Source organism: Eptesicus fuscus, chromosome 21 (genome assembly GCF_027574615.1).
Source record: "Eptesicus fuscus isolate TK198812 chromosome 21, DD_ASM_mEF_20220401, whole genome shotgun sequence".
In the NCBI taxonomy this organism is placed as follows: Eukaryota; Metazoa; Chordata; class Mammalia; order Chiroptera; family Vespertilionidae; genus Eptesicus; species Eptesicus fuscus.
Window position 1 is genome coordinate 7,906,877 of NC_072493.1, and position 437,593 is coordinate 8,344,469.

At 50.1% G+C, this 437,593-nt stretch overlaps 11 protein-coding genes, 1 long non-coding RNA gene, 4 other non-coding genes and 1 pseudogene across 28 annotated transcripts; 9 read left to right on the forward strand and 8 right to left on the reverse strand.

The window, feature by feature from the left end:
* Window positions 1-14,623: 14,623 nt before the first annotated feature.
* On the reverse strand, window positions 14,624-15,943 carry EXOSC6 (exosome component 6). Its single transcript, XM_054710496.1, has one exon. The coding sequence runs from the start codon at window positions 15,905-15,907 to the stop codon at window positions 15,089-15,091; it is 819 nt and encodes a 272-aa protein (XP_054566471.1). The 5' UTR covers window positions 15,908-15,943; the 3' UTR covers window positions 14,624-15,088.
* Window positions 15,944-17,281: 1,338 nt separating this feature from the next.
* Window positions 17,282-39,289, reverse strand: AARS1 (alanyl-tRNA synthetase 1). Of its 2 annotated transcripts, none has more exons than XM_028143359.2 (21): window positions 39,230-39,289; window positions 36,930-37,086; window positions 34,233-34,421; window positions 33,260-33,405; window positions 30,905-31,096; window positions 29,902-30,046; window positions 29,413-29,558; window positions 28,741-28,849; window positions 28,436-28,586; window positions 27,145-27,269; window positions 26,608-26,752; window positions 25,645-25,823; window positions 24,710-24,823; window positions 22,905-23,111; window positions 22,199-22,383; window positions 20,887-20,995; window positions 20,150-20,263; window positions 19,178-19,297; window positions 18,966-19,052; window positions 18,443-18,556; window positions 17,282-17,825 (listed from the first exon to the last, which is right to left on the reverse strand). In XM_028143359.2, exons 2-21 carry the CDS (start codon window positions 37,071-37,073, stop codon window positions 17,640-17,642), a joined length of 2,907 nt encoding a protein of 968 aa, XP_027999160.2. In that variant the 5' UTR covers window positions 37,074-37,086; window positions 39,230-39,289; the 3' UTR covers window positions 17,282-17,639. The 2 variants fall into 2 exon arrangements, with proteins under 2 accessions (XP_027999160.2, XP_008138224.2); XM_008140002.3 differs by having other exon boundaries at window positions 38,920-39,269.
* A 6,308-nt stretch (window positions 39,290-45,597) lies between these two features.
* LOC103284656 (ATP-dependent RNA helicase DDX19B) lies at window positions 45,598-61,985 on the forward strand. Its single transcript, XM_028143353.2, is given in 14 exon segments — window positions 45,598-45,800; window positions 51,215-51,280; window positions 51,283-51,306; window positions 51,691-51,739; window positions 52,634-52,687; window positions 53,831-53,966; window positions 54,294-54,386; window positions 55,459-55,561; window positions 56,126-56,240; window positions 59,349-59,526; window positions 59,901-60,138; window positions 60,440-60,602; window positions 61,069-61,260; window positions 61,679-61,985. Coding segments are annotated over 14 exon segments (1,530 nt in total). The 5' UTR covers window positions 45,598-45,743; the 3' UTR covers window positions 61,741-61,985.
* Window positions 47,176-70,415, reverse strand: LOC129147818 (uncharacterized). Its single transcript, XR_008555029.1, has 3 exons — window positions 70,152-70,415; window positions 53,429-53,568; window positions 47,176-47,389 (listed from the first exon to the last, which is right to left on the reverse strand). It is a non-coding gene; the product is annotated as an uncharacterized LOC129147818 (long non-coding RNA).
* A 106-nt stretch (window positions 70,416-70,521) lies between these two features.
* DDX19A (DEAD-box helicase 19A) lies at window positions 70,522-87,513 on the forward strand. 3 transcript variants are annotated; one of them, XM_008139995.3, is made up of 12 exons: window positions 70,522-70,665; window positions 71,906-71,954; window positions 74,329-74,379; window positions 75,064-75,199; window positions 77,960-78,052; window positions 79,182-79,284; window positions 79,621-79,735; window positions 82,277-82,454; window positions 82,758-82,995; window positions 84,440-84,602; window positions 85,016-85,207; window positions 85,632-87,513. In XM_008139995.3, exons 1-12 carry the CDS (start codon window positions 70,609-70,611, stop codon window positions 85,691-85,693), a joined length of 1,437 nt encoding a protein of 478 aa, XP_008138217.1. In that variant the 5' UTR covers window positions 70,522-70,608; the 3' UTR covers window positions 85,694-87,513. The 3 variants fall into 3 exon arrangements, with proteins under 3 accessions (XP_008138217.1, XP_054567299.1, XP_027999157.1); XM_054711324.1 differs by lacking the exon at window positions 77,960-78,052 and having other exon boundaries at window positions 70,553-70,665; XM_028143356.2 differs by lacking the exons at window positions 70,522-70,665; window positions 71,906-71,954; window positions 74,329-74,379 and adding an exon at window positions 75,744-75,804 and having other exon boundaries at window positions 75,141-75,199.
* A 3,909-nt stretch (window positions 87,514-91,422) lies between these two features.
* On the reverse strand, window positions 91,423-136,113 carry ST3GAL2 (ST3 beta-galactoside alpha-2,3-sialyltransferase 2). The gene is made up of 7 exons (XM_008139993.3): window positions 136,053-136,113; window positions 102,874-104,250; window positions 99,904-100,097; window positions 96,269-96,448; window positions 93,954-93,999; window positions 93,541-93,660; window positions 91,423-92,653 (listed from the first exon to the last, which is right to left on the reverse strand). The coding sequence occupies exons 2-7, from the start codon at window positions 103,210-103,212 to the stop codon at window positions 92,480-92,482; spliced, it is 1,053 nt and encodes a 350-aa protein (XP_008138215.2). The 5' UTR covers window positions 103,213-104,250; window positions 136,053-136,113; the 3' UTR covers window positions 91,423-92,479.
* Window positions 136,114-156,289: 20,176 nt separating this feature from the next.
* On the forward strand, window positions 156,290-168,786 carry FCSK (fucose kinase). Its single transcript, XM_008139992.3, has 23 exons — window positions 156,290-156,385; window positions 156,694-156,845; window positions 156,975-157,025; window positions 158,030-158,155; window positions 158,456-158,528; window positions 158,871-158,968; window positions 159,350-159,430; window positions 159,981-160,100; window positions 160,271-160,442; window positions 160,867-160,979; window positions 161,525-161,626; window positions 161,750-161,920; window positions 162,354-162,418; window positions 162,825-163,195; window positions 164,088-164,298; window positions 164,459-164,625; window positions 164,714-164,935; window positions 165,293-165,436; window positions 165,595-165,714; window positions 166,767-166,954; window positions 167,039-167,138; window positions 167,635-167,858; window positions 168,034-168,786. The coding sequence occupies exons 1-23, from the start codon at window positions 156,304-156,306 to the stop codon at window positions 168,118-168,120; spliced, it is 3,240 nt and encodes a 1,079-aa protein (XP_008138214.2). The 5' UTR covers window positions 156,290-156,303; the 3' UTR covers window positions 168,121-168,786.
* A 284-nt stretch (window positions 168,787-169,070) lies between these two features.
* Window positions 169,071-199,827, reverse strand: COG4 (component of oligomeric golgi complex 4). Of its 2 annotated transcripts, XM_008139990.3 has the most exons (19): window positions 199,657-199,827; window positions 197,964-198,046; window positions 196,878-196,992; window positions 195,004-195,178; window positions 193,181-193,374; window positions 191,110-191,215; window positions 190,442-190,599; window positions 189,336-189,391; window positions 186,829-186,962; window positions 184,094-184,212; window positions 183,376-183,542; window positions 182,089-182,254; window positions 177,714-177,776; window positions 175,340-175,456; window positions 171,256-171,348; window positions 170,400-170,483; window positions 170,069-170,170; window positions 169,835-169,963; window positions 169,071-169,625 (listed from the first exon to the last, which is right to left on the reverse strand). In XM_008139990.3, exons 1-19 carry the CDS (start codon window positions 199,825-199,827, stop codon window positions 169,491-169,493), a joined length of 2,367 nt encoding a protein of 788 aa, XP_008138212.2. In that variant the 3' UTR covers window positions 169,071-169,490. The 2 variants fall into 2 exon arrangements, with proteins under 2 accessions (XP_008138212.2, XP_054567298.1); XM_054711323.1 differs by lacking the exons at window positions 195,004-195,178; window positions 196,878-196,992; window positions 199,657-199,827 and adding an exon at window positions 199,519-199,618.
* Window positions 199,828-200,086: 259 nt separating this feature from the next.
* SF3B3 (splicing factor 3b subunit 3) lies at window positions 200,087-248,822 on the forward strand. The gene is made up of 26 exons (XM_054710206.1): window positions 200,087-200,286; window positions 204,424-204,561; window positions 205,765-206,091; window positions 206,815-206,987; window positions 207,519-207,660; window positions 208,730-208,842; window positions 212,170-212,307; window positions 212,464-212,567; window positions 214,792-214,957; window positions 217,512-217,607; window positions 220,886-220,958; window positions 226,236-226,387; window positions 226,680-226,835; window positions 227,298-227,453; window positions 227,971-228,114; window positions 231,110-231,232; window positions 232,613-232,767; window positions 233,788-233,962; window positions 234,985-235,190; window positions 235,277-235,433; window positions 236,499-236,624; window positions 239,454-239,666; window positions 240,232-240,330; window positions 240,963-241,106; window positions 241,703-241,807; window positions 243,453-248,822. The coding sequence occupies exons 2-26, from the start codon at window positions 204,492-204,494 to the stop codon at window positions 243,591-243,593; spliced, it is 3,654 nt and encodes a 1,217-aa protein (XP_054566181.1). The 5' UTR covers window positions 200,087-200,286; window positions 204,424-204,491; the 3' UTR covers window positions 243,594-248,822.
* On the forward strand, window positions 206,386-206,465 carry LOC114231002 (small nucleolar RNA SNORD111). The gene has a single exon (XR_003616986.1). It is a non-coding gene; the product is annotated as a small nucleolar RNA SNORD111 (small nucleolar RNA).
* Window positions 248,823-253,438: 4,616 nt separating the features above from the next.
* Window positions 253,439-322,103, forward strand: IL34 (interleukin 34). 6 transcript variants are annotated; one of them, XM_008140154.3, is made up of 7 exons: window positions 253,439-253,801; window positions 312,665-313,060; window positions 318,079-318,188; window positions 318,992-319,069; window positions 319,332-319,493; window positions 321,182-321,314; window positions 321,533-322,103. In XM_008140154.3, exons 2-7 carry the CDS (start codon window positions 312,946-312,948, stop codon window positions 321,625-321,627), a joined length of 693 nt encoding a protein of 230 aa, XP_008138376.3. In that variant the 5' UTR covers window positions 253,439-253,801; window positions 312,665-312,945; the 3' UTR covers window positions 321,628-322,103. The 6 variants fall into 6 exon arrangements, with proteins under 6 accessions (XP_008138376.3, XP_054566753.1, XP_054566751.1 ...); XM_054710778.1 differs by having other exon boundaries at window positions 319,335-319,493; XM_054710776.1 differs by having other exon boundaries at window positions 253,439-253,789.
* Window positions 296,160-300,301, forward strand: LOC129147765 (dnaJ homolog subfamily C member 7-like; annotated as a pseudogene).
* Window positions 322,104-324,043: 1,940 nt separating the features above from the next.
* Window positions 324,044-338,843, reverse strand: MTSS2 (MTSS I-BAR domain containing 2). Of its 3 annotated transcripts, none has more exons than XM_028143337.2 (14): window positions 338,716-338,843; window positions 333,886-333,947; window positions 333,724-333,797; window positions 332,829-332,913; window positions 332,658-332,749; window positions 332,504-332,578; window positions 331,102-331,259; window positions 330,376-330,483; window positions 329,478-329,575; window positions 327,946-328,072; window positions 326,188-326,262; window positions 325,762-325,932; window positions 325,448-325,613; window positions 324,044-325,372 (listed from the first exon to the last, which is right to left on the reverse strand). In XM_028143337.2, the coding sequence occupies exons 1-14, from the start codon at window positions 338,782-338,784 to the stop codon at window positions 324,609-324,611; spliced, it is 2,124 nt and encodes a 707-aa protein (XP_027999138.2). In that variant the 5' UTR covers window positions 338,785-338,843; the 3' UTR covers window positions 324,044-324,608. The 3 variants fall into 3 exon arrangements, with proteins under 3 accessions (XP_027999138.2, XP_027999135.2, XP_027999141.2); XM_028143334.2 differs by having other exon boundaries at window positions 327,946-328,168; XM_028143340.2 differs by lacking the exon at window positions 326,188-326,262 and having other exon boundaries at window positions 327,946-328,168.
* Window positions 338,844-340,606: 1,763 nt separating this feature from the next.
* On the reverse strand, window positions 340,607-436,049 carry VAC14 (VAC14 component of PIKFYVE complex). Of its 2 annotated transcripts, none has more exons than XM_054710836.1 (19): window positions 435,672-436,049; window positions 419,179-419,329; window positions 418,723-418,890; window positions 417,833-417,895; window positions 417,372-417,479; window positions 416,742-416,851; window positions 416,348-416,454; window positions 415,279-415,413; window positions 414,649-414,801; window positions 409,732-409,795; window positions 403,252-403,396; window positions 402,921-402,986; window positions 388,066-388,222; window positions 376,483-376,615; window positions 349,848-350,022; window positions 348,352-348,386; window positions 347,091-347,170; window positions 344,839-344,989; window positions 340,607-340,834 (listed from the first exon to the last, which is right to left on the reverse strand). In XM_054710836.1, the coding sequence occupies exons 1-19, from the start codon at window positions 435,773-435,775 to the stop codon at window positions 340,672-340,674; spliced, it is 2,268 nt and encodes a 755-aa protein (XP_054566811.1). In that variant the 5' UTR covers window positions 435,776-436,049; the 3' UTR covers window positions 340,607-340,671. The 2 variants fall into 2 exon arrangements, with proteins under 2 accessions (XP_054566811.1, XP_008138209.1); XM_008139987.3 differs by having other exon boundaries at window positions 348,352-348,470.
* On the reverse strand, window positions 413,662-413,732 carry TRNAG-GCC (transfer RNA glycine (anticodon GCC)). The gene has a single exon. It is a non-coding gene; the product is annotated as a tRNA-Gly (tRNA).
* Window positions 421,766-421,836, forward strand: TRNAG-GCC (transfer RNA glycine (anticodon GCC)). The gene has a single exon. It is a non-coding gene; the product is annotated as a tRNA-Gly (tRNA).
* TRNAG-GCC (transfer RNA glycine (anticodon GCC)) lies at window positions 422,478-422,548 on the forward strand. The gene has a single exon. It is a non-coding gene; the product is annotated as a tRNA-Gly (tRNA).
* Window positions 436,050-437,593: the final 1,544 nt, after the last annotated feature.

Sequence of the window (437,593 nt, forward strand, 5' to 3'; positions counted from 1 at the left end):
TTCCAGATCCGCAGGGGCCACTAGCTGGGCCTGGAGGTGGCTCACGAGCCCGACCCCCACCTGGAGTCCCAGAAATAACGTGAATTTTTTACCTTCTGGGACAGTCAGTATAATTTTAAAATATATATATTTTTATTGATTTCAGAGAGGAAGGGAGAGGGAGAGGGAGATAGAAACATCCATGATGAGAGAGAATCATGGATCAGCTGCCTCCTGCATGTTCCACACTGGGGACCTAGCCCGTAACCCGGGCCTGTGCCCCCATGGGGAATCGAACCTGGGACCCTTCAATCCAAGGGCCGACACTCTTTCCATTGAGCAACACGGGTTAGGTCAGTATTTTGATGGAAGCCTCTCAAAGGTCAGGTAAGGTGTTGAACTCTGTCCCAACAGGCCCTGTGATGATGCCTCAGTTTCCCCATCTGTGAAAAGGGGGCGGTAATGACTCGTGGTTGATACGGTTCCACAGGAGGAGACAGATGAGCTTGTGCTCTTGTCCCACTGCAGCCCCCTCTGGCCTCCTGGGGTCCCTCTGGCCTCTTCTGTCTCCCTCCAGCCCCACTCTGCCCCCCTCCACCCCCCAGCCCCCTCTCTGGCCCCAGTTCCACACACTAATTGGAAGGTGCTGCAGAAATGAGGAGAGTTACGAGGTGGATCTGCAGGTGTGAGTCCATCGCTGTGTGGGGTGTTGCTCTGGACACAGGAACTGTTTCTTCTTACCAAGGTGCATTTCCTAATAATTCAGTAGTGAGCATGGATTGTCTGTAGGTTTAGAATCAGGCTCCTTCAAGGCAGGGATGACGACTCTTGTAGCAAAGGTTGGGAGTGAGCTGTTTATAACTCTTGGGAGGTGATTAGGAAATATCTATTTGAGATGTGCACACACATGACAGTTGGCAGGGCTTATGTTTACAGCAGATAACCCCAAAGAGATGCTGCTCACACTGTCCCGGCAAACGCCTGTGGGTGCGAGAGACTAGAAACAACCAGAATGTCCCCACTCTGCACAGATAAGGAGTTCTGTCGCACCCCAGTATACTCTGCTGCTCTCTGAGAAGAGTTAGGTCCTTTGTAAGATGAGGTCTCCACAAGCATCACACTGGGTAAGAATGGAGGCAGCCTGCTTAATGCTCTAAAAGATCAATGGGAAAATAGCCTCCAGTAAGGATTAACAACAAACAAACAAAAAACAAGAAGCCTCAGTGAGACTCCGTGGGGGTGAGTTGGAGTGGAGGATGGCGTTGTCACCATTGTAACCGGTCAGTCAGTCAATGCGTCTGGGCTGCCTGTCACTGCTTGAGCCAGTTCAGCAGAGTCAGGGTTGAATCACTTAGCAGCGCTTCTTCCAGTACTGCCGGCAGCATGGGGAGCAGCAGGTCATCCACAAAAATCTGCTCTGCACCCCTTAAGCCAGCTGCTTATACAGCGTGGGGCAAGGGTTATTGCAGGCAGAGGAAGTAGGCTATGAGGCGGGGGTGGGACTCCATTGTTTGGGCAGCACTGCTGTTAGTCTTTCCGTGACAACAGGAGTTAGTGGCTGTGAACGTGGATAGTGACTCAGAGTCCTACACCATCGCAGACGTGTCAGTGATAAGGTCCGTGGTGGCTTTTCTGATCGGATTTCAGCAGCATCAAAATGAGTCACCCCTTCCAGGATCTCAGTAAATTCCAATATTGCTTCATTTTTTTTTAAGTTACTTCTGTGAAATTAGGTTATTATTACTGAGTACTTTTTTCTCCTAGGAAATAAGTTGTAAACACAATTTTTTCCCCTGAATTTAAGATTCTAGTTAATGCTTTGGTGTTGAAACACTGTTTTCAAAACGTGTTCTTGTAACTCAAAGGGTTGTGCTTGATCTCTGTTTCTGTCTCTTTCAGAATGAAAGATAAAATAAACCTGTAGAAATGTGCTAAAACCAAGCATGCCTTATTTTGTGATTTGTTTGAATGTAAACGTAGAACAGACTTACACAGTGGTTTTATAGGGTAAACGCTTATATTTTCCTTCAACTAAGTAACTGATTATACTGTACACATCTATGGTTCTATATACTTATTACTCCAGCCCTCAGAAGACGCTGTCAGCCAATTCCTGCGCAAAAATAATCCTCTGCTGCCCTCCTGTGGCCATTTAAGGAATAACACACTGTGCCTCTCTCCCTGGCGATGAAATTCCAGCTAAAACCCTGTGAACGCCATCAAAAATTGTACCCAGAAAAAAAAACCGTCAGAAAATCAGCGAGGCTGGCCAGGGCGGCAATCATTCCATCCCTGGATGTACCGAAGTCACGGTTGTGGATTTTTCACCTCTTCCCGCCCCAGCCCTGCAGAAGGAGGCCTGGGAGACTGCTGCACTGAGGTTCCCCTTAAGTGAATGGTCCACCCTGGCTACTATGTTCATTGGTGCCATTTTTTAAAACTATGGAGTGGCCCTAACCGGTTTGGCTCAGTAGACAGAGTATTGGCCTGCGGACTCAAGGGTCCCGGGTTCGATTCCGGTCGAGGGCATGTATCTTGGTTCATCAATGTTTCTGACTCTCTATCCCTCTCCCTTCCTCTCTGTAAAAAAAAAAAAAAAAAATCAATAAAATATATTTTTAAAAAAGTTTAAAACAAATAAATAAAAATAAAACTATGGAGTGGAGATACGTCTGGCAAGCCAATGCTCTAACCAGTGAGCCACATCAGCTACAGATTCTATTCACTTTTAAAAATATAAGTTTGAGCGTGGACAAGGGTCAGAGTTCAAGGCTAGGGCTGGGTTCCGTTTTAGTTTTAGGGTGAGGGTTCATGGTCAGGGTTGGGGTTGGGTTCAGGGTCAGAACTGGAAAAGGTTAATTTGCTGTGGAAATGGAGAATTTGTTTTGCAAAAGTTGAATTTGCTTTTTAAAGGGGGAATTTGCTTTGCAAAAGGGGAATTTTAACTGTAAAAAGTGAACTTGTTTTGGAAATGCTGAATTTGTTTGCAAAAGATGAATTTGGGTTGCAAAAGGTGAATTTGTCTGATTGAATTTCAACAGCATCAAAATGAGTCGCACCTTCCAGGGTCTTAGTAAATTCCAATATTGCTTCATATTTTTTTGTTACTTCTGTGACATTAGGTTATTATTACTGAGTACTTTTTTCTCCTAGGAAATAAGTTGTAAACACATTTTTTCCTGAACATAAGATTCTAGTTAATGCTTTGGTGTTGAAACACAGTGTTTTCAAAACGTGTTCTTGTAACTCATAGGGTTCTGCTTGATCTCTGTTTCTGTCTCTTTCAGAATGAAAGATAAACCTGTAGAAATGTGCTAAGACCAAGCATCCCTTATTTTGTGATTTATTTTAATGTAAACATAAAGCAGACTTACACAGTGGTTTTATAGGATAAGTGCTTTTATTTTCCTTCAAGTAAGTAACTTATTATACTGTACACATCTATGGTTCTATATACTTATTACTCCAGCCCTCAGAAGACGCTGTCAGCCAATTCCTGCGCAAAAATAATCCTCTGCTGATTACTGAGTACTTTTTTTCTCCTAGTAAATTAGTTGTAAACACATTTTTTTTCTGAATAAAAGATTCTAGTTAATACTTCGGTTTTGAAACACATTGGTTTTGAAACCTGTTCTTGTAACTCAAAGGGTTCTGCTCAATACCTATGTCTGTGTCTTTCAGAATGAAAGATAATGTAGTCCTGTAGAAACGTGCTAAGACCAAGCATCCTTTATTTTGTGATTTTTCAGAATGTAATCATAGAGCAGACTTATATACTGGTTTTATGAAATAAACTCTTATATATATTTTTTTCAATTAAGTTACTGATTATACTGTACATGTCTATGGAGCTATGTATTTATTATGCTAGCCCTTAAGGGATGCTGTCAGCCAATTCCTGTGCAAAAAAATCCTCTGCTGCCCTCCTGTGGCCATTCAAGGAATAACACACCGTGCCTCTGTCCATGGTGCTGCAATTCCAGGTAAAGCACCGTGAACACGAAAAAAATTTCTACCCAGAAAAAACACCCCCACAAAATCATCGAAGCTGTCCAGGGCAGCAATCATTCTCTGGTCATGGATCTGTGTTCTTTACCTCTTCCCGCCCCAGCTCTGCAAAGGGAGGCCCCCGTGGACTGCTGCACTGAGGTTCCCCTATGGTGACCCACCCACCCTGCCTAATATGTTTGTTCGTGTCGTTGTTAACTAGAGTTGTGAGTGTATGTCTGGCAAGCAAATGCTCTAACCAGGGAGCAACACCAGCTACGATTTGTATGCACTTTTAAAAATATTTTATTGATTTTTTACAGAGAGGAAGGGAGAGGGATAGAGAGCTAGAAACATCGATGAGAGAGAAACATCGATCAGCTGCCTCCTGCACACCCCCTACTGGGGATGTGCCTGCAACCAAGGTACATGCCCTTGACCGGAATCGAACCTGGGACCCTTCAGTCCGCAGGCTGACGCTCTATCCACTGAGCCAAACTGGTTAGGGCGATTGTATGCACTTTTGTTGTTATTATTCTGAATTTATTTTTAACTCTAATTGACATATAGTAACACATTACTTTCAGGTGTACAACATAGTGATTCAACATTTCCATCCCTCACAAAGTGATTACCCATCAGTCTAGTTCACATCTGTCTCTATTGCCTGAGCGGCAGTTACACCTCCATGACTTATTTCATAAGTGGTGTGATGGACTTTCCCAGCCCCAGTGGGGACAACCCAGGGCTGGTGTTGTTCAAGGTGGATAGTGAGCAAGATGGTGGTAGAAGAGCAGCTGGAGGCTAATGTGTGTCAGAGGGCCGAGGGGTTGTGTCGTGGAGCAGCGTGTGTGACTGCAACACTTTAGGGGCTTAGGCTAAAGGAGCAGGGGCTGTTTGGAGCTGATTGGGGGAAGAGCCTCAGCTTTCCTTTTTTTTAAAAAAAAATATTTTATTGATTTTTTTACAGAGAGGAAGGGAGAAGGATAGAGAGTTAGAAACATCGATGAGAGCCGAAACCGGTTTGGCAGGTCGGCCTGCCACAGACTGAAAGGTTCCAGGTTCGATTCCGGTCAAGGGCATGTACCTTGGTAACTGGCACATCTGTGCAGGAGGCAAATGATCGATGTTTCTCTCTCATCGATGTTTCTGACTCTCTCTCTCCCTTCCTCTCTGTAAAAAATCAATAAAATATATTTTAAAAAAAGAGAAACAACCAAGGTACATACATGCCCTTGACCGGAATCGAACCCGGGACCCTTGAGTCCACAGGCCGATGCTCTATCCACTGAGCCAAACTGGTGAGGGCAGGAGCCAGGTGAGCACCCCCACCTGTCCATGTGCTATTGCTTGTGGTTTTATTTTTAGAAGTTCTGTCACCTGCCAAGTGTGTTGCCCTTTTCCTAAATATCAGCCTGCTTCACCACTTCCCAAAACGTTTGTATTCCAAATACCTAAGTGGTTTTTGCATTCATTGTCATGTAAATTAACGGATCAGCATAGAAGTTTTAGTAAATGATGCAAAACCATCGCTAAATTTTGTATGATGAGGATGTCTCCTTAGATCACTGTGTCCACATGCCTTGTAAAATAACTGGTTTTGGGACCCAGACCCACAGTAGGTCACAGCTAAAGGTCAACCATTATGCATTTTTCCCGATTGGAGAGGCGGGTGGCGATTAGGGAGCCTTTCCTGTGGGACCGACCACAGTTCAGGGCATGTGGAGCAGCACTTCGCTGTCCGTCTCCTGGGCTGCGCAGTCCCCTCTTACAGTCTCTCTGGAGGCAGAGCCCAGGCGTTGCGGCTCGTTCTGGCAATCCTGAATGTTCTAAGGGTTAGGGTTAGGGTTAGGGTTAGGGTTAGGGGTTAGGGGTTAGGGTTAGGGGTTAGGGGTTAGGGGTTAGGGGTTAGGGGTTAGGGTTCGGGTTAGGTTTAGGGGTATGGTGTATGAACATTAGGAATTCACAATGAATGAGCTTGAAACACTGGAAAAAAGTGAATAAAACTGAAAATTCACAATGATAATCTAGGGCAGTGATGGCGAACCTATGACACGCATGTCAGCACTGACACGCGTAGCCATTTCTGATGGCACGTGGCCGCATGCCGAGGATGAAACATTTGCTGCTCCTGAGGATGAAACATTTGGGACTAGAATCTTGGAGTTAGTTTTTTCCTCAAAGTGACACACTACCCGAGTTATGCTCAGTTTTTTGGTGAAGTTTGACACATCAATCTCAAAAGGTTGCCCATCACTGATCTAGGGTAATATGTAAGAAGGTGCTTGAAACCCTAGGAATACATTAATAAAGAGCCTTAATATCTGAAGGACATTGTTTTATGACAGGGAAATATTGTTCAAAAATCAGAGGACCAAGTTGGATACTGGTTACATTTATATTTTTTCAGTGCCAATGAGTTGGCGTTTTTGAAAGACTTTTGGTTAAGCATTTAAACTGGAAGTGCTGACATCATCAATAGCGAGCAGCCACGTGGACAGGCTCAAGTGCTCAGCTGGTTAATGGTTTGGGCCAGGGGACCTGCAGGGAGTGCTGACATCATCAAGATTAGGACTAGGTTACAGTTAGGGTTAGTGTTAGGGTTTGGCTAGGGCTAGGTTTAGAGCTAAGTTTAGGGTAAGGGTTAGGGTTAGGACTATGGTTAGGGTTAGGGTTAGGGTTAGGATTAGGTTTAGGGTTAGGGTTATGGCTAGGGTTTGGGATAAGGTTAGGGTTAGGTTTAAGGTTAGGGTTAGGGTTAGGGTTAGGGCTTGGTTTCAGGCTAATGTTAGGGTTACAGTTAGGGTTAGGGTTAAGGTTAGGGTTTTAGTGTATAAACATTTGGAATTTGCAATGAATGAGCTTAAATGACTGGACAAAAGTGAATGTAAAACTGAGAATTCACAAAGATAGACTAGGGAAATATTTAGGAATATGCTTCATACACTAGAAATACATGTTCAAATACATTTAATATCTGAAGGACACTATTTTGTCACTGGTAAATCATGTTCAAAGAGCTGAGAAGTGAGTGCAATACTGTTTACATTCAATATTCCCATCAAAATGAGTTGGCGTTTTTGGAAGAAAGTTGGTGAAACACTTAAAAAATTCATTTTCATAGAGCTATATAACAGTATGAACATATTCAGAACTCTAGGAAATCAAAATGATAGTTAGGCTAGTGTTCAAAGTAGTAATAATGTACCTTTAAAGAGCTGGTATGATACCTGTATTAAAATGTTAAAACTCTCAGAGCTCAAGCCGAAACCGGTTTGGCTCAGTGGATAGAGTGTTGGTCTGCGGACTGAAAGGTCCCAGGTTCGATTCCGGCCAAGGGCATGTACCTTGGTTGCGGGCACATCCCTAGTAGGGGTTGTGCAAGAGGCAGCTGATCGATGTTTCTCTATCATCGATGTTTCTAACTCTATCCCTCTCTCTTCCTCTCTGTAAAAATAAAAATAAAATAAAAAACTCTCAGAGCTCAAAATAACAGACCAGGGGAATGTGTAAGGGTGTTTCTAAAACACTTGTAATATATTGTAGAACCTTAACATCTCTACTGCATGTTGAAATACTGAGAATTTGAATTCAAAGTGCTGTGAAAGGTAGGATAGTCTTTATAATGGTAATAATTCATATTGAAAGAGCTGGTATATATGTAAAAACCCTGTTTAAACACTTGGAATTCACAATGAATGAGCTTGAAACACTGGAAAAAAGTGAATCAAACTCTGAAAATTCACAATGAAAACCTAGGGTAATATCTAAGAACATGCTTGAAACACTAGGAATACATTAACAAAGAGCCTTAATATCTGTAGGACATTGTTTAATGACAGGGAGATATGGTTCAAAGATCAGAGAACAGAGTTGGATACTAGTTACATTTACATTTCAGTGCCAACGAGTTGGCGTTTTTGAAAGACTTTTGGTTAAGCGTTTAAACCAGAAGTGCTGACATCATCAGGGGCGAGGGGCCACGTAGACAGGCTGAAGTGCTCAGGTGGTTAATGGTTTGGGGCCAGGGGACCTGCTGGGAGTGCTGATGTCATCAAGGTTAGGACTAGGGTTAGGGTTGGGGTTGGGGTTAGGGTTAGTGTTGGGGTTAGAGCTAATGTTAGGGTTAGGACTAGGGTTAGGGTTAGAGTTAGTATTAGGGTTCAGGCTAAGGTTAGGGGTTGTAAACGTTTACCCTGGGGCCTGCCCACCGGTTCCAGCTGCCTTTGGGTTCTGCCTGGCTTATGTCCCCGGAGGTGGGATGGCAGGGCTGGGCGGGGCTGCTCTGATGAGTGCGCCTCCAGGGTGACCTAGAGAGAACAGGTCAAATCTCTCCCTGCTGGAGGCAGCCTGAGGATCTGTGTGGGCAGCTTTTTCAGTGTTTGTTTTGGGTTATGAGTAGAGGTATACTCATGGGTAACCCAGTTTTTTTTACTTGTGTTTCTCCAGTGATGCACAACTACCTGTGGTGTGTTGGTTAGCTGCCTCGTGTGTGAGACTCTTATGCCTGTTTTTTGGGAGGTGCCTGTTGGTGCAGTTGTGAAATTATCTGTGATGCGAGGTCCGTGGTTCTCTCCCACAGTTCTCTCATGTTTTTGTGTGGTGTTGTGTGTGTGTTTTTTTTTTTTTATTTCAGAGAGGAAGGGAGAGGGAGAGATAGAAACATCAATGATGAGGGAGAATCATTGATTGGCTGCCTCCTGCACACCCCCCACTAGGGATAGAGCCTGCAACCCAGGCATGTGCCCTTGACTGGAATTGAACCCGGGACCCTTCAGTCCGCAGGCTGATGCTCTATCCACTGAGCCAAACCGGTTAGGGCTCTCATGTGTTTTTTTACGCGGCCACTTTGGAGGCTGAGCGAACCCCTAACTCAGTTCTTTAGTCCTAGTTGCTGTCTCCAGGTTTCCTATTCCAACACCACCCCCTTGCCCAGCAGGCTCAGACCCAGTCCCGGTGGCCCTCTGAGGGGTGCAGGTGCAGGTACAGCAACAGGGAAGCAATGGGGAGCGAGGACAGCTGTCCCGTAGGAGCTCAGACTCCGTTTAGAGGGCCCTGCATTCAAGGCCTGGGGCAGGGGTGACCTTAAGACCCATGTGTCCCCAGAGGACTCCAGTGGGGAGAAGGAAGCGCTTCCCCAGGGTTTGGGGCAGCAGGGGGTGGGCGCAGGCGATGGCCCTGGCCTCTTGGGATGTTGCCCAGAGGAGGCACAGGTTCGGGATGGGACTTGGTGGCCACTAAGCTGCTGGATGACCTCTTCCTGAGGACTGGTCAAGTCCAGGCCACGTGCTTGGGGCTTCAAAAGGGAGCGTGGCAACCTAGAGGGAAAGGTTTGTGGGGGAGGTTCCCACCCTCCCCCACCCCCAGCCCTTGCCTCTGACCCTGAGGACACTTGAGGAGGCGGCTTGACTTCTGCCCATTGCACCATCCCAAATGTGCATTCATTTATCTTTTGGGAAGCCCAGGCTTGCAGACTGCAACCATTAGCCCAGACCAGGGGGACTGAGGCGGCTGAGGACCTATGACCAGGCCGCTCTTCAGCCCTGGCCGATGACTGAGGGAAGGTGGGGAGGGGGCAGGGCAGGGAGACCCCCCAGGTGTGAGGGACCACCCCTGTCTGCAGCAAATGCTGCTGTAACAGTGCCATGCCCAGAACCCCTAACCCCAAAACCCACCCTGCCTGTTTCAATTGGGGTAGCTCCCAAGCCTGGCTTAGTGGCCAGTGAAACACCATTCCTTTACCACTCAGTTAAAACGTCATTTTAGGGAAAATGTGATAAAGGGGTGGAGGCAGGGGGAAAACTAACCTTTGCATTGGACTGGGATCGAATCCAGGCTTCTCGTGTGACAGACAAGAATTCTACCACTGAGCCATCAATGCTGCAGTGAGTACGTTTTGTGCGGTTCAGGTGGTGGGCCACACTGGGAAGGGAGCCCCGGCCAGCCTGAGGGGCCTGGAATTTTCCCTAAAAGAATGTGCTCTGGCCCTAACCGGTTTGGCTCAGCGGATAGAGCGTTGGCCTGCGGACTGAAAGGTCCCAGGTTCGATTCTGGTCAAGGGCATGTACCTTGGTTGCTGGGCACATCCCCAGTGGGGGGTGTGCAGGAGGCAGCTGATCATTGTTTCTCTCTCATCGATGTTTCTAACTCTATCCCTCTCCCTTCCTCTCTGTAAAAAAAAAAAAAAAAAAAAAAAAGAATGCTCTGCTGAGACTTGTCGCCCTGAGCTCCGTCCCAGCCGGGTCATTCCTGGACATGGGGTAGGGCTGCCTGCACCGCATCCAGGACCCAGACCCCGACCCGCAGCCCTCCACTCGCTCAGCTGGGTGCTTTCCTCTCTCCAAGGACCTGCCTCCCACCCAGAATCAGCATCCTAGTTCCCGGGCCGCCCTCCCAGGCTGGGGAAGCCAGAAATCTCACCCGCAGGCCTGGGGATCCTGTGGGATGAGCAAGAAGGCCCATCTCACCCCCAATGCCCTCCACAGACGTGGCCCCGAGACGTTGCCCCTCGTGGGCTGGGCCTGCGCTGGGTCAAGGAGCATAGTACCAGGAAGTTGTTTCAGAAACTGCTGCCCCCAGTATCTCACTGTTTCCCCCTCAATTCATGACCCACCCCCGCCTCAGGTGCAGGCAGCACCTGAAGCTCCTGTGTCCCCTCTCCACCCACCTACCCACCCTCCTGGGTACCAGTTCCCTGGAGGTCATGGTACATTGAGAGGAGGCTGTGGTCAAGCGGTGAGAACCTGGGACCTTCCAGGCTCATCCTCTCTCCCAGGATCTGGAGCAAAGGACAAGGTGGCCTGGCCACACCCCCATCCTGCCTGGCTCGCCCTGCCCACGCTGGGCCCGGCATCTGGGTGATCCTCACGCAAGGATGAAAGGCTTGCACACCCCCTCCATGTGGGCCCTGACGGAACATTTTCCCGTTCATCCCTCGCCAGACTAGATCCAGACTGTCAGCGGTGCCGGGGCAGGCCGGGGCGCGTTGGGAGGGCCTGGCTCGGGTGGCCAGAAGCCTGCGGGCGATTGTCCCCCTCCTGCCAGCTGGAAGGTCCCCCTTCCAGAGGCCAGCCATGGGAAAGCCGGTTTGCTACAATCTCTCAAAGTGACCGTGGTCAAGTCCCTAGGGGCTCCTCCAGTGGAGAATCCTGGGATTCTAAGAAAAAGCTTCATACCTATTTCCCCAAGACAAACGGGGGTCTGGACAAGGACTCCGGCCCAGGACAGTGACCCCTGCCCCATTCGTCTCTGCCGCATCAGCAACTATGACCTGGACGATGAGCTGTACAGGGATGTTCCCTACAGGTGAGTGGGTCCTGCCTCCTTGGTCCTCTGGGCAAATGGGGGGGGGGGGAGGTTGGCCTGACTCCCTCTGCCCTGTCCCATAGGGTGTATAACTACCAGAGGATCCCTCCACTCAGCAATCACGTGTCTGTCAAGATCAGGAGGACCCACATGGGCATGGGGGTCAAGAGCAGCTTCAGTCCCCACAAGGCCCCCAGGAAGAGCCACCTTCCCCCAGGGCAGATAAAGAGTGAGTGAGGGGGTGCAGCCCTCATCTGCAAGGCTAGGAAGGAGCTGGGCAGCCCTGCCCTCTGCCTCCTGGGCCTGGGGGCACCGACTCTGGGCCCTCTACCAACAGTCCAGGCTGAGGCGCGGCATCGGGCGGAGCTGAGCCAGATCAAAGCCCCAGTGGACCGCCTGCGGGAGAGCCTGGAGCACCTGGACCAGCTTCCAGGTCGGGCACCCCACACCCTTAGCGATGTCCAGCTTTCCCCACTCCTGAAGGTGCGGGGGCCCCTGGAGTCTTGCCTTGGGCTCTCCCTATCTGCAGGGCTCCCCCCACCCCACTCCCTCTGGCTGTTCCTGGGGCTTGAGGATCCTTGTGGCTTTAGGTTGTCCCATGACCCCCACTCATTCAGTAGACATCTGGGGCCACAGGAGTGTCCCAGCCCAAACTCATGTCCTCTCAAGAGGATACTCCGGATCAGGGCTGGACGTTGAGGGGCCTCTCTGGGCTCCAAACCTGGCCACAACCGGAGACTCTCCCTGCACAGGGACAGGGGCCAGCGAAGAGAACAGGGCCCTGGAATTAAGGGTTCTTCATGCAGAACCACTGAACCCCAGCAGGAGCCCAGGAGCCAGAGGGCCCATCCAGGGGCAGGCAGCTCTGAGAACACAGACCCGGAGGCGGCAGTGACGGGGTGCTGCCCCCCCTCCTTGTGTCTGGGTCCTGAGGTCTGTGAGCAAGGGGGGTAACTAGGGTTTGCGTGGGAGCCCAGTGGTGGTTGGGGGAGGCCTATCATTCACACAGGCGATGCCCAGATGGCCTGTGCCCTGCTTATATCCCCTCAACTCAGGCTTGGTCGGCTCAGCTGGGCCAGCTCTGGGCTGAGATACCACCTCCTGGTAGTAGGTGGGCCCTGGAGGGTTTTAACCTGCTGGCTGCTCTGGTTCCGATGCATGATTCTTCACTTGTAGGGAAAACAGAAGCAGGACGCTGGCCCAGAGGGCTGAGAAGCACGGTATGGCTGGGAAAGGGCCATCCACTAACATATCCCAGTCTTTCCCCACCCCCACCTCCCTTTCTTGACATTTCTTTGAGTAATGTCACAGGTATCCCTCATGGTCCCAGACCCCTTGCCTAATAACCACCTGGCAAGCTTGTTCAAACCCAGATTCCTGTCCCTTTCCCGCCCTTGCCCCACTTGCTGCCTGTCTTTAGCTGTCCACACGGTACTATGCTCCCAGAAAAGCTGGGGAAACACACCTTCCGGGATGGAGAAGATCCAAACCTGGGTTTGGTAAGAGCCCTCAGTGCAGCCTTAGAGCCGGAATGTTCCCTGCCCTATCGTACCCTCCTCCCCCGTACCCTCCTCCCCGACTGGGGGTCCCCGAGGCGGGCCAACCCCGTGTTTGGGCCATCTTAGCAGGGCTGGGGCTGCTGGGGAGCAGGCAGCGCCGAGCTTCCCTTCTCCACTGCCCAGCTCTACCCCTTGGCCTGCTGGGCTCCAGAGGGCCCTTTACTGCCCAGGTCTCAGTCGCCTCTGGGACGACTGGGCGAGGTGGAGAGAACACTCTTTTTTCTGGTGGTTTGGGATTCCCAGGTCTCAGGAAGAATCTGAGCTGCCAAAGCTGCCAAGAAAGGGAGGTGGGGGTGGGGAAAGACTGGGATATGTTAGTGGATGGCCCTTTCCCAGCCCTCTGGGCCAGCGTCCTGCTTCTGTTTTCCCTGCAAGTGAAGACTCATGCATCGGACCAGGGCAGCCAGCAGGTTAAACCCTCCAGGGCCCACCTGCTCCAGCACCTTCCCAGGCGGCTCCCTTCCTTGCCTTGTTTTTAAGGCCTCCCAGTGGCACCTGTCACTGCAGGCACCCACTGTGGAGAGGGGGCAATGAAGTGGAGGCATAGCTGTGCCAGACCAGCTGGGAAGCTCCCCGTTACGGTGGCTTTAGCTTTGGAGGTCATGCTTCCAGGTGAGTCTGGGAACTGGCAGGGATGGGAAGGGATGGAGAACAACTGCTCAGCACCAGCTCACCATCCTCATGAAGCCGAGGCCATCTTGCAAGAGGAAGCTGGACAGGGAGCCCCCCACCCCCCAAGCACCATCAGCCCTCTCCGACTGTAGGTACCCTTTCAGATGCTCCTCCCCTCCAGTCCTGTGTGGAGCACCCACAGCAGTGGCCCCCACAGCCTTCTCCAGCCACAGCAGTGTACAGGCAACGTTCTACCGTTCCCCTTCGTCTGAAACTGAGCTTTAAGGTGCTCAGATGGGCCCCATGTAGGGGGACAGTACAAAACCATCCTTCAGAATAGGGGTGTCATTTCATGTCCTCTTTCTATCGTGTCTCTTGCTGGTGTGATACTTTGTGTATCAGATCTGCTCTGGAAATGTGTCAGAAGGGAAAAAATTAAATTTGTATTTTCCCCTGGTCATCAAGGTTGTCTCTGAGCTTCATTCTGGTCCTTGGGCTGCTCCAGGCCAGCCCTTCCTACAGGAGCTGAGCAGACCCAAGACCCTCAGGTTCAGAAGCTCATACCAAACCAAGGCACAGAGGGGAGACTACGCTGCCCTGCCTTCCTCCATGAGCACAACGCCCTGGGGCTCAGGAGTCACCCAGGGTAGATCCTATCCTTGTGGCCAGTCAGCCAGGCCGGCTTTGCCCTACAGAATGACCAGGGTGCATCTGGATTCCCAACATCCAACTCTCACTCCTGCAGTTCATCTGCTCTCTCCCAGCAGCCGAGACTGGGTGAGGGACACCAATAATGAAGCCAGTCCAGGCCCTCACTTCCTACCAGCAGTGGAGGCCGCTGGCTGTGCGGCACTGCACAAGGCCCAGAAAGGGTGGGATCTGGCTTCCACTGAGACCCAAACCCTTTCCAGCACCAAAACTGAGGCTGGTGTGCACCCAGAATGCTCCTGGAGGCACACAGCCCTCCTCGCTTCTCACACCTCAGCAGTGGCCCTGACCCTGGTACCTGAGGGGCAGCTTCTCTTCCAAAGCTGCATTTCCCCACATGGACCCCTGCAGCTCCTTCCGTTTTAGCCTCTCTTCTGCTCATGTTCCACTAAAGACAGAACACGTTTTAGACCTTGCTGCCCCTAGCCCTTGACACCAGGAGTCCAAGAACACACTACAAAGCTCAAGACAGCCTTGCTCTTTTAAATCCTGTACCAAGAACCACAGCAGAAGGCTTTTCAGATAGAAAAGGATTTTTGTTCTGTTTTAGCTCAGATGTAAGTGAGAAGGCACAGCGCCCCTGTCCGCTCTCTCAAAAGCAGCCCAGTCACAGAGGAGAGAGTCACTGGCCCGTCTGCACAGGGTCCACCCCTCACAAGACGGTAGTAGCGTCAGGTCCCGTTTTCCACCTCTGCCCAGCCGAAGTCCTTTCCAACTTGGGTCGGGGCTAAGAGCCAGCTTAAATAGAAAAGTATCTTTAACTAGTCAGTTTGTACAAAATTGTTCCAACACAGCTGTCCTGTGCATCAGTTCCGGGCGCGTCTCCCCAGATCCTCTCAGGTGCTCCGAGTTCTCAGGGCGGCGCAGCCTGGAAGCCGACCAGTGGCGGCGGCGGCGGCAGCAGGTCCTGGGCGTCCGTGATTCCTCCGGCTTCTGGTTCAGGACGGGGCAGCGGCGCCCCGCCGGCGGGCAGCCCGCACCAGGCACTGCTGCAGCACAGGATAGAGGCGCTGGCAGCCCTCGAGACCCATGCGCACGGCTTCGACCCAGCTCTCGGTCGGGCCCCCCTCCCCACTGCCCAGCAGCCCGGCCACCTGGTTGAGCACGGGCATGAGAGCCACAGTGAGGCCGGCGGCGGCGCGCTCCTCCTCCAGCCGCGTGGGGTCCAGCAACCAGGTGGGCGCAGGCCCCGGCGCGCGGCTCAGGCCGCAGCCCACCACCAGGTCGTACATCTCGATGCCGGCGTCGGCCAGGGCGAGCGCGGCAGCCGTGAGCGCGGCGGCCAGGGCCGAGCCGCCGTCTTCCAGCAGCAGAGCGGACACCTCGAGCTGCGCGCGCGGGTAGCGGCCCAGGCGCACGGCGGGCTCCAGCGCTTCCTGCAGGGCCAGCGCCAGCTCGCGCTCCTCCCCGCCGCCCTGGGGCGCGCGGCGCCGGCGGCCCGCGAAGGGCGCGCGGCGGAAGTCACAGAGCAGGCGTCCCCGCAGCGCGGCCGGGGCCTCGCCTCCCGCGCCCGCCGGGCCGCCGCCGCGTTCTCCTCCCTCGACCTGGCGCGGGCCGGACACGGCGCACAGTACCTTGGTGCCTCCCGCCTCCAGGTAGGCCGAGCCCTTGGCCTGGCTCAGCAGCCCGGCGCGCGCGTACACGGGCCGCAGCCGTGAGGGGTCGCGGGGGTCGGGCGCCTCGTCCTCCTCCGCCGCGTACAGCTGCGGCGGCTGCGATTCCTCGGGCCCGCGGATGCGGCGATGGTCCCCGGGCATGGCGGCGCTAGGCGTGCGAGCCGCTTCCGCCGCGCGCCCTCGCGAGGGCTGTCGGGATAGCAGCGAGCGGCGCCGCACTGCCCCCTGCCGTCCTGGAGGGAGAATGGAGAGCGCTTCACAGCCCCGGGCCCGCCGCAAAGGACGTTTAAGGTTCCAAGGGTGGACTCACCGGGCAGGCCTGCAAAAGCGGGACCTGAGCTCGCCGGCTGACTTCTAGCTTCCGGGACCAGGGCAATCCCAGGGCGTGTGTCTTATTCCTTTCACTTGTGAAGATTGTATTTATTCCCCTCTCCTCGAAGATTGTATTTATTTATTTAATGTTTTAAAATATATTTTTATTGATTTCAGAGAGGGAGATGGAAACATCAATGATGAGAAAGAAACATTGATTGGCTCCCTCCTGCACGCCCCCTACTGGGGATCAAGCCCACACCAGAGCATGTGCCCTGACTGGGAATCTGACCTCCTGACTCATGAGTTGATGTTCAGCCACTGAGCTACACCTGCGGGGCAAGATTGTATTTAATTCTACACTTACTTGTGTGACTGTTCTATGTATCCCCACTGCCTTACCCAGGAGGGCAATGACTTTTTGTCTTGCTCACTCCTGTACCCTCAGTACCCTGGCTAGCACTCGTTGGAATGATCTCTCTGCTGCCCTGGATGGGAAGCTTTGTATCCCCAGCATGTGCTTGAACCCAGGGCTTTGGCACCCTTTCTGCCTGTGACAGTGGCCTCTGCTGCTTCTCCCAGCAGACCTGCTTTTCCTCCTTCCTCCATGTCAGCCAGCCTGCTGTGCCCAGGGGACAGGAAACCAGCTGAAGCCAGTGTAGGTCAGCAGTACTTAACCTCCCAGCACACGTCTCCAAACCAAACTGTCTTCATCAGGCTTGGGTGAAGTGGTTCAGGGCCAGGAAGGGTGTCCATGCTCACTGTCCATCTTTGAGTTAAGGAAACAGGAATGATGGGGCAAAGGAGTTGGGGGAGGCAACTGATATACCTTAAATACCATCTCAAAGGGGAAGGGAAGAGGGACATGGGCCAAAGAAATGGGGAGGTTCTCCCACGAGAAGCCCCAAGAAAGGAGCTTCTCTCTGCTTCCAGTATCTCTGTGGATCTTCTATTGGTTCAGGCCTCTCTCCATCTCACTCCTGCTCCATCCTGTGGGCCACCTCCACAAACACCTTGAGGCAATCCTGGGGGCCATTCCCAAAATCCGGGGGTCTGGGGCTGGACGCTGTATGGACTGCAGCCAGAACCATAGTATTTATTCTTCACTCAGGGAGCCACATGCTGTCACACAGGGGCACCTATTGGTGGTGGTGGTGGTGGTGGTGGGAGGGTGGATAGTGATAGAAATCACAGGGTATCAAGTATTACACATGGTCCTTTTATTCTCTGCAGCAAAAATGGTTCCTTCCCGCAGACCTAGAGCCTCGGGTCTGCAGAGAACTGTCTATAGACATGAGCATGACAATGATAAGTAGCAATACTGGGATAGTGGTTCTACACAGATGGTGCTGAGGTGTAGGGCTCCAGGCAGAAATGTAACATGGGCATTGAGTCACAGGCTGGCACCCAAGTGAGTTCCAGTTACTGCTGAGTTAGAAGGAGAAATGAGGCTATTTAAAGTCCCAAGATTCCAATGTCCGTGTGGCAGATGGAGATCTCCTGGTTGGACGGATACATCTGGGGTCGGGGAGACGCTTCCAAGTGGAAGCCAACCCTCCCCTCAATTCTTCACATCTCCTAGGCGGAGCTGGGCAAAGGAAGTGGCCAGCTGCAGCGCCTCCTGCAGGCAGCCCACATTCTTGCCTGTGGCCTGAGCAGACACATCTTTGCCACCACCTTTGCCATCCATCAGGCCTGACACCTGCTGCACCCACTCACTGGCTTTCAGGCCCCGGTTGGCTGCATTCTGGAAGACAGGAAGGAGAAGTGGGAGTCAGAACAGAGGATGGAACTGAGGGAGGCACTGAGAGGGGAGGGAAAGAAAAAGGATGGGGGAACCACAGACACCCATTCCTGCCCTGGGTGATGTTGCCAGAGGCTGAGGCAGACCCTACAGCTGTACCATGGTTAAGATAAGACATACTGAGTGACAAAACCAGGTATCAGCCAGCACAGTTACACACATCCACCAAGGAGAGGGCCTGAGGGTAAGGGATGCTGGAGGGGACCAACAGGAGGGCAGGAGAAGGGCTATTTCTTTGCCCTGGTCAGTGTGGCTCAGTTGGTTGGAGTCACCAAAAGGTGGCAGGTTCGATTCCTGGCCAGGGCACATACTCAGGTTGTGGGTTCAATTCCCAGTTGGGACATGTGCGGGAGGCAGATGATTGATGTCCCTCCCTCCCTCCTTTCCTCTCTCCCTCACCCTTCCTGTCCTTAAAATCAATTTTTTTTAAGAGAGAGAAGGGCCATTTCTAATGGGGTTTGCACAAACACACTTGGGGGTTGGGCAAACAACCGTAAGAACTGAGCTCCCTCAGAAAAGCTACAGACACCCACTGGCGCAGGGCTGCAGGGTATTCTGACCTGAGGGACTTGACACAAGCATGTGATCTTGCCAGCCTCATTATCCACTGTGAAGAGCATGGCCGACGTCTGTGGGGAATGCGTCTTGAAGAGCTTCAAGGCTTCGTTCAGGGCCTGTGGGAGAACCTGGCATCAGGCCATGGCCCTGGGGAAGGGGCCAGGCTCCCCATAAGTGCAGTGAGTTTAAAGAGCTCAGTTCTCGGAGCTTTCCCTGCCCTCCCCCCTTCCTAAAGCAGGTGCTGGTCCTAGGAACCTGCATGGAGAAGGACCAAGCACAGGGCCTGGCCGCACTCGGACTCTCTAAGGTTTGCCTCCAATCTCCAAGAGACACAGCTCTCCAGCCACCAGATCTCTCCATGGTTTAGCCTAACCTCAATCCCAGAGAGTGGGCCCTCTGCTCTGAGCCACAAAACTCAGATTGCAGCCACCAGAGGATTGATGAGTCCTCCAGAGGAGACAAGCAGCAGATAGGCACCGAACAATGCCTGGAGACCCAGCCCCTGGAGCCCTGCCCCTGGGTTGCCTTGGCTGACGCGCCGCTCTCCATCTCCAGGATGACGAGGGGCTGGTTGGGGTTGCTATCAATGAGCTGCTTTGTCTTCTCCAACACCTACAAGGGAGAAAGGTCCATAAGAGAGGTTTCAGGTCCAAGGCCCAGACTGATACCCAGACAGCGGTCTTTGCTGGGTAAATCCTCTTGGTTCCCTTCCAGCCACCAGCACTGCCAGGACTCACTCGCTTCTGGACATCAGCTTTGCTAGCCCGGTCGAGGTCATCCATGATCTTCTTCAGGGATTTGAGAGTCTCCCGGAATTCATCCTTCTGCCATTGGGGGATGACTGCAGTGGCCAGGGCCTGGAACCAGAACCGGAAGACCATTCAGATATGAACCACAAGGAGCTAGGATGTGAGGATCCAGCCCAGCCCACCCCACTCTTCTAGCTTTGAACTCTAAAGTCCTCCCTGATTAGTGTCCAGAAGGAGAGAAAACAAAAAAAAATGGTATCCATTGGTCTTGAGGTCAGTCACTTGTAAGAAACTACAGCACTTTATTGTTTTGTTAATCCTCACCTGAGGATATTTTTTCCATTGACTTTCTGAGCTAGTGGAAGGGAAGAGGGAGGTGGAGGACGGGAGCAAGAGAGAGAGAGAAAAATATCAATGAGAGAGACATCAATTGGTTGCCTTCCGCAGCTGCCTTGACCAGGCTGGGAATCAAACCTGCAACCAGGTTATGTACCCTTGACCGGGAATGGAACCTGAGATCCTTCAGTGCACTGAGCCACACCAGCCAGGGTTACCTACAGCAGTTTTAACAAGCAGGACTGGAGAGAAAGAGGCAGAATAAAGAGATGGGAACCCTGTACGACCTGGTCCCTACCAAGCAGTGAACACTTATTGGAAGTCCCTGAATATTAACAAACACCGGAAGGCCTGGAAACCGGGCACCCACAGGACCTTCCCAAACTCCCTCCACACCAGTGTGCACTCATGCTTGGGACGGGCCCCCCTGTTACTGGCAATGGGCAGCAGGCAGGTTCCGGGATACATAAACTCCCTATTCCAAGGCTGCGTGACAACAAAAGTCAGTCCAAAGGTCCATTGCACTGAGAACCAAGACTTGAGGGTTCAAGAACAGTGTGTGTCTGATCACCAGGCCTAGGATCCAGCACTGAGCAGGCCCTGAGGAGCGGGAAGCCACCCTACCTCTCCAAGGTCAGCGATCTCCCTCTGCACGTCCTTGTTGGGCGAAGTCTGGGCCTTCACTTTGGCCTCCATGACAGAGAGAGACTTCTTCAAGCTCTCTGCTTTCCTGAGGGCCTGGGAGGGGACAATCAGAGTTGTAAACTCCAGATACCTTTCAGCTTCACTATTCTGTCTATGAACAGCTGTGGCCAACACTGATGGCAGGCGATGGAACAACACATCCCTAAGACACCAGAAGTTTCTCTTCCTTCAGGGAGCAAGTGTTTGCAGCCTCTTGACCCAAAAAGGAGCACCTTCCTCACATGCCAGCGGAAAGGCTGCACTAGCGCAGGTTCGGGGGTAACCGAGAAGTCGTAAGGTAGGAGGCTTCAGCACACAGCAGGCACAAGCTAGTCCCCACCCCACACGTTCCCATCTCAAACTAGGCACGTACCCCCAGGGCGATGTGGTTAAGTGCTGGGGACACTGGAAGTCACAGCAAAACTATGGCTAACCTTCCTAGACACAGATAAATTACTGGGTACAAGGCAGGATTTGCATGTACTGTACAGATTAACGTAAGATAGATATAAAGTCTTCTGCACTGGTGGCTTGCTTCTGCCAGGTAACTGGGGACATGTGGGGGCAGCCCTGTACTTCTGCTTCTGACTGCAGCAGCCACATAACCATCTTGGATCTGCAGATTAAGCTCCTCTTGCCTTGTTGAATTAAGCCACGAACCAGCCCAATCTGCTCACCTTCTGGGCTTCAGCACCTGTGACAGCCACGATCCTCCGGATGCCCTTGGCAATCGCTTCTTCGCTCACAATCACAAAAGCTCCCGCGTGACTCGAATTCTGCAGGTGACTGATGGCAGAACACAAAGCCCATGGTTATGAGGAAGCCCAGGTGCCCTGGTCCCCATGGCACCCCTGAAGCCCTTGGCTCTGCAGGCTGCAGAATCCAGCTTGGCCAGGAAGGGGCTGAGAGCTTTGTGACACCAAGCTAGACGCCATGTTTCTGAGCTTGTTTTCTCATGTATGAATAGGTGTTATGCTCCCTCACAGGGCTGTTGGGAAAATCAACTGAGATCCAATGAAACTGTAGTCCCTAATACCCAATACCATATAACTACTGGCGGGCTCTACATTCATTCACATTTTTGGTTCTCTCTGGTGGAACATAAGCTATATTCTTTCATCCCAGTTCACTAGTTGAGAATATTGGAGCATAATTTAAAATCCTACAACCCTTTAAACAAACAGGCTTTGTTCCCTGTTGCTCAGAGAACCTCAAATTCTCATTATCTCAGTCATTCTGTGAGGCATGGAATCTTTGAAAGCTGTTTTCTGTGCTCTAAAGAGTGTTGTGCAAAGTGTCAAGGCAGAATTAGGCCTGGAACCTGGTTCCCATATACTCCCTCACCCTCCACATGCTCTCCTGCTCTCTGCCTGCCTGAGGCAAGAGGCCCTGGATGGGCCCTACCAAGGCCCCAAGAATGTTTCACCAAGCTTCCTTCTGAAGTAGGAACGTCCCAGGTCACCATAACCATCCCGGAAGACCCCAGGGAGGTACCAAGTGCTATGGAGGGATTCAAGTTGGCGGAAATAAGTGGCTATCCCAAGCCAAATTAAGCTGGGCCTACCATAGGGCCTGACTCGGGCTCTGAGACAATGATATTAATAGCTCAGATGCTGTTCAAGCAGCAAAGGGAGTTAAGTGAGGCCTCAGGAAGGGAAAGCGGCTGGGACCAGACCAGGAGCTGGATGAGCACTCTATGGCCTTGCTGAATCCTGAATTCACAGGCCAAGAATCCCAGCTCCTACGGGATCAGCACAGGAACAAGAGCAAACAGTGTGTGGGGAGTGCGTCCTTCTCCTAGGAAGAACATTTCATCACAACCCCGGGGAATCACAGGCACTGCGATGCTGAGATTCCTGGGAATGCTGTTTGCCAACTGCGCTTTCTGGGGCTTTGTTTAAACCTTAGATAAACAAGAGCTGGTCTAGGACCTACATCCGCCAGGGGTAATGCCACTGACCCCACTACAGCTCCCCCTGAGGTACTCACGTTCCCCCACAGAACTCAACAGAAGTGAGTGAGCCAGCAGGACCAGAGGGGTCGTCTAGCAGCTTGGACACTGGGACCCCAATAGAGACGACTCGCACAGGGTCAGGATAGGTTTCATCAAACACAGCCCGCAGGCCCTGGATGGCTTTAGCTGCTGCCAGGAGACAATCCTGGGTATAGACGGGCTGCGGGGAAAGAAGACAGAACAGAGGCTGGGAAAGGTCGCTGGAGGTCAGCAAGGAGCACTTAGAGCGAGTGTGGTCCTGCAGGCAGGACTCAGGGTGTCTAATCCTGGCTCTGCCCCTCATGTGCCCACAGCCTCCTGAAAGAAGGTACTATGTATGGTCAAGGAAATCAAAATAGAAATTTCCAAGAATGTTTTGTTAAACTGAACCAAATCTTACATGGATGTGCTTTATGTAAAGCAGACATAACTAGAAGAGCTCTGGTTGTCCTAAGCAGGGAGTAGAGCAAAGACCTCTCTCTGCCGCTCCCCAGAGGCCCTCAGACCCTCTGCTGAACGCCAGCACTGCCCCCACTGAGCACAGTTTGAGAATCACTGCTTTACGCAAATCTGCGTGCCGTGCAGGACAGAATATGGTACGATGGAGCGAGAGCATTTGGGTTGACACTCTGTGGAAAGAAAGTGATGGTGCAGGAAGGAGTGGGGTTCATGACCCAAGAGCTTACACACAATCCAACCTACCTTGGCGGCCTCAATCATCTCGTTAACAATCTGCTCAGCCTTCTTGATCTGTTGGGTGGACATGGCTCCCTTGGCAGTGAAGTCAAACCGAAGGCGGTCAGGTGCAACCAGGGAGCCTCTCTGGTCAGCTTCCCCAAGCACGGAGCGCAGGGCAAAGTTCAGAATGTGGGTAGCTGTATGGTTGCTCATGACAGGTCTACGTCGTGGCTGTAAAGAGAGGCAGCTGGTGGAGGGATCTGCAACAGATTGCTGGTTCTCCCCCAATACTTGCTCTCCCCATCTTCCCAAGTACTAGAATTTTTAGTTGGACACATGGCTGCCCAGAATAAAGACTACATAGCCTAGCTTCTCTTGCAGCTAGGTGTAGCCATGTGATAAGTTCTGGTCAATGAGCTGTAAGCATACCCTTAACGGGAAAGGGCATGCTTTCTCCTGCCTAGAACAGGAGTTGGTAAACCATGGCCTATGAGCCAAATCTGGCCTGCCACCCATTTTTATAAATAGGTTTATGAACACAGCCACACTCATATGTGCACATATCGTCTCTGGTGCTTTTGTGCCACAACGACAGAGTTGAGTAGTTGTGATAGAGACCGTTATGTCCCAAAATGCCAAAAGTATTTACGATCTGGCCCTTTCCAAAACAGTGCCGATCCCAGACCTAGAAAATCAATCTGATGGCTACCTTCTTGGACCATGAAATCAAGGGCAACACCCAAGGAATGATGGCAAAGCAACAAGCAAGGAGAAGCTGGGCCCAATAACTTTGTGGGCACAGCCTCTATCTAAGCCTGGACTTTTAGGTGGGAAACACATTTCTATCTTGTTTGAAGTTTCTGTTATTTTGGAGCTCTGTCACATACAACAGAATCTATTTCTTTTATTGTTAATCTTTACCCGAGGATATTTTTTCCCATTGATTTTTGGGGAGAGTAGAAGAAAGGGAGGGAAAGACAGAGAGAGAGAGAGAGAGAGAGAGAGAGAGAGAGAGAGAAGAGAGAGAGAGAATGAGAATTGATTGGTAGCCCCTTGCATGAGCCCCAACTGGTACATGCCAGGGCTAAAATCTATTTCTTAATTAATACAGGATCCTTGGGTCCTGAAGAAGTATTTGAAGTTAACCTGGAGAAAGGCAATTCATGAAAACAAGTCTATAGGATCGCAATGGAAATCACTATGGTCTCACATGGGAACAGATATATATATATATAAATTTAACTCTCAGATTCATCCCTTACAATTATGGACCAATTTATAGGAGGAGATGAATAGTAAATACATCAAATCACTGTAATGTACAGTCACGTGCTGCACAACGATGTTTCAGTCAATGACAGGCCACATGTACAACGGGGATATACCATGCAGCCTAGGTGTGTAGTAGGCCATAACATCTAGGCTTGTGTAAGTGCACTCTATGATGTTTGCACAATGATGAAATCACCTAACGACGCATTTCCCAGAATATATCCCCATTGTTGAGTGGCGTATGACTGAACTTTAAAATACCTTATAATTTTATATGTCAATTATACCTCAACAAAGCTGAAATTTAAAAAAATATAAAAGGATGCCCTGGCCAGGTACCTCAGGTTAGAACATGGTCTCAAAATGCTAAGGTTGCAGGTTCAATCCCTGGTCAGGGCACATACAAGAATCAACCAATGGATGCAGAAAAAAGTGGAACAACAAATTGATGTTTCTCTCTCTGTCTCTCTCTCCCTTCCTCTCTCTCTAAAATCAATATATTAAAAAAAAAAAAAAAAAAAAGAGGTGAATACTAACCAGATTCAATTTTAACTCACCTCATCAATAAACAGTCGGACCTGATCTCCCACTTTCAGGTTGCCATAGATTGTTCCTATGTGTAGCACATACCCTCCTCGCACCTGAGTATTCTTCACTGTAAACTCAGTTTTCTGAAGGGAGTCAAGGAGGAGACCAATAAATAAACCAACAAATGTCTATATATATAAATTCTTTTTACAGATACAAATGACACATCACACATTCTCTAAGCCATTCCTCACTGGCATGCGTGTATATACTTATACACCATTAATGCCATATGTTTATTATCTATACATACACATGCACCATTATGTACATATTTACATTATATGCACACGCCATTTTATATATGGACACATATTTGACTAGGTCAGTGGTCGGCAAACTCATTAGCCAACAGAGCCAAATATCAACAGTACAACGATTGAAATTTCTTTGGAGAGCCAAATTTTTTAAACTTAAACTTCTTCTAACACCACTTCTTCAAAATAGACTCGCCCAGGCTGTGGTATTTTGTGGAAAAGCCACACTCAAGGGGCCAAAGAGCCGCATGTGGCTCGCGAGCCACAGTTTGCTGACCACGGGACTAGGTCAGTCATCCAAGACCACAGTCAGCAGTGGCAGAGCTAAAGGCTGAGACTCTGACAAGGATCTGCCCCTCCGAGAGCTGCCTCTCCCTATTTATGAGGAAAGCACAGAGGCACCGAGGATCAACCCATGCATCTGGCTGCAAGGATCCTGCTACAAGGGGACCTAATGGCTATGAAAACCACACGGTGCAGTAAGCAGCTCCCTCAGCTTCAGAAATACAGACTGTGGAACACAACCCAAAACTCGGTGTCTGCTCCCCAAGGCCGAGTGCTGAGGAGCCAGCAAAACTGCCCCAGACCAGGCCTGCACTTGTCAGACCCCCTCTCTGGCTAACAATGAAGCATGGATGTTGGCTCACGTCTTCACTGCTGTCATCAACCTTCACCAGGTAGCCTTCGTCGTAGATCTGCCCTCCTTGCTCGGCATAGAAACAGGTCTTGTCCAGCACCACTCCACACTCCTGGCCCGTGGACACCTCCTCCACGAACATCTTATCCCTGCGCAGAGCCATCACTGTGGCCACTGCGCTCTCAAACGCTGCAGAGGAGGGGAACGGGGTCAATGACTTCGGTCACACATTCTTACCAGGCTTTGGCTGCATTCTATTTCTCAAACTCTCATTAGGGCCGAATTATCTAATTTTGTTTGAAAGCAAGCTCACTAGACTCCACGAAAAGGCTTAACACACTGGCTTCCCACCAGAGAATGCAGCACTCACAGGGCGTCCAAACTGTCCTGGTTTGCTTGGACCCAAGGGTTTCCTGGGATGCGAGACTTTCAGTGTCAGCACTGAGACAGTTCTGGGGAAACTGGGGCAGCTGGTCACCCTAACTCAGCTACTGAGCAGAAACTCGGTGAATGTGATCAGTAGTTCTTTAATAGTAGTAATAAATTCCCTACTTCAAGGTCAATTCACAAAGAATATACTCTTTTGTGAGCTTGCTTGGATAGATTTAGATATCTCTGCTGGAGCAAAAGAGGAAAAACATGTAGTGCCTGTTTGATTTTCCATATCTTAGAATATTACTATCCTCAATGCAAAATTCAACAGCCACCATGAATTATATAATGTCCATTTCCTGATTTCCTATCAGATGTTACAATGACAGGCAACTGGGTGAAGAGTACAAGGAATCTCTCTGTGAACTTAAAACCAAAACACTCCCTATGAATCTAGAATTACTTCAAAAGAGTTAAGAAAACCAACTAAGAGTCTCTGAGTATGAAATTACACAGCATGACCTTACCGCACTGACGGAGAGGCTACCACAGACACCCTCGGTGTCTCTTGCAAACGCCCCAAATGAGCTCAGTAACATACCGTAGCTCCCACTGGAGTCCGAAAGGTAACTGTACTTTGGAGAATCATCTGTTGCCTCCAGACTCTTTCCCCGAAGCTCTTCAATAGCATAGATGTCCAGCATAATGTGGTCTTCCCCTCCAGCTCCCTTGCCCTGTGATTTCAGCTGCCAGTAGAGAAGCAAGGATAGTTACCCTAATGTAGAAGACTCCAGACTGCTCAACTATGTCCAATGTAAAACTCTAGAACAGGGATTTTCAATCTCGGCAGGTAATTCTTTGTTGTGGGGCCGCCCTGTGCACTGTAAGGTGTGAGCAGCATCTCTGGTTTCCATCCACTAGATGCAAGTAGCATGCCCCCTGTTGTGTAAACCAAAAATATGTGCAGACATTATTGCCAACTGTCCCATGGGCTGCCAAAATGCCCCCAGCTGAGACCCACTGGTCTAGGGAAAACGGGATTTCAAAGACTTTAATGAAAGGAAACTCTTGCTTGCTTTGCAGCCAAGTCCTGCCTTGGTAGGTGTTGGGTCTCCTGCTCACTCCCCAAATTCTTTACCTGGGCCAGTTTCCTCTCCTCTTCAAAGCCGTCCATATCTACCACGAGGCCCTTCTCTTCAGCAATCAGACCCGTGAGATCCACGGGAAAGCCATAGGTGTCATAGAGAAGCCAAGCAGTGTCCCCTACACAGCACAAAGGAATTGTGTCAAGTACTGTGGATGGCCTCTACCTTTTGCCTCCAAGCCCTTCCCAGGAGGATGCTGACAGTGACAGAGGGATTAAAGAGACAAGGTAAGTGAGTATTGGGTCTATGCACTTGTCAGAAATGACTTGGAGGAAGCACGAGAAGTCTCCTAGTGAAGTTCTGTTTCTTAATCTAAACAAGTGTGTTCAGTTTGTGAAATTCATCAGCCTTTCCCCTTGTAAATTATATTATACTAGAGGCCCAGTGCACAAAATTCGTGCACGGGGGGGGGCGGGGGAGAGACTCAGCCCAGCCTGCACCCTCTCCAATCCAGGACATCCCTCTCACAATCCTGGACCACTGGCTCTTAATCATTCACCTGCCTGCCTGCCTGGTCGCCCCTAACTGCCCCCCCTGCCGACCTGATTGCCCCTCACTGCCTCTGCATGCTGGCCTGATCGCCCCTAACTGCTCCCCCTGCCAGCATGGTCACCCCTAACTGCCCCCCACTGCCGACCAAGCCGCCCCTAACTGCCTCCCCCCGCCAGCCTGGTCGCCCCACACAGCCTGCTGTTCAGTTGTTTGGTCATTCCTCACTAACTCCCCTGCCGGCCTGGTCGCCCCACACAGCCTGCTTGTTCAGTCGTTTGGTTGTCCCTCACTAAACCCCCTGCTGGCCTGGTTGTAGGCAGCCATCTTGTGAGGGTGACAGTCAATTTGCATATTACCTCTTTATTATAAAGAATTTCAAAAAGAAAAAAACTTTCAGAATTAATTTGTACTGTCTAGTAAAAAATAAAGCAATTTTCAAAAACCAGTATTATCTGTTCCCATTTTTGCTGGAAAACACACACATACCCATTTGTATGCAAATAGAGAATCATCCTGAATACATCCAGCTCTTAAGAGCTGTTACCTTTGAGAAATGTATTTTGGGACAAGGATTTTCACTTTTATTTTTTATGTTGTTTGAATACTTTACCATAATAATGTATTTTATAATTTTAATATAAACCCCATTTTACACCACAAGCGTCTAACCAAGCTATGCTCAGCCTCTGGAGGCATGGGAGGCCCCTGTCAGTTTGTGAAAAAAGGGCTTGCCTCTTCCAGGAAGATGAAACAGCCTAGTTGGAGAAAGGAAAAAACTAAACTGGTCCTCACCGGGAATGGTCTTGCTGTCTCCCAGGCTCTGAATTTTCCTGTCCAGGATGCGACGCCCTCTGCTGAGAGTCTTGAGAAACTGCACTTCCTCTTCATTAATGATGTCCTTCACCATATCTGGGTCCTTCTTTAGTTCAGGAAATGCATCTCCCTGGCAAAGGGGAAACAGAGATGTGGGCCAGTGAAGCCAGGGACTATTCCATGACCCCCTCTAAAAGCGCTCACTAACAGTATGCTCCCTCCCTCCCCAGCCCCCTCAAGGAATGTGCCTGGTATAGAAGAAGCAAACAGGGAAATAGACCTACCAGGGACTGGACGACAACGTCCACTAATGTAGCAAAGAAACCCTTGCTGGCATTGAGTTTCTCATGGGAGTATCGCACAGCCCGGCGGAGAATCCGTCTCAGCACATACCTATAAGAGGTAGAACCCAGTCCCCCATTAGGTATGTTCCCAGCTGAATATTTTGTAGTAGTTCTTTGGAATTTGACCCAAAGCAAGATGACCAACTTTTTGTCTTTCTCTTTCAAAGACTTTCTTCTATCCTATAATTGCTTCTCTTTGCATTCCCCAAGGTCATTAACATGAATTCCAGCACAAAACTCAGTAACATATCCACAGATATGCATCAAGGATGAGCTGGGGTAATCGTAGTTTGTTTTCCTGCCCCCAGAGATGGAGGCAAGTACAGACCAAATGGTGGACTTAATTCTTCCATCCCAGGCCCTGCCTGTCAGTAAAGAAGTTGCCTGGAGCTAGTCAAGAACTACCCCTACCCCACTGCTGCCAATATTCTATCAATCGTATCATCTGTACTTAGCAGCAAAGAATTAATAAAGCGACAACTCTTTAGTGTGATCTGAAACTCTTCATCCTTAAACAAAGTTTCCCCCCAACTACCTAGAAGACAAAGAAACAATAATAAAACATAGCTTGAAGTTCCACAGACTCCTAACATCGCCCCATGTGTAACATACCCCCGCCCTGTGTTGTCAGGTCGGCCGCCATCGGCTAGAGCCACAGTGATGGTCCGAGCATGGTCAGCCAGCACCCGGTAGGCCATGTCAATCCCATCAGCATCGTCAGCACCAACTTTCCCAGTGTATGGCCGGGCACCTGTGCCCTACAGATAAAATCCAGGAGGCAGCACATGAGGAAACAGCCTTTCTGACCTTGCCTTGCCCTAGGAGGTTCCGAGAGGACTGAGGGGCATTTGGAGAAAGAACAATCCTCTTGACAAGAAAGGTGCGAGCCGTGGGACGAAAGAGCCTCCAGCCAGCCCCTTGCTCTCCACACATTATAGTGCCTTGTGCCCAAAGCCTTGTGTTATTAACAGTAAAGTTGGCAGATGGTCACAGGACCCTCAGCGGGCAAAGCATCTGATTCTTCTACTTTAGACAGCACTGCTAAGAGCCCAGCCTGAACATTTCCACACAAGTTGGCAGTGTTTGCAAAAGGACCAGTACCTTCTGAATGGCTTCAAAGTAAGGGACAAAAAGGTCAGTGTCATAGTTGGACATCTTATTCTGCAGCACAGACACCAGTCGCTCCAGGCCCATCCCTGTGTCAATACTTTTCTTAGGAAGAGGTTTCAGAGTTCCATCGGTTTCCCTGCATGATCAGAGAAAAAGGAAGTTGAAACAAGAACTCAGACCTCTCCATGCCAATTAAAACTCATTTACACAGCAGCTTGCAGATTGGGACTTGCTGTCATTTGACCCTGCCTGATTTGGTGGGAGGAGGGGAGTGAAGGGAGAAAGGTAAGAAGTACTCTGGGATCCATTTAGAAGGGAGGCAAAGCTTCAAAAAAATTAAGCTTTAAAATAACAGTCTAGGCCTAGCAGGTTTGGCTCAGTAGATAAGAGTGATGGCCCACAGACTGAAGCGTCTTGGGTTCGATTCCAGTCAAGGGCATGTACCTCAGTTGCAGGCTCTATCCCCAGTCCCAATTGGGGTGTGGGTGGGAGGCAATCAATCGATATATCTCTCTTACATAGATGTTTCTCTCTCTGTGTTTCTCCCCCTCTCTTCCTCTCTCTCTTAAAAAAAAAAAAAAATGGAAAAAATTATTCTTGGGTGAGTAGGTATCATGGGGAATAAAACTCATTTATAAAAGAATAGCCCCAGCTCTGACCCAGAGATCAGAGGGAAAACTTGAGAAATAAAAGAATGTGCCACAAGATGCCATGATGCCTTCAGTGCCTGCTTTAGCACTGCCCCACTGTCCCTAGAGACCAGGATGAGAAGACAGTTACACGCATGATTCCTCTTTCTCTGTGCAGCTCGAGGACATAAAAACAAAAACCCAAACTTCCTTTGTCCTAGGCCTGTTTGACACCATTACATTTCCATGAGAAATAAACTTTCATATGAAGAATACCACTGTCGAAAAATATGCACAAAGGGCTACAGAAATATGAGAAGAGCCTGGAAGAGTATATATGGGATATCTCAGTATATATGGGCCACCTGTTATATTGGATGAACACGAGGTTCCAGATCTCCAGCACGTTGGGGTCATCCTGGTTGACAAGATGTGCAGCATCCCGACCTCCAACCCGGTCATAGTGGATCTCACTGCAGGGACCACATGGACCTGTGTCACCCATCTCCCAGAAGTTATCCTTCATGTTGCCGGGGAGGATTTTAGCGTCATCCACCCTGCACACAGTGGGGAGGATAAGCCTGGTTATAACCACGGACAGGATTTAGCATAGACTTGCATCTGCTGCAAAAAGAGATCCTTATAAATTTCTACAAAGATGGACCACTCTCCGGCAATGACTAATGCCAAGCCTACATACAGACCCTGCTAAAGAGGCAGAACATGATTCTTCTCAAGACTGATAAACAATAGAATACAAAATATACATATGCTCCAAACATGACTAAATAAAAATATCCAAAGATATGGATAACACCTAGGAAGGAACACATTAAAAATGGAAACATTTATGCTGCATACCACCAAAATTTAAGCAAATATTTTCTTGACAAATGGTTCTTCATTTTAAGAAATGACTATATGACAGTATAAGTGTTAAAAAAATAACAAGCCCTGCTGATTAAAGTTACCCCTTAATACCCCAATTTAGTCATCTATATTTTACCTTAAAATGATACCAAAAAGAATATAATAAGATTAAAACATTTCAAAAATAGCTAACTGCTGAAAGTTGCTAGATAATAAAGCAATCCAAAAAGATTGTGCTTATTAATAAACAAAGCACAGACACAGAGAAAGCCAAGTAAAACAGGACTCAAAAAGTCAAGGTTAGTATTTAAGTTTCACATATATTACTGCCCAAAATGTTCAAGTACATTAGACTACAGAGGCTAACCACGTAGGAATTTCAGGCCAAGTACAAGGGGAAGCTGGATGGAATAATATACCTGAAGTAAAAGTTAAAAAAGGAAAGAAAGAAAGGCAGCTTAAGTGTACTAAAGTGTACTAAAAAGTTATGCACTAGCCCAGCTGGTGTGGAGGTAGAGGTTCAATTCCTAGCCAGGGGACATGCCCAGGTTGCGGGCTCAATCCCCAGTAGGGGGAGTGCACAGGTGACCGATCAATGCTTCTCTTATCGTCGATGTTTCTCTCTCTCTCCCTTTCCCTTCCTCTCTCTGAAATCAATAAAAACATATTTTTAAAAAAGATAGGCTTAGCCATAGCTGGTTTGGCTCAGTGTAAAGAGTGTCGGCCTGCAGACTGAGGGGTCCCAGGTTCGATTCCAGTCAAGGGCACATGCCCAGGTTGTGAGCTCGATCCGCAGTAGGGGGCATGCAGGAGGCAGCCAATCAATAAATGATTCTCATCATTGATGTATCTATCTCTCTCTCCCTCTCCCTTCCTCTCTGAAATCAATAAAAAAATTTTTAAAAGAAGAAAAAGATCTTCAGGTGAGGATTTAAAAGAAAAATAAAGATATTAGCTTAAGGCCATAGATAGTATTTTTTTTAAAAAGTTATGTACTAAAGAACAGAGTTCAGTAAAAAGAACAAGAAGATGAGACAACAACAACCAAAAAAAGAACATGAGACAAGGACACCATGGGCATCCCAGCTGTCTACAGGGTACATCGCTCCACAGATTCCTTTTGATACAGCACTTCACAAATTCTATTCAGTCTAAAGCACAGAACACATACAGCTCATCTATCATGTTACCTTTTATGCTACATGATTTTACTTTAGAATTATATTACATTTTTAAAAACCCAAATGGTTTTTGCTACTCCTCTCCTGCATCCCTAACCAAGGTCTCCCCCCTCTCCTCATTCCACATCCCCAAGTGAAAAACAAAAACAAAAAACAACTTCCTTTGTCCTAGACCTGTTTGATGCCATTACATTTCCATAAGAAATAAACTGTTTCATATTAAGAATATCACTCTGTTGAAAAAGATTCACAGAGGGCTACAGAAATATGAAAAAGGCCTGGAAGAGTATATATGGGATATCAAACTATTAACAATGGTTAATCTTAGAAATATTTTAATTCCTGTGTTTACATTTCTGTGTAGTAAATGTTTACATTTCTACAACACATGAATTATATACACAATTTCTAAAAATATACAAAAATTTAAAAATATGACTCTTTAAATGCATATAATTGAAAAAAAAATGACGCTTTATGTTGGCTTTCCAAAATAGAATGACCAATCAAACCTCCTAAGAAACAATGTGCGTACCAAAAGGTAATTACTCAGTCACTGCGCCTCCATCGGAAATGGGAAATAGCAATGTACTCCCAGTCCTGAAAGCCTACTCTGGCCCAATCACTTTACTCCTCCATTCTCTTCAACTGTGTGAGGTGCAGTCTTACCCCAAGTTTTGCCAGATCTGTTTGCACTCCAAGTCTGGTTCTAAGCCAGCTGCTTCATCCCCACCAAAGTAAGTAACATAAAGTCTTTCCACCGGAATGCCAAACTCTTGGGTGAGAAGTTCCAGAGCCATCTTACATGCCAATTCCTACAAAAAGGAACAAAAAGGAAGATGTGGAACATGGCCAAGCCAGTGTTTGATTTATTCTACAATTTAGTATGAGGACAAAAAGTCCAGATCCTGAGAACACGAGTAGAAAACGATAATATCTTCATTATATACTCAGCAGATACCCGGCCAGCATGGTTCAGTGGTTGAGCATCGACCTCTGAACCAGAAGGTCATGGTTCAATTCCTGGTCAGGGCACATGCCCGGGTTGCGGGTTTGATCCCCAATGTGGGGTGTACAGGAGGCAGCTGCTCAATGATTCTCTCTCATCATTGATGTTTCTATCTCTCTCCCTTCCTCTCTGAAATCAATAAAAATATATATTTTTATTTTTTTTTAAATATATTTTATTGATTTTTTACAGAGAGGAAGAGAGAGGGATAGAGAGTTAGAAACATCGATGAGAGAGAAACATCGATCAGCTGCCTCTTGCACACCCCCTACTGTGGATGTGCCCGCAACCAAGGTACATGCCCTTGACCGGAATCGAACCTGGGACCCTTGAGTCCGCAGGCCGACGCTCTATCCACTGAGCCAAACCGGTTTCGGCAATAAAAATATTTTTAAAAATAAGTAAACTCAACAGAATTCAGGATTGATTAGTGATTTATGCAAGAAATCCAAATGTGAACTGTAATCATCAAATTATAGGTATTGCCACCAGGAAGTCTTAAAATATCATCATTTAGAAGATTTACTCCTAAGTGATATTTCATACTTTAAACAAGCAAAATTAGAACCCGCTTCCCTCAGTGGTAATGACTGTTTTGCTCAAAACCCAACAGACCCCCTGCTTTGATCTTACCTTGAAGTAATCTCCAAAAGACCAGGAGCCCAACATCTCAAAGAAGGTGTGATGATAGACATCCTTGCCCACGTCGTCCAGGTCATTGTGTTTGCCCCCAGCCCGGATGCATTTCTGGGTATTGGCAGCTCTGCTCAGCTTTGCCATGGGGTGAGACGGATCAATAGTGTTCAGGAAGATGGGTTTGAACTGAAACAAAGAAGGACACATTTCAACTTTTAAAGAGCTGTAGGTAGAATAGGTGGCCACACACTGACAGGAAGACAGCACACACAAGCTCTTCAGTTTGTGATTTAATTAGCCAGGAATAGAGAAACTTCTCAGAGGCAGGTGGCCCTGTGAGGCTACCGCAGAGGCAACCTATCCTGGAGCAGCTTCTCCCCGATTCTAGTTCTCTAACGGTCCCCACCAGTGACACGACCTGTGCAGGGGAAAGGCCTGCCAGATCTAAGGTAATAGCCAAAGGTGGATGCGCTGAAACGTGTGCTTCCTTGCAAATCTGACAGTCAGGGTTTATATCATCTTTCTGGAAGAACTTATTCTAAAAGCGATGTACTGGCGCCGTAGCCGGTTTGGCTCAGTGGATAGAGTGTCAGCCTGCGGACTGAGGGTCCTGGGTTCGATTCCAGTCAAGGGCACATGCCCGGGTTATAGGCTCCATCCCCAGTAGGGGGAATGCAGGAGGCAGCTGATCAATGATTCTCTCTCATCCTTCATGTTTCTATCTCTCTCTTCCTCTCTGAAATCAATAAAAATATATTTTTAAAAATTAAAAAATAGCCGAAACCGGTTTGGCTCAGTGGATAGAGCGTCGGCCTGCGGACTGAAAGGTCCCAGGTTCGATTCCGGTCAAGGGCATGTACCTTGGTTGCGGGCATATCCCCAGTGGGGGGTGTGCAGGAGGCAGCTGACCGATGTTTCTCTCTCATCGATGTTTCTAACTCTTTATTCCTCTCCCTTCCTCTTTGTAAAAAATCAATAAATATATATTTTAAAATAAATAAATAAATAAATAAATAAAAATAAAAGCGATGTACCAGCTTGGTAGTAAAGGTGAGAAGGAAGAAAAAAAATTGAGACCTTCATTAAGGGAGTAAAATCAACATGACTGAATGTGTAGGGAGACAGTATCACCTTGCTATGGTACACCATTGTTATATGTGTAACTCTGCCTTATTTTTCCCACTAGACCTCTCCAATTTGGTAACTACCAGCCACTTGTGAATATGTAAAACTGAATGAATTAAAATGAAATAATTAGTAATTATAATTTTTTTTAATCCTCACCCGAGGATACTTTTCCATTGATTTTTAGAGAGAGTGGGAGAAGGAATGACAGAGAGAAACATCGATATGAGAGAAACACACCAATCTGTTGATTGCTGCATGCGCCCTGACCAGGGCCTAGGCTGGGGAGGAGCCTGCAACCGAGGTATGTGCCCTTGACCATAATCAAACCCGGGACCCTTTGGTCGCAAGCCAACGCTCTATCCACTGAGCCAAACCGGCTATGGCACTAATTATAATTTTTTAAAAATGAAAATGATGTTTCTTCTTCTTTTTAAATATATTTTTATTGATTTCAGAGAAGAAGGGAGAGGGAGAGAGAAATAGAAACATCAAAGATGAGAAAGAATCATTGATTGGCTGCCTCCTGCACACCCCCCACTGGATGCCCAGGAGCCTGCAACCTGGGCATGTGCCCTGACCGGGAACCGAACTGTGACCTCCTAGTTCATAGATCAATGCTCAACCACTAAACTATACTGGCCAGGCATCATCATTAATGTTTCTATCTCTCTCCCTCTCCCTTTATCTCTGAAATCAATTTAAAAAAGAGACTATAAAAACCCCAATAAAACTGTGCATGTCCTAGAATGAGAATGAAAGCAAAGCTTTGAAAGAATCATGAAGAACTGACTTGTTTTATAAAGAAAAAAAACACAAAGATAATGAAGATATGAAGGAAAATCACAACAATTAACAACTCTCTTCAGGGCTCAGCAAGGTTAACCCAGCTTCTGATTCTAATAAAACAGCCTTTTCCTTAGGGGAAAACAAAGGCAAAACTTAACAGACTACACACAGGATGTAACTGCTTACCCATGTCCTTCTTTTGACTTGGCCTGACATTTTTACTTTTAGTTGCATTTTTCTTGAGAGGCATACAGGTTTTTTTTAAAAAATATATTTTTATTGATTTTCCACAGAGAGGGAGGGAGAGGGACAGAGAGCTAGAAACATCGATGAGAGAGAAACATCGATCAGCTGCCTCCTGCACACCCGCCACTGGGGATATGCCCGCAACCAAGGTACATGCCCTTGACCGGAATCGAACCTGGGACCCTTGAGTCCGCAGGCCGATGCTCTATCCACTGAGCCAAACCGGTTAGGGCGAGGCATACAGGTTTTATCTGTGGATATCGGGGCCTCTCATCACAACTAAAAATAATAGCTAATATTTGAGTACCTACTCGAATACTGTGCTAAACATTTTTAATGCATTAACTTTATTTACTCCTTTCTTCAATCTAAAGGCAAGCACTACTATTATTCAATGACATAAAGTAAGTTCCAAAGACCACACAGTGAGTGACAGATCCGGGATTCTGTCGGACTCCGAGAGCTTTGCTTTTATCACTGCTCTGCTGCCTCCTATGTGGACAAATAGCCAGGAAGAAGGGAGAAAAGCCTTACCTGGTTCATGCCCGCATTGGCAAAGAGCAAAGTGGGGTCATCCAATGGGATGGTAGCAGATGAGTGAACATAGGTGTGCTCATTCCTCTTGAAGAAATCTATAAATCGCTGCCGAATTTCACTTGCTGTGAGAGTTGAGTCCATCTTGAAAGTAACCCTACAGAAAATAACCAAAGAAAAAGATGAGGAAGAAACTAAGAGATAAGTAGGCATTACATAAGACTCCTGGCTTCTTAGGCCAGTGGTCTGCAAACTGCGGCTCGCGAGCCACATGCGGTTCTTTGGCCCCTTGAGTGTGGCTCTTCCACAAAATACCACGGCCTGGGCAAGTCTATTTTGAAGAAGTGGCGTTAGAAGTTTAAAAAATTTGGCTCTCAAAAGAAATTTCAGTCGTTGTACTGTTGATATTTGGCTCTGTTGACTAATGAGTTTGCCGACCACTGTCTTAGGCCAAGTCAAAGCAGGACACAGGTAAACGGTTTGATCTAAACCTCTCTGTTGCCCTAGCCTAGCTGGTTTGGCTCAGTGGGTAGAGTGTCAGTCTACAGACTGAAGGGGCCCAGGTTCGATTCCAGTCAAGGGCACAAGCCCAGGTTATGAGCTCAATCCTCAGTGGGGGGTGTGCAGGAGGCAGTTGATCAATGATTCTCTCTCATCCTTGATGTTTCTATCTCTCTCCCCCTCTCCCTTCCTCTCTCTAAATCAATAAAAACATATTTAAAAATTTTTTTAAAGGTTGTATACAGTGAACATGAAACTCTCTCTGATTTTGTTTTAACCAAAATTTCAATTGATTTATTCACAACTCAATCAACTCATTATTCAAACAAAAGCCCTTTGATCAAAAAGATGGTGAAACACTGGTTGATAGAGCCAAATAAATAGCTGACTGAAATTTCTACAGATGAGGACTTTGTGTCCATGGTAAGGAGTCAAGGCTGGGGTTTTTCGAAACTTTGTCACACCACATTCTTCCTTATCCCTTCTCATCATGCTCTCAATGAATCTCAATAAAGGTGACAAAAATGAATTTACGGTGGTAATTGTGAGCAGCACCATTTTAGCTGTTTTGCAATGTTCACTGCTCGTCCTCTACATGGGCTACCTGAGGCAAGGAAGCAGGAACTTTCCATTTTTGCTTCTTCATTCAACTTACTGAATGCATACCTTGGTCCTAGAAACCCAGGTGAATGAGTCTATGTCTTTAATGGGGAGACAACCATATACAGAAATAACCTCGACATGATGTAAAAGAATCCACTATATTGGACAACAATAAGCCCAATAAAGCCTGGGACTATTAAAAACTGTGTCACCACCACCACCACTCATTCATCTACTCAATATAAATAAGGTGGCAGGCCGTGCGGGGTACAAAGGCGGGTCCTCAGATTCCACTTCCTAGCAGGAAATGGGAGAGTCCCGAGTACCCTGCCACACTAGCCTTTAAGGACGTTTCAACAAGCTCTTCGTTTGCCAGGTCAGCTATCTACCCTACTCCCACTTTTTCCCATTTTTCTAATTTCTCATGCTTGATATCTTAATTTCAAAGAGACTTATTTAAGGAAGCCTTCTCCTGGTGGATCAGATTCTCCTTATTTTATTCTCAAAGCCCCGGGCATCTTCCTTCAGTTTCCTGCATTTGATGGCTTGTGTAAGCCATCTCCCCATCAGGCTGCAAGTTCTAAACCAGTGCAAACCATGACTGGTCTTTGCTCCCCGTGACAGGTATATCCTCGGCATCTAGGATAGTGGTTGCTAACAATTTCATGACTAGGTATTAATAAGTCTTTAAGAGCAAACTCTGGGTGAACTTAAAAGCACACCAGGAAACGCGGACTGTCTGAGAAAGCAATAGCTGAACATGATGGGGCCTGGACCACTATCAGTTGTTCAGCTAATTTTAAGAACGGTTCCTACAGATTCCACCCTGGACCACCAACGTTCCGCTCATCCCTAGGAGATAAAAACTTAAGTATAGAAATAAAACCTCAGCTTTGGGTGGGTAGTCAATGGCAACCGGGATCCTCCCCAGATCTCGGTCCTCGTGAAGGCCACCGGAGGCCGCTCCACTCCAGCGCTCGGATGTCGTGCCCGCAAGGCAGCTGCCCTGGCCCCGGCTCCCCGCAAGGTCCAATTCCAGAGGCCTGGCGAGGCCTGGCCAACGAGCCACTGCGGCCGCTGCGCTCTCAGACCCCGGCCCTGCCGCCCTCGCGGTAGATTTCCAAGGCTGCCTGCTTCTCCCGAGGCTCGCCGTCCCTCACTCCCTCCGCAGCCCACCGCCAGCGGCCCGCGAATACCTGTGGGCGCACACAGGGCAGATGCGCAGCCAGAAACCAGCGCCGGCCGCAACGCGCAGCGCCCCGTCCAATCAGAGCGCGCAGCTGGGAAGTGCCCCACCGCGCCTTGCCTCTGAGAGACTCCGTTGGCCAACGAGTATGCCAGTCAACCCGGGCTTCTCAGCGGGTTTCTGGGAAGGCAGCTCTAAATTGGCTGATGCAACGGCGGGGAAAGAAGGAAAGGGGTGCGTCACGTGACAGAGTAGGGTGTGGACTCTGGGGGCTGACGTTTTGGTTTCCGTATAAAAAGTCCTAGTAGCTGACAGGGTTAGTAAGGGGAGACGGTGACGTGTGTTTGATACAGGTCACAGCTCTTGATATGTAGTTTTGATCATTGTAGTTACAGAATGGCATGTAGTCCTGAAAGATTCTGATATAATGTGCCTACGGGTACACCACTTGTCCTTGTCAGACTTCCTTGGATTTAGTTGTGGAAGAAGTGATTTAATAGTTGAATTTCGCATCTGCCCCTTGACTTGCCTTTGAAAAACAATAGTTAATATTTATATGTGAGGTATATTGTATTAAAATTTTCACAGAGGTGACTGGTTGGTGTGGCTCAGTTGAGCTTCATCCCGTGCACCAGGAGGTCGCCCACTGGATTCGTGGTCAGGGCACAATGCCGGGCTGGGGGCTAGATCCCCAGTAGGGGGTGTGTAGGAGGCAGCCCATGGATGTTTCTCATCAATGTTTCTCTCTCCCTCTCCCTCCCACTGAACAATAAAAACATATTCTTATAATTTCATATAGATTATTTCTAACATTTAATTTTTAAACTGTATGAGGCTGGCCAGCTGCCATGCCATTTTTACTGATGAGGTAACTGCCTTGCCCAAGTTCACACTGAAGAATATGGTGCCAAGCCAGGATCCAAACCCACCTCTAATTCCAAAGTCCCTACTCTATAACCTACAGCATCCGATATATCAAAATACCCTAGTATACAATTGTACTACTGTCCAAAACAGAGTTAAAGATATTGCAGAAAAAATTTACTTTTTAAAAAGATATATTTTTTTGTCGATTTCAGAGAGGAAAGGAGAGGGACAGAGAGGCAGAAACATCAATGATGAGAGAGAATCATCGATCCCGCAACCCTGGCATGTGTCCTGACTGGTAATCGAACTTTGACCTCTTGTTCATAGGTCGATACTCAACCATTCAGCCATGCGGGCTGGTCAGAAAAATGTTACTTTTTATGTAATATAGCATCCTATACAAATAGATAAAGCTCAAAAGCCAGTGTTGTTGTTTTTTTAATCACCTGAATTAACTTTCTAGTTCACAGCAATTCAATAATCTTCAACATATCTAACATTTATTGAACATGCACTGATCTAAGCTTTTGCTCCTCATAACTTTATAATGAGTTACTATTATTATCTGCTTTTAAAAAATTATCTGCTTTTAACAACTGAGGCACTAAGAGGTTGAGACAGTAAAGGATAAAACCAAGAGACAAGTGTTTGTTCTGACCCAAATGGGCCCCAAAAGAGTAGGCATATTAAACCTAAACAATCTGTAATATGGGTCAGACTGACATGCCACCGCAGTGAATATGAAAGCTAAAACTATACAAATTGCATTTTTAAAATAAAATAAAGTAATACAGGTTGACATCTCAATAACTTTGCTATGTTGCCAGAGTTATTGTTATTGTTCAGACAGCACCTACACTGATGAAAGAATGAGAGACAATTTTTTTTAATTGTATTCACTTAATATAGGAGAGGAGCATGAGAACTATATAATTAACTAAAGTCAAACAAAGTTTAAGTCAGGGGCCTGTTACATGCTGCCTGACATGGAACTTGGCCGGCCAGAGATGAAAGCAGACCAGGAGGAGCCTCCAGAACAAAGTATCTGCAAAGATTAATAGCTACTCACCCAGACCATACCCATACACAAGGACACAAAATATACCTTAAAGGTTAAACTTAATCCCAACTTTCCCCCCACTCTCTTATTTCCCCATGGCAGGAATTTTCCATAGAGACTACAGATATAAGCTCAAACTCCAGAGACAACTGGGATCTCTCTTCCTTCTCTTGTGAGGAGAGTCCACTACTCTCAGTGGAGTGGCTTTTCTTGCTTATCTTCTCTGCTCAATAAACTGACTTCCACTTTAACCTCTTGACTGGCTCGCTTCTTGAATTTTTTCCTGCTCAAAGCCAAGAACCCTGCTGGCTCAGGGTTTGAGTCTCCCTTTGGGACTTCACCCTCTGGTATCACATTCAGTGGCAACAAAGAGAAATTGTAATTTAGGTCCAAAAGTCACATTCTCCTAAACATGAATTTTCTACATGAGTTATTCAGATAATTACCCAGTTCTCTATGATATTTTTCTCTTGTAGATGTCAACTACATAGTGGAAGGAAAACTATCTCAATGCAACTCAATGTGAATTGAGTATTTTAGGAAACTTCTTATTCTGGGCTAAGCAAATAGACCTATTGTAAGAGTAAACGCTATACACACGACTTGCTCTGCAACAGAACATTGGTAGACCCTCACCTTGGACCATGAGGAAGACAACAGGGGCTCAAGATAGTTCAACTAAAATACTCAGTTTTGTAAAAACTGGTCCTAGATTCTGATTCTTCCATAGCACCTAGGCTACTTTTAGCATCTATAATATGGACTTAGAATGTTCATTTATTTGCTCTCAGATCAAACGGGAGTGACTGAATCGTTGTTTTCAGACCATAAGATGCTGTAGAAATCAGCTGGGGCATTAAAATGTAGATCCTGATTTAGTAGATCTGGAGTGGGGCCTGAGATTTTCCATTTCTAATAGGCTCCCTGGAGATAGCTGTACTGCTGGGGATCACACTTGGAGTAGCAAAGGCCTAAACTCCAGAATGAACTTTTTGAGCTGTTTGTTCAGAGACAAAGATTTAAAAGTTTGATCTACGGAGGGGGTATGCATTCCTCATCTAGCTATTCACCAAACGAGTGTCTATTATGCATTAGTCCCAGAAGATCACCATTAAAGAAAGCAGATAATGCCTTGCCCTTGGGAGTCCCCAAGTCCAGCCCGGCAGCCGTACATTTAGCGAAAAGTGACAAAACTCACACCAAGGCGCCCCCACTGGAGCCTAGTCTCGGCCTTTGCCCGCAGGAACCTGGCGCGCTGATTGGCTGGCGGGTCCCCCGCCACAGCCAATGAGCTCGGGAGGCCGTTGGTTGGGGGCAACGGCCATGCTGCCGCGCGATGGCCGGGGCCGCTGGCCGAGGCCAAGGTTGGGCCTTGAGGTGCTTTCTGCTTCCCTGCCCGTGGGAGATGTGAGTATTTCAAAGGGTAGAGGATGACCCTCTCTTCAACATCTGGGTGTCTTCCTTGCCTCCCCACTGGGGGTGGGGCTCGAGTAATAGCTAGTATTTATTGAGCCTTTGCCATAGGCCCAGCGCTGGACCGATGGCCTTACCCTGGTGATCTCCTTGAATCCTTGAACAGTGAGATAGGTACTTAGGATGATTTCAGAGAAGAGGCTTCCTAAGGCCACATGGGAGTCAAATGCAGGAGGCTGAATTCAAATCTAGATGCTCTGTATTCCTGAGTCCTCTCTCCACATTCCATTTTGGAGACCAGATTTCTCCTTAGCAGGAGTCTCATATTATGCAGGTTTGGGGAGGTGGACGTAGGAGAGTCTAGAATCCTGATGCTTATTTTTAGTTGTTTTTAAATGCTTTTATTGATTTTAGAGAGAAAAGAACGGAGAGGGATAGAAACATTGATGAGAAACATTAATACCTATGGGCTGCCTCCTGCACGTCCCCTACTGAGGGTCCAGTTCGAAACCCGGGTATGTGCCCTGACTGGAAACCCAACCGGTGATCTCTTGGTGCATAGGTCTTCGCTGAACCACTAAGCCATCTCGGCTAGGCTGTTGTTTTTTAATAGAGAAAGCAACATATACTTAAAGCATTTATGGGAAGGATGAGCACCAAATTCAGGAGAGCTGCTGTCTCTTGGGATGGCTATGGAGGGACTTCAATTGAGTCGTAATTGTTTTATTTCTTAAGCTGTGAGGGGGTAACCTAGATGTTTGTTATATTATTCCCTTTCTTGTTTGTCTGAAATACAATTTTAAAAGGAAAACATGCACATGGAAAATAAATTTCAGAGGATCAAGTGTACATAACAGAAAGGAAGTCTCTTCCACCCCAGATTTCTAGAGTCCCTCCTCACTAGAAACCACTGTATCTGTTTTGTGTATATTAAACATTTTGTATAGTAGGTACTAGTGTATTAGTATATCTGATTTTATTTTTATTTTGGGTGTGTTGGTTTTTGTTGTTGTTTTTGCACAAGTGTATCCTATTATATACAGTCAACACTTTAGATGACTTAATTTTAAAAATATATATCTTTATTGATTTCAGAGAGAAAGGGAGAGGGAGAAGGAGAGATAGAAACATCAGTGATGAGCCCTAGCCAGTTTTGCTCAGTGGATAGAGCATCGGCCTGCAGACTGAAGGGCCCCTGGTTTGATTCCAGTCAAGAGCACATGCCTGGGTTGCAGGCTTGATCCCCAGTAGGGGGCGTGCAGGAGCCAGCCAATCAATGATTCTCTCTCATCATTGATGTTTCTCTCTCTCTCTCCCGCTTCCTTCCTCTCTGAAATCAATAAAAAAAAAAATAAAAATAAAATAAAAAAGGAAACATCAATGATGAGAATCACTGATTGGCTGCCTCCTGCATGCCCCCACCTGGGGATTGAGCCCACAGCCCTGACACATGCCCTTGACTGGAATCGAACCCAGGACCCTTCAGTACACAGGCTGATGCTCTATACACTGAGCCAAACCGGCTAGGGTTAGATGACTTAATTTTTAACCTCATTAGACTTAAAAAAATCCATTAACCTCCATTAGTCCTGTGATTAATATAATTTCTTTGGCAAAATATTCCCAGGGTTGTTTCTCACATGATGAAATGTAGGTCATGGCTTCTCGGGCTGTGTGTTCGCCTTTTTCTTTTTTTACATCCTCAACTGTAGGATAAAAAAAACCCCACTTCCCCAATTAACTCTTTAAAGGGTGCAGGAGAAAAAGAATCATGACAAATAAAGAACTGCTGGGAACTGCTTTATCCTTTCCCAAACATTTTTATTCATACTCTCCAGGTAAAATTCCACATAGAGCCCACTACTGCTCGAACTTAATTTATTGTATGTAGTGGAATATTGGCAAAGTGAGAGAAGTGGGGATTCATTTTCTCCGGTGCAGGAAAATGCCCCTTTTTTCTAGTGAAGTAGCAAGGGGAGAGAAGCTTGTATGACTTCAGCAGGAAGCATCTGTCACACTTAATACTTCTTTTACCTCTTCTAAAAGCACAAGATACTTTTGCCTTTTTGTTTTGTTTTGGGTTTTTGCCTTTTTAATAATTCTCCCAGTCACACGATCCTTACATAGGAGCGCTGGATTCTAACCTAGGCACAGTTAACTTCAAAAGTCAAGCCAGATGGGAGGGGTTCCCTGGAGTGAAGTCATTTGCTCGTTAAGCTATTCTGCACTTTTCTTTGACCACTTACCAATCTCTTCTTCGCTGACTCTTGTCAATCCCCACTGAAACTGTGTCTGTTCGGCTCTGCAAACATCCTTGCTCTCTCTTGTCTCTAATCCTCTATCTGGAACGCATTTCCCTAGCACCTTCCTTGAGTATTTTTCAAGGTGAAATTTCTCCAAGTGGTGTTGGCTCTGGGACAAAATTTCAATCAAACGGTTTTTGAGAGGGCTGATTCCCAACACCCTGGCCAACACTTGGACATCGGAAATTACCAACCTGAAAAGTGATTTATTTTTTTAAAAAAGATATGCTTGTTTCAGTATGCATTTGGTGACTATTTGTAATGGTTTTGTGTTTCGATATCTTCAATCTGTATGAGCCGCTTCTATGCCACTATCCTGAGCAGAAATGTGGTTTTGCTCTTCGTTGGAGAGGCAATTGACAAAAGCGTTAAGATAACTACCTCAGTTCTGTTCTAGTTGTTAAATAAGAAAGTGTGAGCCCAGTCAGGGTGGCTCAGTGGTTGAGGGTCAATCCATGAATCAAGAGGTCATTGGTTCCATTCCTGGCTAGGGCACACATGCCAGTAGCAGGCTCCATCCCTAGTAGGGGCGTGAAGGAGGCAGCCAATCAATGTTTCTCTCTCATCGATGTTTCTATCTTTCTATCCCTATCCCTTCTTCTCTCTCTAAAATCAATAAAAACATATTTAAAAAACAAGAAAAAGTAAAAATGAAAGCGTGAGTTAAGCGGGGTTGACAGAAGGGACAGCCCCAAGGGGGCCAGGGCCGACGCGGACTTCGACGTCACTGCGGCGCGCCGCTTCCGGTCCCCAGCGCGGGTGCGAATGACTTACCCCTCTGTGGGGCGGGAGCCGGGCTCACCGCGACTCCGGGAGCCCACGATCGCGCTGTGCCAGTCGGCAAGTCCGCCAGCACCAGCGTCCCACCCGCGCCCGGGACCATGGCCACTGACTCGTGGGCCCTGGCGGTGGATGAGCAGGAAGCGGCGGCCGAGTCGGTGAGTTGGCTTGAGCCATAAAAGGGCAGAATCAGTTTTGGCCGGGGATCAGCTCCATGGGAACGGACACTCCCTAGGTTGGTCTGGGCCGGACAGGATGCCGGCGGGGATGGGGCATGAACCCTGAGCTATCTTTGTTGACCCACCTCACATGTTATGTAAACATAGGTGAGTGCTCCCATCTATAAAGAGCCCAGCCGCCTGCCCATCTTCCTGGAATCCGGACTGATCATAGATTGCATCAACACTGTGGATTGTAATCACTTTTGTAGGTGTTATTTTCCACCTCCCGATTCTGAGGTTTTTGGGCTTAGGGACCAGGGGTTACTCATATCTGTGTGCTTCCTCAGCTTGCTTAGTGATCATGAGTGAGCCACTCAGTAGGCCTGGCAGTCAGTAAATCCTCTCCTGATCTGCTTAACTTTGTTCTGGGACTGACACCAAGGAAGCAAGATATGAGTTAAATGTTACTATGTAGAATTAATTTCTATCACCTAGACACAATAAATTCTGATATTGCTTTGAACCTACTTCTTTTATTTTTTTTTCTCTGAATTCAAGAACAAGGACTTTGTCTTATTTTCTATAGCTGATAAGGAATATGCACATAATTTTAAACACTGGTTCCCACCACCACCAATTTTTAAATTAGTAAGTGCCATACTGTTTTCCAAAGTGGCTGTACCATTTAGTGTCCTCAGAATGTTCCTCCTGACTGGCCAGATTTTGCGGAGAGGATCCTCAGATTTCCTGCCTGGAGGGTAGAGGTCTGACCAGTGTCAGTGGAGTGGGAGGAGAAGGTGGAGGTCTCAGCACTCATGAGTATACCTGGTTCCATTTAATACTCCCATTCTCATCATGGCATCCCCTTCCTCTACTATAGCCCTTAGCTTATTCATTTCATTGTTTCTCATGCCTAGCTGGCACTGTTAATTGAGTAAGTAAGCTGTATAGTTTGTTTTATATTACATGGCTCTGTCAGAAACTTTTGGACATGCATTCTCAATATATACATATTTAGTTATTGCATACTGTACTGTTTTGCTAAATATATTATGTACATTATAAAGCATACACAAAAGTAATAAAAGCTGAAATAAAGAATGTTTTTTTGCTGGCTTTATACTGGTACTTTCATTAATGTCTCAAGGTACAATATATACATAGGAAAAAAATCATATTAGCCATTGCAAATATGAATATATATTTCAAATGGTTTGAATGTTTTTACTAACTTGTTAGGTCAGATTATATTGTCATTGTCTTAATCTATTAATATATCTAAAAGAGTTTGTTAGGAGTTGGTAGCTTTGTCATTTTCTTATTTGCTTGAGTTTGCATTGTTAGAATTATCTTTTTTTAAATATATCTTTATTGATTTCAGAGAAGAAGGGAGAAAGGGGAGAGACACAGAGAGAAACATCAATGATGAGAGAGAATCATTGATCAGCTGCCTCCTGCATGCCCCCTACTGGGGGTCAAGCCTGCAACTCAGGCATGTGCTCTTGACTGGAATCGAACCCGGGACCCTTCAGTCTGCAGGCCAACGCTCTATCCACTGAGCCAAACCAGCTAGGACATCGAATTATCTTTAAGACAGAACAGAAACTCATAATACACCCTTGTGACAATGAACATTCAGATATAATATGATTAGCTCCTATAAATTTCAGCAGATATATACTAGCCATTTTACTTACCTTACTACAATAAAACCCGGGATTTTACAAAATTGCATCTTGGGACCCTATTTTTAGAGCATTATGGTGGGATTTTATCCTATTATCTTATTTTTTATCATTTATTTATCCTCACCTGAGGATAATTTTCCATTAATTTTTAGGGATAGTGCAAGAGAGAGGGAAAGACACAGAGGATCACTGATGTGAAAGAAGCACACCAATTGGTTGCTTCCTGGGCCCAGGCAGGGAGGAGCCTGCAACCAAGGTACAAGCCCTTGACAGGAATCAAACCCAGGACCCTTTGGTCTGCAGGCCGACCCTCTATCCACTTAGCCAAACCAGCTAGAGCTATCTCTTTTTTTAAATAACAGGTTTAATGAGGTATTACATACCATATATTTTATCCATTTTTAAACATACAGTTCTCTAGTTTTTAGTATATTCAGAGTTGTGTAGCCATCACCATAATTTTAGAATTTTTTAAATCACCTCTGAAAGAGACTCTGTATGCCTTAGCTGTTACTCCCCATTTCCCTCCAACCTCTCACCCTAGACAACCACTAATGTACTTTCTGTCTGTTTAGATTTGCCTATTCTAGACATGTCATATAAATGGAATCATATAATATGTGGTCTTTTGTGTCTGACTTCTTTCACTTAGCATAATGTTGTCAAGGTTCATCCATGTTGCAGCGGATATCAGTATTCATTCCTTTTTTTTTTTTTTATTCATTCCTTTTTATTGCCAAATAATATTCCTGTGTATAGATATACCACATTTTATCTAATCATCATGTCCACTGATTAGATTGGATTCTTTCTACTTTTTGACTATTATGAATAATGTTGCTATGATCATTTCATATACAAGTTTTTATGTGAACATATATTTTCAATTCTCTTGGGTATATATCTAGAACTGGCATTGTTGGGTTATACAGTAACTGTATGTTTAACGTTTGAAGAACTGTGAGACTGTTTTCCAAAGCAGCTCTACCTCTGTATCATCTTTACATTATTATTTTCTTTGAGATTAGTACTGTCTATGAGGCACTACTATGTAGAGATTAAGACCTCAGGTCTAGCTAGACAGACTTGGAATTGTATCCCACGTCCCTCACTTACTAGTTATATAACCTTGGGCAAACTGCTTAACTTTTCTGTGCCTCAATTTCCACATCTGAAAAATGGGGATAACATAATACCTACTTCACTGAGTTATAGACATGCTAGATATAAGTGCTATATAAGTGATAGCTATTATTATTGTTATTTTTATCAATAATTCACAGTTTCTTTGCAGGAACCTTTTAATATATTTTTTTATTGATTTTTTTACAGAGAGGAAGGGAGAGGTATAGAGAGTTAGAAACATCGATCAGCTGCCTCCTGCACACTCCCGACTGGGGATGTGCCCGCAACCAAGGTACATGCCCTTAACCGGAATCGAACCTGGGACCCTTCAGTCCACAGGCCGACGCTCTATCCACTGAGCCACACCGGTTAGGGCTGCAGGAACCTTTTAAATTACTTGTCCATATTATATGGATTAGTTAGGTGATCCTGAATAAGATTTGTGAATCTACTTAACCATGCACAGGTAAATTATAACAGATCACAATAAAACTGAACAAATGACTAAAAACACCTCTGTTGCCTTGGCCTGTGTTGCTCAGTGGCTGAGCATCAACCTATGAACCAGGAGGTCACAGTTCAATTCCTGGTCAGGGCACATGCCCAGGTTGTGGGCTCGATCCTAAGTAGGGGAGTGAAGGAGGCAGATGATCAATGATTCTCTCTCATCATTGATGTTTCTATCTCTCTCTCCCTCTCCCTTCCTCTATAAAATCAATAAAAATATATTTTAAAAAAACACACCTGTTACTCTTTGCCTTTAAGAAACTCTCACTGAGGATCCCACAGGCATTGTATGACATGTGACTATAACATGTACAGTGCTACGTTACTATATTTTAAATATTCATTAAGCTTCATTTCTTATTCATTTTAGGTAAAAAAAATATTAGATTCTGTTTATATTTATTTCCTCAGTCCCCAGTGGCTCCTTTGTTTACCCTTTGTTCCATGGGAGATTTCTTTTCAGTTTAGAGGAGGGAGAACAGATGAGAAAACTGATGAATAAGATTCCTACTTCACTATTTTGCCTAAGACCCTCCCTTTTCACTATAGTTCACTTAACATTAAATCTTTATTTCTCAAGCATCCTTTTTCAGATAGCTTTGAATAAAATGCAGTCTGTAACTATAGTTTTCAATTATTTTAATGTATCTTGAAAACTAAAATATTAAAGGCATTGAAAAAATGTGGATATTATAAGGTAGGTGTTTTTCCTTTTTTGCCTTTTGGTTAACTTTCTGAATTTTAAGGTGGTTTCCAATGAAGACACCAGAGAAATTGGTTTTTCATTTTTGGTCCAAAGAAATAGAGCAAAGGAAGGTATCTGGACTAACTGCTCTCAACATAAGTTTCAGTGTTCAGTTAACTTACTGCAGTGGATAATAGAAACTTGTGCTGCTGCTTTTGCCTTATGGGCTTAAGAGATCCTTGTAGTCAAATGAGGGCTATGTTTTTAGATTCTGCTGGAACCTCTCCAGAATTCTGATACATTTATATTAAAATATCTATTTGTTTCATTTACATTGTTGCTACCAACTTTCCCAATACATTGTACTTTGTTTTTCTCACCCTACACAGTGTATTTTAGCTATTTTAACTACTTTTAACTTTGATTTGAAAAAAATCTATAAACAAAAGAATACTAGTTTGTTCTCTTGCCACTGAATATTTAAATGCTTTGCAGTAATGGTTATTTCTAATTCTTTTATACCTCATTAACTTATTTAGACTTCAGCCCTAACATTTATTTTAAGTAGCTTTTATGACCCTAGGAGTGAATACTGTTAACCTTACTCTTGTAAATATTGCCAATAAGTCAGTTAGTCTGTCTCTTCTTTAACAGCCCTGAATATTGCTGGACTTAAACTAAGTTCATTGACAGGATGTGAAGGAGGAATACTTTAGTGAAGACTAAAATAACTGAATACCTACACTATTTATATATTATGTACTGTGCTGACTGCTTCATTTCATTACCTATTAGTGTGTGCTCTATTCTTCAGAATTAATGAAGATTTTTACTGCATTATGATGATTTTATTTTTTTTGGCCAATTTCCTTTCTTGCCAGGCTCTCCAGTGTGTTTCCTCTTCCCCCCACCACCAAAGCAGACCGACACCAGAAACCCTTTTCAGTTTCCATTAGTAGAAGTTCCTCCATTTCTAACTAACCACCCATTAAAACAACTTTTTCATTCCTCCCTCTTTCCCCCTTCTGAGACTTAGAGGAAAGACAGAAGTGAACCTCAAGACATAACGAACCTGTGTTGGTGATGCTTTAAGAAATACCCTTTATTATGATTTTCATACTTTTACCCTGCACTAGGTTGTCTTTGACACCACTTAATATTTTCAGATTATAGCACCTGCTTTGTGCTATATCCAAAAATCAATTAAAAATACCTCCTGTCTTTAAGGTATTTTTTTTTTCAGCTTTATTGAAGTATGATTGACAACTTACAGGGTATTTTCATTCTAATAGGGGGAAAAAATCCTGCCAGGATATCCCTAATTTGCAGTGTCTGATCAAAGTCCTGATAATTCTTTCTTTGAAATGTTTCTTTGCTGTGTTCCTTCCTATCTATTCCTACTTCAGCCTGCTGCGTATTTTGAGTACACAGCATGCAATAATCCTCCAAGCTGTTCCAAGTTTAAAATATCAGACATCCAGCACAAGGCGACCTCAATGTGAGTGAGGCTGCATATCAGTATGCTGTGGTCCTGTGGCTCAGACATATCCTGTAGCATAACTGATTCCTACTTACAGATGCATTTTCCAAAATCCCTTTAAATTTCCTCTTGTTTGGAATATGAGAACATGACAACTCAACTGATATTCTATTTAGAGGTCTTTGAAATCAGAAAATTAAGCAAACTCATAAATTATCATTTTCTCTAGAGATTGTAATTAGGAATTTATGGATTACAAAAGGAGCCTAGCAGAACAATCTAATGAATAGGTCTTGAGAGTGGCTCATGTTTCCCAAGCTACACTGGGGAGGCTCTATTGATTTAAAATCTTATACTTGATTTTCCTGACACTTTCCATCCTCCCCTATATTCTCCATTTAGTTGAGCAACTTGCATCTTAAGGAAGAGAAAATCAAACCAGATGCCAATGGTGAGTAACTAAAAGCTAGTTTGAAAACAAATGTGATTTATACTAGTATTTCTGTTTTAACATAACTGTCTGGAAAAACATTATATATGCATCCAGACCAGGGCCTGGCAGATACTAGCAGTCATTTGATTTGGAAATCAATAAACTGAATTGTTTTGTTTATATTGTGTTTAATATAATCATGAGGATGCCTAATTGGCTTATACATTATTAAATTTATTACTAACCATGAGACTGTACTGCCAAAGGTTATTTGTTATTTTTTTAAATAATCCTCAATTTGAGATGAACTAGACAAAGTATGAGCAATCTGAGAGTTAACCTATTACAATTATTCTGAAATCATGTACCCAAAATCTAAGATTTCCATTAATTTTTGTTGATGTACTTAATATTATAAGGAAGAAATTGTAACATTTACCTTACAGAATTCACTTACAATCTGTTTTGTGTGTATTTTCACAAAACTACAACTGTGTTTGAGTATAAATTTCTATTAACAATTCTATTAATCAACAATTCATATACATAGACTTAATAGCATTGTATTCATATGTTGATGAAATTCGATTTGCATAGGTGTTGAGCATCAAGATGATTTCTGATCAATGACTTCTGTAATCATCTTTCTGCAACATATCATAAGTATTGATGCTATGAGGAAAATTAATATTAGTTTTTGAAGTCTGGTGAGAGGAACAAAGGATTAAAATATAAGCTATAGTGTTTCATACCTTTATATAGCAACAATAAAATGTTTTTATCTGTGGCTTGGTTTCCTCATTGTTTTTTTGCTCTTCAGTCCTTGACATTTCTAGTGTCTGGTAGAATTTGAATGATCTCAGCTGTTGGGTATGGGATGTGATTTTGAATGCCACTTTGTGTCTGATAAAGGTGCTGTTGTCAAGACCAATGCTAATGCAGAGAAGGCAGATGAAGAAGAGAAAGGTAACACAGCCTGAGAGCTACATACTAAGATTCTACAGCCTAAGAGAATGGATTGTTAAGAGGCTTCATTTTTACACCCAACTTGGCTTTACTTTAATGGGAATCACAGTGCTAACATAGTCGTTGGTGAAGGAATTCTAATTGCTTACACTTTACAGAAATTTTACTTTGAAAACTGATGAACTTCAGCAGCAGCAAGAAATATTCCCTGAATGATTATTTTTTACAAGGCATTAGAAAAGAAATTTTATTGCCTTTGGAAAAAAGAAAAAAAGAACATTTAAGTTGCATCCCCGTTGTCTAATAAAATTAAACTTAATGACATTTCAATACATTTAACAAGATGCAAGCAGCTTATAGGTTATCAAGATACAGATTTTAATTTTGTTTTTTTCATTGTTGTGATTATATTTATTAAGCTAATCATCTGTAATAATAAAATTGTAATATGCTAATTAGACTGGACGTCATTCCAGATGTCCTTCCTTCCGGACAAAGCCACAGTGGGCAGGGGCCAGGGCCCTTGCACCAATTTTGTGCATTGGGCCTCTAGTTTTAAGTTTATATTAAGCATAAATTGGGGAGAAATATTTGCATCTAGATAGGAATAATCTCAGGAAAGGACAGTTGTTAGAAATAGAGTTCTGAAGAAGAATATGAGGCCCAAATGGATGCTATGAGTATCATAATCTTTCTCTTTAATAAAACAAACTAATCATATTTATAAAAACTATGATATACCTTGAACTAGATGTCCCAGTACAGTCCTGGCCGGTGTGGCTCAGTTGGTTGGGCTTCATCCCGTGCATCAAAAGGTTGCTGGTTTAATTCCAGGTCAGGACATATGCCTGGTTTCAGGCTTCCTCTCCCTTCCTCTCTTTCTAAAAATCAAAATAAAGTATTATTTTTTTTTTAAAGGGGCGGGGGAAGTCCCAGTACAAATATTACTGCATAAAGGGGGTGTGGGGAAGGGCTGGAGGGGGTCAATTGGGGAAATAAGGGGACATATGTAATACTTTCAACAATAAAGAATTATTTTTAAAAAAACATATTACTGCTTAAAATACCAATGGCAATTAAATTCAGATGAGCTCATGGTAGATTTCATGAACTTTTAAAATTATTTGCTCTTTTTCCTGACAGAGGACAGAGCTGCCCAGTCTTTACTCAATAAACTTATCAGAAACAACCTTGTTGATAACACAAACCAAGTGGAAGTCCTGCAGCGGGATCCAAACTCCCCCCTCTACTCAGTGAAGTCCTTTGAGGAGCTTCGGTTGTGAGTATTTGTTTTGTTTGCTTTCTCACTCTCCCCTTTGTGTTTAGATAGCTATCCTGGACCTGTTATATTTTTCATCACAATACAAAATTTTTAGCTAAATAAATTTAATTTTTAAAAATTAGCTGCTTTGAGCTATTTAATAAAATTTCCAGGTAATCTATAAAAATGTCATCTGTACTTAACACATTGGACTCAGTTCAGCACAGTTCAAGTTTGTTAGTTCTAAGCTGTGGGTAACACCAGTTAAAAAGACCAAAAAAAATCCCCATATATTTGGCTTCTTTCCTCAACCAAAAAGACTGACTTGCATCATTGTTTTTCTAGGAAGCCACAACTTCTCCAGGGAGTTTACGCCATGGGCTTCAACCGTCCATCCAAGATACAAGAAAATGCATTGCCTTTGATGCTTGCTGAGCCGTATGTGTCCTGACATAACCCTATCCCATTTTTAATTTTCCATTTTAAAACTTTTATTTAAAACAACTACACTATTAATATATGCTCATTTTAGAAAAGTTAGAAAACAATAAAAAAAAGGAAAAAATCATTTGTAATCTTCCTCCTCCACATACTATTAATATTTTGAGTATTATTCTAGACTTTTGAGAGAGAGAGAGAGGAGGAAAAACATTGATGTGAGAAACATCGATTGGTTGCCTCCCACATCCGCCCCAACCAGGAATCGAACCTGCAACCTGAGTATGTGCCCTGACCGGGAATTGAATGCACAGTCCTTTGGTACATGTGACAATGCTCCAATCAACTGAGTCACACTGGCCAGGGCAGACATTTACATATGTATAAATATTTTTAAATAGATATAAAATTTTATATGCTTTTAAATTTTTATTTATATGATCATCTATGTTGGGAAATATACATTTATATCATTCATATACAGCCCAGGGGTGGGAAATGTCCGTATGAGGCCCATGAGATCATTTGGTCTGGCCCTGCCATGACATTAGGGGTGAGATAATTAAACGTTTAACCAAATATAGCAGGCTAATTTTTAAGGTGATAATTTTGTATGTTATACAAAAGATGTTATAGCCAAATGGCCCTTGGCAGAAAAAAGTTTCCTCACCCCTGATGTACACCATGATTTCATTATATGGATATACTAGTAATAAAGTTTATTGTGTCAAGTATATTGGCAAAAAAAACCCTACATTTTCTAGGAGACCAGAATGGTGCAGTGCTTCTCACACTTTCATAGCCTATTCTCATAGGAATTTATTAAAATGCAAATTCTGATTTCAGTAGATTTGAGGTGGGATTGAGGTTCATGATTTCTAGTAAGCTGTTTGTCTAAAAATAGGTATTTTAGGTCTTTATTTTCTCAAAGTTTTCTTTGTTCTGCATCATAATAGTAACATTACTTCAAGATGAATGTCTTTTTTTAAACTTGAAACGTTATTCTTCATTTTTATTAACTGAAAGGATACTTGAGATTTAAGCTTACTAAACAGTTCATTTTCTTGTGCAGTCCACAGAACTTAATTGCCCAGTCTCAGTCTGGTACTGGTAAAACAGCTGCCTTTGTGTTGGCCATGCTCAGCCATGTAGAACCTGCAAACAGATACCCCCAGGTAAGGACTTAGTGAATTTGGGTTTTCTGCTAATGCATAGCTAGAAGGGAAATGCCATTTGATGGATTAAAAACCATTTCTTATAGTACCTTTTACATAAACTAGAGCTCCTTAAGTTGGGTACAACCAACATAGTTGATCTAGTAACAAAAATCCTGTTCTCTTCCATGGTTTGCCAATTCTAGGATACTGCTGATAGGCTTGGCTCCTTTACTTGCAGGAAAAACCTCCTTCATCTACAATTATTCATCCATTAGAGAGTTGAGAACTTTCTGAGAAAGTGAAAAGGAAGCTAATCTCCAATGTGAATTTCAGATCCTTGCTCACTTGTAGGTTTTGGTACTCTACTGGCCAGTAGCTGTTTCCAAGTGTCTTTACCCAGCCAGAGTTCTGGCCCCTAAGAATTCTACCTTGTGACTTTGCAGCTTAAAGAAACAAATGGTGTATACTTTATATATCTTTTCCTTCAGCCTTAGCTGGAAGAAGAATAACTAAATCCTGGTGTAATTCCCCATTGCAAAAAAGCTATTGTCTTGACTTCTCACTCTGCACTCTTTCTACCAGTGTCTGTGCCTCTCCCCAACGTATGAACTTGCCCTTCAAACGGGAAAAGTGATTGAGCAGATGGGCAAATTTTACCCAGAGCTGAAGCTAGCTTATGCTGTTCGAGGCAATAAATGTGAGTATGAATATGTAATCCTAATTCATTAAGCTAATAACTTTTTTAATTTTACAGTTAAAATAATACAATGAACACGTGTGCCCTCCACCTAGATTTGAAAACTTAATGTTTTGCCATATTTGCTTTATGTGTATATAGATATTTCTGATGAATCATTTGAAAGTAAATTGCAGACATTGTGGCTTTTTATTCCTAACTAGAAGCCCAGTGCATGAAATTCTTGCAAGGGGAGGGGTGTGTCCTTCAGCCCAGCCTGCACTCTCCAATCTGGGACCCCATGAAGGATGTCCAACTGCCTGTTTAGGCCCGATTCCAGTAGGATCGGGTCTAAACGGGTAGTCGGACATCCCTCTCACAATCCAGGACTGCTGGTTCCCAACTGCTCGCCTGCCAGCCTGATCACCCCCTAACCACTCTCCTGCCAGCATGATTGCCCCCAACTGCCCTCCCCTGCTGGCCATCTTGTGTCCACATGGGGGCAGCCATCTTTGACCACATGGGGGCAGCCATCTTGTGTGTTGGAGTGATGGTCAATTTGCAATTACTCTTTTTTTTTTTTAAATATATTTTATTGATTTTTTACAGAGAGGAAGAGAGAGGGATAGAGAGTTAGAAACATCGATCAGCTGCCTCTTGCACACCCCCTACTGGGGATGTGCCCGCAACCAAGGTACATGTCCTTGACCGGAATCGAACCCGGGACCTTTGAGTCCGCAGGCCAACGCTCTATCCACTGAGCCAAACCGGTTTCGGCTGCAATTACTCTTTTATTAGATAGGATAGAGGCCTGGTGCATGGCTGGGGGCCGGCTGTTTTGCCCTGAAGGGTGTCCCAGATCAGGGTGGGGGTTCCCTTGGCACGTGGGGCGGCCTGGGCGAGAGGCCTGTGGTGGTTTGTAGGCTGGCCACGCCCCCCCCGGCGACCCAAGCAGAGGCCCTGGTATCTGGGATTTATTTATCTTCTATAATTGAAACTTTGTAGCCTTGAGCGGAGGCCAGGGCAGGGCGGGAAGCTTGGCTTCCTCTATCACGGGGGCAACCCAAGCCTCCTGCTCTCTCCGTGGCTGCAGCCATCTTGGTTGGGTTAATTTGCATACTTGCTCCTGATTGGCTTGTGGGCGTGGCTTGTGGGCATAGCAGAGGTACGGTCAATTTGCATGTTTCTCTTTTATTAGTGTAGATACTTTAGTATGCATTTCATGATTAGGACATTCTTCAGCATATCCACAATACCCTTATCACAACCAAGAATATTAACATTCTCTAATGACTAATACCTAGTCATTTTCATTTTACTTCATTTGTCCCAAAAGTGTTTCCTTATGGCTCTCTTGTTTTGAACCAAGATCGAGCAAGTGTATCCACATTGCATTTGGTTATTGTATCTCCTTACATTTCTTTTAATCTAGAATAGTCCCTTCACATTACATTTGACTTTTTGAACACACCTTTTTGCTTATAAAATATTCCAAGTTTTGGATTTGTTTAATTGCCTAATTTCTTTTTGATGTCATTAGAAGAACAAAAATGTTCTAGAATGTTCATGGCAGTTAACTCTGGTAGTTTATTTTTATTCTTTATACATATTTTCTGCCTTTGTTTTACAACAAACTGACAATATTTAAGTAATTTAAAGTTTCTTAGAAGTTTGGTTGAGTCCTATGGATCTTTAACACAAACTTGTAACTTTATGACTCGCAGAAATCTACTCTGTGTACAACATCCTTTTGTGAAATCAGTTCTGAAAAGTAAGATAATAAAACTTAGTGAAAAGTTATTTAAAATGTTAGTTTGGCCCTGACCGGTTTGGCTCAGTGGATAGAGCATCGGCCTGCGGACTGAAAGGTCCCAGGTTCGATTCCAGTCAAGGGCACGTACCTTGGTTGTGGGCACATCCCCAGTGGGAGGTGTGCAGGAGGCAGCTGATCGATGTTTCTCTCTCATCGATGTTTCTAGCTCTCTATCCCTTTCCCTTCCTCTCTGTAAAAAAATCAATAAAATATATTAAAAAAATAAAATAAAATAAAATGTTAGTTTGGATTTGAGTTAGAATGACAGAGGATTTTGAATAATTTTTTAATGAGGGGCAGTAATTGTTTGTTAACTGAAATTTAAAAGAGGCAGCATTTGTTAGCTTTGAATTGATTCAACATTCACATTTGGGGAAAATTTTGGCCATGACTAGAGGGAAATTGTTTATGTCTGGTAAAGAGTACAAGTGCTAAAATTTGAATCAATAAGTACCATCTAATTGAAAAATAAAGAACCAAATTCTCAATTTCAGACTGTGCAGGACCAAGAACATGTCATGGTCTGCCAGGCCTAATCTGGGAAGCATTTTAAGAGAGGTAGATTGTGTTTGAAAAGACAGTCTTTCATAATGAACCCTATTTATTGATCTGGGCATGAGGCGTGTAAAAGCAACTGACTTGTTTGATGTAAATGCTGGAGAGTTGAGGAGCTGAGTACACTAGAGTGAGGAAAACTTTGAAAATGTCTGTTATGAGAAAATGCAATCCTCATCTAGGGGGAACCATGCTGACAGAGAAGAAATAAAGATAACAGGTCCTTGCCCTAACCAGTATTCTCAATGGTTAGAGCATTGGCCCGTGCACCAAAGGGTTAAGGGTTCAATTCCCAATCAAGGGCGCTTACCTGGGTTGCAGGTTCAATCCCCAACCCCAGTTGGGAGTGTGCAGTTGGGGAATGTGCAAGAGGCAATTAGGCGAGTTGTCTCTCTGACATCAATCTCTCTCTCTCTCTCTCTCTCTCTACCTTTCCCTCCCTCCCTTCCACACTCTCTAAAAATCAATGGAAAAAATATCCCCCCATGAGGATTAACAATAAAAATTTAAAAAGATTTTTGAAATATAAAATGGGAAAGAATACCACAGAGTTTTTTATATCCTTAGTATATCTTTTCAGCATTATTGTCTTTTCTGTGTGTGTGTCCATGAGATATTGTAGTGATATCCTAACCTTTCCTTAAAATATTAATGCAAACATCAAAAAATTGTATTAAAATACATCAAAGCTTTAGAATTTCTCAGAAAGGAGAGCTGGTTTTGCCAGGGACATACCTATGTAAAACATCTTGTCTCCACAGTGGAAAGAGGTCAGAAGATCAGTGAGCACATTGTCATTGGCACCCCTGGGACTGTCTTAGACTGGTGCTCCAAGCTCAAGTTCATTGACCCCAAGAAGATCAAGGTGTTTGTTCTGGATGAGGCTGATGTGATGATAGCTACTCAGGGCCACCAAGATCAAAGCATCCGCATCCAAAGGTAGGATGCTGGATCTGGGAGGAACTTCTCAGCCTACTGATCTATAAGTAAAAACCTTCTTCTTTATGTCTCCTGTTATATCCAACTCCTCTTCTCTCTCCTGCTGAGGTCTCTGCTTCAGAAGCTTCAGAAGTATGTTTGATGGGTCATGTCAGCACTGACCACACTCCCGCCTGGGTTGAGGAAAAAGACTGAGGGAATCTCATACCACCCTGTCCCTGCCCCATGTCTGGTCCTGCCTCTTCCCCACAGTGCTCCTCCACCTCTGCCACCTTCCAGGGGACATAGACCTTCCAAGCCTGGGGAGGCTGTGCTGCTGCTCATGCCAGTGGAAAACTCGGGCTCATGCCAAACACCCGGGCCTTCCCTTGCAGGATGCTGCCCAGGAACTGCCAGATGCTGCTTTTCTCTGCCACCTTTGAAGACTCTGTATGGAACTTTGCCCAGAAAGTGGTCCCAGACCCAAACATTATCAAACTGAAGCGTGAGGAGGAGACATTGGACACCATCAAGCAGTATTACGTCCTGTGCAATAACAGAGACGAGAAGTTCCAGGCCTTGTGTAACCTCTACGGGGCCATCACCATTGCTCAAGCCATGATCTTCTGCCATGTGAGTAGCAGCAGGAGCAGCAGCAGCAGGCCAGCCTGGGGAGGAGTTCCATGGGAAGGTGTTGTCCAGCGCCCTCCCTCTCAGCCAGCTCCACCTTAGTGCTGAGGAGGACCAGGTTCATTTAAGTAATTCATCCAAAAAATATATGGCTAAAATTCTATTTGAAAAATTTTAAGTCTAACCTGCTGGCTGAATGCTGCAGGTCTTCATGTATATAAATGGCAAAAAGCCACTTTTCTGCAGGTGTTTTCATTTTTTTTTTTGCAGGTATCTTCATTTAAAACAATTCTTTTCACTCCAGACCCGCAAAACAGCCAGTTGGCTGGCAGCAGAGCTCTCAAAAGAAGGCCACCAGGTGGCTCTGCTAAGTGGTGAGATGATGGTGGAGCAGAGGGCTGCAGTGATTGAGCGCTTCCGAGAAGGCAAGGAGAAGGTTCTGGTGACCACCAACGTGTGTGCCCGTGGTGAGCAGAGAACTTGTCCTGGTCTGCCAGCCTCGGGGTAGCAAGAGAAGTCCTCATATACGAACAACTCAGTGGTTTGGGAGTGGTCACGTGGGGTTGGTGGTGACATTCTTTTCTAGGAGAGACTGGATTCCCTCAGCAGATAAGAACTTTCACAGAAACCGAGTCCTGACTTGGAGGAAGGAAATGTACAGGCTTCTGACTGGTTTACAATGGCGCCTGCTCTTCTTGGGGCAGCCATTGAGGTTTCAGCTGCATCTCCTGACACCAAGTGTCTAGCAGAGGCTCTCCTACTGACTTCTTAATTTCTTTAGCACCTGCCCAAGTCCTGTGGTTTTCCTCTGGGTTCTGTTATGTGCTCCTGGTCCCTGAATCCCAGAGCTGGCCCACCTTGACTCCCTCTCCCCAAAGATGGTATATGTGGCCTGTCTCCCATTCTTACTCTTCCCATCTCTCCTTCATGCAGGTATTGACGTTGAACAGGTGTCTGTTGTCATCAACTTTGACCTTCCTGTGGACAAGGATGGGAACCCAGACAACGAGACTTACCTGCACCGGATCGGGCGCACTGGCCGCTTTGGCAAGAGGGGCCTGGCGGTGAACATGGTCGACAGCAAGCACAGCATGAACATCCTCAACAGAATCCAGGAGCATTTTAGTGAGTCCTGGGAGTGTCCTGCCTTTCCTTATAGGGGCAAGTGCGGGGGTGGGTGGAAGGGTAGGTGGTCCTGTGGCCCCTAGAGAGGCTTTGTCCCTTTGCACATTCCCCTCCTCCCCTACAGTTGGGAAGTCCTCAAGGAGCACACCTGGGGAGTTCAGTGTCAGGACTCGAATGTCAGTTCCCCTTGGCCAGGCTGAGGGCCTTGGACTCGGACTGTTGTTGTCAGTGTCTGTGTCTCAGGCACCAGAAGCCTTTGGGGTTAAATGAAGGATGGATGTGGGTAGAGGCAGGGCTTGTTCCTAGCCAGGGCAGAGACCTGTGTGTTTTCTCTCCCTGCTGGGCTGCCCTTTCCCTAGGTGTGTGTCTCCATGTAACCCCATGTTGATTTCTCTTTGAAACTTTTTTTTATTCTCAGATAAGAAAATAGAAAGATTGGACACTGATGATTTGGACGAGATTGAGAAAATAGCCAACTGAGAAGCTCCACCAGGCTCTGCTGCCCACCCTTGGCTCCCTCTAAGTGGGAGACTAGTGCTTTCAAGTACAGGCCTCAACAGTCGCCACAAAGATGAAGGCACGATTAGAGAGAAACTACCTACCTCATTTTAAATTACGTTTGGACTTGATAAAAATTGTGCAAATGATGGGGGAAGGTAGATAAAATTATTTACACAACTTTTGGAAGATTAGGCGTGAATACACAGAAATTTACCTTTTGGAAATTCTGTCTTTTTTTTTGGCCAGTGTTTTCCCCATGGTTATACTCATCTAGATGCTGTGCTAAATGATCACTTGCTCAGGATCTATCTGGCAGCCTCTGCCTGTTGTCTGGGTAGGAGTGTTCAGGCCCACACCAGCTCTAGTGGAAGTGACAGAATAGAGGTGAAGAGGGAACACAGAGAGAAGCCCCAAGAAGGATAGGTGTGTAAGCCACCCATCATGTTTGGAGTAAGATATGAAGCAGCAGAGGAGAGCTGGGAGCTGCTGCTTTGGATTTGGGGTGGGATAGCTCAACTGAGTGTTGTCAGCCTACTCTGTACTGAAGCCCACAGCAGGAGGGGATTTGCTAAGCACGAACCAAAATGCAAAGCATGGACCAAAATGCCAACCTGGGATTTTTGGTGGGTGCAAGTCTGTGTTGTAGGGCCACGACCTGTTCTTTTCAGCACGTGCTATCTGTGTGCAGTGCACATCTGATTACTGGAATGTCCCGTGCTTGTGCTTAAGCAAGTCCTGTGAAGTCATCGTGAAGAATTAGTGGTGGCTCTAGCTTGCCATAAAACCTGGTCTCACAGGCATTTGCAGCATCTTTTTTTATATCCTTAACATCAACTTGACCCCTTAGGAGTCTTGAGTAAATATGAGGTGATGTGAGATTTGTATCCTCAGTGAAAATTGTGGTTTGAAGTCACGAATAGCCAGCCTCAGGGCAGCTACAGAAGTGATCCGCAGTAATCACAAATCCTTGCTTTGTCTTCAGATCCGAGAAGACAAGTGTTGTAAGTAAGAGCTGATGAATGAGTTCAGGTATTTGGCACCTTGACTGTGAAAAGATACTGGACATCTATGTGCAACTAAGGGACTAGGTGGATTACAACCATCATCTGTGCAAGGCAAGAGTAACTGCCAAGACCTTTACTCCATCTTTACTTGGCATCTTTGTGCAGAGTAGTCAGAGCAAATAATAGTAATGAATATTTCTTCATATCTGACCAAGTCTGTTGGTACCCACGAAGTGACAGAGCAAAGATGAGATGAAACTGAGATGCAAGAGTAATAGAAGTCCAGCCAAAAGGGGTCCTCTTCTGCTCTGAGTCTGATACAGAATGGCCACTTTACCCAGGACCAGGCTTGGAAGAAGGGTTTTCTGTGATGAGAACTACTCAAATCCCAGACCTTCCTTGTAGGTGTTTCTATGTTTTAGGGCTAGCTCTGTCTCTTGGGAAAGGGAAGAGCCACTACCAGCTTCCAGGTGGTTACCTTAATCTGACATTACAGATTCTGCAGAGAGACTGACACTCTGCCAATCCTGCTACATTCCTCCACTGGGCACTTGGCTGTATAGTCTTCTCTATGCTTCTGGCCAACTCAGACCTACTCTAGAAGTTATATAACTGAAGAAATTTAATCCCCCACCCAAAGTCCTGTGGACCAACCCTGAAATAACTAAAAACAAAGGCAATAATTAAAGGACTATAGATTCCTCATGAGGCTGCACCACCACCTTCTCACAGCACATATAACCCATCTACTGAGGAGCCCTAAATCTGAGCAGCAAAATGGGAAGGGATGTTTCAGATTCTTCAATAGTAGGAATAAATGGGTATATGGCAGAAATCTAGATAAATAGTTCTTTTTTTAAAAAAATTTTAAAATATATTTTATTGATTTTTTACAGAGAGGAAGGGAGAGGGATAGAGAGCTAGAAACATCGATGAGAGAGAAACATCAACCAGCTGCCTCCTGCACATCCCCCGCTGGGGATGCGCCCGCAACCAATGCACATGCCCCCGACCGGAATCGAACCTGGGACCCCCCCAGTCCTCAGACCGACGCTCTATCCACTGAGCCAAACCGGTTTCGGCAAGATAAATAGTTCTTAATCTGGGGACTTGGACCCCTAAGAATTCACTGGATGGGTTTTGTGGAGTCTGAAGTATATGCAGTATTGAGTTTAAATGCATTTTCCAAGGAGAGACTCCCAAGGGAGTGTGTGTTTTAAAAAGGTCAGACTCACTGTTATGGATAGATCTGGAATGTCACCCCAGTGTCATTGCAGTACATATCCCTTCACAGACCATATTCACTGCGACCAGTGCTTGGCTCCCATGGCTCAGTAGACCAAAGCTGCCTCTGACCTTGTCCAGTTTTGAGACATCAGTGATGTAAAAATATATTGAGCCCTGGGTAAACTTGTCCCCAGAATTTCTTTTACTGTTCCTAGATATAGAATGATAAATTGTGCCCTAGAACAAAAATTCACAGGGAAAAGGAGATTTTTTGATCCAATGGCAGATTCTAGATATATTCATTATCCATAAACAATTGATTTTATTGGCTTTTTTTGAGTGTCATTCATTGGCTGTATGCATAAAAACTAATCAATTGTTGATGTATTCTTTACTAATATTAACTGAACTTAATTGTGATATATTCATGTTGCTAAGATATCATTAATGACTATAAGGAGAAAACAGCATGTTTTGGTTGCTGCTACTAGTAATCATACATAAGTGAAGACTCACCTATTATTCCATAAGTTAGTCATCACCTTATATATATATATTTTTTAATATATTTTATTGATTTTTTTACAGAGAGGAAGGGAGAGGGATAGAAAGTTAGAAACATCGATGAGAGAGAAACATCGATCAGCTGCCTCTTGCACACCCCCTACTGGGGATGTGCCCGCAACCAAGGTACATGCCCTTGACCGGAATCGAACCTGGAACCCTTGAGTCCGCAGGCCGACGCTCTATCCACTGAGCCAAACCGGTTTCGGCTAGTCATCACCATTATATATATATATATATATATATATATATATATATATATTTTTTTTTTAAATATTTTTATTGATTTTTTACAGAGAGGAAGGGAGAGGGATAGAGAGTTAGAAACATCGATGAGAGAGAAACATCGATCAGCTGCCTCCTACACATCCCCTACTGGGGATGTGCCCGCAACCAAGGTACATGCCCCTGACTGGAATCGAACCCTGGACCCTTCAGTCCGCAGGCCAACGCTCCATCCAGTGAGCCAAACCGGTTTCGGCTCATCACCTTATATTACTGTTTCATTTTATTTTATTTTATTTTTAATATATTTTATTGATTTTTTACAGAGAGGAAGGGAGAGAGATAGAGAGTTAGAAACATCGATGAGAGAGAATCATCGATCAGCTGCCTCCTGCACACCCCCCGCTGGGGATGTGCCCGCAGCCAACGTACGTGCCCTTGACTGGAATCGAACCTGGGACCCTTCAGTCCGCAGGCTGACGCTCTATCCACTGAGCCAAACCGGCTTCGGCTTATTTTATTTTTAATATATATTTTATTGATTTTTCACAGAGAGGAAGGGAGAGGGATAGAGTTAGAAACATTGACCAGCTGCCTCCTGCACACCCCCCACCGGGGACGTGCCCGCAACCAATGTACATGCCCTTGACCGGAATCCAACCTGGGACCCTTCAGTCCGCAGACCGACGCTCTATCCACTGAGCCAAACTGGTTTCGGCATTACTGTTTCATTTTAAAGTTAACATTGCTCCAACCTGAGTAGCTGGGATGGCTCCATAGGCCAAGGGCCGGTCCTACCCAGCTGCCAGAGGTCTGTTCACATTCCCTTTTTTCCTGCTGGTAAACCAGAGGACGCTGGCTAATCAGAAAGAAAGTAGATGCTAGCAACTACGGATTCAGAAAGAGGTCTTCTCCCTTTGTTGTTCCCATCTCTTGTTTTGGTCAGTCCTCACCCGATGATATTTTTTCCATTGATTTTTTTAGAGTGGAAGCAGGGGAGGGAGAGGAAGGGAAAAGAATGACACATCCATGCAAGAGGGACACATTGATTGGCTTCTTCCCGATGCACCCCAACCAGGGCCGGGGATTGAACCAGGTATGTGCCCTTGACCAGGAATAAAACACTAGACCTTTTGGTGCCCAGACTGACACTATTCACTGAGCCACACAGGCCAGGGCCCCATCTCGTTTATTATTTAACTTGAAGGCCATTTCATTCAAAGTGCCTTGGTATTCAGAAAGTAAGGATTTCGTTCCAGCTGGCGTAGCTCAGTGGTTGAGTATCAACCTCTGAACCAGAAGGTCACAGTTCCCAGTCGGGGCACATGCCCTGGTTACCGGCTTGATCTCTGGTGTGGGACTTGCAGGAGGCAGCCAATCAGTGATTCTCTCATCATTGACGTTTCTATCTCCCTCTCCCTTCCTCTCTGAAATCAATAAAAGTATATATATTTTTAAAAGTAAGGATATCCGAGGTTAGGGAAGATTCATGAAGGAGTGGAGTTTGCTTATGAGGAAAAAGGGATTTCAAGAGATAAGAAGAGTGCCTTAGGTAGACTGGTCCTATGAAGACTAAAGTAACTTCACCAGGATAAACATAGTATACAGGAAGGGTAGTAAGGTAAGCAGCCTAGCCACGTGGGCAGAGAAAAGTCTCAATAGGTAGAAAATGGAGATTTGATTGTTTGAACAGGATTTGGATTTATTAGTAAATTATAGATTCTTAAAACACAGGAGGTGATGAAATCATTTGTGTGTTTTTGGGGGGGGGGGCGGTGGGAAAATTGGTCTAGCAGAGGTATACAAGGTATACTGGAGCTGAAAAGGCTGGCTTCTGAGAAACTATTCCATCAGTCCCATCACACAGCAAGTGCTAGGATGTCACTGGTTGTATTGAGAATGCAGAAAAAAATGGACTGGAGGGATATTACAGAGGAAGAATGGCAGACTTACATACCTATCTACTATTTTTATTCCAAAGATGATTTGTAACTCAATAATTAGATACACTATACAAATTAATTCTGGGGAGAAACCCAAAGGGAAGAAAAGATCGGATCAGTGCTGAGTCTCCTACACAGCCTGCATGATGTCAGGCCTGTCATCTTTGCAAGAAGGGACTGGTCCCTCTCCTTCACCAACACCTCCCAAGCTGTTGTAGATTTCAGAGACTTTCTTTAGGTTTCTCCTGGTCTGGGACATAAATATCAGGTTCTTAGGAATCCCTGCAGTTTTACCTGACTTCGCTTTTCTGATTGAGAATAAAAAGTTCCTTATTCTGTTGACTCAGATTACAGCAACTTCTAAAAATGACACAATGGAGGTGAGACTGAGGGGCTGAAGGTAGAAGGCTCCAGTGCCCTAGTCCTGAATCTGGGACAGGCTTTCCCCAGACTAGCTTCAAACACCTAGTGGGAAGTATGAGGCCAGGTGGGGATCTGCTTAGAAGATGTTACACTCCTACCTTATGTCTCTTCCTCTAGCAGCTGCTAGATGCTTCTGCCTTGGCTTAGAAATTGTTCTGGTGTTAGTATTCAGCAGAGCAAGTAGATTATCCTAAGTAGTTTTAAATACAGATAATTCTACAACTAAAATGGGGGCCCAGCAGGCATGGCTCAGTGGTTGAACGTCTACCTATGAACAAGGAGATAATGGTTTGATTCCTGGTCAGGGCACATGCCCAGGTTGGAGGCTCAATTCCCAGTGTGGGGCATGCAGGAGGCAGTTGATCAATGATTCTCATCACTGATGTATCTCTCTCTCTCTCTCTGAAATCAATGAAAAATATTTTTTAAAATTCTATAAAATGGGGTATAGAAGTAGGTGGAGGAAAGAATATTAAGTGAAGCCTGACAGTTGGTGGCTGGTATGTCAGCTGCTCAAATGAGATACTTATCGCCTCTGCTTTATCAATATCTAATAGGCAGAGGTGGTTGGGTAGCCTTGTTGCCCAGGACTACAGCCATTTCCTTCTCCTAGAGGAAATGGGAGGAGGGGGGTTGTTTAGATAGAACTCTTTGGGAAGTACTAGTACACATTTTGTGAGTCTTTACAACTTTTCTGTTATATTCTCATTTATATGCTTCCAGTCCAATTGAAGAAAAACCAAATAGTCTTTTGTTCTATTCCTGAAAGCAAATGTCTCCACACAGAAGACTTGAAAGGACATGAGTTAGTCCCTGGTCAGGTTGTGTGGCCATGAGTACTAGGTGTATAGTTATCTAGTCTGCATTCCTCTCAGATACCAACAACTTCTTAATTTACATGGAAAGCATCCTAATAAACCAATGCCATTTGAGTCCAAGTTTAACAACAAAACAGGTCCCAATGTTTCAGTATTGCTTTGTTAATTTCTAAAACAAGTAGGTCTATACTCCAGGGACAAAATAAATATTGTTCTATTTATCTGACTTCATATTTAACATCAATGGATGGGACAACTTTAGGAAAAGCTGCAGTGCCTCTAACTTATGGATCATTAGTCCTTTCTGGTTAATTCCCCCACTCTGTTCAGGGATCATTTCAAGACTCATCTCAAACTTCCCATCCCATTATCTCCCTCAGGTTTCAGCAAATCATCTCCCTAATCCAAGTAAACAGCCAACACAAGGAGACATCCTCAACCTTCCACCACCAAACTTATCTCCAAGCACACTTCTTCACTCTCCTCCTATTACAATAGGAGGTATCCTTATTGTCTAAATTTTTCTATCAGTGCACTAAATTCTCTCTCCTGTGGCTTTTTAAGGACTTGTTCTATCAGCTCTCCCTTTCCCATACCCAGCCCCCAATTTTTCCAGTTGTATTTTATTGTGGTAAAATATGAAATTTACCATCTTAACCATTTTTAAAAGTACAGTTCAGTGGTGTTAAATACATTCAGAATGTTGTTCAACCATCACCACAGTCCATCTCCATTAACTCTTTTTTTTAAAAAAAATTTTTATTGATTTCAAAAAGGAAGGGAGGGGGCTAGAGAAACATCAATGATGAGAATCATTGACTGGCTGCCTCCTGCACACCCTACACTGGGGATCGAGCCCACAACCTGGGCATCGAACCATAACCTCCTGGTTCATAGGTTGACGCTCAACCACTGAGCCATGCCGGCCGGGCTCTATTAACTCTTCATCTTGTAAAATGGAAACCATAACCAATAAACCATTCCCATGACCTTTCCTCTGACCCCCCCACCCCAGCCTGACAACTATCTTTTTTTCCCCAAAAAATATATTTTATTGATTTTTTACAGAGAGGAAGGGAGAGGGAAAGAGAGAAACACCCATCAGCTGCCTCTTGCACACCTTCTACCGGGGATGTGCACACAACCAAGGTACATGCCACTGACCAGAATCAAACCTTTCAGTCTGCCGGCCGACGCTCTACCTACTGAGCCAAACCGGTTAGGGCTGACAACTATCATTTTACTTTCTGTCTCTACGATCTTGACTATTCCTAAGTACTTTATATAAGTGAGATCATACATACTTGTTTTTTTGTGACTGGCGTATGAGCCTGCAACCCAGGTATGTACTCTGACCGGGAATCGAATTGGTGACCTTTTTGGTACAATGCTGAGGCCCAACTGAGCCACACTGGCCAGAGACCTAAGTTACTTTCTGAGTAACATTCCTCTCCCCCTTCTGTTGCCTGGTATATATTTGAGAGTCTACTATGTGCCATGAACTTTTCTAGGTTCACTAGCCAGCTGTTTGACCAAGACATAAAATGTTTGCTCGTTTATAAAGAGTTCGTATTCTAGTGGGGGGAGACAAAAAGTAAACAGGCAGCAAACAAATAAGATACCTTTTGATGGTGTGAGATGTCTACTGAAGTGTTACCAAGTAATGATAAAACACCAGGAAGGAGCTAGGCAATTGATGTGATAGGAATTTGATGGACTATTATGCCATTGCATTGATAATTATGCCATTAAAAATATTTAGCTGTTGCCGAAACTGGTTTGGCTTAGTGGATAGAGCGTCGGTCTGCGGACTGAGGGGTCCCAGGTTCGATTCCGGTCAAGGGCATGTACATTGGTTGCGGGCACATCCCAAGTAGTAGGTGTGCAGGAGGCAGCTGATCGATGTTTCTCTCTCATCCATGTTTCTAGCTCTCTGTCCCTCTCCCTTCCTCTCTGTGGAAAATCAATAAAATATATTAAAAAATATTTAGCTGTATAACAAAAATTTTAAACTGTATTTGTACTTTGTTTAGGACTAGATAAAATGCCTGTGCTGTGATGGGTATGCACAGGGACTGGAATGACCCAGAGAAAAGATGACGCCGTTTGTTGTTTGGAGCAGTGGGACTGTGGGGCGGGGAGGGAGGTTAGGGGCTTTTGGTTTCGTTTGGTTTTTGCTGTCTTACCTGTTACCGCGTTCTTAACAGTAGAAATTGGCATCGTGTAGTATTCTCATGGAACTTTTCTTTGTATGAGGCTTTAGAGTTCAGAGATTTACAAATTTAACGAGACGTGGCAGGTTTGAAAAGAAAACTTGGGTTACTTCGGTGTGAAGTTAGGCAAAGTGAAGGCTAAGAGTTTCACTTCACAAACCTTAGAGATATTAAGACACCGAGAGGTTAAATGTCTGAGGAAACGGGCGGAGGCCTCGGCTCGGCGCCAGACGGGAGTGGGCGCGGCCCGGGAAAGGGCCCGCGCGGCGCGGAATGGTGACGTGTCGCGTTAGACAGGAACTGATGTCACGTTTAAGCAGCACCACTTCCGGTTCGCGTGAGTTACCTTCTCGCGCCTGCTCTTGGGATCTGTGTGTGCGTGTGCAGTGCGGAGAATTTTTCCACGAGTCGCTCTCCCTCCCTCCGGACCATGGCCTCCGACTCGTGGGCCCTGGCCGTGGACCAGCAGGAAGCGGCTGTCAAGTCGGTCAGTGGCTCCAGCTCCAGGGGAGGAGGAAGCAGGAGGGCCCCAGCGGACCCTGCCTCAAATCCAGGGAGTCCACGGGTGGGGCAGGCCAATGGCCCGCCGAGGAATCAGTACTGATTCAAGCCTTTTGCCTTCATCCGGGCCAGTTAAAGACTTGTATCCTGTGGCAGTCTGTTCCCGCTATGTATGCTGTCTTTTCTGTATTGCATCTCCCCAGTGGGGATGTCAAGGAAAGGCAAATTTAGGCTGGTTCTCTTTCTCATCAAGAGTAGAACGATTATGTGCTTCTCTTATTTTAACATTGTTAACTTTGATTTTGAGAGTACCTATATTAAAGCTGGGGACAATGAAGCAAAGGAAGTCCTTAGAATAGAAGAAGCAACAGGAGAGCCTAGGCGGGACTGCTTGGGCTCACTGGGAAGTCAGAGAAAAGGGGGCCTTGGAGGCAGGTTCAGGGGGTTAGCCTGGGTGGAGCTGCCGCTGCCCACTGCTCCCCTGGTTGCAAGTCTCGTGGGGATGGTTAGAATCTAGGAGATGCACTCCTGAGAGGGAAGATAGGCTCCCAGCAGGGAGAGTGCCATATTTGAACATTGTTTAGGTCCATGCTTAACATGGTTGGTAGTTCGTAGCTATGCAGAATAAGAGATTTCGGTTTTTATATATTTCATTCAAAAAGTATGATATGGCCCGGTATGGCTCAGTGGTTGAGCATGGACCCAGGAACCAGGAGGTCAATGGGAATCAAACACAGCCAGGGCAAATGCCAGGGTTTCGGGCTCAGTCCCCAGTGGGGTGTTTGTGTGTGTGTGTGCAGGAGGCAGCCCATCAGTGATTCTTATCATTGATGTTTCCCTCTCCCTGTCTTCTTTCCGCTCTGATACCAATTTTTTAAAAAAAGTATGATATATATGGTTCTGGTGCTCTAGAGTTTACAATCTAGTGTTTAGCATCAGATGTTTCCTAAAAGACAGTTACTGAGAATTGGTTTCACATCTTTTCAAACCTATTTTTCTAATCTAGATGAGATATGAATATACTTGGTATCTGGTTCTAAACAATTTGCTTATCAGGAGACTGATGTAATTTAATGTTTTAAAACACTGCTTCCTGATAGTTGGTAAAAACCTCCCCTCTTTTTATTTTACCATATAGACTTGTGTACATTAGCTTAGTACATAATTCATGGTATTAAGTTATCCTGTGGCTCTGCTCTCAAGTGTTTTCTTTTATTTCCCTTCAGATCAGTAATTTGCAGATCAAGGATGAGAGAGTCAAACCAGATACCAATGGTGAGTCACCAGTAATTGTAAGCTGGTACAAGTTACAAGTTTGCTTCTGCTTTGTATTCATAGCTATAATGTGAAAAGGAGCTTTCATTTAGCATGTTTGGCAAATATTAGCACTGGATTTGACAGCCAGTAAAGTTGGTTTCACACTGAAGGGGATATGTTATTTTTCCAGATTTGATCTAGCCTTTTGTCATTGTTCACTTGGTAATGTTTCTTTAAATTTTTTAAAGGTTAATCTGGATTCAAAACTCATAAAGTGTCCGGTCGGCATGGCTCAGTGGTTGAGCCTTGACCTATGAACCAGGAGATCACGGTTTGATTCCTGGTCATGGTACATGCCCAGGTTGTGGGCTTCATCCCCAGTAGGGGATGTGCAGGAGACAGCCAATCAGTGATTCTCTCTCATCATTGATTTATCTATCTCTCCCTTCCTCACTGTGATCAATAAAAACAACTCATAAAGTATAAACAGGTGAAAGGCCTTTCCATCCTGGCCACCATTTACCCAGTTCCCAATCTCCACCTATTATTAGTTTGCTAGGGCTGCCGTAACAAAGTATCACAAACTGGGTGATTTGAACAATAGAAATGTATTGTCTCACAGTTCTGGAGGCCAGAAGTCCAAGATCAGGTTGTCAGCAGAGTTGATTCCTTCTGAGGGCTATGAGGAAGGATCTGGCAATCTTTGGTGTGCCTTGGCTTATAGAAGCATCACCTTGATCTGTCTTTGTCTTCACATGGCATTTTTCCTGTGTGCATATCTATGTTCCAATTTCCCCTTTTTAGAAGGACATCAATGGTATTAGATTAGGGCCCACCCTAATGACTTCACCTTAACCAATTACATCTGCAATGACCCTATCTCAAAATAAGGTCACATTCTGAGGTACATTCTTAGGGACTTCAACGTATGAATTGGGGGGCGGTCAACAATTCAGATTTCAACCCAGCAATTTTACTATTTGATTTGTTTGTCCCCTTATATTTTGTTCTCTGCCTCTTTTCCTGCTTTCTTTTGGGTTAATTGAATATCTTAGATTCCCGTTTAAATTTATGGGGTTTTTAGCTGTACCTATTTGCATTATTTTATGCGTGTTTTAAAATTTTCTTCATCTAAGTCTTGCATAGTTTTGTTAACTTTATTTCTAGGTACAGTATTTTATCTTTTTAGTTCTATTATAAGTCAGATTTTTTCCAGTTATATCTCTCTATATATTTATGTAACTACTGATTTCTGTTTACTTAAGTTGATACTTAGCCCTACAAGTTTACGATCATCTACACTAATAAAAGAGAAAGATACAAATTGACCTTACCTTCATGACACCCACCAGCCAATCAGGAGTGAGTATGCAAATTAACCCAACAAAGATGGCAGGTTAATTTGCATACATGGGCACTGAGCAGCCAGGGGCAGGACGCTTGCATCGTCTCCATGGCCTCTGGGCAGCATGGGAAGGTGGAAAGGCGGCTCCGGGCAGAGCGAAGGCAGAAAGGTGGCTCCAGGCCTGAGCAAAGGCAGTGCTGGCAGCCAGGGGAAGGAAGGCCCATTCTTGCATGAATCTTTGTGCATCAGACCTCTAGTACATTCTATAAAAAGTGATCATTTTACCTCTGTCTTTTAATTTTTCTTTCTCATGTTTTATTATGTTTGCTAATATAAAGCTACTAGGAGCCCGTTGCACGAAGTTTCGTGCAATAGACTTTTCCTTCACCTGGCTGCTGGCACCAGTTATCCGCCAGCAGCAGTTTTCCTCTGGCCACCCGCCGATCAGAGCGCCTCCCGCCAGCACGATCGGCCACCCCGAGAGTAACTCCGATCGGGAGGCGCTCCGATCGGGCGGGTGGCCAGAGGAAAACTGCTGCTGGTGGAAAACTGGTGCCAGCAGCCACACAATCGGCCACCCCGAGTTCCGCCACCAGCGTCTTCCGCAGCGCCGGCCTAAGCAGCGCCAGACGTTTAAGCCGGCGGGAGGAGCGGGGGGCGGGGACTCCCCGCCCCCCGCTCCTACCGCCAGCCAATCGGCCACCCTGAGTCCCGCCCCCCACGCCTCCAGCCGGCCCAATCGTGGGCATAGCGGAGTGATGGTAATTTGCATATTACCATTTTATTAGGTATGATAGTTTATACTAGGAGAAGTAAGTCAGAGGTGACATTCTGCTGATGACTTTGAAGTCAGCCGAAATTTCTAGAAATTTGAAATTTTCTTATGCACTTAAAAATTTTGTAGGAATAAAAATTTATTAAACACAAAGAAATGCCAACTATTTACATTTTGATCACGTAAAATAAATTTTGGTATTTACATTGTCCCACCTTCTGGGTGGGTTTGATATTTGCCTTTCTGATTATGACAACTGTTTTCTTGTGTAGGTGTTATCAAAACCAATGCCACTGCAGAGAAAACAGATGAAGAAGAGAAAGGTAATTACTCATTCATACCCTGTAGCAAGAGACACAGTATGACCCAGGACTTGCCTTTCTGGAGCCAGAGGTATTCTTAGTTATAAGATGAAGGAGAAGAAGAATCCACAAAGGAGACTGAGAAGACACAGTCAGTGAAATAGGACCAAAAGAGAGTGCTATCCCAGAAATCAGAAGAAGGAAGTTTTTCCAAAGTAGGGAGTCAAATATAGGTAACAAGTTGATTAAGAGAAGAACTAAAAATTGCCTTTTGGATTGATTTAGCAGTGTAGACGTCATGGTGAGCTTGACAAGGGCTGAGGTTAAGTGAAGAGGTTAAGTAAAAACCCTCTTCCGTGTACATTCAACAGAAGGGGAGGAGAGGCAGTGGAGATTAATATAGATAGCCTTTTTAGGGAATGTTCTATAAAAGGGAGGGGAGTGTCACAAGAATGGAGTTTGCCAGATGAGTGTGAGGAAAATCAACTGGTGACCCTGGCCAGGTAGCTCAGTTGATTAGGGCGTCATCCTGATACACCAAGGTTGTGGGTTCAATCTCTGGTCAGGGCACGTACAAGAATCAAACAATGAATGCATAAATAAGTGTAACAACAAATCGATATTTCTCTATCTCTCCCTCTCTCTAAAATCAATAAAAAAATTTAAAAACTAGAAAAAGAAAATCTACTGGTTTCTTCCTGACAGAGGACAGAGCTGCCCAGTCCTTACTCAACAAGCTGATCAGAAGCAACCTGGTTGATAACACAAACCAAGTGGAAGTCCTGCAGCGGGATCCAAAGTCCCCTCTCTACTCAGTGAAGTCCTTTGAGGAGCTTCGGCTGTGAGTGTTTGTTTCTTTGAGCTGTTTCTTATCAGTCCCTCTTTTATAAAACAGCATCACAGATTCTTGTGGGAATTTTACTTTTATTTTTAAAAATCCTGCTGGACCGATGTGGCTCAGTGGTTGAGTGTCGATCCAGGCACCAAGAGGTTGCTGGTTCGATTCCTGGTCAGGGCACTTGCCCAAGTTGTGGGCTTGATCCCCAGTGGGGGGCGTGCAGGAAGCAGCCAATCAATATTGATGTTTCTTTCTCATCGATGTTTCTATCTTTCCCTCTCCCTTCCTCTCTCAAATCTAAGTAATCAATAAGATATATATATATTTTAAAATCCTAATATATTTATCTGACTAGTTAATAATTCACATGATTCAAAAGTCAAAAAGTATGAAAAAGGTGACAGTGATGGTCTCCCTCCTACCCTTGTCTCTTTGCTTCCCAGTTCTCCTCCTCTTGATAGGGATTTTTTTTTTTTTTGATAGGGATTTTTAAATGCCACAAATTTATTCATCATAGCTGAAAGTCTTTTTTCTTTTATGCTCTTAGAACTTTCAATAAAATATTGGCTGACAGGTGATTTCTGGATGTCAGGAACATTTCTTATTAGGTAAGCTCTTTCGTTAGACTATAGGGTTTATGGTCTTAAGAACAGTTTATCTGCTTTTATAAAATTTGTCAAAAGAGCCTGTACAGGATTCCCAGGACCTATAGTGCAAAGCAGCCTTCAACATTCTGGAATTTTCAAAAAGTCCAGAACCCAGAATTAAATCTTAGGGGAGCACATGTATGGCATTGTGCTAAGAATGACTTCTAATGTGCCAGTATTTTAAAGAGAGAATTATGACTGGATATACCAAGATTTTTGTTTCTTCAGTAAGTTAGTAAAGAGGTGTGCATGGCTCATTGGTTTATGTACATGCCACTGTGCTGGGTGTTATGAATAACACAAGATAAACTAACATTCTTGCTGCCTGTCAGGACCCAAATCATAGATAGAAAATAGCTGGTCAATAAGAAAGTGGTGGAATAAATGGATTCTTTACCTTTATTCAGCACAATCTATAGTATGCCCACTGTGAGCAAACAGAGGCTACATTTCTGCCAACTATTAACACTAATCAAAGTGTGGCTGTTTTTTAATAATTTCAGGAAATTATAATTTTCTGTATTTCCTCTCAAGGGCTTCATTCAACAAATCTGTCATTTCTGCTTCTGTTCATAAACTGTATTAGGGCAGCTAGATGTGATCTATTGTTTCCTGAACTGACAGTTTGCTTTTCCAAGTATCAGTGGTTTTTTTTTAAAGTTTCTTTCACTTAAAGGACTGGAGCTCTCAGTTCAACTAGTGATGAATTGTCCTCTGTGAAAAGGCAAGTTCTCTCTGATTTAGCTATTGGTAGCCCAAGAAAACAAAGAATGAAACCTAGGTCACCTAATATACTTGGTCTGTTTTTGTATTTAAAAGATTTGAATTAATCTGCAAAATAAAAGAAAAAAAATTGAGCCACTGGCAGCTCTTAGATCAGTTGAAAATCCTCATTCAGTAGTGACTGTTTCCTTGACAACAAAATCAGAATCTGCTGACATTATAGCCTTTTCTTCCAAATGGCAGACACCAAAGGTTATGTTCTCAAAGTTCTTTGTGTCTGAGAACCAAGATAGGCCAGAAGAATTTGCCTTTTAGAGAGTCTGTTGAACTCCAAGAAGGGCTTAGAAGACAGAAGTCTTAAATTGGTTTGACTTTTTTTGGAAATAATCTAGTATGATTTTTGTTAAACACCCTGTTTAGAGGTAGCAGAGAGCTTTTTGTAAATTCAATGAAAGAGCAACTTACATAAGAAGTTGGTGCTTTTCTATTCTTGATTTTGACTAGACATAAATCTGAGCATTTGTAAAGTTCAGGGTGATAACTGAACCCTCTCTTACTGTATAGATCAGCTACTAGAAACTGGCTGAATCAGTTTTCTTCTTAATTTTTCCAAGTATTTGCACTTTTCCAGGCTGGCTTTGGAAAGACCATTGAACACAAAATGACTGGCTCAATTTAATATCTGTACTGAGAAATTAAAACTGAAATCCCATTCTCCTAAAGCAGTGGTCGGCAAACCACGGCTCATGAGCCACATGCGGCTCTTTGGCCCCTTGAGTGTGGCTCGGCATTAGAACCACTTCTTCAAAATAGACTCGCCCAGGCAAAAAACCGACTTCTGCGCATGGGCCACGAAGTTTCAGTTGCACTGTATGTGCGCGCCCGCACGTGGTATTTTGTGGAAGAGCCACACTCGGGGCCGGAAGAGCCACACTCGGGGCCAAAGAGCCGCATGTGGCTCATGAGCTGCGGTTTGCCGACCACTGTCCTAAGGGATTTCTATTTCTTAGCAGCATAGTAAGCAAGTTTACTTTTAAATAATGTCTTTTATAATTTACTTTGTACCATGAATTAATAAATACCACTTTTGCAGTATCCAGGGAACATTGGTCACGAAGGCCAATCATATTTGTGGATGTGCTGAAAGCATGAATTTCTATGAGAAAGGAAACTAATCTATATTTTATGAATTGCATAATAGTCGCAGATTAAGATCTAGTAGGAAAAGATGGTTTCATCTTGTTTTAGGTAGTGTTTTTTAAGGCATAGGAAAATATGTCTGACAAAGATAGGAAGCATCATTCTTTGCTAGATATAGGGAAAGATAAAAATCTAGGCCTTTTAAACAGTCTCAACAACTAGAGATCCATTTTCTCTCTCCCTGGCCTCCCAGGAAACCACAGCTTCTTCAGGGAGTCTATGCCATGGGCTTCAACCGACCATCCAAGATACAAGAGAATGCGTTACCCATGATGCTTGCTGAGCCGTGAGTATACATCTATTCAGAATTTGGTTTAGTGTCACCCACCAACAGCTGTTACTGTCTTGAGACCAAGATGGGACATTTGGGGCAACATGTTTCTTCAGGGGAATAGCTTGAATTGGGTTTTTACAAATTATTTTGAAATATTTGAGACCTGCAAAAAGGTGTCAAGGGCAATACCAAGAACACTTGCCAAGAAATAAAACATCATTTAGTAGTTGGTAGTTGTGTACCCTTCTCCATTCATATCCTCTCCCACCAAAGTAAGCATCATCCCGAAGTGGGTCATCATTTTCTCATTTCTTTATACTTTTACTACGTATCTATGTGCCCTAAGAATCTAGAGTAGTTTATATATTTTTAAACCTTAGATAAGTGGTATACTTTTATGTACCAACTTTTTTTAAAAAGACATGTTTTTATTGATTTCAGAGAAAGGAAGGGAGAGGAAGAGAGAGCGAGAGAGACATCAATGATAAGAGAGAATCATTGATCGGCTGCCTCCTACATGCCCCTTACTGGGGACTGAACCCAGAATCCAGGTATGTGCCCTGACTGGGAATCAAACTGTGACCTCTTGGTTCATATGTCAATGCTCAACCACTGAGCCACTCTATCAGGGCTTGTTTTTCTTTTTTAGTGACAAAAATGCCACCTAGTTTCATGACAATGGGTTACATGAAGTGAAATGTGAAAGTTCCCTCTGAAGTATCTGTCTGACTTGGTATCTTACATTTTCTATAAAGATGGGAAAAGGGAACACACAGAAGGGGCTGAATGCTAGAGGCACATTATGGCTCAGCAGAAAACATTCTCGGGGACTTGTCTTATTGGCACAGATCCTATTGTGCTATCTTAGTTTCGGTGGGACTCTTAAGGTGCAGAAAACTAGGGCACTAACTGTGCTAGAGTCTAGAATAAGGACTTCTCGGTATGGACCCATCTAAAACAATCATTTTCCATAATATTTAAGCATTTTTTTTAACAATATAAAAAAATTGTCATTGTACTCAATGCAGAAAATCTAGACTAAAGGTGGAAATCCATATTTCTACTACCCAGAAAGAATATCTTGACACTTTTTTCTGTGTTTAACCAATATTATTTTCATCTCTCTTCTTCCTTCCTCCAGCCCACAGAACCTGATTGCCCAGTCTCAGTCTGGTACTGGTAAAACCGCTGCCTTTGTCCTGGCCATGCTCAGCCGAGTGGAGCCAGCAGAGAGATACCCCCAGGTGAGAGCTGGGGAATCCTGGGGTCCTCACTTGCCTGGGCACTGCCATCTGGTGGGGGATTGACGAGGGTTCCCCTGGAGGGTTCTGAACATTTTCTGTGCTTCAAATGGTGGCTCAGGCAGAGCAAGATGTGGGTAAAATTCATTTGAAAGCACCCTTAAACAATAGCTTCCAAAGGCATCCCCCCAGCCAAGCTGAAAGGTTGGCCTGGTTGAAAAGGATGTGGTTCCCTGCACTGTTCAAGTGCTAAGAACATCAGCATACTTGTTGCTTTAGAGCCTGTTGTCTGTTACTAAAAGGGTCTCCTAAAGTCATCCTTTATGATCCCCCTGTCAGTGCCTTTGCCTCTCCCCAACATATGAGTTGGCGCTTCAAACAGGAAAAGTGATTGAGCAGATGGGCAAATTTCATCCGGAACTAAAGCTTGCTTATGCTGTTCGAGGCAATAAATGTGAGTATAAAGAGGTGAGCCCTAAGCAGTGAGTAGGGTAGGGTGGTTGGGTATTTGAATGTTGAAACATGATGATGATTATTCAACTCTGGTTCAGTCTGACCTTAGAGCCCAAATGCATTGACTTTAGCCAATGTATTTAATTACTTGCTAACTTATTAACAGTTCTCTCCACTCTTAACCTGAGATTTTGCATTGTTAGAAAATCCCTGGGTCCTGGAGTTCTTCGCTGAGAAGATAGGGTTTTGAATTTGGCATCCAGGGTTCTGGAAGCTGCTTAGTAGAGAAGGATGGCAGCTCTGAGGATGTGGGATGGAGGTCAGATACCTTTCTTTAAAAGTGCCCAGCCAGCATGGCTTAGTGGTTGAGTGTTGACCTTAGTGGTTGAGTGTTGAACCAAGAGTTTACTGTTCGATTCCCAGTCAGGGCATATGCCCAGGTTGTGGATTCAATCCCCAGTATGGGGCATGCAGGAAGCAGCCGATCAATGATACCCTCTCCTTTCCTCTCTGAAATAAATAAAAATATATATATTTTTAAAAGTAAAAACAGTTTTAGTAAGAGTAAATTAAGAGCATGTATAGCTCTCTTGGTCTTATCAAAATCAGAAATCCTCCAGCAGTTCTTTCTTCTGTGTATTCTGCAGAATGTAATGTAGAGAATATGGTTTAAAATGAGGAGGTGGGGCAGGTAGAAAGTGGGTCATTAGAAAGTTATTGGAATATTTAAAAAACTACAAATCATTAAGGAAAGACAAAAGAGCCCTAGCCGGTTTGGCTCAGTGGATAGCGTATCGGCCTGTGGACTGAAGAGTCCCGGGTTCAATTCCGGTCAAGAACACATGCCGGGTTGCGGGCTCAATCCCCAATAGGGGGTATGCAAGAGGCAGCCGATCAATTATTCTCATCATTGATGTTTCTATCTCTCTTTCCCTCTCCCTTCCTCTCTGAAATCAATTAAAATACATCTTATCTAATAAAAGGGTAATATGCAAATTGACCGAATGGCAGAATGACTGGTCGCTATGACACACATTGACCACCAGGGGGCAGACGCTCAATGCAGGAGCTGCCCCCTGGTGGTCAGTGCGCTCCCACAGGGGGAGTGCTGCTTAGCCACAAGCCAGGCTGATGGTTGGCCAGCACAGCAGTGGTGGTGGGAGCCTCTCCTGCCTCCGCAGCAGCGCTAAGGATGTCCGACTGATGGCTTAGGCCCGCTCCCTGCCAGGAGTGGGCCTAAGCCCTCAGTTGAACATTCCACAAGGGCTACTAGACTGCTAAAGGGCACAGGCCGGGCTGAGAGACCTCCTCTCCCCCTGAGTGCACGAATGTCTTGCACCGGGCCTCTAGTATATATATAAAAGAGAGATACATAGTGTTAAGAAAAGACAAAAGAGGCCCAGTTGAACAGACACTTCACAAAAGAAGGAATTCAGATGGTCAGTAAACATGAAAAAATGAGCCTCATTAGTCATCACAAAAATGGAAATTAAAACCACTATATACAACTCAGGTGGGCAAAAATGAAGAAATCTGACAATTACCAGTATTGGTGAAGACACAAAACTGGAATGCTCACACATTTCTGGCAGGAGTATACACTGGAACAATCACTTTATTATTATTATTATTATTTTTTAAATATATTTATTGATTTTTTACAGAGGAAGGGAGAGGGAGAGAGTCAGAAACATCGACGAGAGAGAAACATCATCAGCTGCCTCCTGCACGCCCCCCACTGGGGATGCGCCCGCAACCAAGGCACATGCCCTTGACCGGAATTGAACCCGGGACCCCCCAGTCCACAGGCCGACGCTCTACCCACCAAGCCAAACCGGTTTCGGCTGGAACAATCACTTTAGAAAGCAGTTTGACATTACCTAGAAAAGTTGAAGAGAGAGATCCCTTTGACCCAGCAGTTTATAATTGCCTAGAGCAGTTGTTCTCAAGTTTTTTGGTTTCTTACACTCTTTCTTTCTTTCTTTTTTTAATTTATAGATTTAGAGAGAGATGCAGGGGGAGAGAAACATTGATTTGTAGTTCCACTTATTTATGCTTTCATTAGTTTATTCTTGTATGTACCCTAATGAGACTGAACCCAAACTTTGGCATATCGGGATGACCAACTGAGTTATCCATCCAGGGCCAGTTTTTTACACTCTTAAACATTATTGAAGACCCCAAAGTACTTTTACCAATTTGGGAGAAAATCAGTGAATCATGAGTGAATGGATGGTATGAAAAGAACAAGATAATGCTAAAGAAAGAGTTGGATGGTGTTGAATTATAGGAAGAGGTAGGAGAAGGTAGGAAGGAACTAACACTGAGGTTTCACTGTGTAGGATTTTATCCTGACCACATGCAGTCAGGTAGATGTAATTATGCCCACTTTACAGTAGACCAAGACTCGGGAAACAGTCCTGTATGCTTTGAAATCTGGAATTAACTTGTTCTAAAAGCTCTGGGAGAATGGGGCAAGGCTTTGCTTTCCAAAGCTGGTTTTGCCTTGGAAATAACCACAGAACACCTCTTGTCTCCACAGTGGAAAGAGGTCAGAAGATCAGTGAGCACATTGTCATTGGCACCCCTGGGACTGTCTTAGACTGGTGTGCCAAGCTCAAGTTCATTGACCCCAAGAAGATCAAGGTGTTTGTTCTGGATGAGGCTGATGTGATGATAGCTACTCAGGGCCACCAAGATCAGAGCATCCGCATCCAAAGGTAGGACTCTAGATCCAGGAGGAACTTCTCAGCCTTCTTCTGGGTTCTCTGCTTCAGAAGCCTGTGTTTGATGTGCCATGTCAGCACTGACCACACTCCCGCCTGGGTTGAGGAAAAAGACTGAGGGAATCTCATACCACCCTGTCCCTGCCCCATGTCTGGTCCTGCCTCTTCCCCACAGTGCTCCTCCACCTCTGCCACCTTCCAGGGGACATAGACCTTCCAAGCCTGGGGAGGCTGTGCTGCTGCTCATGCCAGTGGAAAACTCGGGCTCATGCCAAACACCCGGGCCTTCCCTTGCAGGATGCTGCCCAGGAACTGCCAGATGCTGCTTTTCTCTGCCACCTTTGAAGACTCTGTATGGAACTTTGCCCAGAAAGTGGTCCCAGACCCCAACATTATCAAACTGAAGCGTGAGGAGGAGACATTGGACACCATCAAGCAGTATTACGTCCTGTGCAATAACAGAGACGAGAAGTTCCAGGCCTTGTGTAACCTCTACGGGGCCATCACCATTGCTCAAGCCATGATCTTCTGCCATGTGAGTAGCAGCAGGAGCAGCAGCAGCAGGCCAGCCTGGGGAGGAGTTCCATGGGAAGGTGTTGTCCAGCGCCCTCCCTCTCAGCCAGCTCCACCTTAGTGCTGAGGAGGACCAGCTTCTCTCTTGTGGACAGGAAGGAAATGGTTTGTGAAGATGTAAGAGGCAATTTCTTAGTGTCCTGAGGTATACATAGCCTAAGCATAAAGCACCTTGAATTTTTGTTATTTGCATGTGATGTATTATTAGACAACCCAAGAGAAGCAACTGATAAGAAATTAAAATTATTGATTACAAAATTAATATAAAATAACTAGTTTTCTAGTTTCAAGTGCAAACACTTAGAAAATTGAAGGATAGATCTCATTTATAATAGCAAAAAAAATTTTTTTTTCACCAGTAAATATTAAAGATATCTGAAGAAAATTTCAAAATGCTATTTAAAAGGATATAAAAATAAGATAACTCTTACTCTGTTGTTGGAAGACTTATAATTTAGAGTGGCATCCCTCTCCAAACTTAAAATTGAAACTTTCACACCTCTAGAAAATAAAACTAATAACATGTCCTTCACCTATTGTCAACATTTAGCCACATTTTGCTTTATTATTCATATCCATGTGCATGAAATACCTATACTTTTTGCTGAGTAATTTTATTTTATTTAATTAAAAAATTGTTTTGTTTTGTTAATCCTCACCTGAGGATATTTTTCCCATTAACTTTTTAGAGAGAGAGGGATGAAGGGAAGGAGGGAGCGAGAGAAGGAAGGAAGGGGAGAGAAATATTGATGGGAGGGAGACATTGATTGGTTGTATCCTCCACCAGGGCCAGGATTGAACCTGCAACCCAGGTACAGTGCCCTTGACAGGGAATCAAGCCTGTGACCCTTCGCTCTAATCACTTTGCACACTGGCCAGGGCTCACTGAGTAATATTTAAGGTAGTTGTAGACATCATGATAAATTCACAGCTAAATATTTCCCAAGAATGAACATAATACCATTACCACACCTTGAACAATGATACAGTGATAGTGATATTATTCCCTAAACAGTTCATCCATATTCCATTTTCCCCATCTGTTACCACAGAGGTTCTTTATTGCTTTTGGTTGTTGTTGCTAAACCAAAGAGCCATTCAGAGATTATTCCATTTAGTTGTCATGTCTCTTGAGACTCACTTAATCCCACCAGTTTCCCCACCTTTCATGAAATGGATATCTTAAAGAGTCCAGGCTAGTAAGTATAATTTCTCTGATTTTTCACCCTTTTGATTATTTTTACATCAAATATTTTTGACCCAGGTGACATTGTTACTTCCTGGTACACCATCAAGTTAACAATTTTAGGAAATTTAACCCTTAGCTGCTAAGTTTCAGGTAGAGTTTTCTAGATCAAAAATATTCTCTTCAGGGACTTTGATTTCTCAAATTTTTCTTCCTTCAGACCCGCAAAACAGCCAGTTGGCTGGCAGCAGAGCTCTCCAAAGAAGGCCACCAGGTGGCTCTGCTAAGTGGTGAGATGATGGTGGAGCAGAGGGCTGCAGTGATTGAGCGCTTCCGAGAAGGCAAGGAGAAGGTTCTGGTGACCACCAACGTGTGTGCCCGTGGTGAGCAGAGAACTTGTCCTGGTCTGTCAGCCTCGGGGTAGCAAGAGAAGTCCTCATATACGAACAACTCAGTGGTTTGGGAGTGGTCACGTGGGGTTGGTGGTGACATTCTTTTCTAGGAGAGACTGGATTCCCTCAGCAGATAAGAACTTTCACAGAAACCGCCTGCTCTTCTTGGGGCAGCCATTGAGGTGTCAGCTGCATCTCCTGACACTAAGTGTCTAGCAGAGGCTCTCCTACTGACTTCTTAATTTCTTTAGCACCTGCCCAAGTCCTGTGGTTTTCCTCTGGGTTCTGCTACGTGCTCCTGGTCCCTGAATCCCAGAGCTGGCCCACCTTGACTCCCTCTCCCCAAAGTTGGTGTGTGTGGCCTGTCTCCCATTCTTACTCTTCCCCATCACTCCTTCGTGCAGGTATCGATGTTGAACAGGTGTCTGTTGTCATCAACTTTGACCTTCCTGTGGACAAGGATGGGAACCCAGACAACGAGACTTACCTGCACCGGATCGGGCGCACTGGCCGCTTTGGCAAGAGGGGCCTGGCGGTGAACATGGTCGACAGCAAGCACAGCATGAACATCCTCAACAGAATCCAGGAGCATTTTAGTGAGTCCTGGGAGTGTCCTGCCTTTCCTTATAGGGGCAAGTCCCTATAGGGGGTGGGTGGAAGGGTAGGTGGTCCTGTGGCCCCTAGAGAGGCTTTGTCCCTTTGCACATTCCCCTCCTCCCCTACAGTTGGGAAGTCCTCAAGGAGCACACCTGGGGATTTCAGTGTCAGGACTCGAATGTCAGTTCCCCTTGGCCAGGCTGAGGGCCTTGGACTCGGACTGTTGTTGTCAGTGTCTGTGTCTCAGGCACCAGAAGCCTTTGGGGTTAAATGAAGGATGGATGTGGGTAGAGGCAGGGCTCGTTCCTAGCCAGGGCAGAGACCTGTGTGTTTTCTCTCCCTGCTGGGCTGCCCTTTCCCTAGGTGTGTGTCTCCATGTAACCCCATGTTGATCTCTCTTTGAAACTTTATTTTTATTCTCAGATAAGAAAATAGAAAGACTGGACACGGATGATTTGGACGAGATTGAGAAAATAGCCAACTGAGAAGCTCCTGCAGGTCCTGCGTAGGAAACTGGTGCTTTCACAGCACAGGCCTGGACGTCACCGGAGGGCAAAGGCACGCGTGGAGAGAAACAGCCTGCCTTATTTTAAACTACGTTTGGACTTGACAAAAATTATGCAAATGATTGAGAAAGGTAGAGGAAAATTTTGCATTTGAGAAATTCAGTCCTTTCCCCACATTTTTTTAAGCCAAGGTTTCCCCCATCTTTATAGTAATCTGGTCGCTATTGGTGTTCACTGGCCCCAGGATTCCATTCCTGTTATCTGGCTAGGGATGTTGGGACCTGCATCCAGCACCTGCAGAAATGGTAGAGGTAGAGTGTGGGAGAGGCCCACCACCTGGATGGAGCGAGGGGAGCGGCCGCAGAGGCCTGTGAGCTGTCCTTGACAGACCAGTCACAAATGTCTCCTGTCCTTGGAGCCATCTTCTCCTAAAATCCAGAGATGTTCCATTTAATCTATTTAACCTCTGCTCTCTGGGCCAGAGGACATCCCTGTTTCTCCCTGGGTGAGCATCTTGGATACTTTGTGAACCTCAGATTGGGGAGAAATATGGATGTCAGTGAATTTTCAGAAGGATTTCTCTAGCAATGGACTATGACTCCTTTGAGAATCCAGGCCTGACTTCTGCATTTGCTCTGTCTGCTTGTGCACCCAGCAATTATTCATGGCAGCCAGGAGACACTGGGCAATTGTCTGACACATGCCCGGCCAAGTGAGTTGGCTCTTCTCCGTGGGGTGTCCACACTATGTCTGGAGGTGAGCAGCACAGTTTGGAAAGGAAGTTATCACCAAGTGAAAACTTGGGATTATGCTGTTCATCTGTAATAGTGGATCTATTGGTTACTTTACTTCATACATAGTATGAATATGGACAGCTAAACTAGAGCTATGCCCATCATTCATTATGTTAAGAAATTTTAAAATAATTATGAAACATTTTACTTCTCTTGATTTGTCTTTATTTGCATTTTTCTGGTTATTAGACTAATATGTGTGCATTAAAAAATATATTTGGGAGTGTAAGTATGAAGTGCAAGTACTCTCTATCCTCACTTCTCGGGGGTCACCATTGCTAGCAGCTTGGTGAACATTCAATATATTGCCTTCTGTTTGCATATATCGACCTACTTTGCTTTTAAAAAATGTGAACATTCTATTCCCACTCTTGTGCAACTCACCATTTCACTTACCAGCATATTTTGTTGATATTTTTGTCTTTGTGACTCTCTTACCAGCATATTGTGGACATGTGACATGTCCAGCACACGTAGATCTGTCTCGCTGTTGACAGTGCATCATTCCAGCATGTAGCTGCCTCGCATTTATGTCATGGCTCCTCTAGTGAAAGGCATATGGGGGTTTCCACTCTGTTGTGTCGCCACAGTGCCTCATGAATATCCTCGGTCATCTCTGTGCCCTGCTGAGACTCACTCTAGGATTTTTGGAAGTAGAGTTGTTGGGTCAAAGACTGAGGACATTTAAACTTTTAATATATTGCTAACTTAGTTTGCCAAAAGGTTTTTACCAACTTACGTTATGCAGTTATACAAAAATACTACTTATTTTCTTACCTGCTTGCCAACCCTGTACATTTATTTTTAAAACTTTGCCAGTCTGTACAGCAAAAATAAATTACATCATTGCTTTTTTGTTTTGTATTTAGTGAGATCTGGCAAATTTTCAAGTTTATTGGATATTTGTATTTCCTCTTGGGGTACTACCCATTCTTGTCTCACCGTTTTACTACTGAATTGTCAATCTTTCTACTTTAGGGAAATTAAACTTTGTCTTGAGTTGTAGATGTTTTCCTAGTTTGTCTTTACAAACTCATTTTTTCTTAACTACTACACAAAAGTTTGATTTTAATGTTATTCACATTTCATTTTTATTTTAAGAAATCTGAATTTTATGTCATGGCTAGATAAGCTTTCCCCAACCCAGCATTATAAGTTATTTACTCCCATTTCCTGTTCGGGCAGTTCTTGGGCAGATAATTTTCTGAATTATTGTGGGTCTCAAAATGTTTTGCCCTGCTCATTGGCGGTGAGTGATTGTTATCTTAGAAGGTGAGCGGTGACATGGCTGTGGTGTGTGGGCTAGAGTCATGGTGACTGAGTGAATGGGAAGAAGCTGCACTGAACTTGGCCTGCACCCTGGCTGGATGTGAGAGTTATGTTAAAACCTGGGCCCAGAAATGGGGTGGGAGGACTTGGACAGGAAACTGACACACACTGCCTGTCTGGTCTGTGATATCCCCAGTTCACTGAATGTCTACAGGCCTGGTTCTAGAATAAGGGTCAAAGGAGTGAGGAGCTGGATGGAGTCAACTGCTAAATCCATTTGGACTGTGGGGAGAGAAGAAACCTAATACTAAGAAAGACTACAAACATCAATAAATTAAATTCACCCCAGATAAAATTAATGTTATGGAATGGTCTGATAAGAGACTTTGTGTGCTCAAAGAGAAAGAGAAAATACATTTCACTAAAAAAGAGCAAGAGCCCTGGCCAGTGTGGCTTGGTTGAGCATCATCCCATGCACCGAAAAGTCGCCATTTCTATTCCCAGTCAGGGCACATGCACAGGTTGCAGGTTTGTTCCCTGGTCAGGATGCCTACAGGAAGCAACCCAATGTTTCATCGATGTTTCTCTCCCTCTCCCTTCCTCTCTATAAATCAATAAACTATATATATATATATATATATATATATATATATATATATCACATGGATTTGCAGAGATTGGTGCCGCAATCAAACTTGAATTATATAGGGGTGGGATGTTTTCTTCCTAGTCCTATTTATTCATCATCCCATCATCCAAGTCATGGAGAATGACAGTAGTTTATTACAAATGTAATCAGGTGATAATGCCAACCTGTGTATTCAGATGTGGTATCTTTGCTGGATCAAAGCAATATAGTCCTCAGCCAACATGGAGGGGGGGGGGGGTAAGACACTGTTTGGTGGAACTCTTGATTCTGGAGGCAACAGTTAACATTTGGGAGTGCTGCTGCAACCAATCCAAATAATAAAACCCTAATATGCCAATCAACCAAATGGTAGAATGACCAGTCGCTATGATGTGCACTGACCACCAGGGGCAGACGCTCAATATAGGAGCTGCCCCTGGTGGTCAGTGTGCTCCCACAGTGAGAGTGCAGCTCAGCTGACTGACCTCTCCTGGTGGCCCACCAGCAGCCACTCACTCCCTCAGTAGTCCTGCAGGTCCAATCTCTGGAGAGCAGGCTAGGCACCGACGGACCAGTGCCACCAGCATGATCCCAACAGTGCCACTGGCCTCCTGGAAGTTGGCCTCAGGCACTGCAGCTGCTTCCCCTCCCTAGACATTCCACAAGGAAGAAGTTATATAAAAGCAGCTGCCAGGGAGCTCCTGACAACTGGCGCAAACATCAGCTGGACGGATCCAGATTCCTGGCCAGCAAGTGCATCCCACCACCTGCCCAGAGGGCCAATCGCGTCCTGGTCCTCCTTACCCCCTTCAGAACGGGTGCCAGATGCAGGGCTCACAGCTGGTGAGCGCCACTATGGTGGCGCAAGCCTCTCCTGATCAGTACTGACTGGGCGTGAGCCCGTGGCAGGCGCAGCAGGGCTGGGATGAGCGGGAGCAGCAGGCAAGAGCAGCAGGCGGCATTGGACTGTGGGTTTTGGCCTGATCCCCACAGGCCACCCTGCGGGACTCCACCCGTGCATGAATTCGTGCACTGGGCCTCTCTATATAAAAGCCTAAGCGACCAAATGACCAGTCAACTGGCCGCTATGACATGCACTGTCGCTCAATGCAGGAGCTGTCCCCTGGTGGTCAGTGCGCTCCCACAGTTGGAGCGCTGCTCAGCTGACCTATGGGTGCCAGATGTCAGGCTCATGGCTTGCAAGCGCAGCTGTGGTAGCTTGAGCCTCTCCCATGGACACTCCCCCTGCATGCCCCTCCCCCATCCGGACTGGGACCCGGATTGGAACCGGCATCTGGAATAACTGGGCGCAACCCAGCTGCCACGCAAGGAGTGAGGCTGTGATGACAAGAGGCGGCTGCGCCGTCATGGGTGCGCCAGTATCGTCCTAGGATGGGCGCGTGGAGACCTCAGTGGAGCAGCAGTGAATCTACAGAGTGGCAGTGGCGGGTGCAGTGGGGCTGGGATGAGCAGGAGAGGCATGGCGCCCGGCTGCCCAGCCCGCGCTTGGACTCCTCCCTGGCCTCTTGCACTACTTTGTGCTGTGCAGAATCGACGAGCTGGCGGGTAAGGCCGGGCAGTGGTGGCACGGAGGTCCACTGATCCCCGCAGGCCAGGCTGAGGGACCCCACCGGTGCACAAATTCGTGCACCGGGCCTCTAGTTATGACATGAGGCAACTGGCTTTGAGTTGGGAGGCCTCCTGTATAAGGGTGTTGGGGAGTTGATACCTTCCCCCTTCAAAATCTCCCCAACATTCTTTGCCTTTACTTAGTCACAGCTCCCCACTGACACATTTCAAAACAGATTAATGACTATATAGTATTTTTGTCCTTTTTAATTTAGAAAGAGAGAGAAAGGGAAGAAAATTAAAAAACAACATTTGTTTAAATAACTATTGCAGAAAAGGAGATCTGGGCTGGATGCGGGGACCTACCTCTTCCAGAATGGGGGTTTATTAATGTTTTAAACAAACACACAAAAACAAAATAAATTATTCTGCTCAATACTGTTTGGCATAATTGCATTGTTTTTTCATCTTCTAAACACTCAGAACAGCCTCTTCAGGAAGCATTGAGACTGGCAAGAATGACTGGTGCCCTCGCTCTCCAGAACAGTGGGAGGCGGCAATCCATCAAAGCCCTACTTCCCCCAATCCACCCCCGTTCTTTATTTCACTTACTTTGGGAATTAGGAAGGTACAGACTCAAGCTAAATTCTCAATATATTAACTTTTGGGGGTGCCCACTGCTCTATCCCAAGCCTCCTCTCATACTCTTCTGGGTACTGTTCCCCCAGCCAGCTGCAGGAACTACACCAACAGCCAGGAGGCTGCTTGGTGGTACCAACTCACTAAGAAAATGGGTGGTATTTGTGTTGTCCCTGCTGGATACTGGGGTCCTTTTAGTGGTTTGGAAGCTTCACAGAAGCTCTTTTCCCCTCCTAAAATTCCCTGATCTTGAAGGTTGAATACCATCCGCAGCTTCCTCGAGGGGGTTAAGCTGGGTTCAATCATGCAAGTAGCTTCCAGTTGTAATCCCTGGTTGTTAGCTTCCCAGCCCATTCCTGAGCTGGAAATGGAAAGTGAGTTAGAGCGAGAAGGCAAGAGGTGAGCCTGGGGAAGGGGACCCATGGGCAGGGGAGGAGGCATGCAGAGGGGCAAGTCTACTCCTCCCCAGCTAGGCTCCCAGCTATTTCCACGGCCAGCTTGGAATTTTTACAGAATTTGTGTTGGTCAGCCATACCTGGTCATTGCAGGTTAACTAAATTATGAGCCCAAAGCAAAAACCACCCCCAAGCAAGAGGTTTCTTACTCCTCTTTGGGGTGATGTGTGAAGGAAGAAGGTGCATGCACCAGGCAGCTGGGCTCCCCATCTCCAGCCTTCTTTGCCACGAGTTGCTCCCTCTCTCTTGAGCCAGCCAAAGACGTGTTTGTGCGTGTGTGTGTGTGTGTGTGTGTGTGTGTGAGAGAGAGAGAGAGAGAGAGAGAGAGAGAGAGAGAGAGAGAGAGAGCAGCAGCGCCCTAATCAATCCCAGGGCATGTTTTGATTTTTTTTCTAGAGCAAGTAGGCTGGTGAGGAGGCCCAGGGCCTAAGGAGACACTAAAAGTTGTAGCGAACAGTAGGGGCCAAGGATACACGTGAGTGAGAAGCACCTTACATTTGATGTGGGGGGCTTCCTTGTCCCCTGCCCAGTTCCTTACTCCTGTGTTCGAGTTAGGGCCTGGGCGAATTCCGCTCCCAAGCAAAGGGTGAACACAGTTCGTTTTCTGGTGAGACACTAAATGCCCTGGTCAGAAAGGCCATTCCATAGGGTGGCCAAAGGCGGGGAGGGAGAGGCGGTAGGATGAGGGGCCACTCGCCCTCCGGATTCTCACTGCATTTCTTTGGTGGGTTAACACCCATCTCGGACTAAACAATAAAAGAAATGGGGGGAGGGTTGTCTAAAATTCTCTCGGAAGCCTGGAGAGGTTTGGGAGGGTTCTGTCTTTGCCTCTGAGGTGAAAGAGCGCTCCCCGTAAGTCACATGGACCGTTCCTGGACCGCTGAAAGGCCACGCGGGACCCCCGGCCCACCCTTCCCGCTCCTTCCCGGCGTCCTTGGCGGGGTCCAGCAATTGCGACAGCTCCGACCCCGCCTGAAGAAAGTACTTCTCCGGGCCAGAAGCCACCTCCTCTCTTTAAAAAGTGAAACAAAACCCCACCCAAGAGCCTAGGGCTGTGGGGGTTGAGTCGGCCGGTTCACCCCCAGGCGGCCATTGATTGGAGAAGGGCGCAGCGCCGGAAGTTGACTCGAGTGGAGGGGCGCGATTGACTGAGATAAACATAGGCTCCGCCCGACCGCAGCGTTGATTGGTGCCAGGCCCAGTCTCGTGATTGGCAGGGAACAGCCGGCGCTCGCTGGGCTGCAGCATGATTGGTCCAGACCGCGGCGGGCGCGCTCAGCGTTGCCCGGCGACGCCCCACGCCCGGCGACGCGCGCAGGCGGAAGCCGCCACCCTGGGGCTGGTCTTGGGTCCCGACCCCGAGCGCCGACGCGCTGGGCGGCGGGCCGGGAGAGTCGCGGTCAGACCTTTCTCAGTTGCCTCGGTAGACCTCGATCTTGCTGGCCTTGGCCAGCATGTCGATGATGTGGGCCTCGAAGTCGGCGTCGTGCACGCCGGTCTTCCGGAACTCGCCCGCATACCGGTTATTCTCCCAGTAGTGGTGCCAGTTGCCCCGGCTGTCAGCCCCGAACCCGTACACGTTCACCTGCAGGGGAGGGCGGTGCAAGTCACCCTACGTCGGACCTTGGGAGACGGGGCGCGGGAGAGCCTTGGGTAGTAGTGGGGAAGGAGAAAGGAGCCGCAGCGACCCAACAACCCGGGAGGCCGCCAGCTAATCGATTGATTCCCAGAGCGCGGGATGCATGGGAAGAGGGGACACCCAAGCCTGGGCTAAGGACACTGGCTGGCTCAAGGGAGAGGGAGCAACTCTGGCAAAGAAGACTGGAGATGGGGAGCCCAGCTGCCTGGTGCATGCACCTCCTTCCACCCGTCTGATCGCTTCAAGAACAACGCCCCAATTTAGGGCTAGCCCAACCCTTGCTAACTTTTTTTTTTAATGGAGTACTTTTATTTGAAAACTGGTCAAATACCCAATACCCTACGTTAAAGGATTTACTGGCAAATGTGGGTGTGCTGGGTGTGAGCACTGAAGTGTATGGCAGAGCTCCCCTGCCCACTAGCTAGATGCCTCCTTGAAGGACTAACCTCCGTTTTTAACAGAGCAGGCCTGGGGCCCACAGCTATGGGAGATAACCATCCCCCTGAATCTTAACTACACTATCTCCATTCTATTCTACTTATGTTTTTTATTATTTTTTCTTTATGGCAAGTAATATCAATTATGGAAGTAGTATTCTTTTTCCTTTGTAAATAAATTTAACTTTCAAATGAAGTGATTTCAGATTTGGTCAAATTAAAAAAGTAAGCTTGGGAAATGCAGAGCTACACTGCCTAGAAATTGGGGAGAAATCAAAGCCACTTGGCTTCTGCCTACAAAAACACATTCCTCTTGAAGCGCTACTGAGCCCTGAGAAGGGCTGCTTTCCCTTGTTCCAGGGGTCCCACTATTTACCCCCGGACTGGGCTACCCACCTCATCACACACATGCAGGGCAAAGAAGAGCACCAGCATCCCTGTAGAAGGGTACCGCCCATGATGCTCTGTCCACCTGTCATGGATGTACTTGAAGAAGGCTGGGTTGTAGATCTGGACCTGGAGGAGAAAATGTGACAGGCACATGAGGGTTTGGGGGGCCTAGAGGCATAGGCCAGGCTCTGAGTAGCTTGTGCCAGTTCCTCCACGCTTGCCCTTGGACCTGTTCTTCTGTGTTCCCTGGTTCCTTGCAGCCTCTGTGGAGGTCAGGCATCCCAGCAGATGGGGACACTGAAGGTTCTGGAAGGGCACTAAGGGATACCTGAGCCACAGGACCAGGCACACTAGGAGGTCACGTCTGTATGGTTTCCAATGAGGTGGGGATAAAGAAGGGGGCCGAGGAGAGAACTTACCTTTTCTTTGTCTACTCGAAGGAAGGACTTCACTGGAGCATAGGTACTGCAAGCCAACAAAAACACACAAAACATTTAGATGCCTTTCCTTCTGCTCAGGCCCGAGTGATGACAGCCTCACCACAAGACCCCCTGCTTCCAGACTGCTCTCCCACACCATATCACTGCAGTGCCTCGCTCAGAACCTTCAATGGCTCCCCTGCCCTTCAGGATAAAATAAGGATGTTTTATTAGACATACATTGGGCCTTCCATATTCCAGCCCCAACTTTTCTCCCACAAATCTCTGCTATGGACTCTCCACTTGAGTTAGCCAATCATCTCAAACCCACCGTGTGTGCTCTTACCTGTGCCCACCTGACACTCTTGCTACTCTCCTCACATTTGGCACAAGTCCCTCCTTCCCTATTAGCCAGCCATGACACCCATAACCTACACTCCCTTTTCTAATCCCTTTTAAATCTACGGGATTTAAACGCTATAGCATTTATTTTAGCTTTTAGTCCTCCCAAACATAAAGTCAGGACACTGTGACTTATACTTCCGTGTTTAAAAATACATGATGGTAACAGGCAAGAGGTCGCAACAACTCAATTTTCCATCGTTGGATGAATGAGTAAACAAAATGTGGCATGTCCATTCAAGGGAATACTATTTAGCCTTTAAAATGAATGAAATCTGCCCTAGCTGGTTTGGCTCAGTGGATAGAGCGTTGGCCTGCAGACTGAAAGGTCCCAGGTTCAATGCCAGTCAAGGGCACATGCCAGGGTTACAGATCCCCAGTGGGGAGTGTGCAGGAGGCAGTTGATCAATGATTCTCTCTCATCATTGATGTTTCTCTCTCCCCCTCTCTCTTCCTCTCTGAAATCAATAAAAATATATAAAAAAATAAAATGAATGAAATCTGAAACATGCTACAGCATGGATGAACCTTAAAAACATCATGCTAAGTGAAATAAGTCAGATATAAAAGGACAAATACTACATAATTCTACTTATATGAAGTACTTAGAATAGTCTAATCATAGAGACAGAAAGAATAGTGATTATCAGGGTCTTGGGGAAAGAAGGAATGAAGAGTTATTAATGGCTACAGAGTTTCCATTTGAGATGATAAAACAGTTCTGGAGATGGGTAGTGGTGATGTTTGCACAATAATGTGAACATACTTAATGCTACTGAACTGTACAATTAAAATTGTAAATTTTAAGTTACATACATTTTGCTGCACACACAACTAAAACATGGTTAAGACAGCTGATTAGTGGTTGCCTTGGGGGTTGGGGGTTTAGGGAGTGGGGGTGATGGCTAAGGTGTACAGAGGTATCTTTATATCTTTAGATTAAAGGTTTTCATTTTTAGAACATGACAGTGCTCTAAAATTAATTGTGGTGATGGCTACACAACTCTGAATAGGCTAAAAGCCACTGCATTATATACTTTAAATGTGTGAATTGTATGGTATGTGAATCATATCTCAATAAAGCTCCTAAAAAAATACTTGGTTAGCCCTGGCCGGTGTGGCTCAGATGGTTGGGCATCATCCTGGGCACAGGGGGTTGCTGGATTGATTCCCAGTCAAGGCACATGCCCAGATTGCAGGCTCGATCCCTGGTAGGGGGTGTGCAGGAGTCAGCTGATAGATCAGTGATGGGCAACCTTTTGAGCTTGGTGTGTCAAACTTCGCCAAAAAACTGAGCATAACTCGGGTAGTGTGTCACTTTGAGGAAAAAACTAACTCCAAGACTCTAGTCGCAAATGTTGCATCCTCAGGAGCAGCAAATGTTTCATCCTCGGCATGTGGCCGCGTGTCATCAGAAATGGCTACGCGTGTCAGTGCTGACACGCGTGTCATAGGTTTGCCATCACTGTGATGTTTCTCTTAAATCAATGTTCTTTCTCTCTCCCTTCCTCTTTCTAAAAATCAATAAAAATCTTTTTTTAAAAAAACCTTGGTTCACTGAATTTCCTGATATTTCAAACTGTAACTGGGCAACTGCCCCCAAAGAAAATTCTCAGAAGGCAGAGCTCCCACAGTTCGGAACTACCCCCTGGAAAGGAGACCAAAAGCAGGTTGTTCTTTCCTCACCTTTCCACCAATACGCTGGCTGTCACCACGCAGGAACTGACAAAGAACATGCTCAGGCCTCGGCTAAAGCACCACTTGGGGCCTTCCCTCCTTGTGCCTCCCTCCTCACCAGCCCCTCTTGGCCAAAATATTCAGTTAAAGGAATTCTAAGGTCCAGTCCCCAGTCAGGCTCCTCCCAAGGTGGTCCTGACACCCATATTGCACTCCCCGTCAGCAGGGCGGCTCACAATCGGATCTGTCCCGTGGATAGGGCGCTCGCGATCCACAGCAGGTCCAGGGCCTTGAAGGGCACCAACACAAAGCTGACGTTGGCAGGCAGGTTCTTGGCACTCTCAGGGTACATGAAATGGTGGGTGGTTCGGCTGCCAACATCCTGCTCAAAGCCCACAGTTGGTGCCTGATTCATTCTGCAGGGACAAGAGGTTGACATGAGAAGAAACTGCCATAGAAACTGGTACACACAAAAGAAAAAGGCAAAAGAAACTGGTACAAGATTTTTAGAGGATTATTTGGTGCTAGCCAATATATATAAATATACTTTGATCTAGCAATCCCATGACCAGAAATCCACCTATAAAAATAGGTGCAGCCTGAGAGTGGTGGCTCAGGGGTTGAGCTATGAACTAGGAGGTCATGGTTCGACCCCGGTCGTGGCATATGCCCAGGTTGTGGGCTCAATCCCGATTATGGAGGAGGCAGCCAATCAATGATTATCTCTCATCATTGATGTTTCTATCTCTCTCTCCCTCTCCCTTCCTCTCTGAAATCAATAAAGATATATATTTTTTAAAAATAGGTGCATAAATGTGCAAAGATGTGTGTACCAGGATATTCACTGCAATATCACAATAGTGAAAAGTAGAATCAAGCAATAAAAACTGGTTTATACATTTTGGCCCATTCAAATACCATGTGGCCATCAGAATGAATGAAGCAGGTTTACATGTGCTGTTAAGAAATAAGTCCAAGAGCCCTGGCTGGTGTGGCTCAGTTGGTTGGGCATCATCCTGTGCACCAGAAGGTTGTGGATTTAATCAGGAGGCAGTCAATTGCTGTTGTGCTCTCACATCAATGTTTCTCTCTCTCTCCCTTCCTCTCTCTCTCAAAATTGGTAAACTATTCTTTAAAAAAAAAAAAAAAAAGTCCAAGAGTTATTCAGTGAAAAACACAAGTGCTGTGAGGTATCCCACTTCTTTCCTTATAACACATAGCTCTTGAATACCTACTGTGTGCAGCAGGAGGGAATTACAACACAGAAAAGGAAGACTTAAAATTTGATAGTATGATAACCATTTTTCATTAAAAGAAAGAAAAAATACTTTTGTATACAAATAGAAAAAATATCTGGAATGGTATTAAAATTATGAATAATTCTTACTCTTGGGAAATGGGACTTAGGATAATGCATTTTTATTGTGTACATTCCCCCCCCCCCCCCCCCGCCAAGAATACCTCCCTTCTGGGAGGAACAGAGCAGGCTGGAGTGGAAGGCTTAATAGGGATGGTGTTTCTCAGCTACTGGGGGACAGAAGGGTAGCAGGCAGTGGAAGTCTTGGCTGGGCTCTAGGCTAGACAGGAGCTGGGGTCAAGGTTGACTCTTGTGAAGACTCAAGAAACAAACCTCATCTCACCAGAAATGGAGAGATCAAACTGGTCCTGCAGATCAAAGGGCTACCGCTGCCCCAGGATGGCTTCTGAAGACAGCCCTCCACCTGCCTTCCCCCCTGAATTGGCAGCCAGAGCTTTCACAGAGTCCCTTCTTGGACCTGTCACCCAGCATCACGATGCCTCCCACCCTGCAGTGGGCCCTGCTGCAGAGCCTCCACCTCCTTGAGGTTCCTCCCACTTGCTGGGCAGGCACCAATCTTCAAAAGTTTGGGAATAAACAGAGTAAGAGGTCCAAAAGGTATTTTCAGAGTCTCCAATGCAGGGGAACATGGCATGCATCTGGAGACAGGATTTTGCTTTGAGGCTCTGATTCATTCTGGAGAAGCCAAGCCCTGGCAGAGCAGGGCAGAGGATGAGCTGTATTCCTGTATCTCGAGGGCAAAGCATTCTAGAATTCTGTCTGCCCTTGGCTGCCTCCAGCCGCCAAAGAAGACCTGGGGGCAGGGGCACAGGCAGTGTAGACATGCATTCGTGGTTAGGGGTTGGTGCCTAGTCCCTTTCATTCATTCATGTATGTATGGCTACGATACGCCAGGCACTGCTCTAGGAACTGTGGACCCATCTGCTGGCCAGCGAAGGCAGGACCAGCTCAGCGCCACTCGGAGTCGTCGGCAGGGCTCAGAAGACATTCAGGAGGAGGAGGCCTTTAGGTGGGTAGAGCCATCATCTCATGGTAACTCAGCTTGGCCCTCACAGTGGGGTCTTTACATTGGTGCTGCTTCCAGGAAGGGAGGCCTCCCCTCTGGTCCCAAACCAAAATATGCCTATAAGCAGAGTCACCTCCACTGCAACCGGCTCCTTATACGTCAGCTGACAGCCAATTACCATCTGGGTCACCCCTTCCACAAATCGATTCTGGGGTCCACTGTAACATACCATGCCTCCTAGCCTGGTCCCTGTGAGGGAACATCTGTGAATTCCTTTCTGTAGCTTGGCCTGACCAGGGGCCGCCCACTATCACAGCAGCAAAGCCTTTTTAGCTTGTCCGTCGTGCTTCTACTCTGGAGCTTCCCAACCATCACCGAGATGCAGATGGCAGGGCAAGGGAGGCAGGGCTTCAGGCAGAACATTTCTCAAGCGTTCCAGGGCTGACTGGAGTAATGGACGCTTCATTCCCCAACCTCAGCCACTGTCTCTGGGTAAATAGAGGCCCCTCTTCAGCTCCCAGCTTGCCTCCTTTGCCAGCCACTGGACAATGGGGAGAATCTCAGGGGCTCTGGGTTCCTGGATGGGGCCTAGCATCCCCCTCCCCCTTACCGCACCATTCTCACCATAAGAAGGGTTTTGCAAGGAATGAGGAAAGCCTCAGAGACATTGCTGCCTTGGTGTTGCTATGGAGACAGCAACAGATTCTAAGATAAAGCCCTTCCTTCCTCCTCCTGGGAAACCGGTCTTTCTGCAATGCTCATCCTAAGAGATACTTCGTGAAAACTGGGCATTTTCAGTATCTTATTCTTAAGGGCTCTTTCTCCAAGGAGTGGGATGGCATTTCTGCCTCCAAGTCTAGTGAAGAAGTCAGAAAACAGGTTCAGGGCAGAAGGAGCAGCCCACACTCAGCTCACAAGTCCACTCTTAGTCCCTGTCCATCCCCAGATTTCTTGCTCTGTGTCCCCCTGTCTGGAATGAATGCCCATCCAACCCTTCTGTCCTCAAGGCTGGGCACTGGGCACTGATGTCTTGTTGAACGAGTGAGGGCCCCCCAACCCATCTAAACCTTGTGACATAAAGGACAGCGGCCCAGAGCAAGCAGCAGACATCCATCTGCTTGTTTGATTGATTCTACTTTTCTTCTTCTGCCCAGGACATCCGTCTTCTGTGAGTTCCAGGAGGAATCGCCTGTGACTATTACTGGTAAGCAAGATGCTGGTTTGGTTTGGGTCCTCACCCCTGGTGCAACTACTGAGGAAACCAGGCAGGTAGGAGGGCCTCTGGTGGGCGTTTTCACCACCAGCCAGCCAGGAGTCTAGTTTCAGCTCTTTTCAGACTAACTCAGAGTTGGAGACTGAGTACAGGCCTCAAGCAAAGTCTTGAATGGGAATTCTGCCTCCTCATCCACCCCAACGAAGGCGAGAACCTATCACAGGTCTGGGTGTTAGACCTATAGCAGCCCCAGCAGCTGGCAGCTCCTACACTTCCCGACAAGGTCACGGAGTCCAGTCCCCCCTCCAGGAGGCTTGGGGTCCCCGTGGCTCACCTCATGATGAAGTTGTGCCCGTCCACATCTGGTCCATAGCCAGAGCCCCGCAGGTTGCCGGAGTTCCCCACCACAGCACAGCGCCGGCACTGCTGGGGGTCCCGGAAACGGTAGGGGTTCTCGCCTGGTACTATCTGGAACAGCTTCTCCAGCACCTCATTGGTATTGTGTGACTTGAACTGGGGCTGCAACATCTGCAGAGGGGAGGGGAAGGGAGTGGGTGTGAGCAGAGAGGGACTCCTGCCTGCCTCCCTTCCCCGCCTTCCCCCGCCAGCGTCCAAGCCACACAGGACCCCTAACCAGGCTGTCAGGGAGCAGGAATTCTGAGCAGTGAGGACCCTCCCCTCAACAACAGTCAAGTCTCCCTTCCAGCTGCTCTGATGCACTGGAGGGGGGTGGGGAGTCAAGGCACATTCTCCAGGGACCCGTAGGCCTGTCCCAGGAACAGAGAAACTTCTTGGGTGGCTCCTCAGGCATGAAGAGGCCCCTGCTCAGCTGTCCACTCAGGGCAACTCTGAGTCACATCAAGGGGTCGTCTTGAGGTGCAGGTAAGGTGGAAAGTCCGGCTGAGCTGCAGGGGTTCGTTCCCAATCAGTCTGCAGGGAGTGCCCCAGGAACTCGGCCTGCAAGGCCGGGGGTGACTGAAGCTGCCCGGGGCAGAATTCATGGGATACGTGGAGTCACTCCCTGAGCCTCTTGGGGAAGGCAGAGGGGCGCAGACCATCTTTCAATGCAGACCGTCTTTCAATGCAGACCATCTTTCAATGCAGACCGTCTTTCAATGCTAGAACAGCCAGAATGAAACTGGTCTCTTGCATGTCCCACCACCATGCAGGTGAAAAAACCCCCACACAAAATGAGGCCCAGGTAACATTCTAATGCCTTCAGGCTTGTGACACACAGGAATGAAGTGGCAGGTGGGGCCCAGGGCAAACAGGAGGCCCCACCCATCAATAAGAGTCAACTTCAGTCAATTGTTGACATGTGAGATTGTGAGCCCAGGACTAAATTTTCTAACTTTTCAAGAGAAGCTGAAAAGTATGGATTTCATGTGCAATATTCTGATTCATAAATGCTGATAACTAACAGTAATATTTATTACTTTAAATATATTTTTATTGATTTCAGAGAGGAAGGGAGAGGGAAAGAGAGATAGAAACATCAATGATGAGAATTGTTGACTGGCTGCCTCCTGCACACCCCACTCTGGGGATCAAGCCTGCAACCCGGGCATATGGCCCTACTGGGAATTGAACCATGACCTCCCAGTTCATTGGCTGATGCTCAACCACTGAGCCACGCTGGCTGGGCCATTAATAGTAATATTTAAAAAACACTGAGTAAAAAAAAAACAAAAAACACTGAGTGGGCTGGCCATGGCCCACAGGCCACCAATTGGTAAGGTCAAACTAGGGCTTTAAAATGCCCTGTGTGCCTGGCCAGTATGGCTCAGTTGGTTGGGCATCGTCTCATGCACCAAAATATTGCCAGTTCCATTCCATAGACCCCCAGGAGGGAGCATGCAGGAGATGACCAATCAATGCTGTGCTCTCACATCAATGTTTCTCTCTTTCTCCCTCTCCCTTCCTTTTTCTCTAAAAATCAATACAAAAATCTTCAGCCCTAGCTGGTTTGGTTCAGTGGATAGAGTGTCCACCTGCGGACTGAAGGGTCCTGGGTTTGAGTCCAGTCAAGAGCACATGTCCCGGTTGCGGGCTAGATCCCCAGTAGGGGGCATGCAGGGGGCAGCCGATCAATGATTCTCTCTCATCATTGACGTTTCTATCTCTCTCCCCCTCTCCCTCCCTCTCTGAAATCAATAAAAATATATTTAAAAACAAATAAAAAATATTTAAAAAATAAAATGCCCTGTGGTCTGAGCCATAATACCTGGGTTTGTGGCTGAGCAGGCGTTGCTCAGGGAACAGAATACGTGGAAGGGACAGGGGAGAGAGTGGGTCTGCTTCTCTAACCTCTTCTAAGCACAGGAAGGACCCCTGGGAACGAGAACACAAACTCAGTGCCCTGGCTGGTGTAGCTCAGTTGGTTGGAGCTTTGTCCCATACACTGAGAGGTGGCAGGTTCAATTCCCAGTCAGGGCACCCAGGTTGTGGGTTTGATCCCTGGTTGGGGCACAGACAGAAGGCAACTGATGGATGTTTCTCTCACACATCGATGTTTCTCTCCCTCCTCTCTCTCTCTAAAAAAAAAAAAAAAAACAAATAAAAAATTTTTTTAAAAAAAGAACACAAACTCAGTGTAGAGAGAGCTTAGCTATGAGTATTCCTAAGTTCACAGATAAAAGGATGACTGTGGGGGGCAGAGGAAAAGCGGCTTCTACTGCTTGGTGCTTAAAGAGCCCCGAGTTCCATCCCTGTGGGCTGGAAGTCTGACCTGCCCATAGATTTACCTCTGTCTGGAGTCCTGTTCTGGACCTAGGTGGCCACCACTGGGACCTGGGACCTTGGGCAAGCCCTGTGAACTCTGAACTTTGATATTACCCATGAAAGGAAGGCTGTGACTATGAGCAGTAGGCAGGACCCTCCAAGGGCTCCAAGCTGTCACAGGAAGGGCCTGTGGGACTCCTGGTGACCCCTCCTCTCCCTGTCCTTAGGAACGCTGACAGTCTGGGCCAGGAAGCAGGATCTGTATGGCAGAATCCGACCATTTCTCTCGTCTATGTCACCTGCCTGGCCCAGTAAGCATTTCTGGTCTATGCTCAGCCCCGACAAGCACTAGGGAAGATCAGTTCTCTCTCCTTCCAGGCCAAAGCTCACTCTGCCTTTCAGATTCTGTGATCCTAGTAGATAGCTCTGGTTAAATGGGCCTCTTGCTTTGTCAAGACTCTAGGGCCAGAAGACAGCCCAAATCCCAGAGCGGGCTCTAACAGTGACTCCCAAATGGGGTGGTGGAACAGATCCCTGGAGAGGAGCAGCAAAGGCAGGCAGGGGGGGGCCCTGCCTCTCTCACCATCCACCACTTCTGGACATCAGGGGGCAGATCCATGTTCTCCCGGGTCCAGACAGGGGAAATGTTGCTGTCGAAGTGGCTGTCAAACCAGTCGGAGGTCCCGGCGTCGCCCATGCAGCGGCGGCAGGCACAGTTCTTGCCAGCGAGCCCCTCCTTGCTGAGGCGCTGCAGGCCGGCATAGCCAGGCACCAGCTTCACCCGGCGGGTGCCCCCCAGGGCCCCCGAGTCCAGGTAGGGCAGGGTGGCCATGCTGTGGTGAGAGTAGGTGAAGAGCAGTGACATGATGAACACCAGCAGGAAGGCCACGGAGAGGAACCACACCCGCAGGGAGCACTTCATGGTGCGAAGCCCCGGGAGGCTGGACCACCGGCCCGGAGGGCGGCCGGTGTCCCTGCGGCCACTCCTTTCCCAGCCCACTGGCAGGCCTGCCTGTTCTAGGGCATAAGGGCGTGTGCTGCAGAGCAGATGGCAGCAGGAGTCCCAGGCCACGCCCGATCTCAAGGTAAGGAGAAAGCACGTGGGCAAGAGTGGCTCCCCTGTCCCTGAGCCACTTGGGCCCCTGCTTATGGCTTCATTGGGTCCCTCTGTCACTAGCTGGGCCACAGATGCTCTGCCTCTCCCGCTGCCCTGGCGAGGGGGAGGTCAGTCCGTTCCAGCCTTCTAGTCCATTGGGCTTGCTGGCTGCCAGCTCTGGGGGTCCCCCTCTTTGGCGGCTTGAAATGATCCAGTCTGGAGTAGTCGAGGTCCTTGTGGTTCATGAGCAGACACCGAGGCAGCCCCTCGTCCCCTGCAGCAGGGAAGCCCTTGAACCACAATCACAACAGAGAACATGTGGGCTTCAAGCAGCCTTGATTCCATGCAAGAGGCAGCCACCCCTCAGATGGTCCTCCGGGCCCAATCCCTCTGCCAGGGGAGGGGAACCGGGCCCCAACCCTGAGGGAAGAAACCAGGACGCTCTGTGGGTGTCACAGAACTCCGCTGCAGAGACCAAGATCCTCCTTGCGATAGGTTCTGTCCTTCCACTTCCCATCGAGGTACAGGTCCCTTCTCCTGATGGTCCCGGCCCCACGGCAGTTTGCTAACGGGCTGCAGAGCTCCTGCAGCAATGGAGTCCTGGGGCCTGGGCACAGCTGCCGCTCAGCACCGTGCTGCTGTGAACGCAGTCTGGGTCATCTGGGTCAGCAGAGCGTGTGCCAGGCTCCCAGCCAGAGCCCAGGCCTCCTTCCTGGTGCTGCTGGCCCGGACTCAGAGGCTGCTCTGCCCATCCCCGCTCCTCAGGGGCCCGCCGTCCTGCCGTCTTGCCGTCGGCTCCTGCAAGCACTAATCCCTTGGCAGGTTCCCCTCGCTTGTCAGGCGCCCGGCTGCCTCAGCATGACCCTGAAATTGCAGAGAGAAAAAAGTAACGTGCAGACAAAATTGCACACGTGCACACACGTTCTCCCCCCAGCTCTGCCCCCAAGTCCCAGAGGGGACAAAGCTGGGAGGAGAGGCAATGCCCACTTAACCGAAGGGTAGACAAAAGAAAGGGCTCTCGCCTCCAACTATCCACAAGATGGCCGTTGCTCTCCTAACGTGGGGCCTCAGGACGAGATTAGCCCACCATCCTCACTTTTTAGCCAGAAGGTGAACAAGGACAGAAAGTGATTCCCTAGAGTCACAAGGCAAGTCCCTGCAAGAACCAGGTTTAGAAAGTTCCTAGTCCAGTTCCCCTTACAGGGCCCCCTACCTAACCCCAGGCATGCGCTCACCAAGGCCCAAGATGCATCTTGGCCCTCCTCAGCTCCCTGCCTGTTTCCTGCAAGGCTGCGCATCCTCCTTTTATTACCTTGTGGCCTGTGGAGCCAATTTATAATAAACTCTTAATAGAATGTTTTTAAAATGTTCCTAGCTCAGGTATGTGAGGTTCATTTCAGGTAAAACGTAACTGAACAATATCCCAGAGGAGATCTCAGGGGACTGCGGACAGGACCCCCACCCTGGTGCCTGTGCGAAGCCTCTAAGTAACACCGGAGGCTGGGCCCGGGCCCTGACACTTGCCCTCTTGTCTCTCAATGTGGATTATAGATGACGCGTTCCTGGGTTAGCTCAGGAATGAACAATCCTTCCAGCTCTGGTGTCCGGGACAGGACATGACTGCGTCTGAACAAAGGGTGCCCGGCTCAGCACCAACACTACCCAGCCCTCTGGGCATTGTCTTCATCTGTATGTTACGGACGAAATGAATGCCAAGGCCCCTGGGGGCACCGACAGCCTGAGCCCTGTGCTGCCCTGGCTGGCAGGAGCAGGGAGAAGAGGCCACTTGCCAACGGTGTGGCCTGAATCCATGCCGTGTGCAAAGGAGCTGGGGCAGGGTCAAGGTCAATGCTGAGAGTGCGGCCTCCGGGCCCTGGGCCTACCACCACAAGGATTACTTAATCCTGGCTCCCTGCCTCTCCCCGCCAGCTCCTGCCTAATCTGGTAGCCCAGTTCTGACCTGACCCCTGGGCCTCACCACCACTCACTGAGTCCCCTGGCTGCAGAGTAGGCCTCTCCGCCTCTGTGTTTAAGAACCTCAGCTGCCCCTTCGTGGCAGTTCAAATTTCTGGGGTCAAAGCCATCAGGGAAAGGAGCCGGCACATTCCAATAAGGATGGCATTATTCAGCGGGGGGGGGGGGGGGGGGCGCGGCAGTGGGCATGGGGGGAAGACAAGGCTCACACAAGTGAAGGAACTTGCATAAGTCACGACCTCAAGAGTGGAGGCAAGGTTTGAGTCCAGGTCTATCTGGTCCAAAGCCTGGGACTGGCCAGGGGTCAGGGATGAGAGACAAGGAGATACAGAAGCTGGCTTCCCAGGGTCAAGAGTGAAGCTTCCGCCCTGGCCGGTTTGGCTCAATGGATAGGGCGTCAGCCTGCGGATTGAAAGGTCCCAGGTTCGAATTTGGTCAAGGGCACATGCCTGGGTTGCAGGCTTGATCCCAAGTAGGGGGCGTGCAGGAGGCAGCCAACTAATGGTTCTCTCTCATCATTGATGTTTCTTTTTTTAAAAAATATATATATTTTATTGATTTTTTTACAGAGAGGAAGGGAGAAGGATAGAGTTAGAAACACTGATGAGAGAGAAACATCGATCAGCTGCCTCCTGCACACCCTCTACTGGGGATGTGCCCGCAACCAAGGTACATGCCCTTGACCGGAATCGAACCTGGGACCGTTCAGTCTGCAGTCCGACACTCTATCCACTGAGCCAAACCGGTTAGGGCTCATCATTGATGTTTCTATCTCTCTCGCCTTCTCCCTTCCTCTCTGAAATCAATAAAAATATATTAAAAAAAAAAAAGAGTGAAGCTTCCCCGACACGCCTCACCCAGGGCTCCTGGCTCTCACCCACTGGGGCCCCAGCAGTACTGGCTCTGGTGTGCGCCTTCCAACTCTACTGCCGTCTGGCAGGCCCGACTCCAGGCATGACATCTGGCTGAACGGTCTCTTCCAGTTCCCCCTTTGCCCATTTCCATGCCCAACATCTAAGGAAGAGGACTTGGTTTTACAGGGTCCCGCGCTCAGCGGCCCGTGACCTGAGTATCAGCTGTGAGGCAAGGGGCCCTGGGAGGCGGTGACGGTCCAGGCTGAGCAAGGGATGGGAAAGAGGGGCCTCACTGGGGAGACCTGGTTTCGGGTGGGCAGCCTATGGTGGCCACTGAAGGCAGGGGCTGGGCAGGACCTGGCACAGGAGGCTCCAAAGAAGACATCCCCCATCAGGGGCGTCAGAACTCCTGGGGATTCTAACTCAATGAAGAGGCAGCCGAGGTAACTGACCGCCTTGGTGGGGAGAGGAAAAGCCCTAGTTTCAACAACATGTTAGGAAAGAGCACAGAAATGGAGTGGCCGGCAAAAGCCCTCGCTTTGGGAACCCCACGGCCAGGCTGCCCCCGGGAGCTTGAGCTGCTGCTCAGCTTGCACTGAGTGCAAATGGAGGCGCGGGTTGTTGCTAATTGGGACTAGAAAAGATCCGAGGTCCCCAGGCATGCATTAAAAACCCCAGAAGTCACCCACTGCTGACCCTCACTAAGTGCTTTCACTTGTCTTGTTTTCTCCTGGGAACTCCCAGTCCCTCCAGCAGCCCACTGACTAATTCTGATTTCTCCCCTTCACAGCTGCTCTGACCATTCACACTCAGCCCATGCATATACCCGGATATAAAAAAGTCGGGGGCGGGGGGGGGAAAGGGGTGCGCGCACACACACTTTGGCATCAGTCCCCACCTCTGTTGCCCGCAAAACGAAGCAGGCTAGCCTTCTGGGCCCCCTGGCTCACGAGGCTTCTTTATTCTTTCAGTAGACACTTAAGGGGCCCATGGGGTGGGGTGAGATAGGACACCCCAACCCCCAAGTCTTACCTCACTTGGAACAAGTTTCCCCCCAGTAAGTTTTAACTCATATATAATAAAATGCAGAACTCTTTCCATGTAAAGCTGGATGCATTTCCATGTATGTGTGCATCTATGTAAAATACAGAGCATTGCCATCAGCCCAGAAAGTTCCCCGTGCTCCCTTCAGGCAACATCCACCGCTCACCCTTCTCTGAGTTGTCACCGCAGATTGGATTGACTTGCTCTGGAACCATACAAACACACAGTATATACTCTGGCTGTCTGGCTTCTTTTTGCCCCGTGCAATGTTTTGGGTATTCACCCAGCAGTCTGTGTGCATCAGCAGTTTATCCTTCTCCAGATCTGGACATTTAAACGGTTCCCAGTTTTGCATCATTAGGAATAAAACGGCCATGAACTCTTTGTGCAAGTCCTTTTGTGGATACACCCTCTCATGGCCCTTGGGTAAATGCCTGGGAGTGGAGTTGCTAGATCTTAGGATAGGTGTATGTTTAACTTTACTAGAAATAACCATATGTTTTCTAAAGTGGTTGCAGCATTTTATATTTCCACTAGTACTGTATGAGAGTTCCATTTGTTCCATGCCTCCATCTTTTCTATCTTTTTAATTGTGGGTGTCCTGGTGGGCATATAGTAAACTCTGGTATTTCTACTGCCAGGTACATATAAACATGTGCACAAAGAGACGTAAAAGAATGCTCCTGACCGCACTGGGTAATAGCTGAAAACTGCAAGCGAAATGGCCATCAGCATAGCATGGATAAATTGTGGTACATTCATGTCATATAGTAAAAATGAATGAACACCAGTTTTAGACATCAACAGGAATGAATAGGCGCAAAAAAACGATTATGCTGAGCAAAAAGAATAAGTCGTGGATAAATGCCTATAGCATGAGTTCATGAAAAGTTCAAAAGTACCCAAAGACAAGTAAGAAACTGTTGAGGCCTCTATACATAGATGATAAAACAAATAGATAAAATTCAAGAAAACAGAGCCAAATTCAGGAAATTCCCTCTGGAGGGGAAGGAAGGTAGATACGATCAAGGAGGGGCCTACAGAGGCTTCTGAAGCATTGGGTCAGAGTAGAGAGTACAGAGTAATTTTTATTTTTATTCTTAAAGGAGTACAGATGTGATATGTAAGATGTTGAATGTGTGAGGTATTTCATAATAAAATCTAATTTTCTTAAGGTTAAGACATTTTTTTACTAAAAAAAAATCACTCTGGCTGCTGTGGGAGACTAGCATGGAGACCAGAGAGGAGCTCCTGTGATACCCCAAACAGTGCTGGTGGTGAGCAGCGGCTGGCTGTGTTCTGAAGGGTTTAACTGATGGGCTGGAAGGGGATGGGGGACGGGAGAGAAAGGCTCAAATCAGGGTGACACAGAGGATTGGGACCTGAGCAACCTGGTGGTAGGGGTGGCATTCATTGATACAGAAAAGCCAGGAGCCCTGGCTGGTGTGGCTCAGTGGTTGAATATCGTCCCATGCACCTAGAGGTCACAGGTTTGATTCCCCGTCAGGGCACATGCCCAGGTTTCTGCCTTCATCCCAGTGGGAGTGTGCCGCAGGCAGCCGATCAATGATTCTCTCTCATCATTGGTGTTTCTATCTCTCTCTCCCTCTCCCTTCCTCTCTGAAATCAATGAAAATATCTTAAAAAGAAAAGACAGGAAAGGAATGGGTTTGGGTGGGGGAAAAAGCAAAAGCTCTGTTTGCGGCAGATTAAATGTGAGCTGACCTTTAGACGTCCGCATGGAAATGGCAAGAGGAAATTGGACACACAGATCTGAAGCTCATGGATGAGGCCAGGGCCGAAGGGATCCGTTTGAAAGTACAGTTTATTTTTAAAATGACAGGACCAGAAGAAATTATCTAGGTAGGGTCTGACACAGATAAGAGAAGGTGGCCCAGGAGAGGGCCCCGAGGCACTCCAATGTCTAGATGAGGAGGCCAGTAGAGAGATAGGAAAGAAATGGCCCGTTAAGCAGGGGACAGAAACCAGCCCTGAATCTGGGAAGCCAAGAGAAGAAAGTGTTTCAAGAATGAAGGCGAGCCCAGCCGGTGTGTCTCAGTGGTTAAGTGTCGACCCATGAACCAAGAGGTCACTGGTTTGATACCCGGTCAGGGCACAAGCCTGAGTTGTGGCCTGATACCCAGTGGGGGGTGTGCAGGAGGCAGCCGATGGATGCTGTTTCTCTCTCATCGATGTTTCTGTCTCTCTATCCCTCTCCCTTACTCTCTAAAAAGCAATAAAAAAATATTTTTTTAAAAAGAAACAATGAAGGAGAATTTACTGTGTCAAATTTTTCTTAACAAGTAAGATGTGACTGAGAACTGACCATTCTGTGGCTAGATGGAGGTCAGTGGTGACCTTCACAATGGCTGACCCAGAGAAAGATGGGGTGAAAACTGGACAGATGAGCCCTAACCGGTTTGGCTCAGTGGATAGAGCGTCGGCCTGCAGACTCAAGGGTCCCAGGTTCGATTCCGGTCAAGGGCATGTACCTTGGTTGCGGGCACATCCCCAGTGCGGGGTGTGCAGGAGGCAGCTGACTGGTGTTTCTCTCTCATCGATGTTTCTAGCTTTCTCTCCCTCTCCCTTCCTCTCTGTAAAAAAATCAATAAAATACATCTTAAACAAAACAAAACAAAACAAAAAACTGGACAGATGAGAAATGGCCAACAAGCAGACGAAAAGAGGCTCAACATCATTGGCTATCAGGGAAATACAAATTAAGGCCACAATCAGGTATCACTTCCCAACCACTAGGATGGCTATAATGAAAGAGATATTACGTTAACAAGTGTTGGTGAAGAACGCCCATACATTGCTGGTGGGATTATAAAATGATGCAGCCACTTTGGCAAAGAGTCTGGCAGTTCCTCAAAAGGTTAAACCTGGAATTATTATTACCATACTAGGGGCCCAGTGCACGAATTCGTGCACCTTGAAAGAAACTGTGGGGTGAGAGGCTGCGGTAGGCACAGGCAGGTCTTAGCCCATCCTCCATGCCCCTGCCCGGCCCCTCCTGCCACAGTCCCCGGTCCTGTGTCTGCCGGCAGCCCCGCTCCTGCCGCTGCTGCTCCGACGCGTTCATGGCACCGGCCCTGCTCATATCCACTGATGGCATGGAGCGATTAGGGCCAGTGCCAGTAGCGGGTGCAAGCAGCAGCTCTGGTGCCGGCTGCGGTGCGAGTGCCGGGCAGGACTGCAGCATGCAGGAGCAAAGAATTTTCAGTAACCACCAGAGGCTTGCCCCAATGACAGCGACCAGTGTCCCACCTTGTTCTGGCACCCCTGCTTACCTGCTCCACCATCCCACCATGACCAACGCCCGCCATGTTCCGCACTTGCCCCTTGGTGGTCAGCGCACATCATAGCGACCGGTTGTTTGGTTGTTCCACTGTTCGGTCTATTTGTATATCAGCCTTTTATTATATAGGATGACTCAGCGAGAGAAAATAAAACATATGTCCACACACACATTTGTACGCAAATGATTATAAAGCCACATTATTCATGTTAGCTCCAAGGTGGAAACAACTCAAAGCTCCATCAACTGATGATCTAACAAAATGTTGTCCACCCATACAATGGAATCTTATTCAGCCACAGAAAGGACTGACGGACTGACACACACGACGCCGTGAAGGAACCTTGGAAACAGTGTCCTGAGTAAAAGCAGCCAGTCACAGAAGACTGCATATGATATGATTCCATTTATGTGCAATGTGCCGAAGAGGCAAATCTCTAAAGCAGATTAGTGGATGCCTAGGGCTGGGGGTTGGGGGAGATGGGGCGTGATTGCTAATACGTAGGGAGTTCCCTTTTAGGGTGATGAAATGTTCTAAAATTGTTTGTGGTGATGGCTGCATAACCATGTGAGCAGACTAAAAACCACTGAACTGTACACTTGAAATGTGTACAGTATAATTCACATACTGTATGGCAGGGGTCCTCAAACTTTTTAAACAGGGGGCCAGTTCACTGTCCCTCAGACCGTTGGAGGGCCGGACTACAGTTTAAAAAAAACTATGAACAAATTCCTATGCACACTGCACATCTCTTATTTTGAAGTAAAAAAAACAAAACGGCAAAAACACCCGCATGTGGCCTGCGGGCCGTAGTTTGAGGATGCCTGCTGTATGGTATGTGAATTATCTATATATATAAAAGCCTAAGTGACCGAATGACCGAAAGACTGAACGGTTGCTATGACACGCACTGACCAACAGGGAACAGACACTCAACGCACAGGATCGGGCTCCCTCCTGTCTGGATCGGGCCAAAACCAGTTCTCCGACATCCCCCGAGGGGTCCCAGATTGCGAGAGGGCGCAGGCCAGGCCAAGGGACCCCACCAGTGCACGAATCCGTGCACCAGGCCTCTAGTATTTCAATAAAGATGTTACCAAAGAAAAGGGAATGGGTATTAAGTTGGGAGATATTACAGAATGTCTGGATCCTAGTGGGAGTGATTTAGTAGAGGGAAAAGTTCACGCTGCAGGAAAAAGAAAGGTTAATTGAGAAGCAAAGTCCTTGAGGAACAAGAAGGGGTGGGAGCAAGTGCCTGCTACAGACAGGGTCTCCTCCCTGCGAAACAGGAAGCAGAGCAGAGCACGGAGCATAGTCCCAGGGAGTGGTGCACTGGGTGGCAAACAATGAGAAGGGTCTTTTTATTGCTGGGGTCGGAGACCTACAGAGATCCGCTGTGAGAGAGCCCTCTAGGAGGGAAGGGGAGTAACGAGGAAAATTCAGCAGGTGGCAAGGCAATGCTGTGGTCTTCCAAAAGGTTTGTGGTCACACATTACGCAAATCTGGGGAGACCATTTAACCATAAACGCTCCCTGAATGGCTGGGCAAGCCTGAAATGCCAGACAGAGCACCAGAACTGGCAACCAGTATCCAGAAGGTCAGGGGCAGTGAAGGCTTTGAAGAAGAGATGAGCTCCCCGCTCCGACAGCCTTCTGCTACGCAGGAGGTGCACGCCTGAGCAGATACAAGGAGCCAATGGAAGCTGACGGAGGCCCCAGCCAGCTCTCGGGTAAAGGAGAGAAAGAGGCCAGGGTATGGGATTGAGCCGCAAAGGCTGCCCCAAAAAGGGGAGGGGAGGGTGGCTTTAGAGCCAGTCTCCGGTCAGTTCCCAGGAGACAAACCATCAAACTAGCCCAATGAAGCACAGGATACCACAGCCTCAGACCAGTGCAGCCGAACACAATCTTCTTGGCAGGCAGAGAAAAGCAATGTCAAAATCAGATGCCGAGGATGGCGGAAAGGAGGCTGCTTAAATCTGAAAGGGATGGGGAGAAGGAAAAAACCCAGCCTGACATGCTGATAAAGCCACCCGCTGACACACAGCCTGCGGATGTCCCAGAGCCACAAGGAAAGGCATCCAAGCACAGATGATTCCGCACATTGCAGGATGCTTTATGAGTTTCTGAGCCTTCTGGGGCACAGCCTCTCATTTGGTATTCACAGAAGTCCGGACTAGCTGAACGAGGTCAAGCTGAACGAGGTCAGCCAGGCAGTAAGTGATGCAGCTTTGATGCCACCCCAGGTCTGACGGCTCCAAGGCCAGTGCTCCTTCCACAAGCGTCTACTGCCTTCCAGAGTGGCTTTCCCCACTAACTGGGGTATACGCACAGAAGGGTTCCCTGTGCCCCAGATCCCTACCAGCCTAGCAACTCCCTGCATCCTGGTGTGGCAACGGCAGAGAGCAGAAGGTGCCCTGGGCGAGGGGGCAGTGCCGGTCATTCCCTTGAGAAAGGAACCTGCCAGCCTCCCTTACACACATCTCAGACCCACGAGGCCTGTCCTTGAAGTGGCTGAGAACTGGTTGCTTCACCTCCACAAGCTTGGCTAATGAAGTCACCGCACTACAACATCCCGGCACCGGCCTCGGCAGACCCTCGTGGTCAACCTAGTGACTCAGGCCTCTCTGTTTCCCAATTAAAGGTCCTTGGGCAGCCTCTGACTCTTTTTATTTATTTATTTTTTAAAAATACATATATTTTATTGATTTTTTACAGAGAGGAAGGGAGAGGGACAGAGAGTTAGGAACATCGATGAGAGAGAAACATCGATCAGCTGCCTCCTGCACACCCCCCACTGGGGATGTGCCCACAACCAAGGTACATGCCCTTAACCGGAATCGAACCCGGGACCCTTCAGTCCGCAGGCCGACGCTCTATCCACTGAGCCAAACCGGTTAGGGCTCTTTTATTTTTTTAATTGATTTCAGAGAGAGAGAGAAAGAGAGAGAGAGAGACACACACATCAATGGTGAGAGGGAATCATGATCGGCTGCCTCCTGCACACCCTCCACTGGGGATCAAACCTGAGACCCAGGGCATGTGCCCTGACTGGGAATCGAACCGTGACCTCCTGGTTCCACTGAGCCACACTGGCCAGGCAGACTTTGCCTCTTGAGCCCCTGTCTTCCTGCCGGACACCTCACCTTCATTAGACATCCAATCTGAGATTTCCGCTCCAGGACTCCTGATGCTGCCCAGAGTTAGCTGCCAGGAAACCAGAAAGCAAGAGCTAACCAAGTTTTCCAAACCTGTGATTGTCACTCTAACTAACTTTCAATTAATAAGTCTTTATTGCAAGAGAATCAATGGTGTACCCTGAGAAACAGGCTGTAGGGGAGGAATGCTGGGCTCTGAGGCATTAGTGGGAGTGGCCCAGGGGGAGAGTTGAGATGTGGGGTCCCCGCTCTGTTCCACACTTGCCCCCTCAAGGAGTCCAGAGTGTAGTCTGTGTCTTTTGGGAGGAAAGTCCAGGAATATGTTATACATAACCACACTAGTTCAGGAAGCAAAGTTCAGAAAAACAATGTTATCTTAAGAGCTAGGCAGATAAGGCCCCGCAGATAAGGCCCCACAGAAACGTGTGGGGAGGAGCGGAGGAGGGGGAAAGGATAGAAAATCTTTTAAAGAACAGAACCACCCTGATAAGGTCAGGGCGGCTCTGGTTAAGTCTCTCGGTCCTGCTGACTAGTCTCTCAGCTCCAGACCATTTCTTACTTGGTTTTTATCCACTCTGAGAGGTTTCCTTTTTAACACACGCATGTAATCCATTACACTTAGTATGTATTTGGGCTTACGTTACTATCTTACTTTGTATTTTCTCTCCACTAAGTTTACTTTAGTTTTACTGGTATTTTGTTTTTCCTGGCAATCCAACCCTCTCCCCACTCCTAACACTTTTTTTCCCTCCTGGCTTGGAATTACGTTCCTTTTCTTTTAGTGGTTATCTTAACACATTGTGCACCAATCATTTTATTGCTAGCTTTACCCGTGGCCAGATAAGTTTCTGTTGAAGGAGTACAAAAAACGTTTTACAAAGTATCCTACTTTAAAAAGGTATTAGCTTATACGAACATATAATAAATAACTTCAAAATGCAATGGGTATTTAACTTTAAGGCGTGCCTTTAACATTTATGTAAAACACTGTGTAATATGAAAACACGGGAATGCTCATGATCCGCCCGCAGTGTGTTAAACTGTCAGCATATATACATTTTTTAAATAAGACCGCAGTTTTCAGCAGCACTATTCTCTTCAACAAGGCCGAAACTTGGTGTGATTTAACAACGAAATTCCCTACTTTAATGTACCTTATTCTCCTTTGGTAATGTGGTCAACAATTTTAGTTTTCATTAAAAAAAAAAACATATTTTTATTGATTTGAGAGAGGAAGGGAGGGGGAGTAAGAGATAGAAACATCAATGATGAAAGAGAATCATTGATCAGCTGCCTCCTGCATACCCACTACTGGAGATCGAGCCGGAAACCTGGGCATGTGCCCCTGACTGGAATTGAACCCAGGACCCTTCAGTCAGCAGGCCAACGCTCTATCCACTGAGCCAAACCAGCTAGGGCTAGTTTTCATTTTTTATAAATTAAAAAACAAATCAGACGCTATATTTTTGTTCGTGTTTTGCCATCTGTGGCAGACGCTGTTGGTTGCCTACCAGCAGCCACTCCCCCGTCTTTCCTGCCAACAGAATCCTGATTTTGTTCAGACAGGGAAGAACCCGGTCCTAGGAGATGAGGCAAGCCTCATCGAAGCCAACCACAGTAAGCCTGTTCCCTTTTAGCAGGAATTGCTCTAAGGATGGACCAGCTCAGGCATGAGACATACGGAGATGTCTGCTGGGGCCTTCTTAGAAAGATTCTTCTTCCAGAAAAGGAGGCACATTAGACAGCTTCCTTCTTTAAAAATTTTTATTTTATTTTATTATTTTACTAGAGGCCCGGTGCACGAATTCATACACCAGTGGGGTCCCTCGGCCTGGCCTGTGAGATTGGGCTGAAACCAGCTCTCTGACATACTCAGAGGGGTCCCAGATTGTGAGAGGGCACAGGCCAGGCCGAGGGACCCCACCGGTGCACAATCGGGCTGGGGAGGGATGCAGAAGGTTGGCCAGTAGGCGAGGGGCCGCAGGAGGGCTCCAAGGCATGTCGGGCCTATCTCACTCAGTCCTGATCAGCCGGACCCCAGCAGCAAGCTAACCTACCAGTTGGAGCATCTGCCTCCTGGTGGTCAGTGCACGTCATAGTGAGCGGTTGAGCGGCCTTAGCATATCATTAGCATATTATGCTTTGATTGGTTGAACGGACGACCGGACACTTAGCATATTAGGCTTTTATTATATAGGATAGGATTTTTTGTTTTAATCCTCACCTGAGGATATTTTCCCATTGATTTTTAGGGAGAGTGGGAGAGAGAGGGAAAGATGGACAGAAACATCAATGTGAGAGAAACACATTGATTGGTTGCCTCCTGCATGCGTCCCAACCAGGGCCTAAGCTGGGGAGCAGCCTGCAACCAAGGTACGTGCCCTTGACCAGAATCAAACCCAGGACCCTTCAATCCACAGGCCGATGCTCTATCTACTCAGCCAAACCGGCTAGGGTGACAGTTTCCTTTCTTCTAGCATCTCCCTGCTTGGAGTGCAATAGGGTGATGATATGATGCCTGGAGCTGCAGCAGCCATCCCACAGCCATGAGGAGGGAGGGAGATCTTACACCCTGAGGATAGCAGAGCAGAATGATGGGATGACTCGGCGTCGTTCATGTCAATACTGGACCACTGCCCCAGCCCTGGAACTTCTTACCTCCACACTTCTCATTATAAGCTGATTAAGTATTTCTTAGCATTTAAGTCACTGTGGGTTATTCTATTACTTGTAGCAGAAGGCATCCTGATATACTATCTATAGTTAATTACATTTTCCAATGTAATATCAGTTTCTGTGCTCAGTGTTGGTGCAAGCAACTTGTTCTCCAATTTGCTTTTCTTCTTACCAAAGTATACCTTCAGTAGTTTTTTATTTTTAAATATATTTTTATTCATTTCAGAGAGGAAAGGAGAGGGAGAGAGAGATAGAAAAATCAATGATGAGAGAATCACTGATCAGCTGCCTCCTGCACACCCCCTACTGGGGGCTGAGCCCGCAACCTGAGCATGTGCCCTTGACGGGAATCGAACCAGGGACCTTTCAGTCCACAGGCTGACACTCTATCCACTGAGCCAAACCGGCTAGGGCTTCAGTAGTTCTTTTAGCAAGGGTTTGTGGGTGATAAAGCAGTCTTCATATGTCCAGAAATATATCTGCCTCATTCTTGAATGATAACTGGATACAGAATTCTAGCTTCCCTATGATACTCCTCTGTCATCTTTGGGCATCTAGTGTAGTGTCAAGCCTAATTGTCAGCTGGTTGAATTCTTTTTTTCCTCTAGTAGTTTTTAATATTTTCTGTTTATTCTTTTTTAAAAATATATTTTATTGATTTTTTACAGAGAGGAAGGGAGAGGGATAGAGAGCTAGAAACATCGATGAGAGAGAAATATCAACCAGCTGCCTTCTGCACACCCCCCACCAGGGATGTGCCCGCAACCAATGTACATGCCCCTGACCGGAATCGAACCTGGGACCTTTCAGTCCGCAGACCGACGCTCTATCCACTGAGCCAAACCGGTTTTGGCTATTTTCTGTTTATTCTTATCTGCAGTTTCACTATGTTATGTCTAGGTATCTATTCTGTGTAACATTCATGTTGTTTGTTCAATTCTGGAATTCTCAGCCATTATCTCTTCAACTATTATTTATTTTCCAAGTTCTTTTTAAAAAATTTTTTTTAAATTGATTTCAGAGAGGCAAGAAGAGGGAGAGATAGGAACATCAATAGACTGGGGATCAAGCCCACAACCCAGACATGTGCCCTGACCGGGAATCGAACCAAGACCACCTGGTTCATAGGCCTATGCTCAACCCCTGAACCATGCTGGCCAGGCATATTTTCCATGTTCTTGACACACATCTGGAATGCCTAGTAGACACATGTTAAAGCCTGTCAATTGATCCTCTGTATCTATGCTGCATTCTAAACCAATTCCTCAGTATTCGCTTCCAATTCATGTATTTTCTGTTCTAGCTATTCTTTCAAATTCAAATGACACTGTTTTTCACTACCAGAATTTTTTATTTAAAGTTTTTATGTTCATGTATTCTTGTTTCCTTTTTCTTTCACAACTTCCCTTTCTTTAATGGATTCCCTATATCTTTGAGCATCCTAAAACTAATTTATATTAAAGACTTTTCTGATTACTCTTATTTTCATTTCTTCTTGGGTAAATTTTTCTTTGATTTTATTTTTGCATTAGTTTTTTTTTTTTCTCATGTGTTTCTGAACTTCAGTGTATAAGCTCATCTTTTCTCTTATATTTTATTTTTCTCTCCCCGTCCAGGGGTTCATACCTTTGCTTTCCCCAGGTCCTTTGGGTCTCCCAATCTAGAATCAAATCTAGTAGCAGCAGCTCAGTTGGGTCCAGGCTGTGAAGTTCTGTCTCCCAAGGTAAGCATCTTTATAAGAAGCCATAACCCCAGGGAAGGGTTGGAAGCAACTTTTTTCAGCCTATTTTCCCAGCCCCTGGGTTCAAGCAGGGAACTAGCTCAGATTCCACGCGTCGTGCACAGCACTTACAGCTCTGCTACTCCAGATTTCCAGCAGCTTCTCCCTGCTCTCTTCTTTGTGTTCCTGTCCCACGTATCCTCAGAGATGTTTATCCTTTTGTATGTGGGGAGGTGGGGGAGTGCATGACTATGTTTTAAGAATTTTATCTTTTTATGTATGACTGCTGTGTGTTTAGAGTATAAATTTACAGTGCCAACTTGACTGGATGAGTTGGATTAATCTATCTGTACCGGGGAATGAGGGATCCCTGCCAATACTATCTCCTGGGAAGGCAGATCAAACCACCTCTAATGAGATTCACTGAACTCCAGCCAGCACGCTGAAGGAAGCAGACTGAGATAGCCTGGGGTAAGCTGATCAAAAGTCCCAACAAAAACTGCTCTGCCACCCCCACCCCTCTCTTCATTCCAGGGCAGAGTGGGTGGGGGCAGGGGTGGGCAGATAAGCAAACAGGATCCTTCAGATGTGGTCTGACCAGACCTTCACTGGGGAAGGCCATCCCAGCCTTCAGCCCCTCTTCCATGCCACTTGACCACTTCACAGTCTTTTACCTGGCCAGGGAAAAATGCGTCCTGGCCATATGGACACCCTTGATGAAAGGCCCATCTGACTCTCTTCAAGTCCCCACCCTGCCCTGCCCAGCCTTTAGCTTCCATTATATCAAAAGAGCAGTGGAATGGGGAGCCAAATTCCCATCCAGGCTGTCAGCAGGCCACAAGCCATTTTCTTCCCAGGCCAAGATTCTTTAACTATTAGAAAAAGGCAATTCTGCCTCCACCCTCTTCCTCGCTGATGATCTGTTTGCTCCTGCTGACCACCACTTGGACTTCCAAGTCTCTGCCATCGACTTTCCGGACTCAGACCTTCCTTGTCTCTTTGAGCTGCTGAGGCTCCTGAAGGTTCTGCCCTCAGCCCTTCGTTCTTTGCGTCTCTACTCTGCACCACCCCCTTCCAAATCTAAGAGCCTGCCCTTCTACCCTGGGTTCCAGACCTACATTCTCAACTGCCTCTTTAGTATGCCCATATGGCGCCTCAGACTTAAACGCATCATCTTCCTGCATTCAAAAGCATATGAAATCATGGGGCCAAGGTCACGCTGCTTAACACATACATTCAGAGATCCCCAAACCAGGACACCCTCCTAAGCCTCATCTCTCACAACAACCTACCCTCTAGGGGTTATGAACTAGTTTGGACCATGGGCACAACCTGGCCTATATATATTTTTATCTTACACAGAACCTAAAAAGACATGTCTAACTCCTTCAGTGAGGACAGAGATCATGTTATTTATAATTCACCATTCCTGCCCGGTTGGCATGGCTCAATGGTTGAGCGTCGACCTATGAACCAAGAGGTCACGATTCAATTCCTGGTCAGGGTTTCGGGCTTAATCCCCAGTGGGGGGTGTGCAGGAGGCAGCCAATCAATGATTCTCTCTCATCATTGATGTTTCTCTCTCTCTCTCCTTCTCCCTTCCTCTCTGAAATCAATAAAAATATACTTAGATAAATTAATTAAATAAAAAATAAAGAATTCACCATTCCTTATCAGAAGAAATATGGTAATGAAAAAATGCTTTGAAGCCACTTTTATAAATCATTAAGTAAGTACGCAGGTGAAAGTGATCATTACATTTGCCCCCACTCTTCCAGCTCTGACATTCTAGAAGTGAAAGCTTTCTCTAACTTCTCGTGGACCACCAAGAAACGCGAGGCCTCAGGTATAAATCGATGTAACTAAGCGGAGGCAATGGGAAAGGTGTATGTGCAAAAGTGATGGAAGTTGTCTGGACCATGGGAACAAGTGCCCCCTCTTAACCTTTTGCACTCGGATGTCGAGTGACTCGACACGGTTAGCATTAGAATAAAGGAATCGAGGAAGAAGCAAGCGAGTGCAAAGGGTTAATTTTCTGTCAGCAGAGACACCAGGGCCGCTAACATGGACCTCTCTCTGGATACTCCCCTAAGCACTGCAGGCTGCGTCCTCCCTCAGATCTCACACCTGCTCACCCAGCTCAAAGCCCCTTTCCAGTCAAGCCTCCCAAAAGAAGAAAGCAACTAGAAAAACTTGGATTCACGTTTTGGCACTGCCACTTGCCAGCTATGAACCGTTTAACATCTCTGATCTGTGTCCTTCTCTGTCCAATGGGACTATCCCCCATCCCAGAGGGTGTCTGTAAGGATGAGAGGCATAAAGCTCCCAGCTCAGTGCCCATGTTAAGGACCACAGTGCTGTTAGCCCCAGACCCAGCGTGGGCAACCCTTCGGGGCTGGAGTCCCATGACCTTGGATAGGCATCACCGGTTCCTCAGCACCCACAGCCCCACTCCAGCCTCCCCCAGGCCAGCACCACCAGGGTCTGGCTACAGAGCCTCCTTCCTGGCCAACCACAGGCACTGCCTCCCCCTGTCCCCAGGGGCAAGCAGCAGCTCCCAGGGAGGTGTGGTGGGCAGCACAGACCTGAGGTCTCAGCACCAGCTCTGCCCCGGCTGACCCTTACCCCCAGGCTGCGCAGAGGAGTGCCGAGCCCATCCTGTGGCAGAGCTCGTGGGTCACAGAGCCTGTCACCTCTTCCACAGCTGTCACTGCGTCAGACTGCACAGAACAGAGGCCTGCCCCGAGCGGGTTCCAAACCAGTTCGCCAAGGCCAGGCCCATAGTGGCTCTCAAGCCACAGCTTGGCAGCAAGACTCTAGAAAAGACAAAGCTACGAAGGGGCTTCTCCACAGGGTTGAGAGCCACAGGCGATTGAGAGGCAGGAGACAGGTGGAAGGCCCTGAAGGTAGGAGCCTGGGAGACAAATCTAAATTTGTTTGTTGTTAATCCTCACTGAGGATATTTTTTTCCATTGATTTTAGAGAGAGTGGAAGGGAAGGGGAGAGAGAGAGAGAAACATCGATGTGAGAGAGACACATCAATTGGTTGCCTCCCACACGTGCCCCGACCAAGATACACGCCCTTGACCGGAATTGAACCCGAGACCCTTCAGTCCTCGGGCCAACGCTCTAACCACTGAACAAAACTGGCCATGGCGAAACAAATCTAAATTTCTCTGGGGACTTTTAAAGGAAGTAGGGAGTGAGATGAATAAATGGTGGCCCAGGGCAAGCCAGAGGGGAGTCTGTAGAGTTGGGGGTTTAGACCTCATTGCCCACCTCTGCCTCACAGGGTGAGGGGGCAAGGATGCTCATAGTCAGCTCTGGTCCTTTAACGGTAAGTTCAGAGCACCAGGTGGCTGAGCTATCCATCACCTTTACGGTGCCGATCTCACGCCACAGGCGTCCAATGAAGAGCCGCAGAGAAGCTGCTCTGCCTTCCTTCTCCTCTGCGCTTGCCTGGGGGTCTGGGCTACGACTGGAATCTCAAGAGAAGAACAGAGGATGGGTTCGTTCAGCAAATACGTGTTGCTACCCAGCAGGGGCAGACAGAATGGGAAGAGCCCAGCCCTCTCCCGCCTGGTACAGCTGCATCCCTGCCCTTAGCACAGCCCTTCTTTCTGGGGCCGTGAAGCTCCTGCTCTGTCAGGAAGCAGAGCAACGGGGCTGGGACGCCTCTGCTTTGAGAGCTCTCCCAGCCCCTCCAGCCTGCCCACCACCCAGGGCTCCCCCAGTTGGGCTGCCCTTCCAAGGGTCTCAGGGGGCGATGAACCTCAGGTCTCAACTGTGGGCCTTTGCCTTCTAAAGAGGTGGGAGCTGGTGATGTGATTCCATGGCCTATCCCGGAGGCCTTCAGGGGGACACAGCCAGCCAGAGCCTTAGCGAAGGGCAGAGCCAATGGCTTTGGGGTCAATCCTCAACTTACAGCCCCCCCGTGGGGAAAAGGACCATGGTCCCTGACAAACTCACTCTTATCAAAGGAACTCTCCTTGCTCTTCTCAGAGAAGAGTCAGTCCACAGGTTAATCCAATCCTTCTCAAGGTTGGTTCCCCCAAACACACACACACACACACACACACACACACACACACACACACACCCCTTCCCCTGGGGTGGGAGGACCAGGGTGGTCTAAGAGCAGGTTTAGAAGAGTCATCGCATTCCATCACTCTCTTTGGGAAGGGACTGAAGGAGGAGTAAATGGTTTTCCCAGGTAACCTTCAGCCCTCTCATCCCCATCGTGTGCACCACCATGGCAGGGAAGCAGCCAGTGAAATCATGGCCCACCACCCCGGACAGCTCCCTGGAACACGCAGGGCAAAGGCACTGAGAAGGGAGCTCGAGGGGCTGGAGGCAAAGGGCAAATGCTCTCCTAAAGGAGCTGTGACTCCTGGAAGATGGCAGAGAAGGGCAGGGCTTTCCCCCTCCCAACTCCCAGCCAGTCCTCTGCCTCCCACCCCTGGGAGAATTCCTAATCTGATCGTTCCTGCCCTCGCCTGGGGGAGAGGAACAGGATTGGTGTTTCTCCTCTCTCGCCCTTCCCAAGTCTGGACCAGGGCAAGAGGCTCTGGACTGGGTCCCCCCTCCCTGCCCCTGTGAGCACTGGAAGTCTGGCCACCCCGAAGGAGGCTAAGGCCTGCTAGATGCCAGCAGCGGCTGATGGAGAAGGCTGAGCTGGGGCACATACACTCCCACCACTGCACACCTAGGGAGGGAGAAGCTGTGCTAGAAGCTTACAGGCCACAGTCTCTGTGACTCAAAACTCTAGCCAGGCCTTAGGCCAGGCCCAGAGGGGAAGGACTCAACTTAAAACTCTAGTATCTATCCTCACATCCTCTGGGGGAAGGCAGGATAGGGAGAGAATGCCAGGGGAGAGGTCATAACCCAACCCCCAGGACTGTGAGCCTGCAAGGAAGGGGCCCAGGAAGCAGGGTGACTGCTGGCTTCAGGAACGCTGCAGGCCTGGGGTCTGTGCAGTCACTGCAGACGCACAACCCAACAGGGTTCTAAGGCCCTCAGCAAAGCAGACGGCAGGCCCGCGGTTCTTCCCAGGCGGCATACACTAGGCTGGGCGTGGCCCAAAGCTCCGACACACCGGACAAGCTCCGGCCCTGAGAATGCTCACAGAGCTGCTGGGACCTGAGGGTCCAGAAGTGCCCCCCCTCAGAGGGCAACAGCCCTGGTTCTGGGACCCTCCCCTCTCCCGGCCCAGGGGCTGGAAGTCAGGAGCAGCACAGCTCGCTCAGCAAGGGCCAGTGCCTCCCTGGAAGGTGTAGGGGAGAACAAGGCTGGCTCATCACCCAGCGATGTCCCACACCTCTTCCACTGGTAAGGCCTCTGGCTGGAACTTTTCAGGCTTCATGGCCCAGCCAAGCCACTCAGGTGGAATGTCTGCCAGAGCCTCTGGGACCAGGCAGGACCATGAACGTGACAGGCTGGGCTGCAGGCATGGAGGCCTCCATTGCACAGGGCCAAGTTCTCTATCCCCAACCTTCTTAGCAGGGTAGGGACAGTGGGCTATCACTGATGACAACCTCCCTTGTTCTATCCTCCTCCCCCCCCCCATTTCCTTGTGAGGTGGTGGTTCTTGTGACTTTGTGTGCGGTTTCACCTGAACGTTGGGTATGAAACGGGAGCGTTGTGGGCGCTGGCAGGGAGCAATCTGGAGAGTGGGGACCTGTCTGGCTCCCGGGCACTCACACGCTAGACAGGACGCAGAGGCGGACTGCAGGCTGGAAACGCAGTTTTGTGGGCAGGCTCTTATCTACATCCTTCATCAACACTAGGTACAAAGTGTTCTTTCTGTTTTTTAAAAAACACACAGCCCGGTCTTTCCCCCAGCGCATCCCCAAACTCCCATCATCAACCAGGCCAACTTACTAGTTTCTATTTTTGTGGCCTGTGAGAGGAAGGAACCAGGTCGGGGGACTGGTCTAGTTCCTGCCAAGATCAGATGTTGTAGAACCACCAGGCATCTTGTGGGCTAAGCTGGGGCCTGAGCACTGTGTCAAGAGATGGGTCCTAACCGACAACAGGGTGGGGAAGGCTGGGGGTGGGGAGCAGGGGCAGGTTAGAAGGGGTCAGTGGGGAAGGAAAGGGGACATATGTAATACTTTCAACAATAAAAATTTTTTAAAAATAAAGAAATGAGTCCTAGTACAAGGATTACTTAGAACAGTGGTCGGCAAACTCATTAGTCAACAGAGCCAAATATCAACAGTACAACGATTGACATTTCTTTTGAGAGCCAAATTTTTTAAACTTAAACTATATAGGGAGGTACACTGTTATTAACTTAATTAGGGTACTCCTAAGCTGGCCTTTGCTAAAAACTCAAGGGGCCAAAGAGCCGCATGTGGCTCGCGAGCCGCAGTTTGCCGACCACTGACTTAGAATAAGATGGCACTCCCAAAAGGTACAGTCATGTGGGTGCCAGTCTCCTATGCTGCCTCGGTAAGGGCCCATGCCCTCTACAACCAATGAATCCTGAGTAGAGAGGAGGGTGGGACAGACAGTTGACCAGAAGGTGGACCAGCTGTTTAGCGAGGATTCATGGTGTATGTGTCGTTGGGGGTGCCTGAGACAGGAGACAGGTCAGACTCTCCATGCAGAGGGATGCTGGCCCTAAGGTAGTATCTCCAGTGGGCAGAGAGCCCCGGGAACAAACCAGGAGCCTGTGCTCCGTGAGCCTGACTCTCTTTACTCTTCATACACTCACGCTTTCTTTTCTTCTCCTTTTATGTGTAGTCATGTCTTTGGGGAAGGTCTGCCTGTGGTAGCTACGCTAATGGAACCCAAAGGTGCCTGCATCCCTGCCTGGACCAGGACATTTCATAAAGGAAGCCATGTGGCCTCTCTCCCCCCAGGAGTGGAGGTGGAGAGACGCGAAGTAAAAAGATAGAGGAGCTCGCAGTCAGCCCTTTGCTCGGCTGCTGTGTCCTCTGGATGTCACCTTCACTGGTGCTGAGTAACATCTGGTTCCAACCCCTGCCTGGTGCCCCCACTTTTCCTTGTGTCACTAACATTCGTCTCCAGGAGGCAGAAAGCAGGTGGCTGGTGAACTGGAGAGCCCAGCTACCAGGCGGGGTCCTGCCCAACACACACCTGCTTTTATTTCTCCCTTGTTCTGGCTGAGCAGCCTTCCTCTTCATTGAAGAGCTGGTCATATGCCAGGCCTGATTCCGGCAGGGCCCCTGGGAGGAACAAATATCCCCAAGGTTGCTGGGTAATCCACTTCACCACCTCTGGAGAGTGGCAATACCAGCTGCTATGAGTAGGCACAGATGCGCCTTCCCCTTGCACTCCCTGTGACCCTCACCCCCAGGGAGAGGGGAGGGGGAGAGAGGGATACATGTGTGTGGTGGGGGGGGGGCACTCTTCCCAGTCCTCTCCTCAGGGAGTGACTCATCCTCCGGGAGCGGGCCTGAGTTACATGCTCCCTGCTAAGATGATAGTGACATGACATGCATTATTACTGTCGACTTTGGGGGAACAGAGAAGGGAGAAATACACAGACCAGGGACCATTATGAGGGTCCCCAGAGAGTGGTCTCTGTTGTTCGGTTTTATTATGTATCTTGGGGTTACACGGGGATGGCCAACATGATGGTGCTTGTTGGAGACTGGGGCTGTGCAGGGGAGACCTGCGATTGTGAAGAGGTGGGGCCAGGGCCTGCTTTCAAGCCCATGGCCTTCCTGGTGAAACTGGGGCATCCCCACCCCAATATGTGCCTATGAGTTAACATTTTATAGTGAACTCTGGACTAAACTCAGAGGACCTCAATTCCAGGATTGGCTCTGTTCTTTGACAATAGTGTCTTTGGGCAAATCATACCTCTCTGGGCCTCAAGCCCTCCATCTGTAAAATGGGCATGATAGTCCCCGCCAAGATGAAATAAGCGATGGCTGTAAGCTGTAAAACACTATGTGTCCCAGGTCCCACTGAGTTGCAGCCTCACAGAGGGGAAGGAGGCAGGGACCAGAGCAGACACTAGCTAAGCCTAAGGGAACAGGGGGGTCTGGCTCAGGCTGGGTAATCACTTAGAACACAGCCCCAGACAGAAACAGGCAGAGCAGGGGACCTCTGGGAACCAAGCAGGAGGGGCAGACAGAGCACACTGGTCAATCCTGGCTGGAAGACAGTTCAGGAGAGAAGAGCCAGCTGTCAGCAAATATCTGAAGGGCAGGAAGAAAGATGCTTGAGGAGATGGTAAGAATAAAAAGGAAGTCAATCCCAAACTCGGTAGAGCCCTGGGCACTGAGGAGCTGGTGAGAACCGCCTGCAAGCTCCCAGGACCTCCAGCAACTTGTTTCTACGTCACTCAGCTCCTCAACTCGCCCGAAGCCCCTCACAGGGACGGCCTTCCCCTTCTGGCCCAGAGGCCCAGGGGCGTGACCCACCCCATGTGACAAAAGAAGCATGTGTCAGACTGAGGTCTCCTCTTGCTAGTGGGAGGCTCGAAGCCCAGAGCTCTTTCTACAGAACCCCATTCATTCTTGGCTCTGCCAAGTTCGGTCAAATATCTGGACCCTCACAAATTGGAGGCGATGGGAGCTGAGGCCAAAGCCGTGCTATCTGCTCATCTGTCCCTGAACTGGAACCACTGTCCTGGGCATTCTCTTCCAAGAGAGAAGACAGAGGGCATAACGCTCCCCAACAGGAAACACTCCAACATAACCCAGACAGCGCAGCAGCCCTGGAGCTACATTCTTACCCAGACCCCAGCAGGACACAACACAGAGGAGGGAAGCGTTCAAGAAGCCAAGATGATAGGGGAGACGGACAGGGCGCGGAGGCAGCCCCGGGAGGAAACCAGCCAGAGTGGGGCCCATGCCTCCTCTGTTTACTGGGCCAGGCGACGCTCCAGGAGGGTCTCCCTCCTCTCAGACCGACCCCTGCATAACACCAACTGCCATGCAGGTGGCCCTGGGCCACCGCAAGGAAGCGACCATTCGCCATAACCTCCCTGCGTCAACTTTGTCCTGAAGCCCAGGGGATGAATGACTTCTTGTGGATGACAGCGGGGGCAACTAAGGGGCTCCTCCCTAAAAGATGCCACTTCGTTCTGGAGGGAGTCCCCAGCCTGCGAGTCAGATGACCTGGGTTCTGCTCTCAGTTCTTCTATCTACTGGTTGGAGGATATCAGGCAAATTTCTCAACCGCCACTTCCTGATCTGTAAGTGGAATGACTCAATGGTTCTAAGTTCCATGACGCATGCTAGCATTTAGTTTTCAACAAGGTAAATTAATCAATGGCAATAAATCCTTATTAGTGGTGTTTCTGAAATGTAAGTCAGGCCAGGACTTACTGAAGGGGCTCCGAGGGCCCTGGTCTCACACCTCACATATCATGTCTTTAGGTTGGGTGACACCCCATTTCCCTTTGGGGAACCATCTCTGAACTATGAAACCCAGGCCTGGCTAGCCAGAGCACCCCAAGTTAGGCATGGGCCCCAATTCCAAGTGAACCCATGACTCCTGCGGGAACCGTGGCAAGGGATGCTGAGAGGATGGAGGCTGGCACTGCTGGCAGGCACCTTCTACCACGTGGGAACTGAGTGGCATCGCCACGGAGAAGGGCAGGGTGAGATGGGTGTTGTTTGCGCCCCTCATCTTCCCTGCATGTGGCCAGCAATACTCTCAGGTATGAGTCAACAGCTTCCCTTTTATCAAAGGGCACTCTGAGTTAAGATTTGTGGCCTCTGTCCTTGAAGAAGTCCAACTGATACAATCTTGGATGCATTGTAACCGTTTTCCATTTCATTTAAAGGAATTTTTAAAAGCCACTTAAGACAGTCTTGCTTGCTATCTGACGCAGAAGGGCTGCCCTGAACTTGTCCCTAAAAACCCCCGTCCTTGATATGTCAACCCAGCTCAGAGGCCAACGAGCCCACAGGAACAGAAGTGGTTCTGGGTTCCCGGCAGTGGCTGAGTTCTGGCCAGGAACCAAGGCCTTCTCCAGCCAGGGACTCTGCCCAGGTGGTGAGGGAGGCTCTGACATGCACAGCCTTCCTGGGTGGCCTGGGGTCGGCACTGCCCACCATCAGGGTCCCCCAACCACAGGCAAGACTCCACAGGGGAGGGTGCCATGTCTTCTGCTGCCTGGGCAGGGCCTGAACCAGCTGAAGTGGCCAGGGAAGGGACGATGACCCGGGACATGGGATGCAATGGAAAGTCAGGATCCTGGGTTCCATTCCATCTGGCAGTGGGTTTTTGGGGAACCCTTTCCAAACCTATTTCTCAACCTGGTAAGAGTAGTGCCTGGCTTTTCAAATGATGCCCGACACTCCCCTGACCTGCAGACTCATCTACCCCACTCATTTCTGGATGCTGCCCCCAGCTGACATACCTTAGAGGTACCCCAAAATATCTCAAACTCAACCTGCTCCAAACCAAACTCATGCATGCTCTAAGCCCATGTGAACCCAGTCCTCTTTCTATAGCCCGTTTCTGGGATGGGGACGTCATTCATGCAAACCTGAAACGTGGGAATCATCTATGTCCCCTCCTTCCTTCGGCCTCCCTCAGGCAACCTATTACAAAGCCCACCTGATTTTTAAAAAATATATCTGTATTGATTTCAGAGAGGAAGGGAGAGGGAGAGAGAGATAGAAACAGCAATGCTGAGAGAGAATCATTGACCGGCTGCCTCCTGCATGCCCCACTACTGGGGATCGAGCCCACAACCCAGGCACGTGCCCTTGGCTGGAATTGAACCCGGAACTCTTCGGTCCGCAGGCCAATGCTCTATCCACTGAACCAAACCAACTAGGGCTCCACCTGATTTTTACCACCTCCGTCACTTATCTTTCTACTTCTCTCCACGGCTACCACCATCGTATTATCCAAGGAACTGTCACCCTTCACCGACAGTAGCCCCGGATCTACTAAAGAGACCCCTCCAATTCCCTCTCCATAGAGAGGCCAAAGCGACCACACAAATCCCATCAGATCCCCATCCCCACTCCTTCCAGCAAAACAGCTGGACCTCCCGATTCTCTGGGGCAAAGGCGGGGCTCCTCCAAAGCCTTGTGGCCCCAGGTCCGGCTGGCTGAGCAGCAGGGTGACCCTGGGACCAAAATGGACCAGACAGGTCTGGGAGTCCTGGCCCCACCCTAAGTGGCTTCCCGCCCTGAGGTCCGGCTCACCATTGGCTCAGTCTCGCCAGGACTGACCCTCCCCCAGGGAAGACCTCATCTGACCACAGATGGGAAGGGAGCTGGCCGGCAGTCAGGGGAAACCCAGCTGGGCTGAGGCCAGGGCTTGTGCACTTCAGGAAGGAGAGGAGATAGAGCCAGAGCAGCACCACAAAAGACTGTCAGTGTCTCTGGGGCCTGAGAGAGAAGGCAGCTGTCAGGAGAATAAACCTCAAGCAGCCTATCTCTGCCCTCTTATCAGACTGACCCAGGGCAGCCTGCGGCCTGTGGAGAATAAACAATCATTAACAACCCCTCCCACACTTCCTGCCAGCACAATCCTGTGTGCCCAGCCCAGCCCAGGGCCGAAAGCCTGTGCCTTTCCTCCCTGCCAGGGCGAGTCTTCAAGCCCATCTCTGGGCCCGACCACCCCATCTTGCCTCCCCTTCTTGGGCAATAATCCAATAAACCATATACTCTGCCCCAACTAGTCTCTTCAAGGTCCTAGGACATCCCCTGCCTTTCGGTTCAGGCCTTTGCATCCTGGTATATGCTGCCTTTACCACCTTCCTTCTCTCTAGCCCACTTGCCATGTGTCTATGCTGATGACGGGGGTCCTCCGTGATCAGCTTTGGCTTCGGGGGGGAAAAAAACCTGGCTAGAGCAGAACCCAGGGCATAAGGAGGTGAGGGCATTGGGAGCATAAAAAATGGGTACCCTATAAACAGTCACCCCAGGGCCTAATGGGTGGACAGTGTAGGAAGGGAGGAATGCGATGAGAGACCAGATGGGGTTTTTTCGCCTGAACCCAGACAAAGTCAGAGCAAGGGCTGAGGGATGAGGACAATGGGAGGCCGGGGGACAGTTCCCTCGGCTGCAGGAGCCCACGTTCTCCAGAGGGACAGCAGAGCAGGCTGGCTGCTGTTCATGCTTCCGAGCAGGTTAGGAGAAAGGTCAAACTGAGTTCCATGGACGTCTGCACCTCACTGTGGAATCCTGTGCCCCCTGCACTACCTTCCCTCTCAGGTTATGGTGTCCCTCTGCCAGGTCTGCCAGATGGTTTGAGAGTGAATCCCTGAGCAGGTCTTCAAATTGTGTTTTCACAGATGAGGACTCTGAGGCCCGGAGAAGGGCGATGACTTGCCGGGGTCACACAGCACCAACCCCTTGTGGGCAGCTGTATGCATCTAACCAGACCGGGCCCTGGACTATGAAAACCATTGAGGGGACACCTGACCAAACAAGCTGCTTCCCCTTTGAAGGGCCAAACAGCCCTACCCTGAGGCTCTCGGGCCCTCGGCCAAGGCGGGCCTCACCGGGGCCTCACTGCCTGCCAAACAGAGGACCGGCTGGCTTCTCTCCGTTTTGCACAGGATGAATGGCAGGGCAGGCCCACAGATCTGGTCCAGGATGGGCAGGAATTGCCAGGATGGGCAGCCTGAGTGAAAGAAGACACCCTCTCAAATACATCACCCAGGTTTGAAGGGAGAAGAGGTATCTTCTGTGTTAACTACAGGAAGTGCCACCTGAGAGATCAGAGCTCACCTTCATCCTGTAAGTTTGCCTCGGGTCAAGCATGAACTGCTTTTCAGGCACTGAGCGAAGTCCTTCATCAAACAGTTGCCACTCTGGTCTTGGGCTAAACCACCTTCATATACCCTGCTCCCCATTTCACAGCACCTTCCTCTCTATGGAAGTGCCAATGTTAGATCCCCAACACTGAAAAAGCCTGAGGGGGGGTCCTCATTCTTCTCCTCACCCCCTGTAGGCTTTCCTGTCTCCCCTACCTGTGGTCCCGGGGGTCTCCTCCTGAGCTATGCTGGCGTCCCCAGGAACCAGCCAGATGCCGAAAAGGCATTGGTCCACAGAAATACCAACCTCTCTGGGACAGGATGGAACAGAGAGAAGGCCGGTCCCTGGAAACTCCCTTGTGGCCTGGCATCCCCAGAGGAAGGACTCCTTAGAGAGAGGGTACAGCAGGGGGAGAACCGCTCACTGGGGTCTCTTGGGTCAGGCCCACACACCTCCCACAGGGCCCAAGAGAAACAGGGAACAAGGAGGAGCTCAGAGGCTCTCCCCTCTCTTGCCTTGTCCACTCAGCCTCATTCCCTTTGGCAGCTGAGACTTTCATATCCTCCCGCCTCTGGTTCCCGTTCACCATCAGTACCAAATGACTGGCATTTTGTCTGTAACTAAACTTGAGTGGCGATGAGAATTGTGGGGGGACTTGACTTACAGTGAGGGGAGAACTAAATTTCGACTAATGTCCCTTTCAAGCCTAAAGGAACCCTGCCAAGGAAGGAAGGAGGGAGTGGGGGTGGAAGAGGAGGGGAAAACCGTGGGAGTGGCGGGAGCGGCAGGGGTTATGCCCACTCCACCCCCAATTCCCTCACCTGTGCCGCTTCCTGTAATCACCTCTCGGCTTCCCCTCTTCACTACCCCTCCAAATTCCCTGTAGCCACACAAATAAATAACTTGTTGATTTTTCCTCACCAGAGCAGCTCCCTCAAGACCAATTAGCTATTTGCATTTGTGGCTGATTTTCTTCCTCAAAGGCTGCAGATCTGCTCAGGCTGAGGGTACAGCTGAAGGACTCCTTAGAGAGAGGGTACAGCAGGGGGAGAACCGCTCACTGGGGTCTCTTGGGTCATGCCCTGACACCGCAGGGCCCCCTGCCTTCTCCTGAGCCCTGCAGTGTGGCCCTTTTGAGAGCAGTACAGTCCATACCAGAACTATTTGTTTTGTTTTAATATTACCATTGAACAGATAAAAATTTAGCAGTGAGAGCAAAATAAAGAAAAGTTAAACGTTTGTCTACATTTCCCTTTATTGTAAATGGCAGTATGCACTGCACTCATAGATGGCAAAACATCATGTATACTGAATGCCAACAGCTGGAACGGAAGGGAACAGTCCTCTTTACCCCAGGAAGATGGCTTTCCTCTGAGAATCTGTGGGGACAAATTCCCCTGCCGCAGAGCTCCCCCTGCTCCCACCCTAGAGAGGACCCTGTGGCCTTCCTCCCATTCCTGAAGGAGGAAACTTCTCCAGTTCTCAGCTAAAAAGCTGGCGTGCCCCCAAAGCCAGCTTATGCCCTGGAGCCTTAGGCTAGATCTGCAATGACAACATGAAAGCTCAATGGACAATATGTTGTAATTGCAATAATGAGTTATAAATAAGCACCAAGAAGTACTCTAAGATGGCTGGTTAGGGACATACACGGGCATCCCTGATGAGCATGGCATAACCGAAGGAAAAGCCTGTTTCCCTAGGTAGCAAGCCAAGTTCAGACCCTTTCCTTGGGAAATGTCCCTTGGAGATGTTTGCCCTGACAGTGAGCAAGGACTTACTGTCAACAAGCATTCTGAGCAGAGAGGGAGGAAAACCTGAAACCCAGGTCCCCAGAGAGGTGGGCCCAGCCCTTTAGTCGGCAAGGGCTTGGATACACAGAACATGTGGTGGGGGAAGCTGGGACTCGGGGATGAGAGCAGGGAAGGGAGGCCCACCCCAGGCCCAAGTGAGAGAAGAGATGCAGGTGTGCGGAGCCTGGGTCACTAAGCCCCCGCTGCTTTCAGGAAGTACAGAGCCCCTGGGGCTTTGGGGCGCCAACGCCTCAGGGCTGAGGCCTCAAACGTCAGGCAGCCTGGAGTCGGGAGGAATGAGCTCATCAGGATGCTGGCTGTGCTGTCAGCATCCTGCACACAGCTCCTCCAAAGCACAGACACATCGTCATCTGCAAACTCTTCCTCCCCCTGACGGTCCCATTTCAGCTAAAGGAACCAAGCTCATCACCCAGGCACGGAAATGTCAAACCCCAGCCAATCAAGTGTCTGTTCCAGAAGATGATACCGACTTTCACAATCTCTCTAGAATCAGTCCCTGCTTTTCCATTTCAACTGCCAAGTTTCAGCTTCATCGGGTCTCACCTGGACCCTATCTAGTTTTCCAGAAACCTATGCTTTATTTTTTTATATATATATTTTATTGATTTTTTACAGAGAGGAAGGGAGAGAGACTTAGAAACATCGATGAGAGGGAAACATCGATCAGCTGCCTCCTGCACGCCCCCTACTGGGGATGTGCCCACAACCAAGGTACGTGCCCTTGACCGGAATCGAACCTGGGACCTTTCAGTCCACAGGCTGATGCTCTATCCACTGAGCCAAACCGGTTTTGGCCGGAAACCTGTGCTTTAAATAGTTCTTCAGGGGATTCTGATATCTGGTCAAGTATAAGAAATCCCACCCTAAACCTTTAACCATAGACCTTCAAATATTTACTGAACACCTACTACATGCTAAGGACCAAGCCGGGTTGTGTTAGTTCGGAAATGAGGATATATTTGAGGACCTTCCAACCCAATAGGGGCCAAAATCAAATACACACATCCTCAAGGCGGGATATGGTATAGCACAAGACAAAGGAATCATTCTCCCACCCCTAACCTTAGACCCCAAGCCCTCAGATCATCCCTTGCCATGACTGAGGAAAAGAGAATATCCCCTACCCAATGCTGCTCTTTTGGACTCTTCAATCACAGGTAGCTTTCATATATGTGTGTGAGTGTGTATACACACACACACACACACACACACACACACACTAGTAGCCCTGCGCACAAATCCATGCACCAGTAGCTCACTGCCACCCTCCAGTAGCTCTCTGCCCCTGCCCGCCCTCCTGTAGCTCCCCTCCTCCCCCCCCCCCCCCCGCTCATAGCTTGCTGCCCTGCACCCCCACCCCCACCCCGTAGCTCTCTGCAGCCCACTTGTAGCTCACTGCCCCACCCTCCTGCTGATCCCCTTACACGGTTGGTCCTTATGCTTCACGGCGTAACGACCATTTGCATATTATAGAGAGAAACATCAACACTGAGTGGCTGCCTCCTGTACACCCCCTCCTGGATGGGGATCAAGCCCACAACCTGGCATATGTGCTGACCTGGAATTGAATGGGTGACCTCTTGGTGCATGGGTTGATGGCTCAACAACTGAGCCACACCAGCTGGGCTACAGGTAACTTTTTAAAGAGGGATTCTTGCCCTGAGGTATGTCTCAGGTCCACAGACTTGGCACGTGGAGAAATGCTCCCATGAGGCCACACCCGTGATTCCTAGCGGCTTGGGCTCAGAAAGTTCACAGAGGGCTGTGAGCGTGTCACAGCACATCACAGCAATGCATTCCCCAGCAGGGTCACTCCCACAGGCCCCTGGCAAGCTTGCAAGGAAGAGTGGCGATACAGACATAAACACACACAGACACTTGGCTCCCTGGCCTCCCTCCCTCCATTCTCAAGTTACAAGGTTAAAGGCGTTCCTACTCTCAGCCAAGGGGGAGGGATGAGAGAGAGGGTGCTGAAGCAGGGAACCATCTGGTTCAGATCAGGATTGCTCCTTCAGGACCCCAACACACTCCCAGGCCCTCCTGATGGTTCTCTTCCCCAGCTTCCCACTGGGAAACGGAGCGTTGGGCTAGAAAGGGAAATCTTTCAACCCAAAGGCAAATCTGCCAAAGGAAGACAAGGAAACAAAAAATTGTACAGGCAAGTCTGTGCCACCTCGCTGAGCTGAACACTACCGATAAACCCGAGCTCACCGCCTAACCTACAGACACTGTCTTTGTCCACAAAGAGCTCAGGGCACCTGGCGGGCATCCATCCCTGGACCGGCCACCTCTTCTAAAGTTAGCTTCTGAAGCAAGTTGAGGCTCAGTGGTGTGGTCTCGCAGACTCCTCTTATGCCGCCACCTCCAGCACTGTAGGAGGTTCCCCCCATCTCAGAGGGACTTTGGAGCCCAGCAGGCGTAATAAAGAGGAAGGGGCAGGGACAACCTAGCAGCTTCCAGACAACTGTCCCAAAGGCAGGATGGGAGTGCGAGTTACGGGCCAGGAATGACTGTTTCCCTGAAGACCCCTCGGCAGCTTTGGCCGAAAGAGGCTGCCGATTCCTTCGTGTCACCAGCACCTCTCTCCCCTTTCCCTAACACCACCTTAGACTGCTCCACAGTGCCTCGCGCAGCTGTAAGGCAAGAGTTTGTAAAATGGGAGATGGATGCGGTTGGCAAGAAATACAAATTGAAAGGCTAACTTGAGAAAGAAGCATTGGGGTGGTGCCTCTACAGGCAGAGAGGGCCAGATTTGGGGTTCAGGCAGGATGGGGCAGGGGGAACAGAAGTAGTGGAAAGCTAAAGGGGAGACTGAAGTGAGCTCAGCCCAGAGCTGCAGCACAGGACTGGGGCATGGCCTTGGCCAAGTTCCTGGCTTGTACTGTGCCTCAGTTTCTGCAAAGTGGGAAGGAGGTCAAACTCTTAAGTCTTCTCAGAGAGAACTGGGCTATTGGGGGTGTCTAGGGGGCACTGCCAGAGAGGGGAAAGAGGAGAGAGGCTGATGGTGCAAAGACAGCCTCTGACCAAGCAGAGCGGGGCAGGGGTCTCCAGATAGTGCAGACGCCAGGAGCGCGCGGGGTGGGGGGCAGGAACTAAGTAGTGGACTATAAATCGGGACTGGGGCACGCAGTGCTTCCAGGGCTGGGACTGGGGGCTGCCACCAAGGAGCGGAACAGTCTCTCCTGGGGGACTGAGAGCGGCTTGATGTGCAAAAGCAGAAGGCGGGGATGGGGATTGAGGCCAATGCAAACGGACCCGCGCCCGCATTGGGGAGCCCAGCCCCCTGACTCGGGGGAAGTTGCCGGGGTGGACCCGGCCGGTCTGGGGCCGCTGGGCCGAGCCCGCTGCCCGCGCAGAGAGGGCTCAGAGCAGCCAGGGGCCCGGGGTGTACCGCATCCCGCCCGCCCTCATTCCGCCCGCGCACCTCAGTCAACGCCGGGCGCCGCGGGCCATGCTTGCCGCTCCTGCCACCGCCTCCACCCGTGCAAAAGCCGCCGCCGCCGCCGCCGCCGCCGACGTCCGGACCCGTTAGCTCCGCCGCTCCCTGGTTCGCCTGCAGCGGGCCAGTCCCGCCCTTGCCGGCCCTGCCCTACCCGAGCGAGCTGCCGCCGCCTCAGCCCTGCCCCTCCCCCCACCCAGCTCGGCTGGAAGGGAAGGGTGGGGGAAGGGGGGCGGCTGCCCCCTCCCCATTCACATCCTCTGGGCTCTCCCCTCCCTCCTCCTCCCACACGCGCGCGGGCATGCTGGGATGTGGAGTCCAGCTGCTGCTGAGTCAATAGGGGTGCCCCGCATTCAGGACTACTACTCCCCCAAAACAGCGCGCCTGCGCCCTAGGGATTGTGGGCTTTGTAGTTCGACCGGGGCTCTGGGGGGTCTACCGCTCATGGAGGAGGGGGGGGGGTCTCCGTTCCCAGAAGGCCGGGCTCCCAGTGTAGGATGTGGGTGGTGAGGTGCCCCGGACCCGGGTTGAATACCTAGAGTCCCAGGAAGGTGCAAACCAGCCCAGGCTGCCTCCTAGACGCGGCTGTGCCTGCTGCCGCCGAGCCCGACTGGAGGAGAAGCCTCCGGCCTCCCGAACCGCACCGCACCCCGGGTACCGTTTCCATTCGTGCTCCCGAGGAGCCCTGACCTGGGGCTAGCCTGACTTCATGCCCGGCTCTGCCATCCAGAGCTGCAGTTGAGCTGCTGCGTCCAGGCCTGAGCAGAGAGGCTCCGGGAGCTGCGTGGGCGTGGGGGTTTCCCCACCTGGGAAAGGGCGCCCCAATGTCTGTGGGTTTGCTGGAGCATCACCTGCTGGGGCACCTTCTCGTTCCAGTCTCATCTCTTTTTCTGTTAGATGCCCTCAGTTCCTTACTGTGTAGGGTAAGGTGCACACATTTTAAATATTTTTCCATGCTTCTCCTTTCCCCACTCTTACAAACCCAGCTCAAATCCTGTAGGAAGCTCCAGGTCGGCCTCAGGCTCACTCTCCACGTTTCATCCCCTCTAGCTCAGGGAAGGCCTGCACATCAGTGGTTCTCAAACTTTGGCGCCCATGTCAGATTCTCCAAGAGAGCCTGTTCCAACTGTGGACGAAAGGAGCCACATGCTAACCTGACAAGCTCAGGGGAGGCCTGTGTGGCAGTCTTGCAAACTCAGAGACCTAAAATAACCACAAAAGATGGTCTGAAAATTAAATATTTAACTACAAACAGGTTATAGTGGGCAGTCATGTCCTAGGCCGATATTTTCCCTGACAAAGATCAACTTAGATCTTTTCTGAGCCCATTTGCCTTTTTGCCTCTAAGATAACATATCTGTGAGATGTCTGGGTAACTTGTAACTTCCCTTTTTTTCTGGAGCCCCTGGGGCACAACCAGATGTGGTGGGCGCCAGGACAGATACCACAAATTCCTTCATTATCATGTTAATTGTTCCTGCACTCACCTAAGTATGTGTCCATCATTTTACTTTTTATCCAATCCCAGGGGTTTCCCACCGCTTTGCTTTATCCCATCTCCTTAAATCCATCACCAATGAATTTCATGTAACCCACCTATGTCCCTCCTTTGATTGCAATGTATAAATACAAATGTAACCCGCCATTCTTCGGAGCATTATCTCAATTCTCTCACATCTGCTTCCCAGCATATGTCGACAGTTTGGCTCAAATAAACTCACAAAAATTCTTTACAGGTTTCAATGTTGTTTTTTTTTTTTTACGTTAACACAACAAAGGTTGCTGACCGCCCACCCCAGGTTTGGTTTCATCAGTTCTAGAGTGGGCCTGAGAAATTTCTAACAGGATCCCAGGTGCTGCCGAAGCTGCTGGGCTGGGGAACCACCTTGAGAACTTCTGTTGGTGTTTGTTGGGTCGAGTTCTGACAGGTCAGTAGAATCTGCTGCCTCTGGGTGAGCTCTGACCTAAAATGGGTCAGTGGCGGGGAGTGAGAGGTGAGGCGGTGGATTCCTGGCTTGTCAAGTATCTGAGAGTCTCTCACACTTAACCCAGTTAGACCCTCCTGACCACCTCTGTCCTGATGTTCTGGGAGCTAAGACCTCCAAAGGGGAAACTTGGTGGCCACCACCCCAGACTCCTCAGCTGTCAGGTGAGAAAGAGTCTCTGCTTGACCAAATTTCAGCCAGGCTCCTTTGAGACCTCTTCGTCCATAGGCCTCAACCTTGGTCTAAAAATGACACTCTCGCCGGAGCCGGTTTGGCTCAGTGGATGGAGCGTCGGTCTGCGGACTGAGGGGTCCCGGGTTCGATTCCGATAGGGGGCATGTACATTGGTTGCGGGCACATCCCCGGTAGGGGGTGTGCAGGGGGCAGCTGGTCGATGTTTCTCTCTCATCGATGTTTCTGGCTCTCTGTCCCTCTCCCTTCCTCTCTGTGGAGAATCAATAGAATATATTTAAAAAATAAAAATAAAAATGACACTCTCAACACAAATGATTTCAGCCACCCCCTTCCCCTACATGGAAAGACTTACATACAATAGCGTAGTTTCTAACAGCTCAAGGCCACATCCCTAGGATGACCCTCGCTCTCTTTAAAGTTAGTAAAGCTCAAGGCTGCCAAAAGAATTGACTGTTTATTCTAGCCAACACCGCCTGATAGGCTCGTGCCCACCCCTTGCTTGGAGGATTTACTGGAAAGGGTCTGTAAGTGTGACTCTGCCCTCTGTCCCTTTGAGATGTCTGTGTCTCCCACAACTCAGGAGGGTCTTTCCCAAGGGCCTGAAAGCCATTGCCTGGAAATGTAAGCCCCGGGGAGGAATAGCGCCTCTGTCTCCCAGTCTCTGTGGGAGGTTAGGGTCCTAACCTCAGTAATTTCCCACAAGCAGACACAGCTGGCCTAGTCAGCATTTACACTGACCAACCCTTTGTAATTTTTTACTTCCCGACTCTACTGAGCCCCTGCTCACTTCCCTCTGGACTCCCTCATTCTCTATCTATCTATCTATCTATCTATTTATTTATTTATGCTAATCTTCGCCCGAGGATATTTTTCCATTGATTCTTTTTCCCCCATTGCTATTTATTCTTTATTATTATTTTATTATTTTAAAAATAATTATTGTTGAAAGTATTACATATGTCCCCCTTCCTCCCCCATTAACTCCCTCCATTGATTTAAACATATATATATATATATATAATTTCAAAGAGGAAGGGAGAGGGAGAGAGAGAGAAACATCAATGATGATAGCCATTGATTGGTTGCCTCCTGCACGCCCCCTACTGGGGATTGAGCCCACAATCCAGGCATGTGCCCTTGACTGGAATCGAACCTGGAACCCTTCAGTCTGCAGGCTGATGCTCTATCCACTGAGCCAAATCATCTATGGCTCCTTCATTATCCTTTTAAAATGCCTGGTCACCTCTAGACAAGTCCAAGTTGAGTTCAGTTCACTCTGTACCCTCTTCCTATTGCAATAGTTATTATTGGTTAAAATCAGTCCTTACCACTTTTCACTAGTGTCTGGTTTTATCTTTGACTATTGTGGATATTGGGGGCCCAGGCCTTCCCTCTAGCTACCAAGTGCTCAAAGGATGGGTGAGTTATCCCGAGGCCTTTGGACAAATAGCCAAGTGGCCACCAGAGGCATTGGACACTGACTAGGGTTGACTCTGGAATGCTTTTCTGTTTCCTGTAGATTTGTGTCCCCAACACTGGCTATGGGGGGACTAAGTGATCCACATGCAGCCCTATGCTGTGCCCATGAAACCAGCTGCCTGGCCCTTTCCTGAAAGGGCTTTTCCTCTGCACCTGCAATGGCAACATTCCCTCACAGATAAAAGGTAAATGAGCCTTTTGGAAAAAAAAAAAACACACACACACATATATATTTTATTGATTTCAGAGAGGAAGGGAGAGGGAGAAAAAGATAGAAACATCAATGATGAGAGAGAATCATCAATTGGCTGCCTCCTGCACACCCCACACTGGGGATCGAGCCCACAGCCCAGGTATGTGCCCTGACTGGGAATTGAACTGTGACCTTCCTGGTTCATAGGTCCATGCTCAACCACTGAGTCACGCCGGCTGGGCTAAATGAACCTTTTTGATTTTATATCCATCTCCCAAATCTCTGTTAAGCATATTATTCAGGGAGAATTAAAATGGCCTCTCATGGGCAGAACTAACAGATCCTCTGTATCTCTCAGCCCCAATAGGAACCCCCATCATCACCCTAACTACCTCTCCTGGCCGTTTGTGCTTTCCCATCCTCTCCACCCTTCCGTATTCTGCCTGACTGTCCAGAGTCTCCCCTGATGCCCTAGCTGGTTTGGCTCAGTGGATAGAGCATCGGCCTGTGGACTTAAGGGTCCCAGGTTCAGTTCCGGTCAAGGGCACATACCTCAGTTGCAGGTTCTGGCATGAGGTAACCAATCAGTGTGTCTCTTTCACATTGATGTTTCCCTCTCTCTCTGTCTCTCCCCCTCCCTTCCACTCTCTCTAAAAATCAATGGAAAAATATCCTCAGGTGAGGATTAACAACAACAAACAACAAAAAAATTTAATGAATAAACAAATAAGCTGCTTAAACACACACACACACACACACACACACACACACACACACACACACAAATGTCTACCCTGAGTTTTCCTTCCTCCAGAAGGTTCTTCCCAGCTGCCTCAGCCCCATGTGAACCTCACCCCTTGTGTTGCACTTGAATTTGCATCCTTCATTCAGAAGCCTAGCTTTGCTGGTGAACTGTCCAATGCAAGAGAGGTGGTGGAACAGACAGTGGGACAAGGTGGGACAAGGTGGATGATAGATCAGGGCTCTGGAGGCGGACAGCTACTAAGCAGGCTGCAAAGAGGAGCTGGCTCTCTCCCTCCCTGGGTTTCTGTTTGGGGACAGAAGCTTAAGTCAGACCTATCTGGCAGCTCCCACACCAGATGGTATGTGTGACCCAAAGCAAGTTATACAGTTTTTTCATCTGTAAGATGGGAATAATAATAATACACCTTACCTTTTAGAGTTGTTGTAAAGATTAAATGAAAAAAATACTATGATCTTGGATAGGATGATTGTCAAAAAGAAATCAAATTAATCTATACATTGAATGTGGTCCTAATAACAAAACCAGAAGGCTTTTTGTTTTGTTTTGAAACAGGAGAGAGGAGTAGATCAATTGATTTTTTAAAAATACTTTTATTGATTTATTTTTCATGTTTTTATTGATTTTGAGAGAGAGGGAAAAGTATACGAAGATAGAAACATTGATGAGAGAGATATATCTTTGATCAGCTGCCTCCTGCATGCCCCCTACTGGGGATCGAGCCCACAAACCTGGGCATGTGCTCTGACCTGGAATAGAACCAGCGATTTCCTGGTTCATGGGCCAACGCTCAATCACTGAACAACACTGGCTGGGCTGGATGAATTGATTTTTAAAATTCATTTGGAAAAATAACAAGCAAGACTAGTCAGGAAATTTTTGAAAAACGAACGGTAGTGAAGGGAATTAGCCCTCTCAGGTGTTCAACATATTTTAGAGGTACAGTTAAAGTAGTGTGGTAGATCCATGACAAAGACTACGAGTCTAGAAATAATCTCAAATATGCATGGAAATTTGTTGTATGGTAAAGATAAATTTCAAATAAGTGGGGGAAAGATGAATTACTCTATAAATAGTAAAGGGACAGTTGGGGAACCATCTGCTAAAAATAGTTCAACTCTGAATAAATTAGTGGATCTAGGGAAGAGTCACCAATGGCTACCAATATCATGAAAAATGAAGATTACCGGATTCATCTGAAGGCAAACAGGTAACAAACTAACCGTGATGGAAGTATGATACTCTGAAAATAGTGTCGGAGAAATAAATCATCCCAAATCTGACAACATCAGTGTACAAAATATACAGGTACCAGAGGAAGGTGCTATTTGAAACCATGGGATGCAATCAGCAAAATTCAGTGAGAAACTGTACAAGACAAATGACCAGCTTCTTCAAAGAATACATTGCCATTTCTAAAAAGCCACATCAAACAATTGCAATGTATGGACTTTATCTGACTCCTAATTCAAACAAACTGAACAAGAATTGTATGAGAATTGGGGAAATTTGAACACTGACCATTGGATATTAAGTAATTATTATTAATTTTAAGTGTGCTAATGGTGTTGTGGTTAGTTTTTTTTTTTTAAGAGACCTCACTTAGTGATATATACTGAAATCATATTTATAGCTGATAAGATAGCTGGGGTTTGGTTCAAAATAATCTAGGGTTGAGGTGAAGGTATAGATTCAGGGTTGGCTAAATTGATAATTGTTCGAGCTGGGAAATGATGGTTAGTTGGGGTTCATTATAAAATGTTTTCTACTTTTGCATGTATTGACATTTTCCATCATAAAATGGTTAAACATTTTTTTCCAGTCAGAGCTCTACCTCAAACCTAACTAAACACCAAAACCAATAATAGCCAACAAAAAACAATAGAAAAAATGGTAGAACTGTTTGCAACTTACATCAGAGGTAAAAGGCTAATACAAAGTGCTGCTGACACCGGTTTGGCTCAGTGGATAGAGCGTCGGTCTGTGGACTGAAAGGTCCCAGGTTCGATTCCGGCCAAGGGCTTGTAAGTTGGTTGTGGGCACATCCCCGGTAGGGGGTGTGCAGGAGGCAGCTGGTCGATGTTTCTCTCTCATCGATGTTTCTAGCTCTCTATCCCTCTCCCTTCCTCTCTGTAAAAAATCAATAAAATATATTTTAAAAAAAGGCTAATATAAAGTGCTTTTGCAAACCGGTAAAATGACCAAGAAATCAGGAAATGTGTAAAGTATATGAACAAGCAGTTCACAGAAAAGGAAACACAATGGCTCTTACATGAGAAAATGCAGAGCTTTGTTTTTTAAAAATTATAAAATACATGTAACATAAAATTTTATCAACTTAACCAATTTTAAGTGCACAGTTCATGGCATTAAATACATCCACATTATTGTGCTACCATCACCACCATCCATCCACAGAACTTTTTTCATCTTGTAGCAGATGAAAATTCTGAGCCCATTAAACAATAACTCCTCACATTCTCTTCTACCCCAGTTCCTGACAACCACCATTCTACTTTCCGTCTCTGTGAATTTGACCATGACATCATACGAGTATGAATACAGTATTTGTCCTTTTATGTCTGGCTTATGTCACTTACTATAATGTCTTCAATGTTCATCCATGCTGTGGCATGTGTCAGGATTTCCTTCCTTTTTCAGGCTGAATAATATTGCATTGTTTGTGTATACATTATATCCATTCATTCCTACATGGACACGGGTTGCTTCATCTTTTGGCTATAGTAAATGATGCTGCTACGAACACGGGTGTACAACTATCTCTCCAAGTCCTGCTTTCAATTCCTTTATAGTTATATACCCAGAAATGATATTGCTGGATCATATGATAATTCTGTCTTTATTTTTTTGAGAAACCACCATAATGTTTTCCATGGTGGCTGTCGCATTTTACATTCCCATCAACTGTGCACAAGCGTTTCAATTTCTCCACATTCCCTCCAACACTTATTTTCTCAGAGCTTCACTCTTTTTCTTTTAAATCTTCACCCGAGGATATGTTTAGAGAGAGAGAAAGGGAGGGAGGGAGAGAAACATCGTTCCCTTGCTTTCCGCAGGTGCCCCAACTCGGGATCAAACCTACAACCTAGGTATGTGCCCCGACCAGGAATCGAACCCACAATCCTTTGGTGCACAGAATGATGCTCCAACCAACTGAGCCACCCAGCCAGAGCTCAGAGCTTCACTCTTAATAAAAGAAATGTAAATTAAAACCACACTGAGATATCAATTTTCGCTTATCAGATTGGCAGAAGTAAAAAAGCTTGATAACTATCTTGGCAAGAGTGTGGGGGACAAGGATTCTTTGTACACTGCCAGTGTGACTGAAATTGTACAGCCTCTATGAACAACAGCTTGCTAATATCTTAAAATTACACATGTACACACCATTTGATTTAACAGTTTATAAGAAAGTATCCTATTTGCACATGTTCTTGGTTACATATAGAAATAGATAGTTGTTCCACCATGGTAAGAGCAAAGATTAAAAATGATGTAGCCCAGTTGATGTGGCTGAGTTGTTGAGTGTTGACCTATGAACCAAAAGGCCGTGGTTTGATTCTCACTCAGGGCACATGCAGGCTCGATCCCCAGAGTGGGGCATGCAGGAAGCAGCCAATCAATGATTCTCTTTCATCGTTGATGTTTCCATCTCTCTCTCCCTCTCCCTTCCTCTCTGAAATCAATAAAAATATATTTTAAAAAATAATAAAGTCCACTTAATACTCTCTGGAACAATTCACTGTTTGGTTATTCTTTCAAGTCTGTGCGTTAATTTTTTTTAAAAATAAATTTTGTTTTATTATTTTTGTTGTTGTTAATCCTCACCCGAGGATATTTTTCCATTGATTTTTAGAGAGAGTGGAAGGGAGAAGGAGAGACACAGAGAGAGAAACATCTATGTGAGAGAGACACATCGATTGGCTGCCTCCCACATGCGCCCCGATCAGGGCCAGGATGGAGCCTGCAACCAAGGTACATGTCCTTGACCAGAATCAAACCCAGGACCCTTCAGTCCACAGGCCGGCGCTCTATCCACTGAACCAAAACAGCTAGGGTTGTGCTTAAAAACATGCCAGCTGTTTCATTTTTCTCCTTGGAAGACGCAAGAGGAAAGTTTAATATCCTCTTCCATTTTCTTCACCCAGTTCCTATCTCTCACCAGTCCTCCTGTAGTAAATGCTGTTGGTGACATTGCTTTCCACTCTCCAGCCGTTGTGTTGGCAGCTAGTGGCTCACAGCTTCACCCTTCCCCGAATTGTGCTCAGTCCACGTAGCCCATGTTTCTCCCAGAAATGCCTGGGAAATCACGCTCCTCCCTTTCCCCCCACTCCTAGTGGCCTACACCCGTGAAGGACTGAAGAGGGGTACAAAGCCCAGCTCCCGTGCTTCTGCGAGGGATAAACCTTGTGGTGCATTTTCTGTTCCAGAGTTCCCTGCAGGATCAGACTGAGGCAAGCCTTAGATGAAGCCACATCCTTTGGCTTCTCCCCCTATCCTGCTTCCCTCTGTCTTAATAAGTCATTGGCACTGGAATCCCTGTCTCAGGCCCTGTCTCTAAGGAGCCCAACCTAAGATACCCCTGTGGCCAGTCCTGGCTCCCAAGGGGGTTTCCGGCTCCCAGCAGCAGCTACACATCTCATTCAGGGCCCTGCAGATGGGACCTCCGCCAAGAAGCCTTCCCGGACCCTCACTCACTGACAGCATGTTTATTTAATAGGAAGGAAGTTGGACGCCTACTCTGGCCAGGCACTGCGCTAACCTCTTAAAAAAAAAAAAAAATAGCCGAAACTGGTTTGGCTCAGTGGATAGAGCGTCCGCCTGCGAACTCCCGGGTTCGATTCCGGTCAAGGGCATATACCTTGGTTGTGGGCACATCCCTGGTGGGGTTGTGCAGGAGGCAGCTGATCGATGTTTCTCTCTCATCAATGTTTCTAGCTCTCTATCCCTCTCCCTTCCTCTCTGTGAAAAATGAATAAAATATATATTTTTAAAAATAAATAAAAATATATTTTATTGATTTCAGAGATGAAGGGAGAGGGAGAGATGGAAACATCAATGATGAGAGAGAATCATTGATTGGCTGGCTCCTGCACGGCCCACATTGGGGATCGAGCCTGCAACCCGGGCATGTGCCCTTGACCGGAATTGAACCTGGGACCCTTCAGTCTGCAGGCCGATGCTCTCTCCACTGAGCCAAACCAGCTAGGGCTGTGCTTACCTCTTTATGTGCATTTGCTCATTGAATCCTTCAAAAAATCCAATTAGGTAAATACAGATGAGGAAACTGTATTCTTTTCTTCTTTTTTAAAAAAATATATTTTATTGATTTTTTACAGAGAGGAACAGAGAGTCAGAAACATCGATGAGAGAAAAACATCCATCAGCCACCTCCTGCACACCTCTTACTGGGGATATGCCCGCAATCAAGGTACATGCCCTTGACCGGAATCGAACCTGGGACCTTTCAGTCCGCAGGCCGACGCTCTATCCACTGAGCCAAACCAGTTGGGTGGAAACTGTATTCTTAGAGATGAGGAAACTGAGGCTCCAAGAAGTGCAGTGGCTTGCTCACACAGTAAGAAAATGATGGGAACTGGGGAGGATTTGTCAGATTTCAAATCCTTGTATTTAACCACTAGATTCTACCCTATATGATAACATCAGAACTTTTTAATTTTTTTTATGGCTCCGTCTTTCCTACCCCAGACAGTGGGGCTACACCCAGAGCTGAGAGCTTGGCGTGTTTGTGTCTGCTGCTGACAGATTGCACTGAGGGCTTCACGTTACCCCAAACCCTTAAGCATCTTTGCCTCTCACTCTGAAAAGTGCAAGTGGCGGTGGAACCTCTCCTTACCCCTCCAGCGTGCGGGCCCTAGGAGGTGGGGTGAAGCCCTTTGCTTCTGAGCTCAGCGGGGGCGGGAGGGGGGGGCGCACATTGTTTTCCTTGAACCCCCCTCCCCCCAAAAGCTGTAGCTGCAGGCGTCCCTGCCTCCCACTCCACTGCAGAGAGGGATCTGCATTGATGAGAACAGCAGCAGTGGGAGGCAGCTAGCTCATCACTCCCCTGGAGGCCTCCTGGGTTCACAGAAGAAAGCACAGCCACTTAAGTGTGGGAAGGAGGGTGAGACCTGGGCCAGGCCACGTGAAGAGGGGGAATGACTCCAGTGGGAGAAGACTGAGGGAAGGAGAAAAATTTGGGGGAGGAGATGGGTAGCGGGAAGCTGGCAGGGGACTGCTTATTCATTCAACAAACTGTTTTAACCACCTACAGTGTTCTAGGCACTGTTCTAGTGGACAAACCAAAGACCCTGCCGTAATGGGGCAGCATAAGCATAACGACAATAAACATAATCAGAATGACATGTTACACAAAAAAACCTTTGTGGCCTCAAGCTTTTCTGAAAGAAAGGGTTTATTGAGTCATATGCTAGCCAGAAAAAGGACCATGTCCTGGGACATACACAGTCTAAGGCACCAGTAGCAGGGCTAGAGGGAGAAGAACATGAGCCCAGTCCCGGATCCTTTACACGAAGGGTTTGGGGAAGAAAGATTAAGTTGTTTTGAAAGAGCTTACACTGGCTCTGTTTAAAGAGGGGTTGGGAAAAGGCCAAGCAGTAGCCGTTCCAGGATAGGTGCAGAGTCGGTAAGGAAGCCAGAAAGCTCATGCATAATCAGGATGAGGTGGCTCTAGTGGTTCACTATTTTTTCTTTGGATAGCTCTCTGGAAATTAATTGAAAGGTTTTTTTTTCTTAATATATTTTATTGATTTTTTACAGAGAGGAAAGGAGAGGGCTAGAGAGTCAGAAACATTGATGAGAGAGAAACATTGATCAGCTGCCTCCTGCACACCCCCCACCTGGGATGTGCCAGCAACCAAGGTACATGCCCTTGACCGGAATTGAACCTGGGACCCTTGCGTCCACAGGCCGACGCTCTATCCACTAAGCCAAACCGGCCAGGGCTTAATTGAAAGTTTTAACATACATTCAAGAATGTGAGTAGTCTTTTGTTGTTGGTTTTGGCCTGTGGTTCTGTTAACTCAGTGGTCGGCAAACTGCAGCTCGCGAGCCACATGCGGCTCTTTGGCCCCTTGAGTGTGGCTCTTCCACAAAATACCATGTGCGGGCGCGAACGTACAGTGCGATTGAAACTTCGTGGCCCATGCGCAGAAGTCGGTTTTCGGCTCTCAAAAGAAATTTCAATCGTTGTACTGTTGAAATTTGGCTCTGTTGACTAAGGAGTTTGCTGACCACTGTGTTAACTGATTAATCTCTTCCCCCTCCTCCCACCCTCTAGCCTGCCATAAATTAATTTAGGACATCTCAGAATTTTTCTCTTGTCAAGTGGTTAGTACTTTTTGAGCATTTACTATACAACAATCTCAGCATTCAATCCTATTATTAACCCATTTTTACAGATGACAGGTGACAAGGAGACGCAGAGTAACCAAGTGACCCGCCAAGGTTACACAGAGTTAGAGTAGGGTCCCCCATCTCCTTTGAGACTGAAGGCAGGGCCTCTGTGGCTCCCTATTAATAACACAGTAGATTTGGAAAGTGCCTTCTTGTAAGAAAAATTCCAGAAATACAGATAAGGCCTAAGTTCTCCTTGCCTCTCCCCATTCCTGGCAGTCTCTGCCCCAGGGTGTGCTCCCTTCCAGTCCTGTTCCCACACATACTGTGTGTCCAGATACATTACTTTTGACATGAGTGGCTTCCCGCGTACATAGGGTTCGAACAACTTGCTTCTTGTCCCTCAACAAAATGTCTTGGACACGTTTCCTATTGTACATAAAGTTCTGCCTGGTTCTAACTGCTGCATAGTATTCCGTTGCATGGATATGCCTTTATTTCTCCAGTACCCCCAAGGGAGAGTGTTTCCAATTTTCCGCGATTACAAACAATGCTGCCATTCAGAACTCTGCTGATCCTCTTTCCAGACTTGGAAAGTGTCTTCCGTTCGTACCCACGTGCATAAAACCCAGAGAGCACTACCACTAACTGCTAATCCAACGGTAGCGGTTTAAACTCAGGCAACATCTATGATCCTCCCTTCCCCCGCCCTGCTCCAGGATTTATTTTCTCGAGAGAAAAGCAAGTCCCGGCCAGAAGGTTAAACAAACAAACTCAAACCTGAAACCGGGAGTCCCAGAAAATGAGCCTATGTCTTTAAGACGCATTGGTTCCTCTGGGAGTTGTAGTTTTGTTGGCAAAAGGAGCCACCTTCTCGCCTCACCTTCTTTCTGGATCTGATCACTGATTGCCCTTTCGGAAAGTGCTTGCCCTGCGATAGGTGGGAGCAGGTGTTTTGGAGAGGACAAGCCAGGGCCGGTAGAGGGAGATGGGGGGGACTACATTTCCCAGGGTGCGCCGCGAAGGGACACGCAGCCCCTCATAAAAGCCGGCTGAGCCCAGCACCAGGCGGAGGCAGGTACGTGCGTCCACGCGTTTCCGCTTCGCACACCTCACTCTCCACTCGCCAATTCTTGGCCTAATCTCTGCGAGGGGCAGGACCGAGGCAGGGAGTCTCCGAGAGCACTGCTGGCGCCCCTGGGCACCCACTGGCTGTAGGGGGTGGGGGTCAGCAGGTCCTGCCACCCTTTTGCTTGGGTCTTGCAATGGGAGTTCCGAGACTTGGGAACGCTGGGAACAGGGAGGAGATACGGGCTCCAGGGCCTGCTCCTCCCAGAGGCAGGTGGGGTGCTGGATGCCTTCGCTGCTGATTTTGCTTTGAGGTCGCTTTTCCTGCCTCAGTGTGCCCCATGGGGTCTCGTCACTATGCACAATTCTCAGTTACAGAGAGTCCCCTCTTTATCCGCGGTTTTGCTTTTATGATTTCAATTACCTGAGGTCTTCCATCGGAAAAATATTAAATGGAAATTCCAGAAATAAGCAATGCATGCTTTAAGTTGTTTGAAGTTCTGAGTAGACTGATGAAGGCTTTTAAGACTCCCTCCTGCCTGGGACATAAATCACCCCTTTGTCCCACATATCCCGGCTGTATATGCTACCAGTTGGTTAGTAACTTAATAACTTTCTTGGTTATCAGATCCACTGTCAGGTATCGAAGTTCAAGTAACCCTTATTTGACTTGATAATGGCCCCATAGTGCAAGAGTAGTGGTGCTGGCCGTTCAGACATGTTGGTGTAGCTGTGAAGTGCTTCCTTTATGTGAGAAGGTGAGCGTTCTCGACTTACTAAAATCATATGCTGAGGTTGCTAAAATTTATGGTAAGAATGAATCTTCCATCTGTGAAATTGTGAAGAAGGAAAAAGTAATCTGTGTTAGCTTTGCTGTCACGTCAAATTGCAAAAGTTAACACAGCCGCCGTAAGGGATAAGTGCAGCTTTAGTTAAGATGAAAAAGGCATTACATTTGTGGGTAGAAGACATGAACAGAAAATGTGTTCTGATTGATGGCAACATGTTGTGCCCCAAAGCAGTGAGCCTACACAAAGACTTCAGCAAAGGGTCCCCTGAAAAGAGTGACACCAAGCCATTTACAGCAAGTAATATAAAAATTACGGGAGAGCCCTAGCCAGTTTGGCTCAGTGGATGGAGCGTCGGCCTGCGGACTGAAGGGTCCCAGGTTCGATTCCGGTCAAGGGCATGTACATTGGTTGCGGGTACATCCCCGGTGGGGAGTGTGCAGGAGGCAGCTGGTCGATTTTTCTCTCTCATCGATGTTTCTGGCTCTCTATCCCTCTCCCTTCCTTTCTGTAAAAAATCAATAATAATAATAATAAAAATTACGGGAGAGCCCTAGCCAGTTTGGTTCAGTGGATAAAGTATCGGCCTGTGGACTGAAGGGTCCCCAGGTTCGATTCCGGTCAGGGGCACATGCCCCTGTTGTGGGCTCGATCCCCAGTGTGGGGCATGCAGGAGGCAGCCAATCAATGATTCTTTCTCATCATTGATGTTTCTATCCCTCTCCCTTCCTCTCTGAAATCAATTAAAAAAAATATTTAAAAAATTACGGGACAGGCTGTGTGTGCTGTGAAGAAGCTGCTGCCACTTTTCCAGCAGAGTTGCACACGTTGATTAAGGAGAAAGGATACCACCCAAAGCAAGTCTTCTTAGGTAGATTTGTATGTATAGGAAGAAAACATAGCATATATAGGGTTCATACTATCCTTGGTTTCAGGCATCCACTGGGGGTCTTGGAATGTATTCCTCATGGATGAGAGGGGACTACTTTGCTTGCCTTTTGGTAATTTACAGTGTCATTTTACTCCCTATCAGTTTCCACTTTTTTTTTTCCCCCAGAAGGCAAATCAGATTCCTCCATGTACCTGTTTTTCCCTTGAAAGCTCTAAAATGCAAGGTTCCTGCCCTACCTTTCTTCAAATAGCATATGAAAAAGTCTTAATATTTTCCATCCCTGATTCTCCTTCCCTCCCCCAATTTTTTAAAAATTATTTTAAATATGTTTTTAGCCGAAACCGGTTTGGCTCAGTGGATGGAGCATCGGCCTGTGGACTCAAGGGTCCCGGGTTCGATTCCGGTCAAGGGCATGTACCTTGGTTGCGGGCACATCCCCGGTGGGGGGTGTGCAGGAGGCAGCTGATCGATGTTTCTCTCTCATCGATGTTTCTGACTCTCTATCCCTCTCTCTTCCTCTCTGTAAAAAATCAATAAAAAATATATTTAAAATAAATAAATAAATATGTTTTTATTGGTTTCAGAGAGGAAGGGAGAGGGAGAGAGAGAAACATCCATGATGGGAGAGAATCATTAATTGGCTGCCTCCTGCATGCCCCACACTGGGGATCAAGCCAACAACCCGGGCCTGTGCCCTGACCGGGAATCGAACCCTGACCTCCTGGTTCACAGGTCGATGCTCAGCCACTGAGCCACGCCGGCCTGGCAACTGTTTCACGTATGGAGGCATTCATTGATTCTCGTATGTGACACGACCACTGGGCTTGGATGTCTTGATTCCTGGGGGTTCCATTTCCCTGAGGTGGGGGTCCCCGCCTTTGATATCGCTAGGGAGGGAGTCCATGCCGGGCTGTGGGAACTCCCGCCCTCACACAGACCCAGACAGAACCCCTGCCCCCTGGGAAAACCCTGTCAGGTGTTGGGGCTTCTCAGCCTGGTCTGCCCCTGGCACAGAGGATGCCTGATGTCGGAGCCCTCCCCCAATTTTGGACAGCATGTGTGAGGATAGTAAATAGTATTTCAACTTGGCCTCGGTAGATCAAGTTCTATTAAAAGTGGGCAGAGCCCTGGCCAGATGGCTCAGTTGGTTGGAGTGTCATCCCATACATCAGAACATTGTGGGTTAGCTTCCTGGTCAGGGCACACACCAAACAGCTTCTCACATCAGTGTTTCTCTCTCTCTCTCCCCCTTTCTCTAAAGCAAGCGTCCTCAAACTACAGCCCGCGGGCCACATGCGGGTGTTTTTGCTGTTTTGTTTTTTTACTTCAAAATAAGATATGTGCAGTGTGCATAGAAATTTGTTCATAGTTTTTTTTTTAAACTATAGTCCTCCAACGGTCTGAGGGACAGTGAACTGGCCCCCTGTTTAAAAAGTTTGAGGACCCCTGCTCTAAAGTCAATAAAAAAACCACAAACACATATCCTCGGTGGGAAAAAAAAAAAGTGGGCAGAATATTGAAATAGAAGGCTATTTTTCCCCCCAAGTTTTCTGTACAGATGTCAGGTATGACAGAGGGCAGAGGCTCCAGGAGAGAGATGTCTTGTTCCTATAGGGTGGTTAAGAACATGAACCTTAGACTTGGGAACACCTGTTCTGCCTGTACCAGCTGAATGACCTTGGGCAGACTATTCCATCTCTTTAAGCTGCAGTTTCCTTACCTCTACCATGAGTGTGGTAAGATCCAATCCTTAGGGAGGACTACAGAGTAGGTCATATGAGCTGATACTGCAATGCCTTTGGCACGGTGCCTGAAAAAAGCAGCCCCTAAGCATTAGCTACAAGTCTCATTCGACCTTTTGTGTTATCATAAAATACCCTTTTGGCTGATCTGGCGAGGCATGCTCCTCAGCCTTGCTTGATTTCCCTGGGCCTGGCCTGATTATTATTATTTTCAAAAACATATTTTTATTGATTTCAGAGAGGAAGGGACAGGGAGAGATAGAAACATTAAGGATGAGAGAGAATCATTGATCGTCTGCCTCCTGCACGCCCCCTACTGGGGATCGAGCCCACAACCTGGGCATGGGCCCTTGGTCGGAATTGAACCCAGGACCCTTCAGTCCGAAGGCCGACGCTCTATCCACTGAGTCAAATCGACTATGGCTTCCCTGATTATTTTTCTTCTTCAGGATCATCTTTGACTCGGGGAATATTTCAGAGCCTTCATTCCTACCAGCTTCAGAGCCAAGTTAAACTCTCCTGCTTCCTTTCCCTGCTGGAGAGAACTTCCATTCATTGAGCTCCTGCTGTGTGCCGCATATTTTACGTCTTATTTAATGCTGGTAACAGTCCTAGGAGGCTGGTATTGTTGGCCTTCCTTTTCAGATTAGGAAATTGAGGCTCAGAGAGATTAAGTAATTAGAGGCCGAGAGGGGGAGAGAGCCCTGGGGGCTGATTCCCAGCCCAGAACTCTTCCTCTGCCCCAGGCTCTAGTTGGGTGCAGTCCACATAGGGCTGCCCTCCCTCCTCTGGCCATGACCTGTCATCTGCCCAGGTCTCCCAGTCACTGTGCTGAGGCCCAGACTGAGCTCAGACTTTTGGGCTGCCCTGGGGGCATTTCTTCCTTGCTCTCTTTTGTCATCTTTGCTTGGGACCAAGCATCATTAGTACCATTACTTAAATAAGAATCAGAGAGACCCAGGTCCCAGTCATGGCGGTAGCATCTGGAAAATGGACAGAACACTTACCCTGCAGGGGTGTCGTGAGAATGAAAAACCATCATGTCTTAACTATGGGTCTGAGTGGGTGAGCCCACTTCTCATGGTTGTTACCATTAATGTCCTCCCCATTTCATTGCCACCTGAATGGAGCACTTTATATATATACTAGCGTTCCCGTTGCAGGAAAAATCCTGCAATAGGATTTCCTGCTGCACTCTACCCCGCCTCCGCTCCTCCCTTGTTGCCCGCCCCGCCTTCTCTGCCAGTCCGCCTGCTTTTCCCTTCTCCCCCGGCCCCGCCTCCGCTCCGCCCTAGTCACCCGCCCCGCCTTCTCCACCAGCCCTCCTGCTTTTCCCTTCGCCCCTGGCCCTGACTTCTCTCCTCCCTTCTCCTCCCCCCCCCCCCCCCCGCCGCCGGCTTGCTTGCTTCTTCGAAGCTTTACTCCCTTCTGCAGCTCTTGGCTTCTTTCGACGCTGTCTTGATATGCAAATTAGCCGCCATCTTTGTTGGGACAATTTGCATACTCGTCCTGATTGGTTGGTGGGCGTGGCTTGGCTGATGGGCGTGGCTTAGGTGTAGCGAAGGTGTGGTCAATTTGCATATTTGTCTATTATTAGATTAGATACTCCTTTTGTTCTTTTTTTTTTTCAGTCCTACACAGCAGGTTCGGTGTAGTGGTTAAGAGAATGGACTTTGGAACAAAAGTGTCTGAGTTCAGATTTTTATTTATTTATTTATTAAATTTACTGGGGTGACATTGGTCAACATGAACATAAAGGCTGTTCTATGGTGTGGGTTTCTGTGTTACAGTATCTGTGCATTGCACCGTGTGCCCACCATCCAAAGTCAGATCATCTGTCACCACTGAGTTCAGATTTGACTCTGCCACTTGCTAGCTGTGTGACCTTGGACATGTGACTCAGTCTCTCCGTGCCTCAGTTTCCTCATCTGTTTTTTTAGGATAAAGATGGTACTTTCCACACATTAAGTTAGAGGTTCATACAGTGATTTCTCCTTTGACGGTGCCAAGAAGGAGATGATATTATACTCTCCATGTTGGTTCAGGTTCTTGGAGAAGCCGAGACCAAGATGGGGTTAGATTTATTGGGGGAGGGAAAACAAGGAGGGAACTGGAGGAAGCAGGGGAGTGATGGGCAGGAACAGTCTCAGACTGCAGTGAGGTTCTAAGAGTTTCTGTGAGGTGGGTGGGGAGTCCTGGAGCCAGGATTGCCTGTCAGAGGGTCCCTAAACTGCTGGAAGGGGTCTGTCTGCCTGGCCCTGCTGCGCAGAGTCATTGGTTGGGAGCAGTTGGGGAGCATGGCCTCCGTGTGAACCAGCTGGGGGACGTTGGTCAGTTACACTCCTGCTTCAGGAGGCTGGAGCGGGGAGGGGTGCCAAAGATCACACGGTAAGTTGGTGGTCAAGCCGGAATCTCCCGCCACCCATTTACTGGCAAGGCCATCTGGGTATCCCTGGGAATGCCTTTGCCCTCAGGAGCCTGGCCAAGATCTCGGCTCAGATTTCCCCTCTGGACTTCCCTCCGGGGCTGAGCAGGGAACAGAGCACTTTCTGTTAGTGGCGAGGCTTTCCCTGCAGGCGTGTGGGAGTGCGGGTGTTGCTAAGTGGTGGTGTCTGTCCACCGGTGCAGAGGAGTCGGGCCTGAGAAGAAACTCGCTGAGGTGCCTCTGGGAAGGCGTGCAGCTAGCGCCCCCATCGCTCTGACACTGAGCTTTGGGGGTTGGAGGGAAGAGATGGGGTGGGCTGCTTCCTAGGACAGCAGTGGGGACTCTGCCAGAGGCAGATGCCAGGGTACTCTTGGGGACTTGTCTGCAGAGGTCTTGGGGAGGCCAGGGGCCCTGGAGTCAGATTGGTTTCCCGTCTGGTAGGAGAGAAATGTTGGGGGAGAGAGGAAGGGGTGAAGCCATAGCTTTGGCCTCATCTTCCCCTCACTTGCTCAGAATGCCCGAAAGAAGATGGTGGCAGGTGGGGTTGCAGCCTCTTTCAGGCGTGGAGCCTCTGGGAGGGGAAATCCCCCCTGAAGTCCCTAATAGTGGGCACTGTTGGCACCCTGCCTAGATCCCTTGAACAGGCTGGTGCACTCCTCCCACAACTGTCCCCTTCTCCAGGGAATTCCCTTCAGCCTCAGGAGCCTGGGAGGTTCGGCCTTCCCTCCTCCCAGATCACAGCCAATGACTGAAAGCTGAGGGGCCAGTGGTGCAGAAAGGGTAGGCCTTTGCTTTAAGGTGGGACCCCCTGTCTACCCCACCCTGCTCCTGAGGAAATCACGTGCACCCAGAATGAGAAAGTCAAAGACACACTTATCACATGACCCAGCAATCCCACACCGAGGTATCCACCTGGAGAGATGAAGTCTTAGTTCATACTAAATTTGCACATGAATATTTATAGCAGCTCTATCATGGCTGTCAAAACCTGGAAACAGCCCAGATGTCCTTTAGTGAGTGGATGGAGAAACAGACTGTGGAAGGTCCGTGCGAAGAAAGAACTGCAGTGCTGATGTGCATAGCCAACATGGATGAATCTCAGAGGCATGTTGAGTGAAAGAAGCCAATCTCAAAAGATTCCATTCCAACTCTAGCTATAGAGAACTGATGGATGATTGTCAAGTGTGACTGTAGTAGTGGTGACCACAAGGATCTATGCAAGTGTTAAAATTCATAAAGCAACACAAAAATCAGTGTTAGGCTATGATAACAAAATAATTCATGTACATCCCTGTTTCTGCCTCAGAAAGCTCCTCAACTTTGGCTAGAATGGAGCAGCCCAAGGGGGTTGATTGGACGGTTATCATCCTGACATACCAGTACAAGGACAGTGTCGAGGTCTTCCAGAAAGGTAGGGGACCCTCCCTCCCCACTCTGCCCTAATGTAGGAACCCCTCCCCATACCCCTATACCTCCTATAGTTCAAACCTAGAGTCTGCTTCTTCCTAGCCATATGACCTTTGACATATCGTGTCACTTCATCTGTAAAATGGGAATAATTGTACCTACCTCACAGAGTTGGGCGAAGAGCTAATGAGCTACTACGTGAAAAGCTACTGAGTCAAAGATGAAATAATAATTATCAGTAGGTTTGCTTTAGTTGCTTGGGACCAGGGCTGGGAGGCTGGGGAGCAGGCGCCAGGTGTGTTCTGACCACAGAGCTGGAAGTGCGGCAGAAACGAGAGCAGATCCCCGCCGGGACTTTGTTACTGGCTGTGGAGGACCCTGAGAGGCGTGTGGGCAGTGGAGGAGCCACCCTCAATGCCCTGCTGGTGGCTGCTGAACACCTGAGTGCCCGGGCAGGCTTCACTGTGAGTGCTCGTGTCGCTCCTTTCGTGCCTCAGTGGCTTTGTGTCGGGGCCTCTCCCCAGACAAGAGGGTGCCATCCTTGGTGCCTTCTGCCCAGGCCTCTGTCTATAGGGCTTTTCCACTCTTGACAGGTGGTCACCGCTGATGTCCTGCAGTCGGCCTGGATCCTTATCCTGCACATGGTTAGTACGATGCTGGGCGGGGTGCCATGCAGAAGGCTGGAACCATCGATCCTCAGGGTTGGGTAGGGGTGTGTTTGCAAGGTGTTTTTTTGTGCAAATCCAGAAGAATTAGAGTCAGAATGGATCCAAGTATCCAAAAAAATAGGAAACTGGCTAAATATAAATAGCATACCCTTCTGGTAAAATATTAGAAAGGGATTAATAAGTCCATCTAATTCTATGCATTGAAAGAGACTTTCCAGCTCTGTAACCTTGGGCAAGGCACTTGACTCTTTCTAAGCCTCAGTTTCCCCATCTGTAAAATCAGGATGGCGATGGTTCCTGCTTTGTGTGGATATGCTGAGATGATCCATTAAATGCTTAAAGCGGGACCTGGCTTTATATAGTTCCCAATGTTATTTCCCCAGTTTTACCTGTGTGTGTGTGTGTGTGTAGTGTGTGTGTGTGTTAAGTTCTGTTGTTTCTACCTTTTCAGAATCTCATTTTTGTAAAAAAAAAAAAAAAAATTAAAGAATATCTATATATATAAAAGCCTAAGCAACTGTCTGACTGTTCAACCGGTAGCTGTGATGCGCAATGACCACCAGGGGGCAGACGCTCAACACAGGAGCTGCCAAACTGTTGTGGTTCTTGGGTGATGCACCCAGAAGCAGAGAGAAGGGAGCCTGATTCCGGTGTCGGGGGATGTCGGAGAGCCGGTTTTGGCCTGATCCCCACAGGCCAGGTCGAGGGACCCCACCTGTGCATGAATCCATGCACTGGGCCTCTAGTATGCATATAAGTCTGAAAGGATATACCTCAAAATGAGAGGAATGGTTATTATTCCTGAGAGATTTTCTTTTTGCCTATCTGAATTTTCTAACCTTTTACTATAATCACGTACTTGGGAAAATTACACGAGAAAACACTCTAGCTTGATGACTTTACACCTTTGCACAGCTCCTGGGGTGTCCCCAGGCTCTCTGCCCCAAGGGCTCTTTGCCCTGACCCTGCTTCCCCCACAGGGCCGAGACTTCCCCTTCGATGACTGTGGCCGGGCCTTCACCTGCCTCCCCGTGGAGAACCCCCAGGCCCCCGTGGAGGCTCTGGTCTACAACCTGGATCGCTTGCTGGACATCATGACCTATCAGGTGAGGCCAGCAGGTGCCTTAGGGCCTTGTTCCTCTCTCATTGCACCACCAGCTATAGCGTGTCCTGGCTCAGACGGGATGCCAGGAAGAATGGCTTTGGAGGAGCCTAGAGTTAGAGCTTTAGGAAATTAGTGTTGGCAAAACTGGAGGGAGGTGTGGTCCCAGGAGGTGGGCAGAAGGGACTGGGAAGGCCTCTGTTATCTCAGAGTCTCCCTAGAGCAGGGGGACAGGCTCGACACTGGGCTGTGTGGGAGCAGAGGAAGGGCTGGGCCAGGCCACCATCTGCACTCTCTCCCGCAGCTGGGCCCAGGCTCCCCGCCAGGTGTGTGGGTCTGCAGCACCGACATGCTGCTGTCTGTTCCTCCCAACCCAGGTGAGCCTGAGAGGGCATGGGACCTCCTCCCTTGCCATAGCCCGAGGGGGTCTGTGCCTGTCCTAGCTCACCATTTCTGGGCCGGCCCACTGCCCTATTCAGAAGGGAAGCTGTTGAATGGAGACACCAGCCCTGCCCCTTCTGCCCTCCAGGGCTGTGGTAGAACTTTGGGAGGGGAGGCATGGTCATTCTCCCAGAGGAATGTCCATTTGGCTTGGGAACCATCTTTTCCTTCTAGAGGTGCCCAGATGCCCCTGCCCTGAGCTCTTATCTTTACCGGGTTGGAGCCTCCCTGCCTTGGGTTGGGGCCCCCAGGGAGGCTCCTGACTTCTCTGCTCACAGGGATCAGCTGGGACGGCTTCCGGGGAGCCAGAGTGATCGCCTTTCCAGGAACCACAGCCTACGCCCGGAACCATGGTGTCTACCTCACCGACGCCAAGGTAGTGCCCCTGGGGCAGTGGCACGGTCCACAGAGCCGGGCTGGGCTGGCCTCCTGGTCCTGTGCTCTGGGCGGCCTCTCGCCCTGGACTTGCTGGTACAGCCTGGATTCGGAGGAGTTTCCTCTATGGCAACAGCTCTCATGCTCACTGAGTCTTTCACCAAACTTGCATTGCACATGGCCCCTGTGCCAGGCTCTGTGCTGGGCGGGGCTGGGAAGACATGCAGGGCCCCTCTGCTGTCAGGTGGGACATTGCTCCCGGGAGCACGCTGGTACCTGTCAGACATGCACCTGGGTTTTCGCTGGAGAACACCCTAGCTGTGTCCCTGTTCCTGATCGTCCTTGGCCCCCTTCCCTAACTCTGTTTTCTCCCCCGACACAGGGCTTCGTTTTAGACATTTACTACCAGGGCAGCGAGGCGGACATACAGCGGTGCGCCAGGCCTGATGGGCGGGTGCCACTGGTATGGCTGCCGCCCAGGTTGGGGGGCTTTGGGGACCCCGTGGAAAAGGGAGGGTTTGCCTTCCTGCTCGGGAAAGAGCTCTACTCCTTCTAGAAGATTCCAGGGCAGGATAGAACCAGAATCTGTGGTGGAGGAGCAGGTGGAGCCAGAATCTGAGGAAAGGGTCTTGTCCTGAACGGGAAAGGCTAGAACAAGAACGCGAGAAAGTTCAGGAATGCATTGGGAGGAAGTCTGGAGTCCGACTTGGGGGCTCCTTCTAGAATGAAGGACAAGGATCGCGTGGTGGGTAAGGGTCTGGGACCAGACCAGGGGATGATAGAGGACTAGGTTTGGGAGGAGGCCTGAGAACTGAGAGGGGTCCCAGAGGTGCCTGTTCAGGGGACCCCCTTCCAGGAAGCCTGGGGTCTGGGTGCAGGAGTGGTCCCGAAGATGAAGGACTCTGCCTGGCATAGCAGCCAGCCTTCGGGTCCATCTTTATGTGTCTTCCCCAACTCAGGCCCAAGCCTGACCCCAGGGTCCCCCCACCTGATCCTCATGGGGGCTCCTCCAGGTCTCCGGAGTCGCCTTTTTCTCTGTGGAGACTGCTGAGCACCTCCTGGCCACTCACGTGAGCCCACCCCTGGATGCCTGCACCTACATGGGTTTGGACTCTGGAGCCCGGCCTGTCCAGGTGACTGAGGGTGGGGGCTGGGGGCCCTGGCCTGGGGGAAAGGCCCTGACACTGGCTCTGTGACCTCAAGCTAGCCCCTTCCCCTCTCAGGGTCCGTGTCTCTGGGGATGGGACCGCTCCAGTTTGGCCTAGGAACCCCCCAATAGCTGTGCTTCCTATCCTTGTCCCAGCTGTCTCTGTTTTTCGACATCCTGCTGTGCATGGCCCGGAATGTGAGCAGAGAGGCCTTCCTGGCGGGGCGGCCTCCGGAAATGGGGCAAAGCGACGCCGACGTCGAGGGCTATCTTCAGGTTGCTCGGGCCAAGCTGTGGAGGGAACTTCGTGATCAGCCCCTCACCATGGGTGGGTGCTGCCTCTCGGCTCCCTGGGTAGGGAGACCACAGAGTGAGGACCCCCTACCCAGAGATACAAGGCTGCCTCCTGCCTGGTCCCTGGGCTCCTGGGCCAGGCAGGTCTAGTGCATATATCAGCCAATTGTCCTCTCCCAACCCAGAGGCCTGACACCCCCGACTCCCCTCAACCCCCAGTAACTCTCTTCTTTTTGTCTTATTCCTGGGCTCCAGTCCCAGCCTTTCCATTTCCTAGCTGTGTGACTTTGGGCAGGTTACTGAGCCTCTCTGGATTTTAGCTTCCCCATCAGCACAATGGGCTCAGTGCTAGGCCTGCCCTCCAGGGCCTGATGAAGATGTGTCTTCTGGCTGGAGGCCTGGCTGGGCTCAGAGCAGCAGCAGGCAGAGGGGTGGGGTCATTGCTTGTATCTTTACAGCATATATCCCTGACGGCAGCTACAGCTATATGACCACCTCGGCCAGTGAGTTCCTGCACAGCCTCACGTTTCCCAGGGCTCCTGGGGCCCAGGTCGCACACTCCCAGGTGGAGGTAAGACCAGCAGAGGTGCCTGAGGACAGGTGGGATAGGGGATCCTAGAAAGGAAAGGAATAGCCCACGCTTGGAGCAGATTACCCAGGAATACAGATGTCATTACCCCATTTGGCGAGAGGCAGTGGAGGCTCAGACAGGTTAAGTAACTGGCCTAAGGCCACAGAGTCAGTAAGTGGTCAAGTTAGGATTCTACATCCAGGTCTGCCTGATGGAGAAGCTAGAGAAGACCCCACCCCTTTCTTTGGGGACTGCTTGGGGAGATGAGCACATTTGAGGTGATGGTGCTGAGGTGCTGAGGAAGGGGACAGGTAGATTTCCGAGGTTGCCCTCCGAGTGGCGGGGGTACCTGGACTGGTGGGAGAGGTTTTCTGGGGAAGCTGCCATCTGGTGGGACCTCCGTTACTGAGTTCAGACTTCTCTGGGGGACCGTGCAGGAGAGCTCGCCCCTGGGAGCAGCGTGAACGGGTGGGAGGAGAGTCAGCCTGAAGCTGGGGCCAGGGCAGGTGTAGAGGGCGCTCACGACCTTCTCCCTGGCTGCTCAGGAGCTGCAGCTACTGGGGGCTGGGAGCTCTGTGGTCAACTGCCTGCTGGAGGGCGCCGTCCGACTGGGTGCTGGGAGTGTCCTGCAGCACTGCCATCTCCAGGTGAGGCCTGAGAGCAGGGGCAGAGGGCAGGCAAGGCTGTGGGGGCCAGGCCGTGTGTGTGTGTCGGGGGGGGTGCCTGGAGCGGCACTGCCCCCTCAGGATGCCTGCCCTCTCCCTTGCCAGGGCCCCATTCACATCGGCACTGGTTGCTTTGTGAGTGGCCTGGACACGGCCCAGTCCGAGGCGCTACACGGCTTGGAGCTGCAGGATCTTGTCCTGCAGGGGCACCACGTGCGGCTGCACGGAGCCCCTGTTCGTGCCTTCACTCTCGTTGGACGTCTGGACAGCTGGGAAGTAGGTGCCCGCCCTGCGTCCCCTCACCCCCACCTTCAGGCTTTGGGGAGCCCAGGGACCCCAGCCCAGTTTCCACTCCACTGCAGGGCTCGCTGAGCGCTGGCCTGAGGGATAGGCTGTAGCCAGTAGAGTCTCGCCATGCCTTTCTCTCCCTCCTCAGCTGCTCTGCCAGGCTGGAGACTGAGGTTCAGAGAGGGAGGTGACCTGCCCTGGGCGGCAGAGCCAGTTATAGTGGATTGGGCCTAGAACCGGGATCCTGCGCCAGGTTCCCGGCACCTGGGCAGGATCGCTGAGCTCCAGGGCTTGACACAGTGTTTCAGAAGCTGCTTTCCTATGTGCAAGTCTCTCCTCCTGTCCCCTCTGGTCTTCGTGTCCCTGACCCCTCCCTTCCTGTGGTCCCCAAAGCCCTGACTGCCTCCTCCACTTCCCCCAGAGACAGGGGACAGGAACATATCTTAACATGTCGTGGAATGAGTTCTTCCAGAAGACAGGCATTCGGTAAGATGGATGGCCTCCCTGGGCCTCTGGGCCTCAGCAGCCAGGGCGGCGCTTCTTCCAGGCTCTCTTTGCCTCAGCCCCAAAGCAGCACCTGCCCTCCCACCAGCCCTGGGGCCTGGGGTAGTTTGGGGCAGTCTGATCCTCCCCAGCACTTTCCCCCTGGACAATCCCCAATTCCTGCCTGTGCTCAGGCTTTGGGATTTTGTTCCGAGGCCTGGGAAAGGGGGCAGGGCAGTTCGTCTCCCTCCCTAAATTGCCTGCTTATGCCACCTAGAGGAATTTGTCCTGCCCCTCCTCCCCCCGCCCCCGTGAATTAGCCAGCCCCCAGTCGACAGGCAGTCAGGCCTTGGGGAGGAAGCAGGAGCCCAGGCTTCCCTCCTGCTAACATGCCTTCTCCCCACATCAGAAACTGGGACCTGTGGAACCCAGACACGCCCCCCACAGAGCGTTGCCTTCTCAGTGCCCGCCTCTTTCCTGTGCTCCACCCGTCGAGGGCCCTGGGGCCCAGGGACATGCTGTGGATGCTAGACCCCCAGGAGGATGGGGGTGAGGCCCTGTGGGCCTGGCGGGCCTCCTGGCGTCTGTCCTGGGAGCAGCTGCAGCCCTGTCTGGACCGGGGTGCCACATTGGCCTCCCGCCGGGACCTGTTCTTCCGCCAGGCCCTGCACAAGGCGCGCAAGGTGCTTGAGGCCAGGCAGGACCTCAGCCTGCGCCCGTTGATCCGGGCCGCTGTCCGCGAGGGCTGCCCTGGGCTCCTGCTGGCCACGCTGGACCAGGGTGAGTTGCTGGGTTTCTGTGTGGGGAAGCGAGACCCAGCGTCACCTGCCCTACCTGCCCTCGGGGTTGATGACCGGAGGTGGGAGATTTCAAAGCAGGGGACACAGTGGAGTTTGCTTTCAGGTTCCTGGGAGCTTCATTCTTGTCAGTAGGGAGTTTGATGAGAGGCTGAGGCCTGGGCCCGAGCCTCTGGGTCCAATGAGCATCAGCAAACCCTACATGTCTTGTACTGGGTGCCAAAACGTAGGTGCCAGAGCCCCAGGGGAAGTGGCAGGCTCTCTCAGGCAGCACCTCATTAATGATCCCAGTGATTGTGGAAAGTGATCCCTATTTTTAAAAATATATATATTTCATTGATTTTTTTACAGAGAGGAAGGGAGAGGGGTAGAGAGTCAGAAACATCGATGAGAGAGAAACATTGATCAGCTGCCTCCTGCACACCCCCCACCGGGGATGTGCCCGCAACCAAGGTACATGCCCTTGACCGGAATCGAACCTGGGACCCTTCAGTCCACAGGCTGACGCTTTATCCACTGAGCCAAACCGGTCAGGGCAAAAGTGATCCCTATTGAAGTTATCCACCTACAGCCACACAGCTGGTGGGGTGGCACTGAGACTGAACACAGGCAGTTTGACCCCGAGTCTGAGTTCTTAACCACTCTGGGCACCCTGGGTGGGGGTAAAGAGGCACAGCTGGGCTGGGCTGGGGCTGGCAGTATGAGAACTTTGCAAGCAGAGGAGTGGGGTGTGCATTCATAGGCGAGGGTACATCTTGGGCAAAGTGAAGAGGTGTGAGGGATCAGGCATGTTTGGGGGCTGTGGAACAGTCTCTTGGGGAAGAGGGCATTGGGGGTGGGTCCCATCCCTAACCACCCGGCTTCTGGTCCCTCAGTTGCAGCGGGTGCAGGAGACCCAGGCGTGGCGGCCCGGGTGCTGGCCTGTGTGGCAGACGTACTGGGCTGCATGGCAGAAGGCCAAGGTGGCTTACGGAGTGGGCCGGCTGCCAATCCTGAGTGGATCCGGCCCTTCTCGTACTTGGAGTGTGGAGACCTGGCTGGGGGTGTGAAGGCACTTGCCCAGGAGCGGGACAAGTGGCTGAGCAGGTGGGTGCTAATGATGTCAGAACCCTGGAGAAGCCCCTGATCATTCTTATAGGTGCAAACCCAGAGAGAGGTGGGCCCAAGGAAGTCAGGGCCCCAAACCCAGGCAGCCTTCCCCCAGCTTGGGGCTCCATGCCACCATCTCTCCCTTCCCTCTTGGCAGGCCAGTCCTGTTAGTGCGAGCTGCTCGCCACTACGAGGGGGCTGGGCAGATCCTGATCCGCCAGGCTGTGATGTCCGCCCAGCACTTTGTCTCCACGGAGCCTGTGGGGCTGCCGGCACCCGGGCAGTGGGTGGAGGCTGAGTGCCCAGCTCGCGTGGATTTCTCTGGTGAGCCCCTTGGAGGGGGGTGAGGGTAGTCACCCCAGAGCTGGGCAGGCAGCCCCCTGACCAGCTTGGTCTTGTTCAACTGCTGCAGGAGGCTGGAGTGACACGCCACCCCTTGCCTATGAGCTTGGTGGGGCAGTGCTGGGCCTGGCTGTGCGAGTGGATGGCCGCCGGCCCATTGGGGCCAGGGCTCGCCGCATCTGGGAGCCTGAGCTGTGGCTGGCAGTGGGGCCTCGGCGGGATGAGATGGCCATGAAGATAGTGTGCCGGAGCCTGGAGGACCTGAAGGACTACTGCCAGCCCCATGCTCCAGGTCAGGGCACCCAGGACATCTGCCGGTGGGAGTGGCACACATAGCTAGCTGCGGGTGTAGGACAGAACCCTGGAGACCCTGCTGGCCATGGGGGCCTGGCTTGAGGGCTAGCCATTCAGCTTGAGGAGTCCCGAGGTCTCCTTGCCCATGTGCATGCAGCTACAAGAGGTAGAGCTGGCACATTTGCCCATGTTGGGGAGCCCAGAGGTCTTTTGGGGGCTTGGGGATGGGGCTTGCACTGCTGCTGGGCTTTTGTCCCCTAGATGAGCCCCTAGATGGGAAACAGTGGAGGTGGGTGGTATGTCTGCTTCTGCCTTGGGAGACCAAATGCCTTGCTGGGTGCTGGTCCCTCCGCAGGGGCCCTGCTGAAGGCGGCCTTCATCTGTGCGGGGATCCTGCACGTCAGGTCCAAGCTCTCGCTGAGTGAGCAGCTGCTGCGCACCTTTGGGGGCGGCTTCGAGCTGCACACCTGGTCTGAGCTGCCCCATGGCTCTGGCCTCGGTGAGTGAGCCCAGTCCTGCTGCCAGCCACTCCATCCCTGCCCTTCAGCCTCTCCTTCCTTCCTCCTCACTACCCTGCCCAACAGACCAAGGGGGTGGGGCAGGTCTGGGCTGCGCAGAGGTGTTTCATGCCCGACTGACCTCTTCCCTGCCCTGCAGGCACCAGCAGCATCCTGGCGGGCACTGCCCTGGCCGCCTTGCAGCGGGCCGCAGGCCGGAAGGTGAGCAGGGAGGCCCTGATCCACGCAGTGCTGCACCTGGAGCAGGTGCTCACCACAGGTATGGGACTGCCCCTGCTGGGAGCGAGGTCACTGGCACTTTCCCAAGCGCTTCTGGGGCTCCCCTGGGCTTGCCTTCAGCCACATAACTGCTGTTCCTCAAATGGTTAGAGCTTCCTCATCACTCTGACTTCTGGTGATGTTCAACTTGAAGTATTTCTACTTCAAAGGAGCTGATGTTTTAGGAGCACCTAGAGATTCTGTGCTACACCTTCATGTGTGTTACTTGTTTATTCCTCATGGCTTTGTTGCCACCCAGGACTGTCCCTTAGGGTGGGGCTAGGCAGAATGGGTTTGTAGCAGAAGACAGGACCTTCAGCCCGCCTTCCCAACCAACCTGCCCCTCCCTTGGGCTATGGTCATTTGTGCCCACCTCCCCTTCCCGCCAGCCATGTGGGGGGCACTGAGGGCCCAGAACATGGCGGTGATCACAGTCTTCTCCCTCTTCTCGCCACCATGGCCCCTTGGAATCCATGCCCAATGGGGAGCACCTAGAGGTTCGTCAGCACGATCCTAGGGTGCTGTGGTCACCCAGGATGGCAGGCTTCATCCCCATCGTGATTCTGGGCAGGAAACTGTCACAAAGATGTATAGATGCTGATTATGCCACTTTTCCCTGTCCCTTTGCAGCCCACCCCTCCTTTTGTTGTAATGACTCACATCCCATAACAGGTAGTTCTTAGCACGAGGGGCAAACAGGGAGGCCTTTCTAGTTTTCTTCTGAGATATACCATTCAAACCCTTCATTTGGTCAATTGACAGCTATTGAGTATCCAACTCAGTGTTGGACCCTGGGGATAATATGAACAAATACAGGGCCCTTGCTCTCAAAAATTAAATGGTCTATTGGGGACAGACGTTAATCAATAGCCACTCAAGCTGGGTTCTGGAGTGAAATCCTTTCTCTTGCTGGGCTCATCCTGCTCCCAAGGCTGGTGACAGAAGCTGGACAGCTCACCTGGTCCAACTGGAGCTGGTTCCTGCCAGAGCCTGGGCTGGGAGAGAGAAGTTGGGCCAGACAGGCTCCAAGAGTGATGGACTCTGGGTTCACAGGAGGTGGCTGGCAGGACCAAGTGGGTGGTCTAATGCCTGGCATCAAGGTGGGGCGCTCCCGGGCCCAGCTGCCACTGAAGGTGGAGGTGGAAGAGGTCGCTGTACCTGAGGGCTTTGTCCAGACGCTCAATGACCACCTACTCCTGGTGTACACTGGCAAGACCCGCCTGGCACGGAATCTGCTGCAGGTGAGCCCCAGCCCAGGAGGAAGAAGGGAGGCAGAAGCTCAGCAGGGCCCAGCCCTTCATTGCACCCTCCTGCCCCATCTGCAGGATGTGCTGAGGAGCTGGTATGCCCGGCTGCCTGCCGTTGTACAGAATGCTCACAGCCTCGTGCGGCACACGGAGGAGTGCGCAAAAGCCTTCCACCAAGGTGAGGTGCTTCTTCCCAGGGGCAGGGCACCAGGAGTGAGGGTCTTGTCGCCCATGGGTCTAAGGCAAGGGGCCTTTTCAGGCTGGCACAGGCCTCAGATGTTAGGCCTCTGGGGACAGAAGCCTACCATCTGTCCTCCTTAGGGTCTCACTTAGGTGGGAGACATATCTCAGGACAATACTTGCATCATGGGGAAGGCCTCCAGTCCTATCTACCAAGAAGCAGGTGGGGGAAGAGGCTGGGCCCTTTAACCAAGTGCCAGGGAGTCAGAGCTAAGCAGGGTTCAAGTGAGTGGCTGTACCATTCACTGAACACTGCGGGGCACCATGTCAGTTTTATGTGCACGGTCCTCAGACAACCCTGTGAGGTGGTCTTTACTACTCCTGTTCCCAGCCCCTGGTTGAGCAGCACCTCTTGGCACTTTAGTGTCGATAAATGGGCGTTGACAGAATATTCTGGCTCAGATACGCCTTCCCCTTCTCTGCCCCCACCCCAGGAAGCCTGCCTCTGCTGGGCCAGTGCCTGACCTTGTACTGGGAGCAGAAGAAGCTCATGGCTCCAGGCTGTGAGCCCCTGGCTGTGCGGCGAATGATGGATGTCCTGGCCCCCCACGTGTATGGCCAGAGCCTGGCAGGGGCAGGCGGTGGGGGCTTTCTCTATCTGTTGACCAAGGAGCCAAAGCAAAAGGAGGCTCTGGAGGCCGTGCTGGCCAAGACTGAGGTACCTGATGGTGTTGGGTATGGTAATTGGTGGGGGGCAGGAGCCCTCACTGTGGCCCACTGGCTAACAGGGGCTACAGCTACATGTCCCCCTGGCCTTGCAGCCTCAGGTCAGCCTCCAGAAGACCACAGATTTGCACAGAGCCCTTTACACACCTCTTGTCATTTGCTCCCAGGGCCTGGGGAACTACAGCGTCCACCTGGTAGAAGTGGACACTCAGGGCCTGAGCCTGCAGCTGTTGGGGAGTGAGAACTCAACCTGATGCCCCTTCCCACGAGGCTTGTCCCTCAGCAAGAGGAGAAAACCTGGAGCTACAGCAGCCCCTCCCTTCAGAGCACTCAGCCTCCGACTCCCCACCTACCTCTTTATGGATCTGCTCGCAAAGGAAGCCGACTTGAGTTTGGGCCCAGCCCCTGGTGAAAGAGACACCACGCTTGGGAACAGGACTGTGACCTCTTGATTAACTGTGGCCTAGGCTTGGCCTCTGCTCCATCTGGACATAGGAAGGTCCTAAGCTCAGTGTCCTTTGTGGCCTTTACCAATCCCGTGGCTCAGCTGGGGCCTTGACCTCCTTACTCTCCACGGGGGTCCTGGAAGGGGATGACAACCAGCCCTAGCAGAAGCTGGGTCCCTTGGTAAGGCTGACCCTGAAGAGGCCCTCTGAGGCATTTCCTGTGGCCTTCCTTAGAGGCTGGGCTTTTGCCTGAATAGACTTCATGTTCAGTACTCACTCCCAGGCTGACTTGATGGGGGAGTGGGAGTAGGGGTAGGGGTCTAGACCCATGTCTGTGAAAGTGAGCCAGTGTGGTCTACAGCCAATCACTGCCAACTCAGGCCTTAACCTGTACCATGGACTGTGCCATGTGGCCCAGAGCCTATGGGCAGTAGGTTTTCAAGACTGTGACCTTCTTGGAATAAATCGAATTCGCCCTTCGAGGTTGTCCTCATAGAACTCTTTTGTTCCTGCCAGGAGGAATTCCCACCTCCCCTGGCACTGTGGGAAACTGCCCTGGGGATGATCCAGCTTCTGGTGCTGAGGGTCCAGGGTCAGGTGAGTCACCAGCTATCAAGTGGGTCCTGGCAGGAGCTGTGTGCCACTCTGGGTGTGGGAGGAGGCTGAGGCTTTAGGCTTTTGCGTTTACATTTCAGTGCAACTGGTACACCTGTCTTGCCCTGTAGCACCCAGCCCTCCCTGAAAACAGCACACTGGCATTTCTCTGAGGAGTCTCTTTAATCAGAGTGGACATAATATCACATCCTCTTCTCGGAGTAAACCTAATTCTCTAGGCCCCCAGATGCACCCAAATCCTTTAGGGCTGGCAGTCTGTTTGCTGCAGTGTCCGGGGTGGGCGGGGCAGAGAGCATGACCACCATGGAGAAGGCTGGCCTGCGTTGACTTGCCCACCAATTAGGAGCCCAGGAAGACCCACCCCTTGGTGGGGAGAAGCTACTCCCAAAGCACCACCCAGCTCGGTCTGAGTGCAGAGAGTGGAGTGAGTCAATGCCTTGTTTCCCTGCTGCCAATGGTGGAACAGTCTGGGCTGTCAGAGCTCTCCTCATGCCACACAGCCTTGCTCAGCTCCTTGGCTGTGGCCACTTAGTGTGATGGGCCAGGTGGGCTCACCCTGGTGGCTATAGGCGCAGCCTCTTGATGTCCTCATTGCGGAAGTCTATGCGTAGAGCCAGCACCTGACGCACTTCCGCAGGGGTGAGGCGCCATGTCAGTGGGCCAGAGTTGGCGCCCCAGTAATCTAGAATCTCAGTCACCTGTGGGAAGAACAGAGCCAAGTCAGCCAGGAGGAGGCTATCCTGAAGGCAGGCCTTGGTCCACCAGGTTCAGAACAGTGGAGCCCAGGAAGAAGGTTCCTGGCAGGGCTGGGCTGCTGGCGTTTTGGTGGAGTGGCTGGCATCCAAATGTGGTCTATGCTCTCTTCCCAGACACCTTTCCCTGGTTAGGCTGAGGGGACCCCACATACCCGCTCCAGATTGAGGACTGTAGCCATCTGGGAGAGCCGGGCAAACTTGTCTCGGATGGTCCAGGTGGTCACCGTGGTAAGGTAGGCAATGAGTGACCTCAGCTCCTTGTCAAACTGCAGACCACCCAGCTGCAGGGGAACATAAGCCCAGTCACTGTTCAAGGATGCAAATGACAGGACCCATATTCCTCAAAGGAGAAACAGAGCTGGGGACCTGTACTCCCTTGACCTTACCCGGTTGAAGGTGGATTTCAGCACCACTCTCTCCATTTCGACTGCAACGAAGCTGGTCATGAGGCTGGTCAGATTGTCATAGATGACTGGAGACAGGCCGGCCTACACATAGAGGGTAGACTCAGTGGGAGCCCCACCTACCCCTCTGTCTACATAGTGGAGTTTTTGGGCGGTAGGGACAGTCACATGAGGCCATCAAGGAGTGTTTCCATTGGCTGGGACTTGGGAGGGCTTTCAGGGTTCCCAGCAGGAGTGTGATGAGGAGCCGCAGGCTGCTGATTTGGGCAGATGTGGGTAATTCCATAAGCTGGTTGTTAGAGCCCCTGCTCACCTTAAACTCAGCCATTTGCTGCTCCAGGTTAAGGATAAACTGTTGCACCCAAGGGTCGTTGGCCTCATAGTCATTGAATTCTTCCTATTGTTAGGAAGCAAGAGGGGTCACTGAGGGCTTCTCCAAGAAGAACCATTTACCCCCACCCACTTCCACCCTTCTAATAGAAGAGGTTCTCCTTCTCTGGTAGCTTTTGACTCATCCACCTTAAAACCAGCTTGGACATCGCAGCTGGCAGTGACTGCTGCTACTTCTGCACGACACTTCCCACTGACAAATGGCCCTGGCCTATAGCCATGGCTCACACAATATGGTAAAGCTCCTGGCATTTACTCACCCTAGCATCTCATGTTTTATAGCAGGGGTGGGGTGGGGAATGTCTGGCCTGCGGGCCCTATAAGGCCTGAGGAAATCATTTAATCTGGTCTTGCTAAGGCATTAGGGGTGAGTTAATTAAATGCTTGACCAACTATAGCAGGCTAATTTTTAAGTTGATAATTTTGTATGGCCCACGAATGAAGTTATAAATATCCAAATGGCCCTTGGCAGAAAGAAGATTCCCCACCCCTGTACTATAGGAATAAAATCCTTAGATTAAAAAAAAGAAAAAAGAACCTCAATAAGACGACATGTCAGGTGAAGGCAAACTCCCTTTAAATGTTTTTCTGAACCCTTCTGACTACGGGAACAGCCTATTTCCTGGGAGGAACCTAGACTATGGGGGTGAGGGGAGTGGGCCTGAGAAGTGTGTGAGGACTAGACTAGTCTGTTTAGACAGTTCCACTGCCCTCCAGCTGGGGGAGAGGGGAACAAGAGGGTAATCCTGAGCTTGATGGCTGCCTGTGGTCAGGCTTACCTCCTCAATGTTGTGGGAAACAGAGAGAAAGGTGTTGATCCAAGGCTGCACCTGTGGCTTGATTGCTGTGTTGTTTAGCTCTGCCAGCCCTTCCTGCAAAGGACAAGTATCAGACCATGAAGGCAGCCCCACCTCCACTCCTTTCCTTTCTCCAGCTCCATCCTTGACTGCCAGGACATTCTTCCAGCTCTGAGGCTATCTGCAGGCCTAGTTTGAAGTGTAATGGATAATGCTGATAAAAGAGGCCAGGAACACCAGTTCCTTTCCAGATCTGTGCCAATTCAGGTCCAGGCCAGAGATAAGGCCTAGAGGCTCGTGTGTACAACAAGCATGTCAAACCCTAATGCTAACACGGGCCAAATAAACAAGGTTTAAGTTTATGTGGGCTGCAAAAAAACAAAAGCTTCAATTTTCATAGAAACGTAGGTTTATTTCCATAGAGACATGCTGAATACAAAGGGCTGAAATAAATGAGTAATCGTTAACATAAAATAATAGAACATTTTAATAAAAATTAATATTTTTTCTTGAACATTAACTTACCAGACACTGAATAACTGCACAAATTAATACGCGTAATGCTAATAAACCTATTTTTCTTGTTCTCCGAGAGCAAAATATTTCCTGTTGCACACACCAAACAAGTCAGTACAAGACTAATGACCGGGCAATCGGCTGCTAAAATATTCGCTGCTAGTATTAGTGGAGAGAAATGGTGCGCCTGCATGTAAGGTGTGTAAGTGTAATGACACAATTATAATAATCAGTCATTAGAGAATGTTATAATTCGGTATTAATAATTATGTATAGAGAAACCAAGATGGCAGCATAGGTAAACACCTAAACTGCTGCCTCGCACAACAATTTCAAAACTACAACTAAAAGACAAAACATCTATCACCCAGAACCATGGGAAAGCTGGCTGAGTGGAAGTTCTACAACTAGAAGGAAAGAGAAAAGAGCATTGAGACATGCACAAGCGCTGAAAAGCTGAGGTACGGAGGTGCATGAATCGGGCTGGAGGCGGGTGACTGGCTGCGCTGCCTTTTTCAACCCGAAGGGAGACAAGCTCCCGATTACTCTGAAATCCAGTTTCTGGGGAGACGTGGGGGACCCAAATTCCTATGGGGAGAAGCTGGACTGTCTGCCATCGGGTCGGAAAGTGAGGGTGACTTTCTTGCAGAGGTGCGCCCAGCAATCATTGTTTACTGCGCTGGGGCGCGGGACGCGGGGACTTGGAAACGTGGAAACGCAGAGACGGCTGACTGGCAGCCATCGCTGTTTGCCATGCCCTAGCCTAGTGACTCCCTGAGACCCCACCCCGCCCAATCTACAAACCCACCCAAGCTACACGCAGTGGTTTTTGCATATAAATGGCCTGCCCTATCGCAGCTTAACTCAACAAACTGCAGCTCTGGTGAGACAGCTCCAAAACCTCCAAACCCCAAGCAAAGAGGAGAAAACTGTAGTTCTCACTATAGCTCCTGCTAGATGGCCTCAGACAGTAGCTGACCTGCACCCCATTGGAGATTCAGAAGCTAGTGTATCTAGAGGTCAGTGTGAGATGACACCAGATTTAAACTACTCACATCCATAAGTGACACATTAAATAGGCAGTCCCAGTGAGCATCAAAGCCCCACTGAAACTAGTCCTGTACCATAAGCATGTCTCCAGCACAGCAGTTCTTCCATTATAGAAACAGTGGGTCCTCACAGCCAATTGGCCTGGAGGTCAATTCCTCCCAGTGACACCAACAACAACCAAGACTTAACTACAACAAGGCTGAACACACAGTCCACAAAGGGATGCACCAAGAGTGTCCACCTCAGGTAACTGGGAGGCCGACCCATTGGGCCATATAGGACACTTAGCACAACAAGCCACCCTACCAACTCAGTGAAGCAGCGAAAATGCGGAGACAAAGAAACGGATCACAAACGAAAGAAATGGAGGAAAACAAACGACTGGATATAGAGTTCAAAACCACAGTTATAAGGTTTTTCAAGAATTTCCTAGAAAAGGCCGATAAATTTTTAAAAAAATATATTTCTTTATTGATTTCAGAGAGGAAGGAAGAGGGATAGAGAGATAGAAACATCAATGATGGGAGAGAACCATCGATCAGCTGCCTCCTGCATGCCCCCTACTGGGGATCGAGCCCACAACCCGGGCATGTGCCCTTGGTCGGAATTGAACCTGTGATCCTTCAGTCCGCAGGCCGACGCTCCATCCACTGAGCCAAACTGGCCAGGGCAAAGGCTGATAAATTTAATGAGACCTTCGAGGATATGAAAAAGGACCAACTAGAAATTAAACATACACTGGCTGAAATAAAAAATATTATACAGAGACCCAATGGCAGACTAGAGGAATGCAAGAATCAAGTCAAAGATTTGAAAAACAAAGAAGCAAAAAACACTCAACTGGGAAAGCAAAAAGAAAAAAAGAATCCAAAATGTTGAAGATAGTGTAAGAAGCCTCTGGGACAACTTCAAGCGTACCAATATCAGAATTATGGGGGTGCCAGAAGAAGAAAGAGAGCAACATACTGAAAACCTATTTGAAGAAATAATGACAGAAAACTTCCCCCACCTGGTGAAAGAAATAGACTTACAAGCCCAGGAAGCACACAGAACCCCAAACAAAAGGGATCCAAAGAGGACCACACCCAGGCACATCATAATTAAAATGCCAAGAGCAAAAGACAAAGAGAGAATATTAAAAGCAGCAAGAGAAAAACAGTTAATTACCTACAAGGGAGCACCCATACGATTGTCAGCTGATTTCTCAACAGAAACTATGCAGGCCAGACAGGAGTGGCAAGAAATATTCAAAGTGATGAATAGCAAGAACCTACAACCAAGATTACCCAGCAAAGCTATCATTCAGAATTGAAGGTCAGATAAAGAGCTTCACAGATAAGAAAAAGCTAAAGGAGTTCATCACCACCAAACCAGTATTATATGAAATGCTGAAAGGTATTCTTTAAGAAGAGGAAGAAGAAGAAAAAAGTAAAGATAAAAATTATGAACAACAAATACATATTTATCAACAATTGAATCTAAAAATCAAGTGAATTAAAACTCTGAGGAACAGAATAAACTGGTGAATATAATAGAATCAGGGGCATAGAATGGGAGTGGATTGATAATTCTCAGGGGGAAAGGGGTGTGGGGGGTACGGGAAGAGACTGGACAAAAATCGTACACCTATGGATGAGGACAGTGGAGGGGAGGTAAGGGCAGAGGGTGGGGTGGGAACCAGGTGGAGGGGAGCTATGGAGGGAAAAAGGAGAAACAATTGTAATAATCTGAACAATAAAGATTTATTAAATAAAAAAAAAAACATGGGGTAAAAAAATAATTATTAAGTATAACAGGATATTGTAAAAATTAAGTTACGAAAATTTTATTAAAACATTTCTTACACAGTTATAATGGCTGGGTCGCAAAAAATATTCATTGTGAGCCGCATGGGGCCTGCGGGCTGCGAGTTTGACATGCTTGGTGCACACGCTCAAAAGAAGAGATTTCTGGCCCTGGCTGGTGTGGCTCAGTTGGTTGAGCATTGCCCTATACACAAAGAGGCTGCGGTTTGATTACGGTCAGGGCACATGCCCGGGTTGCGGGCTCCATCCCCGGCAGGCCAATAGGTATTTCTTTCATTGATGTCTCTCTCTCTCTCCCTGCCCACTCTCTCTAAAATCAATGAAAGAAATTTTGTTATTAAAAAAAAAAAAGGAAGAGATTTGAGTGCCCAGTACTATGACTAAGCCCAAGCAATAAGTCTAAGTAACCATGTGGTTCCATTTCCTCAGAGCACCTTTCTGAGGGCTCTTGGCACCGGGGGGCCAAGTACAGATTCTAGAGGGCCAGAATGCTAGCTTGTCAATGTGACAAGTGTACTGCTGGAAGACCAATGGGGCCTTTAGTCCCAGGGATCGCATACTGTCAGTGGCTTGCATGCTATTTCTTCACCCCTCCTTCCTGTTTCTTTATACACAGAGTCCATAGTAAGGCAGTAACAGTCTTCTCCAAGCAACACAGGCAGAGGATTCAGCCAGTAGCTGAACCTGGGGCTTACCTGCAAGAGGTCTTTGAATTTGTTGGACACGGCGGCCAAGTCAGAAAGGCAGCTGTCAAACTTGGCCTGGGCCTGCTCCCCACCAATGCCCTGGCTGAACAGCTTGGTACAGTCACTCTAGGAGAGAACACCCAGTTTTCAGACTTCTAAGCAAGGGCTGAGGGCGTGTGGAGGGCGGCAACATGCAACCAGCCATTTCTCCTACTCTAGCCTTCTCTGGGAATAGCTAAGGCCAATCCTAGGCAAGAGTCCTGAGTGGGTTTCAGAAACCTAGATTCTATCCTGGTGGCTAGCCACTTGACTCCCACTTCCCCCTAACCAGTGTTAGGGGATGTGAATAAGAAACACAAAACCAGACATCTTTTCATACCTTTAGAGATAGACATTCCTAGGTTCAATTCCTGGCATAGCCACCTATTAGTTGAGTGACCTTGGTCAAGTGATTTAGTTTCAGAACATTGATTTTACTGTCTATAAAATAAGAACACAAATCCTGCTTCCTTGGTGGTTGTGAGAGTTGGATGAAATGATGCGCAAAGTGCTTAGCCCAATGCCTGGCACGTAGTAGGCACTAAGGTCATATTAGCTATTGTTATATTTCTGATTTTAAAATATTGTAGTCTGGCAGCCCAAGGAAGATAGTCATGAATAGAGCTAAGATTTAACTGCTTACCTTGTTCTAAGCATTTTATTTTTATTAAAGTAACTATCATATGAAGTACTATTATTATCCCTGTTATACAGATGAGGAAACTGGGGCACAGAGAGTTATAACTAAAGCCACGCAACAGTCAGTTGAATAGCTGGGATTCCAGGTGGGAATTCTAGTATCAGAGCACTTGTTCTGAATCCCCACACTACAGCCCAGGTGCACAGAACTTCACAGGGGAGCTGCTTGAAGCTCACCATGTTTGGATTGCAACTCCCCACATTGCTTGTAGCCTCCTTATTAAGTCTGTGCTGCTTTGGCTACAGCGGGAGCAGCATTGTGGGAGAGTTGTAAAGGGACTGATGTAGATCCATTCCTACAGCACTCCAATCTTTACTGTTAGCTCTTTAACCTCATCTGTAAAACGGACATCATGCCGCCTGACCTCGTGGATTAAGAACACATGTGAAATCCAAATCCAAAGGGGGTAGGATTTATGGGAATTGTTTTTAGATTTTTGCTATCCTTTTTTTCTTTCACTTGGCTAATTCTACCAGTTCAGTTCTGAATGCATAACATTTCTTAAAATTTTATTTCAAAATCCAACAGACGAAGTAAAAGATGAAGTCAGGAATATAAGATGCCATGGCTCAGAAACAATGATGACAGTTACCTTGTTAGAATACATGCAATGTGATAGACTATGCTTTTGGTACTTTGTGTCACTCTTATTTTATCCAATTCTAAAGCCCCTTTTTGGATAAATTCATAATCTAGTCCAGGTTACAGTACTACTGTCAATCCCATCTGACTGTACTCCCTGAGCCCCTCAGAAACCCCATCAGCTACGGGGCCCTCTTCTCTGTGTGCTGGCCCTCAGCCTCCTCAGTCTGCCCAGCCCTATGCATGTGGAGCCCTGTGCTTCTGCAGCAGAGCTGAGTACAAGTGCCACGAGGGAGAAGGACCTTGGCCTCCCTCCTTCCCCAGAGGCAGAGTTGGGCCCCTTGTCTTCTAATACTTAAAGTGATTGCTCCATGCTGTTATATGTAACTATTAATACAATTTACTATTATTGCATCCCTCTCACGTACCAGGTGCTTTACATTATCTAGTTCAATTCTCACAACCACCCTGGGGGGCAGAGATCACTCTTCCTATTTTACAAATGAGAAAACTAAGGCTCAGGGAGGGTACAGAACTTGCCTTAGGCTGCACCACTGGTCAGTGGTCAAGTGGAGATTTGAACTCAGGGGTATTTGACTTCCAAGTGAAAACAATTTTCAATATACTATGCAGCCTTCCTTTAAAAAATAGTAACAGCGACCAGCTTTGTACAAGGTTTGGTGACTCTATCTCATCTTAATCTCTTACATTTATAGAGGGCTTTATCATTTTTATAGTGTTTTCAACCATAGTTTTTTTTGTGTTTTTTTAATTATGCCACCCAACAAACCCAAAGTAGGGCATCATTTAATAGATGAGAGAACTAAAGCTTTGAGAGTTAAGACACTTGTCCAAGGTCACATGCTAAGATGGGCTGGAAGATCTAATCTGAATTCTGATTCCCAGATCTTGGGCCAGAGCTCTTCACACTAGTGAAGCCCTCCAGTGCTCGAAAGAAGAGACTGGCTCAGTGCTCTAATTGCCACAGTCCCACCAGGAGTGCACAGGGCTCCCTCCGGGGGAGACTGCAGTGGCTCAAAGCTGTAGGCAATTCCTCTGTACCTCCAGCGTCTTCTTCAGAGTAGAGATGTTTTCACTGCAGATTTCCACGTTGTTCAGAGTCACCTGGGAGATGAGGAGAGAAGAATGTGACTTCCTGCTCATCGGTGTCTGTACTCATTCCAGTGCCAGACTGGCTGACACCTGCACTCCTGAGGCTCAGATGAGGGCTGAGGACTGAAATCAGGCAGGGCCCTCAGATCTCAGGTTGGGCAGAATAGTGAGCCAGCTTGCTCTTTTCCTGGCCCTGACACCAAGGCAACAAAGCCAACCTGACATCAGAGGTAGTGACCCAAGGTTTCAGGTCTTTTTTCTCCACGTTTAGGCACACTGGCCTGGGAGATATCCCGAGGCTTCGAACCTCCAGCTCCAGGTCAGTGATGCAAAGGCTGACACTCATTAAAGAAACGCTTCCTGAGCCCTGGCACCCAGGAGGCACTTTCTCATACAAATACCCTCTCAAAACAAGCATTACCAAGCCAGCTCACAGAGAGGGACAGAACTTCTCAGATGAAATGGTTCACCAAGGCTAGCCAAGAATTCACTCAGCAAATACTTACCTAGCGCTGGCCACCTGCCAGGCACTGTCCTAGGCACCAGGGAGAAAGCAGTTAACAAAACAGACAAAATTCACTCCCTCACAGAATCTACATTCCAGAAGGGAAGTCTGGTAATATATGTAATTTATAATGTCAGGTAGTGATAAACACTGTGAAGAAAAAGAAAGCATGGTAAAGAGACAGGAACTCAGAGAGTGACAGACCACAGAGCTAGAGCCGGATTAGAGCCAAGGACTCCTCTCATAATTCAATGGACTTTTAAGAGAGGTGCTGAAATACCAATCATAAAAACCAGCATGTGACAAAGTGATAATTAAGGCACGAACTGCTATGGCCATTTTGAGGAAAGAACAAACGTTTTGGTCTGAGCCCTTCAAGGAAAGCTCCATGGCAGAGTTGTTAACTGAGCTGAATTTAAAAGGCTGGAACATAACTCTGACAGGAGATGACGGTGAGTACCAGCCCCCACAGCCCACTGTCCAGTTCGGTATCTTCTTAATGGTACTTAGGATGACCCGATGTTTGTTTCTTGCCTGCCTTTCTCACTAGAATGACAGCTCCCTGAAGACAGGGACGTTGTCTTCACACCACTGTGTCTCTAGTAGAAAACTGTGCAACATAACTTTCCTGATGATGGAAATATTAGAAATCTGAACTGTCCAGTATGGTAGCCTCTATTGAGCTACTAGAAATGTGGCTAGTGCAACTTAGGAAATGGATTTTAAAATTTAAATTCACAAGGAAAAGAAAAGAAAATTTAAATTCATCTTTTTTCATCACCATTTATCCCCCTGTACCCTTAAAATTTATATTTAAATAGCCACATGTGGTTAGAGCTACCGTACTGAGCAGTGCAGCTCTAGAACTGAAGACAGTGCCTGAAGTTTCTCAATAAATATTTGTTGAATGAGTGAATAGAGAGGAAGTAACATAAGCAAATGCAGAGTGGCAGAAAATTCCAGAAGGTGTTTGGGGATCAGCAGAGTCAGTGCACAGACAAGTGCAGGAAAATGGTAAGAGGTGGGTAAAGTCAGACTGGCACTTGGGTGCTCTGCTGTCCTGTGGACAGTGGGGTGATACTGAGGATTATTTAAAGCAGGTGAATGGCACATGAGCACAGCTGTGGGTTGGGAATACTAACCTGTGTGGGGCAGAGATTAAAATCTGAGAGGATCATACAGCCTTTGAACTGGTGTGCTGGTGACATGACCAGGAAGGCAAAGGTGATGTAGAGAGGAACCAGTTTTCAAGAGATTAAGTCAGGAGCTTCAGGATTTCAAGGTAGAAGACTCCCAGAAGCTCAGGAGGTTGAGATTAGGCCACCCCTCTGGTCTCCTGAGAATGCTCCCCTTATCAGTGTCCTGCAGCCAGTACTGAAAGGTCATGCTGCTGACCGTGCTAAGGCTGCTTCCACTGTGATGGATAAGACGTAAGGCCTTACATTAGCATGCCACACACAAGGCTGCTAACATCACCAGTTCTAGGGAGTTAACTGCACTGTCATGACTGCTCAAGGATTAAGATGACAACATAAATGTTTCTAAGGCATTTAAGGGCACCAAGAATAATCTGTCATGAGGGGAAAATGGATTTGGGTTCAAATGGTACTGATTTTAAAATTTCCTTGTACCGACAGCCCTTGTAAGCAAGGACTCACTGGGCTTATCCCAGCTCATGGTGAATGATATGTCAGCACCGTTGGGGATTTAATCTTGACAACCAAATGAATCAAGGTGACACAAGAAATAGGCCCTGCGGTGGAAATGGTGACATTTTAAGTACCTGGTGTCAGAAAAACTAGAATCCTATCACCAAGCATTCAGAATCACTTCTTTTTTTTTTTTAACTTACTTTTTTATTTTTAGAGAGAGAAAGGGAGGGAGGAAGGGAGGTAGGGAAGGATGGAGAGAGAAAGAAACATTGATTTGTTGTTCCACTTATTTATGCATTGACTAATTGATTTTTGTATCGGGAATCAAATCTACAACCTTGGCAAATCAGGACGACATTCTAACCAACTGAGCTAGAGCTATCCGGCCAGGACCTCAGCATCACCTTTCTTTCTTTCATTCTTTTTAGCATCATCTTTCTTATTGGCCTTATTTTCTGGGCCCTCAAATAATGAAATTATCTGAATGGGAACAGCCAATGCACAAATGCACAGCCATTAGCCTAATGGGGACTGTGGAGCTGAGTGGTGGAAAATAGGACTAGAGTGGCAGGATGGGTGAGATTCAGAGGGCCTTCAACAAACCACCAGGCAAAGATGGCTAGCTTTGTTGTGGTATGTAGCAAGGAGTTGTTTCTGAGTAGAGAAATGAAAGAATGAAATAAGTTCTGTAAAAAATGAAATGGAATGTAAACAAAACGGAAATGTAAGTTAACCCATGATCATATGAAGCTGGCTGCCAGACATTCTGGCAAAGTTCTCCAAAGGCACCATACTCAGAGGCAACAGTTTCTCTGAACTAATACTCTTTTTTGGCAACAACCATGACATTCCAGATCGACAGAACCCATGCCCAGGGAACATATTTTCCATGACAGGAAGAGAGTGGGGCTGCCTAAAGAGCCTCCATATCTGTCTGAGGACTAGTCACTGTGGGTTCCCTTGTACAGAGACAGGTAGGTATTAGCATATTTAGGTTTCTGTCTGAGAAAGTACCAGCTCCGAACTCCTTTGGAAGTTAAGAATCTGAAAAGCTAAGGTCCCTGCTTCCAGAAAAAAATACATACATACACTTTTGCATCCAACCCAAGGGTATTCATAGTCTGTGTGCTGATTGAGAGCTCTGCTACTGGATGTTTCCTTCAGCCTCTGATCCTCAGGATCCAAGAAGACTAGAGTCTGGCCAATGTAAGGGTGGAGCAGAGTGACCTCTCACAGTGCTGTTTCATTCATGCCAAGACAGCAAGTGCCAGAGAAGCCTGGATGTGAGCTCAGGACTCATCTGTGCTTTTGGCTCATTACACACTAAGTGTGGTATAAATCCTTTCATCCTTCCACATTTCTCCTTCGCCAGCTGTCACACAACTGGAAGAATCAATGCTTCATCACATCTGTCATTCTGGGAGGCTAAGGGCTTTACCAAGGCCACCTTTCTGAGGATGTTGAAAGCCTAAGAAGTGTGCTAGAAAAGCAGTCCTGGTAGGCTTGACGGATTGGCACCCATCGTATTGGGGGACTGTCCTCAGAGGAGCCGGCTGGAGGCCTGGCACATATTCTAGTCGGTCCTATGGCAAATGCAAGCCAAGCTCTAAGTGGAGCCCCTGAACAGCTGCATAGTGCTCTCGTGGATGCGCACTCCAGAAAGCTGAGCACCCAGACTTTAGGCAGGAAACAGTGCCTGTCCTGGATCAAGCTCCTCAGAAATAGGCCCCTGGGTAAGAAAGGTTTCAGAACCTTCTAAGATGAGCTGTCCTTAAAGGAGTTTTCCTTCTACATAGATACTAGAGTAGTGGTTCTCAACCTTTCTAATGCTGCGACCCTTTAATACAATTCCTCATGTTGTGGTGACCCCCACCCATAAAATTATTTTCATTGCTACTTCATAACTGTAATTTTGCTACTGTTAATGAATTGTAATGTAAATAAATATCTGTGTTTTCCGATGGTCTTAGGCTCTACAGCAGCGGTTCTCAACCTGTGGGTCGCGACCCACAGGTTGAAAACCGGTCGCAGCATTAGAGGGAAAATCTGAGCTCACTGCACTAGAGGGAAAATCTCTAGTTGAAGGTTATACTGTAGCTTACAGATCATAGTTTTACCTCCTGAGATAGATAAACTAACCCAGCTCTTGGCTGGTGGGGCTACCTACCAGGAAAGACAGCTTGGCCTCGTCAGTGCTCTCAATGCCTTTTGTGTCAAATTTTCCCTGCTGGAGGCTGCTGTGCATGATGTTCACGGCACTCGTCACCCCACGCTGGATGTCCTGTAAGGTGGTGGCTGGGAAGCCCATCCGAAGCTTGTTACACAGAACATCCCTAGGGGCAGAATGGCAAATGGGGATTGATGGGCATCGATAGTGCTCAATCTGGCCTCCGGGACAGCAGGACCAGAGGGCCCCCTACCCTGACCCAGCAGAGTATGACCAATCCTTGAGACGACTGTAGGAGACCTTGAGCAGCCAGGCTATGACAGAGACCAATATGAGGCTTTCAGGTATCACCACTGAGCTCCAACAAACTCAGAAGTTCAGCTTAATGTAAGGCTGTCAGTTCAGGACTCTAGTCCATATTTCACCATATATGAGGTGTGGTATCTTTGACAAGGAATGGAATCTCTTTAAGCCTCAGTTTCCCCATCTATAAAACAGAGCTAATAGCTCCTACCTCACAGGGTTGTTTTAGCAGGCAATCAGCATAGTGGTAACTATGTAAATACTAGCGTTCCTGTTGCAGGAAAAATCCTGCAATAGGATTTCCTGCTGCACTCTACCACGCCTCCGCTCCGCCCTTGTCGCCCACCCCGCCTTCTCCTCCAGCCCGCCTTCGTTTCCCTTCTCCCCCGGCCCTGCCTCCACTCCGCCCTTGTCGCCCGCCCCGCCTTCTCTGCCAGCCCTCCTGCTTTTCCCTTCGGCCCTGGCCCTGACTTCGCTCCTCCCTTCTCCTCCCTTCTCCCCCCCCCCCCACAGCTTGCTTGCTTCTTTGAAGCTTTACTCCCTTCTGCAGCTCTTGGCTTCTTTCCACGCTGTCTTGATATGCAAATCAGCAGCCATATTTGTTGGGGGTAATTTGCATACTCGTCCTGATTGGCTGGTGGGTGTGGCTGGTAGGTGTAGCGAAGGTGCGGTTAATTTGCATATTTGTCTATTATTAGATTAGATTACAACTACTGCTTTCATCTGAAATGCCTGTTCTCTTTCATAGGACTAAGGGCAATGACCTCTCCAAGCTAATGCAGGGAACAGTGACTTGGCCCATAAGATATTTGGCTGCTGTACAGCTGCCTGGAGCCAAGGATGTTGTGCTATGGATAAGAGGTTTTATCCTGTATAGAACTAAACTATTATAAGGGAAAAAAGGAAGAAACAAATGGGCCTCAAAAATCAATCACAATTAGGACCTTCCTGCCTCCTAGAAATGAGACAGAGCACCAACCATACCTGAAGTCAGATTCCAATTCTGTGGTGGCGAGGTTGATCATAGCACAGAGACAGTCAATGCTGGAGCTGGACAGAGCCCGCCCAATGCACTTCTTAACAATGTAGAAGACATCGTCCACCATGCTGGATGTCAGCTGGCCCTTCTCATAGGTGTCCAGAGCCACAGCCTACCCAAAAGGCAAAGCACCCAGTAAGGGCCCCCGTTCTACATGTCAGTTTGAGATGGTTCTGGAGTAGGCCCTGGCTCTGCTTCCTTTTCTATACCTTGTCCATATTTTCCCCCACATGGTTTACCCTGGTCAACAGCTGGGTGTGAATAGTCCTTATTAAAATAGCTCACTTCCCTATTGATTGCTTAAGAAATTAAGTATTTAGGGCCTCTGCCTTGAGGACAACTATTACCTGGGATGTAAGAGATCAGGAGAGGCCCTTCTTCCCCAAGACTCCTCACCACATACCTCCACGGAGGCAGGGGACAAGTAGACGCCCTGACGAGTGAGGTGCTCTTTTTTGATCCTTGGGAAAGAAGTCCCACCTGGATCTATGAAGAGCATGACAATTCCAAAGCATAACAACTAACCATACAAAGTGGTGCCACTCAACCTGCAAGGGTATTCTCAAAGCAGGACCAAGAAATATGACATGCCTTGGCCATTCCCTTCAGCCTGGCTTCTTGGACAGGAGGCCCCATTTCCAAGGGATGTGTCCTCTGTCCTACCTTATTCACAGTCTCCCTCATGAAGTACTCCTCCATAGTAATATACAAGCCAATCAGCTCCTGCATGGTGCAGCTCAACAGGCAATTGTTGAGGAGTTTGTCCAGACACTTCTGGTGCTCTAGGGGACAGCCAAGACAGAACACTCACTTTTCTTCCTCAAGGGAAACAGATTGACCTTTTTCATTTCTCCAGCTTCCGTTCTAGTCTTTACTCCAAATGTGTACATGATTTACTTGGTTACAATCACAGTATAGATAGTTTTGTACTGTGCTTTAAAAATTATAAATATTTTCAATGTTTCTTCATAGCTTTTTTCTTCTTTTAGCTTACTTATTTTTAATGACTATGTTTTATCAGGTAGAGTCTATATTTTTAAAAACTACTGTCCTATATTAAGACCCCTCGGTTATTTATTACAAACATTTTGCCATAAGATAATTAGAGATCAGAGTGATTGCAGATTATAGTGAACATTTTTGAACAAAGCACTTTTTACTTCTTTTTCATTATTGCCTTAGAATTAGTAAGACTCAAAAGATACGTTTCTAGGGCAAAGAATGAAATACATTGGGTATAATACATTTCATTCTCTAAACCAGTGAATTTTCTATGATGATAAAAGTGTTCTTTATCTGTGTTGTCTAATGTGGTAACTACTATTGAAGAATTGAAATGTGGCTAATATGAAATTTTTTAAAAATATATTTTTATTGATTTCAGAGAGGAAGGGGAGAGAGAAACATCAATGAGAGAGAATCATTGATTGACTGCTTCCTGCACGCCCCTACTGGGAATCAAGCCTGATACCCAGGCATGTGCCCTTGGCCGGAATCGAACCTGGGACCCTTCAGTCTGCAGGCGGACACTCTATCCACTGAACCAAACCAACTAGGGCAGAGGTCGGCAAACTGCGGCTCGCGAGCCACATGCGGCTCATGAGCCACGGTTTGCCGCTCTGTTGACTAATGAGTTTGCTGACCACTGAGCTAGGGCACTAATCTAAATTTTTAAATTTTATTTCATTTTAATTCAATTTAAATTGTTAACAGGTGGCTGTGGTTACTACATTGGATAGCACAGCTCTGAACAATGACAGTTATAATTAATATGAATGATGCCCAAAACTCCAAATAAGGGACAAACCACCAATTCAACCTCCTTTAAACACCAATTCAAGGCAATGCCACTTGGGCCATATAACTAGTTCCTCTGCCATGTATTATTTGTACAAGTCATGCAGAATGCTGGGTTGGTCTCATCACCAGTTTGGAGAATTCTGTAATAGTTGCCTAGCAGGAATTAAATGTTTTTAAAAACCTGGAGTAGCCGAAACCGGTTTGGCTCAATGGATAGAGCGTCGGCCTGCGGACTGAAAGGTCCCAGGTTCGATTCCGGTCAAGGGCATGTACCTTGGTTGCGGGCACATCCCCGGTAGGGGTTGTGCAAGAGGCAGCTGATTGATGTTTCTCTATCATCGATGTTTCTAACTTTCTATCCCTCTCTCTTCCTCTCTGTAAAAAAATCAATAAAATATATTAAAAAAAAACAAAAAACAAAACAAAAAAACCTGGAGTAAATTTATAAATAAAATAGAACTGTGGCACACTTTTTAAAATGTATTTATCCCTTCAAAATTGTGACTGGGAGTACTGAGAGATATTTTTATTGATTTTAGAGAAGAAGGGAGAGGGAGAGAGAGAGAGAAACATCAGTGATGAGAGAGAATCATTGATTGATTGCCTCCTGCACATCCCCTACTGGGGGTGGAGCCTGCAACCCAGGCATGTGCCTTTGACAATAATTGAACCTGGGACCCTTCAGTCCACAGGCCGACGCTCTATCCACTGAGCCAAACCAGCTAGAGCTACACTATATACTCTTTTTGTATGCTCTTCCTTTATACTATACTAGAGGCCCAGTGCATGAAATTTGTGCACCGGTGTGTGTGTGGGGGTCCCCTCAGCCTGGCCTGGACCCTCTTGCAATCCAGGACCCCTTAGGGGATGTCCGACTGCTGGTTCAGGCCCAATCCCACAGGCAGTTGGACATCCCTCTTGCAATCCGGGACCACTGGCTCCTAACCACCTCTGCCTGCCTTCCTGATCGCCCCTAACCACTTGCCTGCCTGCCTGATCGCCCCTAACTGCCTCTGCCTCATCACCCCTAACTGCTTCTGCCTCGGTCCCCGCTGGAAGGTCGTTCAGCTGTTCGGTCTAATTAGCATATTACGCTTTTATTATTGCAGATATTCTTTTCTCAATATTGTACTTCAATACAATATTAAGGTATAATTTATGTACCATAAAATTAACCTATTATATGTATACAACTCAATGATGTTTTTTAGTAACTTGATAGAGTTTTGCAACAATTGCTACAATCCAGTCTGGAATAGTCCTATCACTCCCAAAGTTCCCTCATGAAGTTCCCTCACTCCCTCCCTCCTTCCATCATGTGTACATATCACCTATTTAAACACCAGTCCCTAAACCAAAGCTGATAAGGATGCATGGTGTGGGGGAAATAGCAGAGGAAAATAATTAGATGGCTTCAAAGGCCCAGTCCAATTCCAAATTCAGTTAAGTCTAGATTTTTCTCCTGGGAGTCAATTTGCCCATAGACCCCCAGACGCCAACAAACCCATCACTTCCTTATTTAGAGATCTGTGGCTTAACTATGAAACAACAATAACCATACCCTAGCCCTCCCAAGGAATATGGGAAATGCATTTTACCTTGCTTTACTTCTTCTGAGGCCATGGAGTCCCCCACCTCAAAATCAGAGCTGATCCTCTTCCTGAGGAAGCTTAAATACAGCTCACTGCGGGCATTCATCAGGGTAACTTCAGTCAAGATAGGGTCCAGTTCCCTGAGACACATGCAGCAGAAGAAATAAGCAGGACACTGGGTTCCTTCAGACAGAAAAGCTACAGGGCAAACATACTCCCATACATCCCTTCCCCACTGGGTCCAGAAGGTCTGTGCCAGATGGTCATCCTGGCTCTGCTGACCCAATTATAATCAGAGAGAGCTGTCAACCACATATTCCACTTACACATTTCACCCAAATCACTCAGCCCTTAAAATCCTGCCAGGACTAAATAAGAGACTTGGAGGTGTGTTTTTGTTAGCAGTTTGAGTAAAAATGATATATGCCTCATGTGAGAGAAAACAAACCTTCCCAACCTCTTATTTAGCTGTGATGAGATTTTGGGGGGTACCATTAAACTATCCCACACCCATTCATCTACTCATCTGAATAGCCCAAACAATCTAAGATAAAAAAGTTGGAGGACTAACACTTCCCAATTTCAAAACTTACTACAAAGCTACAGCATTCAAAACAGTGTGGTACTGTCCTGGCTGGTTTGGCTCAGTAGATAGAGCGTCGGCCTGGGCACTGAAGGGTCCCAGGTTTGATTCTGGTCAAGGACACATGCCTGGGTTGCAGGCTCTATCCCCAGTAGGGGGCGTGCAGGAGGCAGCTGATCAATGATTCTCTCTTATCATTGATGTTTCAATCTCTCTCTTCCTCTCCCTCTCCCTGCCTCTCTGAACTCAATAAAAAAATATATTAAAAAACACACAAAACAGTGTGGTACTGACATTAGAATAGACCTTTAGATTAATTCAGAGTCCAGAAATCTTCACATTTATGGTCAACTGATTACTAGGGAGAGTGTAAAAACCATTCAATAGGAAAGGAATAGTCTTTTCAACAAATTGTGCTAGGATAACTGATATGTGTATTTTAAAAAATGAAGTTGAACCCCCTACTTCAGTTTATATAAACAAATTGACTAATTTTCCACTGAAGACCAAGAGATCTTTTCAAGACATAAATCTGGTCATATCATAATCAAGATTTCCATAGCTCTTAGGATACAAGACCTGGAATAGCCTAACTCTAACAACCTCTTCAGATTCATCTCACGTCAGGTTCTCCCCAACTTTCTGCACTTCAACTACAATGACCTTCTTTCACTTTTTCAAACACACAGGGCCTTTTGCACACACTATCCCTGCTCTATGTGGAACACTCTTCACCTTATTCCTACTTATTAAACTTAAGGTCTCAGAGCTAAGGTCATTGTCTCAGGAATATTTCCTTGAACTTCATCAGCTTAGTCTGTATCCCTATATTACACATCCTCCTGTCCCTACACTTAATATATCATAGTGGTTAACAGCATGAACTCTAGAGTCAGGTTACTTGGATTCTTTTCTTGGCTCTGCCACTTTCTAGCTGTATGATCTTGGGCAAGTCACTTAACCCTCTAGGCTTTGGTTTCCTCATCTGTAAAAAAATGTTTATGGATTAAATCAGTGATCCTCAACCGAGGGTGATTTTATCCCTCAGGGAAAATTTGGCAGCATCTGGAGACATTTTTGATGGTCATAACTGGAGGGTGTTACCAGCAGCTAGTGGGTGAAGGTCAGGGATGCTAAATATCCTATAATGCACAGCCTAAATGCCAATAGTACAGAGGCTGAGAAAGCCTGGATTAAATGATTTAACATTTGTTAAGTGCTTAGAACAATGTCTGGCATATAGTAAACACTACAGACCAGAGATGCCACAAAGAAAGAATTAGGTTTGTTTTGCTCACTTTGCTTGCTGCCATATTCCCAGTGCTTGACATGTAATGTCTACTCAGTAAAAATTTGATTGAATGAATACATTTTAATGTTTGGATTTTCTTTTAACAAGCATATATTATTATTATTTTTTAAAAATATATATTTTATTTTTTACAGAGAGGAAGAGAGAGGGATAGAGTTAGAAACATCAATGAGAGAGAAACATCGATCAGCTGCCTCCTGCACACCTCCTATTGGGGATGTATCCGCAACCAAGGTACATGCCCTTGACTGGAATCGAACCTGGGACCTTTCAGTCCGCAGGCCGATGCTCTATCCATTGAGCCAAACCGGTTAGGGCAGCATATATTATTTTTATTAGAAAAGTTAAAAGCTTAAAATTTTAGGGTAGTAGTTGCTTTTGGGAGAGGGGTGGAGGAGTCATTTGGGGACTTCAAAAGTATTGGTAATGATCAATTATTCTTTATGAACCATATAGGTTATATATGTGCTTTTGTTTGTATGATATAGTCCATTAAAGAAAACCAAGAGTCACAGATAAATATTCTTAAAACATAGACCACATTGTAACAGAGTAGTGTCTGAATGATACATGATTGCCAAACCAAACACTTATGGGCTGAAGAAGAGAGATTATTACCTTGGTTCTATTTTTTCTGTTGTAGAATTTCTCAAGTTGCTCTGGACATGCCGGAACTGCAAAACACCACATATAAGAGTGCTCTTCCCCACCCTCCTTGTAGCTGCCTTTTGCTGGTCACTCCAAATTTCTGGCATATAAGAATGTTCGGTTAGTGGGCTTAACAGACACGCCAAAAGTAGGCCTTCAGGATGATAAGCCAAAGATATTTTGATTTAGGTGGTAATGCTCACATCTATTATTGCATTTATTTTTATTTTTTGACTGTATTCCCCCATTCAATCTTGGCTGCCACAATCGGACAGACAGAAAGTTCAAGGACCCTTTTTTCTTGCATCTGCATTGGAATCTTAGCAGCAACATATTATTGCATTTAAAAGTAATGCTAGTGGTATGCCAAAGGACTACTGTCTAGAGCAGTGATGGGCAACCTTTTGAGCTTGGTGTGTCAAACTTTGCCAAAAAACTGAGCATAACTCAGGTAGTGTGTCACTTTGAGGAAAAAACATTATTTCGCGATATTTATAGTTTAAATAACATAAATGTATAATTGTTATATATAATTGTATTTAATAAACCTCAGCGGCCGCGTGTCATCAGAAATGGCTACGCGTGTCAGTGCTGACACGCGTGTCATAGGTTCGCCATCACTGGTCTAGAGTCTATGGGACTACTATTTCTAAGTCCTACTCTTTACTCTCTCTGCTCAAAGGAATGGAGAAATAAAGTTCTGAAAAAGCAAATGTTACCTTTAGCACTTAAGGGAACTAAGAGAAATGTGTGACATATTACTTGACACTGAATAGAATCTTCACAAAATTCTCATTATATCACTAGAAAGCACAGTTGCACATTCTGTGATAAAGAACTGGTTTAATGTTTCTGTTGTGTTCCTTTTAGGAAGCCTTTTCCAGTTCCTCTTCAATCTTGTACTGAGGCCATCACCATCATGACACCTCAAGTCCTGATGGGCAAGATGCAGGCCAGTCTGCATTCAGTCTTTATTTTTCTTCTGTCTGCATCTCCTTCCTCTTTCCCCCTGTTTATTCCATTTGGTGTCCCTGGTTAACACTGCTTCCAAACCACTTGTAGCTTCCCCTGCTCACCTGCTGGTGGTAGTTCCTCTGCTTGATGAACTTGTTCACCACCTTCTCCACCTGTCTGTCACATTCCACCTGCAGATATTTTATCAGGGTATAAAGTCTCCCTGGCCCATAATAGGTCTCCACTATTGGTTGGTGAGTTTCCACAATGCGGGCAATCCCTAGAGAGAAGAAAGTAAGAGGGTTGGATTCCAAATGTTCTTCTCGTATAATAAGCTCTTTTCTTCCAGCCAAGGCTGACCCAGGGTTAACTCAACCCTTTTGGTTGTTTCACCTCCCCAAATGAATACAAATGGTTCTTGTCAGTGCTAGAATCTGCTAAGCAAATTTGTCTGTTAAATATGCTCTGTACTTGGTACACCAGCAGGCATTTCCTAAGCTATACTGACAATTTGTACAGAAATATCTTTAAAAATTAGCATCACTCTCTTCCCAGTAATGTATTTAAGGGTTAAATTTATTCTTATAGTTTGGTCTTGAGGGCTAGGAAGGATCAAACTAATCTTTGCTAACCTGATGTTGACTTGGGAAGTTAATTCTCCAATAAACCAGTATACAGTAAGTTACAGGATTAAATTAAAGGCATTAGGCTAGTGGGGAGAGAAGAAAAGCTAGGATGCAGGTGTTAGGATAAGGTCTGCCATCTCCCTAGAGTGGGGAAAGAGGCTTGCCTTCAAACAGCAGAGTGAGTGTATCTGCAAAGATGATTGCAGCTCTTCGATCACTCATGTCCGTCTCTAGTACCAATAGCAGATTTTCCTCAGCTTTACTGGCAACCTGAAAAAAAAAAAAAAATCCACATATATTTTTCAGACCAAAGGCTAGTCTCAGTTTTCCAAAAAGATTTCCCATTACCTTTCTTTTTCCCATGAGAACTCTGGATTGTCTAAGCCTCAGGCAAGACAAGGAACTTGAACTCAGAGGTATATATAATGCTTTTCTCTTGCTTAAAAATATGTTCTGCCATTAGCCAAGGGAGAGAGCCCCCAATTTCAATAATCACCTGAAAGTGTAATTCAAAGTTATCATTAATGGTATTTTATTGAGCAGGACAAGGAATCTGGGCCCTGCTGAATGGACTTTTAAAGAATTAAAAGTAGAAGCCATTTCAAGGTCCCAGATGGCAAACTACTGATTACAAAAAAGTACCATAAAGCCTTGGCCAGTGTGGCTCAGTCGGATGGAGCATCGTCCCATACACCAAAAGGTAGCGTGGATCAATTCTGTCAGAGGACATACCTAGGTTGTGGGTTTGATCCCTGGTTGGGGTGAGTTTAAGAGGCAACCGATTGATGTTTCTCTCTCACATCAATGTTTGTTTCTTTTCTCTCTCTCTCTCTCTCCCTTCCTCTAAAATCAATACACATATCCTCGGGTGAGGATTAAAATAAATAAATTTTAAAAAATAAGAAATGTAACATAAAGCAGCTGTATTTTATTTTGATTAATTTTTTAGAATGGGTAAAATACAAACACTTAAATGTTCAAAAGGGACAAAAGTTTCACTGTTAACCCTTCCAAAAATACCCCATGCTTATACAAGCATATATCTCTATTGCCATGGCCCTCATTTTAAACAGGAATGGTAGCATACTGTTGTTTAACTTAATAAACCATATATGTTAGAGAGTGAAATATGTCAGCACACATGCAACTATCTTATTTTTCTTTTCTTTTTGGTAACTTTTTAAAAATATATATTTTTTATTGATTTCAGAGAGGAAGGGAGAGGGAGAGAGAGAGAAATATCAATGATAAGAGGGAATCATTGATCAGCTGCCTCCCGCACACCCTCTACCGGGGACCGAGCTCACAACCCGGGCATGTGTCCTTGACTAGAATTGAACCCAAGACCCTTGAGTCTGCAAGCCAACGATCTATACACTGAGCCAAACTGGCTAGGGCCTGTCTTATTTTTCTTAATGGCAGATTAGTGTCTCATTTCAGAAAATTGCAGGGGGGAGACAGGATGCACTGTGACATATAGTTTAAAAAAAACAAGCCCTGGCCAGGTGGCTAAGTTGGTTAAAGTGTCGTCCTGTACACTAAAAAGGTTGCGGGTTTGATTCCTGGTCAGGGCACATACCTAGGTTGCTGGTCCCCAGTCGGGGCGCATACGAGAGGCAACCAATAATGTTTCCCTGTCTCTCAAATCAATAAAAACATATCCTTGGGTGAGGGTTAAAAAAATACAAATAAATAAACAAACAATAGTTTCTGCACACATGCCTCCTGGAATTTGCTTCTTTCCATCTAAGGTAGGGGAAGAGGGCTAAGACTTTAATTGGAGCTTGCTTCTTTATCAGGATTTAACCCCAAGTGACCTAATCTGCTTCATGTTATTGTGGCTTATTTTGAAACTCAACCCTAGTTATGAAGTCTTAAAAGCACTGACCAACAATTCAAAATGCTCTTTAAAGAAGTCAGTTCCTGGCTGACAGTTTGAAAAGGATGAGTCAACTTGTCAGAGAATTTGCATTTTAATTTTCCTATACTTTCACTTGGTCTGTTGGAAATAAATGTACATCAGCAGATGTCCAGACTAGGCCTGGCACACAGTAGACTGGAAATAGACAAATGTTGAATGAATGCATGCATTCAGTCCTGCCAGGCTATTGCAAGAGCAGGAAAGGGGAGTCACATCCAGAGGCAAGAAATTATCCACTGACACTGGATCTACCCAGTACTCCAATCTGTACACAGAGAACCATACCATTATCTGCCAAGAATCAGGGGCCATACCTGCTTGCAAAGATATTCTGAGAATTTGCTTAATCCATCTTCATGCAAACCCAGTAGTGGAAAGATCTTGAAGAAGCGCTCCACCTGGGGCAGATCCCCTTCCTTAGTGGCAATAGCAAACTTCTCTGTTACAATGGCTTTGAGACGCTGTTCAGCTTCCTGTAGCAATTTCAGGTTGGCATCAATCATGCTCCCTGTGCAATGGGGAGAAAGTGAAAATTAATACCACTTAGTCTGTGCACCACTTTTCTTTTCTTTTTGTTTGTTAATCTTCACCCAAGGATATTTTTTCCCACTGACTTTTTTTAAAGTATTCGTTAAAAAAATGTTTTTATTGATTTCAGAGAAAAAGGAAGGGAGAGGAAGAGAGAGAGATAGAAACATTGATGAGAGAGAAATATCAACATTGATTGACTGCCTCCTGCACACCCTCTCATGGGGATGGAGCCTGCAACCTGGGCATGTGCCCTAACCAGGAATTGAACTGGCGACCTCCTGTGCATAGGTAGATGCTCAACCACAGAGCCATAGTGGCCGGACTCCTTTGACTTTTTAGAGAGAATAGAAGGGAGGAAGGGAGAGAGAGAGAAACATTGATGTAAGAGAGACACATTGATTAGTTGCCTCCTGCATGTGCCCCGACCAGGCTGGGGATTGAATATGCAACCCAGGTACATGCCCTTGACAGGGAATAGAACTCACGACCCTTTAGTTCAACAGCCGACACTCTAGTCACTAAGCAAAACTGGCCAGGACTGTGAACCACTTTTCATTAAAAAATATGTATTAAGCATTTACTGTGTGCAAGATACTGTACTAGTAATGTAGATGATTAAAAGATGAATCAGCCATAATCCTATTGTCACAGAAGTTATAATTGAGTGAAAGAGAGAAGCTTTGTGTACAGATAACTATAATAAATTCAGTATATGATAGATATCATAAATAAAGGTGCCCATAAGTCACATTTCTGTTTGAAGTAATCAGAAAAGGCTTCCTAAGGAAGGTGACATCCCATCTCCAAGACGGACTGAATTTTGATACCTGAATAAAAGGAACATACATTTCAGGCAAAGGTTATGAAGTGAGTAAATAGAAACAGAAAGATTAAAAAAAAAAAGTATTGCAGAGTATTTAAAATAGTACTATAGTTATACGAGGACTTTTAATTGTGCGGAAGGTTGGCGCCTGTAACCCCCACGTTGTTCAAAGGTCAACTATAGTATTATGTGCCCTGGCATTTGGAGCTCAATAAATATTTGCACAATGAATGAATGCATGAGTGAATAGCATGAAATAAGGCTAGAAAGGGTGAGTCAAGATTATGAAAGGCCCAGAATACAAGGCTAAGAATTTAATTAAAAAATATATATTTTTTATTGATTTCAGAGAAGAAGGGAGAGAGAGCGAGAGCGAGAGAGAGACATCAATGATGAGAGAGAATCATTGGTCAGCTGCCTCCTGTACTCCCCACACTGGGGATCGAGCCTGCAACCTGGGCATGTGCCCTGTCTGGGAATCTAACTGTGAACTCCTGGTTCATAGGTCAATGCTCAACCACTGAGCCGTGCTGGCTGGGCAGAATTTGTTTTTTTAAGTAGGCAAGTGGAAAGAACCCACTGGCTAGAGAACAGATCTGCATTCAATTTCCTTTTCCATAAAATAGGAATAACACTGCCCTGGGATGATGTGGGCCCCATAGAGGGTCTATTGCCAGACAAAAAAATTCCTAACAATAGATGCCCTTCTCCTGCTTGAGTGTGCCTACTTCAGATTACAGATGCTTGTAAGTTAACTAGAAATCAACAGTTCGGGACGCTGACCTTCTTTCCCCTGTCGGCTGAGCTCGATGACTGACTTGTCCAGGCACAAGTAACGGTGAATGTGGGCTGCAGCCTGCTCATAATCTTCATTCCTCAAAGCAGTCTGAACTCCATCCATGCAGAACTTCAGGTCCAAGATATCATCAGCTCTCTGAATAGCTTGATAGAGGCGGTTCTGCAAAAAGACTCGGTGCTCAGCAACAATGTCCTATTCTTTCAAAAACATCTCTTCAGAAGATAGAAAGATTCAGGGACTGAATATGGTTAACTATAGGTCCTTTTCAGTTCTCACTGGGAAATTAAAAACACTACCACTCACAAAACTGTTCTTACTAATGATCAAGATCACTGACAAGTATCATGCAATTTAATTTATGTGACCAGATCATCCAAATAATGGAAGCAAGCACAGGGATAATCCATATTTTCTTTCCTTTTTTATTTTTTTTTTTTTAAAAAAAAGCTGTTCAAACCAAGCAAACAGATTTTATTTTTTTATTTACTGACTTTTGGAGAAAGAGAGGAAGGGGAAGAGAGAGAGAGAAGTGATTGTGGTTTCACCTATTTATGCATTCACTGGTTGATTCTTGTATGTTCCCTGAACAGGGATTGAACCTGCAACCTTAGTGTATGGGACAAGGCCCTAATCAACTGAGCTACCCAGCCAGGGTGATAATCCATATTTATATCTGGATTACATTTGACATTTTTGAAACGTGACATTGTAAACCAAGTTATAAAGTAAATGAAAAATGTAAGAAACTAATTTTCTACTAGAATGAGCAAGAATGTTTAAAAATAACTTTTGTGAGTTGGTGGTTATGTGGCTTAGTTTTGTGGTAAGTTATTTTTACAGAATCTGAACACACAGATTAGGAAAAGTTATACTATTTCACAGGGCAAACCAAGGCTGAGAATGATTTGTTCAAGAGCTCAGACTCTGCCATTCTGTTCAATACAGAAGCCACTAACCACAGAACTTGAAATGTGGCTAGTCCAAATTAAGGTGTATGTATATAAAATATACACTGGATTTAAAACATCTCATTATTACAATTTTATAGAAATTACATAGTATTTAAATGGTATCATGGATATGAGTTAAATAAAACATATTTCAAAAATGATTTTCACCTATTTCTGTTTCACTTTTTAAAAATGACTACTAGAAAATTTTAAAGTACATATGTGGTTGGTATTAAATATCTTCTTTTCTAATCTGAATCATTTTTATTTCATTTTCTTGTCTAATTGCCCTCGCTAGAACCTCCAGTGTGATGGTGAAGAGAAGCAGCAAGAGGTGACATCTTTGTTTTGTTTCTAATCTGAGGGGGAAAGCAGCCAGTCTCTAACCAGTAAGTGTGTTATCTGTGGGTTTATAAGTGTGTTACCTGTGGGTTTATAAGTGTGTTATCTGTGGGTTTATAAGTGTGTTATCTGTGGGTTTTTCACAGATGCCCTTTATCAGGCTGAGTAAGTTCCTTTCTATTCCACGTATTTTGATAAGGGGTGTTAAATTTTGTAAAATACTTTTTTTAGTCTATAAGATGATCATGTGTATTTTGTCTTTTCCTATTGATATATTACATTAATTTTCATATGTGCAATCAACTCTCCATTCTGGAGATAAATCCCACTTGCACATACTATGGACCTTTTTATATGTTGCTGGATTCTATTTGCTAATGTTGTTGAGAATGTCTGTCTATATTCATAAGAACAACTGGTCTGGAGTTTTCTTTTGTTATGATACCTTTGTCTGGTTTTGGTATCTTACATTAGATTTCTATTGGATAGTGCTGCTCTAATTTCTAGTGTGGTGGCTTTTCTACTGTCTTCTACTAACTCAAACATAAACACCATGATGGGATTACCTTAGCCAGGTCAAGCTGACGAACTTTGCTGGACACATTCTCAGCTAGGTTGCAGGTAAAGGTGATCATTCCAGCTAGCTGCTTTGCATCACCTTCAATCAACTGCAGGTTGGGACTGGAGATACACATTGTCAGCACACATGTATGCACAGGGGCAGAAGGTAGTAGTAAGAGATGGGAAAAATCTTTTTGCAGATGGAGACTAGGTCTTTCTACTTCTTTTGTACCTCCCCACAATTCTTAGCTTAAATCATTCTATTAACAGTTTTTCCTCCCAAGCGTGTTTTACTGTAAACTCAGGCCTATACTTTAAAGACACCCTTAAATAGGTACTGTCAAAGAATTAGAGAACAGATTCTCCCAACTGTTTTTTTCTCTCTTTATTTTTCCCCCATCACAATTTATCATCCTATACCCTCTTCAAGTGAGCATAAAATGTATTAACCAACAATCTGAGAGGATGATACCAAAGAGCAATTTTTATGACTACCAAATACACAACATTTGTAAGAACAGCAGTTCTCAAACTTGAGCCATGCACCAGAGCCTCTTGGTATGCTTACTAAAAAACAGATTCCTGGCTCTAACCGGTTTGGCTCAGTGGATAGAGCATCGGCCTGCGGACTCAAGGGTCCCAGGTTCGATTCTGGTCAAGGGCATGTACCTTGGTTGCGGGCACATCCCCAGTGGGGGGTGTGCAAGAGGCAGCTGATCGATGTTTCTCTCTCACTGATGTTTCTAGCTCTCTATCCCTCTCCCTTCCTCTCTGTAAAAAAAAAAAAAAAATCAATAAAATATATTTCAAAAAATAAAAATAAAGAACAGATTCCTTAACCCCCACCCCAGAGTTTCTGATTCAGTAGGTTTGGGGTGGGGCCCTAGAATTTGTATTTCCAACAAGTTTCCAAGTGATGTTGCTAATGTTGGTACTGCTGGTCAAGGACACTTTGAAAACCCTTAGGTGTTCACTTTACCTTGAAGTAATGCTCCTGTTTCACACTCAACTGGCATTTTATAACAGATAGGAAAAATAACGTATCCAGTGGACCCTGCTGTAGAGTAACTCTTGCTGAGATGAAGACTCACCCCATCCGATGGAGAGTGACCATCTTACTTTCAATGGTGTTTTGCTGTTCCAAAAGAGCATCCAGCTCTCTTTCCACCACTTTCTGAAACACACAGAAGCACCCTGTCATTGGAATACTCAGAAGGAATCCGAAGAGTTACCTAACCCAACCGCTTAGCTGAAGGATGAATGTCATTTCAAATGTCTTCTTTCCTTCCACTAAATGCCCCCCCCCAGGATATTAACAAACAATACTTAATTTTTGCAATTACCACACTGCATAACAATTATTATGTATATCTTATTTCATCTACTAGATGACCACCACAAAGGTGAGAACAAACCTTTATTCAATATCATTAGCATAGTGCCTAACACAGGAAAGCCTTTAAAATATAATGGCTAAACAAACGAAACTTCCAAAGTGGCAGCTACAGAAAGTCTCTTCCTAGTGTATAATTCTCTCTCAGCCACGCCACTTACTGCATTGCCTCAATTAATGTAACCTTCTTATGCTTGAGTGTCTTCACCCGTAAAATAGGAATAGTAATCCGTATCTCATGGGACTGTTGTGGGAGCCAAACGAGATAACAAACATAAAGTATGTGGCTTATGGTTAAACAACAACTATTAATATTAGCTATGCATGTCTGTGAGAATAGTCTAGTAGGATCGAGACGGAAATTTCACCTTGACAGTTATCAAATACAAATTCAGAACTAACCCTGTTCTGTCTGTAAGACTGACTTAATTTTTTCCCAAAGAATCAATTGACTCAATGAATGCAAGCTTAGGAATGAGTACTTAATTTCATAAAGCACACCTTGCTGAAAAACCTATCAGGAACTGCTAGAGCTGGTGCAATACCTGAAAATATTAAGATGTCAATGACTCCTCCCTCAACTACCCCCCCAAGGCTGAAACTGCCTTTTGTGCTCAACCTTATTTAAATGTTTGGTTTTAGGGAACAGCTACTAAACTGTTAGATCAGGGCTTAAATCTTTTTCTTTTGACTGGCAAGGAACCCAACTGACATTTAAAAATGCATTGACAGCATCAGGTTGCCACAGAAACGTGAGAGGCAGAAAGGAGATAAAAGGCCAAGGAATCCTGGCGAGAATAGAGTCCACGCCCCCTCACCTGACACGGTGCCAGGGGTACAAGAGAGGAAGTGACTTGTCCAGGATTAGGCAGCTGTGCATGACTCTTAAAACCTCAAGCTTCTACAAAGCTCTGCACGAAACGCTAAAATTACACTCCCCAAATCAAGAGTAAGTTTTAAAACGCTTCCCCTTTATTTGCAATGTCTGCAGGCTTCAATGAGATAACAGGGTGCAAGCATTTCATGGTTTTAAAACTGCTAAGCTAATGCAAGAAAACCTTTATTCTTACTTTGAGAACCAGGCGAATTGGCATATATTCTCAATCTAACTTGAATCCCGCGGAGAGCAGGAGACACTCAGTCTTAAAGGGAAATCAATGGGGGGAGAAGGGCGGTACGCAGATAACAGGGAAAACAAGCTTGGGGCATCAGACTGAGTGAAGGGAGATGGCAGGTCCCAAGAACCACTCAACTGCATTCCTGCTTCTCCAGTAGGTGCTTTTTCGTTTCCCTCGGCAAGAAGAAAGCTTCCCACAGCCCAGATTTCCCGACTGACGGCTCCTACGCCCACTACCCCTGGGTGCTCCAGGAAAAAGGCTCAGCCCTCCCACCTCCTCGCCGCAGAGCCGTTCGTACACAGCCTCCAGCTCCTGCAGCTCCGTCAGGGAGCGAATGAGCTCGGTGGAGATTTCGGAGCAACGGCCTCCTCCCACTCCCTCCGGCGGCGGAGGCGCCCCTAACAGCTTCTGAGGGGAATTGAGGTCCGCCATCTTGGTTCCCATTCCGTGTTTCCGGCCCCGCGAGGCCCCTCTCCTCGTCGGCGCGCGGGTGTTTGGGGCTGCCTACGGAAGTGCCCGAGAAACTGATTTTTTTAAATGTTTACTTTAAAAAGTCTTTTCATGTTCTAGTCTTCTGGAAAAAGCGACAGTCATAAGGTATGTTTAAATAATTTTCAATACGGGGTGGCTGCAAGAGCGATGCGTTAAAAAAATAGATTATACATCCTTCAGGCGCCGGTGGGGCCTTCTTCCACCGCGCGCTAACCGGAAGGCCCTCATTTTGAGAGCTAATGGCGGATGCCGGCGTGTCGGCGTTGGCGGTGGCTTAGGCCTTGAAGGAACTCTGCATCCGTTGGATATCTACACCATCTTCCCGGCTGCAGGGTAAAGAACCAGCCCTCCGTCTTCCCCCCGGCCCACGGAGGCGTAGAGCGGCCATATAGCAGTGTGCGCCGGTTTTCGGTAAGGGGGTCTCTGCGGCAACCGAGGTCAGGGGATTCGGGCAAGAAACGAGAGGGCGACAGGAACGCTTGGGACGTGAAAACGGCTACCAGGAATTATTCCCTTTTCTGTCTACAAGGTGGGAAAGAAACCTGGCTAAAAATAAGCCTGTAGGGATTGCCTAGCTTTTAGGCCCTGGTGCTCTTTGGATTTGCGGGTGGTGTGAGGAAGGGCGGGAGGGAGGGCTCCTGGAGACGGTCAACACTTGTGCGCCAAGGTGGGGGGAAAAACACCTAACGTATTGAAACGAGTAAATAACGGAAACAGTCTTTGGAGCTAAGACCCTGTTTTGAATTGCGTTTGGGTACTTGGTCATCGTGTTTCCTCGAACTCTGATACTCAGTTTTTATCATTTGCAAAATGGGCAATGATGTCGACCTTGAAGACTGCAGAGTGGGAGTGCGACGACGTGCATTTGGCACATGAGAAGGGACGGAGTGAGCAATTTCTAGTCATCAGACTGGAGAGAGAGGTGCGGGAAGTCACAAAGTTTACCGGGTGTTAGCCCGGGATGGTTCCTGGTGCATAGTTATTGCAGTTTTAGGCTGATCTTCCTCCGAAATGCACCTTTCTCCATTGCCCCGATAAAAGAACAGGTTTGGGGAAAGTGAATCCCAGGGATGGGAATGGATGGGGTCAGTTACAAAGCAACTTGAAAGTAGGCTGGGTTCTTCATCTGTAAATAAAAGGCAGCCTGGAGGGAGCTTTTCAGGGGATCAAAAGTGGCCTGTGGTTTCCTCTGCCGGTTAAAAAAGCAACACAAAACCAATTTTTTTTTACCTTTAATATGGTTAATCTTATAGCATGGATCATGTTAACAATAACGTGAAATTTGTTGTTGATACCTGCAACATTGAAATTGTTTCAATGAATTTTTATGACCAGAGGAAGATGCCAGTGTGAACAAATACTTAAGTATTTTTAAGAATTACGGTCGCTACTTTAAAAAAAAAATAAAAATATATATATATATATATATATATATTTATTAATCGCATAGAGGAGCATCAATGATGAGAGGGAATCATTGACTGGCTGTCTCTTGCACCAGCCGGCAACCCGGGCATGTGCCCTTGACCAGAATTGAACCTGGGACCCTTCAGTCTTCAGGCTGAGGCTCTATCCACTAAGCCAAACCGGCCAGGGCACTTTTCAATTGAGAGCAATTACAGTGTATTCTCTGCCTATATTTTTCTGACTTGAAGCTGAGCACAACTTTCCCTGGAACTTGCCCAATGTCTAAGCCCATATGTGTGTGTGTCTTCCCTTCCCCCTCTCCCCCCATGTCTTTGGCCATGTGTTTACTCTTTTTCTTTCAGGTCATTTTCTCAACTCCCTTCTTCTTTCACCTCAGAGCTTTTCCTCTTTCCCTGTGATTCTGGAAGAACATTAAAGGTGTTCCTTAGTTTCAAGTAGGAAAATTTATATCCATTTCCAGTTTGGAGGATTTATCCTTTTCTGTCTTAGTCACCCTGACCAGAAATGATTATGTATAAAGACATTTACTTTTTACCACTTAAAAAAAATTAGTATGTCAATTACACAGGATTTTTCAAGTTCCCCAGGTTTTGTCTCTAAATAACAGGTATAAAATAACTCAGGCCCTAACCGGTTTGGCTCAGTGGATAGAGCATTGGCCTGTGGACTGAAGGGTCCCAGGTTCAATTCCGGTCAAGGGCATGTACCGTGGTTGCAGGCACATTCCCAGTAGGGGGTGTGTAGAAGGCAGCTGATCGATGTTTCTCTCTCATTAATGTTTCTAACTATCTCCCTTCTTCTCTGTAAAACATCAATCAAATATATTTTTAAAAAAACCTCAGTTTTTCAGCAGTAACTGTATAGGCGTAGTTTTGGGTAATTCTTTTATGGTAGAGATACGTAAGTTTGCAGCCTTAAGTCCTATCTACCTACCTACCTACCTACCTACCTATCTATCTATCTATCTAAAAGCCGGAGTGACTGAATGACCAGGTGCTATGATGCCCACTGACCACCAGGGGACAGACTCTCAATGCACAGGATCGGGCTCCCTCCTGTCTGGATCAGGCCTGTGGGGATTGGGCTCCCTCCTGTCTGGATCAGACCTGTGGGGATTGGGCTCCCTCCTGTCTGGATCAGACCTGTGGGGATTGGGCTCCCTCCTGTCTGGATCAGACCTGTGGGGATTGGGCTCCCTCCTGTCTGGATCAGACCTGTGGGGATTGGGCTCCCTATTGTCTGGATCGGGCCTGCAGGGATCAGGCCGAAACCAGCTATCTGACATCCCCCAAGGGGTCCCGGGTTGCAAGAGGGCGCAGGCCAGGCTGAGGGACCCCACTGGGCACCAGGCCTCTACTCCTCCTATATAATAAAAGGCTAATATGTAAATTGTCCCCTCTACCTGGAGTTCAACCTGGAGTTTGACCAGGGGGTGAGGCTGTCCGGCCAACTGCCTGCGGCCCCTCCCCCTGATGACCCCACCCCCAATTGCCCCTCCAACTGCTGCTGCCCCTCCTCCCACCTTGCACAAATTCGTGCACCGAGCCTCTAGTCTATAAACATAAAAGGCTAATATGCAAAGTGTCCCCTTGGGAGTTTGACCGGGAGACCGGGAGTTCAATCGCTCACTATGTGTGCTGACCACCAGGGGGCGGCACGGAATGGAAGTTCGCAGCCGGCCACTGGCAGCCAGGGAAGGGAGGCCTCAGCCGGCAGCTGGAAGGCCTCGATTGGCCCTGATTGCCAGCCAGTCCTGGGGGCCCTAGTATGTTGATTAAAAACCCCCTTGATTGTACTCCTTTAGGGAGGCCTTCTGAAGTGGCAGGAATGTGGTTTTGTTTTAGTTTTAAGTGATTTTAAATCCTAATCACTCCTCATGCATAGAGCTATAGAAGAGATGCAAGTGAGAACTACCCTAAGTAAGTTACTAATTTTTATATGTTAGATGATCACGGAGGTCTACTTATAGTGAAATAGGGACTCGTACATTCTTGGGAATTTAATTGGTGAGTTTTTTTGAAAGTTAATTGGCCGCTATCCAATTTTCAGTTGTATGAATCCTTCAATCCAGCAATTTCACTTCTTTGAATTAATGGTAGAGATATATTCATGCACATATAAATGACCTACATATGAGTGATTTTCTTTACAGCAGTGCTCATAATAGCAAGAGATTGGGAACAACCTAAATGTTTATCAGCAGGGTATTGGCTAAATGAATTCTAATATACCCATTCAGTGAAATATCTGCAAGCGTAAAATAAAAACGAGAAAGCCCTTTTTAGTTATCTCCAAGATAGATAAATTGCAGTATAAAGTGAGTGTACAATAGATAGTGCTCAACCTTTACTTTTAAAAAATGAGATAAAATACAGTACATTTTTGCTTCATACACAAAATATTTGGAAGGACAGGATAGCTATAACTGTTGATTTCCCCAGGGAGGAGAGCTGAATGGCTAGGGCAGTGGTCGGCAAACTGTGGCTCGCGAGCCACATGTGGCTCTTTGGCCCCTTGAGTGTGGCTCTTCCACAAAATACCACGGCCTGGGCGAGTCTATTTTGAAGAAGTGGCGTTAGAAGAAGTTTAAGTTTAAAAAACTTGGCTCTCAAAAGAAATTTCAATCGTTGTACTGTTGATATTTGGCTCTGTTGACTAATGAGTTTGCCAACCACTGGGCTAGGGAATGAGAGGATGGAGGGCTTTTTGCTGTGCTTTTGTGTTCTGAGCGTTGTGAACACATACCCTGTTCAACTACAAGTAAAAGTAGACTTACTTGGTTTCTGTGACGAAAGAAAATACAGTGTTACATTAATAGTCCAGATCCTAGCTACCAACATTTTTACCACTTGTAATGTGACCTTGGACATCCGATTTAATTTCTTAGCCTTAATTTCCTCACCTACAAAATGAATTTTAATATTAAGTACTTTATAGGTTTCTTGTGAGATTAGAGGCAAAGAGTATATAGTGTCTGGTGAATAGAAGGCACTAATTGTGAATATATTGTTCCCCCATAGTCCTTACTGTACTCTTTCTGCTGCGTTCAACCAGAACTTCCTGTATAGAAATAAACAACAATTTCCCATTTGGTATTTTCCTGTTTTTGTGTGCTCTTAGCTTGCTTTGACTTGGTGTAATCAACGCTTGGATTGTGGAGAGGTGGGTTACTCAGTGGTGGTGTCACCATGTTCCTGTACAACTTGACCTTGCAGCGAGCCACTGGTATCAGCTTTGCCATTCATGGCAACTTCTCTGGTAAGTTGTCCAGTTAACTATCTTTCTGAATATAATATTTTTTAAAAATATATATTTTGTTGATTTTTTACAGAGAGGAAGAGAGAGGGATAGAGAGTTAGAAACATCGATGAGAGAGAAACATCGATCAGCTGCCTCTTGCACACCCCCTACTGAGAATGTGCCTGCAACCAAGGTACATGCCCTTGACCGGAATCGAACCTGGGACCCTTGAGTCCGCAGGCTGACGCTCTATCCACTGAGCCAAACTGGTTTCGGCTATAATATTTTTTAATATTACTAGTTTTATACCTTATATTTTTTAGATTTGAAAATTATAGAAAATTTTTAATCATTAGAGAACATTAATTTCTAAAATGCTTTATAGCTTCCAAAGCACTTTGGAGTACTTTATTTTATCTGATACCCAAATGACCTTTGGCAAGTAAGGTGGGTCCTGATAAGTGGTGGCATTGAGCAATGAGAATGGATTGGGATGGGTGAGAGTGGGATATAAGATAGGATAGGAAGCCATGAAGATAGTGAAGACCTGACAGTGGGGATAGAAAGAAAGTAAAGAATATGAGTTTACAACCTTGGTGGCAGAGAAAATGATAGTAATATTAAAGCAGGTTAGTTGAGACCAAAGAGAGAGTTTGGGCAAAGAAGAACTTAGTTATTTTAAACATTTAGTTTAAAGGTGATGACAACTCATCTAGGTGGAATTATGTTGACTAGTATGCATTTGGAGGTATTGATAGCAGTTATGAAAGCAGGTGAACTTTTTTAGATAAGTTTAGAAATAAACAGTATATTTTAGATGACAGTTTTTAAAGATCTTTAAGATACTGCATCAAACTGCACAAAATATTAATATGATTTCTTAGAATAATAGCCTTAAAGAGGACTAGAAAGAGACTTTGGAAATTTTTAATCTTATGCTAAGCATACATTAATACCATTTATGGACAGAGCTCAGTTATGCAGATTGATGGCAAATGTTAGAAAAATAAAAAGTCTCTAAGAAGTAACTTGTGTCACCACTTAAAAAAACGTTTGATACCATTTTTGTTAGATCATTTCAGTTTAAATGAAATAAATTAATTTCAAATACTGAGCCCCCAACCCATTTAATTATATCTGTGTTAGGTGGCATTTTGACTCATCCAGGTTATTTTTTGAGTAGTTCGGATTTTTCATGATCTTTATTTTTTGGCAATCTAGGAACCAAACAACAGGAAATTGTTGTTTCTCGTGGGAAGATCTTGGAGCTGCTTCGCCCGGATCCCAACACTGGCAAAGTACACACCCTACTAACTGTGGAAGTATTTGGTGTTATTCGGTCACTCATGGCCTTTAGGCTGACAGGTGGCACCAAAGACTACATTGTGGTTGGCAGTGATTCGGGTCGGATTGTTATCCTGGAATATCAGCCATCTAAGAATATGTTTGAGAAAATTCACCAAGAGACCTTTGGCAAGAGTGGATGCCGCCGTATTGTTCCTGGCCAGTTCTTAGCTGTGGATCCCAAAGGGCGAGCTGTGATGATTAGTGAGTGACTTGCTCTGTTGAATGCGTCTCTGACTATTATAGATGCTCAGTTTAGGATAACAATGCTATGATCTTGGCAGTGTGCTAATATATCATAACTGGGTAAAGTTTGGATCATATGTCCATGTTTTAAAGTTGCTTTTCCTTTTAAAACATGGAGAAAGTCTTTACATACCTTATCTACTTCCTGTCTAGTTGGAACTTCTTGTTTTTATATTTCTTGCTTTATCTGTAGCAAAAAGACTACAATGAAATTATTTTGTTTTCTTAGGCAATGAATATGGTTGCCTTCATCAGCCTGAAGTGATGATTCACATTCATGTCTCTTCTCTGACAAATCTCTTGAAGACAATTCTGTGTATCTGATCAGGCCTCTAGAGGGCAGCCCTCTCTGACCAGTCACGAAATCACTAGATCTAACTGGAAGAAAGGTGGCAATTTTATGAATTATTGTTTAGTTTCCCAATATCATTAAATCTAGGGCACACTAAAATTTTTTGAAGAATTAATGGGATATTATGATCCCTATTAGGAAGAAGATGGGTAAAATGATGCTGTTCTCTATTTTAATGATAGAAAGCAAATCCTAAGTTAGTATACTTGTAGATTTTGGGCTGGCTGTTAAAGATTTTTTAAAATAATTCTAATGAGAATCTAGCTGCTCTTTAGGCCCCTCTATTCATTATCTGGAAATCTTGTGTGTTTTGTCTCCTTCAACTACAGGTGCCATTGAAAAACAGAAATTGGTGTATATCTTAAACAGAGATGCTGCAGCCCGGCTTACCATCTCCTCTCCCCTGGAGGCCCACAAGGCGAACACTTTAGTATATCATGTGGTTGGAGTAGATGTGGGATTTGAAAATCCAATGTTTGCTTGTCTGGAAATGGATTATGAGGTAATGGGGAGTGTGTGTGTGTGTGTGTGTGCCTTTTTTTTTTTTTAACCCCCAGTTACCTCAGAGCTTTCCTAAGGTTTTTTCTTCATTGGTTGAATCTTCTATCTGTGCTGCTAACAAATATTTTCCATATTCCAAGTGTCTTACTGAAATTTGGAATGTTTCAGAGCTTACCTGGTTATATAATAGCACTTTGCTCTGATTTGAATAATCTCCCTTTGGAAACAGGGTATTTATTGAGAAAAACTGCCTGAAAAAGAAGATAAAACTGTTTTGGGGGTATTTTTTTCCACAGAGAGACAGTGAAAGGTAGAAGGCAGTGTCCTCTAGATGAGAAAACCTTGCTCCCAGAACTAGGAGACCTGGGTTCTTGTTCCAGCTTTACCAGTACCTAGTAGTAGTGTGATGGCAAACCATTTAGCATCTATGGACTGTTGCTTCCTTGTTTGTAAAATGGAAGAATCCTGATGTCCTTTAAAAGTTTGATTTTATGGTACTGATTAGTCTTTGTGCTATTGTACTCCACTGTAGGAAGCAGACAATGATCCAACAGGGGAAGCAGCAGCTAACACCCAGCAGACGCTTACTTTCTACGAGTTAGACCTTGGTTTAAATCATGTGGTCCGAAAATACAGTGAACCTTTGGAGGAACATGGCAACTTCCTTATTACAGGTATTTTTCTTTCAGAGCTGCTATGTACCATTTTGCCTGGTCCATTTTATGCCCAAACTTGGGAGGGTTTACTTAATAGGGTCTGGAAGCTAACCTTATTTATAGTAAGCCTGAGTACCTTGTCTATGTTTGGTGTGGTGGTAGCTACTGAAGGATTCTAAGCAGGGGAATAATAACCTGGAGATTACAGACATACCTCAGAGATAGTGCAGGTACAGTCCCCGACCACCACAATAAAGCAAATGCGCAATGACGTGAGTCACATGAATTTGTTTTCCAGTGCATCGAGAAGTTTTGTTTATACTGTAGTTTATTAAGTGTGCAGTGTTATGTCTAAACAGTGTATGTACCTTAATTAAAAATACTTTATTGCTCAAAAAAAGTTTATTGCTACAAAATGTTAGCCATCATCTGAGCCTTCAGCAAATAGTAATCTTTTTGCTGGTGGGGAGGGTCTTGCCTTGTTGTTGATTTAAACACAGTATCTGCACAGTGCAATAAAACGAGGTATTTGTACTTACATTTTGGCTAATGGAATGAAGGATATTGAGACTAGGCTAGGAGATTGGTCAGGAAGCTGTTTCACTAAGTCAAGAAATTGGTAGCATGAGAGGTGCTAGGAGAGATTCTAATCAGTAGTTCTGTGTGAGGAGAGAGAATTGAAGGGTAGCATCCAGGTTTCTGGTTTGTCCTTTTTGTTGGTAGTATTTTCTAAAGTACGGAACCCAGGAGGTAGAATAGGTTTGGAAAGAACTTGGGTTTGTGAACACATTGTATTTTGAAAGTGCCAGTGGAATATCCATGCGCTTGGATTATAGTTCTGAAGCTGAGAACTCAGTTCTGGGTTTGGAGCTAAAAATTTAGATGTATTATCGGATATCTGAACAGGTTGAGTCACCCAAACTGGGCTCCATTTTTGTGTAGCATAACTTTCAGGGAAAAGCAGCACTTGGAATGTTTCTCAGCTTTAGGCACACTGTACCTTCACGTTGTGCTAAAGGAGAGAAGGAATTGAAAGCTAAATTCATGGTTATGTCAGATCATTACTAAGTTTTATTTTCTCTGACAGTTCCAGGAGGGTCAGATGGTCCAAGTGGAGTGCTGATCTGCTCTGAAAACTATATCACCTACAAGAACTTCGGTGACCAACCAGATATCCGCTGTCCAATTCCCAGGAGACGGGTAAGGTCTTTGTTTGCCATAAGAGAAGAGATATTTATGTTTGTGAAATGAACTTAATTTTTGTAATTATAGTGTAGTCTCTTAGCCTATCTGTTACCAAGTTTTAGTTTCTTTGTAAATGTTATTTTTTAATAAAGCTGGTAAAATATGTTTGTAAAAACAAAACAATCTCTGAGGAAGGGAATTAAAAACAAAAATTTCCATTTCAGAGGAACCTATGAACATGACCAATTTGAAATTTGTTTCTAGTTTGAAGAAGCCAAACATATTTGTTGGAGATAAATTGTCTCTCATTCTGTTTATCCTTTTCCCCTATTCCAACATTCAGAAAACTTTAAGACTAGGACAGTGTATTTCAGTATGCCTTTCACTTTACCAATTAATATTTTGCTGCATTTCCCTTTTCTTATATTTGTGTGTATATAAGTGTATGTACACGCATACAAACTTTTGGACACTAGATCATTTGAAGATAAGTTGCAGGCACCATGATACTTCACTACAAGAATCTAAGATGTGGCTCTTAAGAATGAGGACTTTTTTTGTTGTTATCTAAAATTTTACATGTCTTCTTTTTCCCCACTTGACCCCCCCTTCCCTCCCAACCATTCCCACCCCGGGCAAGCCCCCACTGCCCCAGTGTCTGTATCCATTGGTTATGCCAATATCCATTCATACAAGTCCTTTGTTTGCTCTCTAACCTCCCCTCCCCTGCCATTTGTCTCTGGATCTCTTCTTATTCATCAAATTACGTTGATCATTATATCCCACATATGAGTGAGATCATGTGATATTTACTTTTCTCCGACTGGCTTATTTCGCTTAGCATAATGCTCTCCATTTCCATCCATGCTGTTGCAAATGGTAAAAGTTCCTTTTTTTATAGCAGCATAGTATTCCATTGTGTAGATGTACCACAGTTTTTAATCCACTCATCTGCTGGTGGGCACTTAGGTTGTTCAAAATCTTAGCTATTGTAAATTATGCTGCTATGAATATAGGAGTGCATATATCCTTTCTGATTGGTGTTTCTAGTTTCTTGGGAGGACATTTTTTTATATAACCAAACTACTGATATAATTTACTATTTTATGTAATACAACTAGAGGCCCAGTGCACGAAATTCATGCACTGGCGGTGGGGAGGGGGTGTCCCTCAGCCCGGCCTGCGCCCTCTCGCAGCCCGGGAGCCCTCGGGGCATGTCTGACTGACTGCTTAGGCCCGCTCCCCGCATGCTGGCAGTCAGACAGCCTTAGTGCTGCCATGGAGGTGGGAGCCAGCCATGAGCCTGGGCTTCCCATGTGGGAGCACACTGACCACCAGAGGGCAGCTCCTGCATTGAGCATGTGCTCCCTGGTGGTCAGTGCGCGTCATAGTGACCAGTCCTTCCCTGTTCGATTTGCATATTAGCCTTTTATTATGTAGGATTATTTTATGTAAAGTTCAGTTTCATTGTTCTCCAAAATTCCCTTATAATCTACAGACTTTCAGTCTCCTTTAATTTAGAATATTTTTCTCTCATTTTGTTTGTTTTTGATCTTTTAGGATACTGATGTTTTTAAAAAGGCTGGGCTAGTTTTCTTGTAGTTTGTTCCATAATTTTTCCCTCATAATTATATCCAGGTTAATATTTTTGGTGAATTATTCTGTAGGTGGTGATATATATCCCACTAAGTCATGTTAGGGGCACACATTGTTGGTTTGTCTGATTATTGGTGATGCTAAATCAATCATTTTGTTACGTTGGTGTGTCTCTGCTCTCTTAATCATAAAGGTGCCTTTTTCTTTTAATAATAATTGGTGTGGGTCTGGTGGTGAACTTTGAGACTGTGCAAATGTCCTTTTCCTTAACATCTCACCCAGTGTTTTTTTTTCTCCTTAATCAGCTACTACTTTGGTGGTTGAAAATGGTGTTTTATTGTTCTTAATTTTAACGGTTTACTATGGAAGTTATTAAGCATATACAAAGGTAGAATATAATTAACTTCTGTGTACCCAAGCTTCAGTAATTTTCAACACATAGTTAATCTTGATTCATCTGATCTTCCTCAATCTCTCCTCTCAGCCTTGGATTAATTTTTTGATATTAACTTATAGATCCTGGAGTTAAATCTTTTTTTTTTAATATATTTTATTGATTTTTTATAGAGAGGAAGAGAGAGGGATAGAGAGTTAGAAACATCGATGAGAGAGAAACATCGATCAGCCGCCTCCTGCACACCCCCCACTGGGATGTGCCCGCAACCAAGGCACATGCCCTTGACCGGAATCGAACCCGGGACCCTTGAGTCCGCACGCCGACGCTCTATCCACTGAGCCAAACCAGTTTCGGCTGGAGTTAAATCTTTTATGAGTTACTTTCTCGAATACATGGTATCTGAGTAAGAGTCCATCAATTTTAGAAAACCTAAGAAGAAACTTAGGAAGTTAAATTCTTGGTAAGGGGTAGAAAGTAATTTAGTTTGGTTGATGAGACATTTATTGAACTGCAGGGCACTGTACTTGGCTTTGGGGCTACAAAGAAGTATAAAGCATGTTTTGCCCTTGAAGAGCTTATTTAATGAGAGAAATACAAAATGTTGGAAACAAAAAATCCAAAAATCATAGCCAAGGGAATGCCCCTTAGGAATCAAGGGTTGATGTAGAACAGAGCTGATTATGAATGGCATAGATGGTAGTGGCGTAGTTGTGGAAGAGATTTACTTATCCACAGCTGAAATGATGATTTTTAAAAGTTTGTGTCTCTTTTGTGACATTTTTCTTTGGAGGTAAATTTTTTTTTTTTATCCTAACTGGGGGAGTGAGGATATTTTTTCCATTGATTTTTTTTTTTTTTTTTTTTTTTAGAGTATGGGAGAGAGGGAGAAGGAGAGAGCGCGAGGGGTTGGTGGGGAGAGAGAAGAGAGAAACATGGATGTGAGAGAGACATCAATTGGTTGCCTCCCACACACACTCTGACCAGGGATGGGATTGGCCTGCAACCCAGGTACTCACCCTTGGCCCACGCTCTAACCATTTAGCACGCCAGCCAGGGCTGGAGTTGGTTTTTGCCATACTCAGCTTATTAGACTATAGAATGTAATTATGACTATTTTTTGGTACCCAGGTTTTGTTATGTATTTATAGCAAACAAGAATTTTTAGATGTTGTGTTTTATTACCATAGCTAGCTAGCTGCTCTGGGTCAGAGGTTACTAGTATATAGAGAGGCTCCATGTGCCTCTAGGCCTTGGGTAGCTTGTATTCCAGCTGTAATACAGTATAAGGTGCTGAAATACAGTATAAGTACTCATTTCTAAGGTGTTGGTTGTATATTTAATTTTGCTAGAATGACCTGGATGACCCTGAAAGAGGAATGATTTTTGTCTGCTCTGCCACCCATAAGACCAAATCGATGTTCTTCTTTTTGGCCCAAACAGAGCAGGGCGATATCTTCAAGATCACTTTGGAGACAGATGAAGATATGGTAAGCAGACCATGGTTGGGGGGCGGTGGGGGAGAGACTAAAGTACAGTATTTTATTTGCTACTCTGCTTACGCTGTCTTATAATACTGGGCTCCCTTCCATGGCCTAGCTTAGCTTCACTTACCTACACTAGAATTTTTTTTCTTTTCATTCCAGGTTACTGAGATTCGGCTCAAGTATTTTGATACTGTGCCTGTTGCTGCTGCCATGTGTGTGCTTAAAACAGGCTTCCTTTTTGTAGCATCAGAATTCGGAAACCAGTGAGTAATCCTTTTATTCTCCTAGTTCACCCTGGTTACTGTAACAATTGCAGGAGGGAGAAGATGTGGCTTTAAGGGCAGGGAGCTTTTCACAAGAATGTTTAGTTTCTTCAAAACAAAAGTTTTGCCCTCCTTTCCCTTTTACATTTTTTCTTTTATTTTTCTCTATTTCAGTGGCTTTGATCTGTACCTGTAGGTGGCTGCATAGCTTTAGAAGGGATCTCCTGAGCTTTTTGCTAGAATAAATACTTATTGAAATGCTTAGTATTAAAAAGATGTTCCACAAACACTTTGTTTGTACAAATCTAAAGAGAAGAAAAAGGAAAGTCATCATAAGGATGTATTATTGAGGTTCCTGCTGTGGGCAGTGGGAACTCACTTCCAGGAGCATCAAGTAAGCAGAGTGCCCCTTAGATGGCCTGTCTGAAGGTTAACCATTTGTACGCCATAAGCGTCTATAGAGGCAAGCGGCGGACCTTTTTTAATTAAATTCAAAATATCCTGGCAGTTAACTGATTAAGAATACCAGGTCCTCTCTCTTCTGGGTTGAAAGTTACCCCTGGGGCATGAACTCTTCTGTATATCCTGTGGCTCAGGCAACCTCCCACAGGGTAGAGTACTTAGGGCAGAGAGTAGGAAAAAAAGAGGACAATATACAGGTGGGATGCTGTCAGAATGAGGTGAGTTTGATCTTGTGAGAAATTATTCATTTCTGTTGCATCTGAAATTTGGAAGACTGAAGAGTGGTGATTTGGGGCATTAGAAACATGTTGGGGTGTTAGCACATTTAATCCATACAACAACCTATTTATTAATCAAACACTAATTTAGCATTTGTTTATACTGTTTTAAGCACTTTACAAATATGAATGCATAGCATTCCCATTAAGACAGTGCCATTACCCATCACATTTACAGTTTAGGGAACTGGGTTACAGAGAATTTAAGAAATTTAATCACAGAACTAAATCGAACTCAAACCCAGACAGTCTGGTTCCAAAGTCTCTGTCTTAAGCATAGTGTAGTCTCAGAAATTGTTTTACTGGATTCAGCCAAAGCAACCTTTCCTGTGATGAAGATAAACTCGTATTCTTTAGTTACTAGACACTGAAGATATCTCTGACAGGTGGTCTTTATCATCTGCATCTAGGCATCTTGCCTGAATAAGGAGTTCATATTAATATTTGTGTTCTATTTTCTCAAAGCTTTTTGTAAATTGTTCAAGGATAACAACCTTATTTGCTTTTTCATGGTTTAGCATAAATCTGCTGTGTTTACCAAAAGTTAGATGCTGAGGTTTATTGAGTATCTTATGTATTTCAGACACTGATTTAGTCATTCTGCTTCTAAAAAGCTGTATGGGATATTGTTCCAAGTGCTCTGTATTAAAGGTCCGATATATTACTTAAAGAATAAATATGACCAGTAGTTTGTTTTGTTTTCATCGAGCTGCTTCCCTAAAGCTCATTTCATACTCAACTTATGGTGGCAAATTGTTATAGATTATCTCAAATTGCTTTCTTTTTTTATGGTTTGCCTTTGAATCAGTTCACTAATAAGCATTATTAGCCATAGGACAGATTTTGTTGCTTACTATCTTTGGATACGTTTATATTTTGCTTGGGGAACAATACAGTAATATCTGCATACTTCTGCAAGGTCGCCAATTCTTGTTTTCAATAGATTTGGCCTGATTTTTTTTTTATTAAATGGCCTGCTGGTTTTTTATTAAATTGGAATGGTTATAGATTTTCTTTGGATTTCCTGTATCCATATTTCATCTTATTTGACCAACATGATGTTTGCTAGGTACCATGCACTGTTGTAAATACTCAGAATTCTTTAGGAAGGCACTATTATTTCATTTTCATAAATGAGGCAAGTGAGGCACTGAGAAGTGAAGTACTAAGCCTGAGGTTATGTGGATATTGTTAAGGGCAGAGGTGTGATTCAAACCCAAGCACTCTAGTGGAAGCCCAATGCTTTCATTATAGTGATTTGAATTCAATAGACTTAATTTTTCATTCCTTTTCTATTCTTTAAAAAAAGAGAGAAAGAAAACTTTACTCAGATAAGCAGAGATTTTAAACTATAGATGTTGACTCAAAAGTTCATGTTATAATTTGGTTTAGATATTTATAAAGTGCTTTTATGAGCATTAATGTCAAACATTATCTTCAGACAGAAAAAGTTTTTAACTAAAGTTTTCTTTGCTTCTCCTCAGTTACTTATATCAAATTGCACATCTTGGAGATGACGATGAAGAACCTGAGTTTTCATCTGCCATGCCTCTGGAAGAAGGAGACACATTCTTCTTTCAGCCAAGACCGCTCAAAAACCTTGTGCTGGTCGATGAGTTGGACAGCCTTTCTCCCATTTTGTTTTGCCAGGTGTGGGTCTTTCCAGTCACCTTCACAATGAGCAGTGCCAGCTAATTGGTTTTGAATCTGAATGAGTTTAAAGTTTTAACTCCAATTAAATTAAGGGCTAGTCCAATGGTCGGCAAACCGCGGCTTGGGAGCCACATGTGGCTCTTTGGCCCCTTGAGTGTTCTAACACCACTTCTTCAAAATAGACTCGCCCAGGCCGAAAATCAACTTCTGCGCATGGGCCACGAAGTTTCAATCACCCTGTTCGTGCGCGCCCGCACGTGGTATTTTGTGGAAGAGCCACACTCAAGGGGCCAAAGAGCCGCATGTGGTTCGCGAGCTGCAGTTTGCCGACCACTGGGCTAGTCTAAACGCTGGGTTTGTCAGCATATCTGTGGAATCATCAGAGTTCTATAGATAAGGCAGCTTAAGTAGAAGTTGGGGGACTAAAACCCATTATTTAAATTCTTGGGCTTTTTGTTTAATTATAAAACTCAGGTTCAGTATAAAAATTCAAACCATACAAAAAACTAAAAGTAAAAGTCTCCCCAATCTTTTAAAACAAAAACCCTCCACTGAGGCTGTTGCTATTGACAAATGATTGCTTCTAGGCATTTGTCTCTGTGTCTATAAGCTTGCACACATACATAAAACAAACAAATGTGTGTATTATATATATATTTTTTAATGTAAACAGGCTCATATACTTCCCAGTATTCTGAAATTGACCTTTTGTCACTTAACAGTTTATGAAATACCTATCTTTATCTAATTTTTAACATTCATTCCCTCCTTAAAATATTCCAGAGACACTGGGATCAGTTAGTAACAAGAATTTTATTAAAATTTTTTTAATTTTTTCATTTATTTTTTTAGAGAAATATTGATTTGTTGTTCCACGTACTTATGCATTCATTGGTGGATTCTTGTATGTGCCCTGCCTGGGGATCGAACCCACAACATTGGTATATCAGAATGATGCTCTAATCAACTGAGCTATCGGACCAGGGCCTAATAACAGGAAGTTTAAAAAATATTTTTTTAAATTGATTTTTAGAAAGAGAGGAAGGAAGGGGGAGAGAGAGAGAAACATCAAGGCAGCCCCCTAATGGGGACTGAGTCCACAACCTGGGCATGGGCCCTAACCAGGAATTGAACTGTAACCACTCGGTGCATGGGTCAACACTCAATCACTGAGTCACACTGGCCGGGCGACAAAAACTTTTAATCACATCCTAAGGGAGGAACCTGAGGTGGCCCAGGATGTGGATTGCATCTCCTACTACTGGTGTTCAGTTGAGCAGGAATTTTCCCAGGCCTCTGTGTCCTGCATGGTTGGGGTTTGAGTGAATATGAGGGATCCCTTGCCCTGTCTAGTTGATCATATTTCTAGTGGGAGAGAGGTTTGTTCACTGGATGCTGGGGGAGCAAGTCAGCATTCATGCACTCTTCCTGGTAAATGGATAATTCTGAAATAGGGTCAGTCCTCAGGGCAATAGAAAATAAGTATTTTCTAATTTGATTTTTCTCTTTTCATTGAAATTTGAGGAAGTAATTGTGTAAATAGTTTGTAGATCAAAAATAAAATTAACAGGAAATTTGGGTATATGTAGCGGGGCTATAAGCATTTTTGTGTGCCATGAATCTCTTTAGCCTGGTGAGGCATCTGGATCCGCTCTGAATAACTTTGTAAGTTCACATAGTACTAACATATAGCCAAGATAGCAAAATACTTTTTAAGTTGTGAAAAAGTAATACATGTGCTTTTTTATTAAGGCTATAAATGAGTAATAAGGTGGTGACTTTAAAATATAAAATAGGTGAACTAATTATTTTTTAAGAGATCAGTGTGAAAGCCATATACACTCGACTCACATGCTCATCCATGTTAAAATAGGGTGCAATGCCTTACAGACAGTCAAGAGTTTTCATTTAACTGTCCAATTTGACAAAACTACTACAAATGACTGACCTCTTCATATATTGATCAACAAATAATTGTACTGGAAACGAACAGCTAGTTGTCTGGGATGCCAATATGAGAATATGGCGTCCCCAGTTGGTGTCGAGCCATCAGGTGCAGATCTACCTATTAGTTGGTCAGCTACATCATAGGTGCATCTGTGGATAGGCATCTGTGATCAAATGCAGTCTAACAATAGACATTAAATACAACTTAAAGTAGTGATGAGGGAAATAATTGGAGGTATCTATACATTTTAATGTTATATGAATAAATGTGACTTTCACTGGTGAGAAAGTCACAGATACTGATAAGATTATAGTTTGTATTTTTATTTGGAAGCAAATGCTAAATTTTAGTTGGAGGTTATATAGCACTTCTATCATTAAGTAAAAATCCTTTGCTAACTTAACTAGTACAGCCTTTTTATTGATTGGTAAAACCCGTTTTCCAACTGGTATGCTTTTTGGAACATTCAGGCTTTTTCTTTCATGTCCCCAAGGCCAGTGGCCAATATATAAACTTTATAAACTGAAAAGTTATTTGCTCACTGAGAATAATCAGGGATCGGTGTGAAAACTTAGCACAAGTAGACTTTCTTTTTCCATGCAGATAGCTGATTTGGCAAATGAAGACACTCCACAGCTGTATGTGGCCTGTGGTCGGGGACCCCGGTCATCTCTGAGAGTCTTGAGGCATGGACTTGAGGTAAGATTGGAGTTACTAGATCATCTGCAGGGTTTGGAAGGAAGCATTGAAAAATGTTTTCTTCCCTATTTCCATAAAGTTTAGAGATTAAATTTCCTGTTCCTTAACATATTAGCACAATAGACCACATTTTTAAAAAGTGGCCAATGGGGATAAAAGGGAAAGAACGTATCTACTAGTTTCAGGCTCACTAGCCTTAACATGGAAATTAGGAAATCTGCATGGAACATTTTGCTCTTGCTCTTTATTCAGAGTTTCCAGATACTTAACATTTTTAAATTCAGCTTGCAGATACTTAACATTTTCTATTGTATTAATATTGTGTGTATGTAATATATAATATATTTCATTGATTTTTTTTTAAAGAGAGGAAGGGAGAGAAAGAGAAACTCATTGATCAGCTGCCTCCTGCATACCCCATACTGGGGAACCAGCCCACAACCCGGGCATGTGCTCTGACCGGGCATCAAATAGCGACCTCTTGGTGCAGGTTGACACTCAACTACACCAGCCAGGCTACTGTGTATATATTTTTATATCTTATTAAATTTACTCCTTATTGTTATGTGCTTTTAAGTCACATTATACTTAATTTTTTTGCATTTGTCCACCAAAGTGTATGGATCAGAATTTATTTCATGAACCTTTATTGTTGGGCCTTGTAGGTGACATGGGCATTCAAAATAATCTTCTCAAATCTTACATCTTATTTTCCTGATTCTAGTGTTGACCTTATAGCAAATGCCTGGGACTTGACTTAGTAGTAAAATCTTTATTTTTTTAAGTTTAATTATTTTTCAAAATTTAAACCTCAGAAGTCATATAGCAAAATGTGTATATGTATGTGTGTTATTTTTTAAATTTTGCATGTTTCATAAATTTAAAAATTCAAATGTTGAAAAAGCATTAGGAACATTCACTGACTAGAGCAAGGTTATGGCATAGTAGAGAAAGGGCCTTCAAGAATATGCACCTCCTTAAGGGATCTGAAGAAGAGCCGTGTCCATAAGCCACATAAAGAGGGCAGTAGTGTCATCACACGAAGTGCCAGCATAGCAGGACCCTCAGGGTCTCCAGAGAGACAGGCCTCAGCGGGCCCCACTCAGAGAAAATCCTCTTGCCCTGGCTGTGCAGGGTGCCTCTTGTGGGCATTTTCCTGAATTCCAAGAGGAAGCAATGAAAATAAATCTTGCTGGGCAATTTGCTTTCAGAACTTAGGGATGGCAAACTATAGGCCCCATTGCCTGTTTTTTTGTAGATTTTTATTGGGACACAGCCAAGATGACCTTACTAGTTAATATCTCTTCCTCAGCTTTTGTTCCCTCTTCTGTAAAAATGGTCTTAATGGCACCTGCCTTAAAGGATTGATGCCTAAATTACATAAGATAAATGCATTATAAAGCAGTTAGCTAAAGGTCTGGCATATAACTGTTCAGTAAATGTTAGCTATTAATATTACTGTTCAAGGAATTTGACAGATTTTTGACTCAAAATATGCATCAATCCACCAAATTTTCAATGATACAAACCCAATTTAGACAAATAATTATTGATTAGTTACTATTCAGTGGATTCTATCGAGCTTCTTGATGAAGGCTAACATACATGTATTTACAGAAAATTTTGTGTACAGTGTAAGAAATAAAGGACCCAAATTAAGAATTGTTTTTGAGTCTCCTGCCCTTATTACTTTTTTCCACTTCTACAGAAAAAAAAAATATTTGTTATGCTGTACACCTGGAAATAATACAAAGTAATATTGAATTTAAATTGTAATTGAAAAGTAAAATTGAAAAAACCTTTTGTTGTCTTTATTTCTTATGGAGCTTGTTGTATGGGTAGATTATGGTCTCATTAAGTTAAACAGGGTCACTGTCAGATATTACATTTGTTATAGAATGTAGTGTGTCTGATAATTTACATTTAATTGATGATGAAGTTTTCCAGAATTCTCCTGTACCATGATCAGCTATTACTGCTGTTACCATATTAGTAAATGAAGAAAGGGGTAATGTCTTTCATGAATATACTTGAGTTCTTCCTACAAAATGTAGTTACACAATATATTAAGCTGTCTAATTTACTGTCTCTAGGTCATTTAAAAAATACCATATTTTCCGGCATATAAGACGACTGGGTGTATAAGATTTTCCTGGGTTAAAAAGTCATCTTATACGCTGGAAAATACGGTAATATAAATAGGCTTTTCACCCATAGGCTCTCTCATGAATAGAGTGTCGGGTACCGTATTTTCCGGCGTATAAGATGACTTTTTAAAAAATATATATTTTATTGATTTTTCACAGAGAGGAAGGGAGAGGGATAGAGAGCTAGAAACATTGATGAGAGAGAAACATCGACCAGCTGTCTCCTGTACACCCCCACTGGGGATATGCCCGTAACCAATGTACATGCCCTTGACCGGAATCGAACCCAGGACCCTTCAGTCCGCAGGCCAACGCTCTATCCACTGAGCCAAACCGGTCTCGGCTAAGATGACTTTTTAACCCAGGAAAATCTTATACACTCAGTTGTCTTATACGCCAGAAAATACGGTACTAACAAAATTTTTATTTTAGGATGGTTTAGATTTACAGAAAACTTGTAGGGATAATATAGAGAGTTCATGTATAAGCCACACCCAGTTTTCCATTCCAGATCATTTTGAGTTCACCTTAGATATTTTGTTTAATGTTTGAGAAACTGTAGGACATTCATAGGATTCTTGACTCTGACCTTAAGGAGCATAAAAATTCTAGTGGGAAGGATAACATTTCCTCAAATTCCTTTTTGGAAAGGTACCTGAAGAGGTGGTGATAGTGACTTGTGTAAGAACTTGTAGGAAGGAGAGATGACTGCCACCAAAAGGATAGGGAAGATTTTTCCTAAAGGATGTGGCATTTGAATTGGTCCATAAAGAGAGATGACATTTGGCTATTGGGAGTTAGGAATGGAATGCTAATAACTCAGGTGGCCTGATTCATTTCCACATGCTCTCTTTGAGGAGGATGCAGGTATGCCATACCCAAAGGAAGTGTAGAGTTTTGGTGCAACAACTGCCCTCCCAGGTGTTTCATCATTTCTTGCTAAAGTCTGTCATGGGTATTGCCAATATTTTTTACCTTTTTTTCTTATGTTCCTTTTTTACTAGATGGTTACATTATTTTAATCCAGCACACAATGTGAGCACTGCTTTTGGGACCTTATTATCTAGTGTAGTTATAAGCAGAGAACTGAGTTCCATGCTCACGGGATCTGTGGTCTGTCTCTTCTGTCAGGTGTCGGAAATGGCTGTCTCTGAACTACCTGGTAACCCCAATGCTGTCTGGACAGTGCGCCGGCACATTGAAGGTAAGCAGCCCTTTCCCAACAGTCAAAATGAGGGTCTGGGTGCCATTGACAATAGAAGGTGTAAGCGGCTGCATTGATAATGGTTCTATGTCACGTCATCTAGCACCATATACTAGAACCTTTTCTGACCTGATACTATGTTTTGAGGCTCTTCCAATCTGGATGCCTTCACCTACTTCTTCTTGTAGAAATGGGTAAGGGGTGCATAGGGTGGTTGTTAATATTCAGTACATACACACTTTGGTATCATAGAGCCTTCATGTGTGGTGTTCTTTGACTATTCACCTGTAAGACACTGGTTTCATCTGTGTAAGCAATATGGTGTGAGGGAAAGGTTTTGCTTCATTTGTCTTCAACCATATTCCTCTATTGTGCTGAAACCACAGTGAAATTGATGGTTATTCTATGTATTAGGCGCTTTGGTAAAGCTTGTTAATTAGTCCTACTTGATGGGTATAGTTGTGCTTAAGGAAAGCAGAAATAGATTAATTGGAATCAGAATTTTAGAGTGAGTGGAAAAGGAATAGAGGAGAGATGGAATCTGAACTCCTAGACAAAAATTCCCATTTTCCCTTTTATTTACTTTGAGTTCATTTCTATTCCTAGACCTCATTTTCCTCTTGTTTCCTTAGGAATGTAAGACTAGTGAATAAGATCACCCTGGCCAGCGTACAAAGCTTTTTCAGGAAACAGCTGAATTTATTTCTGATATTTAGATGTTCTGGTTGTATGGAACAAATTTAATGGAAATAGGAAATGTGTAGGAATTAAACCTTTTTCTATTAGCAGAAAACAAAAATCTTTTGGTGGATTTTGTTTTTATATAGGCATTGGAATCAATCTGAGTTGAGGGAAAAAAAAGAACAGGTGAAGAGGAAATTAGGTTCATTTTAGCTGAGAAGATAATTAGACAAATTGATTTTTGAAATATTTCGCTATTATATGTAATGTCATAAGAAGCTGGTCAGTATTGATGTTCACCTTTATCTTGGTAGCTGATTGACTTCATGGCTCTTGAAAACATTGCCAAGACTGTTCAAATTAGAAAGCTCCTTTGAGATAAAAACTAGTGTGCTTCCTCCCTTGTTTTACTTCTTAAACTGTTTTTAAATAGACTTATATTTACTGAAAAGTTACCTTTATTTTTAAAAGTTACCATATTAAGGTTCACTGTCTCAAGATAGTTTATCAAGGTAATAGAAATTGAAGGCCCTCTCTCCTGAATTCCATTGCTCATTTGACTGACCCTGCAGTGGGAGTCGGTGATTCTTGCTCGTTTGTTAGGATAAGTTCTGTACTTTCATCCTGCAGTCTTTTGAGTGCCCTCATGTACTCAGCAATAAAGATAGGTTTCTATTTTCAAAGCACTTGCCATCTTAAGAAGATAAGTATACTAAACTATTGTGTGTTCTCGTGTGATGAAAGGCACAAGCATGTTGCCAAGGAGGGGTTAGAGGATGGAATGGGCTTTTTGGACAATGTTTGATAAGTTAGTGATAAGCAGTATGGTGCATGGTGGAATTGATAGCTGAAAAAATTTCTCTTCTGAATATCAAAATCTAGGGAAAGACTACATCTTGGTAAATTATACTCTTTTGAAAAACCATAATTTGGGTTATCACCCATGAAAACAGGACAGGTTCTCTGTGTTCGCTCTCTTTCCAGATAACCCCAGGTTACTGTTGAGTGAACATTCCACATGTCCACACATGCCACAATCTTCCAGGCAATTACTAACCATGGCTGGTACGTGGTGATGCACACTACCAATACCAAGCCTTTTTTTCTCTTCCACAGGTGGCTGGTGAAGGTGCTGATCACCACAGGTGTGTACCTACTGCTAGGGTCTACCATGGGGTCTTAGAGTTTACCCAGCGAGAGGGACCTACACAAAATATTGAGGCTGCCCTGATGGCATCTCTCAGAGGGTAACTTTGCAGTTGGATGTCCTTGTGCATAATAATAATGCATACCCATCTGCCTGTATATTTAAATGGTCTGAGGCAGGAATCAACTTGTCTTATTTTCTTCCACAGAAAGTGGAAAATATGACTGATTTGTTTTTAAGCTGAAAGAGCCTGTAGCTTGAAAACTTAATCTTCATATTCTCCTTTGAAATTTTGTATATTCCAGGTATACTAACTGAATGATCAGGTCCTGGAGAAAGCCCCCCACCCCTTTTTTGAGTATAATATGAGGCAAGACAAACACTGAGTAGCCTGAATATAAAATAAGAATGAAGGGGGCTTAAATCATCTGGATGGTCACTCACCTTAGCCTTTCGAGTGGGCTGCTTGTTGAGCCTCAGATACTTCGCAGGGGGAAGAAGAATAAAGCATCCTCTCTGTTGGGGTGCTTCAGCAGTGCTCAGACAGATAGAAGTCCTGTTTAATTGAGGCAAAGGTGCATTCTTATACCCTAATAAATTCTTCACTGAGGAATGAATTGAGGTTCTATATGAAGCTTGCAACCCTTGGATAAAGGCAATTTGGATATGTATCATTTGTAGTAATTTACCTTGATTGAAGCTTGATTTTGTTCTGAACTCCAACTTTTAACCTATAACCTCAAAATACAAGGGCTACTAATCAGTTGCAGGTCCTCCTTCCCATAAAATAGAAAAGGTAGAGGTTACAGTGTGCTTAATACTCAGGGTAATGGATATTTTGAGAAAATGTGATGTTAAGCAGGTTTCAGGTATTAGTCCTTGCTCTACTGCTTGTTGAATTGCCCAGCAAATGTTGAATTGCCACATTTAAGTCCACTGTGCAACTCTATTTCATATCTGAGCAGTGGGGTTTTGGGTCAGAGGGAAGATAAGGACCTAGGTAGCCCTCCTTCCTCCCTTCCCCCATTCTCTTGCATGTAAGTTAAAATTTGTATGGTCTCTTCTCTGGAAGCCCCCTTTTCTTGTGACTGAAGGAAAAGACCTGAAAACCTGGCTAGTTTGAGCCTTTTTGTTGTTTGACTTTAATTTGCTCTGGCACAACTTTTAAGGTATTAGATTTCAGTAATGAGAACGTGGGAAAGGACACAGTATTCATATAATGTTAAAATTAAGCAATTCCTGTTATTTTTGCACACCAGAAATTTCGGTTCAAAAACAGCTGGCGTAAAGCCTCCAAGTTTGGTGTCGTGTGACTATGGTTTTGCTGTGCACGATTAATTAAGATACCCGTTTCAGGAACAACTGTGTCATTACTCATATTATGAATGTGAATAGTGCTGTCTTACAACTCTTTATTTTAAAAGGTGTCCCCAAAGCATTTGATATGTGTTGACAGTTATAACAAAATAATCTAAAACCAACTCTCTCCTCGTCCACTGTTGGATGATTTGGAAATTGAATCCTTACTTTGGATTCCTTGTGTAGCCATTAGATTACACCCATTGGGAACAATCTTTGATTCTCACCTTTCAGCCACCCAGTCAGTACTCACATGTATTATTAACTGAAGCAAAAAGTCTCACAAAACTACTTAATCCTTGCTTTGTGTGAAACAGTTTCACAAATCATATTTATTCCTGCATATTTCTGTTTAAAAGTACTGATTACAACCTACCAAATTGATTTTATGTCCTGCTAATGGTTCAGAGCACTACTGCTGTAGATTACAGCAATAAAACATCTTCACTGGGCTCTCTCTTTTATTTAAATAAAGAACACTGATTCTGCTGAGCTAATCCAGTAATCTTAGTTCAGCTGAATCACCTTAGGATCATTCGGAACCCAAACTGTCTTTGATTGTGGTTTGGTTGGATCAAACTTATGTCATTGAACTCTGACCAAGGCTCAAGTCAGGCAGAAAGGGTACTGTAACTTCTGCTAAGACAGTGGTCGGCAAACTGTGGCTCGCGAGCCACATGGGGCTCTTTGTCCCCTTGAGTGTGGCTCTTCCACAAAATACCATGGCCTGGGCGAGTCTATTTTGAAGAAGTGGCGCAAGTAAGGTAGCCACTCCTAATTTCCTAATTTAGTACCTTGTTTACCTGGTTTCTGAGGGAGGGACAGAAGGAGGAATTGATAGAGAAAATTCAAATGTAAACTAGGAAAATCTCAACTCTTTTAAAAAAATAAATGTTCCCTTATTTAGTATTAATTAACCTGTATGCCAGATGTGGAAGATACACAAAAGCTTTTTCATGTTGTAGGGTAGAATGTATGGGAAATGGATGACCTATTACAGTGGGATGTGCATGGGAAACTTGAGGTTGCCTGTATACCTCAGGTCCTCTGACTTCTTTGAGAAAATCATTAGTGTTTGTTTATCCAACTACATTTAATTAAACGGAAAGCAAATCCTAATACGATTGCTCATGACCACTGAGTAGTTGTATTTTTAAATAGTGAAAAACCAGAGAGGTCAAGAACTGACAATATAAACAATTTCTCCTCCCTACTTCCTGGTTATCTAGTGTTCCAGAGAGGTTAAGGATGACAATATAAACAATTTCCCCTCCCTATTTCCTGGTTATCTAGTGTTCTTACATCATTCCTATTGGGACATACCAGGGTTCTCAGTTTCCAGCCCTAGAATGACTTAGTCTCATGAAGGCTTAAGTAATCTGTTTTATTCATTAGGTCTTGTGTTCCCACGTAAGCTTCATTTGCAAGAAGGTGGGCACCTTTCTGGTTATAAGGAGTATCTTTTAAGAATAGCTTGTGCGCCCTAACCGGTTTGGCTCAGTGGATAGAGCATCGGCCTGCGGACTGAAAGGTCCCAGGTTTGATTCTGGTCAAGGGCATGTGCCTTCGTTGCAGGCACATCCCCAGTAGGGGGTGTGCAGGAGGCAGCTTATCGATGTTTCTCTCTCATCGATGTTTCTAACTCTATCCCTCTCCCTTCTTCTCTGTAAAAAATCAATAAAGTATATATTTTAAAAAAAGAATAGCTCGTGATTGGCATCTGGCACAATTAAGTTTAGCTTCAATATATATAAGCCTTGTATTTAAAATTTCTTCATGCCACTGATTCCCTTGCTTTGTCCTCTTGCATTTTTCCAGCTAATGTCTCAAGAAAATACTAGTTTTCAGAGATATTAGAAGTGGGTGTATCTACTCAATGTATTTCGGCATTTAAGTATATCTGTAGGTTCTTACGACCCTCAGTTATCTTTTGGATCATCCTGTGCCGTTTGTCACATGACTGTGTGTGGTGACTACACATAGAAGTGCCTCTTCTGGAAGGTTACTAAAGAGAAAACTTAGTGTGTCTCATTTGGCTGTGTAATTAATAACTGATTAGCTAACCAGCTCCTTTCTTTTTCCTCTTTCAGATGAGTTTGATGCCTACATCATTGTGTCTTTCGTGAATGCCACACTTGTGTTGTCTATCGGAGAGACGGTGGAAGAAGTGACTGACTCTGGGTTCCTGGGCACCACTCCAACCTTGTCCTGCTCCTTGTTAGGAGATGATGCCTTGGTGCAGGTGAGGATTCTCAGAGAGCTACTGACGTACTCACCTTACTTGCTTCTTTCTTTGCTCTCATTATGTAGGCTGCTGTGTTTACCGTAATGAGCTTTAAACTTCTTTGAAGTAGACATTGCAAGATACGAACTTTTTTAAAGCTGTCCTTGCCTGTAGCCTATTAGCTCTTTTGTCATTGACCCAACTGGTGCTTCAAATGCTCCAGATCTGACAGGATTGACAGGTCTGATAGGTATGACACATGCTGAGCAATGTGTCAAATTGCTAAAGTCAGGTTTTCTTGTTATTCCAGGTGTATCCTGATGGTATTCGGCACATCCGAGCAGACAAGAGAGTCAATGAGTGGAAGACTCCTGGAAAGAAAACAATTGTGAAATGTGCAGTGAACCAGCGACAAGTAGTGATTGCCCTGACAGGAGGAGAGCTGGTGTATTTTGAGATGGATCCTGTATGTTATTTTATTATTTACTGTGGGACTTGTGTAGGGTCCAGAAGTAGAGATGGGAGTTGTAGTCCGGGTATCTAGATTATATTCACAAGAAAGAGAATTGAGGGAAAGTGCCCACAAGCCAGTTTGGCACTTCTGGGGGAGTAGGAGTGGGTAAGTTCATGTCTTAATTCTCATTGGCGTTATGAAACCCCATCCTAGCAATGAAACACTTGCTTTTCCACCAAATATTTGCCATAGTTTTTAGTCTTGGAATCTCAAATAGAGAAATTCTTGATCATTGATTATAGTAAGAGGTAAACTATTGATTAAACTTTATTGATTAAGGTGTTACATATGTGTCCTTATGAGCTGTTTTCTTATGAGAGGAAGCAAAAAGGAACTTAAAAGGCCTCCTGCAATTTCTGAGTCCATGGTTGGTGGTGAGTTGGTTTGTGACCTCTCTTGTCTTTACTCCTATAGTCAGGACAGCTGAATGAGTACACAGAGCGGAAGGAGATGTCAGCAGATGTGGTGTGCATGAGTCTGGCCAATGTGCCTCCTGGAGAGCAGCGATCTCGCTTCCTGGCTGTGGGACTGGTAGACAACACTGTCAGAATCATCTCCTTGGACCCCTCAGTGAGTGTTACCCTCCACTTTAAGAATCTTCCAGTTGGAACCTGAGCACCTGGCCCACTCCTGATGGCTGTCTCTGAGATCAGCTGTGCTGAACCCTGAACTCTGTTGCTTCTGGATATCATAGTGGCACATTTCAGGAGTCTTCTGCAGTGCTTTAAAGATGCTAATCTGAGACTGCTCACCGCTTCTTTGGCTAAACCCTTGACTCTCTTTTATAGTTTTAAAAAAATCCCAAGAATGTTTTTACAGAAAAGGACTTGGGCTGGCTCCAGGGCTTTAGATGACTTTTAGGGGAAGTGACCTTGCTTATGTACTTTAACCCCATTATCCACTTTGACAAAAAGAGGAAAGCATGATCCTCTGCAGAGCTTATTTTAAGATTCAGTTTAGCTAGTAACCCGTTTCCCCTTTGGAACTCACTCCTCAGATTGTTCTTTACTCCTAGAATTAGATTTCTCTGGATAGGTTTTTTTCCAAAATTAGTCATTTCCCATGTTCTTTTCTCTTTCTCCCGTAGGACTGTTTGCAACCTCTGAGCATGCAGGCTCTCCCAGCCCAACCCGAATCCTTGTGTATCGTGGAAATGGGTGGGACAGAGAAGCAGGATGAGCTGGGTGAGAGGGGCTCTATTGGCTTCCTATACCTGAATATTGGGCTACAGGTAAGAAATCCAGGGGGGTTCTCCTTTAGGTTTCATGCACTCCTGTGTTCAATATGGGAATTTTCTGTGCCCATGGTTTCAGTTACCCTTCAGTGAATGATGCTGCTCTGTGTTTCCACTGTTCTCAGCTCTAATCCTATATAATAATCCTATATGATAAAAGGCTAATATGCAAATTGAACGGCAGAAAGACCGGTCACTATGACATGCACTGACCACCAGGGGGCAGATGCTCAATGCAGGAGCTGTCCCCTGGTGGTCAGTGCACAACCACAAGGGGAGTGCTGCTCAGCCAGAACCCGGGCTCATGGCTGGCGAGTGCAGTGGTGGTGGCGGGAGCCTCTTCCGCCTCTGTGGCATTCCCCAAGGGCTCGTGGACTACAAGAGGGTGCGGGCTGGGGTGAGAGACACCCCCCCCCCCCCCAAGTGCACGAATTTAGTGCACTGGGCCTCTAGTTAGAACAAATAAGGATTAGAGAAAAGTATTTTCATAAAGAGTCTTTGATAAAAATGCTTTGCCTTCACTACTCTGGGTCAGAACTAGGTGGAGTCCTCAAGATTCACCCGTATGCAGCTTTTAAAACGAATACCTCACAATTCATAATGGGCTCCACTAGTAATAAAGGAGCTCTTCCTGGCATGAAAAGCAGGAATTTAAGGATCAGGTAGTGTCGGGGTTTTTTTGTTTTGTTTTAATCCTCACCTGAGAATATGTTTCCATTGGTTCTAGAGAGAGGAAAGGGAGGGAGGCAGGAAGAGAGAGAGGGAAACATGGAACAGTTGCCTTCCATGCTTACCCTGATTCAAGATAAAACCCCCAACCTGGGTATGTGCCTTGGCTGGGAATGGAACCTGCGACCTTCCAGAGCAGCGGTTGCCAACCTTTCGGACCTCACAGACCACCAGCTATTCCAGAGAACAGGACGATGCTCCAACCAACTGAGCCACACCAGCCAGGGCTGTGTCAGGGGAAGGCGATGCCCCCATCACGCTTCTGCTGCAGCCACTGCAGCTTGCCTGAGCCTTGGGCCCTCACAGTGGCAGCGGCAGCCACCATCGTCCCCAAAGCTGCAAGTCTTCACCCACCCGGGCCTGCTGCGCGCGCAGCCTGCTGATTGGTCGTTACTGTGATAGGATAGGGTCCCGACCCATTTGCATATTACCCTATTATTAGATAGATAATGTAAACCCCTTATGTAATATAGATTTTCTAATAGCTACTAAAAAAGGAACAGATGAAGTTAATTTTAATGTTGTTTAATTCAGTATATTTAAAATATTTCAATTTGTAACCAATATAAAGATTAATAAGATTGTGTATTCTTTCTTTATTATTTTGGACTAAGTCTTTGAAATCTGGAATTTAGTCCTTTACACTTAGCACAACTCTAATCAGACTAGCCTCATGGCTTGCTGACTATAGTATTGGATAGCACAGATCTAGGGGTTGATTAGATTTGAATTTTATTTGTGTGTGGGAGAGGAGAGAATATTTTATAGGTGGTTCTATTTACTCCTGTTATATATCAGAAGGCACGTGACATCTGGTTGTCCCACTATAAGTGATGTTAGAATGCTTGTGTTTATTTTAGATTACTTGTTTAGAAGTCCCCCCATCAACAGCCTTTGATAGACATTGCCTAGATTTGTTTATTAAATTAGGGTTGGGAAATGATGATTTTCTATTTCATCATTTAATTAGCTGGAATTTTTCTCTAAAGACGATTTGCTTCATATATTTTCTCACCCTGAAATACAGTTCATATAGGGAAAGGATAAATACTTTTTTTTTTTCCTTTGCTCATCCAATTTCTAGAGTAAGGAGTCTGTGCCATAACAATTTTGAGGACTGATGGGGTTTTATAAAATAACATAAGAACTTGCAGATTTTTATATATTTGTGCTTCAAACTACTGCAATCTTTTTCTTTCTTTCTTTCTTTCTTGGATGCTAAATAACCTCATTTTAAATGAATGGGAGTTCCCATTTGAAGTTGGCTCTTTTGTCTTTTTAACATGACCCCACTGTCTTTGGGAGCTTGCTTCCCTTTTGGCAAAGTGCTCCACACACATCCTGGAATGTTCTTGCCCTAGACCTGAATGAGCTGTTTTCTTAGGAGTCTTATTATTTTTAGGGCAAATAATATTTGTAACTGCATATATTTTTAAATTATAAAGAATTTAGTGTACATGGTAAAAAAAATTTAAGGATATACAGTGAAAAATAAGTGCTTTTCACTTAGTGTGTGCTCAGTAACTACTTGAGCGAGTGATTTAGTGAGAGAATGAATGAATGGTTTGTTAGCTAGTTATTAGGATGTTCTTTTAACTAAGTCAGTGGTTGGCAAACTGCGGCTCTTTGGCCCCTTGAGTGTGGCTCTTCCACAAAATACCACGGCTGGGCGAGTCTATTTTGAAGAAGTGGCGTTAGAAGAAGTTTAAGTTTAAAAAATTTGGCTCTCAAAAGAAATTTCAATCGTACTGTTGACTAATGAGTTTGCCGACCACTGAACTAAGTCATTTCCTTCCATCTGCTTTGAACTTATCCTACCTAATAATAGAGTAATATGCAAATTGACCATACCTTCGCTACACCCACAAGCCACGCCCACCAGGAAACAGTTGCAGGGACGCTGCAGTTCGGCTGAGCCCAATGCCGGGAAAGCCTCCTGCGGAGGCTTGGGCACCAGCGGGGAGCCTGCACGGATCGCAGGAAACCACTGGGGGTCGGCTCCTGTGATCCTTAGCAGGGAGGCTGGGTGCAGCCGAGCCCAAGGCCGCTGCCCGGGGCCAAGCCCTGACCCTGAAAGAAGGCAGAAGGCGGTGGCCACAGCCAAGGCCTGGGTCCCCGGTGCCGGCAGAAAACTGGTGCAGGCAGCCAGGTGAATGAAGGTCTATTGCACGAATCTTCGTGCAAACGGGCTGCTAGTTATATAATAAGTGGCCAAGGGAACTTTCATCATGGGTAGGCCTAACCCACTCCTCTCCTTTTTTAGAATGGTGTGCTGCTGAGAACTGTCCTGGACCCTGTCACTGGGGATCTGTCTGACACCCGGACTAGGTACCTGGGGTCCCGTCCTGTGAAACTCTTTCGTGTTCGGATGCAAGGCCAGGAGGCAGTAAGTAATGAAAGGGGTAGGCAGCATGTTTGGATGTTAGTAGCTTCAATAAGATAAATCCCCTTGGTATAAGCTTTCTTTCATTAATTTACCAGTATATAGTTAATTTGACATTAGCTCTATCTTGGTTATTTTATTTTATGTTGGAAATCTAGGGCCCCTTAATCCAGAGATTCTTAACATGTTCCATGGCACTATTTCATGATTGGATTATCGGAAGGTGGGATGTTGATCCCTTCAGCCCTCATGCTGGGCAAATTGAGCAGAGTGAGCATTAGCTGGATGAATACCTCCCATCTAGGGTACCACTTACCCATGAGCATCCTTGTATCGGTATCATAGTTTACCATGTAATGTGAAAGAGGTCCTTTATAGGTGAGAATATCAGTACTTGTGGTACTGTGCTAGTCCTTGTTACTGCATTTAATCCTTACAACTATCCAGCCTTGTGATAGTATTTCCATTTTATAACATGAAAACAGGCTCAGAGATTGAGTGATTCCACACTTTCAGCAAATAGTAAGCCATCCTGCCTCTTCTCTAGGCCTCTTTATTTATTCTTTATTGATTAAGGTGTTACATATGTGTCCTTACCCCCCCCCCATTCCCCCCCAGCTCATGCCCTCACCCGCCTAGTGTCTGTGTCCATTGGTTATGCTTATGTGCATGCATACAAGTCCTTTGGTTGATCTCTTATCTTCCCCCGCCCCCCACAACACCCCACCCCCGCCTTCCCTTTGAGGTTGGATGGTCTGTTCGATGCTTCAATGTCTCTGGATCTGTTTTTGTTCATCCGTTTATGTTGTTCATTATATTTCACAAATGAGTGAGATCATGTGATATTTATCTTCCTCTGACTGGCTTATTTCACTTAGCATAATGCTCTCCAGGCCTATCCATGCTGTTGCGAATGGTAGGAGTTCCCTCCTTTTTTTAACAGCGTAGTATTCCATTGTGCAGTTTTGTAATCCACTCATCTGCTGATAGGCACTTAGGCTGTTAGGCCTCTTTTTCTTTTTTTTAATATATTTTATTGATTTTTTACAGAGAGGAAGGGAGAGGGATAGAGAGCTAGAAACATTGATGAGAGAGAAACATTGATCAGCTGCCCCCTGCACACTCCCTACTGGGGATGTGCCCGCAACCAAGGTACATGCCCTTGACCAGAATCGAACCTGGGATATTTCAGTCCACAGGCTGACCCTCTATCCACCGAGCCAAACTGGTTAGGGCAGGCCTCTTTTTCTTAAGGTAACTCTTCAGGTTTCTAAAATTCATTTGGATATTCTGCAGTCTGAAATTGGGGGATAGCGTCTTTGCTCAGCATACTATGTTTGAGTTCTTCCCAAACTTACTCGAGGTGTTTTTTTCCTTCCTCAGGTGTTGGCCATGTCAAGCCGCTCATGGTTGAGCTATTCTTACCAATCTCGTTTCCATCTTACCCCCCTATCTTATGAGACCCTGGAATTTGCATCTGGCTTCGCCTCTGAACAGTGTCCCGAAGGCATTGTGGCCATCTCCACCAATACCCTGAGGTGAGAGAGTCTCACAGTTGAAGCCCAGTGGATAGCCTTCTCCCAAGGGCTTGGACTGTACTTTTGCCAAAGTGTCGGAAAAAGTTATGAAGAGATGGCAAAAGAGCCAACTAGTGTGTTGCAACTGAAACCTTTATTTGGCTCAGGATTTAGGAACCTGGTAGCCAAGTTTCGGTGTTTGGAGTTTTAGCTTCTGATTAGACTTTAGGGCCAAGTTTTAAAACTTCATAGTACAGTTCAGTCGTCTTGTTTCTAGGCAGTGCCATTGGGTTAATTTTAGAGCAGGATCGCTCATAACATTTTCTCACTCTATCTTGTCATTTGCATTGTTACAGCTTAAACTTTAACCTCAATATAAATTATTTAGGCCTTTTACAAGTTGACAAACTATAGTTTACGCTAATAATGTTCGAGTGAGCACTATTTCTATTGCAAGCTGGAAAATAACCTGTTGAGTTTGACTTTCTTAAGTTTTGGGTTTTTTGTTTTTTATTTAACCTTTATTAATGCCACCCATGTTGTTGGTGTCCTGGTTATAACTATTGGCTGTTCACAATGGATTCATAAGTTTCATAAAGCTTAGATTCAGGAGGCCATTTTTATGAAACACCCATCAGCACAAATACCACCTATCTTCAGGTAATTGCAGTGCTTCACAATAGTTTTGGAATTGGTGCTCTTTATTTCAAGGTTTGTCAATAATAAAAAAGAAAATTTAACTTGTCGTTATCACTGGAGTGATAAAAGAAATTTCATTTGAGGGTTCTAATATGAATTTCACTGGTGAAAACTAGAATTGTCATGAAACAGTGCTGGGCTGTTGCCAAAGTGGAGAGCCTTCCCTATCTTGTCTCCTGTGCAGAATCTTCCAGATTGGAAGTCTGGTATTTCATGTTGTCTAATGCCAGCACTAGAGCTTTAGGGGTTGATAGGTTTGCTGTGACGACTCATGGACCATTTGAACACCAGTTTGTAGGTTCTGAGTGAGTGGCCTATTAACTCCCTTTCTTTTTGACGTAGGATTTTGGCATTGGAGAAGCTAGGTGCTGTCTTTAATCAAGTAGCCTTTCCACTGCAGTACACACCCAGGAAATTTGTCATTCACCCTGAGAGTAACAACCTTATCATCATTGAGACTGACCACAATGCCTACACTGAGGCTACAAAAGCTCAGAGGAAGCAGCAGATGGCAGAGGTAATGAGACTGACCTTCAGTGTTCAGTTTAACCATTGGTACGTCTATGGACGCAAGTGGCGGACCTTTTAGTTAAATTCAAAGTATCGTGGCAGTTAACTTGTTAAAGGTGTTTGTGTGAAACTGTTGCAAAGTTTAAACTCCTGTAATTGTTGATTATTCTTCGTTATGTGTGTGTGTGTGTGTGTGTGTGTGTGTGTGTGTGTGTGTGTGTTTAGTTCTCATCCGAAGATATTTTTCTATTGATTTTAGAGAGAGTAGAAGGGAGAGGGAAAGACAGAAATATCGATGTGAGAGAAACACATCCATTGGTTGCCTCCTGCACGAGCCCTGACAAGGGCCCAGGGCAGGAGGTGGGGAGCCTACAACCAAGGTCTGTGCCCTTGACTGCAGTCAAACCCAGGACCCTTCAGTCCACAGGCTGACGCCCTATTCACCGAGCCAAACCAGCCAGGACTATTTTTTGTTATATTAAAGATCCAGGCTCTTCTGAGTCCTTCAGGCAGAGCCCTTTAAGTCCTTGGTTTTAGAGTTTTCTTGTGACTTCAGGACTAATACACTGACCTGGGTTTATTCAGTATTTAGTTCCATCTCTGGAACAGAGTTCTTCAGTCCTTGAGTTTCCAAAACAGTCTGTTACATGTTTCCTGGATTTGGGCCCAACAAAGATAGCTTTCGTATTCCCCATAACACTAGCTCCTTCCAGAAATCATTTCTCACCAAAGGCAAGTATCCCCAATCATGTAAAACTATATCTGGTCTGGAAGAGAGGAGATCAGTAGAATTAGCAAAGGAAATTAGATGGGAACTACTGGTGTCTCCTTTAGTGATCTTCCCTCTTCCTCTTGTCTGGGTACCTCTCCCTTTAATCTTTTCATTTTGGGAAATTCTGATATGGTTGACAGACTTTGCTGTTTTATAGATTATGGACTGCCACTGGAGGTGTTCTTGCTACTTATTCACTTTAACCCAGCACCCACTTCTGAATACACCAACTCTTCCTTGTTGTTGGTTTTTTTTAGGAAATGGTGGAAGCAGCAGGGGAGGATGAGCGGGAGCTAGCTGCAGAGATGGCAGCAGCATTCCTCAATGAGAACCTCCCTGAGTCCATTTTTGGAGCTCCCAAGGCTGGCAATGGGCAGTGGGCCTCTGTGATCCGAGTGATGAATCCTATTCAGGGTAACACACTGGACCTTGTCCAGCTGGAACAGAATGAAGCTGCTTTTAGGTAAGGAGTCCAGAACATCCAGGATCTGGAACAGGAATTTTCTGGGCTGTGACTGCTGCCTAACTCCTGCTTCTTTCTCTGTGCAGTGTGGCCGTGTGCAGGTTCTCCAACACTGGTGAGGATTGGTATGTGCTGGTGGGCGTGGCCAAAGACCTGATACTGAACCCCCGATCTGTAGCAGGTGGCTTTGTCTATACCTACAAGCTTGTGAACAATGGGGAAAAACTGGAGTTTTTGCATAAGGTAGGAACCAGCCAGTGGTTCTACTGGATCTTATATCCTACTACACTCTCCCATTTTTGCTTAACTTGTGGATCAGGTCTTTTGGTGACCATTGTGGACGCCAACTCATTGATTCTGATCCATCTCTTGGTAGCACATGGAAAATGCTACTGGGGCTTGCATGTTCCAGTGAAGCTTTGCTGCCTGTGTGCTAACCATTCACACTGAACTGCTCCTTGTTTACTAGTCTTACTAAGCAGGCAGCAATTTGTGATCAAAATTCATCAGTTTAAAGGGTTAGTATTCTCTGGGGAGTTACTGTTCAATGGTTACAGAGTTTCCCTTGGAAAGATTTAAAATGTTCTGTGGTTGGATTCTGGTGATGGTGAATGTACTTAATGCCAATGCATTATATACGTTAAAATGGTAAATTTTATTTATGCATATTTTATTATTTTTTAAAACATGTTTATTGATTTTTAGAGAGGGAGAGAGAAAAAGATGGAACAATTGCCTCCCATACTCACCCCAACTGGGGATTGAATCTGAAACCTGGTTATGTGCCCTGACCAGGAATTGAAAATAATTCCTGTTGTCTCCTATGAGACAACACTGACAATACATGAACGTGGCTTCTCCAACCCTCCCATAAGGGGGGTGTCTTTTAGAAAGTAATTATTTCATAGACCCTTCTTTGTACTAAGCTCATTGTGTCTCCCTCACAATTAAGATGTCACTAGCTCTCCTTGGCTGTTTATTCCTCCACAAACTGCAGATTTTGAGGCTTCACTGCTAGTTCATGGCACTGGCTGAATTAGCATGGGCTCTGAGTCTGTTCATCGGGAACCAGGACTTCTTTTGACTTGTGGCATTGATTTATTTGCTGGGTAAAATGCAGCATGTGTAACCTGTTTACCCAAACATCCTGTTGCATAGTGTTGTATGTTGGTTTATTTCCCTGGTGAGCAAAAGATAATCACTTGACTTGCTGTCTATCTTTCTGACAGATGCCTATAAAAGGCATTTTGGGTTGAGAGGGTGGGGCTAGCATGTTCTAATAGCTGCATTACCTGTTTTTCCTCACAGACTCCAGTGGAAGAGGTCCCTGCTGCTATTGCCCCATTCCAGGGTAGGGTGTTGATTGGTGTGGGGAAGCTTCTGCGAGTCTATGACCTGGGAAAAAAGAAGTTACTTCGAAAATGTGAGAACAAGGTAAATATGATGGTAGAAAGTCCCAGATCTAGCTAGTGAGTAAGGAAGGGGAGGTATTGGCATGGCAATGTTAAAATCGGGTCTTTATTAGGACCTTGTTACAGTCATCTAATTTCAGGTTCAGAATTAGGCCCTTGAGACTTGAGATGGGCATGAGAAGATGGGTTTCTTGATTTCTTCAAACTAAGAACCATGTTTCTGTCCTGCTTGCTTCTATAAGGAACTTAACTGTGAAAATTAGGAATATATTTTCTCTACAGGCATTCCTTGTCTTATTGCTCTTTTGCATATATTGCATTTTACAAATTAAAGGTTTGTAGCAACCCTGTGTTAAGTCTATCCATGCCATTTTCTAGCAGCATTTGCTCACTCTATATCTCTGTGCCACATTTTGGTAATTTGTGATAAGTGATCTTTGATGTTACTATTGTAATTGTTTTGGGGCTCCATGAACCATGCCATATAAGACAGATAATTTAATTGGTAAATGTTGTATGTTCTGACTACTCCCCTGACTCTGCACCTTTCTCCCTCTTATTGGGCCTCCCTATTCCCTGAGACAACAATATTGAAATTAGGTCAATTAATAACCCTACAATAGCCGTGCTTAAGTGTTCCGGTGGAAGGAAGAGTCACACATCTCTCACTTTAACCCTTTGCACTCGCTTGCTTTTTCTCGATTCCTGCTACCGATGCTAACCGTGTCGAGTCACACTCGACATCCGAGTGCAAAAGGTTAAATCGAAAGCTAGAAATAATTAAGCTTAGTGAGGAAGGCATGTCCAAAGCAGGGATGGGCCGAAAGCAAGGCCTCTTGTCCCAGACAGGTTGTAAATGCAAAGTGAAAGTTCTTGAAGGAAATGAAAAGTGCTGTTCTAGTGAACAAATGATAAGAAAGCAAAACAGCCTTGTAGTTGATATGGAGAAACAGAGTGGTCTGGATAGATCAAACCAGCCATAATCTTCCCTTAAGACAAAGCCTAATCTAGAACAAGGCCCTAACTCTTCAATTCTATGAGGGCTGAGAGAAGTGAGGAAGCTGCAAAAGAAAAATTTGAAGCTAGCAAGAAGCCACCATCTCTATAACATAAAAGTGCTGATGGTGAAAGTACAGCAAGTTATCAGAAAGATCTAACTAAGATAATTGATGAAGGTGGCTACCCTAAACAGCAGATTTTCAGTGTAGGTGGAACAGCCTTTACTAGAAAAAGGTACCAGCGAGGAATTTGACAGGTAGTGCCTGGCTTCAGAGCTTCCAAGGCTGGGCTGGCTCTCCTGTTAGGGGCTATTGAAGCCAGTGCTCTTTGCCCCAGGTAAATCTGCTCTGCCTCTATAAATGGAATAAAAAGGCCTGGATGACAGCACATCCTATCTAATAAAGAGGGAATATGCAAATTGGCCATCACTCCATCACAAAGCTGGCTGCACCCACAGATGAGGCCAAGTTCCCATAAGGAGCCTTAATGAGCAATCAGCAGGGACCTGAGGCTACGCCCTCCCCTGGCCCCGTGGGGCTTAACAGGGGACCTCAGGCTGTGTTCCCCACCTGGCAGGGCTTGACAGGGGACCTCAGGCCGCACCCTCCGCCCCAGTGCCAGGCCAGGGGACCTGAGGCCATGCCCCCCACCCGGCAGGGCTTGACGGGGGACCTCAAGTTACGCTTCCCATCCTGGTGCTGGGCTAGGGGACCTCAGGCTGCTCCCCCTGCCCCAACGCCAGGCCGGGGACCTCAGGCCGTGCCTCCTGCCTAGTGGGGCTTGACGGCTGCACACCCCTGCCTGGCTGGGCTTGACAGGGGACCTCAGGCCGTGCCCCCCACCCAGCGGGGCTTGACGGGGGACCTCACGGTGCACCCCCAGTGCTGGGTCGGGGGAACTCAGGCCGCGCTTGACAGGGGACCTGAGCTGTGCCCCCCTCCTGGTACTGGGCCGGGGGACCTGAGGCTGCGCCCCACCATCACCACCACCACCTGGCAGGGCTTGACAGGGGACCTCAGGCCATGTGGGGCTTGACAAGGGATCTCAGGCCATGTCCCCCACCTGGCGGGGCTTGACGGAGGACCTCAAGGCACACCCCCCGCCCCAATCTGGGCTGGGGGACCTCAGGCCATGCCCCCCGTCCTGGCTCAAGGCCAGGGGACCTGAGGATACACCCCCTGCCTGGTAGGGCTTGACAAGGGTGGGATTGGCCGGGTCTGGATCTAGCCCAATTGGGGGGGGGGGGGGGGGGCTGGCCAGGTCTGTGTCTCACACAATTTTGAGGTGCATGTGGGTGGGCGGGGACTTGACTCTGGGTCCCATGGTGAGCCCCAGACTCTGACAGGAGGAAGGTTTTTATATACATTTTACTAATTTTCTTTCATCTCTGACACTTCTATTATAGAGAAAGGGCAAATAGCAATATTAAATTATTTCCTCTAATTAATCCCCTTTTAATGTGCACAAATTTCATGCACCAAGTCACTAGTCTATAACATGGTTTACCAAATATTTTAAGCCCATTTTAAGACCTATTGCTAAGAAAAAGGAAAATAAAAAGATTTATTTCAAAATATTACTGCTCGTTGACCCCCAAGGTCCCTGATGGAAATGTATGGAATTAATGTTATTTTCATGCACTGGGGAAAAATTCATATGACTCACTTAGTTGTGATACTATATTAAAACCATTTAGCTCTTTCCCCCCATCTTCTAGAAATTCATTGATGACCACTATTCTTTGGTGTATACTATTCTACAGACCCTATATATGTTGCACTCAGGGGAAGCTGGAGTTTCTGTGGGTTCTGAACCTCAAGGTTATACCCATTGTTGTCCTTGTTTTTTCCAGCATATTGCCAATTACATCTCTGGGATCCAGACTATCGGGCATAGGGTAATTGTGTCTGACGTCCAAGAAAGTTTCATCTGGGTTCGCTACAAGCGTAATGAGAACCAGCTCATCATCTTTGCCGATGACACCTACCCCCGGTGGGTCACTACAGCTAGCCTTCTTGATTATGACACTGTGGCTGGGGCAGACAAGTTTGGCAACATTTGTGTGGTGAGTTGATATTTACTTGGGTTATATGTAATGATGTGTATAAAAGCTGGCTCCGTTTGTGGTAAAGGCAAGAATCCAGGACTATGATCTCTAGTATGGAAAGTAAAATTGGGTATACAATTTAGCCCTACTAAGTAAGGCTCTCTCTTAGAGAACTTTGTGTTCTCTAAATCTTATCAATTTTTTTTATTTTTTCCCCGCCCCCTTTCACCTCCCTCCTCCCCATGGGACATGATTTAATAATAATAGTTCTGTTTGAGCTAATGCCTAATATTTATTTTCACATTTTGACTGGATTTTGGTTTATTTTTTTAAGCCCCATCTGACTTCTCTTGTTTATGTTCTGTGTCTTTGTTTTTTTGCTATGTTAGACCCTTGCTCATGGGTGGAATGTCTTGAGTTTCTCACTCCTAGGACACCAGCATAGGTGCAGGAGACGGGCTCAGGCCTCTGCCAAAGTCAGTGCCCCTAGGTTTACTTGCAAGGATCTGGGGCACACATGTTGATTGGTGTTCCAGGTAAGTAGATGCAGGACCCAGCCCTGAGATTTGTCACTTCCTTGTAGGTGAGGCTCCCACCTAACACCAATGACGAAGTGGATGAGGACCCCACAGGAAACAAAGCCCTGTGGGACCGGGGCTTGCTCAATGGGGCCTCTCAGAAGGTAAGATTCAGGAGGGGGCCCAAGGAGAGGCACCAGCCTGTGTAGTACATTTCCCTTGACCTGCACTGAGGAAGCATGTGTTAGTGAATTACCCACAGTGCATGTGACTGTGCTGCGTGTGCTCTCCTGCATGCATGGAAGTCCCTAAATTGATAGTATGTAGCCTGTGACGGATCGACACTGGGTTTGACTTAAAGTGTCCAAGTCACTCACTATCCCGTTTTTATGACTCTGGAGTAGAAATTTTTCTGAGACATTTAGCAGCATAAAATCTCTTTGAAACATAGTGAGATCCTTGAAAACGATGGCTGCATGGGATCATTCTCACCAGGTCTTCTCAGGTGTGTGCTGGCCCTACTCTACTTCTATAATAGAACATCTGTGGACTTCAAAAAAATACCTTTCCTCTTGGAGAGCACGCCTAGCGTTGGCTGTTTGATCAGAAATTACCTCATGACTGCATGTTTGTAAGGGCATTAAGCTCTAAATGTTAAGAACATTTTTAACGTAAATTTTAGTAATGTGGGAGTTTTGAAAGATGAAATCTGCCCTTTGGCTGTATTGCTTGCTCGTGGGAATCGAGAGCAGTCTCCTGAGGCCCACACAGTTACTGGTCTGTTTTTGACTTGCAGGCAGAGGTGATCATGAACTATCATGTGGGCGAGACAGTACTGTCGTTACAGAAGACTACACTAATCCCTGGAGGCTCAGAATCGCTTGTCTATACCACCTTGTCAGGAGGAATTGGCATCCTTGTTCCGTTCACATCTCATGAGGTGAATTCTCCCACACTGCTCTGGCTTTTGCCTTCCCAAGGTGCTTTCTTTGTGCTAAATCTGCTTAAGGGAGCAAATCCATTGTCCCTACCTGCAACTGGGAGTGTTCTGGAAATTTCATAAGCTGATAAAAATGTCTAAGGAGATAGGAATCCCGATTTTTTTACTTATTTAGCCCCATGGGAAAAACCATTTGTATGGTTGATGGTGGGTATAGGTTAATTATAAGCCAAAGTCCCAAACCAAACCCCACAGATTAGGAATGATGGTATGATAAGGACTGGGGCACTTTTTACCTCTTAGAGTCAAATCTAGGATTGGCTAAATTTGGTTTATGTTATTCCAACCAAGGAAGCCGGCATCAAGAATCTGACTTCACAAACTGCTCTTTACACATGGTGCTTTCATGTTTACAAGTACAGGGAGGTTTTCTTTCGGGTTTTAGCTATTTTGTTGTAGCAGGACAACCTGTGGTCATCAGAGGAGTGATTTTGATGTTTAACATCTGTTTTTTATGATAAAAATCAGTGGAAACCGCAGACTAGTAGTTGAGATCACTTGTCTTTTAGTCACAGATCCTTTGTTTCTTCTGCCAGGACCATGACTTCTTCCAGCATGTGGAAATGCACCTCCGGTCTGAGCATCCTCCTCTCTGTGGGCGAGACCACCTCAGCTTTCGTTCTTATTATTTCCCTGTTAAGGTAGGTCTTTGCTGGAAATGGAGGTTAAAAGGGGGAATCATCCCACTTACCCAGTATTTTCTTTGGTCTTTTCACTCCCTTAAAAATCAGAATAGTTCTGCTGGGTCAGTGTGGCTCAGTGGTTGAGCATCAACCTATGAACCAGGAGGTCACTTATTCATTTCCTAGTCAGAGCACATGTCTGGGTTTTGGGCTCAATCCCAGTAGGGGCATGCAGGAGGCAACCCATCAGTGATTCATCATTGATGTTTCTGTCTCTTCCTCTCCCTTACTCTTGCAAGTCAATAAATATATATATATATATATATATATATATATATATTTAGGCTCCACCCTCAGACAGTTGCGGAGTATTGAAGCTAGAGTGTTGATCAATTGATGGTTTCAGAAAAAAAGACAACTAAGCTTTGGGTTTCAGATGAAGTTTCTCGTGAAACATTGATTTAAGTCAGACTGTTAAAATGATGGATTGACCCTAGCTGGTTTGGCTCAGTGGATAGAGCATCAGCCTGGGGGACCACAGGGTCCCAGGTTCAATTCCGGTCCAGGGCACGTACCTTGACTGCAGGCTCCTCCCCGGCCTGGGCCCTGATCAGGGCTTATGCAGGAGGCAACCAATTGATGTGTTTCTCTCACATCAGTGCTTCTCTCCGTCTTTCCCTCTCTCTTCCACTCTCCCAAAAAATAAATGAAAAAATATATCCTCCGGTGAGGATTAACAAAAAAAGCAAAAAAAAAAAACCAAAACAAAATGATGGCTATTTGGAATGCAGAATAATTACAGTAAATTAGGAACTTTACCTTAAAATTGCTACAATATGGCATAGTGATTTGCCAAAACTGTAAAAAATTAGCCAAAGCAATTTTGAGAAAAAAGAAAGAAGCCGGAGGTATCCCACTCCCTTATTTCAAAAAATACTACAGAGTGACAATAATCCAAACAGCATTTTAGCAGAAAAATAGACATATAGGCCAATGGAACAGAATTGAGAGGCCAGAAATATGGGCAAATATTTATTTTTTAAAATATGTATTGATTTTAAAGAGAGAGGAAGAGAGAGGGATAGAGACAGAAACATCAAGGAGAGGGAAACATTGATTGGCTGCTTCCTGCATGCCCTCTACTGGGGATTGAGTCGGCAACCAGGGAATCAGTTCGGGTCCTTTTGGTTCATGTGTCAGTGCTCAACCACTGAGCTGTACAATGGCCAGGCTGGACAACTACTTTTTGACAGAGGAGTCTAAAACATACAATGGAGAAAAGGTCTGCAGGTTCTTTAAAAAATAATAATTAGTATTGCTTTGTAGTTATACATAAATTTTATTATAATGTGCTTTTGTGCAGTAGTTAAGAATGAAAGTCACATTGTCTGGTGCCCAAAAAATCAGAACAGTCCGAATGAAGGAGCATCAAGAGAGTAGATTGATGGAGACAGTAATGGGAGAGCTCCAGGCAGAGCACAGCCAGAGAAAAGGTTTCAACTAGCTTTGTTCATCTGAACTCTGGCTACTAAGAATCACCTTACAGTAGTGTTCCTGCCTCTGTAAATGGGGTTAAGGTATTTGTAGAATATAAAGCTCTGCTTGCAGCTGCTGCTTTAGCCATCTTACCTTTTTCTTTTGCTCTCATTTTTCCGTGCCCTAGAATGTGATTGATGGAGACCTCTGTGAGCAGTTCAACTCTATGGAACCCAACAAACAAAAGAATGTCTCTGAAGAACTGGACCGAACCCCACCCGAGGTGTCCAAGAAGCTTGAGGACATCCGGACCCGCTATGCCTTCTGAGCCCTTCTTTTTTCTATGGGGCTTGTCAAAGACTGTGTGTTTTGTTTTCCTCGCTACCTGGCTCTGAACCCATATGGCAGAAGAAGGGTGGCTGGATCATTAAGACTTCCCCTAGAGTGATTGGTTTTCCCTAAAATTGGCACTGAGATTCACTGTGCTTCTCGCTGCCTGGTACATAATATATTGCCTCGGGTCCAGTGTGGAATACAATGCCCCGTAATCCCCAAAACTTTTCCTGCATTGATATTTCTGGCTCTCATGTCTGCTTTTGTACACACCTTTAATTTTTAACTGGTTTTCCTGTAAATAAAGTTTTGTATAATGTTATCTTTGTAGGAGGGAGGGAGGGAGGCAAGCAAGCTGATGTGGGGACCAGGTTGGATATAGTATAACTCTTGAGTTGTGCCACTCTGGAACCTAGCCAGAAATACAAACCTAGTTTTTAAGGTAGCTGGTGTCCATGTGTCTTTTCTAGGGATGAGAATTTAGGTGAGAGAATTGAGCCTGAGTTGGAGCAGGAAGAGCTGAGAGTATCCTCCTTCCAGCTCCCTGCATGGATTTCTGCATCCTGTCCGCCTGCTTTCAGCATTATGGTTTTTTTGGCTTTCTCTAGTCTTCTATGCAGATGAACTTGGCTCAGTAACCATGTGGTCACCCATGCATGCCTCTTCCCAGTAGATATTGAGGAAGAATGGCTGATTTCTCCCCTGTGTTAGCTTCTACTTCGAGGTCTTAGAGTGTAGGATTTGGCATGAATTCCATCTGGGTAGTCTCAACAGATGCTCCCTTTACAGCTCCTGTAATGATTTTTTTGCCCTATGACTACTAGGAAGGATCAATAAGTACAGAAGTACGCAGATATTAGCCTGCCCTTGGGAGCAAAGTTTATGTAGAACCTGTTTAAAGGCACATGGGTAGCTAGGGGGCCTGTCTGCAGCATATAGGCAGGCTCTGGAGGGCCTTTATGGTGTGAGGAAACACCACTGGTAGGTAGCCTGTCAGGTGGAAGTGAGCCAGTCTCAAATTTTCTTTCTAGCCCACACCTAAGGATTCACCTTCCTCCTGCCCAGCTGTGTGGGAAGCCCTAATCTTTCAGGCAGCTTCACTGAACCTGGAGAGAGCTAAGCTCACTGCTCTTCTCAGTGAACATTTACTTCATATAGTGAATGTTCTTTTATGTGCATGTGATCAGCCACTTTTGTTGAGTAGATTGTGGCTCAGCATTGGGTTAAAATCAGGAATGGGGGTGATAGACAAACACTTTGACCCCAAACAACCCACAGTCCAGTGCAGAGAGGGTTCCTGATGGTGTTCCCCATGTGCTGTGAATCCCTCCTTTAAAAAACTTAAGTTGATTTCAGAGAGGAAGGGAGAGAAACATCAATGATGAGAATCTGCCCAGCTGCCTCATGCACACCCCCTATGGGGATCCAGCCTACAACCCAGTGTGTGCCCTCACCAGGTACCCAACCGTGACATGCTGGTTCATAGGTTGATGCTCAACCACAGCTATACCAGCAGAGCTGAATCCCTTTCATTATGATTTGGTTTTAGATCAGTTGATAGAGACTCAGATTTTGCTATGAGTTGGATCCCCAAATAAGTTTTCTTAGTTCAAGGATTTGCATGGTACACAATACTGTCAAATAGCATTTGTGCAGCCTAATGCCAGGGTCCACTTTTCCTGGGGCCCCCACCTAAACTCATTTCATTTAGTCTCAGACTATGTGATGTTGACATGCAGTGGACTGAGATGAGAAACAGCTTAGATGTTTGAGCAGCACCTCCTTGTTCCTACCCTCTTCCATAGTAGTGGGAGGTATGTACAAAAGGAAAATGTGATCTCTATAGAATCTGGAATTGTGCCATCTTTTTTAAATGATAAATGGCAGTTTATTAGTTACATAATCACATGGGGGTTGCACTCAGGAACCCAGTAAACTAGGGGCTGTGAGAGGCAGGCAGGCTTAGTGGTATCAAGAGGATAGGTGCCACCTGGTTCCTGTGGGAGAATGTGATTACCTTGTTTGAATAAGTCCAGGGACTGCCCAGAACTGCTATAAGCAGGAACCATGCCTGGTCCTTTGATCAGGAGGGTTGTTTAGGGAACATTATCCACAAGAGCAGAGTGGGGAGGGAAACTTGTAGTTAGGCCATTTGAAGCCCTTCTGGTTTTCTCGCGTATAATATTGAGGGTTAATTTTAAATTTTATACAACTGGGAATGTGGTCATCTGATTACTGCCCTACTGGTGAGCTACAGGTAGGCCAGGCAAGGGTGGAATTTATGTTGGGTTGTCTTGTGCTTCCAGATTCATTTTTCATTCCTCTGTAACCCAAAGCCCAACAAAAATGATAGAAACTCAGTGGGATTGTCCCAGAACTAGGGTCCATGTTGTGAAAGGTTGACAGATGACAGCAGATTATGAGCTAATACGCCAAGCATTGTGCTAAGCACAGAAATTCTCAGGGCCTGCTCAGATGAACTTGACATTCCAGCAGGGGAAAGAAAGCTTACACGTGTGAAACTATCAGCCAAAATGTGTTTACAATAGAAGGAGAACTAGAATCCGGCAACAGGATTTATGCTGGTGTGGCCAAATAACAGCTGAGTGGATTTGAACAAGCCATTTAAAACTTCTGAGTCTTGGTTCCCTGTCCATAGAAAGTAAAGGGAGGTGTAACATCAGCTGTACAGAATTCCCTGTATATGTTGCCCAGCCTTCCTTAAAATAGCATCTTGGTTCCTAAGAATCTCAACATTAACCAAAAAGTCCAAGTGGCCCTGTATCTTGGGATTATAAATTTTGTATGTTTTATTTTTTCTCAAATTTTCCTAAACAAGGAAATCATCCTTTAGGCCACTCAATAAAAATAAGGATTCTTAGGCACCTCCCTCTGAAGACTGGAGCAATAAGTCTGGAATGGGAAGTTATAAATAAATTGAGACACGAACTCACAAGGTCCAAGTTCAGTCAAGTCTGTGCCTCTGATTAGATCTATGACATTGGTCAGGCCAGTTGACTTCTCATCCATAACAGGGAGATAAGCGGAGTTGGTGTGAGAGTACAATGAGTACATACCAGAGTACCCGGCACTCAGCCCAGCACATTGTGGGCGCTTACTGAGCCAAAACTGAGCTCTTAATATTTGGGCGTAGGTCAGCACAATGGAATCTCCTTCCTCTAGGAACCACCAAATAACTATGGACCCAATGAAGTCTCCTTCCCACCCCACCCCATACGTACCCCCTGATGTTCTTATTCCCCTTATACTGCTTTGCTTTGATGTCTCTGTTGATGTAACCACAGGGGTGCTGGATAAGATAGTGTTTCAAGGGATATATAGATAGCATTTTAGCTCCATAATTGAGGGGCCTTCTCTGGATTTGCCTCTACTGGGATTCTTACAGTTGGAAAGGTTGTCTTTTTTTCTTTCCAGTTTTATTGAGATATAATTGACATACATCTCTATATAAGTTTAATGGTTTGACTTGCATATACTGTGATATGATTATATCCATCATCTCATAAATTGAAGAAAACATCTCACTAATTTTAACATGTTATACAGCAGTGTTAACTATAGTCATGTACATTACATCCTTAGTACTTCTTTACCTTGTAACTGAAAATTTGTACATTCTGACCACCTTGCTTCAGTTCCCATCCTCTCCATCCCTCCTCTGCCTCTGATGACTGCAAATCTGATCTCTTTTTCTGTGAGTTTACTTTTTTGGGAGGAGAGGTATTTTGTTGTTTAAATTCTGCATTTAAACAAAATCATCCAGTATTTGTCTTCTGACTTATTTCGCTTAGCATATACCCTCAAGGTCCATCCATGTTGTTGCAAATGGCTGGATTTCCTTTTTTTTTGTTTGTTTGTTTTGTTAATCTTCACCCGAGGATATTTTTTTCCCATTGATTTTTAGAGAGAGTGAAAGAGAGGGGGAGAGGCAGAAAGAGAAACATCAATGTGAGAGAGACACATTGATTGGTTGCCTCCACACATGCCCGGATAGGGGCGTGGATTGAGCCTAATCGAGGTAAGTGTTCTTGACTCGAATAGAACCCTCAACCTTTCAGTCCATGGGCTGACGCTCTAACCACTGAGCAAACAGGCCAGGGCCCCTTCATTTTTTAATGCACATACTACAGCTTCTTTATCCATTCATCTTTCAGTGGACACTTAGGTTGTTTCCATGTCTTGGCTATTACAAATGAACATGTGAGTACAGATATCTTTTTCAAGTTAGTGTTTTTGTTTCCGTTGGATGTATTCCCAAGTGGAATTAGTAGATCATATGGTAGTTCTATTTTTAATTTTCAAAGGATTCTCTATACTGTTTTCCATAGTGACTGGATCAGTCCTAACAACAGTACACAAGGGTTCCCTTTTCTTCATATCCTCACCAGAATTTATCTTTTTATTGGCCATTAACACAGGCATGAGGTGATAATTGTAGTTTTGATTTGTATTTTCCTAATGACTAATGAGGTTGAGCATCTTTTCATGTACCTGTTGACTATTTGTATATCTTCTTTGGAAAAAAGCCTGTTCAGGTCCTTTGCCCATTTTTTAATTGGATTTTTCGTTTTGGTTTTTCCTATTGAGTTGTATGGGTTCTTTATGCATTTTGGATATTCAAGTAATCTCCCCCATTCCTTAGGTTGTCTTTTCACTTTGTTGATTATTTCTTTTGCTGTGCAGCTTTTTAGTTTGATGTAGTCTCACTTATTTGTTTATTTTGTTGCATGTGCTTTAGATGTCATGTCTGGGAGTTGTCAACCGTTGAGCTTCCTCTCCATATCTGTCCATGAGTTTGCTTGTTCTCATCAAGAGAGAAGACTCTGGCAAGTGGAATTTCTGGACCACAGGCACAAGGAATTAGGCTGGACTATATTGAGAGCAGGACTTTTGTCTAGTTCATGGCTGTTGCCCCAGGACCTACAAAAGGTGCATCATAAATATTTAGAGATTGAGGATGAGGCTAAATTACAAATCCTACCTGTGTAGGTATTAAGGGGATCTAATCAACTCCTTTGGTTTAGTTGAGCAACCCGGTAAACAGGGAATTGTCCAGCCTTGTAAAACACACCAGAAGCTGCCATGGAACTCAGAAGGGGTAATATCAAGACACAGGCGATTGTGCTAGGTTGTTAGGATGGCTCCCACCCTGCTTCTCTGTTGAGGGCCTACAACTTGGGTCGAATAAAGGACTGAAAAGGTTTTCGCTGCCTCAGCTTTTCCCTGACCTCACGGATGAAGGTTCCACAGATGTTGTTTCCTTTGGAAGATCTCGTGCCAAGAACAGCATTCCTTTGGGGGAGGGGGGTTCAAGTTGGACTGTGGATGGAATGTTGCCCTTTTTTTTTTTTTTTAATGTATCTCTAGAAAGACAGCTGCTAGGGCCGGGAAGGCTCTCGGGGGTTCACCCGGCTCACTGGGAGAGCACTGGCCTCCGGATGCATGCTGCTCCCATGACTGTGGCCTCTCTTAAGTTTCTTATTAGTGGGAAGCCAGAAATGTTGGGAGCATTCTTCAGATGGGATCAACCTAGCTCTCAATTTTTTGTTACTTTCTAAATTCTATTCCTTTCCAAAATAGAAATGACGGGTGCTTGCATGAATCATCCTACTTGCTCATTTACATATGGAATATTGTATGTGAATATTTTAAGTTGTTGTACCCTTAAAATATAGTCAAGGACTATATCCAGAGCTCAGAAGAACCATCTCTGCTGCTGAAATCAGTGGAGGGGCACAGAGGCTTACCCTGGGCTACATGGGGGGGACTCAGTGAACACCTCCGTGTTGGTGGCTGACTTATTTACATCTGAGGATCTGATAGCCCGGTGTGTGGGGCTTGTGTGAAGTTGGGGTGACACAGCAGTGAGAAGAATCCCCTTCAGTCTGGACCAGCACAACCAAGAGTTGTTTCTATAGAAGCTTTGAAAGCCAACATCAGGCTTGGCCAGTGTGACTCAATGGTTGAGTGTTGACCCTGAACCAGGAGATTGGGTTAGATTCTCAGTCAGGGCACATGCCTGGATTGTAGGCTTGATCCTCAGTAGGGGATGTGCAAGAGGCAGCCAATCAATGATTCTCTTTCATTAATGTTTCTATCTCTCCCTCTCTGAAATAAATAAAAATATATACTTAAAAAAAAGAAAGCCAACATCAGGAGATATACCTAACCCTCTAGATTCTAGAGTCTAGAAGATGCTGCTGAATTCATTTATTCCAGCAGTATGGACTGAGCACCTACTATGGGCCATCTCCTCACAAGTCTGCTCTGCACCCAGAAGTTTGAAGAGAGTTTTTTATAGCCTTGCCGTTTCTGTCCATCTGAGGCTGACAGTGAGGTGATTCTACCAGAGAAATTGGCATCAAATTCAGAAGAGCCTCAGGCCATGTCTGGTCTCTTCAGATAAAACAGGCATAATCTTGGGACTTCCAGGGAAAATCAGAAGGTCCTAAATCAAAATAAAGTGGAAGGTGGGTAGCCAAAGGTTTTAGGTCAGGATACTGCAGGAACCTGTTCAGTGGTTTTTAACCCCAGCTGGACATTATGGTCATCTGAACTGGTCAGATTCCTGCGTTCTGCCCCAGATTACTCCGCTGGTTGTCTGGGTATTTCACAATCTGCTGATAATGGTCAGACCTGGAAATCACTAGGTATGGTAGGGATTGAGGGAATATTGCTTCTTATTCAAAATGAAGTCCTCAAAAATCCAGTTTGGAATTTCCAGTTTGAGGACAAAAGGCTGGAAGTAGCTAAAGGCCCCTGTGCCTCACCTCACCCCACCCATACCCCTCAAGTTCAGCAGCTCTTTTAGTACCCAGTCAGGTTGGGTTGAAATCCTAGAGGCAAACCCATCTCAGTTCCCCACTACTAATTCTTCCTTCTAGAACCTGATCATCAAAACATTTTTCAATATATATATATTTTTTATTGATTTCAGACAGAAGGGAGAGGGAGAGAGAGGTTGAAACATCAATGATGAGAATCATTGATTGGCTGCCTCCTGCACACCCCCTACTGGGGATGAGCCTGCAACCTGGGCATGTGCCTGTGACCAGAATCGAACCCAGGACCCTTCAGTCCACAGGCTTATGCTCTATCCACTGGGTCAAACCAGCTAGGGCAAATCATTTTTATTTTTCATTTGAAAGTATGTTTACTAAAGTTGGGGACAATGAAGCAAAGGAAGGGCGTAGGATAGAAGCAGCAGGAGAGCCTAGGAGGTTTTCTGCGTTGGCTCCCTGGAAATGCTCTAGGAAAGTGAGCCAAGCGGGGCTGCTGTCAGCTCACTGAACCTGGTCATGGAATTTTCAATGCACAAGCCCACCCAGCAGAGCGTGCTGTGCTCCCTTCTTTGATTGCAAACAAAATCTCAGGGAATGAGAGTTGCCTTTGACTAGGTCATTTGGGCCAAGTTCACAAGTTAATTTGGGCCCTGAATAAGTGTGGTGTATAAGCTAGTGACATGGTAGTGACAATAATCAAGAGAAGTAGTAACATTTACTGCGGTTTATTAGAGCCTAATGCTGTTAACAGGCACGCTGGGGAATCTCTCGCCTTTAAGAAGCTGATGCTGCACCTGGAGAAAGGCCAATCAGCAACGAGATCCTGTCTGCCAAAAGTCAGGCAGGAGTGAAGGCCATACAGAGAGCACTGCACAGAGTCAGATGACCTGGGTTCACCAATCTCTGAGCAAGGACTCCGTTTCCTGTCTGTAAAGTGGGAAGAACAAGACATGTTCCAAGGTCATGGTAACAGGAAGCGTGGCCACTAAACTTGGGTGCAGAAGCCTGGGGAGACCCGGAGCCACCTCCATCTTGAACTGCAGTCCTGTATGCAATGCTTTAAAAGCAAGGGGCATCATTTCAAGCCAAGAGGCCCCAGAGAAGGCGCAGGAGAGTTTGTTGAGGCTTCTTTGAGGCCCCAGTGAGATCCTATGACTGTTCCCCCATCAACTTTCCCCCCCTCGTGCCCTCCCACGGGCTGCCTAACTGGTATGAAGCAACTTGGCAGAGCTCTTCAGCAAGGCCTTGCAGAGGGTGTGGCCGGCATAGCCACTGCCTTGGGGACGGGGGTGGGGAATTAGCCCAGTTCATTCCTGTGTGGGCATTATTGTCCTGCTGGAAGTTCAGGGCCCAACCGGGAATCCAGCTTTGTCAAGCCCATTGAGAAACCATTTCTTGAACAACCACTTGTGCCAGGAATTGGCATTCAGAGTAAGATATGCTAAGATCCTCTAGTCCAGCATTTCCCAGGACTAGGTGCTGTGGAATCCTAGACGTTAATAAGGGACCGACCCCTTAAAGGGCTCTCCTCACACTCAGGGAAACCCTGCAAACTGTCTTGTCAGATAGTTTGATGCTTTGAACACAGCCCTCCCCCTGCCCCCCACAAGCAATGTCCACTAATGGGGAGCTAAAGGATCCCTTGGGGGTATGGCCCTTCCATAATTCCAAATACAATTTCTTTTTCACAAAAATTGATTTTTAGAGAGAGAGGAAGGGAGAGGGAGAGAGAGACATTGATATGAGAGGGAAACATTGAGCCTGCAACCTTCAGGTGCACATTCCCAGGCATGTGCTCTGACCGGGAATCGAACCAGCAACCTTTAAGTGCACAGGACAACACCCAACCAACTGAGCCACACCAGCCAGGGCCAGATATAGTCTTGAGGAAGTCAGAGAGCTTGCTATGAAAATTAAGGAGAAGATGGAGCTGCCTCTTCAGTGCCCACAGAATTCTCCTGGGCAGAGAGCCATTCTCAGCCCTTGCTCTGACTGGGGTGAGAGTGCCCTTGTCCTGGGAGACGGGGCTGAGCAAAGGGCCTGTCTTCTGTCAGACCACATGCTACCCCAGGAAAGGCTCTGAGTCACGTGGGGAAGCCTGGCTGTGTGATCTTGGGTTTGATATTTGATCTCTCTGGGCTCATGTCTCCGTATAGACTGGGTCATTGATTGGTCCTCAACACTGACCTTTATCAAAGGTCTTTTCTCTGTCTAATATTCGTTCCCCTACATCAGGGATGGGGAACCTTTTTTCTGTCAAGGGCCATTTGGATATTTATAACATCATTCGAGGGCCATACAAAAATGATCAAGTTTAAAATCAGCCTGCTATATTTGGGTAAACTTTTTTTCCCCTGTGTTTTCCTTATGTTTTTATCTCGTTTAGACTTTTTCAAGCAATTTAGATCTCCTGTCTCAATCTTTCTTCAATGCAATCATGAAATTGCAAAATGAACTCTCCACCGAAAGGACCTTTCCCGGGGATGGCAGTACTGGGCACACGCCCCCAGAGCCTCTCCCACCCACAGACATTCTGGTCAATGATCATGCCTGCCACACCCCCAGCTGATATCCCCCGCTCTGAGCGCTGGCCCAGACCACACCATCGCTTTGCCGATTCTGTGAGTCTCTGAAATCCTTGAATAGACAGGTTAGAATTAGTAAAAAAAAAAAAAAGTGGTTCCACCATCGTGAAGTTTTGCATTGGCACCTCCACGGAAACTGCTTTCTTAAGCTCTGGGCGGCTCCCCTAAGGGACCCAGCTGAGCCAGCGGAGGGGCCACAGCGGCCTGAGGAACCTCAGGTGCTGACAGCATCAGCACCCTGGGGAAAAGAGAGGGCATATTTGGGTAAACTTTTAATGAACTCACCCCAATGCCTTGGCAGGGCCGGACCAAATGATTCCGTGGGTCTTATACAGCCTGAGGGCCGGACATTCCCCACCCTGCCTTACATGCACTCTGGTTACTACCACATCACCCAGTTTTATTAAGTTTTGTAAGAAGATTTTTTTTGGTTAAAGTAATTGTGTTCTGGAGAGGAGCTGGGGTGGCCCCTTAAAACGACCCAAATGGGGACCCCCCCACCATTATCTTAACAGATGCCTTCGGCCAGAATAGTTCCCAATTGATTCTGCGGGGTTGTGGCCCCCTCCTCCTCCACATTCTAAGGCAGGCTGGGGACACGTGGCCTGCCCCACCCTTGTTGGCTTCAGTTTCTGAGTCGCGTTGTACTGGCCTGCTTTCTGGCCCTTCCCATCAGCCGGGAAGCCTGGATCGTGGGCTGAGGGGAGCCGTAGCTGCTCCCACTGCCCCAAGCTGCTAGGTACCTGCTCTGGGCCCTGGAACCCTTTAAAACCGACAGCAAAACTCTAGAAGATTGCATCCTGGTACGTGAACAGGTAAGGAGGCAGTCGATTTTCTCTCGCATGGTTTTCTTTGCCAGATTTCTCCACCCTGATTTAGCTGCTTCCTTCACAGATTACAGCAAGAGGGATTTGAGCTAGACTTGAAAGACTGTCCCAGCCAAGAAGCGCTGAGCTGTGTCTTATAGAGAAATGGTGTGAATTTTCTGCTCCGGGTTTCTTCATTTTTAAACCTTTGCTTTCTTCAGCCTTGCAGGGAAAAACAAACAAACAAATAAAAAAATAGATCCGAATAACCACAAAACAAGTTACTTCTCTCCATGTTCCCTTCTGAGGTTAGTAAAATAGATCCGAATAACCACAAAGCAAGTTACTTCTCTCCATGTTCCCTTCTGACAAAACCACATTCTTAAAAGATTGTCATGGGTTACCGAGTGCTGCTTTGTATATTGCTTTAGGTTTTTAGACCTTAATGTATTATGTGCCTGAATTTTTACCATGTGCATGAATTACCTCATCAAAAAAGCATTGATTTAAAATTCTTTAAAGGAAAGGAAAAAAATAAAATGACATAGGTGAGTCTTTCTCATTCAAATGCTATTCTGAAATTAAAATGTTGTTTTACAGTTTGCATTTATTTTATTTAATCATTTTTAAAATAAAACTATGATGCAGTCACCAAACCATTTGTAATTTAATCAAGTTCTTAAAAAATATTTTTGATTAATTTTTAAAGAGAGAGGAAGGGAGAAGGAAAGAGAGAGAGAAACATTGATGTGAGAGAGAGACATCAATTGGCTGCCTCCTGCACGCCCCCCGCACCAGGGATCAAGACTGCAAACTTTTGCCGAAACCGGTTTGGCTCAGTGGATAGAGCGTCGGCCTGCGGACTCAAGGGCCCCAGGTTCGATTCCGGTCAAGGGCATGTACCTAGGTTGCGGGCACATCCCCAGTAGGGGTTGTGCAGGAGGCAGCTGATCGATGTTTCTCTCTCATCGATGTTTCTAACTCTCTATCCCTCTCTCTTCCTCTCTGTAAAAAATCAATAAAATATATTTAAAAAAAAAAAAAAAAAAAAAAAAAAGACTGCAAACTTTTGTTGAAACTGGTTTGGCTCAGTGGATAGAGTGTTGGCCTGTCGACTGAAAGGTCCCAGGTTCGATTCCGGTCAAGGGCATGTACCTTGGTTGCGGGCACATCCCCAGTGGGGGGTGTGCAGGAGGCAGCTGGTCGGATGTTTCTCTCTCATCGATGTTTCTAGCTCTCTGTCCCTCTCCCTTCCTCTCTGTGAAAACAGCAATAAAATATATTTTAAAAAAAAGAAAAAGAAAAAAAAAGACTGCAACCTTTTGGTGCATGGGCGATGCCCAGCCAACTGGCTGCATTTATTTTAAATGAACATAATAAACCAGTGAACTGCGTCTTTGTTAAGTTCCACATGGTATCTGCCACCTTAACAATCCTCTGTCACTTGGTTGTAAAGTTGGATTGCTTCTAGGTGTTCTGTAATTAATAATCCCACTTCTATGGACATCTCTGTGAAAATAACTTTCTTTAGTATTTTAGATTCCCCCCCACCACCCCTGTGTTTTATTTCCCATCCAGAATGAATACTGGTGCAAAGGGCAAGAACATTTTTGTAGCTCAGCTCATGTTACCCAGGGGGTCAGCTCACTCATAGAAATTATGAGTCTCATTTCCTAATTTCCAGGACTATGAAGGCATGAGGGGGTAGGTAGGGATTGTTTTCTCTGGGGACTTTAGGAAGGAGGATGAAGCCATCTAACAGTGGTTCAGATGACCTTTGAAGGCAGCTGTTCGACCTTGACCTCTTGCCTAATAAGTTCAATTCGTTCACATGTAGACTACAGATTAGAAAACTTCTTAGGGGCACAAGAAAGGCAGAGAGAGTGTACAGCACTTATGAAGCAGCCCCGGAAGGCTCTTTCAGGCCTGGGGCGTCCTCTGGGTCATTTTATAAGCTGGGCAGGATGGAGAAGACCATGTCAAGGACATGTTGACCTCTCTCTCATCCAGCCACCTGGTAAGGGTTGTTTGACTGTGTGTGCTAAGCCCCTATCTGTGCTTAGGCTGGAAGGCTAGGCATTGGGGGCGGCGGGGGGGTTGGTAACAGGTCAGGTTGGTCTCTTTCCTAAATCGTGGCCTCTTACTGCCATCAGATCTGGATGCCACTCTTCCTACCTCTCAACCATCTTCCTCAAAGCACAGGTTTAAGGGGCGGACAGAGTGGAGAATCCCCCTGAAGTCTGTGGGCACACTTTGTTCCCCACTCGCAGATTACTGGGAGGCCACGGTAGCATGAGCCAGGCTGGTCAGGCTGGGCTCCAGTCCTGGCTGCACCAGTTCCCAGCAGTGGGCAGTCATGGGACCTCTCATCATCAGTTCCTTATCTGGGACATGGAAAACTTAACACCTGCGCCGTAGAATCACGTAAGATAACACAGGTCAGGCTGCTGACACTTCCATCGTGGAAGGTCAAGGCCATGTGCTAGAGCCTTCGGGTGAATTAGCCATAAAAAGAGGGCAGAAAACGCATGTGTTCATTTTCTCAATCAGCATGTATCAGCCTGCGTGGCTATGGTGCCGGAAACTAAGAAGAGGCCCATAAGAGAGCCTTCCTGCTCTTGATACGGGCACACAGCCCAGGTCGTGGGAGCAGAGCAGGCTGGGACAGGCTGCTGGTCACTCTGGGACAGCTCCCTGCTTCAGAAGGAAGGACAGGCTATTAGGCAGAGAGGAGAAGGAAGCAGGCATAGCAAGTGGGACAGCCGAACGGCGTCTGGGGAAGGGAGTTTGGAAAGTTCAGGAGAGCTGCAGGGCTCGGCGAAGAGCCTGGGAGATGAAGGAGAAGAATCAGTGGAGACCACATTTCCCAGAACCTTGAGAATTTGACTTTCTCTCAAAGATGTTGGGATTTAGTCAGGTTTGGGGATGCCTGTTCTGGCAGCTTTGGGGAGTAGGGGATGGTGGTGGAGGCCTGGAAGACCCCCAGCCTTCCACCTCATCTCAGGGGCTTTGCAGAAAGTAGGATTCTCAGAAGAGGCTTGGTGTGAGGGAGCCAGGCCTGGGAGTTGGGGCCTGGGGTTCTGTGGTTCTGGTCCCAGCAACTCCACCCCCCGAGTAGGTGGGCCTCCTCCCTCAGGTGAGGGTTCAGGGTTAGGCTTCTTACAACGTTCTCCTGGGAGTCCAAATGTTTCTGGAGGCTGTAGCACTCCCCACCCCTCCACCACGCCCAGGCAATAGACATTTCTCCAGTGATGGTGGCCATCCATGACGCAGCCTCGGAAGGAAGAGTCATTTCTGAAACGGACAGTCTGGCCCTTTGACCTCAAGAGACTCCATGGAGTTCTGAGAACCGTGGCCTGCAGGCCTGTGACAATCCCGGGGGGTTTGTAGGCTCCAGCTATCCTGCGTGCATGAGGGCCATGACCCACACTTGGGAGTGGTGTCCCCCCGGGAGCAGGGCGACGGTCAGCCTGGGAACCTACCGCCTGGGCTTTCCAGGCCCCTGGGAGACGTCTGTGCATCCCAGCCAGGAAGGGCTCAGTACCCAGCCAGGCCTTCCTCCCCATCGCAGGTGATCGGGAGGTAGATAAGTGGGGATGGGTCTGCAGTTAGCAAGGTTGAAGTCAAGGTGATGAGTCTGGAAGACAAAGAGACCCTGGTTTTGCTTGGCAGCTACTGGGAGAGGTCGGACGCTGCTCCCAAGCTTCCTGGGTGCCTGTTGCTGTCATAGCGTGAGAATGCTGACATCCCGGCCCAGGTTCTCCCACCAGGCCCCAGCCCCCACTCTGCCTTTGTCACCTACCTGTCTCCTTAATCCTCCTTCCCTGGAACCACACCTTTCCTTCCCTTTCCCAAAAGCCAGAGCTCCCGGCTTCCTTGTCCTCCTCCTTTCTCAGATCGTTCAATTCTCTCGGTCAGCAGTTTTTTAAAAAATCTACCGTGATTATGTATATTAAGCACATTTGCATTGCTATGACACAGAGCTGCAGAACTTTTCATCTTGCAAAACTGAAACTCTGTCCCCATTGAACAATGACTCCCCACTTTCTACCCCTCCTACCTGCTGGCAACCACCATCCCACTCTATGTTTCTATGAATTTGACCACTCAGATATTTCAAACAAATGGAATCGTATAGTACTTGTCTTTCTGTGTGTGGCTTGTTAATTTAGCATAAGGTCCTCAAAATTTATCCATGTTACAAAATTGTATTGCTTTCTAAGGCTAAATGATACAGGCGTGGGCAAAAGTAGGCTTACAGTTGTGAATACATGAAACACAGAGTTTATTCTTGAATTATATGCTTTTTCATACGAACAACCGTAAACCTACTTTTGCCCACCCCTGGTTTTCATTGTGTGTACACACCACATCTTGTTAGTCTGCTTACCAACTCGTGGACACTTGGGTTGTTTCCATGGTTTAGCTATTGTGAGTAAATGCTTCTAGGAACACGGGTGCTCAAATATCTCTTCAAGACCATGCTTTCACCATAGCCGGTGTGGCTCAGTGGATAGAGTGTCGGCCTGCAGACCAAAGGGTCCTGGGTTCGATTCAGTCAAGGGCATGTACCTCGGTTGCAGGCTCCTCTCTAGCCTGGGCCCTGGTCGGGGCTCGTGCAGGAGGCAACTAATTGGTGTGTTTCTCTCACCCATACTTCTCTCTGTCTTTCCCTTTCTTCCACTCTTTCTAAAAATCAATGGGAAAATATCCTCGGGTGAGGATTTAAAAAATGACCCTGCTTTCAACTGGGGGTGGGGATGGGGGTACATACCCGGAAATGGAATTGCTGGATCATATGGGAATTCTGTTTTAAAGTTTTTTGAGGAGCCTCCGTACTGTTTTTCATAGTCGTTGCAACATTTTACAATCCTACCAACGGTTTACAAGGGCTCTGATTTCTCCACATCCTTGCCAAGACTTATTTTCTGTGTGTTTGATAGTGGCCATCTTCATGGATGTGAAGTGACATCTCACTGTCATTTTGATTTGCATTTCTCTGATGATTCGTGATGTTGGGCATTTTTTTCGTATATCTTTTGGCCATTTGTTTATCACCACTGAAGAAATACCTATTGAGGTCCTTTGCTCATATTTTAGTCAGGTTATTTGTTTTTTTATTGTTGAGTTGTAGGGTTTCTTTATGTATTCCAGATATAAATAGCTTTAGGCCTCTAGAACTTACCATATTTTCATATACTTTCTTCTATTCCATAGGTTGCCTTTTCACTGTTGATGCACAAAAGTGTTAAATTTTGACGTAGTTCCATTTGTCCGTTTTTGCTTTTGTTGCCTGCGCTTTTGGTGTCAGATCTAAAAAGTCATTGCCAAGTCCAATGTCACATTCCTGTGTAACCGGCACAGGCATCACCTGGGGATTTTGTTAAAGATTAGGTGATACGACTGCTACTGACCAGGAAGCCATACTCTGAGGAATGAGGGCCTGTGCGCTCTCTCTCTCTCTCTCTCTCTCACACACACACACACACACACACCTCTATGTCCTATCAGATCATCTATACATGACTTTATTATAACCGGTTTTTTACCCCCACTCCAATGCATGCCGTGGAAATGCCACCAAATGTAGGTCTCCATCCTGCATGGCGGCCACTTACTAGCCCAGTGCGTGGTAGGGTAGAGATTCAAGCAGTCCCTACAAATGAAACTGTTTGTTACCAAGTCATACAGAACCCAGGGGCAAACATCCGGGACCACGACTTTGTTGACCTGAAGGAATGATGGTTCCTGTGTTTATTTGTTGTCCTAAGAACGAACACATCCACCCGTGTTACTCCCTGGTCTCAAGGCTCTGCCAGCCCTCCAGCGGCGAGGGGCAGACCCCGAGGGGCAGACCCCGAGGGGCAGACCCCGAGGGGCAGACCCCGAGGGGCAGGTGTGGCAGGTGGAGGATGCGCCTGGGAGTGGGAGGAGGCAGTGGCGGCCACTCTCACCCTGTGCCAGGTTCACATTTAATGTCCACAGCTCCCTGCAAGGTTTGGCTTGGTCTCCCCACTTTACAGATGAAGAAACTGAGGCTCAGGGAGACAGACAGGCCGGACGCGGCAGGAGGGGGCCGCCCGCCGGGCTCTGCATCCGCGGCTGCTGGACGGGTCACTTCGCGTGCGGGGCCTCGCCCTTTCCGGCGGCCCCACCGCGCGCTGCAGGCGCTCCAGGCGCCGGGCCCGGCCCCGCCGGATTCAAGAAAATGCGCGCCGCCCCCGCTGCCCCTGGCCCCGCTCCCCGCTCCCCGCTCCCGCCCCCGCCCCCGCGGTCCCTGTTCTCTGCGATAATCCAGGCGCCGCCGGCCCAGCTGGCGGCTGTGGAGCGAGCCCGCGTCCCCCTCCGGCCGGACCCACTCCTCGCTCCAGCCCGGCTCCCGAGGGGGAGGCCCAGCCCGAGGAGGCCTCCCGGCCATCCGCTCTGCCGGCCGCGCAGGGTAAGGCCTTTGCTGAAACCGCCGTCTCGGGGTCGCCTGGGTCGCAGAGGTCTAGGGGGCCCAGGGGGCTGGGGTTCTTCTGGCACCCCGGGCAGGGGAGGGGTCTCCCTGGGGTCCCCGCCTCTCCCCGAGGCCGCTCCGAGGATGTGGCCGCGCCAGGTGGGTGCCTGACCAGTGGGACGGCAGGGACTTGCCGGGAGGGGCCGGTGAGGACACCCGACGGCTGCGGACAGCCCTGAGCCACGGCCGCACAGGCTGTGCCACCTGCTGCCTGGGCGACCTTGGGCCAGTCACAGGCCCCCCCTCCAGTCCCACTTTCCTCCGCGGTGAGGTGGGGATAACAAGAGGATCTAACAAGAGGATCGCCCTACATTGCCTCACACTCGGTAAGATGGCCACTATGGGAAGACAAAACCAAAACAAATAAGTGCTGGCCCGTGTGGAGAAATCGGGAGCCTTATGCATTGCTGGTGGGGCTGTAAAGGCACAGACTCTGTAGAACACAGTTTGGCAGTTCCTCAAAAAATTAACAACAGAACTACCATATGATTTAGCAGTCCCACTTCGGGTTCTGTACCCCACAGAACTGAATGTTCATAGCAGCATTATGTGCAATAGCCTCAAGGTAGAAGCCACTCACATGTCCATTGACAGATGAATGGATTAACAAAATGCGGTATATACACGTGATGGAATATTATTCAGCCTTAAAAAATATGCAGATGAACCTTGAGGGCATTATGCTGAGTGCAATAGGCCAGACACAGAAAGACACATACTGTATGATTACACTTTTTAAAAATTGATTGATTTTGAGAGGGGCGGAGGGAGAGAGACACACAGAGAAACATCGATTTGTTGTTCCACACATTTATGCATTCATTGGTTACTTCTTTTTTTAAAAAAAATATTTTTATTGACTTTTTACAGAGGGGAAGGGAGAGGGATAGAGAGTTAGAAACATTGATGAGAGAGAAACATCGATCAGCTGCCTCCTGCATGCCCCCTGCTGGGGAGGTGGCCGCCATCAAGGTACATGCCCTTGACAGGAATCGAACCCAGGACCTTTCAGTCCCCGGCCTGACACTCTATCCACTGAGCCAAACCGGTTAGGGCCATTGGTTGCTTCTTGTATGTTCTCTGACCAGAGATTGGACCCGACACCTTGGTGTTATCGGGCGGATGCTCTACCTAACTGAGCTACACGGCCAGGCCTCTGTGTGATCCCACTTGTATAAGATACCTAGAGTTGTTATATTTATAGAAACCGAAAGTAGAATGGAGGTTTACAGGGACTGGAGGTGGAGGGTGGGGGAGGGAGGAATGGGGGAATTATTACTTAATCAGTATAGAGTTTCAGTTTTGCAAAATGAAGAGTTCTGGAGATGAATGTTTGTGATGGTTGCACAACAATTCACTGTACACTTAGAAATGGTTAAGATTTTATATCATGTGTATTTCACCACAATTTAAAAAAAATTGGGCAAAGAAGTAGTACATGTCTCACGGGTTTTGTGAGGGTCGGAGTGACACAGCAAATGGGAGCCATTATTAGTGCAAGACTTTCTGCCTCATCGGCCCAGGATGTGGAGGGGGTGTGTGTCCCTGTGAGGGGGGCAGTGGTGCTTTTCTGCATGAGATGCTCAGGGTGGGATTCTGGGGAGCCTTCCTGGAGCCCTGTTCAGGGGTTCCTGGCGTTTGTGGGATGGGTGGATTCCAGACACTGGAAAGTCCCTGGCAGAGAAGTCACTTCCAGAAAGGGGCAGTTTGCAGGGAGGAGATTTTGGCTCTGCCTAGGGAACTTGTGATCAGAGCTGTTTGAATGTGGAGCAAGCTGCCTCATGGAGGTGATGAGCTCCCTGTTAGTGGAGGCATGCAAGGAGAGGCTGGGCAAGCTGCAGAGGTGACTCGGCATGAGAGGTTTAGAGCCAGAGGGTCTCCTAGACTCTGCACCTCTCTGATCCAGCCCAGGCAAAGCTGTATGGAACAGGCCTGTGTAACGGTGGGACCCAAGTCAGAGGGAGGGGGTAGGTCGGTGGGAAGGCTTGCTGCCAGCCCGGCCCTAAGTGACAGCGATCATAGACGCTGCCTTTTCCTCCGGGCTGCACTGTGCTATCTGCTGAACAGGCTGGATCTCCAGTCCTCGTCACAACCCTGTGTGGTGATCGCTACTCTCATCCCCATTTTACAGCTGGGAACCCAAGCCCAGGCGGGGAGTCACCTGTCCAAGGCTAGCCAGTAGGTGGCAGAGCTGGAATTTGAACCCAGACCGTTTGGCGCCCGGCCTCTATGCAGGGTGGAAATCTCCAACACCTGCCTCCCCAAGCTGGTCACTCCCTGCCACCCTGCCCCTGGCCACCCTCTGCCACCCTCACAGGAACCGATAGAGCTGTGGCCCCCTCCCCTGCCCGTGAGTCAGCACTGCCGCCTCTTTCTGGCTGGCATCTCCGTGAGCCGAGCCCTGACTGCTTGGGTCTCCAGGGCTCAAGGATAGAAACGGTGTAGAAAACACAGGCTATGACTGGGAGCCAGGCTTCCTGTCATCCAACACCCTCCATGTCTTCTCATTAAATGGGACCCTCTCTAGCAACCCTCCTCCTGCGCTCAAAGCCTTTCCCGAAGCTGTTGCGTTCATTTTGCCTTTTTTGTGACGTTGTTTTTCTCCAACCCAGCTCTCTGGGCGTCAACACCTCGGCCACGTGATTCCACGTGTCCAAGTCCATAGTCAAGCACTCCCAAGGCAATCCACGCTCTCCCTCCTGGGAGCAATACGGTGGGTGGCCTCCTGGGGCCTCCGATCTGAGCAGGATTACAGAGGAAGCCCCGGCAGGGATGACACAGACAGTGGGATGGCCTTCACACCGTAGGGAGGCACCCCTCTGTGCCAGGCCGGTGCTCAGCCCCGCAGGTACTACCTCACGAGTTCATACAGAGCCCAGGCGGTGAAGAACTGTGTTGTTCCCACATCGCAGACGATATGGGAATATGGGAACAACACAGTTAATTATGTATTCAGAGGCCTGGCTCTGTGAGGTTAATTATGTATCCAGAGGCCTGGCTCTGTCCTTCTCCCTGCTGCTGACCTTGAGGCTCTGTGTTGCTGCGCTGCGTGGCGGCATAACCCCCATTTCCGCTTTCTTCCCCACGGCGGCCTGCTACTCTCACTGCCACCCCGGACGTCGGCGTGGTAGTGCTGTTTTTATGAATGAAGACGACGGTTAGGGGCTCCCCAGGATACGGCAGTGGAAGGGTCAGACCAGGGCAGGGTGGTGGCCCCCCTCACTCGGCACTGAGTCACAGGCTGCGTCGTCCTCTGGCTGTCCCAGGCCAGGAAGCTCCAGACCAGCTGGCCCGACAAAGGCTGGGCGGGGGCCAGGTGCTTTCCAGTGTCTTCCTGCTGCAGAAAGGGTGTCCTCTCTGCAGAAGGTGCCTCCTGGTCCTGCCCGCCCGGTTCACCTCCCAGCCAAGAGAAGGCCAGGCCTCTCCCCATCTGCAGAAATCATGTCGGCAGCATAATGTGTGACTGTTGTGCTGCAGTGACAGGGTTCTGGAACCTGGAACCCAGCCCTCTAAGGCGGCGCTGATAACCCACAGGAGGAAGCTGAGGCTGGTTCCAGGCAGCCACATGCAGCTCTTTGGCCCCTTGAGTGTGGCTCTTCCACAAAATACCACGTGCGGGCGCGCACGTACAGTGCGATTGAAACTTCGTGTCTCCCCCCCCCCCCCCCCCCATGCGCAGAAGTTGGTTTTAGGCTCTCAAAAGAAATTTCAATCGTTGTACTGTTGATATTTGGCTCTGTTGGCTAAAGAGTTTGCTGACCACTGCCCTAGGCTGTTGGTCCGCAAAGCCCGTGACATTAGCTGAATCATTTTTATTTTGTATCTTGTAAGCTTTCTTAAAAAAAAATAAAAATAATGGATTGTTTTAAAAGGACAATTTAGATTTACAGAAAATTTGAGGAGAAAGTATGGAGAGTTCCATGTAGCCACCCCACTGTGGATACACAGTATCCCTTGTTATAGAAATTTTAATGTTTTTATTGATTTCAGAGAGAGGAAGGGAGAGGGAGGGAGAGATAGAAACATCAATGATGAGAGAGAATCATTAATCGGCTGCCTCCTACACACCCCCGACCAGGGATCGAGCCCGAAACCCGAGCATGTGCCCTGACCGGGAATCATACCAGGGACCTCTTGGTGCATGGGCTGTCACTCAACCACGGAGCCACGCCAGCTGGGCTCCCTTGTTATTCACACGCATTATCAGTGTGTTACATTTGCTACCATTGATGAATTGATACTAATACACTGTGAACTAAAATTCATAGTTTACGTTAGGAGGGACTCTTGGTGTTGTGCCTTCTGTGGGTTTTGACAAATATATGGCAGTGTGACTGTTGTGGTCTCCGCAATTACAGTTGTACAGCAGAGTGTGACTGCCCTACCCATCATCCGTGTGCCACTTCTTCACCCCTCCCTTCCCACAGCCCCCGGCAACCACTGATCTTTATACCGTCTGTGCGGCTCCGCCTTTTCTCAAAGGCCATCTAGTTGGAAGCATGCAGTATATAGCCTTTCCAGATTGGTTTCTCTCACGTAGAATATGCATTTATGGCTCACTCAGGTCTTTTTGTGGCTTGATAGCACATTTCCTTTTTAGTGCTGAATAATGTCTCGGTATATGGATGTACTATAGTTTTTTAACCCATTCACTTACTGAGAGGTGTCTTGGTTGCTTGCAGTCTTGCCGCTGCTCTAGACATATGTGTGCGTGTTCATATGGACCCAGTTGGGTAAATATCAGTTGGGATTGTATGGAAATACTATGTTGAGCTTGTAAGAAGCTGCCAAACTGTCTCCCAAAGATTATATTATTTTGCATTCCCACCAGCAAATCAATGGGACTCTGCGCTCTTATTAGCATTTGGTGATGTCAGTTCTTTTGGATGTTAGCCAAAAAAGTAATAGGTGTGTAGTGCACATTGCTGTTTTAATGTGCACTTCCTTAATGACATAGGACGCGGCGCCTCTTTTCATGTGCTTGCTTGTCATTCGTTTATCTTTTTGGCAAGATGTCTGTTCAGATATCTTGTTCATTTTTAAATTGGGTTGTTTGTTTTCTTACTGCTGAGTTTGAAGAGTTTTTAAAAATGTATTTTAAATCCAAGTCGTTTACCAGATATGTCTTTTGTAAGTATTTTCTCTTCATTTTCTTAGCTGTCTTTTGCAGAGCAGAAGTTTTGAGTTTTAATAAGGTCTAACAGTATTCTTCTTCTTTTTCTCATGGATTGTGCTTTTGTTGTATCTAAAGACTCCACCAAACCCAAGGCCACCTAAACTTTCTCCTATGTTATATTCTAAAATTTTATTATTTGCCTTTGATATTTAAGTCTAAGATCCATTTTGAATTAATTATTGTAAAAGATATTATAAGTGTCCAGATTCCTTTTTGTTGTTGTTGTTAATCCTCGGCTGAGGATATTTTTTCCCCATTGCTTTTTAGAGAGACTGGAAAGGAGGTTGGGGGAGGGAGGGAGGAGAAAGAGGGAGAGAGAGAGAGAGAGAGAGAGAGAGAGAGAGAGAGAGAGAGAGAGATGTGAGAGAGGTACATCGATTGGTTGCCTTCTACACACGCCCTGACTGGGGGCCAGGGATCAAACCTGCACCTCAGACACGTGCCGTTGACCGGAAATTGAACCCATGACCCTTCTGTGCACTGGCTGACACTCTAATTAGCCACAGCAGCAGGACCCCTCCCCCCCCCTTTTTTTGCATGTGAATGTCCACTTTGTTCCAGCACCATTTGTCAATACTATTCTGTCTTGATACTGTAGGTTTACAGGAAATCTTGAAGTCAGGTAGTATCAGTCCTCCTACTTTATTCTTCTTCAGAATTGTGTTGGCTATTATAGGCCTCTTCATATAAACTTTAGAATCAGTTTATAGATACGTGTAAAATAGCTTTCTGGGATTCTGATTGAGATGGCATTGAATCTAGAGCTCAAGTTGAGGAGGGCAAACATCTTAATAATATTGAGTCTTCCTATCCATGAACATGGGCTACTTCTCCATTTTATGTAGTTCCTCCTGTGAGCAGCAGAAAAACGGCACCAGGTGGTAGACCGGTGGAGTCAGAAGCGATCTGGGTTCAGCAATCTCGGTACTTGAGTTCTGGCTGAGAAAGAATTCAGGGCCAAGATTCAAACTGAAAGAGAAAGTGTAGAAAGTCACAGAGGTAGAAGAAGTGAGCCGTAGAAGAAGTGGGCTCGGGAGATACCTATAATACAATCAGCAATAAAAAAATATATTTAAAAAAGGAAGAAAAGAAAGAAATGGGCTCAGGAAACACTTGACAGAGGCAAGAGAAGGGCCCTTGGAGCTTGGGGGAAAGAGAGTCAAGGAAAGCCCTCCTGGAGGAAGGGGTGGGGAAAGGCCTGGGCATGCTCCACAGTGAGAGCCACACCAGGTCCTCCATCCTGAGGGCTTGTGTCTGAGGTGTCAGGGGAGGGTCTCAATGGCATATTCATCAGCTTTCCCGGTGTGTCGCTCAGGGTCGGTGTGTCGCTCAGGGTCGGTGTGTGGCTCAGGGTCGTGGCCTCCACTGATTGCTCAGTACCAGGGAAGGGGGTTCTTCGTCATTGCGGCTGGTCCTGATGTCGGCCATGGCATTGTTCCACCTGGTTTTGCTGCTTATCTGAGCCGAGAGCTGAAGCACAGCTGAGGCCTAGACGTCAACCCCAGGGGTTAGTGCTTAAGGGAGTGGTCCTGCCTTAAGGGAGTAGTAGTCTTGCCCATTGCTAGGCACCCAGGACTCTCCCCCTGGAGGCCCTCTGCCCGTGGCCCATCATTCCTGCTCTGATCGCCTACCACATTCCTTGATTTCTTTCATCAGAGTTTTGTAGTTTTTCTCATGGAGCTCTTCTACATATTTTGCTAGATGTATACCAAAGCGTTTCATTTTATTTGTCCTAATGTAAATGGTTTATGTTTTTAATTTTAAATAGTTACTGTATATGCACAGTAAAAAAATAAATAAATAAACCTCAAGAGATACAGATTGGTTTACCGTAAAGAGTAGCTTCCTCTTCATATCTCCTTCCTTAGGCCTCTATTGTCATCTATCCAAACACAATCACTGATACGGGGCTCTTATGGGTCCTTCTAGAGATTATATGTACACACTCAAGCTCATATTCTTAGTTACTATTCACCCAACAAACACCATGAGCATTTACTATGGGCCAGGCACAGAAGATGGGGCAGAAAACAGAAGGACATCTTGCTGTCCTGGAGCTCACATTCGCTGCAGTTGCCATCACCGGCTACATCCTCAGACGTTTCCAAAACTCTGCCCTGAGGTATTCTCCTTACGGGAGAGTGAGGGCCCAAGGAGGACTCTCTGGAGCCAGTTGAGTTTTCCAGGAGCTCAGGCTGGTCCTGGCGAGGGCCAGGGGAAGGGCTGATGCCGCTCAAGGCAAGAGGAAGCAGGTTCTGGAAGGGTGGAGAGGAGGAGGAGGCGAGGAGGCAGCTCGAGGAGGCTGTCAGGCCAGCCTGGGGCCAGATTCTTATCAGAATAAGGACTTGGAAGCTCTCTTGTTTGCAGGTGGCTGCATTTTAATTTCTTGGTTTTGTTTCCTCTCTAGTTTCTTAGACACATTCTTCTGGGGACAAGTCTAACCTTGTTTGGCTGACCTCAGGAGAAAAGAGATTTGTCCATACAGAGACCAGCACTGTCAGGAGAGTGGCCAGGGCGCCCAGAGGCACACGGTCGGGACAGGCTGTGATGAACAGCCAGGGAAAGGCAGTGAGCTGCTGGGAACCGGGTGTCTGAGTGGCAGACCTGTGCCAAGTCGGCTTCTCGCCTGGGTCTCCCTCCCAAGGTTGGAGGTGGCTCTCCTAGAGGTGGCACTGGGCTCTCTGGCACCCCATTTCTCTCCCTCCCTCTCTCCCTCCCTTTCCTCACCCAAGGATCTTTCCCCCTTGATTTTAGGGAGAGGGGAAGAGTGAGGGAAAGACAGAAAGAAACATTGATGTGAGACAAACACACCATGGTTGCCTCCTGCACGGGCCCTGACTAGGGCCCAGGCCGGGGAGGAGCCTGCAGCCAAGGTAAGTGCCCTTGACTGGAATCGAACCTGGGACCCTTTGGTCCGCAGGCCGAAGCTCTATCCACTGAGCCAAACCGGCTAGGGCTCTGGCGCTGCATTTACTAGTACATCTTTGTCTCAGACAGCAGAGCCAGTGGATGCCCTGCAGCCACATGTGTGCTGTCCTCCATCCATCCCCAGCCATGTGTGTGTCCAGTTGCAATGAGGGTGGAGCTGTTATTGTCTATATGGTATAGACATAGACAATGCATGTGGTATGATACCACTGACCAGGCCCAGGGTCAGTAACTGAAATTCATTCCCATTTTACTGATGAGAAAACGGGGGCTCTGAAGAATAGCATTTTATTGCCTCTGCAGGGTCCCAGCGCCCAGGAAGAGGCAAACCCATCTGCGGTGAAGAGAAGTGGTTCCTTCCTATGCCCCGCAGCCCTGAGCTGCAGCCAGAGTGGCCTGCCCTGGCTGGCTCGGGTCCGGGGCCGAGCGTGCAGCCTCTGGGTTCTAACCCTGAAGCTGCTGGGTGCTCAGGTCACGCCCTCCTGCTCCGCATTCTTGTGGGCTCCATCCTCTAGGCAGCCCTCGGGCCGTATAGTCAGGCTCTGCCAGCCGCCCAGGGCTGCTGGGTCCGGGAATGTGCTCTTTTCCCTTTGCCTTCAGACCATCCTCCAAGCTAGGGTTATCCGCAAGGGCTTTGGGGCAGACATACTTAGATGGAACACTTGCCCTCCCACTTGCCAGCTGTGTGACCTTGGGCAAGCTGCTGAACTTTCTGCGTTTCGGTTTCCGCATCTTTAAAACGAGGGCGAGAAGTCCTAACCGCCGTGGATGTTTGTGTACGGGGGGGCCGGGACTACAGGATATGAAGGAGCTCACGTTAGCGGTTGTTACCGTCCTCCTCATTGTTAGCCCAGCTGAGGAGGTCCCAGCTCTGTCTCCTGGGCCACTGCCAGTGCTGTCGGCCTGAACTTTATGAGCCCAAACAGCCCTGAGGCGGAGGCAGCACTCTCTCCGTGGCCCACACTCCCCCCCCCCCCCCGCCCCCGCCCTCGCCAAACTGGGAGCTCTGGCTGTTTTCCCCTTGTTCCAGGAGTTTCCGCTGAGCAGCTCCTGTGTGTCCATTGGGGCTGTGCCCGTTACAAACCGAGCTCTAGTCCCATTGGCCCAAATGAGGCAGGAGCCCATGAAGAGTGACGGCTAAAAACCAGTGCAAGGAAAAGGAAATGTAAGGGGTATTTCTTTTTAGCAAGATAGAAGATTTGATAGTTTCGAGGGAAAGCTCTATAAAACATGTAGAAACTTAGGATACAAAACCATCAGCACACTTTTTTTTTCTTTTTCATTAATCCTCACCAGAGGATCTTTTTTCCCATTGCTTTTCAGAGAGAATGGAATGGGGGAGGGAAGGAGGGAGGGACTGAGGGAGGGGGAGGGAGAGAGAGAGAGAAACATTGATGTGAGAGAGACATATCAATTGGTTGCCTCCCTCATGTACCCCAACCAGGGGGCGGGGAGGGAACCTAAAACCCAGGTACGTGCCCTTGATTGGGAATTGAACCCGTGACCATTCGGTGCATGGGTGGATGCTCTAACCACTGAGCACACTAGCCAGGGCATCCTCGCACTTTCTATGCAGAGCTGAGCTGCATGGAAATAAGGCAGCCCCTGGGCAGGTGATGTAAAGGCAGCCTGCCTGCGGGGGGGGGGGGGTGGGGGGGGGGAGGGAGCCAGGCTGCCTGGCCTGCCTTGAGGGTCCTTCCCTGGCCTGGATAACACAGGGACTTGGGTTGGGATAGCCACAGGGACAAGGGACAAAGTTTTGAGCCTCCTTGAAGCAGAGAGGTAGCACTGAGACCCCCCACATACACTTGGGCCCCTGGAGGGTTTAACCCTCCAGTGAAAGTCAGGCTGGAAAAAGATTCCCCCCAGCAAAGGCAGAGGAGAAAGCTCGTCTGCTCTGGCCTGGGTCCGGCTGGGAAAAGGAAGGTCTCTTTGGGGGGATTTGTAACCACATACCTGCCCGCTTTTGGATTTGGGATCAGATTTACACCCCTCATGTGATCCTCGTCTCCAGTCCAGGAAGTGAACATAAAAGCTATTCCTGCCCTGGCCCGTGGGCTCAGTTGGTTGGAATGTCATCCTGAAAGGGTGAAGGCTTGATTCCCGGTCAGGGCACATACCCAGATTGTGGGTTCAATGTTTCTCTCTCTCGCCCTTCCTCCCTCTCTAAAGTCAATAAAAGCATATCCTTGGGTGAGGGTTAAAAATAGTAAAAATAATAATAATAATGGTTAAGATGGACATTTTATGTATATTTTACCACAATTAAAAAAAAAATGCTACTCCTTGGGACACCTGGTAGAGCAAAAGGAACACCTCTTTGGAGGGACACACCTCAGTCCTGCCTGGTCAGGCGGCCCCCAGGATGCCTGTCCAACTCGAGCAGCCTGAACCACAGAGTGCACAGGGAGCCTGCCACGCAGCTCAGGTGGTTAGAGCGCCATCCCCAGACACCAGGGTTGCAGGTTCGAGCGTTAGCCAGGGCACATAGCAGCATCAACCAATGAATGCATAAGTAAGTGGAACAACAAATCTCTCTCTCCCTCTCTCTCTTCCTCTGTCTGTAAAATCAATAAACAAAAAACACACAAAAATGCACCAGGAAACCAGCCATTATGAGGGAGTCAGCAGTAAGGACAAAAAGAGAAACAAGAGGAGACATGTCCCCGGATGTTTACTGTAGATTATTCATGTCACACAAAACAAAAACAAATAAAAAACCACCACCACACCTGGGAACAGTAAAATCCCTCAGCCAGGACACATTATGCAGCCATTAAAAGACTTGGAAGGGTTTCCCTGAGGGGGTGGGGGGGGGTTAGTTTTGAATGAGAAAAAGAAGAAATGGACATGGGTGCTAATAAGAGCCCCATTTTTACAAGGCAACTCTAAAGAGCAGAAGTTGACCCTGAGCCCCACACTTGCATACATGCATTCTGTGTCAATGTACGAGTATGAAAAAAGGTAGCGAAGGCTGCCCATCGGGGGTGTTTGTGTCGGGATGCAGGCGAGGGAAGGGAGAAGGGAGAAGGAAGAGGAGAAGTGAAATAACTAGAGATTTCAGAGCAACAGGATTGCACCGAAAATGTCTGCCTCAGCATGCCTTCCATGACGCCCTTTGTGGGGAGGCGGTGTGTGTGTGTGTGTGTGTGTGTGTGTGTGTGTGTGTGTGTGTGTGTACCGTATAAAAAAATTAGAATACTGACCTACAGATATGCTCACTGTGATGGGGGCGGGGCAGGGGAAGCAAGGCATCTGATCTGGTGATTCGTTTTTATTCAGACAAACAAGCAAAGGTCAGCTCCATGTGTATATGCCCTCACGTGCTAGTGTGAGCAAGAAGACAGGTGTGGGCATCTGTAATATCGTAACAGAGAGAGTGGAGGGGAAGGAAGTGGAGAGGGAGACATCAGCTTATGAGGTCTTTATAAGAGGAGAGATACAGAGACACAAATACAGATATCTTGGTATTAGACTGCTTCACTCAGGACAACAAACTTGCATTGATGTAGAACATGAAAAATCTTACCTAATAATAGACAAACATGTAAATTGACCATACCTCCACTACGCCCACAGCCAATCAGGAGTGAGTATGCAAATTAACCCAACATAGATGATGGGTTAATTTGCATATGCAGGCATGGAGTGGCCGGGAGGGGCGGGACGCCTGCTATGAGGGGGAGGGCGGGTGGCGGAGGGATCTACAGGAGCGGTGCTCCAGCTGGGAGCAAGGACTTCTGCCCGGGGGCAAAGCCAGGGAAAGGAAGGCCTATTCTTGCATGACTATTGTGCAATGGGCCTCTAGTAACAAATAAAGGCAAAAACGAGTGACCCAATGAAAACCTCTCATGCACTGCTTCTGAGAATGTAAAGTGTCTGAGCTCCTTTGGAAGGCCCTTTTGCAATAGCTTTCAAAAATATAAATGTACCCAGTGTACTCATTTCTCCCCCCAGTAATTCTGCTTTTACATATGAACTTCCCAGGGGGCATGAAGCTGTCTGTACAAAGATAGTCATTGCAACATTATTTGTAGAAGTTCAAGATTGGAAACATAAATGTTTATCAGTGGTAGACAGATTAAGTTAATTATGGTCCATACATAGTGGAATTCTTAGCAGCTGCTGAAAAGAAAAAAAAAAAAAGAGAGAGAGAGAGAGACCTAGTCAGAGTCTTCCAGATAGATTGAGAAGAGCAAAATGCAGAACAGCATCTGTTAGCTTCCTCGGACTGCTGTGGGTGACTTAAAACAACAGACATTTCACAGAGAAGAAAACGATCAATAAAACAAAAAGCAACCAACTGAATGGGAGAAGGCATATGCAAACAATACACTGAGTGGCCAGATTATTATGATCTCTGAATGCATAATATATATATATATATATATATATATATATATATATATATATTTATGAGGCCTGGTGCATGAATTTGTGCATGGGTGGGGTCCGGCCAGCCTGGCCAGGGGGAGGGGACATGGGCGGTTGGCCGGCCTGCCTGCTGGTCGAACTCCTGGTTGAGGGGCCAATTTGCATATTAGCCTTTTATTATATAGGATATACACTGAGTGGCCAGATTATTATGCGTTCAGAGATCATAATAATCTGGCCACTCGGTGTATATCTAATAGGGGGTTAATAGCCACAATATATAATGAGCTCATGCAACTCAATATCAAAGAAACAATCCGACTCTAGCCAATTTGGCTCAGTGGATAGAGCATTGGCCTGTGGACTGAAGGCACGTACCTTGGTTGCAGTCTCCACCCTGGCCCTGGTTGGGGTGCGTATGGGAAGCAACTAATTCATGTGTGTGTCTCTCTCTGTCTCTCCCTCTCTCTTCCACTCTCTCCAAAAATCAATGCAAAAGTATCCTCAGGTGAGGATTAGCAAAACAAACAAACAAACAAAAGCAATCTGATTAAAAATGATCAGAGGCCGGCCAGTGTGGTTCAGTGGTTGAGCATCGACCTATGAGCCAAGAGGTCACTGGTTTGATTCTGAGTTAGGGCACATGCCGGGGTTGCGAGCTCAATCCCCAGAAGGGGGCATGCGGCTGATAGATGGATGTTTCTCTGTATCCCTCTCCCTTCCTCTCTTTCTAAAATCATATTTTTAAAAAAATAAAAAACATATATTTAAAAAAAATAGTCAGAGGACCTGCATAGACATTTCTCCAAAGAGGACCTACAAATGGCCAATAGACATATGAAAAGACACTGAACATCACTAATCATCAGGGAAATGCAAACCAAAATTACAATGAGATACCACCTCACACCTGTCAGAATGGTTATTGTCAAAAAGACGATAAACAGGCATTGGTGAGGATGTGGAGAAAGGGGAGCCTCCTGCCTGGGTGGTGGGTTTGTTCATTGGTGCAGCCACTGTGGAAAACAGTATGGAGGGTCCTCAAAAAATTAAACATAGAACGACCATTTGACCCAGCAATTCCACTTCTGGGCTTTAATCTGAAGAAAACGAAAATAGTCATTTGAAAACCTGTGTTTATTGTAGCATTATTTACAATAGCCAAGATACGGTAGCCACCTAGGTGTCCATTGGTAGACAAATGAAGAAGTTGAGCCTTAAAAGAGAATGAAATCTTGCCATTTGTGACAACATGGGTGGACCTGGAGGGTATTATGCTAAGTGAAATTAATCAGACAGAGAATGTATGATTTCACTTATATGTGGAATTAAAAACAACAACAAACCAATTCAGAGAACAAACTGATGGTTGCCAGAGGGGAGGGTGGCAGGAGGAAGAGTGAAAAAGGTAAAGGGATGGAGAGGTACAAACTTAGAGTCATAAGCTAAGTGAATCACGGGGGTGTAATGTACAGCACAGGGAATACAGTCAATGATATGTGAAGCTGGTCACTAGACTTGTGTTACCGGACATCATAAGGTATGTAGGAATCGCGTCACTGTGTCGTACACCTGTGGCTGATATGACGTTGGATGTCCACTATGCTTTATGCTTCTCAGCATTTTATGTTGACTTAAATTGGAGGTTTTAATTAATGTCCTAAAAGATAATGTTCAATTACACCATACAATTAGGTGGGCAAAATGGAGGCTAGACAATATTCATCTTCCAAAATAGAAGTCTAAAATATAAAACTAACAAAAACTAACAACAACTAGAAACCCCGCCCCTCCCCCCCCCCCCCCCCCCCCCCCCCAGTTTGGGAGACTGGGGTCTGGAATCAAGAGTGCCCTCTGCAGGCTCCAGGTGAGGATCCTTCCTGGCTACTTCCTAGATTCGGGTGCCCCCCTCCCCCCTGCCTCACCCCCCTCGCCGCGCCCCCCCCCCCCCCCCCCGCCTGAACTTCCTTGGCTGGTCGCTGTGTCCCTCCATTCTGTCCCTGTCGTCACCGTCACCGGCTCTTCCTCTGTGTGTGTGTCACCAGTTGTTGGATTTAGGGCCCGTGCCAACCCAGCACGACCTCACCTTCATTACACCTGTAAGGACCCTTTTCCCACAGACGGTTACTGAGGTTCCAGGTGGACAGGAATTTGGGGGTCCACTCTTCAGCCCACTGTCAGTGGTGAACTGCCATTGGATTGAAAAATAACAGAGCAAGAGCCCTGGCTGGGTGGCACGTTTGGTTGGAGTGTTGTCCGGTCCACCAACAGGTAGCGGGTTCGATCCCAATAGTCGGGCTTGTAGGGGAAGCAACACATTGATGCTTCTCTCCTTCTCTCTCTAAAAATCAATAAAAAACATATCCCCCGCTGAGGATTTTTTTTTTAAAAAAAAGATAGAACAGGAGATGCTTGTCTATGCCGGGCACTGGGAAGTGGTAGAGGGAGGCGGGACGTGCAGCTGGGAGGTGTCTCTGGAAGAAGGCTCAGCAGGCCAGGAGTGGGATCACAGCGGGAAGGGAGCGGGGAGGACTCCAGCTGGACTGCCTTCCTCAGGCCTTTGGGCTTCCGGCTCTGCTGTGGGACAGCTGGGGGCGGGTGAGGAGGAGGGAGGCTGGGCCGGCGGAACCTGAGGTTGCCCACCCCCTGTGCCTCCCCGTGGAGGAGAAATGGGCCGGACTGCCAGCCCCTGGCCGCTGACTCTGGTGACAAATATTTCTGGAGATTCTGAAACAACAACAACCCTCCTTGGCCAGCTCAGCTCCCCTCACGAGGGACATTGAGCTGTTTCTCCGCATTCGTTAGGAGGTGGTGCAGGCCCCTCCCTGCCCGCCCCCCCCCCCCCACCTCGCTGTCCCCCAGCCCCCATTAGCTGCTTAGGCGGGGCTCCCGGCTTTTCATCTTTGCGTGCTAAGCTTGAGTCACAAAGGCGCGCTGAGCAGAATTTAACTCTGATGTGGAGACTCCATGCCCCGTGTAAGACGGTGGTGTTCGTGTACAGGTGGCATGGGGTGGGCCTGGGTCCGGAGGGGGTGAGTGTGGCCTGGCGAGGAGGCTGGGCACCTCCCCCTGACTCCAGACTTTCCCTTCCCAAGTGGCTCAGGGACAGGGGGGGGGGGGGGGGGGGGGGGGGGGAGGGAGTGGGGCTGCGTCTCATTCCTCCTCTCCGTGGTACTGATGCCTGTGAGCAGAACATGCACCCCAGCCCCCACCCGCCTCCCTGCGTTAATTAGTTAACACAGCGTTTGCATTCTCCTCATGCTAGGCACTGAGCTAGGAATTCAGCGGGGCTTGCGGTCCAGCCGGGAGAGAAATGTGAGCCTCCTGGTGAGGGACTGTTTAATTACAGCTAGGAGCACGGCCCCGTTGCTTTTGGAAGGTAACAGACAAAACCAGAACCAGAGCCGTGGGCCCGGGGCCCGTGGCCCGAAGAGCAGGGCTTGAACCCAAAGTCAACAAGTGCGAGGCCAGACCTTCCCGGGAAAACAGGCTTCGTGTGACCAAGACGCTCCCCAGCGTGGGGACCTCTGCGGACGCCCCCACGTCCCCTCCGCCGCTCCCCACCCCACCGCCCAGCACCCAGCTGGAGGAAGGTTCTCAAGCCCCGTTTTTCAGATGGGTGAAGTGAGGCTTAGAGAAAGGCACTGATTGGCCTCTAGGTCCCGAGTGAGTAAGGAGAAGCCACAGCCAGGCTTCCCCGCAGCCTGCGTGGGCAGTCCAGCCGCTGTGAGCCAGAGCATTAGACACAACGCGCTCTGTTCCCCGGGCATTCCATTTCCCCGTGTTCTCCACCAGGGACATTCCTGAATTGGTAAGAAAGGGACTGGGCCAGCCCAAGCCCTGGCAGCTGATCAGCGGTGAAAGTCCGGAGACAGAGGCAGTCAGGAGTCTGAGACTTTAGGGAGCTCCCAGTCGGAGTAGATGCTCAGGACACCGCAATCAGGTCAAAGGAAGAGGGTATCAGGGACTTGGGTGGGGGGCGCACAGAGGGACAGCCCCCTGGGAGAGGGGCAGCTGGAGCAGACAAGGGACAAAATCTTCTGCATCTTCTGAGGTGACCATCGGTTTTCTCTTTTGGGTTTGCTGACATGGGGAGTTTACAAAGATTTATTTTCAAGTAAAGCCAACCCTTCATTCCTGGTACTGCTGCAGTTAGATTAGGATGCGGGGATTCTGTTTGCCCCCGAGCATCCTGGTGTGTTTTTTTTTGTTTGTTTGTCTGTTTTTTAAATTGTTGACGCTATTACAGAAGTCTTCACCACACTGCCTTGTCCCTCAGTGAGATCCGGCTTTAAGGCCCAGGCCTCCAGATAGTGAGAGGGAAGGAGGGGGCAAAGGGTAAGGAGAGGCCACCCCCCCCTGGCCTGCCGAGGTGTAGCCCCAGGTGCGCCTCCTCTGGCTGGAGACGCAGGCCTCTCCTCGGGCTCATTGCTCAGCCCTTGGGTCTCCCGGAGCCTCAGTCTCCGCACCAAGCACAGGGAGCTGGTGGTGGCCCCAGGGGTCCCCTTCTGAGAAACGAAGGTAATAAACCTTGCTCTCAGGACTGCTGTATTCAGTGAGCCCGTGGTGACAAGGCGAACGCGTCCAATGACCAGTTCGAACCCTGGTGACCCCTCGTGAGCCTTTTGACCTTCTGCCCATTGCGCAATCTCTCAGCTCAGTCTCTCTTGCAAAGCAGAGATAACGAGACCGAGAGAGGTGAGGGAGGATAAGTTGGTGTCGATGCGCAGATAAGCGAGCAAGTGGGGAAGGGAAGAGCCAGAGCTAGAACTGGAGCCCAGATGCCTCTGGTCACGGGGAGCAGTTTGCACCTTTCCAAAAGGTGGCGATCTCCCCAGGATTGATGCCAACTGTGGCTCCGCGTGAAGTGTGGGAGCAGGGAGAGGAGAGGGGGTCACCGAGCCTAGGAAACTCTCGGGGCTTCTCTCCTTCCCATCCTGGCCGGTGCTCAGTTTTCCTCCAGCCTCCGGGCTGGGGAGCGCTCAGTGGACCCACTTCTCCTTCTCTGTTGGCACCTAAGCATCCGGCCCAAATGTCCACTGGGGTGTGTGGCCCAGAGTGAGGGGGGCAGTTGGGGAAGTAGGTGGGATTTAGTCCAAATGCAGATTCCAAGATTCCTCTGGAATTGCATTCCCTCACCGGCTGTCTTTTATCATTTGGGGTGCCTCTTGTTTAGAAACACATTCGGGGGCTCTCTGAACTAGTGGAAGCGTGGTGTCTACCAGGTCCCTCTTACCCACTTTATATATATACTAGAGGCCCAGTGCATGATTGAATCATGCATGTGTAGGGTCCCCTACACGCTTTCGCTTTCGATCACTCAGGCACCAGGCCTTTCAGAAGCCTTCGCTGCGCCGGAGGCTTCTGAAAGGCCTGGTGCACCAGCGGACAGGCACCCAGCTCCCCCACTTTTGATGGTCCCTGGTGGGACGTGAGCTTGCTGCCCCAGAGGCCCCTTCTGTGCCGCAGCACAGCCATGGCGCAGACGCTGGCCCAATCGGCCACCCCGGCCACCCTGAGTCCCGCCCCCCCGCGCCTCCTTGCCAATTGCGGGCATAGCGAAGGTATGGTCAATTTGCATATTTGTCTATTATTAGGTAGGATATTGATTTCAGGGAGGAAGGGAAAGGGAAAGAGAGATAGAAACATCAATGATTATGTTTGAGAGAATCATTGATCAGCTGCCTCCTGCACATCCCCTACTGGGGATCAAGAGCCCCAGCCCAGGCATGTGCCCTTGACCGGAATCGAACCCGGGACTCTTTAGTCTGCAGGCCGATGCTCTATCCACTGAGCCAAACCAGCTAGGGCCCTCTTACTCACTTTTGTACCCATTTCCCAGCTGCTATGGGTTAACCGGGGCTGCCACAAACAACTAACCCTGTGTCTTTTTTTTTTTTTTATGTAATATATTTTTATTGATTTCAGAGAGGGAGAGAGAGAGAGAGAAACATCAGTGATGAGACAGAATCATTGACTAGCTGCTTCCTGCACGCCCCACACTGGGGATCGAGCCCGCAACCCGGGCATGTGCCCTTGACTGGAATCGAACCTAGGACCCTTCAGTCCTCAGGCCGAGGCCCTATCCACTGAGCCACCCTGGGTCCTTCTCCAAGCCACCTTGCCAGAGATAGTTGAGAGGTTACACCACTCCACCCCGACCCCGGGGGCCATTGAGTGAGTCAGGGAACCATCCCCCAGCCTCCTGGCCTCATTTAAAAATGCTCTGAGCCTCCAGGGTTGCCCTTCCCACCTCCTCCTCTGGCTCCCTCACAGCTTTCTCCTGGGAGCACTTCCTCTCGGGCGTCACCCCCCTCTCGGGCGGGCACTGCTGCTGGGGAAGCCACTCCCAGACAGGCCATGTGCTCTGTGGTTCTGGGATGGGAGAGTTGTTCCTTCTGGCTCTAAACTCTCTCACACTCAGTGATGTACTGAATCACACAGTAAATTAGGGGCAGGGCCAGGCCCACAGGCCACTCACAGCCTGAAGACCAGGCCTGAGGGTGGGGCCTGCTGGTGAGTGTGGTCGCAGTGCTGCACCGCCCCCACATCCCAGATCAGGCTTCCTCTCAGGTAAGCCCCCTCCTCTTAATTTTTCCTGTGTCTGGAACTCCACCCCTTTCCCCTGTCGTGGAATAATTCACTCTGACGTGTGAAAGATTGGCAGCTCAGAGACAGTGCATCTTGAAAAGATCCAAATGCATCTGGTTGATCCAAATACATTTTTTGGTTAATCCTCACCCGAGGACATTTTTCCATTGATTCTTAGGGAGAGTGGGAAAGACAGAGAGAAACATCCATGGGAGAGAAACACATGGATTGGTTGCCTCCTGCATGAGCCTGGACCAGGACCTGGGCCCGGACCGGGGAGGAGCCTGCCCTTGACCGGAACTGAACCCGGGACCCTTCAGTCCACAGGCCGACGCTCTATCCACTGAGCCAAACTGGCCAGGGCCAAATACATTTTTTAATTCGCTGGACTTTCTGTCAGGTTGCTATAGTGAGTTGGCAAAATGCACGCAGTGCCATTCAGTTTTTGAGGTCATGAAGGAGCCCCATATCAGCAGATTCCTCGCTTTCCCAAGGATCAGCTTCCCCACCCCCTTTCCTGCCTCTCCTCACCCTCCTCCGCCCACAATCAGACCACACTTGGTGAGAGAAATGCCCGGTGTCTCCCTGGCTTCCCATAGCAGCGCCCGTCACAGGTGAGTCACTGGAGGGGAAGCTGACTCAGCTAAAGAAATAATTTTGCCAAAATGCTTTTTTTTTTTTTTTTTTTTTTAAAGAACAGACTGGTGGTTTGAGCTAAACTCCCTAAGAAGTGGCTTATTTGTCAGAAGAGTGGAGAATTGTGAATGATTTAGTAAATGTCCACAGTGTTTGGCTCAGGAAGGTCTGTGGCTTTGGTCGGGGGACAGTGCCGGGAGGCACCTCTGAGGAGTGGCAGCCACTGGAGGGGCCCCATCCGATCTGTGCCCTGACCTTCTGAGTGACCTTAGGCAGATCATTTGTTTTTCCCCGGGCACAGTTTCCTCATCTGTAAAATGAATGGAATTGGATATTCCAGGACCTTGTTACTCCACGTGTGGTCTGCAGACCAGTAGCATCTGCAAACCTGGAAGTTTGTTAAAAATGGAGTCTCCCAGGTCCCTCCCACCCAGACTCACTGGGTCAGAATCTGTATTTTAACAGGATTCCCAGGCCATTTGTAATATTTATTTTATTATTATTACTAGAGGCCCAGTGCATGAAATTCATTCACAGGTAGGGTCCCTGGGCCAGGCAGGCGATCAGGGCCGATCTGTGGGGAGACCCGCAGGGCGATCAGGGGGCCCCCCACTGGCACCTGCCTTGGCTGGCCTGGGGCCTGCGGGCAGCTCCTGCATTGAGTGTCTGCCCCCTGGTGGTCAGTGCGCATCATAGCGATCGGTCGTTCCACCCGTTGTTCCACCATTCAGTCGATTTGCATATTAGGCTTTTATTATATAGGATTTTTTTTGTTAATCCTCACCCGAGGATATTTTTCTATTGATTTTTTTTCTTTTTTTTTAAGAGAGAGAGAGTGGAAGGGAGGGGGAGAAACAGAGAGCAAGAAAAACATGGATGTGAGAGAGACACATTGATTGGTTGCCGGGCACAGCCATTGGTATGCACATGTGGGGAACCCTGCTCTGGACTAAGGCTACTCCAACGTGGTCCTCAGACCAGCGTATCAGCATCACCTGGGAGAAGAAGCTTGTTAGAAATTCAGGCTAATGGGCCCCACACCCACGGAACCGCGCAGCGCAGGGCGGGGCCTGGAGGCTGCGCTTCAGCCGCCTCTCCAGGTGAGTGTTGGGCAACACTGACCTTTGAGAAGCCCTGAAGCTCCGAGCCTCACGCATTCTCGCCGCCGAGGTGGGGCGGTGGAACCGCTGTCGTTCTACCTGAGGCTGGGCTGTGGTGTGAAGAGCCTGCTGTGTGCTGCTTCTCGGCTTCCTGGAACGCTCACGGGCCAGGACTTCACAGCAACTCCGTGGTGTTTTGTCTTCATCTTTGCTCCGCCAAAGAGAAAGCTGATGTTCGAGGGAGCTTAGGTGAGTTGCCCAAGGTCTGTCTATCTCACTACGCCTTTCGTAGAGATACCAACCTAAGATGTTTATGGCAAAGCCAATGAGCTGTTTATAGGGTAATAAAACTCCTTGTAAATACTGAATGTTACCTGTTTGTATGGACAGGTTCTTGGAACAGGAGTCAAGAGCTGGGGGGTGAGGGGGAGGGAGGATCTGGTGGGTCTGCAACAAGGCCATGAACTTCAGCTCTTCTTATTCACGGTTTAACGTTTGCATTAGATAAAACATTCATCTGGTTTAAACATCCTGTAGAAAAGGACCAGAGGGGAAGTTTATAACCACCCATTACCCTCCAGCCCCAGGCAACTGTTTTTAGTTTACTGGGTCTAATCCAATCAGAGCTGATCCTGGAAAAGCTGTGGAGTCTCCGATGTATGGATGTATGGCTGCCCTCATGACCTCCCAAGTCTCTGGACTTGCATTTTTCCAACTCATTTTATCACCCTGACAAAAACTCCAGCACATGACAGGTTTATTTGGGTTATCAAGCATTTTTTTTTTTTTTCAAGGGTGCACCATCTCTGGGAGGTTCTAAGCTGCCAATCTTTCACACGTGAGTGTGAATTATTTTAATGCAGGGTCTCTTTATGCATATACAAGCAAATACAAATATATGTGTAAACTAGTAAAACGCTTTGCCATTTCGGCGGAACACATTTTACAAAACCAAATAACACCCTGTTCCCTGCCTGGCTTGTTTCACTGACTATGTCATGCTGTGTTATTGTGTGGCAAACACTCAGGCTGTTTCCAGTCTGCTGCCACAGACACTGTTTGCACCTGTGGCATTTTGCAGGCTCATGTGATATATGTACGATGAATTCCCAGGAATGGGGTTGCTAGGTATCTGCATGTGTAATTTTGAGAGATGTTGCCAATTTGCCTTTTCTAAGATTAGTATCAATGTACACCTCTGTTTTGGATGAGAAGTTACTGTTTTCCGACATCTTTGCCAATGCATAATTTAGTCCCATTACTGGATTTCCCCCAATCTGATAGGTGATAAACAGTGACTTAGCTGAGTCTTAATTTAAATTTGTTATGAAAAGTTTTAAACTTATGTTTAAAAGGACCACCTCTCTCTCTCTCTCTCTCCCTCTCTCTCTCTCTCTCTCTCTCTCTCTCTCTCTCTCCTCACTCATATTCTTTGCTTATTTTGAAAATGGAATTGTCGCCTTCTCCCTTTTTATTTCTGGGGGCTGTTTATCTATTAGGGAGATTAGCCTTTTGCCTTTGATATAAGTTGCATCCAGTTTAGGGTTTCTCTTTTATTTGGTTGATGGCTTGTTTATTTTGTAGGCCCAAGTGTTTATTTTTATGCAGTCAAATAATCAGTCATCTCTTTTATGGCTTCTGAACTTTGAATCACAGGTACCAAGGTCATCCCCACTTCAAGATAATAGGACGTGTCCTTTTTTCTTCTATTACTTTACATTCACATTTTGATCCATTTGAAAGTCATCCTAATGCTGTGAGGTATAGATGCAATTCCCGCCCCCTTCTCTTCCTATGGTTATCTTTTCCCCCCTGAAGCTACTATATCGGAAGCGCAAACCACAGCTCGTCCCATTCGTACGTGGGCCTATTTCTGAACGTGATCCTCTTTTTCCACTGGCTCCCTTGTCTGCTCATGTTCATTCACTGTTTTGCTTACTAAGTTTTACGATATTTAAAAGTACTTTTTTAACATATGAAAGCGCTGTTTTCTTATTTTTAGAAACTTTTCAGGCTATTGTTGTTTACTTGTTTTTCTATTTGGACTTTAAAATCTAATGTCTACTCACACACGGGTTGGTGTTCTTATTGAAATTGCTTTAATAAGAACTGAAGTATAACACACTTCCAGAAAAGCGAATAAACTGTATCAGCTTGGTGAGTTACCGCAAAGTGGCCACAGAGGAACCTCACGTGAGTCCCCAGGGGCTCCCCCAGCGTCTTCTGAGGGGTAATCACCATCCTTTTTATTATGCCCTGGATTGGGTTTTGCTGTTTTTGTTTTTTAACTTTATATACCTAGATGCTTTTGGATCTGCCTTATTTGGCTCAACAGTAAGTATATATGTTTTTAAATTGTTTTTTTATTTTTTAATTACATTTGATGTATAATATTATATTAGTTTTAGGTGTACAATCCAGTGATTAGACATTTATATAACTCACAAAGTTATCTGTAATAAATCTAGTACCCATCTGACATCCTACCGAGTTATTGCAATATTATTGACTATATTCCCGAAGCTGTACTTTACAACCCTGTGACTATTCTGTAACTACCAAGTTGTACTTCTTAATCCCTTCACCTTTTTCACACAGTCCTCCCAACCCCTCTTCCATCTGGCAACCGTCAAAATGTTCTCTGTATCTGTGAGTCTGTTTCTATTCTGCTTATTTTATGTGGGTTTTTTTAAGATTCCACACATAAGTGGAATCATATGGCATTTGTCTTTCTCTGTCTGACTTATTTCACTTAGCACAATACCCTCTAGATTCATCCATGTTGTTGCAGATGCAAGATTTCATTCTTTTTACAGCTGAGTCACATTTCATTGTATATATGCACCAGTTCTTTGGCTCAACATTATATTTATGAGTGTGTATTTTTTTTTAAATTCTTTTGCTGATGGACATTTACGTTGTTCTGGTTCTGGCTATCACACATGGCTTTTGGTGCTCATAGATGCACATTTCTGTTGGATATTTACTGATGAGAGGAATTTCTGGGCCATGGGTTGGGCATGTGTTCACCTTCAGAAAATATTGCCAAACTTTTCCATAGAGATGTGTAACAATTTGCCCTCCTTCTGGTAGTGTCTGAGAATTTCAGTTATTCCCTCTTCTTATAACAGTTGTTTTTAAAATATTTTTTCCATTCTGATGTGTGTGTGTATATAGTGGCAATTAATTGCGATTTTAGTTTTCAGTTCTCTAATGACTAATATGTTTCACTGCTTTAAAAATGTCTTGGAAGGCTCTTGGGCAGTGGTCGGCAAACTGCGGCTCGTGAGCCACGGTTTGTTGCTCTGTTGACTAATGAGTTTGCCGACCACTGACCTAGACTCGATTCCAATAATTACAGGCTGTTGTTGTTCCTTGTGATTAAGCCCCTATCCCAGCGGTCGGCAAACTCATTAGTCAACAGAGCGGCTCATGAGCCGCAGTTTGCCGACCATGGCTCTAGGGCAGTGATGGCGAATCTATGACACGCGTGTCAGCACTGACACGCGTAGCCATTTCTGATGACACGCGGCCGCATGCCGAGGATGAAACATTTGCTGCTCCTGAGGATGAAACATTTGCGACTAGAGTCTTGGAGTTAGTTTTTTCCTCAAAGTGACACGCTACCCGAGTTATGCTCAGTTTTTTGGCGAAGTCTGACACACCACGCTCAAAAGGTTGCCCATCACTGCTCTAGGGGAAGATCCTTAATCGCCTCTTCTGTCTTCTGGTGGCTGCATGCAGTCCCTGGCATTCCACGCTTGCAGACACATCAGGCACTTTGTTTCCATCGTCACATGGTATTTCTCCTTGTGTCTGTCCATTTTCTCTTCTCTTAGGAACACCAGTCTTTGGATTGGGGCCTACCCTCATCTGGTCTGGCCTCACTCTCATTTCCAAATAAGGTCACATTCTGAGATTCTGGGTGGACTTGACTTTGGGGGGACACTGTTCATCCCAGTTTAGATGGTTTTGATGATTATATATATCCATGGGGAAACCATCCCGATCAAGAGTTTCCATCACCCTAGAACCGTGGTCGGCAAACTGCGGCTCGCGAGCCACATGCGGCTCTGTGGCCCCTTGAGTGTGGCTGTTCCACAAAATACCACGGCCTGGGCGAGTCAATTTTGAAGAAGTGGCGTTAGAAGAAGTTTAAGTTTAAAAAACTTGGCTCTCAAAAGAAATTTCAGTCGTTGTACTGTTGATATTTGGCTCTGTTGTCTAATGAGTTTGCCGACCGCTGCCCTAGAAGGTTCCCTCATGACCCTTTCCAGCCAGTTCCTACCACCACTGCCCGTGTCAGACAACCACTGCTCTGATTCTTATCACCATAGGTTAGTTTTTTTTGCCTGTTTTTGCAAATATATGGGATTGCATAGTGTGTGCTCTTGTGTCTGGCCTCTTGCTCATAATAATGTTTCTGAGGTTCAGCCATGTTGCACGGGTCAGTAGTTTTTCCTCTTCTTTGCAGAGTAGTATTCCCGTGTGGGATTGTACCACAGTCTGGATACCCATTCTTCTCTTGATGAACATGTGGGTGGTTTGCAGGTTTTGGAACTGCTTGTTCTTTTTAATGTGAATAGAACAGCGGTGCACATTCTTGTTCATTCTTTTTGTGGACGTATATATGTATTCACATTTTCTTATTGAGGTGTAGTCGACATTTATCGTCATGTTAGTTTCAAGTTTATAGCATAATGACTCGCTATTTGTGTATATTGCGAAATGATCACCACAGTCTAGGTAACATCTGTCACCATACATAGTCTCAACACTTTCTTTTTCTTGTGATGAAGTTCAGACTTTTGACCCCCTTCCTCCATATGTGGACATACATTCTGCTTTTTCTAGGTTAAGTACTGGGAGTGGAATTACTGCGTCCCGGGGCAGGTGTGTGTTTCACTTTATTAGAATTGCCGGGTAGTCTTCATCCGTGATTGTCCTGATTTACACTCCAAGGGTGAGGTGTGAGGCTTTCGATCGCTCCACATCCTTGTGAAGTTGGTTGTTTTCTCGGTGACAGTTACTAGCTTTGCTGCATAGAAAGGGTGACCCTCTGCAGAGGCTCCTGTCCAAGGAGCTAACGACCCTCCCTCCAGGTTCTTGCTGACGTCTCCCTCCCTCCTTTTCTGCTTTGTTTTGTTTCTTTTTTATCCTGTCGCTCCGCGGAAGCGTTCAGGCACAGGGGTCTGCTGGAGTCCCTTTGTCCACTGTCCCTTTTTTCTGAGAATGGCACTAGGGTGACACACTCTGTTTTTCCACTTTTGAGTCTTTGTGCTTGTCAGAGGTCAGAGGTTGAAGGTCAAAGGTCAGATCCTTTAGAAGGACATCAGCTGCTTGAAGCAGTTGTTTGTTTTAGAGCATTCAGGGGACCCATGTGACTAGTTGCACACTGGGTTTCTTTCTGTCTTTCATAATCAAGTATTTTCCTCACAGAGCAACAGCAATAAAGGGAATCATTCGAAATTAAAAGTGAGTGTGGGTGTGGGTGTGAGCGCCCCCACCCCCCCACACCCCCCTGTCCAGGGTGATTCCCGCCTTGCGGCTTGAGCTGCCCAGAGAGGCTCCGGCCACCAGGGACCCTGAACTGATGAGCAGGTTGGAAAAGAATTGTCCTTATTTTTATTAGTCTTTCTTAAATGTATGTATAGCTCATACTTACTTTAGTGTTTAATACTTAGAGGTGTTTTTGGTCTTTATTTAGGAAGCGTAGTGATTTTCTGTGACCAGAAATGTGCCGTAGGAGCTTAGCTGTTGTTTATTTCCGTTAGCTCGCAGTAACACTGGTTTCCATACACATCGTTTCGCTTAAAGTCGCTGTTTCCAAGATCCTATCGACGATGTTGAAGGAGAACCTACCGCCCTGAGCTGCTGCACATGCCAGCTCCCGTTCTGAGCTTTCTCTAGAGAAACTCGGTGAACCCCGACATGACCCCCTGAGGTCGGCATTTCACATGAAGCCATTTTCCTGACGAGGAACCTGAGGCAAGAAGAGAATCCTCACCTGCAAGTGTATTCCACAGGGTCATTCACATTCTAGAAACCTAACCAGGTTTCTTTAAAAAGGACACTTTATGTTGCTCTATCAGTAGGAAACCCACACCATTTGCCATGAACAAATGATAGCCATAAAAGGAATACTCTGATAACAACATATGCTCTTCTAACTGGCTCCTGTGGCGACTGCCCAGCCTCATTTTTAAAAAATTGCTTTATGCTTTTGGTGTCATATCTAAGAACATTTTTCCCAACTCAAAGCCACAAAGATTTTCCCTGAAGTTTTCTTCCAGATTTTTTTTTATAGTTTTAGGTTTTACAATTAAGTTATGGTCCATTTCAAGGTATGCATGGTGTGAGGTAAAGGCTACACTTAATTTTTTGAGTGTGTATAAGGACATTCAATAGTTCCCATAGCATTGGTTGGCAAGGTCCCTTCCTCCCCTCTTGGCTGAGCCTGGCTTTCCTCCGGGAATGGGAGGGTTAACTCTCACAGCTGCTACCAGGAGAAGAGGTGTCATCATTTGCTGCACTGATTGTAAACTCATTGCCACAGTTAAAATAGCAATTAGTTCCCAGCTTATGCTAACTGCTTTCCTGTGGTTTGGCATTCCGGTTGTTTCCAGTTTCCTTTCTTCACGTGTACACAGCAATGCCGTGGATATTTTATGGGTATTCTAGCTTTTCCTTTTTAAAAGTTATTTTAGTGTACACTTATGGATTTTTATCCATTCTACAAATCAGTGTTGAAAGGGTTTGGGCTCATGCCCTGTGCCGGGCGCCATGCGTTGGTTTTGAATTAGCTCTGCTTTCAGCCAGTGGGAGCTCACTGGGAGGGTTAAGAACCTTCCCTGGGAAACCTTCTCTCTGTTTCCGGCCCCCAGCTCACCCCCGGGTCCCCTGCCCAGTGGCTTCTCACCTTCCCACTAGCTGCACCCACTTTCTCACGATACTGTTTTCTACTCATTTAGTTACCTCCTGGCCTCCCCCACTGGCCGGTGTGCCTCTCACTGGAACAGTGACTTACCTGTTCTCAGCACAGTGACTGCACATAGTAGGTGCTTAATAAACGTTAACTGTGAGGATGGCAGTGGGACTAGCACTGATGTTACTGGAAAGGGGACCTGGCTCTTGGCAGGTCTGCCCAGGACCAGCCAGTAGTGTGTGGGTTCTTGACGTCATGCAGGAAGAATTTCACAACACGAGTCCCAATGACGGGGAGGGAACAGTCACTAAAGCTGGGGACAGTAAAACAAGAAAGGGCTTCGTGTAGCAGAAGCAGCAGGAGAGCCTAGGCCGGGCTGCCTCGGCTCTCTGGGAAGTCGGAGAAAAGGGGGCCTTGGGGACAGGTTCAGGGGACTAGCCTGCAAGGAGCTGCCACTGCCCATCGCTCCCCAGGTTGCACGTCTGTGGGCTCTCCCAGAGGTTAGGAGGTACATGCCTGTGGGGGAAGAAGAGAGGGAAGAAGAGGGGAAAGGGGATGTCAGGTGCTGCTCCCCAGAGGGAGAGAGCGCACGGGGTCCTCTGTCTTGAGGCTTTGTCTCTCGTGCAGGTGGGATCTTAGGGGAGGTCTCGGGAGGGGGGTTTCAGTAGAACATTCATCAGTTTCTAGGTGTGCTCCTGCAGGGTGGTGGTCTCCACTGATGGGTCAGTGTCAGGGCAGGGGTCGTTAGTCATCACGGCGGGTCCTGGCGTCGCCCACCTGGTTTGGCTGCTTTTCTGAGTCTGGAGCTGAAATACAACGGAGGCCGAGAGGTTATCTCTAGGGAGGTGACCTTCTGTATCCGCTGTAGTTTGCTCAGCTCTCTGCCTCCGTTTCCCTGTTCCCCTTGTCCTGGCTCCCTGTCCTGGCTCGCTGTCCTGGCTCACTGCCCTGGGCCTGTGGGCGTCCCTGAGATCAGCCTCCCGATAACAGCGATAACTGCGTTCTTTCAGCACCAGAGGCTGGTGTTGCCCTTGGTCCCACCACACCTCGTGTGTAGGCAGTTTCCTCGGAGTGTGGGCCAGGCGCCCTGGCTACTGGGTGGTGCTCCCTGGTTCCTGGATCCTGCACCCAAAAGCATGGACTCCCAGAGGGAGGAAATGGTTTTTCAGTTCTGTTCCAACCCTTCCTAATTCCCTAAAACACAGCTTCTCAGCCTCAGCATTAGTGACATTGGGGGCCAAAACGTTCCTTATTGGCGGGGCGGGGGGGTCTGCCCTGCGCTTTGTAGAGTGTTTACAGCATCCTGGCCTCCGCCCCCAGCTGAGACAGACCAAAATGTGTCTAGACATTGCCGATGTCACCTGGAGAAGAAATCCACCTCGCGGCTGAGAACTGCTCTGGGACAAAGACAGGCTGGTGCTAATGTATTTCAGCACCCCCTTAGCCCTTGCTAACCCCTCTTTTTCCAAAAAAGAGCAAATCCCTAGCTCAGAGCCATCAGCAGGCAAAGCTTTCTGCCTAGAATTTAATTTCATTATGTAGCTTTCCCTGAGGTTACCTTCTCATTTTAATAAGTGAAAACTGTGTTTCTCTCTCTCTCTCTCTCTCTTTGAAGTGAACACATCCTCAAGATTTTATTGCCACATAATAAAACAAAACACGAAGCTTAGAACTGGATCACTTGGCCCTTTCTCTTTTTAATTTAATTTAATTTATTTTTAAAGTCTTTATTGTTGAAAGTATTACATATGTCCCCTTTGTGCTCCCAGTGATCCCCTTCAGCGCGCCTCCCCCCCCCCACACCCGCCCCCCGGCCCTCCCCAGCCTTCACCACCCTATTGTCTGTGCCCATGGCCCATGCATATATGCATACAAGGACCTCCCACCCACCCTCCCCCGCCTTCCCTCTGAGATTCTGAGCTCTGTTCCATGCTTCCATGTCTCTGGATCCACTCCGTTCATCGGTTTGTTTTGTTAATTAGATTCCACATGTGAGTGAGATCATGTGATACGTGTCTTTCTCTGACTTGTTTCACTTAGCATGCTACTCTCCAGCTTCCTCCATGCTGTCTGGAAGGGTAAGAGATGATTCTTTTTTTACTGCTACCTGGCCCTTTCTTTTAGCTCCTCCCAGTTCAGAATGCTCCCATCACGTACCGGCCACCATCCTCTTAGACCTGCAGTTGGGTTCAATGCATTCAAGCCTCCGCACAATCTTCTTTGTAGTTTTAACCTTTTTGTGGAAAATCGGCTTGGTCTGCACACCATAGCCACTGGTTTCCCGTCACAATGCCGTTTCCTCTGAGCACGCAGGATCCTTGCCCTTCTTGCACTGTGTTACCCTGTGGGGGTGATGCTGGCCACGCATCCCACAGAAAGTCGGGTGTGGGGGGGTTTAAAACCCTTTGCACTCACTTGCTTTTTTCGATTCCTTTATTCTACTGCTAACCGTGTCGAGTCACACTCGACATCCGAGTGCAAAGGGTTAAGAGAGCCCATCAGCATGGAAAGCCGAACTGTTTTTCTCTTAGTGAAAGTGTTATAAAGTTTATTTTATTTTTTCCAAATTAATTTAAATAAAAAGTTGAGCCTGGCTGCTGTGGCCCAGTGGTGGAGCGTCGACCTATGAACCAGGAGGTCACAGTTCAATTCCTGGTCAGGGCACATGCCTGGCTTGCAGGCTCAATCCCCAGTAGGGAGCATGCAGGAGGCAGTCAATCGATGATTCTCTCTCATCATTAATGTTTTTCTCTCTCTCTCTCTCCATCTCTTTTCCTCGCTGGAATCAGTAAAAATATATATATTTTAAAAGGTGAGAAAATAGAAATATATCTCAAGATATGTATATGTGGACTGGCTGGCATGGCTCAGTGGTTGAGCATCCCACCTATGAATCAAGAGGTCATGGTTTAATTCCTGGTTAGGTCACATGCCCGGGTTGCGGGCTCGATCCCCAGTGTGGGGTGTGCAGAAGGCAGCCGATCAATGATTCTCTCTCATCATTGATGTTTCTATCTCTCTCTCTTTCTCCCTTCCTCTCTCAAATCAATAAAAATAAATTAAAAAAAAAAAAAGATACGCAGATATGGCCTGAATAGTGTTGTTAGACACCTGGCTCTGGGCTAGGAAATGCTGAGTAAGGCATCTTCCTGTTTGATGCTTCTCTTGCCTGTAGCACTGGGCAGGTTTCCATGGTTTGCTTCACCCAAGACAATACCCCAGCCTGGGGGATGCCCCAGGCATCTGGTGTGGGGCCAAGCCTCCCAGATGTGGTGACACAGATCCCGTAGCGCGGCACCTGCCAGGAGTGTCCCGCCTGCTGCAAGCGTCTGGCCCGCGCACCAGGCATGAGTGGGTCTTGCTGGATCAAACTGCTTGGCTGGCTTTTCTGAGAAAAGGGGAGGGCTATTCTCACAGTTGCTGCAGGAGAAGAAGGTGGAAGGCAGTGCCTCTCTGGAGCCTGGCCCATCTGAGAAGCGGGCGTTTGAAAACAAACCGCACAAGCCCAGAGCCTGTCGTTCCAGAGAGAGGTCCGATGTGGGAGGAAAGCACCATGTGTCATTGGCAAAGCTCTGGGTCTGTGGCCGCCTCCGCTTGCCTCATGGGAAAAGGCTTGGTCAGAAGGCACGGGGAGGGGGAAGGTCACACTTGGCAGCCCTTGATGAATTCATGGGTCTGGGCTCTAAGCGTCAGTGGCTGCCAACAGCACAAGAGAGTGAAAAACCAGACGTTACATGTCTCCTGTTGAAAGAACCTAGTACCACCCTTGAGACAAAGGGTTTGAACTTGAATCTGATCCAACCGCCATGTGCAGAAGTAGAGAGGACAGAGGGACGTGCTGAAGTGCACGGTGAGTGTGCGGCCACCAGAGCCCAGATGGGACACTCCACCTGCCAAATAGCCCGGGTTCCTCAGCAGATGAGCTGTGAGAGAAAGAACAGGAGGGGTCATCTCATAGGTTGAAAGAGACGTAAAAGACAAATGAAACTTGAAAAATGGACGAAGCTAACAGCTGAACTGTAGTGTCTAGGGATGTACACTTGGTTGATAAAGCCAGAAAGAAGCCCAGCCAGGTGACACTTACTTTTGGGGAGCTGTGATTGCGATGGGGCTTACGGAGGGAGGGCCTTTGGGGGTGGCAGGCCAGGTTCTGCTTCTTAATTGGGTGGTGGTTATAAAAGGTGTGATTTTCTTATAATAATTTATGAAACCATACATTTGTTTTTAGTTATGTACCCATGTTTTATTTAAAAACATTTAAACAGCAACGTGTAAAATGTGCGATAGGCTACCTTTTATAGGCAAAAAGAGGAATTACGTTTCTATTTCAAAATATAAAGAATGCAAGGATAAACCAAAAACTAATAAAAATGTTTATCAGGGAGCGAGAAATGGGGGAGAAAGATAGGGACTAGAAGCTAGACCTTTCTGAACATACCTTTTATAGTTTTTACTTTGGAATGATATAAATGCTTTATATAATTAAAACACACAACAAATTAAAAAATCCCTAAAAATAAGAGAGAAATTGAAATATAAGACCTTTTAAAAAATTGTATTGGTTGGTTAGAGAGAGATACATCGATTTGTTGTTCCACTTATTTATGCTTTCATTGGTTGCTTCTTGTATGTGCTCTATTAGGGGATCGAACTCACAACCTTGGTGTATTGGTTCAACACTCTAACCAATTGAGCTACCTGGTGAGGGCTGAAAATATAAGACCTTTTGACTATACATTCCCAGTAGGAATATAACCTAAGATAGAAAGAGCCACAAAGAAATCTTACAGACTTGTCTTATTGTTAAGTTATATTACTGTTACCATTTTGAAACTACTGTACATAGAGAAGGATAATTATCTTAAGTGTCATTAGGAAACAAGATTTTCAGCACAAGACAAAAGAGATGCAAATAATAATCTAGAGATGTTAAAAAAACACCTTATAATTCTAATGATTTATGTACACACCAATGATTTATTTTTCTATTTCTAAAAAAATATAAATTTCCTAGATCTGAAAAGGCCCATGCACACTGACACCTGAGTAGTAATGAGACTTAGTATTCAGGCTGTGGTTTCTAAGTACCATTTCCCACTAAAAGGGTTATTTGGAAAAGTAGCTGATTTCCAGTCTGAGACAGGAAATATACAAGAGAAGCGTGGAACCTCTAGTCATACCTGAAAGCAAGGAAGCTATTGAAGACGACTGGAGTCCCGTCAACAGCATCGGAACCTATGGGAACGGACTCCCACCAGCCAAGTGATGAAATAATCAGAAGAGCCCAAACAATAACAAATAGCCACTTTGGGAAACAGCTTGGCAATTTCTTACTGTTAAATCTCCAGGGACTTACACCTAGGTTACCTAAGAGAAATAAAAACATATGTCCTCAGAATACCTGTATGCAGATGTGGGTGGCAGCTCTATTCATGTTGAAAAGCCCTGGTGCGGTGGAATACTGCTCAGCAACAACAGGAACAGACTTAGTGATACACTCGGCACCATGGATGGGTTCCTAACGCATTTGTCATGTGAAAGAAGACAGGACAGAAATGAGGACGTACTCTATGATCCCGCATTTTTATATCTGGAAAAGATAAAACTCTAGGAAAAGAATTGGATAAGCGATTGCCAGAAGTGTGGGGTGGGGGAGGGACACAAGGAAACTTTTGGGGGTGATAGAAATGTTCTGTGTCTTAAGAAGGTGTAAATATTTGTTGAAACTCATCAAACTGTACAGCTAAAGAGTGAACTTTTTGAAAATTCTCACTCAAGGATATTTTCCCATTGAATTTTAGAGAGAGTGGAAGAGAGAGGGAAAGACGGAGAGAAATATTGATGTGAGAGAAGCACATCCTTGGTTGCCTCCTGCATGCGACCCGACCAGGTCCGGATAGGGGAGGAGCCTGCAACCAAGTATGTGCCCTTGACTGGAATTGAACCCTGGGACCCTTCAGTCTGAAGGCTGATTCTCTATCCAGAGCCAAACCAGCTAGGGCAAGAGTGTGAACTTGAACTTTAATGTACATCAATTATACCTTAATAAACCTGACTTCAAAGTAATTTCAGTGGATTGAAATATAAAAATTAAAAAGTTAATGAATTCAAAATTATACTGAAAAACATTATTGATTCTCTTTAGAGGATGCTACAGAACAACTCATTTGCTAGCTGGTAAGTGAATGGAAAGAATCAAACTTTTATCCTGCTCTAAGATAGGAAAAGAGATGAGGGAGGAAAATTCTGTTATAGAAGAATCACAGTAGCACATGTGAAAGGAAAGAGAGAGAAAGTCCTCACCTAATGAAATACTGGATCAAGGCTATAGTCATCAGTGCCTGATGACAGGTGAAGGTTGATGGAGAACTTTATAGTGGGTGGATCAGCAAGAAAGAGCATGACATTAGCTCACCAAAGTGGGACAAACAGACGTTCTGTGTCTCCTGATGCAATGCAATACCTCCTGGGAAAATTACACCTGAGCCCAATGAAGCTTCTCAATCTGAATATTAGAAGCACAGAGATAACTATGTTAAATGACATGCCAGTGATGTAACCCGCCAAATCCAGAATCTGAGGAGTCAGTCTATGGACAAGTGACCCAGTTTCTTCAACAACAACAAAAGGAAAAGTAAATTATATATTAAAAAGTCTCAAGAATTCAAAATACTACAAAGCTACAGAAATCAAGACAGTGTGGTACTGGCATAAGGTAGACACATAGAACAATGGAATAGAATTGAGAATTCAGAAATAAATTCGTATCTGTTTATGCCTCTGCGATCGGCTGATTTTTGGTGAACCAAGAGTATTTCGTGGGGAAAAGAAGTCTTTTCAAAGAGTGGTGCTGGGACAACTGGATGTCCACATGCAAAGAATGAAGTTAGGCTTGTACCTCACCCCATAATAAAAAATTAATTCCAAAAGAGATCAAAGACCTAAGTGTAAGAGCTAAAACTATGAGACTCTTAGAATAAAAAAACATGTTTTTGTGACCTTGGATTGACAATGACTTCTGAGATATGTCACCAAAAGCACAAGCCATCAAAAAAAGAAAAATATAAATTGAACTTCATCAAACTTAAAAAATTTTGTACATCAAGGGACACTATCAAGAAAGTGAAAAGACAACCCACAAAATGAGAGAAAATATTTACGAAACATATATCTGGCCCTAACTGGTTTGGCTTAGTGGATAAAGAATCGGCCTACGGACTGAAGGGTCCCAGGTTCAATTCTGGTTGCGGGCACATATCCAGTAGGGAGTGTGCAGGAGGCAGCTGATCGATGTTTCTAACTCTCTATCCCTCTCCCTTCCTCTCTGTAACAAATCAATAAAATATATTTTAAAAAACACATATAGCTGAAAAGAGTCTAGTACCCAGAATATACAAAGAACTCTTACAATTCAAAAATAAAAAGATAAACCAATTAAATTTGGGAAAAGGATTTGAATAGATATTTCTCCAAAGAAGATACACAAATGGCTCATAAGCACATGAAAGGATGCTCAACATGATTAAGCATCAGGAAAATGAAGATTGAACCACAATGAAATACCATTCACACCCACTACGATGGGTATAACAAAAACAGTAGATAATAACAAGTGTTGGCGAGGATGTGGAGAAATCAGAGCCTTCATACACTGTTGATGAAAATATAAAACGGTATACCTGCTTTGGAGGATATAGATTGGCAGTTTCTCAAAAAGTTAAACAGAGCAACCATGTGACCCAGCAACCCCATTCCTAGGCATATACCAAGAGAATTTAAAACATGTCCACACAAAAACTGGTCCTCAGCCCTAACCGGTTTGGCTCAGTGGATAGAGAGTGGGCCTGCGGGCTGAAGAGTCCCAGGTTTTATTCTGGTCAAGGGCATGTACCTTGGTTGCGGGCACATCCCCAGTAGGGGGTGTGCAGGAGGCAGCTCACTGATGTTTCTCTCTCATGGATGTTTCTAACTATCCCTCTCCCTTCCTCTCTGTAAAAAAATCAATAAAATATATTTAAAAAAGCTGGTCCTCAAATGTTGATAGCAATATTATTCATAATAGCCAAAATATCAAAACAACCTGAATGCCCATCCACTGATGAATGGATAGAGGAAATGTGATATACCCATACAATGGAATGTTATTTGACAATAAAGAGGAATGGAGTACTGATCCTGGTGGTAAGATAGTGGCCAGGGAGTGCAGTGTGGTCATGGTGGTGACTGAGTCAGAGCTGCTGGATGACAAAGAAGCAATCTTCCAAAGAACAAGGAAATGCATACTGTGCCAAGAAAGATTACAATGAAGCTTATAACTATTATATAAGAACCACAGCTGTGGAGAAACCAAGATGACGGCATAGGTCAACACCTAAACTGCTGCCTTGCACAACAATTTCAAAACTACAACTAAAAGATAAAACGGACATCATCCAGAACCACAGGAAGGCTGGTTGAGTGGAAATTCTACAACTAGAAGGAAAGAGAAAAGCACACTGAGACTCAGAGGAGCTGCAGGAGGCAGAGGTAGTGAGGTGCACGTGCGCGCGTGGAGAGGACTGGCAACTGAGTGTGCAGCTGGCTTTCTCAAGCGGGAGGGAGACAAAAGCTCCTGACTGCGCTGAACTCCAGTTCCGGGCGAGATTCTGGGGACCCAGACTCAAACGGGGTGAAACTGGACTGTCAGGAAAGAGAAAAGCACACTGAGACTCAGAGGAACTGCGGAAGGCAGAGGTATCGAGGCATGCACGTGCGCGGAGAGGGCTGGCAACTGAGTACACAGCTGGCTTTCTCAAGTGAGAGGGAGACAAAAGCTCCCAACTGCACTGAACTCCAGTTCCGGGCGAGACTCTGGGGACTCAGACTCATTTGGGGAGAAACTGGACTGTCTGGCAGCGGGTGGAACTGGAAGGCGGCTTTCTCTTAGAGGTGCTTGCAGTGATTACCATGGGACACTGAGATACAGGGGCCTGTTAGGGCAGGGCTGACGGGAAACCAATGCTGTCTGCTCTGCCCTGAGACTCCGCCCTGTTCAAGCTGAGCACAGACGCTTTTGCAAGTCTTCTCCCATAAGGGTGTCTCCAGCACAGAAGTTCTCCTAGCGTAGACACAGCTGATCTTCACAGCCAATTGGCCAGGAAGTCAATTCCTCCCAGTGATACCAACAACAATCAAAGCTTAACTACAACAAGACTGTGCACACAGCCCACAAAGGGGTGCACCAAGAGTGTCCACCTCAGGTAACTGGGGAGGCTGAGCCACTGGGCCCTATAGGACACCTAGCACACAAAGCCACTCTATCAACTCAGGGAAGCAGCCAAAATGCAGAGCCAAAGAAACAGATCACAAATGAAAGAAAAGGAGGAAAGCAAATGACTGGATATAGAGTTCAAAACCACGGTTATAAGGTTTTTCAAGAATTTTCTAGAAAAGGCCGATAAATTTAGCGAGACCCTTGAGGATATGAAAAAGGACCAACTAGAAATTAAACATACACTGACTGAAATAAAAAATATTATACAGAGACCTAACAGCAGACTAGAGAATCGCACGAATCAAGTCAAAGATTTGAAACACAAAGAAGCAAAAAACATTCAACTGGAAAAGAAAAAAAGAATCCAAAAATATGAAGATAGTGTAAGGAGCCTCTGGGACAACTTCAAGCGTACCAACATCCGAATTATGGGGGTGCCAGAAGAAGAGAGAGAGCAAGATACTGAAAACTTATTTGAAGAAATAATGACAGAAAACTTCCCCCACCTGGTGAAAGAAATAGACTTACAAGTCCAGGAATCGCAGAGAACCCCAAACAAAAGGAATCCAAAGAGGACCACACCAAGACACGTCATAATTAAAATGCCAAGAGCAAAAGACAAAGAGAGAATATTAAAAGCAGCAAGAGAAAAACAGTTACCTACAAGGGAGCACCCATATGACTGTCAGAGGATTTCTCAACAGAAACTATGCAGGCCAGATGGGAGTGGCAAGAAATATTCAAAGTGATGAATAGCAAGAACCTACAACCAAGATTACTCTACCCAGCAAAGCTATCATTCAGAATTGAAGGTCAGATAAAGAGCTTCACAGATAAGAAAAAGCTAAAGGAGTTCATCACCACCAAACCAGTATTTTATGAAATGCTGAAAGGTATTCTTTAAGAAGAGGAAGAAGAAGAAAAAGGTAAAGATAAAAATTATGGAGGACAAATATGTGATACCTTAATCAATAAAGAAATTTAAAAAATTATGAACAACAAATACATATCTATCAACAAGTGAATCTAAAAATCAAGTGAATAAAAAAAATCTGATGAACAGAATAAACTGGTGAATATAATAGAATCAGGGGCATAGAAAGGGAGTAGACTGACAATTCTCGGGGGGAAAGGGGTTTGGGTAGTGCGGGAAGAGACTGGACAAAAATCATACACCTATGGATGAGGACAGTTGGGGGGCGGTAAGGGCAGAGGGTGGGGTGGGAACTGGGTGGAGGGGAGCTATGGGGGAAAAAAGAGGAACAACTGTAATAATCTGAACAATAAAGATTTATTAAATTAAAATATATATATATATACATTATATTACCATATATACAAGTATGCACTTATATTCACTATGTGTAAAAATAAAAAAGAACCACAGCCGTATTATGGGAATTGAGCACCTTGATGATGCTCAGCAAGTTCTAGGAAGGCCTGGGAGATGCACAGCAGTCAGTGGGGTTGGATGACAGCTGGGTGGGGAAGTCTAGAGGAGGGCAAATGCCACCTATGTCTAGGGATGGCAATGGCAGCTTGTCAGTTTCCAGAGAGCCCTAGAACTGGATCACAAAAACGCTCGGGCACAGCGGGAGTTTGAGAACGCTAATGCAGTGGAGGACTAGGAGAAAACAGCTGAACCGGATTTAGAGAAGTGGGATTTTTGGAAGGTTGCTCTTTGCATAGACCTGTGCCCTAGGATTTGCCCCTGCCTGCCATTTCTTCAGAATCCTCCGAGCAGAACATTTAGCCATGCCGGGTCCTTCTCCGGAAATACAGTCGGTGGCTGGTGACATTTTTACAAATGGATCCACCAACGTGGATACTCTGTATGTCCGAGGTCTTTGCCTGTATTACGAAGGCCGTATTGAGAAGACGGTTCAGTGTCTTGTACAGGCTCTCAGGATGGCTCCTGACCACAAGAAGGCCTGCGTTGCTTGCAGAAATGCCAAAGCACTTAAAGCAAAGAGAGATGGGAATAAAGCATTTAAAGAAGTTAGCATAGGAACAGCTCACAGAAGTCCTGGGGATAGACCCCAACAATATAAAAACAAATGCTAGCCCTAACTGGTTTGGCTCAGTGGATAGAGCGTCGGCCTGTGGACTGAAAGGTCCCAGGTTTGATTCTGGTCAAGGGCATGTACCTTGGTTGCGGGCACATCCCCAGTAGGAAGTGTGCAGGAGGCAGCTGATTGATATTTCTCTCTCATAGATGTTTCTAACTCTATCCATCTCCCTTCCTCTCTGTAAAAAAAATCAATATAATATATTAAAAAAACACACAAAAACAAATGCTAAATTCTACCATAATCGGGTATGGTTCATTCCAAGCTCAGGGAACTAGGTGATGCAATAGAAGACTGCACAGGTGCAGGGAAGCTCAGTGGCACGTGTGTAAAAGCCTTCTGGAGAAGAGCTCAGTGCTACGTGGACACTGAGGTACACAATTAAGGGTCTGAAGAAGCAGGAGGCCTATGAAAACGTGTATCAGGTGGAGAAAACACACGAACAGGAGCAACTAAAAAATGCACAGCTGGAACTGAAGAAGGGTAAAAGGACAGAGCACTAGCCCTGGCCAAGGAAGCAACCAGTGAATTCATACAAAAGTAGAACAATAAATCCATGTTTCTCTCTCTCTCCCCCCCCCCTCAACTCAGTAAGTAAAAATAAAAAATAAAAAGAGGAAAGATTACTACAAGGTTCTGGGAGTGGACATGAAAGCCTCTAAGGACGAGATCAAGAACCCTTACTGGAAGTGGACTTCGATGCACCACGTGGCTGGGCACAGAGGAGCCAGTGAGAAGCTCCTGAGCGGGAGGAGAAGTTCAGGGAAGTTGGAGAAGCTTTTACCCTCCTCTCTGATCCCAAGAAAAAGACCCCTATGACTGTGGACAGGACTGGCTGAGGAGGACATAGATATGGGTGATTTGATGCAAATATCTTCCAGGCTTTCTTCACTGGTCCTGGGCCTTCAGCTTTGAAGCATTTGGTCTAGGGAATTTCTTTTTTCAATACAACGAATGAAAGGAAATCGTACAGAAGCCAGAGAACGAAGACCTGCTCAGTTTGACCTTGAATATGGACTCCATTCACCTGCTCCTGTCCTCTGTCTCCATGTACTTAGAGCAGTTTTGTTCTCTCAGTTGGATACCCCATGTCTGTGTGAGCCACATGGTCGGTTTTGTGTAGACTCTCCCCTTGGGTTGCAGAAGGCTGCCTTCTCTGTGTGGTCACATGACCTCTGTGGGAGCAGGGAGAGACAGCAAGCCCTTGGTGTCCCTTCTTATAAGGCACTAATCCCATCATGAGGGCCCCACCCCCATGACTTCATCCAACACTGATTATCTCCCAACGGTCCCGTTGCCAAATACCATCACATTGGGAGTTAGGGGGTTGACCTGTGAATTTGTGGGGGGAGATACAAACATTCATTTTACAATGTGCTATAAGATGAATGAAAACATTATGCTAAATGAAAGAAGTAAGTCATAAAGGATCACAAATCATATGACTGCATTTGTATGAAATGTCCAGAACAGACAAATCCTGTGGTCGGCAAACTGCGGCTCGCGAGCCACATGCGGCTCTTTGGCCCCTTGAGTGTGGCTCTTCCACAAAATACCACAGGCCTGGGCGAGTCTATTTTGAAGAAGTGGTGTTAGAAGAAGGTTAAGTTTAAAAATTTGGCTCTCAAAAGAAATTTCAATTGTTGTACTGTTGATATTTGGCTCTGTTGACTAATGAGTTTGCCGACCACTGGGCAAATCCATAGAGCAGGTTAGTGGTTGCCAGGGACTGGGGAACAGGAAATAAACTGTGACTGCTAATGAATACAGAGTTTATTTTTGGGGTGATGAAACGTTCTGGAATTAGATTGTGGTGATTGTTGCACAACTTTCTGAATATACTAAAAAAACACTAAAAAAACCCACTAAATTGCATGCTTTGAAATGTTGAATTTTATGGCATTGAACTATATCTTAAATTTTTTTTAAAGGAAAAAGATGCAAAAGACATCAATCAAGGGTACTAGGTGGGCCACCTTGTGGGGCTCTTGATTCTGTCATCATAAGAAATGTCCAAACCTGTAGAGATTTTTTTAGGTTTATTTGAGTCAAGCTGACAATTGCCAAGAAGGAAAATCTCAATGGATTGAGAAAACGCTCTGGAGAATGGCAGTTTTACAGCTTATTTTATTATTATTTTAAAAAATATATTTTTATTGATTTCAGAGAGAAAGGGAGAAGGAGAGATAGAAACATCAATGATGAGAGAGAATCATTGATTGGCTGCCTCCTGCACGCCCCCTACTGGGGATCCAGCCCACAACCCAGCCATGTGCCCTTGACCAGAATCAAACCCAGGACCCTTCAGTCCATGGGCCGACGCTCTATCCACTGAGCCAAATTGGCTAGGGCTGCAGCTTATCCTATCTAATAAAAGAGAAATATGCAAATTTACCATACCTCTGCTATACCAACAAGCCACGCCCACCAGCCAATCAGGAGTGAGTATGCAAATTAACCCAACCAAGATGGCTGCGGCCACGGAGAGAGCAGGAGGCTTGGGTTTCCCCGGCAATGGAGGAAGCCAAGCTTTCTGCCTGTCCCGGCCTGCCTTGGACTCCGCTTAAGGCTATAAAGTTTCAATTATAGAAGATAAATAAATCCCAGATACCAGGGTCTCCGCTTGGGTCGCTGGGGCGCGTGGCCGGCCTGCAAACCACCACAGGCCCCTCGCCCAGGCTGCCCCACGCCCCAAGGGAACCCCCACCCTGATCCAGGACACCCTTCAGGGCAAACCAGCCGGCCCCCACCCGTGCACCAGGCTTCTATTCTATTTTTTTTTAATTGAGGTATTATATGTGTACATATCTTACCATTACCCCCCAGGCTTCTATTCTAATCCTATCTAATAAAAGAATAATATGCAAATTGACCGTCACTCCAACACACAAGATGGCCGCCACAAGATGGCCAGCAGGGGAGGGCATTTGGGAGGGACCAGGTCTGCAAGGGAGGGCAGTTGGGGGCGATCAAGCCTGCAGGGGAGGGCAGTTAGGGGTGACCAGGCCAGCAGAGGAGGGAAGTTGGGGATGACCGGGCCTGCAGGGAAGGGCAGTTAGGGGTGACCAGGCCTGCAGGGGAGGGCAGTTAAGGGCAATTGGGCTGGCAGGGGAGCAGTTAGGCATCAATCAGGCTGGCATGGGAGTGGTTAGGGGGTGATCAGGCTAGCAGGCAGAAGTGGTTAGGGGCAATCAGGAAGGCAGGCAGGCGAGCAGTTGGGAGCCAGCAGTCCTGGATTGTGAGAGGTATGTCTGACTGCCCGTTTAGGCCCGATCCTACCTGGATCAGGCCTAAACGGGCAGTCGGACATCCCTCGAGGTGTCCGAGATTGGAGAGGGTGCAGGCTGGGCTGAGGGACCCCCCCCCCCCCGGTGCACGAATTTCATGCACCAGGCCTCTAGTTTTATATATTTGAATAAAAGGAGGAGACACAAGGGGGAGGGGTTAATAGGAATTCCGTTGGTGGTAGATTAAGGGGGCAGGAGAAAGCAAAGCAGGGAAATCTCTGAGGTTGGATAAAAAGGCAAAAGAGAGAAAACAACACTTCTTTTACACTGGTGGGTGCGGGATACTTAATGATTGACATTTACAGCACATAGAGGTGGAATGCGAGGAACAAGATAACAATGAGGAGTCTGAGGTCTGGTGATGGCAGAAGGAGATTACACAGACATTTCAAAAGTATGTTATCTTAGTTGCAAAAAGACAAAAGACAGGTTCACTTAAAGGTTGACCTTCGTCAAGGGTACTTCATGCCCAGATGTGACTACCTGCATGACCTGCTTTTAGTTAGACGTTTTTATGCTTAGACCATTTTATGTGGTTACTCTCCGTTTCTGAGTTTGTAGGGCCCAGTATGCAGGCCTCCCCTGAGCGTGTCCGGTTTAGTATGTGGCCCCTTTTCGTCCACAATTCAAACAAAGCAACTTTAAAAAGGACATTTTTCAAACAATCGGGAAATTGAACATGGATTCTATATTAGATGATATAAGGAAGTATTGACTTGAGAATGTGCAATAATAGTAGTGTGATTATATATTTTTAAAAATCCTGCTCTAGCCGAAACCGGTTTGGCTCAGTGGATCGAGCATCTGCCTGCGGACTCAAGGGTCCCAGGTTCGATTCCGGTCAAGGGCATGTACCTTGGTTGCGGGCACATCCCCAGTGGGAGGTGTGCAGGAGGCAGCTGATCGATGTTTCTCTCTCATCGATGTTTCTAACTCTCTATCCCTCTCCCTTCCTCTCTATAAAAAATCAATAAAATATATTTTTTAAAAAAATCCTGCTCTAGCTGGTTTGGCTCAGTGGATAGAGCATCAGCCTGCTGACCAAAGGGTCCCAGGTTCTATTCCGGTCAAGGGCACATTCCTGGGGTTGCGAGCTCGATCCCCAGGCGGGGGAGTGCAGGAGGCAGCCGATCAATGATTCTCCTCATTGATATTTCTATCTCTCCCTCTCCCTTTCTCTCTGAAACAATAAAAAAATATTTAAAATAAAAACCCCAAAACAAAAAAAACAAAAATCCTTACATACTGGTAAAATGGAATGTCTGAAAGTTGCTTTAAAATACTCTAGGGCAATGGTCGGCAATCTGTGGCTCGCTAGCCACATGCGGCTCACGAGCCGCGGTTTGCTGCTCTGTTGACTAATGAGTTTGCTGACCACTGCTCTAGGGAGCCCTCGCCGGTTTGGCTCAGTGGATAGAGCACTGGCCTGTGGACTGAAGGGTCCCGGTTCAATTCCAGTCAAGGGCATATGCCTGGGTTTCAGGCTTGATCTCCAGTAGGGGGCGTGTAGGAGGCAGTTGAACATTGATTCTCTCATCATTGATGTTTCTCTCTCTCTCCCTCCCTCTCTGAAATCAATAAAAATATATTTTAAAAAATGCTCTAGGGAACAAATTGGCGGATGGGTGTAACAGGAATGTAAGGATTGATTTTTTAAAAATTGAGTTTAGGGAGAGAGGAAGGGAGGGAGGAAGGGAGAGAGAGGGGGGAACATAGCTTTGTTGTTCCACCTGTTTACGCTTCTTATATATGCCCTGTCCAGGATCAAACCCACAACCTTGATGTATCGGGATGACGCTCTAACCAACTGAGCTACCCGGCCAGGGCTGATCATTTTTGAAACTGAGTAATGGTCATAGGGGGGACCACTACATGAGTCTACCATTACAATTTCTATGATAAAAAGTTTTACAAAAGAGTTCGAGTGTGGCAGAGGAAGAATGAACATCTTGATTCGTACTGAATCCCAGAAAGTTGTTCTTCCAAGAGAAGCTTCTGGCTGGGCCTAGGGCAACGCTAGCACCTCTGTCCCTGGAGACCTGACCTGGGACGGGGCTTCATTCTGAGGAGCTGGGTCACCTGCACCTCCCCCAGAGGAGGCTTTGGGTGAGAATCCATCTGGCTCCGGACAGGGCGTTTGCAGACACGGGGCGTTTCCATGCGGTGGGGATTAGCGTTTGCTGTGTAGCGGACTACCCCCAAGCTTAGTGGTTGGAAGCAAACCTTGAGTGTTTCTCATGCTTCTGTGTGGTGGCTGGGGTTCTGGGCTGACTTGCCTGGGGCCAGCTGGTCTCACTTACATGCTTGGGACCTCAGTAGCAGCTCCTCTAGGAGGCTAGCCAGGAGCTGTTTACAAGCCACGAAGAGAGGATGAGCCTCAAGGCACAGGCACGTCCCCAGGTGAGAACAAGTCCCAAGGCCAAGCCCAGGGTCAAGGGATGGAGAAACAGGGACTCCTTTACAGCTTGGACTTGTACTGAACGGGAGCCAAGGGTGCGAGCATTCTGACCCGGCGTACTTCTCCGATGAGACCGACTCCACAGATGTGGCCAAGGGGGGGTCCTGTGTTATTCAGGTGCCCCGGGTCTAGCGCCGTCTTTCCACTTACAGAACAGAGGTGATGGGTGAAATTTTACTCAGAAATACAGACCCTGTGCTAATGGAATTCACCAGAATAATTCGTTCCTGTTTCTGCTTTTGTTTGTCTCCCTTTTTCTGTGGCCTAAACTCAGTTCTACTTTCCTTCCACCTCCTCTTGAATAGAACATCTGTGACTCACTCTGGGTGGCTGCTCATTGTCCCTCCCCACGTTCTCAAAGGACAGAGTGGCTTGGTTCACAGGAGGAGGCTGAAGTTGGGCGGGTGGCCTGGGGCCAGCTGCCTCCCCCGTGAGACCCTGTTTCCTCATCTCTAGGATGTGGGGGTTGCATGGAATGTCTCAGAGGCCCCTGCGGCCCAGCCCTGCTTGCAGGGAAGTGGTCAGGCTGGAGCAGGTGGCCCGACGCTGTGTCCCCTGGGCCTCAGGTCAGGCCTGGCCACTTTGGGGAGAAGGATGCTCTGTGTGGGTGTAATAGATTGGTTGCAAAAGTGGCCCAAATTCTTCACATGCACACCCCATCCATGCCTTTTGCAATGATGTTCTGCAGCTCCTTTCATCAAGAATAGAGCATCGGCCTGTGGACTGAAGGGTCCCAGGTTCGATTCCAGTCAAGGGCACATGCCCAGGTTGCGAACTCAATCCCTACTGGGGGTGTGCAGGAGGCAGCCAATCAATGATTCTCTTTCATCATTGATGTTTCTCCTTCTCCCTCTCGCTTCTCCTCTGAAGTCAATTAACAAAAAACAAACAAACGAGAAAAAAAAAAAAAAAACAGAAAGAAAAAGGACTCTGTGTACCCCCACTCCCGTCCCCTGCCAATCTGCTTCGGTGGATAGAATGTGGTAAAAGTGATGGTGCTATTGGACCTAGGCTTCAGCCTTCAGGCCATTTGCTCATTTGCTCCGTTTCTTAGAATCCTGCCTCTGTCACAAGAACAAACCTAGGTTAGCCTGCTGGAGGGGAGTCATCCCAGCTGAGGCACCCGAGACCAGCCAGCACTCTGCCAGCCTACCAGCGTGAGTGAGCCCAGGCTAGATCAGCCTAGCCCAGCCCAGCCCAGCCCAACCCAGGTAGGCGAGTCCCAGCCAATCTATAGATTCGTGAAAAGTAAGAAATGATGGTTGTTTCAGCCACTGTAGTTTGGGGAGGTTGTTGCACAGCTGATAGAATATGTGTGTGCCCTAAACAGAAACCTCTATCTCTCGTCAGGCTGGGCTGGCTCTGGGTTTAGCTGCTGGACTCTAGTCCGGTTCCTGGCTCCCGCACCTTGGAGGTGGAGCCGCTAGGAGGGGGAGCCTCCTGGTTCTCAGGCAGGTGGCTTGGAAAAGGAGGGAACAGTAAGGCCCTGGAGAGCAGGCCCTTGCTGCCTAACCTGAATGAACAAGGCAATGGAGTTGCTGCACCGAAATGCCTTTTTGAAAAGTCTAGTTTTATATTTTTATTTATTTTTAATATATTTTTATTGATTTCAGAAAAGAAGGGAGAGGGAGAGAGAGATAGAAACATCAGTGATGAGAGAGAATCATTGATTGGCTGCCTCCTGCACTCCCCCTACTGGGGATCGAGTCCGAAACCTGGGCATGTGCCCTTGATCAGAATCGAACCCAGGATACCTTGAGTCCACAGGCCAATGCTCTATCCACTGAGCCTAACCAGCTAGGGCAGTTTGCCGCTCTGTTGACTAATGAGTTTGCCGACCACTGGGATAGGGCCTTAATCATAAGGAACAACAACAGCCTGTAATTATTGGAATCAAGAGTCTAGGTCAGCCGAAACCGGTTTGGCTCAGTGGATAGAGCGTCAGCCTGCGTACTGAAGGGTCCCAGGTTCGATTCCGGTCAAGGGCACATACCTTGGTTGCGGGCACATCCCCAGTAGGAGGTGTGCAGGAGGCAGCTGATTGATGTTTCTCTCTCATCGATATTTCTAACTCTCTATCTCTCTTCCTTCTTCTCTGTAAAAAATCAATAAAATATATATTTTTTTAAAAAAGAGTCTAGGTCAGTGGTTGGACCACTGGGCTAGGACATAAGTCTAGTTTTATATTTTTAAATCAAAATTATACCTGCACCTGAACTACAGAATCAAATTGTCCAGTAGGACCCTGTTATGAACAACAGCAGGCTTCTGTCTGCTCCCTCCTCCCCACTTCCTGCTCCCCAGACACAGGACTTTCAACTTTTTTCAAAAAGCAATACATGTATTTCTCCTCCTACATAACGCGCTCATGTTGCCACGTCTTCCTTCGAGGCATCACCTGTTGGCTTCCCACCGTGGGGGTTAGCCCCCAGTCACCCGGTTCCCTCCTTACAGACTGCTGCCTCCCCAGCTCCTTCACCTCCCAGCTCCCGTGAGTCGTGATTCTGTTAAATTAATGTTCACTTTTTACTTGCTACTGCGACTTGGCTGTTCACAAATGACTTGGGCTTCCCCATGGCTGGCCCCAGGGATGGATTGGGGGTGGGTGGCTCTGGCCTGGCTCCTGTGTCATTAGCTAAACTCCCTCTTTGTGTCCTGCTTGGCTTCCCTACATCCCCCTGCCCATCCCCCTCATTTCAGGGGGCTCAAAGGGTGGGTGTCACCACAGATGAAGCCCAGGACTATGTGCCGTGGCGGGAAGGCGACCCTGACCCCGTTTCTCCCTTTCTCAGCTTCTCCATCAGGGCCTGGTGGTCCAGGATTTGAGGTCCAGGGTGGGGCTCCGCACGGGGCCTTCCCGGGAGGTTTCTGAGTGAGGAGGCTGCCAGGAGTGTTGTGGGGTGTGGACGGGGCACAGAGCCTGACGTGTGCATGTGGTTGGTGAGGTCTGGGTTGAGGGATGCTCCAGCCGTGGAGCAGGACAGGACGGGAGACCATTGCCTGGACCCCCGCGGTCAGCACCCCGCAGTCAGCACCCTGCAGTCAGCACGCAGAGCTCCGATGTTCTGAGGACTGAGGAGCACATTCAAGTTACAGATCCGACCGAGCGAAATGGAAACTTCCAGCCCCACCCAAACCTGTGTGCAGAGGCTTGTGGGGGTTTCATTCCTAATTATCAAAAATTCAAAAAACCCCGATGCCCTCCCCCTGGTGGATGGACAGACAAACAGCGATTTGGCCGTAAATGGAATACTCAGCAGGAAAAGGAACAAACCGCTAAAACACGCAATTCCCCGGCTGAACCCACATGCCTGGTGACAGGAGCCCCATGCAAAAGGTACCTGGCAGCCGGGGAAAGGTGCCTGACTGCGGGTGCCCGGGGGGAGGTACTCACTGCGGGTGCCCGGGGGGAGGTACTGACTGCGGGTGCCCGGGGGGAGGTACTGACTGCGGGTGCCCGGGGGGAGGTACTGACTGCGGGTGCCCGGGGGAAGGTACTGACTGCGGGTGCCCGGGGGGAGGTACTGAGTGCAGGTGCCCGGGGGAAGGTACTGACTGCGGGTGCCCGGGGGGAGGTACTGAGTGCGGGTGCCCGGGGGAAGGTACTGAGTGCGGGTGCCCGGGGGAAGGTACTGAGTGCGGGTGCCCGGGGGGAGGTACTGAGTGCGGGTGCCCGGGGGAAGGTACTGAGTGCGGGTGCCCGGGGGGAGGTACTGAGTGCGGGTGCCCGGGGGAAGGTACTGACTGCGGGTGCCCGGGGGGAGGTACTCAGTGCGGGTGCCCGGGGGGGAAGGTACTGAGTGCGGGTGCCCGGGGGGGAAGGTACTGAGTGCGGGTGCCCGGGAGGAGGTACTGAGTGCAGGTGCCCGGGGGGGGGGAGGTACTGAGTGCAGGTGCCCGGGGGAAGGTACTGACTGCGGGTGCCCGGGGGGAGGTACTCAGTGCGGGTGCCCGGGGGGGAAGGTACTGAGTGCGGGTGCCCGGGGGGGAGGTACTGACTGCGGGTGCCCGGGGGGAGGTACTGACTGCGGGTGCCCGGGGAAGGTACTGAGTGCGGGTGCCCGGGGGGGAGGTACTGACTGCAGGTGCCCGGGGGGAAGGTACTGACTGCGGGTGCCCGGGGGAAGGTACTGACTGCGGGTGCCCGGAGGAAGGTACTGAGTGCGGGTGCCCGGGGGGAGGTACTGAGTGCGGGTGCCTGGGGGGAGGTACTGATTGCGGGTGCCCCGTGGGAGGTACTGATTGCGGGTGCCCGGGGGGAGGTACTGAGTGCGGGTGCCCGGGGGGAGGTACTGACTGCGGGTGCCCGGGGGGAGGTACTGAGTGCGGGTGCCCGGGGGGAGGTACTGAGTGCGGGTGCCTGGGGGGAGGTACTGATTGCGGGTGCCCCGTGGGAGGTACTGATTGCGGGTGCCCCGTGGGAGGTACTGACTGCGGGTGCCCGGGGGGAGGTACTGACTGCGGGTGCCCGGGGGAAGGTACTGACTGCGGGTGCCCGGGGGGAGGTACTGACTGCGGGTGCCCGGGGGGAGGTACTGAGTGCGGGTGCCCGGGGGGAGGTACTGAGTGCGGGTGCCTGGAGGAAGGTACTGACTGCGGGTGCCCGGGGGGAGGTACTGACTGCGGGTGCCCGGGGGGAGGTACTGAGTGCGGGTGCCCGGGGGAAGGTACTGACTGCGGGTGCCCGGGGGGAGGTACTGAGTGCGGGTGCCCGGGGGAAGGTACTGACTGCGGGTGCCCGGGGGGAGGTACTGAGTGCAGGTGCCCGGGGGAAGGTACTGACTGCGGGTGCCCGGGGGGAGGTACTGAGTGCAGGTGCCCGGGGGAAGGTACTGACTGCGGGTGCCCGGGGGAAGGTACTGACTGCGGGTGCCCGGGGAAGGTACTGAGTGCGGGTGCCTGGGGGGGAGGTACTGACTGCAGGTGCCCGGGGGGAGGTACTGACTGCGGGTGCCCGGGGGAAGGTACTGACTGCGGGTGCCCGGGGGGAGGTACTGAGTGCGGGTGCCCGGGGGGAGGTACTGAGTGCGGGTGCCCGGGGGGAGGTACTGACTGCGGGAGCCCGGGGGAAGGTACTGAGTGCGGGTGCCCGGGGGAAGGTACTGAGTGCGGGTGCCCGGGGGGAGGTACTGAGTGCGGGTGCCCGGGGGAAGGTACTGAGTGCGGGTGCCCGGGGGGAGGTACTGAGTGCGGGTGCCCGGGGGGAGGTACTGAGTGCGGGTGCCCGGGGGGAGGTACTGAGTGCGGGTGCCCGGGGGAAGGTACTGACTGCGGGTGCCTGGGGGAAGGTACTGAGTGCGGGTGCCCCGGGGGAAGGTACTGATTGCGGGTGCCTGGGGGGAGGTACTGATTGCGGGTGCCCCGTGGGAGGTACTGATTGCGGGTGCCCCGTGGGAGGTACTGACTGCGGGTGCCCGGGGGGAGGTACTGAGTGCGGGTGCCCGGGGGGAAGGTACTGAGTGCGGGTGCCCGGGGGGAGGTACTGAGTGCGGGTGCCCGGGGGGAGGTACTGACTGCGGGTGCCCGGGGGGAGGTACTGAGTGCGGGTGCCCGGGGGAAGGTACTGAGTGCGGGTGCCCGGGGGAAGGTACTGAGTGCGGGTGCCCGGGGGAAGGTACTGAGTGCGGGTGCCCGGGGGAAGGTACTGACTGCGGGTGCCCGGGGGAAGGTACTGAGTGCGGGTGCCCGGGGGAAGGTACTGAGTGCGGGTGCCCGGGGGGAAGGTACTGAGTGCGGGTGCCCGGGGGGAGGTACTGAGTGCGGGTGCCCAGGGGGAAGGTACTGACTGCGGGTGCCCGGGGGGAGGTACTGAGTGCGGGTGCCCGGGGGAAGGTACTGAGTGCGGGTGCCCGGGGGAAGGTACTGAGTGCGGGTGCCCGGGGGAAGGTACTGAGTGCGGGTGCCCGGGGGAAGGTACTGACTGCGGGTGCCCGGGGGAAGGTACTGAGTGCGGGTGCCCGGGGGAAGGTACTGAGTGCGGGTGCCCGGGGGAAGGTACTGAGTGCGGGTGCCCGGGGGAAGGTACTCAGTGCGGGTGCCCGGGGGAAGGTACTGAGTGCGGGTGCCCCGGGGGGAGGTACTGAGTGCGGGTGCCCGGGGGGAGGTACTGAGTGCGGGTGCCCGGGGGGAGGTACTGAGTGCGGGTGCCCGGGGGAGGTACTGAGTGCGGGTGCCCGGGGGGAGGTACTGACTGCGGGTGCCCGGGGGGAGGTACTGACTGTGGGTGTTGGGGGAAGGTACTGAGTGCGGGTGCCCGGGGGGAGGTACTGACTGCGGGTGCCCGGGGGAAGGTACTGACTGCGGGTGCCCAGGGGGAGGTACTGAGTGTGGGTGCCCGGGGGGAGGTACTGACTGTGGGTGCCCGGGGGGAGGTACTGACTGCGGGTGCCCGGGGGAAGGTACTGACTGCGAGTGCCCGGGGGGAGGTACTGAGTTCAGGTGCCCGGGGGGAGGTACTGACTGCGGGTGCCCGGGGGAAGGTACTGACTGCGGGTGCCCAGGGGGAGGTACTGAGTGTTGTTTCCCCGGGGGAAGGTACTGACTGCGGGTGCCCGGGGGGAGGTACTGACTGCGGGTGCCCGGGGGAAGGTACTGACTGCGGGTGCCCGGGGGAAGGTACTGAGTGCGGGTGCCCGGGGGGAGGTACTGACTGCGGGTGCCTGGAGGAAGGTACTGACTGCGGGTGCCCGGGGGGAGGTACTGAGTGCGGGTGCCCGGGGGGGGGAGGTACTGAGTGCAGGTGCCCGGGGGAAGGTACTGACTGCGGGTGCCCGGGGGAAGGTACTGACTGCGGGTGCCCGGGGGGAAGGTACTGAGTGCGGGTGCCCGGGGGAAGGTACTGACTGCGGGTGCCCGGGGGGAGGTACTGAGTGCGGGTGCCCGGGGGGAGGTACTGAGTGCGGGTGCCCGGGGGAAGGTACTGAGTGCGGGTGCCCGGGGGAAGGTACTGAGTGCGGGTGCCCGGGGCGAGGTACTGAGTGCGGGTGCCTGGGGGGAGGTACTGACTGCGAGTGCCCGGGGGGAAGGTACTGAGTGCGGGTGCCCGGGGCGAGGTACTGACTGCGGGTGCCCGGGGGGAGGTACTGACTGCGGGTGCCCGGGGGGAGGTACTGAGTGTGGGTGCCCGGGGGAAGGTACTGACTGCGGGTGCCCGGGGGGAGGTACTGAGTGCGGGTGCCCGGGGGGAAGGTACTGAGTGCGGGTGCCCGGGGGAAGGTACTGAGTGCGGGTGCCCGGGGGGAGGTACTGACTGCGGGTGCCCGGGGGAAGGTACTGACTGCGGGTGCCTGGCAGCCTGGGTCCTGCTGTTGCTCAGGCTGTGGCCGATGTCATCCTGGCTCGTGCGGGGCCGATGCTGCCCTTTGGGTGTTCTGAAGTCACTTCTTGTGTGCGAGCTTGTCGCCGAGGAGGCAGCCGCCGGGGCGAGCAGGGCCGAGCGCCCCGGCCTGTGCCTGGCGGGCCCTCCGGGCAGAGGGTGCAGCACCCACCACGGGCCAGGCTCATGTGCCTGGGGCTGATGGCTGAGTGGCAGCGCTGCTCTTACATAATTGGCTTCTCTCCTCCTTTCTCTCTCCAGAGCCAGATCTCACACTGAGCAGCTGCAGACGGAGAAATCAGAGAAAGCACAACCAGCCTCAGATTCCGAGGGGCCGCGGGGACTCCTGCTCCGAGGGAAGACCCTGAGGCCGCACTCCGGTCAGGTCTCCGCTGCCATGGAGCCCGCAGCCGCCACGCCCCGGCTGTCCTCCGCACGGCCAGGCAGATAGGGTGGCGCTGCCCCAGGAGCACCTGCGACCCCTGCCAGGCCATCTCCCTTGGCCAGCCCTTCTTCCCCTTGGGGCCACCTGTGCTGACCTGATGCCATGTAGGCCCCCTCGGGCCTCTGGGGACAGACACACCACCGGGGACTCCGCCTCTGCAGTCTGGGGGACCCTGCGCACCACCATGCCCCGGGGATTCGCCTGCTTCCACTGTGAGTACTGGGGGGTTGGCGGCGGGGGGGGGGGGGGTGGGGGGGGACCGCCCCAGGGAGGTCTTGGCCCAGAGCCAGGCTCTGCTGTAACCATGGCAACTGGGCCATTCTTGCTGGTGAGAAGTTGAGATGCTTCCCAGACTAGTGCCGGTGCCCTCGGGGGCTCCCTGGCCCACCCTCCACCCCATCTCCAGCGACCCAGCTCAGGGCGTGGGGGGTGTGAGTCATGCGCTGGGTGAGCGCAGGCAGTGGTGGCCGTGGGGCAGGCATGGGGGGTCGGGGCAGGCATGGGGGGTCGGGGCAGGCATGGGGGGCCGGGGCAGGCCTGGGGGGCCGGGGCAGGCATGGGGGGTCGGGGCAGGCCTGGGGGGCCGGGGCAGGCATGGGGGGGTCGGGGCAGGCATGGGGGGTCGGGGCAGGCATGGGGGGCCTGGGCAGGCCTGGGGGGCCGGGGCAGGCATGGGGGGGTCGGGGCAGGCATGGGGGGTCGGGGCAGGCATCGGGGGGCTGGGGCAGGCATCGGGGGGCCGGGGCAGGCATGGGGGTCAGTGGCAGCAGTACCTTCCCAGGCTCCTGGGTGCCAGGAGTACCGCGGGGACCGAGGTGGCAGAGAGGATTTCTAGCCGCCGGGGTGTGGCCACCAGGCGGTGGGGGCTCGTGACAGTGTCTGGTCCCCAAGACGTGGGAGGAGGCAGCTTGTTTCTCCATCAAGAACAGAATTAAAAGGCGGAGGGAGAGCAGTGGGTTGGGGAAAAGAAAAATAAGTTGAAATGAGGACAGAAAGAAAGGGCCTGGAAACCTCTGGAGCCTGCTGGCGGGAGGCCAGGCCAGGGTCCCTTCAGACTGAGAGTCCATGTGCGTGAGTCAAACGCAGCACGTGTGTCTGGCGCCTCCCACGTGCCCGCCGGAGAGGCAGCGCCGTGTGCCGAGGCCCCGGGCCGCTCGCTCCCTCTGCGAGCCCGGCACGGCGAGGCCCCGGGAGCTCTGGGCTGAACGGACGAGGTCGGGACTTGCCCTTCGAGGACCTGGCAGAGGAGCTGGGTCCAGTCCGGCCCTTGTGGAAGGATCTTGCAAAGGGTCAGAGCTCTTAGAACAGTGGGGGGACAGAGACCCCGTGTTCTGGAAGTTTCCAGGTCGGGAGGAGCGGGCGGAGCAGCATGGGTGAGATGCCACTTGAAATGTCTGGAAGGGGGCAGTGTCCGTGCAGGTGGCCAGGCAGAGGGGCCCGCGTGAGCAGGGGCAGGCAGCGAGAGGCGGGGTGGAGAGCCGGCTGGTGAGATATGGGGGGCTGCTGGGAGGTTCCCCTTGGGACAGGGGCGGGGGGCGGTGACTACCGTCCGCTGCTTTTGGAAGGTTCCTCTGGCGGTACTTGCAGGAGCTGCTGTTGCAACCTTCTGGACAGGAAGTGATGAGGACCCGCTCCGGAGATGGGCGTGAGGATGGAGGGCGTGGCACAGGGGACAGAGCTGGGGGAGGCAGATGGCAGGACGGGGTGTGGAGTGAGAGGGTTGGGGTGCAGGCCGTGGGCCTGCAGAGGGGCTGGGTTGCCACAGACTTGGCTTAAAACAGCAGAAATTCATTCTGTCTCCGCGCCAGAGGCCGGAAGTCTGAAAAGGTGGGGCCGGGTCACGCTCCCTCCGCAGGCTCCGGGGAGGGTCCTTCCTGCCTCTTCCCACCTCTGGTGGCTCCTGGGGTTCCTCGGCTTGTGACAGCGTCACTCCAACCCCCGCCTTCACATGGTCTTTCCTCTGTGTCCCCTCCCCCTCCTCTTACAACAGCGTCAGTCAGTGCATCTAGGGCGGCCTTCATCACATCCGCAGGTTCTGTTCCCAAGTAAGGTTGCATCTGAGGCTCTGGGTAAATAAGAATATTTTGGGGGTGCTGTTTGCCCCCCTGCACGTGGTGGTGGACAAACCCTATTTATGCACCAATGGGCTGCCTTGGGGAGAGGCACAGCTCCTAACCCCAGGAACAATGGCAAGGCGGGGAGGGCACCCCTTCCCCACGCTGCCCGTTCTTCAGCCGCCTCTCCGTCTTTCGGGCCTGGGCCTGCTACCTCTGGAGGGGGCGGGCAAGGCGGGTCTCTCCACCAGGGTCAGGTTTGCCCGGCTGTGGGGCTCCCGGGGTGCAGTGTGGCCATCGGCTGTCCCTGCCTGAGCACCTATTTGCTGGCCTGTTTCTGGGGGTGGAGGCAGCAGAAAAGAAGCTTAAAATTGGAAATGGACAGCCGACTGGAGGAAGGTGGTTGGGGTCTGGGGGTTCAGAGCCCTGTGGACAGGGTTCTGGCGCAGCCCCGGTGCCAGGCTGGGAGGCGCTGGCTTGCTGAGACTCAGTCCCGGCTAGGAGCCCCCAGTTGCCAGGTCCTGGAGGCTCTGGACCAGGACACAGCTGGGGGCAGCCGGGCAGGACTTGGGGTGGGGAGAGCAGCCACTGGTGCTGCCACCTGGGGAAGAAGACCCAGTGTGGACAGATGCCGACTTTTAAAGAAAAGATGGGAATTCAGGGTTTTATGTGAACTCTCTGTGACCCAGTTGTGGCCCATGGGACACCAGTTTGCAACTGTCCTCTAGGTCAGCGGTTCTCAAAGTGTGGTCCCCAGACTGCCGGCAGCGTCACCTGGGCGCGGTTAGAAATGCCAGGTCTCTGGCCCCACCCTGACCTGATGAGTCAGCCCCTCTGGTGGGGCCCTGCCCGCCCTCCCCGAGATTCAGGTGCCTGCTACCCGTTCCCTGCTCGAGGGGAACCCAAAACAAGCCCGGGTTGTGGTTACCAAACCGTGTGTTTACATACTAGGGGCTACGTCGTCTGGTGAAGATCGTAAGTGAATGGACAGATGGTGCTAGAGACAAGGATTGGTGGGGGCTGGTGGGGCAGGGTAGACCAGCGGTCCGGGTGATGGTCTGCAGTGTGAGAGGACACCCAGGGCAGCGACAACGTGTGAGCAAAACCTGAGCCAGGAATGACCTTGACCTTCGGGGATGCCAAGCTGAGAAGGTCAATGGCTTAGAGAAAAGACCCGAAGCAAGCTGGTTCCGTTCGTGCTGATCTGTTCCTTTGTCCAAATAATGGTTTGAGCACCTGGGAAGAGAAAGAGAGCGAGGGAATGTAGGATGGGTTACAAATGTGCAACCTTGTGAAAAATGTGGTGGTCGGAGCTGTGTGAGAGGAGTTGTGGGCTGGTGGCTGTAGCCCTTGTGGGGCACAGGGCTGGTGGAGTGGACCTGAGGGCACGCCTGGTGAGGGGCCCAGCAGGAGCCAAGGCCTGGCAGCGGGGCGAGAAGGACACAGGGAGGTGACGGTGAGCAGGCCCAGGCTAGTAGGGTCAAGGACAATCCTTCCTAAGGACCAGGAAGTGAGTGGGGAGTGTCCGTCAGCAATGCCTGCTCATAACCAGGGTGGGGCCAGGAGAGGACTCAGCCTGCCTGGCTGATTTTTGGAGAAAAAAAAGAAAAGAAAAAGAAAAAGAGAAAAGATTGCTTTTGTCTATAACAATAATAGCTATTGACTGTAGAATAGAAAATATATCCTTTAAAGCATAAAGAACATAATTTGGGACAGTTCTTCCCACCACACTTGGCTATGCAGGCACACGTGTAATTAACAGAATTCAAGTCATACTTGAATTATATCCTCAGATAGAGTATTGAGTCATGCTTTTAAAAAAACTTCCCCAAGCATATCCTGAGCACTTTTCTTATCACATACACATGTCAGAAAGCATTCTTTCACAATGTGACTTTTATTGGCTGCATTAAGTGTTATTAAACATTTAGGTCACTATTATGAAATAATGCTGCGATGGAAGCCTTTGTCCGTAAATCTTTTGGTTGACAGCTCTCTTTTCTTGTTTTCCTTTGGCTTTCTTCCTAGAAATGAATTTAATGTGTTAAAGGGTGTGGACATTATTAATTCCATTAATAACAAAAATTGCCAAATTGCTTTCCAGGATGAGTATCCGCCTTACTACTTTTACCAGCACCAACTGCTATTAAAATAAAATCAAACAAAACCATTTTCCATTTTGATAGTGAAATGTGATTATTTTAATGTGAATGTCCTTACCTTTTTCTTTTTTTAATATTTTTATTGATTTCAGAAAGGAAGGGAGAGGGAGATCAAAACAATGATGAAAGAGAATCATTGATCGGCTGCCTCCTGCACGCCCCCCATTGGGGATCAAGCCCGCAACCCAGGCATGTGCCCTTGACCATAATCCAACCTGGGACCCTCCAGTCCGCAGGCCGATGCTCTATCCACTGAGCCAAACTGGCTAGGGCCTGCATGTCCTTATCTTTATTAGTGAGGTTGATTTTTTTAGATACGTCTCTTGTCCATTTATATTTTGTTCTTTCTGCTCTGATTGATGTAGCTGTTGTTCATTTTTTTTTTTTTTTGCAAAGCCTCCTAGAGATTTTTGGTAAGTCGGCTCAGTTACAGGAAATCACACAGGCTATGTTTGAAGTCACAGCGACCCCCAGTGGTAAAGGCTGGTAACATTCAGAAGGCGGCAGCTCGTTTGTTGGGAGGGAGTGTGAGAAGCCACCTGAGTGAGGATCACTTAGCATCCCAGAATGAGCAAACCAGGCGGGCCCACTACAAACCCACTGGTGCATCCAACTGAGGTGGGTGCCGAGGTCAGGCAGGCAGGGGAACAATGGTTGCAGTCACCGAGAGTCATTTCTGGAGTTGGAACTGGAGCCTACGCCTCCTGAGTCCCCAGTGGAAAATGCAGCAACAGGCTTTGAAACATGTCAGCACTGCAGGCGGTGCTGAGGTCGCCCGGCAGGGGGTCGTGCCTGCCTGTGGGGCAGAGTGGGGAGGAGACGAAAGTAGCCTCAGGGGCTGGCTTCTGGCCAGGAGCAGACAGGCTGGATGGCTGCTGCCCACCTGGCCTCGCTGTCCTGGAGCCCCCCCCCCTCCCGCCTCTCCCACCGGGACTTGTGACCGGGCAGAGGGAGGGCTGGGCAGTGTGGAAGCAGGCAGGTTGCTCATGTGTTCCTGTTGGGCACGGTCCACAGATCTCGGCATCCTCCTCGGCATGGCCTTGGGGAACCAGGGTGTGGAGGAGTGCGCCATCACTGGCATTCTGCGGGACAAGCTGCAGTACAGGAACCGCCTTCAGTACATGGTAACCATGGGCCCCCGCCGTGCCCCCCCCCCCCCAGCCCCTTGGCTAACGGGATGTAGGGGTCTGGACCTTCAGGGTCCCTCCTTGGCCCTGTGTCAGCCCTGAGCCTTCAGGCTCCTCTCTCTGCCTCTCTCCACTCCCCGCCGGCCCCCCCGGCCCCCGGCCTGGCACATACTGTTCCCCTCCCTCCTGCGGGCCTCCCACTGGGTCTGACCTTCGGTCCCACCTCCCTGTGGCACGCACCCTGTGATTCCGGACGGGACTCCAGGAAACCGTGGGGAACCGCAGACACTCGCTGCTGTTAGCAGGGAGATAAGCACCTAGACACGGGAACAGGCTCTCTTTCCGGGCGGGAAGCCCATGTGGCGTGTTTCTTTTTTAAACGGCTTTATTGGGAGGTGATTCCCACAGCACACCGTTCGCTCACGCACGCGCACACGCGTGGGTTTAGCACGTGCACAGCTGGGCAGCCGTCACCGCACGTTTTTGAGTGCCCTTCCGTCCTCCCCTCCCCCAAGGAATCTGCTGCTCTCGGGGTGGGGTGCCCCTCCTCCTGTTTCTGGGCTGAAACGTCTGCCCTAACAGCAACTGCGTGTTTTGTGTCCTCCCTCCCCGAGCCCCAGAGGAGAGACCGCTGTCCCACCCTGACGGGAGCCAAGCGCCTTCTCCCAGAGGCCACCTCTGCCATCACAGGGCGGCTCCCGGGCCTCCTCCCTCAGCAGAGTGTCGGGGCGGGGCAGTTGGGGAGCACCTGTCTGAGCCGTCCCTGGCTCTGATCTCATGGTTTTGGTTTACCTCCCCAGAAACTGTACTTCCCCATCGACTACAGGATCAGCATGCCTTACGAAGGGGTGCTCAGAGCGGCCAACGTCACGAGGCTGGTGAGGACCCCCCGGGCTGGGCGGCCCCCGTCTCCGGGCGTCCGGGCCTCTCCCGAGAGCCATCCGTGTGTGGCAGCTCCTGTTGCCAGGGGCCTGTCTTGGCCCCTCAAGCAGGCTCGCCCTTGGCCCAGGCCCAGGCTAATGGGATGTGGACTCCTGTGGTCGGCTCCCGAAACCCGGGCAAGTTGGAGGCAGTGTCAGCGGTGTGGGAAGGGCGCAGAGGCCCGTGTCTGGGGTTCAGTGGTTTCTCCCGTCCCCACAGCAGAGGGCCCGGGTGAGCCAGCAGGAGCTGCGCTACCTGTGGGTCTGGGTGAGCCTCAGCGCCACCGAGGCCGTGCAGGGGGTGCTGCTTGAAGGCCACCCGTCCTGGAAGTACCTGATGGACATCCACACTCTGCTGGTGGAGGTCAAGCAGGCCCTCGAGGTGAGCTGGGCCAGGATGTGGGCGGGCAGTGTATGTGTGCCTGCCTGCCTGCATGCATGTTGTGTGTGTCTGCCTGCATGCATGTTGTGTGTCTGCCCGCATGCATGTTGTGCGTGTCTGCCTGCATGCATGTGTGTGTCTGCATGCATGTTGTGCGTGTCTGCATGCATGTTGTGCGTGTCTACATGCATGTTGTGCATGTCTGTCTGCCTGCATGTTGTGCCTGCCTGCCCGCATGCATGTTGTGTCTGCCTGCATGCATGTTTTGCGTGTCTGCATACATGTTGTGCATGTCTGTCTGCCTGCATGTGTGAGTGTGCCTGCATACATGTGTGTGTGTGCACCTGCATGTGCCTCCATGTGTGTGTGCATGCGTGTGTGCCTGCCTGCCTGCATGTGTGTGTGTGTGTGTGTACGCGTGCATGGGTGGGTATGGGGGCCAAGGGCTGTCGAGGGAGGATGTGAACACCTGGGAAGTCCCAGCATGTCCTGATGGGTGTGGGAGAAATGGGAAAGAGGAGACGGCCAGTGATGACCAGTGGGTGGGCTGGACTGGGTTGGGGGGGAGGGGCAGGGTGTGCCTGAGACCCTGCTCTGGGCTCTGCCGAGCTCTGCAATCTTGGGTAAGTTGTTGAACCCTGTGGCTTTGTTTCTGCAACTAAGAAGCGAGGTTCCTTTGCGGGGAGGGAGGAGGGATGGATAGGCGGAGCACAGGAGGTGTTTAGGGCGATGAAACGCTTCTGTATGATAGTGTAGAATGAGCGGGTGACATTATGCATCTATTTGTTAAAGCCCATAGAATGTACAACACAGAGCGTGAGCCTTAATGTAAACTATGGGCTTCAGTTAACAACAACAACCACAATAATAGTAGAGGGGCTCCTAGTAACTGCCTGCGCAGCAGGGTGGTCTGAGGCCTCTGAGTAGGTATGTCCCCACAAAAGCCTGATGAGTAAGGTGACTGGATGAGTGTGTGCCCCTACAAGCATGTGGGACCCCTCCACACACCCCCATGCTGCCTTGCTCCCCTGGGACCCGCGCTGCTCCCCAGCCAGAACACCCAACAGCCACGGTGAGCTTCTGACGATACCTGGCTGAGGGGCCCGAAGCTGCCTTTGCGGCTGACTGTGAGAGCTCTCCCAATTCCAACAAAGGCCGGAGCCCCAGCGGCTTCTTTTTCTTTAGTCCTCACCCGAGGATGTTTTCCCGTTGGCTTTTAGGGAGAGTGGGAGGGGGAGGGAGAGACAGAGAGAAACACCCATGTGAGAGAGAGACATCGGTTGGTTGCCTCCCGCTGCCCCTGACCAGGGCCGGGCAACTGAGGTACCTGCCCTTGACTGGAATCGAACCCGGGACCCTTCAGTCCACAGGCTGATGCTCTATCCACTGAGCCAAACTGGCTCGGGCCCCAGGGACTTCTTGAGTGGCTCTTTGGTGCCTCTGGGCAGGGTGGTCATTTTTCCAGAGATGGGACAAGAGAAGCCTCTGTGTTGTCTTGGGTGAGGGACATTGAGGGGTACCCCCTCCCCAGGAAATGGGGCACCTGGAGGAAGAGGGAGAGAAACTGCTCACAGGCCTCCTGGTCACAGGAAGGCTTGTCTGTCTTCTGTGTTTGGCTCCAGATGTGACAGCCCCACAGCTGTCCTGGCCTGTGCCGGCTCTTCCCGTCACGGTGTCCTCTCCCCCAGGTTGTGAAGCCCAGCCCCCGGACGGAAGCGCCGTCCCTCCTGCGTGCCCGGGGGCGGAGCCTGAAGCTGGTGCGGCCCAAAGCCCTGCTGGACAACTGCTTTCGGGTCATGGAGCTGCTGTACTGCTCCTGCTGTAAGGAGCCCGGGGTGGGTGGGAGGGGCTGGGCCGGGCGGGGGGCAGGGGGAGGCAGAGCTGGCACCCTCCTGGGTGTGCCCTCCACTCCGCAGGGCGACGGGCCATTTCTGGAAGCTGAGATGGGCTCTGGGTGTGGGAACAGGAACAATAGGGCTCGGACTGGGGACAAGGTGAGTGCTGACCACTCCTGTGGTTTTTTCCCCTCTCCCCTGCAGGTAAAGAAACATCCATCCTCAATTGGCAGGACTGTAAGGTGCCCAGCCCTCAGCCCCACAGCCCAGAGCCCCCGTCGCAGTGTGTGGCCGCCTAGCTGTGCGCCCCAGCAGCCCGCTCCCTGGCCCGCTCCGGCTCCAGGGCCACCAGCCTCACTGTAGCTCCTGAGGGCAGAAGCCTCCTGCCCAGCGCCCGGTGAGGCCCTCCCACCTCCGACCGGGCCTGAGATGTCGCTGGGTAGTGGGGGCGCCCCCCCTTGGGAGAGACCCAGGGAGGGCTGTTTTCCTTTTGGGGGATCCTGTGAGGAGGTGGGGTGGGGAAGGCTCAGCTTCCCACCCTCAGTGCCTCACAAGGTCTCTCAGGGAGTTTTGGGGGCCTGGGGACACCTAGAGGTGAACAGGACAGCTCGCGGCCCCTCCTGGCACCGACCAGGAGCTGAGCCAGGTGGGCAGGTGGGCGTGGAGGACACAGGACTCAGCCAGGCTGGGGAGAGGGCAGAGCCAAATGCCATATCTTGCCACAGTGGGTTCTCTGCCAGTTCATTTTTTTCTATTAAACACCCACTTTATTTTGTTTTCATTTGTTTTGCTTTGCATCGGGGAGGGTGAACCTGCGATTCCCTCCCTCCCTCCCTCCTGCTCCAGCCCACGTGTGGCTGGGAAGGGCTGGAGGGCCGGGGCCTGGCTGGGGGCTAGAATGGTGGGCGTTTGAGGGACTGGATTCTTGCAGCCCTGCCCCAGGGGGCTGGCCCTGCAGTGCCTTAGGCCTCCGGCCCTCTGGCTGCCCTGACAGCCCCCAGCGGGGATGGAGCGGAAGCCTGCAAAGGTGTAGGTCCCGGCTCAGCCCTGGCCACTCCTGCCCCTGCTTCGGAGCCCTGGGCCCGGGGAGCCCCACTCGCAGGCTGGGATCCAGGTAGGAAAGGGTGGGGTGCAGGGGTGCTGCAGGCAGGGGGGCAGCGGGGAGGCAGGAAGCCAGGCGAGGCAGGTGTTAATTACAGTACAACTTTATTAATACTGGATCTTCACAGTGCATTGTTACTTGTAGCCGTGACTATTAAATCGGGGGCGGGGCGGCTGGAGGGCGAGGAGTGGAGAGGATAATTTATTTGAAACCAAAACCCACAGGAAAGAAAGGAAATGGTTCAGATGGGATGAGGCGAAGGGAAGAAAGGCTGAGTGGGAGGCAGGAGGGAGGCCTGGGGTAGGGAAATAAATTAAAAGAAGGAACAAGTTAACAACAGCACCAGAAAAGTTACTTCAGTCAAAAGACTTTGAAAAGAATGCCTCTGTACAAAGTGAAAAATAAAACAGAAGACGTAAAGTCCCCAACCGAAGTCTGACGCGGGATGGCTGGCTCGGATCCCGGGGGTGGTCGCTAAATGGATGAGAGGCGGTCAGGGGATGAGTTAGTTATGTACAGCCCCGGGGTGGCTGGGAGGGGAGGGGGACGAGCAAGGTGGGGCACACCCTCCCTGGACCTCCAAAGCCACCCCCCCACCCCGAGGCAAGTTCTTCCTCTGGGGGCACAAGGACCCAGCCACCCCCCAACGCTCCGCACCCTGCCCCCATCACACATCCTGCATCCCGTTCCCAGGCCACGCCCGACAGCCGAGGGAGGGGGCGGTGTCACCCGCTCCGGGGCCGCCCAGACTGGCCACCTGCTCTCCGGTCCTCAGGCCCCCTTCGCCCCGAGCCCTCCAGGGGCCCAAGCCTGGGCCCTGGGGTTGGCCCGGGCACTCAGCAAGCTTGTGCTGACCTAGCAACTTACAGGTACCTTCTCCATCATCCCCGGAGTTGGGGCTCCCTCCACTCGGAGGTGGCCTTGGTGCCCCTGCCCCACCTGGATCCCAGCACAAGAACCACCAAGACCTCCAGCTGGGAGACTCCGACCAACCCCGTCCCGTCCAGCCCAGGTAACGCTGACCTACCCAGGAGGCCCCTGCCCTGGCCCTGCCACCCGCGCCCAGCTCTGCGGGCCTCGGGGCGCCCTCCTCTCCGGGGGCGCACCTGCTTTTACCTTAGAGTTGGCACAACGTGGTGCATGGAGGGTGAGGGATGCATCCTGGGTTGGCGTCTCCTCTGGCAACAGAGAGTCAAAGCCAATCTCCCCGGACTTCCCTCAGCCCGGCCTGGCCAGAGGACCCCACCCCCGACCAGCTGGACGCCCTTGATTTGGCTCCAGGCTGGAGAGAACAGCTGTCAATCACTGGGCTTTGGGGGAGCCGATGGGTCCTCCTCCTCCTGCCACGGGCCCACCAGACCACGGCGGGGCCCTGTCCCTCAGGCACTCTTGGACACACCCTGTATCGTCCACCCTGTCCCCACACACAGTCCTTGTCCAGGCAGCTCCACTTTATTATACTCGTAAAATCACCCCCCACCCCCAAAGGTGGCTCAGCTGTGAGCCAAGCGCCACCCCAATTAGGCCTGATGTGCCCAATCGACGGGGGCTGGCCCCCGCACCCAGAGCCTCTGACTCCTTCCCTGCCCCCCAACCCAGCCCCTCCAGGCAGGCTCCCTGCATTTTCTCCCGGAGACTGGGCCCTAGGCCCCTCGCCCCCGTGGCAGGCTGGCCTCCCAACTTCACTTGCCCCCGAGGCCACCACCATCCGCTCACCTCTTCAGTCACACCTGCTACCTTAGCTGACTGGGCGCCTGGCCCCTACAGCCTCCCTCATGGAGAGGCAGGGGAGGGGGGAGAAGGGCTCAGTTCAGAAAGGCCCGAGGCACTGCGGGCCCTGGGCGAAGCCGCCAGGTTAGCTAGGCTGTGGCACTGCAGCCCAGGCCAGGCCACGGGCAGGGGAGCCGCTCGGCTCGCTGAGATGGGGAAGGCAGGGCCTGCGGGAGGAGGAGGAGGGACAGAGTAGGCAAGGACAGTATAAAATAGGCTCCCATCCAGTTCCAGGCTGGCAGCGCCGTCGCCGCGAGGTCTGTAAGAAGTCACTTCCTGTGTCAACGTTGAGTCCTCCTCCAAGTGGCTTTGCCTTGTGACTTGAGGAGAAAATGCTTGCCTGGCTCTGCTCTCCTGGCTGGGCAGCTGCCTCGCTCGCACGGGGCCAGAAGGCGGAGGGTGGCGCCATCACAAGATGCGGGGCGCTGACCTGTCGTTGGTGACGGTCCTGCGGAGCCGCACCCCACGCCGGATGGCCACCAGCATGTCTTCAGCGGGGGCATCGCTGGCGGCTGCTGTGGGCGGGGTGGGCGTCCCCTCCGTGGGGGTGGCCGACAGGGCGGTGGGGAAGGGGAACTGGCCCTCGCCCAGGGCATGGGCGCCGGCCACCAGCTCGCCGAGCTTCTCCACCAGGCTGTGCCGGTTGGCGGCCAGCTGCTGCTGCTCCTCGTCCTCGGCCCCCGGCCCGGGGTAGCCGGCGGGCTCGGGGGTCGGGCTGGCCCAGGCCGTGTTGGGCAGGCTCAGCCTCTTGGGGGAGGCCTTCACCAGGTCCGGCGCCAGGGGCGAGGCGGCCTCGTCGCCGTAGAAGACGCACTCCTCGCTGCCCGCCCGCGTGGGCCCCGCGTAGCTGGGGGAGTCGGGCACCGTGGGTGTCTTCACGGGGACGATGGGCGGCCTGATGGGGATGGGGCCGGCGCTGGACAGGGCGCGGCGCACGGTGGGCTTCGTGGAGGGCGTTCGGCGGATGGTGGCCACGCCGGGGGGCGCGCCCGAGGCGGTGGGCAGCCCGGCGGTGGGCAGCCCGGCGGTAGAGGCCGGGCGCTTGGTCTGGAGCAGGCGGCGGTAGTTCTGGGCGATGTTGCTGTTGCGAGGGATGGTGGATGACTTGTCGAACTCGGGCGGGCCCTCGCCGTCGGCGTCCCCATTCACCGAGTAGCAGTCGTAGTCGGAGCCTGGGGGCACGGGATGCAGTGGGCCAGGGCCAGGGGGCCGCTGGCCCGGGAGCCCGCCCCAGCCCCGGGGCCTACCTTGGGAGGGGATGGTGTCCTCCGAGCAGGAGGGCGTGGTGGTCTGCGTGCTGTAGCCGCTGGAGTACTGCAGCGAGTCCCGGCTGCTCTTCTGGTGCTCCAGGCTCAGGCCGCGTGTCAGCACCATGGCCAGGTCACTGGCCGCCGGGGACACCTCCTCGCCGTGCTGGGAGGTAAGACTGCAGGCTGAGCCTCGCTCCCCAGCAGCCCCCCCTCAACCTGGACTCCAGGGAGCGCCCACCAGGGGTAGAGCCGGCACTGGTCTGGGAGTGAAGGGGGCGCCCGGCGGGGATGCCCGGGGAGCTGCCGCCTACCTTGGCTGCGATGGTGGCAGGGGACATGCGGGGTCGGGGTGCTTCCTCTCCGCCGGGGCCCAGGCTGCCCCCGCCGGCCGGGCCTGGCTCCGTGTCTCTCAGGAGCTCCACGCGGTCCTTCCTCCGCTGCAGGGTGGAGGGCTGCTCGTGGGGGCCGGCCTTGGCCCAGTCCTGCAGGGCATGGCAGGCGGGTCAGGGGGCCCCTCACTGTAGTTGAGGGTCAGTGTTTCCGGCCCAAGTGGGGTCTCAGGCTCCCAATCACGGACCCAGTATGGCGGGTGCTGTGCGCCCTCCGTCCCGGCAGGGGCAGGGGCGGGCTAACAGGTCCCAGGAGGGAAAGACGTGTGTGTGGGGAGGGGCTGCGTGCACCACCGCTGGGTGGACCGGGGCCCTCCCCGCGCCCGGTAGCGGGTGGGGAGCACTGACCGAGGTGGGGGAGCTGCACTCGCTAACGGACTGGCAGGTTTCCGAGGCCTCGGAGGACGCAGAGCTGGAGGACTTCTGCCATGCAGAGGCGGGGAGGCCGGAGGAGAGAACAGAGCTGGTCATGGCGGCATGCAGCGGGGGTCCCACCAGCACCCGCCCCGCCACACGCCCCCCACCAGGGCCACGGCTGAGAGCACCCGCAGCGGAATGCAGCACCAGAGCGCACACCACCAGCTCTGACGCCCCCCCCACCCCCGGCCCATTTTGAGAATGAGTGACAGGCCTGCAGCTGGCGGCCTGGATGTGTGGGCAAGGGAACGGGAGACAGGGCGGCAGCAGGGGGTCTGGCGTGAGCAGCTGGCTGGTGGTGTCGGCTTTCTGAGAGGGGCCGGCCCGGGGAAGGGTGGGGTCCAGAGTTCCCTCCGGCACCTGTTAAGCTGAGCTGCCTGTTAGGCATCCACGCACGGCGGCCACTGTATTTACAAGTCAGGGGTTCGGGGAGAAGTCGGGGTTGGAGCCACAAATGCAGCGACCGTGGGACAGAATGAGGTCACCTCGTGGTGAGAGGAGCTAGAGAAAAGGCTGGAGGCCCTCAGGCCGCCAGTCCGTGGCTGGGAAGAGGAAGGTCCAGCCCAGGAGAGTGACAGAGCCGCTGGTGAGGAGGGAACAAGCGGGTGACCTCGGGGATCAGTGGAGGAAGCAGGGTCAGCTGTGCCGCGGGGGGTGGGGGCGCAGATGAGGGCGGAGGGGCAGTGTGGGACCTTGAGAGCCGTTTCAGTAGAATGTGGGAGCAGCAGTCCCTGTGGGAGGCCCCAACTCAAAACAAAAAAGAATGAACAAAATACAAGCCCGGGCAGACACGGGGCAGATGCTCAGTGAGAATTAAAAAAAAAAAGGATGAGGAAAACTCAGCGCTTAGTCATGAAAAAAACCCAAAACAAAACCGACCACACTTAAACTGGGAATAGAAAGGGCCTTCCTCACTCTGCTAAAGAGCAGCTACGAAAACATTGCTGCTTTTCTGCTGTGGCCGGGTAGCTCAGCTGGTTAGAGCATCGTCTCAGGACCCCAAGGTTGGGGGTTCGATCCCCGGTCAGGGCACATACAAGAAGCAACCACTGACTGCATGAGTAAGTGGAACAACAAATCTGTTTCTCTCTCTCAAATCAATAAAGTGTTTTTAAAATGGCCATGTTTCTCTCTGGGGTTGGGAGTTAATGGGAAGTGAGGTAGAGACGGGCGGTGTAGACAACGCCTTTGAGAAGTTGTGCTGTGAAGGAGACTTGATGGCGGGAGGTGGGGGCGGGGAGGAGGGCCTTTAAGATGATCCTAGAGCTTGTCTGTGTGATGACAGGAAGGAGCCGGCACAGGGAGGGGTCAGTGCCATGGGGACATCCTTGGGCAGGAGAGCAGAGATGCGTGCTGAGCCCCAGTGGAAGCCCGGGCACGCGGCCTGACCCCCCCCGCTGTCCATCTCACGGAGGCGGCAGGAACTGGGCCTCCCCTGCGGAGAGCCTTAGGCCCCTCTCAGGTTTGGAGTGAGCCGGCCCGCTGCCCACCCAGCTCCCAGGGCCCGAAGGGAGCAGGCGAGGACGCGGGGTCACAAGCCTCCTGCTGACACTGTTGGGCCGTGTGGCCGCTCCAAGACCGTCCCCACGTCCCCTTAGAGCCTTGAGGCAGTGAACCCGGTTCGTCCCCAGTGGGGTGGCCCCACACGCAAATAGCCCGAGGCTGGCAGGAGGCCGGACACCCCCTCACCTGGCTGGTGATGTCTGAAGGCATGGGCGAGGGAGGCTTGGAGTAGGCAGCATCCTGGGAGACGAAGCCCGAGTCGTGGGAGGAGATGCTGGAGAGGCGGGCGGTGGCGGTGGCTGGCTGCGCCAGGCTGCGGTAGCGACAGGTGGAACTGGGTGAGTATGTTTGGGCGCCCCCAGGCCACGGGGCTCCGCCACCCTTGGCACTGCCACTGCTGCTGGGGGCGCTGGGGGAGTGAACGGGGGGGACAGCAGCCAGACAGGGAGACACAGGGATGTGTGTGGGAGGGAAGGTGAAAGACGAGGGTGGGAGACAGGTGAGGGGCAGAGGAAGGAAAAGACATGTTAGACTACAAGGTCCTGAGACCCAGGTGCCAGGGGAGCTGGGTTCTGGGGCCGCGGGACAGGGTGGGCCTGGGCAGAGGACAGCACCAGAGACCCCCGGGGTCAGGGCACGCCGGGGGGAGGCGGGCTCTCTGCCTCCTATGCTGCCCTTAGAGCAGGAGGCCTTAGGTTCACGAGGAAACTGAGTCACCAGGCGCCAGCTTCCAGTTGCGCTAGGACCAGACACCAGTCTGATTCTTTCCACACTGTCCTCTGCAAGTCCGACCGCCATCAAACCCTGATTGGATTTGTGGCCCACCACTGCCTCGTCCTCCACCCCGAGGGTGCCCCGCTGCACCCCTGGGCGATGCAGGCTGCCTTCCTGAGTGTGACCCTGACCCCCCCCAGCCCTGTCTCTGGTCAGGGGTGTCCCTGCCATCAACACTCCCTCCTGTGATGCCGACACCCGGGTCCAGTAGACCCGGGCCCTCTTCTCCCTGCAGGAGTGGTGCCCAGCCAGAGGGGGTGCTGGGGAAGGGGTGCCCGGCCCAGGGGGCTCCCCCAGAACAAGAAACTTGCTCTATGCTCACTGCCTTCCCACCCAAGGAGCCTTGATCCTTACGTATCTTCTCCATGTCCTGCCCTGGTGCCCGGCGATTTAAGCGAGACCCAGGGCCGGGCTGGGGTTCGGGCCCGTGGCGGCTGCCCAGGCACCAGCTCTCGGGAACCAGCCAGCTGGAGCGTCTGTCAGCTGGCGGCCTCAGCACATGCTTCCGGAAGCCTCCACGCCTCTCCCCAACCTTAGAGTCTTAGGATTCCCCCAGCCTGCGCTGGGCCTGGCAGAGTCAATGGTCACCTGCTGGGACTCTGGGTCCCAGGTCTGTTTCCCCTTCTATGAAACGGGGACAACCCCTTACCCAACACAGTGTGTTAGGAGCCAGTAAAGAAAACGCACGAGGCACCGAGCACGGCCCCAGGCACGGGTTGTTGCTCCATCAGTGCAGCTGCTCCTGCACAGACCCCTGCCCCGGCCCCACGGCAGCCCCGTGCCGGGTGTGCTCTGCCTCCACATCTGCAAATCCCTCAGTGACGCAGGAACCGTGTGAATCGTGGGGCCCCGGAGCAACTCCTGATGCAGTTTTGGCGGGAGCCTCCCCGTGCCTGCGCCCCCCACTGACCTGCGCCCCCCACTGACCTGCGCCCCCCACTGACCTGCACATGCTGGACTTGCGGGAGCTGGAGCTGCTGGGCGACGAGGGTGGGGTCTGGTAGGACCAGCTGTAGTCCGAGCCCTTCAGGTCTTTGATCACCTGGACAGGGACAGGGACAGGAATGGAGGTCGTGGGCCTTATCATTTCTTGGGGTCCCCCAGGGGGCTGGTAGGCCCAGGGCCCTCCTACTCTCTTCTCAACCGAGAACCCGGCCCCAGCAGGAGACCCCCAGGAGTTTGAAGCCCCCTAGCCCTTTCCTAATAAAAGCTCCTTCCTTGGGGCGATGCCTGGCAGGTTCCACCCTCTGTTCCTCAGGGACGCTGCCCAGGGGGCCAGGCTCAGTCCGCACACACAGTCAGCTCTGAGCCGAGCCGAGCCCGGGCCAGGCTGGGGATAGGGCAGAAGCAGGGCCCCTGAGGACCTGCTGTCGCTGGCAGGGGAGTCAGGGGAGAGTGACCATAAAGGACACAAGGGGATTCGAATCCCGGCTCTGTGCGCCCCTCAGGCAAGTTCTAGACCCCTCCGAGCCTCCTGTCTTGGCGGGTGATGCACTGATGGCCGTGGGAAGTGCTGGGCATTGCGAGTGCCCAGGAAGAACGATGCCGCAGGCTGACCCTGGCGCAGTGGGAGCAGGGTGGGGGTGCGAGGCGGGCAGGGTCAGGGCCAAGCCCCATGAATCCGGGACTTCTGTCCATCTGCACTCAGTCTGAGCCCCTACTGGGTCCTGGGGTACATCACCCCTCACCTGGGCAGGTGCCCCACAGGGGGTGTCAGGACATGTCCGGTCCTTTGTCCTCAGCCGTCTCCCCCAAATGCTGTCCCCCTTTCTCCTCTACTGCCCCCAGCCAAGGGCAGGCTGTCCCCTCGCGTCCTTTCCCTGTGCCCAGGCCTGGCCATACCTGCTCGCTGGCAGGCGGCAGCTTGTGGGGCTCTGCGGTTAGCACCACCAGGTCGTCGATGATGCCCTGCAGGTGGGTGATCTCTCCCAGCATGGTCAGCTCGCCGTTCTGAGGAAGAAGTGAGTGAGGGCCGCTGGCCCTGCCCCCTGCCCGTGCCTGCCCACCTGGGGGAACAGGCCTCACCTGGCCCCTCCTCCCTCACCCTTTCCCCACGGCCAGTGCTGTGGGGCTGCAGGAGGCCGGGCTGCACAGCCGGGGGCTGGCGTGACCGTCTGCCGGACACATGGGTGGTGATGAGCTGAGACAGGCCTTTGGGTAGGAGTGTTCAGCACTGGACACACCCAGCTAGGGGCCACCCAGAGTGGCCTTTCTCCAAGGTCAAGGGGTCAACCCTGGGCCTGGCCCAGCCTGCTGACACCAAGTCACCAACAAGAACTCACGGCCCAGGAGGTCGCAGTTCGATTCCCGGTCGGGGCACAGGCCTGGGTTGCGGGCTTGATCCCCATGGGGGGTGTGTAGGAGGCAGCCCATCAGTGATCCTCTCACCACTGATGTTTTCCTCTCTCTCCCTCTCCTTTCAATAAAAATATGTTAAGAAAGAAAAGAAGGGCGCATGCCCAGTAGTTCCCAAGTCCTGATTCTTGGATGTGGTGATGGGAGCACCCGAGGGGACCCCCGCCAGGCCAAGGGTGGGATGCCCAATGCCACGCCGCCCCAGGGACCCACCACCACAGGCTGCAGGAAGGTGATGAAGGTGCAGAAGCGGCCGCGCTCCTCGATCAGGGCCCGGCGCACCGCCTGCTTCTCCGTCTCCTCCAGCAGCAGGTACATGTCGTTGACGTCCTGCAGGGCGCTGTCCAGCTGGGGCTGCAGGTCGCCTTTCCCTGGAGGGTGGGGAGGAGAGGCCGCGCTGGGGACCCAGCCCGTTGGCTGCATCCATGGCTCAGGCCCCGTGGTGGTGTCCCTGGCTGGGGGCTGGGCACGGCCATGGGGGCCAGGGGCCTGGGGAGGGCAGTCAGGACTCCGGGACTTGTAGAGGGGCTGGTCCCCAGAGCAGGCAAAGAAGACGGACAGACAGACAGACACGTACACAGGAAAGACACCAAAGCTGCAAAGCCACCCAGACCCTGGGGCGGGCAGAGTCCTGGGCAGCGCCAGGGCCCCCTTGGAACAGCTGTGCTCAGGGGGGCCCAGAGGAGACCTCCACCCCCCAGGACGCTCACTGCCTGCAGGATGGCACCCTCTCGCCTCCTAGGGTACTGGAGGGGGTAGGGGTGGGAAAAGTAGAGCATGGGGCTCAGCTGTCCTCCAGGCCCTGGTCAGGAGAGCAGGGGCTGGGCTCTGGGAGCAGGGAGAAGGGTGTCTCCATGTGGGCTCCCCTCAGCTCAGGGAGCAATGCACAGGACAGCAATGGCAACACCAAGAAGCAGTGAGAGGCAGAGAGAGGCAAGAAGAGGATGTAGAGGAGCAATGAGACAGGACGTGGGGAGGTGACAGGTATGAATTGTGGGTGGCGGGCAGGCGGGGGCAAGACAGACAAGGCCTGTGCCCCCACCCCCCCAGGGCGGTCCAACCCCTCTTGACCTGGCAGACTGACCCAGCAGTGGCCCCGGAGTCATCCCTGGCCACAGGGCCCCCGGGGAACTGTGCCCCAGGCCCCTCCCTCGCTAGGCCGACCTCCTCAGCTGGGAGCAGCTCTTTCCAATGGCCCTGAGCTGGGGAGACAGACAAATGCGACAAGGACGGGAGAAGCAGCTGGAGAGACGGACATTTGACTTACCAAGTAGCTCTACAGGAAGGATGTGGAAGGAAGAGGAGAGACAGAGAAAGAGAGAATGTGTGAAAGACAGCCGATGGACAGAGCCACTCCGGGGCGGGGGGAGGGAGGGGGGGGAGCGTATGTGCGCCTGGGCCGGTGGAGCCTCCGGCCACCTCCTGAGAGGGGAGGTTGGGGCCTGGTCTGGGTGCAGGGAGGCTCCCTCTGTCCCACCCAACAGGCCGGAGGGTCTTGTGTCCAGGATAGGGTCCCTCTGGTCAGGATGATGCCCTGGGAAACCCCAGAGGGCAGTGGGGTCCATGGAGCGGGGGTCCAGGGGGCTGTGCCCGGACGGGCAGCTCTGGGCTCTACCTTTGCGTGCTTTCTTCTGCAGCTTCAGCGTGTCTGAAGACTTCTTCTTGATCTCATGCCGGGCCCGTTTGTACTCTGCAGGTGACGAGAGAGGAGAGCTGTGCTGGGGTCTCCGCCGCGTGGGGGTGGGAACCCGGGGGAGCCCCAGCCTCACCTTTCGCGTGGTCCTTGTCCAGCTGGTTGACGGACTTCTTCCAGTCCTCGATGCGCTCCTGCAGCGGGTTGATGAGGCTCTCCAGCAGGGCGCTGCGGACACGGGTGTGCAGGTCAGGGCCCGCAGGGGTGTCTCCTGCGACACCCCTGCCCGCCCGCGGCGCCCACTCACTTGGTGAACTGCCGCAGCTTGGTCTCGATGCTGCGGTGGCGCATGCACATGCGCGTGAGCGCCGAGCCGATGTCCCGTGTGGCCCCTGGCGAGGCAAGCGCGTGGCATGGGAAAGGGCCCACCGGGACCTCTGCACTCCCGGCCTTGGCCACAAGGGGGCGCGCTGGCCTGCGAAGGCCAGGCCGCGATCCGCCCATCCTGCCCCCAGCATCCCACAATCCTGCGGGTCCGGTCCCGTGGGGCATTTGATCTTGCCCAGGAGTTACACGAGCCCCACCAAGACCCTGCCCACGCCGGCCGTGCCAGCCTTCTGCAGTTGCAGGTGCTCTTGTGGTCAGGAACCCTTCGCTCAGCTGGGAGAGGTCAGAACCAAAGACAGCCCAAGAGCCAGCCCAAGTCCCCCCCCCCCCCACCCCACCAGGAACCACCCCAGGTGTGCCCAGATGCAGGTGTGAGTGCCAGCACCAGCCCACTGCCTTGGTTCTCACCACCTGAAGGAAGAGGGGACCCAGGTCCCCGCTCCTCAGACCAGAAAGCAAAGGAGACGCCAGAGCCAATAGGGAAGGCTCACTGCCCCGTGTCCCTCTGAGGGCAGAGGAGGGGGTGGAAAGTCGCCATAGTCAGACCCACTGTACAGACAGTGAACTGTGGCTGAGGGGTCAAAGGGCGCTCCATAGCAAGAACGGAAGCCCCCGTGACGTCCCTGACGCCGTCACCCACTCCTGCTTGCGTGCCTCTAGTGACGAGAGGCTCCCTTTCTCAACAGCCAGCCCCTTCCGTGAGGGAGCAGAACTCAAGATCCCGACTCTGGGCCTGGTGTCCTCTCCCTGGCTCACAGTCCCAGCCTCTGAGCCTAACCCGGGGCCCCCCAACCTCCGGCCGTGCCCCTCCCCACCTCGGGTGTTGGTGGCCATATCGGCCACTTTCTGGAAGGCGTCCAAGAAGGCCACAGCAGCCAGCACAGTGGTCCTGGGGAGATGGACAGTGGAGGGTCTGTGGTGAGGTGTCCTCACTTCCCCCGGCCCCTCCCCGGTCGGGGCGCCCTCAGCAGCCTCACCTTAGCTGGGAGTGCAGCTTCGTGGCCTTGGAGTTGAAGTCCTCCCAGATGGGGTAGGAGCTCTGCGGAGGAGACGGGGAGGAAGTGAGATGCCACAGGGCTGCAGGGCTCCCTTGCCCCCGGGAGAGGGAGGCTCCTGGGCCCTCTGGCGGGACAGAGGACCAAGGACAGAGGCGGGCGCAGGAGGAAGTCCTGGCCCCGGGAACAGATGCCTCTGTGCCTCCCTCCTCCCTGACAATCAGCAAGTTCGGCCTCCTGTCTACAGTCACATCCTCCCTCCAGGGAGGTGAAAACAGTAAATGGCAGGTGCTGTGAGCTCGGGGCTGCCCCGGGCCTGGCAGGGGATTTGGGCTGAGCCGCATGAGGGGCTCCATGTTCCCCGGGACGTGGCCCTGGATGCTCCCCATGGCACCGGGAGGGGCAGGGCTCAAGGCACTCCAGGTCTCTACTGGGGCCCCTGAGGGCCCTACTCTGTGCCCTGGAAGCTGCTGCCAGCCCGGCCAGCACCCATCCCGGCCAGCAGCAGTGGCTCCCAGGCCCGGGGAGGGTGTGACAGCCGCAGGGCCCGGCCAGCCTGCCCGGGACAGCCAGGCCCTGGGCTGAATGGGGCCTTGTGCGGCCAACAGAGCCACCTTTCTCCACCCCCGGCTCCCCTCCCTCCCCTCCTGGGGACACAGTGTGGCCTTTATCCCAGCCTGGCCCAAAGCTCCAAGTTGGGGGGGGGGGGTCCCAGTAGGGAGGCCAGGCTCCTGGCGACCGAGCTGTCCAGTCTAATCAAGGGGCTCTTCCGGCTAATGTGCCTTCCCATGGCCGCTGGGTCTCGGAGAAACCTCAGCCCCGGCCCAAGGGCGGCTAACGTGCCTTCCCATGACCGCTGGGTCCTGGCCCAAGGGCCCCGTGGAGGCCTCAGCCTTAGAAAGGGAGGCGGGGGCCAGCAAAGCCCCAGCCCCACGGGTTTCCAACCCGCCCTTCCGTGTGGGATGAGGAGCTGTGGCTAATCCCGAGGAAAAAGGGAGGCAGAGACCCTGCCCCGTCTGAGGGAGGCTTTGCTGGGCTGGAACCCCAGGGGCAGCTCTGAAATGGCCTCTTCAGCCGAGGACAGCCTGCAGGGGTGGACAGGAGACAGGGCGGCTTCTGGGAACCTCAGAAGCTCCCTCCCCTCCCAGCCCAGCCCAACCAGTGCCCAGGGAAAGCAAATATTTGAGAAGTTCACACAGGCTGGAGCTGGAGGGGGAAGGGGAGGCCTCGGTGGGTGGGCTGCCACCATTGGGCACAGCTCAGGGGAAAGGGTCCTCCCTGGCAGGCCCGAGGGGCTGACCCTCACCTTGGCACCCCCAGGGGTCTTCTGAAAGGTGGCACCCCCCCTACCATCTCTACCCCCCCAGCCCCTTGCTGAGATGAGACCTCCAGGGAGGAAAGACCATGCGAGGGGGTGGAGGTGGGGGTAGTGCAGCCGTCCTGGCCCCCAGGAAACCTCTGCAGGCCCCTGGGCAGCCCGAGAGAGCAAGGGACTAGGTGAAACCAGGCAGAGAAAAGTCCGTCCTCCCTACAGCTTCGACCCAGCCAGGCTCACTCCATCTCGGACCTTCCCAGCCTCGCTCGCTCGTGCAGAGGGGACAAGATGGGGCGTGGGGAGGCCAGGCCCAGTTCCTCCTCAGCAGATGGCCCGAGGACTCCACCCCTCCTGGGAATTCATAAAGGGCCCCAGAGGTGAAGATCTGAGGGGCCGGAGCAGCCAGCGTCCCAGGAGCGCGTCCTCAGTCTTCCCTGGGCCGGCGCCTGGCGGCAGGCTCTAAGACGCTGGGCTGTTCTCACTAGTGACAGTGATCGCTGCTGATCACGTGCCTGCGGGGTGCTGAGCCCTGTCCCTGTGCGATCGCCTCGAATCCTTCCAACGGCCCTGTGAAATGAATACTGATCACCCCCATTCTAGAGACGAGAGGCTCGAGAGATGAAGGCTACACTTGCCCGAGGCTGCCGAGTGGCAGTCAGGATCTCATCCCTGTGGGACGGGTCACTGCGGTCCAGGTGGAAGCTGCGGGGGGATGAGTCTCTGGGCATCCGGGTGGGGAGAGGCCAGGGACTGCAGGGATGGGAGAAACTCCCAGCTCGGCCTCCAGCACAGTGGTGGACAGGAGAAGGGGAAGGTGACACGCTTGTCCCTAGAAGTGTCCACGTGGGAGGGATACGACCAATGAGGAGGCCCTGAGGACCCTGGCCCTCAGAGACTCTGGGTGCTGGACGTGGTCTTAGCATTGGCTGTGCAGGTGAGTGACCCAGGCTACAACCCCAGAGAGAGGGTTTTCCAGGTGACCCTGGGCCAGGGACCCCTCTCTGAGCCTCGGTCTCCTCACCTGTAAGATCAGGATGGGAAGTATACCTCCTTCGTGGGGTCAGTGTAGAGCAAGCATGTTACACTCGTGGCCGGATGGTATACATGAGGCATGCGGCCCGTCCGGCCACGAGTTTGACATGCTTGGAGAGACCTGAGGAGGCACTGCCGGGAAAGCACTTAGCATGCGCAAACACCTAGTAAGGGCGCAGTGAATGCTGGCTAACGGGGCCATGGGATCCCTGCCTCCCTGCCAGGAGCCCAGCCAGGGCCTCTGGGTCTGGGGGACACTCACCACTCCTGAGAGGGCAGGCAAAAGTTATGGCCCTGTTTTCCCGATGGGCCAGTGCTGGGAGGAGGCCCCATTCACTCGGCTGAGGGTGCTGCCTGGGCAGGTGGGGACCAAAGCAGAGCCCAGGTACGGAGCCCAGTCTGGCATTTTAGGCAAGTCCCTGCCCCTCTGAGGGCTTCAGGGGGCTTCCTGGCACCCAGAGGGCATCTGAGCCGAGTCCAGTGAGGCACAGCAAGCAGGGAAAGCTCCTGAGAGCCCCCTCCCCACCCCTGAGTGGGTGCCCGCCTCCACACCCTTCCAGCTCCAGACACAGCTCGGGGAGCCCTTCCCTCCAGCCCCCAAGCCAAGGTGGGGGCCCTCAGAAGGGCCAGGCTGGGCTGCGGAGGGGCCTGGGGACACGCTGTGGAGAAGCCTCATGGGGCAAGGTCATGCTCTTGACATGGCCGCCCTCTGTGGAAGACAGGGGCGGTCCCCTAACGCCAGGTGATGGGCCTCCAGGTGGCCCAGTCCCCTGCTCTGTCCCTGGCCAGAACACATGCATGTGTCATAGGTAGGGGAATATGTGCGCTTGGCATCACCCCAGGTGAAACCTCTCCCATTTTGCCTCCCCGTCAGAAAATCCTGCCTGAATCTCTTGCTGTAACCTGGGCCCGTTTGCTTCTGTCTTATCCCCAAGTTCCTTGCAGGTAACGAGAGGGAGAGAGGGTCCTACCTCTCTGAGCAAGAGCTGCTGCTCTCTGCAGTGTTTTGGAGAGGCTGCCAGCAGGAGGAGGGTGCCGGCCCTGGGAGTGGCTGGGGGGGGGGGGGGGGGTGGTCCGGGCTGCCCGGTCCCAGAAGGAGATCCTGGTGCCAGGGCTGTGATGCCCACAGGGCAGGAGGAGCTGCTGAAGGCAGAGAGAGGCCAGCACTCTTCCGGGCCAGAAGGGCTGAGGTAGATTTGCAAGGGATGACGGTCTTAGGGGAAGCACCCCGTATGGGGGTGGGGGGCACCTACATGCTGCCTACCCGTAGTCCCAGGCCAGGGGGCTTCGGGCCCCTTGTGGGGAGCAGGTCCCTGGCAGCACAGGAGCCCCCCACGCCTGTAACCCCCCACCTCCCGAGGGCCTGCCTGAGCACCCCAGTGAGCGGTGTTTCCTCCTGGGCCTGTGAGGTCACCTGGGGTCGTGCTGTGTACTCGGAAGTGTGAGAGGCTGGGCGGGTGGGGGCTCTCGGAGTTCCCGTGGGAACGCAGTCCTCCTTTCTCCTTCCCCACCCCGAAGGAGAAGGGCAGGAACCGCTCCTGACCCCGTCCTGCCTGTCAGCCCGAGCCGGCCCTGCCACCTGGCCTCTTTGGGGAAGGATGCCCCTGGCCTCCTAGATCGACAAAGATGGGGTGAGGTCAGGGACAGTGTCTAACAGTCTCCTAAATGACCTTGAGTCATTCCCTGGCCTCGGTTTCCCCACCTGGTGAGCCAATGGTGGGCCAGGAATGGGTGGCCTGCTCTAGCTGACGGTGGGCAATCACGGGGAGGGGCTGGAGCTGAGGCCTGGGGTGGAGGTAGGGTAGGGAAGGCCCTCCCTTGGGGTTGCTCTGCCAATCCCAACCTTCTCCGCTCCTCCTCCCAAGGTAAGGACAGAGGCCTTGGTACGTAGGGACACTCAGCCTGGAGACCTTGGAGTTCTGCAGCTTGTTTTGGGGGGCCGCAGGGGGGGGTGGTGACAGTCGCAGGGTCGGCACAGAGGCCAAGGCCGGTGGGGAAGGAGTTAACGGTTCTCCGCTTAATTATTTTTCCCTGCTTTGGTGGTGACAGCATGGACGGGGCTTCAAGGCCAGCCTTAGAGGTATGGGGGGGCCATGGTGGTGGTAGGGGGCGGAGGCCGGAGAGACCCCGGACCTGTTAAAGGTCCATAGAGGCACCCCAGGAGCCAAACCTCATTCATGGTGTGAAGGTCTGGGGCGCAGGGAGCCCGGGTGTGCGCAGGCTCCGCTGGCGAACCCATGGGGGCGCTGCGCTTCGGGTGACCCAGAGCATGGACCCTGGGGACCACACCGACACCCCGACACACGAGCACCCACACCCCCAGACAGGCGGCCGGGAACCCGGGCGCACAGCAGACGCAGGCCAGCCAAGGACACACAGACCCCGCGGCGCAGACAGCAGGGCACGGCGGCCGCCGCCGCGCGCCCCCAAGGGGACCCCGCACCCGCGCTCGCGCGCCCCGTTACCTTCATGTCGTTGACGATAGCCTGGAAGAGCCCGCCCAGGGCGCCGCACTCCTTCTCCGCCGTCTCCATGCTCGGGCTGGGCGGCGGGGCGCAGGCGGGTCGCGGGCAGCCGGCGGGAGAGCCGGGCCGCGGCGGGCGCTCGCTCCGGGCCCGGCCGGGCCTGCCGCCTCGGGGCGCTCTCAGCGGCCGGCAGCGCCGCGCTCGGGGGTCGCGGGCCGCCGCGGGGCGGCGCAGGCCATGGCGCGCGGGGCTGGCGGCGGCCGGGGGGCGCGGCGCGGGCAGCTGGCGGCGCAGCCTCGGCGCGGGGACTGAGGCGGCGGTAATCGGAGCCGCCGCGGCGCGGGCGTCACGTGGGCGCGGCGAGGGGGACGCGGGGGGGTAGAGGGTCGCGGCGGGAGGGGCTGTGGGAACCGCCGGGCGGGCGCAGGCCCGTTCGCCGCCAGGCACCGCGGCTTTGAAATCCGAGCCCGGCGTGGCCAGACTGGTCGGGCGAGCGGGCGGCGGCGCGGGCGCCAACGCGGGTCGGGGGCGGCGCTGGGGCGGGGCCTGCCGGCTACCCGCCCCCGTGCAGGGGCTCTCCGCTGCCTTTCAGCCTGGGGTCTTCGGCCTGGGGCTTCCCGGGCTCTCAGCAGACCCGCGGAGGGCTGGGGTCCCCTGGGAGCATCCCGAGGACGGCCACACCGCACACTGCACGAGGTGCCCCGAGGGCCGCCTGCCCTGGGGCGCTTCATCCCAGGCGCAGCGGAGTTCGGACCCTCCTCCAGAAGTTCTTTGGCTCCTTGTCCAAGTGGCGCGGACGCCAGCCTGCTGAGGTGCCTGGCGTTTGGGAGTAGTAGTGACCTGGTCCTCGGGCAACCTTTCTTGGGGTGGTGGGGACCATGTGGGTCCAGTAGGGCATAAGTGGGCCGTCCTGCACCCTGACCCTGGAGACTCCAGCAGTGAAACCCACCCAGAGACGCTGCTCTGGGAAAAGCTCCTTCGCTCCCACCCCCCGGGTCCTGAGAGCCACTTAAGAGCCCGTAGGCCAATCAGAGGCTTCCCAAAGTGTGAGGTCAAGGGCCTACAGGTGCGGTTAGGTGAGGCTCATTTAGCCAAATCAAGGGGAAGCACCTGGGCATGTCCTCCCTCCTTGCACTGGTCTGGGCCCTCCTTCCCACCCCCATGAGCTGCAGTTCTGCAGTGCGCACGCCCTTTCATTCAGGAGCTCTGGAGGTGCTCCCAGTCTGTCTGTCCAGTGGGGACGTGTCCCACTGTCCCTGGGGCAATCAGGATGGGAGCCAGAGTAGGTGCCTGGGAGGGCTTTCCGGTTCCCAGGCAGGCCAGTGCTTGGTGCTCTCCAGGAAGTAGGGGCAGCTCCTAGGGGTGAGCTGGGACCCCCAGGGCCCACACCTGTCGAATGAGTGTGTAGTAACCAGACTCCCGACGAAGCTAGCCCTCCTTGGAGCCACCAGGAGACCTGTCTCCAGGATAGGTGCAAGGTCCTGGGGCAGCTGCCGCATCAGGCAGGGGCGGGCGCCAGTGGGAAGGAGCAGGCAGGCGCGGGCTGAGGGTTTCCTGTCATTTCTTTATTGGGGCAGGGAATGCATCATTCACACGGAGCTCTGTGCTGGCCCCTATGTGCACACAGCTACGTGTACACACACTGCATGAGGCCAGGGCGCTGGTGGGCTGGGAGGTCAAGCTCTTTCACAGAGGGTATTAGAAAGACCCATTCCAGAGGATAGGTGGCGTCTGAGGCTGTGGCCCCACCCTGGTGGGAAGCCAGCTCTATCTGAATGCTGGACAGAGCTGGCGGCCAGGGGGCCGGGTGGTGAGAGATCGGGTAGACAGAACAGCCTCCACCCCTGCACCATCCCTGGGCTGTGGCAGGGCCAGCCTGCTCCGAGGCAGGTCCTCAGGCTCTGGGAAGGGGCCTGAGGATCCCAATGCTCCACGGGACCGCTCCTTGGGCCCTTGTCAGAGGACAACCCTGCGGTCCAGGTGATCCCCACGCCCACTCCGCTGGTGCCTCACTTCCAGGTGTTTCTTCTGGACCTTCTCAAAGTGCTGCAGCAGCTCTGCATAGTCGATGCTGGCGGAGTCCGTTTTCTGCGACTTGGGGGCTGCCTTCAGACTGTCTCTGGGGAGAGGGAGCAGAAGGGCGCGGTGTCAACGTCCCGGCACACGTGCTGCTGGAGGGGCGCAGCTCCAGACACAGGAGGGCAGGGCCACAGGTGGTGGAACTCGATGGCGGGGAGTTGGCTGCTTCGGGCCCAGCACCCCTTCCCCAACAGCCCCAAAGAGTTGAGGAGCCTGTGAGCTTCCCCTCCCCAGCAGTTAGAGAGACCAGTCAACACGGCGGCTTGGATATGGCCTCCAGCCTGTGGGCTGGCAACAGCGCCCAGAGCAGGCAGCGCATTGGGAAGCATTTCCTGTTTACGAGTGGCTCCCTTTGGGGTGAGAGCCAGGGCCTGCAGCCAGCCAGGAAGCCAGCTGGGGCCTGGAACAGGGTCAGGGGTGGGGGAGGAGGCAGCCTGGCCCTTTCTCGGGGGCAGGGCTAGGGCTAGGGCCAGCAGGGAGGGCTGAAGGGTCTCTACTGGGCCCTCAATTGGCAGGACACGTTTTTGAGTGTTGGGGCCCAGAAGCCCGCAGGCAGTCCCTGCCCCTGGGGAAGGAAAGCCGGTCTCATGGCTGGGCATGCCCATGGCTCCTACCACTCTTGCTGCTCCCACCCTCCCCAGCTGCTCGGTGCAGCAGCACGCGTGGTGCACTGCACACTTACTAGTACAGTGTGCCTGGTCCTCCCTACGGCTGTGCAAGCTAGCAGCCCTGCTGCCCCTTCACCTCAGTGTTCAGCTTGCCCCTGAGGACTGGCTCCCCTCAGGCCCGTCCCCTTCGCCATCCCTGCAGGCCCGTGACAGACTCTGCTCTCCTTCACGGAGCCGCACTGGCCTGGGGGCAGATCTGTGCGCTGGAGTTACCTTCCTCCAGCTCCCTCTAAGGAAGGGGTCTCAGGAAGGCTCAGGGCTGTTCGTGACAATCCTTGGGTCCTGTGAGATCATGAACAGACCTCAATGGGGGTTTCCAGGCAACAGCAGGAGCTAGACAGATTTGACCCAATGGCAACACGACCACTTCCTAGCCATTGGATGTTGGGTGACTCAGTTTCCTCATCTGTAAAGGGGGATTTCTCCAGCCCCCGCCTAGGTACCTGATGGGCAGCCACCGTGGCTACAACTCTGCCCTCGGAGGTGACCAGCCAGGGCCCGGCAGCTGGAGGCACAGGAGCTGCTCAGTTCATTTTGGGGGAAACACGATGGTGCTTCACCCAAACGGACCCCTCGGCAGTGAGCCTGGCTCCCGGCAAGGTACAGGCGCCCAATGGTCTGAGCCTGAAAGGCAGCGCTGCCCCTCCACCGGGCTGCTGGGCCAGGGCCCGGCAGCGCGAGCCCCTCCATGGCCGGCCATCTGGAGCCTGGAGGTGGCCCTGCACTCCCCGCAGCCTGCTCCCTCCCTGCCTTCTTGTGGAGATGCATCACCTCGGACACCTTGGCGGTTGCTGGGCTGCTGCTCTCTGGGCCTCAGGCCTTCCTCCTGAGCGGCTTGCTGAACATCAGTTCAACAAAGATCAGAGTGGGGCTGCTCTAGGGGCCAGACTGCAGGCAGGGACCGCCTGTCACAGTCACTCTGTGGCACAGGTGCCACTGTCCCCAGAGAGAAACCTGGGTTTCTGAGGAGGCTGAGAGACACCCTGGAGCTCGGACCTCTAACTTCAGGGGGTGGCCGGATGCTACCCCAACCCAGGCCTGTAAACATGAGGCCAGAGATGACCCTGAAGCATGTCATTTGACGCTGGGGTTCCATGGGTCTGTATGCTGCTCCCTCAACACTCCTGGTGAGCCAAGGCATTAGGCCCCAGGAGTGAGATGAGGGGTTTCCATGGAGATGCCAGCAGTGAATGGCAAACCCAGGGTGATATGTCAAGATGTGGCCAGGGTAGGGGTGGGGGTCGGGAGGAGTGAGCTGTACCTTGCTCTCTAAGCAATTAGTCTTGTCCCCAGTGACTCAGCCTCCCTGCGGGTAGACCCTTCCTGGCCCGAGGTCATGGGCGCAGGGAGGGGTATGTCCCACGGGGGTCAGGGCTCTTCTCCCTGCGTCACAGAGGGCACAGCCACCACGGGGCCTCGCACGGTTCCTTCATGTTTGCAACCCTTAGGCAGTGATGCCTGGAGGACATCGCCAGCAGCACAGAGCTGGGGCTCCTCTCCTGCCACCCCACCCACGCACCTGTCACCAGGCTACTGTGGTGAGCGTCACAGCTTTTCCTTCGGAGGGTTCCTCCAGCCCCACCGAGGAGATGGTCTTTGGGGAGTGGCTGGGAAGCCTGAGGGGGGCCAGTCTCCCTTAGCCCTGTGGGCGCCTTGAGCACACAGAATGAGGGAGGGCGAGGGCCCAGAAACTCCCTCAGCTGTTCCCTGCTCGCAGGCCTGTCAGGCACCTGACGCTGTCCTCCAGCTGCCTGTCCCTCCCAGGCCGAGACTGTCCTCTCCAGGGTGTGCGCTGTCCCTCTGTGCCCACCCTGCAATCTGACCCCTCCCCAGCTGTTCCCGAGGCCCCTCCTCACCTATTGCTCCCTGCCTGTCCGCCTGGGTCCTTGCTAAGAACGGCTGGGAACACAGAGCCCTGAAGACCGGGCAGAGCCTCAAGCAACCATTTAGTCCCCGTGCTCATTTCCCGATGAAGAAACCCAGAGCAAGTGTGGGGCTGGCCTGAGGTCAGAGCTGGGGCCAGGTCCCTATCTAGGCCTGGGGCTGTCCCCTGACTGGCCACGGGAGACTCTGAAGGAACGCTCGTTTCCCTAGCGTCCCTGTGCAGACTCGCTCTGGCTTGGGGCGCGCAGGGAGGGGCCCTCTATTCTGAGATCAGGAGAGTAGTGGGCAGAGCTCGGAGAAGGGTATGGCCCTCCACAGCACAGGGTCCATGGCCTGGCCTTGAGGCCTCCCCAGCAAGGCAGGCTGGTTCCCGAGAGGGGGGTACCAGAGTTCACAGGGCAGCAGCCTGTCTGCCCACCAGGTGTGGGAAAGGCCAGTGCAGAGGAGGCCAGCGAAGCAGTGTGGCGTCAGGGCCTCTCTCCCCAAATGCAAACTCAGCTCCCAGCTGCTCCCCGCTCCCCTGGGCATTCCCCGGTGGCACCAAGAGCAGCAGGACAGCGCCAGCACTGCCGCCCTGGAGAGCTGCTGCTGGCGAGAGGGTCAAGGTGGGCAGGAGCTGGGCCTTGGTCCGGAGACCCCTCTTGCTGAGGGCTCGAGCCCCTCCAGCTGGCCCAGGGCAGACCAGCAGTCAGGTGCCCACACCCAGCCTGTGGCGAGGCCAGGCCATGGGAGGGGTGGTGGGCTGACCCTGCAGGGGCCGAGTGCTGGGCAAGCCCCTCTCAAGGCTGCCTGCATCCAATGGCAAAGGCGCGAGGCCTTCCAGGAGCGAGACGCCAGGCCTGCAGAGCGGCCTGAGCAGCCTGGGAGGGAATTCTAGACACACAGGGCATCTGATGCAAGCTGGGCGCGCTCCATTCAGCGTAAATCTTCTCAGTGGCTCTGCCTGTTTCCATGGCGACCTGACAAGTGAAATTTTCCATCTCGGATGCCAAATGCCTGTGGGTGAGGCGAAGCCTCCAAGGGTTACCAAATATAGACAAGGCCCAACAGGCTCAGGGGCCAGGCCAGCGTGTGTTCGGGTGGGAGCCTCGACCCCCCAGGGGCCGCAGCCTCCTGCCAGAGCTGCCATGCTGGGCCTCTTGGCGGAGGTGTGTCTGTACCTGTTCTTCCTGCGGGCAGCACCGCGCAGTGCAGCCACAGGTGCACGCTACCTCTGATTTTTAGGTTAACCCTGGCTCTTAGAGAAGATCTCGCTACCACCTACTCGCAGAATCCCCCAGCCTGGTGTTCTGATATGGAAATGAGAGGCCCACGGGCAAGTGGCGGTGGGTGGACAGGGTCTGAGGTGACAGAGGGGTGTGATGCCAAGGCAAGGAGACCCTTGGCAGCCCCCTTAGGCAGCGTCCTCACCAGGCCCCTCTGGCCCTGCCCTTGCTGGGTGGCGATGCCTCCCCCCATGGAGTCAGCGGCGCAGGCCCCTGCCCGCACTCACTCGGTCTGCAGCAGCTCGGGGTTGGGCACGCACTGGAGCCGGTGGGAGAGCAGCTGGAAGGCACTGCTCTGGGGCAGCAGCATGAGCAGGCCATAGAGCGCCTTGATCAGGTACGGGTTGTTCTTCACGTCCAGCAGTTGCAGGCGCAGATCTGCAGGAGGGCAGAGGTCAGGGGTTAAGAGCCTGGCCAAGGACAGGGCCAGCCAGGGGGCCATGGCAGAGAACTGGGCTCAACAGCCAGGTACCCCTCCTGCCCCATCCAGGAGCGCCTAGCTGTTCCCTTGACCTCCTCATTCTCTCTTCCTACAACTGCCCGTCTGATCTTCCCAACAGTCACCTCAGCCTGGCGACGCCCAACCTGCCCTGGGCTGTCCCTGCCCCATGCTCACTGCCTCCCTGGTAAGGAGGGGCTTGGGCCTTACTGTGCAGCAGGTCCCCGTCCGTGCCACACGAGCTGTAAACAGGTGGGCCGGAGAGGCTGGGTTAGGACCGCTGAGGGAGGGCAAGATGGAAAGCGCGTCCGTGTGGGGCTGAAACACACCCCACGTGTGTCTGGTAGGGGCTTTAGAATCCACCTCAGATCCCAGTCCTGCCACCACCCCGCCAGGTGGGAGGAGACACACCCCTGGCCCTGCCCAGCACGCGTCCCAACTACACAGGCCCAGCCTTCTCTCCTCTGAGCCTCTCTGGGAGAGTCACTGGCTCTACCTTCTCGTGTCTCTAGGCCCAGCTGGGGACCCTCTGTGGAGGGTGACACACACTCCCGGAGAGGCCACGCCACCAGCGGCAGCTGTGCAGCGTCTGGGCTGAGGCTGAGTAGGGAGCAGCCAGGCCCGGGGCTGGGAAAGCTAGGAAGCAGGGCCTCCCGCAGCCCTCCCCTTCCGAGGTGGCCGGGGCCGCCAGGGGGGACGAGCAGTCATCCCCGTGCCTTGTACCTCCAGCAGAAGCGTGGGCCTATCAGGGTCCAAACCCCTGGGGCCTGGGGGAAGCTGGGTCTAGGCATCCCACAGTTAGAACGGGTGCTCGGCAGCACCAGGGGTGCATCTGCTGTGGTAGCCCCAACAAAGCCCTGGGTCTGGAGAGAAGATGCTGTCGCTTTTCTAGGGTCAGGATGGATCTGACCTAAGGGGCGCATGTGCCTGGCTGCATGGGAGGCCCTCAGGGAAGTGAGATCAGCTCAGGGGACCACTTGGGACAGGCTCAGGTGCAATCCACGGGGAGCAGGGTCTCCCCCCGCTCGTGTCCCACAGGCATCAGGCAGCATGTGCCTGGCTCTTGGGACAAGCTGCCTTGTTTGGATGGGCGAAAGGAGTGGCGTCTTCAGCCCCTGCATCTGCCTTTGGCTCCAGGGTGAAGGCTGATGGCCTAGCCCCGTGGTCGGCAAACTGCGGCTCGTGAGCCGCAGTTTGCCGCTCTGTTGACTAACGAGTCTGCCGATCACTGACCTAGACTCTCGATTCCAATAATTACAGGCTGTTGTTGCTCCTTGTGATTAAGCCCCTATCCCAGTGGTCGGCAAACTCATTAGTCAACAGAGTGGCAAACTGCGGCCGCGAGCCGCATGTGGCTCGCGAGCCGCAGTTTGCCGACCACTGGGCTAGCCTGACAGGTCACAGGCGCTGCCAGATAGCAGGAGGCCTGGGTGGCTGGCTTCTCACCGCTCTGAAATCACACGAGTTTCATGCAGTCACCGTGTCTGAGGCGCCAAGAGCTGTGTGTGCCGCAGCCAGCTGCCACTTTTGCAATGCAGCCTGGGTGTTACGATCAGGCAGCTCCCACCCATCGGCTCCCAGCAAATGCCAACTCTGCTTTGTGGAGAGATGAGTGTGTGGCTCTTGGGCACACAGGAGCGCCTGCAGGTGGGCCGAGGGTCCCCGCAGCTTCCAAGAGCCAGGGCAGAGAGTGGCGTGCTTGGGGAAGGGGCCGGGCACAGCGCTGGGACAGCGGCCCACCTGTCCCGACAGCACTGGTCCTGTTCTCCTGGCAGCGATGAAACTCACCTCCAGTGGGTTCTGCTGTCAGCACTGGTGTGTCCACAAGACCCCCCTGAGGCACACAGGCAGGTTCTGATGCCACACGTCCCAGCCCTGCTGCGGCTGGTCTCCTGATCTCCTCCCCAGTCTTACGTTCTTCACATTCCAGAGTATCCCTGGGGTGACTGCCCTTCCCCCTCCCTCCCCTTCCCTCTTCTGAGTGTGGCTTCATCCCTGCCTCACTCCAGGTCAGCCAGAGGCCAGAGGAAGGGCCCTTACATGTGAAGATGGGGCACTCGATCAGCTGTACCAGCTTGTCCACCTCCGTGAGGAAGTCCACAGTGACCTCCAGGTCCCCGCTGGGTGGGCAGTCAAGGAAAGTCTTCCCCCTGGGCCAGGACAGCCTGTCTCAGGGAGGGGCCTTGACGGGGAAGGGCGGCAGCTGGAGAGCTGGGACCCAAGGGCCTGACCCAGTGGCTCAGAGAGACCCTCCTCCCTCCGGTCCGGCTCCCGAGGCACAGAGCCTGCTTCTGCCTAAGCTGGATTCCGCATCCGAAGGGCATTCGTCTATTCCCTCTGCCTTTGTGTCCCTCTAAATGAGAGGCGGCACAGCTGTCCCCGCTGCACGGCACCCGGGCTCTGCTCCGCAGCTCCCCCCCTGCGATCTGGGCTCTGAAAGGCTCTCACTTATCGCGGCCCTGCAGCCTGTGGGGAGGGCTGGGCAGGAAGGACCTGCTCCCGCCGGAGTGGATGCCGCCAGCCCGGCCAAGGTCAGGGCTGCGGCAGGTGTGGCCTGTGGTCCCTTGGTCACCAATGACCGAGAGAAGCAAATCTAGGGTGTGGAAGGGGAGCAGCACCTGAGGAAGCCAGGCAAGGCCATGGCTGACCCTCAAAGAAGAACCCTCAGGACCCCTCTTTCCTGAACCCCAACTCCAGGCCCCTCAGGGAAGACCGATTTTGCATCTAAGCAGCTCTCCCAGTGAGGGCCACACGCCAGGTATTCCCGGAGAAGGCTGGTTTGCTTTACAGTATTTTAAACAAAAGCTGACCATGATGCCCTTCGCTGGCAGGCCCTGAGTGGGCTGGGGGTTTCCCTCTTCTGAGGCCTCCGGCCAGCCCGCTCTGCCCGCTGGGTCGTCCCTGACTGCTCTGGCCCTGGCTTTGTGGCCCCTGAAGGTACCTAAACAGCAGCAAAAGCACCAACTCTCAGCTCAGCCCGCAGGCTCGCGCCCCCCCTGCTCTAGGCCTTGTCTCCTGCTCGCCCCAGCACAGGGCCCAGCCGACCTGCAGCCAGCAGGTGCCCCTGCCCGTTCCCTGGCACCCGCACCTAGATGGCCCGCTCAGCCCCGATCCCCAGCCTACGCGGTTTTTCCAGAGCCAGCTCTCCTCCACGAGGGCCCAGATGACCGTTTGCTGCCTACAGCAAACACATCCCTCAAGGCACCCACTGGGTCCTGATGTCACAGGCCGGGGCAGGAGGATGGCAGTGGGCCCACCCCTCCAGCGGCTGGACCGGAAGAACCGCGACAGCGAAGGATACAACTTCTGGATGAGGTCGTAGGCGTGCCGGTAGTTCTGGGTGAGGAAGCAGAGGGACACCGTGGTGACGGGGTTGTGGCACCAGGAGCGGTACAGGCAGCAGAACAGGTCCTGGCTCTCCTGCGGGAGGCGTGAGCAGTGAGCAGAGGGCCCGCCCCTCCCCACCTGCTCCTCCCACCCGGGTTCCATGTGGGGACCTGAGCGGGAAGGGCCCTTGTGGGGAGCCAGGAGCCAGCTGTTTGGCAGCCCCGCTGGGAACGCACTGTCACAAAGGAAACGCTGACAGTTCCTCCCGGACCCTGTCATTACTCTGGGCCCCACAGAGCCACGTGGTGGTGACAGGGCCTGGTGGGGGAGCCTGTCTTCCGTGCTGGTATTTCTGCTCGGCAAGTAACAGTGACTGTCCCCTCCAGGACCCTGCGTCCCGAGCGCGTGGGGCTGGGAGGGCTGTGCGGGAGGGCACAGCCTGCGGGTGGGGAGGCGGTTCCCTGCAGCACCCACCCCTCGTCCTCAAACGGCACATCTCCTCCCTCTCTGCGGCCCACCTTGCACTCGGAAACCAGCCCAGGAGTTGAACCCACATTCGGGGGAGCCCCTGCCCTGAGGAAAATTCTTAAGGCCTCTGCGAATGTCTGAAAGGAACCACAGGAAGGAGGCAGGGGTGTGGCCTGGATCGTTCCAAGCCTCTTGGCCCCAGATGCCCTCAGACCAGGCCTGGCTGTCCTGGAGGCACCCTGAGAGGGGTGGATGCAGGGTCTGAGCTGGGAAGGAGGGCGTGGGGGTGGTGGCCACAGCCCAGAGAGGGGAACGAACCCCCTGGAGGCCATTTGCAACTCAGCCCCCATCCCCGGGGGAGCATGACCTTGACCACGGCCCCCAGCGCAGGATGGGAGGATGGTGAGTGCCTTCCTGCTCTCTGATCAGCCCCGGGGAGGTCCTCACCCAAAGCCTGGGACAGGCAGCCCTGATACCCTGGCTTCCGACAGGGTGACTTTTGAGACACATAGTCTAGCTGTTGGGGAACAGGGCCAGGGCCAAGGAGGAGGGCAATGAGAGCAGTAACCCCTGACCCCGGCAGGGTGACAGCCACAGGCCGGGCCCTGACAGGGAGGTGGCATCCAGAGGGCATCACCCATTGGGTCTCCCACATGGGCCCAGAACTCTGTGTGCCAGGGGGCAGCGCCAGGGTGGGAGTGGGGTGTCAATGGAGAAAAGGCACCGCCTTTGATGGGTCAGGGAGGGCGCGTGGACCCGAGTAGAGCACACGGTCTCCTTGAGAGGCCTCCACAGCGCTGCTCAAGGAACCAGCTGTGACTCACTCCCACGGTGCCGCTTCCTGTACGCAACCCAGGGGGGTCCGGATTTCACACTGGCCCAGGGAGACCTCCCATTTCATCCGGTCTCCTCCCAGAGAGCCTCCTGGGGCTGAGGGTGGGCTGGCAGGACGGGGGCCGTGTGCACACAGGTTTCCCCAGCCAGAGCCCGCAGGCACAGTACCAGTGTCCTCAGGTCCTTGAGCTGGTTCCTCAGCTGGAAGAGCTCTGTGGAGGTGAGCAGGATGGTGTTGAGGGTGTGGACCATGGTCGAGGCGAACTTGAGGTCCTCTTCTCGAAGGAGGATGTCCGCCATCGAGTGGAAGATGTTCTCCGCGTTCAGCAGGAGGCAGAGCTGCCTGGAAAGCGGGCAGAGCAAAGGTTACGGCCACCCCTGGGCCTCACTTTGGACCCCTCCCCGGTCTCCGCATCCCGAGGACACCTGCTTCTCCTGGGGCCGGTGTGGGGACCGTGGGGGGACACTGGGCATTGTTCACCGCGGGCCTGGCTCCACGCCTCCCAAAACCACTCACCCTGGCCCAGCGACTCCGGAGCCCCAGACTATTCATCCCTGACTCTGTCCCGGGAAGACGGTTCTCAGAGAGCGGCAAGCCCTGGCTCTCACCCCCACATACACGGCGCTCTCCGCCGCCCAGCTTCTACAGCTTCTACACGTGCTGGTCACCGTGTCCTGTCCCCGCCGCTCCCCACGAGCCCGAGTCAGGAACTTGTTTGTGCGGTTCTCACTGCAGCCCCGCCTGGAGGTGCTGCAGGCAGCCGGGCTCAGGCGGCACTTGGGGGATGAGCGAACCTACGGACACTCCGAGTTTCATCTTCGCTGGCACAGGGCGGCGAGATGACTTGACCAAGGTCATGGGGTCAGTTAGGGCTCCTTTCTTTCCACCGTCTCTTCTCTAGGGAGAATCTTGGGGGCTAAGGCTTGGCCTTGGGGGAAAGGAGTCCCATTTTACAAACAGGAAAACAGAGACCCCAGGGAGTAAAGAAAAAGTTTTCCCAAGGTGAGGCCAACAGGAACAGGTGGTCGCGAGGATGGGCTTGGAGGAAGCCTGTCGACCTCCCGAGTTTGTCCCTCTGCCCACGGAGGCCGGGCCCCCGGGAGTCCAGGCTTCCTGAGCAGGGAGGGCCGCACCGAGTGGGCGAGTGGTTGGTGAGGAGGGAGGGTGCCCCTCTCTGACTCCTAGTCTCTGCTCCAGGGAAGCCCGCAGACCATGCCTGGGGCTGGTGGGGACAGGGGTCTGAGGCCTGAAACATGTCCATCCCAGGTCACTGACCTCGCAGTAAATGCAGCATCGGGGACTGGCCTCCTGCTTTCCTCTACCAGTAAATACCAACCATGCCTGGGGTCAGGCTGGAGAAGATCTCCCACCCGCCAAACTCCCCAAATCCCAAGCCACGAAGTACAAACAGTGGGCAGGCAGGCTCCATCCAGCCTAGGCCCAGCGGAACCAGCAGACTCGGGCAAGAAACCACCAGAGACATGGAAACAGGGCTGTTGAGGGGATGGGTGGAGCTCTGCCATCACCTGGGGCTCCCCTGCCTGCTCGGGATGTGGGGTGTTGGTGGGGGGCAGAGGTCCCAGAACCTGGTGCTCCTGCTGGCTGTGTGACCCAATGTCTATATGACAATGTCTTTACGTCCCACCTGGCGACACTGCCCACCATGGGGGCTGCTCAGAGCGTGATGGCTTGTGTGGGGTGCACAGTCTATGGCGAATGGGGCCCCTGGTTGGGTAACACGAGTGGGGGTAACAGCCAGCTCACAGGAGAAAGCCTGGCCCTTAGGCAGAGAACAGGCCTCCTGTCCCCTCTGGTCCTCCCAGCCCTACAGGAGCCCCGTCTCCAGGGCCATGGGAGAGAAATGTTCCAGAAGGGCAGGCCGGGGAGGAAGGGCAGCGCTCTGACAAATGCTCACAAATGCCCGTCGCCTGCAGCTGCCGCCCTCTCCATGACAGAGGCCCGCAGCTGAGCCTGCTGCCAGGCAGCGCCTCCAGGAACCACAGGCCGGCGGGGCGGCCGGGGAGGGTGCGGAGGGACAGGCAGAGGGGGTGGCCGTGAGGAGAAGAGGGCACCCAGGCTCCTGGTGTCCCTAAGACCTGGGGAACACTGGCGGAGCTACAGAAGGCCCGGGATGGCAGAGTTTTCTGGAAACGCTCTTCTCTGGCCACGGTGACCCCGTGCTCTGCTGGTCCTGCCACCTCTCCAGTGCCCCCCTCCCCCCCCAATGCCGTGCAGCTCTCCTGCTCGCTCTCCTGTCTGTCTCCTGGTGGTGGCATCTGGCCCACGATTATTTTCAAAGATGCTTGTAGCTCAGGGGCTGCCACATGTGCCTCTGAACCCGCACTGAGCTCTGCATGGGGCAGCCACTTGCCTGGTGGACAGCCCTGCATGGCATTTCTGACGTGGCAGGGCCACAGCGTAACTCTTGGCCCCCAACTGTCCCCATCTCAGGAAATGGCGTCACTGCTCACCCAGCTGGCTGCAGCCCAAACCAGGGAGTCATCCTGGATCCCCTGGGCCCGTGTTGGGTCCACCGCAAGACAGGGCAGGGGGCTCTGCCGTCAGGGCACATCTTGCCTCCTCCGGGCCCCGTGTCAACCACCCCAGCCCTGGTGCCCGGTCAACTCCAAGGCCGGCTCCTGATTGGCCTCCCTGCCTCTCTCACTGCAGAATTCACCCTCCGTGCACCAGCGGGGGTCCTTAAAAAGTGTCCATCAGAGCATGGCACTCCCCAGTGGCTTCCTGCTGGATCGAAATAAAACCCAGCCCCTCACCCTGGCTCCAGGATCCCATACTCTCTGGTCAGTTCCTCTCCAACCTCAGCCCTTACACGTGCTCCCTCCCTCACGATGCCCTGGCGTCTGGCACTTTTCTCCTGTCCTGCCCTCTGCCCTCTGCCCTGGCCTGGAGAACGCTGCTTAGGGACTGGCTCCTTCCAGCCATCCAGATCTCAGCTCCAAGGGAGTCCCATTTCTTTCCAAGCGATTCTCATTACCCAGCTCATCTGGGGGATGGACTTGTTCACTAGGTCCCTAGCTGGGTCTCCCACCAGAACTTGTCTGGGACCCCCACGTCCCTCAAGAAGAGGGCCTGGCACTCATTAATCACTGTGTTAATCAATTGTGAATCCTCACCCGAGGATACTTTTCCATTGATCTTTTAGAGAAAGTGGAAGAGAGGGAAAGACAGAGAGAAACATCGATGTGAGAGAAACACATGGATTGGTTGCCTCCTGATCATGCCGACCAGGCCGGGGAGGAGCCTGCAACCAAGGTACATGCCCTTGACCAGAATCGAACCCGGGACCCTTTGGTCCACGGGCTGGCGCTCTATCTACTGAGCCACACCGGCCAGGGCTCAACAATCGGAGGTGAGTGTGACTGTGCGGAGGGGCCACGCTGCCGCTGATGAAAGGCTCATGCTGACGGACAGGGCTGCCTGCAGACACTCCTGGGCTGAGCCCAGCCAGCCCTCCGCACACCTGTGTGCGTTCTGGTCTGCAGAGCGCAGCTGCCGGGAGGGCCCACCTTCACCCTTGCCACCCGGGGCCTGGCTGCCCTGCCCAGGGAGACCTCTGGCCAGGTCGTCACACAACCCTGGGCACGGGGCACTATAAACCCCTCCTCCACAGAGGACCCTGCTCCAGCCACACCGCCGACCAGGGAGCAGGAAGGGCGGATTCGACCCCGAAGAACCGACTTCCAGAGCGTGAGTGAGCCCCTGCTTACCGCTCTGCCTCCTCGGTGCCTATTATGAGCGGGCACCGGGGGCCGCCCACCCGGCGGGGCTGGCAGATGGCTGCCCCGCAGGGCTGCTGCGTCATCACTTCTCTGCCGAGCCCAGCCTGGCCGAGCTGCCTGCCTGGCTCTCAGGCACAGCTCCGTAATGGAGCACAGCTTGTAAGCATTAAACATTTGCCTGGACTTTTAATACCCGTATGAAAGTGCCACTCATGAGACAATGGTTTAGAGCAGCGGTCGCCAACCTTTCGGACCTCTTGGACCACCGGTTGGATTAGAAAATGCTTGGGGACCAGGCATAGGTGGGGTGGGAGGGAACCTGGACGGGGTCCACATGTGAGCCCTCACACTCAGACGGGGTCCCCGGGGTCGGGGTCCTGCCTTCCTCTCCTCAGGCCTCCTGCTACCCGCCTGGGCAGCCACCCGCTACTTCCAGGTCTGCATTCTCTTTGGTCCCTCTGTCATATGCCAGGGGCTCTCAGGGAGCGACCTGTCTTCAGCCTGCTTTGGAGCCCCAGGACACAGAGCGGGAGCCCCACTTTCCCCAGTGGACTGCTGGGTCCTGTGGGGGCCTCAAAGGGGAAGGCCCTCTGCAGCCTGCCCGCTGGGAGTGGCCGCACCTGCCAGGCTGGTGTGAGCTTCACGTCACGGCCCCTTCAACACTAACACTGGCCGAGCATCCACTGTGCCGCAGACGCCGGCCCCGAAAGGCCACCAGCCTCAGTGCTGGCCACGGTGGAAGGTGCTCGCCAAGCCCCCGGCACCCACCCACAGCCGTGGCTTTAGGTGACACGTGTGCCAGACTCGGGAGAAGGAGGAGGGTGACAACCGGCTCCAGACTGAGGCCATGCCCTGAGGCCAGGTGGCCTAGGCTGGGCAGGAGGCGGCCTGCCATGAGGCAACAGCTGCTGCCCGACTCCTGGGAGAAAGGCCTGGGCACAGGCTGGCCCCCGCCAGGCCAATGGGGAGCCTGGTGCTCTCCTCCGCCCTGTCCTGGGTGTGGGGAAGGGGCCACACACGGCCTCGCCTCCAGGGACCGGGCAGGCCCCCAGCGTGGGCAGGGCAGCCCTTGGTGTGGAGGACAAGACCGCCCAGTGGGTGGTATAGGGTGGGACAGCTGGGGCCCCGGCAGGACCAGGCCCACTGCAAGAGCAGGGGCCCCACAGTGAGGGGTGGGCCTGGAGGCCTGAGCACGGTGCCCTCCGTGGGAGGAAGCATTCTGGCTCCCTGCCGGGTGGGCTCTGGGGAATCTGGACTCTGCCATGTGCTTCGGAGACGATATAAGACCTTCTTTCCATGACCCCACTTCCCCTCGCCCCTCGGAAACAGGACCAGCAAGGTCACCACGGCCAGAAACAGCCCCTCACCCTCATGTCGGCAGGCCCTCCCGAGTCCCTGGCCCCTTTGGAGATGCTCAGCTGGCCTCTGGGCTCTCCTCAGCTCCCTCACCAAGTAAGGGCATGCGGACACCCGCCTGTTCTGACGCTGAGCCAGAGCTGAGGGCGGGCTGGGGGAGTGAGCTGCAGCCCTCTCTCCCACCCCATCCTTCCTTGGGCCTGGCCTTTTTAAGAGACAAAAGGCGTCCCCTGACCCAAGGCAGGGATCCTGGACAGGGACGGGGGAAGGGCACCGATGACTACAGCGGAGGGGAAACAGAGGCTGGGCAACCATTTCCTCCCGGGCCTGTCCCAAGCAGTTATCTGACCACATGGATGGGCGGCCACAGCACAGTGCACAGGACAGCTGGCCTGGTGGGGAGACTGGACTCCAGCCCATCGGAGTGGACAGAGATGTCAATGTTGAGAGATGGGTGGAAAGGCTGGGGGCACCCGCCTCCCACCCCTGATCTTTCCCAGTTGCTATTAATACCGTCCTGCTTCAACCCTTGCCTTCCTCTCGGTGCTCACTGCCCCGTGACAAACAGAGAATTCAGAATTCGCCTCAGATGCCAAACTCCAGGGTGGGCGGTGTGTCCAGCTCTTCAATGCCCCCAGCTCCGTGTGATCAAGGGGGCGAGTTCTTCCCGGGCCCGTCCAGACCCCCAGGAATCGTGCTGGGTCAGTGCCACTGAGAGGCGGGCATGTGGATGATTTCATTCGGTGCCTCCTGCGGGGCTGGGCCCAACAAAAGGCCTCCCTGACACAGGAAGGACTGCCTGCCAGCTCCCTGACACTCACAGAAGCCCCTGCCCCTTCCTGCCCCCACCTGGTCCTCTCCTTCGTCAGGACCACCCGCCCCTCCCGTCTCCCACCCAGGCAGGTCCAGCTCCCAGCCCTGGGCCTGCGAGCTCCGGTCTGTGGTGCGGGCTGGACTGGGGGGAAGGTGAGGTGGGAGGTCTGCTCTCCTGCTGGCCGCTGCCAGCTCTGGAGGTGACTGGGCAGGCAGCCCTGGTTCACGCTTCTTCTCAGAGGCTGCAACTGGACGCTGCCTTTGAGAGAGCTCAGGGTGGGGTAGACTCCATGGCCCCGTACAAGCTGGCCTCAGGGCTGCGCCAACCAGCCGGGGAGGCAACGCGCTTTAGGCCCTCTGGTCCAGACACTGTGGAGGGCAGGGCCAAATCATGGCCATCGCCCCGAGTGCTGCTGATCAAGGTCCTCCCTTCTCCCTCGAGCCTGGCCTCCTTCCTGCACCCACCCCCAGCTGCCTGCTGCTGTGTCCCGACCAGGCCAATCCCGTGCACAGAGCGACAGGCCCTCACTTCCTCTCTCCTTTGGCCTCTAGCTGGTGTCCATGTCCTCTCAGTGGTCAAGGCCAATGGGACACGGCTTTCCTGGGAGATGCCTGGAGTCTCACAGCTGTAATTCTGAAGTGCGGCCTAATGTCAAGTGTAGAAAACACAGGGACCCAGAGCCATTCCCACGGGAAAAGGACCCTCCTGGCCTTGCCCTGCCTGACAGCTGGGCTTCTGCAGGAATGTACAGAGCAAGCAGCTCTCCGTCAGTGTAATGTCAGGGTGGAGGAGGGCGTGGTCTCCCATCTGAGGTTCCGAAGCTCCGGGTTTCACGCACCCTCCCCCACCCTCCCTCGCTCCTCTCCCCCTCCAGCTCTGCTTCCTAAGTATGAAAACTGTAAATCTGTTTTATTTATTTCAATCAATCCTTGGCAGTGCGCCCTTCAGGGCAGAGGCAGCCATGGTAACCCTGCCAACTCATGCCTGAAAAATTCATCGTGTTTAATGCAGTCGATGTGTCTGATGCACTTAAAAGTTTTGGGGTAGGGTGGTGGGAGTGGGAGGAGGAGGCACGAGGACTTGTTTTTCTGGGTCTTGCTGGGAGCTGGCGAAAGGGATGGAGGGCGGGGCACGGCGGATGGGGAGGAGGCGGAGGAAGAGGAGGAGGCAGAAAGGGCTCTTTGGCCACCTAGCTCTCTATCCCTCTGTTGAAGACGTCAGCCACCGGCACCCGGGCTGGGCTCGCCCGGAGACCTCCGAGGAAGGCCTCACTGGGCAGGAGGGGCCAAGAAAACCAAAGGGTCTCCTGGAGGCAGCGGGCTGAGGCCCTGGGCCCGGCTGGCCCTTCTCGCCAGGTGTGGGGTTTGCTAGAGGGACCAAGGTGAGAGTGGGCAGAGCCAGGAGAGGTGACTGCTTCCTCCACCGCCAGGGATCAGGTGGGCCTTCCTGCCGCAGGACGGGAGCCATCTCCTGGGCACAGCCTGGCTGACCTAGTTGGGCTCATTTTCCACGTTTGCTCTGTCAGCCTGGCTGAGGCTATCCCCTGTCCATTCATAGGCACTCTCTAGCTCCTCGTGGCCCTCCACCCTCCTGAGCTCCCCCTCCTGACACCCGCAGGCAGTGAGTCTCCTGTCCTGACCCAGGCTCCCCAGGGCAGGAGGTATGGGAAACCCCATTGGGCCTGGCCCAGGGCTGAGCCCCTGTGGGCAGCAGGGAGGCAGATGCTTGTGGACTAGAAAGTTAATCGCCAGGAGAGGCAAGGTGGCCCGGATGACTTCAGGGGTGGGATTCAGGGGTCTAGGGAGCGGGCGGCTTCACGCACTGGGGTTTCTGCCCAGAGTCTGGTTCTGGTCGAAGCACTTGCAGGAGGGGCCTCGGCAGGTTCTGATTTACACATGCGGTCCCGGTGTGCGTCTCACGGGAGGCTGCACCTTCTAGCCCTCACAGAGGTACCCCGAGTATGGCTGGATGGAGCTCAGATGGCCGGAGGCTGTGGGACACCAGGAGACAAGCAGGGAAGACCCGGGGACTCGGCTGAGGGGTGCTGGGCGCTGGAGGATAAGGCAGTGTTGGGAGGACCAGGCGGGGGTGAAGACAGCGGGGGAGGCGGTGTGAGCGGGGTCTCAAACCCTTGGTAGGAAAGCCCACAGCTTCTGAGTGTGTCATCTGTTGGACACCCAGAGCAAATGAAGACAGAAGGACGGGCCACCACAGGAAATCCTATTGTCTTCATGACAATCAACTCTAAGAAAGGCCAACACGTGCCAAGCCCTGAGAGCGGCCGGCTCCTGCCTTCTCCGGTCACAGGCATTTCCTTCCAGCTGTGTCACAGCCTCTTGCCCAACAATGGCACATAGAGCAGACACTCGTGAGCACTTCTACATGAGGCACGTTGCATCCTTCAAATCCGCTTAACACGGGCCAGGTCCCCTTTTAACGGAGAATGAGAGTGAAGAGATCAAGGCCTGGCCAAGGTCCCAGCTGGCCCCGTCCTGGCACCAAGCTCTCAGCTGCTTCTTCACCATGCACTGGGCTCGCAGGCACCAGGGCCCACAGCACAGGGGCTTGGATGTGCTTTTTCTGGAAGGCAGATGATCTGGGGGCACCATGGCTAGATATCACTGGGCCTTCTGATGGACTGGAACCGGAGTTCTTCCAGAACCTTCTTATGGCTCCAAGGCAGCTTATCTGCAAACCAGCTCCTTCTCCCAAACCTCTCCCTGAAGCTACTACCTCTGTGGGTGGCAGGCCCGGACCACAGCTGGCCGGCACAGAGCTGGCCTGTGCCACACTTAGCTCTGCCCTGCTGGGGTGCTGTTCTTTTGCCAAGGGGTCGGGTGGGAGGCAGAATCTGGGAACTGTGTCCACAGCTCTGCAGCCAGAACCCAAACTCAGACCCAGGGGCTGGGAACAGGGACATCTATGGGGGTGACTAGCAGCAGGTTCCCAGAAACCTCTGCTAGGAGACGCCGCTCTGAAGTTTGGGTCCTGGGGCAGGGGTAGGTGGAGGGGGGTGATTTCAATTCTATGGCTGATGCTCTGAATCCAGGCCAGCACTGCCAGGGACACAGCATCTCTGAGCCCCGATGTCTGCTGTCCTCTAGGTTGACTGTTAAAGAGAGAAGCACGAATGGAACCTTTGTCCCTTTTGAACCCTCTGTGCTCCCGCCTTTCAAGCAGGATTGCTCCTAAGGATGTATCATCTCCCCACTGGTGGCCCTGCCTGGGAAGAGGCCGCAAACACACAAACAACGTGGCCAACTGTTTCCTGGCCCCCACACCTGCCTGTCCAGCCAACTCCAGCCCGGCTTACGAGGCTCACGGAGGCCCTCAGAGGTTGTGTGCTCATGGCACTGAAACCAGGACTGGTCCAAGGCCACACAGCAGGGTCATAGGCCCCGACTTGCTCTGTTCAAAGGAAGGGAAAAGAGATAAACTCTCAGGCCAGACCTGTGCCTGCCCAGGACCCCTTATCGCCACTCTCACCTTATCACCAGCAGGAGCCGGGCCTGGGTTTGTCTCCCTGGCCCCGAGGGAGGAGGCCCAGCCTGTGGCTTATGCCTCTCCTGCAATTCTGGCTACATTGTTGGTTTCCACAGAAGAGAACAGTCTCCGATTAGGGAGCTAGATCGTGCTTTTCTGGCCTCCAAATCTGCAGTGTGGGGGTTTTATGAAACCCTGTGAACTGAGACTTTCTGTAGCTCTTTACAAGTGCCCACTTGAAGGGCACTGAGATAAGCATCAGAAAACAACGGAAGGGAAACAATAGTGCCGCTGCTGGTAACAAAGAGCAAGTACCAGGGCGGCCTCCCTGCTGGGTCTCTGGGAAAGTGGTGGAAAGACCAGGGAGAAAGGGCTGGGCGGTGGAGGGGCCACAGCAGGAGAGGGACACAGACAGCATGGAGGGGACTCCTTCCGTTCTCCCAGGCCACATGGAAGGGGTTTCTCTCATTTGTACCCCCTCCCTCCGCCCCCTGCCAGGCGGCTGGAAAAGCCCTCTCGAGATCAGTCGTTTTCAGGGAATTTTAAGATGCGTGAAATGGGCTTTCAACCGAATGTTCCTTTCCAGCCCAGGCACTCTTCACCGGATTAAATGCACCAGAATGAGGAAGGGCCCGTGGAAGTCCCTCTGGGGAAAGGGTCCAGGAGGTGTCTGAGGAGTCCCGGTCCCGGTTATGGATGAGCCCTCCCCCGCCACCGCCCTCAGCAGAGCTGTGCCAGGAGAGGGGCCTGCTGGGGACCAGCCACCCTGCCCATCCCCCAGCATCACGTGGTCACTGCCCATCCAGCAGAGACCAGGCCACCACACAGAGGCGGGCGATGGATGCGGCGGCCTTGACACGGGACAGCGACCCTGAGCCACTCTGCTTTGACGGAAACATGTCAGGATCCCGAGGGAGGGGTGCTCTGTGGAAAGACGCGAGGGAGTGAAAACAAGGCCAGAACAATTCTGGGTCTAGAATCCTGGAAAACCCACAACCACAACCAAAGCCAAACGGAGTTGTATATTTATAAACACAAAGACAAAGTTTTGGAAGGAAGGAAATACATGAAACTGAAAACAGAGGTTACTTTTTGGGAGGAAGTGGTGGTTTAGGGTCTTTTACATCTTATGCAATATTCTCCTGCATCATTTTTTAAAAAATCTTATATGGTTTAAGTTTTTTCAAAACAATAAATATGGTGTTTTTTGTTTTTGTTTTAAATTAGAATCCTCTACATTGTGGGATGATCTTGGACTCCCTCTGGAGCTCTCAGAGGCAGAGCCCGGAGCAGGGCTCAGAGGTAGCGCCTCCCCAGAGGATGGCAGAGCCTCCCTCTCCCTCTCCCCCCGGGGGTGGGGGCTGCTGCCGATTTGCAGATTTAACAATGGAAACTTGCATTTTACAAATGAGAGGATCAACAGCCGGGAAATTGTATTTTTAGCTACTGTGGCTCTTTGCTTCAAAGGCTCAAAGGCGTGGGTTTCTTCTGAAACCAGGCAAACCTCCTACAAAGTCTGCCGTTTGCAGGGAGCGATTAGCATAACACAGGCAGGAGGAGAGGCCTGGCTCCACTCCCTGCTCGGGGAGGCTTTCTCCAGAAGCAGGATGGAGGAGAGAGAGGAGTCTTCCCAACGAAGGGCCTGGGCGCTGAGGGTGCGCTGGGGCCACACGGGGTGACAGCTGAGTCTACAGACCATCAAAGCAGTGCACGGGCCGCCACCCTCTAAGCTGCTATTTAAATCACTTTGCCTCCTGCAACCACCTTCTCCCAACGTGAAGTACAGAGGGTCCTGGGGCTGCCCTTCTGAGGCGACGGGCCGAGCCAAGGCCAGGCTGAGGAAGAGGGTGGGCTTGGGTGACAGGGACGGGCACAGCAGGACTCGGATGATGAAGTCTCAGGAAGGCACCTCCTGCCAGGTGAGGCTGGAGGAGGCAGCACAGCTGTGGTGAGAGGACACTGCGGCTGGTGCCACCCTCCGTCCTCTCCTCCCCTCCCCGCGGGCACTCACGCCTATCCGGGTCAGGGTCCATCCATCCTGCCTTCCTTTCTGGCCTCTCCTCTCAGGGCCCGGCCCTCCCTGCTCTCCCCGCCACTGTGCTTGGCCTGTGGGCATATGTCTTTGATGCAGTCTCTTCTCTCCCGGAACCCCCTTAGCTGGCTCGGGAAGACCGAACATGTGAAGAGAGGCTTGAACTCTCCTCCGAACACCACAGAAATGAAATGAAAGCGGCAACCTTCCAAGAGCTGTAATTGCAGAGACTCATCTCGGGAGCTGGGCTGGAGACAGAGCTCAGTGGGCAGTGGCTCTATCACACCAGGCCCCGAGCCCCAGCCTGGGGGGAGTGTGACCTTGGGCTGCGGGGGTGGGGCTGGGAGAGAAAGTGGTGGGGTTGCTATTTCAGGCATGGCGGGCAGGAGCAGGAGCAGGAGCAGAGGGACTGGAGGGGCGGAGAAATGAAGCAGCAGCCTCGGCTCCTGGCCCCTCCCTCAGGGTACCTCAGGCAGTAGGATCACACGTCTTCCTGTGGAGGGTCAAGGGACCGGGAAATCCTCACAGATGGGGTGCACAGCTGAAGATCTGAGAAACCAATTACCCTGCTACTGGGGGGCCGGGAGACGGCTGGAGGAACTGGACTGGGGGCGGCCGCTCAGGCTTCAAGTGCAGGAAGGAAGTGAGGTAACTCCAGGAACTGCCAACTGTCGGGCCAGGGGCAGACGGAGGTGGGCGCCGGGGGTGGGGGTGCAGGGGGGGGGAAGGGGGCGGGTCTCCTCCAGGAAAGGGGCTGAGGTCTGTCAGGAACGAGGGCTCAGCACACAGGAGGAAGCAGAGGCTGACTTCCCCGGAGCGATGAACTGATAAGGCATCAGCTGGATTCACGGCACCGGGGATGAGCTGGCTAAACGCAGCGCCCTAGAAAGCCACACAAGTCAGGACGGGGATGTCTGGGGGTTGAGGAGGTTTTAAACGTAGCCCAGGTTATCTGCTCACACTGATGGTTCCAGCAGCACTGAAACTTCTGGAACGACGCAGCAGCCAGACCCCTGTCCAGCAAGCTTCCCAAGCCACTCCTTCACCAGCCTTTGGTGTTTTAGGCTAAGAGTGGGGAGGAGCCGAAGGCGCAGCAGGCACAGCAAATAAATGAGACCCCCCCGCCCCCCACCCTGGGAGCCCTGGGCCCCCTCCCTCTGTCCCTAGAAGTGCTGGGAGGACAGCAGCACTGGGAGCCCCCCAGCCCAGGTGAGGCCTTGCACAGACGCCCAGCCAGGTCCCTCTTGGCTGGGGAGGTGGGAGCTCAGTGCAAGGTGGCCCATGTGAGCAGCTCCTCCCAACGGCGCGGCCGCGGCAGGTGGAGTTGGTTTTTGAACCTGTTCAGGCCCGTCAGTGGGTCACTGGGTTCCTCAGGGCTGCTCGCGAGGCGTTCAGGGACCTGGCCCCAGTGCCCTGGGGCGCTGGGCCTGGCCTATGGGCTTCTGAGCAGACTGCTCACCCGTCAGAAACACCTGTTCTCCCCACCCCACCCCATCCCAGCTAGTTCCTACTCATCTTTCAGGCTCGGCTTAAACAGCCTCTTTCCAGAGCTTTGCTGGACCTCTTCACCGGGGCTGGGCCCTCCCCCATCCCATCTGCTCCCCAGAGCAGCATCACGCTTCCGTATCCCTGCCTGTGACTGTCCCTGGGAGGGCAGGGACCAGCTCTGCCCACTGCGGTGTCCCTGCCGGTGGGCACAGGACAGGTCTGCTCAAGGACAAATGGCACTTCCTGGCCCTCCCCACGCCAGCACAGCAGCCGCCCCTTCCTGACTCCTAGCCACCCTCACAGGGGAGGGGCCGAGCCCTGCTCCCGGCAGTTCCTCCTGGGAGACACTGACTCTCTGGCCTGACAGCTGTGGCCTCATTTCCAGGCCTATACCCAGGCTCCTTATTTTTACCCACTGGTATTTTTCATCCCTGATGCCTGGCGGGGTTGGGGGGAGGGGTGTGGACAGTGGAGATGAGCGCCATGGGGCTGGAGGAGTTAGGTGGCCGGGAAGGGAATGTGCCAAGAGGGAGGGGATGGGGGTGAGGAGGCCCAAATTAGTAAAAAATACGAATTTTAAAAGGAAGAAAAAACACAAACCCCACCCCCTTGATTTGCCTCAGTAAGCATTTTCAGCAAGGTCACAAATGCACTGGCTCTATAGATTTTTCTGGCTCCGAACCACATTTCGGGCAGCCTTTAAAAGCCAATTCTTGGCGTGGCTTCGGCTGAGCCTGAGGAGAGGGAAACTAGGGCACGTCTCTGCTCCGAGAAACACGGGATCTGGGTCACCGCTGAGGCCGTGGGCACCCACCTTCCCCAGGCTGAGCCTGACAGCCCCCCTCCCCCCCCCCCCCCCATTTCCTCCGGAGCACAAATCACAGCACTGGGACGCACATTTCTTACTCACTGGTCACCTGCCTGCCTGTGTCCCTAGATTGCCACCTTGGTAAAGGCAGGAACTGGCTTTCGGTCCTGTGTGCGCCCAGAGCTGGAGTGGGGCCTGGCTCGCCGCCCGCTCCAGGAAGAGTCACAGAAGGACCCTGCGGGGACCCACTCTTTCCTCCGGAGTGCTCCCGTCACACCGAGTGCTGTCTGCGGACGCGGCCACCGCGCCTGGGTCTGCCTGGCACACGGGCGGCGCGTGGTAAACAGTCCTGAGAAATCAGCCGCGGTGTCCTCCTTGTGGGACAGAACTCAGCTGACTCTAAGGTCCCTCTGCCCCCTCGGAACTGAGCCCAAAATCCAGACCGAGACTCTCCTGGTCTCCAATCACTGCCCGGGCTCTGAGCAGCCGTGTCTAACCCGCAGCTCCACACCTGACCACACAGCAGGCAACTCTAGTCTCTGGCATCTGGCAAGGTGCCATGTAGCCATGTTCCCATAAGGAAGGGATGCCCCCATGTCCCACCCTCACGGCCGTCTCTGGGAAGGACTAGGCTCACTCACACCGCCCCCTGCCCCCCGCCTTCACGGAGGGATGGAGGATTTGGCTGCTGGAGAGTGGTGTGGCCACCGCCACAGTGGGCCCTTGAACCGAGACCATTAAGTGGACACTGGCTCGGTCTTTCTCCCCAACGTTCATGGCCTGGGGTTCTGGCTCCGGACCGTGTTTTCCCATGAACAACTGCTCCTCCTGCTGTATCTGAGGGTGGGCACGTGACCTGTCCTGGACCATCAGGGCACGGTGCTCTCCGGCCACAGCGACGGGTCCACTGGACCCCAGCCGGGTCTGCTGCTGAGGCTGGGGTGCTGCACGACAGGAGTGGGCGTGAGCTGCTGGTGTCCCTCATGCCACTGGGTGGGTGGACGGCCTGCCCAGGATGGGGTGCAGAGGAGGAAGAGCCAGCTGTGGAGGTGAGGGGGGAGACCGGGTCCTGAGGGCTCTCGTTGCACACTTTTAGTTTTTAATGAGCCGTCCTTGCCCCTGATTGAACACTACCTTTATTTTTTTCAACATAAGGGTGGGTGAGAAGTGTTTTTTGGTCACATGCCATCAAGTCCTGACTGGGCAGCTCTGAGCAGGGCTGGGGGGAGGGGTAGAGGACGGGAAGACACCTGGGGTCAAGTCTTAGCTTGCTCAGCGGCTCCCTTTCTTACCAATCTCTAGAAAACAAGAGAAAGTGCAGTCAAGCCCGAACATCGGCTTCTCAGGAGCCGAGCCTGAGGCTGCCTCAGAGGGAGCGAGGGCTGGAAAGGGGAGAAGGGGGCCAGGCCCAGCTGAGACCACTGACCCACCCGTCCCCGGGGCCTCCCCTCTCTGGACACTGGGGAGAGGGTGGATGCTACTCATCACAATGGCATCACAGCCGCCACTGGTACTCATGCAGTTACCAGGCCCAGGCCCTGCCAAGCACACGTCTGCAAGTCACTTAACCTCCTGGGGATGAGCAGATCGTGACGGTCAGATGCTGTGGCCCACGGCTCAGCATCTCTTCCCCTTTCTCCTGAGACAGCGGCCCTTTGCTCAGAGCGCTGCTGCTCCCCACTCCACGTGGGCTTCACTTGGGGCTGCTGCGACTCTGTGTGAGCCAATCAGAGCTTCCCCCAGAGCATCACCTGCAGAGACGTGATGGCCATGTGACGCGGTGGCCATGTCTCTGCCACTTGAAGAAACCAAAACAACAAGGCTGACCTCAAACAAGGGTCAAGAAGAGTGATGGCGCCACAGAGAAACCCCGAGTTCCTGGGTCTTGCTGCCCTTGGCCTTGGTTTGGCTCCATAGGCCAGTGAAAGCCCTTGTTCATTTTGGTGACTTTGACTTGGGTTCCTGCCTCCTGCCACATAAGAGTGCTGACTAACATAGTTAGATTACTGGTTCCCGGCTCCAGCGCCCCTGGGATTCAGTCGCTGGGGTGGAGGGTGGCTAGGAGTCTTTGTTTTGACTGAACTAGGTGACCTCCTAGACCCTATCCAGAGCTGAGAGTAATGATACTGGGTTTAGGTGGATTATACTCAGTGTCAGCTCACGGGATGCTTAACAAATACCAACCAGAATCAGGCAGGTTTATGGTTAGCTCTCATGAGCTCCTTCTAATCCCTGGAAAAGCACCACAAAACAAAAAATGCTAGCTGTACGGAAAAACTGGTCACCTGGGCTCCGTTAAAAATAAAGAACTCCTAGTCATCAAAATGCACCATGTAGGCACTCAAGAGTAGGAGGAGATAATTACAGTATATGCATCTGAGAGAGACTCAAATCCAGAATACAGAAAGAACCTCCACAAATCGGTGAGAAAAACCATGCAAGCCCAGCGGGAAATGACCGGAACAGGCTTATCACAAAAGAGGATATCCCAAAGGCCCACCAGCAACGAGAAGTTCTCTAGCTTCCTTGGTCTTCGGGGAAACACAAATTTAAACCACCAGGTGATACCGGCACCTAACAGAATGGCCAAAGTCAAAGCCTGATGCCGCCGAGGGTTGGTGAGGATGTGAGCAACTGGACTCACACACTCCGATGGGAGTGGAAATTGGTGCAGCAACGAAAGCTAAACATATGCATGGGCTCTGCTCCAGCAATTCCTAGGTCTACATCTAAGGGAAATGTATGTATATGTTCACCAAAGACATTCATAATAGTGCCCAACTGAAAACAACCCAAATGCCCATTAGTGGCAGAATGGGTACATGAGTCATGATGTTTTCGTAAGTGGAATACTCTACAGAAATGTGAACTACTGTCACATGTAACACAAATGAGTCTCGCAAACACGGGGGGGGGGGGGGTGGGGGGGGGGGGGGTCAAAGAAGCCAGACTTTGTAAGAGGGTACAAACTGTATGATTCCGTTTACATAAAGTTCAAAACCAGGTAAAATGAACCTAGCAGTCAGGACAGTGGTTCCTTTGGGGAGGAGGGCAGGGCAGTGACTGGGAGGGGACATGGAAGGGACCCTCTGCGTGCTCCACTTCTTTTGTTCTTGTTGTTGTTAATCCTCACCCACGGATATTTCCCCCATTGATTGTTAGAGAGAGTGGAAGGGAGGTAGGAAGGCGGAGAGGGAGAGGGGGAGGAGGAGGGGAAGGGAGAGAAACGTCAGTGAGAGAGACACATCGAGTGGTTGCCTCCCGCACATGCCCTAATGGGGCGGAGACGAATCTGCAGCCCAGGTACAGGCCCTTGACTAGGAATAGAACCAGCGACCGTTTGGTGCTTGGGCCATGCTCTAACCACTGAGTGACTTCTTGATCTGAGTGCTCCTTACATGGACGTAGCCAATTAGCAAAAACTAAGCAGCCACTAAATGGCTACTGAGCTGCAGTGCATGTACTGACTGGTTTGTACACTTTTAAATAGTACGCTTTTTAGTGAAAATTTACATCACCAAAGCATCACAGGCATTGAGGCAGGGAGGGAAGCAAGGCTGCCACCTGGCCCTGATCAGGAAAAGGAAAGAAGGCAGGTCTGGGGCACTGAAGCAAAAAGTGTTCCATGGTTAAGAAAGAGAGGGCTTTACCAGAGAGATGGCAAAACTGAGCAGAGAACAAGCCTAAACGTCTGAGGACACAGCAGAGCTTCTGAGACTGTTTTCTGAAGCGACACGAAGGGCTGCAAGGGGAAGGGCCGGATATGCAGGCAGCAGGGTGGGGCAGAGCAGCGGGCCCATCCAGGGCCACTGGTTTACCGATGACAAGGCTGAGGGTGTAATGGAGACACGATAAGGCTAAAGAAGACACTCTCTGGGGGAGCAATAAGGAGGCTCAGAGGGCCCTAAGCTCGGGGAAACTGGTTATGTGTGATGGCTGCAGCTGGGACATGAGACTGCACACATGCTGGGGGCGGGGCATGGGCGCCCTTTCTGAAGAAGCGGAGAAAGAGATGTAAAACTTAGAGCTCAGGAAAGCAGCTTCCGAAAGGAAAGGCTGGGAGGTGAGGCCCGGTGGAGGACTAGGGGAAACGAGAGACTGGAGTGCACAGGAAGTCCATCTCAGCTCAGCTTCAGAGACGGGCCAACATGGGTTGCTGTGAGCGACTGATAAACCAGAGGGAGAAACAAATAATCTGGGAGGAAGGAGGGGGTGAGACACGTCCTCTTGAGCAAGAGTCAAATAGGAGATTTAGACCAAGAAAGGCATTCACTGTCCAAGTGCCAGGCAGTTCCAACGAGATTGAGTCATCTAATTTCAGACCGGAAGTAGGCCAGGCTAATGGACCACAGGAGCCTGGAGGGCCGGGGCCTAGAAGGAAGATGGGGAAGGACACAGATTTACTCAGCCTTTCACTTCTGCCTGAGAGGTGGCAGCCAGCAGGATGAGCCCAGGTGGAGGAGGTGGAGGAGGAGGTGGCGGAAGAGGAGGAGATGGAGGAAGAGGAGAAGATGGAGGAGGAGAAGGAAGAGGAGGAGATGGAGGAAGAGGAGAAGATGGAGGAGGAGAAGGAAGAGGAGGAGATGGAGGAAGAGGAGAAGATGGAGGAGGAGAAGGAAGAGGAGGAGATGGAGGAAGAGGAGAAGATGGAGGAGGAGAAGGAAGAGGAGGAGATGGAGGAAGAGGAGAAGATGAAAGAGGAGAAGGAAGAGGAGGAGGAAGAGAAAGAGGAGAAGATGAAAGAGGAGAAGGAAGAGGAGGAGGAAGAGAAAGAGGAGGAGGAGGAGGAGGGGGAGGAGAGGGAGGAAGAGGAGAAAATGGAGGAGGAGGAGGTCACACCAGCACGGGTGTGTGGGGATTTCCTGCGGTGAACGATGCTGGGTGAAATGGAGATGCCATGAGAGAGCCCAGCTTCTTCCCAATGAGGGTGGAGAAAAACCAAGTCCAGACTGGAAACTGGGCAGTTTTCCCAAATGGTTTCCACCACCACAGTCTGGAAGACAAGCAGGATCCCGACTCTGGGTCTCTGGATGGTGACACAGCTCCCCCTTGGCGTGAGGGAGTGGGCGCAGATGCTCTGGCACCGCAGGGGAATTAAACCAAGCTCTCCTGGAGCTGAAGCTGCAAACCTCTAAAGGAAGTTCCATCATCCACTTCAGATCCCGAGGGACTTCCAGTGGTGAGGGTGCCCCAGGCCAGGGTCCTCCCAGGCGCAACCATTTGTGCTGAGCTGGGAACTCTCCTGTGTGGAAGGGGCAGCTGGGCCGGACGCCCTTCACAAACTGCACGTGACAGAACCCATGTGGGTTTTTCTGAAGGCAGAGCGCACGCGCCTGTGTGTGTGTGTGTGTGTGTGTGTGTGTGTGTGTGTGTGTGTGATCTTTGGGGCCACCTGCTTAAAGAAGCCACTTGTGGGAGAACACAGGGCCCTCAGGCCGCCTGAGGACACCTAAGCTGAGGTGGTCCAGGATGAGAGCATCTACAGTGAATGAACAGGAGACTGTAACTGCTGCTGCGGAGTTTAAAGCGCGTAGAAAACTAAGGACCCCCCTGTGCCTGTCCTGGCTCAGATGCAGCCCAACCCCAAAGAGGCAGGAGGATGGAAATGACTTCTAGGGGCTGATTCCAAACCTACCAGCTGTAACGATGCGACAATACAACACTCATCAGCTACTGCTAAGTAACCAAGCTAACTTACCAAGGTCAAAACGGTTCGATTCCTGGCATCCTTAGATAAAATAAAGACAAATCCAGAGGACTGTAGAGTCTACCCAGAAACTTGATCCCTCAAACTTCAGAAAGAAATTAATTATCAAGTTCTTAGCCCCTGGCAACAGTTCCTGACAATCACGCCCCAGGTCCTGCTGGCTGCCTGAGCCGTGGGCTGGGGAGCTGAAGCTTTTGTTGTTGTTGTTGTTAATCTTCACCTGAGGAGATTTTCCCATTGACTTTTGGAGAGAGTGGAAGGGAGGGGGAGAGACAGAGAAGAGAGAAACATCGATGTGAGAGAGACACATCGATTGGTTGCCTCCCGCATACACCCTGATCAGGGCTGGGATGGAGCCTGCAACCAAGGTACATGTCCTTGACTGGAACTGAATCCTTGGCCCTTCAGTCCGAAGGCCAATGATCAACCTCTGAGCAAGCTGATACTTTTTTTTTTTTTTAAAATATATTTTATTGATTTTTTACAGAGAGGAAGGGAGAGAGACAGAGAGTCAGAAACATCGAAGAGAGAGAAACATCGATCAGCTGCCTCCTGCACAACCCCCACTGGGGATGTGCCCGCAACCAAGGTACATGCCCTTGACCGGCATTGAACCTGGGATCCTTCAGTCCACAGGCTGACGCTCTATCCACTGGGCCAAACCGGTTTCGGCAAGCTGATACCTTTTAATCCAAGGGCCCAGCAGGTCCCAGCACCCATGTGATGAGGAGTCCAAAAGGCATGCCTGGCGGTGGGCATGGAATGGTTCCTGACAGGATGCTGAGGCGAAGGGCTAACTCTTTGTGGGAGGAGGGCCGCTTGGGTCACATGCCTCCCCCAGCCAAGTTCACCTGTGACCTCTCACCTCCCACAAGCCCAGCTCAGAGCGAGTGGGCTCTTTGTCTCCTTCCACCTCCCCCATCACGGATCCAGGAGGACCCTTGAAACGTGGGGGCACTTCCCTGTAAAGCTCCCAGACTCCCAGAGCACAGTGTGCAGGGCTCCCTCTGACTAGCACTCCCCCCATCCTGGTTTTACAAGGCTCAACACATGCTTCCATTCCAGAAGGAAACATCGCTTCCACAGGGAGGGCCAGCGTGCAGGACAGTGGCTCTACAGGGACAGTGGGGGGCTGCTTGGAGGAGGCAGAGCAAAGTCACTGGCTTGTCCCTAGCCCTCCCTGTCACCCCTGGGTCACAGGTGTGAGGTGCTGGGAGCTGGCTCTTCGCCCCGGATTGGGGACAGTGGAAACAGAGTGGGGAGGGCTCCCTGGATTCTGCCCTTCAAAGGAGGCAAGTCCCTTTCTCTGGTGTGTCAGATCGTGCCTGCCATTCATTCCCTCAGCGCTGTCCCCAGTTAGGTCAGAGCCAAGAGCTGGTTGTACAAGGCAGCTTCTGCGCCTGAGCCGGTTTGGCGCAGAGGATAGAGTGTCAACCTGCGGACTGAAGGGTCCCGGGTTCGATTCAGGTCAAGGGCACGTACCTGGTCAGGGCTCATGCACAAGGCAACCAATCCATGTGTTTCACATCATTATTTCTCTCTGTCTTTCCCTCTCTCTACTCTCTCTAAAAATCAGTGGAAAAATATCCTTGGGTGAGGATTAAAAAAACACACACCAAACAGAGTAGCTTTTGCCACACACTCCCTTGGATTTCCTGCATCTCAACGAAAGCACCCCAGCCCTGGCCCCAGGGGAGGGGAATGACTGTGGAAAGCTCTGAAGAGTCACACAAGGAGCCGGCTGACTGGCTTCCCACCAGCAAGACCTGCGAGAAGCTCCTGAGAGGGACGCAGGCCACTCCTTGGGGGAACTCTCCAGACTGCAATGACCGCCTCCTCCCCGCAGCTGGGGGCCAACAACACAACCGAACGGATCACAGATGCAGCCCACCTCTTCCTGGGCAGGTGGGCCACGGCCTCTGCCAGCAGACAGACTTGGGTTGGCGCGTGTCTGTCACAGCAACTTATTTCAGTTCTTTGTTATAAGGGGAAGCGGTCCAAGTGGGACCTCTTAGAAGCCCTCTGCTGCAGGCCAGGGCCGGAGGCAAAGCATGCTTTTCTGATGCCACTTTACTCTGACTCATCCCCTATTAGCATCGGCAGAGGCTTTCGGGGCCTGGCCAATGGCCCTGGGGCAGCTAAGGTGGCACCTATAAAGGCAGACGGAGTAAAGGTGCAGACAGAGGCTACAGAGAGCGAGGAGAGTCGGGCAGATCAGCGGGTGTGGGCTGCCCCGGCCACAGTGGCCCTTTGGCCCCAGCCAAGGGCTTGTCTCCCAGGCGGAACGCACAAGGATAGCAAAGTGGAATTTCCCAATCACAGCATGAAAGAGCTTCTTCTCTCGAGGCCCTCCCCCAGCCCCTGCAATTAAAAACAAGTCCAGTTTCCAGTGGCTTCCTAGGCCTTGGCTCCCCTGCCCCACCACCCACCTCAGCGGCCAATCAATTCCCTACTCCACGGCCGGCCACACAGGGCTCTTATGTAAACCCTGGGGAGGGAGTGGGGGGCCTGGGTCTCACGGAAGGAGCCTCGTGACTGCCCCCACCTCACTTGGGCCCTCAGCCCGTGCTCTCTAAACACCCGCCCCTCTCAGAGGCACCGCTTTCCCTGGGGAGGGTGCTTGGGACCTCACCCACCACCAACTGGGCTGGTTGGGGTTGGAGCCTTCGAGTTCACAGCACAGTCGCTGGTTAAAAAGAAAGCATTCTCCGGCCAGTCCCCTTGCCAGGCGGCAGGGAGGAAGAGGAGGGGAAGAGGCTCAGCTGATTAAGGCAGGGGACGGCTGGCCAGAGGGCCGTCTTGGCCGGCAGAGTGGGGCGTCCTCACCCCGCTCCCTTCCCAGCACACAGCAGGCCTTGTAAGGACCCCAGCTGCTAGATTACGCTGGAGTTCATATCACAGTTTATCAAAGAGGCTGCGTTTTCTCCCTCCTCGCCTTTTCTACTCAGTATAAGTGACCAGTTCATGGGAAAACAAGGCCGGCGCTTGTCCTGCCTGCACTGGCGTGGAGGGTGGGAAGAGGCTGGAAGAGGGAAATAAATGTACACGAACACCCACCCCGGGCAGAGTTGTTTTAATGGGGCTGGGCCGCGGATGGGTGCCCTGGGTGCTGGGGCAGCAGGCCCGGTGCGCCGGAGCCAGCTGTTGGCACAGAAGGTTCAATTATTTCACCCTCTCAAGTCCGGTTTCCCCGCCCCACAGCCCACCGTGGGAGGCCAAGGCCACATCGCCAGGCGGAACAACAGCTCCCCTTTAAATCGAGCTGTGCTGAGGGCTGTGACACGCACGGTCTTATGTAACCCTCTCCGCAAACAACAGGCAGCACCATTGTCTTCGTCTCACAGGCAAAGCAAACCAGCCCTGGAAACGGGTCACGCAGTTAAAAACTGGAGGGCCCGGGATTCGAACCCAAGTCAGTGTCACTCCAGAAGCTCCCTCCTAATCCTGGGCCGCACGCCTGTGGAGGGTGTGGGTGGAGTGTGGGCAGGGCTGGGGCTGCCCGGCACCAGCCCCCTCTCAGCACCCCCTAACCCTGTCCTGTCTTCCCTCCATACGTGGACTTGCGAGCAGTTCCCACAAAGTCGGGCTGAGATGAGGTTTTGGAGCCACTGGCTTCCCCAAACTCAACAGGCGTGTACACTGTTATGTCCACCAGAAACAAGGCCATTTGGGTCCAGAGAGGATGTCCAACCCACCCAGGGGCCTGGCTGGAGTTTGGGCCCCATTCCCAGACCCCTCGGAGGTGCAGCCTGGGAAAGCTGTGGGGGAGAGGAAACGCTCTGGGCCCCGAGGGAAGTCAGGCATCTTCCTCAGCGCCAGGACCCCCCACCAGATGTCTGCCTCCAGATGCCTTTGTCCTAGACGTGCGGCCGCTCCTGGACCTGGAGCTGACACTGCCACAGAGGTGGTTTGCCAGAAGAACCTTTCCTTTCCCCCCAACGATTGGTCTTGGCGGTTGAGAGGAACAACTTATAGTTTCATTCACTGTTTCTTATCAGGCCCGAGGCTTCATCTCAGCAGCCAGCATGTACCATTATTACGCTCCTCCTTAGAGCCCTCAGCAGAACATAAGGAAATGGGACGAGAAGCCTGCAGGCAGGCTGCCACTCCCGAGGGCTCATCCCAGCAATCTCTGCCGAAGAGGAAAGCACACCTTCAAGGCCGCCTCCAAATCTGATGCTGTGCGGTGTGCGCCCTGACAGCCAGCCTGGGTGGCCTGGGCTGTGACCTGGGCTGGCCGGCTGCGACCTGGCACGCTGGCTTAACAGGCAGCAGGTTCACAGAACTGACGTGGCCCAGAAGGGCCAGGTGGCTGTCGGCCTTAACACGGACTGACAGGTGCTGCTGCTGCTTAGAGTAATAGCAGGCTGGACAACTGAAGCAAAGGACTAAGAGGGACAACATGTGTGAGGGGCCCAGCCCTGGTTCTCGGTGCGAGTGCCAAGGGCTAGGAGGCCCCTGGGGCTGTGTAGGGGTGGGGTGGGGGGGCGGGAGGGAGGGGGGTGGGAGGCCAGGCTCTCGCCCAGGAGGCCCCAGCATGGTCCCTGAGGGGTGTGAGCCCCAGAACGGTGAAAGATCACCATGCTGGCTATACCGAGTGCCCTGGACCAGGAGGGAGGAGCCCCTCTGAGAAGCTGGACCCCAACTGGTCCTCAGGCTGTCCAGACTCCTCAGGGTATGGGACTCGGCCCGCTCACAGAAGGGGCAAAGTGGCAGCTGCGGAGTTAGCAGAGTGCAGGGGTCTGCAGCCCAGCTCCGACCAAGCCGGAAGGGTACATGGCTTCCTCTCATTTCCCTTCTGCAAAATGAGGATTCTCACCAGCCCCGGATGCCTGGGAGACACTGCAAAGCGAGCGAAACCTCACTGTCGTAAATGGGAAGGTGGGCGGAGGCAGGGCCCCAGCCGCACTGCAGCTTGGTGCAGTCTGGGGGTGCTGCTCACTCCCCTGAGTTCCCGCTGCCCAGCCCCTGATGGGGCCTGTGAGGCGGAGAGGCTGGGAGAACCCATGACAGCCCGTTCTCCAGGGGGGAGAGTGGCTGTGAATGCCTTTCCAAAGGCCTGTCTCCACTGGTTCCCGAGAGTCTTCCCGGCAAGGAGGGCTCGTCAGAGGGTGGCACCTCTGCCATCTGGAAAACCACACACAGCGAACTGTCACTCATGTGGGGACAGGCCGTCATTTTCCTGGTGGGCGTCTCCTGTACCACATCTAACCTCTACTTCAATCCCCGACTGACTGCCCAGCTCGAAAAACCGTGGAAATCTTCCTCCCTTGGCCAATGAGGACAAGGATCCATTTCTGTCCCTCTTATCCTTGGTTCTCATTCAGGGCAATTTTGCTCCCAGGAGACACTGGAAATGTTTGAAGCCATTTTTGTTTGTCCCAACTGGGTGGGCGCGGTGCTGCTGGCAGCTGGTGGGTGGAGACCAGGGATGCTGCTCCTCATCCTACACGGCACAGTCCCCGCCACAAAGAAGCACCGACCCCAAATGCCAATAGTGCGGTGACACCCTCCCACCCCCACAGCCACCTGTGGGGAGGGCAGGGACTCTGTGGCCCTGCTATTTGTCCTCTGGCGAGGCAGGCCTGTCCCCCCTTCGCCTCAATCCTTTGCCTGTTCTCCAGGTCGCTCACCGCCAAGCTCAGCCCTCGAGCGAGGGCCTGGTGCTCCCTCCCCCTGCCTCCCAGGAGACTCTTTGCAGCCTCATCTCCCCGCAATTGCCTCCTGCCATCCCAATTGCCTCCTGCCATCCCCGGTTCCTCTGCTTCTTTCTACCTCCCGGGCCCTTCTTCTCAGCCTCCTTCCTGCTTCTCCTTTCCCCAACTGGAACAGCGGAGCTCCTCAGGCTCAGCCCAGCCCCTGCCCGCCCCTCTCTGCCTCTTACAGCTGACTGTTCTCACTTCCGAAGAATGGAAACCCCACAAGCACACGAGGACAGAATGGTACCTCACACAGAACCAGTATTCAGTCAAATCTGTTGAATAAATGAATGAGTGAATGAATGGATGCCCATGCCATCAATACCCAGATTTGTATCTCAGGCCTAGGCCCCTGTTTTGAGAGACAGGTACAGAAACTGCTTCTTCAACCTTTCCTTTGATGTTCCCAAAGCAATTTACATTCAAATACAGGCCCCTCCTCCCTCCCTGCTCCTCCCCCAGGGCTCCCATCCCAGGGACTGCCACCCCATCCACCTGCCATCACACCAGGGTCCTGGGTGTCACTCCTCCCTTCCCCTCCCCTCATTCCCTCCTGCAGTCAATCACCAAATCTTGTACTTTCGAATCCCGTATCCCATTGCTTCTTCCCCTCCACCAGCAACTGCCACCATCTCTCACCTGGACAGCAGCCTCCCACACATTCATCCTGCCCCTCCCACCATCCTCCCCCAGCAGCACAGTCAGCTTTTAAACCAGAAATCGGGTCAGACCATTTCCCTGCTCAAGCCCTTTCAGTGGCTCCCCGTGACCTCTGGGTAAGGCCCCCAATCCTTAGTATGGCTCATAAGGCTGAGCTCCTCTGGCCCTTGCCTCTGGTTTACGGCAAAATGAACGCTCCATGCTTCTCCCTGCCTTGAAGGCTCTGTACAGGCCAGACGCTCCTTCAACTCCCAGTCCTCCCGATGGCTTCAGAAGCCTCCCTGACTCCTGGGGCCACATTAGTCTATCTGTCCCCTAAGCACCCTGGATGGCTTTAACACCCTCATCACCCCAGAGGTTCTGATTTCACTGATCGGGGGAGGGCCAGCCATCGACTTCTGTTTTAAGCCTCCTGGGTGACCTAACACAGCCAGAGCTAGAGCTACTGTCGCTCAGACTATTCTGGAGAAGTCTCCCCCTGGAAGATCTAGATTTTGTTGGTCTGAAGGTCACTCTTCTGGTAACCCTGCTCCTTGGAGCTGAGTAGGTGGCAAATGGCCAGACCTGGCCACGCTACTGGTGATGACAGTTCGAGAGGCGTTGAGCGATTGGGGCTGGGGTCCAGGCACCATCCAGGTCTAGGCTCGAGTATCTGGCTCCACTGCTGCCAGCAACCCTGGGCCCCCGTGTTGGCAGTGGGTCACCTGGCACAGCCTGGTTCATGCCCATCTGGCTTACCTACTCCCTCACTCCTAAGACTCCCACTAGGGCATTTAATGAGACGATATTCAACCTCAAAGGGACACATTGTCTCACAAGTGAAAAACGAATTCATTTGTTTGAAAATGGTGACACTGACCTGCCTCAAGTCAGTACCACCAGTGTGAAGTGGGGGACCTTCTTTGTTTCTCTGAAGAACCAACACAAAGGTCAGGAAAAGGAGACAGGTGACACGAAAGAGGAAGTGGTGGATGGGACACCTCACAGGGTGAGGAGGAGAGTATGTGACGCTGACCTGATGATGAAGGCGCCTCGGACCTCCAGGAGCTTCCGTTCACTGCTGAACCTCTTGAGAAGGTTGATCATGAACTTGTAGAAGTAGGAGTTCATGGTGGGAGTGGAAGGAGAACATTCTAAGCCTTTGGTACCTGTAGAGAAAGGGATGGAGCTGGGATTTATTCTGTGTCCACAGGATGATGGGCAGCCCACCCCCAGAATATAAATAGTTGTAAATGCCAAAAAGATGGTGGTGGTCTGTGTGGAACAACACGAGGGAAAATCTTCAATCAAGGGCCACATGTGACAGCAATAAAACAAGGGCCACCCAGGTATGTCCAAGCAACTCTGCTTACTGCACACACACCCACTGACTTGTCCATCCCCAGTCAACCCCGGCCACTTAGTGAACACCGCCTATCTGTAAGACCCTCTGCTAGGTGCTACGTAATTTTTAAAAAATAAACCGCTACTCATTATCTCAATTAATAAAATATGGCCTTTATTTTGGCCAACTGACAAATGACAAGTCAAAGAGAAAAAAGGGGGAAAGACAGACCCACAATCTCAATGGTTAACAAAACTGACACACCTGGAGAGGCAAAGCCACACTCCTTTCCCAGCGCCACCAGGTTAAAGACGGCACATGCTATGAAATGTGACTGGTTTCACTCTGCACCCAATGTTTCTTTTAATATATTTTTATTGGTTTTAGAGAGAGAGGAAGGGAGAGGCAGAGATAAGAACATTGATGTGAGAGAGAAAAACATCGACTGGCTGCCTCTTGCAGGTCCCCTATTGGGGATCAAGCCTACAATCCAGGCATGTGCTCCGACCAGGGCATGTGCTCTGACCAGGGATCAAACCGGTGACCTTTCGGTGCACAGGACAACGCCCAATCAACTGAGCCACATGGGCCAGGGATGCACCCAATGTTTTGAAATCAGACATTCTTCCTCATCTTCAGGCAAAGATGCTCTTTTAGAGTCGTGCTCTGAAGACTTTCAAAGCCCGCAGTTGGCCTTAGAACCAACCAGAAGCACACTGGAGGTCTCCCTCTGATGTGTCCTAGCTGAGAACACACTGAGGGCCACCCCTCCCCACGTCGCCCTGCATCCAGCATCCAGCACCAAGGAAGGGAGAGGAGGGGACAAGGGCAGGGCTGACGGAATGCATGAATGATCCCCCAGACAGTGTATTCACACCCCCCAATACACTCCTTGGATTCCCCCCCTTCCTTTCTAACACACACTGACTCCAACAAGCACTGCTGGAAAGAGGTGTTAGCGATGGTAGGAATCCTCTCTCCGTCTGCCCAAGACATGAACAGGGCATCACAGAGAGAACAGTTCAAGTGAGATAGAATTCACACACCATCAAGTCCTAAAGTGCACAACTCAGTGGTGTGCAGTGTATTCACAAAGATGTGCATCTATCAGCACTAATTCCAGAACATTTTTGTCAGCCCCCAAAGAAACTCTGTACCCATTAGTTGCCATTCTCCATTTCCCCCTCGTTTTTATGTCTGAATAACATTCCACTGTATGGATAAACCATACTTTATCCATTCAGCAGTTGGTAGACCATTTGGTTGTTTCTACTTTTGGGCTATTAAGAATGATGCTGCTATCCATATGCATATATAAGGTTTTGTGTGAACATGTTTTCCTTTTTCTTGGTTACTAGTATATGCCCAGGAGAGGAATTTCTGGATCATATAGTCACCCTCTATGTGTAAACTTTTGAGGAACTGCTAGACTTTTCCACAGTGGCTGCACCATTTTACATTCCCATCGGCCATGTATGAGAGTTCCAATTTCTCCACATTCTCGCCAGTACTTGTTATTATCTATTTTTGATTATAGCCCTCCTAGTGGATGGGAAGTGGTATCTCATTGTGGGTTTGATTTGCATTTCTCTAATGATTAATGATGTTGACCATCTTTTCTCGTGCTTATTGGCTATTTGTATATCTTCTTTGGAGAAATGTCTATTCAAACCCTGTGTCTACTTTTTTTTTTTTTATCCTCACCTGAGATTTTTTCCCATTAATTTTTTTTAATTTTTTTTTTTTAGAGAAAGTGTGGAGGGGGAGGGGGAAAGGGAGAGACAGAGAGAGAGAGAGAGAGAGAGAGAGAGAGAGAGAGAGGTGAGAGAGACACGTTGATTAGTTATCTCCCACACGTGCCCTGACCAGGGGCCAGAGATTGAGCCTGCAGCTGATGTATGTGCCCTTGACCAGGAATCAAACCCAAGACCCTCCAATCTGAGGGCCGACGCTCTAACTACTGAGCAACTGGCCCATTTTAAAATTGGTTGACTTATCTTTTCATTGTTGTTGTAAGAGTTATCTGTATATCAGATACAAGTCTTTTATCAGATATATGATTTGCAAATGCTTTTTCCAATTCTGTGGGATGTCTTTTCACTTTCTTGATGATGTCCTTTCAAGCACAATTTTTGAAACTTTGATGAATTTTAACTTATCTATTTCTTTTTTTGGTTGTTTGTGCTTTTGGTGTTGTATCTAAGAAACTGCTATCTAATCCAAGGTCAGAGAGATTTATGATACGGTTTCTTGTAAAAAAATTTTTTTAAGCTTTTATATTTAGGTCTCTGGCCCATTTAAATTTTTTTTATATTGTGTGAAGGAGTCCAAGTTAATATCTTTTTGCATGTGGATGGATATCCAGTTGTCCCATATTTAAAAAGTTTGTGTAGATGCTTTATTTATTTTTTGTATTTTAATTTTTCAGCTTTATCGAGATGAAATTGACATATAACACTGTGTAAGTTTACTGTGTAGCTGTTGATTTGATACACTTATATATTGCAAAATGCTTACAACCATAGCATTAGCTAACACTCCCACCACTTCATATAATTACCATTCTTTTTTGTGGTGAGAACATTTAAGATCTACTCTTAGCAACTTTCAAGTATATAACACAGTATTATTAACTATAATCACCACACTACGTTAGGTACTCAGAACTTGTTCAGCTTCAACTGGAGTCTGGCACTTAGGGAGGACGCGGGAGGAGGCCGAGGGCTGACGGAGGATCTGGGCCATCACTTTCCAGGCTGGCCTCTCTCTGGCCATCATGACTTCCTCCCCAGACCAGGGAGAGGATGGCCACACACCAGCGTGAAACAGGCACGATGTGGGGACTGGGAATGGAGCCTGGCTGTGCGAGGGGAGACAGCTCCCAGGAGGATCAGCCCAAAGCACAAGCAGGAACCACCCAGAGCACTGGAAGTGAGCCCACTGAGGGGCTCCCAGGGGTGACTTCACTAGGTGCCATGGCCAGGCCGCAGCAGTCCAACCTTCTCCCTGAGCTATCTTTTTGCTGAGCTCAGACTTCCCTTACATCTTCCCCCGGTGCTTCTGGGCAAGTGGTGGGAACTGGAAATGCAGCCTGTGAATTACTGTGGAAGGATTTCTTATCAGGAGCCACACCTTCAAACTACTGTCCTCTCTCCTCAGAACCACCTAGACAGCTCTGATGCCCTGTGTAGGGCCGCGTGAGAAGCCCAGTTCAAGCGTGGGCCTCACTGGACTTGTTTGCAGTGTGTTGTTCTGGGTTCCTGCCCGGAACAGCCTGGCCCGGGAGATCCTGGGTGACTCTGGAATGGCAAACAGTCTCTGCTCCCTGGCTCAGCGGGGCTGTTTGCAGAATCAAGTGTCACATTCTTACAGATCGTGTTACCCCAGGCCCAGCTGGAGTTGATCTCTGAGGAGGTGGCTGCAGGTACAGCTGTTGAGGCAGCCCAGCTGCCTCTCGGCCCCTCCTCATTCCCCACACTCAGGCTATGAATTGGGCTGCCCATGGTGGCCTGGCTTGGAGGCTAGGCCACCCCCTCGCTCACTGGAGGTGGGTGTGGACAAGCTCACTGCGTGCTTGTTTGTGATGTCCCTGTCTCCTTCTTGCTTCTGTATGTGCACTCCCATCCCACCCCATTTCTAGGCCTAGTGCCATTTAGGCTCCCAAGCATTCCAAAGGACAAAGGGACCAACACAGACAAAAACGATAAAGAAATCCTCCCCAACTGGGGCCACAGTCTCCACTCCCCGGGGGCAGGGTGTCTTGGGTAGGCACTGGGGAGAGGTGCTGGCTGTTCTGGCCTGCAAGGGGCAGTGGGAAGCATTGAGCATGGCATTTAAGTGCTCAGCTTGGGAGTCCATCAGACCTGAGTTCAGGTCAGATGTTCACTCTTCCACTAACTGGCTGTGCAATCATGGCCAAGTCTAAGTCTCAGTTTCCTTATCTGTAGAGTGGGGGCAACAAGAACCCCTATTTAATGAGACAAAATATGTAATGTACTGGGCCTGGAGCCTGCCACATGGTCCAATAAATAGGGGCAGCTATTAGCAGACATGCCATCACCCAGATACTGAACATTCTTCCCGCTGAGTCTCAGCGAATGGCTGAGGGCTGGAGGAGAGGCCAGACTGTCTCTGAGCGGGGAGACTTCAGAACTGGGAGGCAGGGAGGCTGCAAGGAGGAGAGGGGCTCACCTGTAACCCTAACCAACCCCACATTCAGGGAGGGAGACCTGCTACCTCGCGGCTGACAGGCTGACCACAGATGGCAGGAGAGAAAGCATGGGCTGCTCTGGACACATTCCCAGGCCTCCTAGCCACAGCTCCCCAAGGGCCACATCAGCAACTCCCCAAGTCCAGGCTGCGAGATGGTCCTGGGGCTGCGGCCCTTAGCGGGAGGTGGGGGGCAGAGCCCTATCACCAAGAAGCCGGCAGGGACTCGCCTTCTCACAGGGCAGTGGTTGCTGGGACAGCCTGTGGGGCTCAGCCTCCCACCACTTAAGACTACAAAGCGCAGGGCTGCCACCTTCCCTGAGACTTGGCTGGCGGGAGGCCAGAGTGTGGGGGAGCTTCGGGGGAGCTGTCTGGGCCTGGCCTGCTTGGGCCTCCAGCTTCGGGGTGGAGCCTTTTGCCCTTCAGGCTTCCACATGCCAGAGGGACTCTGGTCAGGGCCACTGCCCTCGAGGGCAGAAGCCTTTACAGGAGAGAGCAGGAGCCCGTAAAGCTCAGCGAGATCCCATCCCAACTGCAGACATGTGTGGGCAGGCAGTCCTCGGGCGGGGGTGGGGGGTGGGGAACACTTTCTGGGTGGGCTGGTCAAGGCTGGGCCCGTCTGGGTGCTCACCACGGGCGGGGTGTGGGCCTCATCTCCCAGCCTCGGCCTCCCACCGGCCCACTGGCCACTTTTCCGACCTCCCTGGCCCTCAGGCCCTGTTGGCTGGAGGTGGAACGAAGAGCTTCTCAGGCAGGGCTGCAGGCACAGGAGGAGGAGATGGAGTAGAACAGTGGTCGGCAAACTGCGGCTCGCGAGCCACATGCAGCTCACGAGCCGCGGTTTGCGGCTCTGTTGACTAATGAGTTTGCCGACCACTGGGGTAGAAGAAACAGACCCACTCCAGGCTCCCACAGGGCATGGCAGGCCTCTCTCCACCGAACTCATGCCTGCCTGCTGCAGCCCGTGGGAGCTCACAGCGCCTCCCTCCACGGCCACTTCGCCCACTTCTGGCTCTTGCTCTCGGCACACTTTCCTGCGCTGAGGCTCTGCTGAGGACGAAGAGGCTTTTACTCAGGTGGCATGGACGGCGCAGTCTTCCAGGCCCAGAGATGAGGAGCAGCTGTCTGGCTGGGGCGCAGGAAGAGGGGAAAGAGAACAACCTGCCCATGGGTCTTAGGAGTGAGGTGCCCTTTGGGGGGCTGAGGAGTTTCATTCCCTGATCCTGCTGAGGACCAGTCCTGCAGCCAAATGTCGCTCGCCTCGCCTTTCTGGTTTGGAGAAGCAGGCTCTGGCAGGAAGCGCACGTGACGGCCGCTGGCTCAGGGGCAGACAGATGCTGTCGGGAGCGCTCGGTACACAAAACCAGGCCGGTGGGGTGGGCGGCCAGGGAGCCAGCCCCGCAGATGTTGCTAAGTGAAACCTGATGTGGCGACATGAGAATCTGCAGAACGGCTCACAAACAACCTTTCCTGGGATGTTTTGGATTGAGTTTTGTGGCTATGACGTGAAGGAGCCTCACATGTCAGGATAAAAATAGCTCTGGCCTCAATACACAACGTGAGTTACAGTTCAACAAAACCAGATGGGAAAACATTAGCCGCCCAGCCCAGGCCCAGCAGGGTCCTGCCTCACTCCCACCCTCCCGTCTCTCTCCCCCTGGCCCCTCCAGTGGGAATGGATCCCCTGCCCTGGAGAGTGCGGGGAAGGGCCAGGGGACCCAGAGGAGACCCAGGTCCTGTCGCTAACTGGCAGGGCAGTCTCAGGAAGTGACACCTTCTCCAGGGTGGCGGTTCCTGTCTGTGAGCCTCACAGGGAGAAGGAGCTTAACGGTTCCTGGCACAGGAAGTGCTCAGAGGAGGGGGCTGTGGGATTGGGAGGCTAGTTTGGAATCAAGGGGGTCAAGTGGGGAGGGGCTAGCTTCCCTGGGAGAGAGGGAGGCCAAGGGCTCTTGTGAAACAGGGTCTCGGGGGTTGTGGAGCCTGCGGAATCTGGGGGCGAGCCCGGCTGAGGTCAGGGAGCCTTCTGCCCTGGGCAGCCACCCAAATCCAGGAGGTTTCCAGCTGCCTGGTTCAGAGCGAGAGATAAGCTAATGGGCCCCGGCGGGGTCCGAGAGGAACCAGAAGCCCATATGGCAGTGGAGAGGGCTGCACCAGGGAGAGCTGCAGGGCTGTCGAGCAAGCAGCTGGGGCCACGGGCAGTGCTGGAGGCAGGGAAGGGGGAAGGGCCCTCAGACCGTCAATGGCCATGGGCCTGGGCAGGAGGGGGCCGGGCTCTCCATCTGGTGGCCAGTGAAGGCCTGGGCAGTGGTGCTAGGTGAGCCTCAGACCCAGCTCTGGTGCCCCCATTCTAGTGGCTCTGAAGGACGCCACTGATGAATGCGGGGTTCAGAGGTGAGCACCACAGACCCTGCGGGCTGAGCTGGCGCTTCTCTAACTGTGGGGAGCACACAAGGCACCTGTGATCCTGACAAAATGCGACTCTGAGTCTAGGGTGGGCCCAAGTGCCTCCATTTCTGATGACCTTCCAGGCGACGCTGAGGCTGCATAGCCTGCACCTTGGGAAACCAGGGTCTAAGAGGTCACGGCCAGGAGGGAAACAGATGTGACCCCAGCACCCATGCACACAGTGACGGGTGGGAGGGCAGAGGCGGGAGGAGCCTGGCCCTGGTTCTCCTGAAAGCCCCACAGAGGAGACACCTGAGCTCCCATAACCAGGACCGAAGCAGAGGCAGCACTCACACGTGTCTTAGCGCCTTCCACGCAAGAGCTCATAGAGCCCCCAAGCACCCATCGCCCAACTAACGGAGGGAGGGGTGACACCGAGGCAGGACACTTGCCCCAGGTCGCAGGGCAGGGGGGCACAGATGGACTGTGAACCTAGATCTTCCCAACCCCGGCGCCTGAACACAGCGTGTGGGAAGAAGGGCTGGTAAGGCTCAAAGAGCAAGGCTCTTGGGGGCTGGGACCCCGTCTGGTGTGGCTGCAGGAGATGGAGGAAGAAGTGCAAGAGGTCACCTGAGGCCGGAATGGAATCCCTGAAGTCACTGCGAAGAGGGCCACCCTCAAGAACTGTCAGATTGGGGACACGACCCCGTACCCACAGGAGACTGCCGGCCTGGCTACCATTGCTCTGCTCCCCTCTCGGGCGGTGGAAGAGACCAGTGCTGGGCAAGGCTGGAGTTCACGGGGGCTCCTGAGTGTGGGGGGAAGAGAGCAGCTCAGGCGAGGCCCTGGGTCGGCACCCCTGCCTACTGCAGTGACAGCAGCGGTGGTCTCTCAGCGGGGGCTGAGCTAGCTCACGGTGAGGTGCTGAGCACGTGGGGAGCGCGCAGAGCAGCCTGGTCCTCACGAGAGCTCCACACATCACAGTCACAGTTGTTACTGGGAAAAACGCCCAGGGATTGCTTTCTAGGTTTTTTCTAGAACTTCTTTCTGCTTTTGGCCACACCAGCCTGGGCTTATAAGGAACAAAACTGAATCAGAACATTCCATTTTTGTCCATGTTCTTAGAGCTGGGGTCATACTCCACCTTGGACCAGAGAGCCCTGATGTAAGCAGTTTTATCCCACCAAGAATGGGCCCGTGGCCAGAGGGAAGGACAGGGAAAACTGGGTTTTAGGGGTAAACATCAGTCCTGAGTTGACCTCTGGCCCTGGATTGCCACACTGCTGCTGTGCTTGGCAGGCGGCTCCCGCTCCGCAGCTGGGATGTCCAAGCCCCAAGCCGGCCAGGCATGTCTCTAACAGGGCCAAGCATGTCTCTAACAGGAGAACGGTCCCAGAGCCGCCTGCTCCTGCCGCGCCTTCTGTGCAGGCCCAGGGTCAGGCCCTGGGTTGGATGAGGTGGGCTCAGCATCTCCTCTTCCCAGAGCCTGGCACAGCCTCGGCTGTCGTCCCCCCGAGTAGAGATAGGCAGAGAAGGCACAGAAGTTGCCAAGTCACAGGAGACCAAGGTTGTTTGTTTCATTTCACCAAATCAGTCCTGGGGAGACAGGGAAAGTGTCCCTCCACTGGCTCCCTCCTGGCTGCACCAGAGGCGGCCTCTTCCCAGCCGGGGCCTCTGCAAAGGTCAGGAATGAAGGGGGCGTGCGAGAAGCGACACCACGGCCTCAGCCCACACAGCTCTGCACGGGAGGGGGATGTTTACACTGGGACGGGCGAGAGGAAAATCCCGTGTGGGCAGCTCTGCCTTGCGGCCCCGGGGACCGCTGCTGCACATTCAGGCCAACACAGCACCGCCCAGGCGTGCGATGGGCCCCGCTCCCCCCGCACTGCACTCAATCCGCACCATTTGAGTTTCTGGACCCAACACACAGGCAGGCCATTCGATTCCCCAGGAACACCACTGATTTCATCTTTGCTAGGTTTCCTGCCTCCTTGGCTTTCCAGAAAGTTCCTTTATGGGGGTGGGAGGATCTACCCTAAAGGGACGTAGCACTGCAGTCTGCGAGTTCTCAGAGCTGTGCCCTGGAGAGCCAGAGGAAAGCAGAATCCAAACAGGAGAGGGTCTGGCCTTGTGGCCACTGTCCACGTGCACAGCCAGATGGAAACAGAATGCCCCCCTTGCTGCGTGCCTTAAAAGCAACATGACAAAGAGCAGCCTGCGGAGGGGCGAGCGCTTTCGGACCTACCAGCTGCCCTCAACAACGAGGGCCTGCTGCGTGCCCTCCCTAAGGCGGCGGCGGCCCAGCTCTGGCTTCCCATGCTCTTCTATTACTGCTATGAACTTGACCTTTTAAAATCACGGACCCATTTGAAAAATCTCGTGCCAGCTGTGGACGCACATGCAGGGGTGGTCCCCACTCCTTGAAGTGCAGAGTCTCAGGCTGAGAGCGTGTGGCCCTCGGTGCTGTGACTCCACGCAGCAAGAAGCACTGTTGGCTGCAGCACTTCCTTGGTGTTCTTCCCAGGATGGACTTTCCTTCCGTCCGCACACTTGGTTTGTCTATGCATCCGGTGAGCCCCTGGCTGATGTGAGCGGTCCTACAGCCTTGATGAGACTACTGCCTGAGACTCGTCGGTGGCCCACCCATCTTGGTGGGGACAGGAGCTGGGGTTGAGTGCTTTGCCATCCAAGTACCCCCAGCCCTTGTTCCCCAGCGGCTGAAAGGGCTTGCTCCCACAGGGCCTCTCTTGGGGTTCCCTGGGTCAGGCCCTAGGGCTCCAGAGTGACCTGGGCCACTCACAGCTATTTTTCTGGCCCATCCCTCCACCAGCAAGTAAGCATTTCAGTCATGAGGAGCCCGGTGAGCATGCCCTGGGGTGCAGGCTGGCCTGCAGGGCTCCGGGGGCACTTCTCTGTGCCAGGGAGGAAGAGAAAAGCCACCCTGTAGAGGGAGCACAGTCGTGGGAGGTCAAGGTGTCCTCCCTGCCCGGGGCTGTGCTGCCTCAGCTTTTCCCACCAGGAGAGCGGATGCTCCGACAAGGGGATGGGGCTGGCCTGGGCCCTGCGGCGCTTTCTCCTGGTAGTTAGGTATCACTGCCAGCCTGTCCCCACTCTCCAGGCCCGCCCTCTCCAAGGAGGAGCCTGCTGTTCCTCCCCTCTCATGGAGGCCCTACCCCCACACTCAACCTGTGGCATTCCTGCCAGCGGTCCTGGGGACTTCAGGTTGACCCTCAAGTCCTGACTTGGGGACACGGGATGAAGAGCGGAGTCCTAGGCTGTGGGACAGAGGGTGGGAACCTCAGCACGGGTCCCGAGTCAGGATGTGGGCGCCTCCCTGACTATGGCCTCTGACTGCCCAGAGGAAACCAGCTCGTTGGCAAGGAAACCCCTGCATCCTGGGGAAACAAGAAGGAAGCTGGCCTACTGCTCGCCCCTCGCTCCTTCCTTACTTTACAGGAACAGCTGGGACTTGGGACCAGCTGCAGGCAGAGCGTGTGCAGCGGTGGCAGCCTAGAGCCTGGCGTCCTAGGGACACCCTGCTGCAAGGGCAGGGTGGGGCTTGATGCCAAGTGTCACTGGGAGACGCCTTTCTTTCTTTCTTTTTTTTACAGAGAGGAAGAGAGAGGGATAGAGAGTTATGAGAAACATCGATCAGCTGCCTCTTGCACACCCCGCACTGGGGACGTGCCCGCAACCAAGGTACATGCCCTTGACCAGAATCGAACCTGGGATCCTTGAGTCCGCAGGCCGACGCTCTATCCACTGAGCCAAACCGGTTTCGGCTGGGAGACGCCTTTCATGCGCGGTCTCTGTGACGGCCTCGCAGCCCGGCGCAGGCAGGCCTGCGGTGCTCCGGTGTCCTCGGGCCCAGCCTGGTGGGGCTGCAGGAGGGGAGCAGCCGCTGATGGGCCCCAAATGTATTTGACGGTTGGTTTCTGCACCAGAGGAGGGGCTGTCTAGGACCTGGTGCCGGGTGTCAAGAGCCGCTCGGGGGACAGAGACCCCCAGGCAAACAGCCAAGGCCCGCTGGGTGCTTTCCCACGGACTCGCACCCCTGGGCATGCGCCAGGACGGTGTCGTTGGAGGGAACTGGTGTCTGCCTGGGAGGGAGGTGCTGGGAGTAGCCCTGGCCTGGGAGAAGGGCCACCTGATGTCTGGAAGGAGCTCCAAGGGGGAGCACCGGGAACGCCACGCCACCTTCATGGCCAAGCACTCCCGGAAACATGCTGCTTGAATTATACTGTCTCTTGCCTGGGCTGCCTGCCATGTTGAGAGCTATTTTTAGCCTCTCGGTGAGGAAGGAAATGGCTGCCTAGTCTCCCACCTGTGAGCCCCGACTCCAAAGCCCCTTGATTCCTGACCAGGGAGACGCCGCCCCAGGGAGAGGCCATCGGCTGACTCAGATGGTTTTACATTAAGCCAGTGGCTCAACGAATGAAAGGTGCAGGAAGGTGAGGAAAAGGGACTAAGTGTCTCCTACAGGGGCTGGAGTGTGAGCCAGGAGGCGGCAGCATGGCAAGGTCCACCTGCCTCCTGGACAATGACCGTCACTGACCCTCACACCCTGGCAGAACTCCAAGGCTCGAGAGGGACAGCCCCGAGGATGGCCCAGTCCAGGAAGAGACCGAGCACCAGTGTTCCCAGGGTCCCCGAGGCTGGAAGCATCAGGGGAATACTTACTGGGAGTGGTCAGCAGGCCGGCCCTGCCAGGGGTGGGCACCTGAAGCTCGGAGTGGCTGGCCCGGAGGTCAGGGCCATCGAGGGGGCCTGAGTCCTCTGTCTGGCCTGCAGGGGAGGAAGCGATTTCTGCCAACACCTCCAGATCCTTCAGGATAACCTGGGGAGAAAAGCAGAGGATGAGGGACAAGGACCTCCACAGGCAGCTGTGGCTGGAGACAGAGCCTCCTCCAGGAGGTAGGGAGGGGTCTGCAGAGGGCAACAGGCTGGTGAGAGTGGCCAAGACTACGGCTATCACGGTGCCCAAAACGTTCTACGAAGGACTGAACTGAAGAGAACACAGGCAGTGGACAGGAGCGACTGCAGGAAGGAAGCTGGAATCTGAGGCCTGGAAGCCAGCTTTCCCAGGACCACTCCTCTCTGGTCCCTGGCGTGGGGACGAGAGGAGACGCCAGGGGATGCGGGACTCAGGCACCAGGGCAGCCTGTGCAATACACATCTCAGGGCTCCTGGGTAGCCTGTGCCTGACGACCCAGCAGTGCCCTCACGGCCACAGTCCTGGGTGTGGCAGCCATGGCCCAGCCCAGCATCAGGTCACAGGACAAGTCCTTCTGCAGAGGAGACACCAGGCCATGGCAGATCCCAGAGGACCCTCCACATGTGGGGTGTGACTCGGGGCTCCAGGACGGAAGCCTTCCTAACTTGTTCGGTTCTCGCTGCCTCTGCAGCGCTCATACACAGAAGCTAGTGGAGCGCGGCCCCGAACCTGACCCCTGCCTGCCAAGCTCTTCCAAGGAAGACGCAGAGGTGAGCATAGAGAACAGTCCCCAGTGTGCGCTCAAGTCAGGGCTGTGTCACATGGTCCCCCAGGGCTGCCCTCCAATCCAGAGACCTCTGGACCAGTGGAAACGACAGAAAGCTCTGTGTGGGCCCGGGTACCATGGGAGGCCAGGCCAGCCCGTGGAATGTGGTGATTACAGTCAAGGTCAAGCTGCTCTCTGTGGGATGATGAAAATGTTCACGAGTTAGACTGTGGTGCTGGTTATACAACCTTATCAATATACTAAATAAAACCACTGAAACGTGTATTTTAAAAGGGAGAATTTTATCTCAAAAGAAAAAAAAAAAAAGCCACTAACCTCTCCAAAGTTTGAAAGCAGTTCCTGTCTCACGGCAACTAATGTGCCAGCACCCCATCCTTCCCTGCCCCTGCTGTCACTTCTCCTGGGGTCCCCTCTGCAGCCCAGCCGTGCAGCTGAGCCCCGTACCTGCTGGTCCATCCTGGCCCCTAGTGTTCTCCCAGCAGCCTGGTGTGCTCGGCACAAAATCTCCGAGAGACAGTAACTTCACTCCCTGCCCTGCGGCACGCCAGCCTCACCAGGTGGGCCATGGCATCCCAGCCGTCCCTCCCGGGTGCTGTGCTGGGTGTTGGGGCTGCAGGTGAGTCAGACCCGCCCCACCCAGGGCCTGCAGGCAGCCTGTACCCCTGCCCTTCTGCACATTTGGAAGTCTGACTGTTGGGCCTGCAGAGAACGCATCTGGCTGAGAAGTGTGGCTGCGAAGCAGTCCAGACGGATGGCAGGAGCAAGGGCTGCCTGCCTGGTGCCCAGGCCCAGAGCCCGGGTAGGATTAGGTCCAGAAGCAGCAAAGCCCAGGCCTCTGCTGCCCTCGAGGGAGGCCCCCAGAGGGCTTTCTGCTCCAACAGTGGCAGGAAGGACACAGAGGGTGAGATGTGGGAACGGACAGCAGAGCAGTGAGCGCGACGCTGAGCGACGGAGCAGCCGGAGCCCCACCTCGCAGGACGTGCACTCGGATGCTCGACTGTGCAAGCAAGTGGCTGTGAAAACGTCAGGGAGGCGAAAGCAGACCGGGGAGTCCAGGTGGGGGAGTGACTTGTCCAAAATCAAACAGTGAGGCAAGAAGCAGGCCAACTGTGCCTCAAAGAGTGAAACACGGTTACTCGCAACAGGGCTGAAAACATGTCCACACACAAGCTTCCGCGGGAACGCTCACGGAGCAGCACACATCACAGCCGGGAAGCGGAAACAACCCAAGCGTCCACTGGCTGATACCCCGATATCCACGCCAGGGAATGCGATCTGGCGATATTAAGGAATGAAGTTCTGATACACCCCCAACACGGATGAACCTCAAAAACTTTGCTGAGTGAGAGAAGCCAGATGTGCAGGTCACATCCTGTACGATGATTCCATTTATGCGAAATGTCCAGAACAGGCGAATCCACAGAGACAGAAAGGAGATTAGAGGTTGCCAGAGGCAGGAGGAGGGAGACACAGGGAGTGACTGCTAATGAGTTCCTTTTTGGGGTGATGAACATGTTCTAGAATTAGATAGTGGTGATGGTTGCACAACCTCGTTGGCAAAGTATACTCATGCAGTATACAACACTGGGTTGCATACTTTAAAAGGGTGATTTTATGGTATGTGGATTCTATCTCAAAAAACACCCCAAGTCAAAATCCCAAACAGACACCCTGCTTCCCAATCCAGTGGTACTTGTTGAGCAATCTGCTCTTGCTGAGCCCATGGCCTGAGGGGGGAACCCTCACTGACCCCCATGATCTCACACGGGGTTCAGACTCACAGGAGGGCCTGTGTCTTTACATCTCCTGGCACCTGCCAGCCCCACTGCACCCCTCCTGCCGCTCACTCCTCGGAGCCACAGGCCCCGCCTCTCAGGCCTGCGGGGCAGGTGCACAGGGGCACTAGCCTCCAGGCAGCAAACCCGGGCCGCCAAATGCAGCAAGTGAGCAAGTCCTGGCGTAGGGACGGGGCTGGGACAGCGGTGCACACATGAGGGCTGCAGACCTCACTTCCCCCAGAGGATCTGCATTGCGTGTCTCTGCACCACCTCCTCCGGCCCACTGGGGAGTGCAGCCAGCAACGCTGCATATTTCACACTGCGAATTCTCTTATTTTAGGAAGTTTAACACCAAATGGCAAATGAATGCAAATTACACTTCAATTGCACAATTAAAGCCGGAAACGTTACCTACTGGTTCCTGCAGCAATCCCAGCCACTCCCTTGTGCTTACATATCAAAAAATTTATCTCTGGTCCCCAGACAGCCCAGCTTGGGGACACACCACGTGTAGTGGTGTGTCATACACACACACACACACACACACACACACACACACACACACTGCCCTTTCAGTCCCCCAGCCTCCTATAGGCAAGGAGGGGAAGGAGCTGTCAAAATGGAGGGCAAGGAATGCCTTGAGGAGGGGAGCTGGGGTGCCACTCTGGGGCTGCCCGGTGGCTCTCTGACAGCCAGGATCACTGGCCCTCCCCCAGCTGACCAGCAAACCCCACTCAGCCCAGGGGCTGAACTTGATGCTTCAGATCCACACTTCTGAGGCCGAGGCCAAGGCTCTGCCTCAGCAGCCAGGAGGCCCCTAGGGCGGGAAGGCCTTGGGAGGCGATGCCAACAGGGGCCCTGGGACTGGGCAACAGAGGGACAGCCCTCCAGCTGGATGTGGCTGTGAGTCTGTGTGTCCAGCCGGGGATCTGGTGCTTCACCCGCTGTGGACCCCACAGGAAGCTCTAGGACAAGGACAGGGTGACCTCAGCAGCCATGCTTACGAGGCACCTGCTTAAGACCTGGGCGAAAGGCCCTGGGCTACAGACGGCTGCTTGGCCTCTAGAAACCAAGCTGGCCCTCCTTCCCGAGCAGTGGCTGGGCCCATGCCTGCCTGGCCTGTAATCCTGGCTCTGAGAACGGGAAAGGCTCAAGCAGGAGGAAGCCACGCCAATTAGTATGCGCTACACAGCTTTTTACAAAATGAATATAAAACACTTGTGCTTTCTTTTTGTGTGAAAGAAAGAAGTGGGGGGGGGGGAGGGAAGGGGAGGGAGGGAGGTTACAAGAAAGCAATATTCTGCAGGAACAGGAGTGCCTGCCATTACCATGGCAACAGGCGGGGGCTGGGGGCTGGGGAAGGCACATCAGCTGGTCCCTCATCCTGGAGTGGAGTGAAAGGGTCAGTGGCAACTGGGTGTGCAAAACATCTGACAAAGCAACTCTGAGGGGAAGGCCGCAGAGGAGGTGGTGAGGGGTTCATACCCGCTAGGGCTTGGGGAGCAAACACGAGGGAGCCAGGGCATTCCTGAGAAAGCCCTTCCTTGTAGGAGGTGACCTGACACCAGCAAAGGGCACCTTTCCGTGAGAGAGGGGTCATCCGGATGGGGCCACTGCAGGCTGCCACCTGCTGCGTCCAGCACGCCAGGGACAGTCTCTCTGGGATGGTGGCTGTTTCCTTTCCTTCTCTTAATGGTCCGCCCAGGCACTCCCTGTCCCAGCACCTCGTCCACAGACCAGCCCTGGAAAACCTCTCGTGGTAGGAGGTCCCTTCTCTGCCCCCTAGGTGCTGCCTGCTCCTGCACCATGTAGGAACGGCTGGGGACCCAGAGCTGTGCACAGCCAGGCCCTTAGGCTGGGAGGCCCATCCTCGCCTCCCACGCGGTCTCCTGACCAGGAGGTCCCAGGTGGAGGCATCAGCAGCTGTTGGATACGTACTTGCTGACCTGCAGTGCCAGGCAGGAGATGGAAGATGTTCTGCCACGGGGATGGTCGGAGAGGCCGCCCACTTCACGCTACTCACTATCTCTAAGAAACTTTGGCCCAAAGTGTGGCTGTGCCACTGGTCAGCCGCTTGTGCCCCGGATGTCCCTGGCTCAGCCTCCCAGCTGTGAGGAGCGAAGGAAATCCCCAAGCCGGGCCCTCTCCAGTCCCGGCCAGGAGGATGCTGCAACAGTGCTTCCAAGGGACACGCTAGGTGCTGGCAGGAGAGTGAATTCAGGCTGAATTGATGCTTCTTCCCAGAGCAGTGGGAGCAGAGCCTGAGATCTGGGTCAGGCCGGGCCGCTCCTGAATCTTGGAAGCCGAGCCGAGAGTAAGGGCAGAGGCACGGAAGCTGTGGGGCCTCTAACTCCTTCCTCCCTCTCTCTTCTTTTCCATTTTTAATAAACTGAAATCCTTCCCTAGTTCTGTGCCATATATGCAAAAATATGCAAAAGGCCTGCACCTAAATCTTACTGGTAAGTTCTACTAACAGTAGGTAACAGTGTGGGTTCTGGCAGCTTAAAACATTCCAGCCGCCATCCCTGAGGGTAGAGAAGAGAAAGGCCGGCCTGGGGCAGGACAACTTGGAGCTGGTCTCCTGACCCCCCCCCCCCAACGCCCCTTCCCTCCCACCCCCAGGGTCTCCTTCCTGCTGATGCCAATCATTGCTCCCAGGGTTATGGTTCTCCCCAGGAGCCAGGCAGGGATGGGGAAGGGCCTGCTGTGCCGAGGGCAGCACTGGAGCAGCGCAGGCACCGTTTCGGCTCGGTTACCAGGCGATGAGCCGAGGGGCCAGCTGTTTCCAGGGCACCGGTCCATGGCAACCAGGAGAACAGCAAAGCTCCCTGGTGTCCTGCCTGCCTCCAGGTCTCTGCTGAACCCCGTGCACTTGCTACACTGAGCCCCGGCCGGCCAAGGAGGCAGGCTCTTCCTGGCCCAGCTTCTTGTCTGCTCGGCAAGGCCAGGTCCCGCAGGAGGGCACAGGGGAGCGGGGCAGGCCGAGTGGGATCAGCTCTCCACCCTCCCCACCTCCCAGTTGTTCACTTTCTCATAAATGTCTCTGAGTGCCTGCTAGGTGCTGGACACGGCCTGTCCCCAGAGTGAGATGAGGGCTAAGAGAATGCACAGGGGACTTCGGACACATGCGCAGGAAGAGAGGGTGTGTGTGCATGACAAACATGGTTTCATGGAGCATCTGAGCTGAGCTCTTGACCACGTTACTTCACTTCTCTGAGCCCCGGTTTCCTCTTGGGTAAAGCGGGGAACAGAACAGAGATGAACCAGGACCACGCACACTCAGTGCAGCCCAGCACAGGGGCTGGTGTGGAGGAAGCGAGCGTTGGGGGCGGCTCTTCCTGTGAGCAGTGGGGAGACGACCTCATCTCAGCCTCTCTGGGCTCGTGAGCTGCCAGCAGGATGCTGTCAGGGAAATTCAGCTGACTCAGCTGTGGCCATCTCCAGAGGGGGAAAAAACAACTGACTTACATCTTGGGAGAAATTTTGGTTTCTGAAGATGCCACGAACACTGAGTAGGGCACAGGGTGAAAACGGGGTCCTGGCCTGGCCGCTCTGAGGCCTGTGGAGGGAGGGCATCAGGGCTGAGAGCAGGGGCAGGGCCCGCAGTGCCCCAGCAGGATCCTAACGCTGGTCCCTCCCGGCGGTTCCCCACTGGAGATGTGCAGGAGAACCACCGGGGCTGTGGAAAGGGCCCGCGCCCAGGCAGCAGGCCACCTGAGGGAAGTCAGGAGGTCTGGGCTGAGGCCCGAGCAGCTGGATTTTCAAAAGCTCCAGGGATTCTGCTGGCAGCCCTGGTTGGGTGGCTCTGCTGTGGGGCTTCTGCCCAGCTCCCCTTCGTGGACTCGCTCTCGTGCCAATGGGGAAGAACTCAGTGCCACCTCTGTCATCAGGAGCCAGGGGGCCAGGCAGCAGGCGCCCCCAGCACAACCCACTCCAGCCAGTTGCTGTGCTGGCTCTGGGTCCTTACTTGCTCATCACTGGAAGGGATCCCGACAGAATAAACACTAAAACACACCCGGCACACACACCTGCCATCCCGGAGTGAACGCTGCCAGGCCAGCTGCAATGATGGGGGTCCTCCCTTTCCTCGAGGGTGGCTGAGGTGGGGCACCGAAAACGCAACGTGCAGACACACGGAGCAGAGTCCCTCTCGCCAGGCCTGATTCTGGGACAGTTACCCTGCTGGTCTCCCCGCCCTGCCAAAGGCTCTTAGTCCTCCTAGGACCCCTAGCGGTGACTGCCAGTGCCTCTCTGCTGGCTGTGGGGGCCTGGTGTCTCTGGGGCCTGTGACTGGGGTCCCATTCTCTGCCTTGCCACAGGTCAGCCACAGGGAGAACTGAGTGACAAGAGCTCGGTGTCTCTGGCAGGACCGCGGGGGGTGCAGCAGGAACGGGTCCAGGCCTCTCTTGTTTGGGATGATCCTGTGGGGCCCAGCTTGATCCCCACCTTGGGGGCGGGGGGTGCCGCTGGCAAGAGGAACCAAGTTCTGGGCTCTGACATCTACCCCTCGGCTCTCTGGGCTGGCACCTGACCCAGTCATGCCATCTGACGGGAAAGAAATCTTCGGAACTGAGGGGTTGTTTTGGTTTGTTCTGGAGAGTGGATGGAATGGAAATGGGAGTGGAATAAAAACCAAGGCAAGGATATGAGAAGGAAAAACAAGCCCCATTCTTCCGGAAGACTGTCCACTTTTGAGCAGGCCGCATTAGTATTCCGGGGAGCGGGGTCAGGACCACACAGAGTTGGAGCTGGATGGGACTGACACAATCCAGTCCAACCAAATTTTAGGGAAGAAAACTGAGGTGAGGAGACGCCGTGGACTTGCTGGTCCCACAGAGCGGGCAGCGTGGACCAGAGGCCCGCCCTCCTGCTCCCCACCGGCCGCTTCCCACACCGCCCCTCTGCGTCCCGGCCACTGGCCCACTCCTGGATGGGACTGGTGGGAGCTGGGGGCCCTGGGTCAGCACACAGCCCAGGGCAGCCTCCCGGCAGGTCACAGTCAACTGCTCAGGGAGAAGGTGCGACCAGACTGTCGCTCTGTCAAGGACAAAACGCTGACCGGCACAGTGGGAGGCGCGGCCTGGATAAAGCGGTACCCCCACCCGCTGGGCCGTGGCTCTGCAGTGAGGGCACACCCTGTGTGGGGTTTTAGATGATCTGGAATCAGACAGATGCGACTGCCAATTCTGGCTCCTGGCGGTGTGACCTTGGCAAGTTCCCTCCTCACGCCTGCATCTCCTTTTATGTCACACTGGGGAAAATTAAACCCACTCCAGGCCGCCGCAGGCTCATTAAGACACTAGATGCAATGCCTCCGAACAGCACAGCCACCTCATAAACTTGGGTTTTCGCCCTCTCCTTGTCCCAGTCTCCTCCCATGGACACGTGGGGTCTGACACACAGCACCCACCATGGTTTCCGAACGGAACCAGCAGTGGGGGTGCTGGGCGGGCTGTCATAGGCTCTCAAAGCCGCCCTCCAACGAAGGGGCCTCTAAGAAGTGGGAGCCCTCATTTCTGGGCAGACCTGGAGGGATGGCCAATTTCCAACGGCAGCCCTCCCCTGGGACAGGAGAGCACAGCCCAGTCACCTTGGAACCTGAGTCAGGAGAGGAACGAGTGGGGACTCAGAGCCTTCCCAGCCCCTCCTCACAGCGCAGGCTCAGGTCTGGGCCTCCCCCGGTGGGAGCCCAAGCGGGAGTCCCTGCTGTCACTCACTAAATCCCCTTAAGCAGAGAGAGGAGTCCCGGGGCCCAGCTGCACCCCGGCCTCCTAAGTCATGGCTGCACCCGGCCTCCTAAGTCATGGCTGCACCCCAGCCTCCTAAGTCATGGCTGCACCCGGCCTCCTAAGTCATGGCTGCACCCCAGCCTCCTAAGTCATGGCTGCACCCCAGCCTCCTAAGTCATGGCTGCACCCCAGCCTCCTAAGTCATGGCTGCACCCGGCCTCCTAAGTCATGCTGCACCCCGGTCTCCTAAGTCATGGCTGCACCCGGCCTCCTAAGTCATGGCTGCACCCGGCCTCCTAAGTCATGGCTGCACCCCAGCCTCCTAAGTCATGGCTGCACCCCGGCCTCCTAAGTCATGCTGCACCCCGGTCTCCTAAGTCATGGCTGCACCCGGCCTCCTAAGTCATGGCTGCACCCGGCCTCCTAAGTCATGGCTGCACCCCAGCCTCCTAAGTCATGGCTGCACCCCAGCCTCCTAAGTCATGGCTGCACCCCGGCCTCCTAAGTCATGGCTGTACCCGGCCTCCTAAGTCATGGCTGCACCCCGGCCTCCTAAGTCATGGCTGCACCCCGGCCTCCTAAGTCATGGCTGCACCCCGGCCTCCTAAGTCATGGCTGCACCCCAGCCTCCTAAGTCATGGCTGCACCCGGCCTCCTAAGTCATAGCTGTACCCCGGCCTCCTAAGTCATGGCTGCACCCCGGCCTCCTAAGTCATGGCTGCACCCCGGCCTCTTAAGTCATGGCTGTACCCCGGCCTCCTAAGTCATGGCTGTACCCCGGCCTCCTAAGTCATGGCTGCACCCCGGCCTCCTAAGTCATGGCTGCACCCCGGCCTCCTAAGTCATGGCTGTACCCGGCCTCCTAAGTCATGGCTGCACCCCGGCCTCCTAAGTCATGGCTGTACCCCGGCCTCCTAAGTCATGGCTGCACCCGGCCTCCTAAGTCATGGCTGCACCCCAGCCTCCTAAGTCATGGCTGCACCCTAGCCTCCTAAGTCATGGCTGCACCCCAGCCTTGCTCTCCTGCAGTTAGCAGGTTGCTGAGCTGGAAACTAGCACTGCCACAAATAATGCCCTCACAATCCTACCCTCCAAATTTCCTGCTTCTATACCAGTCACATAAGCTATAAACTCCCATCAGCAATTCTCTTTATGGTTGCTCTGAAACTAGGGAGAGAAAGGGCACTTCCTCTAGGCTGGAAACATCTGCGGTAAGTGTTAAGGACACCCCAGTTCTGAGGTGTTGAGCAAAGTCTGGGGAGGTGTGGATCTCAATGGAATCGGATCTCATTGGAATCGGAAGGTTTTGCTTCTGAGCAAGGGTGTGGCAGCAAGAGGCCCTGATGCGGCGCTCCGCCAATGACGTCATTCCTCCGCCTTTCCCTAGGCGAGCAGCGGCTGGGAGCCTTCCCACCTGCGATGCTGCAAACACAACCTGCTGACAACGGGCCTTGCTCCTGCCCAGGCAGCTCCACCACGGGGTGCGGGGGGCTGGCGGAGAAGGTGGAAAAGGGGAGAAGGGCACCAGTTCTGCTGCCCACTGTTCTGCCTTTGTCTTTTCTAAGCTTTGGAGATGGATGATGAGCCCCCAAACACCCTGCCCACCCTGGCCATCTGCCCGGGGCCTGTGTGGTGCTGAAGACAGAGATCAGCTTCCGTCCTGGCTTTTGCTGCTGAAGCCAAGGCAGGAGGCATCTGGGGCAACGCAGAGCCCATCTTCCTGAGTTCAGTGTCCCTCCGTTGGGCCCTTTCACAGAAATCACCACCAGCACCAGAGGGGCCAACATTTACCACTTGTTTGCACGTGCTGGGCCTGCGCCGAGCATTTTACATTCATGATCTCATTTGGGAGGGTGGTTCCACTATTACTCTTGGTTTTTGGATAAGGAAACTGGGCTTGGAGAGGCTAGGTCACCTGCTCAAGGCCAACCAACATGTGGCAGAGCCAGGGACAGGACTCTGGGATCTCTAGACCCCACAGCCCTGCTCTTCACCACCAGGCTGCACTGTCGCTGCAGAGAAAGTATTACCAGAAAGGGATGCCACTCAAAATCACAACAAAAATATGAAATACCAATAGTAAACTTCATAATGAGCAAGACCTACAAAAAAGACCCTGAAACTTTACTAGACAACTTACATCAACGGGATGAGTCCTGCTCTGGGTTGGGAAGAGTTCATCACAGTAAAAAGCCCATTCCCCAACTTCTCCCTAAAGAACTTGTAATGACAGACAGGCTGTCCCGATGGCCCAGGATCTGGGCAGGAGCTTTAGTAAAAAGCTCCTATATTTGCTTATTTTTTTGTTAATTCCCACCCGAGGATATTTTTCCATTGATTTTTTTTAGAGAAAGTGGAAGAGAGGGGGAGAGACAGAGAGGAGAGAAACACTGATGTGAGACACATCGTGAACCGTGACCTTGGTTGGGGATGGACATGCCTGCCACCGAGATGCGTGCCCTTGACGGGAATGGAACCCAGGACCCTTCAGTCCACAGGCCAATGCTCTATCCACTGAGCCAAAGCAGCTAGGGCTCACCATCCCTTTAAACAATGGCCTATGAGGCAAGTGTAGACATCATTAGTCCCATCTATTAAATCAGGGAGGTTGGACTCCCTGCCCAAGGTCCCTGGGAAGAAGGGGCAGGAGCTGGGATTCAAGCTCAGGTCTGGAGGCCAACTGCCTGGACGCTACGTTCAGTCAGAGGCAACCAGACTCCCTTCAGGTCTCTCCTAAGACTGATATTTAAAAAAAAAAAAAAAAAGTGCTACATTTGTTTGTTTGTTTGAAACAGTCTTTATTTTTTAGAGCAGTTTTAGGTGTACAGCAATACTGAACGGGAGGCACAGAGATTTCCCACATACACCTGCCCCTGCATAGCCTCTCCCATTATCACCATCCCCCACCATATTGGATATAATTGATTAACCTACACTGATGCCATCATTATCCCCCCAAATCCATAGTTTACATTAGGACTCCTCCTGGTCTACCTTCTGTGGGTTAGAACAAATGTGTAATGACAAGTACCCACCGTTACACCTTGAGGATTTTAAATGCGGGGCGGGAGATAGCTGTGCTTGGGAGTGGGGTGGGGTGAGGAGTGACCTGAGGCCCCTCCCGGGCCAGCCACACCATCAGGAACATGGAGAGGACCCGTCCTCTGGGGCTCCCGGGAAGAGCTCACTCAGGTAGCTCAGGCTCGGGAGGCAGCCAATAACTGCATCTTCCCGGCAGGGGAAGAAGGGGCCCTAGCCCCCCACCAGCGAACAGTAGGAAGCTCTGAGCATGTGCCCTGCGTTCCACGCTGTTGAATCAGGGCGCACTGTCACGTAAAAACAAGTAAGTGGATCTTTAGCTAATGGGAGGATTTCTATTCTGGTGCTAAGAATATCAATTTGACACCTTCAAATTCTTTCTGATGACAGGGAATTTCAGACAAAGTCTGCAAGGAGCAGGCGGTACTGAGCAAACAGCCACTTACCCTGAACAATGGGAAAACAGAGACAACTGAGGATGTCAGAAGGCTGTGTACTACTGAGCTGGCACCGGGACAGAACAGAGGACCAGTAGCAGACAAGACATACCCGCGGGGCCAGGTGCCGGCGGGACTACAGAACTTGGTGGCGGGCAGAGCTAGGTCTCTGCAGCCCGCTCCTCCCTGAGCCCAGCTCTTGCATCATTAACACCTGCGTACGCTCTGTCTCCTGAGGCCAGCGGCTCTCACCAAGGGCGAGAAGCACGTGCATTAATCACAATCATACTGGGAGAGAAAAACATTTGCAACAAGATGATGAATCTAATGTCTCCAATATACAAAGAGCTTCTAGAAATAAAAAAGAAAAGTGGACAAAGGGTCTGGGGGCTAAAGGGAGACCTTTTTCAGAATACACACCCCTTAACACCCCAAACAGAACTCTTCTCAAGAACTTGTAGAACAAGAGAAAGTGGCCAGAAATGAGGAGGATGATACAATTAGACACGAGCTCCCCATCTCCCAGCTGGTTCTGTAGGGGGTAGCCAGGCCGCACGGGGTGAAACACAGGCATGGTAGTTATGTGACTAAAGGAATGGGCTTTGGAGTCCAATAGACCTGGTTCTGAGTGTGCTCCACCACGTCCCAGCTGTGTGCAAGCTACTTAACCTCCCAAGGCCTTTGTTTTCTGAACTGCAAAAAGGACTCTCCCACAGAATTGCTGAGGCCTCTCTCAATACTCCGAGTGAAGGGTGTAGCAGTCCCTGGCAGAGTAATGGCTTCAGACAGTAAGCTGCTATTAAGAATCATCCAAGATGTGGGAAGAGATGTGCCTTGAGGCCCCGGGCTGGACAAAGGACCTCGCAGGGACTGTTGTGTCCGTTACACTCCAGGAGCCTTTAATAGGAAGTTCCCCCCACCCGCTATACCACCCCCACCCCCGTTTGGCTGTAGTTTGATTCGACTGAATGGCCTTCAGGGTCTTGAACCCCAGGGAGATCTGAGTTGCTATCAGGGCTGTTCTAGATATCCCAGGAGAAGGGGGCCATTGTCTTGTTCATGGCTGGCTGTCCATTGCCAAGTACCCAGTAAGCCCTCAAAGTCGCCAAAGAGACTGGGCAGGGGGCGCTTAGGAATGTGATTGTGGTGAAGTAGCAGGATGTGGCAGAATCAGGACTCACCACTGTTTACCGAGGTCCCAACCATTCCCAGAGAGAAAGCAGGGACTCTTTCCTCCCCACGCCACCCCCGCAACTGTCCCCAAGAGCAGGTGCAATCCTAGCAGCACCCGAGACCCACAAGATGTGCCCCAAAGCTCTGACAACATTTGGAGCTTCAGCAAATGGAGTTTCCACAGCCGAGACCTGAACAGAGCTGTTTAATGGACTGCATCTCCTCCCACTCCCTCTAAAGGCTCACGCACACAAAACCAACTGCAAGCAGAGAGCTGGATGGGATTAAACCACTCCATTTAAAAGACTGAAAACTCAGCTGCTTCCAGTGAGATCCTAGGGAAGGAGCCAATCAGCCAAGTTCTTCTCTTCCTTTTTGTATTGAAATGAGGGCTGTGACTGTGCAGTGAGTCACTCTCAGTTCAGGCAGAACGGGGCCAAGTCCACCTGGGCTCGCACTGCAGTGGTGGTGGGGGAAAGGGAGAGAGGATGTGTGTGCACACGTGTGTGGTTGAACACGTGTGTGACTGCTTGAATGTGTGTGTGTATGTGGTGGGCATGCAGGAGGGGTCAAGGGCAGATTCCCAGACCATCTGTTTCGGATTTTTCTGAAAACACCGATTACCTCAGAGCAGTGGTCACCAACCTTTCGGACCTCCACGGACCACCGGTTGGCGACCGCTGCCTTAGAGGACCTAAGGGCAGACATCGGCCAGTCTGCATCTCCTTTCAGTCAGGGGTAGGCTGAGGACAGCTGCCATGGTACAGGGCCCCACAAAAGCCTGGCATCAGCCCAGGGAGGACCGAGGTGGCTTACTCCATAGGAAGCTGTGAGCCACGTCCCTCTTTCCCCCACCCTCCAGCCCCTGTCCACTCCCACGTTCCCAGTGGGCACTGTGGGAGTCTGTAGTCAGGGACCCACGGCCTCAGGGAGGACAACAGCTCTGCCTGGAGCCCACGGCTGCCCAGGGCCTGGAAGAAGGAAGGAGGGGTGCGAAGGCACAGCAGCCAGCATCTGACCTGCAGCCTGGAGCTGGCGTGGGTAGAGACGGGATGCCATCCTGGCAAGTGGCAATACTCAGCTGCAAATCCTGCCCCTGAAAAAGGACTCACCTACCCTAACTCCCCGGAACAGAATGCTGCCGAGAACGGTGTGGGGAAAGGTGTGCAGTTGGAGGAGCCCCCAGATGGCAGAAGGACCCAGAGCCCAGCTCCCCCAAATTGGCCAGCTTCCCACTCGGGGTTACACCGCTGCCTGGAATCTGGGCCAGACTCTGGGCCTTTGCACCAGCAGCTCTTGGTGACCCCAACAAAGCAAAGCAGAAGGTTCCAACTTCAAACTTGAGGTCAAAATGGAGTCGAGCTGCAATGAATAGCACGACCAGCACTCACAGTGCTCAGCGTGCATGCCGCCTGGCACCGAGGCATGCTTCGAGAAGTGTTTCATTCTCACCACCCATGTGCTCTTACTACCCCACTGAACATGGGAGAAAGGAGACGCAGGGTCGAGACGTGACGTGCTCAAGTTCAGGCAATGAAGCGAGGCCAGACCTAGCACTCGGCGCCTGACCCACAGTCATGCTCCCCATCGTCACTCTCCACTGCCATCCTGGGCCAGCGAGCTCCCTGTGCAGACTGGTTTCCTCGCGGATGCCCTGACCCAGGGTGCCAACAGAGGAGAAGTCCTTACTCTCAAAGCCAAGGGCAGCAAACACAGCTTTCCCTCTGCCTGGTGCATCTTACCAGGTATGAGGAACAGGGCACTTTCTGGGTGTTGCTTTAAGAGAACAAAACAAGCACCTCTCAGCTACAAGAGCCCACGTCATTCAAAGGGACGGCCAGGAAGCCATGTCACAGGGGAGGGGTGTTGTGCACTTACCTCATCAGATTCATCCGACAGCGTCTGCAGGAGGATGGGGAAGAGGCTGTCCGTGTGCCGGAACATCTGCGGAGCGGAGAGCAGAGCACCGTGAGCTCTCCCTCGCTCCAGGCCTGGGCTCAGCTCGGACAGGGTCCCCTGCACGGACCACCTTCCCCACCCCCGACACTGAAGGTTCCTAAGCACCTGCCACTCCCCTGCTTGTCAGGGTTTCTCCAGAGCTGCAATGACCCAGACCCTACCATGCAGGGGCAGGCCCTCGGAACCAAGGTGGACCCGGAAAGCACCCCGGGCTGGGAGGGACCTCTGGGCCCACGAGGCTGGGGCTCACCTTGCGGGGAGTCTTGATGTAGAGGTGGTAAAGCCACTTCAGGACGGCAATCCGGGTCATCATGCCGATGGCCATGTCGCTGAGGTGGCAGTTCAGCACCTGCACAATCCCGTCGAGGTGGAGGGTGACTGGGACCCTCTCAGCGCTGGGGGCGAGACCGAGGAGTTGAGGCCACTGCAGCCCTCCCCAGGGAGCCCAGCACCACCCGCCCCGCCCCGCACACTCAGAACCACATCCTGCCTGCTCTTCTGGCGTAGAGCGCAGACGGCACACACGGTCGCCAGGCCTTATCTTTCCCTCCTGGAAACCACACCGGGAGGAAGAGGGCCAGGCTGCTGGGTGCCCACTCACTCCCCCTTTTCTTGACCAGCACTAGCCTGGCTGCTACAGTAGAAAACCTCTCGAGTGTCACTGAGCTGGGCCCCCGCAGACCTCAGGGCTGAAGGCCAGGGAGCACCCTCAGCACATTCAGTCCAGACCCTCTGTGATAAAGCCACCACGTCCACAAAGTCCAGGAAAAGGCCCTGCTAACACCCCTTAGCCCCACAGCGCCTTCCCAAGGCACCTGAAGAACATTTCTCAAGGGAGGACGGGGACTGTGGCTTTTTGTCTGTCGTCCCCCAGGGCACTCAGCACAGGGGCAGCCTCAGTGAGAAGCCTTGAGTTGCCTCTGAAACTGTGACGTTCCCGTTGGCCGGGAAGTCGGCCTCGGCCTGAGCAACGCAGCTGTTCAGACGTGCTTTGCTTCAGCGGGACACGGACGCTGGCCTCAGTGGCCAAAGCCCTGCTGGTCTCCAGGCAGGGAGTCCTGCTGGGCAGCCGAGAGGGCTGGTGCTGCTGGGACAAGGACATCAGGCCTCTGCCCGAAGCATGGGCCCAGAGGCTGGAGTTTTCGGGGATGGGGACGGCATGGGCAGAAAACCCGAGGATGCTAGGGAGGGGCTATGCGTCACACTGCATTCGCCCACGGGTGCCGCGACAGGAGTGACAGGGCCGCCTCTCCCGAGGACCAGGCCGGGCCTTAGTTCCCGCCTGTACAGAACGGTCTTCCGTGGTATTTCCAGGCTGCTCAATTATTCATGTGCACCAGGAACTCAATGCCTGTGCTTCCCTAATCCGCCTGCAGCTTCTCTGAAGCTCATTTGATGTGAATTCCTAAAGGGCACGGCTCTGAGCTTTGTAAGTGCTAAACGGAACTGCTACCTAATATGGTCTGATGGTTCCCCACAGTGCTCGTTTCGGGGGCTACACCGGGCACTTCCATCCTCTGGCAGCACAAGGCCTGAGCCTCTGGCCAGGGCTGCCACTGAGATTTCCCCGGGAGCCCCGAGGTGGGAAGTTCCTGGGGTCTCCCGAGGACACCCAGCATCTAGGACCTTGGTGGCCTTAAACAGACAGGGAACTCCCGCACAGACCACTTGGGGCGGCCCTGAGGGCCCCCATCACCCTCTCACTCAACCTCTCTTTCATGCTCACTGTCCAAGAGAAATATAATGGGAGCCACATATGGAATTTAACATTTTCTGGTTTTGTATTAAAAAGTAAAAAGAAACAGGGGAAATGAACACATTTTAATTAACCCAATATACCCCAAATATTACCCTTTCAACATGTAACTGATATAAAACATAGAAGGTCACTAACAAGATGCCTTACATTTTTCGTGTGCCCCAGGCTGTGCAACCCAGTGCGTTTCATGGTGACTGCACAGCTCGGGAGCCACGCGGGACAGTGGCTTCCGCGTGGACAGCACAGCTCCACAGCAGCAGGCTGGCAGCCCACCCAGGGCTTCCTAAGCATTTTCTCTTTGTCTCACCCTTTCCTAGACATTCCCCCTCCCTGCCAGATCTACTTACTGTCTTATCTCCCAGTCCCACTTTGCCCATCCTGCTGGCCCCCTACCGGCTCTTTGCGGTGAGCTCCCTCACTGCTCTTCTCCCTGCCAGAGGGACCCGGGGCTGCAGGAGCTCCAGGAGCCTACACAGCCCAAGGCCTCGCCAAGGCAGGAGCTCGGGGGCAGAGGGAATGAACAGAAACCAACCCTCCGCCCGTGCTTCCCTCACTCCCCGAGCCCCAGGTCAGGCCTGGGTGAGTCCCTGTCCCCAGCAGGAGCGCACCTTCTGGCTGCCGGCTGCCTGCGAAGGGGCACCCTGTGCCTGCCCCGTTGGTAGTTAGAATGACGCCCCGGGAGGAGGGGCCTTGTTTCTACTTGCCTGGGGACTCAGAGCTGCACTGATGTAGCACCTTCCTGAGCTGCTGGGGGGAGGAAGGCAATGCCAAGCCCAGCTCAAACCATCCTCTCCCCCCCCCCCACCCACTCCACTGGCAGTTCAGGCCCCGTGGTGTGTATGAACCTTGGGCTGGGGGGCGGGGGAGACGCAGGGCTCCGATAACAATGAGGAGGACGTGGTATGGGAAATGATAACGCACGTTTCTTGGGTAAATACTCTGTGTCAGGCACTGTGCTGAGCTCTACCTGCAGAGCCTCGCTTACTTCCCTCAGAGGCCCATACAATGTTATTCCCATTCTGCAGACGGGGAAACGGAAGCACAGAGACACCAGTAACCTGTCCAAGGTTACACAGCCAGGAAGTGGTGGAGCCGGCGATCTGAATTTGGGCAGTCTGAGTCCAGGCTGGCCTCCCTGACCACACGGCACCCGCTGCCTGAAAGGGCCAGGCTCAGAAGAGTCCACGGTGGCATCGTTTCCAACTGTCCCCTGGCAGGGGCAGCAGGATGGCAGCCCCACATGGTGGAGGGAGAAAGGGGCTGTCACACACACTTTTCAGTGTATCTTATCAGGAGGGCAGACGAAGGACACTGGGGAAGCTGGTGTCTATGGGGGACACCCCAAATCTAGTGATCTGAAGGGGGCCCCAGGCTGGACGGTCCCTTGGCCAGCCGGGTTCCTTCATTCACAGTGGTCCTGAGATGCTTCTGGCCAGCTCAGTGTCTCTGAGGGCAGAAAGCAAGAACCAGTCCATGGTGGCATCTCCCTCAGGTGGCACTGTCAGGGCCACATAACAAAGGGAGGATTTTAAGGAGTCCGTATGCGAACTGGCATAAGAGCCTCTGACTTTTCTCACAGCAAACGCCAGCCACAGCACACCTCCCACACATGGGTACCTTCGGACTGCTGGAGGGGTAGGTGTCAACCACAGCTATATACCTGAAAGGACCTCACAGTTCATGTACCCTGATCCTTCAATGCACAGATGAGGAAACTGAGGCTGAGAGAAGCACGGAGAACTCATTTCTCAGCTGGAGACACCCTCCCTGGGTGTCACTTCCGTGACTGGCTGGAGGTGAAGGTCGAGGGAAGCAGGCACACACAGGAGACTGATCTCCATGCTGGGAAAGGGAGAACTGATGATCCCACCCGCCTCTGAGGCGGCTCTGGGCTGCTCACCAGGTGGGGCGGGCTGCTGTGTGCTGGGCTCTGAGCATGCTCAGTGGGGAGCGAGGACTCTGGAAACGTGGGCCCTTCCTGGAGAGCGCATGCTGCGTGGCGTGCTCAGCCCCTGAGCTGCTGGGCTGGAGCCCGAGATGGGGCACCCGCCGCCCTGGCTTATTCAGTTTAAAACACGTTTCTGCGTGGGTTCCAAAAAGTCTAGACTAATCACTCTTGGGGCTTCTGAGTTATTTCAAGGTGTCTGCAAAACGCCATTTTCGCTGAGCGTTTTTTTCATAAAGCATCTCATAACGAATGTCTTACTTGTATATGTGCTACAATTTCCAAATGCATGGCGCTACAGTGGCTATTAAAATACCTCTTTACTGAATAATGCTTCCGATACTACCTATAAATAACGACAAATTCCAGTGGTTCTCTCTGGGAGGCAGCCCTTTATTTCTGTAATGTCTAACTCTTTATAGTACTCATATGTCACATCTCTAACCAAATCAAAAGGAAGCTAAAACTAAAAAAGAAAAAGAAAAAAAAGGAGAGTTGTTTCTACCTTTTTTCCAATCAGCAGATGCTAAAAGTTGGGAAGCACGATTTCTAGATCTGTGTGCTTGCCTAATTTATGGACAGGGCCCCCGGCTTTCCAGGGACCTGCACTGAACGTCCAACACCACGGCCTCAGCATCAGAGCAGAAGCCTGCTCACACGGAAAGCATGTCAGCTCCTGGTCAGCGAGTTAACGGGGCCAATCGGCGGAGCTCCTGCAGCTCTCCAGCCACGAGCAACAGAGGTTACCGCGTGGGCTCTGAAATTCCACCCTGGCCACTAATTAGCTGAGTGACTTCGGGCAAAAGTCAATTTCTCTGGGCCTGTTTCCTCATTGGTAAAGCGGGGCTGATAACAAGGTTCCCGTAATAAAAATTACAGCTAGAGTGTGTAAAGTGCTTTCTGTGGGCCATGCCCATCCCATGTGCTAGACACGGCTCAGCTCACTTAAGCTCAGGCCTTTATGAAGTCGGTACCATCATCACACCCAGTCTCCAGACGAGGAAGCCGAGGCTGAGAGAGGTCAAGCTGTTTGCCCAGGGCCGCACACCAGGCAAGGCGGAGCCAGGATGTACGCCTAGAAAGTGGGACTCCACTACGAGAGAGGAGGACCTGCCGCCTGGTGCAGTGAGGGGGAGGGGAGGGGAGACAACACGGACTCCCATGGACTAGGACAATCCCTGTAGCCTAGGTTACAGTGACACGTCTGCAACAGGCCTCTCCGCTGTCAGTTTGCCCTCTCCCGGCTGCCAGAGGGTCTTCTAAACCACAGGTCTGCTCCCTCACTCCCGCCTGTACTGCTGGCTCCCACAGCCTTCAGAACACAAGTCTATGTCCTCTGTGGGACACTGTCTCCCTGCTTCTCCATCCAGACCTCTCCCCCAAGTTCCAGAATTCACCACCCACACCTGCCCCCTTAACCACTCTAGGGGATGTTCAGAGCCACCTTTGACAGAGCTCCTGAGTGGCCCTCTCACTCACCTGCCCCTCCTTCCGGCTTGGGAAATGACACCAGAGATAGTATCCTGATTTGGCTCAAGCCCCAGACCAGAAGTTATTCTTTCTGTCACTTCTCTCCTTTCACTCCATCCCATTAGCAGATTCTGTCAGTTCTACCTTCAAAACAGATCTCAAATCGATCCAACTTCCTCCCTACACTGCCACCCCTTCAGGCTGAGCCTCTAGTCCTCCTGACCAGTCTGCACCCTCCCGAGTCCTTCTTACGTGAGTTCTCTGCACAGCAGCTCCGGGATCTCCTGTCCCTCCTCAGCCCTAACATGGAGACAATAATACCACGGTCCCCATGGGATTGGAACATCGGCGAAGTCTAATGATGTGACACAAAGTAGCCGGCACGGCAAGGGCTTAGGAAGCACCCGGCCACCGAGTGTTCATCCCCGTCAGCCACCATTCCAGCCGCAGCTCGGGCGCTATCGCTTGCCCCCAACACCAGAGTCCCCTGTCATAGCAATCACTACCCTTTCTGGTAACTTCCAGATTATTTTTCTGCCTCCCCACAGAGAACCTCAAGGTCAAGGACCATGTTCAGGGGCGGTATCTCCCCCGTGGAACCTGCAGGGCTGAACACAGGCAGGTGCTGGAGCGCATGACAACTGAAACGAGTGAATGAAGGATGCTTACTGGTTTGCTCGAACAACTTGCGAATGGTCCTAGGAGCAGTGCATGTTTATGATCAGCACCCACACGCTTAGAAAACATGCACAGGGTCTTTAGAGACAAGAATACGTGGAAAATGATGTAAAAGGAGGGAAGATCCAAGGGTCTGGGGAGAACAGAGTCTCTTGGGATTGAGTGCTCATTTGTCCTTGCTGAGTGACTGGTTTTCCAGGCCTGAGTTCAAAGGGAAGAAACCCTTTGCAGGAGAATTGCCATCCACTCCGGCCCCACCAGTGCCAATTCCACCCAAGGAAAAAGCAAGATGGGCCATGTCCTTAGAGTTACTCAGACAAGGACAGCACGGTGATAATTCCTTCCCCAGGGGAATGCCATCACCCTGCAGACTAGGGAGGGGGCTGGCAGGGAAGGGAATGATCTTCATGCTTGGCCTGCACTGCCCCCATGTGGAAGGCTGTGCAATTACAGCCGACCCAGGAGCCTAGAAGAGGACACCTCTGCTGCCCACACAGTCCGTGTCCATGCACTCTTATTAGACTCCACCAATTGCCACCTGTAACCCAGACTGTCCTCACACAGCCTTCCCATTGTCAGTCTTGTCAGCCCCACATCCTCCTGGACAAGCAAAAGGTGCTGGGCAGCGGTGTCTGCAAGTGTCCTACTGTAGTCACCACGTATTAGTTATGCTTCTGACCTGCAGGAGCTTCTAATCCCCACTCCCCTCAGACAGCTGTCTGTCCATCAGAGCTGGGTGGGGTGGGCTTGCTCCGTGTCTCAGATCCCCTCATCAGACACCTCCTGTGCCCATAAGCGGTGGCCCCACGCAGTTTGCACCCAGAAAGGTCTAGGCTGCTCGCTTTCCACAAACACCTCTGGCTGAACAACCCACTCACCTGGCTGGAGAGAAGACACTGATGCCACTACTGAAGCTGGAGTCACAAGAAACATCGGGGCCTCCTGGGAGAGTAAGAGGAATAATGTGTCATGCTAAAGGCGGCTGGGGTCTTTTGAATGAACAAGATCCCGGTTATAAAAACACAGACTCTCGGTCCCCCACACCTGATTCCAGCCCTTGAAAAGGAACATGGTTCTGGAGCCCTGAGGACCCAAGGCTGCTCATTCCCCAAAGCGTGGGGATAGGACCCATGCTTGGACGAGTTTAGGCACGTGACCTCACAAGGAGAGGGACACCAGCACCGGGCACATCTGGGAAAGGTCAGAAGGGACTTCTGGCCCGCGGGCTATGGATGTTAAAAGTGACTTCCGGGACACTCAACATCATTAGCCACCAGGTACATGCAATGCAAAACCGCAATGAGATACCATTTCACACCCACTCGGATGGCTAACATACACGAGAGGTAATAGTAACACTTGGTGGTGAGGATGTGGGGAGACTGGAAGCCTTAGACACTGCTGGTGGGAATGAAACCAGACTGGCAATTCCCGAAAAGGCTAAACAGCTGCCAGCTATAAGGAAGAGCTGTCTCTTCTCCACTTATCCAGCAATCTGTCCATCCATCCATCCATCCATCCATCCATCTGTATCATTATGGACCCATAGATATTTTATTCTGTGGGTTAAAATTAAAACTATTATTACGTATATTGTTCAAATGGTACCAGCCTTGGCCTCTGAACAGTTTTAAATTATACAAGTAAAACACTTTCTCACTCTAAAAATGTCAAAAACAAAGCCAAGCCTGTCGCTCCTCAGCCTTTGATGTTCACTCTGCGTGCAGGAAACGACTGAACCAGTTAGGCAGGCACCCTCTCATCTGTTGCTAATCCTCCTTTTTGTTTTGGAAACATAAATGGGATCAGAGACTGTCTTTTGTTACTTGCTTTTCCCACTGTGTACTATGTCTTAGAGCGGTGCTATTCTAGGTATGGATGTGAAGCTACCCCCTAGTAAGGGGACCTTTATTTCCATGTTCAACAGAAAATCTGAGCTGAGAGAACCTTTGGAGGACGTGGCACAGCGCGGTGGGGCAGGAAGGGCTGGGCATGAGCTGGACCTGCTGAGCAGCCCCAGGGACAGGGGAGGATGTGTGGTGAAGGGGGGGCAGGCCGGCCTGGACCAGCAGCCGGGAAAAGCAGCTGGAGCTCCATGCCTCTGGCGGCCTCTCCCCTCTCGTCTTTCAGAAACACACATATTTATAGATGAATTGATGTGATGTCGGAAACTGGCTTCCAATTAATTTCGATTGTTTCCTAATTTCGTTTACATCCTCCCGTGCTTCCTTACGCACGAGGGTAAGCATTTCTCCAGATCTCATGAACACGGGGGCTGTTGGTAGAATGATCAGGCATCTGACACCCCAACAAATATTGCCAAGTGGCCCTTTAGGAGGGTTCTACTGCTATATATTCAAGAACGGAGGAACAGTCATTCCCACAAAGCCCCCACAGGGATATCAGTAATCTTTTAAATGTTTGCCAAGCCGAATAAAAATCATACATTGTTTTCCTTTGCAATTCTGGGATCCCCAGTCAGGCCAAGCACCTTCGGCTGGCCTTTGGTATTAATTTCCTCGTCAGAGAACCGCAGTGTAAACATCGCTATGAGCAGAGACTCTGAGGTCCCTGCGGCTGGGTGTGAGCCTTGACTCCCCTCCTTCTGGCTGTGCGACCCTCGGGCAGGTTACTTGACTTGTTCCTCACTGTATAGTGGGGTAATGACAGTGTCGACACCACAGGCTTGCTATGACAATCAATGGGCTACCACCTGTTAGGTGTTTAAAAGGAAAAACCTTACCTATTTATTTCCTAAGAAAAAAATTAAATATTTAAGGCTTTTGATGCACGCTGCTAAATATATCTGTCAGACAATATATTTAACTTGTTTACATTTTGCTTTCGCCCAGTAGGAATGTCTGTTTCTTCCCCAAAATCTCTATAGGGAACATGTATTTCCTTTATAATTAGAGTATAAAATGAGGGTGAGGATGGGGGGAGAGTGGAAGCTAAAGAGAAAGAAAAGATCCAGTTCAAATAACCTCCCTGGAGCCTGGCAGGGCCCTGTGACCATGCCCAGAGTCACATGGTGACTCACCTGCAGCCCTGCCCTGAGCTCCTGCAGGCAGGTTCCAGGCCTCATCGCCTGCATCTGCAGAGCCCATAGGAGGTGCTGATACACCCACAGCGTCAGAACTCCGCAGTGGATGCTGCCTCACAGTCGCCAGCCCTCCATGGAAGCCCTATTTATAGCTCTGCTCCTCACTTGCCACATGAACCTCAACCTCTGACCCTCTCCTTCCCCTCCTTTAGGACACAGCAGGGGCCCGTTCCCACCTGGGCAAGGCTAGTGATAAACACAAGGGAGAACACTGCTGAGGAGATGGATCTATTATAACCGGAATGAAAGCAGACCCTACAGCACCTGTAACTGAGTGCCTCTCTCATGTGCTAAGAGCTTTACATGCAAAACCCTTGTCTGAAACTCGCCCTCACACTGTGGGCTGTGTCATCACTGTTGCCCTATTTAACAAACAAGGAATCTGAGGCACAGAAAGACCAAGGCACTTGCCCAAGGGCAACAGATAGGAAGTTAACAGAGCCAGGACACCGGCAGGCGGTTGTGGCCCCAGAATCCAGGTCACGGCACATGAGACCATTAGGGAATGTCACGGAGAGGGACAGGGAAGACATATCACGTGCCACAGGACCTCAGAGTCAGAGAGGGACCCTGCACTGGACCCCCACCGGCAGCAGGGCTGAGGGAGAGCCAGAGAAAGCAGAGAGGGCTGGGAGCAGCGTGGCACCCACGTGAGCCTGTCCCGACCGGAGCCCCGTGGTGAGAGGCGTGGTGTGAGTGTGTGTGTGTGTGAGTGCGTGCTCATGCACAGAAGGCCTGGCTGACAAGCCTCCCATGAGCGTGGCCAGAGGCGTGCAGTGAAGAACGAGGTGTGCCGTGGGACGCAGAAACACAGACTGAGCCCGGGAGGGAGACACGAGGCGAGGGAGAGCAGGCAGGAGGCTCTTGCCTTCTCCAGGAGGACCCGGTTGGAGGAGAGGAACAGAATAACTGGAGGAAGCGGGGAGGTTGGGATGAACCCATCAACTAGTTAAATCATCACTCTTCCGGCTTGCTGGCACCTTCTCCTGGCACCTTGGTAAAGTGCTGGTTAGTTACAAGCAGGGCTGGAGTGGATGCGGAGCCCCAAATTAGCTGTTGCCATCGCTGGGAACTACTGTAAAGTGAGCTTTGTGTCTGCCGAAAGGCTGTTTAGGAGGCAGTAAAATCTGAAGCCAAGTTGCCTGCATGCATCTTGGTTAAGATAAGATTCTCCTGAGCAGGGAGCTGTTTCCAGAAAGCTAAGGAAAGCTATCTAAAACCTGAGATAATTATGCCGCCTTGGGCAGGAATGGAACCCGGGCCTCCTGGGTGGCAGGCAAGAATTCTACCACTGAGCCACCAACGCTCCAGCTGGTTTCCCAGCTGCTACCTCGACGACAGGATGGTGATTCCTTTCCAGAGGCCTGACTGGTTGCCATATACTTTTGCCCCACCCTGTAAAAGCTGTATGACCTCAAATACATACAATGCAAAAAATACGCCAAAATCATAATACTGATTGCCTCTTGGTGGGAACAGTCCTGCTTCTTTATATTTTCCCCCACTTTGCAAATTTTCTAAAACGAGAATCAAAAATGAAAAGATTAAAAAATACTCATACATTAGTGTAAGTTCACAAAATAGGTCTATGCCTGGGATTCTTGTAAGATCTCTCAGAAAGAAAGCTCCTGCCTTGGGAGGCTCCTACTAACTTATCTCCCCAAGTTTCCTTTTTCAAGGAGCTGCCAAAAAAGGTTCCAGCTGCTGCATTGGCCGGGAATCGAACCCGGGCCTCCCGCGTGGCAGGCGAGAATTCTACCACTGAACCACCAATGCTCCAGCTGCGTGCTGCTCTGCCTCCAGCTGTTTTGCTACTGTGGCCCACAGAGGCCAGGCCCCGCTGTAACCTGACACCTGAAAGAATCCAGCATGCCACACCCAGGGGAGGCCCAGGGGCACGTGTGCCTGAAATGCTCAGATAGAAAGGCCATGGGAGAAAATGCTTTCGTGATTCTTTCGCTCCTGGGAGAAAGTCCCAGACTCACAGATTTGAGTAGGTTCCGCATCAATTTACTCTCTGGCTGATTCTGTAAAGGAGCACATCACCCCAAAGCTGATCAGTGACCTCTCAGTGAGGACAGACATCCGAGAGAGAGAAAACGTCAGTTCTAGACGACATTTAGAGGGCAAACATGGCTTTCTTCTTGTTACAGAGAAACAAGACAATGATGCTAAAGGAGTCTGAAAGGGGAGCAGAGCCATTTCATATTTTAAAGGACACTGATTTTGACAGAATTCCCACGGATTGAATAAGCGCCCTCTGTGAGGATGACGGGCGCAGTAAGAGCAGCCAGCTTCTGGGCGGCTGCATGTCTACAGCCAAGATTCAAGAGACCTGTACTGCCACGCTCCACCCTTCCCACACGGAAAACGACTTCTGTAGCTGAGCCCAGGGAAGGATTCAGGAGAGGAGTAATGGCTTTTAAAGCAAAAGGGTTAAGAGCACAGGTTCTGCAGACAGACTGCCAGGGTTCAAATCCCAACTCTGCTACTTAGCAACTGCCAGGTCCTGGTTGTGTGATCTATCTTCCCGTGTCCGTCTGTAGAACGGGGATAATAGCACTTCCTACCTTATTGGGTTGTCATGAGTTAACATATGGAAAGTAGTCAGTGAGGCCCCAAGTCAACTACGACCTCTGGTTCCCTGGTGCCCGGCCTGGGAGGTGAGGGGCAGGAGGCAAAGCCTACTCACCACTGCCTGGCCCCTCCTGCTTCGCCAAGGAGTCGTCGGGGTTGGGGTCTGCCTGCCTCTGCACCACTGGCTTTGGCTCCTCAGGCTCATCGTCCTCAGGGGTGACCAGCTTCATCAGGCTCTGGTTGCACACGTTGGCTACCTCCTTGATGCCTGGGTCCACTGATGTAAGGAGCATCCCCATCTGGGGGCTTCCCTAAGCCCGAGTGCACTGGCATCGGTCAGGGCTCGGTCCTCTTCAGAGGTATGTTAGTGGGCAGACGGCAGTCTGAACAGAGTGCATGTCCTCCTGCCACACTGGTGTCCCCTCAAGATGCCCCTGTGACTTGTAGGGCCCCTTCCTGGTGGACGTCCCACCAACAGGACTTCCCCAGCCTGGCTGGGCAGTGTGAGCTCAGGGGTTGGGAGCGTGGGCCCAGGAGAGCTGCTCCAGATCTGTACGTAAGCAGGGACAGCTTCGGTGCTGTCTTGGCGCTCCCAGTCTGTGTTCAGCAACACCTCCTGTTCCCTTGATCCCAGGGACTATTTGGAGGTGCCCCTCCCAAGGGAGACCCACCCCACTCCAGGATCCGCAACTTTACAGCGCCCTGGGGGGCTGCTCTCGTTTCCTTTCTCCAGAGCAAAGGATACTTTTCTTGCGGTCGTCGTAGGCCAGGCAGGGCAAGACGGCGGTCAGGATCCCAGAGGAGTAGGGCAGCATCGCCCGGCCGGCCAGCTGGATGAACTCCCTCATCCAGCACATGGCTGTCAGCTGGATCAGGTCGTCTGGCAGAGGGAGGGGCGGGTTGCAGGACGGTCAGCACGAGCAGCGAAACGCTCCCTCCCACTGACCATGCCCACAGATGGGACTGGGAAGTCCTGAGGGCTTATGCTGCTGCTGGCCTCACCAGTACTCTCTCACCCTTGCTTTCTGCCTCCCCTGAGTACATACAGTTTCATGTTGGAATGGAGCAACAACCTGTGGCAGACTGTAAGAGCAGCCATGATTCTCCACCCCTCTCTGCGTCCGTGCCCACCACAATGGGGTTGCCCAGCTTCTCTCATCAAGGGGTGAGTCCATTTCTTCACTCTGGGCTGGCCTTGCCACTTTGGCCAACAGAAGGTGGTAACAGGATGATGAGCCTGGTTTAAGCCTAAGCTTCAAAAGGCCTTGCTCACTTCTATATGAGTGCACTGGGCTGGTCTGCTGGAAGGACACATGGACCCAGGTGACAGCCAGTCAACTACCAGACACGAGTGAGGCCACCCTAGACCACGGAGCTGCAGCTAACCCTCCAGTTGACTGTAGGTGCATGGCCAAGCCCAGCCACACCTTGCCCAGGTGAGCAGAACCACCCAGCAGACCGCAGACTCGTGACCAATAGTAAGTCTGCTGTGTCAAGCAGTTACATTTTGCAGTGGTTTGATCCTCAACAGAAGCTAATGGAAACACAATTCTAACCCCAAGCATTTCAATTCACGGTGCTAAGGCCGGGCTTCCCACCAAGAGGGCCTCCAGATTTTGCACCCCTCCAGGGTCTGGCCAAGGAAAGGGCCTCCATGCTGACAGAGAACCCAAATCTCTCTCACAAGGACCCGGCGCTCCACTGCTCCGGATCGTGTTGCGCTGGTTCCCACTCCTACCCGGACTCTATCCCAGACGGTGAGAGAGAAAGGAGCTTCCGAGGGGGTGGTGGTGCCTGGGCCTTCACACACTCACCCGTGGTCTGGCAGTGGATCACCAGGATGTTGGCCATCTCAGCAAACTTAACACTGGAGGGGTTCTTCTTAATTTCTTTCAAGAATTCTCCAAGGACTACTTCACACCTGCCAATGAGAGAGAAGGGACATAGTATATGGCAGCCAGGGCCCATTTCTGCTCTGGGTTGACCACCCAGATGGAACGACACTTTGAACTTGTTAGATGAACTTGTCAGATGAATTTGTCAGAGGCAGGGGGCTGAGCTCTTAGCTCCTCATGGTGGGAAGCACATAAACCAGGAAGAAAAGCAGGAACTTCTTGTTCTGCTGCCACCTGCCTGCTAGTGTGGGATACGTGTGCGCATTGAGGGGCCCCGGATGGTGGCAGCTGCCTGCCTCCTTCCTCCACTCACATTTTCCGAATCTCTTTGCCGTTGTCACCCAGGATCTGGAAGAGTCCATCCAGGATCTCTGGCAAATAATCCAGCAGGTTAATGTCTGGCACGGACTCCAGAACCAGGATCTGACGCAGGGGAAGAAACCAGGAGGGAATGTTACACCAACCCGGAGCCATCGCCTCCTCCTCCCCAACCCGCTGGGCCTGGGCAGTGAGAAGGGCCCTGCTGAGGCAGCATTTCCTGGCACTGCAGGTGCCCCCCTGCACATGCGGACAGAGAAGTACTAGCAGCTATGGCTTTGGTTAAAAGTGCAGGGGAATAGTAACGTAACCACCAGGGAATTCAGATGCCCTGGGGGAGCGGGGAGTACATGGGAAGGGACAGACAAGCTGGAAGAGGTGTGACTGCCAGAAGTAGCCTATTGGCTTTAAAGGGAAATTGGAGTTTCACAGAAAAAGGAAAGAATTGTATCCTCACCAGGGACAAGCTGAATAAACGTGTGTTCAGATTATCTGGTGTCACTGGCTAGGAGATTAATAATGAGGCTCCTCTGCAGCCACAGAACCTAGCCAGGTGTCCAGAGAGCAGATGTGACCAAGCCCGAGGCTCGTCACGGCTGGAGAAGGTGCTGGGGCTGGCCCTTACCCAGGAGATGATGAACTGCCGGGCGTACTGGTTGTTGGAGTAAATCCTCTCCCGCAGCAAGGGGATGAAGCCCACCAGGTCAAACTTGTTGCTCTCCGTCACGATGTCCTGTGGATCAAAGGCTCGTGAGCTGCTCAGTGAGCCAGAGGCAGGGGCTGCCTGACCTGGCCCAAGTCCTGCCCAGGGCTGGCTCCAGGGGTCAGGCAGCCACAGAGGAAAATGGGTGACAGAACGGATCTGTATTTTGCTTGTGCTGGTGACATAAGTCCATACTCATCAAGCCCAGCCAAGTTAAGGATATACATCAATGAACTGTACATCAAAGAGTGACTTTTACTGCATGTAAATGAACAAATTTAAACAAATTAGGAAGAGTGTCTCAGTGATAGAATTTATAAGTTGTACAGACAGATGTGAGAAATAAGATTCTAGAAAGAAAAGTGGGAATCAAGTACAAATACCTTTAAAAGGCGGTCTAGCAGCTCAGATCCGCTTTTCACATTGGGGTCTGGGTCAGCAGCCAACTACGAGAGACACAGAGGAGAGAGATGGCAGAGGTCATGACATCTATGGAAAACCCACGGCCAAGGCCCTGGCGCAGCTTGGAACACTGAACGGGTTCCTCTTTTGGTGAATAAATCGAAGGAAGGTAGGGGAAGTGGGATGGGCGAAATGGGACCTGGCTAAGGAACTGAGATTGGGTGGCCATCCCGTTCTGTCAGGGACTTCTGGGACCTGCTGGAAGTCCCATCACCTGCTGCCCCTGGGTCAGGAGGCTGCTTCCTGTCGGCCTTCCTCAGGGTTTTGGAACTTAACTTGCTGGGTCCTTTCTCCACTCTTGGAGGAGGGGACCAAGGCAGCCGTGAGGCTGACACTCCAGCAGTGACTATGGCACCAGCCGGCAGCAGAGCTTGGTGCCTGGGAGGGAGCTCCACGAACTGAGCGCGGAGCTGAGGAGGGCCGTAGGGACGCCAAAGCCTTCCTCCATAGCGCTCCTCCTAGCGCTTACAGGCTAGTGCTCTCCTCACAGGGGAAATAGACTCTGTATACGGATGTACCATCTTCACCTTCTATAGGGAAGTGTAGGCTTTCCAAACTATCAGTTCCCCCTCCAATCTGCGGTGGACTGGTACTTTCATAAAATGCAGTAAGGGTAAATTAATAGGGAAATGGGAAAATAGGTAAATACAAGCCCATTAAAAACATCACTAGATCGAACAGACAAGTGTCCCTGGCAACTCTGTGCTTATCTGCTCGGCCTGCATCTGGGAAAAGGGGCCCAAGCACTCAAGTCCTGGAGGGTCCAGTTAGGTGGGTGGAGCGAGCTCAGCCCAGAGTGCGGAGCGGTCACCTTACTCAGCCCGTCAAAGAGCACGTTGAAGTGGGGCAGCACGGCGCCCCGGGCCACCTTGACGATGTTGTAGAGGGCCTCGCAGGCATAGTAGCGCAGCCTGCTGTCTGCGTCATTGAAGCAGGTCAGCACCGGCTCGATCAACTCCTTCAGGTAGAGCCCTGAGTCCTGGGGTGGGGAGGAGGAGAAACAGGTCAAAAAAGGCCCTAGCCCCTGCCCCCCCCAGCCCCCGGTGCCACCGGACATCCCAGGTCTTTGTGTGGGGCTAGGCTTAAAGACTCTTTGCAGGTTGGCCTCCCAGGATAGGGGCCAGGCCAGGGAATAAGGCTGCAAGACCTTGCTGCATTAGGTGTGGAGAGAATGGCAATAAAACACAGGTCTGCAAAGCCCTGTAGGGTCTCGGGTCAGAGTCAAGGCCATGGCTGGTGTGTCTGTCCCTCCAGGAGAAAGGCCCACCTTGCCCAGTGCGATGGAGCAGGCAGCCAGGCCGATGAGGCCCCCTTTCCGACTGTGGGGGTGCTGAGACAAGGCAAACTCCTGAGACAGGGTCTGGATCACATGCTTGATTTGCACGGTGTTGTTCTGGGCCACGAACTCCCGGACCAGCCTGGAGAGAGAGGGAGAGGGGCTGCAGGACCAGTGCAATCAGCCTATCCCAGCTGCTGCTCCAGGGCCTGGGCTGGCAGGAGGGGGAGAGATGACGGGTTTAGAGAGAGGAGTTGGGAGCAGGCATGTCAGGGTAGGCCTTTCCCAGGGCTGCTGCTGACTGGGAGGCGCTGGCTGGGTCACAGTTGTTCCCTATTCTGGGTCTCAGTTTCCCTTTGTGTACAACAGAATGAGGAACAGTGGAGCTATCTCCCTTCTGGGAATCTGACAGAATGCAAGTGAACGGGTCTCAGTTTCCCTTCGTGTACAACAGAATGAGGAACAGTGGCGCGATCTCACTTCTGGGAATCTGACAGAATGCAAGTGAACATCTTGTTGGGGAACAAAAACTACAATGCATTATCAGTTGATCAACCATCTTTATTCAACACTTGCTCAACCCTCCTTTCGGGCACACCAGAGGGCCAGAGGTTCTCTGGGTCTGAGTCAATATTTCCAGGGATGATGCTGAACCAGGTCCCCGTCCAATGGGCAAGATCCACACACAAACAAGCACGAAATTGTAGCAATGTGGCTACAGAAGCCACATTGATGCTACAGAAGCAAGATAAATGCATGGGCTGACTTTCTTGGGCTGACTGGCAGGTGCCATTTGAGTCATATCTTAGGAAGATCAATAGGCATTTTTCGGGTAAAGGGATAGGAAGGCATGGCGTCCTATCTCAGGGAAGGGAAGCAGAGGCAAGGAGCTCTGAAAAGACATGCATGCTTAGGGAAGGACGAGGAGTCTGGTGTGTGGAAGGAGTGACCAGACAGTTAAAGGAAACGACAAGCCGGTGCAGTTTGCCAGCAATGGGGTGACTCGCTCAGATCTGTGCTGAAATGCAGTGCTTCTGGGGGCAGCCCGGGAAGGCTGGGCTGACAGAAGGAAACTGAAAACCCCCACAGGAGAGCCCCACAGCCATGAGGGTCAGGAAGGAGAGGCTGCAGTATGGCCGAGGCATGGGAAAGAACAGGGAGGGACTGTTTTACTTTCTACAGAAAAGCATGAGAAGCCCATGTAACACGGGAGAGGAAGCATAGGTATGGCTCTGAGGTGTCTGCCTGGTGAGGGACGCTAATAGGGAGGAGGGAGGTCTGAGCTCATGGCGCCTGTGGTCTGAGGGCTGAGTAGGTGTTCACATAGTCAATAGGGGATGCTCCCAAGGCAGCCCTGCCCTGAGTGGAGGAGAATAGAGGAGGCTCAGGTCCATCGGGGACCAGTCTCTGTTTTCAGACCCCAGTGGACACTAAGGCCGAGACACTATGTCCTTCAGAAAGAGTATTAAGAAGCCCGAGATGGATGGGGAGGGACCAGTGTAGCAGGTGAAGGTGGGATGAGGGCGGTCTAGGGATTAGGGACTTTTCAAAGCAGCTGCCTAGACTCTGTCTGATCACTTTGTGCCCATCATGGCAGGTACACTGCTTGCCTGTTGCATAAATGGCAAGTTTGCTTGAAGAATTTTAAAGAACATCAAGTCCGAAAGGTATCAATTAATCTATGTGGTTCCTGCTCAGTGTCAGGAACCTGCTAGTAATTAGGGCTGTCCAAAGATAAATGTGCCACCCTATGAGGCAGTGACCATGCCTGCAAAAACGTTGTTCAATGAGGGGTTGGGCAGGGTTTGATAAAGATTTAATGCAGCAAGCTGAATGGGGCACCTATTCTGTGCCGGGCACTGTGCGAACAGGTGAACAAACTGGCTGGTTCCTGAGCCGGTGGATGTGAGAGCAGAGCTGGGCATGACAGGAAGGGGCTGTGCAATGGCCTGTGAGGTGCCTCTTCCTTTGATCTTTCGAGAATGAGATTCCACCAAGTCCATCCAGGTACAGACAGTCCTCGGGTTACGTTGGACTCGACGTATGTCACGTCGTTTCGAGGTTACGTCGCCATCTCCCATTTCTTTATAAAAAAAGTTCGGTCATTTCGACGTAGGTACATATGTGCTTTATGTTTATTATTTATTTACCACAAGTAAAGGTCAGGAATTGTTATCTTTCTTTTAACTTTTTTTTACTGTTTCACTTCATTACTGCTGTGTATGTGCTCCATGTGAGTGACGTAGGTGCTTATGTAGGTGGGTTCCGACTTACGGAGAAAATCGTGTGACGTTGCGCCGTAGGAACGGATCTCTAACGTAACCCAAGGACCTACTGTACTGAGGTTCTGGATAAATCAAGGGCCTCCGGGTGTAAACTCAATGTCAGTTTCATAGGTTCCCCCGCCCCTCCCAAAGCAGTATAAGGCCCAGCAAGGGTGGTTCTATATAAACCAGTCCGGCTTTCCAAACAGGACAAACCAGCCAGGTGAGGCCGACATCTGCTAGGCCTCTTCTGTGCCTCAATAAGATACAGTCCCTTGAGAAAAGCCCTGAAGATGCATCAGCAAATAGCTGGAGCATTGGTGGTTCAGTGGTAGAATTCTCGCCTGCCACGCGGGAGGCCCGGGTTCGATTCCCGGCCAATGCAGTGCTGTTCTTTTTGCCTTTCCCTGGCAGGTTTCCTCCTCACACAGAGATCCCGCTGGATCTCAACCTTGCCGGGCCTGCAGCAGCCCCAGGGCTGTGAATCTAACCAACTTCCCTCCTCAGCCAGTGCATGAACAGCATTAGGGTTCTCCAGAGGCACTGCTGGCTGTGGGACCGAGGCCTTCATGTCCTTCACCAGTGAGGGGTTTCCTGCTGCGCCCCCTCAACCTTGGCCAGCTTCCAGCAGGAAACTGTGGTGAAATCCGAGAACCTTAAAACAGCTCAACAAACGTGAACACGGAATGGGAGGACCCACCCCTTAGAGACATCAGAGGGGAGAAAGTCAACCAAGTTGCAATGTGCTTTTTGCTACTGAGGACTTGAGCTCTAGTTTCTGTCCTGAGGTCTGAAGGCACATCAAGCGCAAGAGCTCTCTCTCTCTCTCTCTCTCTCTCTCTCTCTCTCTCTCTCTCTCTCTCTCTCTCTCTCTCTCTCTCTCTCCTCTGCCGTAACATAAGCTTCCTGTTCTTCCAGCTGTGCTGATGTGGCAGGTTTAGAGCCTGGCCTTATGTTTTGAGTCAGTATATATCCAGTCAGGACTGGAATTAAAGGGAGGTGCTCACACAGCTGCTGACAGCTGGAGCATTGGTGGTTCAGTGGTAGAATTCTCGCCTGCCACGCGGGAGGCCCGGGTTCGATTCCCGGCCAATGCAGCAGCAAACTTTTTAAATCCTAGGAGGTTGAATTTGAGATCTCACACTGCCTAAAGAATTAGTGAATAGTCTGAGAGCTGAGAACGACTTGTATTCCACAAAAATCTAGAACCTTTGTTTCCTTGTTCTTGAGGAGTCCAGGGGGAAATCATCAAGGCCCCTGAGACAGCTGGCCTCCCCTGCAGCCCTGACAGCCTGCTGGGAACTCTGCCTGCCAAGAGCACACCCAAGGAGGCCGGGCCATGTTTCTGCTCTGCACAGGGCAGAGCAGCACCAGGGATGGGAGCGAGCGACTGGGAAGGGCACTCTTCCCGAGCCTCCGGGATACATTTCCTGCCCTCGAGAGGCTCAGGTGGAGTGTGGGGAGAGAACATAAGAGTTCACAAGGTTCGTGCAAAGCAGAGAAAGAAAACACCAGTGGTGAGGAGAGTGCAAGGTGAGGAGGGGACAGGCAGGAAAGAGAATGACTAGTATCTCTGGAGGGAAGGGAATTAGGTGTGGCTTCGTGAGGGCTAGCATTTGAGTGGGGTTCCGAGGGATGAGTAGGTGTTCATTCCGGAGTTGTTCAGGACCAAGCAGCCCAGACAGAGGAACAGCATGAACAAAGGCTCAGAGGATGGGAGAGGCATTTGGTTTGGCAGAGTAAGGGGCACAGGTGCAGGAGAGGTGGGGTCAGGGCTGGGGACGCTGCTGGGCCAAGGAACTGGAATTGAATTCTGGTGGCAGTAAGGAGCCCCGGAAGGTAAGAGTGATCTGCAATGGTGAGCGGTGCGGATTTGAATGGTGTTTAGGGAGCTCTGAGGACCACAAAGTCTTACAGGACTGAATGGTGAGAGTATGAGGAACAGGGCTGTAATGTTGGGGTGACAGCTTGTAAGAGCAATGGGTTCTCTGGGAGGAGATGGGGAAGGGGGATCTTTGTGCTTACCACTTCCCCAACTGTGCAGGCCCAGCAGCACCTTTCTCATTTGCTCTACATCAGCTGGAAGGCCTCGTCCACCCTGAATCCAGGGCTTAACTCAGGACACCCCAGGCCACTACTGAAATCCTGAGGTCCCAGAACCCCAAGTCTCTACTGTCTGCACCTTGAACTTAGGAACAGAAAAGTCTCATGTCCAGGAAGACAAGACAAACACTGACAGTGGTTCCCTCTGGAGGGGAAACTGTGAGAACACGTTCTCACCAATACCATCTGCTCAGAGAGCTCTGAGCCAACCTCTGGGCCACAGCAGGAAGGGCTGTGCCATGAATCAAGCCCACACTCCTTACCTGGCACTCAGGGCCAGGCTTCCCTCTCTAGTCTCAACGCCCAGACGCCCAGCATCACTTTCCACTCCAGCCAGACTCGCCTTCTCTCTGGGCCCAGCTCATTCTACTCCTTACACACTTCCCTTCTGCCCCACATCCTACCCAGCCTCAGAGCCCAGCTCAAATCCACCCCACTTTTCCTGACCATCCCAGGAAGAGCTCACTCCTCGGAACACTGAAGGACTCAGGACCCCTCATTTTGGGCCCAATGAGGCACTGGTGAAGCCACCGATTCCTTCTCCTGCGTACATTTCTGTCTCCACAGCTCCCTGAGGACAGACCGGCGCCGGGATTCCTGCATCTCTGAACACAGTGAGTGAAGAATCAGTAAGCACCCACCGGGGATGGATCCGTGACAGCCAGCAGGCTGCAGGACGGCACAACTTGCAGGGCAAACACAGGCAAAGCTCTGCTGCCGCGCTGGTGACACTAGAGGGGGGATCTGCTAAGCTAAATCTAACCTGTTGGGGTAATCAGTACTGTTTTCAAATGGTCCTAAGCCCTTAGTGTTATAACTCAAGTTATCTTTTTAAAAAAATATATATTTTTATTGATTTCAGAGAGGATGGAAGAGGGAGAGAGAGAAACATCAAAGATGAGCATCATTGATTGGCTGCCTCCTGCACGCCCCCTACTGGGATCGAGCCTGCAGACTGGGCATGTGCCCCTGACCGGGACCCTTCAGTTTGCTGGTTCTATCCACTGAGCCAAACCAGGTAGGGCATAATTCAAGTTATCTTTACCGGGATCCCAAAATGCACACTGAGAATGGCCCTGAAGGACATCTGCCCAGGGGTGAAGGGTGCTCTAAGCCTTCTCCAGGGGCTCCAAAGCTGCCCGTCAGCAGGACCTGGCCTCTGCTTCCCAGGCACATGGAGAGGGAAGAGCGCAACTACAAAGGGCGGCAGAACAAGGGCCCGCCTCGTCTCTCTTCAAAAGACCACACCGTCTCCTCTTTCATCTCCCGGTGGCGAGCCACAGGTGGGGGGTCTGAAGCCGAACTAGTTTTGAAGTTAATACTTGGCTCAGAGACTTTCACGCTCACAAATGCCTGGGACCTTCATTGACGTAAAGGTCACAGGCGTCACTGTTTCATCTGTCAGAGAGAGACTGCTTCCTCTCACGTTGAGAACGCTGGCTGCCGAAGTGCCCATGGAGGTGGCAGAGCGCCTCCATTCTCCACTGGCCAGAGGTGTCCCAGGACCGTAGAAGCCACCTTTCCCCAAGCCTGTGATAGGCCCCAACCCCACAGTGCAAAGTGCCACACCACCCACCCGCTCCCTGATAGGAGGAGGAGCCACAGGCAGGGTACGACCTTCAGAATCATCATCAGCCAAAGGAGAGCCTGGGGTCATCATCTCAGCAACACAACCACAGTCCCTCACTGGACCCCTGAAACCCTGCCTCAGGGAAAGCGAGTCCTTTTCCTGAGGTCATGGAGGATCAGAACCCTTGATGCACCTACAAAGCCCATGCCCTTTCAGCTGTGGCCCAGCTCCTCTCTCCCATCTCCTAAACCAGTTCAGCTGCACGGTGGCCCTGAGTGAGATGCAGCTTTCCCCACACATTTCCCCACACTGGTCAGCGAGTACAGATGAGGTCCTTTGACATGGGGCCCTAGGGCTGTTTCTACTGTGAAGGTAGGAAATAGGTAATCATTTGCTGAGCACTTACTATATCCAAGTAATGTGCTAGATGCTTCACATGCATTACCTAATTTAAGCCTTCAACCAACCACTGAATTAGGTGATACTCTAATACCCACTTTACAGATGGAGAAACTGAGGCTCAGAGACATTCAGAAACACTCGGGATTACACCACTTACAGATGGTAGGTGGAGGCATGAAACCTAGGTTTTTCTGACGCCAAGGTCTAAAATCTTATCCACTATGCTATACTGTCCCCTTCCTCACATGTCAGAGCTCCCATCTGCTGGATGCCTACTGGGTGCCAGGCACTTTACGTTGACTATTTCATTTCACCCCAATCCCTTTTTATTTGGTGATGTCCAAATGTCCCAGCCAGTACGTGGCAGAGGTTTTTGCCACTGCATTCATGTTCCTATGCCTTCAGAGGAGACAACCTTGGTCGAAAGGTGGGGCTAATAATTTCCATGATTTTGCCTGTTTTGGGAGAATTAAAGAAGATAGTGCATGTAATGAACTGTGCATTGCACATCCCATCTAATAAAAGAGCAATATGCAAATTGACCATCACTCCAACACACAAGATGGCTGCCCCCATGTGGTCAAAGATGGCTGCCCCCATGTGGACACAAGATGGCCAGCAGGGGAGGGCAGTTGGGAGGGACCAGGTCTGCAAGGGAGGGCAGTTGTGGGTGATCAGGCCAGCAGGGGAAGGCAGTTGGGAGGGTTCAGGCCTGCAAGGGAGGGCAGCTGTGGGTGATCAGGCCAGCAGGGGTGATGTTGGGAGGGACCAGGCCTGCAAGGGAGGGCAGTTGGGGGCGATCAAACATGCAGGGGAGGGCAGTTAGGGGTGACCAGGCCAGCAGAGGAGGGAAGTTGGGAGCGACCAGGCCTGCAAGGGAGGGCAGTTGGGGGCGATCAAACATGCAGGGGAGGGCAGTTAGGGGTGACCAGGCCAGCAGAGGAGGGAAGTTGGGAGCGACCAGGCCTGCAGGGAAGGGCAGTTGGGGGGACTAGGCCTGCAGGGGAGGGCAGTTAGGGGTGACCAGGCCTGCAGGGGAGGGCAGTTAGGGGCAAACAGGCTGGCAGGGGAGAAGTTAGGCATCAATCAGGCTGGCAGGGGAGTGGTTAGGGGGTGGTCAGGCTGGCAGGCAGAAATGGTTAGGGGCAATCAGGCGAGCAGTTGGGAGCCAGCAGTCCTGGATTGTGAGAGGGATGTCTGACTGCCCGTTTAGGCCTGATCCTACCGGGGGTCCCAGACTGGAGAGGGTGCAGGCAAATTTTGTGCACCGGGCCTCTAGTCCTATATAATAAAAGGGTAATATGCAAATAGACCAAATGGCAGAACAACTGAACAACCAATCAAAGCATAATATGCTAATGATATGCTAAAGCTGCTCAACCGCTTGCTATGACATGCACTGACCACCAGGGGGCAGACAGCTGACTGGTTGACCAGTTGCTATGACATGCACTGACCACCAGGGGGCAGATGCTCCGACCTGTAGGTTAGCTTGCTGCTGGGGTCCGGCTGATCAGGACTGAGTGAGATGGGCCGGACTGCCCTGGAGCTCTCCCGTGACCCCTCCCCTACCCGATAATGCACTGGTGGGGTCCCTCAGCCTGGCCTGAGCCCTCTCACAATCCGGGACCCCTCTGGGGATTGTCAGAGAGCTGGTTTCAGCCCGGTCCCGCAGGCCATTCCCCTTGGGAGGACGCCAGACACAGGGCTCATGGTTGGTGAGCACTGCTGTGGCAGCAGAAGCCTCTCCAGATCGGGACTGAATGGGCACAAGCCTGCGGCAGGCACAGTGGGGCTGGGATGAGCAGGGACAGCAGGTAGGAGCTGCAGGCGGCGTTGGACTGTGGGTTTTGGCCTGATCGCTGCAGGCCACCCAGAGGGACCCTACCCGTGCACAAATTTGTGCACCAGGCCTCTAGTCTATATATATATCTATATAAATATATATATATATATATATATAAAGCCTAAGCAACCGAATGACCAGTAAACCGGTTACTATGATGCACACTGACCACTAGGGGACAGATGCTCAACGCACAGGGTCAGGCTCCTTCCTGTCTGGATCCGGCCTGTGGGGATCGGGCTCCCACCTGTCTGGATCCGGCCTGCGGGGATCGGGCTCCCTTCTGTCTGGATCTGGCCTACGGGGATCGGGCTCCCTCCTGTCTGGATCCGGCCTGCGGGGATCGGGCTCCCTCCTGTCTGGATCTGGCCTGCAGGGATTGGGCTCCCTCCTGTCTGGATCTGGCCTGCGGGGATCGGGCTCCCTCCTGTCTGGATCAGGCCTGCAGGGTTCGGGCTGAAACTAGCTATCTGATATCCCCTGAGGGGTCCTGGATTGTGCGAGGGCACAGGCCAGGCTGAGGGACCCCACCAGTGCACGAATCCATGTACCGGGCCTCTAGTGCTCATATAACAGTACTAGAGGCCCAGTGCACGAAATTCGTGCACTCGGGGGGGGGGTCCCTCAGCCCAGCCTGTGCCCTCTCACAGTCGGGGAGCCCTTGGGGGATGTCTGAGTGGAGGTAGGAGAGGTTCCCGCCATCACCGCTGCGCTTGCCAGCCGTGAAACTGGCTTCTGGCTAAGTGGCGCTCACCCTGTGGGAGTGCACTGACCACCAGGGGGTAGCTCCTGCATTGAGCATCTGCCCCCTGGTGGTCACTGTGTGTCATAGCGATTGGTTGTTCCACCTTTTGGTCGATTTGCATATTAGCCTTTTATTATATAGGATTAGTGCAAAGTCAGAATTAAAGAAACAAACTGTGATCGTATACACACCACACAAGATCAGGCTCATTCACTCAATGTTGACTGAGAACCTTCTATGCTCCTGGTTCTAAAAATAATAGAAAAAGATAAATCCAGAGTTGTGTTTATTCCTGTGTCATAAAACTTACAGCATGGATTTGGGGCCCCTGCCTTTTTTCCCCCTGGCAGGTCCAATTATCCATCCCAGTTCTCTAAGTAACATGCTGTACTCAGACGGCATATTCAGACAGCAATTTCCCAAAGAGAATCTAGGTAAATGTCTCCTCCATCTACTGATCGTTTAAGTAATTTGGCTTCCATTTGCTCACTAGTCTCCAATAATTGAATGGGAAAAGCAGAACACCTGCCTCTGAGGAAGGGCCAAAGGCCTGCTGGAAAGGCCTAAGAGTTAGCTGACAACATATACTAGGCATTAATTAGATATAATCAGTGGGGAAACTATAAAGGAGAGCCAAGTCAGAGACAGCAGGAGACATGTTGGATTTCACGTGACAATTGGGACAACTTAATGGGTGCTTCCCTCACACTGTAACAAAATACTATAGGCATTCTTATTTTTTAAAACTAAGATATAACTGACACACCATAAGTCCATTCTTTTAATATGTACAATTCAGTGGTTCTTAGTATGTTCATAAAGTTGTGCAACCATTACCACAATTTTAGAACATTTTTATCATCCTAAAAATAAACCCTGTACCCATTACAAGTCACTCCTCATTTTCCCCTAACACCCTCCCACTAAGCCCTAGGCAACCAACTACTCATCTACTCTGTCTATGGATTTGCCTATTCTAGATATTTCATATAAATAAAACCATACAATACACAGCCTTTTGTGATGGCTTCTTTCATTTAGCGTAATGTTTTCAAGGTGCATTTATTTAAAAGGAGGAAACTGAGGATCAGGGAGGTTAAACCAGAGTTCACCAACTCAAATGCTTGCAGGGGCCAGGCAGGAGGTACAAGTGAAAAGGCCAAGGGATGTAAGACAGGGTGTGGTGAATTTGCCCACACAGGAAGCAAACTGGGAAGCCCATGCCCTGGCTGGGAAGGGGAGGCCCTTAGGTTCCCAGATCTGCTATATGGGAGTGTGGGCCCCACAGAGCAACAATGGAGAAATTTCTCAATTTACTTTAAAGAAAAATTGATTTCAGAGAGGAAGGGAGAGGGAGAGATAGATAGAAACATCAATGATGAGAGAGAATCATGGCTGCCTTCTGTATGCCCCCCTTCGGGGATGAAGCCTGCAACCCACGCATGTGCTCTGACCAGAAATCAAACTGTGACCTCCTGGTTCATAGGTCGATGCTCAACCACTGGGCAACACTAGCTGGGCGAAACTTCTCAATTTAAAATACCCTGTGATCCAGGCCAAGTCAAACAGGCTTGCTGAGAATCCCACTGCTAATACAGAGCTGAGTGGGTGGAGTTCTGACCCACACTCCAAAAATTGCCTTAAGCCACTTGGTAATAAGTATGTCTCCCCACAGAGGGGGTAGGCTCCAAAGAACAGTTCAACCTTTATCTAATCACAGAGTGCCAGGGATCCCTGTTCCCCACGCCCACCACCAGCAAGCAAGAACCCATGATTCGGAAGCTCTAATCCCACAAGCTGACTCCTGGGCTTCAGTGTTCTCAAAGGGCATGGCCTGGGCATCTCCATCTGTGGGCTTTTGGAACTCAACGTTCAGGAACACTAGAGACTTGGCATTCCTGGTTACCAAGAGGGGCATCATCTCCTCCAGCTGCAGTGAGGGGGCCCAGCCACCACCCTGTGCAACACAGTACCCCAAGCGGAGCAAAAAGCACCCTCAACAGAGCGAGCTGAGTGCCTGCTGGTATTTCTCCCCACACTCAACTCTCCTGGAGAGCACAGCCTGGGTCTGACCAACTTTTTGTCAGGACTGATCAGACTATATTCCCTGAAATTGAGAGCCCACAAAACCTGAAACAGCCACTCTAAAATCTTAGCCTAAGTGCCGTATCCTTTAGAAAACTGTGTGGAGCATGTTAGAGCGAGCCTGTGGGGGTAAAAGCTCTCCAGGATTGTGCACAACAGGCTCACACATTTAGCCATCTGATCCTGGTCACGGAACACAGCCCGGTCTTGAGATTCTAGAGTCTAGGGGTCCTTCAGTTGAGCCAAGCACCCATCTCGGCATTTTTAGTGTCTGAGAGGTCTGCCATCACCCTCTCTTATTCAGAATTTCAATCCCTCGTTGAAATACCATATGCAGTATTGGCTCTGTCACCTGAGCAGATGGACTTTGGAAAACTGAAAGTGGCAGTTAAAACAACCACGGAGATGTTCAAGTGTGAAAACATTTAAAAAAAAATACTCACCCAAAGATATGGCTTTTAAAAATCGATTTTAGAGTGAGAGGAAAGGGGGAGGAGGAGAGAGATAGGGAGAAAGAGAAAAACAAACATTGATGTGAGAGAGAAACATGGATCAGTTGCCTCCCGTACTCACCCTGACCTGGGATTAAACCTGAAACCTTTGGTATGGCATGATGCTCCAACCAATTGAACCCATCCAGCCAGGGCTCAAGTGTGAAAATTTTAATATGAAATATATGTCCCCTTTTTGAACAATATCATCAGGCCCCATTCCCTGATAAATATTCATCAGTGAACCAAGCTATAATGGAAAGAACCAGAAGTGCTTCCTCTGACCTATTATAACAAAATCATTAGAAACTGACAAAATGTCTTTTGGTCGCTGCAGAAAAGAATCCAAAGTAGTTCTCCAGTCACAGCCCCCTCTCCCCCCATGGCCTGGCCTGGAGCACCTGGGAGGACTTCTCCGTGTCCCTGCTGCAGGGCACCATCCCCCCCAAGGCTGACTATAGCCTGCAAGTGTACTTCCAACCCTCCAAACCCATCAGCATCAAGAAGGCGATTCGGTTGGAGGTGAGGCTTCACCCATCTTCAGACTTGGTCGTCAAAATGTGTACACATTGGGATCTCTGACACACACACTGCCAACACATACACACTAAGCCAGGTCTCCTCCATCTAATCCTCATTCAGCCCCCAACCCACAGTATCTTGCTCTGCACACACTGTAAGCTCCCTAAAGGCAGTCTTGTTTGTAGCTGATGTCCCAATGTTAAGAACGGAGCAGTCAATCAATGCAGAGTAAATGAATGAATGAATGAATGAACGAACGAATGATGTTACTATCCCTAGGTGAGCATTAGGTTCCTGATTTCACACCCCAAACCCAGTCACCCCTCAGATTCCTATCCTAGGAAGTGTCACCCTCCACCCAGTTGCTCCCACAGATACCTAAGAATCATCCTTGATTCCCCCCATTTCCTGATGGCTTCCCTTCCAACCTAGTCCTCCAACAAGTCTTGTCAACTCCGTGTTCCAGTGTGTCTTCTGTGCATCCACTTCTCTGTCTACACTGCCACTAACACCCTCGTCCAGGCCACCTGCAGTATCTCTCACCTGGCCTTCGGCACAGGCTTCCTAACTGGTTTCCCTCTTCACATTCCCACAAGTGTCCAGAGCAGTGGTCGCCAACCTTTCGGATCTCACAGACCACCGGTGGTCCGGGGACCAATGGTTGGCGATGCTGGTCCAGAGAGAACACGAAAATGTCAGTCATTCTCCTTCCTAACACACTCTGCTGGCTTCCACTTGCAGTGAGAATAAAGCGCGGGGTTCTCACCTGCCTCCAGGCCGTGCCTGCCTCTGTATCTGCATCTCACTCGCCCCTAGCTCTCACCCACTGGCTCCCGTCACATGGTCTCTCAGCTTTTTTCTGACGTCCTTAGGCTCTGTGGGGAGCTGGCTTCCCTTTTTGGGGAAAACTACTCATTGTGGTTGGGAAAACTTTTGAGCCAGATGAACCTGGGTTTTTAAAGTAGGTTCTAGCTGTGAAACCTTCAAGATTACTTGACCTCAAGGAGTCTGTTTCCAAATTTGTGAAATGGGATAACACTTTCTAGCTCATAGGACAGTCATGCAAAATAAATGAGATGAGGGGTGTACAATGGTCAAACAAAAGGAAGCTTCTCTCTCCTTCTCCCTACAAATCAGGCAAACAGCCCTTTACATGTGCTGACTTTATTTTTTATTTATTTTTTTAAAAATATATTTTTTTTATTGATTTCAGACAGGAAGGGAGAGGAAGAGAGAGATAGAAACATCAATGATGAGAGAGAATCATTGATCGGCTGCCTCCTGCATGCCCCATACTGGGGGGTCGAGCCCGCAACCCAGGCATGTGCCCTTGACTGGAATCGAACCTGGGACCCTTCAGTCCACAGGCCGACGCTCTAATCACTGAGCCAAACCAGCTAGGGCAACACATGATAACTTAAAAAAAAATCACTGTTATGGACTGAATTTTGTGGCCCCCTCCAATTCATATGTTGAAGTCCTAAATCCCACTGTGACTGCACAGTGGTCCCCTTATCCACGATTTCACATCCCACAGTTTCAGTAACCCGTGGTCAACTGTGGTCTGAAAATACTAAACGGAAAATCCCAGAAATGAGCAACCCATAAGTTTTAAATTGTTTGCCGTTCTGAGTAGTGTGAAATCCTGTGCTGTCCCGCCTGAGACGTGAATCATCCCTTTGTCCAGTGTATACAGCGATATGTACAGTACAATAAGAAATTTTGAGAGAGACCAAATTCACATAACCTTATACAGTGTATTATAATTGTTCTATTTTATTATTAGTTATTGTTAATTTCTTACTGTGCCTCATTTATAAACTAAACTTTATCACACATATGTATTTACAGGAAAAAACTTAGTATATATGGAATTCGGTACTACCTGCGGTTCCAGGCATCCTCTGGAGGTCTTGGAACGTATTCCACGTGGGTAAGGGGGGGCTACTATAGTCTAAGGAACTTACCAAACAGGACACTCCTCATCCCAAATATGACTGAAGGCTAGAAACTGACTGTAGGGTCTTCTAGGCCAGTGCTTCTCAAACTTTCACATGCACACAAATCACCCAGGGATCCTGTGAAAATCATCTTCTGATTCACAGGTCTGGGGGAAGGCTGGCGAATCTCTGTCTAACAAGCTCCGAGGAGAGCCCAATACTGCCGGTCTGTGGGCTACGCTTTTGACTAGCAAAGCCCTTAGACTGCAATGTTATTTCCTCACTGAAAATGTATGGCCATCCATTCATTTAGACGCCAACTGTCAAATACCACCAGACGCTGTGCTAAGTGCTGAGGATAAATACAACAGGGTTTCTGCTCTTAAGGAGTTCCTAGTTCAGTTAAGGCCATTGGGGGTTTCTCTAAATTCCACAAAACAAGGGCAATGTCAAATACAAATTGAACCCAATTAAAAACAAAACCCTTACAGGACGGCTTGCAGAATGAAAGCACTTACACAAGTTGTGCTGCAGGCAACAATAGTGCTGAGAGAAATGCCTCTATTCAGGGGCTCAACAGATGATTCAAGCAATGATCAAACCAGACATTCCTGAGAAGCAGAGTGAGTGATGGACAAAACCAGATGTCAATGTATCTTCAAAGCCAATAGAACCCATGGACATGGAGGCATGTCTATACATCACCTCTGCTCTCTTACTCAGTATAGCAATACTCAACATTGAGAGTTGCCAGCATTAGTGACAGTCAGGGTATAATCAAGAAGCAGTCAAGAAATTAGTCCTTGATGAGAGAAGAAGCTAGGTGGTTCTGGACATATTGAATGTTAGAGCTGAATGGGAGGGTCCTCTTAGCAAAGTGCAAGCTCTTTAGTTGAAGAGGAAACTAAAACGCAAAGCAGTTCAGGCTGTGGTTCTCAATCTGGGCAATTTTGCACCCCCAGGGGACATTTGGCAAGGCCTGGAGACACCTTTGGTTGTCACAACTGATGGAGTGCTATTGGTATCTAGTGGGTAGAGACCAGGGATGCTGCTCAAATTCCCATAATACACAGGGCAGCCCACCACTACCAAGAATGATCTGTTCCAAAATGTCAATAGCGCTGAGGTTAAGAAACTGTGAGTTAAGGAATTTGCCCAAGGTCAAAGAATGAATGTCATGCCCTGGCCAGGTGATTCAGTTGGTTGGAGCATTGTCTCCTATGCCAAAAGGTTGCTGGTTCGGTTCCCGGTCAGGGCATATACCTAGGTTTTGGATTTGATCCCCAGTTGGAGGGCAAGTGGGAGGCAGTTGATCGATGTTTCACTCTCATATTGATCATTCTTTCTCACATCGATGTTTCTCTCTCTCCCAAATTGATAAAAAAACATATCCTTGAGTGAGGATAAAAAAGAAAAAAGAATGAGTGTCACATTATGGACTAGATCAGAGCTGTCCAACAGCATTCTACAATGATGAAAATGTTTTAAAATATGCACCGTCCATTATGGTAGCCAAATAGCACGTGGCTACTGAGCATTTGAAATACGGGCAGTGTGACTGAGGAACCGGATTACATTTTTTAATTTTACCTTCAATAATTTAAATGTAAATAGCCACACATGGCCAATGGCTACCCTACCGGACAGGGCAGAAATACAACCCACATTCCGTAACTCCCAGGCTGGTGTTCTTGCAGTTCCACAGCCTGCGTCTTTCCACTCTTCTGAAATCCCCCACTCAACCACCTGACTTTATCACAAAGATCTGACTGGAAGAAAACAAAAACGTAAAACAGTAGAAGAAAAATCGTAATAACACATTGCCAGTTAAAGATTTTGTTTTGTACACTGGGAAATAAAGCACACTGTCCTATCATGGTTACACACACATATAATAAGACTGCAGAAGCAAGAAAGATCAAATTATTCCTACTTCCACTTGCAAGGAAGGGTGACATGACAGAGATCAAGTAAACAGCCCTTTGAACCTTGAGATCTTGAGGTTTCGAACCTGATTTTTCCACGTGGTCACCTAACTGTCCCTTTCACTTCTCAGAATGAGTCAGAAATAAGGCAGGTCAACTCGTTAGCAAATTCTCATGCTTCCCACCTCCCTCCCATCACACTGAGGACGCATGTGCCAGGCACTGTGCTAAGCACTAAGCATACGTCATGTCACTTCATTCTCACTGCAGCCGTATGCTCAACACATACATTATGTCACTTCATTCTCACTGCAGCCTTAAGCACTACATATACCTTATGTCACTTCATTCCCACGGCAGCCTTTTGGGCACCAGGGGGTTAAATAACTTGGCCCAAGTCACACAGCCAGTCAGAAGCAAAGCTGGGACTCCCAATCTCCTGCTCTTGAACACAGCGCTGAAGGCTAGACCTGGGGCGGCAACACTGGCAGAAAGGCGTGCGCTGTCCCCCCAGGGAGCTGGGCGCCCGCGTAGCCGGGGCGGGTCCCGCCTCCGCTCCCGCGCCCAACCCTGGATGCCCGCGGCACTCACTTCTCGATCTCCAGCGCTGCCACCTTCCGCTTTTCGTAGAGCTTGTCATTGAGGGCGCGCACGATGTTGGGCGTGAGCGGCGCGAAGTCCTTCTCGGGGTTCATGGTGGCAACTCGGGGTGCCCCCCGGAGCCCCGCGACTCCTCAGCCCGCGACTGCCCGGGCTGCGCCGGGGACCAGGGGAGTCTGCGGCTCCGCGCTGCCTCCGGCGCTGGCTCATGGGCCACGCCGCCCCGGCCCGCCTGCCTCGCTCCGCCGCGCGCGCCGATTCGGAACCTGGGCCTGGACCCCGCCCCCGTACACCTGTCCCCAGCGACTCACAGGACCAGCTCCTGCCGGGCACCTGCCGCGCTCAAGGGGCAGCGGCCATGTTACACCGCTCACGTGACTCCGCAGCCGCTTCCGCCTTCCGCCTCAAAGACCCGCCCCTCTCCAGCCACGCCCCTCACGCAGGCCCATCGTGGGTTGGCCACGCCCCCGAGGCCCCGCCTCCTCCTCTCACACTCCCGCCTTCCATTCCCCCCTCCCTCCCATTGCCTGAGTCAGGTTTGAGGCCTGATGGGTGGGGTGGGTATCCTTTGCTCTTAACTTCCCGCAGGTGGTAGGCTCGGGGCATAGTGGGCTTCTGCAGACGCTTGTGAGAAAGAAGGGGCTCTGGGAGCATGACTTAGCATAATTTATTCAATACTCACTGAATCCACCAGTTCATTCACTACTTAATCATTGATTTCGCATATGCCAATGTTTCCCAAATTGGAGTGACACCATCATGATTGTTGCCATATTCTAGCCACTTATTTTAAAAATATTTTTCTCAAATCAACTCACTTGAAATCTTAAATTCCTATTTTATCCTTGCTTATGACCTAAAATCATGAGTTTGAATAGCTGTATATTTTTCTAAAACATTAAAATGAATTCTCAATAAAAAACAGAACTACCGGTCTACCACCTAAAATCTCAGGTACCAAACAGTGGCTGTCACCCCACCATTTGGGAATGGAAATGTGTTTACCATGCTCTGATACCTGAAAGGGCTAGATTCCAGACAGCAGAAGGCCCAAATCTGGGTGTAAGTCCTCAGATGGAGCCACTATAAAGCAGCCCCTCCAAGTGCAATGTCACACTAAATGGTGGGGCATAAATTGAAGCTATGTGTTAAGTTTTTAAAAAGCACTTTCTGGATGTCGTGTGGCTAAAGATGCAGTAACAGTGAGATGCATCAGTGTTTCTTATTGTAACCTTCTACAGTGGACAGGGACTTAGGACAAGGGCTAGACCACAGTAGAGCCCAATGAGTATTAAATATGAACATAACACACGGCGGTACTTTTTTCTGAGTGAAAGGTACGCTTCTAAAGCTTAGAACAATCTTGGAAATAGAGTATTACCCTCAATCCATAGATTAGAATTTATGGAACACAAGTAAGGGGCTATGGTAGGCAGAATTCTAAGATGGCTCTCAAGATTCCCACCCCTTTGGGTACATGCCCTGTATAATCCCTTCCCCTTGAGTGTTGCCAAGACTTGTAAATATGATGGGCTGTCACTCTAGCAATTATTATGTTATATAGCAGAAGGGATTTTGCAGATGTAATTAAGGTCCCTAATCAGTTGGTTTTGATTAAAAGGGCGATTATCCTGGGTGGGTCTGACCTAATCAGGTGAGGTCTTAAAAGAAGTTAGAAGGGATTTCAAATGAGAGAGAGATTCTCTTTGTGGTCTTGAAGAATAAACAGTAACAACAGTGAAATGTCTATGATGGGCCATGTAGTGAGGACCTTAGTGTGGTCTCTAGTTGCTAAGAGTGGTTCCCTGTTGCCAGTTGCCAAGAAAGGGAGGACTTCAGTCATATGGCTGCAAAGAAATACATTTTGTTAACACAGCGAGGGAGCTTGGAAGTGGGTCTTTCCCTAGTTGAAC

Excerpts from the sequence above, each read along its gene's own strand:
- EXOSC6 (XM_054710496.1), bottom strand. The coding sequence starts at position 15,907 with ATGCCCGGGGACCATCGCCGCATCCGCGGGCCCGAGGAATCGCAGCCG.
- AARS1 (XM_028143359.2), bottom strand. The coding sequence starts at position 37,073 with ATGGACTCAACTCTCACAGCAAGTGAAATTCGGCAGCGATTTATAGAT. Across the intron at positions 29,559-29,901 it reads ACTTTGAAGCCATTCAGAAG|GGCACAGGTGCCCGGCCATA; the intron begins GTACTGGTCCTT and ends TTTTATCTGTAG. Across the intron at positions 26,753-27,144 it reads AGGAGAGGAAACTGGCCCAG|CTGAAATCACAGGGCAAGGG; the intron begins GTAAAGAATTTG and ends CTCTACTGGCAG.
- DDX19A (XM_008139995.3), top strand. The coding sequence starts at position 70,609 with ATGGCCTCCGACTCGTGGGCCCTGGCCGTGGACCAGCAGGAAGCGGCT. Across the intron at positions 79,285-79,620 it reads CAGCAGAGAGATACCCCCAG|TGCCTTTGCCTCTCCCCAAC; the intron begins GTGAGAGCTGGG and ends TCCCCCTGTCAG. Across the intron at positions 79,736-82,276 it reads TGCTGTTCGAGGCAATAAAT|TGGAAAGAGGTCAGAAGATC; the intron begins GTGAGTATAAAG and ends TTGTCTCCACAG.
- ST3GAL2 (XM_008139993.3), bottom strand. The coding sequence starts at position 103,212 with ATGAAGTGCTCCCTGCGGGTGTGGTTCCTCTCCGTGGCCTTCCTGCTG. Across the intron at positions 96,449-99,903 it reads GGGCACAACTTCATCATGAG|AATGAATCAGGCACCAACTG; the intron begins GTGAGCCACGGG and ends TTGTCCCTGCAG. Across the intron at positions 93,661-93,953 it reads TTCGAGTAGACAAAGAAAAG|GTCCAGATCTACAACCCAGC; the intron begins GTAAGTTCTCTC and ends TTTCTCCTCCAG.
- FCSK (XM_008139992.3), top strand. The coding sequence starts at position 156,304 with ATGGAGCAGCCCAAGGGGGTTGATTGGACGGTTATCATCCTGACATAC. Across the intron at positions 160,101-160,270 it reads CTGGAGCCCGGCCTGTCCAG|CTGTCTCTGTTTTTCGACAT; the intron begins GTGACTGAGGGT and ends TCCTTGTCCCAG. Across the intron at positions 163,196-164,087 it reads GCTGGCCACGCTGGACCAGG|TTGCAGCGGGTGCAGGAGAC; the intron begins GTGAGTTGCTGG and ends CTGGTCCCTCAG.
- COG4 (XM_008139990.3), bottom strand. The coding sequence starts at position 199,827 with ATGGGAACCAAGATGGCGGACCTCAATTCCCCTCAGAAGCTGTTAGGG. Across the intron at positions 191,216-193,180 it reads CAGAATATCTTTGCAAGCAG|GTTGCCAGTAAAGCTGAGGA; the intron begins GTATGGCCCCTG and ends TTTTTTTTTCAG. Across the intron at positions 183,543-184,093 it reads TGAGGGAGACTGTGAATAAG|GCTGTGGCTCTGGACACCTA; the intron begins GTAGGACAGAGG and ends CCTTTTGGGTAG.
- SF3B3 (XM_054710206.1), top strand. The coding sequence starts at position 204,492 with ATGTTCCTGTACAACTTGACCTTGCAGCGAGCCACTGGTATCAGCTTT. Across the intron at positions 208,843-212,169 it reads GTCCAATTCCCAGGAGACGG|AATGACCTGGATGACCCTGA; the intron begins GTAAGGTCTTTG and ends TAATTTTGCTAG. Across the intron at positions 233,963-234,984 it reads GGAAGCAGCAGATGGCAGAG|GAAATGGTGGAAGCAGCAGG; the intron begins GTAATGAGACTG and ends GGTTTTTTTTAG.
- IL34 (XM_008140154.3), top strand. The coding sequence starts at position 312,946 with ATGCCATGTAGGCCCCCTCGGGCCTCTGGGGACAGACACACCACCGGG. Across the intron at positions 313,061-318,078 it reads GGGATTCGCCTGCTTCCACT|ATCTCGGCATCCTCCTCGGC; the intron begins GTGAGTACTGGG and ends CACGGTCCACAG. Across the intron at positions 319,070-319,331 it reads CGGCCAACGTCACGAGGCTG|CAGAGGGCCCGGGTGAGCCA; the intron begins GTGAGGACCCCC and ends CCGTCCCCACAG.
- MTSS2 (XM_028143334.2), bottom strand. The coding sequence starts at position 338,784 with ATGGAGACGGCGGAGAAGGAGTGCGGCGCCCTGGGCGGGCTCTTCCAG. Across the intron at positions 328,169-329,477 it reads CGCAAGTCCAGCATGTGCAG|CGCCCCCAGCAGCAGTGGCA; the intron begins GTCAGTGGGGGG and ends TCACTCCCCCAG. Across the intron at positions 325,614-325,761 it reads CTGCCACCATCGCAGCCAAG|CACGGCGAGGAGGTGTCCCC; the intron begins GTAGGCGGCAGC and ends CTTACCTCCCAG.
- VAC14 (XM_008139987.3), bottom strand. The coding sequence starts at position 435,775 with ATGAACCCCGAGAAGGACTTCGCGCCGCTCACGCCCAACATCGTGCGC. Across the intron at positions 415,414-416,347 it reads GATCCACTGCCAGACCACGG|ACGACCTGATCCAGCTGACA; the intron begins GTGAGTGTGTGA and ends TCCCTCTGCCAG. Across the intron at positions 350,023-376,482 it reads CGAGGCGCCTTCATCATCAG|GCAGCTCTGCCTCCTGCTGA; the intron begins GTCAGCGTCACA and ends CCCGCTTTCCAG.